Source organism: Mirounga angustirostris, unplaced genomic scaffold (genome assembly GCF_029215605.1).
Source record: "Mirounga angustirostris isolate CCGP_5_RB_7025 unplaced genomic scaffold, mMirAng1.0.hap1 SCAF_13, whole genome shotgun sequence".
Classification (NCBI taxonomy): Eukaryota; Metazoa; Chordata; class Mammalia; order Carnivora; family Phocidae; genus Mirounga; species Mirounga angustirostris.
This window is the reverse complement of record NW_026991721.1, coordinates 80,648,508-81,096,416: the sequence shown is the minus strand read 5'-3', so window position 1 is coordinate 81,096,416 and position 447,909 is coordinate 80,648,508. Positions and strand designations below refer to the sequence as shown.

General features: G+C 40.1%; 7 protein-coding genes, 2 long non-coding RNA genes and 1 pseudogene across 19 annotated transcripts; 7 read left to right on the top strand and 3 right to left on the bottom strand.

Annotated features, from left to right (window-relative positions):
* Positions 1-1,000: 1,000 nt before the first annotated feature.
* On the top strand, positions 1,001-106,500 carry JAM3 (junctional adhesion molecule 3). The gene is made up of 9 exons (XM_045894681.3): positions 1,001-1,142; positions 90,885-90,950; positions 91,470-91,583; positions 95,201-95,353; positions 96,256-96,458; positions 97,430-97,529; positions 103,187-103,316; positions 103,452-103,506; positions 103,817-106,500. Exons 1-9 carry the CDS (start codon positions 1,067-1,069, stop codon positions 103,850-103,852), a joined length of 933 nt encoding a protein of 310 aa, XP_045750637.1. The 5' UTR covers positions 1,001-1,066; the 3' UTR covers positions 103,853-106,500.
* LOC123857649 (uncharacterized) lies at positions 49,504-52,552 on the bottom strand. The gene is made up of 3 exons (XR_006793934.3): positions 52,485-52,552; positions 50,358-50,485; positions 49,504-49,651 (listed from the first exon to the last, which is right to left on the bottom strand). It is a non-coding gene; the product is annotated as an uncharacterized LOC123857649 (long non-coding RNA).
* Positions 106,501-107,592: 1,092 nt separating the features above from the next.
* On the bottom strand, positions 107,593-171,337 carry NCAPD3 (non-SMC condensin II complex subunit D3). Its single transcript, XM_045894677.3, has 36 exons — positions 171,197-171,337; positions 170,022-170,160; positions 167,745-167,899; positions 165,905-166,067; positions 159,708-159,892; positions 158,879-159,043; positions 158,709-158,770; positions 158,446-158,533; positions 156,011-156,144; positions 154,524-154,596; positions 153,591-153,716; positions 153,211-153,463; positions 151,546-151,602; positions 151,204-151,293; positions 145,533-145,606; positions 144,871-145,005; positions 143,855-144,075; positions 138,015-138,206; positions 137,588-137,685; positions 137,376-137,491; positions 133,668-133,775; positions 131,389-131,503; positions 131,187-131,294; positions 129,591-129,829; positions 128,577-128,656; positions 120,356-120,493; positions 119,925-120,058; positions 119,473-119,672; positions 117,116-117,226; positions 115,056-115,193; positions 114,180-114,346; positions 113,817-113,956; positions 112,649-112,726; positions 108,183-108,257; positions 108,044-108,104; positions 107,593-107,953 (listed from the first exon to the last, which is right to left on the bottom strand). The coding sequence occupies exons 2-36, from the start codon at positions 170,083-170,085 to the stop codon at positions 107,845-107,847; spliced, it is 4,452 nt and encodes a 1,483-aa protein (XP_045750633.1). The 5' UTR covers positions 170,086-170,160; positions 171,197-171,337; the 3' UTR covers positions 107,593-107,844.
* Positions 115,188-119,477, top strand: LOC135362401 (uncharacterized). The gene is made up of 3 exons (XR_010407029.1): positions 115,188-116,887; positions 118,103-118,847; positions 119,186-119,477. It is a non-coding gene; the product is annotated as an uncharacterized LOC135362401 (long non-coding RNA).
* On the top strand, positions 171,233-193,028 carry VPS26B (VPS26 retromer complex component B). The gene is made up of 6 exons (XM_045894674.3): positions 171,233-171,455; positions 180,580-180,736; positions 185,445-185,609; positions 188,365-188,540; positions 190,153-190,295; positions 190,697-193,028. Exons 1-6 carry the CDS (start codon positions 171,233-171,235, stop codon positions 190,841-190,843), a joined length of 1,011 nt encoding a protein of 336 aa, XP_045750630.1. The 3' UTR covers positions 190,844-193,028.
* Positions 193,029-193,464: 436 nt separating this feature from the next.
* THYN1 (thymocyte nuclear protein 1) lies at positions 193,465-198,639 on the bottom strand. 3 transcript variants are annotated; one of them, XM_045894675.3, is made up of 8 exons: positions 198,481-198,639; positions 198,205-198,341; positions 196,341-196,522; positions 195,488-195,556; positions 195,049-195,141; positions 194,390-194,485; positions 194,000-194,150; positions 193,465-193,665 (listed from the first exon to the last, which is right to left on the bottom strand). In XM_045894675.3, exons 2-8 carry the CDS (start codon positions 198,254-198,256, stop codon positions 193,619-193,621), a joined length of 690 nt encoding a protein of 229 aa, XP_045750631.1. In that variant the 5' UTR covers positions 198,257-198,341; positions 198,481-198,639; the 3' UTR covers positions 193,465-193,618. The 3 variants fall into 3 exon arrangements, with proteins under 3 accessions (XP_045750631.1, XP_045750632.1, XP_064433280.1); XM_045894676.2 differs by having other exon boundaries at positions 198,205-198,263; XM_064577210.1 differs by having other exon boundaries at positions 198,205-198,263; positions 198,522-198,618.
* A 109-nt stretch (positions 198,640-198,748) lies between these two features.
* Positions 198,749-226,162, top strand: ACAD8 (acyl-CoA dehydrogenase family member 8). Of its 9 annotated transcripts, none has more exons than XM_045894671.3 (13): positions 198,780-198,916; positions 199,549-199,645; positions 202,306-202,401; positions 204,163-204,263; positions 205,349-205,518; positions 206,322-206,431; positions 206,831-206,907; positions 207,309-207,446; positions 209,128-209,263; positions 209,359-209,456; positions 209,806-209,958; positions 210,614-210,716; positions 216,209-226,162. In XM_045894671.3, the coding sequence occupies exons 4-13, from the start codon at positions 204,168-204,170 to the stop codon at positions 216,259-216,261; spliced, it is 1,134 nt and encodes a 377-aa protein (XP_045750627.1). In that variant the 5' UTR covers positions 198,780-198,916; positions 199,549-199,645; positions 202,306-202,401; positions 204,163-204,167; the 3' UTR covers positions 216,262-226,162. The 9 variants fall into 9 exon arrangements, with proteins under 9 accessions (XP_045750624.1, XP_045750628.1, XP_045750627.1 ...); XM_064577208.1 differs by lacking the exon at positions 199,549-199,645 and adding an exon at positions 200,911-200,991 and having other exon boundaries at positions 198,783-198,916; XM_045894672.3 differs by lacking the exon at positions 199,549-199,645 and having other exon boundaries at positions 198,776-198,916.
* A 2,090-nt stretch (positions 226,163-228,252) lies between these two features.
* LOC123856554 (swi5-dependent recombination DNA repair protein 1 homolog) lies at positions 228,253-228,845 on the top strand (annotated as a pseudogene).
* A 32,020-nt stretch (positions 228,846-260,865) lies between these two features.
* On the top strand, positions 260,866-339,251 carry LOC123857638 (beta-galactosidase-1-like protein 2). The gene is made up of 20 exons (XM_064575861.1): positions 260,866-262,282; positions 262,428-262,625; positions 284,105-284,173; positions 287,179-287,274; positions 288,518-288,626; positions 292,234-292,326; positions 303,490-303,571; positions 304,772-304,836; positions 323,285-323,369; positions 323,920-324,061; positions 324,909-325,012; positions 325,650-325,756; positions 333,089-333,235; positions 335,281-335,352; positions 335,854-335,941; positions 336,636-336,723; positions 337,093-337,204; positions 337,917-338,033; positions 338,141-338,204; positions 338,865-339,251. The coding sequence occupies exons 1-20, from the start codon at positions 262,191-262,193 to the stop codon at positions 338,870-338,872; spliced, it is 1,938 nt and encodes a 645-aa protein (XP_064431931.1). The 5' UTR covers positions 260,866-262,190; the 3' UTR covers positions 338,873-339,251.
* A 45,669-nt stretch (positions 339,252-384,920) lies between these two features.
* On the top strand, positions 384,921-444,485 carry LOC123856553 (beta-galactosidase-1-like protein 3). Its single transcript, XM_064575860.1, is given in 22 exon segments — positions 384,921-384,943; positions 385,719-385,844; positions 385,998-386,213; positions 391,798-391,866; positions 392,425-392,520; positions 393,716-393,824; positions 397,299-397,391; positions 398,870-398,951; positions 399,900-399,916; positions 411,149-411,160; positions 430,293-430,346; positions 431,421-431,496; positions 433,019-433,156; positions 433,767-433,847; positions 434,500-434,606; positions 435,447-435,587; positions 435,914-435,985; positions 436,565-436,643; positions 437,080-437,167; positions 437,473-437,584; positions 444,022-444,138; positions 444,279-444,485. Coding segments are annotated over 22 exon segments (1,974 nt in total). The 3' UTR covers positions 444,345-444,485.
* Positions 444,486-447,909: the final 3,424 nt, after the last annotated feature.

Sequence of the window (447,909 nt, the reverse complement as noted above, 5' to 3'; positions counted from 1 at the left end):
ATATTCAGAAATCAGAGAAAAGAATTATCCTGCTTTTCTCCAAGAAACTATGGGTATAACATCATGTGGTTTTTTTAAAGATTTTATTTATTTGTTTGACAGAGAGAGACACAGCAAGAGAGGGAACACAAGCAGGGGGAGTGGGAGAGGGAGAAGCAGGCTTCCTGCGGAGCAGGGAGCCGGATGCGGGGCTCGATCCCAGGACCCCGGGATCACGACCTGCGCTGGAGGCAGACGCTTAAGGACTGAGCCACCCAGGCGCCCCTGTCATCATGTTTTTGATCTACCACAGAAACTATGGATTATGTTTATTTTAGAATCACTCTTATATGCTACATAATAAATGTCTTGCTTATGTGTTTGTTTGTTTGTTTGTTTGTTTTTGTCTTGCTTGTGTTTTAAGTAGATTTCAGTGCTTTTTCCTTCCATCACATTTGGAATCAGGGCCTCAAAAGTGGTGCAGGCAATAATACTTCAAAGACAATTAGATTGCATCTTTATTTGTGAGAAAACACTTCATTTCCAAGTTTTAATTGAGTGTTCCTTCTCCGATTTGTAGTGCCTGATTCATTTTATAGGTATGGAAATTTACCCCGCCCCATTCTTTTTTTGTTGTTGTTTTAAAGATTTTATTTATTTACTTGAGAGAGAGAATGAGAGAGAGCACATGAGAGGGGGGAGGGTCAGAGGCAGAAGCAGACTCCCCGCCGAGCAGGGAGCCCGACGCGGGACTCGATCCCGGGACTCCGGGATCATGACCTGAGCCGAAGGCAGCCGCTCAACCAACTGAGCCACCCAGGCGCCCAACCCCGCCCCACTCTTGAACACACTTCTTTACCTCCTCCATCAAATTCTTCGAATGAGACCGCCTGGGCGCGGGTCTAGAGCATCCCTGCATCGTAGCAACCAGATTTCAGCTTCCTTTGTCACCATGGTGACGGCTGTGCCGGGCCAGGTGTCGCTATGGTAACTAGGGGCGGGTAGTAGGGGCCCCGGCGGGCAGGGCGCATGCGCGCGGGGAAGCCTAGCTGCGCCGCGAGCGCGCGGCCCCTCAGCTCCCCTCGTCATGGCGCTGAGGCGGCGGCCGGCGGTCCGGCTCTGCGCCCGGCTGCCCGACTTCTTCCTACTACTGCTTTTCAGGGGTGAGTGTGCGTGTTTCTGCCTTTGGGAGAGGAGGACCTGGGGCGGATGGGAGTTGAGCGCAGCGGCTGGAATCGGTCCGGGCGGGAATAGCGGTCCCGGCTCCAGGCGAGCGGGGGACTCGGCCGGAGGAGCGGCGCGCGCCCGCGTCCCGGCGGAAAGGGGTCGATGCGGGGCCTCCAGGCGGCGTCCCAGCCGGGTGGGCGCGGGGGTGCGAGGGGCCCGTGAGAGGCCCGGGCAGCTCGCTCCGGGCGGTGGGCTGGTCCCCGGGCAGAGGGTACATCTCTCTGGAAAGACGCTGGCAGCTTAGGCGTGGGCTCGGAACTTGCTAGAAGACACTGCGGAGCGAGCGCCTTGCCCAGAAGTGGATGGTGGGGGGCCTCCCGAAGTACCAGCGAGGCACAGCTCTGAGGCCCGTCTGTCTTCTTGGTCCTAGCCTTCTGGGGGTCTGCTGTTCATTTCTCTCTTGCCGTGAACAAAGGAACTGAATTGGGCAAACCCAGCTTTACTTCGGGGGAAGTAAAATGGCACAGATCTCAATCAAGTATCCTTTTTGTCTCCAGCCTGGCCTAGGAGACCCCACAGACCTTTACCCGGAAGGAGCATCTGGGCCGTTTTGATCAGGTCACACTGACAAACCTGGGAGTTTATTCTTTGCCACTGTCTGGAATTCTCTTAGATTTGTGTGTCCCAGGACAGTTGGACGGGACTGAAGTAGATTGTATTTAGTGAGCATGTGCTGTATAGTGGGCACTTTGAAATCTTTATCTCATTTAGTGCTTACAAGAACTTTGTGAGGTGGATTTTATTAACCCATTTCCAGGTAAGAGAACTAAGACTTACGTCTCCTTTCCAAGACAGTGTTCCAAGTGAGTTCTGACTCGCGTTTCCATAAAGCACTACCACACTTCTGTGGTGGACATCCGCAGGTAACCAGATCCGTAGAACCATCCGAAGGGCTTTTCAGTTCTTAGGTCATTTTATTGTTTGGCTGAGTTGCCGTTGTCATCCCATGATGTTTTCCAAAATATACAAATTAAAGCACAAAGTGACTGGGAGTGGGGGTGGACAGACTGGGAAAACAAAGCACTCCTGTGTTTGATGTTCATTCTTGTGGGATGTTCGTAATGGTGGTAGATAAAAGTGAGGGTCTGAGGAGCTGTGGAAACAGGACTCTATGATGAGGGATCAGTTTCAGGGTATAGATGTTGTCCATATACTTTGCCTGAAAGTGATTTCCAAAAACATGTGGTTGGGAGATATAAATGATCAAAGGCTAGCCAGGGGACAAGGGTGTCAGGAATGTCCAGCTCCCGGCTTTGTTGGTCACACTGACACTGTCCTATTCACAGATTGGAACAACTCTCTATTGTTGAAAAGTTCTGTTCACATGAAAGTTTGCAGTTTTTATTGCAGACACATTTGGCAATTTAGTTTAGGAATGAATTTCAACTTGGTGGCTTGTTAATAAAACTAAAGAAGATGCTAAGGACCTCGCATACCCTTAACTTTATTTTGCTTTCCTGGAGGTGCAGGTTTTGTGGCTTTCTTGATATTAAGGGCTGGGATTTACCTGCAGAGCATAGGAGGAAGCATAAAATTTTGCAAAATAGGGCTGATGACTATCACTTTGAGAGGATGCAGCTTTTTTTTTTTTTTAAGTAGGGAGCTCTTTTTCTGTTATTTTGTATGTACTCTAAACATACTGTAATACCTTGAAAACTTTATTCTTTCACAGGTCATGATAGCTGTGTCTTTTTTATTTATATGATTATTCTTTTCAATTACTATTATTTTTCAGCATTGTCATCTAAAAAATTTGTTCCTGATATAACACTTTTTTTTATTAGCCTTTGCCAGGCTCTGTTATAACAATTTAATATGTATTCATTTCATGTTGATAACAACTCTCAGGTTGTTACTATTATTTTGCCCATTTTGTGGATGAAGAAACAAGTACAGAGAGATTCAGTAACTTGCTCAGGGTGATAAACCCATGCATTTTAAATTTAGAAATCTTGAACTATTTTTGTTAATCTAATTTCTGGTTACTTGTATTGCATTTGACAGTGGATTTCTTGTTATGCACCAGTTTAACAAATCATCAAATGTTCAAAGCTGTGTGGTTTGTACATAAAATATTCTTTTGTTGTATTGGTAACAGGTGCAGTTCAGCCTTACAAATGTTACACCACATGTCTTTTTTGAATGATTATGTAGTAATTACTTTTTGGTTTCCAAATCTTTTGATGTCCTAGAGAGAAGTGCTTCATTTAGAATTAAAACAGTAACAGTTTGTATTCTTGGGATAAGACAACTTGTGTGCTAAAGTTTAGCAAAATCTGAAAATTAAAACTTCCAGGAAAATTTTTGAAAAATATTCTAAAACATTTTTTAGAATGATTTATTTTATATTGTTTTAATTCTTTTTAAATTATCTGGCAGATATAATCACTATCAGATGTGTGTGTGTGTGTGTGTGTGTGTGTGTGTTCAGAAAAACAAAGAACACCTGCCCTGTGGCATGCAGTTCCTCAAATCAGCTGTTCATTCCCAAAAGACTTGTTGATAGGCATTTCTTCTTGAGTGCTTCAGGCTGCCGAGACTGAATGGATAGCTATTAGAAATACTTATGAATCCTAAGTAATTGCAGTATTACATCCAGACAAAATTATCCTCCCCCCAGCCCCTAAGGTCTATGTAACTTGCTCTTAAGGAGGCCCAGTAGGCTAGGCTTAGAAGAGTTTCTTTGAAAGAAACCATATTTGTAATTAAGCACACTTTCTGACATGGACATATAATGTAACTGAAGGAGCTATGGATTTAGTATATCCAGCTAGCAGCTGTTAGAGATGTGATATTGGCAGATTCCTTCTCCATAAATTCTTTGAATTTTTTCAGAGCACAAGTGGGGTAAAAGAAAAGAAAATATGCGTGTGAATGAAGTTAGATGTATGGAGTCTGTTGAATGAGACACTTCATGAAGCTGGATTCCCTTTTTAAGTTATGTTTAGAATCAGGTGGTGTGAGTGTGATGTTGTTAGGGTTGAATACAGATTTCAGATCTTCTTTCTCTACCCTCTGAATGCTAACCATATATGCAAATAGCTTCACTGGAGTATAAAGAGATCCTGAAAGAACGTTTTGGTAAGCACATTCTTTTACACCTAGTTTAGCAAGGACAGTATCCACTATGGTACTGTATGTGGAGATCTAAAGCCTTAATTTACTGCCTCTTTGCCACTTGTCATGATATACAGAAAGCTTCCTGAGAATTAGCCTTTGTTTCTGATTTAAAGGAATGCTGTAGTATTTTGTGTTCATGTGTTTTCTTTGTTTTTAGGTAGTATCTATTATGTTATATATTGTATTTCCCATGAGTAGTTAGTGTATATTCAACAGGGGTTTCAATGCTGATTGTGTAGAAACATCAAACTGTTTAATAAATTAAGACTATACAAACACTTTTTTCTTATGTTATCTTTCATTTTCACAGAATCCCAAAGCTTCTATGGTTCAGCCTTCTTTCTGTAAATTATTGCCAGAGTCACATTCTGCTGTATTCATGCCGCTACTCTGCCTAACCTAACCTCAGCTCGCAGTGACCTTTCCTATTTCCATAGAAGCATAGCTCTTCGTTTGTAGTTCAGTTTAGTCCAACAGTCATTTCTTGAGTATCTGTTTTATGCCAGGCACTGTTTTTCATGCTAGAGCTGCAGAAATGAATAAAATATCCCCAGCTCTAGAAAAGCCAGGACCGTTGTATGCTAGGTTTCAATTATTGGGTGTAAATATATTTTATCTTCTCAGTGGTATTAAAAATTCATTGGGAACAGAGGCTGAATTTAATTTCTTTTGTATCTTTCCAGATACGACTATAGTAAATATTCTCTTTGTTACTTGCAAGTCAGTTAACTGTCTTAAAAACTTCCTATGTGTCTAGGCATTTTTCATGTATTTTAGCTCTAGTGGCCCCAGGAACTTTGGAAATTCTCAGTTTTTACTAAAGTAGTTTCTGTGAAAGAAAGCAAATGGTATTTCTTGGTTTAATTAAAAATCTTTACCATCTATGCAGTTACACAAAGTTAAGAAGAAAAAAAGTGGGGAAATGCTTATGGTATAATTTAAGTCACACAAGCTGCAGATGGGACTAGCATATACTATATGATTACAGGTAGGCAAAACTTGCAAAACTAATCTTATGCTTAGGGGGAAAAATGGAAATACAATGAACCAAAATGTTGATATGTGCTGTTTTTGAGTGGTAAGTCTTATGGCTGATTGTTTTCTACTCTTCTCTTTTTTCTGGCTGATTCTTTTGTCTTTTTTCCAAGTTTTCTTTAATTTCTTTAAATGTTTTTTATATAATGAAAAAAAATTGCATTTTGTCTTGGCCTCTAATAGATACAAAAGTGGAATTTTAAATTTGACACCAGTAAAGATTTTCTTTTAAAATGAAAAACTGTTTAGTTCAATGTGATAGCATGTTGCTTGTGCTCTTTAATTAACATCAGCCACAGAAAATGAAGGAGGGGCTGACTTGATTCAGTTGTTTGATCATGCATTGTTTGTGACTCATTTGAGAGATTTGCTGTCACTGGCTTTTGGGTTGGGGAGCCAGCTGTGGCATCCTCAGCAAATGGTTAACTGGAAAACTGAAAGAGAGCTGATGAGAAAATCTGCCTCTCTCCTTTTTTTTTTTGAACAAACAAAATAATCTGAGTAGTTGCTGTGGTTTGCCTGTTCAGAGTCAGCCAGCATTTATTGAACACCTCCTTTGTGCCAACTGGGCAACTCCTGGAGGACTGTTTTCTTTGTCTTGGGTGAGAGGAACACCAGGTCAAATTGACTTCCTTGGAAAATAGACTCTGAAAGATGTTTCCTGAAGTGGGCTGTCAGCTCATGTACCCTTATCACTTCTTCCTGCCCACCATGGACTTCCTTGTTTGATGTCTTTCTCTAAGGAAAATACATAATGTCTTTAGAATGAGGTGCAGCTGTCTGGAGGGTTATAAAGAATGCAGCAAATCCTAAGACAGCTGCCTTTTTTCCCCCCCCATGTTTTTCCTCTAAAGTATCTCTGTCAGGGTGCTGGAACTTAACCAGCCAATCCATATTTATTTGGCAGTCTCTGTTTTCATGGCTGTAAAGCTTTTCATGAGCAAAACAGGGAAATCTAAGATGAATACTTCTCCAGACCAGAAGAAACATACAGTTTAGATAGTGAACAGAGTAGCATCTTGGGAAATATTTTAATGTATTTAGAAGCAAGAGCACTTACTTGCGCTTGCCTGGTAGGGGAGAATTTCAAGAAGGAGATGGACTTTTAGGGATAATTCTCATTTATCTAGTGCAGATTTGGGGAATGGAGGTGTTGAGGGCCAGTAAAGTGAAGGAAATATTATGAGCAAAGGCATGGAGTTGGGAATGCATATGTTGTATTTTAGGACCTATAAGTTATAATGAGAAAAAATACCACCTACCATTTATTGAGAACTGTGTGCCAGGTGCTGTGCTGATAGCTTTACCTGGGCTCTTTTAATTGATCTCAGAAATCAGTTTTTATAGGTTTCATTTTGCAGATGATGAATCTGAGGCTCAGTCAGGTTAATTATCAGCTTAGGGTTACAGTTAGTAAATTGAGGAGCCAGATCGTCCATTGTGAAGAACATTGGAGAGTAACTAGATTGTAAAGTGCTTTCAATGCCAGGCTAAGAAATTTGGACCTTATTATGTAGGTTCTAGAAATTCATGTGGCAGTTTGAAGCAGGGAAGTGATAAGATCAAAATTATTTTGGAAGTATTAGTCTGATATTCAAGAAGATTGGAAAGGAAGGGTTGGTTAGGAAGTTCAAGATCACTTCCTTCAGGGTAGGTCTCATGATCTTCAATTCACTTTTATGTGTATCTAAAAATATATTTATTTTGTTCTTGAAATATAGATTTGCTAGATGTGTAATTTTTGGTTGACAGTTATTTTGTCTTAGAGCCTAGAATATCTAACACACATGCTTTCTGGTTTCCATTATTACTTTTGGGAAGTCTGCAGTTAGCCATATCCTTAGCCTTTTCTGGGTTGCCTGTCTTCTCTCCAGCTACTTTAAAGATCTTTTCTTTGTCTTTGGTATTCTGAAATGTTACTACAGTGTGTCTAGGGTGTGTTTCTTTTTAGTTATTTTCCTTGTTAATTTGTTACACTTTGTGTATCTATGACTTTATATCTTTCCTGAGAATTCTCAGGTATTATCTGTTCAAATACTGTCTACCTTCTGGTTCCTTAATTCTTTCCTTCTGGGACTCTGATTTGATATGTATTCAGTCATTCTCTCTTCTAAGACTGTTAACCTTTCTGTCATAATTTCATATTCTTCCCTTTGTGCTATTCTGGGTTATTTATTTAGCTTTGCTTTATAGCTCTTTCTTTTTTCAGCTGTGTCTAATCTGTTATTTAACCAGTACGTAAGGGTTTTGTTTGTTTTTTGTTTTTTGGGTTTTTTTTTTACCACTTAACATTGCTCATTTCTGTAATTTTACTTGGTTCTTTTTATAATCTGGTCTCTTTTGCTTGTTAATTTTTTTTAAGTCCTTTTTAAAAAACATTTCATGCATAGCTGTTTTAAGTTCTTTATCTGATATTTCAAATATCTGACATTCTTGGAGATCTAAATCTAATGTTGTTTCTCATGAATCTTGTGGTGGTTTGTTTGTTTTTCTTTACTCATAAGCTGATATTTGATTGATTGTAATTAGTGCAGGGTCTGATCTGAAGATGCTTTTTGTGAGAGAGTATGCTTCCACCAGGCAGTGGCCACCTGGGATGGCTTTACCCCTTTGAGAGTCCCTGGGATTATTGGAAAATCTCAGGCTTAACTTCTCTGCCTTCCTGCTGGCCCAAGGGCACAGTCTCCCCACTGAAGTGTTAAAAATGAGCATTTGCTGTAGGGTCACATCCCTACCCATCTTTCTGGTTTCAGCCCATAGATATTTTATTTGCTCTTTTAAAGATCCCCCCACTTTCTGGGAGCCCAGAAATGTATTAAAAACTATGGTAGGACCTTGTTGGAGTGAAAAGGCCTTTTGGAGTATCTAATCCACTGTACTGCTGGAAACAGGAATCTCAGCTTTTACTTACTCTGGAGTGTTTCCCCTTTTAATTAATGTAAGAGTCACATATCTTTCTTTCTTTATTTTCTTAAAAGATTTATTTATTTTTTAGAGAAAGAGAGAGCGAGCATACACACGTGCACAAGCAGGAGGGGTGGAGAGAGAGGGAGGGAGAATCTCAAGCAGACTCCACACTGAGTGTGGAGCCTGATGCAGGGGGGCTACATCTCACAATCCTGAGGTCATGACCTGAGCCAAAACCAAGAGTCAGACACTTAACCCTCTGCACCATCCAGGCGCCCCTCACATACCTTTCTTTAAATGTTCATATTGTGAGGGTAATGTCTTTTGTTTTCAGTTTCGAATATAAAATAAAAGTATTGACTATGTTTTTTCAGAGCACATATACCCCCAGACAGGTTGTGATATACTTTTTTTTTTAAGGTTTTATTTATTTATTTGACAGAGAGAGAGTACAAGCAGGAGGAGCAGCAGGGAGAGGGAGAAGCAGGCTCCCGCTGAGCAGAGAGCCCGATGTGGGGCTCGATCCCAGGACCGTGGGATCATGACCTGAGCTGAAGGCAGATGTTAACCGACTGAGCCACTCAGGCGCCCCGGGTTGTGATATACTTGAAGGGAGGGATTATATGATTCTTGCTAAGCATCACTGCTTTAAGAATGGGGCTATATTATTTTTTTTAACATTTATTTATTTATTTTAAAGAGTGAGAGAGTGCATGTACATGTGGGGGGAGGGAAAGAGAGAGAGAATCTTTAAGCAGACTCCTCGCTGAGAGTGGAGCCTGGTGCCAGGCTACGTCCCACCACCCATGAGATCATGACCTGAGCTGAACCAAGAGTGGGACGCTTAACCAACTGAGCCACCAGGCACCCTTAGGGGTATATTATTTTAAAGATATACTGAATTGTACAACTATAATCTCTGTCCTTGGGTTGGATTCTCTGAGAAGCAACCATCTATCATTCAAGATACAGCAACTTAAAATTTGGAGAATTACAGCTGTTCTGCCCTAGACAGGCAACTGGTGAAGGTGAAGACATTCAGTGGCAAAATGTAAAAGTAACCTTGAGCTTTATAGCTGAAATCTGAATCTGAGATTCATATTCCTACAGAATAAAATGCTCGTTCTCTGAAAGTCTCAGCCCATGTACTGTGAGGAAGAAAACCACCCACTGCATCTTGGGAAGGCTCCATTGTTTGTAGCCTTTCAGATACTTTTCTGGGTGAAGGAAGGAGCACAGCATCGTGGGTGTTAGGCATTCTGGATTCATTTCCCAGCATTGCATGTGATTCATTTTTGGACCTTGGGGAGATAATACTGGTTTTAATCCAAATCATTTGAAAGTAATTTAAACACCATCCCTTTCGCACTACCAGCAAAACATCCACATTTTATTCCCCTTATTAGATGACTCACTTAAGCTATATGAGTTTCACATCCAAAGAAGTGATTTTATGGGAATTTAAGAGAATTTTTAACTGATTAGTTGAATTAGTTTATTTTTTAATTAAAAATGCATTAGAAGGTTTTGAAAACCTAGTTTATAGAAATATCTTTCTCTTCTCAAAGTTTAGAAGTGCATTAGAGCCAGGTAAACTTGGTTTGAACTCTTAAGAGGTTGGGAGCATGCATCTTACAGAGCCTCAGGGTTTTTGTATTTTTTAAGTCTGCTACAGCCTTACTACATTTAATGTTTTAAGAGTTTCTGTGTTTGTTTACCCCGAATTTAAAATTGAGAGCTATTTGGTTGGGTTGGTGTTCTTAATTCAGTTTGATTTCTTTGTATCAGATATGAAGTTTCATTCTGCCCATAAGTCCACTGGTAATAAAGAACCCGTTTAGAACCGTAGTTGTGAAGGACAAAAACAAAACAAAACAAAAAAAACACCAAATATTTAAGTGTCTTTAATTTACCGGGCAATTGTTTCATACCATTAGGGTACATAGGTAAAGTAGCTTATGTTATGAACACTTTATAGGAACTAATGAAAGCTGTGGACCCTTTCCTCCAAAGAGTATATTTATGTACATATATAAAATCTTTTATATACTATTTTTGGGAGTTTGTAGCCCCCAGAAGATTATTTATGCACCTTAGGTTGAGAAGCCTGCTCTAGGGCTCAGGATCCCAGTGGGGACACATCCTTAGAATGAATGTTTTTTTTGAAATAGATGCTGACTGCAAGTAGAGTTCAGGAGGATTACAAAAATATTATTTTATTCTTATGTCATTTCTTCTCTCTGTTAATTCTGTTATAGGCTAACTTTTCTGTTAGACTACTTATGGATAATGACTGTTAGTTTCAAACATCTGGTCATGGGTACATAGGTGGCTCAGTCAGTTAAGCATCTGCCTTTGACTCAGGTCATGGTCCCAGAGTCCTGAGATTGAGTCCCAGATTGTTTAGCAGGGAGTCTGCTTCTCCCTCTCCCTCTGCTCCTCCCCTGCTCGTGCTCACTCTCTTCCTCGTTCACTTTCTCTATCAAATGAATAAATAAAATCTTTAAAAAAACCCCATCTGATCTTATTCTCTGTACATTTCCAATTTAAATTACTCTGGTAGATAAGTCAGAGAATGTAGACTTTGATATAAATGGGAAACCGAGTATACATGTAACTTTAAAAATACTTAATTCTGTAATTTTCACAGTGTTTTCATCATGTTAGTACAGCTTCAGGAGGTATGCAGGGTTAAGCTGTATGAAAAACAGAATGAAATGTTGAGATGAAATTATTGCTGGACTTCCTCTTCCATCTACTTCTTACGTCTGCTTATAGCAGCTCTCTCTCTGTCTCTCTCTTTCCTCCCTGGCTCACTCTCTCTTCCTCTTACTTAGGCATTAGTGAGGAGAGAAGAATCCTAAAGATGTTTAATAACACCGGATGAGGGATTTGGACTTCATTGAAGCCAGAACAAATATTTTCTCCTCCTATTACCCTGTGGCTAATATCCCACATGCTGTTTGCAAATTGCAACAAACTATTCCTCAGAGTGAGTTCAGGGTCAGGTAACTTTTTTGAGAAGGAGTATGTTTTTGTGTTTTGTTCTCTCTTCAACTCACAGATTTTACTTTCTGTGCTCTTCTTGTCAGGTACGTTTTCTACGTGTAGGGGAAATAAAATCTGTTAAAACTTTGGTTGCTTCTATTCTTATATGTGAGCACTACCTTTTAGCTCATTTTTTTTTAAGATTTTATTTATTTATTAGAGAGAGACTGAGCGAGAGAGCACATGAGAGGGGGGAGGGTCGGGAGGGTCAGAGGGAGAAGCAGACTCCCTGCTGAGCAGGGAGCCCGATGCAGAACTCGATCCAGGGACTCCGGGATCATCACCTGAGCCGAAGGCAGTCGCTTAACCAACTGAGCCACCCAGGCGCCCTAGCTCATATTTTTTTAAAGCTACTTTTAATGAAACCTCGAGGAAGAAAGTTTAATTGGAATTTAGATGCTCCAGTTTTAAGACTCATGACTATAGCCCGATGATAATGTGATGTGCTTGGTTGTGAAGCCTTAGTTTCCAGTGGAAATCAAGCTTTTCCTTCAAGGAAGAAATCATTAGATTTGGGTTCCCTGATGACAGAGATGAAGCAGTTCTCTGAATGTCCACATCCACCTTTGCCATGGAGGAGTTGGATTCTAGAGAAATGTTGCTTTCTTTTTTTCTTTTGCAAGATTATGGCTGTATAATAGAAGAAAAATTGATGATAAGACTTATTTTATTCCCTTTTTATTGGGAATCATGATTTGGAGTATGGTCTTTGGCTCTGTAGAATTGTTTACTGAAGAAGGGTTACTGAGTAACCCTTGTTTTTTCCATTTCTATTTTATTATCATGGCCCATCTACCCCCAAACATAGAGCATACTCTTCTCTTAATTGCTATTCATTCCCTAGTATCCAGCTTAGTGTACTTCTCTGTAAAGTCTTTTTTGGATTTCTAACCTGGAGTGACCTTGTCCTCTTCTGAATTTCTATTTATTAGGAAGAGCATAAACTAGACCGAGATTTGGATCTCAACTCTGCTATATGACTTGCCAAAGTTAATTTCCTGTTCTATAAAAGAGTAGTGATAATGTGTAACTTTGTAGGATTGTTTTGCAAACCAGTGACTATATATAAAGCTCCCATCAGAATATCTAAATGGTAACAAATATAACACTAATTAATATAGTAAAATTAAAATTAATTACATAATTCACATAAGTGCTCTGCAGAGGGCCTGGCAGAATAATAAGGTCATAGTGTTAGGTTTGTTTTTTGTTTTTTTGGGGGGGGTTTGTCAGTAGAGATTTGCTTTATTATTAACTGTTGTTGCTACTACTTCTGTTACTACTTTCCACTTTACTGCAATTCATTTGATCCTTAATTTTTGAGAGGTAAATTTAAAATGAAGTTTATCAAGCTTAGGTTTTTGGACTCCTCACTTACAGAGGGATCCCTTACAAGGCCCTAGATTTCATACTAGCAATATGTCCTCAAATTTGCGTAAGTTAGATGCCTTAGCCATAATCAATTAAGACTGTTCTCTTCTTCCACTCTGCCTTCCCTTCTGTCATACTTCTCATGTTGAGTACCATCGTAATGGTCATAGGCATTTTTCCCAGATAATGGGAGTTTAGTTTGGAACATATTCTGTTCTGGTTTTAGTGGGATTGTTTATGTGGTCCACAGTCACTGTTATGTATAGTTGTTATTGCTAACCATCTCAGTGTAGGCATGGTTTCCAGGAATATTCTACCACGTTGTTGACTTACTAGGATTGTGATATGAGGTTGTAAAGACCACTGTGAATACCAGTTTTAAGCCCTCATAATGCCACTGTAGTGAGTATGTGGTTGAAAAAGCAGGTAATGGGTTCTCTCAAGTCAAAGAGTAAGATTTGTCACTGTAAAAGAAAACTTGAAATATCCTGAAGTCTTACAGCTTAAATGTGAAGGAAACGTTATTGTATATATTTGTTTATTTTTAAACAGAGGGACACCTGGGTGGCTCAGTCAGTTAAGTGTCTGCCTTTGGCTCAGGTCATGATCCCAGAGTCCTGGAATCGAGCCCCAATTGGGCTCCCTGCTCAGCAGGGAGCCTGCTTCTCCCTCTCCCTCTGCCCCTGCTCATGTGCTCTCTCTTGCTCACTCTGTCTCTCAAATAAATAAATAAAAACTTAAAAAAAAAATAAACAGAGAGAGCGCATGCATGAGTGGGGGTGGGAGGAGGTGCAGAGGGAGAGAAAAATCCCAGGCAGGCTCCATGCTCAGTGTGGAGGCTGATGTGGGACTCGATCTCACAACCCTGGAGTCATGACCTGAGCTGAAATCAAGAATTAGGGAGAGGGAGAGGAAGAGAGTCTCAAGCAGACTCCCCACTGAGCGCGGAGCCTGACATGGGACTCAGTCCCATGACTCTGAGATCAAGAGTTGGATGCTTAACTGACTGAGCCACCCAGGCGCCCCTGAATTAACCAACGGAGCCACCCAGGCAACCCAAGGTGCTCCTGAATTAAAGTCTTAATTATCATTGTTATTTTCATAGACAGTATTACAAAATCATTGACATATAATGAGATGATCTAAAAATCCTAAGATGTATGAAAGATTGTAGTGTACCAAGGAATTAATGAAAATATTACATGTCTAGATTTTGTGATATTTGTGTGGCCATCTTTTAAAATTTATATTTTTTTGTGATTTTTGTTCTCATTCTTAATAAATATTCACTTATTACCTAATTTTGTATTCATAATTTTGTATTTATTTTCCTAATGAGGGACTCAAAATTGTATCCACTTTAGGCTCCACAAAATTTGGTTTACCCTAATTATAGTCTAATTTGAATCATATCTTTGGATGTTAGATTGACCTATTAATTTAAATTATAAATGGCAGTATATTTTTCCTATTTGTGTGTCTTGACTCTTCAGGTAGTTTGTAGTTTGAGGGTAGAAAACTTGTTTTATGCCTAGCATAATTCTCGCAATAGGTATATAGATATAGGTATACAGATATTCATTGATGAGAGAACAGTGTGGCATAAGGAGGTGTCTGCCCTTTAATTGCAGGTTTGGGACCTTCACTAGCTATTTTATATGGGGGCTGACACGTATTTCTGTTCAAACATATAGCCTTGACAGATGAGAAGCCACGGTCTAATTTGTATGTTTCTTAATCTTTATTTTAAAGTAATTTGGAGCTAGAAGACCTGGTTTCCACTTTGATCTCTGATACTTTCAAGTTTCGAAGTTATAATTGTCTCCTAATATATTTGATACTTACTCTCTCAATCTGTAGAGAGGTGATTATAATACCCATTTTATAGGATTGTTACATGGATCAAATGAGACTGTGAGTGAAAGTGGTACTATAAGTTATAAAATGCTATCCAGATGTAACCTATTCCCATTCTTTTTTTAAAAACTATTGCCATTCTTTGCTTTATTCCCTTTGGGTTCTAGAGTTTCATTAGACCTCCAGTTCTCCAAAACTTTAGGTTACAATACTAACTAGAAGAACCTCATTATATTAAAAGCTTCCCTGGTGGTTTATTTTGATGAGATAGCCAGTTTTTAAATTTATTTTTTTCTATGTAGGGAACACATTTCAACTAAGGTACAGATGGTGTCCTGAAATTTTCTTAAAAAAACCCAAAAAACAAAAAACTAATTTTAAGTTTGAAGAGTAAAGAAGAAAAATTTCTCTTTGACATTCCAGGATTTGAAAAGTGGTTCAATGATATTTGTAGAAAAAGTTAGACCTCTTATTGGGGAAATTTTCATGTCTGAGCTAGCAAGCTTTGAATAATAAAAAGCATTGGTGGGAATTTCAGCATATCTTTAAGTAAAGGGGCTGCCAATATAAATCAGTGAGTTTACATTAAAAATAAACATTAGATAAATAGCTAGTAAGAATGGATGAGTTCAGGATAATAAAATGCTATATGAATAAAAAGATCTCCATTTCATAGGCTGTTCCACCTGAGAGTTTTAGTGTTGCCTTTACCCAAACAGTGAAATGAAGTGACAGAATTTCATGTCGTGAGATCAGTGTGCCATGTAATGTTAGCTATCCTTCACATGAAGGGCATTTCTTTTTGTATATGAAGAAAAAGTAGGGGGATATGAAGGAAAACATTCTGAAACTCAAATAAAATACCTCTGTTTTAAGACACAAAGAGTATATAGTTTTCAGAAAATGCTAAAACAAACCATATGTTGGGTATTAAACCAGAGCCTTATGGGCATTAAATTCTGGGCTCCCAACTCTCTCATAGATTATATTCATACCATTTCAAAGCATTAGTTGAAGTCTGGAGAGTCTGAAAGTGTTAACTACTCCTTAAAGTTAGAGGCACTCATTCATTGGAGAACCAAAATTTGGAATCTGTCTTGTTACAGACCTAGATAGGTAAGATACTTAAGAAAATTTCCTCTTCTTTTAAAGGTTGTTCATGTTGGACTTCTCTGGAAGAGGGAACTGTCTTACAGGCTAAATCTAATTGCTCAGTAACTGAACTGGTTATTAGGAGATGCAGATTTTTGTCATTGATGTACACGATGATCACAGCAACTCATTTAATCATTTTCTATTAAGTTTTCTACCCACCAAGGTAATATTTACCCCTCTCAACTCACACAGACATAAAACTTATAGAATTTTAGAGCTTAAAGGTACTGTAAGATATGTTTCTCAACCTTGGCACTGTTGACATTTTGATCTGGATAATCCTATGTTATGGTGTCCTGTGTCCTGTGCACTGTAGGATGTTTAGCAGCAGCCCTGGCCTCTAAATGCCAGTAGTAGTACTGCTAGTTATGACAGCCAAAAATGATTCCAGAAATTTCCAAATATTCTATGGGTGGCAGTATCTCTCCCAGCTGAGAACCACTGCTGTAAGAGATTATTCAAGATGAGAAAGCTGAGGCCTAGAGAAGTTCAGTCACCAGCTTTAGATCACATAAATATTACGTGATTGAGCTGGAACTAGAACCCAGCTTTATTAATATACTCCCAACCCAATTCCCTGGTTTCCCCCTTAAATTAATTTAGAATTTCATTCCATATCAAAAGCAGTGGCATACATTAAAGTTTTGATGCCAAAAGAAATATTGATAAATCTTCTACATTTACCAATTACATAATACCCACTCACTTCCACCCCACCACTTCCAAAACTCTTACCATACATCCTAAAGAATCCCTGCTTTCCTTAGCTCTTAAAAACTTGATAAATTCTTGAGCACCGCTTCAGCTCCAGCTATCCCAACAGGGCATCCCCTGTGCAGAGAGCCCTGGCCTGTGCCTGCTTGAGTTCCAGCTGTCCCACCAGGGCCCCTTGTATGGAGTGCCCTAGCCAGTGCCCACTCCCAACTCTAGCCATCCTGCTGGGGTGGCCCTGGTACAGAGTGCCCTAGGACTACTTACTGGCCCATCCTGCTTCAGCTCCAGCTAGCCAGCCAAAGCTTCCAGGCACTGAGGATGTTCCTTTGTGAGGCTGATCATTCAAGACTGGGAGATGTGACTGTTTTCCTTAATTCGTAGAAACAAAGAAAGAAAATCAAACAAAATGAGGAGACAAAAATATGCTTCAAACAAAAGAACAAGGCAAAACTTACAAACTAAATGAAATGGAGATAAGCAATCTAATAAAGATTTCAAAGTAATGGTCATAAAGATGCTCACTGGATTTGAGAGAATAGTAGATGAGCTCAGTGAGAACTTCAACAAAGAGAAAATATAAAAAAAAAACAGTAAGAGTTTTAGAATACAATAACTGAAGTGAAAAATACACTAGGGGGAATCAACAGCAGATTAGAGGGTACAGAAGAATGGATCAATCATCTAGAAGACAGTAATGGAAAGCACTCAAGCTGAACAGGGAAAAAAGAAAAAAGAAAAAAATAGAATAGGTTGAAGGACCTCTGGGACAGCATCAAGCACACTGACTTCCACTTTGTAGGGTTTCAAGGAAGAGAAGGGAGCGAGAAAGAGGCAGAGAACTTATTTGAAGAAATAATAGCTAAAAACTTTCCTAACCTGGGGAAGGAAACAGACATCCACATCCACAAAGCACAGAGAGCCCCAAACAAGATGAATCAAGAGGCCCATGCTAAGACACATAATAATTAAAATGTCAAAAATTAAAGATAAAGAATCTTAAAATCAACAAGAGAAAAGCTGCTATTTATATACGAGGGAAACCCAATGAGGCTCTCAGCTGTTTTTTCAGCAGAAACTTTGTAGGCTAGATAGAGCAAGTGGCATGATATATTCAAAATGCTGAAAGGGGAAAAAAATGAAATAAAAAAATCTTACAACTAAGAATATTCTGCTTGGCAAGAATATCATTCAAAATTGAAGGAGAGATAAAGTTTTCCCAGACAAACAAAAGTTAAAGGAGTTCATTACCACTAAACCAGCATTACAGATAATATTAAAGAGACATCTTTTAGTGGAAAAGAAAAGGCCATAACTAGAAATGAGAAAATCATGGAAGGAAAAACTTCACTGGTCAAAGTAAACATATAAAAGGTAGTAGTTCCATCCTTTATAAAGCTAGTATGAAGGTTAAAAGACAAGAGTAATGAAATCAATTATATCTAAAATATTAGTTAAGGGATCCTCAAGATGATGTAAAATATGAACTCATAACCTAAAACATGGAGAGGGAATAAAAATATAGTGTTTTCAAACTTAAGTGACCATCAACTTAATATAGACCACTGTACACTTAGGGTGTTATATATGAACCTCATGGTAACCACAAACCAAAATGTAATAGATATAACATATATCAAAATGTATAACAAAAAAAATGAAAATGAATGCAAATATAACACTGAAGTAAGTCATCAATCACAAGACAGAAAAAGAAGAACAGAGCAAAACTATAAGACAACCAGAAAACAGTTAACTAAATGACAATAACTATGTCTTTATCAATAATTGCTTTAAATGTAAATGTTCTAAATGCACCAATCAAAACTGGTTTAAAAAAAAAAAAGGGACCCTTCTATATGCTGCCTACAAGAGACTCATTTCAGACCTAAAGACACATACAGACTGAAAGTGAAGGGATGGAAAAAGATATTTCATGCAAATGGAGCTGTGAAAAAGCTGGGGTGGCAATACTTCCTCAGACAAAATAGACTTCAAAACAATGACTGTAACAAGAGATTAAAAAGGTCATTGCATAATGATAAAGGGATCAATTCAACAAGAGGATATAACAGTTTTAAGTACTTGTGCATCCAGCGTGGGAGCACCTAAATATATGAAGCAAATATTAACAGACACAAAGGGAAAAACTGATGGTAATACAATCGTAATAGTACAGGACTTTAACACCCCACTTACATCAGTGGATAGCTAATCCAGACAGAAAACAAGGAAACAGTGGCCTTGAATGACATACTAGACCAGATACACTTAACAGATATATACAGAACATTCTATCCAAAACCAGCAGAAAACACATTTTTTAAATTTTTTTTATTGTTATGTTAATCCCCATACATTACATCATTAGTTTTAGATGTAGTGTTCCATGATTCATTGTTTGTGCATAACACCCAGTGCTCCATGCAGAACGTGCCCTCTTTAATACCCATCACCAAGCTAACCCATCTCCTCACCCCTCTCCCCTCTAGAACCCTCAGTTTGTTTTTCAGAGTCCATCGTCTCTCATGGTTCATCTCCCCCTCCGATTTCCCCCCCTTCATTCTTCCCCTCCTGCTATCTTCTTCTTTTTTCTTAACATATATTGCATTATTTGTTTCAGAGGTACAGATCTGAGATTCAACAGTCTTGCACAATTCACAGCGCTTACCAGAGCACATACCCTCCCCAGTGTCTATCACCCAGTCACCCTATCCCTCCCAACCCACCCCCCACTCCAGCAACCCTCAGTTTGTTTCCTGAGATTAAGAATTCCTCATATCAATTAGGTCATATGATACATGTCTTTCTCTGTTTGACTTATTTCGCTCAGCATAACACCCTCCAGTTCCATCCATGTCATTGCAAAGGGCAAGATTTCATTCCTTTTGATGGCTGCATAATATTCCATTGTATATATATACCACATCTTCTTTATCCATTCATCTGTTGATGGACATCTTGGCTCTTTCCACAGTTTGGCTATTGTGGACATTGCTGCTATAAACATTGGGGTGCACATACCCCTTCAGATCCCTACATTTGTATCTTTGGGTTAAATACCCAGTAGTGCAATTCCTGGATCGTATGGTAGCTCTGTTTTCAACTGTTTGAGGAACCTCCATACTGTTTTCCAGAGTGGCTGCACCAGCTTGCATTCCCACCAACAGTGTAGGAGGGTTCCCCTTTCTCCGCATCCCCGCCAACATCTGTCGTTTCCTGACTTGTTAATTTTAGCCATTCTGACTGGTGTGAGGTGGTATCTCATTCAGGTTTTGATTTGGATTTCCCTGATGCCGAGCAATGTTGAGCACTTTTTCATGTGTCTGTTGGCCATTTGGATGTCTTCTTTGGAAAAATGTCTGTTCATGTCTTCTGCCCATTTCTTGATTGGATTCTTTGTTCTTTGGGTGTTGAGTTTGATAAGTTCTTTATAGATTTTGGATACTAGCCTTTTATCTGATATGTCATTTGCAAATATCTTCTCCCATTCTGTCGGTTGTCTTTTGGTTTTGTTGACTGTTTCCTTCGCTTTGCAAAAGCTTTTTATCTTGATGAAGTCCCAATAGTTCATTTTTGCCCTTGCTTCCCTTGCCTTTGGCGATGTTTCTAGGAAGAAGTTGCTGCGGCTGAGGTCGAAGAGGTTGCTGCCTGTGTTCTCCTTTAGGATTTTGATGGACTCCTGTCTCACATTTAGGTCTTTCAACCATTTGGAGTCTATTTTTGTGTGTGGTGTAAGGAAATGGTCCAGTTTCATTCTTCTGCATGTGGCTGTCCAATTTTCCCAACACCATTTATTGAAGAGACTGTCTTTTTTCCATTGGACATTCTTTCCTGCTTTGTCGAAGATTAGTTGACCATAGAGTTGAGGGTCCATTTCTGGGCTCTCTCTTCTGTGCCATTGATCTATGTGTCTGTTTTTATGCCAGTACCATACTGTCTTGATGATGACAGCTTTGTAATAGAGCTGGAAGTCCGGAATTGTGATGCCGCCAGCTTTGCTTTTCTTTTTCAACATTCCTCTGGCTATGTGGAGTCTTTTCTGGTTCCATACAAATTTTAGGATGATTTGTTCCATTTCTTTGAAAAAAGTGGATGGTATTTTGATGGGGATTGCATTGAATGTGTAGATTGCTCTAGGTAGCATTGACATCTTCACAATATTTGTTCTTCTAATCCATGAGCATGTAACGTTTTTCCATTTCTTTGTGTCTTCCTCAATTTGTTTCATGAGTATTTTATAGTTTTCTGAGTACAGATCCTTTGCCTCTTTGGTTAGATTTATTCCTAGGTATCTTATGGTTTTGGGTGCAATTGTAAATGGGATTGACTCCTTAATTTCTCTTTCTTCTGCCTTGTTGTTGGTATATAGGAATGCCACTGACTTCTGTGCATTGATTTTACATCCTGCCACTTGACTGAATTCCTGTATGAGTTCTTGCAGTTTTGGGGTGGAGTCTTTTGGGTTTTCCACATAAAGTATCATATCATCTGCAAAGAGTGAGAGTTTGACTTCTTTGCCGATTTGGATGCCTTTTATTTCTTTTTGTTGTCTGATTGCTGTGGCTAAGACTTCTAATACTATGTTGAATAGCAGTGGTGATAGTGGACATCCCTGCCACGTTCCTGACTTTAGGGGGAAAGCTCTCAGTTTTTCCCCATTGAGAATGATATTCGCTGTGTGTTTTTCATAGATGGCTTTTATGATATTGAGGTATGTACCCTCTATGCCTATACTCTGAAGAGTTGTGATCAAGAAAGGATGCTGTACTTTGTCAAATGCTTTTTCTGCATCTATTGAGAGGATCATATGATTCTTGTTCTTTCTTTTGTTAATGTATTGTATCACGCTGATTGATTTGCAGATGTTGAACCAACCTTGCAGCCCAGGGATAAATCCCACTTGGTCATGGTGAATAATCCTTTTAATGTACTGTTGGATCCTATTGGCTAGTATTTGGTGAGAATTTTTGCATCCATGTTCATCAGGGATATTGGTCTGTAATTCTCCTTTTTGATGGGGTCTCTGTCAGGTTTTGGGATCAAGGTAATGCTGGCCTTGTAAAATGAGTTTGGAAGTTTTCCTTCCATTTCTCTTTTTTGGAACAGTTTCAGAAGAATAGGTATTAATTCTTCTTTAAATGTTTGGTAGAATTCCCCTGAGAAGCCATCTGGCCCTGGGCTTTTGTTTGTTGGGAGATTTTTGATGACTGCTTCAATTTCCTTAGTGGTTATGGGTCTGTTCAGGTTTTCTATTTCTTCCTGGTTCAGTTTTGGTAGTTGATCCATCTCTAGGAATGCATCCATTTCTTCCAGGTTATCTAATTTGCTGGCATAGAGTTGCTCCTAATATGTTCTTCTAATTGTTTGTATTTCTTTGGTGTTGGTTGTGATCTTTCCTCTTTCATTCATGATTTTGTTGATTTGGGTCATTTCTCTTCTCTTTTTGATAGGTCTGGCCAGGGGTTTATCAATCTTGTTAATTCTTTCTAAGAACCAGCTCCTAGTTTCGTTGATCTGTTCTACTGTTCTTTTAGTTTCTATTTCATTGATTTCTGCTCTGATCTTTATGATTTCTCTTCTCCTGCTGGGTTTAGGCTTTATTTGCTGTTCTTTCTCCAGCTCCTTTAGGTGTAGGGTTAGGTTGTATACTTGAGACCTTTCTTGTTTCTTGAGAAAGGCTTGTATTGCTGTATACTTACCTCTTAGGACTGCCTTTGCTGCATCCCAAAGACTTTGAATAGTTATGTTTTCATTTTCATTGGTTTCCATGAATTTTTTTAATTCTTCTTTAATTTCCTGGTTGACCCATTCATTCTTTAGTAAGATGCTCTTTAGCCTCCATGTATTTGAGTTCTTTCCGACTTTCCTCTTGTGACTGAGTTCTAGTTTCAAAGCATTGTGGTCTGAAAATAGGCAGGGAATGATCCCAATATTTTGGTACCAGTTGAGACCTGATTTATGACCTAGGATGTGATCGATTCTGGAGAATGTTCCGTGGGCACTAGAGAAGAATGTATATTCCGTTGCTTTGGGATGGAATGTTCTGAATATGTCTGTGAAGTCCATTTGGTCCAGTGTGTCATTTGAAGTCTTTATTTCCTTGTTGATCTTTTGCTTAGATGATCTGTCCATTTCAGTGAGGGGGGTGTTAAAGTCCCCCACTATTATTGTATTGTTGTCGATGTGTTTCTTTGCTTTTGTTATTAATTGCCTTATATAATTGGCTGCTCCCATGTTAGGGGCATAGATATTTACAATTGTTTGATTTTCTTGTTGGATAGATCCTTTAAGTAGGATATAGTGTCCTTCCTCATCTCTTATTACAGTCTTTGGTTTAAAATCTAATTTGTCTGATATAAGGATTGCCACCCCAGCTTTCTTTTGGTGTCCATTAGCATGCTAAATGGTTTTCCACCCCTTCACTTTCAACCTGGGGGTGTCTTTGGGTCTAAAATGAGTCTCTTGCAGACAGCGTATCGATGGATCTTGTTTTTTAATCCAATCTGATAGCCTGTGTCTTTTGATTGGGGCATTTGGCCCATTTACATTCAGGGTAACTATTGAAAGATAAGAATTTAGTGCCATTGTATTGCCTGCAAGGTGAGTGTTACCGTATATTGTCTGTGTTCCTTTCTGGTCTGTGTTGCTTTTACGCTCTCTCTTTGCTTAGGGGACCCCTTTCAATATTCCTTGTCGGGCTGGTTTTGTGTTTGTGGATTTTTTTAGTTTTTGTTTGTTCTGGAAGCTTTTTATCTCTCCTTCTATTTTCAATGACAGCCTGGCTGGATAGAGTATTCTTGGCTGCATATTTTTCTCATTTAGTGCTCTGAATATATCATGCCAGTCCTTTCTGGCCTGCCAGGTCTCTGTGGATAGGTCTGTTGCCAATCTAATGTTTCTACCATTGTAGGTTACAGATCTCTTGTCCCCAGCTGGTTTCAGGATTTTCTCTTTGTCTATGAGACTCGTAAGTTGTACTATTAGATGTTGGGGTGTTGACCTATTTTTATTGATTTTGAGAGGGGTTCTCTGTGCTTCCTGGATTTTGATGCCTGTTTCCTTCCCCAAATTAGGGAAGTTCTCTGCTATAATTTGCTCCATATACCTTCTGCCCTCTCTCTCTTTCTTGTTCTTCTGGGATCCCAATTATTCTAATGTTTCATCTTATGCTGTCGTTTATCTCTCGAATTCTGCCCTCGTGATCCAGTTGTTATTTATCTCTCTTTTCCTCAGCTTCTTTATTTTCCATCATTTTGTCTTCTATATCACTGATTCTCTCTTCTGCCTCATTTATCCTAGCAGTTAGTGCCCCCATATTTAATTGCACCTCATTAATAGCCTTTTTGATTTTGACTTGGTTAGATTTTAGTTCTTTTATTTCTCCAAAAAGCGTTTCTCTAATAACTTCCATGATTTTTTCAAGCCCAGCTAGTATCTTTAAAGTGATGATTCTGAACTCTAAATCCGACGTCATACTAATGTCCGTATTGAGTAGGTCCCTGGCAGTCGGTACTACGTCTTGTTCTTTTTGTTGAGGTGATTTTTTCCGTCTTGTCATTTTGTCCAGAGGAGAATAGATGAATGAGAGAACAAAATGCTAACAGGGTAATAACGTCCCACAAAAATATACTCTAAGCAAATCAGAAAAGACCTGAGGCACGGGGAAAAGAAAGGGAAAGAGAGAAAAAAGAAAAAGAAAAAGATGAAGATAAAAACAAACAAAAACAGAACAAAACAAAAAAAAACAGAATATGATCAAATATGATCAAGCTGGTGCATAGATCAGTGCCACACACTAGATTTTGGGTGTATTTTGGTCTGTTAGAAGAAAGTGCCTCCCAAAATTTTAAAGAAAGAAAAACTTATTTATGTACAAAAATAAGGGTTGATATGATGAAGGGATGGAATATGACTGTAAAGATGGAAATTTAAAAAAAATTTTATAAAAGGAATTGATAAGAAGTTGTTTGAAAAAAGAAAGAAGAGGATTAAAAAAAAAAAAAGAAAAAGGGAGAGAATGTGATCAGGCAGGGGAGTAGAAAAAAACCATACACTAGAGATTTAGGGTATATTTTGATCTGTTAGAAGAAACTATCCCAAAATTTTAAAGAGAGAACAACTCTCTTGGCAAATATGCCAAAATTTTTGGCAAATATGCCAAAAATACGGGTAACTACTATGAAGGGATAGAATATGACTCTAAAAATGAAACATAAAAATGTTTTTTAAAAAAGGGATTGATAAGATGTTGGTTGAAAAAGGGAAAAAGAAAAATTAAAAAAAAAAGACAGTTAAAAAAAAATTAACTTTGAAAAACTAAAGAATCATGGTAAAAAAAAGCCATGGATTCTATGTGCAGTATTCCCCTAGCGCCGGAGTTCTGGCATTCTCATTGATGGGTAAACTTGGTCTTGGCTGGCTGTTGTCTCTGATCTTCTGGGGGAGGGGCCTGTTGCCGTGGTTTCCAAATGTCTTTGCGGGAGGTGGAATTGCCCCGTCCTTGCCGGTCTGGGCTAAGTAATCTGTTTGTGTTTGCTCTCGGGAGCTTTTGTTCCCTGCAAGCTTTCCGTCCAGCTTTGGAGGACGAGAGTGAAAATGGTGGCCTCCCAATCTCTGACCCCGAGGAGCTGAGAGCTCGGGGCCCCACTCCTCAGTGAGCCCCCAGAGAAAAGCAGTCAGTCGCTCCCGTCTCCCCGGTCTGGGGCCGCACTCCGTGCTCACCCGGCCTCTGACCGAGAGTTTCTATCTCTGGTACTTGACTGGATGTGGAGTCTCCAAACCCAGCAGATCCCTGCGGTGCGCTCCCGCGCCGCTCCTCTTGGGGGAGGAAGGAGAGTGTACCCAGATCTGCCGCTTGTTGGGTCCCTGCTGGAGGAGCAGTGGCCCGATTGTGCCCCGGATTATGGTTTGTGACAACCCCGAGCTGAAAGCCCGTGCCTCGGCTCCATCTCTGCAGCCGGCTTCCCTGCTCCGATACCTGGGAGCTCTGCCGCACTCACGCACCCCCGATCTTTCTGTGACCCCGAGGGTCCTGAGACCACACTGTCCCGCGAGGGTTCCACCCCCCAGCTTAGCCACCTGAGCGACGTCCCTCAGCGGAGCCAACTTCTAAAAGTTCCGATTTTGTGCTTCGCGGCTCTATCACTTGCCAGAAGCGGCCGATGGAGGCCCCTCCCCCGCCGTCTGTCCTCCCGAATATCCCCTTGGATTCTCTTCTCCGCATGTCCTACCTTCCAGAAAGTGGTTGCTTTTCTGTTCAGAGAGTTGTTGCTATTCTTTTCGTCGATCTCCTGTTGAGTTTGTAGGTGTTCAGAATTGTTTGATCCCTATCCAGCTGAATTCCTGAGACCAGACGAAATCCAGGTCTCCTACTCCTCCCAACACATTCTTTTCAAGTACACATTGAACATTCTTCAGGATAGATCACATGTTAGGCCACAAAACAAGTCTCAGCAAATTTAGTAAGATATTAAGCATCTTTTCCTTCCACAACACTATGAAACCTGCAATCAGTTATAAGAAAAGAACTGGAAAAGGCCCACAAACACATGGAGACTAAACAACATGCTCCTAAACACCCAGTGGGTCAATGGAAACATCAAAGAGGAACTCAAAAAATACTTGAAGACAAGTGAAAATGGAAAGACAGTGTTTTAAAATCTTTGGGTTGCAGCAAAAGAAGTTTTAAAAGTGAAATTTATAGTGATACAGGCCTACCCCAAGAAACAATAAAGATCTCAATCTAATCTTATACCTAAAGGAACTAGAAAAAAGAAAAAGCCAAAAGTTAGTAGAAGGAAGCAAATAGTAAAGATCAGAGTGGAAATAAATGAAAATGGAGACTACAAAATCAATAGAAAAGATCAGTGTAACTAAGAGCTTGTTCTTTGGAAAGATAAACAAAATTGATAAACCTTTAGCCAGATTTATCAAGAGAAAAAGACTCAAAAATTAGAAATGAAAGAGGAGAATTAAAACAAATACCACAGAAATAACAGGTTAATAGGAGACCACTATGAAAAATTATATGCCAACAAATTGGATAACCTAGAAGAAATGGATAAATTCCTAGAAACATAGAATCTTTCAAGATTGAATCAGGAGGAAACAGAAAATCTGAATAGAACAATTAATAGTAATGAAATTGAATTGGCAATTTAAAAACTCCCAGCAAACAAAATTCCAGGACCAGATGGCTTTACAGGTGAATTCTACTAAACATTTAAATAAGAGTTAAAAAAAAATACGATAAAAATAGAAGAGGGAAGAAAGTTTTCCAAATTCATTCTATGAGGCCAGCATTACCCTGAAACCAAAACCAGACAAAGACACTATAAAAAAAGAAAATTACAGACCAATATCCCTGATGAACATAAATGCAAAAGTTTTCAACAAAATATTTGCAAACCAAATTCAACAATACATTAAAAGGATAATTTACCATGATCAAGTGGGATTTATTCCACGGATGCAAGCATGGTTCATATCTGCATATCCATCACTGATATAACACATTAACAAGATGAAGGATAAAAACCATATATCAATGAATATAGAAAAAGCATTTGACAAAATTCAACATCGATTCATGATAAACTCTCAACAGAGTGGGTTTAGAGGGAACACACCTCAATGTGATGAAGACCATATATGACAGACCCACAGCTAACATCATAGTGGTAAAAGCTAAAAGCTTTTCCTCTAAGATCAAGAACAAACAAGGATGTCCACTCTTGCCATTTTTATTCAACATAGTGCTGAAAGTCCTAGTAGCAGCAATCAGACAGGAAAAAGAAAAGGCATTCAAATTGGTAAGGAATAAGTAAAACTGTCCCTCTTTGCAGATGGCATGACACTATATATAAAAAAGCCCTAAAGAGACTGGAACAAGACAAGGATGTCCACTCTTTCCACTTTTATTCAACATAGTACTGGAAGTCCTAACCACAGCAATCAGACAACAAAAAGAAATAAAAGGCACCCAGATTGGTAAGGAAGAAGTAAAACTTTCACTATTTGCAGATGACATGGTACTGTATGTAGAAAACCTGAAAGACTCCACCAAAGGAGTACTAGAACTGATAAATGAATTCAGTAAAGTCATAGGATTCAAAATCATTGTGCAGAAATCTGTTGCATTTCTATACATTAATAATGAAGCATCAGAAAGAGAAATTAAGAAAATAATCCCATTTACAATTGCACCATAAATCATAAGATACCTAGGAATAAACCTAACTAAAGAGGTGAAAGGCCTATACTCTGAGAACTGTAAAACATTGATGAGAGAAATTGAAGATGACACAAAGAAATGGAATGACATTTCATGCTCATGGGTTGGAAGAACAAATATTGTTAAAATGTCTGTACTACCCAAAACAATCTATACAGTTAATGCAATCCTTACCAAAATACCAACAGCATTTTTCACAGAACTAAAACAAACAACCCTAAGATTTGTATGGAACCACAAAACACCCTGGATAGCCAAAGCAATCTTAAAAAAGAAAAGCTGGAGGTGTCACAATTCCAGACATCACGTTCCAGACTAACAAAGCTGTAGTAATCAAAACAGTATGGTGCTGGCACAAAAATAGACACATAGATCAATAGAACAGAATAGAAAACCCAGAAATAAACCCGCAAGTGTATGGTCAGTTAATCTTCGACAAAGGAGGAAAGAATATGCAATGGGAAAAAGAGTCTAACAAATAGTGTTGGGAAAACTGGTTAGCTCTATGCAGAAGAATGAAACCGGACAACTTTCTTATACCATACACAAAAATAATTTCAAAATGGGTTAAAGACCTAATATGAGACCTGAAGCTATAAAACTCCTAGAAGAGAGCACAGGTAGTGATTTCTCTGACATCGGCTATAGCAGCATTTATCTAGATGTCTCCCGAGGCAAGGAAAATAAAAGCAAAAATGACTGTTGGGACCTCATCAAAATAAAAAGCTTCTGCATAGTGAAAGAAACAACAAAACTAAAAGGCAACCTACTGAATGGGAGAAGATACTTGTAAATGACATATCTATAAAGGGTTAGTACCTAAAATATGTGAAGAACTTATACAACTCAACACCCAAAGAACAAATAATTCAATTTAAAAATGGGCAGAAGAAATGAATAGACATTTCTCCAAAGAAGACATATAGATGACCAACAGACACATGAAAAGATGCTCAGCATCACTCATCATCAGGGAAATGCAAATCAAAACTGCAGGGAGGGGTGCCTGAGTGGCTCAGTCAGTTAAGCGTCTGACTCTTGATTTCAGCTCAGGTCATGATCTCAGGGTCGTGGGATCGAGCCCCATGTCAAGCTCCAGGCTCAGTGCAAGTTTGCTGAGATTTTCTCTCTCTCCATCTCCCGCTGCCCCTTCCCCTACTTGCTCTCTCTCTCTAAAAATAAATAAAATCTTAAAAAAAAACTACAGTGAGATATTATCTCACATCTAGTCAGAATGACTAAAATAACATGGGAAACAACAAGTATTGACGAAGATGTGGAGAAAGGGGAACCCTTTTGTACTATTGGTAGGAATGCAAACTGGTGCAACCATTGTGGAAACAGTATGGAGGTTCTTCAAAAAGTTAAAAATAGAAATACCCTATGATCTGGTACTACTGAGTATTTACAGAAAAAAAAAATACAAAAATACTAATTCAAACAGATACATGCACTCCTGTGTTTATTGCAACATTATTTACAATATCCAAATTATGGAAGTAATCCAAGTGCCCATTGATAGATGAATGGATAAAGATGATGTGGTATATATATTTACAATGGAATATTAATTCAGCCATAAAATAGAATGAAACCTTGCCATTTGCAACAACATGGATGGAGCTAGAGAGTATATTGCTAAGCAAAATAAGTCAGAGAAAGATACCATATGATTTCAATCATGTAGAATTTAAGAAATAAAACAAATTAGCAAAGGGAAAAAAAAGAGAGACAAACCAAGAAATAGACTCTTAACTATAGAGAACAAACTGATGGTAGCCAAAGGGGAGGTGGGTAGAGGGATGGTTGAAATAGGAGATGGGAATTAAGGAGTGCACCTGTCATGATGAACGCTGGGTAATGTATGGAATTGTTGAATCACTATAATGCACACCTGAAATTAATATAACACTATATGTTAATCATACTGGAACTAAAATTTAAAAAAGAAGCCCTAGAGACTCCATGAAAAAAAATTAGAACTAATAAATTCAGTAAAGTTTCAGGATACAAAATTAATATACAGAAATCTGTTGCAGCTCTTTCTTTTTTGTTTTAAAGATTTTATTTATTTGATAGAGAGGGTGTGAGAGAGTGCGCAAGCACAAGCAGGCAGAGCAGCAGGCAGAAGGAGAGGGACACTCAGGCTCTCCACTGAGCAGAGAGCCTGATACAGGGCTCCATCCCAGGACCCTGGGATCATGACCTGAGCCAAAGGCAGATGCTTAACCATCTGAGCCACCCAGGCGCCCCAATCTGTTGCATTTCTTTACACTAATAGTGAAGTAGCAGAAAGAGAAATAAGAAAGCAACCTCATTTACAATTGCACCAAAAGGAATAAAATACATAGGAATACATTTAATCGAGGAGATGAAAGACCTGTACTCTGAAAACTATAAGCCATTGATGAAAGAAATTGATGACACAAATAAATGGAAAGATATTCCATGCTCATGGATTAGAAAAATTCATACTGTTAAAATGTCTACTTCAGTCTGTGGAGTCAATGCAATCCATATCGGAATACCAATAGTGGTTTTCACAGAACTAGAACAAATAACCCTAAAATTTGTGCAGAGCTACAAAAGACCTAGTCAAAGCCATCTTTTTTTTTTAATTTAAATTCAATTTAGTTAACATACAGTATATTATTAGTTTCAGAGATAGAATTCAGTGATTCATCAGTTGCATATAACACCCAGTGCTCATTACATCAAGTGCCCTCCTTAATGCCCATTACCCAATTACCCCATCCTTCACGCACCTCCCCTCCAGCAACCCTCGGTTTGTTCCCTATATGAAAAGTCTCTTATGGTTGGCCTCCCTCTGTTTTTATCTTATTTTTCCTTCCCTTCCCTTATGTTTATCTGTTTTGTTTCTTAAATTCCACATATGAATAAAATCATATGTTTGTCTTTCTCTGACTGACTTATTTCATGTAGCATAATACCCTTTAGTTCCATCCACATCATTGCAAATGGCAAGATTTCATTCTTTTTGATGGGTGAGTAATATTCCATTGTATTTATATACCACATCTTCTTTATCCAGTCATCTCGGTTCTTTCCATATTTTGGTTATTGTGGACATTGCTGCTATAAACATTGGGGTACATGTGCCCCTTTGGATCACTATTTTTGTATTCTTTGGAAAAATACCTAGTAGTGAAGTTGATGGGTCATAGGCTAGTTCTATTTTTAACTTTTTGAGGGACCTCCATACTGTTTTCCAGAGTGGTTGCACCAGCTTGCATTCCCACCAACAGTGTAAGAGCGTTCCCCTTTCTCTGCATCTTCGCCAACATCTGTTGATAGACAAAGAAATCTTGAGAAAGAAGAACAAAGATGGAGGTATCACAATCCAAGATTTCAAACTATACTACAAAGCTATAGTAATCAAAACAGTATAGTAGCACTGATACAGAAATAGACACATAGGTCAGTAGAGCAGAATAGAGAACCCAGAAATAAACCCACACTTATTTGGCCAATTAACCTCAAAGAAGGCAAACATATACTGTCAGGAAAAGACAGTCTCTTTAATAAATGGTGCTGGGAAAACTAGATAGCAAAAGAAAGAAACTGGGCCACTTTTTTACACCATACATAAAAATAAACTCAAAATGGTTTACAGGCCCAAATGTAAGACCTGAAACCTAAAACTTAAAAAAAAAATGGGCAGTAAACTCATTAGACATTGGCCTTGGCAATATTTTTCTGGTTCTATCTCTTCAGGTAAGGGAGACAAAAGCAAAATTAAAGTATTGGGATTACACCAAAATAAAACAGTTTTGCATAGTGAAGGAAACAATCAACAAAACAAAAAAGCAACCTAGTGAATGAGAGAAGGTATTTGCAAATGATATATCTGATAAGGGATCAGTATCCAAAATATAGAGAGAGCTCTTACAACTCAACATCAAAAAACAAATATCTGATTAAAAAATGGGCAGAGGACCTGCATAGGCATTTTTTCCAAAGAAGATATAGAGATGACTAGAAAACATTAGAAGAGATGCTCAACATCACTAATCATCAGGGAAATGCAAATCACAACCACGATGATATATCACCTCGCAGCGGTCAGAATAGCTGGTATCAATAAGGCAGGAAATAACAAGTGTTGGTGAGGATGTGGAGGAAAGGGAACCCATGTGTGCTGTTTGTGGAAAAGTAAATTGGCACATCCACTATGGAAAACAGTATGGAGGTTCCTCAAAAAATTAAAAATAGAAATGCCACATGGCCAGGGCACCTAGGTGGCTCAGTTGGTTAAGTGTCCAGCTCTTTATCTCAGCTCAGGTCTTGATCTCAGGGTCTTGAGTTCAAGCCCCATGTTGGGCTCCACACTGGGCAAGGAACATACTTTAAAAAAAAAAAAAAAAAAAAAAGAACTACCACATGACCTGTTAATTCCCCTTCTGGATATTTCGTTGAAGAATGCAAAAAAATGAATTCAAAAAGATATATGCCCTGTGTTTATGGCTATTTACAATAGCCAAGATTTGGAAGTAATCTAAATGTCCATCCATAGGTGAATAAAGAAGATGTTGTATATATATATTATTCAGCCATAAAAAAGAATGAGATCTTCCATTTGTGACAACCTGGATAGATGTAGGGGATATTCTGCTAAGTAAAAGAAGTCAGAAAAAGACAAATACCATATGATTCACTTATATGTAGAATCTAAAAAAGAAATAAGCAAAAACAAACGTCCAGTTATAAAATAAGTCGCAGGTATGAAAGGTACAGCATGGGGAATATAGTCAACAACATTGTAACAACTTTGTATGGTGACAGATGGTTATTTCACTTACAGTGGTGAGCATTGTAAAATCTTCAGATTACCACGTTGTACACCTGAAACTAATATTGTATGTCAGCTATACTTCTGTAAAAAATGCTTGAGCAACACTATTTTAATAAGAGCATTTGGAATGGCTGATTTGGAAGGTTTCAATTTGCATTATAAATCATACAGGTAAGTTTAAGTTGGATATGATGTGTTGGATATTGAAAAGTAGTGAATTCGGTTTTAGTGGAGAGTCTCTAGAAGATGTATCTCTGGAATCTAGTGGCTGTGGATCACAATGAAATCACTGTGATATGTTTAAGAACTATTTAAGAACTGAACTGTTTTGTATCTTCCATTCTTTATATATTTCCAAGTTATATGGTTTTTAATAAACAGTAAGTTTGGAAACATAGTAGCACTTAGTAAATTTTGTTTAGTTTAATTCTATATCTGATGTTTCAGTTTATCATCATATCTTGGGTTTTCAGTATATAGAAATTCAGGTTTGGCTTGGGGACATATGGGGAAGACAAAAAAAGGAAAACCAGATAAGAAAGAGCAAATTGGGTAAAATTTGTTGTCAGAAAAACTGTTGGGTAGGAGAGCTTGTAAATAAACACTTTCCTTTAAAGTTAGGGTGAATCCTCTGAACATCTGGATTCTGGAATGCTCTCAACCTCTGTGCTGAGGACATCTTTGGATTTCTTATGGTCTCATTAACAGAATCTTTTCTCTGATAGCTGTGCAGCACAGCTATATATCTTTTGAAAATTCCAGACCCCTGCAATGTTGAAAACCTTAGACACTGAGCTTTGAAGATGCTTTTTTAATCTATTGAAATCTTTGAACTTAGTTACAATTGGGTTGTTATGTAATATTCTGAACATGTAAAAGTTCACAATATGAAAGTGCTTGAAGTCCAAACTTACAGTTTTGCAGACTAAGACAAACTATAGAATAAGAGCCATTAGACATTAAGTGTAAGTATGTGCCATGGTTATATTTACTTGCTGTTTTTCCATTCCTCCAAGTACATTATAAACTATCCTAAGCTTAAGTATTGGTTAGCTAATAAGATTCTTACAGATATCATTCTTCTCACTGGGTATCAGTATTCTTAGTGGTATTTTCCACTAGAAAATGAACTAACACTAGCCACTATGGATTGGCCTAGTACTGAAGGGCAGTTAAAAGTAGGATTGACGGTCAAAGACTAGGTCTGGAGTGGAGGATGTATCCTGTAGGTAAATGTGTGTATGGTGGAAAGGTCACATTAGGCAAGGGGAGAAGGGAGCCACTACCATGTTGTATTTGGGGATCTGGACTTTTTTTTTTTTTTAACTGTAAGAAGTAAAATTTGGTAAGTTTAAAAAGTTTAAAAAGTATACATAAGAAAAATAACTATTCACAATCTTATCGGGGCAGTGTTGGCAACAATTTACCATTTTTATGTATTTGTCATTTTTCTCTACATTTTAGAAATAATTGAGTCCATACTTTAAATATCCTTTTGTATTCTGCCCCTTTGCAAATGATATATCTGATAAGGGATCAGTATCCAAAATATATAGAGAGCTCTTACAACTCATCAAAAAACAAATAATCTGATTAAAAAATGGGCAGAGGACCTGCATAGGCATTTTTTCCAAAGAAGATATAGAGATGACTAGAAAACATTTGAAGAGATGCTCAGCATCACTAATTATCAGGGAAATGCAAATCACAACCATGATGATATATCACCTCACAGTGGTCAGAATAGCTGGTATCTATATATATCTATAACTATAACTATAGTTAGCTTCCTTGGCTTTTACTTTCTCACAGCCGCTCAGAAAGACTGCACATGTTTCCCAGTGCATGTAATATATACTTTGGCCATTTTTTGCAGGGTTGAATTTACTTACCCATCAGATTCAATCCTAAGTGTCATTTCTTTAGGGAAGCTTTCCCCAATTCTTGGGATTAGTACCTCCTGCTATATGCTTTCATAGTCCCCTGTACTTTTCTTTATAGCCTTTATTGCAATTACAGTTAATAATGTATGTAGAATTAGAATGTTGTATACTGGTTAAGTAATGTATTGTTAGAATGCAAGGTTCATGAGAGTAGGAATTGTTCATTCTATCTCTACTACCCAATACAGAATGTGGTAGGTGCTCAGTAACATTCAGTCCATATTGAATAAATGAATGAATGAGCACAATCCCCTTCTGTCAAACATAATACCTTTGTTAAAATATATGCTTGGTAGTGGGTGTCTGAAAGTCTAATACTGGATTCTTTTTTCTAGGAGCTAATAAATATATTAAGATCCCTAAATATGCTTCCTGGAAGCACTGCTCTTTTTGACCAAGGCAAATGGGTTCAGAGTCAACCTTGTTAGGCATCAGGGGTGGGAAGTGACTGCTGAGAATGGCAGTCACCAGCTGCTCCCTACTAATTGGGAATTATATAAGTAGAGTCAGGAACCTCTTCTTCCACAGGTTCACAAACTTCTCCCCTGATCCTTTTTAGTCCATGTTCCAAGATCAAGCAACCCACAACAGTGAAACTTCTGCTTCAGGATGCTCTTGGTAGCATCCTGGGGGGGGGGGGGCGGGGAGGGGAAGGAGTTTGTTTTTCTTGTCAGAGTAGCAAGATCTGAGTGGAGCTTCAGCCATTTGCAGCCCTCACCCCGACTCACAAAAATCATGATCATCATCCAGGTGGGTCTTTTCACCTACAACTAAATTCCTAAGATAATATAAGAGGGAGAAGATTAGTGGGGTGAGATTACAAGTGTCCCCAGGGTCCCCAGAACACAAAGGACTGACTTCATCACTGAATTGGAGGAGGAAGAAATAGGGGCACCATTGCTGTCAAAATGTTTTCCAGTAGATAAACTCCTAGCAACAGCAGCACCTGATAGGAGCACTGTGATATTTTAACCTTGATTAACCATTTGGATATGTGGGTTAGGGCCTTGCTGCTCAGGGTATGGTTTGTAGACCAATAGCTTATAAAAAGGGACAGGTTCCCCTCCCCCCCAAAAATAATTAAAATAAAATAAAATAAAATAAAGGGACAGGCTTATAAAAAAATGTCAGGCTTAATTCCAGAGTAGTGAATCAGAATCTTCATTTAACCAAAGCCGGGTGGCTTGTATGCATGTTAGCTTTTGAGGCAAGCTGGGTTAGGTTGCTGTAGAATGTATAGTATAGACTGAGTGGTTGCAAGTCAAGGACATAAGCATTTGGAAACTCAAGTATTTATGTATTTTAAGATTTTATTTTTAAGTAATCTCTACACCCAACCAGGGGGAGGGGGGCTCGAACTCACAGCCCTGAGATCAAGAGTTGCATGCTCTACCAACTGAGCCAGCCAGGCACACCAGAAACCTGAGTTTTAATCTCAGACCCTGATATTCAAAATATTTGATATACTGAGTTTCTTCCTGAGAAAGAATTGCTGCTATTTAAGTATATGGCCATGTAGTAAGTTAATAGCAGTCACGACTCAGTATGTCAATAGACTTACTGTCTATTTAATTATTTAATTCAGTTTGCCTGATTTTATATTAGGACAGAATTTTTAAAAATAGTCTTCTTGGGGCGCCTGGGTAGCTCAAATTGTTAAGCATCAGACTCTTGATCTCAGCTCAGGTCTGAATCTCAGGATTGTGAGTTCAAGCCCAGCATTGGTCTCCATGCCTACTTAATAAATAAATAAAATAAATAAAAGTAATAAAATAGTCTTCTTGTACCAACAGAGAAATAGGGGTTTTCTGTGTTTGTATATACAAAGAGATATTTAGAAGATATTCCAAATAGTATATTTTCCCACTTATATTTGGACTATTTTGTTATAAAACCTAATTTTAACAAGTGGGAAAGCAGGTTGGCTTCTTTTCTCTTTTTCTGTTGAAGTTTTCATCTGTCACATTTGTTCAACATAAGTCTAAAATTTAACACACAGCAAATGAATCATCTTTTCTTTGCTGGACTCAAATGCAACCATTAACATCATCTGGCTTTTAGAAGCCATTTATTTATACAATGAGCTGCTTTTGCTGGAGTGAGCTCTGAGTTGAGTATAAATAGAAAAGGATCCTTATTCCCTGATCTTCTGGGTCCATTCAGTTCCATCCAGAAGTTCTGGGTCTCTGGATTGGTACAATGGTTTTGTATGTGGAGACAAACCTTAAATGCTTTTACAGTTCTTGTTTTACTTCACACCTGCTTGTGTGTGCTCTCTCTCTCTCTCTCTCTCTCTCTCTGTCAAATAGATAAATAAAATTTTTAAAATATATATATAAAACTGTATTTTACTTTAAATAACATATGCTATATATCTGACCTAACAGTGTTTATTTTCAGGATAATGTTTTCTTGACTTCTTTTTATAAGATGCCACCTTATCCCCAAAATTATGGAAAGTACTTTTAAGGAGTGATCTTTAGGTTTTTTACATTTTAAAATCTATTCTTAATTTTCTTTTTTCCATGTATATGCTTTCTTGGCACCGTAAGATTGTATAAGTACCGCGCGCTAACCGATTGCGCCACTGGAGCTCCTTGGCACCGTAAGATTGATATTGCCCTCTCAGCAAATCCCTCTTAGAGGGAACATACCTCAACATAATAAAAACCATATAAGAAAAACTCACAGTTAACATCACACTCAATGGTGAAAACTGAGAGCTTTTCGTTTAACATCAGGAACAAAATCAGATGTCCACTTTCACCACTTCTATACAGTGTAGTGGTGGAATTCTTAGCCAAAGCAATCAGACAAGAAAAAGAAATAAAAGGCATTCGGGGAGGAGCTTAGATGGTGGCAGAGCAGGAGGACCCTAAGCTTTCCTCTTCCCTCGAACACAACTAGATAACTATCAAATCATTCTAAATACCCCAGAAATCAACCTGAAAACTGACAGAACAAACTCCACAACTAAAGGGAGAGAAGGATCCACATCAAAGAAGGTAAGAAGTACAGAGTTTTGGTTTAGGGGAGAAACAGATTGCAGGTGCTGTGGAGGGGAAGGAGCCATGGTTGTACAGAAAGGTGAGGGGTGGGGGGAAGAGGAAGAGAGGAGCACACAAGAGAAGGCACAGGGAGAACATTTTCCCAAAGCCATTGGCTGGGAAAATGAGACGAGCTGATTTTCATGAGTTCTTGCAACCATCAGGGCACAAATACTGGAATTTTAAAAGTCAGTGGGCTTTGCTGGGTTAGAGCCCTGAGGGCACTGCACTGCTCCTGAAGAGAAGGCAGGCAAACAACCTGGAGGTGGTCAGTATGGAAGTAATATCTGGAAAACGCCTAGGTCACACATGGGGGAGATTATTCGCTCTTCTCGGAGTACTCCCCTGAGAGACAGCAATCAGGGAGATGCCTCTCCAGGAACAAAGGAGCCAGCTGCACCATTTCCCTCTCCTACCCCTCAGCATGAATACAGAGCGACCTGCAATAAGCAGTGCAGCAACAACACTGACTACCTAACCTACTTACACCAAGTCCTACACTCTTATGCTCTGGCAGGACTGCCCGTCTTGGTCAAGATTGCCTTAGTCCCTGAGCAGCAGGCCCCTTCTCCAGAAGACCAGCAGAAATCCTTGTCCACACCATGTCCCCCAACCAGAGTTCTGCAGGGCTTCAGTTCTAGTCGAAGCAGTATCAGGTCTCATTTAACAAGCAGACCAGAGCACACCTAGTTAAAACTGGTGCATTCTGGCCAAGGACCAAACACTGCCCACTGCAGGCAAGGTGAGCCTCTGTCGATGACTGTCCTAAAGGATAGAGCAGCCAAGACACAGCAGGCAGTGCTCATGAAGCACATACCAGAGACCATCCCTGAAGAGTTAGACCCTGGACATTATATGACCGCTTCTTCATAATATTACTCATTGAGCACACACAAGCAGTAAAAATAATAGGCTTTTCTAATACTCAGAAGAAGACAAGGACTTAGACAAAATACCAAGTTGGAGGAATTCGTCCCAAATGAAGGAACAACATAAGGTCATAGCCAGAGACCTAAATGAGACAGATATGAGTAACATGGCCAATGGAGAATTTAAAGCAACAAACATAAGGACACTCTCTGGGCTTGAGAAAAGAACTGAAGACTTCAGAGAGACCCTTAAGACAGAGATGAAAGAGATAAAGAATCAGAAATGAAAAATGCCATAACTGAGATTGGAAATAGGCTTGCTGCAATGAACACAAAGCCAAAAGAAGCAGAGGATTAAATAAGTGATATGGAAGACAAAGTAATTAAAAAGAAAAACAGAAGAAGACAAAGTAATGGAAAATAATAAAGGTGAACAAAAGAGAGAAAGAATTACAGAACAGGAGACTAGACTGAGGGAACTCAGTGACTCCATCAAATGTAATAACATTTGTACTATAGGAATCCCAGAAGAAAAAGAGAAAAAAGGGGGCAGAAAGTTTATTTGTGGGAATAATAGCTGAAAACTTCCCTAATCTGGGGAAGGAAACAGACACCTAGGTCTAGGAGGCACAGAGAACTCCTGTCAAAATCAACAGAAGCAGGCCCACACCAAGACATACTGTGATTGAATTTGCAAAATATGGTGGTAAAGAAAAAGTCTTAAAAAGCAGCAAGACAAAAGAAGTCCTTAACTTAAAAGGAAGACCCATAAGGCTACCTGGAAATTTCTCAACAAAACTTGGCAAGCCAGAGGGGAGTGGCATGATATATTCAAAATGCTGAATATGAAAAATCTGTATCCAAGAATACTGTATCCAGCCAGACTATCATTCAGAATAGAAGGAGAGGTAAAGAGTTTCCCAGACAAACAAAAACTGAAGTTCATGACCACTAAATCAGCCCTGCAAGAAATATTAAAGGGGACTCTTTGAGTGGACAAGAAGACCAAAAGTGACAAAAATAAGAAAGGAACAGAGAAAATCAACAGGAACAGCAACAAAACAAGTAGTAAAATGGCACTAAGCACATATCTATCAATAATTACTCTGAATGTAAATAGACTCAGTGCTCCAATCAAAATATATAGGGTGTTAGAATGTACAAAAAAGTAAGACCCATCTATATGCTGCCTACAAAAACACTCATTTTAGATCTGAAGACACCAGATTGAACATGAAGAGATGAAGAAACATTTATCATGCAAATGGATGCCAAAAGAAAGCCAGAGTAGCAATACTTAAATTGGACAAATTAGACCTTAAACCAAAGACTAAAAAGAGATGAAGAAAGGCACTATATCATAATAAAGGGGACAAATCCACCAAGAAGATCTAACAATTGTGAATATTTATATACACAACCTATGAGCATCCAGATATATAAAACAATTAATAACAAACATAAAGGGGGGTACCTTGGGGACTTAGTTGGTTAAGCATTCTGCCTTTGGCTCAGGTCATGATCCTGGGGTCCTGGAATCGAGCCTCGTATTGGGTTCACTGCTCAGCCAGGAGCCTACTTCTCCCTCTCCCTCTGCCCCTCCACTGCTTGTGTTCTCTCTCTCTTTCTCTCAAATAAATAAAATCTTAAAAAAATAAAATAAATAACAAACATAAAGGAACTCATTGATAATAATACAATAATAGTAGGGGACTTTAACACTGCACTTACATCAATGTATAGATCATCTAAGCAGAAAATCAACAAGGAAACAATGGCTTTGAATGACACACTGAACCAGATGGACTTGACAGATATATTCAGAACATTCCATCCTAAAGCAACAGAATACACATTCTTTTCAAGTGCACATGGGACATTCTCCAGGACACATACTAGGTCACAAATCAGGCCTCAATAAGTACAAAAAGATTGAGATCATACCATGCATATTTTCTGACCACAACGCTATGAAACTTAAGTCAACTACAAAAAAAAAAAAAAAAATTAGAAAAGACCACAAATACATGGAGGTTAAAGAACATTTTACTAAAGAATGCATGGGTCAGCCATGAAATTAAAGAAGAAGAAAAAAAAATACGTGGCAACAAATGAAAATGAAAAAACACGGAAGTCCAAAACCTTTGCCATGCATCAAAAGCGGTCCTAAGGGAGAAGTATATAGCAATACAGGGCCTACCTTAGGAGGCAAGAAAAATCTCAAAAACCTAACTTTACACTTAAAAGGATCTAGTAAAAGAAGGACAAATGAAGCCTAAAGCCAGCAGAAGAAGGAAAATAATAAAGATTAGAGCAAAAAGGGGCGCCTGGGTGGCTCAGTTGGTTAAGCGACTGCCTTCGGCTCAGGTCATGATCCTGGAGTCCCGGGATCGAGTCCCGCATCGGGCTCCCTGCTCAGCAGGGAGTCTGCTTCTCCCTCTGACCCTCCTCCCTCTCATGCTCTCTCTATCTCATTCTCTCTCTCAAATAAATAAATAAAATCTTAAAAAAAAAAAAAGATTTATAAAAAAAAGATTAGAGCAAAAATAAATGATATTGAAACTAAAAAAAACCAGAACAGATCAAAGAAACCAGGAGCTGGTTCTTTGAAAAAATTAATAAAATTGATAAACCCCTTGCCGCACTTGTCAAAAAGAAAAGAGAAAGGACCCAAATAAATGAAATCACAAGTGAGAGAGGAGAAATAACAACCCAACACTACAGAAATACAGTTATAAGAGAATATTGTGAAAAACTATATGCTAACAAATTGGACAACCTGGAAGAAATGGATAAATTCCTAGAAACACATAAACTGCCAAAACTGAGACTGTAAGAAATAGAAAGCTTGAATAAATGGAAACCATCAAAGAAATTGAATTAGTAATCAAAAAAAATCTCCCAACAAACAAAAGTCCAGTGCCAGATGGTTTCATAGGCAAATTCCACCAAACATTGAAAGAAGAGTTAATTCCTATTCTCAAACTATTCCAAAAAATGGAAAAGGAAGGAAGACTTCCAAATTTGTTCTATGAGGCCTGATACCAAAACCAGATAAAGACTCCACTAAAAAACAAAACTACAGGCCAGTATCCCTAATGAACATGGATGCAGAAATCCTCAGTAAAATACTAGCAAACTGAATCCAACAGTACATTAAAAGAAACATTCACCACGATCAAATGGGTTTTATTCCTGGGCTGCAGAGGTGGTTCAGTATTCACAAATCCATCAATGTGATACACCACATTAATAAACGAAAGGATAAGAACCATATGATCCTTTCAATAGATGCAGAAAAAGCATTTGACAAAGTACAACATCCATTCATGATAAAAACCCTCAATAAAGTAGGTTTTGAGGGAACATACCTCAACATATGTACAAAAAACCCAGAGCTAACATCATCCTCAATGGGGTAAAACAGAGCTTTTCCCTTACGGTCAGGAAGAAGACAGCAATGTCCACTCTCACCACTGTTATTTAACATAATACTGGAAGTCCTAGCCTCAGGAATCAGACAACAAAAAGAAATAAAGGCATCCACATTGGCAAGGAAGAAGTCAGACTATTTGCAGATGATATGATACTCAATATAGAAAACCAGAAAGACTCCACCAAAAAATTGCTAGAACTCATACATGAATTCAATAAACTTGTGGGATACAAAATCTGTACAGAAATTTATTGCACTTCTCTACACCAATAATGAAGCAACAGAAAAAGAAATCAAGGAACCTATCCCATTTACAATTGTACCAAAAACCATAAGATACCTAGGAATAAACCTAACCAAAGAGGTAAAAGATCTGTACTCTGAAAACTATAAAATACTGATGAAAGAAATTGAAGATGACACAAAGAAATGGAAAAACATTCCATGCTCATGGATTAGAAGAACAAATATTGTTTAAATGTCTCTATTACCCAATATAATCTACACATTTAATGCAATCCCTATCAAAGTACTACCAGTATTTTCACAGAGCTAGAATAAACAATCCTAAAATTTGTATGGAACTGCGAAAGACCCCAAATAGCCAAAGCAATTTTGAAAAAGATAAAGCTGGAGGCATCAGAATTCCTGACTTAAAGTTATATTACAAAGTGGTAGTGATCAAGACAATATGGTACTGGCACAAAAATAGACACCTTGATCAGTGAAACAGAATAGAAAACCCAGAAATGAACCCATAAGTATATGGGCAATTGATCTTTGACAAAGCAGGAAAGAATATCCAATGGAAAAAAGACAGCCTCTTCAACAATGGGTGTTGGGAAAACTGGACGGCAACATGCAAAAGAATGAAACTGGACCACTTTCTTCTACCATACACAAAAATAATTTCAAAATGGATGAAAGACCTAAATGTGAGACCTGAAACCATAAAAATCCTAGAGGAGAACACAGGTAGTAACCTCTTTGACATTGGCTTTAGCAACTTCTTTCTAGATAGGTCTCCTGAGGCAAGGGAAATAAATGCAAAAATAAAGTATTGGGACTACATCAAAATAAAAAGCTTCTGCACAATGAAGGAAGCAACAAGACTAAAAGGCAGCCTATGGAATGGGAGAAGATATTTGCAAATGACATATCTGATAAAGGTATCTAAAATTTATAAAGAACTTCTAAAACTCAAAAAACAAAAAACAATCCAATTAAAAAATGGGCAGAAGACATGAATAGACATTTTTCCAAAGAAGACATGCAGATGGCCAACAGACACATGAAAAGATGCTCAACATAACTCATCATCAGGGAAATGCAAATCAGAATTACAGTGCAACACCATCTCACACTGTAGAATAGCTAAAATTAACAGCACAAGAAACAATAGGTGTTGTCAAGGATGTGGAGAACTCTCTTACCAGTATGAAGGTTCCTCAGAAAGTTAAAAATAGAACTACCTTATGATCCAGCAGTTGCACTACTAGGTATTTACCCAAAGAATACAAAATACTGACTTGAAGGGTTACGTGCTCCTTGATGTTTATAGCAGCATTATCTACAATAGTTAAATTATGGAAAAAGCCCAAATGTGCATGACTGATGAATGGATAATGAAGAAGTGGTATCTATACAATGGAATATTACTCAGCCATAAAAAGAATGGAATCTTGCTATTTGCAATGACATGGATGGAGCTAGAGAGTATAATGTTAGGCAAAATAAGTCAGCCAGAGAGAGATAAATACCATATGATTTGACTCATATGTGGAATTTAAGAAACAAAACAATAAATCTTTGGAAAAAAAAGAGGAAAATCAAGAAACAGACTCTTTACTATAGCGAACAAACTGATGGTTACCAGAGGGTAGATGGGGGTGGGTGGGATAAATTTGTGATGGGGATTAAGGAGTGCACTTGTGATGAGCTATATGTTGTATGTAAGTGTTAAATCACTAAATTGTACACCTAAAACTAACAGGACACTATATGTTAACTAGGATTTAAATAAAAACTTTAAAAAAAGAGAGAGGGCGCCTGGGTGGCTCAGTTGGTTAAGCGACTGCCTTCGGCTCAGGTCATGATCCTGGAGTCCCTGGATCGAGTCCCGCATCAGGCTGCCTGCTCAGCAGGGAGTCTGCTTCTCCCTCTGACCCTCCCCTGTCTCATGTGCTTTCTCTCTCAAATAAATAAATAAAATCTTTAAAAAAAAGAGAGAGAGAGAGAAAACATCCAAATTAGTAAGGAAGAAGTAAAACTTTCACTGTTTGCAGGTGACATGATACCATGTATAGAAAACCCTAAAGTCTCCACCAAAAACTATTGGAACTGATAAATGTGAAGTCACAGGATATAAAATTAATATACAGAAATATGTTGCATTTCTTTACAATAATAGTGAAGTAGCAGAGAGAGAAATGAAGAAAACAATCCCATTTACAATTGCACTAAAAATAATGAAATTAATAGGAATAAACTTAACTAAGAAGATGAACGATCTGTACTCTGAAAACTATAAAATATCAATGAAAGAAACTGAAGATGACACAAACAAGAGGAAAGATATTCCATGCTCATGGATTTGAAGAACCAGTTGTTAAAATAAGTCCATACTAACCGATCTACAGATTGAATACAGTCCCTAACAAAATAGCAACAGCATTTTTTACAGAAGTAGAACAGTAATCCTCAAATTTGTATAGAACCACAAAAGACCTTGAATAGCCAATGTGATCTTGAGAAAGAAGAACAAAGCTAAAAGTATCACAATCCCAGATTTCAAGACCTACTACAGAGCTGTAGTAATCCAAATAGTAAGGTATTACACAAAAATAGACACATAAATCAATGGATCAGAATAGAGAGTCCAAAAATAAACCCATGCATATATAGTCAATTAATCTATGACAGTGGAGGCAATAATATACATTTGGCAATAATACACAAAGACAGTCTCTTCAACAAATAGCACTGGGAAAACTGGACTGCAACATGCAAAAGAATGAAGCTGGACCACTTGCTTGAAGCATAGACAAAAATAAACTCAGAATGGGTTAAAGATCTAAATGGAGAGACCTGAAACCATAAAACTCCTAGAAAATAATATAGGCAGTAATTTCTTTGACATCAGCTGTAGAAACATCTTTCTAGATATGTCTTCTTATTTCCTTCTTAGGCAAGGGAAACAAAAGCAAAGTTAAAGTACTGGGACTACATCAAAATAAACTTTGGAACAGGGAAGGAAGCCATCAACAAAACAAGGCAACCTACTGAATGGGAGAAGATATTTGCAAATGATATATCCAATAAGGGGTTAATATCCAAAATTTATATAACTCAACACCAAAAAACCAATTAATCCAATTAAAAAATGGACATAGGATCTGAATAGACACTTTTCAAACGAAGACAGAGAGAAGGACAACAGACACATGAGAAGGTAGATGTTCATCACTCATCATCATGGAAATGCAGTTCACAACCACGATGATACATCACCTCACACCAGTCAGAATGGTTAAAGTCAAAGAGAAAAAATAAGTGTTGACTAAGATGTGGAGGAATAGGAACCCTTGTACACTGTTGGTGGGCATGTATATTGGTGCAGCCACTATGGAAAATAGTATGTAGTTTCCTTGAAAAATTAAAAATAGAATTACCATATGATCCAGTAACTCTACTACTGGGTATTTGACCAGAGAAAATGAAAACATTAATTCAAAAAGGAATATGCACCCTATGTTTATTGCAGGAATATTTACAATAGCCAAGATATGGAAGCAGCCCAAGTGTCCATGGATAGAAGAATGAATAAAGAAGATGTAGTATATCTACAATGGAATATTAGTCACAGAAAGGAATGAGATCTTGCTATTTGCAGCAACATGGATGAACCCAGAGGGTATATGCTAAATGAAATAATTCAGACAGAGAAGGACCAAATACAGTATGGTTTCACTCATATGTGGAATTTTAGAAACAAAACAAATGAAGAAAACAGAAAAAACCCAGACTCTTAAATATGGAGAACAAACTGGTAGTTGCCAGAGGGATAGTCCATGCAGGGATAAGTGAAATAGAATAGATAAAGGGGATTAAGAGTACACTTATCATGATGAGCATTGAAAAATGTATAGAATTCTTTGATCATTATATTGTATACCAGAAACTAAAATAATATTGTAAAGCATACTTCAATTAAACTGTAAAAATTAAAAAAAATATGAATCCTGTATTTTATGTGAGAAGACAAAGTAAAGAGAATTTGGATCCACTTAAAAACAAAGCAGTGGGGCGCCTGGGTGGCTCAGATGGTTAAGCGTCTGCCTTCGGCTCAGGTCATGATCCCAGGGTCCTGGGATCGAGTCCCGCATCGGGCTCTCTGCTCCTTGGGAGCCTGCTTCTCCCTCTGCCTCTCTCTCTGTCTCTCATGAATAAATAAATAAAAATCTTTAAAAAAAAAAAAAACAAAAACAAAACAAAGCAGTAATACCTGGTAATGATCTTCACATGGTGGACACCCAGTAAAGGCTTATTAATGAGTAAGGCCCAGGCTCCTGCACCAAGGCTCAGCTCCTTACTACTGACCTCAAACGCACTAAGAATCAAAGGCAAAGTAAGAGGTTTTCAAAAGGACCTGAGGCACAAGACTTGTAAACCAGACTGAGAAAGTGATCAGCTTAATCCCATCCTGCACGCTCTTTAACAGCCAGTTATGCAGGACATGTAAGGGTCTGGAAACCTGCTATCCTCCCTGCCCTTTCCTTCTGTCACTGTCTCTTCCCCAGTTCTACAGGGGCCTTGCTGCATTCTCTAGTTGGCTGCTCCCCTGGAGTGTCCCATAGGGCTCAGCCCAGGAGTTGTTGGACATCCACACCCCACACCTGTCCCACTTTAACTTCCCACATACTGTTCCCTCTGCACTTTACAAGCTGGCTGGATGAACTAACCAGATAAACTCAGTTCTGACTTGAGGTCTATCTGTGTTGTGTTTCCCACACTTGGTAACCTCCACCTGGGAGTTACATTTGGATATTTGACATATATATATATATATAAAACATACATTTGAATGTTACTCCAGGATATGGGGGAAGATTTATTATTTGGAAACACATGGATATATTATTATGGTGAATAATATAAAATTCACTTGATTTTATGGTAAAACATAAAATATAGAAATGTAATACTCACTGTTAGTTAACTAAGTCATATCTCTGACACTTCCCCTTCATCCCCTTGTCCTACCTCTATGTATAAACCCATTCACTCTCTTCTAGAATTCAGGGCATCTTGTGGGAGAGAAAAGATGCTGAGTTCATGCCATTATTAAGGGCTGTAGCCCTTGAGTTATGAAAATTTAGTGCTTGCTCAGTTGTGATGACTGTGTTAGTTTTTTCTAATCACTTCCAGTCTCTGACAAAGCTATATACCTTATGGGACACACAGGAAACATCTCCCTCAACATTTCCCTTCATTCCCAAAAAATCTTGATCAGATCCATCCCCTGGGTCTAGTGAGTATTTATTGAGTACCTCCTGTACACGCAGGGCATTGTGCTAAAGCATGACGAAGGCCCTGTCCTCTAGGAGAAATACTATAGTTGTGGAGAAGACCAAGCTGGCCATTCCTTTTACTACACTCACACCATGCATGCATAGAACATCATGCATATGCAGAAGCTTCAGCTGCATACGGGCTGCTTTTTAAGGAGAGTGTGGACACAAAAGTCCAACTGCAAAGAGGAAAATAATAGCAATCCCAAGTTGACGAAAATCTGTTTTAAAAGAAGTCTGTTTATGAACTGAAGCTAGTTCTTACAAAAATCACAATGACCAAAGCCAGATAAAACCCATTAGAAGGTTTGTGTGAGATATTTGAGATTTGCAAAATTAGCTTTAATGGGTTAGGAGAAACAGTAAACTATTTCTATCTGGGCAAGATTTTGCTTTTCTGTGTACCTAAAGTTAGAACCAGTCGTCCCTGAGGCTGAAATGCTTCCTCACAGGTAGGCCAGATAGACAGATGTGCATTCTCTTTTTAGTTGGGTCAGCCATCTTTCCTACGTGTTAGGGTTAGCTCTAACAAGATAGCTAAAGTGGCAGAGAGAAATCCTTTGTTGCCTAATACCAAGGGCATTGTCAAAATACACTAAACTGTGAATTAGGCAAATAGCAATACTTTATCTTTCATTTTTCTCAGCCTGATACTTTTTATTTTTATTTTTTTAAAGATTTTATTTATTTACTTGAGAGCTGGGGGCAGAACACTGAGGGAGAGTGAGAGAGAGAAGCAGACTCCCCGCTGAGCAGAGAGCCTGACATGGGGCTAGGTCCCAGGACCCTGAGATCATGACCTGAGCTGAAGGCAGATGCTTAACCAACTGAGCCACCCAGGTGCCCCTCTCATCCTGATTTTTATGACATACTGCTCTTCCTAACTGAATTCCGAGCCAGCTTTCTGAGCTGGACATGGTGGAGCTCCCTACTTGCTGATGTATGTGAAGGATAGCTCAGTAAATACTCTCCTTCTCCCAGAGTATCTATCCCACTGATATTTCACCATTAGAGACATACCTTTGGGTTCAGTCAGTCTCCACAAGGTCTCCATTTAAGTGCACTTATGCTGCACAGGGGAGGAATGAGATGAGGTAAGGTGTAAGATGAAAGAGGCACCTGGCTGGGAAAGGCAAGCCCAGGAACAGGTTTCAGAATTTTACCAACAGTTTTATTAGAATATATTTCCATTTTCTAGATTTTTCTTTTTTCTTACCCACTCCCTGCTACTTAAAAGGGGATTTGAGGGTACATACATAATGAGGAGTCTGTTTGAATCCTTTTCTCTCTCACCATCTGATTCTCTGTCTGGAGGTAGTGGTGGAGGATGAGACATATCTGTCATTTGTAATATAATGTAACTGATTAGATAAACTGTTCTCGAAGTTATATTTCTGTTTAGAAGAATACTTCGAGGTGCATTCCCTTTCCCCCCTTTTTACTAGTACCTTTCTCTGAATCTTGAATGAGTTGATCACTTCTTTCTGATCTGGACAATTTTCTGTGACTCTTAATTCTATAGGGCCCTTATGTCCTCTGAAGAGTGATTGCTTTCTGCATAACATCCAGTGTTCTTTGCTGTTTTCCACCCACAGAACCTTTCTTGTTGAGGAGGAGGTGTGATGTAGGAAAATTATGAGTGCTTTTCAAACCCATTTGAATTGATGGCCCAGATGGTAAGGAAGATCCCTTGGGGAGCTAAAAATTGAATGGGTGATAGCAGAATTTAAAAAATCATAATTAGACTCCCATTCTTTTAGGACCATTTTAGAGGTCCCAGTCTTTATTTATTCATCTGAGTTTCATTTCTCAATTGATAGTGACCTCCTTGAGGGAAGTCTTGGTTTGTACACCACTGAAACCCCAACACCTTAGAAAGTGGTTCTTTAATATAATCGTAATAATGGCTAAAATGGATTCAGTGCCTTTTATGTGTTAAGTACTGTACTAAGTACATATGCTACCTTATTTAATTCGTACAACCTTAAGAGGGCGGTATTGTAATTTATTCCCATTTTATGGATAAGAAAACAGAAGTTGAGTAAGACTGAAGTTGCAAATACCTAGTAAGCAGCTGGAGACAGAATTCAAACCCAGGCATTCTAGAGTATGAACTCTTAACCATTATATTATACTACTTCTTATTAAATACTTAGTTTTAAAATAAATATTTGTTGAGCAAAAGAATGAGCGAACCAAACCTAAAATTAATTTTCTGAAGTCACACAGATATTTTACCTCTTAGAATGTACTGCTCAGTGTAAACGGTCAACCAGGATGCGTGGTGCTGTGCTTGGTGCTACTCAAAATTCAAGGAGATATCACCCCTGTTATAAACACGCAACATGGGATAAGAGTATTAACACTGAAATTTCTTCTTTTTCTCGCCTTTAAACAAAACAACCAAGAGCAATTTAACAGTGGTATTTGGCTTATGAACTTAACATCTATTGTGCAGTGGTAATGGCAAGTTAATGTGGCATCGATGAGGTGGCGCTGTCATTTAAATGCGGATTTTCATCCCAGTTCTATATATATTAAGTAGTGTGCTCTGGGAACCACAGAGTATTTTCAAGGGGGACAGCCATTTAACTCTAAGCAGAACCATTTGATTTATGATAGTGGTACTAGAATATTTGTTAAAAGAGGGGTAGCAAGGAAGTGACTTGGGTAAGGATACTACTTCCTAGTGGAGAGAACACTGGATTATGAGTCAGGATATCTAGATTTTAATCCTGTTCCATTTTAAATTTCTGTTGGGTTTAGCTAAAACATTTCTGCTGTTAATATTTTGCTTTAATATCAGAAAGTGTCCTAACTACACTGGAAAATATGGTCACCTTCTTTGTGTCTTTGTGACGATACAGTGTTCGTTTGGTAGAATTTTCTGTCCGCCACCAGTATTGCCTTTTATCTTCTTAAAAACAAATCTGATCACATGACTCTCTTCTTCACTTCAGTTTTTATGAAGCACTTGCTGTGTGCCAGAAGTTGCTCTTTATATGCAGTAACTCGTTTAATTATCTCAGTTACCTTATGAGGTGGGCACGGATACCCACATCTCACAGATGGAACAGTTGAAGCACAGCCGTACGGAAAGTAGCATAGTGATTGATGGGGCTGGTGTCGGACCCACACCGTCAGTTACTACTCCTCAGCGCCTGTCAGTAAAACATTTCTTTCTTGAAAATCATCAACAAAAACATGTATGAGCTCCTAATTTATGCCAGTTACTGTTCCAGGCATTGGAGAGTCAGAGGTGACCAAGATGTAGGCACTGGGGTTCAGATAATTTGTACTTGATCAGAGTGCTTTCCTTATGACCTTTCTGGGGATTTAATCAGGAGCATGGGGCCACTCCAGCCCCCACCCTGTTACATAGAAAGAGAAAGCAGCATATTAAACTTTCTCCAAGACTAGTCTGTGGCTTTAGGCCTCAAGCATGACAGATTTTTCATCCTTCAGCCTTCCCCTTTTCTTATCAGAAGATGTCCATGTTAGTTAGCATCCCCTTATTCTATGTAGACAGGCAAGGCAGTGCAATAGCGTGGGTAAGAGCCACAAGCTAGTTCATCTCCCCTGTACCTTATTTTTTTTAAATAAAATTTTATTGGAGAAAAATAGAACCATCACGTACACAGGGAAAAGAGCACAAATTTTAACTGATACAGAACAACTGAAAGTCATCATTACCCAATGTTGTTTGCAATTACTTTTCAGTTTCTTAAACATCTCCCCTCAACGTGCTTTTTTTCTTAAAGATTTATTTATTTTGGAGAGAGAGAGTGAGGGGAGGGGCAGCAGGAGAGGGAGAGAGTCTTTTTTTTTTTTTTTGAAGATTTTATTTATTTATTTGACAGACACAGTGAGAGAGAGAGAAAGAGAACACAAGGGGGAGTGGGAGCGGGAGAAGCCAGCTTCCCGTGGAGCAGGGAGCCTGATGTGGGGCTCCATCCCAGGACCCTGGGATCATGACCTGAGCCAAAGGCAAATGCTTAACCAACTGAGCCACCCAGGTGCCCTGAGAGAGAGTCTTAAGCAAACTCCCTGCTAAGCGTGGAGCCTGATGCGGGGCTCAATCTACTACCCTGAGATCATGACTTGAGCTGAAAGCAAGAACTGCATGCTCTACTGACTGAGCCACCCAGGTGTCCCTCAATTTGTTTTTTAATAGTCTTGCTAATTTTTTCAGTTGAAATAGCATCAAATTTTCAAAAAATTAAGAGCCTCAGGGAAGGGACCAGCTTTGAAGGTAACAAAAGTGACAGCAAGTCTCCTCCTAATAGGAATCAATTCTACCTAAAAATTCCTTAAGAGTAACTATTGAATCTTCTGGAATAGTTGTATATCTCAGAGACCATCAGGGATGAGTTAGGACACTGACCTAGATGGTCCAGTGTGGAGAGGACAAACAGAATAGCTGCATTTCCTTGTCAGGTGAGCTCATGCAAGGAAGCCGGGGAGAAGCTGAGAAAATAGAGGCAATGCCTGCTCAGAAAGAATTAGGAAGGCATTCTGAATACACATATTGTTAACAGTGTGCAAGTTGATACAATTAGAGAGAAATAGGCAACTTTTTATAATAGCTGGTCACAGGTCTTGAGAACTCAAGAAAAACAATAGTATACACAAGAGCCAAAAGTCTCTTCAGTCCACTGTTAGGGCCTAAATATTCTTCCTAATGGCTCCAAATAGTCAAGGAAATAGAATGTTGCCAAAGGCATGAAAGCAGTTCTGATTTTAAAAAATCGAAACAAAATTTTCTGTTTCTCTCCAAGATCAGCTCCCTTCAATGAAAAACAAACAAGCAACAAAAAACAAAAACAAAAAACAAAACAAAAAACCCACAAAAACAAATGAACAAAAACCCCACTGATGCTAAAGAGCAGCCTTTTACTCACATTACCAATTTGAATAACAGTACTTTTGCTATTTTCTGTGTATGAACAATCCTAAGACACTCCCCTGAAAAGTAGATGTCCAATGGCTGTAAGAAATCTTCAAGAAATTTTGAAAGTAATAAGATCAGCATAATACAGATTTTGAAATTCCCAACTAGGGAGTATATGGGGAAAACAAAGGAGGACATTTATGCCTAGGGTTTTAGAAAGTTAGAAGGACGATAGGAAAGGTTTATTTACCAAGAAAATCCCAGTGTACCTTAGTTGCCGTGTGACCTCTCTGCAAGTCTTTTCATCTGTGACGGGGATAATCACTGGCTCTACCTCACAGGGTTGTTGGGAAAATGAAAGTCCAGTGTTTTAAGGAACTTGGCACATGGCATGTAGGAAATACTCCTGAAAATGTTTGCAGAGGGGTGTGTGTGTGTGCGTGTGTGCGTGCACGCGTGCGTGCACATGCATGAACATGTGTGTAATGGCACATAGGCATGTCTATATGAGCATGTGTAATTTATGTAATGTACATACACACCATGGTATTCTTTTTTTTTTTTTTTTAAGATTTTATTTATTTGAGAGAGAGAGAATGAGAGACAGAGAGCATGAGAAGGAGGAAGGTCAGAGCGAGAAGCAGGCTCCCCGCTGAGCAGGGAGCCCGATGCGGGACTCGATCCCGGGACTCCAGGATCATGACCTGAGCCGAAGGCAGTCGCTTAACCAACTGAGCCACCCAGGCGCCCACACACCATGGTATTCTTGTTTAGGTTATGATTATAGTTTGACTTGAAACCTACACTTTCATTTCTGACCTTGAATTTACAGCTCATTTTAATTTGCTTTCTTGTAATAAAAATGTTAACCATAAGAGATGGTAGTTTTCACATACAAGCTATTTTTTCTATTTTTAGAGACCCACTGTCATCTTTGGTTCTAAAAATGTAATTCACGGAATTATGGGGGGAGAGGCTAGACTCCAGATCGCTGGGTTGTTTGGGTGCTGTGAACATTCTGGGGTTCTGTAATAACTGAAATTTTGTTTGTGGGTATCAAATTATGGATCTACAGAAACTAAAAATGAAACCCTCCATTTATAGGAATTACCTAAAAAGAATGTGGATATTCCTGTTTTATTATTTATCTGGAATGAGAACACTTTTTTCCTAAGCTTCAGTTTCTTTTTTTTTTTCTTTTTTTTCTTTTTTAAAGATTTTATTTATTTGACAGAGAGAGAGACAGCGAGAGCAGGAACACAAGCAGGCGGAGTGGGAGAGGGAGAAGCAGGCCTCCTGCTGAGCAGGGAGCCCGATGTGGGACTCGATCCCAGGACCCTGGGATCATGACCTGAGCTGAAGGCAGACGCTTAATGACTGAGCCACCCAGGCGCCCCAGTTTCTTTTTTAATGAGTGATTTTCACCATTTCCCCTTTCCCATTTTCTTTCTTATACATTGTAAATCTCATTTTAGAGTTCAAAACCAGGGCCAAAAACTTAATTCTGGGTTGTTTGGGGAAGATAATTACATGCTATAAGAAAAATTAAGAGCTCCTTCCTTTTTTTTAATTTATTTTATTATGTTATGTTAATCATCATACATTACATCATTAGTTTTTGATGTAGTGTTCCACGATTCATTGTTTGCGTATAACACCCAGTGCTCCATTCAGTACGTGCCCTCTTAAATACCCATCACCAGGCTAACCTATCCCCCACCCCCCTCCCTTCTAGAACCCTCAGTTTGTTTCTCAGAGTCCATAGTATCTCATGGTTCGTCTCCCCCTCTGATTTCCCCCCCTTCATTTTTCCCTTCCTACTATCTTCTTTTTTTTTTTTTTTAACATATAATGTATTAATTTGTTTCAGAGGTGCAGGTCTGTGATTCAACAGTCTTACGCAATTCACAGCGCTCACCATAGCACATGTACTTGACAGAGAGAGACACAGCGAGAAAAGGAACACAAGCCAGGGGAGTGGGAGTGGTAGAAGCAGGCTTCCTGCTGAGCAGAGAGCCCGACGCGCGGGGCTCGATCCCAGGACCCTGGGATCATGATCTGAGCCGAAGGCAGATGCTTAACGACTGAGCCACCCAGGCGACCCGAGCTCCTTCCTATGATTTTACTGATCCTGCACATTTTCCCCTTAGGATCATACAAAGTGAGAAATGAAATTGCTTCATTTTCATTGGTATCTTTCTGTAGTTAAGTTAAATGATGGATATGTGTTGGGCTGGAGTGCAGGTATGTAGCACAGATATAGGAAACGTATAGTAGGGATGAAGAATCATCTTCAAGGAACCATATTGGTCTATATTCTTATACACTATCGTTCTCGCAGAAGGAAAAGATTAGGATGCTTCCATATCTATGCCCAGTTTTGGGATTGAGGAATTCCTGGTTTAGAGATATTACATCCTTATTCAGCAGATCTCTGTGTCACAGGGTCACACATCAGAAACCTGTTTTACAACTGTGGATGTTTTAGAAAACAGTTGAGGTGTAATTAACATACAATAGACTGCACATATTTAGTGTACAGTTTGATAAGTTTGGCATATTTGTAGATTCTTGAAACTACAACCACACTCAAGATTTGAACATAATCAGCACTACCAGAAGTTTTCTAGAGCCCCCTTGAAATCCTCTTCTGCACCTCCATCTCCATCTCACCCCATCTGCCCTCTCCCCAGGCAACCATTTATCTGTCTTCTATCATTTCATGCTACTTTGGATTTCCTAGGATTTTATATAAATGGAGTCATACCATATGTATTCTTTTTTTGTCTGGCTTCTTTCACTCAGCATAATTATTTTGAGATTCATCCATGTGCAAGTGTGCATCAATAATCCATTCCTTTTTACTGGTGAATATTAGTATTCCATTGTATGGAAATACCACAGTTGATATATCTATTCACTGTTCATGGGCATTTGGGTTGCTTCCAGTTTTTAGTTATTACAAATAAAATTGCTGTAAACATTTGTGTGCAAGTATTTGTATGATCATATGATTTCACTTTCTTTGGTAGGTATCTGGGAATAGAATGGTTGAACCAAATGTATGTTTAAATTTTTAAGAAACTGCTCAGTTATTTTCCAAAGTAGTGATACCATTTTACATTCCCACCTGCACTAGATGAGAAATCCAGTTTTTGAAATTCTTGTCAACACTTGTTATGGTCAGTCTTTTTAATTTTAGATATTCTAATAGGTGTGCAGTGGTATCTTACTGGTTTCTTAAAAATTAGTTTATTTAAATGTAATCTCTACACCCAGTGTGGGGCTCAAACTCAGGACCCCGAGATCAAGAGTCACATGCTCCACCAACTGAGCCAGTTAGGTGCCTCAAGTGTCTTACGGTTTTAATTTGCATTTCACTAGTGGCTGATGATGTTGGGCATGTTGTGTTTATTTTCCTTCCATAAGATCTCTGTCACAATTGCTCAACTCTGCCATTTTAGAGTGAAAGCCCCCATAGACAATATGTTAATAAATGGGTGTGGCTGTGTTCCAGTGAAATTTTATTTACCAAAACAAACAACAGCAACAAAAAAACAGAGCAGGGAAAAAAAAAAGGAGCAGGTTGTACATAGACTTGGATTGTAGTTTGCTGACTCCTGAAGTATGATCATGTCATCTGCAAATTAAAGACAGATTTATTTCTTCTTTTCCAGTCTGGCTGTATTCGAATATTTCTTTTTCATGCCTGATTGTACTCTCTAAAACTTCCAACACAGTATTGACTAGAAATGGTGAGAGCAGGTATCTTTTCTTATTCCAGTTCTTAGGGGAAAAGCATTCAATCTTTCATCATTAATTATAATCTCAACTGTAAGTTTGTTGTGGATACTATTGATCAAGATTAGGAAATTCTATTGTTAATTTTGGTTTAGTTCAACTGGCTTTTGTTTTATTAATTTTCTTCTATTTTTTTTTCTGTTGTCTATCTCTGGAGGTTCCTTTCTATTCTAAATATTTTTATCAGGAATGGATGTTGGATTTTGTCAAATGATTTTTCTGCATTTATTGAGAATATCGTAATTTTTAGCTTTTTATTATGATGAGTTACATTGATTGGTTTTCAGATGTGAAGCCGATCTTGCATTCCTGGGATAAACCTTAGTTGGTCTTTTTTATGTTTTTGGGTTTGATTTGCTAAGATTTTATTTGGAACTTATTTAAAAAGATTCTGTTTATTTATTTGAGAAAGAGACAGAGAACACAAGCACGGGGAGGGGGAGAGGCAGAGGAAGAGGGAGAAGCAGGCAGCCAGCCCCCCCGGCCCCCCGCCACCGTACAGGGAGCCAGGGAGCCTGACATGGGGCTCAATCCCAGGACCCTGGGATCATGAACTGAGCTGAAGGCACTTAACTGACTGAGCCATCCAGGCGCCCCTTTATTTGGAACTTTTGCATCTGCGCTTATGAGATACACTGATCTGTAGTTCTCCTGTAATGGTTTTGGTAATGGAAGTCATGGAGGTAATGCTGGCCTCTTAAATAAGTTGGGAAATACTTCCTTCCTCATTCTAAAAATACCTATACAGTTGTAGTGATGTCCCCCTCTTAATGCTTGATATTGTGTCTTCTCTCAGTTTTTCCTGCAGTCTAAGTAGAGGTTTATTAATTTTATTGATCTTTGCACAAAACCACCTTTTGGTTTTATTGTTTTTTCTCTGTTTTTCTGTTTTCTGTCTCATGATTTCTACTTTGATCTTTATCATTTTCTTTATTCTGCTTACTTTGGATACAGTTTGCTCCTTTCTTCCTACTTTCATAATGCAGAAGACAAGGTTATTGATTTGAGACCTTCTTTCCCACGCTAGGCCATTAGTGGTGTCAATTTCGCTCTAATTACTGCATTACTGGTCTACCATAAATTCTGACATGTCATGTTTTCACTTTTGTTCAGGTCAAAATACTTTCTTTACCTTTTGATTTCTTTGTTGCTCTGTGGGTTACTGAAAAGTGTTTAGTGTTGGTTTCCAAATATTAGGGATTTTCCAGATACCTTTCTGTTACTGATTTCTAATTTAATTTCATTGTGGTTAGAGAACAGACTTTATATTACTTGAATCTTTTAATTTTTTTGTGATTTATTTTATTGCTCAGAATATAGTCTACTTTGGTAAATGTTCCATGTGCATTTGAGAAGAATCTATTTTGTTGTCTTTGAGTGAAGTGTTCTATAAATATCAACTAAGTTAAGTGGATAGTGCTTTTTGAAGTCTGTGTTCTTACTGATTTCCTATCTGCTTGTTCTATTAATTATTGAGAGAAGAGTGTTGAAATTTAACAACTGGATTTGTGCATTATCTATTTTGCACCTTTGTTATGTAATGTCTCATCATTTCTTTGTCTTTTCCTCTTTTTTTTTTTTGCCTTCTTTCAAATTGAGTAGTTCTTATTCTGTTTTATCTCCTTTGTTTGCTATTAGTTATAATTCATGACCTTGACATATTTAAACAGTAGTAGTTGGTTATTTTGTAGAATGTCACTCAATTTGAGTTTGTCCAGTATTTTCTCATGATTAGATTTGGGTTGTAGATTTTGTGGGTGAGGGGAGGAGAATACCACAGAGGTGTAATACCCTTCTCATCATATATATCAAAGGGTACATGATATTGTCATGACATGTTACTGATGTTACCTAAATCTCTATGGTTAGGTGGTATCTTGAAGATGTCTTCACCCTGAAGTTACTATTTTTCCCTTTTTGAACTCTGTTATTTATAAGAGCAGCCTACACTCAAAGGGAGAGGAATTAGTTTTCACCTCTTAGACAGAGGAATATCAAATACTCTTCCACATGTAGATATGTAATAAAACCAGAACAATAACTAATAAATATTTGGGGGGATCAGATATTATGAAACCATTCAAATACTCTGTTTCTCTTTAAAGTTTTTCCCCTAATTTTGGCAATCATCAGTGGATCTTTTGCCTGCAACAATTATTACTCTGGTCTAAAGGTAACTTTTTTATTTACCTAGTTCTTTCTACATTAATTAATTGGAATTCTTTTATAAAGAAAATTTATTCTCTCTCTTTTTTAAAAGATTTTATTTATTTATTAATGAGAGAGAGAGTGAGAGCACATGAGAGCGGGGAGGGTCAGAGGGAGAAGCAGACTCCCTGCTGTGCAGGGAGCCCAATGCAGGACTCAATCCTGGGACTCCAGGATCATGACCTGAGCAGAAGGCAGTCACTTAACCAACTGAGCCACCCAGGCGCCCCAAAAATATATCATCTCTTATTTGCTTATTTGTTTATGTCATCTTGGACTCATGGGTATTTATTTTATTCTTTGTATTATAATCTAGTGCTATCATAATTTAATTTTTACTCAAATCTTCCACCTTTAGCCACTGGACGTTCTTTAAGTTTAGCTCTTGATTCTTTCATATTATATTGTTTGAGCACTTCCTCACTTTTTGACACTACAAGGTGCTCCAGCCTCATCTTGGATTTTCCCTGCTCTAGCCCTATCATCAGCCATGTCTCCAAGGAACCCTAGTTCCATTTTCTGGAGCATGGTATTTAGAAACCAGGATCTGGGCACCGAGTGGGCTTTTTGCTGCTGAAGTGTCAGCACTTCTGGGTTCTCTTGCTAGACAGGGTAGGAGATACGTGTATTTATACTAACCTGTGAATACACATATCTCTGTGTTTCTCTGTTTGCATATATATTAAAATAAACATTATATTTATATTTATATATATTTAATTCAGCACTACAGGGTTAATTCCAGCCTTTCCCTCTTGCATATTCATAACTTCTTTCTTTGATAGAAACTTAGCTCTCATTGTGGCATATTTATAGTTCTTATTTGTTCAACCCTGTTATACAAGTATTTTCAGAGTTGCTAACCCATACAACTGTGAGAAACATTTTTTCAGCTACAGTACAGTGTTTGTGTAAAATTTTTCTGTTGGTAACCGTATGATATGCAATCAAAATACTAATTTGCGAAGTTATTTATGTTAGTTCCTTTCTTCCCTCTTCTCCTAAGTATGGTCATGTTCTTGGTAATACTGTTAGTTTCATTTGCCAGTCTGCATTCCATCCTGGTTGCCCAGACATCCTGGATGATACATTTTTAAAGATTTTCATACAGTAAAGATCACTCTTTGTGCTATAAAGTTCTAAAGGTTTTTTTTTATTATGTTAATCACCATACATTACATCATTAGTTTTTGATGTAGTGTTCCATGATTCATTTTTTGCACATAACACCCAGTGCTCCATGCAGAACGTGCCCTCTTTAATACCCATCACCAGGCTAACCCATCTCCTCACCCCCCTCCCCTCTAGAACCCTCAGTTTGTTTCTCAGAGTCCATAATCTCTCATGGTTCGTCTCCCCCTCCCAATTTCCCCCCCTTCATTCTTCCCTTCCTACTATCTTCTTCTTCTTCATTTTTTTTTTTAACATAAAATGTATTATTTGTTTCAGAGGTACAGGTCTGTGATTCAACAGTCTTGCACAATTCACAGTGCTCACCATAGCACATTACCTCCCCAATGTCTATCACCAGCCACCCCATCCCTCCCACCCCCCACCACTCCAGCAACCCTCAATTTGTTTCCTGAGATTAAGAATTCCTCATATCAGTGAGGTCATATGATACATGTCTTTCTCTGATTGACTTATTTCGCTCAGTATAATTCTCTCCAGTTCCATCCACGTCATTGCAAATGGCAAGATTTCGGTTTTTTGATGGCTGCATAATATTCCATTGTATATATATATACCACATCTTCTCTATCCATTCATCCTTCGGTGGACATCTTGGCTCTTTCCAGTTTGGCTATTGTGGACATTGCTGCTATAAACATCGGGGTGCACATACCCCTTTGGGTCCCTATATTTGTGTCTTTGGGGTAGATACCCAGTAGTGCAATTGCTGGATCATATGGTAGCTCTATTTTCAACTTTCTGAGGAACCTCCATACTGTTTTCCAGAGTGGCTGCACCAGCTTGCATTCCCACCAACAGTGTAGGAGGGTTCCCCTTTCTCCACATCCCCGCCAACATCTGTCGTTTCCTGACTTGTTAATTTTAGCCATTCTGACTGGTGTGAGGTGGTATCTCATTGAGGTTTTGATTTGGATTTCCCTGGTGCCGAGCGATATTGAGCACTTTTTCATGTGTCTGTTGGCTATTTGGATGTCTTCTTTGGAAAAATGTCTGTTCATGTCTTCTGCCTATTTCTTGATTGGATTCTTTATTCTTTGGGTGTTGAATTTGATAAGTTCTTTATAGATTTTGGATACTAGCCCTTTATCTGATATGTCATTTGCAAATATCTTCTCCCATTCTGTCGGTTGTCTTTTGGTTTTGTTGACTGTTTCTTTTGCTGTGCAAATGCTTTTTATTTTTTTTGTTTGTTTTGCTCTCATGTTAGACATGAAGATGTTTACTTTTTTTTAAATTTTTTAAAATTTTATCAAAACCTTTTTATCTTGATGAAGTCCCCATATTTCATTTTGCCCTTGTTTCTCTTGCCTTTGGCGATGTTTCTAGGAAGAAGTTGCTGCGGCTGAGGTCAAAGAGGTTGCTGCCTGTGTTCTCCTTTAGGATTTTGATGAACACCTGTCTCACACTGAGGTCTTTCAACCATTTGGAGTCTATTTTTGTGTGTGGTGTAAGGAAATGGTCCAGTTTCATTCTTCTGCATGTGGTTGTCTGATTTTCCCAATACCATTTGTTGAAGAGACTTTTTTCCATTGGACAGTCTTTCCTGCTTTGTCGAAGATTATTTGACCATAGAGTTGAGGGTCCATTTCTGGGCTCTCTATTCTGTGCCATTGATCTATGTGTCTGTTTTTGTGCCAGTACCATACTGTCTTGATGATGACAGCTTTGTAATAGAGCTGGAAGTCCGGAATTGTGATGCCGCCAGCTTTGCTTTTCTTTTTCAACATTCCTCTGGCTGTTCGGGGTCTTTTCTGGTTCCATACAAATTTTAGGATGATTTGTTCCATTTCTTTGAAAAAAGTGGATGGTATTTTGATGGGGATTGCATTGAATGTGTAGATTGCTCTAGGTAGCATTGACATCTTCACAATATTTGTTCTTCCAATCCATGAGCATGGAACATTTTTCCATTTCTTTATGTCTTCCTCAATTTCTTTCGTGAGTATTTTATAGTTTTCTGAGTACAGATCCTTTGCCTCTTTAGTTTGATTTATTCCTAGGTATCTTATGGTTTTGGGTGTGATTGTAAATGGGATCGACTCCTTAATTTCTCTTTCTTCTGTCTTGTTGTTGGTGTATAGGAATGCCACTGACTTCTGTGCATTGATTTTATATCCTGCCACTTAACTGAATTCCTGTATGAGTTCTAGCAGTTTTGGGGTGGAGTCTTTTGGGTTTTCCACATAAAGTATCATATCATCTGCAAAGAGTGAGAGTTTGACTTCTTCTTTGCCGACTTGGATGCCTTTTATTTCTTTTTGTTGTCTGATTGCTGTAGCTAGGGCTTCTAGTACTATGTTGAATAGCAGTGGTGATAGTGGACATCCCTGCCGTGTTCCTGACCTAGAGGGAAAGCTCTCAGTTTTTCCCTATTGAGAATGATATTCGCTGTGGGTTTTTCATAGATGGCTTTTATGATACTGAGGTATGTACCCTCTATGCCTATACTCTGAAGAGTTTTGATCAAGAAAGGATGCTGTACTTTGTCAAATGCTTTTTCTGCATCTATTGAGAGGATCGTATGGTTCTTGTTCTTTCTTTCATTGATGTATTGTATCATATTGATTGATTTGCGGATGTTGAACCAACCTTGCAGCCCAGGGATAAATCCCACTTGGTCGTGGTGAATAATCCTTTTAATGTACTGTTGGATCCCATTAGCTAGTATTTTGGTGATAATTTTTGCGTTCATGTTCATCAAGTATATTGGTCTGTAATTCTCCTTTTGATGGGGTCTTTGTCTGGTTTTGGGATCAAGGTAATGGTGGCCTCATAAAACGAGTATGGAAGTATTCCTTCCATTTCTCTTTTTTGGAACAGTTTCAGAAGAATAGGTATAAATTCTTCTTTAAATGTTTGGTAGAATTCCCCTGGGAAGCCATCTGGCTCTGGGCTTTTGTTTGTTGGGAGATTTTTGATGACTGCTTCAATTTCCTTAGTGGTTATAGGTCTGTTCAGGTTTTCTATTTCTTCCTGGTTCAGTTTTGGTAGTTGATCCATCTCTAGGAATGCATCCATTTCTTCCAGGTTATCTAATTTGCTGGCATAGAGTTGCTCCTAATAAGTTCTTCTAATTGTTTGTATTTCTTTGGTGTTGGTTGTGATCAATTGGTGTATTTCTTTGGTGTTGGTTGTGATCTTTCATTCATGATTTTGTTGATTTGGGTCATTTCTCTTTTTTTGATAAGTCTGGCCAGGGGCTTATCAATCTTGTTAATTCTTTCAAAGAACCAGCTCCTAATTTCGTTGCTCTGTTCTACTGCTCGTTTGGTTTCTATTTCATTGATTTCTGCTCTGATCTTTATTATTTCTCTTCTGCTGCTGGGTTTAGGCTTTATTTGCTGTTCTCTGTCTAGGTCCTTTAGGTGTAGGGTTAGGTTGTGTATTTGAGACCTTTCTTGTTTCTTGAGAAAGGCTGGTATTGCTATATACTTTCTCTTAGGACTGCCTTTGCTGCATCCCAAAAAATTTTGAACAGTTGTGTTTTCATTTTTTTGTTTCCATGATTTTTTTTAATTCTTCTTTAATTTCCTGGTTGACCCATTCATTTTTTAGTAGAATGCTCTTTAGCCTCCATGTATTTGAGTTCTTTCCGACTTTCCTCTTGTGATTGAGTTCTAGTTTCAAAGCACTGTGGTCTGAAAATATGCGGGGAACGATCCCAATCTTTTGGTACCTGTTGAGACCTGATTTGTGACCTAGGATGTGATCTATTCTGGAGAATGTTCCATGGGCACAAGAGAAGAATGTGTATTCTGTTGCTTTGGGATGGAATGTTCTGAGTATATCTGTGAAGTCCATTTGGTCCAGTGTGTCATTTAAAGTCTTTATTTCCTTGTTGTTCTTTTGCTTAGATGATCTGTCCATTTCAGTGAGGGGGGTGTTAAAGTCCCCCACTATTATTGTATTGTTGTCGATGAGTTTCTTTGCTTTTGTTATTAATTGCCTTATATAATTGGCTGCTCCCATGTTAGGGGCATAGATATTTGCAATTGTTAGATCTTCTCATTGGATAGACCCTTTAAGTAGGATATAGTGTCCTTCCTCATCTCTTATTACAGTCTTTGGTTTAAAATCTAATTTGTCTGATATAAGGATTGCCACCCCAGCTTTCTTTTGGTGTCCATTAGCATGGTAAATGGTTTTCTACCCCCTCACTTTCAATCTGGGCGTGTCTTTGGGTCTAAAATGAGTCTCTTGCAGACAGCATATTTGATGGGTCTTGTTTTTTTATCCAGTCTGATAGCCTGTGTCTTTTGATTGGGGCATTTGGCCCATTTACATTCAGGTATTGAAAGATAGGAATTTAGTGCCATTGTATTGCCTGTAAGGTGAGTGTTACCGTATATTGTCTGTGTTCCTTTCTGGTCTATGTTGCTTTTAGGCTCTCTCTTTGCTTAGAGGACCCCTTTCAATATTTCTTGTAGGGCTGCTTTCGTATTTTCAAATTCCTTTAGTTTTTGTTTGTCCTGGAAGCTTTTTATCTTTCCTTCTATTTTCAATGACAGCCTAGCTGGATATAGTATTCTTGGCTGCATATTTTTCTTATTTAGTGCTCTGAATCTATCCTGCCAGTCCTTTCTGGCCTGCCAGGTCTCTGTGGATAGGTCTGTTGCCAATCTAATGTTTCTACCATTGTAGGTTACATATCTCTTCTCCCTAGCTGCTTTCAGGATTTTCTCTTTGTCTCTGAGACTCGTAAGTTTTACTATTAGATGTCAGGGTGTTGACCTATTTGTATTGATTTTGAGGGGGCTTCTCTGGGCCTCCTGGATTTTGATGCCTGTTTCCCTTCCCAAATTAGGGAAGTTCTCTGCTCTAATTTGCTCCAGTATACTTTCTGCCCCTCTCTCTCTTTCTTCTTCTTCTGGAATCCCAATTATTCTAATATTTTTTCATCTTATGGTATCACTTATCTCTCGAATTCTGCCCTCGTGATCCAGTAGTTGTTTATCTCTCTTTTTCTCAGCTTCTTTATTTTCCATCATTTGGTCTTCTATCTTACTAATTCTCTCTTCTGCCTCATTTATCCTAGCAGTTAGAGCCTCCATTTTTTATTGCATCTCATTAATAGCCTTTTTGGTTTCAACTTGGTTAGATTTTAGTTCTTTTATGTCTCCAGAGAGGGTTTCTCTAATATCTTCCATGCTTTTTTCAAGCCCAGCTAGTATCTTTAAAATCATCATTCTGAACTCTAGTTCTGACATCCATTTTGATTAGGTCCCTGGTAGTTGGTACTGCCTCTTGTTCTTTTTTTTGAGGTGATTTTTTCCGTCTTGTCATTTTGTCCACAGGAAAATAGACGAATGAGAGAATAGAATGCTAACAGGGTAACAACGACCCCAGAAAAATATACACTAAACAAATCAGAAGAGACCTGAAATCAGGGGAAAAGAAAGGGTAAGAAAGAAAAAAGAAAAAGATAAAAAGAAAGAAAAAACAAACAAAAAAAACAACAGAAAATCAGAATATGATCAGATATGGTCAGGCTGGTGCATAGATCAGTGCCACACACTAGATTTTGGGTGTATTTTGGTCTGTTAGAAGAAAGTGCCTCCCTCTCTCTCTCTGTATCTCTGTGTCTCAAATGAATAAATAAAATCTTTAAAAAAAAAAAGTTTAAAAAAAAGAAAGTGCCTCCCCCAATTTTTTTTTTTTAAAGATTTTATTTATTTATTTAAGACAGAGAGAATGAGAGACAGAGAGCATGAGAGGGAGGAGGGTCAGAGGGAGAAGCAGACTCCCTGCCGAGCAGGGAGCCCGATGCGGGACTCGATCCCGGGACTCCAGGATCATGACCTGAGCTGAAGGCAGTCGCTTAACCAACTGAGCCACCCAGGCGCCCGTGCCTCCCAAAATTTTAAAGAGAAGCTTATATATGTACATAAATAAGGGTAAATACGATGAAGGGATGGAATATGACTGTAAAGATGAAAATTATAAAAGATTTTATAAATGGAATTGATAAGAAGTTGGTTGATAAAGGAGGATTAAAAAAAAAGGGAGAGAATGTGATCAGGCAGCAGACTCAAACAAAGACATACACTAGAGATTTAGGGTATATTTTGATCTGTTAGAAGAAACTGTATCCCAAAATTTTAAAGAGAGAACAACTTATATATATATGCCAAAAATACAGGTAACTACTATGAAGGGATAGAATATGACTCTAAAAATGAAAAACAAAAAAGATTTTTTAAAAAAGAGAGTGATAAGATGTTGGTTGAAAAAGGGAAAAAGAAAAATTAAAAAAAAAAAGACAAAGTTAAAAAAAAATTAACTTTGAAAGACTAAAGAATCATGGTAAAAAAGCCATGAATTCTATGTGCAGTATTCCCCTAGCTCTGGAGTTCTGCCATTCTCATTGATCGGTAAACTTGGTCTTGGCTGGCTGTTCTTGCTGATCTTCTGGGGAGGGGCCTGTTGCCGTGCTTCTCAAACGTCTTTGCCGGAAGCGGAATTGTCCCGCCCTTGCTGGTCCATGCTAAGTAATCTGCCCCTCAGGTTTGCTCTTGGGAGCTTTTGTTCCCTGCAAGCTTTCGGTGCAGCTTTGGAGGCTGAGAGTGAAAATGGCGGCCTCCCAATTTCCGCCCCAGAGGAGCCAAGAACTCAGGGCCCCACTCCTCAGTGAGCCCCCAGAGAAAAGCAGTCAGTCGCTCCCGTCTCCCCGGTCTGGGGCCGCACTCCGTGTTCACCCGGCCTTTGACCGCGCATTTCTATCTCTGGCACCCAACCCTGGGTGGAGTCTCCAAACCCGGCAGATCCCTGCGGTGCGCTCCCGCGCCGCTCCTCCTGGGGGAGGAAGGTGAGTCTCCCCGGATCTGCTGCTTGTTGGGTCCCTGCTGGAGGAGCAGTGGCCCGATTGTGCCCCGGATTATAGTTTGTGACAACCCCGAGCTGAGAGCCCCTGCCTCAGCTCCGTCTCTGCAGCCGGCTTCCCTGCTCTGATACCTGGGAGCTCTGCCACACTCAGGCACCCCCGGTCTTTCTGTGACCCCGAGGGTCCTGAGACCACACTGTCCCGGAGGGTTCCACCCCCCGCTTAGCCACCAGAGTGACGTCCCTTGGCGGAGCAGACTTTTAAAAGTTCCGATTTTGTGCTCCGCGGCTCTATCACTTGCCGGTAGCGGCTGACGGAGGCCCCCTCCCCCGCCATCTATCCTCCCGAATATCGCCTCGGATTCACTTCTGCGCACGTTCTACCTTCCAGAAAGTGGTCGCTTTTCTGTTCAGAGAGTTGTTGCTATTCTTTTCTTTGATCTCTTGTTGAATTCGTAGGTGTTCAGAATGGTTTGATCCCTATCTAGCTGAATTCTTGGGACCAGACGAAATTTAGGTCTCCTACTCCTCTGCCATCTTGCTCCTCTTCTAAAGGGTTTGATGAATGCTTAGTCATGTGATCTCCATTACAGTACCATAGCCTAAAAACTCTATCTGTGCAACTCCTTTGTAGTCAATCCCAACCCCTTACCTCTTTTTAAAAATAAAGTTATTTATTAATTATTTCATGGATCTTTAGAGTGTATTTTGATATTAAAATAAACCATAGAATACTAAAATCAATTTTTCAGAGTTACTTTTGACATGAAAAAATAGGTAGGTTAGCCAGGGCTGGAGTCATTAAGTTTTGTTAGGTTGAAATCAGCAGTAGGGAAATTAAGCTAAGACTATTGCTTTGTTTTCTTTTTGTTTTAGAATGATAAAAGGTATTTGATATGTCTTTCTGGAGAATATTTTCCTCTCAAAATAGGCATCTCTAATTTTCCTCTCCATAGTAGAGCAGTTGAAGATGAGTGAATGGTAGTTAACCAGTTTAAAAAGAAAATCAAAGGTCACTGGTTAGTGATGACTGTCCAAAGCCTACCACTATTAATATTTCCAGAATTCTCTTTCACTGTAATGACATAGCTTAGCTGTTATTCCATTTTTTCTTTTTACACCTTTGCACTTTTTCTCTTTTCCTATTATGTTCATTGCATGTTTGTTTATTCAGTGAGCCTTATATATTTAGTCCTGCCTATGCATGTGCCACTAAACTCTAAATTTTACTCTATATTAGCCTTTTTACAACTAGCTGTAATATAAAATTAAAATATTTTTTAGTGTTAGTTGTATTGAATATATTCTGGTCTTAATTTAAAATGTAAATGGATTGAATATTCTTTATTGAGGTAAAAAAAAGTAAATTAAGTTGCTTTTTATATGATTTGTTTAGTCTGTATATGAATCAGTGGTCATCAAGAGAAAAAGGTTTTCCTACCCTTGTATTAAAGAAGAAATACTTGGTCGTTTATAATCTGTTCTTCTACCTTAGGTGGGATTGCACTAAAACTAATGTGAACATAGGAGGATTTAACTTTTTTGTGAAGACCGCCCCTTTCACTTCCCCCACTCCCCCAACAGCTCAGTCTTCATTGGAATATTTCATAGCATTTTTAAAAACATGTTAAATCTAAAGCCCATGTGTTGTAGCTTGAATATGTTTCCTCTTGTTGATACCTTAGTAGAATAAAACAAAAACAAAAATAAGTAGTCCTTGTCTTTTATCCAGTGGTTATTGGTAAGTGAAATTACGTTACATGTTTAAGCCTAGAGCCCCTGAGGTGGCTCACTCACTCAGGTTCTCAAGTAGGGAGATACACCTGTACTGCCTTTCACCTTAACAGCAAAGGCTATTTCCATGCACCTCTGAAGGATACAAAGGTGGAGTGAGCTGTAGAGAGTACGAGTAGGATGGGAAGACTGCAGTGTCTGCATTTGGAATGCAGATGTAAGTTTGAATTATTTCTATGTAGCATGTGAGAGAACACACTTTCCAGAATGCTCTGATACCAGAATCCGTAATCCATAGGAAACTGTGTTATAGGACTGGGCTCACACAGAGAGTAGCATCATGCCAAGGTCCTATGCTCAGGGCAAGTGTTTAGGGTAATTTATTTCCAGATGAGGTATTTTGCAGAACAAGAATATGCCTTGACACATGTTCTGTATTTAGTTACACATATTTGTCATGCCTCAGTACCTCTGAGATGGGTCTCACTGCAACAGACAGAGAATTTTATGTGTTTATCTGTGCTTTAATGCCAAGTGTATTTTACAGTTGGTCTGATTGGTCTGCAGGTAGAAAAAGAGAAAGTGTGCCAGGTTCATGTAAAGATGGTGACTGCCTCTCCACCAAGCCTTTGTGTAACTTCATTTCCTTATTTCAGTGCAGAGCAAAGCTCCTGGTGACTAAAGGTGTTGTACAGTTTTGTTTCCATTGCATAGACTCTTTTAAACCATTGAAAACATTGAGAAATCATCGCACCATTACAATAGAAATAGTGCCATTATTTGAGGTGATTCTTTCCATTCTTCCTCTCTTTTTCCTCAGCCTTCCTGCTGCTTCTTCCCTGCCTTCACTCTTCTCTGTTGCTCTCCTTCCTACCTTCACCCTCCTCTCCCCTACCTTTCTAAATTTTTCCCAACTGCTAGTTTAGGAGATTTTATCCATGTTTTTACTTGGTGGTTTGTTGAAAGGACATATAAGACCTAGCCCTCTCCCTTTCCCTTTTGGTCTTCTCCCAAAGCTTCCATTCACATGACAATAATTTCTTACCCATGGTGATCCTAGACCTTCTACTAAAGGACATAAACCTGTCTATTAGACATAGAAGGGGAATGGGGAAAAGTCCTTCCAGGGTACTTATTTCTTTAAACACTTCTATCTAAGGTGACTACTAGATGGATTTTCACTCTAGTGTTATCTGACTTGGTTAGTCAGACTCGTGGTCAAGAAATTTTTGATGCTTTGGTTTGGAGATGGAATTAAATAGAAACAACTAATAGTATACTCAAATCAGTAGCATCTCATCTCATGTCGTCCTGCTACCTTACCATTGGAATACAACGTTATATTGCTCTGACTCTGCATTTAGGGTTGCCACTGTAGGAGTTCTTCATGGAGCATAGGTGCAGTGAAATTACATAGATTTTTCTTTTAAATTTGATATTCAAAACAAGAAGCAATATAGCCCAGTGTATTAGTCAAGGTTCTCCAGAGAAGTAGAACCATTGGGGGGGTGTGTGTGTGTGTGTGTGTGTGTGTATAGAACAGAATAGAATTTATTTATTTTATATATATGTTTTCTATATATAAAGAGCTTCATTATAAGGAATTGGCTCATGTGGTTAAGGAGTCTGACAGGTTCAAAATTAACAGGGTGTGCCAGCAGGCTAGAGACGCAGGAGAGCTGAAGGTGCAGATGAAGTCCTAAGGCAGTCTGCTGGAGAAATTCCCTCTTGCCTGGGAAGCTGATCTTTTTGATTTATTCAGGCCTTTCAACTGACTGGTTGTGGCCCACCCACATTATGGAGGGCAGTGTGCTTACTCAAATTTCACAAACTTAAAAGTTAATCTCATCCAAAAACACCCTCCAAGTTGATATATAAAATGAACCATGACAACCAGATGTCTTTGGAATTCCATGATATTTGGCTTGGTCTTCTATTTTTTAAGGGTTTCTTTGTATAAACATTTAGTTACCAAAGTAACAATGGGCAAGCTTTAACCAAGGGCTTCAGCTGGCTATGTTCATGTCACAATCCTTTTTTGCTTGATTTACTGTATATTCTTAGCTGTGTGTATGGGTGAGTGGGTCTGGAAAATATCATTGATTGATGTGTACATTCTTCTGCTCTTGCTCTTAAATTTCTTAAGAAATTGGTTAAGGAACTGAGACATTGTTGAGAAGATGCTATTTTATGGGATATTTTTTTCCCTAAGATGGATTCTGCTAAGCACGCACACAGAAGTAGTCTTGAAGCATAAATATGTAAATATTCTCCACTGGAAAGCCTGCATTGCCATTTTATATTTAGACTTGACCCCAGTAGGCCAGTGAGGTCCCACAGTGATGCATGCTGACGTGCACCCACGCTGCTCTAGTCTCAGTCAGGGAAAAGTTTCTTTTGAGCCAGGGAAAAACTGGACAGAATGCCAGAAATCTAATTATAACTCTTTAGAGAGCCAGACATACATAAACTAGTTCTTAGTGAGCAACACATCTGACTTAAAGTGAAAGCATTTTCTAAAAGAACTTCTTTTCCTTCTTGGTTTATAGTAATGAGTATAAACCCAAATTAATTTTTTTTGTGGAGAGCTAAGAGACAGCCATTGATTTTTCTCTTTTAGCTCTCTCTGCAGTTAAATGATAATGGCTATTATGAAAGATAGAAAGAAACTCCTTCATTTCCCAGTATCCCAGGTGGTAAGCCTGTTTTGCTGCTCAAATTGGTTTTGTTTCCATTAGTGGAAAAGACAGGTAGTTTGGAGTTTGAGACGTTGATCTTCCTGGTTGTGAGTTGGATGGTCACTTTTGGAATTTAGTTTTTCCTGGACTCTTCCTCTTCCTCAGGATGCTTGCACCAGTGTGCTAAGGCAGTTCAAAGAATAAATCAAAATAAGCCAGCCTCTACTGAATCAGGGAGTTTGTGGGCTGAGATTAACATTACCTCAACAACTGTCATGGTTTAAATGTATTTTTTATTATAACATTCTATGTTGTTGTTAGTTTCTTTTGCCTGCGGATCTAGGAGCATTTTATAGCCAGTAATTCTTCAGAATAATAAAGGAAAGCAGTCACCATCCTCATGCCCAACAAAGGGCTGTGCTTCTTGAACACAACTCTAGATTTCTGGTTGGGACCATTCATAATGAATGACTTAGTCACAAGGTTCCTAAATGGACTGCACATAAGAGTCACCTGGGAGGCATGGAAAAAAAAAATACAGATCCAGGCTTTTCCCAGCCCACTGAATAAGAATTCGGGGTGTATGTGCTCTAGGAACTGAGGAGTTGTGTTGGGAAATAGCATTTCAAACAAGATCCTGAGGGGATTGTCATGCAACTTGTATGGCATCAGATCCTCAGACTCTGGCAGAATTTCCAAAAGGTCTCTCAAAACTGAAATAAGAAACTGCAGTTGTTGTCCACAGCTGCTAAAACTGTTTCAGATTAGGAAAGGGAAGGGCAAACAAAGAACACAGCACTTCCAGAGAATAATCTGAGGAGCCTACATGAATTGGGAAGGCCATTGTGAACCTCAGCATCAGTGTTTCCTCCTCTGCCTTATCTTCCCCATCTGCCTGCTCTCTTCACTGCCCCTTAATTCAGTTCCACATCTTCCCTAAAAGGAAAAGATGGCTGTGTTGAAGATGCCAGTGCCATCTGCATATCATTCCAGAGGCCTTTTTTAAAAGGCCACTTCCCTTGCACACTCATCTGAGAAAGGGTTTCAATAGAACAATGGGATATAAGTTTAGACTTCAGGGTCTGAGTCATGTTTCCCTTTTAGTTCCAGATCCTCTTTACATGTATTTGTTGCAGTCTCTTTTAGTTCTGGATAGATTTTAATAATATGTTTCTTCTTATATAAGAAAGATTATGAAATAGAGCAGGAAGTGGGGACTCAGAGTCAGAACTCCTGGCTTCCGGTTTTTACTTTGTGCTTGTAGACATTAACCTCTAGGACTTGGTCCCCTAACTGGGAAATGAGTGTAGTCGTCCTTACCTACATTGATGGAATGCTGGAGGCTTAATTAGTGTTCTCAATGTGCTGTCAGACAACCTAAACAATTTTCAGAAGAATGTACAGTTCTTTGAATTCCCAGCAGTGCTATTATGTACTTACCCTTTAGTTCCCTCCTGCTTTGTTAATTATCAAAATGTTGGTGGGAGGAAGTGCAGTGTCTGCTTTGTTCTATTCTCTACCTTAGGCATCCATCCTGCAGGCTAGGTTGACAGTCCTGTTCAGAGAGGAGTGCCTTAACAGGTCCAGTTCTCCTTTTTAGCAGAATAGTGAACTGAACTACAAGAAGCAGCTTACCATCACATTTGCTATCGGTCAAAACTGTTATTTGTGAGTTTAAAGGTCTCATTTCTCTGTCGGCTCTTCTTTCTCTGAGCACTACTGATTGGCTCTTTATAGGTGGAATTTTATACTCTATATGACATCCCTTTCCCAGCCCACCTTTGACTTCTCAGGAGAAGCATGTATTTTCCTTGTAGACCCGTGGCTAGAGGGGTGGGATACTTATAGTTCTTGAGCCCAGCTGCTTACTGGAATTTAGAACTTGACACCAAGGTCCTCTGGCTCTCTATTCTGTGTGTGCTCCAGCTCCCTAACCAAATGAGGCGAAGGCTTATGTCAAATGTGGTGACTCACATGTAGATGAATGGCCCCAGTGCACTCCATCCCTGCCGTCATCTCTCTTTGTTTTTCTGCTGAGCCCGTGCTGCAGTGCCCTGAGGTTCATTTGTATGCATGTCTCTGGCATCAGTTTCTGAGAGCAGAGAGGGAATCTCCTGATTGGGAAGGGCCTGTGCTCTTTATTTTAGGGCAGTCCCGTGTATCTCTCTTCTCAAGGCAGGATTCCCAACTTGGTTACTTCTTTCTCTCCATGTAGTGCCTCATTCCTGTGGCTCTTTCTTCATGTAGTTTAGGCAGGGCCACACAGATATGGGGAAGGAGCCCTTAGTCTGGGAACTGTGTAGATGGAGATGGGTCAGAAAATCTGTGACAGAGCTAGGACAGCAGTTGGAATTTGTTGGTCAGGTCTTCCTGTGTAGAAAACTATTGCCAGACACCACTATTTATGATGTGGGGCATGTGTTTGGAAGTAGATCTGTCCCATGTGTAACCTTTCTTAATCTTGGTTTTGTCTCTTCCTCCCCAAGTCCTGCTGATTCTACCTAAATGTTGGGCCTTAAGGATATCCCCATGCCTCTAATAATGTATGGGTAGTATCAATCTATTGGTGATAACCTGGCCCTCATGCATTGTAGAATAGCATTGCCTTTGGGGCCATCTTAGAGCCATTTAGCATTTGGGAAATAAGTGGTTAGAAGAATTCCCCAACTTTTTTTTTTCATTATTATCTCTTGCCACGTTTCTTGTCAAGCACACACACAGATGAAACCAACCAAATGTTAATTTCTTTCATGGATTCCCTGGGGAAAAGAAGGGACTGTAGACAATACAGTGTAATGGAAGGAGTGTTCAACTTGGAGTCTAAGGACACAACTTGAGTACTAGCTTGTCATCAGTTAGCTGTAGACTAGAGGCAAGTCTGTTAGTCATTTCATTCATATGTTGGAAATGATACCACTTACATCAGTATTTTAGAGGGTGATCTAAGGAATAAATTGGAATCATTTTCACTTCCCTCCTCACCTCTGGAACTGTGACATCTCTGATGGCCTTGGTTTCAAGAATAAGAAATAATGCCATTATCTTAAGCACTTCAAAGCTTGATGCCTCTGGAAATACAGGATTAGTTTCATATTTTTCAAAAAAGTAAGCCGAGTGGAGAAGGGAGTGACAACTGCTGCTCCTAGAATAACATGAAAAGCATATAAAGCAAGGAGATAAAAAGCAAGAGACAATGCAAGGCTGGGCCATATTCAGCTGGCCTTCCCATCATCACTTGTGTCTTTTCAGAGCTCCTTACTCTCCTCTCTGCCCTCATGTCTGGGTTAACATGGCCATTATATGCTGGTATGAGGTACCTCCAGGCAGAAAGCATATATTAACTCTCACAGTGAACCAGGCAGTGGTACCCTTTGCTTATAAAATAAAATCGGAGCCTATGGGTGTTGTTTACAGAAAAAGGAAAGACAGGAAAAAAGAGGTTTCCCTCTTGGATTTTAGCTTTGGCTTGACACTGAGCTGGTATATTTTCATAACTATTATCAGCTTGAGAACACACAGGCCTGAAGTCAAGTCTTTTCCTTAATACAGTTGGAAATGTCATATTGTGGGTTTTATAATTCCTTTGTCATCTCTGCTCACCTGCAAAGCAGCCTTCCAGGACTGGACCCCAGTCTCATTCTCAGAGCTCCTCCATTACCCAGCTGGGATTAAATACCTTTGGACTAGAAGACCAAGAGCCTTTGCCAGCTATGAATTCAAGCATATTTTGATGATTGGAAATTTAGAATTTCTGGATTTGGTGTAAAAGGAATTATCATTTTTATGTTTTCTCACTTATTTTACTTATTTTTCTTGCCACCATTTAATGTTCTCCCTTTCAGTACCTCTCACCCTCCCTTCTTTCTTTCCTTCCTTTTTCTTTTTTAGCCTACCTCTCCTTCACCTGCCTTGGACCTCATACTGAATTTTCTTGGGATTCTCATTTATATTATTCCACTCATGGTATTTAGGGTTAATATATTTCTGGCCTCAAGTCTAAGGTCATTCGATGTAAAACTTACTGTTCCTTGGGCCGCTGGAAAGGCATTGATCCCTGTATAGCAAATATAGTAATGATAATAAGATAATAATTAAATGTTTCTCTATCTTTGGTTATTGGTGAAAGAAGGATTAAAAAGTTGCTAATAATATTTTACAGTTGGGATAAATGTAAGGTACACAATCACACTGAAAGACAGTAGGAGTATTAAAAATATGCCCCAGATTTTTTGATAGTATTTTATAGCTTTGGCATACAGAAGAGCTTGCCAAAGCTATAGCATGGAGCACTGGGTGTTATACGAAAACAGTGAATCATGGAACACTACATCAAAAACTAATTATGTACTGTACGGTGACTAATATAACAAAATTAAATGAAAAAAAGAAAATGGAATTTTAAGCACAACACTGAGTGGTTACCTCTATACTGGATTGGGCCACCTAGTTCTTCTGGCTGAAAAAACATTTGTCAGTTCTACTTGAAGCAGTTAAGTCCTAGGAAATCATGGAGTCCAAAAATGCCAGTTTTCTAATTTATAGTGAGAGCTACATTGTCAGAAGAAACACTGAAAGAGCAAAGACAGTGAGTCGGACAGCTCTGGGTTTAAATCCTAGCTCTTCGGCTGTCTGTGTCATACACTCTGTAGGTTACTGACATGTAGATTATCATATTGTATTGAAATTGTGTCTCTCCTCCACTTTATAGTCAATAACATTTCCAAAAACATCTTGCAATTCAGGTATGATCATTGGGAATTGGAGGTACAAAGATGAATAAGAATGGCTAAAATAACAAAAAATAAAAAGAGCAATAATTCTAGTTTGGAGTGACATCAGCAAAAGGTAGAATAAGAAACTCCAGGCTCTTGTTCTCCCACAGAAACACTGAAAAAACAACCAAAATTGAACCAACTTTGTAGGAGCTTTGAAAAACAGTTGAAGGTTTATAGCAACCAAGTAAATGCCCTGTCAAGAAAAAGCAATCTTTAAAATGGTAGGGAAGTTTTATGACATTTTTACTCACTCTTTCCCCACCACAGTCGCTCCCTATCCCTGTTCTCCTCTGCCGCCTAAATGGGAGGGAGCAGAGCAAACCTTATTTGCAGATTATTTGGTACATTTATTCTAACTTCTCTGGGCATAACTGAAGGACAGACATGAGGTGCTTATCCTTGTCTCATATAACTTGGAATGCAGATGGGAAAAGAAGTAGGCACTGCTTGTAAAAGCTATAAGGGGACTACAAACCCACAATTGCTGGAAGAGATTCTTGGTAGAGATATACAATAGGCCATCAAAGGCTCAGAAGAGAAGCTGTGATAAGACTAGGAAATTTGGACATTCAGAACAACAGCATAACATCCTGGGGTGATCCCTATACTCAGAGCAAGCCTAAAAAGAAAGGGGAGAAGGAGTGCCCCTGCATAGAGCCAGTCTGCAAAGATTTGGGAGAGGTGGCTGTTCTCTTTTGTGTGTGTGTGTATTTCAGCTCTTGGCATTCATGGAAGTCTTTATTGGAACAGGAAATGTCTGTCAGAACATTAGCTGAAGAGAAGGTAAAGGAACCTCAGTGACCATGCTCAAAAAGGAATAGTGTTTGAAAAAAAAACAAAACAAAACATTTGGAACTCTCAAAACAGAGTACTACAGTTTTCAACAGTAATTAAACACACACACACATACACATAGCAAACTCTGGGGAAGGAGAATCTGATTTCCTGAGTAATAGTTTTGAAAGTCGAATGCCCAATTTTCAACAAACCTGCAAAACATACAAATAAGCAGGAAAATGTGGCTCAAAGAAACAAAGTGAATGAAAATAAACTGTCCTAGAGGAAGCCCAGACATTGGATTTAGTAGAAAAAGACATTAAATAATTTATCTTAAATATGCTCAGAGAGCTAAGGGAAAACACTGAAAAGAAATCAGGAAAACATTATTTGAGCATCAGAATATCAACAAAGAGATATAAATTATAAAAAGGAATCAGAAAGAAATTCTGGACCAGAAAAGTACAATAACTGAAATGAAAAATTCACTGGAGAGGATAAACAGCATATTTGAGCAGGCAAAAGAATCAGTGAACCAGAAGATAGGGCAATATAAATTATCAATCAAGTCTGGGGAGCAGAAAGAAAAAAGAATGAAGAGTGAACATAGCCTGTATTATTTTCCTAGGCTGTCATAACCAAATGCCACAGATTGAGTGGCTTAAACAACCAGAATCTATTTGCTTACAGTTCTGAAGGATAGAAGTCCACGATCAAGGTTTGGTTCCTTTTGAGGCTTCTCCTTGGTCTGCACATGGCCACCTTTTTGCTGTGTCCTCACACAGTCTTTCCTCTTCAGTGCAAATCATTCTATGTGTCCTAATTTCCTGCTTATATAAGACACAAGTCAGATTGGATTAGGACTCCTAATAGCCTCAGTTTAACTTTATCACCTTTTTAAGGGCTCTGTCTCCACATCTAGTCATATTCTGAGGTACTGGGGGCCAGGACTTCAAAACATGAATCTTGTTTGGGGGGAGGAGGGGCACACAGTTCAGCCCATAACAGAGCCTGAGGGACTTGTGGGACACTGTCAAGCTGACCAACATGTGCTTTATGGGAGTCCCAGAAGAAGAGAGAGAAAAGGGGGCAGGATGATTATTTGAAGAAATAATGGCTGAAAACGTCCCCATTTGATGGAAGTCATGAATCTACAAATCCAAGAAGTTGAATGAACTCCAAGTAAGATGAACCCAAGGGGACTTTTCCTGAGACACATTGTACTCAAACTGTAACAACCCAGAGACAAAAAGAGAATCTTGAAAGCAGCAAGAGAGAAGTGAATTATCACTGGGAATCATCAATAAAGTTATCAGCGATGTCTCATCAGAAATGTTGTAAGCTAGAGAACTGTGGGGTGGCATATTTAATGTGTTGAAAGAAAAACACTCTAAACTGAAATTTTTAGATCTGGCAAAACTGACCTTCAAAAATGAGGGAGAAATTAAGACATTTTCAGAAAAGCTGAGGGAGTTCATTATCTGCTCTACATAAAAATGTCAAAGGGAATCCTTCAAATTGAAATGAAAGAACACTAGACAGTAACTCAAATCTATATGAAGATCTCTAGTAGAGATAAACACACAAATATAAAAGCTAGTCTTATTATAATTGTGATTTATAAATTCTATAGAATTTAAAAGACAAATGCATAAAAATAATTATAAATCTATGTTATTGATAAGGCATACAACCTGTAAAGATGTAATTTGTGTCAAGAATAACATAGGGAAGGACAAAGTAGATTTTTTGCATATAATTGAAGTTAAGTTAGTATCAGTTCAAATTTGTTATAATTTTAGGATGTTATAATAAACCTTATGATAACCACAAGGAAAGTATCTATAGAGTTTACACTAAAGAAAATGAGAAGGGAATCAAAATGTGTCACTCCCAAAAAACAAAACATTAAAAAAAAAAAAAAACAGCAGTGAAGGAAATGAGGGACAAAAATAATACATACAGAAAGCAAGTAGCAAATAGCAGAAATAAGTCCATTATTAGTTAATTATTTTTTTTAAGATTTTATTTATGTAAGAGAGAGAGAGAGTGGAGGGAGGGACACAGGGAGAGGGATAAGCAGACTCCATGCTGAGCATGAGCCCGATGTGGGGCTCAATCCCGTGACCCTTAGATCATGACCTGAGCTGAAATCAAGAGTCAGATGCTTAACCAACTGAGCCACCCAGGTGCCCCTAGTTAATTTTAACTTTAAATGTAAGTGGATTAAACTCTTCATCAAAAGGCAGAGATTGGCAGAAAGGATAAATAAATGATCCAGCTACATGCTGTCCATAAGACGCTCACTTTATATCTAAACACAAATGGGTTGAAAGGATGGGAAAAGATATTCTATGCAAGTAGTAATCAAAAGACAAAATAGACTTTAAGTCAAAAACTATTAAAAGAGACAAAGAATGTCAGTAATAATAATATAATATATAATAATTACAAATGTGTGCATCAAACATCTGAGCCCCTTAATATATGAAGCAAACATTGACAGGATTGAAGGGAGAAATAGTTCTGCAATAATAATTTGAGATTTTAGTGCCCACTTTCAATAATGGATAAACAAGACAGAAAATCAATAAGGAAATATAGGACTTGAACAAAATTATGAACCAATTGGACCTAACAGGCAAATACAGAACACTACACTCAGCAACAGCAGAATACACATTTTTCACAAGTACACATGGAACATTCTCTAGGATTGATCATATTTTAAGCCAAAAAAGTCTTAATTTAAAAAATTAAACCATATAAAGTATCTTTTCTAGTCACAATGGAATGAAACTAGAAATAAATAACTGAAAGAAACTAGAAATTTCACAGATACGTGGAAATTAACACACTCTTAACCAACGGATCAAAGAAGTTACAAAGGAAATTAGAAAATACCTTGAGACAAATGAAAACACAATATACCAAAATTTATGGGATTTGGAGAAAGTAGTACTAAGAGTCAAACACTTAAGATTTCAATAAAGAAAGGTCTAAAATCAATAACAATGTTAGACCCTAAGGAACTGGAGAAAGAAGAATAAACTAAACCCCAAACCAGCAGAAGGTAGGAAATGGTAAAGGTTAGAGCAAAAATTAATTAAAAAAAAAAGAGAATAGAAAAAAATAGAGAAAAATCAATGAAAATAAAATATCTTCTTTGAAAAGATAAATAAAATTGACAAAGTTTAACTAGATTGACTAAGGAAGAAAGAAGGTTTGAATTACTAAAATCAGAAAAGAAAGTGGAGGGGTATGTAACTACTGATTTTATAGAAATAAATATGATCATGAAAGAATACTGTGAACAAGTGTACTTCAGCAAATTGACAAACTGCTAGAAACAAGCAATACTAAAACTTAATTGTTAAGAAATAGAAAATCTGAGTAGATTTATAACTAGTAAGGAGATCGAATCTGTAATCAAAAAAAAGAGAAAAGCTCTGACCGGATGAATTCACTGGTGAATTCTAACAAACATTTAAAGAATAACATCAATCTTGTCAAACTCTTCCAGAAAATTAAAGAATACCTCCTAACTCATTACCCTGATACGAACACCAGACAAAGAAACTACAAGAAAACTATAGATCAGTATTCCTTAATACTGATTCAAAAATCTTACAAAAAAATACTAGCAAACTGAATTCCATAACATATTAAAAGGAATGCACACCATGAATGAATGGGATTTGTTTCCAGAATGCAAGAATGATTTAACATTTGAAAATTGGTTAAGGTAATAACCAGATTAATAGGATAAAGTTAAAGAACCACATGATCATGTCAATTAATGCAGTAAAAGCATTTGACAAAATTTAATACCCTTTCATAATAAAAGCACCCAATAAGGAGTAGAAGGGACTTCCTCAATATGATAAAAAACATATATGAAAAACCCACAGTTAATGTCAGAAGTAGTGGTGAAAAACTGGTTTCCCCCTAAGATCAGGAACAAAACAAGGATACCTACATTCACCATTTCTATTATACATAATTTTGGATTTTCTAACCAGAGCAGTTAAGCAACAGAAAGAAGTAGAAGGTATCCATATTGGAAAGGAAAAAGTAAAACAATATTGGAAAGAAAGAAGTAAAATGATCTCTATTCATGGATAATGTGATTTTATATGTAGAAAACCCTAAAAAAAAAAAAGTAGAAGAAGAAGAACAAAGCAAAAAAAGAAAGTAAGTGTGGGGGGTAGCCTAGAGCTAATAACAATGAAAAAAAAATCCCAACATACAAAAAATAAGTTGTATTTCTACACATTAACAATGAACATACAGAAAAGGAAATTAAGAAAACAATCCCATTTATACAAGAATAAAATATTTAGGAATAAATTTAATCCAGGAAGTAAAAGACTTGTACCCGAAAACTGCAAAACATTGCTGAAATTAAAGAAGACACAAAGAAATGGAATAAATTCTGGGTTTATGGACTAGAAAACTTAATATTGTTTATGCTACCCAAAGGAATCTACATTTCAGTGTATTCTCTTTCAAAATCCCAAAGAAGTGTTCTTTTCTGAAATACAAAAACCCATCCTGAAATTTATATGGGATCTCAAGGGACCCTGAATAGCTGAAGTCATCTTGAAAAAGAACAAAGTTGGAGGACTCACATTTACTGATTGCAAAACACAGTATGAAGCTACAGTATTCAAAACATTGTGGTACTGGCATAATGGCAGACACATGGACCAATGGAGCAGAATAGAGAACCCTGAAATAAACCCTTGCATGCCTGGTCAAATAATTCTCAACAAGGGTGCTAAGACTGTTGAATGGGGAAGAATAGTCTTTTCAAAAAATAGTGCTGGCTACTGGGTATTTACCCCAAGATACAAATGTAGTGATCTAAAGGGGTACATGCACCCCCAAAGTTTATAGCAACAGTGTCCACAATAGCCAAACTGGAAAGAGCCAAGATGTCCATCATCAGATGAATGGATAAGGAAGATGTGGTGTATACACACACACACACACACACACACACACACACACACAGGAATATTATGCAGCCATCAAAAAACCGAAATCTTGCCATTTGCAATGACGTGGATGGAACTAGAGGGTATTATGCTAAGTGAAATAAGTCAATCAAAGAGACAAGTATCATATGATCTCACTGATATGAGGAATTCTTAATCTCGGGAAACAAACTGAGGGTTGCTGGAGTGGTGGGGGGTAGGAGGGATGGTGTGGCTGGGTGATGGACACTGGGGAGGGTATGTGCTATGGTGAGCGCTGTGAATTATGTAAGACTGTTGAATTACAGACCTGTACCTCTGAAACAAATAATACATTATATGTTAAAAAAAAAAAAAGAAGATAGTAGGAAGGGAAAAATGAAGGGGGGGAATCAGAGGGGGAGATGAACCATGAGAGACTGTGGACTCTGAGAAACAAACAGGGTTTTAGAGGGGAGGCGGTGGGGAGATGGGTTAGCCTGGTGATGGGTATTAAGGAGGGCATGTATTGCATGGAGCACTGGGTGTTATACGCAAACAATGAATCATGGAACACTACATCAAAAACAAAACAAAACAAAACAAAAGCTCCTTCCCTCAAGTACTCTCTTTATGAAGATTGTGTATCCTGGGAAGCTGTCCTAACTTGGACTCAAATAAACTCTTTTCCCTTTAAAAAAAAAATAGTGCTGGGAAAACTAGATATGCACATTCTAAATAATGAATTTGGGCCCCTACCTTACACAAAAATAACTTAAAATGGATGAAAGACCTAAATATAAGATCTAAAGCTAAAATTCTTTGAAGAAAACATAGGGAAAATCTTCATGACATTGGATTTGGCAATGATGTCTTGGATATGACACCAAAAGCACAGGCAACAAAAGAAAAAGATGTATTGGACTCCATCAAAATTAAAAACTTCTGTGAATCAAAGGACACCATCAATAGAATAAAACAGTGGTTTCTGTTTCACATCAGTGGCATTAAGGACATTCATGAAGTTGTGCAGCAATTGCCACAATCCATTTCCACAACTTGTTCATCATCCTAAACAGAAGCTCTATACCGATTAAACAGCAACTCCCCATTTCCACCAAACCCCAGCCTCTGGTAACCTCCATTCTACTTTCCATGAGTTTGCCTATTCTAGGTACCACATATAAGTGGAATCATACAGTGTTTGTCCTTTTATGTCTGGCTTATTTCACATAGCATGTTTTCAAGGTAAACATGATATCCAGAATATATAAAGAACCCCTACAACTCAACAACAAAAACACCTACTTAAAAAAAGGCAAAGGACTTGAATAAACATTTCTCCAAAGGAGATAAACAAATGATCAATAAACACATGAAAAGATGTGCAGCATCTTCCAGCTTAGGGAAATGCAAATCAAAATCACAATGAGATATTTTTTCACACCCATTAGGATGGCTATTATTAAAAGTAAAAAAACAAAACACAGAAAATTACAAATGTTGGTGAGGATATGGAGAAATTGGAACCCTCATGGGCATTGCTGATGGGGTCATAAACTGGTGTAGCCACAGCAGTAAAGTTTAGCAGTTCCTCAAACAGTTGCACATAGAATTACCATATAATCCAGAAATTAAACTCCCTGGTTCATACCCCAAAGAATTAAAAGCCAGGACTCAAACAGATACTTGTACACCATGGTTCATAGCAGCAGCATTCACAATGGCCAAAAGGTAGAAACAACCCATCTGTTGAATGATGAATGGATAAACAAGATGTGGTAAATACATATGTGAGATATTATTCAGCCTTAAAAAAGAGTGAAATTCTGATACATATTATACAGATGTACCTTGAAAATATGCTATGTGAAATAAGCCAGACATAAAAGGACAAACACTGAATGATTACACTTATATGTGGTACCTAGAATAGGCAAACTCATAGAAAGTAGAATGGAGGTTACCAGAGGCTGGGGTTTGGTGGAAATGGGGAGTTGCTGTTTAATCAGTATAGAGCTTCTGTTTAGGATGATGAACAAGTTGTGGAAATGGATCGTGGCAATTGTTGCACAACTTCGTGAATGTCCTTAATGCCACTGAATTGATTATACATGTAAAAGTGGTTAAAATGGTGAATTTTGTTATGTATATTTTACTAGAATAAAAAATTTTTCTAAATAGTAATGGTGAGAATGTGGAAAAACTGGATCACTCATATAGATTGTACGTAGAAAACACAGTAAGGTTAGGGGTGGAGCACCATGTCTCACATTCAGTTGACATGTGTTATTGAGATGACATTGGGGAGGGTATGTGCTATGGTGAGTGCTGCGAGTTGTGTAAGACTGTTGAATCACAGACCTGTACCTCTGAAACAAATAGTACATTATATGTTAAAAAAAAACCCAAAAAACAGAAGGGAAAAATGAAGGGAGGGGAGATTGGAGAGGGAGATGAACCATGAGAGATGATGGACTCTGAGAAACAAACTGAGGGTTCTAGAGGGGAGGGAGTGGGGGGATGGGTTAACCTAGTGATGGGTATTAAAGAGGGCACGTTCTGCATGGAGCACTGGGTGTTATACGCAAATAATGAATCATGGAACACTACATCAAAAACTAATGATGTAATGTATGGTGATTAACATAACGTAATAAAGAAAATAAGACTGACCTCTACCTCTGAAACCAATAATACATTATATGTTAATTAATGGAATCTAAATTAAAAAATAAATAAATGGAAAAAATTTTTTAAAAATTGTGTTATTTATTTGAGATAAAAATACCACATTCAGTAAAGAGAAAAATCTCTATGTCACCCTGACCTGATTTTCTCTATTCACTAACCTTCAGTTCGGTAGGAAGAGCCAGACACTCTGCCTGCTGCTGAGGTTTTTTTAGAGAGCCCAAAAGCAAAACCTCAAAATACTCATGTTCAATGAAATGTCAGAAACATGTAGGCAGTGCCAAATTATTCATGATCACATAAGTGTTTTCATTGCATATTTTTTTCAAAGATTTTATTTATTCATTTATTTGAGAGAGTGAGAGAGAGAGAGAGAGAGCGCACATGAGAGGGGGGAGGGTCAGAGGGAGAAGCAGACTCCCTGCCGAGCAGGGAGCCCGATGCGGGACTCCATCCCGGGACTCCAGGATCATGACCTGAGCCGAAGGCAGTCGCTTAACCAACTGAGCCACCCAGGCGCCCTCATTGCATATTTTGATCACAAATGCAGTTAAGCCAGTTGATTTTTTAACATACGTATTCACTAAAATAATTCAGGAAAACTTATATAAAATTTTTATGTAAGTTTAAATAGTTCTTAAGTATATATTTTCTGATATATTGTAAATATTAATTAAAACTGTTACTTCACTTTTTTTACTGTATCCAGTGGATTCCAAATGTCATAATGATTTGATATTCACCATCATCATTTTAGGAATAACAAGTTTTCTACATTTTAACGTTGAAATAATTATAGATTCACAGGATGTTGCAAAGATGGTACAGAGTGGTCCCTTGTTAGTAAAACAAAACAAAAAAACCTAGATCATGAAAATTTTGAAATTCAGATTTGAATTTTGAAAGCAATGAATTTTTGGTACAGTCCAACTCTGGAAACAGTTTGTGAGTTTCCTAAAAAAACTGACCATGCAACAACATACAGTAGAGCACATGTACTCTTGGGCATTTATTCCAGTGCAAAGGAAACATGTTCATACAAAAACATGTTCCTGGTAGCTTTATTTAGAGTAGTTGCAAACTGAAAACAACCCAGCTATCTTTTAATAGGTGAGTGGTTAAACTGGTACATCCATACCATGGAATGCTACTCAGCAATGCAAAGAAATGAACTATTGTTACACCCAAGTTGGATGGATCTAAAGGGCATTATGCTGAATGAAAAAAAAGCCAATCTCAGAAGGTCACCTATGGTGTATTTCCATTTTTATATATTATTTATATGTCTCTAAGTGACAAAATTGTGGCGATGAAGAGCAGATTAGTGGTTGCTAGGGGTAACGGATGGTGAGGGGATAGATGTGACTATAAGGGGTGGCATGAGGGGAATCTTTGGTGGTGGGATAATTCTGCATCTTTTTGTTAAATAGTTCTTTATATTAATTGCAGTGGTGATTACAGGAATCTTCACGTGTGATAAAATGACATAAAACCATACAATTTTTTTCTACACATGTCAGTTTCCCATATTGTGCTATAATTATGGAAGATATGACCAATGGGGGAAACTGGGTGAAAGATTTACTGAATTTTTTTAAAAAGATTTTATTTTAGGGGTGCCTGCATGGCTCAGTCGGTTAAGCATCTGCCTTCAGCTCAGGTCATGATCCCAGGGGTTCTGGGATCAAGTCCCGTGTCAGGCTTCCTGCTCAGTGGGGAGTCAGCTTCTCTGTCTCCTGCTCCCCCTGTTTGTGCTCTCTGTCAAAATCTTTTTAAAAGAAGATTTTATTTTGGAGAGAGAGAGCATGAGCAGGGGGAAGAGCAGAGTCTAGAGAGGGATAAGCAGACTCCACACTGAGCATGAGCCCAACATGGGGCTCGATCCTACCACCCCAAGATCATGACCTGAGCCTAATCAAGAGTCGGACACTTAACTGACTGAGCCACCCAGTGCCCCAGATTTACTGAATTTTAGTGACCACATACTGAAACCATCATATGCTTGGGACTTAACCACACCTGCCTCTAGAGGGGAGTCTTAAATTTGGTTAAGAGGTTTTGAATACAAACAGACAACTACATGTATCTTAGACATGTTCTAAGTCCAAGATTCAATAATCTATTCCTAGGCAGGATGAAGAAGAGAGTGACCACATTATAGCCCTGTGAGAAAACTGAATTCAACTAAATGATTTTTTGGAAAGCTCAAGTCAAGGAAACCCAATACAAAATACAAAAAATGCACCTTGATTTATTCAGCACTTTCCAAGTACCTACTAAATATCATTCAGTGTTAGAATTGAAGATATAAAGATGAGTAAACCTAATAAAACTTGTTCTTTTATACTAGAATGTAAGCTCCATGAGAACATACATTTTGATCTGTTTTATTCATGTATCATCTGTAATGTTTAGGCCAGTATCTAGCATTTAATAGGTGCTAAATAAAAATAGCTGAATGAATGGGTTCTCCTAAAAAGCTTAGAGTCTGAAGCCAAGATAGATATGAAATAGGGACAAAAGCATGTGATAGATGCTATCACAGATTACCCCCTTTTTCTCCTTCCTAAAACCCTTTTATCAGTCTTTTTTTTTTTTTTTTAAGATTTATTTATTTGACAGAGACACAGCGAGAGAGGGAACACAAGCAGGGGGAGTGGGAGAGGGAGAAGCAGGCTTCCCGCCGAGCAGGGAGCCCAATGCGGGACTCGATCCCAGGATCCTGGGACCATGACCTGAGCCGAAGGCAGATGCTTGACTGAGCCACCCAGGCGCCCCTACCTTTTTTTCAGTCTTAAGTAGTATAATCTCTTTGTGAGTATTCTGATGGTCCTGGGGTTCAGTGTGTGCACAATTAAACTTTAGCAGCCACCACTTCAGGGCTGGCTTCCGGACCCCATTTCCCAGCTGGTTATGTCAGAATCTTACCTCAGGCATGGGTAGTATTCCAGATGAGTTACTTGTGATGCCTGTAAGAGTTAGGTTTGTTCTAGTCCTCATAGTACCATTCTTTTACACAAATTATTGCTATTCAGTTGACCCTTGGACAAGATGGGGCTAATAGGTAATAGGTGCCTGCCCTCCCCCCTGCAGTTGAAAATCCTGTAATTTCTGAATTTTTAGTATATGTGCTGCCGAAGCGAGCACTAATTTCTGAATTTTTGACTCCCCCAAAACTTAACTATTAGTAATAGCCTACTGTTGACCAGAAGCCTTACCTATAACATAAACAGTCGATAAACTCATATTTTATATGTATTATATGCTGCATTCTTATAATAAAATAGCCTGGAGGAAAGAAAAAGTTAAAATCATAAGAGAAAGTACATTTACAGTCCTGTATGGATATTTATTTAAAAAATTCCTCCAGGGCGCCTGGGTGGCTCAGTCGTTAAGCGTCTGCCTTCGGCTCAGGTCATGATCCCAGGGTCCTGGGATCGAGTCCCACATCGGGCTCCCTGCTCGGCAGGAAGCCTGCTTCTCTCTCTCCCACTCCCCCTGCTTGTGTTCCTGCTCTCGCTATCTCTCTATCAAATAAATAAATAAATAAAATCTTAAAAAAAATAAAAAAATAAATAATAAAAAATTCCTCCAGGAGGGGCTGGGACGGGCTGGTGGCGGTGGGGCTGGCTCTGGGGTGATGATGTTCCACAGCCTGGTGGTCTCTGCTCAGCGGTGGCAGCGGCTGGGTGGCCCGTGGGTGCTGACGGTGGTGGCCTGGAGGTTCAGTACCACTGACCCACCTGCCTGGAGGTATGCCGCCGGCTGTAACCATCAGCAGCTTCGGGGGGGCGGGTCAGCACTGGGCCAGGAGGGACTCAGGGCAGCACGGAGGACCTTCTGGGCATATTCTTGTGCTTCAGCCCAGCCTCCTGCCTGCCAGCCCTGGGCACTCAAACCGACCACCCTGTTGGCACAATGGGCCACCTGTAGCCCTGTCTGGTACCAGGGCTTCCCCAGGGCTGCTGACGGCTGGCTCCCTGCAGGCCTCCCCTCCCTGCGTTCTCAGAGGGCAGCAAGTGTGACTTCTGCACCAGTCACGTTTGATTCTCCTGTGGAGACTGGGCTGGGCAGTTGTAAATAAATACCATGTGGCTTTTGCGATCAGCCCTTAAAAACCCACCTGTAAGTGGACCTGTGTAGTTCAAACCCGTATTGTTCAAGGGTCGTCTGTATTTTAAAGTGGGATCTGGGCTTGTGGGGATGGGTAAATGAGGCAGTGTAGAATATTTGTAAGTTTAAGACTTGTTTAAGAATAATAGTAATAAAAAAGACTTGTTTAAGAATAGAAGGAGATTTCTGAGGTATAGGACTCTCAGTGTGGGCCGCCTCAGCTCGGGCCCAGCTGTGGTGAGTCCTCAGAGCTTCACTTGCTTGTAGTGGTCCTCTGTTGTTTAATCTTCCTGGGACATACTGTCTTCCAGGATTGGCACAGGCAGCTGCCTGTGAAACTTATCCAGGGTAATTGGGCAGGAGAGGGTCTGGCTGAGCCTTCATTAAGGAGTATAGAGCATTCACCTCTTTGCTGCAGAGTAGAGGGATTAAAAGAGGTGATTATTTCCATTATCTGGGGCTGTATTACCTTAGCTTCTTTTAGGTTGTAAGAAGCACATTGGCTTAGTTCACTCTAGAGGTTTATTACGTAAAGAATGTGTCATAGTTAGCCTTCATGAAATTTCAACATTGTTGCAGACACTAGAGTAACTTCCCTGTTATCCTCTTTGTCCTCCAGTTCACTTGTTACCAACTCTAGTGATTCCACCATTTTGATAAGTCAGCTAATCCCTCCTTCTACTCTTCTTCCACTCTGTTTTTCTGGTGACTATGAACTCTCTAATGCATTCTTAATTTCTCTTAACATCTTACTTCTTAAAGGAAAGGGGCAGATTGCGTTGTCTAGTTGTTTATTATTCAGTTGGGTGAAATTCTCATGAGTTACCTCAAAGGCCCCTTAGATGGCCTCTAGGTTGGAAGCTGATTCCTGGTCATAGTCATTTGTAACCAGAGTTTCAGTGTTTCATCATCCAAATTATAGTGATTGCACTGAAAGAACTGTCTGTGATCATTTCCTTAGAAGGAACCTGTGTGGCCTTGGTAGATATTCAAAGCATCGTTTATTACTCTTTATCAGTGGGTCACTGGGAGCTTTCAGATTGAAGGAGAAGTAGAAAATGCTGCACATACATGGGATGTGTTTCTTGTTCCTAAAAGGAGTAGCCCATGGTTAATCAAAACAAAATAAGATTATCTTTACTTGTCCTGGTTCTATAACCTTTTGTAGAAGTCAGTGTTCTAGAAATTAATAACAACTCAAGTATATGTATTATACTTCTGATTTTCATCCCTCTTAGTAAATTTTTTATGGCTTTTGCTATAATTAATGAAGTCTTACTAAATAAGAAAGGATCAAAATGTATACTTGGAATGTACACATGTAACTGAACCATTAAATAAGATTTATAAAGGGGAAAGACTGGATTGTTGTGACCTGCATCCCACCTAATGTACAAGGAGTTAGAAAGCCATTTAGAGTACATGTCTTTCTGCACATTGTCTTTAGCTGGGATAGTAAGCTAAGATCCAGAGACCTTAATGAGGGTTTTGTATGAAGGCCCTCTTTGGGGAATGCATATTTTCCTAGAAGCCAGGTAGCTGAAGAATGAGATTTTATGGGTGGTCAGTGTATCTACTTGATCTCCAAGGAAATAGGTAAGACGTTTGAGACCATGATAAACTGGTTTTAATGTTTGTTCAAGCACATGGATAGTCAGATGCTAGTTTTGAAAGGGATTACTATGCAATTGGCATATCTTGATTTCTTCAGTAGCTTCATGAAAATTATGTTATTATTTTCTCATTTTACCAAAAACTAGTGAAAACTTTTTTTTAAAGATTTTATTTATTTATTTTAGAGAGCATGCGCATGAGCCAGCACAGGGAGGAGCAGAGGGAGGGAGACAAGCAGATTCCTGCTGAATGGGTAGCCCCACATGGGCCTTGATCCCAGGACCCTGAGATCATGACCTGAGCCAAAATCAAGAGTTGGATGCTTAACAGACTGAGCCACCCAGGAGCCCCAAGTGAAAACTTTTTTTTTTTAATTTTATTTTATTATGTTAATCACCATACATTACATCATTAGTTTTTGATGTAATGTTCCATGATTCATTGTTTGCATATAACACCCAGTGCTCCATTCAGTACATGCCCTCCTTAATACCCATCACTGGGCTAACCCATCCCCCCACCCTCCTCCCCTCTAGAACCCTCAGTTTGTTTCTCAGAGTTCATAGTCTCTCATGGTTTGTCTCCCCCTCCGATTTTCCCCCCTTCATTTTTCCCTTCCTACTATCTTCTTTGTTTTTTTCTTTTAACATATAATGTATTATTTGTTTCAGAGGTACAGGTCTGTGATTCAGCAGTCTTACACAATTCACAGCGCTCACCATAGCACATACATTGGGGAGGGTATGTCCTAATGAAAACTTTTTAATGAATGAGAATCACTGGGTTACATGGTTAATATAGCGAGGTGGTCTCTTAGCTGGTTGATATCTATACCAGAGAATGTTGTGCCATCCTGAAGGGGAAGGTACCAGGCCATGAGTCTGGGCCATATCAAATCCACCAAGAGTGCCATTGCTGGGGTGGAAGCCTAGAGGAGAGGAGAGATGCAGGAGGCAGAAATGACAAGGCCCAGGTGGGTCTGGATGAAAGATGTTGACAGGATTAAGAATGGCTCTGAGCAAGAAGGAAATTCTTAGAGCTTTAGCTCCAGGGCAGTTATGTTCTGGAACTAAATTCTCAGAACTCTTCCACTCAGTTCATTCCAGTGAGGTCAGGCTAAGAAAGAAAACGATCAACCTGCTGTATCTAAGAGACTTTGTTTTGGAATATATTTTTCTATCAACCACTAACCTAGTGGTTAGTGATTGTAGCCTACATAGAAGGGAAAAATCTGAACTTGGTTGGAGGGTTCTCTGCCATTTTAGAGTTACATTGTCTCTGATTTTACTTTATTTTTTTTCCTTCAGGTTGCTTGATTGGGGCCGTGAATCTCAAATCCAGCAACCGAACCCCAGTAGTACAGGAATTTGAAAGTAAGTACAAGGGAGACTACTAAGAGAATGGGCTCCATCTAATGGACGTTTGGTAGTCTTGCAGACAACTCAGGACAGACAAACACAGGCTCACAGTGCCCTAGAGACGTCCGGGTGGGTGGCTCCTTAGCAGTGCATTTGATGTGCACGTGTGTCAGGAAGTACTCCTTCAGCAGGCCAACAGGGAACTCTGCAGGTTTTATATTGGCGAGAATCAGATTCCGCCCTGGCTTTGTATGTATATAACAAAGAATTTTCTTACATACAAGCACAGTATTAAGGGGGAGTGTGTACTCTATTTAGTAAAAGTTCTTGGTAATCGTCTTTATTATTTTTCTGGCTAAAATTCAGCTTTTCTTGAAGTCATTGGAGCCTGGAGATAGATTTTTTTAACCTGCATGCAAGACTTCTTTAAAATTAGAGATAGCTTGCAGTGTCCAGGTATATAAGTGATCATAAAATTGTTCCCCATTCTCTGAGAGGTTTTTTTTGTTTTTGTTTTTGTTTTTTGCTCATTAGGTGTGGAACTATCTTGTATCATTACGGATTCACAGACAAGTGACCCCAGGATTGAATGGAAGAAAATTCAAGATGACCAAACCACATATGTGTTTTTTGACAACAGAATTCAGGGTATGATCCTCTAATCCCCTCCTTTGTCCACAAGGCCCAGGCATATACTTGTGCCCAGAGACTTTCCTCTGACTGGTCCTGCATCTGCATCCAGGATTGGTTTTTTTTGTTTTGTTTGTTTTACTTACGGGAAATTCAAATATGGAAAGGTAATGAGAATAATATATTGAACCTCCCTGTCCCTGTCATTCAGCTTCAACAAGTATCACCTCATTAGTTATGATTTAAATCTATCTGTAGCCCATCCTGTTGAGTTATCAGAGTGAACATTTTCCTAGGCCATCCTCTTATCATGGTCCCATTCGTGATACCAGCTGCATGAGTTAATCAGAAGGATCACATGGAACAGCAAGGAGACAAGACAGGTATTTACTGAGCAACTACTGTGTGCCAAGCTTCCCACACTGAGAAAGCATTTGCTAGAACAGACGTCAGCATAGGGTATCTCTGATCACATGAAGTAGGAGCAGGGCAGGTGGTGGGGGAGGCTTCCCAGAAGCAACATCTAGGCTGAGCTATGAAGCCGGTCGACCAGGCCAGATGGTGAGGGGTGGGGTGGAGGAAGGTGTTGGGCAAGAAAGAATGCTCTGCATATATAGATGTGGAAGCAAAAGGCAGGTTTGCTTAAGGAAACTTCAAGATCTCTATTACAGCTGGGACTTAAGGAGGGAAGAGAGGAGTGACTCCACATGGCTGTTGAGGCTTGCCAGGGCCAGCAAGAAGCACTGAATGCCATGTAAGAATGGACAGTATCTTGAGGTCTGCAAAGATTTTTTAGAGGGAAGGAAGATGATTTCATTTACACTTTAGAAAGACTTGACTTGGTTTGTAAAGGAGATTGGGGATGGGGAAACTCAGAGCAGTGGTGCTAATTTAGAATTTTTTTGCAGATGCTAGAAGGGAGCTGCTGATGGCCCGAGCTAAGGTTGAGGCAGTGTAGAAAGACATGGGGAGGGATTGCTAGGAGCTGGCTATGGCAAGGGAGGGAGAGAGAGAAATTATAGATGACATGCAGTGGGACCTTACCTTCACTCTGACGGGAGGGACGGGGTAAACATGAGGGACAAATGCAACAACTTCTGAGGGCTGGCTTTGGAGTTCTCAGAGAAGTTGATAGTTGAGGCTTCAGAGAAGAGGAGAGATGTTGTGGAAACGGCCAAATCTCAGTCTTCCTGCTTTGGGTCCCCAATATCACCAGGAGTCATAGGCTCTTAAAAATCACATTTTTGGGGGACACCTGGGGGCTCAGGCAGTTAAGCATCTGCCTTCAGCTCAGGTCATGATCCCAGGGTCCTGGCATGGAGCCCCACGTCAGTCTCCCTGCTCACAGGGAGCCTGCTTCTCCCTCTTCTACCTGTTCATGCTCTCACTATCTCTCTCTCTCTCAAATAAACAAATAACATCTTAAAAAAAAAATGTTTTTGCAAATGTTCATCTTTCGTCATCAGCATTTTTCTGTTTTTATTATATTATGGTAAATCCTTTCTGTTCTTGCCACCAGTCAGCAGGTTTAGTAATAATTATTTTCTATTTTTGTGTCATTTTTTTTCTAACTCCTTCCTTTATTTGTCATTCTTTTTTTTTTTTTTAAGATTTTATTTATTTATTTGACAGAGAGAGAGAGCACAAGCAGGGGGAGTGGCAGGCAGAGGAAGAGGGAGAAGCAGGCTCCCTGCTGAGCAGAGAACCCAATGTGGGGCTCCATCCCAGGACCCTGGGATCATGACCTGAGCTGAAGGCAAATGCTTAACCAACTGAGCCACCCAGGCGTCCCCCTTTATTTGTCATTCTCTAGGTTCTTCATGCTTCTTTGAAAGCATACCATCTTTTTATGCTTTAAAAATTTTAAATATTGAGATATAATTCATATAGCACAAAACTCACATTTTTTAAAAGTGTATACTTCAGTGGTTGTTAGTATATTCAACAAAGATGTGCAACCATCACTGCTATCAAATTCCAGAACACTTTCATCAACCCCAAAAGAAACTATATCCTTTAGCAGTGACTTCCCTTCCCCTCTGTCCCCACCTCCTGGCAACCACTAATCTACCTTGTCTCTATGGATTTGCCTATTCTGGACACCTCATATAAATGGAATAGTACAATATGTGGTTCTTTGTGATTGACTTCTTCCACTCAGCATATTATTTTCAACGTTCATCCATGGTGTAGCATGTATCAGTACTTCATTCCTTTTTATGTGGATGAATAATATTTCACTGTAGGTAGGCCACTTTTTTTTTTTTATCCATTTGTCAATTGATGTACACTTGGGTTGTTTCCAGTTTTTGGCTATTATCAATAAGGCAGCTATGGATATTCATGTAAACATAATGGTTTATGTGTGAACATAAGTTTTCATTTGGGGACGATAAATGACCCAAAGTACAATTGCTAGGTAATATGGTGTTTGCATGTATAGTTTTGTTTTTTTTTAAGAACCTGCCCAACTATATTCCCAAGTGGCCGTACCATTTTACATTCCTTCAGTGTATTTCCCTACATCCTCACTAACATTTATAATTGCCCATCTTTTCAATTCTGGCCATCCTAGTGGGTGTGAAGTATCTCATTGTGGTTTTGATTTGCATTTCCCTGGTGACTAATGATGCTGACCATATTTTCATGTTCTTGGTGGCCATTTGTATATATTTCTTTGGAGAAATGTCCACTCAAATCTTTTGCCCATTTTTAGTTATTTGTCTATTTATTGTTGAGTTGCAGATTCCTTTTATATTCTGGATACTAGTCCTTTGTCCCAGATACTTTCTCCCATTTAGTGGATTGTCTTTTCAAAACTTGCATGTGTCTTTTGAAGGACAAAAGTTTTAAAATTTTTCATGAAATTCCAGTGAGGGCCAACGTAACTTTATTTCTTAGGGTTGCGGTCTTTGTGCCATTTCTAAGAAATTGTTGCCTAATCCAAGGTCATGATGATTTATATCTGTTTTTTCCTAAGAGTCATACTGTTAACTCTTGGGTTTTTTTTTTTAAAGATTCTATTTATTTACTTGAGAGAGCAAACGCTCAGAGAGAGAGAGAGAGAGAGTGAGAGAGTGAGCACAAGTGGTGGGGAGGGACAAGGAGACTCCCCACTGAGCGGCGGGGCTCGATCCCAGGACCCCGGGATCATGACCTGAGGCATGACGAAGGCAGACGCTCAACCAACTGAACCACCCAGGAGCCCCCATGCTGTTAACTCTTATAGGAAGGTCTTTGTTGTATATAGTATGAGGTAGGAGTCCAACCTCATTCTTTTGCATGTGGATATCCAGTTGTCCCAGCACCATTTATGAATACTGGTTGTTTTCTAATGTAGTTTGTTTGATTTCTTTCTCTTTTAATGGGAATCCTGGCTAGGAATGATGGAAAGGAAATGAGGTCTCTGCTCTAACAACAGAGACACATGTAATGACACATGTACCTCTTACACACCAGGTACTGTTTTGGTGCTCAGTGTCCCCAGTTCACCTCTCTTTTCCAGGAGCAGAAACAGAAGCCTGTGTGCAATCTCCTTATGGAGGCATTAAATGCTAGCCCCAGAAGCCGCCACCTTCAGGTGGCAGAGATGTCTGTAAACAGTCTTTTTATGTTCTGCATCCTCTTTTCTACAGGAGATTTGGCAGGTCGTGCAGAACTATTGGGGAAAACCTCTCTAAGGATCTGGAATGTGACCCGGACAGACTCAGCCCTTTATCGCTGTGAGGTGGTTGCTCGAAACGACCGCAAAGAAATTGATGAGATTGTCATTGAGTTAACTGTGCAAGGTAGGAGCTCACATGAAGTTAAAACATGTTCCCCCTTTTAGGCCTCATGAGTCTGTCTAGAAAATAAAAAAGATCCGGAAAGGGGAAAAATAAATAAATAAAAAATTCAAAAAAAAAAAAAAAGATCAGCTCTTTCTTTCCTTCTAGACTATATCCCTAGGGGTATCACAGGACTCAGGGAGTAGGCGGTTGTAGGAGCTTGGGCTGCCTGAGTTGGGGTGGAAGGTTGGAAGGGAAGTGGAGCTCTCCCTCCACCAGCCTCAGGAGGGGCTCCTCGGAAGCTGGAGGCATTAGGAATGCACTGAGGGGTCCTACGCGGGGAGTGGGGGGTGAACCGCGGGGCCGATGCAGCGGCAGATTCGAGCCCGCGGGCGCGACGTGGGGGCAGCAGTGCTGCAGCCCCTGGCCGGTTGTCCTGTTTGGGGAGCAGATTTACCGTGGGCTTTTTATTTTTTTTTAAAGATTTTTTTTTTATTTATTATTTGACAGAGAGAATGAGAGGGGGGAGGGTCAGAGGGAGAAGCAGACTCCCCGCCGAGCAGGGAGCCCGATGCGGGACTCGATCCCGGGACTCCGGGATCATGACCTGAGCCTCGGCAGTCGCTCAACCGACTGAGCCACCCAGGCGCCCACTTACAGTTTTTTTATTTTTTTAAAGATTTTATTTATTTATTTGAGAGAGAGAGAGAGTGAGCACGAGATGGGGGAGTGGGAGAGGGAGAAGCAGACTCCCCGCCGAGCAGGGAGCCCGATGCGGGACTCGATCCCGGGACTCCGGGATCATGACCTGAGCCTCGGCAGTCGCTCAACTGACTGAGCCACCCAGGCGCCCTTACCGTGGGCTTTGAGAGGAATCAGTCCATGCTGCTGACTTGCAACGCCAACCCGTATTTCTCCCGCAGTGAAGCCAGTGCCTCCTGTGTGCAGAGTCCCGAAGGCTGTACCGGTCGGCAAGTCGGCCACGCTACACTGCCAGGAGAGCGAGGGCTACCCCCGGCCCTACTACAGCTGGTACCGCAACGACGTGCCGCTGCCCACCGACTCCCGAGCCAATCCCAGATTCCGAAATTCCTCTTTTCTCTTGAACTCTGAAACAGGCACTCTGGTAAGACCTCTTCTCAGACGTGAGGATAGAACTGTCTTTGTTGAGGAAGGGAGACCTGTTGTGGAAAGAGCACTTATTAGGAAAGACAATGAACTCTGTAGGACAGGGACTAAAAACCTATAATGTTGGAGATTCTGTGGGGAAAAATGAACCTCCCGTCCTGCTTGTAAGCAAATAAATTCTAAGGGGATAAAATAAAGGAAGGGAAACCTGTAAAATAAAGGTGATTGTAGAGGTCTGTTAAATGTAGTGGGTGGGTAATGTTAGGTTCCTGATATGAATAACCAACTGTAAAAATCATGAGACAGGGAAATTGGATTACTGGCGGGATATTCGATATTAAGGAATTGTTCATTGCTTTAGGTGCAATAATGGTATTGTAGTTATAATCTGAGTAAGTCCTTGTCTTTTAGAGTTGCATGCTTAAGTATTTATGGATAACACGTGTCTAGAATTTTCTTCAAAACAACCCAGCAGTGGTGGTAGGAGGTGGGGTTGGGGGGAGAGATGAAATAAAGTTGGTCTTGTGTACAGGACAGACTGCCCTCCACGGCAGCATCTCAGCCGAGCTTTACTGCAGCCAGGCCTCCTGATCCGTGGCGTATCTAACTACACATAGTAACAAGCCAGGTTCTGTAGGATCCTCTGTATTTGTGTTGCCCAAGTGTTGCTGAGAAACAATGCTTATCAGAGAGTCCCTTTCCCTGAATAAAAGTGAAGCCCACACAAACCTGAGGGGATCTCACTGTTCAGGAGCTCTTGGGCAAGACTGCAGGGGAAGAGTATCAGGGAAGAACCTGGACAGTGAGCAGAAACTGAAGGGAAACCAGGAGCAAATGAGAAGACATTGTACTAAGCTCTGGACTTAGGGCCTTCGTGGGGGAGAGGAGCTTGGCGAAGTCTTCTCTTCAGTCCGCAGAGGTCTGCTCTGTTGATTGGTCTCATGATTTACTTGTAATTTCCTGCAACAGGTTTTCACTTCTGTTCACAAGGGAGACTCTGGGCAGTATTATTGCATCGCTTCCAATGATGCAGGCTCAGCCAGATGTGAGGAGCAGGAGATGGAAGTCTGTGAGTTACTTTTTGAAAATATTTCATCTGAAGACTGGCAAGTGGATAGAACATTTTTAATATTAGACCATCAGTTTAGACAACTGCTCAGCCTTCTTCTGGAGATGACTGGATTCACCAAAACTCACTCGGGTACATTGAAAGGAAAGATGAGAAAGTTCTGAGTAACAGCTAAATGACTAATAAGTGCTTACTTGCAATATGTTTATCTCCTCAAAATAGACTTTCTGGAGTCTTGTGATGTTGGGAACATAGTTAATCATGTTGCTTTTAACTGAGTATATATTTATTTTAAAAAATTTTTTTGAAGATTTTATTTATTTATTTGACAGAGAGAGCCAGAGAGCATAAGTGGGGGGAACAGCAGAGGGAGAGGGAAAAGCAGGCTCCCCGCCGAGCAGGGAGCCCAACTCGGGGCTCCATCCCAGGACCCTGGGATCATGACCTGAGCTGGAAGGCAGAGGCTTAACCAACTGAGTCACCCAGGTGCCCCTTAACTGAGTTTAATAAACTCCATTTCTGGGATGTAAGCATCCGACTCTTGATCTTAGCTCAGGTCTTGATCTCAGGGTCATGAGGTCGAGCCTTATATTGGGCTCCATGCTGGGTGTGGAGCCTACTTTAGATGATAGATGATAGATAGATAGATAGATAGATAGATAGATAGATAGATAGATAGATAGATAAACTAACTCCACTTCTTTGATAATTGATAAAATTACCAAAACATAATGTCGTGTAAGGTCTCCAGAAATTTATCCAGTTCTAACCATTTTGTGGTAAGCTGACAGCCAGAGTTTTAGCCTCAGTAACTTTACCCTGTTCTGTGATGATACCGTCTCTTGGATGCTGGTTCTAAAGGAGGGTGTTGAAGGCAGGATGGGGCAGATGGGGCATGTCGCCATCACAGTCACCTGGGGAGTGATCTCAGCCCCTCCCTCCTTCCTGTGTATAACTGACCCCAGAGCAGTGTTTTCCAAGCTTGCCTGATTGTGAGAATCATTTGAGTGCACTGTTCCATGCACAGATTCCAAGGCCCACCCTGGGCGTATGGACTCAGTCCCCCTGGGAGGTCTGGAAATGTCTGTGTGTCCAGCAGCACTCCCGGGGATTCTTGTCATCTGTCAAATTCAGGGAACAGCTCCAGAGCAGGAGGAAGACTCTGGGCTTTGCCCAGACCTACTGCATCTCTCTCTGGTGATAGAGCTTGGGAAGTGACATTTTGAGGTCACAGTTCCGGTTTTTAAATGCACACGCACATTTGAAACCACTGCACCAGGATAAGGGAGGATTTAACAACTTCCAAGTTAGTTGGCTTATGCTGATATATGGCCTGCATGTTCTCCATTGCGTTTTTACCTGCATGAAGGAAGCAGCCCCAGTGTCCCGTACTGATGGGGACTGAGTACCTTTGCCCAGTATACAGAAATGGGAAGAGGGGTCAAGGGCTTTCCTCCAAGAGGCTTGTAGATGCAAGGCCAGGCAGCTGATAGGGAAAGGTCATGTTCCCACATCATGTTTTTATTTTTCAGTCCTGTGCGAAACTAGTTCTCTTTCCCCAAATAATGCACAGAAAAGGGAATCCCTGGAAATTAGGAATTTTTTCTTTGGAATTCCTGGTTCCTTAATTCTGTCTTTATAAAGTGAAACCATTTACTCCATTAATAATATTTTCAGGGATTTAGCCAGAAGATCTTAAAAGCCTTTATACAATGCTAAGCCCCTTTTAATACAGGATTAAGTATAACGGCATTTGAACTTTGGCGGTCTCAGTACTTTTTTTTTTTAATTTTTTTATTGTTAGGTTAATCCCCATACATTACATCATTAGTTTTAGATGTAGTGTTCCATGATTCATTGTTTGTGCATAACACCCAGTGCTCCATGCAGAATGTGCCCTCCTCAATACCCACCACCAGGCTAACCCATCCTCCCACCCCCCTCCCCTCTAGAACCCTCAGTTTGTTTTTCAGAGTCCATCGTCTCTCAGGGTTCGTCTCCCCCTCCAATTTCCCCCCCTTCATTCTTCCCCTCCCGCTACCTTCTTCTTCTTCTTCTTCTTTTTTTCTTAACATATATTGCATTATTTGTTTCAGAGGTATAGATCTGAGATTCAAAAGTCTTGCACAATTCACAGTGCTTACCAGAGCACACACCCTCCCCAGTGTCCATCACCCAGCCACCCCATCCCTCCCACGCCACCCCCCACTCCAGCAACCCTCAGTTTGTTTCCTGAGATTAAGAATTCCTCATATCAGTGAGGTCATAGGATACATGTCTTTCTCTGTTTGACTTATTTCAATAAGCTCAGCATAATACCCTCCAGTTCCATCCACATCATTGCAAATGGCAAGATCTCATTCCTTTTGATGGCTGCATAATTTTCCATTGTATATATATACACCACATCTTCTTTATCCATTCATCTGTTGATGGACATCTTGGCTCTTTCCACAGTTTGGCTATTGTGGACATTGCTGCTATAAACATCGGGGTGCACATACCCTTTCGGATCCCTACTTTTGTATCTTTGGGGTAAATACCCAGTAGTGCAATTGCTGGGTCATATGGTAACTGTATTTTCAACTTTTTGAGGAACCTCCATACTGTTTTCCAGAGTGGCTGCACCAGCTTGCATTCCCACCAACAGTGTAGGAGGGTTCCCCTTTCTTCGCATCCCCGCCAACATCTGTTATTTCCTGACTTGTTAATTTTAACCATTCTGACTGGTGTGAGGTGGTATCTCATTCAGGTTTTGATTTGGATTTCCCTGATGCTGAGCAATGTTGAGCACTTTTTCATGTGTCTGTTGGCCATTTGGATGTCTTCTTTGAAAAAATGTCTGTTCATGTCTTCTGCCCATTTCTTGATTGGATTCTTTGTTCTTTGGGTGTTGAGTTTGATAAGTTCTTTATAGATTTTGGATACCAGTCCTTTATCTGATATGTCATTTGCAAATATCTTCTCCCATTCTGTCGGTTGTCTTTTGGTTTTGTTGACTGTTTCCTTCGCTTTGCAAAAAGCTTTTTATCTTGATGAAGTCCTAATAGTTTATTTTTGCCCTTGCTTCCCTTGCCTTTGGCGATGTTTCTAGGAAGAAGTTGCTGCGGCTGAGGTCGAAGAGGTTGCTCCCTGTGTTCTCCTTTAGGATTTTGATGGACTCCTGTCTCACATTGAGGTCTTTCAACCATTTGGAGTCTGTTTTTGTGTGTGGTGTAAGGAAATGGTCCAGTTTCATTCTTCTGCATGTGGTTGTCCGATTTTCCCAATACCATTTGTTGAAGAGACTTTTTTCCATTGGACATTCTTTCCTGCTTTGTCGAAGATTATTTGACCATAGAGTTGAGGGTCCATTTCTGGGCTCTCTATTCTGTGCCATTGATCTGTGTGTCTGTTTTTGTGCCAGTACCATACTGTCTTGATGATGACAGCTTTGTAATAGAGCTGGAAGTCCGGAATTGTGATGCCGCCAGCTTTGCTTTTCTTTTTCAACATTCCTCTGGCTGTGCGGGGTCTTTTCTAGTTCCATACAAATTTTAGGATTATTTGTTCCATTTCTTTGAAAAAAGTGGATGGTATTTTGATGGGGATTGCATTGAATGTGTAGATTGCTCTAGGTAGCATTGACATCTTCACAATATTTGTTCTTCCAATCCATGAGCATGGAACGTTTTTCCATTTCTTTGTGTCTTCCTCAATTTCTTTCATGAGTATTTTATAGTTTTCTGAGTACAGATCCTTTGCCTCTTTGGTTAGATTTATTCCTAGGTATCTTATGGTTTTGGGTGCAATTGTAAATGGGATCGATGCCTTAATTTCTCTTTCTTCTGTCTTGTTGTTGGTGTATAGGAATGCCACTGACTTCTGTGCATTGATTTTATATCCTGCCACTTGACTGAATTCCTGTATGAGTTCTAGCAGTTTTGGGGTGGAGTCTTTTGGGTTTTCCACATAAAGTATCATATCATCTGCAAAGAGTGAGAGTTTGACTTCTTCTTTGCCAATTCAGATGCCTTTTATTTCTTTTTGTTGTCTGATTGCTGTAGCTAGGGCTTCTAGTACTATGTTGAATAGCAGTGGTGATAGTGGACATCCCTGCCGTGTTCCTGACCTAGAGGGAAAGCTCTCAGTTTTTCCCCATTGAGAATGATATTCACTGTACGTTTTTCATAGATGGCTTTTATGATACTGAGGTATGTACCCTCTATGCCTATACTCTGAAGAGTTTTGATCAAGAAAGGATGCTGTACTTTGTCAAATGCTTTTTCTGCATCTGTTGAGAGGATATGATTCTTGTTCTTTCTTTTGTTAATGTATTGTATCACGTTGATTGATTTGCGGATGTTGAACCAACCTTGCAGCCCAGGGATAAATCCCACTTGGTCGTGGTGAATAATCCTTTTAATGTACTGTTGGATCCTATTGGCTAGTATTTTGGTGAGAATTTTTGCATCCATGTTCATCAGGGATATTGGTCTGTAATTCTCCTTTTGATGGGGTCTTTGTCTGGTTTTGGGATCAAGGTAATGCTGGCCTCATAAAACGAGTTTGGAAGTTTTCCTTCCATTTCTATTTTTTGGAACAGTTTCAGAAGAATAGGTATGAATTCTTCTTTAAATGTTTGGTAGAATTCCCCTGGGAAGCCATCTGGCCCTGGGCTTTTGTTTGTTGGGAGATTTTTGATGACTGCTTCAATTTCCTTAGTGGTTATAGGTCTGTTCAGGTTTTCTATTTCTTCCTGGTTCAGTTTTGGTAGTTGATCCATCTCTAGGAATGCATCATTTCTTCCAGGTTATCTAATTTGCTGGCATAGAGTTGCTCCTAATATGTTCTTCTAATTGTTTGTATTTCTTTGGTGTTGGTTGTGATCTCTCCTCTTTCATTCATGATTTTGTTGATTTGGGTCATTTCTCTTCTCTTTTTGATAAGTCTGGCCAGGGGTTTATCAATCTTGTTAATTCTTTCAAAGAACCAGCTCCTAGTTTCGTTGATCTGTTCTACTGTTCTTTTAGTTTCTATTTCATTGATTTCTGCTCTGATCTTTATTATTTCTCTTCTGCTGGGTTTAGGCTTTATTTGCTGTTCTTTCTCCAGCTCCTTTAGGTGTAGGGTTAGGTTGTGTATTTGAGACCTTTCTTGTTTCTTGAGAAAGGCTTGTATTGCTATATACTTTCCTCTTAGGACTGCCTTTGCTGCATCCCAAAGATTTTGAATAGTTGTGTTTTCATTTTCATTGGTTTCCATGAATTTTTTTAATTCTTCTTTAATTTCCTGGTTGACCCATTCATTCTTTAGTAGGATGCTCTTTAGCCTCCATGTATTTGAGTTCTTTCCGACTTTCCTCTTGTGATTGAGTTCTAGTTTCAAAGCATTGTGGTCTGAAAATAGGCAGGGAATGATCCCAATCTTTTGGTACTGGTTGTGGAGGTCTCAGTACTTTTTACAAGTGAGAGCAGGGGTCTGGGGTCCTGAATGTTCTGGACTAGAAAGAGTTGAAGTGGTCTTACTCTGCTCTCCTTCTGGCTGGGGTAGGCATGAGAGGGCAGAGCGGGGAAGTGGAAGGATGCAGGATTAGGAAGGAGGCACAATGTGCTCAGGGGCTTTTATAAGACCAGATAGTGTGTATTCTCTCTTCCCTCAATCCCTCTTTTCTCCAGATGACCTGAACATCGGTGGCATTATTGGGGGGATCCTGGTGGTCCTTGCTGTTCTGGCCCTGATCACCGTGGGCATCTGCTGTGCGTACAGACGGGGTTACTTCATCAATAATAAACAGAATGGCGAAAGGTGAGCCTGTCTTCTGTCTTAAGTCTTAACTTCTGTCTTAAGTCTTCTGTCTTCTGTCTTAAACAAAATCAAAGTTTAAGTTGACATTACATGAAAAATCAGTAGTCACTGAAGCCATCTCTCCTCCTTTTTCAGTTATAAGAGTCCGGGGAAGACAGATGGAGTGAACTATATCAGGACAGACGAGGAGGTAAGGAAAGGAGTGAGGCAACAGAGCAGACATCCTTTAGGAAACCTAGAAATTGAGGTGTTTCCAGCAGAAAAAATGACATTCCTCCTTGGAAACCCTCCCAGTGCAATGTTTGTACACACTCCTGGCGTGCACAGTTTGCAGGCTCTAATAGATGATACTTTTGAAGAATGGTTTCATTTGATTTGTTTTGCCTTAAGTTTCTTCTTCAGGGAAACGGGGCCTAGCCCTGGCTTGCACTCTTCCTCTCCTGCTCGGGCCCCGGGGTCAGTAGAGGATGGCCGTGTCTAACCCTGTGTTGGCCTTGCAGGGCGACTTCAGACACAAGTCATCATTTGTGATCTGAAATCTGATGGTGTGGCTGAGGGAGCACATGCAAATACCTCTACCAGAAACTCCTATCAAGAGCAGCCCGGGAGCCAAGTGCACTTGGACAGAGCTAGACACTTGCGCAAAAGCTTTTTTGTTTTGGCCAAAGTTGACCGCTACTCCTTTCTTACTTTTTAACAAGCCACATGAATAAAAGAATTTCCCTCGAGATGGGCGTAGTCATCACAAGGAGAAAAAAAACAAAGCTGCATTTCACGGAGGCTGATTCCCAGTCTGTTTCTGGCCTGGCTCCCGCCTGAATGTTAGGGTGATCAGGAAGCTCTTGGCCACAGAGGCTGGGCTGGGCACTGTGGGCCAGTGAAGCCAGTTTATTCGCCACTCACCTCCGTCAGCCAGGGTGAGTCCTGTGTGGGGGGCCACCAGGCAGCCATGTAGCACCGGTAATGCAGGGCTTGGGAGCACGACCCACTGCAACACCCTGCAGCTGCAGAGTTTGAACCAGGGAATCCAGAAAAGAGGTGTTTTATGCGATGATCTTGTTTCACAGCTGCCCCCAGCCAGCACTGCAGATTCTTCTTGAAGGTTCTATTCATCAGTATTTTAGTGTCCATCTTGGAAAATCTGTTTGGATCAGAATTTTATGAAAACAGCCCAAATCAGGAAGGTAAATTGCTTGTTGGAAGAAGGGATCTTCTTAACTGTAGGAGCCCTGCTTGTCCATGGGGGGTGGGGGGTGGCCAGTATTTACATAAAACCTTCATCTTAGGTGAAATCTGAAATGGTACTGAAATAATGTTCTGCTTTTCTATGGGTGTTTATTTTATAAAATTTTACATTCTAAATTTTTGCTAAAGATGTATTTTGGTTATTGAAAAGAAAATTTCTATTTAAATTGTAAATATGTTGTCATACAGTGTTAAATACCTATTTTTTTAAAAAATTTCAACTTAAGGTAGGAGTTCCAAGCTACTCGTGTTAAATTGGAAAATGCCAATAATTAAAGAGTATTTTAACCCCAAAAATCCTCTCAAGGAAGCTTACTGGAACATTCCTTTTTTTCCACCTAAGTTTCCGCATTTTTCACAAGAGAAACCTTGTCTATACATCCGATCATTGTTACTTAGGAAACCTTTAAAAAAAATCCAGTTGAATAATGTCAAAATCTATTTGCAACTCTCCAAAAGAAACATAAGGAGTTCTAAGGTTAGCTTTGAACGGCCTCTTCCTAGATCACTCAGACTACCTATGCCCAGAGACCACCCAGAAGTGCTTGGATGTCCCTGTGAAACCACGTTCGCCAACCCCCGGGCTCGAGTCCTGTGCCCCACTCGAAGGCCATAGTGGCTACTAACTTCAAAGGCTAGCCAGCGCATGCACTGCCATCTTTATTGGCCTGACAGAGGCTTTGTGTGCTGATGAGCTTTATAGTGTTGGACAGTTGTAAGGTGGACACTTCAAGAAGGGTGGGTGTCTTCCCTGTGGTATCCCAGCCTTCGGCTCCCCTGTGGCAGAGCTCTTTTTCGTTGTGGATGGCTCATGAAACAAAGTAGCTATTGTTTGGCTTTAAAATTCATTTTACTTATTTGTGTAGTTCATCAGACTGTCCAGGGCCAAAGGCAGTTCTGAAAACTACAACAATGTTTTTTAAGAAAATGAATTCCACTTTTCCTCTTTGCCGTGAAGAAAGCACGGAGACACCGCAGGTCGTGTCTCACTTCACAGTAAACCCATTATGTGGTGGCGGCGAGGCCAGCCCTTTGAAGAACATCAGGTAGTGCAGCCGGGGTGGAGAGCCTGATGGCAAGGAAAGCGAAATGCCTGAATCAAGGGCAGTTTTCTGATTTTGATTTTAAAGTCTTTATCTACCCAAGACACTGCTGCTCACTGGGTGTGGGGCATTAGAAACATCATTCAAAAGCCTTTGTTCTTCGAGAGCAGATGTTCTTCGCCTCAGATACATTGCCGTGTTAAACTCATGATGCGGAGCGGTTTGAAGAGGGGGCTTCTCGGAGGAGCGCCTCCAGTTCCATTGTGTGCTTCGAGGGTGGTTTTTACGTAGAAGGATGTAGTCATCTTGGGATTAAACTTCCAGTGTCTTAATTTTTTATACTTGAGGGTTTTTTTAATTGAATACTTGAGACTTGTGTTGACTTTTTTATGTTCTGTGAATACTCTGCCACAGGGTGTTTGGCAGAAGCAGTGGGCAACTCTTCATAATTGCTTAATGGTACCCATCTTCTTTTGCGTTTGTGTCTTGAATGCTTAGACCTAAGATATCCCTTCATCTTCACCCCCTCTTGGTAGGAAGGGATAGTGTCCCCGTTCTCTAATTGTTGGGGAGCAACACCCTAGCTGCCATCTTGGTTGTCCTAGTGATAGGACAGCCCCGACTCCCTTCTTATGACCGTAACACCACCTAGCCTTGTGCCATGTGAACTGGGGCTGACAGAAGTGAGTATGGAGGCTGGGAAGTTGTTGCCGTAGACAGAAAAGGAATATTCGTACGTTTTTAAGATGTGAATGTGACTGAAGACTCGAAGCCTCTGCAAGGCTATCGTGGCCTCTGGTGTAGCTGTGCTGTACATAGACATTGCAGACTTGTACTAACACACCTGTAAGTTGGTATTTGTTAAACCTCATTTATAAAAGCTTTTAAAAAATCCACTTTGCCTCGTTTTTTCTCTTCCTTATGTACTCTTACGTTGAGTTTACCTTGTTTTCCTAGTATTTTGGTAGGCAAGTACACTTAAAATGGCATGATCCCAGGTTTAAAGAGAGACTGCCATCAATTACCATCTGCTTGATTTGGAGATAAGTGTCTTTACTCAAGAGCCGCTTTGTGACTCTCTCTGCCAATGAATGACCTGTCCACGTGTGTCACCGTTCATGTATGGGAGAACTGCAGAACAGAGCACAGTGACATCCTACCCCTCTAATCCAACTACCACATTTATACTAAAATCATATCAACACAGTAACCTTGTACTTCTGCTTCTGTAGTGCTGGGTTAAAAAGTGAACTGACGACTGAATTTCTTCCTGGTCACTCTTGGACAAAACATGAATGCACACGTGTTTAAGGTTACCTAACGGCATCAGCAAAAGACACCAAAGCACCCCCCCCCCATCCCCATGGGAGCAGTCTTTGTGGACTGTTAACACAAACCAGCATTAGTGCATGCCGCACATAGGCGAACTTTCAGGCGCAGGCCCGCGTTTACGTATGAAGAGGAGAGAAGGACATGTGCTGTTAGGAGGCAGACAGCTTCTGTCCGGGACAGAGGCACAGGAACAGATGAGCTGAGCCTTAAAGACAAAGGGAGTCATTTTTTTTTCCTAAAAGGAAAGTTGGGTTTTATTATTCTTTAACAACAGACATTTATTTCTCACAGTTCTTGAGTCTGGGAGGGTTTTATTATTCTTAAACAAACACTTAATGTAAATTAAAAAGCCCTGTTCTAAAAGTAGAAATATTCTGTTGAATACCAGAAGGCTGTATTTATGCTTAACCTTTATTATTCCATTTTAGAAAGCTGTACACTTTAAAACCTGCAATTTATAAATAAGAATAAAAAAAATAATTACAATCAAAATTTCATCATTAGATACAGGAAACTATTGTCCTGTAGGGAATTCCGACCAGATAACAGAGGATTCATTTATATAAAAGAAAGCTCATCTGTTGTGTTCCTTAAAGACCAGAGTATGCTTTATCAGAATAAATGGAGTAAAGTTAGAATATTAAATAGCTATGGCATTTCTCTATTATTTTACAATTTTTTTTTTTTTTTTTTTTTACCACATATTGCATAAAGAGAAATGTAAAATGTTGTTCACCACACAGGTGAACAGTCAGAGTGCCAGAGTCGTAAGAAAAAACTCTGGTATCACACAGTTAAAAGCCTCCTCCTCCCTGGGGGTAAGGGAGGTGGACTCTGTCTTTCCACAGGCAGGAGACAACATGTCCTTAGAGCTCTTGCTTCCCAGACACTCCCGAACGACGACGGTTTCAGTTGGCTGTTTTCAGGGGGGTCTTTCGGAGTGACCTCCTGCTGGGGGCTGGGTTATCTTTATTTCTGGCTGGGGACTTCACATTCCACTGCTGAGGCTGGGGAGGCCTAGGGAAAGGAAACAGACAGTCATTCTGGAACTAAAGATAAAACCCTGACAAAAACATTTACCTCAAAAGGAACTCTTGGTAAACTTACGGTTTATCAGGAAGCGATAAACATAAAATGTCATTTCCTTGACACTGGGCTTCAGTTTTCTCTGAAAGGGAGTTAGACACAAATTCAGATTTCCCAGAACTCAGAAGTGCCTAATGTATCTGACAGGAAAGGAACTTGCCTTTGGTTGAAGAAGGTGTCCGTGGGGTGCCTATGTAGCTGACTCCTGCTCCAAATGTGACATCATTGATGGTCCCTGGGTAAATTTGGGGACAACAACAGCATTAACGAAAAGCCAGTAGGAAGCAGACCTACATAAAGTCACCCGAGCAAGGTCAGGTGGAGCTTCCACTACACTTTTACTCAGTCACTTGTATCACTTCCTAAGCACCATCAAATCCAATCCAGGGGCCCTCTCAGGCCTCAGTCTGACCTTCGTGAGGGACTCCATGGAGACTGTCCTCCTGGACACTCATCCCATCCGTAGTCTCCTGGCTCCCTCCTCTGACCACTCCCTCACATGGCTTTGTGCTCCCCTGCACTCCCACTGGCCACTGCCCCTGGCTTCTCACCCACCGCACATCTCCGGTTACTGCCAACACACTAGTGACCCCCCAACTCCGGCCTCTCTCCCAAGTCCTGTGTCTCCTACTATGCTGCACTCCCTGAAGACACCTGGCCACCTCGTTACCCCCGCTCCTCAGCACGTTCCTTCCGAACCTCAGTCTTATCAATGGACGGTCCCAGTTGGGACTGTGAGGCATGAGAGGCTCCTTCTCCATGAACCTAATCACTAAGCGGTTACATTCGCCTTCCTCCTGGCTCCTCCTCCTGCCGCTTCCTCTCCTCCTCTCACCCGATGTGCGCTCCTCTCCCCCTGACTTAGCACAGTGCTCTCCACCCAGGGCCACCTCTTCTTTCAGTTCGCCCCTAGGAGGCAGGGAGCAGAGGGTAGGAACAGACTCGAATCACACTTGATTTGAATTCTGGCTTGCAGTCTTACCAGCTGTGTGAACTACTCTAAAAACCTCAAGTTTCTTTATCTCCAAAATGGGACACAGATGTACCCGCCTCAAGGGAGTTGTAGGGATTCAATGAGATTATTTATGTTAAGTCCTTAACACAGGACTTGGTACAAGGTAAGTGCTGAATAAAGGTTAACAACTATTGTAATTTCTTAGCTCTTATTCCCTGCGTCACTAGAATTAAGTCTAAAATGTGGTGAGGTGCCCGCTCTGCTTCGGGTCCCGCCGGCTCAGTGTCTGAGCTGGACAGAACCACCTTTGTGCGAGCCGGCCCCCAGCTGCCTTTCGGAACCCGGGTGCTGCATTCACACGCTGCCGGCCGCCGTATCCGGTCACCGACCTCTTGCGGGCCCTGGTCTGGGCACGCAGTTCTGCTGCCTGGAGTGCCTCCCTCATCCGACCACCATGCCGGTCCTTTGAGACTGGGTGACGATGCCTCTCCCAGGGCCTTGCTCCCTACTTTGTGTCCTGTACCTCTCTGCGTGAGCTGTCACCACACTTGTCAGGAACAGAACAAGCCTCCATAGCTGGCTGCTGACTGTCCTTCAGAGCCCACAGGCCTCCCAAGAACATGTGTGATGTAAACTTTCTCCCCTGCACTGTAGCCTTCTTAGGAGTACCGATTAGATCGTTCCAGTCTGTTTTAAAGTCCACAGTGCATCTGCAGTACTATGTGCCTGTGAACGACTTAAGGAGAAGGAGCCTCTCATGCCTCACAGTCCCAACTGAGACTAGCATTTTCATCGTGCTCCCACTCAATAGCTCAGTTGTGCCTATTCCTGTTTCTGGGAGGTGTCTCCTCGTGCTGCAATTCAAACTCCCCTTCCCTATGTACACACTCCTTTTCCAGTTTGGAAGCCTGAGCACATCCAGGTTATAGGTCTCCAACCTCGGCAAAGGCCACTATGCGATGGCTCTCGGATCCCCTGTGCGCTTTGTAAGCGCTTACAACCAAAGGCAGGAGCATCTCTGCTGCCTTGACTGACAGCAGTAAGAGGGACTTGCTGAACCCTGCACGGATTTCCAGTTAAGATCTAGCTCTGAAAAGGACTCATTTCCATTTAGCAAAGCCACTTTGCTCCTGCTGAATACCACCAGTGTGCCCGAACAGTGGAGCTGCCTAGCATTTGTCCTCCTGCCTTCGTACAGCTGAGACCACTTCCTGACAGTCACCCCACCTAAGAGTTGTCAACAGAATGTGTATCTACAAACCACAGAGAAAACAGAACTGAGTGTTTTTACATGATCTGATAATTCTCCCAGGAAGCAGAGCTAATAGGAGACCCTTCTTCAAGCATTCCTTCCTGGTTCAGAATAAGGAAAGATGGCCACGAATTTTATATTCAAGAGCCTAAAGAGAGAAAAAGCACTCTGTAGACCTGGGGACACCCAAGGGTCTTATTTTCAGTGCAAAGATGACTCCGTGCATGCAAATCCAAGCAGTATTAATGCAGCACGCCAGGCTCCACTGCTGAGGAACTTAGGCTGCTAGGAAACCAACCAAAGACTGAAATCAGGGACTCCTGGGGATGAGCAAAACTAAAATGAGATGCATTCCCCCCCGTTTTTGCAGCATATGGTTCCTAATGCCAAAATAGAAGCACTCGGTTCCTCTGAACCAGAAACAAAGAACATACAGAAAATTTGTTTCAGAGGTTGAATTTTTCACATATATAACATTACACCTGTTCAATATACAGAACCCCAAATTACTGCTTTAATGACAAAGCAGTCACGATTCAGTTGTCATCTAAGGAAATGTGGGTTAGGAGTTCTGTTCATCTGTTAATATTACTCCCTTAAAAGGAGGACTTGATGGGGGTGCCTGAGTGGCTCAGTCGGTTAAGCGTCTGCCTTCGGCTCAGGTCATGATCCCGGGGTCCTGGGATCGAGTCCCGCATCGGGCTCCTTGCTCCGCGGGAAGCCTGCTTCTCCCTCTCCCACTCCCCCTGCTTGTGTTCCCTCTCTGACTGTGTCTCTCTCTGTCAAAAAAATAAATAAAATCTTAAAAAAAAAAAAAAAAAAGGAGGACTTGATGGAAATTCTCTATAACCCGGTAAACACTCTAACAGATCATAGCATCACAGGTCATAGAACTGCCCAGCAACTAGCCAGAACACACTAGGTGCTCACTAAGTTTGTACTGACTGAACATACAACTAAATGAATGCCTTGCTCCTGGGTTGCACCATTACCAAAGAGAAGAACACCTTAACACGTTCTCATCTTGCAGTCACACCCAAGAGCAGCACTGCGAGAACAAAGGCTGTAGAAGGACACAGGAACTGCAATCGGGAGACCTGGCTTCAGGTCCCAGCTCTGCCATTCGTCCCATCACTTAACTCACTAACCTGTTTCGCTCCTCCCATGTTCCAGGCACTGTGGCAGGCCCAGTGGGTACAGTAAAGAGTAAAACAGCTTACAGACTAACTGCAAGGACAGATGAGGCCGTACAGCTGACCCTGAACAATGTGGGAGTTCAGTCGAAAATCTGTATATAACTTTTCACTCCCCCCAAAGTTAACTACCAGTAGCCTACTGTTGACCAGAAGGAAGCCTTACCAGTAATATCAACAGTCGACTAACACATATTTTGTATGTTATATGCATCGCATACTGTATTCTTACAATAAAGTAAGCTGGAGAACAGGAAATGCTATTAAGACAATCACAAATGCTATTAAGACCATTTATGGTGCTGCACTGTAAACAATCTGCACACAAGTGGACCCGTGCAGTTCAAACCCCTGCTGTTCGAGGGTCCGCTGTGTGTGGAGGTGTGGCGAGTACTGCTGAAGAGGTCAGAGTGCTAGGAGGGGGGCACCTCATCTCATCTGAAGGGTCAGGGAGGGCTGCTGCTGGAGGGTGAAGCGGCGGCCACCGGGAAACGGGAAGTTCTAGGTGAGGACGTGGCGCATGAACGCCCCATGCCAGGCAAGAGGGGGTGTATGCAGGACCCCGAGACCCCAGCCCAGGGCTGGCGGGCAGAGGAAGGGGGAGGTGGACAGCAAAGAGGTGGGAGGCACACTGAGACACACCATGGACCTAAGAAGCTATAAAACAAGGTAATGGGAAAAAATCCTCTACACTTCTAACTCACCTCGACTTTGAAATAACAGGAAATAACAGAAGATTAGAAAAACCACCCCATGGGAGTGAGAAGACATAGGCTCTCGGCACAGCTGGTGGTGGGTCCTCAAGAGGCCAGTGGGCCCGCAGGCTCAGCTGGCTCCGCGGCCAGCCTCGATGCCGTAGCCGGTGCCTGCCGGCGTGGACACGGGACCGCTACAAAGCAGGGCTGCGCAAGCGCTGGCTCTAGAATGGCAAGCTGTGCCTCAGCCTCCCTGCCTGCCTAACAGGGAGCCTCACGGGTGGCTGGGAGTTTAACTGAGCGCATACCCGTAAAAGCACTTAGAAGACCGCTCACCGACAGTCAGCTAGTGCTCAGGCTGCTGAGTTATAATTGTCACGAGATGCCGTGTGACAAGGCACCACAATGCTGCTGACCACCAGGAGCGCCCGCATCTAGGGAAAGACCTATCTTCCAACAGGAGGAGTCCCGCAGACACACGGTGACTGAGGAGAGTCTCAGCAGAAGCCGGCTTGTCACAGGAGTACTTACTCTCAGGAGTACTGATCGCTCGTTTAGTTACGTGGTCCACAGCTCCACTGGACTCCTGCTCCAAGCTGTAGGAGGTTGCTAGGATAAAACAGAAAGTTTTAGCTGTCCAAAAAACCCCAACACATTAGCAAGATCTATGATAAAGTTAATATCCCAAATAAATTGTTCTTATAATGAAGTAACTCAGAAAGATACCAAAAAATGGTAAACATGAGAAACATTGTCCAATTTCACTAGGATTCAAAGAAAAGGAAATTAAGGGGCGCCTGGGTGGCTCAGTCATTAAACGTCTGCCTTCGGCTCAGGTCATGATCCCAGGGTCCTGGGATCGAGCCCCGCATCGGGCTCCCTGCTCGGCGGGAAGCCTGCTTCTCCCTCTCCCACTCCCTCTGCTTGTGTTCCCTCTCTCGCTATGTCTCTCTCTGTCAAATAAATAAATAAAATCTTTAAAAAAAAAGAAAGAAAGAGAAGGAAATTAAAACCATAACCGGTTTTGATCTATAAAGCCCGGCAAAGAAGATGGGAAATTTTAAGACCAATGTTTCTAAGCAGGAAAATGGCCACTGGCTCCCGCCAACGTACAACTGCAGTGACTTACAGAAGTCAATCTGACGCTATCAAAGGCTTTAAAAATATTCATGGCCTCTGAGTGCTGGGAATCAATTCTAAAGATTATATACTTTATTGTGACATTATTTCAAAAAACTGAAAAACACCTGTATTTCCGAGAAGAAGGTAACAGTAAATAGGTTTCAATACTTCCACAAGATAGAATGCTAAGAAGCCATGGGGAGAAAAGTTCAGAAAGAAAAGTTCATGGGCAAATGTTCACTATTACTGTCAGTATGTGGAGGGAGGTCGATTACAAACCAGAAATGCACACTAAGATTACAACTTTATAAATAAGGCCAAATGCATGTGTGTGGGGAGTGGAAAGACGGGAAGAATGAACACGTTTCCACTCCACTCTCTTTTCAAATCTCTAATAAGAGACAACCCAGAGTCCCAAATCCCCAAAGTTGTTTTAAAGATAAGAAAACAGAATCATTTAAAAAAGGATGAGAGGGAGGCTTGTTCTGTGTTTTCATCTGTATCCTCACTGTGTCTGAGGTATAAAACCCACGGCTTCTATCGGCCCCCCTGGAGCCGCCCTGGACCTGGAACTTACCACGATGGCACATTTTGTCCAGGCTCTGAGAGCTTAACGGGAATGGCAACACTCCTGTGCTCCGACTCTGGTGCCTGCTACTGGACTCCACAGCTTTCTTGACAGAATTCAGGATGGCAATGGTGCTCAGGGACATGGGCCTGAGGAGGAAAACATGCCAGACATGGAGAGAGGACGAGGGCGAAAACGCTGCAGTAACCGCCCTCTGCCTCTCGGGAGCGCCCTCAACCACACTCCTTGCAAATCAGAAAGAGAGGATCCTGGAGGAGGTGTCTGCCAAAACGCCCACTGGGGAAGGCCCAGAGGCGGCGGAGAATGTGGTGAGAGGCAGTCAGCCCCGTACCTGATGCAGCGGCTCCATACCTGCCTTTGGGCATGAACCTCTTCAACAGCCCAGTCTCCAGGGCAGGGGACAGAGGCGGTGCTTGGCCAGCAAGCGCCCTGGGTGTTGAGGGCTGGCTCGCAGCAGCGGGCACAGTGCCACCTTCCCGGCCACCAACAGCTGGCATCACTTCTAAACTCGGAGCAACCTGTCAGGGAAGAGAAATAAAGACTCTTTATCTACTGACACTTTTGTTGTTGTTGTTAATGGAACCTTTACATGCCCTGAGCAAGTCCAGAAGTAATTTATTTCAAAAACCGTGTCAGCCCTGGGCAAGTAGAACGTTCTCTTCAGAAAGTTATGGCAGATGTCATGGCACTAAAGAGAAAAAGGATTAAGTTAGTTGGCCTTCATCAGTTTTTAATGCAGTGGATCTGTCTGGATTTCTCAGAGAGGTGAACACACTGTGTCTGGAAGTGAACAGCAGCTCGCTGGAAATACCCCAAGTGACATTCTGTTCGAAACAGGGGACGACAAACAAACTGAGACACCTAGGGGGATCTAATTAGCTGTGATCACTAGAATCACAGATCAGATAACCCGTCGACCAGCTTGCTTTCGGGGCATTCGCACGCAGCCCCCAGGCATTACTATGATGACTTTCCAGACAAGTTCATGCGGCCTGGCCAGGAGGGAAGGGAAGCCTCCCTGATCCAGGATCCATGTGGCACGCGTGGCAAAGGAACACGCAGCGGTCCACAACCTGCAACCCGAAAGGTCTCGTTCCAGCCAACCTCGGCTCCTACGTGGGTTTCGAGCAGCACTGGGGAAGCTGGGAGCGGAGGGCGGACTGGAGAGAGGAGGGTCACACACAACTTGTGCTGTGTCCCCCTGGCCCTGCAAGCCGCCGCACTCACATCTGCCTGCCTCGCTCGGCCCTGCTCCTGGGCTTGCTGCTCGCTGTACTTCTTGATGTCGTACTCGAGTTCTGATGCCAGCTGCCGGTCTAGCGCAAAGCAATCCTTGATTTCGTCACGGTAATCCTGCATCACCTCCTAAAACAGACCCCGAGGCATCTTTTAGTGTTTTCTTGAATAAATACATAAGCTCTGCAACACAACCAGAGAAATATTAACAGGAGTAGTAAGACATGTTTTGCTGAGAGCTGACTATTTCTAGTACATCAACCAACAAGTTAAGTAACAGGGTAGTATTTTCCTGGGAAAGGCCAACTGCACTGGTATTGACCACAGAAGCCAGGGAGCATGGAGTGAGACATTAAGTATCAGTTCTGATCTCTTAGGGAGTGTCCTGTCTACCCGCCGTTGAACAGGCAGTTTCCCAGGTTCCTGATGAGGAAGAAGGGACACGGAATCACACAATCAGAGCCTCAAGCAGGCCTTATTCCAGGGCACAGAACTGCCACTGACAAGCCACCCGCTTTCCATTCCTGAAGGCGGGGATGGGGTCAGTGATGTAGCTAGGTGGCCGGGCTTGGCTCTGGGTCACCACCAGTTTAAAGACTCTTGTAGTGTCACTGAGGCAGGCCCCTTAGGAATTCAAGTCAGAGGTTAGGTGGGCAGGCGATACCTGGCACTGTCCTGGCTCCAACAGGGCCTCTGGAGCAAGTTACAGGAAGCTGTGCAGTCTAAAAGTTGCTCATCTGTCTACACTAGCTTTCTCAGAGGACGGCAACTATGGCTCTACTCCCATCGTTGTGTCTTCCTCTGAAGATAGGACAGAAAAGCTTTTATCATATGACGCTAAGAACATTCTCAGGGCTTACAGGGGGCTGCCAGGGACCAGGCCTCTTGGCTAAGAGGAAGAAACCATTTCACCTAACTTAGTAGTAGAGGGAGAAGATTTATCGTAGCCCCACCTGTGAGGGAAGTCCCAACAAAGGGAAGGCAATCTATGAACCCTTCCGGCTACCGTGAAGAGAGGCTGCACAGGTCGGGGCAGAGGGCGGCTGAAGCTGCTTCCACAGAAGGCCGCCAACGAACGAGAGCCGTGCCGCTCAAATAGGGCAGCTGTGTGGCCATCCTTCGGCCGTGTGCTCCGCAACAGGGGATAGACTTACTGTTCGTAAGCCTTTAAGTAGTTTGAGGATCTAAACTCTTTTTTTCCCTCTCAGAGCTTTAAAACAGTCAGGGCAATAAAAGCCTAAGAATAACTGGACGTTCCCATTTTTTTCCCACACAATGAGCCTATCTTTCCTACCTTAACTTCCTTTAGTTTAAAGAGCTGTTTGAAGAATTTACATTAAATGTAATTTGGTTGTAGCCCTTACTGAAAAAATTTTTTTAGCATTTCTTGAGGAAGGAAATAGCATAGTGTAAACAGAGAAAGGAAAAAAACTGTTCCATTTATTTCTGATTGAAAAATTTTGCCAGAAAGGTCGGGGGCCTTATTTATGTCTGCACGGCAAGTCTACATAATGTCTTTGGGTGCTTAGACCACAACTTTTCATGGCCTCAGATCCCAGCAGTGACGGCGGCCCGGCCCCCAACAGTGCGCCCCAAGACCCACTGTTATTTCCTGATGCGGAGGCAGTGTTAAAGGTAAACATCCCCAAATCTAACATGATGCCCAATTACACTTTATCCCTCACCAGAATGAACTAAGATGATGCCTTTGTACTTGACCCCAGTTGAGAAAGTCTTCAAAACGGTATCTCCAAACTGGTATCAAGGACACACATGCTCAGCACAATGAGTCAGCCCTTCATAAACTCAACGGCATGAAAAAGGTGAGAACCGGCTTCTGTGGAACCTACGGTCAAACTCTCTCTCTCTCTTCCCCCCGACAGTCAAAGGCCTGTCTGGCTAGTCTAATTCTAAAAAAGTGTAAAGCTGGTTTTGTAGCATTTTGAGTCCCTATGTTCACCGACCAACTGCACCATCATAACTGTGACTGATCCTGAGAAATGAGCTAGAGATGGGAGACACCAACCACAAAGCACAAGGTCATCTTTTACCCTGAGATAGGTCATGAGTTCCCGCAAAGCTGGGATCTTATTTTTCTCTAACACGGTCTTCAGGGAGATGATAATTGGAATAATATTTTCTATGAAATTCTTCTTCTGAACCTGTAGTAACACAAACAAAGGCATGTTTTAGATGGATGAAGTTCCGAGACAAAGGCTTCTCCCTGACCTAGCTCCTCTGCACGGCCCATCTACGGTACTACAAAGACTTCTTGTTTATCTTTTATGATGATGCTGGGAACTGTCTAGGACCCAGCACCTTTGTCTTGGAGACTTTACAAGCATTACCTCAAAACACTCAGAAGGCTTTGTGAAGTAGGATGGGGATGAACGCTATTCTTACTTTCTAAACAAGAAACAGGAATTAGAAAGAGGCTGAATAACGACAACAGGCTCTAAACCACCACACAAACCCATCTTGGATCCAGTCAATTCCTCCACTCAGCATCCTCCCTTTGGAATGAAAATGAGTTCACTTCTGGCTACCCAAAAGGGACATTTTGTATCCCTGCCGTGAAATGACAAATGGTTGAGAATGGCTAAGCATGAAAGAGTCAGTGTTGTATTTCTCTCTTTTCGTGTGCATAACTTCGCACACATTTCGAAAAGGTTTATGCATTTATATAGTATCTGATTTGACCAAGCCTTCATATTCTTAACCGTGAATGATCACTAACCACAGATATTTTCTAATAAATCTCTCAGAATTAAAAATAGTCATTAGAGCAGCCCACATATGTAGTAAGATTTATCCTTCTGAATTCGGAAAGTATTCTTTTTCTTCTTATTTAAAGTCACTAGTATATGTTCCTTGCTTGTAAATCACCATTTCTAAAAAGTCTTATAGAAGGTCAATCAGTAGAGAAATAAACACTTTAATAAACATGAGTTTGAGCAGATGGTAAGTACAGGGATAGTCTTAAAAAGTGGCTTAAATGCATTCAACTCAATAAATATGATCAAATGCCTTCTCTGTAGCAGGCACAAAGCTAACCTGTGGGGATGTAAAAATGAAGCCAAGAATTCTTGCCTTCGGGCTCCTTCTAGACCAGACTGCGTGCTGGGATGAGTGGCACGGTGTGACCAGTGGCAGGATGGTGAGGAACTTACACAAGAGGGATGCCTAAGGAGGCAGGTGCATCTTTTGAAAAGATGTGGGAATTTGGCGGCAGGAAAGGAGGACAGGGTGGGAGAGGCCCCGCGGGCGGATAGACAGGGTGCAAAGGCACAGCAGCAGGAACGCACACCTCCCGCTCGAGGGACCAACAGGGACCTGGAGTGGGGAGGTCAGGGAGGGGAGCATGGAGACGGGAGCCTCAGGGGCAGGAGTCCCGTGTGCCTGGGAGAAGAATAAGGATTTTATTCAGAAGGTGACAGGAAGCCACCAAACTACAGACTAAAGGTAGCATTAGTGAGGTATAATTTATATGCAGTGAAATTTATCCATGTTCAGTGAACAGTCTGACGCATCGGACAACAGTACAGAGTGAGTCACCAACACCACAGTCTGCATACAATCACCCGTAATCCATCACCCTGAAATTCCCTGCTGCCCTCTGCAGCCAATCTGCCTCTAGTCTCTTTTAAGCAGGAGAATAAGATGATCAAATTTGTCCTTAAGAAAGATGCTGTGAAAGCAAGGCGGTACACAGCCTGGACCAGAAAAAACTAGAGACACAAAGCATGCTGAGTGAGGAAACCACTGGGAATGGCACCAGCTGAAGTAAGTACAGAACTGGTCGGAATGGGTGAGAGAGATGGGTTTGTGAGATAAAATGGACCGCATCTGGGGACACCCTGGATGGCATCAAAGTCTATTTCTTCAGGGTCCAAAGCTTTCAGGACTCAGGTGGGAAATACAACCTAGTGATCGAGGCTAGTGTAAGAACTGGACCCTGGTGAGGACTATGGCAATCAAGCGCCACTCTAAATCAGTCTGATCCCAATTTTCACACTCTGGCCAAAGGAAGCATGTGCCTGGCATGCTGGACTCCAGAATGGGGTAGTACTGAGTTTCCTTGTGTACAACTTGGTAGATAATGGCTTCCTTCTCCACAACAGAGACTGCGGGAGAAGAGACGAAGAGGAGGGAGAAGAGAGGAGTAACTCAGTTTTGACAGAGGAAGCTTGAGATGCCTGTGGCACATCCAAGCAGACCAACGGGATGGGTTCAGGCCATGAGAGGAGGTGGAGCTAGAAACACAGAGGCAGAATCGTCATCACTGGGGTGAGTGTTAAGGCCATGGGTGAGAATAAGACCCTGATCTGAGGTCGACCACCAGTACTCAGCGGGTGGACGGAGGAACACAGGGGTGTAACCAGGCCCATTTGTGGAACGACACACTCACTTGCGAGATGAGCTGCTTCTGAGCTTCCTGCATGACCGCACTGGCCAAGGCCGTGTCATCTTCTTCCATAAGGAGGTCCTTATCTGCTTTAGATCTCATGGCCAAAAGCTTGATCTCCTTTGAGCTGAGGACCTCAAATGTATCTGAGAGCAATTCACTGGCTTCCATGTCTAGGGGCAGGATGCCGTCGGCAAAGGACGCTGAGAGAGAGCACAGAAGATCAGCTTCTGAGAAACAGCCCAGCCCCAGGGGGGAAGGGTATCCCACAGAGCTAGGAGGGCCCATCTTGGCTTCGAGTGGGGGTCTGCATGGGCACAGCTGATGTCAAAGAAGGAAAAAAACGGGGTCTTCCCGTAGTATCAGGGTCTCATTTACTACAGGTCTGCTGAGCCATTAGCCATAGGGCATTTCATTTTTAAATATACATTTTATCCCAATTACACCAGGCCTACCCAAAATACTAAGACAGATTTTGGAAGTGATATTGAATCGCTGTTCATCTGTGAAGTGCTCCAGAAGAAATTTGTAGATTTTCATTCGTTTCTGCTTGTTTGTCTTTCCCTTCAGTGAAAACAGCCGTTTCTCTCTACGGTGAAACAGGAAAATTTTACCACAACACATGGGCAAGGGTACAAGGATGTTAATTTCAGTAGCAGTTCGCAGCACCCTCAAAAGCTGTCTGCCCAAGGCGTTAAGTGCACAGACGAGAGGACGGCGCGTCCCTCAGGACGCTATCACAGGCTGAACGGGCTCACATCACCCTGCCCAGAGAAGGCAGGCCGGCTGCAAGCCGCGCTGGGGCCGGAGTCTGTGCCTCTTCACTTGTACACGCAGCTGCCCACCTCCCCCTGCTCGCCCGGCCCTTCCCGAGAGCTCCGCTGACCTCTCGGACTGGGGGAACTTGTTATACTTCTCATGCTTCTCGTAGTTATTGAAGTGGAAGATACACTCAATGAAGTGCTGGAAGAACATGACAGGGTTCCTCTTCAGTAACAGGTGAGCCAGGCAAAACTCCCCGAAACTGCAAAGAAGGGGAGAGAGAAGAAAGAGACCCGTTTGCTGTTTGCAGACAGCCTCTAAAATTACACCGAGAATGCTGAGGGGCAGGGGGGAAACTGTGAATAAGGCAAAGGGATATGAAATCTATCCCAATACACAGCTTCGTTCAGACCAAAAAGCAAGATACAAATTTAGCTTCTTCTGTCTGTCCTTGCTCAAGAGCCTCCTTTTTGAATCCAAGGTCAGCATAAAGGCTTTTTCTACCAGGATTCCTTTCAAAATTCTAACAAAGTGTTATTACTCAGCTACACTTCAAATGTGGGAAAATAACCAACTGACCCCAAACTGCTCTTCAGGTAGAATTCTGTGGTCCTCATGGATGATGCCAACGACAAACCACCACCTGAAAATGAACAGTTGGCTTCCCCCCCTCAACTTGAGGTTTGTTGCTCTCAATAATGAACAAAAATCAATTTTCATAATTGGGACTTTTTCAAGAATTGGGATTCATTACAAGAGCCTCCCAGTTTGGGTCAGCACAGACAGTGAAGCACTCTCACCAAGCTCTGGACTCATCAGCAAGCCCCAGGCACTCTCCTTTCTCCTGTGCCCCCAAATCTGGAAGAGGCGTCCGACATGCACATACCAGGCTACCCAGGGAGACACAGATGTCACGAGCACTGCACCGATCTGAAGGGCAAAACACTAGTGGTTTCCAAAGCCAAATGTACATGGACAAAAGCCAGGTTATCCAACCGTAGGCCCCAGATAGTTTGTCTAGTAGGGGAGAGAAGGCCAAGGCACAGGCGTTTGCTCAGGGGTCAGCATGGGGTGGTGCAGGGCTGGCTCTGATTCATTTATACTGTCCAGACCAATGTTTTAATTTCATTTCAGAGTTAAATGCAATTTCCACCTACACAGGGGCACCAGTCTGCTCTCAAGGAGGGAGGCGCAGTGACGAGGACGACCCAAAGTGATTCTTGGCTTTGGAATGTACAGGACTCAAGGGAGATTCACCTTCCCCTAATGGTCCTCCTGAGGAGTATTAAAATCACTTTGTATTCAAAACATACACATTGATTAAAACTCAGAGAAGGTAGTTCCGGAAACATAATTGAAGTAAACCTAGGTAAAACCTCCAGGGCAAACAGAGGCACTCTGACCACTCACCTAGGAGATAAGGGAACAGCCTGAAATAATGCTGAACACAAAATCAACAAAACTCTATTTCGTAAAGGGACTCCCCTGAGGAGAAGTTCACATGAGGCCAGCTAGGAGCCCCTGTTGATCTAGGAGCCATCAGTCAGTATGTTCTACACAAACTGCTATTTAGTAGACCCGGCTAAAGGGCAAACAAGTTTGGTCACAGCATCAGGTGAAGTTCTTTCTAAACAAGGGTTACTCTGGTAAGCTCTCTATGACCAAGAGTGGAGAAAACTGGGGCGCCTGGGTGGCTCAGTTGGTTAAGCGACTGCCTTCGGCTTAGGTCATGATCCTGGAGTCCCTGGATCGAGTCCCGCATCGGGCTCCCTGCTCAGCAGGGAGTCTGCTTTGCCCTCTGACCCTATCCCCTCTCATGTGTTCTCTCTCATTCTCTCTCTCTCAAATAAATAAATAAAATCTTTAAAAAAAAAAGAGTGGAGAAAACCATTAAGTAAACAAAAACCATTCCCCCAGAAACAAGACTTTACCTTCCTTTACTACAGTTAAAACTCCCACAGCACAGCAATTCTTAGAACTACCTGCATTTTCTCCTCAGATCTGAAGTCATTCATGTGAAAATGAGATCAGACAGAATCCACTCTTCCGCAAGAAGACAGGCTGCTCTGAGCTTCAATTTGTGCACTTTGACTTGATGTCCAATGCTCATCTACTCAGAATTTAGGTCAAGAATATATAACAATAGAGGTAACTGATGCGCAAGATAGTGCAGTCTACCCCCTAGTGAATAACTGGCTTAACCAACTGTACAGATAAATCCAACGGTAACATAAATCATGCAAAGGATTCACATGCTCGGGGCTGGAAGCCGAGTCAAAGGGCTTTGCATCATGAGAAGCCAGAAACCACAGTCAATGGGTAACATTCAGCACTCGTCTTGCTGTTAACATTTACTGGGACTAAAAGGGCACATTTCAGCCTTGACTGGATTAAACTCACCAATCTTTCTAGCTTGATAAACTGGGGAAGAGAGATAATTTTGGGTTTTTTTGGTCAGCTGGCAAGTTAAAAGAAATTAACATTCCAAGGAATGCTTCCTGGAGCATTCCTTTTAGAGTGGCAGAGGACAGCACTTTTCAGGTACCTGAAACAGAAAACTTCAACACCTCCAAAGACACCTTCCTAAGAACTCAGCTTCCTTTCCCACCTCTTCTCATCCATCAGGACAATTAAAGGAACCGTACGTAATCACACCACCAATTCAGGGATACTGTCTAGACATTTTACACAGCATTAATTACATTATATGGAAAACAAAAAGATGACCAGCTAAATCTGAGTCATAATAATCTTATACAAAACAGTTACTACTCTCTTTTTAAGAATCCAAATCCAGGTTTCAAACAGCCTCACTTTCACATTCAGTATTAGTAGGAACATAAAAATCTGACTTTTTAAAGATGTTATCCCATGCCAAATGCTATTCTGAAGCATCTATCTGCTCAATAAAGGCCACTGTTCATGGACTCCTATTCCCGATCTGTCCTACAACTTGGTCTATCTCAGACCCATTTATGCCAAAATTCTATCTGAAACTTGAGCCAAGTTATTTCCTATATCCATGTGATCCTTGGCCTCCATGCCAAATCCAGGCCCCCTTGTTCCCCTATCATCATCATCTCTGTCACATCCCTATACTGTTGTTTCTTCTCCCCTGATCTCACTTCCCCTGTCTACTTTCCCCTGACTTGAGCATACTCCGTACTCTAGTTCCAGGAGAAGTCAAGTGTCTACCCTCTCCACACTTTTTCATAAATCAGGGTCGGCTTTCCTCTAGGGACACCATTTCCCACAGCCCTCTAAAGGGAAGGCTGCTTGCTGCTTCTCCCAAATGCCAGAGTCAAGGCATGAGGACCATACTTTCCCTCCATACTATTTTCATTCATTCATTTGCCAAATGTTCACTGGGGTGTCTCCTTAGTCTCAAGCTCTCTTTCAGGTGCTAGGGATAATGCAGTCGACAAAACACAATCTCTGCCCCTCCTGGACACTTATATTCTAGTAGGTAGTCAGATGTTACATATACAACACAAACTATGTTGCCACAAGTTGTCTGAAGAAAAAGCTGTTTGGGGAAGGTATAGCAAAGGGGGAAGGGAGGCTTGGATCCCTCTACCTGGCCCACGTAGCAGTATGTAGGCTCCTCTACTGAGGCTCTGGCTATTTTGCCCCGCACTGCGTGGTACCTGCGTCCTAGTTTTCTCCATTCCAAATTCCAACATCACTGCTATGGTCTGAATGTTTGTGTCCTCACCAACCCCATTCCTATGTTGGAAACCTAGCCCCGAAGGAGACGGTATTAGGAGACTGGGCCTTTGGGATTAGTGAATGAGATTAGTGTCCTTATAAAAGATGCCCTGGAAAGATTCCTTGTCCCTTCTGCCATGTGAAAACACAATGAGAAGCCTGATATTTTCACCAGAACCCAATCATGGCGGCGACAGGGTTTCAGACTTCTAGCTTCTAAACTGTGAAAAATAAATTTCTGTTGTTTATAAGCTACTCGGTCTGTTTTTTTTTTTTTTTTAAGATTTTATTTATTTGACAGAGCACAAGCAGGGGGAGTGGCAGGCAGAAGCAGCCTTCCTGGTGAACAGGGAGCCTGAGGTGGGCTTGATCCCAGAACCCTGGAATCGCAACCAAGCCGAAGGCAGAGGCTTCACTGACTGAGCCGCCCAGGCGCCCCCAGTCTGTGGTATTTTGTTATAGCGGCCTGAACGGACTATGACAATTTCTCAGAGCATCTTCAGTGTCCATACAGATGAGCTCATTTAATGCCTAACTTTCTATTTTTCTGATTTCATCAACTCTAGTGACCCTCCCATGTATGTTCTATGTAGCTACTCTGCAGCCCCATCCTGGACCATGTCACTACACCCGGAACACCCACTTCTGACTAAGAAAATCCACTTCATGACCACACACACCAATCCTTCCAGGTTTCTGACCCCCCGCCCCTTCCCATTCTACTTGTTCTACAACTTCCCTAATCCCTCTAGATGCTCAATTACTTCCTCTTCTCCCAACCAATCTCTGTCTTCATTTTCTTTTCTAACTCAACAGCCATTATCTTAGTCATTCTCTGGCCCTGCCTTGGGACACTTGCAGCATTTCCCCAGTTAAGCCCAAACAACGCACTTGGTACCTATCACCTCGTGACTGCTGTACTACAAGGACACCACCTAGTGGGCAGAGGGGAAAATACACCATACGATTTTGCAGTCCTAAACTTTAGTGGGTGTGTATGACCAATTAAAAATGTCATTCAGATCTTGAATACCAGCCCTTTATCTGTAATTTCATTTGCAAATATCTTCTCCCATTCTGTGGGTTGCCTCTTTGTTTTGTTGACTGTTTCCTTTGCTGTGCAGAAGCTTTTTATCTTGATGAAGTCCCAAAAGTTCATTTTTGCTTTTGTTTCACTAGCTTTTGGAGATGTATCCTGAAAGAAGTTGCTGTGACCAATGTCAAAGAGGTTACTGCCTATGTTCTCCTCTAGGATTTGGATGGATTCCTGTCTCACATTGAGGTCTTTCATCCATTTTGAGTTTATCTTTGTGAATGGTGTTACAGAATGGTCGAGTTTCATTCTTTGGCATGTGGCTGCCCAATTTTCCCAGCACCATTTATTGAAGAGACTGTCTTTTTTCCATTGCATGTTTTTTCCTGCTTTGTCAAAGATTATTTGACCATAGAGCTGAGGGTCCATATCTGGATTCTCTATTCTGTTCCGTTGGTCTATATGTCTGTTTTTGTGCCAGTACCATGCTGTCTTGGTGATCACAGCTTTGTAATATAGCTTGAAATCGGGCAACGTGATGCCCCCAGCTTTGTTTTTCTTTTTCAACATTTCCTTGGCGATTCGGGGTCTTTTCTGATTCCATACAAATTTTAGGATTGTTTGTTCCAGCACTTTGAAAAATGTCATTGGAATTTTGATCGGGATGGCACTGAAGATATAGATTGCTCTGGGTAGACATAGACATTTTAACAATGTTTACTCTTCCGATCCATGAGCATGGGATATTTTTCCATCTTTTTGTGTCTTCTTCAATTTCTTTCATGAGTGTTTTGTAGTTCCTAGAGTATAGATCCTTTACCTCTTTGGTTAGGTTTATTCCGAGGTATCTTATGGTTCTGGTGCTATTGTAAATGGAATCGTTTCTCTAATTTCTCTTTCTACAGTTGCGTTGTTAGTGTATAAGAAAGCAACTGATTTCTGTGCATGGATTTTGTATCCTGCCACATTACTGAATTGCTGTATGAGTTCTAGTAATTTGGGGGTGGTTCATCATCATTAGCCATCTGGGAAATCCAAATCAAAACCACATTGAGATACCACCTTACACCAGTTAGAATGGCAAAAATGGACAGGGAAAGAAACAACAAATGTTGGAGAGGTTGTGGAGAAAGGGGAACCCTCTTACACTGTTGGTGGGAATGCAAGTTGGTACAGCACTTTGGAAAACAGTGTGGAGGTTCCTCAAAAATTTAAAAATAGAGCTACCCTATGACCCAGCAATTGCACTCCTGGGTATTTACCCCAAAGACACAGATGTAGTGAAAAGAAGGGCCATATGCACCCCAATGTTCCTAGCAGCAATGTCCGCAATAGCCAAACTGTGGAAAGAGCCGAGATGCCCTTCAACAGATGAATGGATAAAGAAGATGTGGTCCATATATACAATGGAATATTACTCAGCCATCAGAAAGGATGAATACCCAACTTTTACATGAACATGGATGGGACTGGAGGAGATTATGCTAAGTGAAATAAGTCAAGCAGAGAAAGTCAATTATCATATGGTTTCACTTATTTGTGGAACATAAGGAATAGCATGGAGGACATTAGGAGAAGGAAGAGAAAAATGGGGGGGCGGAATTGGAGGGAGAGATGAACCATGAGAGACTATGGACTCTGAGAAACAAACTGAGGGTTTTAGAGGGGAGGGGGAAGGGGGGATTGGTTAGCCCAGTGATGGATATTAAGGAGGGCATGTACTGCATGGAGCACTGGGTGTTATATGAAAACAATGGATTGTGGATCACCACATCAAAAACTAACGATGTATTGTGTGGTGACTAACATAATAAAATTAAAAAAAAAAAAATGTCATTCAGGATATCCACTTGGGCCAGAAATAAATTCAACAAGCTCTGCCACTATAGTCTCTTTAGAAGACCTGTATTAGCAGATACGTATGGAAAAATTAATGTGTTTGATGCAAGCATATAGGGCTGACCTAAAAATAGGGGGACAGACTAATTTAAATTACAGTTAGCAAAGGTAATCATTAGCTTATCAAAGCTGAAAATCGGGGCCCACATTTGAACCACGTGATTTAAACAAACACAGAATATGGAGATAAAATGGAAAGATTTAAAAGAGAAGTATCAAAATACTACAAGAGGCACTGATAACCTTACTATAGTGTAAATCTCTCTCTCTCCTAATTTCTTTCTGATTCATGCTTTTTTTTAAGATTTTATTTACTTATTTCAGAGAGAAAGAGAGAGCACAAGCAGGGGGAGCAGCAGAGGGAGAGGGAGAAGCAGGCTCCCCGCTGAGCAGAGAGCCCGATGTGGGGCTCGATCCCAGGATCCTGGGATCATGACCTGAGCCAGAGGCAGACGCTTAACCGACTGAGCCACCCAGGCGCCCCTCTGATCACCTTTATAACAGGTGCTGTGTATGTTACATACTGACCAATGCTCTTGTTCACATACATGTATAGGAGCTGAGAAAAGGGAGTAAACCCAAAAGTGTAGGTTAAATAACCAATCTCACCTTCCCAGCTCATCAGATGAGAGCCTCCCAACACTTCTAATTATGCCTGCTTCTTGGCTATACATTGTAGAGAGGAGAGAGCCATGACAGCCAGTCTTATGGTAGCAGAGTAAAGGTAAAAGGGCACTGCATCACTATTTTGGTCCTTTCTCCATTACATAAACAAAGAAAAAGTAATAGTCTTAGCTTTTTATTTCTGACTCTAGATAGCAAAAATTAGAATGTTAACCTTCCACTAGTTTATTATGTAAAATATTCTTCCTTAGAAAATTATACCCAAAGAAAACCGAACAAAAATTCTTCCATGGAACTCAGAGTAAATCATTGGTGACCATATTTAGAACCAGAGGGACCCATTATTATAAGCTATTTATAGCTAATGAACTCTATAAAGACCTTTTCCCAACTGTGGTAGCTTTTGCCATGCATTTAACATTCTATTTTCCAATTGCAGCACTGCTTTAAAAAGAATTATTCATGCAACATAATCTAGGTTAACAAATTCTATAAGATCATTCCTCAACCTCCTGAAAATAAATCCTCAAAAAAATTATAGAATGATAGGAATTAACAAGTGGCAAAACAACTCCCTTCCCTTCCAATTCTCAAGAAACACCCATTTCCAAGAAGCCTTGTAATTTGTATACTCTCATTTCACAGTGTCTTAAAATTCCTAGAATTTCTTCCTTACAATTTCTGCACTTACAAGAAAGCCTGAACTCTATCAAAATTGACATTTTACTGGCTTAGAAATCAACATAGTTAAGTCAATAGTTAATTGCTACAATTCCATATAATTTACTATGACAAACTCATATACTGCTCTTCATTACTCCTTTAGGGACAGTCAACAATGTTACCAAATGTAGTCAATACTGAGACTATTTAATGGTCAAACTGGATGAGGGATTTTTTTTTAATTTATATGCCAAGTAAAGCTTTGTTATATAGCTTAAAAATCTGCTAATTCTCTGGCAACTGTCAAAAGCTCACTAAATTCTAAAAAACTCAACTCGAAACAAATTTTAAAGAGAGCTAATGTACACCAGAAATTAGGTAAATCATTCAGTTATCTGACACGTGAGGAAAGAGTTACCTGGCGATGTCTGGGTGTGAATCTATCAGAGTGCTGACAAATCGAAAGAACAGAGAGCCCTTCCATTTCACAAATTCTTCCTGTATAAAGAGAAACCAGCTTGTTTAAGGATGAATTTTAATATACAAACCCTAAATGCATTCAGTCATAAAGCCAACTGTTAACTTTCTTTTGTTTAACATCACACCTGTCAGCTACTCAGTCTGTCTGTGCCACATTAGCACAGTCTGTTAGCACTCACTTCCGACCATCTTGAAGGCACATATATTTGCTGATCATAAAGAGAAGTGGAGGGATATTTGGGTAGAACAGCAACCTATCTACTCTATTAGGAAAATTACTCAAAGCACCTGGCTTTAAAAGGGCGAGTGCCAATGGTGCCTTCATCAGGTACCTAACCATATAAAAAAGTAAGTATATAGAACACACTAGAATAGATATACAACTTAGTTAAATGCCTTCTTTTTAAAGGTCAAATACTATTTCTCCCTCACTTTAGGCTAAACATGTTCTCGATGGCAAGAAAAACATCGAGTGCTCTGTTCACTAAGAGTTTAGAGTTCACTAAATTCTTTCACACACTAAAAATGTCTCATTGGACTCTCAGACCAACTCTGAGACAGCCAGGGCAAATATGATCCTCATTTCACAAAAGACGAAGTTATGTCTGAGAAACACTGACTTGTTCAAAGTCAAGGAGAATGACAGAATTGGAACTAGAAGTACTCGTCCACTGAGTGTGCTCTTCTCTACATGGAATTTACTCACAAAAATGAAACCTCACACTGGTTGACAGGATATGTGAACAAACACCCAAAATAAACATTAGGAAGTAACACTCTGTTTAAAAGGCTGTACAGAACATCAGAAGAGTGATATTTTAAACCAGAGACAAGGCTGATTATTTTTGGATTCTACTACAGAGCAGTGCATTTCCTATGCTACTCAAATATTCCCTGAAACCAGAAGCAATAGTGGAAGGAAAAAAATGACAGGTCCTGTTCTCAGACATACCTGCAAGAGATTGGTAAGCAAGATGAGTGTTTGCTTTCGGATGAAGGGATCTGAATCCTTCAGACACATGGAGATATTGGGAATGTACTTGTCCACCATGACTGTGTACCGGATACAAAGATCACACATGACGATGACAACATTGTTGCGAACAGCCACATCATCACACATTTCCAGCTCTCGCACAAGGGCTGGGATGCTCTTCTTTGCAAGATCCTCATGCTGTAAGCACAGCTTGCCTGTCACAGAAGAGATTAAGATGTCTTGACTCTAATCCTATGCCTACATTTTCTCCAGATATAGCCTGCTGTGGATTTTACTTGATCAAAGTTAAAACATCATATCAACCATCACAAACAAAAAAAAATCAAAGGCAGACAAACTCATACTACTAAATATCAGGAAGTTCAAAATACCTAAAAAAATAATGCCCCCCACCACCACTTCAGGGTTTTATGAGACATATACCAAGAGATATCCCTTCATTGGAGTAAAACTATCCTCCTTTTAAAGTCAACAGTTGAATTTCAGAACTTATCTACTCACCTGGAAAATGACCAATAAAATCTAACAGATGATACATTTTATTTTGATTATATACATTTTCCATTGAAGCCAAAAAGTTTAATAATGAATTTGAAATCTGAGCTAAGTAAATAGGAAAGAATAACCACCTCATTTTATTTCTTATTCACAGTTAGGAGAAGGGAGGCTGTTACTGAGTTTTGTTTATATATATATTTTTTAAAGATTTTGTTTATTTATTTGAGAGAGAGAGAGCACAAGCAGGCAGAGGGATAGAGGGACAAGCAGACTCCCTGCTGAGCGGGGAGCCCAACACGGGGCTCAATCCCAGGACCCTGAGATCACGACCTGGCCAAAGTCAGAAGCTTAAGCCACCCAGGTGCCCCTGTTTGTAATTTTTTGCAGCCCAGAGAATGTTTTGCTCTTATTCACAACTCTTAGATTTTTAAAAAATTAGTATTACAAAAAACATTCATAAATCTTATCCAGGATAAAATAAACAATCATACTAAAACAAAATTCAAATTAGAGCACAGAGGTCAGTCTTCTCGAGATTCACAACAATTTGAGTCCATGGGGAAATATGTCTATTAATTAGCTCATCTACCAGTTCTGGTAGGTATCAAATAAACTATCTTCTTTTATGAACTGAACTGCAAATTTAGTTTTTCATTCCCAGAAATCAGTGTGGTACCTGGCATATAGTTCTTGATGAAGAGACCTCACGGTGCTACATTATGAGTATTAAAAAAAACCCCCCTCAAACCCCCCCCAAAAAGGAACAAGTGTAATTGTAATAAATTAACATAAAAACCAAAAGCTCCCTACAGGAAATGTCTTGAGTCTGATCGTCTTGGGCAGCTGCCAACCAAGGGCTCTCATTATCAGCACTCTGGTATGCCTCTGAGCTGGGTGCTCCTATCAGAATTCCCTCCAAAATTCACAGGAGCTAGAGTAAATATGAGCTCAGCATACATAACACATTACTAAGGCTGGCTTATTTGAGACAAAAAAGCTACCCATGGAACTGGACCGCACAAGCAATACTTTCCCCGTGTTATTCTTGCTTACCCAAAGTAATGATGGCGTGTGCTCTAATCACAGAAGGCATGACACAGCCCCTGACTTGGGAGAGTGGCTCAAAGGCTGGAGCTTCACTGCGACCTTGAGATGATGTTGCTACAAGGAAGAAGAAGAGGGCTTATCTACAGTATCTCAGGGGCCAACCCCACCTTAAGACAGCACGTGCAGAGGATAATTTCAAGTGCCTTACGATGATGCGCATCAACAGAAGAAGCTAGAATGGACTGAATCAGAAGGAATGCTCGCTTCTCCACTCTGGCTGGACAAAGCTGGGCTATATCTCCTAAGGTAAAAATGTACTTCACCTGCAAAAAGAATTGGTTTTGCAGTAAAAATAAGGCAAAAGAAAAATTAACTCTAGCTAAAGACATGTCAATATCTTTTTTTGTGCCTCAAATTAAAAGAACTATTTTTTTTTCCATAAAAACACATGGCCACTGTAAAAATTCAGTCACTACACGGTAAAATTCACCCAGCCTTTTTTGTCACTAGATATAATAAATATGACTAATGACTATATAAGTATGTTAAAAACTACTGATGTCATCATAATTTACTTCACTATTAGTGAACATTTACACTGCTTCTAATCCTTTCCTATTGTTTGCATTCCTTCTGAAGAACACCTTTGTACCTTTAAACACTGTTTTACTTCCTTAGAAGTAATCCAGGGCTAAAGGGCATAAAACTGTTTTACATTTTAAAACATATTTCCAAACTGTCTTCCTGACTGGTTTACTATTTAGACTCCTATCAAAAACTTATAACTACCATCTTCCTCACAGCTGCCACTACTACTGTGTGTTTATGAAGAACATTCAACTGGAGAGTTAATAACAGTTTTTTCTTTATCCTAAAAATGCAGGGGTGAGGCTAAATAGTAAAATGTAAAAGGCTTATTTTATTTTTGTAAAGATTTACTTAATTTATTTTTTTAAAAAGATCTTATTTATTTGAGAGAGAGAGAGTGAGAGAGAGAGTACAAGCAGGGAGAGTGGCAGGCAGAGGGAGAAGCAGGCTCCCTGCCGAGCAGGGAGCCCAACATGGGACTCGATCCCAGGACCCTGGGATCAGGACCTGAGCCGAAGGCAGACGCCTAACTGACTGAGCCACCCAGGCACCCTACTTACTTATTTTAGAGAGAGAAAGAGAGTGTCCGTGCAAGTGGGGGGAGGGGCAGAGGGAGAGAGAGTCTTAAGCAGGCTCCATGCCCAGCACAGAGCCCAACGTAGGGCTCGATCTCATGACCCTGAGATCATGACCTGAGCCAAAATCAAGAGTATGTATATTTAAAAACTCCTGAACATATATATCTTAGTGATTAAAGGAATATTTAAATTCTACTTAAAGAAGAGTGAAGTAAACAATAGCTCTATTGTATATATTATAATGTATATATTATAATATATATGTATCCTTATATATTTTGACTAACGGGAAGCTTTTGGTGACATATTTAATAGTTGAAAAAAAATTTTAGAGGGAAGAACTCACTGGTCATAATAAGCATTTTTCTTAGTTTGGGCAGTGACTGCTCAGACAAATTAGAGGCATGAGACCCTCTAGGAACCCTGGGGCAGGGCCCTCTGAACTGCAATGTCTGGATTCCTACTGGTAATACTTTCATTACTAAAGTGTGCATATTAATGCCTCAGCACAAATGGTCTCTTCTCACTTATCTAAACACGGTCCTCGGTCTCCAGGTACAAGTGTGAGGTGGCAAAGCAGGAAGAGCACAGAGGAGAGGTACTCTACTAATTTTCATATAGATGCGGAAAATGGCCAATTCTGGTGAAATGATGGCCTCTACAGAAGGGCATCACAAAGTTTTCTTTACTGACTGTCAGATGTTGCAGTCAGAATTACTACAGCGTGTTTCGTTGACGGTCAACCTCGAATCAGGAAACTGGCTCCACATTTACTGGCCCACAGGAATCAACTGCACCAACACAATTTCTAAAGCAGGGTGCCACGTCATATAGTCTTGCTGCTCCAAGCTTATCTGTATTTTCAATTTTCAAATATTTCACGTATTTCAGCCATGGCTTCAGAACTGCTCAGCACTATTCCCTAGTTCTACAGTCTGGTATTCAAACAGCTTTAGCAGACACATTATACTTTAAAAACACATCAAACAAACAAGCCAAAAGAACAAAGAGCATCCTGCCTTTATTACTTCCTCACCTTATTATTTCACAACACAGACTGTGTTTTCCCTACTGGATCAGGTACCTCACAGGCTCTAACTGGATGAAGCCTATCCCACCAAGTTTTTCCCCCAGATAATAAGTACATGAGAGAAAAACGAATAGGCCACCAACACAAAAATTCTTCTAAAAAAAAAGTAAGCTCTAGGCTAGGAAAATCCTTTTCTTGCTAATAGCATTAGAAATGCACATTAGAAAGTCATCTTTAGAAAACCTCAACCAATGTAAAGGACAGGAATGTTTCAGAAAAGTAATTACTTACAAACAGGTCTTCATCCATATTCCCGGGTCCTCTTTGCTTCAGAACTATGTCGGAGAGGGACTGCACACAGGTGGAGAGGACATCCCCACACACCTGCTTCAGTAATTCCTGTTGGCAAGTCAAAGGTAATCTCTGAAGGATTCCATACATCTATGAGACTATCCATGAAACAATTTTCTCAGAAGAAAATCTATGGTCTTCAAAGGCATAACCATAAGCGATGAGAAGTCCTAGCCATCATGCTTTCGAATCTTTGCTCTTTCAGCAATCTGGCTAGAAGAACTAAGCAGAATTCACAAAGAACAGTATATATATATACAGCATATACACACATATATGACACACACACACACACACATACATATCTTTCTCCATATGCCCTTTAAGAGCAAAAAGCAAATATCTGGGAAGATCCAGTGCCCTGATAAAAGACCTATAATGGTGCTCCTCCATTAATAGAGAAAAACACCACAGTTCTTCTAGCATATATAGATGGTGAATTAACTACTATAGCAAATAGTATACTTTAAAAAGACAATAAAAAAGAACAGTTGTTATCCATTTTGAAATGTATTCATTAAAGACAAGTTTTCAGTCCTTGTTAGTTAAAATAACCTCAAGTGGTCGCCATCTCTAGTATGTATCACCTCCATGGCAGCTGAGAGAGCTCAGTCACATTCTACAGCTCTCTGACTACATTTTTCTCTAGGAGGCCAGTCCAAAACACCCAGGTTGAGCTAAGTGGCTCCACTCCAAGACTTCCATGTTATCCTATGCACATTTCTATTTGAGGAATGATTATATTTTTTTTAAAAGATTTTATTTATTTGAGAGAGAGCAAGTGGGGTGGGGGCAGGGGGACAGAGGGAGGAAGAGAGGGAGCAGGAGAGGGAGGAGCAGACTCTGCGCTGAGCGCAGAGCCCGACTTGGGGCTCGATCTCACAACCCTGAGATTGTGACCTGAACCGAAATCAAAAGTTGGGATGCTCAACTGAATGAGCCACCCAGGCGCCCCAGGAATGATTATATTATGTTGAAATCACCTGTTTCCATGTGCATCTGCCCTATTATGCTGTGGGTGCCTTAGGAAGGGACTCTGTTTTAACCACCACCCCAGGGCCCAGCAGCACTACCACAAAATGGTGCTCAATGTTTACCACATTGGGGCAAACTATCACTGTGACCCAAATGTTTTTAGTTTGACTTGGCCTAAAATGTTTCAAAATGATTGTCTTTATTACTTTTTATAGAATTGTTATATTTATTTTAATAGATTGCACAGCCTGGGCTGTGATGCTGTTCAGGAGAACTTCTGAAATCTGTATGCTCTATCCTGGCAAGAAGACAAAGGTTAACTTGTGTGAGACCTCAAGCCTAGAACTGGGCTGGGTAGTTGGACTAGAACTTTTGGAATCACAGAATCTGGCAGAGAACTGTCACGGCCATCTAATCCTGGGAATCTCTTCACACAGGGACTCATGTCAAGTTGTCCAGCTTCTCTGTGAACACCTCCAATGATTTAGGATGTGTTTTGAGGCAAGTCCCTCCATTTCAGGCAGACCTCAGTATGTTTTTTCTTTAGTTGGCTAATGTTTGTCTCCTCACGATTTCCACTCATTGGTCTGTGATGCCAAATAAAACTAATTCTTCTTTCATTTTAAGGTCCTTCATATATTTGAACTTAGCTAGGCAGCTTATCCCACATAATTCTTCCCTTCACCAGCTAAACACCCAGGTCCTTCAGCTGTTCCTTATACAACCTGCTTTGCAACTTCCTCACCAAATTGCTCTCCCATTGATATATTCAATTTTATCAACATTTCTCTAAGGAGTTGCTGCTGAAATTAAATTAGAACATGCCAACTTAGATTTCACCAGTACAAAGGGGAGAACCATCACCCCTCTTATTGTAGTCACTATTTCTATTAATACAGTCCAAGATCTCACAGACTATTTCCAGTGATAGCCACAAAACACTATTAACTGGTACCAGGCTTATAGATAGCAACAGTGCCCCCAAACCCATGTCTTTTCATACACAATGCTGTTGAGCTAGATCCTGATCATCTATTCTTTGGGCAATTTGTTTTTCTCAGTAAAATACAGAATGTTCATTTACAGAGAAAAGGAAAAGAGAAGCATGTTTAGGGGAAACCACCAGGTCGTACGAATTTAAAATACCCTAAGATGCTAGAAAATCTTAGGGCCTCAGTCCATTGTCTACCACCAAGGGAAGTGGTATTGGCAAAGCTACAACCCTGGCCTTTTTTCAAATGTGGTCATAATCTCTTTTAGTTCTCAGTTTTTAAATGTGAAGATGACTGTGTCTTCCTCACAGGCTCTAAGAATGATGTAACTTACTGTGCTAACAACTGTGGGCCATTAGTGAGCAGCCAGTGGCTTCTTAAGGCCCCAACGCCACCAGTATTATAGATCACTCTTCCTCCAGCCAGTGCTGGTGAAAAAAAAAAAAAGATTGGGAAGGCAGTCAGAGGCCTTAGTTCCAGGCATGGCTCTGCCATTAATCAGCTGTGTGCCACCAAGAAGACATGCCGGATCACAGTTTCATAATCTGCCATATACACTTCTCCCTGCTTTTCCCTACATCATTCTTTCCTCGTGAACAGCTTTTGTTTTGTTTTGACCTGTTTTCTGCTATTCAAATATGCTCCCTACTTAGGTAATGTTCCTTATTTGAAGTTTTTCTTGGATCAAGAGATAAACGGCTAGAAAAATAAAACAAAGCAAGTATCCCTTTCATCAGACGGGCCAAAAGGTACATGCCAGGAAAACACCAGACACCATTTACATGGGAAGAGCTGGGTATTTTTAGTTAAGTACATTTCAACCTGTTTTCAGTCCTAAGCAAAAAAACTTATACTTTCCTATTATATGTTACTACAAATAGAAGATGTAACATAGCACATACCCTCCCCAATGTCTATCACCCAGCCACCCCATGCCTCCCACCCCCCACCAGTCCAGCAACCCTCAGTTTGTTTCAAGGAAGGACTTCCTTTAAGGAACTTATATATAAGAAAAGGAAGCACAGGAATGTAGCTGAATGAAGCAAAAATATTTTTATTCTGGGAAACTTAAAAATATTCCAGCAGTTATTTAAATTAACTTTTGACTTCTAGAATCATAATGACCCATCTTAAAATTTTTCGTAATGATTAGCATTGTCTAGGAGTGTATTTCATGATAAAAACAGAATACATGGCAATAAAGTAACTTATTAGAGAAACTGATATGGATATCTTTTAGGGAGTCAAAGTAATGGCTTTGTCTGAGGCAAAACCCTGGCTTGGATTTGTGTGTATGTTCTACAGAAAATATGAGCTGTAGGTTCTGCCCAACTCTGGGGACATGATATAGGAAGAGGTATTAGAATAATATAGCCTTACAGTAACAGGACAGGTATTTTCCAGGAGTATGACCTCTCAAATGATCAGAAATCATTTCCTAGAAGACACTTGTACCTAGAACCAAGGTGGTGACTTCCTGAGGGAACCCTGTGTCATTAGTAGCCAAGATCTCAGGGAATGTCAACTTCTTGTCACATAAGTATTTACTTGTAGTATCAGCTGCTGGAGACTACCCATTCTTGTAGGTTCTCCACAGAGAACACTCTTCAAACTTCAAAACAGAGTAGTATGTATAAGTACAGACAAACGACATACATATCCAGGAGAGTTTGTAGCGTACCTGTTCTTCCACAGGTGTCTCTGCAGATGCTCTACAGAGTCTTTGCAAAGTATCAACAGCTGAGCTGATCAACTCTAGAGACCACTGGAATCCATTCAGCTTACACTTGACCACATCTAAAAAGAGAGTCAAAAACCCTCCAAATTTAACTGCTTAAAATATATATAAAGTGAGAAGCAAAGCCTTTGCAAGATTCTCCAAAAGACACTCACCAGTCACCTTGTCCCGGGTGCTCTTAGGAAGATGCTTTGCAATATGCCCAATAACACACAGAATATGTCCTAAGGTGTTTGAATTGGGATTCTGTTGACTAGGAAAAGGACATAAGGAATATCAATATAGAGCCAAAATAAACTCTGCTGCCAACCAATAGTCTCTGGATTGTTAATACTGGAGGAATGTAGGGTAGCATGGTTTAGGAGTCAAGTTGTAGGAGCATTAAGGCACTTAAATTACTAGGACAAAGGGTAAACTGAAAGCTTAACTTATTCTTATCTTTCATGTTTGTTTTTATACCAGAATTTAAAGACAAGATCTATGTATATGAATAGCTATGAAATAGCCCACTTCCTTAAGACATGAGCTTTGTTTCCAAGAATCTTCAGTGTCTATCAGCAACTACATTATAAGCATGCAAACCTGCTGATTTTCTCCCAGGACTCTATTATTTTGGTGTAGTCCAGCTTGGGGGATGAGCAAGCAATCTTGGAGAGCAGCATCCAGGCTGGTGCAGAATGTTCTGTGCCAGTGTAGGATATCACATTGTTTATAAAACTGGACGAGAATTTCTCTTTCTTGGACCAGATATGAAAAGCCTTATTTAAATAGCGGCTAGAAAAAAAGATGGGAAAGAACAATTCTAACTGTAAATATACAAAACTATTCAGAGCAGCCCTCAGTGAAAGGTTACCACCTTCTGTTGCTCCAGGACTCCTCTGGCACATCAAACGTCTATGCAGAAGTTCCTGGCTAGTGACATATTTGATACCAAACTAGCAACTTTAAAATTTTTATTATAGAATAAAATATATTTCCCCCCTTATAAAGAATTTATTTTTAAAGCAAAGAATAAAATTTCATAATTCATTTGAGACCCTTCTTACCCTCATTCCCTCCAAAATTGCTATATAAACATAAGGGATGAGTTACCAATAACAAATACATCCATAGTTTAGAGGGTTTTAGTGACAAAAAGCATAGACATTGCTGTTTTTTCAATAGAAGGACTGGAGACAAATGACATCCTAGCATTTAAATATGGTGATATTAAATAAGCTAAACTTTGCTATGACCTGCCAATACCACTCAGAAATCCGTATTTCAAACCCTTTAAAAATAAAACAAAAAAATGCTTCTGGCGTATTAAGTGCTGGTGTTATGTCATTGTTTTATATCATTTCTTATTTGACTTCTTCTCATAGCACTGAACGAGATCACATGACTGATGAAACAAATGCAGTGTTACATATCTAAGCAAAGAGAAAAATACACTTCTTCCCACAATTAATTTTTCCTAAACTGCTAGGAACATACACACACACTCATATACACTCATATACCAAGATTTTCTCATTAAGTGAAAATAAAAGAAAGGAATTCTCAAAGCAGGCAGAAAACAACTGTAACAAAATAAACACATCTACACATAATAACCATATCCACATAAATTAACGGTTTTATAAATTAGCTACTGATTAAAAATCTATCTATAAACATCTAGAATTTTACTGCAGGTAACTCATAACATAATTTATATCTAATTACGGCCCAAAAACAACATGCATGCAATCAGCAAATATTTTAAAATTTATTAAGAAGAATCACACAAAATATTAAGTAATGTTTACTATAAGAAATGAACAGAATGGGAAAAAAAATCCTCTGAACTTCCAGTTTTGAAATCTCAAATTTGGCTCTTCTGACAACTCATACCCCTCCACATCAGCTGTACAGTTCCCAAAAAGCCTCCCTCAATTAGCTTACCCCCCAGTTAGCCCCACTGTTGATCATAAGCCACTCCCTATCAAGTCAGAATGTTTTCAACAGATACTAACCTGGTTCTTTTGTACCGCACCACTGACCTCTATCCTAGTATCCTAGTATCCAAACCAACGGACTATGTTCAGTCCCCATTTTCCATAACCTCTGCCAGACATTACTGACCACTTTCTCTGCCCTCGTACTCTGCTCTGTGGTCTACTTGTTGGATCTCTTTTATTTTCCCTTCACTAATTCCTTTTCTTCAAAACACTCTAATGGCTGATTTTGAAAAGTTCTATTCTTAGTCCTCTTCTCTTATCTACAACAGAACCCTGGATGATCTCATTCATTACCAAAATGAATTACCACTTAGACATGAGAAAGCATCGCAAGCACACATTTTTTTTTTTAAATTTAAATTCAAGTTAGTTAACATATAGTGTAGTATTGGTTTCAGGAGTACAATTTAGTAATTCATCAGTCATATACAATAGCCAGTGCTCATCCCAACAAGTGACCTTCTTAATGCCCATCACCCCACCGACCTCCCCTCCAACAACCCTCAGTTTGTTCTCTATATTTAAGAGTCTCTTATAGATCGCCTCCCTCTCTGTTTTCATCTTATTTTATTTTTCCTTCCCTTCCCCTCCCCATGTTGTTTTGTTTCTTAAATTCCACATATGAGTGAAATCATGTATTTGTCTTTCTTTGATTTACTTCGCTTAGCATAATACACTCTAAGTTCCATCCACATTGTTGCAAATGGCAAGATTTCATTCTTTTTGATCACCGAGTAATATTCCATTACATGCACACACACGCACACACACACATCTTTATCCATTCATCAGCTGATGAACATTTGGGCTCTTTCCATAATTTGGCTATGGCTGATAGTGCTATAAACACTGTGGTGCATGTGCCCCTTCAAATCAGTATTTTTGTATCCTCTGGATAAATACCTCATAGTGCAATTGCTGGATCATAGGGTAGTTCTATTTTTAACTTCTTGAGGAACCTCCATACAGTTTTCCAGAGTGGCTGCACCAGCTTGCATTCTCACCAACAATGTAGAAGGGTTCCCCTTTCTCCGCATCCTCGCCAACATCTGTTGTTTCCTGACTTGTTAATTTTACCCATTCTGACAGGTGTGAGGTGGTATCTCACTGTGGTTTTGATTTGTATTTCCCTGATGATGAGTGATGTTGAGCATCTTTCAATGTGTCTGTCAGCCATCTGGATGTCTCCTTTGGAAAAGTGTCTATTCATGTCTTTTGCCCATTTCTTAACTGGATTAGTTTTTTGGGTGTTGGGTTTTTTAAGTTGTTTATAGATTTTGGATACTAACCCTTTACATGATGTGTCATTTGCAAATATCTTCTCCCATTCCGTAGGCTTTTAGTTTTGTCAACTGTTTCCTTTGCTGTGCAGACATTTAAATTGGACTTCCATCTCCTACCTTCCCTCTGTTCAGATATCTGCCCTGCCTCTGCTTTCCATACCTCCAGTGAATGGAAATCCCATTTACCAGTTATTTTGGATAGAATCATGGAGACTTCAGTCCTCTAAGCCTTTGCATTGCTATTTTCTGTCTGGAAACTCTATTATGGCTGCCTGGTTAATTTCTACTTATTCCACCTTTGGGAATAATTCAGCTCTTGCCACCATCAAAAGGAAGCCAACCTAAGCTAAAAAAAGAAAAACGTTAAAAAAAAAAAATCACCAAACTGCTCTATGCCCTCCCTCTTTGCTCCTAAAACTCACTTTTTACTAAAATTGTGAATTTATTTTGTCTCTTTCCACTAGACTGTGAGCAGTTTGAGCAGAGGAAGTGCACTGATTCCTTTTAACCCTCAAATCAAAACTTTACCAATTCTATAATTCCACTTGTTAAATATCTTTAAATATACTTCATTCTCTTCATTTCTACTGCCTTCTCCTTGATGCAAGTCCTCATCATCTTTAACTTAAATCATTTCAGTGCTGGCCTGTTTTCTTAGATTCTAGTTGTCTCCTGGTCACCGAGCACAAGTCCTTTTGCTACACTTCCTGTGAAACTGAAAGTGGAGCTGAGAAGCCAGCAGGGGGGAGCTCTCACACCTACCACTGATCATCAGTTGCAGACCCAACAGAAAGAAGCTGACTTTACTACTACAGCCAAGAGGAAGGATTCCTCCTAGCCTGGTGACAGCCCGCCAATGGAGAGTCTGTCACAACTCAGCCATGGAGAAACCATCACCACCTTGAACTCTCACTTTCTTTCAATGGGCTTTCCTTCAAAGCAGCTCTTCCCAATGTCTCCCTTTTCTCTAAAAACTAACAGTTCCTCTCCTTTGATCTCCAGACTTGCCTGTGGTTTGTCATAGCTCTGCTATTCCCGTATAAACCCATTTTGCTGGTAAAATAACTGGGTGTTTTATTTGCAAGGTTAACACTTCCTAAAATATAAAATCCTCTATTACCCATCCACTTTAAATTCATCAGCAGCCTCCCCCTCCCATTCTGTTTTCAATCTAAAGTCAAACTCCTTGGTATGCTATGTAACAACTCTGCAGTGTGTGGACCCTGCTTAACATCTCATTTCATTTTATGTGCAGTCCAACAAGCACCATTTCCCCACCCACAGTGAAATCCTATGGCTCCTAACAGGACACAATGCTTATGCTTCCATGGCTTTGCATTGGCTGTTTGTTTCCCATGGCCATGCCCTTTTGCCTCCTTATTAACCTTCAAGATTCAAATTCAAGAGTCATCTGTTCTGTGAAGTCTCTCTCTTCCTGAACACTTCCTGATGTTCTAGCTACTTTCTGTTTATTAAAGAACATACCACAAGATTTTGTTTACAAATGTTTATAGAACTCTATTCCACCAGCTCTTACTTAATAATCCTTTTTGAAAACCTGATTCCCAAGCTCAGTAGTTCTCATACTTTTTCATCTTTGGGCACTTTTGAACTCAAAAAATCATGCACCACTTTGAAGAGCTTTGGTTTATGTGGGCTATATCCTGCTGTGCAGAAATTAAAACTGAGAAAATTAAAAATATTTATCTACTAATCTAAAAATAACAATAAGCCAATTACATGTTAACATAAATGTATTGTTTTACAAAAAAATCACAATCTTTCTCAAAACAAAATAAACTTGGTGAGAACAGTGTCATTGCTTTTACTTTCTGTAAATCTCTTTATGGTCTGGCTTAAACAAAAGACAGGTGGATTATTATAGCTGCCTCTGCATTCAATTTGCTTCAATATTATCATATGGTTCCAGAAAACTCTATTGTACTGTGAAAGAATAAAAGTGAAAAATGGCATATAACATCTTAATATCATGATCAAAACAGTCTGAGCTCATGAATCCTTCACACTTTGAGGACTGCTGCCCTAGCTCGTTTTCCATAACAGCTATTCCAAAACATTTTTATACTTAAGACCCTAATTCTATACTCTCCTTCCTAACTTTGAGCAAATAAATTTTTTTTCTTGTGGTAAAATATACATAATAAAATTTATCATTTTAATGATTTTTAGGTGTACAGTTCAGTGGGGTCACACTCTTGTGCAATCATCCATCCCCAGGACTTTGTTATCACCCCACATGAAATGTTGTACCCATTTAACAGTAACTCCCCATTGCCTTCTCCACAGCCCCCACTAAGCACCATTTTACTGGTGACTTGCCAGGGCCACAGAACGGCATTTTACAATACAAAATCTAGTATATTTCTATTGTATGATAATTCCTCCATAAATACATATAAACGAGTAGGGAAGTGTTTCTTACATGATTAAAAAAAAAGAAGTCAGTCAAGGTAGTGTAAACACAAGTTAATTGTAAGATTACTGCAGTACAGATTAAAATTTACTAATACAACACGTGCTAACCCCTCACTACAGTGTATGCTCAGTAAATGTTATCAAATGGGGAAAATATACTGCAGTGGTATCAAGTCAACCAATCCAATAAGATCTCAGGAAAAGTTTAATTTGAAAGAACTAGGAAGTCATCTTTCATAAAAATGAGTATGTGGAAAGTTACTATTAATATGTCTATCAGTGCTTTCTACTACATATTAAGACATTAAACACTCAGAGAAAAGCAAAGGAGGTAATCAAAGACTTCACAAAAAACTGTCACCACAAAAATGCTAAGCGATTTGAATTGGGTCAAGAAAAAAAAGACCAAAAATTGAATCTTCATATATGTTAAGTAATTTGGCAAGCTAATTTTCCAAGACCAATACAGAAATTTTTTTTTATTCTTATGTTAATCCCCTACATTACATCATTAGTTTTAGATGAAGTGTTCCATGATTCGTTGTTTGTGCATAACACCCAGTGCTCCATGCAGAATGTGCCCTCCTCAATACCCACCACCAGGCTAACCCATCCTCCCACCCCCCTCCCCTCTAGAACCCTCAGTTTGACCAATACAGAAATTTTAATAAAAAACTTTTATGGCTTTCTATACAGAAAAGAAGTCACACAATTAACATACCTTAGTTCCTGGTTTTCTGTACTAAGGAGAGTAAGAAGTGCCCAAGCCAGTACCTGGCTATTGTCTCCAGTGTGGAATTTATTGTAATGCTTAATGTTCTGTAACAGGAGCTGGTCAAGGCATTCCAGAGCCTTTTCCTGCACTGTGCTCTCACAGTCCATCACAGCTGGGATGATCCCTGTCAGCCAGGCTTTCTGTATCTGGACATATCCAGGTTGAGCCTTAGGAATTAAACATCATTAAGTCAAAAAGAAGTCTGACACTACCAGAAGTCTAAATACAAATCAGTGAGGCTGTGGTCAATATTTTGAGACTTAAAAATAGTCACACACACAAAAGTACAAATAAACCATCAAAGTGAAAAAAAAGATGAACATTTGAAATATATGTTAAAACAAAGTTCAATCTCCAATTACTGTGTATCTGTGCATATTGAAATTTGAAACTTAGAAAGTCATTACTGTATTAGTAGTAGTAAATCAGCACTTTTTAGTAATTCAAGATGAAGAGCAAAGGATAAATATTCATCCCAAGGAGCAATTAGAATAGATGCTGGCAGAGGAAGTCAAAGTATGCATTGCTTATTGCTTTCTATCATGAAGTAAAGAAATAAACATGCTTTTAAAATTCTTCAAAAGTTAATTATTTGGCAGAAGTAAATTTCATATCAGATTAGTGGATCTGTTCTTTTGGCAGTTATCACCTACTAGGTGTTATTGTACAAAAATTAATCTAGGCCTCTGACCTAACCAAACTCATTTTAAAATTCATATTTCTATGTGAGATTTAAGCTGAAGTCAAGAAAAGGCTAATCACTAGTATTCTCTAGCATTAGTTCATAATTATATTATAATATGAAACATAATCTATCATATGTAATTGAAAGATACCTCTTCTCTTACACTGTAGAGTCCTACAGTAGGCTTGGTAGAATTTCCAATAGGCAACTTAATTTTTAGCAAGAGATAATTATTTACGCTGAATTATTTTTAATGTAAAAATGCACTGTTTCTCACCATAAGAAGTTCAGTAAGAGACTGTAAGGCCTGCTTTCGGACAGATACTGCAGGGTCCCGACACTGGTCCTGCAGAAGTGATAGCTCTTCTTTCATACCTGAGATGTCACAGTGTTTCAAAATACTCACTAATACCTAGAAGGAACACATGTAACATGAATTGATGACTTACTCATAGCAAAAAGACACACTGTAGACAAACAGAAGACTTAAGTCTGTGGTTCTTAACACTTTTGAGGTCACTGATCCATCCCTCCACCTGGTAACATCCCAGCTTTTCAGAATCTGATGAAAGCTAAGGCCTCTCTCTGGAGAAAATTTGACATACATTTTACATAAACAAGTATTTACAAAGAAATTCAGGGGTTACATGCACCCTATCAAAATCCATCCATGGTCCCCAGATTAAGAATCCCTAATCTAAAAAATGTTAAGGATATAACTATGTGATTCTTAAAAAGTCAACAACCCAGAGGAAATTTGAAAACAGACAAACCTTTAGCTCATCTCTGTAATTTATATATACAGCAGGATCAAAGTGAACAAATGTTAAGTGAAAAAGAAGTTAAATAATGATTATAGCTGGGGTTTTTACAAAATATTTCTAAGTTTTTAGTGCTAAAACGAGAGCACATTCAAGGATATCTAGAAAAAACTCACACCTGCAGTGCAGACTTCCTAACATTGGTCTTCTCATCCCTGATTCTCTTTTTCAGCATTGCCATGACACATCTCACTGTTGAGGAAATGTCAAAGAATCATTATGGTCTGAGAAAAACTGTATTTACAGTATCTAACATCTCACCACACAGTACTGAGAAAACACTCTAAAATAATTGACTAATTACCTTGTTTTAAATCCCAAGAAACCCGAGTATGAAATAATGTAGAAAAAGAAAAAAAGTCAAATAATTAGCTAGTCACAATAATGCAAAGGGCAAAATAGTATAATTTTAAAAGGGCATAAATTCTGGATTATTAAAAATTCAGTTTTTAATCCTGGCTCCTATGTCTAAAATTCTGAATGAATTATTTAGCTTTTCCATTTTGTTTAGCTACAAAAAAGGAATATCTAAATCACAATTTTTTTAAAAGACTAAATAACATATACAGCAGATTTAAAACTTTTTGATCACAGGCCCCTTTACACTATTAAAACTCTCTGAAGACTCCTAAGGGCTTTTTTGGTAAAAATCTCTAGTAAAAAGATTTAATAATTCATTTTAAAATAGGAAAATGTGTCACTATAAATGGTACATTTTTAAATGAAAACTAATTATATTTTCCCCAAAAAGTATTTAGTGACAAGAATGGCATTGTTTTACATGTTTGCAAACTCTTTAATGTCTGGCTAAATAAAAAACAGTGGAGTCTCATCTCTGCTTCAAAATCAGAATGCTTTAGAGTGCAGAGTCTTGATATATTATGAAAACAATATTAACTTCAAGGACCTGCTGAAGGAGGCTAAGGGATCCCCAACTACACTCTGAGAGCTGCTGACGTATAAGGAAATACATTACAAAATGAAATAGAGAATGGAAAACAATAGAAAAAAAGTCAATGAAATCAAAAGTAGGTTCCTTGAAAAAAATAAACAAAATTAAACTTTTAGCTAGAAAAAAAGAAAGAAGATTTAAGTTCTTAAAATCAGGAGAGAAGGAGGGAGCATTACTACTGCCACTACAGAAATAAAAAGAATTTGCAAAGAAATACTATGAACGATTTTATGTTACATTCAGTAATCTGGATGAAATGGAATAATTTCTACAAAGATAAAAACTATGGAAACTGACTCAGAAAAAGGAGTCTGAATATACCTATAACAAGTAATCAAAAACCTTCCCACAAAAAAACCCCCAAAAAACAAAACAAAAAAAACCCTCAAAACAAAACAAACACCTTCCCACATGTGCACAAAACCCCAGGACCAGAGGGCTTTACTGGAGAATTCCACGAAATGTTAAAACAAAAATGAACACCAATTCTTCATAAACTCTTTTAAAAAAACAGAAGAAAACACTTCCTACTACACTGTTAAGCAGTATTAGCCTTAGAGCAAAACCAGATAATAAAAACATCTCAAAAACTAAAAACAACAGACCAAAATCCCTTGTGAATACATACATAAAATCTTCAACAAAATATCAGCAAATCAGATCTAGCAAGCTACAAAATGGATTATATACCATGCTTGGGATTTACCCCAGGAATGAAATGTAATCAATGTAACTAATATACCTTAGCAATATAATAAAGGACAAAGACCACATGACTGTCTCCACAGATGAGGAAAATGCATTTGCAAAATCCAAAATCCTTTCATAATAAAAACACTCAACAAACTCAGAAGACAAGGAAACTTCGTCACACTGATAAAAGTCATCCTGAAAAAACACAGCTAACATCACACTCAATGGTGAAAGACTGAAAACTAAGTACAGAAGAAAGGCAAGGATGTCTGCTCTCCCCACTTCTTTTCAACACTGTACTAGAGTGGTCCTCGCCAGGGAAAGTTAGGCAAGGAAAAGACAGAAAAGGCATCCAGATGGAAAAGAAAGAAATAAAACTCTCTCTGTTCACAGATGGCATGAGCTTACATATAGAAAAACCTAATGAATCCATACACACACACACATACACAAACTATTAGAACTAGTAACAAATTTAACAAGGTTGCAGGACACAAGGTCAAACCATCAAATATCAGTTGTAAAAACTAGCAATGGACAATTAGAAAATGAAACTAAGAAACTACTGGAATTTATTATAGCATCAAAAAGAATAAAATATTTAGGAATCAAAGAGCAAGAACTGTACATTGAAAACTAAAAAAAAAATCACTGAAACAAATTAAAGAAGATCTAAATAAACAGAAAGGCAACCCATGTTCATGGACTGAAGGGCTTAATATTTTGTTAAGATGGCATTACTCCCCAAAGTGATCTACAGATCAATCCTTACCAAAATCAAAGCTGGCTTTTTTTTTTTTTTTTTCAGATATTGACAGAGGGTCCTAAAATTCATATGGAAATATAAGAGACACAGAATAGCCAATTTATCTAGAAAAACAAGAACAAGGATGCAGAAGCTATACTTCCTGATTTCAAAATTACTACAAAGCACCAGTAATTAGCACAGTGTAATACTGCCATAAAGAGAGACAATGGAATGTCAGTGGAATAGAACTGAAAGTATAGAATAAGCTCATATGTCTATGGTCAGTTGATTTTTGACAAGGGTGCCAAGAACATTCAAAGGAGAAGAAAGTCTTTTAAACAAATGGTGTTGTGTCAAACTGGATATTCACATGCAAAAGTTGGACACCTACATCACACCATATGCAAGAATTCAGTAAAAACTGATCAAAGACCAAAACATAAGAGCTAAAATTACAAAACTCTGAGAGGAAAATATAAAAGCAAATCTTTGTGAAAAATTAGGCAGTGGTTTCTTAGCTGTGACACCAAAAGCACATGTGAAAAAAAGAAAAAGTGGACAGCTAGACTTTATCAAGGCTAAAATGTTTCATGCTTCAAAGAACACCATCAAGGGGAGCCTGGGTGGCTCAGTCGTTAAGCGCCTGCCTTCAGCTCAGGTCATGATCCCAAGGTCCTGGGATTGAGCCCTGCATCGGGCTCCCTGCTCAGCGGGAAGCCTGCTTCTCCCTCTCCCACTCCCCCTGCTTGTGCTCCCTCTCTGTTTAATAAATAAAATCTTTAAAAAAAAAAAAAAAAGATCATCAAGAAAGTGAAAAAATAAACCCCCAGAATGAGAAAATAAATACTTGCAAATCATGTATCTATAAGGAATTTGGATCCAGAATACATAAAAAGCTCTTTCAACTTAAAAATAAAGACAAATAACCCATTTTAAAAAATGGGCAAAGAACTTGAATAGATGTTTCTCTAAAGAAGACACAAGAAAATGTGCTTAACATTGTTAGTCATTAGGGAAATATAAATCAAAACCACAGTGAGATAGATACCACTTCACATCCACTAGGATGGCGACAATAAAAAGAATAGACATGACAAGTGTTGGTAAGGATATGGAGAAATAAAAATTATTACACATGCTAGTGTGTAAATGTGAAAAATGGTATGACCACTCTGGAAAAAGTTTGGCAGTTCCTCAAAATGTTAAACATAGAGTTGCCACATGACCCAGCAGTTCCACTCCTAGGTATACACCCAAAAGGAATGAATATATTTACATACAAAACTTGCACAAGAATGTTCATAGCAGCATCATTCATAATAGCCAAAAGATGGAAATGACCCAAAAGTCCATCAACTGATGAGTGAACACACAAAATGTAGTATTATCCACACAATGGACTATTATGTAGCTATAAAAAGTAATGAAATATTGACACGTTACAATATGGATGAACCTTGAAAATGTTATGCTAAGTGAAAGAAGCCATCCACAAAAGAACACTGTATGCTTCCATTTATGTGGAATGTCCAGAATAGGCAAATCTGTAGAGACAGAAAGCAAATTAGTGGTTGGCAGAGGCTGGGGGAAGGGGAGAATGGGGGAAGAACTGCTAAAGAGAATGGGGTTTCTTTTTTGGCAAAGGAAATATTGTGAAAATTGATCAATTTTGTAAATACAGTAAAAACCACTAAGTCATGGGAGCAAGAATACCATACAGTATGTATGGTTTATCTTATCTTACCACTTTAAATGGTGAATTTTATGGTATGTGACTTACATCTCAAGGAAAAAAAAAAGGATCCCCTCCACCTCCCCCAAGAAAGCATTTGGCACTTAACTGTTAAGACTGGAGTCAACACAAACATTTAACATTTTTGCAGAATAAACTCTTTATAATATTTTAGGAAATCAGTTTATATACATATTGAGTTATTGCTCTGAATCTGAGTAAAACATGCTAATATCTAGCCATATAAATCTAATTCCATGCTGATTTTTCAGGCTGAAATAATAAATAATTATCCTCACGGCACTTTACATAGAGTCCAGCACTTACCTGACAACATCACTATTTTTTATATATATAAATATGTAGGTAAAATTTGTATACGCACACATTTATTATTCCCACTGCTCTTCAACAGATGGAAATATTGTTTTATTAAAGTCTGTATCTACAATGCTTAGCACAGATTAGAAGGGGCCAGATAAATCTTAATAGAATAAATTAATAAATCTAATTATATAATTAATTCTCTACACATACATTCTCTCACTTATCTACCTGGAAAAATCACTTCTCTAAAGATTATTTTCACAGACTCTAACAACAGCCCTCTGCGAAAGACAGGGAAGGTATCAGAATCATTACAAATTAGGGTGCTTGGTTGGCTTCCATGTCTTAGTCAAGCAACTATTTAGTACCAGAACTGGTACAAGAATTCAGACTGCCTCTCATTTCTAAATAGAGTGTTCCCCACTATTTCATACTATGTCATCTTATAGATGAAAAAGGAGCCCAGAGAAGTAAAGTGACTTTTTCAAGATCACACAGGTAGACAGACACAGAATCTGGGGGTAGGCTCCAGGTCTACCCACTTACCATTCCAGGTTTGGTTTTTTTCCCTCCTGAATCACATTAGCACTTAAGACATCCCAGATTACTCTGGGTTCAGTAAGTCAATGAAAAATACCAAGCATCACTTGTATCCAGAATCCTGTGCTGGAGGCTATGGGAGCAAGGACCCCACAACCATTCCATACAGTATGTATGGCTTATCTTATTGATGAAGAGAAATTATAATCTAAATTCTGAATTGACTTTTTCAATGTGAGCTTCAATTCACAGTTACTTATCATTTATTAAAAGTGAATTCTGGGATACCTTAATCAGAGTCAAGTAGACATGGTAAAAAAAGTAATGAGGAATTAAAAATAGGAACAAGATTGGGTACAACAGTATTCTTCATCTTTTCCTTTTCCTTTTTTTTTGTTTTTTTGTGATGACTTTTCTCCAAACACAAATTTATTACGTGCGGCACTTTCTCTAGTAGCTGGTCCCTTTTCGGTCAGCAATCCCAAGAGTTCACAATGACTGCCTTTAGTAAGGAAATAAAATATTTGCTAATATTCTCTTATATGTTACAGAAATACTGCGGTTCAGTACATGATAAGTGGAATGTAGCTTGTTCTTTACCTTAAGATGAAAGAGTATAAGTGCAAGGACATCAAAGATGTAATAAAATAGAAATTATTCCAAGAAGAAAGAAAGATGTTCCAATTGTTAAGGGTGAATTAATAAGAAAAAAAAAATCCAAGGTTTTTAGACACTACTTACAATTGTCTGAAATCCAATAGTTACTACTCATCCGATAGTAATAAAATTTGACATACCCCCAGATCCATCTGTTTCACCACTGCTGTCAATATTGATCACCCCTGAGCCTCCAGAAGGGTTAAGTGTTTGCCTCTGATAGGAAAAAGCTTAAAAATAATAAAAGAAGTTCAGTCATTAAGATAAAAATTTGTTACACCTCTTAATAATATAAACATGGCATATTACACATTTAAATTACTACATCATTATTGAAATGAATTTCAATTTCCTTAATGAATAAATAAAGTTCAATATTAAAAAGGTAAATATGGAAATAGAAAAAACATATCAAATACCCAGCAAGTCCTTTAAATAAAAAAGACAATTATTCAATATTGGAAAATATATTCACCCATTACCTGATGAATTTCTCGGTAAGGTACCAGGATGGCTGTCTACTCTTGAAACTGCAGGACCTAAAAATAAGCAGATTGATAAGAGGGGAAAATGTCATAGTATCATAAGCCCCAAGTAAATATGCACAGAATAACCAAAATCAAGATAATTAGGTCTAAAGATAAGACAGATTCTAAACTGCTGACAATAAAGTTCTTCTTGGTATGCATTTGAGCTGGATGGATATTAGGCCCAAGATAGCCAACACCCAACAACGCAAAGTAGGAGTAAAAGCAGCCAACGATCTCACCTCTAAAACATGGGTATCTAAAATACTCTAAAAGGCCTTTCAAATTCATCAGGCTTGTCTAACAGGCATGCCTTGTTCTTTTTGTTTTTTTAAGATTTTATTTTTATTTTTCGACAGAGAGAGACAGCGAAGGAGGGAACACAAGCAGGGGGAGTGGGAGAAGCAGGCTTCCCACTGAGCAGGGAACCCGATGTGGGACTCGATCCCAGGACCCTGGGATCATGACCGGAACCGAAGGCAGACGCCTAACAACTGAGCCACCCAGGTACCCGGGCATACCTTGTTTTATCACACTTCGCTTTACTGTGCTTCACAGATGACTACAGTTTTAACAAACAGAATTTGTGGTAACTGCAACAAGCAAGTCTATGGGTGCCATTTTTCCAACAGTATTTGCTCACTTTGTGTCTGCCACATTTTGGTAATTCTCAAAATATTTCAAACTTTTTCAAATTTATGGTGATCTGTGAACAGTGGTCTTTGATGTTACTATTATAATTGTTTTGGGGTACCATGAACCATACCCATATAACACAGCAAACTTAATAAATGATATATGTATCCTGACTGCAGATGTGGAAACATCAAGAGAAGCAGAATTAGAAGTGGAGCCTGGAAATGTGACTGAATTGCTGCAATCTCATAAAACTTGAACAGATGAGCAGTAGCTTCTTACAAGTGAGCAAAGACAGTGGTTTCTTATGATGGAATCTACTCATGGTGAAGAAGTTGTGAGGGTTGGGATGACTCCAATTTTGGAAGAAAGTTCTACTGTGGGTAAAATGCTATCAAACAGTATCACCTACTACAGAAAAATCATTTGTGAAAAGAAGAGTCAACTGATGTGGCAAACTTCATCGCTGTCTAATTTTAAGAAACAGCCACAGCCACCCCATCCTTCAGCAACCACCACCCTGATTGGTCAGCAGCTATCAACACTGAGGCAAGACCCCCCACTGGCAAAAAGACTGCAACTTGCTGAAAGCTCACATGATACTTAGTATTTTTAGCAATAAAGTATTTTTTAATTATGGTAAGTACTTTTTTTTAGATATAATACTATTGCCACCTAACAAACAACAGTGTATTATAAACATAACTTTTATATGCACTAGAAAACCAAAAAATTAATTTGACTTGCTTTATTGCAATATTTGCTTTACTGTGGTGGTCTGGAACCAAACCCACAATATCTCCAAGGTATGACTGTATTTAAAAAGTTATTCAACAACAAAATATACTGAAATTGATCTATGAGAGTAAAAGTATATCATACTGTATCTATTACTTTTGCAACAACAAAGAATGATTTCCCCTGCAGTCCAATTTCTTGAAAAGCACAAGACGGGTTCCATATCACAACGATCACCACACTTACTGTTAATCAGAAGTTCTAGTATGCTCTCCGATGCAGTGGTAACAGATACCTCCAGGCAATGTGCAAAACTGGACAGTGCCTTGCTGCGGACAGTCGGTGCCTTGTCTACACAACGGTCAAATATAATTTCCTGCACCAAGAACTTATGCTTTAAGATCTTCTGATGCTCCAACGAGAGAGTGTTATCTACTGCTCTTTCAGGCAGTTCCAACAGAGCTAAGACAACATCTAGAGTAAAAACCCTGTGTGGGATCTGATAAAGCAAAATCATAAGAATATCCATCAGACAGGAATAAAAACCAAAGGATCCTTTGTGTATTCAGATCTGTCTGTCAGGAGGTTGCAGGTCCAGGAACCAAGATTTTATGCGTATCTCCTACCTTGGAACTTCGTGAATATCTGTAAAGCCAGGCAATGAATGTAGCATACTCCCTGCTGGGAAGTTTGCTGAGCAGCTGGACCAGGGACTGGGCTGCATAGGTCCGATAATCTGATTTATCAGTTACCTGAAACATAAGCATTGAGAGGCTGTCCAGCCACTGTCTACCTACAAGACAACTGAAACACATGTTGTGATATAAGTGGAAAATTAGTGAATGTAACTAGTTCAGTGAATCTTTAAATGTTGTAAAAATGACTGGCAAATTTTAGGTTTCAAACCCCTTTGAAAACTAATCTATAAGAAATCTCTAAGTCCTCCCCTCAGAAATACAAACTTAGCACACATAATTTCAGAGAGTTTATGGACCCCCCAGAATCTACTGCAGTCAAGTTAAGAATCATTTGTCCAAACTGCTATAGAAATTGAAGAGATAATCATAAGAATTTGAACTTTAACTGGATATTTGATGATATTAAGGAATTACTGTATATTTTCTTTGGCATGTTGGTATTTTGTGGTTAGGTTTTTAGAGTTCTTATCCTCTAGAGATACATATGAAATATTTAAGCATCAATGGATGATAGTGAAATTTGCTTAAACAAAAAAACCCCAATGTTCACATGTGTTGAGGAAATTATACCTTATAGGGGTATAAATGACATAAAATTGTTGAAGGTGGTTGCTCATCACCCTATTCTATTTATTCATATGTTTGAAATTTTCAAAATAAAAAGGATTCCCCCCCAAAAAGAATAGTCTGTCAATGGGAACATGTAGTGAAAATATTAAATAAAACTACTTTCCATAATGATAACAGACTTATTCCCAAGAACAAATACACATATAAGCACACACATTCACCTTCACATATATTATATATTCTTATCATCATCATTATCATTATTACTATTACTATTAAAGCAAATGGTACCTTGGCACAGATGTGCTGGAGTAAGATACGAAGGACTGGGAATATATTTTCCTTTAGTTCATCCACAAGTGAGCTATTTAAAAAAGAAACCACACCCATTGTTTAAAATACACCAACTACATAAAATAGTAATTTCTCGGCTCTGTTCTCTAACACCATTACCTCTATGTTTTAGAAATCCTGAATATTAAAAACTATTTACCCCATATTGCAAGCATGTTTCAGTGAATAGAGTAAAACAGAGTTTCACAGGAGAAAACCATTCTCTATGTCCTATGAGTGGTTTTAGAGAGCTGCTGCCATGCAGATAGCTATAGTCAGGGAGGAGCAAATGTGCAATCTTCGTATGACTCTTTTGGCTATTTACTAAATTTCACATTAAGACTCTAAAATAGAGCCTTTTGGGGTAAATAATAATAAATGAGACACAGCACCACCTTGTGGTAGCTCAGTGAAATGCTACCATTTCAAGGGCTTTGTTATCAGTATCTCTCCAAACTTTAACCAAGATTATTATTGTTTTTTTTTTTTAAGTTTACTTACTTATTTTAGTAATCTCTACCCCCAATGTGGCCTCAACCCCATGACCCCAAGATCAAGAGTCACACATTCTTCGATTGAGCCAGCCAGGCACCCCAGATTATTACTGTAATGTCGATACTACAGCAATTGGAGATACCATGAACTGTTACGGAAGAGTCAAAATGGGTGTTTCCACTTAAAGGATCTTAGTTATTTAATGTTTTAAAAAATCCCCCACAAGAGATATTTGCTCAATGATCAGATGACAGCCTATATATACCTGGATTCTACCATCCACACCCCACATCTCCAACTACACTATATCCCATGAACACCTACAGGCATGTACACACTCTCATATACTTACCACTTCATTATACCACCTCCACAATGCATGCCAAATATTCAATAAAGGAGGGAAAGAAAAGCCAATGACACAGCAAATATGTCTATCAATTATTGCTAAAGAAGTAAAAATTGACTTAATTCTTCCCTTTAGGAAGTATGGTCTGTAAGGGGAGGGGAATAGAAAAGTGAGAAGAAACAAGGAAAAAGTGGCAAGGAACAAAGAGAAAGAGACTCAAAGAAGACAGAAATACAAAAAGGAAAGGAAGAGGCAGCCTTGTAAGAGAGGCAAACACTGAGGCAGATGATGATAAAACAGAGAAGCAACTCATTCCTCAGAGCCTGACCTTACAGGCTGGAGGGAATCAAGCTGGAGGCCGGTGCTGGCCCATGAATTACAGACTCTGTATCCTTCAACAACGCCCCAGTGCAGAGGCTACCAACAGTGACACAGGCCACGTGAACCAGAGGAACTCGGAAGTACTTTACTTTGACCCCCAAAACCACAACAGGCCAGAAATCTGTTAGTTTCCATAGGTGTCAGAAATCTTGGTTAGTACAGGGCCCAGCAGGCTTAAGGGAGAGTGATAAAGAGAGTGAAAATCCAAGCTGTGCCTCACCTGATGAACTGGACCGCCTGGTTTCTACTGTTGATGACTGATGTTGTAATACTAAGGGGAGCACGATGGGCTCCTTCACCTGCTTCTAACATTAATATCACATTTAGCATTTGATGGAAAACACAACCTATAACCTGGAAGAGAGAAGAAAATTCTACTTAAGGCATGATAAAGAATCCAAAGGCCTCGAAGACAGCGATGCAGACCACGGTAAACCATTCCCTTTTTTTTTTTTTTTTTAAGATTTTATCTGAGAGAGAGCACACAAGTGTGGGGGGAGGGGCAGAGGAAGAGGGAGAAGCAGGCTCCTCATTGAGCTGGGAGCCTGACATGGAGCTCGATCCCAGAACCCTGGGATCATGACCTGAGCCGAAGGCAGATGCTTAACTGACTGAGCCACCCAGGTGCCCCAGGGTAAACCATTCCAAGCTGTGTGAAGGTAAGTCAGGTTGACATAGTTTTTGGGTGAACACTGGAAATATGTTTCTTGGACAATTACCAAGTATTCAATAAACACATGATGGAAACAGTGTGAAAACACTGCTTACAAATAGTGATAGGAATATCATCTAGTTTTTCACCCTACCCTCTCAAACTGTAGCCCTGAAATTAGGGCAAATAGAGGATTGTCACTTCTAAATGGCAAAAAAATGCCACTGCTAATCCCTTATAGAACAAGGGACAAATGGTACTTTACACTTGTGTTTTACCTGAAGTTTACAACGCACCTTCCAATATATCACCTCATATAATTTATTCGACTAACCAATTCATTCATCCTGTAAATAAAACATGTACTGAAAACCACATATGTGGCAGGTATTGTGTTAAGCACATTCATATATATTACTAGATTTAATCTTAAACCTCAGAACAACTGCATAAGGTAAGTGAGGCATTTCCATTTTATATATGTTATTATTTCCACTTTATATCTAATAAAAGAGCCTCCATGGCTAAAACAAACATGTCTAATGTCAAGTCAACACTCACAACTAAAAAATACTACATCTTGAGAGACACCGTGGACCTAAAGGCATAAATTTCCCCATCCAGGTAAGCTTACAAATGTTACAAAGAGCACAGAAATTGAAAGCATTCATGTGAATTCTATCCCATCCATATTTTTTTTTTTTAAAGATTTTATTTATTTATTTGACACAGAGAGACACAGTGAGAAAGGGAACACAAGCAGGGGGAGTGGGAGAAGGAGAAACAGGCTTCCTGCTGAGCAGGGAGCCCGATGTGGGGCTCGATCCCAGGACCCTGGGATCATGACCTGAGCCAAAGGCAGACGCTTAACGACTGAGCCACCCAGGCGCCCCCCATCCATATTTTAAACACAGAAATGGTAATGGTATAATAAATTATAAAATACAGCATGTTTCCTAAACAACAGGCATGGCACTCAGCATCCGACAGGCATTCTTCCATTTCCTCCTCCTGACAACCCTATGAGAAGACTGAGGTTTGGAAAGGCTGAGTACCTCATACAAGAAGGCACAGCTGAAGGGGGTGGAGCCACAATTCAACCACCAATGTACACAACCTGGCCCAAAGCCTGAACCTACTTCTTTTTTTCTTTTTTTTTAGACTTTATTTATGAGAGAGAATGAGAGAGGAAGAGCAGAGGGAGAGAGACAAGCAGACTCTGCGCTGAACGCCAAGCCCAATGCGCGGCTTGATCCCATGACCCTGAGATCATGACCTGAGCCGAAACCAAGAGTCAGTGCTTAACTGACTGAGCCATCCAGGTGCCCCCCGAACCTACTTCTTAACCACCACGTGACTCGCCCTGGAAATTAAGTGTAGCACAGCCACCAAAAGTCACAGGACCTCATTCTATCACATTTTTTGTAAAATCTTGTTTTATTAATGACATCCAGGTTTAGTAACACCATAATGCTTGAACAAACCTGACTCCAAAGTTTAGATAGTGATACTATTAAGTTAACTTGGGGAGCAAAATCCATATATGAATACTAACTAGGAATGACAACCAATATTTCTGTAGCATTCTCAACTAAAATGATATAAATACTAATAGAAATACTGAAGCACACATGAAACTTGCCAAAGAAAACTTGAAAATTCCAAGACTGTCTGTTCTTTTTAGAATAATCTGGTGACTATTTCTCTAAAAGTAACACTCTGTTCAGTGTTCTTCCTACCTAATTCATACTGGAACCAATTTTTGTATGAAACCTAACAATAATTTGCCATGGCCTCCAAATATTTGAATATCAATTTGGTTATGAAGAACAGGAAGCAAATAGAAATGGTGATGCTTTTCATGCTACAAATGATAAAAGGTCATGAAAATGACTTGGTAAATTAAAATGTCATTATACCAAATGCTGCCAATGTTTTTCCATTATATGATTCAGATGATTTCAATTCAACTAGTAACTAAATTAAATCTTTTTCTCCTTTACCTTATCTCCTTCTCCATGAATGGAGGAGCAGAGCAAATACAATCCATGATAGGCCAGTTCTGGTACGTATTTTGCTTGATTAAGGTTTCTAAAGAAAAAAGGCAAAAGATTAGTTAATGGATATGATTTTACCCGGAATCTTCCGTAACCCTTTAATAAACCACATCCAAGTGAATAAATTCTACTTGTGTGCCAATTAGGATAAAATGGCATTTATACTTTGCTAGAGCATAATTTTAGCACTGGAAGAATTAGTGGCTCACCTGGTCTGTGTCACATGAAATTCATGAAGAACTGGTTCAAAATTAGTTAATGCAACAAAGACCTAGAAAACAGACACCAAGAAGAGACCTGATTTTTCCTACTCATTAAATATTAGCCATCATCTTTGCCCTCTGAGGTTGCCCCAAGGTTTTTTGGAATTCTCACTTACTTCTATACAATTTTGTATACACTGTGGCTTTTCTTTCAGGGAAAATTTGGACAGCAGCCTTAAAAAATTCTTCAAAAGGTGAAAGATGGCATTTCGAATTTGACAAAGGTCTCGGGCAGAAAAACGAATACTTTCTTCATCTTCCTGTTGTTCTATTTCATCCACCTAGATCATAAAGAAATGTATAGATGACTGCACAGTAATGCCTAACACTTTGTCCCATGGTTTTCAACGTACTCAAATCAAATCCAGTTAAACTCCAGGTGGTTGCTGACTTGCTGAGGTGATATGACCCTGATCAGGTCCCTTAACTGCTGTCTCCACAGCCAGAACAATAAATCACTGGACTCTGTGACTGCACAGTAGTTTCTAGCTCTGTATTTTTATGTCAATGGGAATTCTTATGTTTCTTGGAAGTTTTCATGTCAAAGAACATAACCATCCTACCTAGTCATCACACAAAAATTTGGAATTAATATTATTCCATTACACTCTTATGGACATGAGTCCTCAGGATACTTCAACCTTCCTGTCTAATGACAATAAGATAATGTGGCAAATATACCTGTTCGGATGTTGCCAAACATACCTGGGAATAAGGCTGGCGAGAGATTATGGGGAGGTTGGAAAGATGACAAGGTAGAAATGTATTCTCAGTAGTACATAAAACCTGAGAACAACTTAAAGTCATACTGGATAGTTGATGATACTTTAGGATCATTTGGTTATAATCATGATACCCCAAAACCATATTTTAATATAAAGTTAATTCTTAAATCACAATCTTGTGTTGGTTCAGATATGCTTTACTATTCCATTTACATCTTACCTCAGTATCTTCTTTCCTGGGTGGCTTTCCTCTTTTCCTATTCCCTCTTGGATTTGCCTCAGAGTTCTTAGGCTGCTCTTTCTTTCTTTTCCGATTCAAGTTAGATTCCTGAGGCCAGCTCTTCTTTAGAATCAGAATACATTTGTCAAACATCACTTGGTGGAACACTTGATTGGCTACACTGCCTATTTATAAAGAATAAAGAGTAGGTAGGTTAGATTTAATTGTCTTGAAATTGGTCTGTAACAAATGAAAAATTAATAAGTAAAAATGAGTTATCATCAACTCCAAATAAACAATGACCCTTCAGCAAAAAAAGTACCATTCAACTTCAGCCTCAGGACATGAGAAATAGTGCTGATCCGAAATAAATAAGATATCCGTATCTGACCAGGGAGTAACTGGCTTTATACTTGTCGTGCTGCCATAAACTATTAAACTGGACAAAAATGTATAAAATAACCATTTTAAGACATGGAGCAATAGGCAGCATAGAAACACAATCTCTCAGAAAACAAAAACAAATGAGGTAAACCCTAAAATTGCCCCAGTTTTGTGTTTTGAGGAAATTTCTGGACAACAGCAGAAAATGGTGAACCCAAGTACGTTATGACGGTGTTACTAAGTTGAGACTACAGAATCAGAGTCAGGAAGGCAAGGGTAGCTGGAGTTTACGGAAGAGAGTACTGGAAAAGAGGAAGCTACACAGAAAAAGAGCTTCAGAGATCTCCACAGGGCTGAATACAAGCTAGGTACACAGAGGGTAAAACTTCATGAAGGTAAGCAAAGAACAATTTCCAAGGAGCTAGAAGATAATAATTTTCATAACTCACACAGGGTTGAGAAATATTTGAGTTCTGGCCAGCCAGTGCTGAAACCTTAAACATCTGGAGCATTCAGTAGCCACCTTGGAAAGAAACACACCTTAAGAGTAGGGCTAAACTAGCTCTAGAGTAAAGGCTACTTCATATCTGGTCCAACAAAGCTTTAAAACAAGCCTCAAAAGGATCAAGTTAATCCACGGATAACTGCCTATCAAAATATACTTAAACACTATTTGAAGGGAAACAATAATGTAACCATGTTTCCAACACTGTATTATGAATATGACCGTAATACTGTATGCCATAAAAACTTTATAAGGATTCATTCATTAGTGTACGGGCTAGGCTACCAGGAAGTAATCCTTTTTTTTTTTTTAAGATTTTATTTTATTTATTTATGAGCGAGAGAGAGCATGCGCACATGAGCATGCATGAGTAGGGAGAGAGGCAGAGAGGGAGCAGAGGCAGAGAGAGACTCTCTAGCAGACTCCATGCTGAGCTCAGAGCCAGATGTTGGGCTCGATCCCATGACCCTGAGATCATGACCTGAGCAGAAACCAAGAGTCAGATGCTTAACTGACTGAGCCACCCAGGTGCCCCAAGAATACAGTATAATCAGTAACATCAAAAGTAGATTCTTTGAAATAAGCAATACAATTAACAAATCTGTATCTAGATTGATGAAAACAACAACAAAAAACAAATACAAATAACCAATCAGACATGAAAGGGAACATATCACTACAGATTTTACAAACAAAAAAACTTTCAAAGAAAACTCCAGGCCAAGACGGCTTCATTACTGAATGCTACCAAAAATTTAAGGCAGAAAAACAATCCCTTCTTCACAAACTTCCAAAATATAAAAAAGGCAAGAGCACTACCCAACTCATTCTATGAGACTGGTATTATCCTGAAACTCAAACCAGACAAAGGCTTATCAAAAAAAGAGTATCCCTTAGAATACAGATGCAAAAATCTTCAATTAAAATATTAGCTAACAGAATCTGGCAACACATAAAAAGGATTACACACTATGATCAAGGAAATGCAAAATCAGTTTAACATGAAAATCAATCATCATAATACACTCTATTATTGGAATAAGGATCAAAAACCACATGACCATCTCATAGATACAGAAAAGCAAAGAACAAAATTCAATACCCTTTCATAATAAAACACTCAATAAACTAGGAATAACAATGTCTTAAAGGTGATCCTCAAAACACCCACAGCAAATATACTTAAGAACAAAAGACTGAAAGTTTTCCTCCTGAGATCAGGAACAAGACAAGATGCCCACCTCCTGACTTCTGCTCAGCACTATACTAGAGGTCCTCATCAGGGCAATTAGGCAAAAAAAAAAAAAAAAAAAGAAAAGAAATTAAAGGCACCTAAACTGGAAAGGAAGAAGTAAAATTATGTCTACTCACAGATGATATGATCTTATACATAGAAAATCCTAATAGAAACAATAAATGAGTTTAGCAAGGTTTCAGAATATAAGATCAGTAATAAAAAAATCAATTGTACTTCTCTGATTAAAAAAAGGGCAGAGGACCTGAACAGATAGTTTTCCAAAAAAGACATACAAATGGTCAACAGGTACCTGAAAAGATGCTCAACATTACTAATCATCAGGGAAATGCAAATCAAAACCAAAAATGAGATATTACCTCATACTTGTCACATGGCTAAAATCAAAAAGACAAAGGGGGAGCCTGGGCGGCTCAGTTGGTTAAGTGGCTGCCTTTGGCTCAGGTCATGATCCCAGGGACCTGGGATGGAGCCCCGCTTTGGGCTCCCTGCTCAGCAGGGATTCTGGTTCTCCCTCTGCCTCTCCCCCAACTCGTGCTTGATCATTTGCGCTCTCTCTCTTTCAAATAAATAAAATCTTTAAAAAAAAAGAGAGACAAGAAATGAGAAATGCAAGGATGTGGAGAAAAAGGAACCCTCATGCACTGTTGGTGGGAATGTTGGTACAGCCACTGTGCAAAGAAAATAGCACAGAAGTTACTCAAAAAATTAAAAACTGAAATACTATAAGATCCAGTATTTCCACTACTGGGTATCTAACCAAAGAAAAACCAAAAAAAAAAAAAAAAAAAAAAAAACCAAACCAAAGAAAAACTAATTCAAAAATATACATGCACCCCTATGTTTACTGCAGCATTATTTACAACTGTCAATATATGGAAGCAGCCCAAGTGTCCATTGATAGATGAGTGGATAAAGGTGTGGGGTGTGTGTGTGTGTGTGTGTGTATATACTCAGCTACAAAAAAGAATGAGATCTTGCCATTTGCAACAACACAGACAGACCTAGAGGGTAGTGTGCTAAGTGAAATAAATCAGACAGACAAAGACAAATGCCATGATTTCACATATATGTGAAAACTAAAAAAATAAAACAAACAAAAAAAGCTGTAACAAGGGGCACCTGGGTGGCTCAGTCGGTTAAGCGGTTGCCTTCAGCTCGGGTCATGATCCCAGAGTCCTGGGATCGAGCCCCACGTCCGGCTCCCTGCTCAGTGGAGAGCCTGCTTCTCCCTCTCCCTCTACCTGCCTCTCTGTCTACTTGTGCTCTCTCTCTCTCTCTGTCAAATAAATAAATAAAATCTTTAAAAAAAAAAAAAAGCTGTAACAAACCAATAAATACAGAGAACAAACTGGTAGTTGCTTGAGGGGTTGGAGATGGGCAAAATGGGTGAGGGGAAATAGAAGGCTTCCAGTTATAGAACAAATAAATCATGGGAATGAAAGGCACAGCATGGGGAATATACTCCATGGTACTGTAATAGCACAGAATGGTGACATGATAGCCTCACCTGGAGTGAGCACAGCATAAGGTACAGACTTATCATATAGACTTGTCCCAACACTATATTGTATGCCTGAAATTAATGTAACATTGTACATCAACTACACTTAAATAAGTAAATTGTACTTTTACACACTACCAGTAAATAATCTGAAAATGAAACTAAGAAAACAATTTCATCTACAATAGCATGGAAAAGAATAAAATACTTAGGAATAAATTTAACCGAGTAAGTATAAGAGTTGTATACTGAAAAGTATAAAATAATGAAACAAATTAGGGAAAACTAAAATAAATGGAAAGACAGCCTATGTTCATGGACTGGAAGACTTAATGTTGTTAAGATGGCAACACTCCCCAAACTGATCTAAGGATTCAGTGTACTGTCAAAATACCAGAAGCGTTTTTGGGTAGAAACTGATGTGCAACTCCTATAATTCACGTGGAAATGCAAGGGACCCAGAATAACCAAAACAATCTTGAAAAAGAGCACACTGTGATTAAAAATTGAGTATCAACAGAATCCCAACCACATAATTCAGAAACATTTAAAACAGAAGGTAATTGGCAAGACCACCACTTGCTGGAAAGCTCCAAGTGGCCTACAATGAACAACACTCTTCACTTTGGCATACATCTCAGCCCTAATCAGAAGGAACTGCATCTCAGGGAAATCCAAATCAAAACCTCAATGAGATATCACCTCACACCAGTCAGAATGGCTAAAATTAACAAGTCAGGAAACGACAGATGTTGGCAGGGATGCAGAGAAAGGGGAACCCTCCTACACTGTTGGTGGGAATGCAAGCTGGTGCAGCCACTCTGGAAAACAGTACAGAGGTTCCTCAAAAAGTTGAAAATACAGCTATCATATGATCCAGCAATTGCACTACTGGGTATTTACCACAAAGATACAAATGTAGGGATCCGAAGGGGTACGTGCACCCCAATGTTTATAGCAGCAGTGTCCACAATAGCCAAACTCTGGAAAGAGCCAAGATGTCCATCGACAGATGAATGGATAAAGAAGATGTGGTATATATATACAATGGAATATTATGCAGCCATCAAAAGGAAAGAAATCTTGCCATTTGCAATGACATGGATGGAACTGGAGGGTATTATGCTGAGTGAAATAAGTCAATCAGAGAAAGACATGTATCATATGATTTCACTCATATGAGGAATTCTTAATCTCAGGAAAGAAACTGAGGGTTGCTGGAGTAGGGGGGGTAGGGGGGAGGGATGGGGTGGCTGGGTGATAGACATTGGGGAGGGTATGTGCTACGGTGAGCACTGTGAATTGTGTAAGACTATTGAATCACAGATCTGTACCTCTGAAACAAATAATACATTATATGTTAAAAAAAAAAAAAGAAGATAGCAGGAGGGGAAGAATAAAGGGGGGGGGACATTGGAGAGGGAGATGAACCATGAGAGACGATGGACTCTGAAAAACTGAGGGTTAGCCTGGTGATGGGTATTAAAGAGGGCACGTTCTGAATGGAGCACTGGGTGTTATATGCAAACAATGAATCATGGAACACTACATCAAAAACTAATGATATAGTGTATGGTGGTTAACATAACATAATAATAAAAAAAAAAAAGAAGGAACTGCATCTAACAGGGGAAGAGAAGAAAAAAACTGGGTTCCTAAAACCACTTTTCTGTGACACAGCTCAATTACAACTGAGATACTGTTTAGCAAGACCAAAGTCTTTAGGAATTTATTTCAAAAGTCATTTTGAGGAGCTTTAACAATAATACAAACTAATGCTCAAGGCTTGTATGTCTTTTTACCAGTTCCCAAATCATATGGGATAATTATCATCGTTAACATTTATTACAAATGAATTTATGTAAACAATGACAAGCAGCAACTTTAGGTTCTCCAGCTGCATCCCCCTCCATGTTCCATCCTCTCTTGCCTTGGGTCTGGGGTGGGTAGAAGGGACTCTTTTACTGCTCACAGGAGGAACAGCCACCTAAGTGCTCTAACAATAAAGGAAGCAGAACAATGCTCATAAATAGACTACTTTCCTATGCTTTCCTTCATCAAGCATTACTAGTTATTCTCATGCTTTCTTTATTAGAATGGTTTTAACCTATTTTTCCATATCTGCATAGGAGAGAGATTATATTTAACACAATGACTCCCTAGCAGTCTTTCTCAATCTGGACGGGGAGTCAGGAGATGAGTGGGCAGTATCAGATTTTTATACTAGGTGGGGGTGGGTGGGAATGGAGCTCTTGTAGCTTGGAAACAATTCCCCTCAAGTCTTACCTCTCTCAGATTAATTGCATTAGGTTATATACACACCATATTAGAAAACAAACACATATAAAGAAACAAGGGAAAGATATTTCTTGAACACCGATAACATGCTATGTATTTTACAGACTTATTCTCATTTAATCCTGAGAACAACTGTGAGATGGGTTACCACTGCCCCATTTTAGAAGTGAGAAAATGAAATATAAGGACCCAAAACAATGTAGAAATTTAAAACAAAAATATATTTATTCTATCATATCAAATATACATACCCGGTACTTCCAGCAGCAGAAAATAAAGCCCAGCAGCATGAAGGCCATATTGTCGATACTGCACACTGACACTTTTGTTATGGACTGTTTGAACAAAGTGATAAAACAATGCCACCAGTGCCCTGTGAGAAATTCTGTTCTCAATGAAGAAGGTCCAAATGCTCTGGGGGGAGGGAGAGACATAAAAGCCAAGAATTAGAGAAATGGGAAAATCTCTTGTTATTTGATTTTTGCAAGTATTTAGTACCTTATTAAAAAAGAAAAAAGAACTGACCATCCCGGCTCCTAATTATAAATCTTCAAAGGGACTGAAACAAAAAACTAAAATGTAGTATTCAAAATTACAAAGATAAATAAACATACAAGAAATTTAAATAACTGGGGTGCCTGGGTGGCTCAGTCGTTAGGCATCTGCCTTCGGCTCAGGTCATGATCCCAGGGTCCTGGGATTGAGCCCCTCATCGGGCTCCCCGCTCTGCAGGAAGCCTGCTTCTCCCTCTCCCACTCCCCCTGCTTGTGTTCCCTCTCTCGCTGTGTCTCTCTCTGTCAAATAAATGGATAAACTCTTAAAAAAAAAAGAAATTTAAATAATTAAATTTTCAAAAATAATTTGGGGATAGGTTTGAAGCATATATATTTCTGAAATTATCATAGCTAAAAATTATACTAATTATATTAGTGTTTATTCAAACAAGTTACCCCTCTATGTTAAATGTACTCAAAACCATTTATCACTCTAATTACTAAGTGAAGAAATCAGAGCCATTTACTTAAATTTAAATGCTCTATGGGCAATGGGAGCAGGAAAAGAAATACCTGAAACTTTCTCCCTCAGCAGATTTCAGAGGTGGCCTATGTGAGAAAGGAAATATAACACCCTCGACTACAAACTTCAATTTTATTAATTGTATCATTGTTCCATGTTTTGCCAATTAAACACATGAAGAGGAAATGGGTTATTTCTATAAACCAAACATAGCAGGAACTAGATATGGTTTATCCCAGAATATCTTTAAAAAAACATAGGCCCATTAAAGTTCAAGAAATCAGACCTTGTACTTTCCTGCTTTCCTGAAGACAGGGAAAGTGGCAGGTAATGCCCTGGCTTAGCCACACTGCTTAGCATATGCCACTTTACAGAAGAGCCCATTTAGAATCCTGTCAGCACTCTGCGTTCTTTCACTGTGAAACTTCCAGTAGAAATCACCTCCTTCATTTATAGCAGTTACCTCCTCATTCCTAATGCCACTTCAGCTCTACTCCACTCACCTGTAACTGTAACCCTGCAGGTCACCAAGGATGATCCAATCACCTCTGCCCCATCTTCCTCATGTCAGGACTCTGCCTGCCCACGGTCTCTGCAGCACTTGATACCTGGCTGCTTTCTATTCACACTCGCCGCACTCTGACTGCTTGCCTGCAGATCACCTTCAACCAGCTTTTTCAGTCCTGTCCTGTCTCTTCTCTTCCTCACTGACCTCATGCATCGCTGCACTTCACCCATCCCCTTGATTCAGATGTCTCTGCTATCTACATTGTTTAATTTTTACTTCTTTCCTCATCTTCCAATTCACATTGCCAGTACTCTCCCTAAGAATTTCCTAACAGAATCTCACGTTCAAAAGCCTAAACTGAACCTGTAATTTTCCCACTGACTTAGCTATTAGTTATTAGGATTTTGTAACAAATGAACCACATTCTTTATGCTATTCTTATCATACTCCTTATAAATGGTATATTAAAAAGGCTAAGCTTCAGATTATAATAATGACTTTCATCTTCCACTTCTAACACCTAAAGACAGCTGGCTTGATTTTTTAATCCTTTTCTTTTTTTTTACCTCTGTAGATCCATGTTCTTCAGTAGCAAAGGGGAAAACACTTTCATATAGCTTTGTGAATGCATTCAATCCAGTCTCTAGGATTTCTGCTTCTATGCTGGGATCCAAAGGCTCAGTCTCTGTGAAATCCAGTTCCCATACGGCGTCCACCCATTCTAGTGGGAAAATGCAATTAAATCAAAAATTTTCTATAACAAGTAAAACATCAATAACCTTTATAGGCTCTAGGTACATTTAAAAACTTACTAATCACAACTCACATTCAACTATACAATACAGTTGTAGCATAATTAAAAGAAAGCAGAAAAGGTTAAAAAATCTTTTTTTAAGGGCACCTGGGTGGCTGAGTCAGTTAAGCATCTGCCTTCGGCTCAGGTCATGATCCCAAGGTTCTGGGATCGAGTCCTACACTGGGTTCCCTGCTCAGCACAGAGTCTGCCTCTTCCTCTACCCTTCCCCCCTGCTCATGATCTCTCTCTCTCTCTCAAATAAATAAATAAAATATTTTTAAAAATCTCTTTTGAAAATCAGAACTGACAGCTGGCTATTAGATTGATCATCTTCTAAAAATATCAAGAAGGAAAACATTTTAGATATGAATGACACTTCAAAACACTGAACGATATGGCTTTCCCATAAATTCAATCTGGAGAAAAAAACAGGTTAATAAAAGATTGCCTTGGATGTCCATTTGTGAAAATCTTACAATCAAGTTAATAAACCCAAATAAAGTATGCAGCACAAAGGACATCTGAGGCGACTGACTGTTTAACATGCTTTAATTATTCACTCACTCTTTCCTAATCATTCTCCTAACAAATACAATCCTCTTCCTAAAAGTGGTCTTGCATCTTTTCCTGCCTCTTTTTCTCTCATATTCTCCCATTTATCTTATATGCATATTTTTAAATGCATACCAGTATTTCTGATCTTATTTCTGGATCACAGATACCCAAGTTCCAATGAAAAAAGAAAAGATCTGGTGTCAGGAAATCAATAAATTCAATAAATGATAGGTACTATTATTATTTTTACAATAAATAAGTGTTAAAACAGTAATAGGTATGTAAAACACTAGAGAGCATAATAGAAAATATTTTGGGGGAGGTGGGAAGGATGACAGAAGTGGGAAGGATGATTCTGCTTCAACTGGACCTAAATGTAGGAGTTTACCAGGGAAAGAAACGCAAAAAAAGTGTATCCCAGACAGAGAGAACAAAGGGAAAGAAAGTATAGCCTGTTTAAAAATGAACAAAATAGTTACAACACTGAGTCTTAGTGTGAAAGGTGAGAGTCATTATTAGTATTTATTCTGCAGTTACTATGTTCCAGGTACTGAATTAATCTTCACAAAACTCCTGTGAGGTAGATATTATTATAATCCCCATTTGACATGTAAGGAAACTAAGGTTAAGCAACTTGCTCAGTGATACAGAGATGCTAAGCTGAAGAACCAATCCCACTGTTCCGACTCCAAAGGTTATGCTATTGGAAAAGAAGACTGCAGTGAGTGGTGAACGCTCTTAATAGGGCATGCCAAAGATGTGGTCATTTATTTAAGAAATAGAGGGGAAACATTAAAGGCTTAAAGACTTGATAGGTCACGTCTGTGTTTTCAAATGTGATCCTGGTAGAGGTGTGGGGAATGGGCTGGAAGAGTTAGCATGAGAAAGCAGCTAGGATATAGGCTGGTTATAATGAGGGCTTGCTGCTGGACAGCAGCATCAGGAAAAGGAGCAAGGAGGACCTGAGGGACATCTCTGAGGGGAGGACAACTGGTGGTTGTGAGCATGGAAGATGAAGAAAGAATGCCATGACTCCCAGGTTTGTGGACTGGCTGGTACCAATAACTGGCTTTGGTAATCCCAGTTTCATGCATGTGACGTCTGAGGTGGCTGTGAGACATCCACTAAAACCAATAAACACCAAGTTCAGGAAATAAGTCTGATCGAAGAAACAGATTTGCTATTTAAAACCAAAGAAATGGATGAGACTGTCGGTGAGGATTCAGAATAAGCAAGGGAAGGCCGAGAAAACATGCAAAAGAACTAAAAGAGATCGGACCATGTAAGCTCCTTTTTTTTCCTGTTCCTTTAGTAGATTGAGCCCCTGTTCCAGACCCGGCTCGCCAATGTCCTGGAGTGCACAGACCTGGAGACCCCAGACTCCGCTGCGAGCCGAGCGCCCCACCCCCACCCCAGGCCCGGGCAGAGGAGCACCGCAGTCGCAAAGCACCACAGCCCGGCCTCCCCGAGACTAACGGCCTACTTTTCTCACCGGGGCTGAGATCCAAAGGGCACCACGGCTGCAGGCCGCTCCCAAGGCCCGGCAGCGCCACCATGATCTCTCAGGAACCGGCTAGTCTCAGCGGTGGTCAACTTTCAAAGCTCGCTCCCGCGCGCGCTCCGAGACGTTCCTGCGGACCAATCACAACATGGGGAATTTCCCACCGACTAATCATCGCGCCCAGCCGTTTTCACTCTATTAACCAATCAGCAGGGTCTTCTGCCGCATGCGCAAAGAATGGGGCGGGCCAAGGACTGGGATTGAGGCAACGTTCCACCGGGTGATTTTTTAGGTTTCCATTTAAAGTAGGGGTCAACAATTAAATTAAAGCTTAATAGCGTCTTTCTCGCCTTATTTTTTTTTAAATGGAAGGACACTGTAAAGAGAATTTGAGACAAGATCCTTCCTGTATTAAATGTCACCTTTGCCCCCAGTCAAGCGACACTTCCCGTGCGTGTCAAAGGGCTACCTTTACCCCGTCAGACAGCACTCGAACGCTGTACTTATTAACGCTTACCGAACTAAAAAATAAAGGAAAACAAAACAAAACAAAAGCACCCGAAAGGGTATCTGCAGTTCTTTTAATTTTACGGGATGTCTGGCCCCGAATCCTGGAAAAAGGCTGTAAGTGCCATGTCAACTAAGGGAAAGACAGGCCGCTCGGTCTACCATTGCACATGCGCAATGAGCACACCTCCCGGCGGCCGGGTGGCGAAAGCTACAGCGGCAGAGGCGAACGCATGCGCGCGGCGTCTCCGGCGTGTCCGGGCTGGAGACTGGCCCCCCCTCGCCCCTCCGCACCCCCGCCCAGAGCCGCCGAAGCACCTCCGTGCGTTGCACTGCCAGAGGCCGGGGCTGGCTCGCCGTGCTGCTCAGCGCCGCACCCCACCAGGTGGGCGGCAGCGGCGACGCACGCCCGGGCTCTTTACTGCCGGCCTCCAATTGCATTGCCCGCCCTAGCCCCTCACTGCCGCTGGCGGCTCGGGCTCGCCCGGGATTGGCGAGTCGCGGAGCACTGGTACCCAGGGCGCTGCAGCCGGCCCTGCGCCCTCCCCGTCGAGCCGGGAGTCGTGCCGTCGCCCCCCGTCTGGCAGAGAGCTGGGTCCAGCGTCCAGCCCTCCGGCCTTTGCTTAGGGCCCCCACCCCGCAGAGAGAAGCGGTCCTACCGAGACCGGCCCGGCCCGGCCCGGCCCGGCGGTGAGATGAGCTTCTTCGGCTTTGGGCAGAGCGTGGAGGTGGAAATCTTGCTGAACGATGCGGAGAGTAGGAAGCGGGCCGAGCACAAGACGGAGGACGGGAAGAAGGAGAAATATTTCCTCTTCTACGACGGAGAGACGGTCTCCGGGAAGGTGAGCCTCGCACTCAAGAACCCCAACAAGCGGCTGGAGCACCAGGGCATCAAGATCGAGTTCATCGGGCAGATCGGTGAGTGGGCACCCCGGGCCTCCCTCCCCGGCCGCCTCCGCCGGGCCAGAGCGCCGACTTGGGGGTGGGGAAGCGGGGTGGTTCCGGGCCCAGCTCCGGTGAGGCCTGTCGGAGCCCCTTGTCCACTGCAGTCTGAGGCCCGCCGGCCGGCGACTGCCCCTGCGTTGCCGGCTTCCCTGCCAAAAGTGACAGCGCATCGCCAGGACGGTGGGGGTGGCCGAGGGCGACGGGGAGCATCCCTGCCGACAGCCTCATTGTTGTGGGCACCTTGCCCTGGGATACCCTAGTTGTCCCTTTGGCATGCGCTCAGCTATGCTTCCTGCCTCCAGGATTTCCGAGTGAGATGCTCCTGCCATAGCCTGCAGGTGGGTTTGTTAGGGGGAGACCTTTCTCCAGTACTGCTTTTGCCATTGTCTGGACATCCACAGCTGTCAGACCCAAGTTAAGCTGGTCCTCTGTGCCTCACTTAGTTCACTCCCGTCCACCCCCTTTTTCTTTTACATGTGATGTGGGACAGAGCTCACCACCCTTCTGTCTCACCTTAGCTCTGATCTCCTATCCTTGGACCTGTTTTGAGAAAGAAGCCCTGCAGTCTTCTTTCTGTCTACTGAGCCTGTGTTTCTAAGACTTCTTCATTAGAATGCTAGCTAGTTTCAGTTGACTAATTTTCTCCTTACAGACAAAAAAATGGTCCAAGTCCAAAATTAAATGATCAAAATTTCTCAATGCTCTAACAATCTTCGAACATAATTATTAATAATTAAAACTAAGTAAAAGGCAGTAACAATATAGAAGATTTGGGAGCTGCCGGTCAAAGTGGGGTTGTCTCTAATTCTATTTGAAGTCTTGTGTTTTTAGAAACTCTCAGGTACTTCTGAAATAAATGGTCTTTGTCATTAGGTCAGGAGTAGATTCACAGTAAATACTCATGTGGGCTGAAAAAAACTTCTGGCAAAAGATTCATACCTGTAGCAAAGGCTGCATATATGACCCTGTTCTTACAGACTTCCTGGGAAAGCTCATTAAATACTCTCTCTCATATCCTGAGAGTTCAGCAAAGAATCTGGTCTCCTGTTTTACAGGGGCAGGAAACATTGGCACAGGTAGGAGGAATCCTGGAAAAAGGAGTCTGTATGGCCAGTGCTCTGGCTGAAGTGTTTGCCTCTGGTATTTGAGAAAATGAAATTAGGTCGAAGACTGGCTGATCATAGAGGAAACCTTTTTGCTATTTTAAATCCAGAATTTGGGTGGCCTTTTATGTACCGGAAAGGGGCTAAAGAGTGAGTTTCATACCCTCTGCTCTCTCCCACCTCTAGCTTGAATAGGGTTTCTTAACAGCAGTACTGTTTACATTTTGGGCTTTAGATAATTCTTTGTTGTCTCAGGATATTTAGCAGGATATTAACCTGGCCTTGACCCACCAGATACCAGAAGCACCCCCAAAAAGCACCCCCAGAGATGTCTTGAGATATTGCGTTATGTCCCCTGGAGGGTAAAATCACGCCTAGTAAAGGACCACTAGGTAGATAGGATGAATCCAAAGCATTTTATGCTAAGCATAATGTATGAGATAGTTGAGAAGTACTTCCCTACTTAGTAGTTTTAAAGTTTTTGCATGGTTTCTTTGGCTCTGTAATATGAGCGTATAAACAGGCACATTTAGTCTGTGTCTTATACCATCACTCCAGGTGGTCGTGATACCTCATCAATACATGAAAGATAACCAGAGTGTCCCCAACCCCCGCAATGTGAAATAAGCTGCTCAGGGGAATGGAGTCAAGGCCTCCCTCTAGTCTAAGTGAAAGGGAAGTTGAGGGAGCAACTTGCATATCTGTCCTGCCTGGTTTCTTGTCTGACTCCTTGAATCATCATCCCTGCTGGGTTTTCTCCCAACCATTTAGCTTCCATTGATAACTCTTCCTGAGCCTCTGAGCACTGTGGGCTGTTGTTGACCCTGTGACTTTGAGGAAGCTCTGTGCCTCTCTGGGCCTCAGCTTTCTCACCTGTAAGGCAGGGATAACAAAATCACCTTGTGAGAATAATGTTGAGCTGTCAAGGGATAATGCTTCATGCAGAGTATGGTCTATCTGTGTCAACAGTCGACTGATCTCAGGGCACCAGAGCGAGGATAGTGAGTAACTTCGCCAAGGTTGTGGTAGTGTGGTTTTCTCCTTCATTGCATTCTTTGACTATGAATGAAGTGGGTGGAGCTTTGATCTGGCTCCTAGGTCTGGCTCTGTGAATGATGCACAGTATAGGTCTTGCTGTATGGGAGTAAGAAAGTTGATATCATTGTGCCTTGTCCGCCTTCCTCGTTGAATTCCATTTTAACTCAAAAATGTTCTTATAAGCCATAGTCTCTTGGATTTGGTTCTTTCTTTTTTCCGTCCCTCCTTCCTTCGTTTCTTCTGAGGAACAGTTCCACAGCTTGAAAATCAAGTGCTTTATGTAATTAACCGTCTTATCCTTATGATTAATTTCTTTTTCCTCCTGATGAAAGTATATTTGTCCCACTTGTGTATTCATTAGAAGGACAGCCTGGTACATGATTGAGGGTCATGCAGACAGGGTGACTTAAATTAGATAGGGCTCAGTTTATAATAGCACAGTCTTTGCTAGGGTCTTGTGAGGACTAGAGATAATATATGTGATGTGCAGGTCTTGGCACACATAATAGGTACTCTGTAAAAGGAAGTTAAGATGATTATTGTCATTTTCTCTTTCCCTGTTAAGCTTGACCCATCAAGAAGTTTCCAGGCACTAGATGTTTAAAACATGTCACCTTGCAGTCACCCCGATTCCTGTGCAGATGGTCCATGGGGAATGTTTGGACCAGGTTAACCTTCCCTTTGGTCTACTTGTCTGCCTTCCCCCATTGCCTTCCATTGTCTTCTCCCTAACGACATGTTAGCCCAAGTGGAAACCTGTGAGAGGGACTCTACCAAGAGTCCTTGCCGAGACAGCTGTTTGGCTTTCTGTTGCATTGGACCTCTCTGGACCCCATTCCTCATAGTGGCCCAGCCCCTGCTCAGAAAAGCTCCTGTTTCAGTCTTGGTTTTAGAGGTAGGCAGGAACAGGGGTAACTTTTGTTTCCTGTCCCTTCTCTATAACTTACTCTGGCAATCTCATCTGCACCCATAACTTCTGTGTCTTTTTATATTCTGATGACTACCAACCTCTTTCTTTGTCCTGACGTGAACTCTCTACTGAGTTCCCTGCCTGTGTCTCCAACTGCCTGCTAGGCATCTCCACGTGGATACCCCACAGGTCCCTCAGAAACACATCCAAAACAGAAACCTTGCTCTTTCTCTGCTCCAGCCCCAGCCCTGCTTCCCGTCCTGTCTGCTCCATTGTGGCCTATGTCACCTGCGTCCATTCAGCCTCCAAGATCTGGAAGTCATCTTAGACTAAGTCTTCCTCCCACACGCCCAGTCGGCTCTCCAACAGCTCTCCAATACGTCCCCAGTCTGTGCTTCCTCTTCTTGCCAGCACTGCTGCTTCATTATCTCTTTTTGTGGCCACCTCCTAACTGGCCTTCCTGCCTTTGCTTTCCTCGTCTTTCAGTTCATCTGTAAGAGTGAACTTTCTAAAAGGCAGTTCTGACATTGTCAGTCCCCTCCTTAAAATTCTGCTCATCAACTTCCTATTGGTTAAAGGGCAAAAGTATACCCGGCTCCTTCCTGAATAGCCCTGCCTTTCTCCCCAGCCTCATCTCTCCCTTACCCTTAACCCTCACCTCTTATAGTTTCCTCAAAATACGTTCCTTCTAGAATCTTGGTATCTTCCCTTTGTATGGGAACATCTTGCTGCAAGGTATGACCTTGCACTCAGGCTCTTACCCATTCTTAAAGTGCCCAGCAGACATGGTATCCCCTCAGCCTTCCCCAAGCTCCCCAGGCTGACTCAAGCCCTTCCTCCACTGTTCTTCCACAGGCCTCATTAGTACCAGGATGTGACAAACTTGTGATTTTTTTTTCCTCTGGTCTGCTTTCCTCACTAAATTCTGAGTCCCTGAAAACCAGGGACTGCCTTCGGTCCATCATCAATGTGGTGGCTAATCTCTAGTCTCAGTGGCTAACACAAAGTAGGTGCTCAATAAATATTTGCTGACTGGATATGTGGTGAGATCTAGGAATTTACAGGAGCTGTTCTCTGGATTTTTTTCTCAACCCCTCCTAGATAAACCAGAGTTACCTGAATGAAGGAAAGGGGGAGTGCAGGTTTGCTTTGCTGCTTACTGTGAAGAGGGAGGGCTTCCTGCTGGCACTTGGGGCCAAGGCATTGGTAAGCTAGGTGTGGCCCTTACTCTAGGCCACTGAGAACTAAGACGACTCACCAACCAGCAGGCATCAGGGCACAGCCTCTTCCCTGAGGGAACTAGGGCACAGAAATGTTAAAGCTGATGTTGGTTCACTTGCTGTTGCACATTTCTTTGATCACACTTTCTTATGCCAGGTTGAGGATGATTTCTCCCTGTATGTAAGAAAATAAGAGTCATCGGACCTGTGATTCATTCAGTTCTACACCAACTACTTGGATGTTGCGGTTTGAGTGTTGCCCCCTGAGAGTATAAGAAGGTCTTATTTATTCACCTGTGTTGTCTATGTTTTCTCTTACCCTCAGTAAGTTTTTGAGCACGTTGGGTTTCTTCCTGCACCTAGTGTGCTTTTTCCAATGGCTTGGTCTGTTGTAACAAAACCAACAATGTGTGGGGAGGGCATCTCCCATGTCACTCTAGCATGGGAGGGCCTACATTTTAGAAAAATGCAATGTGGTATATAAGAAGCACGGAGGGAAAATTTTTAATTGTTAGGAGAGACCATTTTTCAGCTGGATTCATTTGGGGAACTGTAATGCAAGGTATAAGGTAGAGCTGGGCCGTCTTGGAGACTAATGGGGTTAAATAAACCAAAGGTAATTAGAAGGTCAAACTTACAAAGGAGGGTAGATATGAATACCCCTGTCCTCCAAAACCAAATAGATAATAATCTGGATTTTTAAAAAAGTTTTAAAAGTAATGCCACTGGGGGCGCCTGGGTGGCTCAGTCAAGTAAGCATCTGCCTTCCGCTCAGGTCATGATCTTGGTATCCTGGGATCCGGCCCCACTTCCAGGTCTTCCTGCCCAGCTTGGAGTCTGCTTCGTCCTCTCCCTCTGCTTTTCCCCCCAACCCCCGCCCCACTCTTGCTCTATCTCAAATGAATAAATAAAATCTTAAAAAAAAAGTAATGACACTGGATGGATCTGAACCCATCAGTACCAGTCAAGCCTGTACTTCTAAAGATTTTATTTACTTATTTGAGAGAGAGAGTGAGCGAGAGAGAGCACAAGCTGGGGGAGAGGGAGAGGGAGAAGTAGAGTCCCCACTGAGCAGGGAGCCTGAAGTGGGGCTCAACCCCAGGACCCTGGGATCATGACTTGAGCTGAAGGCAGATGCTTAACCAACTGAGCCACCCAGGCGCCCCAAGCCTGTACTTCTAAAAACTCCAGAGGCTTTCTGTATTTTATTTCATTAACCCATGAAAATCTAAGTAAAAAAGCACATTGAGATTAAATGGATCGATTCTGGCCTATTAGTGAGTTGTTTCAGGGCTCGAGCAGAGCTGCATCTTGCTGGGGATGGGTAGCCCAGAGGTGTTACTGCTCTAGCAAGTGTACCAGGGTCCGGGAGATCTGAGTGGATGTGGCCAGCATGAATCTTGATGGGGTTGCCAGTCAGCAGATAGTGGCTGGGAAAGTCGGGACGGGGCTCTTTGGAGGTCTTTTTGCCCTTGCTGACTTAATGTTTCTTCTAAGACCTGCATGAAGCTTGGACCAAACATAGTCCCAGCCCAGTAGCAGGTCTCAGGCTGTCTCTAACGATGAACCTGTGATGCAAAGCTGGCTCAATTTCCTTCCAAAGTGGCAAATTCACTCCTCAGCCGTTGGTGGCAAGTTTCATCATGAAAACATCCTGACTACAAAAGTCACTTCCTCCTGTTGGAATCAAGAAAGAGGCTCAAGACAGGGAAGTTACCTTAACAAAAAACATGGTCAGTTCCTACTTCTAGCTTGAGATGCTTGGTTGCTGAGGGCTTTGGATGTCGGGGAGAACCAGGGATGACTTGTCATTGCATCTTTGGGATAGAATATAGGCAATTTATAGCCTCTTGATGGCCCAACCTCTTGCTAAAACAGCCTTCTAGTTTCTGTTCTAATTTATGTGACAGGAAACCGAACTTTCTGGCAAATAGCAAAGTATGGCTGCTATTTCTATCCCTTTGCACCACAGTGTTTGCAAGAGCATTGCAAATGGCGTATAAATTATAAATTATAAAGCCCAGTCCAGCTCCACTCAGGCTACACACTGCCACTCTTCTGCGACATTTAATGCCGAGTTAGTATTAACATGTGTCCAGGAGGAAAAGCACTAGGGAGAATGTGACGCTATGCAGGAAAGGACCTCTCCTGCCAAAGGTGGCCACAGCCAGGTGCCCCTGCTGGGTCAGGCATAACCTTGCTAGGATTCTCAGATGCTGGCCGTCTGCATGCTCTCTGCGCGCTCTTGGGCCTCTGTTTTGTTTCTCATGTTGCCTTTGGTATGTGTGATCACAACTGTGTATTTTTCCATCTTTCTCTTTCCATCTTTTTCTCAACTCTGGGATTTCTCATTTAAAGTTCATGGACACTGGGGCTGTGCTCTGCCTGCTTCTGTCGCCTGAAACTCTGGCCAGAATCCAGTGCTTGGGAGCTAAGACACCGGGTCCACCAGTTCAGGGGTCACTTCCCACGTAGGTGTCAGGACCATCAACAAGGACTTATGTAGCAATGGACCAGTGAGAGTTAAGTGAAGGAGCCCTTGTCACAGTGGTTCTATTCCTACCTGATCACTGCACTTCCTTACATTTATTGGGGGACATAGTTATTGGATTTTAAAATAGAAGCAATGGATTGTTCACCTTTCCCTGTCCTTTCCCCCTATAGGTTGTGTGGTCTCCCATTTAGCGATTTTGTAGATTATTACTCACTACCCAGAATGCTGCCTGCTACTGATTCCATTTAGTATTTGGAAGAGAGGTGGTTGTAATATAAAGTGGATTAAAGTGTAACTGTATAGGAAATCAGCAACAAACTGTAATCACAGAATACAATGTAAATTCTTACAGAAGTGGCAGCACTAGTTTGGGATTAAACCACACTAATGCCACCTTCCTGAGTTGGACGAATCTTAGGACAGAGCCCACTCTGCTGTAGAATGCTTCCCTGTCTGGAGGGAAAAAAAAAAAAGGCTCCCTATGGAATAGGCTCGTCAGGACCAGCTCCTAGGTCAGCAAGGGGTTGATTTTGCACTCAGACTGAAAGCACTACTTGAAACCATTTTCTCTTTCTGGGCATGGTTCTCCTCGGGGGCAGGGCTGGACACTGCATTTCTTGGGCACTTAGCTGCGGTCCCAGTTGGGGCTCAGACCTTGTGCTGTCTGAGGCGGACCCATGCAAAAACAGCTCTGCCCCATTGCTCTGAGCCCAGGGTGTCCCTGAGAGAGTCGCCTGCTGTGCTCTGGAGATACGGGAACTGGCCTAGTAGGCTATTGTCCTGGACACTCCTCTCTGTGGACCCGTTTCTTTGTCCCCAAGCAGCCAACAGCAGTAATACTGAGTGCACTCTACCGGATCTGTTTCCCCTGTTGATCTACCTTGTCACAGGTTGTAGTCTTGCATAGGACTGGAGCCCAGAAATACCCGAGGGGTGGTACCTTGACTGTAATGTGGCCGTGTAGACTCACAGTCAGTATTAAGTGTTCCCTCTGCATGGCCAGGTACTGAGGGGGTGCCAGGAGCTAGGCCTTAGCTCTAAACACCATGCATCTAGAAAAGTTAACACTTAAATAGCAGAGTACAAATAGGCATAAAATAATAGAGGATAAATTGATGGCATAAACTCATAATTAAGTTTTGAATGCCAGAACTGTTTCCAGAGGAGGATGAATTTAGAGCAATGCTTCTCAAAATGTGGTCACTGGACCAGCAGGACCAGCATCCCCTGAGAGCTTATTAGAAATGCAGATTCTTGGGCGCCTGGGTGGCTCAGTCGGTTAAGCAACTGCCTTCGGCTCAGGTCATGATCCTGGAGTCCCTGGATCGAGTCCCGCATCGGGCTCCCTGCTCAGCGGGGAGTCTGCTTCTCCCTCTAACCCTCCTCCCTCTCGTGCTCTCTGTCTCTCATTCTCTCTCTCGCAAATAAATAAATAAAATCTTTAAAAAAAAAAAAAGAAATGCAGATTCTTGGGCCCAGACACTAGGGACAGGACTCAACAATCTGGTTTTAACAAACCCTCCAATTGATTTTGGTGCTCACCAAAGTTGAGGAACCCCCCTTATTTAGATGGAGGGAATAACACTAAAACGTCTGCGTCAGATTGGCCATGTGGATTCCTCTTTGAGGGATCATACAGCTAGCAGCTAATATGTTTTGAATATTTGCTATCAACTGGGTACTATTCTGAGTCCTTTACCTGCATTACTTCCTCTAATTCTTGCAGAACCTTACACAATATAATGTTCTTACTCCCATTGTACCAGGTCATAGAAATAGATTCATTCTAGCAGGAAATCTGCTCTGATCTCAGTTCTGCAGCCAGCAATGAGACTCTAAGCCAATCATTTGACCATGCTATGCCTCAGTTTCTTTCTGTTAAATGGGTAACAAGGCCTGTCCTAGCTTCTTCAGAAGGTTATTATTAGGATATGATTAAAGAACTATGAGCATGTGTTCAAAAGTTAGAAATATTTTTAGAAATGTTTTTAAAGCAATGTAGTATTTTTGATAGCAGTTCCCCTGATGTAGCTCTCACTAAGGTACTGCCCTGATATGCTGGAGCAGGGTTATATTGGGTTTTTACTGTGCCACTGGATTCCTCTGTATAAAACGGAAATGTGTAGAAAGTGGGGGAAGGAAGGAGATCAGTATATGGAGAATGCAGTGAAGGAGTGAGATTAGGAAAAGACAGGAAGTCAAAAACAAGGGCTAGGGAAAGTTTGTTTTGGGGGGAGTTCTCTCAGAAGAGGGGATCCTGCATCCTGGAGCCTCCCTGCTAAGCCCCATGTAGCTTGGGGTCTGGTAGTAGAGGCTGATGCTTTCTCTCCAGAGCTCTACTATGACCGCGGGAACCACCATGAGTTTGTGTCCCTGGTGAAGGATTTGGCCCGGCCCGGAGAAATTAGCCAATCACAGGCCTTCGACTTTGAATTCACCCACGTGGAGAAGCCGTATGAGTCATACACAGGCCAGAATGTGAAACTAAGGTAAGTTGTACCTGCTGTTTCCTCACCTTCCCCTGAAGCTGTCCACATTTCTGAGGTTTTTTATGTGGGTATCAAGAAGGAAGAGAGCTTGAGAGCAGTGGTGTGCTGGTAAATGGTTAACAATGGGCTTTCTGGGAGGAAAAGCCCTGGTTTTTCAGTTTCTGAAGACTGTCAGTTTCTCTAGTGGCCAATATCAAGCTCCCAACCTAATGTCCCTGATTACAGAGCTGGGGAGAGATGTACAGTGGCCACTGACATAGCTAGATGTAAATTCCCCCAAGAGCAGAGAGAACTGTAAAATGTAGCAAAATTATTAGGAAGCAATGAGTTTTTAGTATGTACTACCTTTGTTTTTCATATAACGTTAGTTATAAGTTTTTATAATTTAATTTTAAGTAATTGCTATGTTTAACAACCTGTTTTTTAAAATTCCTGAAGATTCAACAGTCAGCTTTTACACCTGCTGCGTGCTGTCCCCAGCGAACCGTGGGCTGCACATCAGCAGTACAGACCCTCAGTCCAGCTCTGCCATACACAGCAATGTGAGCCCAAGCTCGGCCACGGAGCTTTCTCGCTTGAAAAGGAGAGTAGATTTGGATTCTAGTTCTAGATCGGTCCTCCATCTTTTGGGGTGATGGGAGCATAAAACATGACACAGTATGATGAGTTTTTAAAAAATTAATAAACACAGTTTAAGTACATAGGACTGTTTTTAATGTTCCAGTTTCTGAGGATGGAGACTGATTCCAGGGCCTCTGGGGTAAAAAAAAAAAAAAAAATCCAGAGAAGCTCTAGACTCTTGGATATAACCTGAGATATGTGATGTCACTGAGATAAAGCAGACTTTCTCTATCACTCTGGTCACCTGGTTCAGGTCTTGATGCTATCTTATAAGATCAGCTCATCTTCATCACCTTCAGGCCTGGTGGTCTGGACTCCAGCAAGACCTTCCCTCTCCTTCTCTTCTCTCCCTGGTCTCCCCTCTTCCATCAGAAGAGTGATTGTAGGCTCTTCTTTTTCAATCTTTGCAGAGAGGTGTAATCACTGACGTTACTCAAACTAGAGACAGCGTTTCATAATTACACTCAGAAAAAGCTTCACAACCGTGAGGATTATCTAGTTGTCACCAAAGCTTGACTGTGGGATTTATTACTATTTAATTTTACTTTTTACAGTGGATTGCTCTTAAATGTTTGTAAGTCAGAAAGAAAGGTGGTGATTCCTCAGAATATTAAAAATAGAATTACCATATGATCCAGGAATTCTGCTTTTGGATACACACCCAAAAGAAGTGAAAGCAAGGACTCAAACACAGACATGTACACCCACATTCATAGCTGCTTGTTCACAACAGCCAAAAGGTGGACCAACCTGAGTTCCATCAGCAGATGAATGAGTAAATAAAATATGGTATATACATACAGTGGGATATTATTCAGCCTTAAAAAAGGAAGAAAATCCTGTCATATGCTACAACATGGATGAATGCTGAAAGCGTTATGCTAAGTGAAATTAGCCAGTCATAAAAAGTCATATATGATTTCACAACAATGTGAATGTACTTGATGTCACTGAAGTGTATACTTAAAAATAATTAAAATGTTAAATTTTGTTATATATGTTGTAGATGGGGAGAAAACCCTTTTTCCTCTATCCATCTTAGGTTCGTTGGCTTAGGCCCTGCAAATCAGACTGACAGAAGACAGGCTAGCAAGAGAAAGGCAGACCGGTTGATTCACATGTGTGTTGTGCATATACATGGAACTCAGGGATTGGTAACGCAAAGGGGTGGTTAGGACTTGGAGCTTATGTAAGCATCTTCACAGAAGAATGGTAATTTTACGGAGAAGTGACAAGACAAAGGAAAGGGACTTTGAGCTTCTAGGGACAACAAGTTGTGGGAAGGTAAATATATGGGAGAAACAAATGGAAGGTAAGAATCCTTTTAGCAAGATTTGTTATGTGGATTTCTCTAGTGCAATCTCGGCTGGTTAACAGTTGTCTCTGGTGAGTAAGAATGTCCTGCTCTTCCTGGTGGAGGGTGGGGAGGGCAGAGAATTTTTCTTGTGTCTCCTTCTTGTCAGTTGCTTTCAGCTCAGTATAATCGTTATGCCAGAGTGGCATATTTTGGAGTGGTATACTCTGAACTCCTTCTGTATTTTACCACAAAATAAATAAATGAATGAAAGAGAAAAAGGTGTTGCTGTCCAATTAGATGAAGACATTAGGATTCATGTTGAGAAAGTGAGGAGGTCAAGAAGGGGAGATTAGTTAAGGGCAGCTTATAGATGTCAATTCTAGATGAGGGGCTTGTATCTTACTGCTTAGGCAGAGGGGAAATGTGAAAAGATTGCTCTAGACTCCACTTTCTTTGTTTTTAGGCGGGGGAGTGGTTCTTTTGGATGGTTAATATAAAATCAACATGTTCTATTTGATGAATGGGTAGAGCGCAGAGACAAAATTGTTGGAAGGCTAGTCGAGGTCCTGAGCGTCTTACCTCAGTGGACACTTATGTAGTGGACACAGCGGGAGTGGACAGCAAACAAGGAATTTAACAGACAGCAACAGAACTGACCAGTGAATGTAGGTGCAGACAGATGGCTATTAGGAAGAAGGGATGGTTTGTAGTGAAGATGATTCATCCAATTATAAGTCTAAAGCACTGGCAAAATAGAGAGGTATGAAAGTTCACTAGACAATTGGAAATGCAAGCCTGGCACTCAGGACAGAGAAATGCACTGTTGGGAGTCCTCTGCTCAGAGGTAAAAACTGGTACATTTTTCAAGGAGAACTGAGGGAGAGAAGAGCCCAGGCAGGACCTATTAGAGGGATAGGAAGGGGGGTGGGTGAAGCAGGTAAAGCCCTCCTGTGGAACCATGCGAAGAGCATTTCAAGAAGGAGGAGGAAATGTTTTACTCTCCAGCGTCAAAACTGAAGCTGAAAAAGCAAGGCCACTGGGTTTGGCAGCAGGGAAGAAGCTGCAGTGGTTAGAACAGGACCCCTCAACGACCACTGTCCCTCACAGTCAGGGATGCAAGGCCTGGAGAGTGTTTTGGGGATTGAGGAGTTTGGGCCTTGGTATAAACTCAAAGGAGGAAGGCTTTACTGGAGAGAGATTCGATATATTGAGGAAATTGGAAAACTTGAAGGATCAAGATGCCAGGCAGTAGTTCTCTACCAAAGCTCCCGTGTTAGAATCACTTGGGAGGCTTTGGACAATGTTGATGCCTCTGTGCCTCTGCAGAGTGGTTAAATGTCAGCTCTGCCTGGGCATCTGGATTTTGGAAGCACCTCCCCCCAGGGTGGTTGTAATATGCACCCAGATTGAAAGTCATTCTGCCAGATGGAGGAGGAGAAGGGTCTTGAGAGACGGAGGTGCTGCTGGAAGGAAGAAAGGTTGGACAAAGATACAGACGCACATTTAGGACCAAAGTAAGAAACAGCACAAAGCAGAGAAGAGAGAGAATTAAAAATCTTGACTTGGAAGGCCTTCCTCTTCTCAGCAGAGTAAAAGCTATGTCTTCTACGGAGAGGGGAGAGAGGAGGCTTGAGAGCCTGAGCAATTAGAAAAGGGTTAGGAACAAATAAGTGTCTTGGAGAATGTGGCAGAAGTTACTGAGATGAATAAAAGGATTGCTAAGCATCAGTCAGGGCCACACAGGGTCATTGATCTGGTTGGCAGCTTTCTCCAGGAACAGTGCAGATTATCTACGTTTTGTTTAGAAGAAAATATCATTAAGAGGGTGTTCCTCCATTCACTGGGTATTAGCATAGAGTAAGTCAAGGGGACAAGGATGCTGGGATTTGGCCGTGCTTGAGCAGCTGACCAGAGGATCAGTCTTGGCACGCTAAGCCCTTCAGGGGCTGTGTCTCTGTCTTCTTCCCCACTTGTCCTCTACCAGAGCAACACCTCCCCAGGGATCCAGGGTTCAGCCAGAGACTTTCTTTGTTCAAATCAGGACCTCTCCCACCTCTGCTGCTTTACTTATAAGGTCTGCTCTGCCTGTGTGTCCTTTTTTCCTCTCCCCATAACACTTGATTCCTCTACCTGAATTAGCACTTGCTGTGTGTTCTATTATTTCTGTTTCTTGGCCCACCTTCCCCAGCAGACTGTGAGCTTCCCGTAAGACTGTATCTTATTCATCTTATGCCTAGCAATAAACATTTGTTGAATGAAGAGCTGACTTACCTTCTCCAGATTCCCTATCCCTCCCGTTTAACTTGAGGGACTTGGAAAATGTTTAATTGATTGAATATTGTTAAATAAACAGGCATACAAATATAAGAATGTAAGACATTCCTGTGCCTGAAGACCCAGGAGTTAGTTGAAGAAAAACCCGTACACAAATACATGGTAGGCAGTGGTGAGGGGCATGAAAGGCATTAGGATAAATTGCTATGGGAGTATAGAGCAGAGAAATCACTTTTATTTAGGGCAGTGCTCTGAGCCCAGAGGATGGGCTCGAAAACATATTTGGGGGGGAAGGTCTTTGAACTCCCTGGAACTATAATTGCAAAATTTTATGCATAGTGCTTATGTTCATTTTTTTCTGGGAGGAGGGTCCACAGGGGTAAATTTTCGAAGGAATACAAAGCCCCAAAGGTTAACCACTGTAAGGGCTTCTCCCAGTGGGTCTATTTGGTGCATGGATCGAGGCAGCATATGGAGACTGGAAGTGTTCCTTCATGACACATCCATCTCCTACAGGTATTTCCTTCGAGCCACCATCAGCCGCCGCCTCAATGATGTTGTCAAAGAGATGGACATCGTAGTCCACACACTCAGCACGTACCCAGAGCTGAACTCCTCCATCAAGATGGAGGTTGGGATCGAGGACTGCCTGCACATTGAGTTTGAGTATAATAAGTCCAAGTAAGTATCTGGGGCCCCACGGTTGTGGAGAACTATTGAGGGAGGTTAAGATAGGACCTGATGAGAATACAAGCGGGTGGAGCCTTGGCTGGCTCATAGTGCCAGGCTATAGGGGAGGCCACTGACCTGGTACTGTGAATATATGTGCCAGGCTGCTGAAAGGTAGACCAGGAAATTAAACTTCATTTTACTTAAACTAAACTGAAATTAAGAAGGTACATTTAAGTTAAATATCCTACATTGTCTTTCAAGGTCAAGCCAAACTGAGGTTATTTGTTGTGGATGTAGATACAGCTCTTTCCTTCTGCTGATGAAAATAATCTCAGAATACCATTCCTGTTAGCATTTGTATCCTATATACAGTATGTCTCTAGAAATCAACATGAAGAAACCACGCAACGGCCATAGTTTGCTGCTTCCTCCTGAACTTAAATGAATTATAGCAAAGAACATCTGATGCCTTTTTGTAAAGGTCTTTAAATTATTCTAACTGGCAAGTTGGGAAACCATGTATGTTTTAAACTGTTTGTTGTCCGAACAGGAAAATATTTAAGTGCGGGGCGCCTGGGTGGCTCAGTCGGTTAAGCATCTGCCTTCAGCTCAGGTCATGATCTTGGGGTCCTGGGATCGAGCCCCACGTTGGGCTTCTTGCTCTGGAGGGAGTCTGCTTCTCCCTCTCTCTCTGCCGCTCCCCCTGCTTGTGCTCGCTCACTCTCTCTCTCAAATAAATGAATTTTAAAAATTGTTAAAAAAACAAAAAGAAAATATTTAAGTGCTTACAAATCATGAAACTTACTGACACTTCAAAAATGTACCACAAGCATCTTTCTTTTCAGTATATAATACAGTCCTAAAAATGTTTGAAAATCAGATACGCAAAAGTAAAAGTGTATTCTATTCACAGAGAGCTAAAAAAAGAAATTAAGAGTCTCTAGGGTTCTTACTGGGGAGACCCTCATATCAGACCCACTATTATCCAGGGGGTCAGATAGTGGGGGTTAGGAACAGGGCTTTTTTAAAAACTAGCTACATACGTGCTTCCTAGAACAGGGGTGAGGGGAAAGGCCTGTTTTTTCCCCCCTGCTTCTGGCCTGGAACCACTCGTGACCCAGAATGGGCCCTGCTTGGTAAGGCCCCACCTATGGAATGGGGTGGGGCAAGCTGGAAGGGAGGTTGATCTGGGCCAGGCAGGGACACGTAAGGAAGCAGCCCTCTGCCCCTTTCTCCTCACAGCCTCAGGGCTCTGTGGGCCTTCTGGAAAGGAGCCACCAAAAGTGCGTGCCCACCCCCGCTCCAGCTACCTAGTAAAAGGGGTGGCTGGCAGGCAGTGCCACCTTGTAGGAGGAGCACAAAATAGCTGTCAGTCAGCACGATGTTGAAGACCAAGTGTGGTATGTGAAGGGCGCTCCGGTGAGTCCATCCCCTGACCTCAGGAACTGGATGTTCGGACCTGTCCTGCCTTCTCAGAGCAGGCTGCCGTGTGAGGGCACACTGTCCGTATCATACGTCCCATTCTGCCATTAGGGATTCCCCTAGGGGTAAGATTAGCAGGTACTGTCATGTTTGTGGAGACAGGCTAGTGGGTTTCAAACACATACAGAAAGGATGGAGTGAAAGAAGAGTGGGGCCCAGGGTTCTAGGCCCTCCACAGGAGTTTCTCATGTATTAATGCTTCCACATAGGATTTCATTTAGAATAAAGGAATGTTCCATTTATCAAAGTTTGAAAACCCCTAGAATCTATGATCTCTTAGCATTCCTTCTAAAATACTGCGAGCAGCCTCCATTTTGATTTTGTAAGTGTTCTTAGGTTATATACTGAGAGTGTCTGCAGTCTTCCCAGTTAGACTGTGAGCAGAAAGGCAGCATGAAATAGTGGGGAGAACACAAGCCTAGAAATTAGGCACCGGGGTTCATATCCTATGTCTGTCCCCTACTCAAATCCTGTTCAAGTGTCTTTCTTCTTTGAACTTCCTTTTCTTCACCTGTAATATAAGGAGGTTAAATTCTAAAGTCCCTGCCAACACTCCTGTCCCATGATTCTGAGCTTCAGGTTTGAAGATTTTCCTCTCTTCCTATATGCCTGATACAGGGCTGTGCACACGCAGACCCCTGGTACTCCAGACTAACTCAAAGTGAAATGCTGTAAAGGTCAGAAAGCGTTATGCAGCATGGCCAAATTCATAACAGCTCACAGAGCACAAACCATGTGAGCAGGGCCCAGGGAGAAGGTGCTGATGGAGCATAACACATGCATCTTGCTCAACCGCTCCTGCCTGGGCTGTCACATCCAGCAGACAAAACTGTTTGCTGCAGGCGATTGAGGCCCAGTTCCCAAAAGACATTTTGTGAGCTCGGAGAGAAAGAGCAAGACCTGGTTCCTACATTTGTGGGGCTGGCCTCCCATACATCAGGACATCTAAAGCAATACAAACACAAAAGGTATAAAAGAAATAAACGTGCTGAGGAGATAGATCAGATGGGCAAGCTATGATAGAATGGGTGATGTAACATGTAAGAGTAACATCCTGTGAGTTGCATATGGAAAAATGGGACAGAAGTTACTGTGATTCCAATAGAGAACATACTGGGAAATCATTTTGCAAGGGCAGTTGTGGTAAGAACATGGGTGAGTGTGCACTGTGATTCCATCTTCAGCCAACCCGCTTGGCAGTGTCCCCTCCCCCAAAACCTAGGAGACCTGGAAATGTGCAAAGTTTGGCTGCCATATTCACATCTTATTTTCTCTTCCCCAGATACCACTTGAAAGATGTCATTGTAGGAAAGATCTACTTCCTCTTGGTGAGAATCAAAATCAAGCACATGGAGATAGATATCATCAAGCGGGAAACGACGGGCACAGGCCCCAATGTGTACCACGAGAACGACACGATAGCCAAGTATGAGATCATGGACGGGGCACCCGTGAGAGGTGAGCACCCTAGCACGCAGCCCGCAGCTGCCTCACCCATTCCCCAAGGCCCCGCACAGAGTTTAGGAGGGGCTCGAGGGGTTATACTGCTAAAGTAAGATTTCCTATTCACCTACTTTCTCATCTCAAATTGTTCACTGTGGATCCCAATAAACAGGAAAAGGAAGGCTGGGTATGTGGAACTCCAAGTTCCTTCCCCATCTTCACCCAGAAAAGCTCCACTTTGGCCTCGTCTACATACTGAGCTTGTATTGGAGATTGCATCTCAAGAGTTATGCCTCTTAAATAACAACAAAAGCTTGAAGAGTACTGGCTTAGCAGATACAATTTGAACATTTTACTACTTTTTCCTGTTGGCATTCTCTGCTGCTAGGGAGCAAGAGATGAATGCAGAATAATCATTTGTGTTCCTCAGTTCTAGCTCTGTCAAAATGATTTGTTCTCCGAATTCATTCACCAGTGTAGATACTCTGGGCAGCACTACCAGGTGCCACAGCCAACACTGGGAATGGGACAGAGAACAGCACCGCCCTGCCCACCCCCAGGGCTGACATCACATCTGGAATGAATGGAGTTGAAAGCTTTGTTGTTTGGGGAATCTGATTATTTGGGAGTAGCAATCTTTATGTTCTTTTGGCTCCACAGCCACTGATCATGAAGAATGTATTTTTTCATTTCGAAGTGCTTGGTGATGCCACGGTTTTATTCAGCTTACCCCAGGTGTGAGTTCTATGAGGGGACAGTGACCGCAGGTTCTTGAGTGTCACCATGCAGGCCCTTGCGGGGGTAGGACTGGGCTCTCCTGACTCTCTGTACGTGCCATTTTTTCACCAGTTGTGCAAGTAGAGCGACTTGTCATTTTCTCTGAGAAATAAGACAAAACAGCAGATAATTAATGGCACATTTTATATTTAGCTTTAGACTACATTATAGGTTTGGCCTTTCTCAGTAGAATTACTGCCCTAATTTCATTTCACTTAAATTAGGAAAGGAAGGGTGTTAGAGCTGAAAGAGATCAAAAATACCATGTAGTCTGATTCCACAGGTTTCCACAAGAGAAAATTAAGGTCCAGGGAAAGCAACAGACTAACTCAGAAGTCATACAACTGGTTAATGGAGAACTAAGGCCAGAATGAGGATTTTCTCTTTTCCAGACCATTATACCACCATGCCAATCCATCTCAGAGTGCAGATGTATTTTGGGGGCCATACACTATTTAGGATGGAGGAAGGTGGCGTCGAAATTGCTGGGTGACATGATGAGTTAGCTGGGGTTTGACAGTTGGCTTGTGAAAACCCAACAACTAGACACATTACATATAATCAAAAGATGCTTAGTAGTAGTATCCTGTGCTGTTCATACTTATGGGTCTCTGCATCAGGGCGGTGAGAGAAGACACAACGGGACCTGGAGTGGCACTGCAGAGTCACGTTTTTGCTTCAGCAGATCACTGAGCTGCAGAATGCGAATTCCCACCAGGCAGAAGCATTCCCTTGAGTGTGCCATGACACGCTCAGGTGGCATCTCCCCTGCTGTGGGCAGAGAGTGACTTGGTGTCAGGTTGGGTGGGCCACTTTGCCCTTCGTTCTGATACCTGCCTGGCCCTTACAGGAGAGTCCATTCCGATCCGGCTCTTCCTGGCGGGCTACGAGCTCACCCCCACCATGCGGGACATCAACAAGAAGTTCTCCGTGCGCTATTACCTCAATCTGGTGCTGATAGACGAGGAGGAACGGCGCTACTTCAAACAGCAGGTGAGTCCAGGGCACCTCCCCAATACCCCTGGCGGCCCTAGAGCCAGAACGGGAAGGGCTTCATTCCTGCGAAGATCAGATACCATTTCAGACAGATTCAGCAGAATGGTACAGGGGAGAGAGTTTACTAGTCTCTATGCCACTTGTTGGTTCACCGAGAGGGAGTCCCACAGCAAGAATGGGGGTTCCCACTTGACACGTTGAGTCTGCTAACTCAGGCCCAGGCCCTGCGACCACTCTACCCTCCCTGCCCACACCATCAGACGGAGCCCTGGGGTGGTATGGACAACTGCTCTCATCAGGGAGAGAGAAGCAGAGGAGAAAGTTGGAGCCTCTGGGAACCCCCACCCCCATGCCTCCCTCTCAAGGTAGCATGTTGCCCACCCCCCCCCATTCTGCAGGAAGTGGTGTTGTGGCGGAAAGGTGACATCGTACGGAAGAGCATGTCCCACCAGGCAGCCATCGCCTCACAACGCTTCGAGGGTACAGCCTCCCTGGGTGAGGTGCGGACCCCCAGCCAGCTGTCTGACAACAACAGCAGGCAGTAGGCCCCCAGGGCCAAGAAGCTGCTGGGCTTCCACCCCAGCACCCCCGTCTACCAATCACCAGCGGCTGGGGGAGGGGGAGGACAGTGTGATGCTCAACTGACCCGTTACTTGCAACCTGAAAACAAATCGTGTTTTGACTTAAATTCTTTTTTCTGAAGAACCTAAGGGGCTCGGGTTGGGAGGCAGTCCCCTTGAGATTCTGCGGCTGATGTGGGAATAGGGAGAGGTAGCATCCCGGTAGCTGGTCTCTCTGGGGAAAAGAGCCTTCTGTTGAGGCCTTCCGTGTGCAGCTGCCTTGCATTTTACAGGAGAGCAGAGAGCGGGCATCCTTGGCTCCTGGGTCTCTGAGCTTCCTGATACAGGATCTGAGCATGTCCCTGGGATTCTGAGCTGCCAGCAGGGCCCGGGGTAGTCACATCTTATTCTCTCCTCTACTGTCCCTACCCTATCCTAAATGGCAGGGGTGGGGGGAGACTCAAGATCAGGAAGCTACCTCTTTGGGAGTCTTGGATGTGGTGCTTTGAAGTTTCCACAAGCAACCTCCTTACTGGCCTCTCACTGCTGGGACCCAGGCACCTCCCTTCTCCGTCTTCTACAGACTCTTACCAGTAACGTCCTGGAACAGAAGCCTCTGGAAGGGCCTTTGGCTCTTGTCCCCTCACCTGTGAGAAATTCTGGGCACAGAGACACCCTGGGGTCAGGGTCATGCATGAATGGCAGCAGAGTTGAACCCAGGAGGCCGAGCCGGGCCCACTGAGGAGGAAGTATGGTGACTGTGCGGGGTGGCTGTCTGCCTTCGCCCCGTGACTGTGCTCCCCAGCCCCTGGGGCTGGATGGTTCTAGGGTATTGCTGTGTGCTACGGCAAGCCTAAACAAGGGCATCTGTTTCCTTTAAGAGATCCCGGGAAGGGGCCTTGATCTCTTGGCTTCCCTAAGAATGGATCCTCATCACTCCTTGCTCTCCCCCCATTTAGTTTCTGGGAATTGGGGCTTGGAAGTTTCTTACTGTTGCCCATGTCCCCTCACTGAGTTCCAGGAGGGAGATGAGAGCCTCAGCAGAAGACTCTGCTACACAACTTCAGAATAATTCAGCTTGCCAAATTATGTCTTCATCTTCACCAGTTGACTGACCAGAGTTTAGGACCATTGATGTTTTTGTTTAAAAACGTATATAAAAACTCTTGTGGGTATTCTTGTTACGCTAAAGGAGAAGGGGACATCCCTCTGTTGCACTGTGAGTGGGCCTATTGGAGTAAAGGTGTTGACATCCTTTTCTGCCTCATCTGGAAATGACCTGTGGGCCTCCCTTCCCTTCAAGCAGACCCCACGGGCCAGTAAGTACAATATTTGGTGGTCCAAGTTGTCTGTAATTGGGAAAGCAGAGGGTTGGTTCCTGTGTCATTCTTTAGTGTGGAAAATTTGGACTCCTCTTTTCCTCAGAAATCAGTGCAGTCATGGGCCTCTGACTGGGCAGGGCTCCTGGGTCAGGACTGTGACTGGTGGAAAGGATACTGGGATGACACTTGAGGTTGACTGGGGACAGCAGAACCAAGGAAAGTAAGGTGGTTCCCCCCATGCTGGACCGAGTACAGGTGCGACGGACAATCCCATGGGATCAGGATTACTCATCCAGCTGCCCCTGGATTAGCAAGGTTGGGCCTTAAGTGTATGGGGGAGGCAGGTTCTGTGTTCTTTGCCTTTTCCTCAACATGAGATGAAGCTCTGGTATGCCTCCCATAAGAGCTGGTATTCTAACTAAAAGGACCTGTTAATTCCTCTGCCTCCCAACTGACAACCCAAATTCATTTTCCAACTTTCCTAACATCTTAAACCTTTCTTCTGGGAGAACTAGAAGGTAGAATTTGATTTTATTCTCTCAGGAGCTGTGCATAAGCCAGGTCTTCTGTTTTCCCTCACTCTGCCCCCATTCACTCCTTGTCTGTGCAACTGTGGAGGTGAGGGGAGGCCCTGCCCCCACCTTTACAGGTCCCCATACCTGGGAGTGCATAGGTACTAAACCAAGCAGTGCAACTTGTAATTAAGCAGCTGCAGTGTTTACATGTTTCTTAATGTGTCGTCTTTTCAATGGCTGTATTTAAAAAAAAAAAAAAACAAAAACACTTGTTTCAGTTGTCTCTGATTAAAGGAAGCCCCTGTGGCTTGGAGGCATTGTGCCCATGGTCCACCAGGGTCTGTGGTTTCTTGTCTTACACTATCCCACTCACACCCAAGGGGCGATAGACTCCCACCATGATCCAACACAACACCTGCCTTCACCATAGCTGTGGTCCCTGGTGAAGTGATGTTTTATTAACACCCGTTTTAGACAAGCACATGCTGAGAAAGGAATTCCAGTTGTACCCTCATCTGGCAACCTGTGCTGAAACTGCTGATGGTTTACACCCCTATGGGGCCTGGACGACTTCAGGGGCAGGTGTGGAAGGCCGGTGTAGAAAGACGAAAAGTTCGTTTCAGTAGGTGGTAACAGACTGAACCCCGCACCCTGGTATTTGCTACAATAAAGGAAGATGGTAGAGGTAAGCTTGCACCTTACCGAGCGGCAGAAGTTCTGCAGTGGAGCATTCTATTCCAATGCCATTTTAAAAGGAAAGCTTCCCAACTTTGATATTAATGTTTTATTGGAAAAGGTACATGAAAACCACCGATGTACACAACCCCAGGTGAACATAACATGCAAGCTGCCGCACACCTTCTTGTGTCTTATAAAAGCTTGACTTGAGTAATGGCTTGCCCGTTCCAGCAACAGTGTCCCAGTTAACTTGGCTCCTTTTCTTCCAGGCTCAAAATAAAATCAAACTCCTCTACCAAAGAAGGGGAGAAGAAAGCAAAGTATTAGGTGTGTGTCTCCTCTTGAATAGGGAAGTTGTGCCAGGCATTTCACACTGTTACTGAGGCAGGTAGTCATTCATTCAAAAACTATTTATGGAGTATTTTACTATGTGCCAAGCACTGCTGGGTGGTGGGGGTACATAGTAATGGGTAACTCCAGACACGTTTCCTCCCTCATGGATGTTACAGGTGAGGAGACAGGCTCAGAAAAGTTAAATACTATGCCCAAGTTTAATCACTAGTACATGTGAGTTCATGGAGTCCTCCTGGTATGTGGATAATATAAAGCAAAGGTCCTGCTCTTACCTGGAGTCAGGGGCTGAATTGAGAGTCTCTGGCGAGTGAAGAGAACCATATTTTTTAAGGGGCCTCCAGTGGTTTTGTGAGCTTGGTAATGGGTTTTGAGCTCAGCCAGGGTAATGTAACGCTTCATCATCCGAACAAACTGTACATCCACCTGTATGACAGAAAGATATGTTCAGGTAGATTCTGTCCACTGTGTGTTTTAGCTTCTTGTGGGAGGTTCTTATGGGCAGGGCTGCCAGTGTTCTGTTCTTATCCCCAGAGCTAGGGTAACCTCATCTGAGTGTAAGACCCGGACTCTGTACCTTAACCTAAAGACACCACACACCTTCTTCCTCCCTCTCTTTGTCCATCCTTTTCCTCTCATGAAATAGGAAAAATAGTTGTCTTTACCATGGACCATTTGGGGTTGTCTTCTTTGCTGGATGGGTCATAATGGGGACTGTTTTTCTCAAACTGTGTGTGGTCTGGATAAGCCTCCTTCACAATCTGAAACCAAAACCAAGTCTCTAATCATATGCCTGTATAGTCAGCTCCATGGCCAATTTTTAATTCAAGTCCAGCTTTCACTTCTGACCCTGCACACACTCAGCTCTTTTGTTTTGCTATAGAGCCACTATATTTGGAAATAATACGCAGTCTAGAGCAAGCATAGGAAATCAAACCTGTTTTGACAAAAACCTTAAGAGTAGGTTTTAAAACCAAGTATTAAAGGTTATTATTGGTACCACTGTTTTTCCACCTGCAGGTAATAATCTTTTCCTAATAACTTCTGGTTTGGAAGAGCTATCATCAGGTCTGCTTTTGAGTAAAAGACCAAGGCACAGAAGTGAAGAGAAGTCTGTACCAGTGGGACCTGAAATGAGGCCTGCCTTGTTACAGTCCTTGCTGTATTGACGGGGCCAGGGTGGTTTTTCCATATTCTTGTGACATCAGGGATGGGGAGGAGAGTACTTCCTTTCTGTTACTGATCTAAGCTGTGTTCCTTTAGATCTATATGAATAAGTCTCCCTGAAGGGAGAGGGATTAAGACCAACGCTTGTACAACTAACCTTCACAAGTCCTGCGATGCCTGGCTCTTTGCAGTTGCTATGGTAGAAGAACGCTTCTTGCTCCAACTGCATGGCTCGAAGGAAGTTCCGGGCCTACCCCAGGGGAAAATAAACAACTATCCTCTTCACCCGCTGGAAAACACTAGTTAGCGGAAATCAAGTCTGCTTTTATTAGATGAGTTTTTCTTTTTTGCAGCTTCTCCCCAATTCAATACTTGCCTTTGCCAAGACACCCAGACTTGTATGCAGACACTGGCCAGAACACAGGCCATTCGTAAACTGCATACAGAGGAATCAAGGTGGTTTTGAATACATGTTTAGGGTTAGGATCTGGGGAAAAAACAATGTTGGCCAAGAGATTTTGCTACTGAATAAGTCCTAGGAAGGAGGCAGGCATTTCTCCGACCCCGGGTCTCGGGCCCTGCTCTTACCCTCTTACCTGGTAGTTGCGAACACCATCCCAGCATGCTGTCTGCTTGGGCTGTGCTTGAAGATCCTCAATGCTGAACTAGGCAACAGGAAATGAATTCATTCCTTAAACAGTCTTGGGGCCAGTTGGTAATATATGGAAGTAGACAGTTTCTTCCCCTGTGTTGAGGATACTTCTTGCTGTAGTGGAAGCCTGTAGTTTACTGGGAAGTGGTCCCACAGAGCCACTTCTATTGGGCAAATGGACAGTAAGCTTTGCACTCCCTTGTTATCCTTGCTAATTAAAAGGACTAGATGAATAGATAATCTAGATGATAAAATAATCTTGGTTATTTGTATTTCACTCATTAAAGTATTATATATTTCTATTTTCTCTAGGCTGTTATTAAAATTGATTTATATTAATTCACTGAAGATACAGTTGGCAGAGAGATACGTAGGAGTACGGTAGGTGGCAAGAACAAGGCAACAAGATTGAAATGTTGCCCAGGTCAGGGGTTGACAAACTACAGCTTTGTGCCCATGCCTGATTTTGTAGTTTTATCGGAGCACAGCCACACCGTCTGATTACATGTTGCCCAGATACACTTTCTTGCCAACACCAGAGCTGAAACAGCAACCATAGGACCGGAAAACCTAAAATATTATCTGGCCTTTTATGGAAAGTTTGCCACCCCCTGCCCTAGATAGAGGATTCACAAAACAGATAGTTGCTGGTAATAAGTCCTGCTGATTTTATTCCTTATAATCTTTTCCCTAACCCTACCCTTCAGAGAAGCTGGTGATGGAACCCCGTGGTGTCCCATATTCACTTCTTATCTGAAAAAACAGCTTGAAGGGATTAGAGAGGTACCTGGTCTCACCTTCACATCTACACCTTTTTCTAGTCGGCTTTCTGGCTCGGACTTCATCAGCCAGTAACTGCTTAGATTCTTCCCACAGTTTTTAGAGGCTGAAGCCTTCTCAGGGCTGGAGTTACCCATTGTAGCTGATGCCCCTACTGGGTTCTTAGTCTTGGTACGTTTTCCTGCTGGCCCCTTACTGTCTGCAATAGAAGCAAAAAGAAGAAACTGGTCATGCCTGCTGAGAAGTAATGCTCCGTCGTGGGGAAAGCACATGCTTTGGAGTCAGACCTGGACCCAAATCCTGGATCTGTCAATAACTGGCAGTAGCAGCTGAATTGCTGAACTTCAGTTTATCTAGAAAAATGACACAGGAATGCCCACCTTACAGGGTATCTCCTGGATTATACATTCAGTGAGATAAGAATAGAGTACATGGTTGTGGGTTAGGACTGACAGAGTCCCTGGTTTCTACTAAGTAAATTCTTTTCTTTCCCTCACTTCTGGGCCTTTGCTGAGGCTCTCTCTACAATAAGGAAACCGAGCACCTACTCCACAGACTTATTTTGAAGATTAAATAAGGTAGTGTAAACAATGGACTTAAATAATGGCCGACATTATAATAAATGCTTAGTAAATACTATCATCACCATCTCATGGTTCTTTTTTGCTTGCTCACTGTGCTTTGTGGCCTGCTCCTTGAAGGTGCCAAGAAATGTTGGATAAGACAGCTCATTCTGGTCTTTGTAGACGTGGCAAAGATGATTTTTTTCCAAAGAGAATTAGAGAAAATGTGCCTGGAACATAGTAGGCACTCAACAGCTAACAGTTGTTCAATTCTTACTATATAAGCTCTATTTGTTACCCTAACGGTAACTCAGTTAATCTACATAATGTATGAGATGTCTGTTCATCTGCTAAATGTGTCCCAGGTTACACATTTTAGTAAACAGTATAATCAGGAACCGTACCCTGGTCTATCTGAATCCACACTTAATGACTATACCACACCACCTCTGAATTAAGTCCCAGCTCCTACATCAGCTCTCATTAAGTATCATTTATAGATGTCTAGTAGTTAGATCCTCCCTAGCTTAGTTTTTAGGTGGTCCCTTTGGAGTTAAGTACACTGCTAACACCATTATGTGTTGCTAAATAACACAATGTGTTGTAGTCAGTCCAAAAGCACTTTCTCTACCTTCATTTGCTTTGTTCCTGTTCTTCATCTTCCATATAACATGAATATAAAAACAGCATCGCATTTTCTTTGGCTGTGGAAAGCTTTCCCATTCTTTAAGGATGGACTCAAGTTCCACTTCCTTCTCAAGGTGTTCCTCCCTGCTCTCATACCCTTAGCCATGGTTTCCTAAGACCCTTTCACTTATGTCTGTTTGCATTTTCCATGAGAACACAATTGTATGTTCCTTACCTTTGTACAAGCCACCATGTATCTACACCAAACAGCTACTGCTTCAATAAACAAACAGAAGAGGCTCTGGGTATAAGCTCGGTGGGAAGAGGAAAGGAGAAGATGGAGGGCAATTAGGGAAAACATTAACAAAAACAATCCACAAAGGATACTCCCCACAGGCAGGGAGTTGAAAGTGAACAGTATTTCTTTTTTAAGATTTATTAATTTGAGAGAGAAAGAGTGCGTGAGAGCCTGGGTATGAGCAGAGGGAGAGGGAGGAGAAGCAGACTCCCCGCCGAGCACGGGGCGCAAGTGGGGCTCGATCCCACCCGAAGAGTATAACCTGAGCGGAAAACAGGAGTCCCACGCTCAACCGACTGAGCCACCCAGGTGCCCCGAAAGTGAACAGTATTAAACAGATCCTACAGAAACTTTGATACAGGGCTGCCTTTTTGCAGCCTGGGTGCAGCTCACCTGGCCCACCAGGCCCAGCAGCCCCGGCGAGCCTCTTCCGGGGTTTCGGCATGTTTTCCCTGCGGGGACCGAAGAGCAGAAGATTCCAAATCAACCGAGAGAAACAAGACGCAGCTCCGTTACTTGCCCCCAGAAACCTGCGCAGAGCAAGATGGAGACAATGAGAGGAATCGGAGTCTCAACCCCGAGGGGTTTTTGCGGGGAACAGATGCAACTGGACTTGGGACCCTCAAATCTTTCCCAGTTATCTACGCCCCCATTTCCATCTTGCATAACCTGCGCTCAAGTCTCCTCGGTTCTCTCCCTGATCCTCATACATTCACCATTCTCCCGAGCCACCGATTCCACGGCTCCGCAGACAGAACCCCACCCAGGCGCCGGAAGGCCGGCGCGGAGTGCCCCCGTCTAAGTAACACACGGCCCTTTTTCGCCACGGCCCGGTATCTGGGAGTGGTAGTCCTGCGCCTCGGGCAGGCCCGCCTGAGTCCGGGCCGTGAGGGCCGCCGGACGCACTACAGCTCCCAGGGTGCACTGGGGGGCCTGGTTGATGCGCTGGCGCCGGTCCACCGCCGGCGGGTTCTGGCTGGAGGAGAGCTTGTTGCCATGCTGCGGAGCGGCTGCTGGCGGCTGAGAGGGTGGCTCCACCGCCCGCGCGGCGCTCTGCGGGGTTCTGCCGAGAGCGGCCGCCGGGGCTTGGTGTCCTGCATAGATCGTAAGACTCACCCCGCCGGTGCAGGTGTCCGGTCCCCGGGCGGGGAGGGCTGAGGGCCCACAGAGCGGTAGTCACCGCCGGCTCGCCCTGGGCGGTCACCTGGGCCACCCTCCCCGCCAGGCCTACCTGCCCCCTCCCGAGTGGGCTTCCTCTGCCGGCTGGTGTCCCCATTCTGTCCACCTGGCTGGCCTCTCTGGCCGCCCTCACTCCCTGCGGTCTCCATCTGCTGCGCCCCTGGGCCTTTCTGGTACTCTTCACCGGCCCCCAAACTCCTGCGCGGGAAGCCTGGCGTCCGAAACTCGTGCTGCAGGCGGTCCCCCGGCTTCTGAGCTGTCTTCCCTCCTGCCCACGTCACAGGGCCCTCTGAAGATAAATGAAGATGGGAAAATGTAACTTAACCTTTGTGGCTGATGATATTTGTTAATTGTTCAGGTCTTCCAAAAACGTAGTATCAGCCTCTTGATAATCAGGTTTAATAAGTAAATTGATTTACTTATGAATACACTAACCAAGGGTTTGGTAATGATCCTCACAACTCTGAGGCAGATTCTCTTATTATCCTTACTTTCAGATAAGTAGTGGGTGCATAGAAACTCCTGACTTTGTTTTGTCTTGTCTTGTCTTAATCCTAGATCATTTACAGTCGGGTAGTAAAGATGTGAATAGCTTGGGGCTGGTTGTGGTAGATGAAGCACTGTTACTTCTTTAAGTGATAGAAGATCTGATCAGGTAAATTTTGTGATTTACCACCTGTAGTTATAAAACACTTTTACTGTTGAAATTCCCGTTGAAAAATAATTATTATTGAAAGTGGGAAACTACCCACAGTACACAGACCTGAATGTCTTCAGGCACCAGGCAAATAATTTGGATGTGAGTAACGGAGAGTGATGGGGGCCTAGGCCCACTGGGAATACCCAGCCACTTTGTGACTCTGTCCAGTGCCTCATTTTTTTTCTTCTGGAAAAAAAATTCTTTTTAATAAATGTCGCTCTTCTTTATAACAGATTTGGTATGCATCCCTTAGATTGACACCCAGATCTATGACATACACTAGTATAGAATACCGTTTTCTTCTCGGTGTCCTAAAACTCCTTCACAAGGTGCTGTCCATTCTAGCAATTAGAATTAGGTAAACAAGGTCACCCTTGCGGATACCAAGGCAAATAAGGAGTTGTCCTGGCAACAAATAGATTAAATATTTAATAGGCTAGTATTAAATAATAACGAATAGTTTACATATGCTGGAGTATTTCCAGCAGCTGGTTGTGTAGCTTCAGCCAGTGAGGTACTTTTACACCTTTTTAAAAGAAAGTACCTCTTAACTAGTAAAATGAAAGGAAACTGCCTTTTCAATGTATCATTCTCCATATTAGAATATCAAATTAATGGGAGTGCTTAACTAACATTTGTTTCATTACATATTTTAATAAGTGAAAAATGATTTTTAAGAGAATTATGATTTGTATTTTATTTAATATATGTTACATAAATTCATTATGCATACTTGCCTCATTCTGCAGATGAGGAAATTTATTCAGTGTCTAGTGCAGCCCCATTTGACAGTGGGATAACCGAAGTTGATTGGGATAACCTGACTTACTAGAAGTTGTGCATTTAATAACTTCCTTGTCTAGTGCTCTTCCACTACACTTTGCCGCAACGTCCCAAGCATTCTTTGAAACATCAAGACTCTCAAATAAAACTGTTGATTCTCTAGTTATGTTTCTACTTGGGATGCATTTAAAGATTCTTATATTATTTAGAGTTTTTGTTTTGTTTTTTGGTTTTTTTTGCCCATTGCTTACACTTAGGTTGCTATACAGTGAAGGGTTTCCTCAAGTCCTTTGGGCCCTTTTTCTTTTCTTTTTTTCTGAGACAGAGAGAGCGTGTGCATGTATAGGCATGTGGGAGGGGCAGAGGGAGAGGGAGAGAGGGAATCTTTTTTAATTTAAATTCAATTAATTAACAATAACTTATTATTATTTTCATAGGTAGAGGTCAGTGATTCATCAGTCTTATATAACACCCAGTGCTCATTACATCACATGCCTTCCTTAATGTCCATCACCCAGGTACCCCATTCCTCCATCTCCCTCCCCTCCAGCAACCCTCAGTTTGTTTCCTATGATTAAGAGTCTCTTATGGTTTGTCTCCTTCTTTGATTTCATCTTGTTTATTTTTTCCTGTCTTCCCCTATGATCCTTTGTTTTGTTTCTTAAATTCCACATATCAGTGAGATCATCTGATACTTGTCTTTCTCTGATTGACTTATTTCACTTTGCATAATACCCTCTAGTTCGATCCACATTGTTGCAAATGGCAAGATTTCTTTTTTTTTTCTTTTTTGTGGCTGAGTAGTATTCCATTGTTTATATATGCACCACATCTTCTTTATCCATTCATCTGTCGATGGACATCTGGGCTCTTTCCATAGTTTAGCTATTGTGGATATTGCTGCTATAAACATTGGGGTGCAGGTGCCCCTTCGGATCCCTACATTTGTATCTTTGGAGTAAATAGTAGTGCAATTGCTGGGTCATAGGGTAGCTCTATTTTCAACTTTTTGAGGAACCTCCGTACTGTTTTCCAGAGTGGCTGCCCCAGCTTGCATTCCCACCAACAGTGTAGGAGGGTTCCCCTTTCTCTGCATCCGGGAAAGAGAGAATCTTAAGCAAGCTCCACGCCCAGGACAGAACCCAACCCGGGCTGGATCTCATGACCCTGAGATCGTGACCTGAGCCAAAATCAAGAGTCAGATGCTTAATGGACTGAGCCACTCAGGAGCCCCAGGCCCTTTTTCTGTTTAGCTTTGCCATTTTACATTTTACTGTGTGTGTTCGCTTCTTGAACTCTTGCTAGTAACTCGGCCAATTTCGTGAAGTCTGGTTTTTGTTTTGTTTGTTCTTAATGTATTCTGGGCCCGCGGGTATTTTTACTTGGTTACCATGCTTTCTTGTGTATAATTTGCTTTTTAACTTGCCTTTTCTACTTTTTTTCCACCAAGCAGCGCTCTCATTTTATTAGCATTCCCTTATCAAAAATTGGGTTGGATATTATATTTCAAAATGTGTAATTATGTTGTATATACTTGCACATAAGATTTGCATACACCTATTCCCTGTTGTTTACTTAGAATGCAATTCAAACCTATTTCTTAAACATTTTGTTTCTTGAACTACTTGTTTTACTCTAATAATAATAATAGTAAATGTTTGTTGAGGTCTTGCTGGGACTGAAATTCTGTAGCACCTCTCTTTATACTGTAAGATTTACATTATTACCATTTATGATAGCCTTTGTGTGAATGGACTGTATTCATCTTTGTAACCCCAGCACTGTTCCATAGTAGACATTCAATAATTATTCTTTTGTGAATGGTCTTTGAGCTATGATCTACAAGAGCATTTCTGCAAGACTTCTGCAAACAAATAACCGGACTCTCAGTCAGGAACTGTGAAGTGTTCATCCCTAACTGTATTCCTGTGAGTAACAACCAACATAAGTTTCTGCTCTAGGCTTCTCAAAGTAGCCTAATGTCTAATCCTCACAAGTATTCCTTTCTGAGTTTCCCTAATACAGACAGACTGCTTTCTCCTGGCTCACATAGCCAGCCATTACTGCTCCCCATGCTGCCTGCCCTAGAGAAACAGACTCTGCCGTCTGCTCTTCTTCTCTATTGGAAGGATTGTGCATCACTATTAGGCGCTGAAATAAATTATTGTCGAGTGTGGCTCCATAGTCTTACTTTAACACTCTTTAGCATCACTCCATAATGACCACATCTTTAGCACTAAAGGATGAAACCTGAGAAGGTAATACAGACCCCCGCCCTTCTTTCCGCCTTACCTTTTACAGCCACCGCTGCACCTCAGGGCTTCACTTGGAAAAGTATAGGCATACACTCTATTTTTTCTTACACACCTTCGGCAGGTGATCCTTTCAAAATGACAGTAGTAAGAGACAACAAAAGAGACATAAATATGAACAATGTAAGTCTGATTCACCCTGTGTATGTTGCTGATCCTGACGTAGGCTCCCAGGATTTGTGGTCCCGTCTTTTCTAAATTTGCTATGCTATCCCCAAAAGGTAGTTGTTTTCATGGGAGCTTTGCCTAGACTGTTTACTTTCAGCTCTGGCCTGCTGCTACCTGGAAGTCTGCATCACTTTGCAAAACAGGCAAAATATTTTACACCTTACTTAACTAGCTAGTTGACTTGGATGTCTGCTTTCTAATTCAGCCTGATCTTACTGTATGCAGTTTTTTAAAAAATCTGTAAAAAATGGTATTCATGTCATTTGGGCAACTAGCTACTTAAAGAAAATGTATGAAGTAATGATATTGTGAATTGATAGTAATTCTGTTTATGTTGGTAGATATAGTTCTCTTTCTCCTGAAGAGTGTCACCTCTGATGAAGTACTACTATGGTGTAGTCTTTTATTAGATGTTTAAGTTTCGAGAGAAACTTCTAATGAGGCCACACTACCTACCTGTTGATGTCAGTCAATTCATTGTCCTTAGCTTTTAAGTATCTTAAACACAAAAGTGAAGGAATTACCCATAGTCACATCACTGATGGTTTATGATAAAAAATGTTTTGAGAATTCTGAGTCCATTGGGTAAAAACTGATACAGTAAGGCCTTAACCATGTTTTCAACACTGGAAGACTTTTTTCTCATCATCAATGTTTATCAGTGAATGTCTGAGATTTGCCAAATGCACAGCCTTATTAGAGGATCTTTTCCTTAATTTGAAAGGTAAACCAAAGTATACACATCTTCCTTTTCCAATTGATCTTTTAAGATGGATATGTTGAAACAGACAGACAGCTATAGAGATTCATAGATAGGACAGATTTTCCCAGGATACCAATACAGAAAAGGTAGGGCATCCTAAAGGGGAAAAAAAAATATATTTACCATAATTTGAGGGTCAGTGTGTTTACTATTTTTTAATGTGGATTTATGAGGAGGAAGAGATAAATAAGAGTACTGAAAGAATAAGCACTTAGGAGGTAAATGAAGCCAGCTGATCCACTGGGGCGGAAAGAAGAAGGGAAAAGGAGATGATAAATCAGAGAACTCACTAATGGTAGGCAAGGCCATTCTATGGGTGTTAAAGGTTATACTGTGTAAGAGAAATGCTACAGCACGTCCCTGTCTCAACTTCATGTTTCTTGACCTTGGCACTACTCTTCCCTGACCCCTGTTCTAGAACTGAATATATGCAATCTTGCCCCCAGCTACCATGGGACTGAATGAAGAGCAGAAAGAATTTCAGAAAGTGGCCTTTGACTTTGCTGCCCGGGAGATGGCTCCAAACATGGCGGAGTGGGACCAGAAGGTGGGCATTTTCCTTGTGGCTACACGTTCCAACCAAGGCCTCCTGTGGTGACCCTGTCTTCATCCCCTTTTCGTCCTCACTGTTCCACGTTTATTCTCCTTGCACAACTCTTACTGCAAATGAAAGTACTGGTAATGTTGTGATTCCTGTCTTCATCTTGTAGAGACTAGTTTTGTTTTTGTTTTTGTTTTTGAATTGTGCAAAGATTTAGACAGTCGTAAAACCAAGGCAATTCTATGGATAATTAAAAGGAACTTTAATGCGGGAAAACCAGTGCTTATTGAATGCATTTTTTTTTTTGCATTTTTTTATTTTTTTATTTTTTTTATTCTTATGTTAATCCCCATACATTACATCATTAGTTTTAGATGAAGTGTTCCATGATTCATTGTTTGTGCACAACACCCAGTGCTCCATGCAGAACGTGCCCTCCTCAATACCCACCACCAGGCTAACCCATCCTCCCACCCCCCTCCCCTCTAGAACCCTCAGTTTGTTTTTCAGAGTCCATAGTCTCTCATGGCTTGTCTCCCCCTCTAATTCCCCCCCTTCATTTTTCCCTTCCTGTTATCTTCTTCCTTTTTTTTTTAACATATAATGTATTATTTGTTTCAGAGGTACAGATTTGCGATTCAACATTAGTTTTAGATGTAGTGTTCCATGATTCATTGTTTGTGCATAACACCCAGTGCTCCATGCAGAATGGGCCCTCCTCAATACCCACCACCAGGCTAACCCATCTCCCACCCCCCTCCCCTCTAGAACCCTGTTTGTTTTTCAGAGTCCATCGTCTCTCATGGTTCATCTACCCCTCTGATTTCCCCCACTTCATTCTTCCCCTCCCGCTACCTTCTTCTTCTTCTTCTTTTTTTCTTAACATATATTGCATTATTTGTTTCAGAGGTACAGATCTGAGATCTGAGATTATTGAATGCATTTTAACTGCTACTATAGATAACAAATAGCCTATTAAGTTAATATATACACTCTCCCAAATGCAAACATCTTAATCCCTCATTGTGCCCTTTAATGAAAAGTCCATCTGTGAATCCCTTACTGATGACCCTGTTCTCTTTTGTATGTAGGAGTTGTTCCCAGTGGACGCAATGCGGAAAGCTGCTCAGCTCGGCTTTGGGGGAATCTACGTACGAACAGATGTAGGTGGGTCTGGACTGTCACGGCTCGATACATCTGTCATCTTTGAGGCCTTGGCTACAGGCTGCACCAGCACCACAGCCTATATAAGCATCCACAAGTGAGTGCCAAAGCTTGGTGAGCACAGTGAAGTTCTCATCGGGTTGATTGGGAAATTTCAGGAAATTTTGGGAAAGTTCATCTTTTCAAGTTGATTGTCATTGAGGAACCAGACAGGGCACCTGGGTTGCTCGGCTCAGTCAGTCAAGTGTCCGACTCTTGATTTCAGCTCAGGCGGTGATTTCAGGGTCATGGGATTGAGCCCTGTGTCACGCTCCACACTGGGTGTAGAGCCTGTTTGGGATTCTCTCTCTCCCTCTGCTGCCCCCATTCCTTGCGAGCACATGCACTCTCTCCCTCAAAAAAAGAAAAAAAGTTCACTCTAGGTCTGCTGCTGCCTTTTGAACTTGAATCTGCCATCTTGTATGTTGCTTAGAGAATAAGGTCTGTCCGCCTTCTCCCAAATCCTAGATTGAGCTGAAGCAAACAGACATCTCCAGGAGAGTGGTCAGGGCCCTGTTCCCGTCTTCCTCAATCCCTAGGATGAAGCCCCCAGGAATTTGTCAAAGTACATATAACTTTGATTTTTAGGGAACTCATTTAACCTAGAAGCGGCATGAACATCCAAGTGAGAAACACTTTGGCCCTGGTTATCTCTGGGTAGTACGTGTTCCACGAATATGTTTTAACCCAGGCCTTTCCTTTAAAGTCGAATCTTCTCAGTGGTGACTTTTCTCTTCCCACTCTCTCTTCCTCTTCACTGTGCTTTGCTGCCTGTGCTTTCCTTCCCATCCCTCCCCCCTCAGATTTCCTCTTCTCCATATTAACTCTGTCATTATCTTTTCTTCTTGGGGTACCTGTCAGCATGTGTGTCTGGATGATTGATACCTTTGGAAGTGAGGAACAGAGGCACAGATTCTGCCCACCGCTCTGTACCATGGAGAAGTTTGCATCCTACTGCCTCACTGAGCCAGGTGGGTTTGCCGTACCGCCAGCAAGACGTAGCAGGGGATGCTGCTCAGGCGAAGTTACTGAGCACTCTCTTGTCCCCTCGATATGTACAACCCTTGTTTACCACGAAGTTGGGTCATGGAGGAACACAAGCCTAAGAGGGCTGTAGGGCAGAGTCTCTCCAGGCTGCAGATTGGAGCCTCCTTGTACTCAGTGTGCTGGGAGATGGAAAATGGTCTCATTGCTGTCCACAGTTTTCACCAAATACAGAGTTCCTCCAGCTGTCTGCATTTTAAAGTGTGAAACGCTGAACTGTTGGTTATAAGGGAAGATTTCCTTGGAAGTGGAACCATGCTGCGGCCCCCTTACTTTCACTGACTTTCTCTCCCACCCTCTCTGCTTCCTTTTGATCCCTGCCTTAGGAAGTGGTAGTGATGCTGCCTCCCTTTTGACCGAAGCAAAACGACAAGGAGATCATTACATCCTCAATGGTTCCAAGGTACCAGCATGCCCATCTTACAGAACACCTTAGAGATTGTGCCCATCTTTATGCTGACATTGCCTGGATCCTTGCTATCTGCGAGTTAATGTTTCCTAGGAGTTTTACACATTGAATAGAGAACCTCTGACCTATTTCCCTTTATTTACCTACACTTTCTCACTCTTCTGATCTGAGTTCAGATAATCTCGCTCCTTTCTGTCTGTCCTTTTTATAGTCTCATCAGCTAGATCCCTGATTCCCCAGTCAGCACAGGTTCTTTTTACCTCTCCTTCTTTTCTCTGTGCCATCATGCCTCTTAGTGTCCTACTGTCAGAAGGACTCTGATTGCTTTCCCAGGTGTTAGGCTCCAGGGACGGATGTGTTTCCTGATCCCTATATACCCCCTCTCCAACCCTCAGGCCTTCATCAGTGGTGGAGGTGAATCAGACATCTACGTGGTCATGTGCCGAACAGGAGGGTCAGGCCCCAAAGGCATCTCTTGTATAGTTGTGGAGAAGGGGACCCCTGGCCTTAGCTTTGGCAAGAAGGAAAAAAAGGTGAGTGGCTATTGGACAGGAAACAATTCAAGTTCAAACAATCCAAGAGTCTGCCACCTGCCAGACCAACCTCTGTTCTAGGTAAACTATTCCTTGAAATACCACCTCCGCTTTTGGTCTGTGTTTCTTATTCAGCTTCTTATTTTGGCACATTCCTTTATCCCAGGAAGAAATACTTACAGATCTGGTGGTGACTACTCGGATGAAAAGCATATGGGCCACTTTTCTTCTTTAAATAAAAATAAAATAAAACTCATTGGAGATGATCGTGAGTGTTTCAGTCATGTAAGAGGGAGAGTGTTTCTATAGGTGCTTTGAAAAGACGTTCCTAGGATATAGCAATCCCATAGCCAGACCATGAATAGTAGAAGTGTGATTCCATAGCTGTAGCTGGTGGTAAGATGAGACCCATTCAGATTTGTTAGGCCGGGGGACCAGAATAATCATACCCCTCCAATATATACTGTTATAGTTAGGATTTGGGGGGAGAAATCAGGTAATGAAATGACCCCTAACTATACTCTCCTTTCATAGCTCCTAGGGTTTCCATATTTCCCCTCATGAGCTTTCCCGATACTTTATAAACTGCGAAGAGGTAGAGGTTTTAGTGCCCCTTTTCATTTATTAGTATAGTAGGTTTTTACTAGATTCCTACTATGCAAAGCATGCTGGCTCCTGGGGTGAAGGAGGATACAGAAGTTACTCCTAGCCTTATTTGAAATTACAAGACACATTACGTTGTCTTATCTGTATAAAGTATATAAGCTGTAATTGTGGCATATAACTTGTATATGTGATATGTAAGATATATAGCTGTAGAATATCTTAATTCTAGGAATGTCTCCTAGAATTGTTGGGTCATACAACATGGACTGACTTACATAGTCTGACACATAATTTTACAGGATCGAGTTATACCAATTTAGGTTGTTTGTGCTTATAAAGGCAGTGATGATTGTTTCAACACACATAGGTAGTATCCATCTCAGTATTTGTGATGTCTGTTGACAGGATTACCAAAGCTGTCAAATTTCGTGCCTAGAGAAAAATCACAAATAAATTCCAGAAACAAAAAGTATATCTTTTCTTCCTTTCGTTTTCTGCTTTCTCTCCCTTTTAAGTATATACGTTTATCTTTCTTTTTTAATTATTAGTTTTGCTTTATATATTTTTTAATATAAGGGAAATTTGGAAGGACACCTCTGTATTCATTTGACAGCTGGTGAGTGCCCACTATATACCAAGCATTTGTAAACAGTAGGGGTAGAGCAGTGAACAAAGACAAAGCTCTGCCCTCATAGAGTTTACCTGTCAGCAAGCAGGGATGGACAACAGACATGTAAATAAGCAAGGTACCTTCTGGTAATGCTCTGTGCTACAAAAGAGATAAAGGAGATTGATAGGACACTGAGGAGAGCTTGAAAGCGTCTGTAATAGGGCTGACTCCCAGAGGTCATGACTTTTGAGATGAGATCCAGAGTATAGAAGAAGCAACATAAGAAGAATTCTGGGCAGAGACAATAGTAGATGGCCTATTGAGGGAACAAAAAAAAAGTAGTGAGCAAAGAAGAGAACAGCATGGGATGAAATTGGACAGGCAGGCAGGGGCTCGTAGAAGAGAAGAGTCGCTGCCCTGAATGCCACCCTGTTGGGCAGCCATACAGTCCCTGATTTTTGCCAGATGGGGTGGAACTCACAGCCAACGCGCGCCGTGATCTTTGAAGATTGTGCGGTGCCCGTGGCCAACAGAATTGGAAATGAGGGACAGGGCTTCGTCATTGCCATGAAAGGACTGAATGGAGGGAGAATCAATGTTGGTGAGAACACAGCAGGATGGGGCAGGGAGGTAGCCGGGCTGGGGCAAAGCAGCACTGTCCTGGCTCATTGAAATGTTGGCACTCTTCCTTTCTAGCTTCCTGCTCCCTAGGAGCTGCTCATGCTTCAGTCATCCTCACCCGAGACCATCTCAGTGTTCGGAAGCAGTTTGGAGAGCCTCTGGCCAGTAACCAGGTAATTTCCCAGAGGCCCCTGCATTTGCTTTCCACTCTGCCTGCGACCTGCTCTGTGGCCCACATTCTCTCGGAGGGTGAGGCTATGAGTCCTCACTGGAGTTTTGCCCCCATCTTAGAACTTGTGTTCTAATTTTATCAGTAATCTTTTTCACTGAAGCGCAGGGCAAACAAAGTAGGCTTAGAACTCACAAGGCAGTGCATTTGCTCTGTAGAAGAGGCAGGGACTTTGAAGCTTGGGGTCAGTTAGAAAAGGTACCTCATGAGAGGTGTCTTATAGAGGGCCCCAGATCAGGTGCTGGTCTAGGCCTGTCTGTCTTGTCTGGTTCTCTTATCCCCTGTTGCTGTAGTACCTGCAATTCAAACTGGCTGATATGGCAACAAGGCTGGTGGCCTCACGGCTGATCATCCGCAGTGCAGCGGTGGCTCTGCAGGAGGAGCGGGAAGATGCAGTGGCCCTCTGCTCCATGGCCAAGCTCTTCGCTACAGATGAATGCTTTGCTGTGCGTGATGATGTCCTCTAGCTGTCTTGGGTGGACAAGGAGCAGCTGCTAGGTCCAGGGATGTTGAGAGCCATTAGTCTACCCCTGGAGCTTAAGCATATAAATGAACTCATGAGAGGCCTGCTTGGGAGCTCTCAGAGCTGACTTTTTACCTGCTCCGTGCCATTACACACTGCATTCTGTCACTGTCATTTGATTGTGTTCTAGATGAGACACTGCCGTTGAAGGAAGGTTCAGAGCAGCCCAGTGCCTCTTGCTCAAATTTAGCACTGTGCTCTGTTTAAAATGTCAAGGGCAGAGCTATTTCCACATGAGGCTACATTGCCACTAGATGGCATTATAGGTAGCCTCACATAATCCCAGCCAAAGTGCTTGTGGGCAGCTTGTCCCCTGCAAATAATAAAGCAATAAAGGCAGAGCTCTCTGAGTTGCCTGCCTGGTGGGAACTGACAAGTTTAGTAGGTAAACCTCCCTTGTTGTCTAACCACACAGAATACAGAGCCCCTCTTCGGGCTGGGGGCTGGTTATCTGTAGGTTGTTCTTCCTCGTATTAGTTTACAGCGGGCTGCCAGATTGGGGGCTGGGGTAGAAAGAGAAGCCATATGTTCCACAGTCTTCCCCCAGTCAAAGATGTCTAATCCCTGTCTCCCTGAAGATCTGCAACCAGGCTTTACAGATGCATGGAGGCTATGGCTACCTGAAGGACTATGCTGTTCAGCAGTATGTGCGGGACTCCAGGGTCCATCAAATCCTAGAAGGTAAAAATTGCCAGAGCTGTTCTCCAGAATGCTTATAGGATCACCACTTTCCTCAGCCTGTCTGTCCCCATGCTGACTGGTTCTGAGGGTTCCATCAGGCCCTGTCTGTCTTTTGCCTTCCTCCTAACCCGGCACTGGAAGTGTTTGTGGGTGTCATACAGAGCACTAGCTTGGGAGTCTGGAGGCTCTGCTTTGTCACCATGGGTAAGCTATCAAATCACTCCATTTCTGCTCTTTTTCTTTGCAAATTTTAGAGAACGCTCAAACCAGATAATATATGGGAAAGCATTTTGAAAACTTCAATAGTAACTCTTAACTTTTATGAAGTACTTGGTCCTCAGGGATTCCAAAACTTCTGTACAGGGCAAATGTAAGCTAATTTGATCACAAGCAACCTCTATAAATTGAAGATATCTCTATCAATATTGCTAATGGATTTTTCAGTAAACTAAATCATATGGTTATTTTCTCGGCAATCACAGACTGGATTAGGCTGGAAAATGTGTAAACTGCCAGAGGCTGGCTCAGAGCATGGCCTTTTCCACACTCCACACCAGTGCAGAAGTCTTGAAATTACATGACTCTTGTCTCAGCGGGTATAGGCAGACAGGAGTGGTTATCCTGTAGGAGAGCCAGATGGGGCAAAAGCTTATCTAAGTGACTCTTTCAGTGATGCAATGTTGGGCTGCTTCCACGGAGGCACAGGAGAGAGCTGTGGGTGTTGGTCTCTGTCATTTTCAAAGCATTCTTGAACCTGAGGAGGTGTTAGAATCACCCAGAGGGCTTGTGAAAACAGATTGCTAGGCTCCACACCCAGAGGTTCTGACTCAGTGGGTCTTAGGTAGGCCTGAGAATTTTGCATCTCCAAGTTTTCAAGTGAGGCTGCAGCTGCGCATCTGGGAAGCACACTCTGAGACCCACTGCTCTGGTGGTATGTCCAAATCACAGGCTTCTAAAAGTTAGTCTGCTTTCTTCTGCAGACCTCATCCCTGAAATATGTCAATGAGCTCAGTCACTGGTGCTCAAGTTCCCCATAGGCTTTGTCCTCTGATTATTCCTGCAGTTACTTCCTTACCCAGCATTTATGAATGACAAGTTTAGTGGGTAAACTTTGTTGTCTAACAACATGAGACTTCACTTTTATTCTGACTCTGCCTTTTAACCTTGTAAGAAGAAATGGGAAAAGGGGCGCCTGGGTGGCTCAGTTGGTTAAGCGACTGCCTTCGGCTCAGGTCATGATCCCGGAGTCCCGGGATCGAGTCCCGCATCGGGCTCCCTGCTCAGCAGGGAGTCTGCTTCTCCCTCTGACCCTCCTCCCTCTCATGCTCTCTGTCTCTCATTCTCTCTCTCGCAAATAAATAAAATCTTAAAAAAAAAAAAAAATTTAAAAAAAAGAAGAAATGGGAAAAGCCAGGTACATTTATTTGAGGCCATGCCATCATCCACTTACAGAAAATTTGGGGCACTGGTCTCACTTTGGTATCACTTTGTTTCATTGTGAACTTTGTTATAGGATAAATCTGCAAATTTAGATTTGATTTTATTTGAGGTGTGTGATTACTCATTCCTCATGGGGGTTCATATTTCTCTTTGCATTAAAAGCCACTGTAAAAATGGAGCAAGAAGTTGACCCCTCCTTTCAGGGAAAATATTTTTGTTCTTTTAAAATTCACTTTTCTGATTACCAAAGAAATTGGTATATTTATTGTTGAAAGCTTATAAAGTATAGGAAAAGTAAAAAAAAAAAAAAATCATTCATGTTTCCACATTCAGAATTAATATTTTGGATTCCTTTTATATGTAAGTCCAAAAAATCTCCTTTGGGGCTTTTTCTGTACTTTGTAGGTACTTTTTTTTTTTTTATGTGAAGTATAGTTGCCATACAATATTATATTAGTTTCAGGTGAGCAACACAGTAATTCAACAGTTGAAATAGTTTGAGAAGGAAAGATAGTAACTCTTCTTTAAATGTGTGATAGAATTCCCCTCTGTAGCTGTCCAGTCCTGGACTTTTCATGGTTGGGAGTTTTTTGATTGCCACTTCAATTTTGTTACTCATAATCAGTCTATTCAGATTATCTATTTCGGATTCAGTCTTGGAAAATTGTATGTTTCTAGAGATTTATATGTTTCTTCTAGGTTATCCAGTTTGTTGGCATATCATTTTTCATGGTGGCCTCTTATAATCCTTTATGTTTCTGTGGTGTTGGTTGTAACTTCTCTTTCATTTCTGATTTTATTCATTTGACTTCTCTTTTTTTTTCTTAGTAAGTCTGGCTAAAGATTTATCAATTTTGTGTATCTTTCCAAAGAACCAGCTCTTGGTTTCACTGATCTTTTCCCTATTATTTTTTTAGTCTCTGTTTCATTTATTTCACCCTGAACTTTATTATTTCCTTTCTTCTACTAATTTTGGGTCTGTTCATTCTTTTTTCTAATTCCTTTAGATGTATAGTTAGATTGTACATTTGAGATTTTTCTTGCCTTTTTCTTTTTTAAGTAGGCTCCACCCCCAATATGGGGCTTGAACTCATGACCCTAACTCTACCAACTGTGCCACTCAGGTGCCCCAATTTTTCTTGTTTCTTGAAGAAGGCCTGTATCACGATAAACTTGCCTGTTAGACTGCTTTTGCTGTGTCCCAAAGATTTTGGAACTTGTCTTTCCATTTTCATTTGTCTCATGGTATTTTTTTATTTCCTGTTTGATTTCTTTATTGACCCATTTGTTGTTTAATAGCACGTTGTTTAGCCTCCATGTGTTTTTTACCATTTTTTTCTTGTAATTGATTTCCAGTTTTATACCATTGTATAATTTTCTAGATATAAGTGATTTTACTACTTTTTCTTTTCTTTTAACCTTCATACTAGCTTTATAAGTGATTGATCTACTATTTATATCACATGTTGCTTTTACCAGTGAAAATGTTTTTTTCATAATTTGCTTACTTCTAGTTGTTGCCTTTTCTTTTCAACTTAAAGAAGTCCTTTAACACTTCTTGTAAGGTCGGTGTAGTAATGATAAGCTCCATTAACTTTTGTTTGGGAAACCTTTTTAAGATTTTATTTATCTATTTAGTTGAGAGAGAGAGAGCATGCAAGCAGGGGGAAGGAGCAGAAGGAGAGGAACAAGCAGACTTTGTGCTGAGCACAGAGCCCAGCACAGGGCTCTATCCCACGACCCTGATATCATGACCTGAGTCGCAATCAAGAGTTGGACACTTAACCAACTAAGCCACCCAGGCGCCCCTGTCTGGAAAACTCTTTTTTTTTTTTTTTAAGATTATTTATTTATTTATTTGACAGAGACACAGCGAGAGAGGGAACACAAGCAGGGGGAGTGGGAGAGGGAGAAGCAGGCTTCCCGCGGAAAACTCTTTATCTCTCCTTGCCAGGTAGACTATTCTTGGTTGCAGGCTTTTTTCTTTTTAGCACTTTGAATATATCATGCCACTTTCTTCTGCCCACGAAGTTTCTGCTGAAAAAATCAGCTCATAGCCTTATGGGTGTTTTCCCTTGTACATAACTATTTGCTTTTGTCTGGCTGCTTTTAAGATTTCTCTTTATATGTAATTTTTACTATATATATATATTTAACCATATATATACAGTAAAACCATACCAAGACATGTAATATCTCATGTAATATGTCTTGGTATGGTTCTCCTTGATTTATCTTGTCTGGGGCTCTCTGTGCTTCTAGAAACTAGATGTCTGTTTTCTTCCCCAGAGTAGGGAAATTTTCAGCCATTATTTCTTTAAATAAGTTTCCTGCCTTTTTCTCTTTTCTCCTTCTGGGACCCCAATAGTGCAAATATTAGTGTGCTTGATGTTGTCCCAGAAGTCCCTTAACCTGTCCTTTTTTAAAATTCTTTTTTCTTTTTGCTGCTCAGCTCAAATGCTTGATACTGCCCTGTCTTCCAGATTGCTGATCCATTCTGCATCCTGTAATCTGCTGTTGATTCCCTTTAGTGTATTTTTTCATTTTAGTTACTGTACTCTTCAGCTGTTTTTTGTTTTATGTTTTCTGTCTCTGCTGAAATTTTCACTAAGTTCATCCACTCTTCTCTCAAGGCCCCTGAACATCTTTATGACCATTATTTTGAAACTTTATCCAGTAGATTCTTTATCTCTGTTTTGTTCAGTTCTTTTTCTGAGATGTTGTCTTGTTCTTTGATTTGGAGCATATTCTTGTCTCCTCATTTTTGTTTTTGTGTATCAAGTAAGCCAGACTCTCCTGGTCCTGAAAGTAATGTCCTGTATGGAACGCATCCTGGGGGCAATCCCTAGTGCAATCCCTTCTGGTCACTAGAATCAGGCACTCCCAGGGTGTCCCCTGTGTGGTCTGCATGTGTCGTGCTGTTGTGTCTGGGCTGTGACTACCATGGGCGTGTTGGTAGCTGGCTGCTAGGCCCACCTGTGAGTCTTGTGGGTGTGTTAGTGGGCAGCAGTGACTTTGGGTGGGGGCAGGCACCAGTCCCCACTGAGGTTGCCTGCCAGGTGTGGTGGTTAGTACCTGCTTGGAGGGACATCTTCTGGGTTGAGTGTGTTGAGCCAGGCAGGTCTGCAGGTGAACGCCAGGGTGGGGCAAGCAGTACTAGCAAGGTAGGGTGGGTGTCAGATCTTGCTCCCGAAACATCTAGGTAGCAAGGAGGGTGTCAGATCTTGCTCCCAAAGCATCTGGCTAACTAAGCTGTAGAAGTACAAGAAAAATGGCACTTGCTAACATTTCCATTCCCAGAGAAAGTTCCTACAGATCCCTGCGCCTCTGGCACACACCCAAAAATTAGTCATTAAACCTCCCCCATGTATGACCCAGGAGCTTTTCCAACTGCTGCCTCCGTGCTGGGCTCCAAGTGACTGATACTGTGTGTGGGCCCCTTGAGAGTAGTGTCTCAGTTTATTGTAGCTCCCGGGCTCTCCTAGAGTTAAGCTCCACTGATTTTCAAAGCCAGACAATATGTGGCCTCATCTTCCCAGTGAAGATCTCCAGGGCAGGGGCTGTCTGCTGTGGGACTTGAACCTCTGGCTCCTCAGGAAGGACCTCCACACCTGTGATAGCCTCCTGCTTGTGGGTCACTGTGCGTGGGTTTGGTTCTGGACAGTCTCTGCCCCTCCTGCCCTCCTCAATGTGGCTTTTTCTTTATATCATTAGCTATGGAATAGCTGTTCTGCTAGAGTTTAGGTTCTCAGAGTGAGTTGTGCTGTACATAGTTGCAGCCTTAGTGTGTCCACAGGAGGAAGGAAGCTCAGCATCTTCCCTTCTCCCAGGTGAGATGTTTTTAAAAGAGCAAATTTATTCCTTACTTCCTGACATTTTTCTGTACTTTGGAGAGAAGTCTGTAATAATCCCATCCCACTCAGGGTTAAAGCAACAATTGTGGTTTATATCCACTACGACCCTGAATGAGGCTTGGAGCCCCTTGGTTAAAGCTTTACCAAGCTCTGAGACTTCGCTGCAACTAAGTCCTTCATTCTTCCTCCCCCTTGCAGGTAGCAATGAAGTGATGAGGATGCTGATCTCTCGAAGCCTGTTTCAGGAGTAGCACCCAGACTTGATGTTCGGGCGTGATGGTTAATGTACACCTCGAATCAGAGGTTTCATGTGGACTGCAGATGAGGCATGGATTAGATTGAAGGGCTGAGCTCTTCCAGGTGGACCCAGAGTGTTGGGAGCAGCATCAGCTATAGGACTGGGACAGAGTCCTCAGCAGAACTAAAGGAGCTGCCCTGATTGAGATTGTCACAAGAAGACACACTACCTTGTTTTCCTAATGCAAAAAGGTGACCAGGGAAGACTCACCACCAAGTCAGAGTCCTTTCTTGGATACATGTTGTCTTGATTTGTCTGCATTTTGGTGGTTCACTGAATCTCTCTTCCGAGATCTGAACCCTTCCATTGAGGGTTTTTCCTGATGATAAAGCAAAGGTGTGGGAAAGGAGAAATGGAGGAAAAATGCTCTCCTATCTTTTCCTGTGCTCTGCTAAAGATGCAGAAGGTTTCTGTGGGTTGCATTTCCTTTGTAGTACTCCTGTGAATGTAAATCATGATAAAATGAGTATTTGGGAAACCTTACTCCTAGGTGTGATTTAGGGTATATCTGCACTTGTACACTTTCTGAATATCAAGGGCTGAAGTTATTTGGAACTCTGAATGTTTGTTGTTTTCTTTTTTAGAAGCATGTGGTCTAAGAATGGTATTCAAGCTTCTATAGCCCTTCCTGATAAGTACTTTGAGCATATTTTCTTTCTATCTGAGTGCAAGGAAATGATAGGCATATAGAAGAGAGAGAGTTATCTGGCAAAAGTGATAAAGTAGGAAGAGATTCATAAAGAAGGTAGAAATTAAAATTAAACTTTTATGAAAATGTGTAATATGTAAAGAGAACCAAGAAAGTCAGTTTCAGACGGGGGAACGAGGGGCAGGAAAAGTGCAGAATTGGTGTAGGAGCTGTTTGCAGCTTTATTTTGTTGTGCTTTGGGCTTGGCATGGGATGGAAAGAAAATATAAGTTGAATCTGGATGGAGAGTTGATGGAGAGTTATGAAAGCCAAAGTGTGGGTTTTATTTCATAAGTAGTGGAGAAGATGAGAAGAGTTTTAATGAAGCTATAATGAGATAATTTGTTGATAAGAACATTCTGGAAGGCATATGCAGGATGAATATGAGGAGGGGAAAGACAAAGATAAGGCATGTCCAGTCTGTAGGTTCTGGAAGTAATTAAGGTCAGAGGCAATTCGAGCCTGAACTTGGAAGGTAAAGGAAAGAGGATGTAAACAGATACAGACCCATGCTTAGAATGTTTGCTGTGGAACATGGAACATGAAGGTCTCCCTCGTAATTGGGCTGCTTTCTAGCATTCACTTCTGAGGCTTCTGTTCAGATTTGAAGCAAAAATAGGTATTATATTAATGTCTTACTATTTGTGTCCCTCATAAGAGACTAATGAAATGCCAGTTATTACAAATGCAATTCACTCTGTCACCCTCCATTACTATTCAGAGTTCAGTTCCCCAGCAGCCTAGCAAGGGATTTGACCCCTGTGGCAAGAACGTAGGGACATTCAAGCTAATCTCTATCACTGTTTATTTGGCCATTCCATAAATGAAGCCAAAAGGAGCAGAACAAATATGTCTTAAGGAAAACCTCTATGCCAAGTACTAACACATTTACAAAGTGCGCTGGGGCACAAGTAGTCTTGTGATCCTAACATGATGACCTCAGTGAAAAGTGGATTTCTAAGTTGTCTTCATAATCTCTTTAAACTATATTCCCTTATAATACTTTTACAGTTGAGGGGGAAATCTAATTGTTTTGATTATATGTCCCTTTAAACAGAGGAATGTTTAAGTCACCCATTAAAATTTTCATCCTTTGAAGATTCAGTAAATTAGAAATATCTTATTTACTTATTTGCTTTAGTGCTTATCTAGTTATGCTTTTATTTTAAAAACACTAGGACTTCTCCAAAGTAGTTTCCTGCGGATTATCTCCTATATCTCATGATTTTCACAAGGAGCTCCTTGCATGAATAGGTACTTGAGATACTTGTTGTGTTAAACTGATCTGAATTGAATTAACAACCCTGATGAAAACAGCAACTGCCAATGTTACTGTTCAGTTATGAGACTGGACTATGGATTCAGGCTCCCATATCTGGATTTGATTGCTAGCTTTATTCACTAACCATGTGACTTTAAGGAAAAAAACACTTAAACTCTCTGTGCCTGTTTCCTTAAATTATAAATTGTGTGTGTGTAAATTGGAGATAAGGATCCCTGCCTCATAGGATAATTGGTGAGTCAAGTGAAAGAATCCATATAAAGGCCTTTGAACAGAGTACATTAAGCAGTCTCAAATATTAGTATTATCAATCTCATTTTATAGGTGAGCATAGTGAACTGTAAAGAGATTAAGTGACCTGCTCAAACTTACACAGGTGGCATGCTGAAGGGTTAAGACACATCTCTGCCAAGAACCTTTAAAAAGTTAGAATCATGACTACTAGTCATTTAGTGCTAAATACCAAATAGTTCTGGTCTACCTCTCTCCAGGTAGGTAAGTGGCAGGATTGCATTTTCCCTTTGCCAACTTTACAGAAACGTATACGTACATAAACAGATTTCTAAGGTTTCTCCCAGGATCTTAGAAGGGACCCAGAGCTTAAGCTTTAGTTTCACAGTAAATTTCCTATTGTCTGTCCTCTCTGCTTTATCTAAACATCTCCATATATATTCTTCTACCCAAAATTTGTTTCCTATTTGGCACTCAGGCTGTTATGCCTAGGAGTTATGATCAGCCAAACACCATATGAATGAATGCTCTCCTTTTAAGCGTGAGCAGGTGAGGAGTGCCTGTCACAGTGTCATGACAAACACTGGAATAGCATGGGTCCCTGCGTCCCCACTCCAACAATTCCCAATTAGTGATTCCCATGGGAAGGAAGAGAGGAGGATCCAAAGAAGCCACTTAAGTGGGAGCCCAATGGACAAGTTTTTCCAATTAAAATCCAGTCTCCTGCTTGGTGGCCTGTGGCAAGGACTGCCTGAGAAGGGAAAAATGAGCCAGGATAGACAATATTCTTTCATTGCTTGGAATGGAGCAAAATCCAACACCGCTAGCAGGACCCCAAAAGCTTTTCCCTCCTGCTCCAGGAGGACTCAGATTTCTCTCTGTTACTTGTAACTGAGGGTAGTGGTAAGTGTGCACTCAGGTCTTTTTACTTTTTCCTCCTGTCTACTTGTCTTTTCAGCCGGTTTCTTGATCCAAAGCCCAGGACATTCTGGGTCAGGCAGGGCAACTAGAATATTCACTTATATCACCACAAACAGAAAGGAATCTTAGCTCTCTCTGATCAGGCATTCTTAATCCCCACAGAACAGAATGAGGGGTTGCCAGTTCTCTTCACACCAACAGAGGAGGAAGGATATTCTGAGCCATCATGCTCTAGAAAAGAGGGGGGCCTGTGATTTATTTCCAGTGCAGTTCTACTCAGTGTTGGTTTGGTTCTTTCCCCCACACCCAACTTTAACATGGGCATTATGGTTTCCTCAAGAGCTATATAAACAATACTCCAAGATAGTCCACTGGTTCCCTTCCCCAGCTGTCACCCAGACTGGGGCCCTGAGCTACCCACACTATTCCGGCCTTTCTAAAGAAAATTTCAAAGTATCACTGGTTTCCATTTTTCCTTTAAACCAGTCTGTGGACTTGGGACGCCTGGGTGGCTCAGTCGGTTAAGTGTCTGCCTTCGGCTCAGGTCATGATCCCAGGGTCCTGGGATCAAGTCCCGCATCAGGCTCCCTGCTCCGCGGGGAGCCTGCTTCTCCCTCTGCCTCTGTCTCTCTCTTTCTCTGTCTCTCATGAATAAAAAAATATATATATATATATCTTTAAACCAGTCTGTGGACTTAATGGGCCATAAGATTCTTCCACCAGACTCAGGTTGTAAGTCAGAAATATATTGGATTCATCTCTTTATTCTTGGTTCATTCTTCACATATAGTAGGAGCTCAATGTTTTTTGAGCAGATGAAGACTAAAAAAGCCATCACCACCAATATGATACTAATTGTAGCTGCTGGCAAATACTTTTTAGGAATAGGCAAGACACACCATCAAAAGTCAGCTAACTAGATGCAAGAACTTGGATGGACCTCCAGGAAAGTTTGGTGAGTGAAAAGCAAACTCAGAAGGTTGTGTACTGTGTGATCCCATTCATATGGCATTCTTGAAATAATGCCATTATAGAGGTGAAAAACAGGATTGTGGTTGCCAGGGATTTGACTTGGGGGAGGGAAAGAGGGTCTATAAAAGGGGAGCCTGGGGGTAGGGGGTGAACCTGTGGTGGTGGCCACAAGTAAGTTTGCAACTCTCTCCGGAGTTTCCCAGGTATAATCTGAAACCAGCTTTGTGTAGGGCTGGGACAGACCAAAGAAAGGCTGACCATTCCAGGTTGGTAGGTTGCAGGGTTTTTTTGTTTGTTTGTTTTTAAAGGTTTTATTTATTTATTTGACAGAACACAAGTAGGCAGAATGGGGAGCCTGATACAGGGTTCAATCCTAGGACCCTGGGATCATGACCTGAACCAAAGGCAGATGCTTAACCAATTGAGCCACCCAGGTGCCCCGGTAGGTTGCAGTTTTAATAAGCAAAGGGAACTTACATATGAGTCTTGTCTTGGTCAGCAGCAAGACAGGTAGATGCCTGCACCAGCCTGTTAAATCTTAAAAATTTTTAAAAAGGGAACCTCTTAAGTGCCCAGGTCGAGCTCTCTGGTCAATCAGTGGTCACATCTTTTTGATCAGGTTCTCCAACATCACACAAAACCACAGATGTGAAACAATTGCATAGAACTGTATACACATACATGCAAGTAAGCATGCACATAACTGGTGAAATCTGAATAAACCTCGTGGATTGCACCAATATCAATTTCCTAGATGCTACTGTTGGGGGTGGAGGAGTAAGGGGTACCTGGGACCTCCATACACTATTTTTTTTTTTAACAACTTTTTGTGAATCTATAATTACTTCAAAATTTAAAAAATTTAAGTTGACCACCTGATGAAAGACTATACTTGCAGGACCTAGCCTTCCCCATCCCCTGCTATTGGTGGCAGCCCTGTGTGGCCTCTACTCCTTGCACTGCAGTTCACTGAGCCTGGCTTAGGAGAGGGGATGGTGACAGAGGGTTTGAGCCAAGGGAAAGTGGGAAGACTGAGTGAACAGGGCAGTGGTGGGCCAGGTATTTAGATTGGTCTTTACTTTTCAAGCCAGTGGGTCTATGCCTACAATTCAGGCCCTTGAGAGCAAGGTTCAAAAACCCCATGCTGTCCCCATCAAAATACCATCCATTTTTTTCAAAGAAATGGAACAAATAATCCTAAAATTTGTATGGAACCAGAAAAGACCCCGCATAGCCAGAGGAATGTTGAAAAAGAAAAGCAAAGCCGGCGGCATCACAATTCCGGACTTCCAGCTCTATTACAAAGCTGTCATCATCAAGACAGTATGGTACTGGCACAAAAACAGACACATAGATCAATGGAACAGAATAGAGAGCCCAGAAATGGACCCTCAACTCTATGGTCAATTCATCTTTGACAAAGCAGGAAAGAATGTCCAATGGAAAAAAGACAGTCTCTTCAACAAATAGTGTTGGGAAAATTGGACAGCCACATGCAGAAGAATGAAACTGGACCATTTCCTTACACCACACACAAAAACAGACTCCAAATGGTTGAAAGACCTAAATGTGAGACAGGAGTCCATCAAAATCCTAAAAGAGAACACAGGCAGCAACCTCTTCGACCTCAGCCGCAGCAACTTCTTCCTAGAAACATCGCCAAAGGCAAGGGAAGCAAGGACAAAAATGAACTATTGGGACTTCATCAAGATAAAAAGCTTTTGCAAAGCAAAGGAAACAGTCAACAAAACCAAAAGACAACCAACAGAATGGGAGAAGATATTTGCAAATGACATATCAGATAAAGGGCTAGTATCCAAAATCTATAAAGAACTTATCAAACTCAACACCCAAAGAACAAAGAATCCAATCAACAAATGGGCAGAAGACATGAACAGACATTTTTCCAAAGAAGACATCCAAATGGCCAACAGACACATGAAAAAGTGCTCAGTATCGCTCGGCATCAGGGAAATCCAAATCAAAACCTCAATGAGATACCACCTCACACCAGTCAGAATGGCTAAAATTAACAAGTCAGGAAATAACAGATGTTGGCGGGGATGCGAAGAAAGGGGAACCCTCCTACACTGTTGGTGGGAATGCAAGCTGGTGCAGCCACTCTGGAAAACAGTATGGAGGTTCCTCAAAAAGTTGAAAATAGAGCTACCATATGATCCAGCAATTGCACTACTGGGTATTTACCCCAAAGATACAAAAGTAGGGATCTGAAAGGGTACGTGCACCCCAATGTTTATAGCAGCAATGTCTACAATAGCCAAACTGTGGAAAGAGCCAAGATGTCCATCGACAGATGAATGGATAAAGAAGAGGTGGTGTATATATATATACAATGGAATATTATGCAGCCATCAAAAGGAATGAGATCTTGCCATTTGCAATGACGTGGATGGAACTGGAGGGTATTATGCTGAGCGAAATAAGTCAAACAGAGAAAGACATGTATCATATGACCTCACTGATATGAGGAATTCTTAATCTCAGGAAACAAACTGAAGGTTGCTGGAGTGGGGGGTGGGGTGGGAGGGATGGGGTGACTGGGTGATAGACACCGGGGAGGGTATGTGCTCTGGTAAGCACTGTGAATTGTGCAAGACTGTTGAATCTCAGATCTGTACCTCTGAAACAAATAATGCAATATATGTTAAGAAAAAAAAAAAAGAAGATAGCAGGAGGGGAAGAATGAAGGGGGGGAAATCAGAGGGGAAGACGAACCATGAGAGATGATGGACTCTGAAAAACAAACTGAGGGTTCTAGAGGGGAGGGGGGTGGGAGGATGGGTTAGCCTGGTGATGGGTATTGAGGAGGGCACGTTCTGCATGGAGCACTGGGTGTTATGCACAATGAATCATGGAACACTACATCTAAAACTAATGATGTAATGTATGGGGATTAACATAACAATTAAAAAATTAAAAAAAAAAAAAAAGCCATGCTGCTCCATAGCATTCCTCAGGGGGAGATCAAGACCCTTGGAGGCCTGAAAAGATTTGTGTCTCCTTCCCCACTCCCATAAGCAATATTAAATGATAAAGGATCTTGTATGCCAAGGAGTTGGATTGAAAATTGAGAGGGAGGCAAACCATAAGAGATGCTGAACTCTAGGAAACAAACTGAGGGCTGCTGGAGGGGAGGTGGGGGGAGGGATAATTGGGTGATGGGCATTAAGGAGGGCACTTGATGTAGTGAGTACTGGGTGTTACATGCAACTGATGAATCACTAAATTCTACCTCTGAAACTAATAAAAAAAAAAAGTTAAAAGTGGAACTACCCTAAGATCCAGCAACTGCACTAGGTACTTACCCAAATACAAAAATTCTGATTTGAAGGGATACATGTTCCCCAATATTTATTGCAGTGTTATCAACAATAGCCAAATTATAGAAGAGGTCCAAATGTCCACCAACTGATGAATGGATGAAGAAGATGTGGTCTACACACATGCACAAGCACACGTACTGGAATATTACTCAGCCATAAAAAAGAATGAAATCTTGCCATTTGCCATGATGTGAATGGATCTAGAGAGTATTATGCTAAGTGAAGTAAGTCAGTCAGAGAAAGACAAATACCATATGATTTCACTCATATGTGGAATTTAAGAAACAAAACAAATGAACATAGGGGGTGAAAAAGAGAGGCAAACCAAGAAATAGACTCTTAACTATAGAGAACAACTGATGGTTACCAGAGGGAAGGTGGGTGGGAGGAATGGGTTAAATAGGTGATGGGTATTAAGGAGGGTACTTGTGAGTACTGGGTGTTGTATATAAGTGTTGAATCACTAAATTCTGCACCTGAAACGAATATTTCACTGTATGTTAACTAACTGGAATTTAAATAAAAACTTGAGGAGAAAAAGAAATTAGGACTTCTCAGCAGGCTTTGCTTTTTCTTTATCTGTATTTTCATGGTCACTCTTTATTATTTTGATAGCTCAGATGACCATTTAATATGACATTGCTTATGTCTTAACACATTTAGCAGGTACTTGTATTCTTAGGACTTTTTTGTTTTGAAGACAATTTTTTTTCTCTATAAAAAAACAATTATTTTCAAAGAGAACTGCTTTCAAAGTTTCATTTATGTTGGTACATTAGAGAGCCTTAAACAAAACCTGTAATTATATAGTAATTGAGTTAACTATTTGTAGAAATTTATCAATTTAGTCTTATTTAATTTAGTCATTTACATTTTGCCAGTTCTCGTGTCAGACTCCTTCTCCAATATCAGCATTGTTCTGAACTATGGATGGATTGCTTGATCACTTTTATTGTTTAAATAAAAAGAGGCATTTTCTCTTATGGAAATTTTCTTTCTTTATACTTTGTGCAATTAAGTCAGAATTGTGGAGTTGAGGATAGCCAAAGAGAATGTTAGGGAAATCTAAGCCCTGCCCACCAACCAGACTCCTGATGACTTTCACATCTGGTTCTATTTGTGGAAATGGCCTTAGCATTTCCACAAATACTTATTTGCTCCTTTTATTGCTCTCACTAAATTCTGTTCAATGTCTTGCCAGTTTATGACCATTCAGCTCTATCTCTCTTATCTGACCCCACCAACATTCTTTGGAATTGAAGCTGAAGTCCAGCTGCACTTGATGCTCTAATTTTTTTCCCCACCCTCTGCTGCTTCTATCTCTGTCCAATACCCACCTGTCACTCAGAACTCTCTGGACCCCATACAAGGTGATTGCTCACTCAAAGAACACACTGGTTGGACTTCCAGTTTTCTCCTTGATGGGAAAATCCAGCATATTTTTCCTGTAAGAAAGAGCTATGTTCCAGAATTATTTTTCCCAAGAATTATCTGCAATTTATCTTACCCATTCTTACACATTTGTGGCACACCTTTTGTTGACTGGCAAGCATCATTTCAGCCACCTTGTGTTGACTGTCAGAGAACCTGCCACCTTTTCAGTAAGAATAGTGGCAGCAGTATTTGGGGACATTTCATGCACAGCTGTTGGGTTAGTGGGTCATTGACCTTCTAAATATTTAGCATTTTCATAGTGAAAATTATTTTCACTCCTCTTCTCCAACCCAACTTGTGTTTCTCTAAGCTCAAACAACCTGTCCCAAACTAGAATGAAGTCTCAGTTCCACCATAGATTCTCTGCTGTTGACTAGGAAATGTCCTTTTTGAGGAGATTCAGTGGGATATGACCAAAACCTCAGCCTTCCTTTTTATAATATTTAAGGGATACCTGGGCAAAAAGAAAAGAGTACTACCTATATCTTGCCATCAGCTTTTTCTTAGCTATGAACAGTTTAATGGGTTTTCCTGGAAAATTCTCTTATAAGCCAAAGTTCAACCTCATCTGATTATAGAGAGCTGTAGATATTATGATGATCATGGTTTATATACACAGAGGATCCAGCAATGTCAATTTCAGTCTCTAGATCCTTCATTTCCTAAAACCACAGGTCAGAAATATGTATATGGGCCCATCTTTTGAAGCATCTAAGCATGCAGTCCTTTATTATCTAATAATTATTTTTATTACTATCATCTTTCATGAGTAAAATTTTCATGCACAAAATCCTCAAGGGCAAAGTATCAATATGAGAAGTTTGTGGCAAAGCTTAATTCAATTTCCATCACAATCCTTGGTAAAGCATGTCTGCTTCTTTAGCCTAAGGGAAGATGAATCATTTTACAAAGACTAAAGTTAATTTTTCTAAATGACTGCTTTTTTTGAGTCATTAAAGACAGTCCCTGGCTGCTTACTGATCCTTCTTGTTCAAAAAGAAGTCTGTGCCTTCTTTTTGCAACATTCCTCAGTGCTTTCTTCATCACTGACATTGTTTCTCCTGATTCAGGAGGACTCCACCTTCATTAAGTGGCTTCCTAAATTATGCATTCACTCAACAAATACTTACTGAGAGTCTATAATTGCCAGGTGATGTACTAGGTGACCAGATACTGTCCCTGTTGTCAAGAGACAGATGTAAAAAAAAAGGAAATAGAAAAAAAAATCACTTAAAGTTTTTTTAAGTATTAAGGAAACAAAGGGTTGGGAAAGAAAAAGTAGGGGGTTCAGGGAGGGAGCTAGTTTAGGAATAGCCTCTAAAGGTAGAGGGAGGTAGCCATTTGAAGGATGGGAGGGAAAATATTTCAGATTGAGGAGGTAGCACATGTAACACCCCCAAGTCAGAAGAGACTAATGTGTGTGAGAAAGGGAAAACAGATTTGAATGGCTGCAGGGAAGTCAGGAAGGGAGAGTCACTGGAGAGATGGGCAGGAGGCAGGGGCTCAGAATGAGAGGGACAAATTCTACATGGATTATTGAGGTCTGCTTATCCAGAAAGTAGCCCACCAACTATGGAGACTATCAAACAAATCATCCAGAATTGTTTGTTTTTAACCTAGGCCCAGAACAGCTCTTAGTGGTCCTGTAGAGATAAGCCTTTTGGGGAAAGCAGGGCATTTGGGTTTTCATCCTCACTGCTCTGAGAAGCCAACACATCGGTTTACATAGGGGAAGGAGTGAGATAGTTTGATCAATGTTTTAAGATCATTCTTGCTGTTTGGTGGAGAATTAGACCGAAGGAGGGTGGGAATAGTGGTAAAAAAGAATAAAAGTAGGCTTAATTTCCCTGTATTTTGATATTTCACTTCTTTAAAGGATCTTGATTCTCCCATTTTGTGTTTTAGATAACAAGAGAAAGTAGAAAGCAGGACAGTGTCCTCCTAGCTTTCCTTGGTGCCATCTCTCTCTTCTTTCCTTCCTTCCTTCTTTCTTCTCTTAGTGAGCAGGAGCTGTGGATACACAACATTTGTCATACTTGTCAACACTGCTGAGTATTAAGCTAAAATAAATATTTAGAAAACTTTGTTCCTAAATTGCAATTAGACTGTGTATAACCAAGATATTAAGAGGATGAGATTTTATTTGCAAATTGAGTAGATAAAAACATATTTCTTTGGGGCACCTGGCTGGCTCAGTCAGTAGAGTATGTGACTCTTGATCTCTAGGTCATGAGTTCAGGCCCCACACTGGGGGTAGAGATTACATAAAAAAAATAAAATCTTAAAAAAATACACACACATACACATATTTATTTCTTTGGCTTCAGGGGTGGGTTGTGGAGTAGAGTACAGCTCCATTTCCCCAGTCAGAGGATCTCTCAACCCTACCTCCCCTGGGGTCTCTCAAGGGTTAGTGTGGGTTTTCTGCAGTGGTGAGAGGGAAGAGAGGACTCTTCCCTCTGTTTTTTTTCTTTTTCCCAGGAAATTTGATGCCTTTGTTTGAGGAAACAAACTTAAGCCTTACAGGGTCTGTTTGCTACTTAAAGTGAAATGATGCAAACAGGCATACATTTATCTGTGCCTGTGTTTTTTCCTCAGGTCTGAATGGTCATTGATTCTAGTTACACAGTTTTTAGGGTTTAGGGAACTGTGACAGATCTAATTATGTTTTTTGAGTCAAGATTTCAGTTATATTTCTATTCATTATAAAGCTGGAGTAGTGAAATTAAAGAATTCCTGAAGAATTCCACAACTGTTATTCTCCTGCCCCCCTTATGGCAGATCTGAGGCTATTTTGATAGATAAAAACAAATGGAGAGTCTTGTTTATATAAGATGCTAACTAATTAATTTGTCCAGAAATTACTAGTAGTCACCTTTGGACCAACACAATTTTATTTAGGAAGAACCCAAGATTTCATTTCCAAGGTAGAAAGTCGATCTGATTCAGCTGTGATTTTACCTAATGTCCCACAGGCTTGTGCCAATCCACCATCTCCCCATACAAGAAGTTCAAGAAAACAAGGATGAATATCTTAATTCTTCTAGTGGAGCTATTCTATATTTCTAGCCTATGAGTGTGACACTTAGAGGATGATTAAGAAAAACTAGATCTTCATTAAATTCCTGTTACAGTGTAGTAAGACATCTTAAAGTAGAGAATGAAGATGATCAGACTTTTTCAGAGAAACCAGCATCTTCAACAGAAGAAAACTGGAATTTCAAGAAAATTTTAAACACATTGACAGCCAATTTGAAGAAAATACATATTTGGAAAATACCTTCAATAATATCAGTATATGTGACCCTAAATCATTTGATACTGGGTCATGCAGTGATCTCCAAAGTGACTTTGAGAATGAAGATCTTCCCAAACAAGGATTAAATGAAGAAAAAGCAAAATTGGTGAAGCAGATTCAGAAGAAAGAAGACCTTCTTCAGAGGTGAAAACTGGTCAAAATGTACAGGTCAGAGAATGACCTGTCTCAATTACAGTTGTTAATAAAGAAATGGAGAATCTGTAGCCAGCTGTTGCATTATGAGTTGCAACCAGCTATGTCTAAGGAGAACAAGAAACTCAGCCTGACTCAGTTGATAGACCACTGTGGGTTAGATGATAAATTGCTACACTATAATAGAAATGAAGAATAATTTATGGGTGCTTAATTCATAATTTTTTCTCCAGAATATTTTTGAGAATGGCAACTTAAAAGATACTTAATACATTTTAAAAGGAAGATAGAAACCATTAGGACTTGCAGAAAGGTATCTTAATGAACATCAGTTTAGGGCACTCTGTTATATAAATATAAACTAAGTTCTAAAGTGAAAATTTAACATTTTGGATAAATTTGTCAAAGAAAACTTGATATTTAAAGAAATGTGAAAAAAATTAAATCATGTTTAAAAAATAATTTGGGCATCTCTGGAAGTCAGTTTTAATACATTGTTTTGTAAAAAAAAAAAAGTTTTATTTTTTACCACCTCACACTGGTCAGGTGGATAAAATTAACAACTCAGTTAACAACAGATGGCGAGGATGTGGAGAAAGGGGAACCCTCTTACACTGTTGGTGGGAATGCAAGTTGGTACAGCCACTTTGGAAAACAGTGTGGAGGTTCCTCAAAAATTTAAAAATAGAACCCAGGTGGGGCGCCTGGGTGGCTCAGTTGGTTAAGCGACTGCCTTCAGCTCAGGTCATGATCCTGGAGTCCCGGGATCGAGTCCCGCATCGGGCTCCCTGCTCGGCAGGGAGTCTGCTTCTCCCTCTGACCCTCCTCCCTCTCATGCTCTCTGTCTCTCATTCTCTCTCTCTCAAATAAATAAATAAAATCTTTAAAAAAAAATTAAAAAAAAAATTAAAAATAGAGCTACTCTATGACCCAGCAATTGCACTACTAGGTATTTATCCAAAGTATACAAACAATGATTCAAAGGGGCACATGTACCCCAATGTTTATAGCAGCAATGTCCACAATAGCCAAACTACGGAAAGAGTCCAGATGTCCATCGACAAATGAATGGATAAAGAAGATGTGGTATATATATGTATATACATATATATATATATACACACAATGGAATACTATTCAGCCATCAAAAAAAAGAAATCTTGCCATTTGCAACAATATGGATGGAAGTAGAGGGTATTATGGTAAGCAAAATAAGTCAATGAGAGAAAGACAATTATCATGTGATCTCACTGTTATGTGGAATTTAAGAAATAAAACAGGATCATAGGGGAAGAGAGGAATAAATAAAACAAGATGAAATCGGAGAGGGAGAAAAACCATTAGAGACTCTTAATCATAGGAAACAAATTGAGGGTTGCTGGAGGGGAGGGAGGTAGGGAGATGGGGTAACTGGGTGATGGACATTAAGGAGGCCACGTGATGTAAGGAGCACTGCATATTATATAAGACTGATGAATCACTGACCTCTACCTCTGAAACCAATAATACATTATATGTTAATTAAACTTAAATAAAAAAATGAAGAAAAATATCTTCAATATTTGTGTTAATTTATACATTAGATTTGATTAATTCTTGGAAACAACAACTTAAAAAATCTTCCCATAACAAATGTGAACTATTATCATAGGCCTCTTCTTTATTGTTAGGAATTTGACAAATTAGTAACTTGGGAAATTAATAGAACTCAATTTGAAATTTGATTAAAAGACAAGGATTTTTGTATAAGACCCTCCTAAACATAACAATTAGTTCATTACAAGCACTTATTTTCCCAGGATGGGAAAAATTCGTTGGCAATAGAGTATTTTCTGTGACATACAAACTGGTGTTCTGCTAACACTTGCATTTTCAACTGAAAGTAACACTTGTATATTTGTTGAATAAGTGCTGTATGAAGGAAATGCATGCACTTGTCATGGTCTGGGGAGAGAACTTAGGGATACAAAAATGCTTAAAATGTGGTTCTTGGCGTGAAAGAACTTATCACATCACTTGCCATCACTAAGGATTAGCTCCTTGGGCTGGGATCAGAGTCCCCAGATCCTGGGTGCCACAAGCTGCCCCCAGTGAGCATGGCTGGCTGAGGTCCACACAGAGCCACTTTTGAAGGAGAGACCTCTTCTGGGAGCTTGCAAGAGAGGCCATGGGTCCCAGTGGAAAACCTTCCTAGACTTGAGACATCCTGTTCCCTCATCAGCCCTCTGCGACATGTCTCTGGTACCTGACCTTTCTGAATGGGAGCTAATGACCCAACCAGAGCTACCTGCAACCCCTGCAGCCTCTCAGAACCTTTCTCTGCCTTGAAACAAGCATTCTGTCTCCTCGAATGTTAGTATGTCAACCTCAGATAATTGAGTCCTTTCCCCCATAAAAATGGATGCAGGTTGTTTTAAGGTCTTGTAGTTTATCTATGGATAAATCAGATCTACACATGGCCAGTTCTTTTCCAATGCCACTGATTCTTTGGTGGATCACTTGATACTAATATAAACCTGACATCAACTCCATTCATGTGGAGAGCTCCAGGTATCAGTTTCCACACATTCCTGGGCATGTAGGATCTAACTAGTAAGTGATGTCCAAACTCACCAGAAGATAGTTGTTATTTCTTCCACACATGCATGCTTACAGGTGGGCCCACTGAAGCATGGGAGCGTGCAGTGTTCTTTGGTCTGGTGACCACTTTTATTTTTCAGTCCATTGCCCTTAGAAAAAACTCAAGTAGCCACTGTTCTTAACATCAATGGTCCAATATCAGAAGATAGCACGACATGATGCAGAACTGCCTTTGGCAACTTGCTTCCTTTTTTAAAAAAATTATGTTATCAAAGTTACATGTGTAAATAATTATAAAAGTCAAATAATTTCACAAGGCTTTTAATGAAAACCATAGCCCTCCTTCCCATCTCTCTCCACTGTCCTAGAGTCATTTTCAAAACTTTCACCTATTTCTTCCAGTTATGATCTCCAGATTTCTAAATAACATGCTTAAATTCCTACATATTGATTTTTAATTTTGAATCAGTTTATTATTTCTTGATATGAAAAATTAAAATTTATGGCTCCTGCACTCCTTCTACTCATTTACATAGTCTTTCTCTCTACCTATTCTCCCAGTACAGTTATACCATGATTTTGGGTTAAATCAATATTCATATTTGGTTAAATATTTAATATTCATATTTGATCAGATTAGTATGCATATTTTCCTTTTGAGAATCTTGAATCTTGTCCCAGTTGACAACTGAGATACCAAATAAGACAGAATTGATAAATATTTGTCTATATTCCAGACTTTGAAATAATAAATTTTCATCCCACAATGTAGTCATAATGCTGATATCAAATAATATTATATAAAATATAATTAGTAATACTAATGCAACTACTAATATAATAATTAGTATTGATAATTATTAGCATTGATAATACTAATTATTATTAATACTAGTATAAAAACTAATATAAAACAAGTATTAAGAGAGAGGTTGCAAAATGCAAACCCTAAAATACCTAGTTTGAATTGACTTTCTGTTCTGGGACAATAGGGACAGTGTAAAAGTTTGGGATAGACTTTGGGCAAGATGCCAGAATCCAAATGAATTACTGACTTAAATGTTAAACATAAACCTATAAAACTTTTGGTAACAAAGATAGAAGAAAAATTTAAGGATGTGGGACTAGGCAAAAAATTCTTAGACTTACCACCAAAAGCTTAATCCATAAAAGAAAAAATAGATAAACTAGATTTCATCAAAATGACAAGTGTTTGCTCTGTGAAAGCCCTGTTTAAATATATGTATATTTTAATTCCAATATAGTTAACATATAGTCTTATATTAGCTTCAGGTGTACAATATAGTGATTCAACAATTCCATTTAACACCTGGTGCTCATCACAAGAGTGCTCCTACATCCCCATCACAAATTTCACCAATCCCCCCACTCACCTCCCCTCTGGTAACCATCAGTTTGTTCTCTATATTTAAGACTCTGTTTTGAAAGACTCTATTAAACTAAGGGAATGATAAACTACAGACTAGGAGAGAGAATTTATAAACCACATTTCCAGAGAACTGCTAGTATCTGGAATATATAGTGAACTCTGAAACTCAAAATAAGAAGCAATGCAATTAGAGAAGTGACATTTCACAGAAGATATATATGGCAAACATCCACATGAAAAAATGTTCAACATCATAGTTCAACATCATAAGGAAATGCAAGTTTAAACTACAATGAGATATCACTACACAATTATCAAAATGACTAATACTAAAAAAATAAAGACAACAGCAAATGCTGGTGAGGATATGCAGAAATTGGATTGCTCATACATTGCTGGTGGGATTATCAGTGGAAAAAATTTGTAGTTTCTTTTAAAACTAAAAATGGACTTACCACATAACCCAGCAATTTATCCAGAGAAATAAAGACTTACATTCACACAAACACCTGTACATGAATTTTTTTTCATAGTAGTCCACAATTGGAAGCAACCCAGATGCCTTTACATACAGTAGTAAACACATGGTATACTACTTACTACATACAGTACTTACTGTGGTATGCTTACTTACATGGTATACTTACTTACTACATACAGTAGTAAACACATGGTATACTACTCAGTAGAAAAAGGAACACACTATGGATATACCTAATAACCTGGATGAATCTCCAGAGAACTATGCTGAGTGAAAAAAAGCCAACCCCAAAAGATTACATACCGTATGATTCCATTTATATAACAGTCTTGAAAGGACAAAATTATAGAAACGGGGAGCAGATTGGTGGTTGCCAGAGGTTAGGAACATACAGGAAGGATGTGGGGGGTGAGTGTGGCTATTAAAGTTCAGTAAGAGGGATCCTTGTGATGGAAATTCTTTGTATCCTAACTGTCTCAATGTCAATATACTGGTTGTGATGTTGTGCTATAGTTTTGCAAGATGTTACCATTAGGGAAAAGGCAAAGGGTACAAGGATCTCTCTTTATTATTTCTTAAAATTGCATGTGAATCTATAATTATCTCATAACATAAAGTTTAATTTAAAAAATTAACAGGAATAGGAGTTAGCATGAAATGATAAAAGAAATAACCCACTGGGGCGCCTGGTGGCTTAGTCGTTAAGTGTCTGCCTTTGGCTCAGGTCATGATCCGGAGGTCCTGGGACCAAGCCCCACATCAGGCTCCCTGCTCCGCAGGAAGCCTGCTTCTCCCTCTCCTACTCCCCCTGCTTGTGTTCCCTCTCTCGCTGTGTCTCTCTCTGTCAAATAAATAAATAAAATCTTTAAATATATATATATAAAAGAAATAACCCACTAAGAAAGTAACATAAATTCAAATATAGTAAAGCAAAAATTAAATTTTAAGTAAAAATTGACATATCCACAATAATAGTGGGGCCTTTTAATATATTTCCACCTTAAGCTTATAGATATATAAGTATAATAAAATTAAGTAATAGTATAGATTTAAACAACACAATTACACAAGCTAGACCTGGTGGACATACATAGAACCCATCACCCATCAAATAGAGACTGAAAATACTTTTGAAATATTTATAAAAATTGATCATGTTTGGTGTAAGTTTATTTTTAAAAAATCTTGTAGAGAATCTTTATCAATCAATAAAAGACTAAAACTCAATGGAAAATTAGTTTTAGTCACAATAAGGGAATTAATAAAATATGACACACAAATATTCGATACATTTATAAAATTTTGTTCAGCCTCACTAAGATTTAAAATAAATTCTGTTCATTTGAAGATTTTCTACATTCCAATATGCCAAACAGGCAGTTTCTTCTAATTCAGTGTTATTATTCTCTGTTGCTGAGTATAAAACTTCCTAGAAATCATCATGGCAATATATTAACAGTTATCTAAACATGCTTAGACAAATCAAAATCACAAGGAGATACCACCTCACACCTCTCAGAATGGCTAAAATTAACAACACAAGAAATAACAGGTGTTGGTGAGGATGCAGAGAAAGGGGACACGCTTGCACTGTGAGTAGGAATGCAAACTGGTGCAGCCACTCTGGAGAACAGTATGGAGGTTCCTCAAAAAGTTAAAAATAGAACTACTCTATGATCCAGCAATTGCACTACTAGGTATTTACCCAAAGGATACAAAAATAATGATTCAAAGGGGCACATGCACTCTGATGTTTATAGCAGGATTATCAACAATAGCCAAACTATGGAAAGAGCCCAAATGTCCTTCAACTGATGAATGGATAAAGATGTGATATATATATAATGGAATATTACTCAACCATCAAAAAGAATGAATCTTGCCATTTGCAACAACATGAATGGAGCTAGAGTGTATTATGCCAAGCAAAATAAGTCAATCAGAGAAAGACAAATACCATATGATTTCACTCATATGTGGAATTTAAGAAACAAAAGAGATGAACACCTAAGAAGGGGGGAAAAAGAAATAAAAAAGAGAAGGAAGCAAATCGTAAGAGACTATTAATGATAGAGAACAAACTGAGCGTTGATGGAGGGAGGTGGGTGGGGGATGAGATAGGTTAGTGATGGGAATTTAGGAGGGTACTTGTGATGAACACTTGGTGTTGGATGTAAGTGATGAATCACTGAATGCTACTCCTGAAACCAATATTGCGCTGTACATTAACTCATTAGAATTTAAATAAAAATTTAAAAAAACATGCTTATAAACTTTGCAATCAATAATTCCACTTTTACAAAAAATTTTTAACACATAATAGTAAGCTTTGAAAGAAGATTTGACAAATTTCAAAAGTCAATATCATAGAAGTTGCATTCCTTGACTCTCTGATGATAGTGCAATAGCATCAGAGTTTTGGAAAAAACACACAGAGAAACACATGCACATACTCATAAAAAATCATGCATCAAGGAAAATCAAAATAGGTTTTGAAAAATATTTATAACTAAATGGCAAAAATCACATGACATTTGTATGATGAGCTTAAAAAGCAATTAGAAATGTAAAGCATTTACAGTCATCAAAATAATAAAATATCTAAGAATAAATTTAACCAAAAACATTAAAGACTTGTAGACTGAAAACTATGATAAGGATGAAAGAAATTGAAGAAGACAGAAATAAATGAAAAGATATTACATGCTTATGGATTGGAAGAATTAGTACTGTTAAAATTCCATACTACCCAAAGCAACCTACAGATTCAATAATGTTGTATGGTGACTACATTTATCATGGTGAGCATTGAGTAATGTATAGAATTATTGAATCAATATGTTGTACACTTGAAACTAATATAACATTACATGTTAATTATACTTCAATAAAAAATAAAAATAAATTACCATAAAAATTTCAATGGTATCTTCCACAGACTGGAACAAACAATTCTAAAATTTGTATGAAACCATGAAAGACCCCGAATAGCCAAAGCAATCTTGAGAAAGAACAAAGCTGCAGCATCATGCTCCATGATTTCAAAGCTATATAGTAATCAAAACCATATGGCAGTGACATTAAAACAGACACAAGGATCAGTGAAACACAAAATAAAGAGGCCAGAAAAAAATGCATACATATACGGTCAATTAATTTAAGACAAAGGAACCAAGACTATACAATGTGAAAGGATTGTCTCTTTAGTAAATGGTGTTGGAAATACTGGACAGGTATATGCAAAAGAATGAAACTGGACCACTTTCATACACCATTTATAGTAATTAATTTAAAATAGAATAAAGACTTGAATGTAAGATCTGAAACCATAAAACTCCTAGAAGAAAACATAAATGATAAGCTCCTTGACATCTGTCTTGGTGATGATTTTTTGGATTTGACACCAAAAGCAAAAGCAACAAAAGCAAAAATAAACAAATAGGACTACATTAATCCAAAAAGTTTCTGCATAGCAAAGAAAACCATTAGCAAAATGAAAAGGCAACTTAGAAAATATCTTCAAATCATATATCTGATAAAGGGTTAATATCCAAAAATTATAAAGAACTCCTAGAACTCAATAGCAAAAAAAAAAAAAAAAAAAAAAATCCAATTTAAAAATGAGCAGAAGATTTCAACAGACATTTTCCCAAAGAAAAAAGTACAGATAGTCAACAAATACATGAAATCATGGTCAACAGGACTAATCATCCGGGAAATAAAAATCAAAACCACAATAAGATATCACCTCACATCTATTAGAATGGCTATTACCAGAAAGACAAGAAATAAGTGTTATCAAGGGTGTGGAGAAAAGGGAACCCTGTGCACTGTTGGTGGGAATGTAAATTGATGTAGCCACTATGGAAAACAGTATGGAGATTCCTCAAAAAAGTTAAAAATTGAATTACTGTGTGGTCCAGCAATGCCACTTGTGGGTATTTATTCAAAGGAAACAAAAACACTACGTTAAAAAGATATCTGCTCCCCCATGTTTACTGCAGCATTATTTACAGTAGCCAAGATATGGAAGCAACCCAAGTGTCCATCCATGGATAAATGGATAAAGAAGATGTGATGTATATATACAGGAATATTATTCAGCTATTAAAAAGAAAGAAATTTTGTCATTTGTGACAACATGGATGTCCCCTGAGGGCATTACACTAAGTGAAAGAAGAATAAATACTGTCTGATCTCACTTATATGTGGAATCAAGAAAAAAAAATCATGAAAAGAGAACAGACTGGTGGTTGCCAGAAGCAAGAGGCAATGGGGGTGGAAGAAATGGGTAAATGGGGTCAGAAGGTACACACTCCCAGTTGAATAAGTCAATGGACAGCATGGTGACCATAGTTAATAATACTGTATTGCATGTTTGAAAGTTAAGAGAGTAGATCTTAAAAGTTCTCATCACAGGAAAAATTTTTGTTATGTATGGTTATAGATGTTAATTAGACTTGTGGTAATCACTTTTCAATATGTACAAATATTGAATCATTATGTTGTATACCTGAAACTAATATAATGTACGTCAATCATACCTCAATTAAAAAAAAGAGAGAGAGAGGTGAGGCTAGGACTGAAAACACATTTATTTTATTTATTTTTTATTGAAGCATAACTAACATACAATCTTACATTAAGTTTAAGGTGTACCACATGGTGATTTGACATATATATTATATATAACATATATATTACAAATGATCAACTAATAAGTCCAGTTACCATCTATCAACATACAAATTTAATATATTGTTGTCTATATCCTCATGCTGTACATTATATATCTATGACTTAATCATTTTATAACTGGGAGTTTATATCTCTTAATCCTCTTCACCCATTCTACCTACACTAATCTTTCCTCAGGCAACAATTAGTCCAGCCTCTGTATCTATTAGTCTGGTTTTTTTCTTTGTTGTTTTTAAGATTCCACATATAAGTGAAATCATATGGTATTTATCTTTCTCGTTCTGACTTATTTCACTTAGCATAATACCCTTAAGATCCATCCACGTTGTTACATGTGGCAAGATTTCATTCTTTCTTTTATGGCTGAGTGATATTCCATTGTATGTATATGTCACAACTTTATCCATTCATCTATCAATGGAAACTTAGGTTGCCTCCATTTCTTAGCTATTGTAAATATTGTTGCAATGTTTATTTTTGTTTTTTGAGTTAGTGTTTTTTGTTTTTGATTTTCAGATAAATATCCAGGATTGGAACTGCTGGTCTACATGGTAGTTCTATTTTTAATTTTTTGAGGAATCTCCATACTCTTTTCCATAGTGGCTTACCAATTTACCTTCCTGGCAACAGTGCACAAGTGTTCCCTTTTCTCCACATCCTTGCCAACACTTGTTGTTTCTTTTCTTTTCTTTTTTTTGTTACTAGCCATTCTAACAGGAGTGAGGTGATACCTTATTGTGGTTTTGATAGCATTTCCCAGACAATAAGTGATGTTGAGCATCTTTTCATGTACCTCTTGGCCATCTGTATGTCTTCTTTTGAAAAATGCTCAGATCTTCTACCCATTTTTAAATTGAATTGTGGTTTTTGTTTTTGTTTTCTGCTATTAAGTTGTATGAGTTCTTTACATATTTTGGATATTAGCCCTTTATCAGAAATATGATTTGTAAATATTTTCTCCCATTCCATAGGCTGACTTTTCGTTTTTTTTTTTTTTTTTTTTTTTTAAAGATTTTATTTATTTATTTGACAGAGACAGAGACAGCGAGAGCAGAAACACAAGCAGGGGGAGTGGGAGAGGGAGAAGCAGGCTTCCCGCTGAGCCGGGAGCCCGATGTGGGACTCGATCCCAGGACCCTGGGATCATGACCTGAGCCGAAGGCAGTCGCTCAACCAACTGAGCCACCCAGGCGCCCTGACTTTTCGTTTTGTTGATAGTTTCCTTCACTGTGCAAAAGCCTTTTAGCTTGAAATATTACCATTTATTTTTGCTTTTGTTTCCCTTGCCTGTGGAGTCAGTTAAAAAAAAAATCACTAAGACTGATATCAAGGACCTTACCACCTATGTTTTCTTCTAGGAATTTTATGATTTCAGATCATACAATCAAGTCTTTAATCCATTTTGAATTAATTTTGTATGGTATAAGAGAGTGGTTCAGTTTCATTCTTTTGCATGTACCTGCTCAATTTAACCAACACCATGTATTGAAAAGACTATGTTTTCCCCATTGTATATTCCTGCTTCCTTTGGTTAGATTAATTGATCATACATGCATGGATTTATTCTTTTTTTTAAGTTTATTTACTTAAGTAATCTCTACACCCAATGTGGGCTCAAACTTATGACCCTGAGACCAAGAATCACATGCTCTTCTGACTGAGCCAGCCAGGCTCCCCTGCATGGGTTTATTTCTGAGTTCTCCTTCTGTCCCACTGATACATGTGTTTCTTGTTGTGCCAATTCCATGTTGTTTTGATTATCATAGTTTTATAGCATAGATTAAAATCATGGCACATGATATTTCCAGCTTTGCTTTTTCTCAAGAGTGCATTGGCTATTCAGGGTCTTTTGTGGTTCCACACAAATTTTAGGATTGTTTATTCTATTTCTGTGAAAAATACCATTGATATTTTCATAGAGATTGCATTGAAACTGTAGATTGATTGCTTTGTGTAGTATGGACATTTTGCCAATATTAATTCTTTTTTTAATTTAAATTCAATTAGCCAATGTATAGAACATAATATGAATTCTTTAATCCATAAGCATGGTACATTTTCTATTTATTTGTGTCTTCCTCAACTTCTTTTATCAATGTCTTACAGTTTTCAGTATACAGGTCTTTCACCTCTTCAGTTAAATATATTCGTAGGTATTTTATTCTTTTAGATAGAGTTGTGAATGGGATTGTTTTCTTAGTTTCTCTTTCTGAGAGTTTGTTATTAGTGTATAGAAATGCAACAGATTTCTGTATGTTAATTTTGTGTCCTGCAACTTTATTTTATGTATTAGTTGGAACAGTTTTTTGGTGGAGTCTTTAGGGTTTCCCATATATAGTATCATGTCTGCACATGATGAAGGTTTACTTCGTTCCCAGTTTAGATGACTTTTATTTATTTTTCTTGCCTAACTGCTATGGCTAGAATGTCCAATGCTATGTTTAATAAAAATGGCAAGAATGGTATTCTTTCTCTTGTTCCTGATCTTTGAGGAAAAGCCCTCAGTTTTTCAATTTTGTGTATGATGTTAACAGTGTGTTTGCCATATATGACCTTTATTGTGTTGAGGTATGTTCCCTCTACACCTACTTTGTTCAGAGTTTTTATCATAAATGGATGTTGAATTTGTTAGATGTTTTATCTGCATCTATTGAGATGATCATGTGATTTTTATCCTTCATTTTGTTGATGTGGTGTATCATGTTGATTGATTTGCAGATATTGATTGAATCATCCTTGCATCTCTAGATGGATCCCCACTTGATCATAGTGTATGATACTTTTAATGTATTGTTGAATTAGGTTGCTAATATCTTGTAGAGGATTTTTGTGTTTATTTTATCAGGGACTTTGGCCTGTAATTTTCTTTTTTTTGTGGTGTCTTTGTCTGGTTTTAGTCAGGGTAATGCTGGCTTCATAAAGTGAGTTTGGAATTATTCCCTCCTCTTCAATTTTTTGAAATAGTTTGAGAAGAATAGGTATTAAATCTTTGAATATTTGGTAGAATTCACCAGTGAAGCCATCTTTCCTGGACTTTTATTTGTTGGAAGTTTTTTGATTACTGACTTAATCTTATTACTAGTAGTTGATCTATTCACATTTTCTATTTCTTCATGATTCAGACTTGGAAAATTGTGTGTTTCTAGGAATTTATCTATTTTTTCTAGGTTGTCCAATTTTTTGGCATATAACTGTTTATGGTAGTCTCTTATGATCTTTTGTATTTCTGTGCTGTCAATTATAACTCTCTTTTATTTCTGATTTTATTTATCTGGTGTCTCTCTGTTCCTTTTCTTGATCAATCTGGTTAAATGTTTCTCAATTTTGTTGATCTTTGCAAAGAACAAGTTTTTGCTTCATTGATCTTTTCTATTTTTTATCCTCTATATTATTATGATTATGAATATTTGCTCTTATATTTGTTTTTTTTTTTCCCAACTAACTTCGGGCTTTATTTGTTCTTTCTTCTAGTTCCTTGAGGTATAAGTTAGGTTGTTTTTAGAGATCTTTCTTGTGTCTTGATGTAGGCATTTAATGCTACAAACTTCCCTCTTAGAACTGCTTTTGCTGTATCCCATAAGTTATGGATGTTTTATTTCTATTTTCATCTCTCTCAAGGCATTTTTAAAAATTTCTCTTTTGATTTCCTGTTTGACCCATTGGTTGTTCAGTAGCATGTTGTTTAATCTCCACATATTTGTGATTTTTCCAGTTCTCTTTTATAACTGATTTCTAGTTTCAAAGCTTTGTCATCAGAAAGATGCTTGATATGATTTCAATCTTCTTAAATTTATTAAGACTTGTTTTGTGACCTAGCATGTGATCTGTCCTGGAGGATGTTTCATGTGCACTTGAGAAGAATGTGTATTATGTTGCTTTTCAGTCAAATGTTCTGTGTCATTTAGGGCCAACGTTTCTTTATTGATTTTCTATCTGGATGATCTATGCATTGATGGAAGTGGGCATTAAAGTCTCCTACTGTTATTGTATTGCTGTCTATTTCTCCCTTTTGGTCTATTAATATTTGCTTTACATATTTAAGTGCTACTCTGGGAGCATGAATATTTACAGATGTTATATCCCTTGTTGGATGACCCTTTTATCATTATATAATGACCTACTTTTTTTCTTATTACAGTCTTTGTCTTAAGGTCTATTTTGTCTGATATAAATATAACTACCTTGGCTTTCTTTTAGTTTCCATTTGTATGGAATATCTTTTTCCATCCCTTTATTTTCAGTCTGTAGTTGTCCTCATATTTGAAGTGAGTCCCTTATAGGCAGTATATAAATGGGCCTTGTTTTTCTGAAACCATAAAAATCCTAGAAGTAAGCAGTAATGTCTCTGACATCGGACAGAGCAACATTTTTCAAGATGTGTCTCCTGAGGCAAGGGAAATAAAAGCAAAAATAAATTATTGGGACTACATCAAAATAAAAACATTTTGCACAGTGAAGGAAACAATCAACATAACTAAAAGGCAACCTACTTGTTGGGAGAAGATATTTGCAAATGATGTATCTGATAAAGGGTTAGTATCCAAAATATATAAAGAACTGATACAACTCAACACCCAAAAACTAATAATCCAATTAAAAAATGGGTAGAAGACATGAACAGACATTTCTACAAAGAAGACATGTAGATGGCCAACAGACACAGAAAAGATGCTCAATATCATTTATCATTAGGGAAATGCAAATCAAAACTACAATGAGATATTACCTCACACCTGTCAGAATGGCTAAAATTAAAAAAAAAAAAAACAACACAACGACACAAGAAAGAAGTGTTGGCAAGCATGTGGAGAAATGGGAACACTCTAGCACTGTTGGTGGGAAGGCAAATTGGTGTAGCCATTCTGGAAAACAGTGTGGAGGTTCTTCAAAAAGTTAAAAATAGAACTACCCTATGGTCTAGTAATCGCAGTCCTGGCTATTTACCGCCCCCCCCCAAAAATACAAAAACACTAATTCAAAAGGATACATGCATCCCTAATTATGGAAGCAGCCCAAGTGTCCATCAATAGATGAATGGATAAAGAAGTGGCATGTATATGCAATGGAATATTATTCTGCCATAAAAAAGAATGAAATCTTGCCATTTGCAATGATGTGGATGGAGCTAGAGAGTATAATGTTAAGTAAAATAAGTCAGTCAGAGAAAGATGAATACCATATGATTTCACTCACATGTGGAATTTAAGAAACGAAACAAATGAGCAAAGGTGAAAGAGAAAGAAACCAAGAAACAGTGTTAAATATAGAGAATAAACTGATGGTTATCAGAGGGGAGGTGAGTGGGGGGCATGGGTGAAATAGGTGACGGGGATTTAGGAATACATGTGTCATAGGGAGCATCAGAAGATTATAGAATTGTTGAATCACTGTATTGTACATCTGAAACTAATATAACACTGTATGTTAACTATACTGGAATTAATAAAATAAAATAATGAAATAAATGGGCCTTAGGTTTTTGTTGTTGTTGTTTTTGTTCTTGTCTTTTAGAGAGTCGGGGGAGGGTGGAAGGGCAGAGGGAGAGGGAGAGAGAGAATCTTAAGCAGGCTCCATGCACAGCATGGAAACTCATGACCCTGGGATCATGACCTGAGCTGAAATCAAGACTCGGATGCTTGATGTACTGAGCCACCCTGGCACCCTTGGATCTTGTTTTTGTTTTGGCTTTTTTTGTTTGTTTGCTTGCTTTGTTTTGTTTTTATCTTGTTATTTATTTATTTTTTATTTATTTATTTATTTATTTATTTTAATGTTTTATTTATTTATTCATGGAAGTCAGAGAGAGAGAGAGAGGCAGAGGCAGAGGGAGAAGCAGGCTCCCCGCCTACCAGGGAGCCCGATGCGGGACTCGATCCCAGAACCCTGGGATCATGACCTGAGCCGAAGGCAGACGCTTAACCATCTGAGCCACCCAGGCTCCCCTTATCTTGTTTTTTTAAATCCATTCAGTCATTCTGTCTTTAGTTTGGAGAATTTAGTTCATTTACATGTAAAGGAATTATAAATAAGTATGGACTTATTGTCATTTTGTTAATTGTTTTCTGGCTGTTTTGTGATTCTTTTGTTCCTTTCTGATTTGATGATTTTCTGTAATGTTTTGCTTAGCTTCCTTTATCTTTGTCTTTGTGTTTCTACTATAGGATTTTGCTTTGTAGTTACCATGAAGCGTACATAGATAATAATTTAAGTTTGAATGCATTCTAAAGCTCTACACTTTTACTCCCCCCCTCCACATTTTATGTTTTTGATGTCATAATTTACATCTTTTTATCTGTGTATCCCTTAACAAGTTATTATAATTATACTTATTTTTACTACTTTTTATTTAACCTTCATACTGGTTTATAAGTAATTAACCTACCACCTTTACAGCATTATATTATTCTGAATTTTGCTACATATTTACCTTTACCAATGAAATATATACTTTTATATGTTTTCCTTTATTCATTAGTGTCCTTTTGTTTCAGCTTCAAGAAGTGCTTTAGCCCTTATCTTGTAAAGCCCATCTAGTGGTGATGTACTCTTTTAGCTTTTGCTTATCTGGAAAAGTTTTTTTTTTTAAGATTTTATTTACTTATTTGACAGAGAGAGGCACAGTGAGAGAGGGAACACAAGCAGGGGGAGTGGGAGAGGGAGAAGCAGGGTTCCCACCTATCAGGGAGCCCAATGTGGGGCTCAATCCCAGGACCCTGGGACCATGACCTGAGCCAAAGGCAGATGCTTAACAACTGAGCCACCCAGGTGCCCCTTATCTGGAAAACTCTTTATCTCTCTTTCAATTGTAAAGAACAACTTTGCTGAAATATTCTTGTTTTTTGTTTATGTGTGTGTGGTTTTTTTTTTCTTTTAGCATTGTGAGTATATCATGACACTCCCTTCTGGCCTGCAGAGTTTTTGCAAAAAATCTGATCATCTTATGGTAGTTCCCTTGTATGTAATTAGTTGTCTTTTTCTTGCTGCTTTTCATTTTTATTTTTTTTAAGTTTTTAAAGATTTTATTTATTTATTTGACAGAGAGAGAGCACAAGCAAGGGCAGTGGCAGGCAGAGGGAGAAGCAGGCTCCCTGCTCAGCAGGGAGCCCAATATGGGGCTTGATCTCAGGACCCTGGGATCATGACCTGAACTGAAGGCAGATGCTTAACCAACTGAGCCACCCAGGTGCCCTTCTCTTGCTGCTCTTTAATTCTCTTTTTCTTTTTAACTTTCTGATACTTTAATGATAAGTGTCTTGGTGGAGATCTACTAGGGTTTATCTTCTTCAGAATTTTCTGGGATTCCTGGATCTGGATGTCTGTTTCCTCTCCCAAGGTAGGGAAGGCTTCTGCCATAAATTTTGGGTTTTTTTCTGTTTTCTCTTTCTCAGACACTTATAATGCAAATGTTGGCCAGCTTAATATTGTCATATAAGTCCCTTTAGATATCTTTGCTTTTTTTCACAAAGTAGGGAGATATTCAGCCATTATCTTTTCAAATAAGTTTTCTGCCCCTTTCTCTCTCTCTTCTCTTTCTGGGACCACTATAATGCCAATGTTGGTCCCCTTAATATTGTCACAGAAGTCCCTTGAGGTATCTTCACTCTTTTGCATTCTTTTTTCTTTTTGCTGCTCCTATTAGATCTGTCCTAATGCTCTGTCTTCAAATCTACTGATCCTTTCTTTTGCTTCATTGATTCTTTAGTTGAACCCCTCAACTGCATTTTTTTTCAGTTCAGTTATTTATTTTTTAGCTTTATGACTTCTATTTAGTACTTCCTTTTATTTTCTATTTTTGTTGAAATTTTTACTTTTTTTCATTCATTCTTCTCCTGACCTTGGTGAGTATCTTTACAACTTTAATTGAACTCTCTATCAGGTAAATAATCTATCTCTTTATTTCATTAAGACCTGTTTCTGGTTTTATCTTATTTTGTTTGAAACATATTTCTGTTTCTTCACTTTCCTTGACCCTCTGTGTTAGTTTCTGTTCATTAGATAAAACAGCCCCTCTCCCAGTATTGAGGGAGTGTTCTCTTGTAGGAGACAAAACTGATCATTCAACCCTGCCCTAACTCTAGGTTATCTCTCAAACTTTTGTCATTGTCTAGGCTGCCAACTTTATTTTTAGTGGCTCCCAGTAGTTAGTGAAGGTGTGTCAAGACTTGTTAATGTCCCAAATGGGACCTAGATGCAGGCTGACTGGGAGCCAGACAGTCAGGCATCAGCTTTTATTTATTTTTTATTTTTTAAGAATATTTATTCATCTATCATGTGAGAGAGAGACAGAGAGAGCGGGGGTGGAGGAGAAGAAGAGGGAGAGAAGAGAATCTCAAGCAGACTCCTCACTGAGCATGGAGCCTGATATGAAGCTCAATCTCATGACTCTGAGATCATGACCTGAGCCAAAAGCAAGATTCAGACACTCAAGTGACTGAGCTACCTAGGTGCCTGGACATCAGCTTTTAAAGTACACAAATATACCTCTTTTATGGGAAGACTAGTGAGTAGAGTTTCTGTCTGCTCACTCTGTCCTGAGCCCTGGGGTGATAGCCAGTTAGAAACTGTTTCTTTCTTTGCTACCATCCCATTGAAGCTGTGAACACAAGCCTTGCTGGACACCAGAGCTAGGCTATCAAGGGGTGTATCCTCTGGGTAGCCACCACAAAAACCAGGGTGACAGATGTGTACATAAGCTGGTTTTTTGGAGATGCTAATAATCTCACATGAGACAGATGGAGAATGTGAAGATGGCACCTCCAGCCTCCCCAGTCTCTGGAGAGGATTGTAGTCAGCCCTTAGATGTTAGTTACTTAGAAGCTTACCTGTGAGGCCACAACTATGAAAACAAGCTAATAGGCCTCTTTCACAGATTCTAGAGAGCTGGGGTAAGGCAGAGGGAAAGCTCAAAGATAGCACCCACCAGCCTCTGTCTCCAGAGAACACCTTAGTAGGCTCCTAGTTGTGTACCAAACCAGAAGCCTGGCCCTTACGCTGAAGCTTCAGGGCAAGCAAATAGACCACTTTCACAGAAATAATGGGCGTATGTTTCAGTCTGCTTTTGTACTGTGCCCTGAGAGTGGTAACATGCCCTGGACTGTCTCTCCATTTGTTATAGTCTTAGGAGTCCCACAAATGCAAACCCTACTGGTCACCAGAGGTAGGTGATCAAGGGGCATTCCCTGGGCAGCAGCCATGAAAGCTGGAGTAGCAGATGTAAAAACTTGGGCACCAAGTCCTTGTATAGCTTCCTCCTGGGAGACACCAGATCTCTGGAGCATGGCAGAAAGAGAGTAAAAATAGCAACCACCCTTTGAGATCTCTAGAAAAGATTAAAGTCAACCCTTAGATGTGTGTTTAATTAAAGGCTTACCCCTCAGGCCACAGCTATGAAGTTAAGCTAATAGGGTTCTTTCAAAGAATGGCTGGATGTCTTAGTCTGTTGCCTCTCTGCTCTGCCCTGGGGGAGATTGGTTAAGAACTCTTTCACCATTTATTATAGTCCTGTGGGACCCAGAGCATAGCTCTGCTAGTCATCAGAGCCAGATAATCTAGAGATATCACCTGGCTAGCAGCCACAAAAATTGTGGTGCCAGGTAAGGGTACAGCTGCTTCCCAGGAGTTACCAGTGAGCTGGAATGAGGCAGAGGGAGAAAACTAAGATGGCACCTGCCAGCCTCCATCTTTGGAGAATATTTCCACAGGCCCCTAGTTATGTGTTAAATTAGATGCCTCTGCCCTTCAGACCAATGCTTCTTTTTTTTTTTTAAGAGGAGGAGGGGGAGGGGCAGAGGGAGGGAGAGAGAGAATATTAAGCAGGCTCCATGTGTAGCATGGAGCCTATAACAGGGCTCACCTCACAATCTGAGATCATGACCTGAGCCAAAATCAAGAGTTGGATGCTTAACTGACTGAGTCAGCCAGGTGCCCCAGGCCACTGCTTTAAGATAAGCAAATAGGCCTTTTCCACAGAAAGTCTGGGAGCTTTTCAGTCATCTAGCTGCCTCTGTGCTGTCCCCTGGGGTGAATGAGTTCATACACACAAGCCCTTTAAGAACTATTTCACAGTTTGCTATAGACTTGTGAGTCTCATGGACACAAGCCCCATTCACTTTCAAAGCTAGATGCTTTGGGGGCTCATCTCTCCAGTACAGGTCTTAAAAGTTGAAGTGCCAACATGCAAAAGAATGAAACTGGATGATTTCCTTCACCATACACAGAAATAAATTCAAAATGGATTAAAAATCTAAATGTGAAACATGAAACCACTAAAATCCTAGAGGGTAACACAGGCAGTAACCTCTTTGACATTGGTCATAGCAATATCTTACTAGATATGTTGCCTGAGGTAAGGGAAATAAAAACAAAGATAAACTATCAGGACTACATCAAAATAGAAAGCTTTTGCACAGTGAAGGAAATAATCAACAAAACTAAAAGGCAACCTACAGAATGGGAGAAGATTTTTGCAAATGACATATCCACTAAAGAGTTAGTATCCAAAATATATAAAGAACTTACCAAACTCAACATCCCCCCCCAAATAATCCAATTAAAAATGGTCAGAAGATATGAATAGACATTTTTCCAAAGAAGACCTACAGATGGCCAACAGGCACATTAAAAGATGCTCAACATCACTCATCATCAGGGAAATACAAATCAAAACTACAATGAGGTATCACTTCACACCTGTCAGAATGGCTAAAACCAACAACACAAGAAACAACAGGTGTTGGAGAGGATGTGGAGAAAGGGGAACCCTTGCACTGTGGTGGGAATGAAAACTGGTGGAGGCACTGTGGAAAACAGTATGGAGGTTCCTCAAAAAGTTAAAAATAGAACTACCCTATGATCCAGCAATTGCACTACTAGGTATTTACCAAAAGAATACAAATATACTAATTCAAAGGGATACATGCACCCCAATGTTTATAGCAGCTGTTTTCTACAATAGCCAAATTATAGAAAGAGCCCAAATATCCATTGACTGATGAATAGGTAAAGAAGTGGTATATTATATACAATGAAATATGACTCAGCCATAAAAAAGAATGAAATCTTGCTGTTTGCAATGATGTGGATGGAGCTTGAGAGTATTATGCCAAGTGAAATAAATCAGTCAGAGAAAGATATACTATATGATTTTGCTCATATGTGCAATTTAAGAAACAAAACAAGTGATCATAGGGGAAAAAAGAAAGAGAGAGGCAAGCCAAGATACAGATTCTTAACTATAGAGAACAAACTGAACAAATATTTGCTCAATGTGTAGGAGTTTTTCAACTAGTTTGGGGGTTTCTTTTCAGAGGAAATTGTTTCATATGTACCTGTAGATTTTGTACGTCCATAGGAGGAAGTGAGTTCAGGGTCTTTCTATGTTGTCATCTTGGACCAAAACTTCCATTCTTCATTTTGTAAAGGCATTCACTTACATGTCACCTTCTTATGAAGCTTTCTTTGGCTACCCTATCTGAGATAGTGTCTTCCATATACAAACTCCCTATCTTTCCTTTATCTTTCCCTATAGCGCTCACCATCAAACATAGTATAAGTTTTACATATTTATCTTTTCTTTTATTTATCTACCATGTCAAAATATAAACTCCATGAGGGCAAGATTTTATTGGTTTATTATTTTCCTTTGTTTTGTCACCTGCACAAATTAAAGCATGGTGTTATGCAGACAGAAAAATTCTGTATTTTTTTTTTTAGGCCCAGAAAATGGATCTCAAACATTTAAATACCATATGCTTAAGTGGGGTGATCTAATTACAACTTGATGAACTTGGTAAAATGATTCTAAAATTCATCTGGAATAATAAATGAATAATCAGGAAGTCTCATTAAATAGAAGAACAAAGACATGGACTTGAGCTATGTAATATGTGTTTGCTGAATTGTTTAAGAATATTCAGATCTGCTATAGAAAACTAAACAAATAGAAAGAATAAAACTCAAAGATGTGTGAAGCATAGATAAATTAGTCAGCTGTGAAACTTGTTAGATGAAGTAGGTAGATCATATGTGTATGAACATAGACAGGGCTGGAAGAACCAAACAGAAAATTAAATATTTATGACACTCTGAGGAATGCCTCCTTAAATTTTGCACTCTATATACTCCACTCTAATCAAACCCTGTACATAAGTCTGAATGTTCATAAGTTAAATGTATATGAAGCATATGAGGCCCTCAAAATTCATGAGGTCCTAATTCCCTCTCCCATTGGTAATATTTATTCTGGCTTTAGGAATCTTCTACTCAAGAAACATTAATAAGGGGAGGAGTTAAGATGGGGGAGGAGTAGGGGGACCTTAAATTTGCCTCCTCCTTCAAATACAACTAGATAGTTATCAAATCATTCTGAACACTCAAGAAATCAATTGGAGGTCTGAGAAAACATATGCTGCAAGTCTACAAGCAGAAAAGCGACTGTATTTGGAAGGTAGGAGTTGCAGAGATTTGAATTTGGTGTGATATAGCTGAGGATATGGCAACAGGGAGGGAACCTGCTTAAGGAGGCTACCACAAGGCATTATAAGCAGTGGAGTGCAAAATTGGAACTTTTAGAAGTCTGCTATAGTGTGGGGACCTGCCTGGCTTAAAGATGCTCAGGTGGTGAAGCAGGGTGGAATCCCAGGTGTAACGGTAGTCTACAGATCCCCGGATTTCAAGAAGAAAGACTGGCGCATAAGTGGGGCACTGTTCCCAGGCATAGGAGCAGGGAAGCCAGCTGAGAACAGTGAGTATAGGCGTGGGCTTTCTGCTCTATGTTGTCATAAACTGTGAACCACGGCATGGTCATGTGATCACGTTCCTGGGGTAGGTCCAGCAAAAAAAACCCAGAAGTGTGGGAAGACCCCCCCCTAACTCCAGGGGAACAGCACAGGCCTGCTCCATGGGAGTCCCTAAATTTTGGAGTTATGAAACTCAGTCATGTGCTTGAGATAAAAACAGACACAGACCAGGGGAACACAAGAGTTCTGACAGAAACTGGGGAGACAAGGATGATTGATTGCTCTTCTGTGAAGGCTCACTGGAGAGTGGTGGGGGCACAAACTTTCAGCTTCTGGGCTAGAGAGTGGGGAACTGCCATATTAATTGCGCGCATCATCACTGAACGCCTTCAGGGAACAAAACAGTGCCACCTAGTGGAGTCCGGAGCCATTACACTGAGCACCGTGCCTCCCTGCGCACTGAAGGCGCGTTCCCACGTCAGTGAGTCTGTTTGAAAATCAGCACAACAGTCCCCTCCCCCAGAAGACCAGCACAAACCACTTGCCGCCACCAAGTTTAGTGATCATAAAGGGTTGCAAAGCTTCAGCTCTTGGGGAAGAGTTTACAGCATTCCTTGTATTTTTATTCTTTAGTCTTTTAGTATTTTTTCAGTTATTTTCTTATTTCAATTTTTAAAATCTTTTTTAATTTTAATTTTAATATATACTTTATTTTTTCTTTCCTTTCACTGTATTTTAATATATATATTTTCTTTCTTATTTTGGGATCTAGTTTTTTTTTTTTAACAAGCAGACCAAAACACACCCAGAATCTAGGGTTTTTTTGTTTTTTTCTGTTGTGGTTATTGTTGTTGTTTTTTTTGTAATTTCTTCTTTTCTTTTCTGGACAAAATGATGAGGAATTTCAGCCCAAAAGAAAGAACAGGAGGTAGTACTCACAACCAGGAATTTAATCAATATGGATATGAGTAAGATGTCTAAACTAGAATTAAAAAAAAAAAAAGATTATAAAGATACTAGCTAGGCTTGAAAAAAGCATAGAAGACACTAGAGAATCTCTTACTGTAGAGATAAAAGAACTAACATCTAGTCAGGCCAAATTAAAAATGCTGTAACTGGGATGCAGTCCCAAGTGGAGACCATATAAATGAGGATGAATGAAACAGAAGAGTGAATCAGTGATACAGAAGATAAAATTATGGAAAATAATGAAGCTGAAAAGAAGAGGGAAAGAAAATTATTAGATCATGAAAGTAGACTTAGGGAACTCAGTGATTGCATAAAGCAAAGTAATATCCATATTATAGGACTCCCAGAAGAAGAGGAGTGGGCAAAAGGGGAAGCAGGTTTATTTGAACAAATTCCTTCCCCTGATCTGGGGAAGGAAACAGGCATTCAAGTCCAGGAGGCACAGAAAACTCCCCTCAAAATCAACAAAAATAGGTCCACACCTTGACATATTATAGTGCAACTTGTAAATTACAAAGATAAAGAGAAAATCCTAAAAGCAGCTAGGCACAAGAAGTCATTAAACTACAAGGGTAGATGTATAAGGCTGGCAGCAGACCTGTCCACAGAGACCTGGTAGTCAAGAAAGGACTAGCATGATATATTCAATGTGCTAAATGGGAAAAATATGCAGCCAAGAATATTTTTTCCAGCAAGGCTGTCATTCAGAATAGGAGAGACAAAGAGTTTCCAAAACAAACAAAAACTAAAGGAATTCACGACCACTAAACCATCCCTGCAAGAAATATTAAAGGGGAAGCTTTGAGTGCAAAGAGAGACCAAAAGTAACAAAAGACCAGAAAGGAATAAGAACAGAGCCTTTACAGGTAATACAATGGGACTAAATTCATATCTTTAAATAATTACTGTGAATGTAACTGGAGTAAATACTCCAATCAACAGACATAGGGTATCAGAATGGATAAAAAAAACAAGACCCATAGATATGCTGCTTCCAAGAGACTCATTTTATTTTATTTTTTCTAAGATTTTATTTATTTATTTGACACAGAGAGAGAGAGACAGCGAGAGAGGGAACACAAGCAGGGGGAGTGGGAAAGGGAGAAGCAGGCCTCCCGCGGAGCAGGGAGACTGATGTGGGGCTCAATCCCAGGACTCTGGGATCATGACCTGAGCCGAAGGCAGACGCTTAATGACTGAGCCACCCAGGCACCCCCCAACAGACTCATTTTAGACCCAAAGACACCTCCAGATTGAAAGTGGGGGAGTGTAGAAACATTTATCATGCTAATGGAAATCAAAAGAAAGCTGGGGTAGCCATCCTTATCAGACAAACTAGATTTTATTTTATTTTTAAAAGATTATTTATTTATTTATTTGAGAGAGAGTGAGAGAGAGTGTGCATGCACAGAGGGAGAGGGAGAATCAGACTCCCCATTGAGCAGAGAGCCCAATGTGGGGTTCGATCCCAGGACCCTGAGATCATGACCTGAGCTGAAGGCAGATGCTTAACCAACTGAGCCACCCAGGTGCCCCCAGAGAAACTAGATTTTAAGGCAAAAACTGTAATAAGAGTTGAGGAAGGACACTATATCATAATAAAGGGGTCTATTGAAAAAGAAGATCTAACAGTTATAAATATTTATGCCCCCAACTTGGGAGCACCCAAATTTATAAATCAACTAATAATAAAAATAAAGAAATGCATTAATAATAATACAGTAATAGTAGGGGACTTTTTTTTTTTAAAGATTTTATTTATATATTTGAGACAGAGAGAATGAGAGACAGAGCATGAGAGGGGGGAGGGTCAGAGGGAGAAGCAGACTCCCCGCTGAGCAGGGAGCCCAATGTGGGACTCGATCCTGGCACTCCAGGATCATGACCTGAGCCGAAGGCAGTTGCTTAACCAACTGAGCTACCCATGCGCCCAATAGTAGGGGACTTTCACACCCCACTCACAGCAATGGACAGGTCATCTAAGCAGAAGATCAACAAGGAAACAGTCGCTTTAAATGACACACTGGACCAGACAGACTTCACAGATATATTCGGAGCATTTCATCCTAAAATAGCATAATACACATTCTCCTTGAGTGCACATGGAACATTCTCCAGAATACATCACATATCAGGTCACCAATTAAGCCTCAATAAGTACAAAAATTGAGATCATACCATGCATATTTTCAGACCACAATTGTATGAAACTTGAAGTCAAGTACAAGAAAAAAATTGGAATGACCACAAATGCATGGAGGGTAAAGAACATCCTACTAAAGAATGAATGAGTCAACCAGGAAATTAAGGAAGAATTAAAAAATTACATGGAAGCAAATGAAAATGAAAACAAGACTGTTCAGAACCTTTGGGATGCTGCAAAGGCTGTCCTAAGAGGGAAGTATATAGGAATACAGGCCTTCCCCAAGAAGCAAGAAAAGTCTCAAATACACAACCTAACCTTACACCTAGAGGAGCTAGAAAAAGACCAACAAATAAAACCTAAATCCAGCAGGAGACGAGGAATAAAGATTAGAGCAGAAATCAATGAAATAGAAATTAAAAAACAAACAGTAGAACAGATCAACAATGTAAGAGCTGGTTCTTTGAAAGAATTAACAAGATTGATAAACCCCTAACCAGACTTACCAAAAGAGAAGAGAAAGGAACCAAATAAATAAAATAATGAATGAAAGAGGAGAGATCACAACCAACACCACAAAAATACAAACAATTGTAGGAGAATATTATGAGCAATTATATGCCAACAAATTAGGCAATCTGGAAGAAATGGATAAATTACTAGAAATATATAAGCTACCAAAATTGAAATAGGAAGAAATAGAAAACCTGAACAGACCCATAACCAGCAAAGAAATTAAATCAGTAATCAAAAATCTCCTAACAGAAATGGGAACTCTCCTACACTGTTGGTGGGAATGCAAGCTGGTGCAGCCACTCTGGAAAACAGTATGGAGGTTCCTCAAAAAGTTGAAAATAGAGTTACCCTATGACTCAGCAATTGCACTACTGGGTATTTACTCCAAAGATACAAATGTAGTAATCCGAAGGGGCACCTGCACCCCAATGTTCATAGCAACAATGTCCACAATAGCCAAACTGTGGAAAGAGCCTAGATGTCCATTAACAGATGAATGGATAAAGAAGATGTGGTATATATATATATATATATATATATATATATATATATATATACACAATGGAATATTACACAGCCATCAAAAAAATGAAATCTTGCCATTTGCAATGACATGGATGGAACTAGAAGGTATTATGCAAAGTGAAATAAGCCAATCAGAGAAAGACAAGTATCATATGATCTCACTGATATGAGGAATCTGAGAAACAAATTCCTCCATTTTTGTTGTCTGATTGCTGAGGCTAGGACTTCTAATACTATGTTGAACAATAGTGGTAAGAGTGGACATCTCTGTTGTGTTCTTGATCTTAGGGGAAAACCTCTCAATTTTTCCCCATTGAAGATGATATTAGCTGTGTCTTTCATACATGGCTTTTATGATGATGAGTTAAGCTATCATTGCAAATTGGATCTGGTTAGACAAAGCAATGGAATAAAATACAGAATCCAAAAACAGACACAAGGATATATGATAATTTAGTATATGATGAAGATCTTCTCAAATTGGTGAGGGAAAAATTATATTTGAGAGTAATCTGCTAGTCATTTGAAAAATGAAAGATTAATTCATATTGCAAACTTATATTAAAATAAATATTTGATGAACTAAAGAATTAAATGAAAAAATAAACTACAGAAACATTAAAAGAAAGTGTAGGCTCATGGAGTAATCTACAGAATTATGGAAATACCAACATATTTAGATCCAGGCAAGACTGTAATAAAGCTACACTCGATATCAAGTGCATAGATAATTGATATATCAATCCACACAAGGAATAATACATGTTTTGCGGGAACACATACAAATCAAAGAAAATACAAAAAAAAAACAACAACACACAAATACAAAAAACAAAAAACCAGAATGACTGACCATAGACAGTGCAGGAAAATTAAAGCAAGGAATGGGGCGCTGAAAATGTCTATTAAAATTAAAAGGAAAATACATATCTAAATAATAAATCTAAAAATTATTTAAATAGTTATTTTAGTTTAATTTTTAAATATCTTTTTAACTTTCAGTAAACCTTTTTAAACTAAAAATTATTTGTAATTATAGTGTTTAATATTTGTTTGCCAATGTAAATAATCAGTATTACCCTTCACATATGTTATGTCTAGGTCAATAAATATACAAATATAAGGGTAATGTGAATTGTTTAATAATATATAATGCTCCTCAATTGCCATGTGCAACAGTTGTAAATATCACATGGAACCATGAATGAAACATAAAGAAAAGCCAGTAAATGGGTGCTCAGCATTACCAGAATAACTTCATTATGTAAGCATCTTGTGCAGTTATTATACTTGGTGGAAGGATTGAACAAGGTAACTTGTTTTCTTCTTTTATCTAAGCACTTCCACCATTCATATTCTCCTACACATTGCAACAGCCCATTCACAGCCCTTCAGGATAGCAGATACAGTCATCTTTTGTTTTGAAAACAAATAACAATATGTGAAGTGTTTCTATGGAACCTGAAAGGTGTTAGCTGAGAGAGTGATGTTTAGAGTTTAGGGCTTATGGGTTATGTTTACCAGCAATGAGCCCTGGATCTTGAGATACAAAGCATCGACATACTCTTTAAAATGCGTATATATAGGGGCACCTGGGTGGCTCAGTTGGTTAAGAGGCTGCCTTCAGCTCAGGTCATGATCCCAGAGTCCTGGGATCGAGCCCCACGTCGGGCTCCCTGCTCAGTGGAGAGCCTGCTTCTCCCTCTCCCTCTGCCTGCCTCTCTGCCTACTTGTGCTCTCTCTCTCTCCCTGTCAAATAAATAAATAAAATCTTAAAAAAAAAAAAATGCGTATATATAGGTAATATATAATGTATTATATATATGTATGTATATATGTATATATATTATGTAGGGTTAGTCTATATATAAATATAGAATTGCCCATGACAGAAAACCCTACTGCATGCTAAGTAAGTTTGGTTTTATGAACTTTCACCTCATCAGCTCAGGGCAGAGGAAAGAGAAAGATTGGTTTGTTACCAAAGAATGAGGCTTGGCAAAGTAGGAATGTATGAGGTTAAGGAAACAATAATTTCTGACAAGAAAGAAGGCATATATTTGAGATAGCAGAACACAGTGTGAAGGCAGAAGGAGTGTGATAAACTGCAGAAAAAGAGACTAGCATGTCAGCAGGGAACCCCACTTCCTGTCCTCGGTTCTTGAATTCGGCCCAGAAAGAATTCAGAGCCAAACTCTCAGTAAGCGAGCATTTACTAGCAGCCAAAACAAAAGGACACTTGAAAACAAAGGAAGGTGAAGCAGGCTATGAGACCGATAGAGATTGACACAGAGACAGAGTGAGAGAGAGAGAGCACAGGAGCCCCAAAATGTTGGCACTTCCACCTTTTTAGCTACAGTTTCTTTCTTGTTCCTTTGGTCCCACCCTTCCCTCCACCCTGTTTCTGTATTTAGTCTCCTTGGGGAGACTTCCCATCATACCTTGTGAAACTGGGGGTAGGAGGGTGAGGGGTACAGTGAGAGTGTGTGTGTGTGTGTGTGTGTATGTGTGTGTGTGAAACTGCAATGTAAATGTATTATAAAGAAGCCATGGGTCCTTTGAGGACAGTGGGTACAGGGAGTATGCATCTGCATTTCTCTCAGGGATTTCTCCAGCTATTTGTGCTCTGGAGGTAGTTGGTGGGTTCCGGCTTTTTCAACATTTGGAAAAACCCCTTCCCTGTTCATGTCTGGCTAACTGCCTACTCTATCAAGAAGACTGAAAATTCAAAGATTGATGAAGAGCAAGTTTGGGAGATACACTCAAAAAATGACTGTAGCCAGAAAGCAGAATTTTAGAATCTTACTTCTTGGTGATGAAATACATTTTATTGCAAATGAAGTTATATAATTTGGTAGGTAAAACAGTGTGGGGAATGATATGAAAATGTTGGGGTTTGGGAGCAAATGGTCCAGAAAGAATTCTTGAGGTGTCTTTAGTGCAAAAAAGGTGGTTTTATTGAAGCATGGGGACAGATCCTTGGGCACAAAGAGCTTAACTGGAGTTATGAGGAGTGGCTGATTATATACTTTCAAGATGGGAGGGGCTTAGGGATAGCATAAATCTCTAAGGAATTTGGAAGCAAGTTTCCAGGACCTTGAGGGGCTAGCTAGCTATTGTTAGGAAAGGTCATTTACTACTGTCTAATAAAATCTTAGTCATGAGACCCTTCAGGTGTATATTGGTGGATCATACTCTTGGGAATGATTGTCAACATATATCTTCAGGGGTAGGGATAAAAGAAGTTTCCAAAGGAATTTTTATGTGTTAAAGTAGACTTATAGGATCCTTGGGGTGGGGAGGGGTCGGGCTAAGATTCCCTTTTGCCCTTAGCAAAGTATTAACATCAAGGGGCACCTGGGTGGCTCAATCAGTTAAGCATCTGCCTTTGGCTCAGTCCTGGGATCATCCCACATTGGGCTCCCTGCTAGCGGGGAGCCTGCTTCTCCCTCTCCCTCTGCTGCTCCCGCTGCTTGTGCTCTCTCTGTCAAATAAATAAAATCTTTTTTAAAAAAGTATTAACATCAAGGCAGTTGAGTCCCTAGAGGAAGGTCGTTCTGCCTGTTTCAAGGAATTGCAAGCCACTTGTGGTGTCTCTTTTCAGTTTCAGATAAATTTGCTATAAAAAGAAGAGTTTAACTACTCTAGTAGCTTGGATCTGGATTATGTATAGATCCAGCTGAGGATTTTTTTAAAATTTAAATTCAATTAGCCAAAATATAGTACATCATTAGTTTCAGATGTAGAGCTCAGTTGCATATAACACCCAGTGCTCATCACATCTCGAGCCCTCCTTAATGCCCATCACCCAATTACCCCATGCCCCCACCCACCTTCCCTCCAGCAACCCTCAGTTTGCTTCCCAGAGTTGAGTCTCTCATAGTTTGTCTCCCTCTCTGATTTCTTCCCAGTTTTCCGTCCCTTCCCCATGATCCTCTGTGCTGTTTCTTATATTCCACATATGAGTGAAACTATATAATTGTATTTCTCTGATTGACTTATTTCACTTAGCATAATACCCTCCAATTCCATCCATGTCGATGTAAATGGTAAATATTCATCCTTTCTGATGGCTGAGTAATATTCCACTCGGTGTGTGCATATATACCACATCTTCAAAGCAGGAAAGAATATCCAATGGAAAAAAAGTCTCTTCAACAAATGGTGTTGGGAAAATTGGACAGCCACATGTAGAAGAATGAAACTGGACCATTTTCTTACACCATACACAAAGATAAATTCAAAATGGATCAAAGACCTAAATATGAGACAGGAATCCATCAAAATCCTAGAGGAGAACATAGGTAGCAAACTCTTCGACCTCGGTCGCAGGAACTTCTTGCTAGGCACGTCTCCAAAGGCAAAGGAAACAAAAGCAAAAATGAACTCTTGGGACTTCATCAAGGTAAAAACCTTGTGCACAGCAAAGAAAACAGCCAACAAAACTAAAAGACAACCTATGGAATGGGAGAAGATATTTGCCAATGACATATCAGATAAAAGGCTAGTATCCAAGATCTATAAAAAACTTATCAAACTCAACACCCAGAAAAACAAATAATCCAGTTAAGAAATGGGCAGAAGACATGAACAGACATTTCTCCAAAGAAGACATACAAATGACCAACAGACACATGAAAAAATGTTCAAATCACTTGGCATCGAGGAATACAAATCAAAACCACACTGAGATGCCACCATACACCAGTCAGAATGGCTAAAATTAACAAGTCAGGAAACGACAAATGTTGGTGAGGATGTGGAGAAAGGGGAACCTTCTTACACTCTTGGTGGGAATGTAAGCGGGTGCAGCCACTCTGGAAAACAGTATGGAGGTTCCTCAAGAAGTTAAAAATAAAGCTACCCTTAGACCCAGCTATTGCTCTACTAGGTATTTACCCTAAAGTTACAAATGTAGTGATTGGAAGGGACACCTGCACCCCAATGTTTATAGTAGCAATATCCACAACAGCTGAGACTTTTAAATGGAGCTTGATCTCCCATCCAGAGGGAGCCTGGTTGCTCACCCCAAAAGCTGAAAAAAGGGCCAGCTGCATTGGTGAAATTAAGTTAGACGCCTCTCCACCTCTACTTCCTTCCCCCCACCCACATTGGCTCAGGTGTCCTCTCAGGGCTCTCCTGTGGAGACAAGGGCGAGCAGGGGAGAAGTTGTAGACTGGTAGTCCCCGACTTCAGGGTGCATTAGAATTGCCTGCTCAAACACAGAATGCGCCCCGGTTTCAGATTCTGTAAGTCCAAAACGGGACAGCGCATCTGCGTGTTGATAAGGTTCACCTACGCCCCACTTTGTGGGCCACTGCTCCCAGGCTGAGTTAAGTTACTAGCTGTAGGGCACGTAGGGTAAAGGAAACTGGTCCTCCTCCTCCAGGATGTAGATTGGCCTTACTAGGCATTCCCTACAGGGGGAAAGGGATAGCCCCTATCTGTGTCCTCAGCACCTCGCACCGCGGGGGCTGCGGTTTGTGAACACGTGCTGAAGCGACCCAGAGAGAGGAGCTGTGGTCGCTGCGGAGAGGACACCCCTGCCTCCAACCCGGACCCTCGGGGGATGAGTCCCCTGCTGTGGCCCAGCGAGTGTGCCAGTGGCTCTGCTGCGCGGGGAAGGACGCCTGAAGGGGTCCCAGCGAAAGTAGAGGGCCGGAGGGGCAGGCGGCCCCGAGTCCGTTCTCGCGGTTAGCCGCGCAGGACCGCGGGGAACGGATGGCAAGCTGTCCGCACTCCACTGACGGCGCTCCACGACTATTAGCTGTCACGACCGATGCCAGAGCCAGCCTCCGGCTGACCAGAGGGGCAGAGAGGGCCAGCTGAGCTCACTGCAACGCCCGCACTCCGCTCTGCAGTGCCCGGGCTGCGGCCCCACAGAGGCCTGGCGGGGTTGCGAGTCTCCCAAGGGGTGGGCGTGGGGGCGGATCAGCGGAGGGGAGGGAGGGTACTGCGGGAAGGACGCGCTTGGCTGGGGGTGGAGGCCATTTTGCTGCGGGGGGGGGGGGGGGGTGCGGGTGTGAGGGAGGATCTGCCCCAGGCGGGTGGGGAGCAGGTCAGCGGAGACTGGGGCCCGTCGGGGGCGGGGTGGTGCACGGGGGTGGGGGCGGGCCAGTCTGCGGTGGGGGGAGGGCTCGGGGAGGTGGGAGGTTTTCTCCGGCCGAGGCTCTCCGGGGCGGAGCACAGAGCCGGTTTGTACCCCGCTCTGTCCGCCGCCTGGCGGCTGCTACCGACCCACCGCTGCCAAGTTGGCGGAGGAGCAGTCGGGCGCAGGGTGAGGTCGGGTAACCGCCTGCCCTTCCGGCCCTCTACTTTGGCTGGGACCCACTCAGGGCGCCCACTGGAGCGCCCACGCCCGCAACAGCCTCGGGACCTCCCCGCCCCGCCCGCACTGTGGCCTCTCCCAGCTCTGGGCCCACCCGGCAGCCCCGAACCGCGTCAACCCAGACGGCCCCTCGGGTTTCCTCACTTTCTGGAATTTATCTCTAGGCCCTCCGTTCAGGTTCCCTCGAGGTTCCGCTTTGTCCCTTCTGTCTTCTCCCCGGAAATCTTTGAGCGTCCTCTGATCTCAGTCGGTCTCCCGGACTCTTCACGCCCACAGTGAGGAGCTGAGTGGTGCCCAGGGGTCTGCCTCCTCTAATCCCAGGGCCCCATTCTGTTTTCCATCCTGTTTCCCTACAGAAAACTGTTGCTTTCTACCCTCCCAACTCTGCCTAAGGGAATACTCTTGAAGCCCGTGGTAAAGCTGAAGCTTATGAGGCGACGCAGATGTTTTACTGATTCTGGCAACTCCTGTGTTTGTTCGGAAAACATGAGCTGAGCTCTTGCTGCGATTCAGGGCCTGCTCTGGGTAGTGAGGACACAGCCACGCCCCATGCAGAGTGCTTCCCCCTCCTAGAAGCTGTGCAGCGCCCAGATGGTGCTAGGCCCAACTGGTTCTGCCTACCTCGGACTCAGAACTTTTGATACATGAAGGAAAGAGCATTTGCCCCCCGGTGAGCAGCATAAAGAAGATCACTGGCCACACAAACGCTGGGTGTGTTCTGGGAGCTAATTAGATGACATCCTACAGTAGCAGAGAAATAGAAAATTGGGTTGGGGATAGAAATTGGGACCCTGCTACAGAGAAAGTCCCTCTACATTCCAGCGAGTGTTCTCTGCTAAGCAGCAAATTATTAGGGTTCACTCCTTAGTAGTAGAAGGTCTCCCACAAATTTCCCAGAGGTTATCTTCTCTTCCGTGAAACTTACGGGACTGAGGCCAGATCTTCTCTAAAATGTAACTGGTGTCAGAAAATCCAGTTGCTATCAGGAGGCTCTTCGTTGCAGCTGCCCTCCCTCCAATCTGTCGTGAGTCCAGGTGGTGCAGAAGCCAAGGGACAGCCATGCAGAATCCTGCCTTCCAGTGAGGCCACGTCTGTGCTCCTCACCCACCTCCACAGGCAAGACCTCACTCAGCTCCCACCTCCTTCTCTGCCTCCAGGGTGTCTGACTTCAGTTCTATCCTCTCTGTTTAGCATGCTGACCTTCTTATTGAGACCTGTGGGCATCCTGTACCTGTCTTCAGGGTTACTGGTAATAGCTCAATTTGGAGGAGACTTCTCACCCAGGTATGTTTGGGAAGGGTTGGGAACTTTCTGTTTGCACTGGAGGAGAGCCTAGGGCCCCTGAAGGAAAGGCCTTTCTGATTTGCCCAAACCGTGTGCCACATGGGTTACATCTTTAGGACTTCACACATCTCCCTTGTCCTTGCAGGATGAATCAGGTTTTCTTGACTCCCTCCCGCATGGTGAATCGCAATGTGGGTCTGAAAGTTGAAGGCTCAAGCTTCACACTAGATGGCTCTCCTTTCCTGATCATAGCAGGTACTATTCACTATTTCCGGGTGCCCAGGGAGTACTGGAGGGACCGCTTGCTGAAGCTGAAGGCCTGTGGTTTCAACACCCTCACCACGTGAGTGCTGGCACCTACGTAATGAGTTCAAGAATTTATAGTCTGAATTTCTAGCTCAGACTTTATTAGACCAGTCTAGAGGTTGACCCTTTTAGTATTTTCTTCATTGTTCTTAGGATGTCCGAGTCTCCATTTGATATCTCCAGAATATCCATCCTGTGGATAGAGCCTGCACTGAGGGCTTTGAAAGGCCTCCCTCTAAACAGGGTCACGGTGGCCTGCATGCAAAAGTCTAACTTCCAGAGGCAGTGGCCAGTACAGATGGATGTAGGTCAGTGGTCCCTAACTACTCTCCTCCTTGGATATCCTCACTTGCTAGCCGAGTCATAGCCCCAGTGATGAGTCCTAGGAGAGAATACTGTCCTAGAAGATTTTGTCTTTGAAGAAAGGTTTCATTGAGAGCCAGGCCTGGCAAGTAATAAAATTATCCTCATTCTACAAGCTGAAATTAACAAAAATTAGTAATTTCTTTCTAGGCTTCAAAACTTGGAAACTGCTTATCCATTATTGTTTTGATACCAGTTTTAGCTGTGTTCTCTTTTTGAGTGGTTGGGTTTTTTTTGTTTTTTTGTTTTTTTTTTTAAAGATTTTATTTATTTATTTGGGAGAGAAAGAATGAGACAGAGAGAGCATGAGAGGGAGGAGGGTCAGAGGGAGAAACAGACTCCCCGCCGAGCAGGGAGCCCGATGTGGGACTCGATCCCAGGACTCCAGGATCATGACCTGAGCTGAAGGCAGTCGCTTAACCAACTGAGCCACCCAGGTGCCCTGTTTTTTGTTTTTTTTTTAAGATTTTATTTATTTATTTGACAGAGAGATAGAGAGAGAGCACAAGTAGGCAGAGTGACAGGCAGAGGGAGAGGGAGAAGCAGGCTCTCCACTGAGCAGGGAGCCGGACGTGGGGCTCGATCCCAGGACCCCAGAATCATGACCCGAGCAGAAGGCAGTCGCTTAACTGATTGAGCCACCCAGGCACCCCTGAGTGGTTGGTTTTTAAAATGTAGGTTTAGAAGAAAAAATATTTAATTGGAATTTGATTTGGTGAATGATGGGAGTGGTATTTAAAAGCATTTGCCCTCTAAACTGTCATAATGCCTTTTATACATCACATTATTCCCCCTTTTTTTTCTTATTATTTTGTTCCTTAATATAGCCGTGATTCACACACATTGAAATTTTATAAACTATTAAAAACTTAAACACAGTTGTAGTCTAAATAAGACAGGTACATTTTTGTTTGTTTTTAGCACTGTTGTTTAGAAAAGTAAAAAGTGTCACCCTTATTTCATAAGCTGTAAGATAGTCTAAGTCTCTCAAAAAGGAAGAGAACATTGTCACAGAATGCATGCAGCCTTATACATTGAACACATTTAGCATATAAAGACTGCATTGTCTTTTTAAAAAAATTTTATTTAAATTCAATTAGCCAACACATAGTACATCATTAGTTTCAGATGTAGTGTTCAATAATTCATCAGTTGCATATAACACCCAGTGCTTGTCACATGACAGGCCCTCTTTAATGCCCATCACGCAGTTCCCTTATCCCCCCACCCACCTTCCCTTCCACAACCCTCAGTTTGTTTCCCACAGTTAAGAGTCTCTCATGGTTTTTCTTCCTGATTTCTTCCCATTCAGTTTTCCTTTCCTTCCCTTACGGTCCTCTGCACTGTTTCTTGTATTCCACATATGAGTGAAAGCATATGATAATTGTTTTTCTCTGATTTAATTCTTTCACTTAGCATAATACCTCCAGTTCCATCCACATCGATGTAAATGGTAAATATCCATCCTTTCTGATGGCTAAGTAATATTCCATTGTATATATGAACCACATCTTCTTTATCCATTCATCTGTTGAAGGACATCATGGCTCTTTCCACAGTTTGGCCATTATGGACATTGCTGCTAGGAACATTGGGGTGCAGTTACCCCTTTGTTTCACTACATCTGTATCTTTGGGCTAAATACCCAGTAGTGCCATTGCTGGGTCATAGGGTAGCTCTATTTTTAACTTCTTGAGAACCTCCATGCTGTTTTCCAGAGTGGCTGTACCAGCTTGCATTCCCACCAACAGTGTAAGAGGGTCCTCACCAACATTTGTTGTTTCCTGACTTGTTAATTTTAGCCATTCTGATTGGTGTAAGTTGGTATCTCATTGTGGTTTTGATTTGTATTTCCCTGATGCCAAGTGAACATTTCTTCATGTGTCTGTTGGTCATTTGTATGTCTTCTTTGGAGAAATGTCTGTTCATGTCTTCTGCCCATTTCTTAACTGGATTATTTGTTTTTCTGGGTGTTGAGTTTGATAAGTTTTTTATAGATCTTGGATACTAGCCTTTTATCTGATATGTCATTGGCAAATATCTTCTCCCATTCCATAGGTTGTCTTTTAGTTTTGTTGGTTGTTTTCTTTGCTGTGCACAAGGTTTTTACCTTGATGAAGTCCCAAGAGTTCATTTTTGCTTTTGTTTCCTTTGCCTTTGGAGACGTGCCTAGCAAGAAGTTCCTGCGACCGAGGTTGAAGAGTTTGCTGCCTATGTTCTCCTCTAGGATTTTGATGGATTCCTGTCTCATATTTAGGTCTTTGATCCATTTTGAATTTATTTTTGTGTATGGTGTAAGAGAATGGCTCAATTTCATTGACTGCATTGTCTTTTAAAAAAAGAGTTATTAGATAAAAAAAAAAAAAAAAAAAGAGTTATTAGAAATGAATCAGCCAGAGTCTTGCAGGGACAGACCTAGAGTGTGACAAAATCAGATTTGCTGACTTTCAGCAAGGGAGTGAGTTCTAGAGGAATGGTGGAGGAGGAGGAGAGACTTTGCAAGTTTAGGCCCCATGTGAAGGATTCTAAAGGGAGTTGAAGGAAAGCAGGGACAACTTCTGGATTGCTTGTTGTTTCCAGTGCAAGATTAGAAGAAGTAGGTTTAGCCAGGGTTGGGTACTGGCATGAGGTAAGGGTAGTTTAGCAGTTAGGCCACCCTAGAAGTAAAAGGGTACAGCAGAGAGGATCTGGGGGTGTCATCGATGATAAAGCAATAGTCACTCAAAGAGGTGACATTTTATAACTGCTACACTGCCTTGGGAGCAGTAGTGTCTCCTTTTAACTTTTCAGGTGGTTTTAATCTGTGTCTATCTAATGGCAGGACTGGTTTTTCTTTTTCAATCAAGCTAATTTCCATTCTTGAAGTCTTGAACAGGTTTTCAGTCATTACAAATTTTTACTATGGATTCACAAAAACTTCACCTCAGTATCAGTAGATCTTGACCAGTGTTGGAGAATGCAATGATGAGTTTGATTTTCAGGCTATTATTGGTTACATTGTGTTATCTATTCATTCTTGTACTATAGTAACAGTTAACTTAATTATTTTATCTTTCTGTTTTAATTGTGCTTGTTTCCCCTTTTTCTAGATATGATAGCAGGTTTCTAGTTTTTTATTCTATTTTATTTTATTTTATTTATTTATTTTTTAAAGATTTTATTTATTTATTTGACAGAGAGAGACACTGTGAGAGAGGGAACACAAGCAGGGGGAGTGGGAGAGGGAGAAGCAGGCTTCCTGCAGAGCAGGGAGCCCAATGTGGGGCTCGATCCCAGGACCCTGGGACCATGACCTGAGCCGAAGGCAGATGCTTAATGACTGAGCCACCCATGCGCCCCTTTTTTATTCCATTTTAGTATCTGTTAAGCTAGGTTGCTTTCTCAGCCTTTTATTGCCTGTGTTAAAGAATTATTTGCTTTGGTATTCCTAAGCAATATTGTCTTTTTTTGGAATGATGGAGTGTCTATTTCCTTTCTTCTATTAGCTTGAGAGATATATACTCTTTTACTGGAAGCTCAAGGGTTTATAATATTCATATTTGATTTTTCAACAACTAATTCTTTCTTGTACTTTTACCCACTTTATAATGTAAAGACATTAGAATGCTTTGTCTCTAGTTATTTCTCTCTTAATTTGTATGCTATTGTTATGTATTTTAATTCTAAATAACAAGACTATTATTGTTCTGGAAACTTTCTTTCTGCATGAAGAACACATTTTTTAATTTTCTGTAGTGTAGATTTGCTGGTGACAAAGTTCTCAGCTTTTGTTTATCTGAAATGTCTTAATTTTCCTTTTATTTGTGAGGAATGTTTTCACTGGTATAGAATTCTAGGTTGGCAGGTGTTTTAGCATTTTGAAGATAATGCCACTGCCTTCTGGTTTTCAGTCTCCATTGTAAAGTCAGCTCTCCGTTTAACTGATACTCTCTAGAGGGCCGTGTATCCTTTTCTGTAGTTGCTTTGAGGACTTGAAGGCTTTCCTTTGTTTTTTCTTTTCAAATAGATATTCTTTTTATTATTATTATTATTATGTTATGTTAATCACCATACATCATTAGTTTTTGATGTAGTATTCCATGTTTCATTGTTTGCGTATAACACCCAGTGCTCCATGCAGAATGTGCCCTCTTTAATACCCATCACCAGGCTAACCCATCCCCCCACCCCCCACCCCTCTAGAAACCTCAGTTTGTTTCTCAGAGTCCATCGTCTCTCACGGTTCGTCTCCCCCTCCAATTTCCCCCCCTTCATTCTTCCCCTCCTGTTATCTTCTTCTTCTTTTTTTTTAACATATAATGTATTATTTGCTTCAGAGGTACAGGTCTGTGATTCAAGTCTTACACAATTCACAGTGCTCACCATAGCACATACCCTCCCAATGTCTATCACCCAGCCACCCCATCCCTCCCACCCCCCACCACTCCAGCAACCCTCAGTTTGTTTCCTGAGATTAAAAATTCCTCATATCGGGGTGCCTGGGTGGCTCAGTCGTTAAGCGTCTGCCTTCGGCTCAGGTCATGATCCCGGGGTCCTGGGATCGAGCCCTGCGTCGGGCTCCCTGCTCTGCGGGGAGTCTGCTTCTCCCTCTCTCACTCCCCCTGCTTGTGTTCTCTTTCTGGCTGTCTCTCTCTGTCAAATAAATAAAATCTTTAAAAAAAATTTAAAAATAAATAAAAAATAAAAATTCCTCATATCAGTGACGTCATATGATACATGTCTTTCTCTGATTGACTTATTTTACTCAGCATAATACCCTCCAGTTCCATCCAGGTCGTCGCAAATGGCAAGATTTCATTCCTTTTGATGGCTGCATAATATTCCATTGTATATATATACCACCTCTTCTTTATCCATTCATCTGTCGATGGACATCTAGGCTCTTTCCACAGTTTGGCTATTGTAGACATTGCTGCTATAAACATCGGGGTGCACATACCCCTTTGGATCCCTACATTTGTATCCTTGGGGTAAATACCCAGTAGTGCAATTGCTGGATCATATGGTAGCTCTATTTTCCAACTTTTTGAGGAACCTCCATACTGCTTTCCAGAGTGGCTGCACCAGCTTGCATTGCCGCCAACAGTATAAGAGGGTTTCCCTTTCTCCACATCCCCGCCAACATCTGTCGTTTCCTGACGTTAATTTTAGCCATTCTGACTGGTCTGAGGTGGTATCTCTTTGAGGTTTTGATTTGGATTTCCCTGATGCCGAGCAATGTTGAGCACTTTTTCATGTGTCTGTTGGCCATTTGGATGTCTTCTTTGGAAAAATGTCTGTTCATGTCTTCTGCCCATTTCTTGATTGGATCATTTGTTCTTTGAGTGTTGAGTTTAAGAAGTTCTTTGTAGATTTTGGATACTAGCCCTTTATCTGATATGTCATTTGCAAATACCTTCTCCCATTCTGTCGGTTGTCTTTTGGTTTTGTTGACTGTTTCTTTTGCTGTGCAAAAGCTTTTTATCTTGATGAAGTCCCAATAGTTCATTTTTGCCCTTGCTTCCTTTGCCTCTGGCGATGTGTCTAGGAAGAAGTTGCTGCGGCTGAGGTCAAAGAGGTTACTGCCTGTGTTCTCCTTTAGGATTTTGATGGACTCCTGTCTCACATTTAGGTCTTTCAACAACTTTGAGTCTGTTTTTGTGTGTGGTGTAAGGAAATGGTCCAGTTTCATTCTTCTGCATGTGGCTGTCCAATTTTCCCAACACCATTTATTGAAGAGACTGTGTTTTCCATTGGACAGTTCTTCCTGCTTTATCAAAGATTAGTTGACCATAGAGTTGAGGGTCCATTTCTGGGCTCTCTATTCTGTTCCATTGATCTATGTGTCTGTTTTTGTGCCAGTACCATACTGTCTTGATGATGACAGCTTTGTAATAGAGCTTGAAGTCCGGAATTTTGATGCCGCCAGCTTTGCTTTTCTTTTTCAACATTCCTCTGGCTACTCGGGGTCTTTTCTGGTTCCATACAAATTTTAGGATTATTTGTTCCATTACTTTGAAAGAAGTTGATGGTATTTTGATAGGGATTGCATTAAATGTGTAGATTGCTCTAGGTAGCATTGACATCTTCACAGTATTTGTTCTTCCAATCCATGAGCATGGAACGTTTTTCCATTTCTTTGTGTCTTCCTCAATGTCTTTCATGAGTATTTTATAGTTTTCTGAGTACAGATTTCTTTGCCTCTTTGGTTAGATTTATTCCTAGGTATCTTATGGTTTTGGGTGCAATTGTAAATGGGATCAACTCCCTAATTTCTCTTTCTTCTGTCTTGTTGTTGGTGTATAGGAATGCCACTGATTCCTGTGCACTGATTTTATATCCTGCCACTTTACTGAATTCCTGTATGAGTTCTGGCAGTTTTGGGGTGGAGTCTTTTGGGTTTTCCACATAAAGTATCATATCATCTGCAAACAGTGAGAGTTTGATTTTTTCTTGGACAATTTGGATGCATTTTATTTCTTTTTGTTGTCTGATTGCTGTGGCTAAGACTTTTAATACTGTGTTGAATAGCAGTGGTGATAGTGGACATCCCTGCCGTGTTCCTGACCTTAGAGGAAAAGCTCTCAGTTTTTCCCCATTGAAGATGATATTTGCTGTGGGTTTTTCATAGATGGCTTTTATGATATTGAGGTATGTACCCTCTATGCCTATACTCTGAAGAGTTTTGATCACGAAAGGATGCTGTACTTTGTCAAATGCTTTTTCTGCATCTATTGAGAGGATCATATGGTTCTTGTTCTTTCTTTTATTAATGTATTGTATCATGTTGATTGATTTGCAGATGTTGAACCAAACTTGCAGCCCAGGGATAAATCCCACTTGGTTGTGGTGAATAATCCTTTTAATGGACTGTTGGATCCTATTGGCTAGGATTTTGGTGAGAATTTTGCATCCATATTCATCAGGGATATTGGTCTGTAATTCTCCTTTTTGATGGGGTCTTTGTCTGGTTTTGGGATCAAGGTAATGGTGGCCTCATAAGACGAGTTTGGAAGTTTCCTTCCATTTCTATTTTCTGGAAAAGTTTCAGAAAAATAGGTATTAATTCTTCTTGAAATGTTTGGTAGAATTCCCCTGGGAAGCCATCTGGCCCTGGGCTTTTGTTTGTTGGGAGATTTTTGATGACTGCTTCAATTTCCTTAGTGGTTTAGGTCTGTTCAGGTTTTCTATATCTTCCTGGTTCAGTTTTGGTAGTTCATATAACTCTAGGAATGCATCTATTATTTCTTCCAGATTATCTAATTTGCTGGCATAGAGTTGCTCATAATATGTTCTTATAATTGTTTGTATTTCTTTGGTGTTGGTTGTGATCTCCCCTCTTTCATTCATGATTTTGTTGATGTGGGTCATTTCTCTATTCTTTTTGATAAGTCTGGCTAGGGGTTTATCAATCTTATTAATTCTTTCAAAGAACCAGCTCCTAGTTTTGTTGATCTGTTCTACTGTTCTTTTAGTTTCTATTTCATTGATTTCTGCTCTGATCTTTATTATTTCTCTTCTCTTGCTGGGTTTAGGCTTTATTTGTTGTTCTTTCTTCAGCTCCTTTAGGTGTAGGGTTAGGTTGTGTATTTGAGACCTTTCTTGTTTCTTGAGAAAGGCTTGTATTGCTATATACTTTCCTCTTAGGACTGCCTTTGCTGCATCCCAAAGATTTTGAACAGTTGTGTTTTCATTTTCATTGGTTTCCATGAATTTTTTAAATTCTTCTTTAATTTCCTGGTTGACCCATTCATTCTTCAGTAGGATGCTCTTTAGCCTCCATGTATTTGAGTTCTTTCTGACTTTCCTCTTGTGATTGAGTTCTAGTTTCAAAGCACTGTGGTCTGAAAATATGCAGGGAATGATCCCAATCTTTTGGTACTGGTTGAGGCCTGATTTGTGCCCTAGGATGTGATCTATTCTGGAGAATGTTCCATGGGCACTAGAGAAGAATATGTATTCTGTTGCTTTGGGGTGGAATGTTCTGAATATGTCTGTGAAGTCCATTTGATCCAGTGTGTCACTTAAAGTCTTTATTTCCTTGTTGATCTTTTGCTTAGATGATCTGTCCATTTCAGTGAGGGGGGGTGTTAAAGTCCCCCACTATTATTGTATTGTTGTCAATGTGTTTCTTTGCTTTTGTTATTAACTGCCTTATATAATTGGCTGCTCCCATGTTAGGGGCATAGATATTTACAATTGTTAGATCTTCTCGTTGGATAGACCCTTTAAGTAGGATATAGTGTCCTTCCTCATCTCTTATTACAGTCTTTGGTTTAAAATCTAATTTGTCTGATATAAGGGCTGCCACCCCAGCTTTCTTTTGGTGTCCATTAGCATGGTAAATGGTTTTCCACCCCCTCACTTTCAATCTGGGGGTTTCTTTGGGTCTAAAATGAGTCTCTTGCAAACAGCATATCAATGGGTCTTGTTTTTTAATCCAATCTGATAGCCTGTGTCTTTTGATTGGGGCATTTAGCCCATTTACATTCAGGGTAACTATTGAAAGATATGAATTTAGTGCCATTGTATTGCCTGTAAGGTGACTGTTACTGTATATTGTCTGTGTTCCTTTCTGGTTTATGTTGCTTTTAGGCTCTCTCTTTGCTTAGAGGACCCCTTTCAATATTTCTTGTAGGGCTGGTTTCGTGTTTGCAAATTCTTTAAGTTTTTGTTTGTCCTGGAAGCTTTTTATCTCTCCTTCTGTTTTCAGTGACAGCCTAGCTGGATATAGTATTCTTGGCTGCATATTTTTCTCATTTAGTGTTCTGAATATATCATTGCCAGTCCTTTCTGGCCTGCCAGGTCTCTGTGGATAGGTCTGTTGCCAATCTAATATTTCTACCATTGTAGGTTAACAGATCTCTTCTCCTGAGCTGCTTTCAGGATTTTCTCTTTGTCTCTGAGACTTGTAAGTTTTACTTACTTTACTTACTAACTTTACTTAGGGGTGTTGACCTATTTTTATTGATTTTGAGAGAGGTTCTCTGTGCCTCCTGGATTTTGATGCCTGTTTCCTTCCCCAAATTAGGGAAGTTCTCTGTTATAATTTGCTCCAATATACCTTCTGCCCCCTCTCTCTTTCTTCTTCTTCTGGGATCCCAATTATTCTAATATTGTTTCATCTTATGGTATCACTTAGCTCTCAAATTCTGCCCTCGTGATCTAGTAGTTGTTTATCTTTTTCTCAGCTTTTTGATTTTCCATCATTTGGTCTTCTATATCACTGATTCTCTCTTCTGCCTCATTTATCCTAGCAGTTAGTGCCCCCATTTTTGATTGCACCTCATTAATAGCCTTTTTGATTTCAACTTGGTTAGATTTTAGTTCTTTTATTTCTCCAGAGAGGGTTTCTCTAATAACTTCCATGCCTTTTTCAAGCCCAACCAGTATCTTTAAAATCATTCTGAACTCTAGTTCCGACATCTTACTAACGTCCGTATCGATTACATCCCTGGCAGTCGGTACTGCCTCTTTTTCTTTTTTTTTGAGGTGATTTTTTCCATCTTGTCATTTTGTTCAGAGGAGAATAGACAAATGAGAGAACAAAATGCTAACAGGGTAACAATGACCCCAGAAAAATACACACTAAACAAATCAGAAAAGACCTGAAATGGGGAAAAGAAAGGGTAAGAAAGAAAAAAGAAAAAGAAAAAGATAAAAACAAACAAACAAAAACTAAACCGAACAAAAAAGACAGAATATGATCAAATATGAATAGGCTGGTGCATAGATCAGTGCCACACACTAGATTTTGGGCATATTTTGGTCTGTTAGAAGAAAGTGCCTCCCAAAATTTTAAAGAAAGAAAAACTTATATATGTACAAAAATAAGGGTTAATATGATGAAGGGTTGGAATATGACTGTAAAGATGAAAATTATAAAATACTTTATAAAAGGAATTGATAAGAAGTTGGTTGAAAAAAAGAAAGAAGAGGATTTAAAAAAAAAGGGAGAGAATGTGATCAGGCAGCAGACTAGAACAAAGCCATACACTAGAGATTTACGGTGTATTTTGATCTGTTAGAAGAAACTGTATCCCAAAATTTTAAAGAGAGAACAACTTATATATATATACCAAAAATAAGGTTAACTGCTATGAAGGGATAGAATATGACTGTAAAAATGAAAAATAAAAAAGAGTTTTTAAAAAAGGGATTGATAAGCTGTTGGTCAAAAAAGAGAAAAAGAAAAATTCAAAAAAAAAAAAGAAAAAGAAAGTTAAAAAAAAATTAACTTTGAAAGACTAAAGAATCATGGTAAAAAAGCCATGGATTCTATGTGCAGTATTCCCCTACCGCTGGAGTTCTGCTGTTCTCATTGATGGTAAACTTGGTCTTGGCTGGCTGTTCTCACTGGTCTTCTGGGGGAGGGGCTTGTTGCCATGGTTCCCAAATGTCTCTGCTGGAGGTGGAATTGCCCTGCCCTTGCCAGGTCCGGGCTATGTAATCTGCTCGGGTTTGCTCTCGGGAGCTTTTGTTCTCTGCAAGCTTCCCGTATGCTTTGGAGGACGAGAGTGAAAATGGCAGCCTCCCAATCTGTGCTCCAGAGGAGCCGAGAACTTGGAGCCCCGCTCCTCAGTGAGCCCCCAGAGAAAAGCAGTCAGTCACTCCCATCTCCCCGGTCTCCGGCCGCACTCCGTGCTCACCTGGCCTGTGACTGAGCATTTCTGTCTCTGGCACCCGACCCCGTGTGGAGTCTCCAAACCCAGCAGATCCCTGTGGTGCGCTCCCGCGCCGCTCCTCCTGGGGGAGGAAGGGGAGTCTCCCTGGATCTGCCACTTGTTGGGTCCCTGCTGGAGGAGCAGTGGCTCGACTGTGCGGCGGATCACAGTTTATGGCCACCCTGAGCTGAGAGCCCGCGCCTCGGCTCCGTCTCTGTAGCCGGCTTCCCCGCTCCGATCCCTGGGAGCTCTGCTGCATTCAGGCACCCCCGGTCTTTCTGTGACCCCGAGGGTCCTGCGACCACACTGTCCCGTGAGGGTTCCACCCCCTGCTTAGCCACTGGAGTGATGTCCCTCAGCAGAGCCGACTTCTAAATGTTCCAATTTTGTGCTCCGCTGCTCTATCACTTGCCAGAAGTGGCCGATGGAGGCCCCCTCCTCCGCTGTCTATCCTTCCGAATATCACCTCGGATTCACTTCTCTGCATGTCCTACCTTCCAGAAGGTGGTCGTTTTTTTTTTTTTCAGAGAGTTGTTTCTATTCTTTTCTTCGATTTCCTGTTGAGTTTGTAGGTGTTCAGAATGGTTTGATCCCTATCCAGCTGAATTCCTGGGACCAGACGAAATCCAGGTCTCCTACTCCTCCACCATCTTGCTCCTTCCCCCGTGGTTTGTCTTCTTATTGTCTTGACAATGTCTTTTGCATAGTGTATGTTTTTAATTTTAATGAAGTTCAATTTAATTATGTCATGCAATGTGCTAGTATTGTACCTAAAAAGTCATTGCCAAACCCAGAGTTATCTAGATTTTCTTCTATGTTATCTTCTAGAAGGTTTATAGTTTTACACTTTACATTGAAGTCTATGATCCATTTTGAGTTCATTTTTTGAAGGGAGTTAAAACTATGTCTACATCATTTTTGTGTGTGTCCGTGTGGATGTCCTGTTGTTGCAGCACCATTTTTTAAAAAGACTATTTTTTTTCTTTACTGTATTGCATTTGCTCCTTTGTCAGATATAAGTGGATTGTATTTGTGTGGATATATTTCTATGCTCACTGTTCAGTTTCCTTGATCTATTTGTCTATTCTTTCATCAGTGCCACACTGTCTTGATTGCTGTAGCTTCATGATGAGTTTTGAAGTTGGATAGTGTTATTTGTCCAATTGTTCATTGCTCTTATATAGGAAAATGATTGACTTTTGTATATTAACTTTGTTTTCTGAAATCTTGCTATTGATCGCTTAGTAGTTCCAAGAGGTTTTTTTTTTTTTTTTTGTCTTTTGAATTTTTTTTTCAAAGATTTTATTTATTTATTTGTCAGAGAGAGAGAGAGAGAGAGAACATGCAGAAGCAGGGAGAGTGGCAGGCAGAGGGAGAAGCAGACTCCTGGCTGATAAAGGAGCCTGATGCAGGACTTGATCCCAGGACCCTGAGATCAGGACCTGAGCTGAAGGCAGCTTGCCTTGTCCCTAATCTTAGCAGAGAAGCTTCTGGTTTCTTATAATGAAGTTTGTTGTTAGCTGTAGGTTTTCTATAGCTATTCTTTATGAAGTTGAGGCAGTTCTCTTTTCCTAGTTTACTGAGAATTTTTTGTCATGAATGGGTGTTGGATTTTCTCAAATGCTTTTTATGCATCTATTGATAAAATTATGTGATTATTTCTCTTCTATAGCCTGTTGATGTGATGTATTATATTAATAATTATTCTATTCAGGTCTTTAGTTGACTGGATGAGGCCTATCCCATTAGGGAGGGCAATCCATGTTACTCAGTCTACTAGTTCAAATGTTAATCTTCTCCAGAAACACTCATACACCGTTTGACCATGTGTCAGACCACCTGATTGCCCAGTCAAGTCAACATGTAGAATTAACCATTACATCAGCTGTCTCTCACTCTAGTTTTTGGGGCAGTAGTTTTCCCTGTGACCTCTCTTCTCTGATAGATAAGAAGAGTTGTTGATTTTCAACAGCTTCTAGGTCTCAGCTTTGTTCTTGTGAGGATGGGAGTGACAACTTCTAAGCTCTTTACCTCTTGGATTAGAAAGTGGAAGTCTTTTTGATGCCTTCTGTCAGTTAATGAAAAATTTGCTTTCTCTTGTTTTCCTCATTAAGAGGTTTGGCCCAAATTACCTACTACCTTTCTGGTAGTAAATATTCTCGATTCCTTTTTCCCCTATTCTTCTTCATTTTAGTTTTTATTTTAAAGTAATATTTGATTAAAGTTTAACATGTACTTAGTATATAAGGGTTTGGCTCAATAAATTTTGATAAAGTGAACATACTCCTGTAACCAACCTCCAAAGCCTTGTAGTACTCCAGCATCTCAGAAGCTCTCCCATCCCCCTTACAGTCATGTCCTCCCTCCAAAAGATAACTACTACTCATTATTCTAACACATAGATTACCTTGGCCTGTTTTTGAACTTTATTTAAATGGAATCATACAATATGTACTCTGTTGTATCTGCTATCTTTTGTTCAAGATTATGTTTATGATATTCATCCTTATTATCACGTTTTAGCTTGTTCATTCTCATAACTATGGAATTCCACTGATAATCATACCAAAATATATTTGTTTTGTCAATAGACATTTAGATATTTTCAGTTTTTAGCTATTAGAAATAGTGGGGCCAGGAACAATCTCGTATTTGTCTTTTGGTGAGAATACGTAAACATTTCTGTTGGCTATACATCTAGGAATGAATATGATGGACAATGGGGTAGGTGTATGTTTAGTTTTAGTAAATATTGTCAACTCGTTTTCCACAAATTCCAAAGACATTCCAAAATCAGTGCCATTATGTAAATACATATTGTTTTGCAACCATCTCCTCTGTCAATATCCAGAACTTTTTCATTATCCCATACTACTCTATTAAAAAATAACTTCTCATTCTTTTCTCCCTTCATTCCCTGGTAACCACTGTTCTATTTTCTGTCTCTGTGAATTTGATTTTTTTAGGTACCTCATATACATGGAATCATATAATATTTGTCCTTTTATGTCTGGCTTATTTCACTTCACGTAATGTGCAAGGTGCATTTACGCTATAGCATGTATCAAATTTCATTCCTTTCTAAGGTTGAATAATATTCCATGGTATGTACTATATTTTGTTTATCCATTCATATGTGGATAGGCACTTGGATTATTTCTGCCTTTTGGCTATTGTGAACAATGCTGCTATGAACATTGGTGTATAAATATCTATTTGAGTTCCTGATTTCCGTTCTTTTATGTATGTACCCAGAAGTGGAATTGCTTGCTCGAATTATAATTCTATTTTAAATTATTTGAGGAATGCTCATTTTTTTTACAGGAACTGCACTGTTTTACATTCCTACCAAAAATGCACAAGCATTCCATCCTAATGATGTAGAGTGGTATCTTTGTTTGTTTGTTTGTTTGTTATGTTAATCACCATACATGGAATGGTATCTCTTTTTTGTGATTTGGATTTACATTTCCCTACTGATTAGTGGTGCTGAGAATCTTTTTATGTATTTATTGGCCATTTACATTATCATTTTTGAAGAAATATCTATTCAAATACTTACCTTTTGCCCATTTTTGAATTGGGTAGTTATTGTTGAGTTGTAGAAATTCTTCATATATTCTGGATATTGATACCTTATCAGATATGTGATTGCAAATATTTTCTTCTATTCTGTGAATTATACTGTTGAAAGTGTCCTTTGATGCACAAAAGTTTTAAATTTTCATGAAGTTCAATTTGTTTGTTTTTCCTTTTCTTGCCTGTACCTTCATTGTCATATCCAAGAAATTATTGCCATATCCAATGTCATGAAGCTTTTCCCCAATGTTTTTTTTCTCAGAGTTTTATAGTTTTAGTTCCCAGACTGTGAACTTTGTGAGGGCAGGAATTTTTTTGTCTGTTTTGATGATCTTTGGTGCTCATAATAGTACCTGGAACATAGTAAGTGCTCAGAAATTTCTGAATGACTTCTGCGTGTTTCTCTTTTTTTCAGTTATTATATTAATTTTATAAAATGAGCTTACTTTAATTTGACATATATTACACAGCATGGCATCTTGGAATTTGATTCTTATAACTGAGAAAATAATTCACTAAAAACATCATTTTTGATGATGGTGTTGGTACAAGGGTTTGAATATTTAGAGTTATTGTAGTTTTCTTCTATACTTTCTAATTTAATAAAATTTTATACTTTTATTCAAATAGGAAATTTCTATTTTTTAACAAAATTTCCCATCAACTAGAGAGTTCCATATTTCTTTGTATACAATTTTGGCATTATATTCTATAAGCTATTTTAATATTCTTTACCATAATAGTTCTATTTCTCTTTAATTTCCAGTTTTTCATGCATTATTTTTCTGTTTTTTAAATCATTCTTAGCTTTACTGAGGTATGATTGACAAATTAAATTGTACTTGATAATTTATTTATTTATTTATTTGCACAGCATAGTGAATTTTAATGTTCTGCCTTTGGTGGGGAGAGGTTACACTCTCCACTTTTGGAGACAATCTATAGGTTATCTGGCACTTTGGTACAGAAAGGATTTGGTCCCATATCTTACTGGCTTAGGACACTGAAAGGCACATAAAGTTGGTGGCTCAGACTCCTGTGTGTTGGAGTGGAGCAGGAGGTGGACAGGGAGATAATTTATGATGGATGAGCAGAATTTGGATGTGGGCTCAAGTTCTTGTTCACAGAGGTGGTTTGTCCTGGGTGGATGCTGGGGCAGCTGAAGGCACCTTTAGTGCTCAGGCTGGGTAAATGCTGCTGTGGTGGTTCTCATCTGCCCAACCCACCAGCTCATTGCCCTGGAACCACAGCTGGATCTCTCTTCCACAGAGTTTCTGGTGCGAATGACACTCTTGCTGATGTGGACAATAAAGTCTCCACAGTGGTGCCAGGGGTGGCCTTAACTGAGTTGGTGCGGACCATGTTGGGGCCTTCCTAGAGCATGGCATTGCAGGCCATGATCATTATGGGGCCAAGCTCCTGTAGCTGTTGAGGGCTAGGTAGAAGGGCTTCTTCTGCAGGTTGTAGGTCATGGTGGTGCTCAGCAAGGATGCTCTCTGGCACCTGCAGCATCTTTATCCCCAGCTTGAAACCCCTCCTCTTAAAGTCCTGGGTCCTTTCCCTGATGAGTTACTTCTGCACCCCATGTGGCTTCACTCTGACCAAAGTCCACTCTTAGATCCAGGATGACCCTCCTGAACTGGGGTGCACGAGTAAGCTCAAGCTGGGCAAGTGGGCCACACAGCTGCCCCATAGTGGGATGCAGCAGAAGAGGCCACCTGGGCCTCCTTGACACTGGCTGAGCACTGTGAGCAATACTCTCCTTGTTGTCGGAGTCCCCCTCCCCCAGAGGGAGCAACTGTAATATATTTAAAGTATACTATGTGATGATTTAATATATGTATACATTGTGAAACTATTCCAACCTATAATCCAGTTAATTAACACATCCATCAGCTCACATATTTATTTTTGTTTGTTTGTTTTGGTGAGAACACTTAATTCCTACTCCCTTAACAAATTTCAGGTACACAATATAGTATTATCAACCATAGTTACCATGTTATACATTAGATCCACAGACTTTATTCATCTTAAAATTGAAAGTTAGTATCCTTTTACCAATCTCTCCCCATTTCCCCCACCCCTCAGGCCCTGGAAGCCACCACTGTATACTGTTTCTATGAGTTCATTTTTTTTTTAAGATTTTATTTATTTATTAGAGAGAGATTGAGAGAGTGAGTGGGAGGAGGGGCAGAGGGAGAAGCAGACTCCCTGTGGAGCAGGGAGACCGACTTGGGACTCGATCCCAGGACTCCGGGATCATGACCTGAGCCGAAGGCAGATGCTTAACTGACTGAGCCATCCAGGTGCCCGTTTTATTTGTTTGTTTCTTTGTTTTGTTTTTTGTTTGTTTTTTAAGATTCCACATATAACTGATCCCATATGGTATTTGTCTTTTGCTGTCTGGCTTACTTCACTTAGCATAATGCCCTCCAGATTCATAAGGCTAAAAATTATTCCTGTGTATATGCATGTGTGTGTGTATAACATTTTCTCAATCCATTCATCTGTCATCAGACACTTAGGTTATTTCCATACCTTGGTTATTGTGAATAATGCTGCTATGAACATGGGAGTACAGATATTTCTTTGAGGTAATGATTTAATTTCCTTTGGATGTATACCCAGAAATAGGATTGCTGAATCATATGATAGCTCTATTTTAATTTTCAGAGGAACCTCCATACTGTTTAGAGTGGCTGAACCAACTTCTATTTCCACCAGCAGTGCCACAAGTATTCCTTTTTTTCCACATCCTTACCAACCTTTGTTATATCTTGTCTTTTTGATGATAGACATCCTAACAGCTGTGAGGTAGTATCTCATTGTGGTTTTGATTTGCATTTTTCTGGTGATTGGGGATGTTGAATACCCTTTCATGGACCTGTTGTACATTTGTACATCTTCTTTGGAAAAAATGTTTATACAGGTTCTTTGCCCATTTTTTAATTGGATTATTTGTTTTTTTGCTATTGAGTTGTATGAGTTCCTTGTATATTTTCGATGTTAACCCCTAATCAGCTTTGCAAATTTCATTAGATTTGCAGGTTTGCAAATATATTCTTCCATTCCATAGGTTGCCTTTTCATCTTGTTGCTGGTTTCCATAACTGTGTAGACCTTTTAGTTTGAAGTAGTCTTTCTTGTTTATTTTTGCTTTTGTTGCCTTGGCTTTTGGTGCCAAATTCAAAAAATCATTACCAAGGTTGATGTCAAGGAGCTTACCCTTGTTTTTTCCTAGGACTTCTAAACATTTATATCTGTAATCTATTTTGAGTTGATTTTTGTGTGGTGTAAGATAGAGGGTTAGTTCATTCATTTGCATATGGCTGTCTAGCTTTCCCAACACCATTTATTGCAGAGAGTCCTCATTGTATATTCTTGACTGTTTTGTCATAAATTAATTGACTATATGGGCATGCGTTTATTTCTGGGCTCTCTAAACTGTTCCATTGACCTATATGTCTGTTCTTTTTTTTTTTTTTTTAAGATTTTATTTATTTATTTGACAGAGAGAGAGACAGCGAGAGAGGGAACACAAGCAGGGGGAGTGGGAGAGGGAGAAGCAGGCTTCCCGCCAAGCAGGGAGCCCGATACGGGGCTCGATCCCAGCACCCTGGGATCATGACCTAAGCCGAAGGCAGACGCTTAACGACTGAGCCACCCAGGCGCCCCTATATGTCTGTTCTTATGCCAATTCTATACAGTTGTGATTACTACAGCTTTGTAATATAGTTTGGCATCAGGAATTGTGATGCCTCCAGCTTTGTTCTTTCTCAAGATTACTTTGGCTATTCAATGTCTTTTGTAGTTTCATACAAATTTTAGGATTTTTTTTTTTAATTTCTGTAAAAAATACCATTGTAGCTTTGATAGAGATTGCATTGAATCCGTAGATTGCTTTGGTTGGTATGGGCATTTTAACAATATTAATTCTTCCAATCCTAGAGTATAGAATATCTTTCCATTTATTTATATTGTTTCATTTCTACATATTTGTGAATTTTCCCTTTTTTTTTTTCTTAAAATTGATTTCTAATTTCATACCATTGTGGTCAGAAAAGATGCTTGATGTGATCTCATTCTTCTTAAATTTTTTAAGGTTTGTTTTATGACCTAACATGTGATCTATCCTGGAGAATGTTCCATGTGCACTTGAGAAGAATGTGTGTTCTCTGCTGCTGTTGGATGGAATGTCCTATATATGTTTAATAGGCTCATCTGGTCTAATGTGTAGTTTAAGTCCAGTGTTTCCTTATTGGTTTTATGTCTGGATGATCTAGCCATTGTTGAAAGTGTGGTTTTGAATTAAATCATTTTTTAAAGATCCTGGATTTTTTTCCAAAGTTTTTATGTAAAGTTCTATATCTTAATTCTTAAATTAAATTCCTAATTTGCTCCCTTTTTTCTAAACATATAAAGCTACCACTATAGAGTCTTACAATGGCATGCCTCCATTTCACTCTTCTTATCCTTTGTGCTGTGCTGTGTCATGTGTTTTGTTTTTTATAAGCTACAGAATTCATAATACATTGTTATTTTTCTGCTTTGAACATCTAGTTATATTTGAAAGGAATTTAAAGTGAAAAAATATCTTTTTTATTTACCACATATTTACCATTTTTTAGTGCTCTTCAATTCCTTTGTATTTATTTACCACATACTTACCATTTTTACTGCTCTTCAATTCTTTTGTATAGATTATAATTTCCACGTGGTATTTCCTTCTGTGGAAGAACTTCCTTTGACATTTCTTGTAGTGGAAGTCTGTTAGTAATGAATTCTCTTAGCTTTTGTTTTTTTGAAAAGTTGATTTTTTCATCTTCTATTTTGAGGGATAATTTCACTGAGTATAAGTAGAATTCTAAGTTGACATGGTTTAATTTTGTTTTTGTTTTAATTTCAGTATCTTAAAATGTTTCTTCCTTGTCTTCTGACCTGCACATTATCTGATGACAAATCTGCTGTACTTCTTATCACCTCCCCCCACCCCACTTTGTTTCCTTTTAAGATTTTCTCTCTTTCATTGGTTTTTAGCAATTTGATTCTAATGTGCTAGGGTGTAGATCTTTTTTTTTAATTCTACTTGTGGTTCTTTGAAATTCTTGAATCTGTAGGTTTATAGTTTTCATCAAATTTGGTAAAATTGTAGCTCTATTTCTACTACTATTTTTGCCTCCCCCTTTTTTTTCCCAGGAGTCCAATTCCACGTATGGTAGACTTCTTGGTAAGAAACCACGTATCACCGATCCTGTGTTCATTTTTATTTTTAGTCTTCATTTTTTCTATTTTCCATTTTGGATAGTTTCTTTTGCTCTGACCATTTATTATGTTGTATGTACTCTGCTATTAGTCTCAGCCAATATATTTTTCATTTGCTGCTATTAATGGTATCCAGAGTATTTTTTATTGCAGATGCTATATTTTTAAAATTTAGAAGTTCCATTTGAGTCTTTTCTATATCTTCCATTTTTCTCCTCATTATGGTTATGCATTCCTTTACTTATTAAAGATATGGTATCTTGGCTCTTTCCATAGTTTGGCTGTTGTGGACATTGCTGCTATAAACTTTGGGGTGCATGTACCCCTTCAGATCCCTACATTTGTATCTTTGGGGTAAATACCCAGTAGAGCCAAGATGTCCATCGACAGATGAATGGATAAAGAAGAGGTGGTATATATGTACAATGGAATATTATGCAGCCATCAAAAGGAATGAAATCTTGTCATTTGCAATGACGTGGATGGAACTGGAGGGTATTATGCTGAGCAAAATAAGTCAGTCAGAGAAAGACATGTATCATATGACCTCACTGATATGAGGAATTCTTAATCTCAGGAAACAAACTGAGGGTTGCTGGAGTGGTGGGGGGTGGGAGGGATGGGGTGGCTGGGTGATAGACATTGGGGAGGGTATGTGCTATGGTGAGCATTGTGAATTGTGTAAGACTGATGAATCACGGATCTGTAGCTCTAAAACAAGTAATACATTATATATTAAAAAAAGAAGAAGAAGATAGCAGGAAGGGAAAAATGAAGGGGGGGAATCGGAGGGGGAGACGAACCATGAGAGACTATGGACTCTGAGAAACAAACTGAGGGTTCTAGAGGGGTGGGGGGTGGGGGGATGGGTTAACCTGGTGATGGGTATTAAAGAGGGCACGTACAGCATGGAACACTGGGTGTTATATGCAAACAATGAATCATGGAACACTACATCAAAAACTAATGATATAATGTATGGCGATTAACATAACATAGTAAAATTTTTTAAAAAATTATGAAATTAAAGATATGGTAAATATTTTTATAGCTGAATACTAAAAAGTATTTTTTTTCTGCTAGTTTCATCCTATATGTCATTTCTGGGTTTGTTTCTATTGCTTGATTTTTTTTTTTTTCTGCTTTGTGTCACATTTGCCTGTTTTTTGCATGCCTAGTGATTTTCTTAATGGATCCTGGGTATTGTGAATCTTGTATTGTTGATTGCTGGATTTCATTTTATTCATTTAAAGGAAACAGTATAATCTAGTTCTATACACTTTTCAGCTCTTGCTGATTTCTGTTTTATGGCTAATGGTTTTTCTTTTTTGCCATTATAGATATGGATTTAAATTTTTCATATGTTTTCATTAGTATTTAAAAAAAGATTTGTGGTTGAACCCCAGAGGATGTTACATATATATCTATCTTACCTGAAGTTCAGCATCAAGGAATAATATTGGCTGCTTGGATCTGCACTGGGCATTTGAAGGAGGAAATTTTTAAGCTAATACAAAGTTCACTCACACACAGAGGCTTGGCTATTGAAATCTTCAGTGTCCTTCACAGTAAAGATAGCCCAGGTCCTATATTAAAACTGGAGGAATCATATGGAATAAGGGCAAATAAGGTAAAAGATTTTTATATTTCTCTTTTTTCCATTGCAGGCATATTCCCTGGAACCTTCATGAGCCAAGAAAAGGATGGTTTTATTTTACTGCAAATCTGGATTTCATGTATGTCTTAATGTTGAGGTTGCCTGTTTCTATGGCTTGAAGACAGGGGTTAGGGTCTGTGGGATCAGATGAACAAAGGCACCTTACTTTCTGTTTGGGAAATCATCAGGAAGCTCATAAATTAATATGCCCTGTAATATGAAAATGATCCACCCATTGGGCTGATTTATAATTAAGATCGTGTACTTTAGTAAGATGATTGGAAGACATAGTTTACTGCTTTCAGTAAATCTTTAAGGAAGACTTACATTTGATAGTTTTTTTCCCACATGTTAATTGGGAAATGCCTGATGTCACTTAGACATAGGATATTTGTGAATTATGCAATTATTAAAATCATCATAGTGAATAATTGGAAAAAAATTCTCTTCCTGGATTGAAGCCTTCTTGAGAAGTGAATCTGTTATTTGCAATAGAGCCTAGACCTTAGTGTCTGTGGTGCATTTTACTTACAGTTTGGTTTAGAAAGTTTGCATCTTGATTGATGCAGTTTTAATCTATTATGAAGAACCTGCTGTCTCAGTTATAAGAGGGTATTTCTGGGCTATAGTTTACAAGGTTTCTAAGATATGGCACAGAATATAGATGGTCCCCAACTTACTACGTTCTGACTTACAATGTTTTGACTTTATGATGGTGTGAAAGTTATATGCATTTAGTAGAAACTATACTTCAGGGCGCCTGGGTGGCTCAGTTGGTTAAGCGACTGCCTTCGGCTCAGGTCATGATCCTAGAGTCCCAGGATCGAGTCCCGCATCGGGCTCCCTGCTCAGCAGGGAGTCTGCTTCTCCTTCTGACCCTCTCCTCTCTCATGCTCTCTCTATCTCATTCTCTCTCTCAAATAAATAAATAAAATCTTTAAAAACAAAAAAGAAACTATACTTCAAATTTTGAAGTTTGGTCTTTTTCAGGCTAACAATATGTTGTATTATACACTCTTATGATACTGGACAGCAGCAGCTAGCTATAGGTCCCAGTCAGCCGTGCAATCATGAGGGTAAACAGTGATATACTTACAACCATTCTGTACCTATACAACCATTCTGTTTTTCATTTTGAGTATAGTAGTCAATAAATTACATGAGATATTCAACACTTTACTATAAAATAGGCTTTGTGTTAGATGATTTTGCCCAGCTGTAGGCTAATGTAAGTGTTCTGAGCACATTGTAGAGTAAGTTAAGCTAAGCTATGAGGTTCAGCAGGTTAGGTGTATTAAATGCATTTTTTTACTTACAATATTTTCAACTTATGATGGGTTTATTGGGATAAAACCCCATCTTAAGTTCAGGAAGATCTATAATTGTTTATTCAAAAATATGTATTAGCTATCTGCTAGACTTCAGACATTGTCTTTTGTGGAGGAGATGGACAGACATTACACCTTGTACTGTCAAGACTAAGGATTCTCTATAGAGAGGGAGACAAATAATATACAAAAAACACACAACCCAAATTATGGGAACAGATCAGGGAAGACAACAGTGAAGTTATAGCTGAAGTAATTTAAAATGTTGAGCAGGAGTTTGCTAGAGGGACCTGAGTGGTATTTAAGGCAGAGGGTCCAGCAAGGGCAAAGTCAAAATGTGAGGGAACATTTTTAAGTTAATTAAGGTGATGTTAGCTACTGTAACAAGTAAGCCTCAATGTTTTTAACAATAAAGGTTTATTTTCATTTAAGTAAAATCTAAAATAGGTATTCCTGGTAAGTATTATGTCTCTTTTCCAAGAAATAATTAAGAGATTGAGGGTCTTTTTATCTGTGGCTTCACCATCTTCGTCACATAGCTTCCAGGCTGCTACTCTTACATCTGCATCAAGTCAGCAAGTGGAAGAGAGAGCAGGGAGAATCTTTTTAGGAAATTGGAACACATTGCCCCTGTTCACATTCTGTGGGCTTGAAATCCATCACATAGTAACACCTCAGTGCCTGGGAGGCTGGGAAATGTAGTTGAGCTGTGTGCCCAGGAAGAAAAGGGACTGGCTTTGGTGGTTAACTTTCTACCATACAGTATATTTTCTGGGAACTGCAAATAATGCTCTCTGGTTCTCTTATTAGTTTAAGTAGAAAAACTTCCAAAAAATAAAGCTGAATAGGTAGTAGACCACATGTTGCTTTTATATTTACTATGCTTCACAATTTGGAATCTTTTCTGAAGTCATTGGGAGTCACTTGAAGAATTTTAATTTGGCAAGTTTGTATGTGCATTTAGAAAGATTGTACCAGCAGTATTTTAAAGAAGCAGAATAATACAGTAGTTGATATTTCATTTCTGGAAGCTCTGTGCCTGATTGTACTTTTAGTTCTTCTATTTACTGAAAATATGACCTTTAAGAGCTCTGACTTGTTTAAGCTTTTATTTTATTATCTGTAAAATGGAGACGATATTGATACTTATCTCACTGAATTGTCAAATAAAATAATAGTCCTAAAGAAGACTGTAGTGCCGGATGCCGATACAAGGTAAAAAATTAACTCCTATTTTTGTTGTTGATGATAATGTTTGGTGTGACTGGAGAAACAGTGAAAGAAGGTTAGAAGAAGGAAGGAAAGCAGCTAGAAAACCACTGTAATAACTCAGGTGTGAAATGATGAGTTCTTTACTAAATGTGGTGGTAGTACTAGAAATTAAGAGGAGTTTCCTGTTTGAAAACATTAAGTAGGAGGAATAAACCTGATTTGGTGACTGACTGAAAGTAGGAGACACAGAAGGAGGAGCAAGATTTGTAAGTGTCTACCTTAGCACAGCTTTCTTGCATAGTGGTGGCAGATACACGGGAGGAGTAGGCTTCTGGACTTTCTGTTTTCTAGCACCTTGAATGAGCCCCTTTGTAATGAATGTAGGGATCCATACCCCCTGGTTCATGTCACCTACAAGGACTTTTGTAGACCAGGCTGGGAGTTCTGCCCATTCTAACCTCAGAAGAGACCTCAGTGAGCTAAATAACAGTGATTCCAGTTCTCAGCCTGAATAATAAATGATCCTTATTGCTTCACTTCCCAGGACTTTTATAGCCATGGCTTCGGAGGTGGGGCTGTGGGTCATTCTGTGTCCAGGCCCCTATATTGGGAGCGACTTAGACCTTGGAGGCTTACCCAGGTAAGTTATTATCTGAGGCCCCTGGCCATGACTCCACATGGGCCCCTAGCACATTCAAATGGAAGTTAGAGCAAAGGGTTTTGCTGGTTTTCTGTGTACATTTTTAAACTATACTCTTTTCCTACTTAATGACATAGAAAATGAACTTTGATTTACTGGGATTTATATAGTATGTGTTTGTTTTATATAAACCTCCATCTCATTTCTGCAGTGTAAATAAGATAGAGTACTTTTTTTATTTTAGTAACAACTAGTGGCTACCACTTAAGCAATACCTTTGTAAGTTCTAGTTTATTGTGATGGAGGTACAAATAGTAAGAAATTGGGTTGATTATCTCTTTTTAAAGAGGGGTTTACCCTTTTGTTAGCTTCTAATCATTTTTTATTGTAGTAAAATACACATAACATAAAAATTTACCATTTGAAAGTGTACAGTTTTGTGGCAATTAAGTACCTCAAAAATGTCGAACAACCATCACCACTCACTAGCACCAGACTTTGGTCACCCAAAAAGGAAGCCCTACGTCCAGTCAACTCCCATTATTCCTTCTCCCAGCCCCTGGCAACCACCAATTGGCTTTCAGACCGGTTGGTTTGCCTATTCTGTATATTTCATATAAATGGAATTATAGAATATGTGACCTTTTGTAACTGGCTTCTTTGTAATGTTTTCAAGATTCACCCACATAGTAGCATGTACAGTTCTTCATTCCCCTGCTAAATAATATTCCATCAAAGAGCATTTTTTAAAAACTTTGAAACAGCTTTATAAAAGTCTCACTCCAGACTAGGGGTTGGTAAACCTTTTCTGTAAAAGACCAGGTAATAAATATTTTCCACTTTGAGGACCACATACACAGTCTGTTGTGACTACTCAATCCTGCTCTTGTAGCATGAACACAGCTGTGACAATATGTAAACAAAGGGTGTGGCTGTGTTCCAATAAAACTTTATTTACAGAAACAGACAATGCCTTTGATTTGGCCTGTGGGCTGCAGTCTGATGACTCTGCTCTGGATCATTTCATCATTACACAACTCTGATGTGTATTTTGAGGAAAGAGGCGGTGGCTAAGGTGCTGAGCTATTTGCAACTAGAAGGCAGATTGCTTTTTCTTAAAGATGCATTAAGATCTCACAATATACTGTTCCAGTGTGGCTGTCCTTGTTTTCCAGCCTCATGCTTAAGTATTTCTTATTGCTGTTTCCCACCCCAAGAATGATTCCTACTTTTTCAATCCTAGCTGGTTACTCCAGGATCCAAAAATGAAGCTGCGAACAACTTACAGGGGCTTCACTAAAGCAGTGAATCACTATTTTGATAAGATAATTCCCAAGATAGTACAACTCCAGGTAAATATAAATTCCCCATTCCTATGACCAAGAGAAGTAATTGCCTCAGTTGATTTCCTGGATAAGGCTAGCCTATTTTCTTTTTTTTTTTTTTTAAGATTTTATTTATTTATTTGACAGAGAGAGAGAGAGAGAGCAAGAGAGGGAACACAAGCAGGGGGAGTGGGAGAGGGAGAAGCAGGCTCCCCGCTGAGCAGGGCGCCCGACGCAGTGCTCAGTCCCAGGACCTCGGGATCATGACCTGAGCCAAAGGCAGACGCTTAACGACTGAGCCAACCAGGCGCCCCAAGGCTAGCCTATTTTCTATCACACAGAAGCAGAACGTGTATATAGCAGCTCGTTCCGATTCCTTATTTAAGAAATATTAAGTTTTTATTACCTTGCTTTTGTACCTGTTTCCTATCTACTGCCCAACTGGAAGCCTTTTCTCTGGCAGTGGACTTGAAATTGCACTCTGTATATTTTTGTTTTCCCTTCTCCATTATATCTTTGCCCTCAGTCACCATAAATGGGAAATTAATGATAGTCCTCAAAATGTCTTAATTTGGCTGCTAAAGGTAGCTACTTGTCAGTCCTTCACACATAATAGATTAGATGGGTGACTTTAGGTCAGCAATTTTGTAGAAGTTGCAATTTATTTGTTTTTTTAACATCCCTCCACCACAATAAAACCATGGTGCCGAGCATAATCATTGTTTAGTGCTACTATATTTCTAAAATGTTTGGAAAATATAAAAAGGACTATATACTAGAGAGAAAATGAACAGAGGGAGGGAACAAAAATGTAACATGTATTACGTATCAAGCTTTCTGTGAGGCAGTCAACATTTACCTAGCTTATCTCATTGCCACAGTAATCATTTGAAGGAGATGTTATCATAGATTGAATGGAGGCAATGGCAAACTTATATGTGGATAGGAGAGGGCTTAACAGAGTGTGAATTTGAAATTACTGTGGAGAGTTGGTTCCTAACATTGTGAGTATCTCAGTTAATCAGACTCAGGAAAGCCATTAAAACCACTAAGTGGCTGAAGAGTGTGAATCTGTGTGCCATTTGGGGGAGGGGGGGTGTAGAGATCATCCTTTACAAAGATTAGAGCTATGCTGTCCAGTATAGTAGCCATAGCCACATGCAGTTATTTAAACTTAAAGTCAAATAAAATTAAAAATTCATTTCTTCATTTACACTAGACACATTTTTAGTGCTCAGTAGGCATGTGTGGATGGTTGCTACCATACTGGACAACGCAAACACAGAATATGTTCATCATCGGAAAGTTCTGCTGGACAGCATTGAACTAGAGTACTCAGCCCACCCCAAATCAGACTTCTTTGTCTTGAAACTCCTGGAAAACTAAATTAATAAACAGAACCTTGCTTAAGGAGCACAAAATCAGGGTCTGAGGAGGTTGGGAGGCCTCAAAAGCATTTTATCATGGTGTTATAAATCAGCACTTGCAACTGAGTAGCCGCCCTTTAGAACTTTTAGTATCTGGTTCTGGGTCTCTTGCTAATCCCAGGTACTGTCAATTTCTGGATCTTCCCTCTTTCCTTATCTGTTCTCTAATCTGCTACATTCATAATTGGTTGGATGGTAAAGGGGAAGTGAGAAGGAGGTTTTGAAAAACTTTTTCAGTGTTTGTCAGCAGAGGATGACATTTAATGGTTTTGAGGGAGAACTCTTTTTTTTTCTATTTTTTTTATTATCTTAATCACCATACATTACATCATTAATTTTTGATGTAGTCTTCCATGATTCATTGTTTGCATATAACACCCAGTGCTCCATGCAGTATGTGCCCTCTTTAATACCCATCACCAGGCTAACTCATCCCCCCACCCCCCACCCCTCTAGAACCCTCAGTTTGTTTCTCAGAGTCCATAGTCTCTCGTGGTTCGTCTCCCCCTCCAATTTCCCCCCTTTCATTCTTCCCCTCCTGCTATCTTCTTCTTCTTCTTTTTTTTTTTTAACATATAATGTATTATTTACTTCAGAGGTACAGATCTGTGATTCAACAGTCTTACACACTTCACAGTGCTCACCATAGCACATACCCTCCCCAATGTCTATCACCCAGCCACCCCACCCCTTCCACCCCCACCACTCCAGCAACCCTCGGTTCGTTTCCTGAGATTAAGAATTCCTCATATCAGCAAGGTCATATGATACATGTCTTTCTCTGATTGACTTATTTCACTCAGCATAATACTGAGGGAGCACTCTTTTGGGCCTTTTGTCCTCTTTTTTCCCCTATCAGGATACAGTGCAGTCAGTTATTCCTTTCTTGCTAAAAAATTCTCCCATTTCAACTTTTTCCACCCAGTTGCTCCTGAGTCATGATGAACACAGGTTTTGATGTGCAAACACTTCAGTGGCACTTATACATAGTCCTGGGTGTTGTCCACATTCTTACTTGCATGGTTGGTATGGAGTTTAATTCTTAGAAGTCAACACTCCTTCTATTTCTATATGCTGGGGGGAGTACCTCACTCTTGCCCATGTATCTCCAAGAGTAGATTGAGGAGGTGCCGAAGTGGGCATGATGAAGCTTGACTAGGGTGTGGCAGGTGCAAGATATGAAGAGGAAATATATTGGCTGGACTGGAGAAAACTATAAAGATAGGGGATGACTGAGCATGTTACCATCAACAGACAGGAGTCAGTAGGGATGGGAAATACGAAGATTTGCAAGAGGGCATAATTAGGAGAGCAAAAGGGGATGTGGTCCAGCACAAAGTTGGGATTAATAGAGAACCATGAGAAACATCAACATTTAAGAGGTGGGTAGGGCAAGAGGAGCTCACAAAAGAAACTGAAGAGTAGTGACCAGGGAGGCAGGCCAGAAACTAGGAGAGACCAATAAGAGACCACAGAAGAGAGGGTTTCTTTCAAGAAGGAGAAGGTAGTCAAGGATGTCACATGTTGCTCAGAGAGATAGTAAATTTGGATTAAAATTTATTGTTTGAACTTAGCAAAGAGAAGGTAATGTTAATAATGTAGGTGGAATGGAAAGAATGGAAATGAGTAAAAGAGTAAAAGAGAATAAGAAGTCAGGTATTAGTACAGGAATATTTCAGAGTTTGTCCATGAAGGTGAAGGGGACAAGATAGTGGGAACTGGAGGGGGATGTGGTCCAGGCAAGTTATTTTTAACAGAGGACTTTGAGTCAATTTAAATGATTATGGGGAAGGTTTAGTAAAGGAGATGATGATACAGAAGACAGAAGGCTAGTCTGAAGCGAGTGAAGTTCCTGAAAAATAAGAAGGAAGTGAGACAACTCTTAGGATGGGAGACACTTGACTCCTTTAGCTGGTGCTAAGGGAGAAAGGATGGAAGTGGAAGTCATGTTTAATGCATGGAATTATGAAGGAAAAGGGTGGGAGTCCATTAATAAGGAATACTAGAAAAGGTAGGATTCTAGGAGCAGTTGACTGCAGACTGTGGAGTGAGAGATACTGCCTGAACTATGGTTTAACTTGGAGTTGAGCTGAGGAATATGTTATTTTTATGGCACTCTAAATATGTGTGTACAACAGCATATTGAGAAAATCTAGCTTTTCCCACCAGTAACTTCACTCTCAAACTCTCGTCTCCTTAACCCTCAGTATGGAAAGGGAGGCCCCATCATTGCTCTGCAGGTTGAGAATGAATATGGTTCATATCATCAGGATAGAAGATACATGTCATATATTAAGAAGGTAAGTGCTCCTTTAATTTTCCTCCATATTGGGCGCCTGGGTGGCTCAGTTGGTTAAGCGACTGCCTTCAGCTCAGGTCATGATCCCAGGGTCCTGGGATCGAGTCCCACATCGGGCTCCCTGCTCGGCGGGAAGCCTGCTTCTCCCTCTCCCACTCCCTCTGCTTGTGTTCCCTCTCTCGCTGTGTCTCTCTCTGTCAAATAAATAAATAAAATCTTTAAAAAAAAAAATTTCCTCCATATTTACATATTTCTTTTCTCACTTTGTTTGTGGAGCAAACATATCCCGATTAGCTATAGCTTGCATGATACCATGGGATATAAAGATGAATAAGGTCCAGTTTAATTTTTTCATGCATTTGCATCCTAGAGTGGAGACAAGAAACTACCTACACAACTCTCATGTAAGGCAAAGAGTGATGTTAAAATATTTTTCCTTTCCGTGAACCTCACAGCTCTCTTTTGGTTGGTGTTTGTATAATACATACTTCTCTATCCTCTTAGTTTCAATTATTCTGGATTCATATGCTTAAGGAACATACCTTGTAAGCAGTATATAATTAAAATTTGTTTTTGTTAATTCATTATGAAAATTCTTGTTTTTTAAATGAAGTATTTGGCTTATTTACATTTAATATGATTACTGACAGTTGCATTTAAATCTACCATCCTGTTAACTTTCTTTCTATTTGTCCTACCTGTCCTATGGTCCTTTCTCTCTCTCTCTTTTTTTTTATTCTTTTGGATTGACTATTTTCTTATTATTCCATTTTTTCCTGTATTAGCTTATTAAACATTTTTCACTTTTCTTTTAGTAAGAAAGAGAGACTACTGTGCATCCTAGAATTATTAATGTCTAATATAAATTAGTGTGCTTGCCAGTTCCAAGGCAAAGAAAGCACCTGAGAACAGTTTAATTGCATTTTCCTCCTTTCTTTCCTCAGTACTGTTGTTATTTCTTTTAATGTTAAATATATTTTAGACACACAAGAACTTATTTTTATTATTATATGGAGTCATTTAGAGTTATGTACATAATTTACTTTTTGTTGCTCTTCTCTCCTCTCTGCATCTCTGAGCTTTATCTCTCTTATCATTTCCTCTGCCTAAAGAACACCTATTTGTATTTTCTTTGTTGCAGGTATGCTATTAACAAATTCTCTCACCTTTTGTTTGCCTGAAAATGTGCCTAGCTCATCATCATTTTGAAGGATATTTGTACTGTATGTAGAATTCTAGATTGGCAATTATTTTCTTTGATGATTCTCTGGCGTACATTGTTTTTATTAAGAAGTTAGGTATTGATACAATTATTGTTCCTTTAAAGGTAAAATGTATTTTTCTTCTGGCTTCTTTTAAGATTTATTTTTTTGTTTTCCCTCAGCTTTCCTAAGATTTGGCTAGGTGTGGTTTTTATTTTTATTCTGCTTACATGTGTTTGTACCCTTCATTATGTGGCTTGAAGTCTTTAATTGGTTTTGGGAAATCTTCAGCAACTCTCAGCTCCATTTTTTTTCTCTCTTCTCCTTTAGGACTTCTGTTATATAAAACTAGATATTTTCATCATATCTATTTTGCTTTTTTCTGGATGATTTTTCCTTTTTTTTTTTTTTAAAGATTTTATTTATGACAGAGAGAGAGGGAGACAGCAAGAGAGGGAACACAAGCAGGGGGAGTGGGAGAGGGAGAAGCAGACCTCCCTCAGAGCAGGGAGCCCAATGCGGGGCTTGATCCCGGATCCCTGGGATCATGACCTGAGCCGAAGGCAGATACTCAATGACTGAGCCACCCAGGCGCCCTCTGGATGATTTTTTCTTTTCTTTTTTTTTTTTAATTTATTTTTTTTATTATTATTTTTTTATTCTTATGTTAATCCCCATACATTACATCATTAGTTCTAGATGAAGTGTTCCATGATTCATTGTTTGTGCATAACACCCAGTGCTCCATGCAGAACGTGCCCTCCTCAATACCTACCACCAGGCTAACCCATCCTCCCACCCCCCTCCCCTCTAGAACCCTGTTTGTTTTTCAGAGTCCATCGTCTCTCATGGTTTGTCTACCCCTCCGATTTCCCCCGCTTCATTCTTCCCCTCCCGCTACCTTCTTCTTTTTTTTTTTTCATAACATATATTGCATTATTTGTTTCAGAGGTACAGATCTGAGATTCAACAGTCTTGCACAACTCACAGCGCTTACCAGAGCACATACCCTCCCCAATGTCTATCACCCAGTCACCCCATCCCTCCCACCCCACCCCCCACTCCAGCAACCCTCAGTTTGTTTCCTGAGACTAAGAATTCCTCATATCAGTGAGATCATATGATACATGTCTTTCTCTGTTTGACTTATTTCACTCAACATAATACCCTCCAGTTCCATCCACGTCGTTGCAAATGGCAAGATCTCATTCCTTTTGATGGCTGCATAATATTCCATTGTATATATATACCACCTCTTCTTTATCCATTCATCTGTCGATGGACATCTTGGCTCTTTCCCCAGTTTGGCTATTGTGGACATTGCTGCTATAAACATCAGGGTGCACGTACCCCTTCGGATCCCTACTTTTGTATCTTTGGGGTAAATACCCAGTAGTGCAATTGCTGGATCATATGGTAGCTCTATTTTCAACTTTTTGAGGAACCTTCATACTGTTTTCCAGAGAGGCTGCACCAGCTTGCATTCCCACCAACAGTGTAGGAGGATTCCCCTTTCTCCACATCCCCGCCAACATCTGTCGTTTCCTGACTTGTTCATTTTAGCCATTCTGACTGGTGTGAGGTGGTATCTCATTGAGGTTTTGATTTGGATTTCCCTGATGCCGAGCGATATTGAGCACTTTTTCATGTGTCTGTTGGCCATTTGGATATCTTCTTTGGAAAAATGTCTGTTCATGTCTTCTGCGCATTTCTTGATTGGATTCTTTGTTCTTTGGGTGTTGAGTTTGATGAGTTCTTTATAGATTTTGGATACTAGCCCTTTATCTGATATGTCATTTGCAAATATCTTTTCCCATTCTGTCGGTTGTCTTTTGGTTTTGTTGACTGTTTCCTTTGCTTTGCAAAAGCTTTTTATCTTGATGAAGTCCCAATAGTTCATTTTTGCCCTTGCTTCCCTTGCCTTTGGCGATGTTTCTAGGAAGAAGTTGCTTCAGCTGAGGTCAAAGAGGTTGCTGCCTGTGTTCTCCTTTAGGATTTGGATGGACTCCTGTCTCACACTGAGGTCTTTCAACCATTTGGAGTCTATTTTTGTGTGTGGTGTAAGGAAATGGTCCAGTTTCATTCTTCTGCATGTGCCTATCCAATTTTCCCAACACCATTTGTTGAAGAGACTGTCTTTGTTCCATTGGACATTCTTTCCTGCTTTGTCGAAGATGAGTTGACCATAGAGTTGAGGGTCCATTTCTGGGCTCTCTATTCTGTTCCATTGATCTATGTGTCTGTTTTTGTGCCAGTACCATGCTGTCTTGATGATGACAGCTTTGTAATAGAGCTTGAAGTCTGGAATTGTGATGCCGCTGGCTATGCTTTTCTTTTTCAACATTCCTCTGGCTATGCGGGGTCTTTTCTGGTTCCATACAAATTTTAGGATGATTTGTTCCATTTCTTTGAAAAAAGTGGATGGTATTTTGATGGGGATTGCATTGAATGTGTAGATTGCTCTAGGTAGCATTGACATCTTCACAATATTTGTTCTTCCAATCCATGAGCATGGAACGTTTTTCCATTTCTTTGTGTCTTCCTCAATGTCTTTCATGAGTATTTTATAGTTTTCTGAGTACAGATCCTTTGTCTCTTTGGTTAGATTTATTCCTAGGTATCTTATGGTTTTGGGTGCAATTGTAAATGGGATCGACTCCCTAATTTCTCTTTCTTCTGTCTTATTGTTGGTGTATAGGAATGCCACTGACTTCTGTGCATTGATTTTATATCCTGCCACTTTACTGAATTCCTGTATGAGTTCTAGCAGTTTTGGGATAGAGTCTTTTGGGTTTTCCACATAAAGTATCATATCATCTGCAAAGAGTGAGAGTTTGACTTCTTTGCCAATTTGGATGCCTTTGATTTCTTTTTGTTGTCTGATTGCTGTGGCTAGGACTTCCAATACTATGTTGAATAGCAATGGTGATAGTGGACATCCCTGCAGTGTTCCTGACCTTAGGGGGAAAGCTCTCAGTTTTTCCCCATTGAGAATAATATTCGCTGTAGGTTTTTCATAGATGGCTTTTATGATATTGAGGTATGTACCCTCTATCCCTATACTCTGAAGAGTTTTGATCAAGAAAGGATGCTGTACATTGTCAAAAGCTTTTTCTGCATCTATTGAGAGGATCATATGATTCTTGTTCTTTCTTTTGTTAATGTATTGTATCACATTGATTGATTTGCGGATGTTGAACCAACCTTGTAGCCCAGGGATAAATCCCACTTGGTCATGGTGAATAATCCTTTTAATGTACTGTTGGATCCTATTGGCTAGTATTTTGGTGAGAATTTTTGCATCCATGTTCATCAGGGATATTGGTCTGTAATTCTCCTTTTTGATGGGGTCTTTGTCTGGTTTTGGGATCAAGGTAATGCTGGCCTCATAAAATGAGTTTGGAAGTTTTCCTTCCGTTTCTATTTTTTGGAACAGTTTCAGAAGAATAGGTATTAATTCTTCTTGAAATGTTTGGTAGAATTCCCCTGGGAAGCCATCTGGCCCTGGGCTTTTGTTTTTTGGGAGATTTTTGATGACTGCTTCAATTTCCTTGGTGGTTATAGGTCTGTTCAGGTTTTCTATTTCATCCTGGTTCAGTTTTGGTAGTTGATACATCTCTAGGAATGCATCCATCTCTTCCAGGTTATCTAATTTGCTGGCATAGAGTTGCTCCTAATATGTTCTTATAATTGTTTGTATTTCTTTGGTGTTGGTTGTGATCTCTCCTCTTTCATTCATGATTTTGTTGATTTGGGTAATTTCTCTTTTCTTTTTGTTAAGTCTGGCCAGGGGTTTATCAATCTTGTTAATTCTTTCAAAGAACCAGCTCCTAGTTTCGTTGATCTGTTCTACTGTTCTTTTAGTTTCTATTTCATTGATTTCTGCTCTGATCTTTATGATTTCTCTTCTCCTGCTGGGTTTAGGCTTTATTTGCTGTTCTTTCTCCAGCTCCTTTAGGTGTAGGGTTAGGTTGTGTACTTGAGACCTTTCTTGTTTCTTGAGAAAGGCTTGTATTGCTATATACTTTCCTCTTAGGACCGCCTTTGCTGCATCCCAAAGATTTTGAACAGTTGTGTTTTCATTTTCATTGGTTTCCATGAATTTTTTAAATTCTTCTTTAATTTCCTGGTTGACCCATTCATTCTTCAGTAGGATGCTCTTTAGCCTCCATGTATTTTGAGTTCTTTCCGACACTCCTCTTGTGATTGAGTTCTAGTTTCAAAGCATTGTGGTCTCAAAATAGGCAGGGAATGATCCCAATCTTTTGGTACCGGATGAGACCTGATTTATGACCTAGGATGTGATCTATTCTGGAGAATGTTCCATGGGCACTAGAGAAGAATGTGTATTCCGTTGCTTTGGGGTGGAATATTCTGAATATGTCTGTGAAGTCCATTTGGTCTAGTGTGTCATTTAAAGTCTTTATTTCCTTGTTGATCTTTTGCTTAGACGATCTGTCCATTTCAGTGAGGGGGATGTTAAAGTCCCCCACTATTATTGTATTGTTTCGATGTGTTTCTTTGCTTTTGTTATTAATTGCCTTATATAATTGGCTGCTCCCATGTTAGGGGCATAGATATTTACAATTGTTAGATCTTCTTGTTGGATAGATCCTTTAAGTAGGATATAGTGTCCTTCCTCATCTCTTATTACAGTCTTTGGTTTAAAATCTAATTTGTCTGATATAAGGATTGCCACCCCAGCTTTCTTTTGGTGTCCATTAGCATGGTAAATGGTTTTCCACCCCCTCACTTTCAATCTGGGGGTGTCTTTGGTTCTAAAATGAGTCTCTTGCAGACAGCATATCGATGGGTCTTGTTTTTTAATCCAATCTGTTAGCCTTTGTCTTTTGATTGGGGCATTTAGCCCATTTACATTCAGGGTAACTATTGAAAGATAGGAATTTAGTGCCATTGTATTGCCTGTAAGGTGACTGTTACCGTATATTGTCTGTGTTCCTTTCTGGTCTATGTTGCTTTTAGGCTCTCTCTTTGCTTAGAGGACCCCTTTCAAGATTTCCTGTAGGGCTGGTTTTGTGTTTGCAAATTCCTTTAGTTTTTGTTTGTCCTGGAAGCTTTTTATCTCTCCTTCAATTTTCAATGACAGCCTAGCTGGATATAGGATTCTTGGCTGCATATTTTTCTCATTTAGTGCTCTGAATATATCCTGCCAGTCCTTTCTGGCCTGCCAGGTCTCTGTGGATAGGTCTGTTGCCAATCTAATGTTTCTACCCTTGTAGGTTACATATGTGTTCTCCCGAGCTGCTTTCAGGATTTTCTCTTTGTCTATGAGACTTGTAAGTTTTACTATTAGATGTCAGGGTGTTGACCTATTTTTATTGATTTTGAGAGGGGTTCTCTGTGCTTCCTGGATTTTCATGGCTGTTTCTTTCCCCAAATTAGGGAAGTTCTCTGCTATAATTTGCTCCAATATACCTTCTGCCCCTCTCTCTCTTTCTTCTTCTTCTGGGATCCTAATTATTCTAATGTTGTTTCTTCTTATGGTATCACTTATCTCTCGAATTCTGCCCTCGTGATCCAGTAGTTGTTTATCTCTCTTTTCCTCAGCTTCTTTATTTTCCATCATTTCATCTTCTATATTACTGATTCTCTCTTCTGCCTCATTTATTCTAGCACTTAGTGCCCCCATTTTTGATTGCACCTCATTAATAGCCTTTTTGATTTCTACTTGGTCGGATTTTAGCTCTTTTACTTCTCCAGAAAGGGTTTCTCTAATAACTTCCATATTTTTTTCAAGCCCAGCTAGTAACTTTAAAGTGATGATTCTGACCTCTAGATCTGACATTGTACTAATGTCCGTATTGAGTAGGTCCCTGGCAGTTGGTACTACCTCTTGTTCTTTTTGTTGAGGTGATTTTTTCCATCTCATCATTTTGTGCAGAGGAGAATAGATTAATGAGAGAACAAAATGGTAGCAGAGTAACCACGTCCCCAGAAAATATACTCTAAACAAATCAGAAAAGACCGGAAGCAGTGGGATAAGAAAGGGAAAGAGAGAAGAAAGAAAAAGAAAATAAAGAAAAAGATAAAGATAAAAAGAAAAACAAACAAAACAAAACAACAACAGCAACAACAACAAAAAACCAGAATGTGATCAAATATCATCAGGCTGGTATATAGATCAGTGCCACACACTAGATTTGGGGTGTATTTTGGTCTTTTAGAAGAAAGTGCCTCCCAAAATTTTAAAGAAAGAAAAACTTAATATGTACAAAAATAAGGGTTGATATGATGAAGGGATGGAATATGACTGTAAAAATGGAAATTATAAAAAATTTTATAAAAGGAATTGATAAGAAGTTGTTTGAAAAAAGAAAGAAGAGGATTTAAAAAAAGAAAAAAGAAAAAGAAAAAAAAAAGGGAGAAGATGTGATCAGGCAGGGGAATAGAAAACACCATATACTAGAGATTTAGGGTATATTTTAATCTGTTAGAAGAAACTATCTCAAAATTTTAAAGAGAGAACAACTTATATATATAAGCCAAAAATATGGGTAACTACTATGAAGGGATAGAATATGACTCTAAAAATGAAAAATAAAAATGTTTTTTTTTTTTAAAAAAGGGATTGATAAGATGTTGGTTGAAAAAGGGAAAAAGAAAAATTCAAAAAGAAATAAAAAGACAAAAAGTTAAAAAAAAATTAACTTTAAAAGCCTAAAGAATCATGGTAAAAAACCATGAATTCTATGTGCAGTAGTCCCCTAGCGCTGGAGTTCTGCCGTTCTCATTGATCGGTAAACTTGGTCTTGGCTGGCTGTTCTCGCTGATCTTCTGGGGAGGGGCCTGTTGCCGTGGTTTCCAAATGTCTCTGCCAGAGGCGGAATTGCCCCGCCCTTGCCCCCTCCCGGCTAAGTAATCTGCTCGGGTTTGCTCTCCAGGGCTTTTGTTCCCTGCGAGCTTTCCGTACAGCTTTGGAGGCGGAGAGTGAAAATGGCGGCCTCCCAATCTCCTCCCTGGAGGAGCTGAGAACTCGGGGCCCCACTCCTCAGGGAGCCCCCAGAGAAAAGCCGTCAGTCACTCCCGTCTCCCCGGTCTCCGGCCGCACTCCGTGCTCACCCGGCCTGTGACCGCGCGTTTCTATCTCTGGCACCCGACCCCGGGTGGAGTCTCCAAACCCAGCAGATCCCTGCGGTGCCCTCCGCGTGGCTCCTCCCGGGGGAGGAAGGTGAGTCTCCCCGGATCTGCCGCTTGTTGGGTCCCTGCTGGAGGAGCAGGGGCCCGACTGTGCAGCGGATCACGGTTTAGGGCAACCCCACGCCTGGGCTCCGTCTCTGCAGCCGGCTTCCCTGCTCCGTTACCTGGGAGCTCTGCCACACTCAGGCACCCCCGGTCTTTCTGTGACCCCGAGGGTCCTGAGACCACACTGTCCCGGAGGGTTCCACCCCCCGCTTAGCCACCAGAGTGACATCCCTCAGCGGAGCAGACTTTCAAAAGTTCCGATTTTGTGCTCCGCGGCTCTATCAGTTGCCAGAAGCGGCCAACGGAGGCCCCTCCCCCGCCGTCTATCCTCCTGAATATCGCCTCGGATTCACTTCTCCGCACGTCCTACCTTCCAGAAAGTGGTCGCTTTTCTGATGAGAGAGTTATTGCTCTTCTTTTCTTCAATCTCCTGTTGAATTTGTAGGTGTTCAGAATGGTTTGATCCCTATCCAGCTGAATTCCTGAGAGGAGACGAAATCCAGGTGTCCTACTCCTCCGCCATCTTGCTCCGCCCCCTGGATGATTTTTTCTAAGATATCTTGTAATTTATGAATTTTCTCTGCAACTTTGCCTAATTTGATGTCAAACCTAGTTCTCAATTTCAGATATATGATTTTTAGCTCTAGAATTTTCATTTGATTCTTTTCTGGTTTCCTTTTTTTTGGCCAAAATTTTCCACTTTTAAAAAACTCCTTGAACATATTAATTATAATTATTTCAAAGCAATGTTTAAGAAACCTAATGTCTAATTTCATATGTATCTGTTCTGTTGTCTGTTTTTCTCATGGTTTCAGTAAAGTAATATCTTTTGGTATGCCTAGTAATTTTTCAATCCAATTTATTTATGAAAACATGACTGAAATCATTTGAAGCTATTCAGATGGATTTATTTTTGCTTCCAGAAGGTAATTGAAATGATTTGGAGCTGGGCTTTAATTCTTATGAGAGTAAGTCTAATTCTTGTTCACCTTCTCTCCTAAGGGATAGCCCTTTGGGTTCCAGCTAAAAGCCTAGAATTGTTATGGCCCCTCCTCTCTTTTGGCTGTCTATGAACTACAGTTTCTTTCCCCACATCTCATAAATTGCTGGGAAATCTACTCAGCTTTTCAGCATCTCAACTGATGCTTGGGGAATCAATGTCTCAAGGAAAAAGTATAACACATGCTGGATTCACCTCTCTAGGTCGCCTGCCTCTCTGAAAACTTGACTCCTCAAGTCCTGCCTTGATATAGATCTAGTATCTTCAAATAAGTTAATTTTTTTGTCCAGTTTATCTAGTTGTTATTAGCAGGATGTTTAGTCTGAAACAAAATAGCCCACAGTCCCTAGAAGGGGAGCCTATTGCTATCCCTATGAGTAGTGGTCCATGAATCCTGGTTAACACCCTTTTCATTATCAAGTGTTCTAGTTTAGATGAAAAGTTATATGGCAACTTACCAACCGGCCATATTGCTTGCTCGGGCTAAAGATGTGAAACATTGCATCTGTATAGGACCTATGGTAGTGGAAGGGTTGACTGTAATTAATATATGACACGCTGTCTCCTCTCACTCATTCTGTTCACCTTTCAGCCTTCCCTGTTTTTCAGAAGAGTTCAGAAAAAGCAAACCACCTTCTCATAATCAACAAGGATAATTGCAGGAATAGTTTCGCCTTCAGGATATTGTGATCCATAGGCCCAGGAAAGGCATACCTTTGGCTTTTCTCAGTATTCATGGCCATAGTCTTAATATTTTTTTTTAAAAGATTATTTATTTATTTATTTGAGAGAGAGAGAATGAGAGACAGAGAGCATGAGAAGGAGGAGGGTCAGAGGGAGAAGCAGACTCCCTGCCGAGCAGGGAGCCCGATGCGGGACTCGATCCCGGGACTCCAGGATCATGACCTGAGCCAAAGGCAGTCGCTTAACCAACTGAGCCACCCAGGCGCCCCATAGTCTTAATATTTGACCTTTCAAGTAAATAAGTTTCTTAGCCTCTTCTCTCTCTCTTTGATTTAGACTCTCTTGGATTTATTTCTAAAGTAGAGACATTAAAGTCTCATGCAGCAAGTGTGACTATAGATTGACTAAACAAAAATTTACTTGCGCTTGCCATTGACCAAAGGAAAACCAGCAGTTGTGTGTGTGTTTCTTTCTTTTTTTTTTTTTTTAAAGATTTTATTTATTTTTTTGAGAGAGAGAGAATGAGAGACAGAGAGCACGAGAGGGAAGAGGGCAGAGGGAGAAGCAGACCCCCTGCTGAGCAGGGAGCCCGATGTGGGACTTGATCCCGGGACTCCAGGATCATGACCTGAGCCGAAGGCAGTTGCTTAACCAACTGAGCCACCCAGGCGCCCTGTGTGTGTGTTTCTTAATCCATCCTGTGAGTTGGGTCCACAGCATGTGGTTAATTTGAGCATGAGTGTGGAAGAGGAGGTTTGTCTTAAGCTCTCTGATGCACTAGACAAAATCTGGGATTCAGGTCCTTAGGGGAAAGCACTGTGTTAAGGTGAATGAAAATAGTCCCACTGCCTCTTCCTTTAGGTCTGATATTTTAATTATCAGTTTGGTCTTTCTGAATGTGGCTGATTTTTTTGTTCTAATTTACTAACTTACAAGTAGTTGGTTGAAGGAATTAGAACTTTTTCTCCATTCCTCAGCTTCATTCCAGTATTTTTATCATCATCATTTTTTTCTAGAGAGAAGCCATTCCATGGGATCAGGGACAGTTCATTTACCTTACCAAATTTCTCCACAGGCCCTGATCACAAGAGGGATCAAGGTGTTACTTATGACTGCTGATAATGGAGATGAACTGAAAAGAGGCCACTTAAAACAGGGTACAATTTCTCTTTATTCTTTTTCCTGTACTAGTGAAGTCTGAAACAGAATAGCAGTCCTTCTGATGCTTTATTTCTCCCACTTCCCATGGATGCTTTATTTCTTTTTAAAGATTTTATTTATTTGAGAGAAAGAGCATGAGAGCATGCAGCCCATGAGTGGGGGGAGGGGCAAAAGAAGAGGGGGAGGGAGAAGCAGACTCCCCACTGAGCATGGAGCCTGACTGAGGGGCCTGATCCCCAGGACCCCGAGATCACAACCTGAGCTGAAGTCAGATGCTTAACCGACTGAGCCACCCAGGTGCCCCGAGGCCCCATAGTTTTTAGGAAAAAGTGGTGGGCTGAGTTAAGGAACCAGTCCTTACCTTGCTACCCCACCAGCTGTTACCCTCAGAGCACCAACAATGCAGAACACTTGCTCCATCCTGTTCGGTCCATAGTGGCAAGAGTGGGGCCTGGCTGGGACCAGAGTTAAGACTATCTTTGTCATTGCCAAATGGCTATGACCTAACAACAGGAAGTAGAGGCAGTGTCAGAGAAATAGTACTGTCATGGACCAAGCCCCAGGAGCTCAGGGGTTAGAGAAGTTTGGGGAATCAATGTAGTAGGGAAACATGGAATAGAATTATAAGGAGGAAATATGGATTGATACTTAGGAAAATGGAAAAAGGCGATGTGCAGACAACTAGAACCAGAGAACAGTGCTATTTGCAGTTCTTTCACCCAAATAGCCTGTCAGGCATGTTCTCTGCTGGCCTTCCTCCCATCTTTTGGCATCCTTTGTCTTGTAGGAGAGGCAGGATAGTGTTCTGAATTAGAAGTCAGGAGATCTATAGTCAAGTTTTAGGTCTTAGGCTATTCATCTCTCTGGGCTGAGTTTCTTCATTTGGCTTTTATTTATTCATCAGCATAATATGATTTATTTTAACTGCCCTTATTGTCTGGGTCATTCATTATAAATGCTACATGAAGGGATGTATGTGAAAGCACTTTATATGGAGCAGGTATGGACTCACATGCAGGATCATATCTTTATTATTCACCACAATCAATAAAGTGTTAATGAGAACTACCTGTGAGGTGTATGTGCAGAAGGTGTGGAGGCCCAGGTCTTCATCCTGTGTCCAGGAGCATGTTCTCTCTCTGCTCAACAGTGCTTGTAGGAGAACCTTATAAACAGTGTCTCCTTTTCCTCCACAGTACTTTCCACTGTCCACATGAAACATATAAAGAAAGAAACTTACGATACGCTCTTATCAATTCAGGTAAGGACATTTCAGAGATGGGAGATGTTTTGATTCTTGCTCACACTAGAACTCATTTTGGGGGGAGAGTCTCAGCAGCGATTAATTCAGTTAAAACCTGGATCTGTTATGCCCTTGAAATGCCTGCTCTAGGTGGTTTGGGGTATAATTAAATCAAGTTCAAATGCTTACAGTGCCTGGCCCATAGCCCCTTAGAAGGATACAGAATGAGAAACTTAGCATACTAGCTAGCAGGGCAGCATCAGTAGGAACCCTCCTATCAGTCCAGGGGCTATACCCTACCTCAAGTGACAGCTCAGGTTTTAGGGAATGGGAACCATCCCTGCAGAGAAGCCTCAGTCTCAGTGGAGGAACCAACCAGTGTCCTTTATCACAGCTCTATAGGTATAGATTCCAGGTCTGCTAAAGGGAACTCTTGGTTTCAAGATACACTGCATGCAGGAATCTAGGTCTACACTAGGAATTTATATATCATTCATAGTCCTCCAAACCAGATATAATTTGCTAATCAGAGGTAATTTTAATCATAACATGGTTATGATAACATGGATAACATTCTGCCTTTATCTGGTTTTCAGATAGACCTGGTTTTGCATGGGCACAGAGAGAGGTTTTTGTTAGCCCTTTACTCATGACCCCATTCACCTGTAACTATTTATGATCCAATGAGAAAGACAGGGAATGTAAATAAACACAAGATAGGAAGTGCTAATTGCAATAAAACTATTAATGGGTAACCGGAGATCAGAGGGTGGCATAGATTTCTACCACCAGCTGAGATCCATGGTTACATGTTTCATTTTGCACAGGACTGAGCTATGTGATATTAGCAGCAAAAGAAGAATATGTTAATTACCATAAATGTAAAATAATGCCTGGAATTCTGAAAACTGTTAAATCCCTGATTCTCCTCCCCTATGGTCTGAGACAGCACTAAGATTTAGAGAAGAGTACAAAGGGAGATGTATCCAGCCTTATAACATCTGGGCCAACATACAGGTAGCTCAGGGATGTGCAGGGATTAGGGTGAGTGCATTCCAAGAGAATATGAAGAGGGACTATAATTCCCAGAGCAAAGTAAACACTCAGATAGATGCTAACATTATGATAATAGAGGAAGAATGGGAGGGGGGGTACAATAAAACCAGTGGAATCCAGAGTTAAAAGTGATATGCTGTCTATAATTAGCAAAGTTCTGAAAATGAGGTCATTTGTTTATTTATTGAGTCGGTCAGTAAATGTTTTTAGCATCTACTGTGTACCGGTTAGGTACTTTTCAAGGCATTGTGTATAAAGCAGTGAATGAAATCTATAAAAGCGGAACTTCTGGAGCTTATAATTTAGTGGTAAGAGACAGACAATAAACAAATAAAGGCAAATATAGAGTATGAGGTAGTAAAAAGAGCTAGAAAGACATATGATAATATTTATATACACAGCTTTTAGTTTATGTAATCCTCCCATCTTTTCATGTTTATTTCTTATATTACCGTGTTAAAAGCTATTAATCTTATTCTCATTTAGCAGATGAGGAAATCATGACTTAGGTTAAATTACTGATTTTAGATCACAGGTGGATCTATCCACAGGTGAATAATCCGATCATATAATAGAATAACCCAGGCTTAAATTTAAACCTTCTGCTTCCAAATCCCATGCTCTTCTCACTTTCTTATATCATTAACCATTTAAACTCCTTCTGTAGTGAGAGAATGATTTGATACAATATGGGAGCAATCACAGGACTTAAATAGTGAAAATGAGTACCCATAGCTTTAGAAAGTTCATTGTAATTTGTTTCTAGTGCATTTCTTATGTGATAAAGTGAACATGAGAGAAACACAATTCTTAGGACAGATGTTGTAACTGAATATGGGGAGAAAGCAGAGCTTTTGAGTCCCTATTTTGTTTCTGTGTTCTCTATCAGAGATTCCTCTCCAAACTGGACAAGGTAGAACTACATAGTTAAGGGGGAGCTAAAGCTGGAAGTGGATGAGAAGTTAGATGTTTCAAATTTAGATCAGAACGAGCACATTATTTTGAGTGGGTACTTTTGTGTCAGATCCTGTGCTAGGCTCTGGATATATACTGGTGATGAAAAAGATACCTTCTTTGTCCTTGTGGAGGCTATTTCCAGGATTGTTCAATGAGTATGGGGGCTCTGTTGTTGGCTTTGTTCTGACTGATCCTCTTCTGAGGGAAGATACAGAAGCTGTGCTTGTCAAAGGTCTAGATGAGACAGTGCTGGAAGGGAGTGCTCATCCACCAAATGATGGGATCTTTTGTATCATAGTAGGCTGAAGTTAACACAGAGTAATTATAAAGTCCCTGCATTAAAATTAACAACAAAACAACAACAACAAAGCTGAAATACCAAAATGCAGACAAGAAGAGATCCATTTTGAAGGCAGTTTATACGAAAGATTTAGGATGCTGTTGATGGCAGCCTTCACCTAAATCAAATCTGTGACATCTACTGCCAATAGCTTTGAAAACTTGGGTTTTATTACTGTGAGTGACATTACTACATTTCTTCATACTGGTAGGAGCACAATTGAAGTATTTGTTTTTGTGTTTCTGCTCAGGCCATTTTGTCTTAGGAGATATTTTAGCAAAGTGCAATGCTTCCAGGAAATATAATTTAGGATTTCTCCAAAAATAAATAAAAGGAACTGGGAGTTTAGTTCGGAGTTGACCAAGATGGTGACACAGGAGACTCCTGAGCTCCCTTCCTCCCACACATACCCCAAATGTACAGCCACCCACAAGCAATGCCCTCTGAAATAGGTCCAGAAACTAGCTGAGTGACTCTACATATTGTGAGAATGAAAAAATATCCACATCAAAATAGGTGGGAAAGGCTGAGACACGTTCTCACCATAAACCTCACTCCCTGATATAGTGTCAGAAACTAGAGGGAACCCTCAGCTCCTAACTACTCCCTGAGGAGTGGAGGATTCAGACCCCACATCTAGTGCCCCAACCTTTAAGACTCCCACTGAAGGTATGGACTTCTAAACACCTAGGTCCGAAAGCTGTGCCCATGAGACCCACAAGACTATTAAAAAAAAGAAGAAGAAGCAGCAATTATAATGGCCTCATGAGCACTAATCATGACTGTCCCTCCAGGGCTCAGTACAGAGGGAAAGGCAAAATCATCCATGTCCCAGTCTGTCCCCAGAGAGGTATATCTGCAACTTTTAAAAGTTGCTGCCTGAGGGCCAGGCTTCTAATTTAGCAGTCAACTACAGGCTGGCTGCAATTTTCCAGTCCTGGGAAGCTGGCAAACACATTTCACACCAGTTCATGCCAATAATAAAACCAACTTCCCAGCATCTCCCTGGATGGAGCTTAACAACATACTTTCCTTGCTGGTGCCTGAGAGTCCAGCCTCTAATCAGCCTGCAATTGGTTGCTGATTATGATCCTCTCCTTTGGGACACTGTCAGCTCTTGGCACATGCTCAACTACTGTGAGCCACTAAAAACAAAGACAGCTTAGACAATCACAAAAGTTTGAGAGACAGCTAGGAACTTAGGCTGGGCTGATCAACAAGGCTCATCTCCTACATGAGATCATTCTGTCAAGATGGGGAGAGATGGCTGTTTTATCTAATACACAGAAATTAGCAGTCAAAGAAAATGAAAACAAACAAACAAACAAAAAAAAACCAGAGGAATAAGTTCCAAACAAAAGAAGAAAAAACTCCAGAAACAGATCTTAATGAAATGTAAATAAGTGCTTTGCCTTATAGAGAGTTCAAAATAATCATCATAAAGATACTTACTGAGGTCAGGAGTGGAATGTATATGCAAAGTGAGAATTTCAACAAAGAGAAAATATAAAAAAGTACCAAACAGAAATCATAGAGCTGAAGAATACAATAATTGAACTGAAAAATCCAATAGAGGGGCTCAACAGTAGAGTTGATGAAGTGGAAAAAACAGATCTGCAAACTCAAAGACAGGGCGGTAGAATTCATCCAATCATAAGAGAATGGAAAAAAAAAGTGTGCTGATAGCTTAAGGGATTTATGGGGCACCATATGGGACAAATCAAACAGATGAATATACACATAGAGATCCTGGAAGGAGAAGAGAAAGGACTGTTTGTTTCAGCAAAAAAGCTGATGGTATTTTATTAAGGATTGCCTTAAATGTATAATTGCTTTGGGTAGCCTAGACATTTTAATAATATTTGTTCTTTCAATACATGAGCATAGAATGTTTTTCCATTTCTTAGTCTTCCTCAATTTCTTTCATAAGTGTTCTATAGTTTTCAGAGCATAGATCCTTTACCTCTTTGGTTTGGTTTATTCCTAGATATCTTATGGGTTTTATTGCAATTGTAAATGGGATCAATTCCTTGATTTCTCTTTATTCTGCCTCATTGTAGTGTAAATGACTTCTGTGCATTTATTTTATATCCTGCCACTTTGCTGAATTCCTGTATCAGTTCCAGCAATTTTTTGGTGGAGGCTTTTGAGTTTTCTACACAGAGTATCATGTTGTCTGTGAAGAGTGAGAGTTTGACTTACTCTTTGCTGATTTGGTGCAGTTTATTTATTTTTGTTGTCTGATTGCTGAGGCTAGGCCTTCCAATACTGTGTTGAACTGTGGGTTTTTCATATATGGCTTTTATGATATTGAGGTATGTTCCTTCTATCCCTACATTGTACAGAGTTTTTATCAGGAAAGGATGCTGTATTTTGTCAAATGCTTTTTCTGCATCTGTTGAGAAGATCATTTGATTCTCTTCCTTTCTTTTATTAATGTGCTGTATCAAACTGATTGATTTGCAGATCTTCAACCACCCTTGCAGCCCAGGAATAAATCTCACTTGTTTGTGGTGAATAATCCTTTTAATGTACTGTTGGATCCTATTAGCTAGTAGCTTGGTGAGAATTTTTTTTATCCATGTTCATCGGGGATAGGTCTGTAATTCTCCTTTTTAGTGGGGTCTTTGTCTGGTTTTGGTATCAAGGTAATGCTGGCTTCATAGAATGAGTTTAGAAGATTTCCATTTCTATTTTATGAAACATATTTAGAAGAATAGGTATTAATTCTTTAAAGATTTTATTTATTTGAGAGAGAGAGTGAGAGAGAGAAAGAGCACAAGAGGGGGGAGCGGGAGAGGGAGAAGCAGACTCCCTGCTGAGCAGGGAGCCCGATGCGGGACTCGATCCCGGGACTCCAGGATCACGACCTGAGCCGAAGGCAGTCGCTCAACCAACTGAGCCACCCAGGCGCCCTATTAATTCTTCTTTAAATGTTTGGTAGAATTCTGCTGGGAGGCCATCTGGCCCTGGACTCTTTTTTTTGGGAGATTTTTGATTACTGATTCAATTTCTTTGCTGGTTATGGGTCTGTTCAGGTTTTCTGTTTCTTCTTGTTTGAGTTTCGGTAGCTTATATGTTTCTAGGAATTTATCCATTTCTTCCAGATTGCCTAATTTGTCGGCATATAATTGCTCATAATATTCTCTTATAATTGTTTGTATTTATTTGGTATTGGTTGAGATCTCCCCTCTTTCATTCATGATTTTATTTATTTGGTTCCTCTCTCTCTCTCTCTCTTTTTTATAAATCTGGCTGGGGGTTATCAATCTTATTAATTCTTTCAAAGAACCAGTTCTTAGTTTCATTGTTCTGTTCTACTATGTTTTTTTTTTTTTTAATTTCTATATTTTTATTTCTGCTCTAATCTTTATTATTTCTCTTCTCCTGCTGGATTTAGGCTTTATTTGTTGTTCTTTTTCCAGCTCCTTTAAATGTAAGTTAGGTTGTATCCTTGAGACTTTTCTTATTTCTTGAGAAAGGCTTGTATTGTTATATACCTCCCTCCTAGGACTGCCTTTGCTGCATCTCAAAGGTTCTGAACTGTAGTGCTTTCATTTTCATTTGTTCCCGTGTATTTTTTTAATTACTCTTTAATTTCCTAGTTGACCCATTCATTCTTTCAAAGGATGCTCTTTAACCTCTATGTATTTGTGGTCCTTCCAAATTTTTTCTTGTAGGTGACTTTAAGTTTTAAAGCATTGTACTCTGAAAATCTGCATGGAATAATCCCAATCTTTTTGTACCAGTTGAGACCTGATTTGTGACCCAGTATGTGATCTGTTCTGGAGAATGTTCCATGTGCACTCAAGAGGAATGTATATTCTGCTGTTTTAGGATGAAATACTCTGAATATATCTATGAAGACCATCTGGTCCCGTGTGTCATTCAAAGCCCTTGTTTCTTAGATGATCTTTCCATTGCTATGAGTGGGGTGTGAAAGTCCCCTACTATTACTGTATTATTATCAATGTGTTTCTTTAATTTTGTTATTAATTGGTTTATATATTTGGGTGCTCCCAAGCTGGGGGCATAAATACTTACAATTGTTAGATCTTCTTGTTGGATAGACCCTTTTATTATTATATAGTGTCCTTCTTCATCTCTTATTAAGGCTTTGGTTCAAAATCTAGTCTGATATAAGGATGGCTACTCCAGTTTTCTTTTGATGTCCTTAGGCATGTTAAATGGTTCTCCACACCCTTACTTTCCATCTGAAGGTGTCTTTGGGTCTAAAATGAGTCTCTTGTAAACAGCATATCAATGGGTCCTGTTTTTTTTTTTTTTTATGCATTCTGATACCCTATGTCTTTTGATTAGAGCATTTAGTCCATTTACATTCAGATTAATTATTGAAAGATACAAATTTAGTGTCATTATATTACCTGTAAAGTCACTGTTCCTGTAGATTGTTTCTGTTCCTTTCTGGTCTTGATTTCTTTTGGGCTCTCTCTTTGCTCAAAGGATCCCCTTTAATATTTCTTACAGGATTGGTGTAGTGTTCACGAGTTGCTTTAGTTTTTGTTTGTCCTGGAAACTCTTTATCTCTCCTATTGTGAATGACAGTTTTGCTGGATAAAGTATTCTTGGCTGCATATTTTTCCCATTTATCATGTTGAATATATCATGCCAGTCCTTTCTGGCCTGCCAGGTCTCTGTGGACAGGTCTGCTGCCAGCCTTGTTTCTACCCTTGTAGTTTAAGGACCTCTTGCCCTGAACTGCTTTCAGGATTCTCATTTTATCTTTGAAACTTGCAAGTTTCACTATAATACGTCAAGGTGTGGACCTATTTTTATTGATTTTAAGGTGGGGAGAGTTCTCTGTGCCTCCTGGACTTGAATGCCTGTTCCCTTCACCAGATTAGGGAAGTTCTCAACTATAATTTGTTCAAATAAACTTCTGTCCTGCTCTTCATCTTCTGGGACCCCCATCATCAGGATATTAATTTGCTTTATGGAATCACTGAGTTCTCGAAATCTCCCTTCATGATCTGGTGGTTGTCTTTATTTTTTTAATTTAATTTTATTATGTTATGTTAATCACCATATATTACATCATTAGTTTTTGATGTAGTGTTCCATGATTCATTGTTTGCGTATAACACCCAGTGCTCCATGCAGTATGTGCCCTCTTTAATACCCATCAGCAGACTAACCCATCCCCCCACTCCCCACCCCTCTAGAACCCTCAGTTTGTTTCTCAGAGTCCATAGTCTCTCATGGTTTGTCTCCCCCTCTGATTCCCCCCTCTTCATTTTTCCCTTCCTACTATCTTTTTTTTTTAATATAATGTATTATTTATTTCAGAGGTACAGATCCAAGATTCATCAGTCTTACACAATTCACAGTGCTCACCATAGCACATAACCTCCCCCATGTCTATCACCCAGCCACCCCATCCCTCCCACCCCCCACCACTCCAACAACCCTCCGTTTGTTTCCTGAGATTAAGAATTCCTCATATGAGTGAGATCATATGATCATTGAGTTCTCGAAATCTCCCTTCATGATCTGGTGGTTGTCTTTTTTTTTTAATTTAATTTTATTATGTTATGTTATGTATTTTGATAGGGATTGCATTGAATGTGTAGATTGCTCTAGGTAGCATTGACATCTTCACAATATTTGTTCTTCCAATCCATGAGCATGGAAAGTTTTTCCATTTCTTTGTGTCTTCCTCAATTTGTTTAATGACTATTTTATAGTTTTCTGCATACAGATTCTTTGCCTCTTTGGTTAGATTTATTCCTAGGTATCTTATGGTTTTGGGTGCAATTGTAAATGGGATCGACTCCTTAATTTCTCTTTCTTCTGTCTTGTTGTTGGTGTATAGAAATGCAACTGATTCTGTGCACTGATTTTATATCCTGCCACTTTACTGAATTCCTGTGTGAGTTCTAGCAGTTTTGGGTGGAGTCTTTTGGGTTTTCCACATAAAGTATCATATCATCTGCAAAGAGTGAGAGTTTGACTTCTTCTTTGCTGATTCGGATGCCTTTTATTTCTTTTTGTTGTCTGATTGCTGTGGCTAGGGCTTCTAGTACTATGTTGAATAGCAGTGGTGATAGTGGACATCCCTGCCGTGTACCTGACCTAGAGGGAAAGCTCTCAGTTTTTCCCCATTGAGAATGATATTTGCTGTGGTTTTTTCATAGATCGCTTTTATGTTATTGAGGTATGAACCATCTATCCCTACACTCTGAAAAGTTTTGATCAAGAAAGGATGCTGTACTTTGTCAAATGCTTTTTCTGTATCGATTGAGAGGATCATATGATTCTTGTTCTTTCTTTTATTAATGTATTGTATCACATTGATTGATTTGCGGATGTTGAACCAACCTTGCAGCCCAGGGATAAATCCCACTAGGTCATGGTGAATAATCCTTTTAATGTACTGTTGGATCCTACTGACTAGTATTTTGGTGAGAATTTTTGCATCCATGTTCATCAGGGATATTAGTCTGTAATTCTCCTTTTTGATGGGGTCGTTGTCTGATTTGGGGATCAAGGTAATGCTCGCCTCATAAAATGAGTTTGGAAGTTTTCCTTCCATTTCTATTTTTTGGAACAGTTTCAGAAGAATAAGTATTAATTCTTCTTTAAATGTTTGGTAGAATTCCCCTGGGAAGCCATCTGGCCCTGGGCTCTTGTTTCTTGGGAGATTTTTTGATTACTGCTTCAATCTCCTCAGTGGTTATGGGTCTGTTCAGGTTTTCCATTTCTTCCTGGTTCAGTTTTGGTAGTTGATACATCTCTAGGAATGCATCCATTTCTTCCAGATTATCTAATTTGCTGGCATATAGTTGCTCCTAATATGTCCTTATAATTGTTTGTATTTCTTTGGTGTTGGGTTGTGATCTCTCCTCTTTCATTCATGATTTTATTTATTTGGGTAATTTCTCTTTTCTTTTTGATAAGTCTGGCCAGGGGTTTATCAATCTTGTTAATTCTTTCAAGGAACCAGCTTCTAGTTTTGTTGATCTGTTCTACTGTTCTTTTAGTTTCTATTTCATTGATTTCTGCTCTGATCTTTATTATTTCTCTTCTCTTGCTGGGTTTAGGCTTTATTTGCTGTTCTTTCTCCACCTCCTTTAGGTATAGGTTAGGTTGTATATTTGAGACCTTTCTTGTTTCTTGAGAAAGGCTTGTATTGGTGTATACTTTCCTCTTAGGACTGCCTTTGCTGCATCCCAAAGATTTTGAACAGATGTGTTTTCATTTTCATTTGTTTCCATGAATTTTTTCAATTCTTCTTTAATTTCCTGGTTGACCCATTCATTCTTCAGTAGGATGCTCTTTAGCCTCCATGTATTTGAGTTCTTTCTGACTTTCCTCTTGTGATTGAGTTCTAGTTTCAAAGCATTGTGGTCTGAAAATATGCAGGGAATGATTCCAATCTTTTCGTACTGGTTGAGGCCTGATTTGTGACCTAGGATGTGATCTATTCTGAAGAATGTTCCATGGGCACAAGAGAAGAATGTGTATTCTGTTGCTTTGGGATGGAATGTTCTGAATATATCTGTGAAGTCCGTTTGGTCCAGTGTGTCACTTAAAGTCTTTATTTCCTTGTTGATCTTTTGCTTAGATGATCTGTCCAATTCAGTGAGGGGGATGTTAAAGTCCCCTACTATTATTGTATTGTTGTCAATGTTTTTCTTTGATTTTTTTATTAATTAGCTTATAGAATTACCTGTTCCCATGTTAGGGGCATAGATATTTACAATTGTTAGATCTTCTCGTTGGATAGACCCTTTAAGTAGGATATAGTGTCCTTCCTCATCTCTTATTACAGTCTTTGGTTTAAAATCTAATTTGTCTGATATAAGGATTGCCACCCCAGCTTTCTTTTGATGTCCATTAGCATGATAAATGGTTTTCCACCCCCTCACTTTCCATCTGGAGGTGTCTTTGGGTCTAAAATGAGTGTCTTGCAGACAGCATATCAATGGGTCTTATTTTTTTTTATCCAATCTGATAGCCTGCGTCTTTTGATTGGGGCATTTGTCTCATTTACATTCAGGGTAACCATTGAAAGATAGGAATTTAGTGCCACAGTATTGCCTGTAAGGTGACTGTTACTGTATATTTTCTGTGTTCCTTTCTGGTCTATGTTACTTTTAGGCTCTCTCTTTGCTTAGAGGACCCCTTTCAATATTTCTTGTAGGGCTGGTTTCGTGTTTGCAAATTCTTTTAGTTTTTGTTTGTCCTGGAAGCTTTTTATCTCTCCTTCTGTTTTCAATGACAGCCTAGCTGGATATAGTATTCTTGGCTGCATATTTTTCTCATTCAGTGCTCTGAATCTATCCTGCCAGTCCTTTCTGGCCTGCCAGGTCTCTGTGGATAGGTCTGTTGCCAATCTAATGTTTCTACCATTGTAGGTTACAGACCTCCTGTCCTGAGCTGTTTTCAGGATTTTCTCTTTGTCTCTGAGACTCGTAAGTTTTACTATTAGATGTTGGGGTGTGGACCTATTTTTATTGGTTTTGAGAGAGGTTCTCTGTGCCTCCTGGATTTTAATGCTGTTTCCTTCCCCAAATTAGGGAGGTTCTCTGCTATAATTTGCTCCAATATACCTTCTGCCCCTCTCTCTCTTTCTTCTTCTTCTGGGATCCCAATTATTCTAATATTGTTTCATCTTATGGTATCGCTTAGCTCTCAGATTCTGCCCTCATGATCCAGTAGTTGTTTATCTCTCTTTTTCTCAGCTTCTTTATTCTCCATCATTTTGTCTTCTATATCACTAATTCTCTCTTTTGCCTTATTTATCCTGGCAGTTAGAGCTTCCATTTTTTATTGCACCTCATTAGTAGCCTTTTTGATTTCAACTTGGTCAGATTTTAGTTCTTTTATTTCTCCAGAAAGGGTTTCTCTAGTATCTTCCATGCTTTTTTTTAAGCCCAGCTAGTATCTTTATAGTCGTCATTCTGAACTCTAGTTCTGACATCTTACTAATGTCCATTTTGATTAGGTTCCTGGCAGTTGGTACTGCCTCTTGGGTTTTTTTTTTTTTTTTTTTTTTTTTTTGAGGTGAGTTTTTCTGTCTTGTCAATATGTCCAGAGGAGAATAGACGAATTAGAGAACAAAATGCTAACAGGGTAACAATGACCTCAGAAAAGTATACTAAACCAATCAGAAGAGACCTGAAACTGGGGAGAAAGAAAGAAAAAGGAAAAAGAAAAAAAAAGAATATGATCAGGCTGGTGAACAGATCAGTACCACACACTAGATTTTGGGCATATTTTGGTCTGTTAGAAGAAAGTGGCTCCCAAAATTTTAAAGAAAGAAAAACTTATGTATGTACAAAAATAAGGGTAAATATGATGAAGGGATAGAATATGACTATAAAAATGAAAATTATAAAAGATTTTATAAAAAGAATTGATAAGAAGTTGTTTGAACAAAGAAAGAAGAGGATTAAAAAAGGGGGGGGAGAGAATGTGATCAGGCAGGAGACTGGCACAAAGCCATACACTAGAGATTTAGGGTATATCTTGGTCTGTTAGAAGAAACTGTATCCCAAAATTTTAAAGAGAGAACAACTTATATATATACCAAAAATAAAGTTAACTACAATGAAGGGATAGAATGTGACTCTAAAAATGAAAAATAAAAAAGATTTTTTAGAAAGGGATTGATAAGATGTTGGTTGAAAAAAGGAAAAAGAAAAATTCAAAAACACATAGAAAAAGAAAAAAAAAAGAAAATTTAAAAGATTAACTTTGAAAGACTAAAGAATCATGGGGAAAAAAGCCATGAATTCTGTGTGCTGTATTCCCCTAGTGCTGGGGTTCTGCCATTCTCATTGATCAGTAAACTTGGTCGTGGCTGGATGTTCTTGCTGATCTTCTGGGGAAGGGGCCTGTTGCAGTGATTCTCACTGTCTTTGCTGGAGGCGGAATTGCACCACCCTTGCCGGGTGCCAGGCTAAGTAACCTGCTCAGGTTTGCTCTTGGGAGCTTTTGTTCCCTGCAAGCTTTCCGTACAGCTTTGGAGGACGAGAGTGAAAATGGTGGCTTCCCAGTCTCCGCCCCAGAGGAGCCAAGAACCTGGGGTCCCACTCCTCAGTGAGCCCCCAGAGAAAAGCATTCAATCACTCACATCTCCCCAGTCTCCAGCCGCACTCCGTGCTCACCCGGCCTGTGACTGAGCATTTCTATCTCTGGCACCCGACCCCGTGTGGAGTCTCCAAACCCAGCAGATCCCTGCAGTGCGCTCCTGCGCCACTCCTCCCGGGGGAAAGAAGGGGGGTCTCCGCGGATCTGCTGCTTTTTGGGTCCCTGCTGGAGGAGCAGTGGCCCAACTCTGCTGCGGATCATGGTTTATGGCCACCCTGAGCTGAGAGCCCGCGCCTCGGCTCCGTCTCTGCAGCCGGCTTCCCCGCTCCGATACCTGGGAGCTCTGCCACACTCAGGCACCCCCGGTCTTTCTGTGACCCCGAGGGTCTTGAGACCACACTGTCCGAGCGAGGGTTCTATCCCTGGCTTAGCCACTGGAGCGACGTCCCTCAGCGGAGCTGACTTCTAAAAGTTCCAATTTTGTGCTCTGCTGCTCTATCATTGCCAGTAGCGGCTGACAGTGGCCTCCTCCCCTCCATCTATCTTCCCAAATATCACCTCAGATTCCCTTCTCCACACATCCTACCTTCCAGAAAGTGGTCACTTTTCTGTTCAGAGAGCTGCTACTATTCTTTTCTTCGATCTCCTGTTGAGTTCGTAGGTGTTCAGAATGGTTTGATAACTATCTAGCTGAATTCCTGGGACCAGATGAAATTTAGGTCTCCTACTCCTCCACCGTCTTGCTCCTCCCCCTGGTAGTTGTCTTTTTCTCTTCTTTTCAGCTTCCTTATTTTCCACCATTTTGTCTTCTATATCACTTTCTCTCTCTTCTCCCTTATTTATCCTGAGGCTGTTAAGACCTCCATCTGTGACTGCACCTCAGTAATAGCATCTTTAATTTCAGCCTTATTAGTTTTTAGTTCTTTTATTTCTACAGTAAGCATTCTCTAGTGTCTTCTATGCTTTTTTCAAGCCCAGCTAGTATCTTTATAATTGTTTTAAGTTGTAGTTCAGACATTTTACTTATCTCCATATTGATTAAATCCCTTGCAGTGAGTATTGCCTCCTGTTCTTTCTTTTGGAGTGAATTTTTGCCCTTGTAAAGATGCTCCTGCCAGGTGCAGGGAGGGGGGGGTGTCTTAGTGTAGGGGATTCCAGCCTCCACTGGAGATGCTGTTTCTTTCTGAAGTCCCGATTGTGCTGATGGGTGGGAGAGAGGGGTGTGGAGGAGTAAGACTATGGCATCACCCTGCTGTCTTGTCCCTGGGAGCAGAACTCATGGCTACTGCTGTTCAGGAGGCCCTGTTAGAAAACAAAGAATCTTCTGTGTCCCGGGCTTTCATCAGTTCCTTGTCTTTAACTTGTCTGTGCCCAGGCCATCAGCATGTCTGGAGCCACAGATTTCCTGGATTTTATCTCTGGTTGGTGGCTGGGATTCAAAACTCCAAGTTTTAAATGGCCTGGTAAGGTTTGGGCTCACTCCTCTCCCTCTGAGGAGAGCCTCAGGGTGTGCCCAGCACCATCCTATCCCTAAAAAGCCATTGCACAGTATGCACTCAGGGGCTAGAGTTTATTGTAATGCTCAGCAAAAAGCTGAAGCCAGTTTATTGGCTATCTGCACTTGATTCAGTCCCCTACTCCTTTCTGTCCCAGAGAAGCCATTGCAGAGGTTTGAATCTATTGTGGCAGACAGCAAAAAGTGGTGGCCAGGTTATCTGCAATCTGCTCCTGTCTCTACTTTCTGCTTAGTTCTGTTGAAGAAAAGCAGCCACTTGATGTGCACACAGAGGTTTAAACCTATTGTGACTCACAGCAAAATCTTAAGAGGCTTTCTGCCCTTTGCACACACCTCTGACCCTGCTGTTGAGCCCCGCTTAATGGCTCCTGGCTGGCCTTTTGTCCTTGGAGAGGCAAAATATGCTCTTCCAAATGCCCTCTGGGAAGGGGAGTGATCTCTCACTGTGCTACCCAGAGGATCTCCTCACCGAGGCTTATTGTGTGGTCCCTACTCGCTGGGTTCTTTCCCATTTTCTTTCTCTTCCTGAGTTTGCTCCATGAAAAGGGTTCCCTCCCCTTTGTGGCTGTGATGCTTTCCTCTCCCCCAATTCATGGTTCCAAACCTTGCATCTGCCATGTTCTCTCTCTCCAACTGTGCAGATTGTTTCCTTAATCCTCAGATCATCTTCCTAGTTGTTCAAAATAGTTGAATGTTGATCTAGCTGTATTTGAAGGGCAAGGCAAGTTCAGGGTCCCCCTATTACTCCGCCATCTTAACTCTGCCCCCTCCTTATGGCTATCACAGATTTTTCAGCAGAAATCTTGTAGGCCAAAAGGGAATGGGGTGATATATTCAAAGCACCAAGAGAAAAAAAGCACCAACCCAGAATACCCTACCCAGTGAAGGAGTCCTTCAGAATTGAAGGAGCAGTGGAGTTTATCAGACAGATAAAGCTAAAGGAGTTCATCACAACAGACTAGCCTCACAAAAAATGTTAAAAGGAGTTCTTTAAGCTGAAAGAAATGGTAAGTTAATTAGTAACAGAAAAAGCTAATTTGTAACAAGAAGACATATGAAAGTATAAAACTCATTGTAAAGGTAAATGTATAGTTAAATTTAGAGAATAATGTCATGGGTAAGTTACTTTTAACTCTAATATGAAGGTTAAAAGACAAAAGTATTAAAAATAATTATAACTACAATAATTTTTTAATGATACACTAGGTGAAAAGAGGTACATTGTGACATCAAAATATAAAAGGTAAGGAGAGGGTTAAAAATGTAGAGTATATGTTTGAAGTTAACCTGTTATTGGTAGAATAGATTGCTATCAATATGAGATGTTTTATGTAAGCCTCGTGGTAACCTCAAAACAAAGTCCTGTAGTATACAAAAGAGAAAGAGAAAGGAATCGAAGCATACCCGTACAGAAAAATCATCAAACTACAAAGGAGGAGATCAAGAGAGGAACAAAGGAATTATAAAATAGACAGAAAATCATTAACATAATACCTATCAATAATTACTTTAAATTTAAAATGGACTAAATCCTCTAATCAAAAGATACAGAGTGGTTGAATAGATTAAAAAAAAAAAGATCCAACCATCTGTTGGCTACAAAAGACTCACCTCAGCTTTGAAGACACACACAGACTGACATTGAAGGGATGGAAAAAGATACTCCATGCAAACAAAAGCCAAAACAAATAAAACAAATCAGGGGGGGTAGCTATACTTATAGCAGACAAAACAGACTAAGACAAACTCTGTATCAACAGTCAGAGAAAGCCTTCATATGATGACAAAGGGGTCAATTCATCAAAAGAATATAACAATTGTAAATATTATGCACCCAACATAGGAGCCCCTAAATATATAAAGCAAATATTAATAGATCTGAACAGGGAAATAGATAGCAATACAATGATAGCAGGGGTTTTAGATACCTCAGTTCCAACAATGGACAGATCATCTACATGGATACTAAATAAGGAAGCATGGGACTTAAATTATATGTTAGACCAGATGGATGTACAGAATATATACAGAAATTCCCACCAACAGCAGGAGAATGCACATTCTTCTCAAGCATACATGGAACATTCTCCAGAAGAGACCATATGTTAGGCCACACAACATGTCTTAATAAATTTAAGAAGATTGAAATCATATTTTCTGACCACAATGGTGTGGAACTAGAAATCAATTACAAGGAAAAAATGGGAAAATTCACAAATATATAAAAATTAAACAACATTCTCCTGAACAACTAATTGGTCAAATAAACGAAAAAAGAAATTTAAAAAAATCTTAAGGCAAATGAAAATGGAAACACAACATCTCAAACTTATGAGATGCAGCAAAAGCGATTCTACGAGGACGTTTATAGTGATAAACGCATACATTAAGAAGGAAAGGATCTCAAATCAACAACATAACTGTTTATCTTGAAGAACTAGAAAAAGAACAAACTAAGCTCAAAGTTAGTAGAAGAAGGAAATAACAAAGATCAGAGCAGAAATAAATGAAATCGAGACGAGAAAGACAATAGAAAAGATCAATGAAACCAAGTTTTTAAAAAAGATGAAATTGACAAATATTGAACTATACTAAGAAAAAAGAGATCAGACTCAGTAAATAAAATTTTAAGTGAAAGAGTAGAGTTACAACTGATACCACAGAAATATAAAGGATCATAGTTTCTACTAATGTGAACAATTATATGCCAACAAATTAGACTACCTAGAAGAAATAAATTCCTGAAAACATACAGCCATACATATCCACATGCAAAAGAATGAAACTAACTTCTATCTTATGTCATACACAAAAATCAACCCAAAATGGATTAGAGATTTGAACATAAGATCTGAAACCACAAAACTCCCAGAAGAAAGCATGGGCATAAGCTTCTTGATATTGATCTTGGTAATAGTGTTTTGCATTTGACACCAAAAGCAGAAATAAACAACTGGGACTATATCAGACTAAAAAGTTTCTGCACAGCAAAGGAAATCATCAATAAAATGAAAAGACAACCTATGGAAATGGGGGAAAATATTTGCAAACCACATACCTGATAACAGGTTAATATCCAAAATATATAAAATCTTGTACAGCTCAATAGCAAAATAAGAAACCCCAAGTAACCCAACTGAAAAATGAGCAAAGGGCCTGCATATGCATTTTTCTAAAGAAGACCTATAGATGTCCAACAGGTACATGAAAAGCTGCTCAGTAGCCCTAATCACCAGAGAAAGGAATATCAAAACCACAATAAGATATCCCCTCACTCCTGTTAGGATGTCAGGAGATAACAAATGCTGGCAAGGATGTGGAGAAAAGAAAACCCTCGGATACTGTTGGTAGAGATGCAAACTGATACATCCACTATGGAAAACAGTATAGAGGTTCATAAAGAAATTAAAAATAGAACTGCCATATGATCTAGAAGTCTTATTTCTGGGTATATATGCAAAGGAAATGAAATAATTATCCTGAAGAGATATCTGTATTCCTATGTTCATAGCAGCAGTATTCACAATAGCCAAGTTATGGAAACAGCCTAAATGTGTGATAATGGATGAATAGATAAAGAAAATGTGATTGTTTTGTATGTATATAAATAATATATATGTATTTCAATAATGTATATGTATAAATGTGATTGTTTTATATGTATATGTAATATTCCATGGTGTGTGTGTGTAGGTATATATATATATGTATATATGTATATGAAATCTTGCCATTTGCAACAACATGGATAGATCCAGAGGGTATAATGCTAGGTAAAATTAGTCAGAGAAAGACAAATACCATATGATATCGCTCATGTGGAATTTAAGAAACAAAACAAATGAACAAAGAGGAAAAGAAACAACAGAATACTGACAACTTAATACCGATTAACTTAATACCGACAAATACCAATTTGTTCAACCCACAGTTGCCAGAGGGGAGGTGGCTGGGGGGGATGGGTGAAATAGGTGAAGGGAATTAAGCATACAGGATGAGCAGTGAGAAATGTATAGAATTATTATATACATTATATAATGTTGATTTTATACATTATATAATGTTGATCATTATATTGTACACCTGACATTAATAGAACACTGTATGTTAATTATACTTGAATAAAAACAAAATACAATTCTGAGATTCAGGGATTCTTATTTAATGGGATTCAACATTTTTAGCATTCATTTGTTGAATATTTTTAATGCTTCCCCTGGGCCAGGCGCTTCTTTACTAGACTTCTAATCTGGTCACTGAAGGGAATGAAGAGATTCTGTTGTTCCAGGAAGGAAAATGTGGCAATGACAGTTGATTTTACCAAACCCTGAGGGAGAAGTCCATTGAAACCCCAAGAGGAATAACAAGACCAGGGAAATTATCTGAGGATGGAGAGTAGAACTCAGGGTTTGTGAGCAGTGAGGGGATGCTCTGAATCGTAAGGGGGTTTGTGAGAACTAGACTTCACAATTTCCTCCTAAGCAATTCAGAGCTTCTAAACTGTACCAAACTTTACTAAATTGACACTTCATTTTTCTCAGGGTCATAGCCCCATACTGATGATGGTGTATACAGCAAGCTCTTTGGACGGATGGGGCATTTCCCCCCATTCTGTGGATTCACACTGTGAGTACTTCTTAGATCCTTTCTCAGGAGAATAGATGACAGAAATGGCACTGGCCTGTTTTTTTTTTTTCTTTTCCCGTGCCAGTTAGAGTACTTAGAGTACTAGATTTAAGGGACAAAACTGAATAAGCACCCCAGAAGTGATTGCAATTGAAATTGAAATTTTAGCAGTGTTTCCACTCTGAGTATATTTTGTTGAGGCTATTAAAGCAATTAGAGTGAGTTGTTCTAACAGATGGGGCAATTCAATGAAAGTGTGTTGGTCCCAGATTATCTGCCACATCCTTCCAGGAGAGTTGATGAAGATCATTAAAATGTGGTTTGAAGGTAAATGTTCTTGGTACCACGATTTTAGGTTACTAAAGAAGTTACTAAGAATTTATTGAAAAGTTACTAAGTGCTCCAGAAACACTGAGCTGGACATCTATTTACCTAAGACTAAGATGCATAAACAAATGTTCAATACATGCAGTTTGAACATTCCACAAATGGCTATTATTAATTCTCTCAAACTTTATTTTCTCCCTCTCTTTTCTTCCTACCTATGTAGTGTTAATGAGAGACGTGCGTGAAATGTTCAACGCTAGTTTCTCCCTCAACTTCTACATGTTCCATGGTGGCACCAACTTCGGCTTCATGGGTGGATCTGCATCTTTGGACCATTACCTCCCTATGATCACAAGCTATGGCAAGTAATTGTCCCTTAGAGTTGTCTCCAACCTAGGCCACCCCACCATTTGAGCCTGGAGCTTTCTAGAGTGGGTCTCATGGAACAATCTCTGGGACGGTTCATCTGTTTTGCCTTTAACAAATGCTGAGGATTGAAGGTTTGATGTTTATTCCTCTTGACAGTACTAGAATTTATCCAGCACTAGAATCTAGACTGTCTGGGACTTTGCAGGCAGAGGCCTTGGTAGTTTAATCTTATCTATCCACTGTGCAGACCCTTATTCTTAGAAGTTCCTGTAAAACAGTTACTTTGGATCTCTTGATAACACTAGGGCATTGGTTAATGACACTGAGAGACAAGGTGAAAAGTCAAGGGTGAAAGAAAGGAATTTAACTATGGACTCTGGGAAACAAACCGAGGGTTTCAGAGGGGAGGGGGTTGGGGGAGGGGGTAGTCGGGTGATGGGTATTAAGGATGGCATGTGTTGTGAGGAACCACTGGGTGTTATACGTGAACAATGAATCATGGAACACTACATCAAAAACTAATGATGTACTGTATGGTGGCTAACTTAACATAATAAAAAAAAAAAAGAAATTGAATAGAAAGTAGAAACCACTGGATTGGAATAGCCTTGGGCTCTCAGTCAGGACTTATTAGATATCCAGGGATTGGTGTTATTTGTCTTCATTTGAAAGCCCTGCAAAGTATGGCAGATGTCTCCTGGTTTGGACTAATTGGGATGTGGTATTTTCTTATCTAATGCCAAAAATTTTTCCTTTCAAAGCTTCTGTATTAAGGATCCTTTTGCTCAGTATTAAGCTCTCATGCCTTTCTTTGCTGAAGCTGGAGCTTTCTTGGGGAAAGTGACAAATTTCTTTATATTTTTCAGATTATGGGGCACTCCTGACAGAGAACGGAGAACATACAACTGAGTACCTTGCATATCAAGAGTTTTTTAGCTCTTCTTTGGGTACCTAGCAACAATCTCAATCTGAATAATAACTCAGCCTCTCAAATGGTCTCTGTCCTGTGAAGAGGGGATTGAGGGAGTAGATAAAGATGTACTTTTGGGGAGATACCCAGTTTGTTCCAGTTTATTTTATCATTAGGCACTGGGGATTCAAATATGTACAAAATACAGAGCCCACCCTCTAGGTTCTCAGCATCTAGGGCCATGTTGCTTAGTCTTGGCTGTGCATTGGAATCCTCTGCAGAACTTGTAAAAGCCAGAGGTGCCAGGCCTATCCCAGAGCTGTTAGAAAAGTATGTCTTAGTTGAAATGGGGAGGAAAGGGCAGAATCTGAGCATATGTATTTTCCCATTCGACTTTAAGAGATTCTAATGAGCCACCAGGGTTGAGAACTACTGGTCCAGCAGTGGGATTGATGTACCACCTCCTTTCCCCAGACAGCAGGGCATCCTGCCTCAGAGCCTATAGATATGAAAGGAATCCCACTCCTTTACTGCCTATCTTATGATTCTTCCTGGAACTGGGAAAGCATGTCCTGTGACTGACTGAAACCTTCATTCTTGGTGGTTTTGGGTGGTCCCTTGAATGGGGTTGGAGGAGGATCTCGGAATGGCCAATCTACTGTTTTTCATTGCAGGGATTCCCAAGCCTCCCCACCGAGATACTATACCTATGGCTATATATAAGTCGGTGGTAACAGCATACTACATGTCACTATGGGATGTCATGCCCTACTTGGAGGAGGTAAGCATTTCCTGGATGTAAAAGCAAGGGATAGCCTTTGGACAGAAGAGAGAGGAGTGCAAGGCTTAGCTCAAAGAATAGGGAGTAAATTATTGGAGAGCCAAAAGCAATTCTTACTTCTTTTAGTTCCTTCTCCTAATTTTTTATTTGTTTGTTTTAGTGTCATTTATTTTAGGTGTAACTTTTAAAAGTAGCACATAGTTGGAATTTGGTTCTGGGTACAATCTGAGTTTTATCTTTCAACAGAGAAATTACCCTATTAATGATCCAGAATTATATCTGACTTAAACATTGTTTCATCATTTTAATCAAGGTTTGCACAATGCTTCCTTCTTTTGGTAAATGAACTGTATTTTCTTTCTTTCCTTTAATTTCTGTGTTTTAGAAGCAGCATTTACTTTATTCAATGCTAACTAGTGATTACTTTCAAGGTTTTGTTTTGTTTTTTGTTTTGGGGTTTTCTGTTGTTATTGTTGTTGTTAGTTTCAGAGGTAGAATTTAGTGATTCATCAGTTGCATATAACACCCAGTGCTCATTACATCAAGTGCCCTCCTTAATGCCCGTCACCCAATTATCCCTTCTCCCCCATCCCTCTCCCCTCCAGCAACCCTTTGTTTGTTTCCTAGAGTTCGACATCTCTGATGATTTGCCTCTCTCTCAATTTTCATCTTATTTTTCCTTCCCTTCCTCTATGTTCATCTGTTTTGTTTCTTAAATTCCACATACGAGTAAAATCATATGATATTTGTCTTTCTCTGACTGACTTATTTTGCTTAGTATGATACCCTCTAGTTCCATCCATGTCGTTGCAAATGGCAAGATTTCATTCTTTTTGATGGGTGAGTAATATTTCTGTGTGTGTGTGTGTGTGTGTGTGTGTGTGTGTGTGAATCACCTCTTCTTTATCCATTCATCTGTCGATGGACATCTGGGCTCTTTCCGTAGTTTGGCTATTGTGGACATTGCTGCTATAAATAATGGGGTGCATGTGCCCCAGAGTGGTTGCACTGGTTTGCATTCACACCAACAGTGTAAGAGCATTCCCCTTTCTCCACACCCTTGCCAATATCTGTTTCCTGACTTGTTAATTTTAGCCATTCTAACTGGTGTGAGGTAGTATCTTATTGTGGTTTTGATTTGTATTTCCATGATGCCAAGTGATGTTGAGCATTTTTTCATATGTCTTTTAGCCATTTGTATGTCTTCTTTGGAGAAATGTCTGTTCATGTTTTCTGTCCATTTCTTGATTGGATTATTTGTTCTTTGGGTGTTGAGTTTGATAAGTTCTTTATAGATTTTGGATATTAGCCCTTTATCTGATAAGACATTTGGAAATATCTTCTCCCATTCCATAGGTTTTACAATTTAGAATAAGAAACCTAGAATAAGAATTCAGGAATATTCAGAAAATTTAAATATAAAGAAACAGTGTAAATATTCCAGGATACTGGGAAAATTTCCTTTCAGTAGCATAGCAAGAAGAGATCCCTTGCCTTCTGAAGATGGTTAGAATGAAGGCACACTGGCTAGATCTAGGGCAATGATTTTAAACTTTTAGTTTAGTAGAGGGACTCTTTCTTCAAACTCACTTCACATGTTCAGTACATAAAGCATGCACTGCTTAATCGGGGTGGTGGTTCTGAGGCTCTGTACTTGCATCCTAAGGGTCAGTCATCCTTTCTCTAGGGTGGGACGTATTTGGATGGCCCATGTGCCTCTTCTGACTTACATGTAGGGTTTGAAGGAACATAGTTTGAAAACCACTGGTATAGAGGAAATCCTGCGTATTTACACAATACTTAGTAAACATTAATGTTTGGGGAGCTGTATTATCAAGGTGTTGTTTGGGGGGATCTTCTAGTCTAACAGGGAGGAGAGGTGAGTAGAGATTAGGGGGCCGTAGGTTCCATGGTAAAGAAATGAAGGCAGCACGGCATTGTCAAGGGAACATACTGTTGTGCTAAAGAGATTAAGTTCTGGAGTCAAGACTGGGTTTGAATCTTTGCTCCAATATTTACCCTGGGGCAGTCATTTAACTTCATTGTAAGTTTCCTTATCTGGAAAATGAAGCTAATAATTGCACTTACCTCATAGGATTGTGGTGTGGATTAAGCCCCTAATATTTGAAACTGACACATGTAAGTGCTAGCTACTGTGTTATTATTTAGAGATATGGTCAGCATGCTGGACAGTCACAGGATCCAATATTATATCCCAGTTGAGGTGATTTTGAGATCCAGTGGATGAATAGAGCTTAATGAGATGAACAGTGGAGTTGGATGGGGGAGGGAAAGGAATTTGAGGCATAGTGAAAACCATTTGTAAAAACAAGGAAGGAAATGCATGTTTAGGGAACTGCAAATAAGACTGCAATGAAAAGTGTTTGTGAGGGAGTGCCAAGTAAGGCCCCAGATACCACATGTCAGAGGGCCTTTGTGGTTTTGTTTTAAATGTTTTCTTACGGAATTTTGAAGACATGAACAAATGGCACAGAGAAAAGTAGTGAACCCCTGTGTGTTCAACATGCAGCCTCAACTTTATTAATATATGACTAATACTGTTTCATTTATACCCCTACCTTCTCTTCCTCTACTCTTTTTAAGATTATTTTAAAGCAGATCCCAGACATCATACAATTTTAGCTATAAATAGTTTAATATGTATCTGAAATGATAAGAACTCTTTTAAAAATGCAACTACAAAATCATTATCTACCTTGATGATGATGATGATAGTACTACTAATAATAATCCTTTAAAGTCAGTGATTTCCTGGGAAATATTTAGTAACAGACTCTCTAGAAGAAAAAACTCTGATTAGTAGTGTTTGCCAATTCCTGCGGTATAAGTACTCCCACTATGGCTAATTCCAAGGCTCTGGCATGACAACACCGAGTACAGAGACAAAATACAGGGTTGGGTAGAGATGTGCACAGTTGGCACTCATGAGCTAGTACAGACTGGCTGTAGCACCCCACTGCTGAAAATCATAAAATATCCAGTGTTCAGATTTTCTCACCTGTCTCATAACATTTTTAGCACTGATTTGTTAATACCAAGATCCAAATCAGGTTAGTCACACATTGCATTTAGTTGATATGCCTCTTAAATCTCTTTTAATCTAAAGATTTCTTTCCTTTTTATTACATTTATTTGTCGAAGAAGCAGGATTATCTGTACTATAGAATCCCCTACATTCTGGGCTTTGCTAATTAGATCCCCATGTATCTGGGAATATGTCTTTATACTCCCCACATTTTCAGTAAACTGATCTAGATGCTTGATGAGCTTTAAGTTGGGTGCTTTTTAAAAAAATTGTTTGCAAGTATATTTCATAGGTGGTGCTGTTACATTTTTTTATGCATTATATCTCAGGCACATAATGGCTGGTCATTTCTGTTTTCATAATTTATCAGTGGGTTCAGGAGTAGTTAGCCCAGTCTATCCATTATCAATTTTCCCATCAATCTTTTACCTAATGGTTTTAGCAGTCATTGACAATTATTACCTATATCCAGTATTTCATTAAGGCTGTTAAAATAGTATCATTCTTATTCAGTCATTCCTTCTTCATTTATACACTTGAAGTTCTTCTATGCAGAACTTTCCTTTTCTGTTGTCTTGTCACCTTAATGTACAGTTTGTAAAGAAAAGTTAGGACAAAATTTCAAGTATTTTCTTTTATCAGATAATGAATTTATTCCTGGATATCTTGCAAAGGTGGCCAATGAGTTGTTTTGTTGTTGTTGTCTTTATTTGATTATAAACTCATGATTTTTAAAATTTTTATTTTCAGTTGAAGTATAGTTGACATATAATATTATATAAGTTTCAGGTGTACAAGATACTGATTTGAAAATTATATACATTACAAAATGCTTGGCACACTAAGCATAGTTACTGTCACCATACAAAGTTATTATAGTATTGCTGACTACATTCCCTATGTTGTACTTTTCATCCCTGTGACTTATTTATTTTATACTTGAAATTTTGTACCTCTTAATGCCCTTCATCTATTTTCCTCAGCCCCTCCACCCCCTGCCATCTGGTAACCACCAATTTGTTCTTTGTATTTATGAGTCTGTTTCTGTTTGTTTGCTTTGTTTTTCAGATTTCATATATAAGTGAAATAACATGGTATTTGTCTTTCTCTGTCTGACTTATTTCACTTAGCATAATACTCTCTAGGTCCATCCATGTTGTTGTGAATGACAAGATTTTATTCTTTTTATGGCTGAGTAATAGTCCATTATATATATATATATATATATATATATATATATATATATACACACCATATCTTCTTTAGTCATTCATCTATCAGTGAACACTTATGTTGCTTCCATATCTTAACTATTATAATGTTACAGTACCTTAGGGGCACATATATCTTTCCAAAGTAGTGTTTTTATTTCCTGCAGGTAAATACCCAGTGGTGGAATTATTGGGTCATATGGTATTTCTATTTTTTATTTTTTGAGGAACCTCCATACTGTTTTCCACACTGGCTACACCAAATTACATTCCCACCAACAGTGCATGAGGGATCCTTTTTCACCACATCCTCACCAACACTTGCTATTTCTTATCTTTTGGATACTAGCCATTCTGACTGCTGTGAGGTGACATCTCATTGTGGTTTTCATTTGCAATTCCCTGGTGATTAATGAAGTTTAGCATCTTTTCATTTGTCTATTGGCCATCTGTATTTCTTCAGAAAAATGTCTATTTAGATCCTCTGCCTATTTTTCAATTGAATTGTTTTGTTTTGATGATGATTGTGCAGGTTCTTTATATATTTGGGGTATTAACCCCTTATCAGATATATCATTTGCAAGTATCTTCTCCCAATCAGTAGGTTGTCTTCTCATTTTTTTTGAGGGTTTCCTTTTCTATATTTTAGTTTGATATAGTCCCAATCGTTTATTTTTCCTTTTGCTTCCCTTGCCTGGGGAGACAGATCCAGAGAAATATTGCTAAGGCTGATGTCCAAGAATTTACAGCCTGTTTTCTTTTAGGAGTGTTATAATTTCGGGTCCAACATTTAGGTACTGAACCAATATAGTTTGAGTTTATTTTTGTGTATGGTATAAGAAAGTGGTCCAGTTTCATTCTTTTCCATGTAGCTGTCCAGTTTCCTCAACACTATTTATTGAAGAGACTCTTCCCCATTGTATATTCTTGCCTCTTTTGTCATAGATTAATTGCAAGGCTGGCTCTCTCCTCCCCAGTGCAGGAGTTGCTTTGGAGGGGCACTGGTGTAGGCCAGGGCTGCCCAGCAGGTGTTGGGGGGGGCAGTTGTTACTCTGGGGGGGGACTCTGGTCTCTAGACTCTAGCTGTGGGTGCCTGCCAGAGCTGGTCCATAGGAGAATGCCAGCGTGGATCAAGCCGTGCTAGCAAGGTAGATGGATAATGTTAGAAATGGCTCCACAAGAGTTGGGCTAGTTAGGCTATAGCAGGGTAAGAAAAATGGCTCCTACCAGCACTTCCATTCCAGGGGAAAGCTCCTCCAGATCCCTGCTTCTCAGGCACATGTCCTAAAACCAGACAGTAAATCTCCTTTATGTATAACCTACATGCTTTTCAAACTGCTGCCTCTGTCCTGGGTCTTGGACCAAGTGATACAGCATTCTGGCTCTATAAGGGTAGACACTTGGTTTCCTATAGATCTTTGATTCTTCTGCAATTAGGCCCTGCTGATTTTCAAAGCCACACTTCTTCCTGGTACAAGTCTCTAGGACCAGGGGTGTCTGATATAGGGCTTGATCCCCTCCCTCGTCTGGGATGACCTCCAGGCCTGGAATCTTCTTCCTGCTTGTGAGTTGCTGTGCTGGGGGTTTGAATTCATTGCTTCTTGCCGCCACCCCCACCCCTATCAATGTGGCCTTCTTTTTATGTTTCTAGCTGTGGAACGTCAGTTTGGGCAGTCTTCATGTCATTTTCCGAGTGAGGTGCACAGTGTGCAGTTGTAGCCTTGAAGGGTCTGTGGGAGGAGGTGAGGTCAGAATCCTTTTCTGACACTGTCTTCCCAAGATCCTCCTGAAAACTCACACTTTTTTTTAAACACATGTAACATGTTTCAACCCCGTTGCAGTCATTCCTTTTGATATTCAAATTGTCCTGTCTCCTTTAAGTTGGCCCCTCTGTCCTCTCGTTCTCTTGACATGAGTTCAGTAGCTTTTGATATCTTCTTTGTCCTCCAGAATGCTTCAGGCTGTGTGGCTCCACACAGGCAGTCTGAAAGGCCGTGTGTGTGTGTGTGTGTGTGTGTTTTAAAAATTTTACTTATTTATTTGAGAGAGAGAGAGAGAGAGCAAGCATGAGTGGGGGGAGGGGTACAGGGAGAAGCAGGCTTCCTACTGAGCAGGGAGCCTGCTGCAGGGCTTGATCCCAGGACCTTGGGACCATGACCTGAACCAAAGGCAGATGCTTAACCGACTGAACCATCCAGTGCCTCAGGCCATGTTTTTATGCTAAGAGATTTGAACATTTCCCTGAAAGTTGTGGGAAGCTATTTTAAAGCATGGCTTGGGAATCAGATGACCAGCTTTGCATTTCAGAAGGATTTCTTTGGTAGCTGTATGGGGGATGGAGTAGAGTGGGACCATGCTAGAACACTGAAAATGAATAAAAATCTACTGAAGTTGAGCTTAGATAATGGGGGTGAAGAAGGATTAGTGAAACAGATATTCAGAGTCAGACTCTAAAGGAGGTGATGACTGGTTTATTGGGGATATTGAGAAAGAGACATTGTCCATGCTTTTTACCTTTTTGACTGGATGGTTGGTGTTGCTCTTTGGAAAGGAAAAAGAGTAGGATGGGGAAGTGTGGTAAATATAGTTTGGAAGATACTACATTGGAATCATTTAGGGATCTTCAGAAGGAGAAGTCTAACAGACATGGGAGTTAACAGACATCGAGTGCTTTAGCTCAGTGTTAGATAGGCAGATTCATGAATAGCCATGGTCAGACCATGGGGTAGGATGATTTCTCTTACTGTATGAAGGAACAAGAAGAAAAGACCAAGGATAGACAGAATCTGGCACACCTGGCATGGAGTTCCTAAAATCAGGAGTCTAGTCCAGGCTCTATCATGAATTGATGAGCAAGTTAACAGATCATTCCCTTTCCTTGATTTCAGCTTTTCCATCTGAAAAATAAGAATACATTACTGTCTAGCACATGCAGAGAAATATGAAGTTGGTTTGGAAAACTAAAAAGGACTCTTGGGGCAATTCCTTTGGAGAAGTGGGCTTTGGTTGTGGGTTTCTGAAATTTGTCTCTCCAGCATGAACATTCAGCCTGGTTTATTCCTCTTTCTGCCACAGCCCATCAGGTCTGTCAAGCCAATCTGCATGGAGAAGCTGTCCGTGAACCAGGGGAATGGTCAGTCCTCTGGATACATACTTTATGAGACTGTGGTCACCACCAGTGGCCTCCTCACCACGAAGGGTCATGTTCAAGATCGAGGTCAGGTAAGGGACAGTGGATGGGTCCCAGTGACACTTCTCTCCTAGTAAAACCCAGTGGTGGTGCTGAGGTGAATATCTAAATGATGCTCAAATCTTTTTCACCTTCAAAAAATCATTGCTGTTTCTTAACCTTTGTCCCTTCAGGGAAATATTTGATATGTAAGCCACTGTTGTCATAGGTCCAAGGTTTATAGTAGTTCCCAGGGAGGGTGGTATTCATTGAACCCTCATGGGAGTTGATGGAGTTTAAAGGAGACTTGGGAGGAGCTTCAGAAGTCCCTCTACTTACTGCACAGCAATTCCTACATTACAATGCACTGCTCTCATTCAATTCTCAGAACATTCATCTAAGATATTTATTACAAATGAGAAAACCTCAGAGAAGTTAAATGACTTTCAGAGGACATTTGACTTGAAAGCAGCAGAGCTGAGGGTAAAGGCTTCATCATCTCACTCCAAGTTAAGAGCTGGCAGAGTTTCCTTAGGTCTTGGTGACATTCTCTTGCTAAGAGCCCTCTCTGTGCTGTCTGTGTCATCTTCTCCCCAAGTTTCAGGCACTCCTGATGGTGACTCCAACCCTCCCCTTCTTTTCCTGAGCTGCAGACCCAGATTCCTTGTTTGCTGAACATTTTTCTTCACTTAGACATATGTTCCACTGGCTTCTTACACTCATCATGTCCAAAACCAAATTCATTACCTTCCAAAATAAACCTCATCCTGTACTCCTCACATCCATTCATGGACTTGCAGCCTTCCCACCTGAAAATGCTGCTCCCCTCATTTTCTCTTCACACCTTATTCTCAGTGGGCACATGCTGGCTACAGTATTACTCAGTGGGTCTTCTCTCAAAATCCATGCCTCTGGCCTTAGAAGTGCCTTTGTATCTTCCCTCTATTACTGTTAGAGCCTCTTAACCGATCTTCCTTTTTCAGATAGCTCACCTTTCCTCTCCTACTTGCCAAATCCCTTCCTCACAGTGCCACCAGTTTCCTTCCCAAAGTAAAATTCTCAGAGTGCCATTTCCCCTGTCTACAGTCTTCCATTGATTTTCCCAGTCACCTGTCGTCATGTTCACCAAATAACCTGGACTTGACTGTGGATCAGGACTTGTCACTCCCTTCGCTGTGCTTCCATGGCATTCTGGTCACAGTTCCATATTAGCTATTGTGGAGTATCCTAATAATTTCTTTGTGCCACTGTCTGAGTTCCTCAGTGGCTGGGGTTGTGTTTTAAGCTTGGTGACCCCTTGCCCAAGCCATTCAGTAGGTGTTCAACAAATGGTTATAGAGTATATAAGCCTTGTGATTAGACTCTAAATAGCTTAAAATATGAATTCTGTGTTTTGTATGGTATTAATATTTGTGTTTTTAGTATTTGTGGATTTTAATTTTTATAGTTTCCTGGTCAAATTTCATTTGAAAATTATGACCCGACTCAAATAATCTAAGGCACAAATTATGTATCCTTCTGTGGTCCTGCGTGGTTAGAGCAGGTTCTTCTGGGTGACTTCATCTGAGCCTAAAGCAATAGAATAGGTAACAGAAAAGGAAAGGATTTATGTCCAGGTCATTCTTAAAATGAGAAATAATGGTGGCAGCAGCCTCTGATAAGGGTCAGGGGAAACCTGGGAGACTGGATCCATTATGGGAGTGAAGCCATGCCAGCCAGGCAGGGAGATGTCTCCTGCACCTGGAGTCCCATCTTCCCTGTGGCCATTACTTCTTTCACAATATCTATTCATTCTCTACCTTCCTTTTTCCCTCATTCCCTGCAGGTCCTTTAAATTTTATTCTTTCCCTCCTTGCCCTATAGTACAGCCAGGCCCAGATTTGGTATCAGGACATCCTTCTCTGGACTTTGCCTCATACATTTCATGACTGTACTGCTTTGAATATGTTGTATTTTTGTGGATTCATAGTCGGCTTGTAATATTCTAGGAGACAGAGTTAATCATTCCCCTAGAACTTGCCTTTTCTTTGCTTTCCCAAGGACCGTTTTATCCCTTTCCTTATGATGATCTAATGGTGCTCTCCTCTTTCTTTGGCAGGTGTTTTTGGATGAGGAGTTTTTAGGGGTCCTGGACCATTCCACTCATCAGCTGACTATTCCCAGGAAAATGGTATGTAATCTAGTGTTGATGGACTAATACTTAAGCGCCCAGGCTTAATTGTAAGCGTGGCCTTGCCCTGTGATAGCTTATTTTCTCCTCCACTGTCCTTTGGAATGTTCCTTGCATAAGAGCCCAGCATGGATGCAGGAGAGCTGTATGTATTTCTAAAGTATAGGTGTATATGCTTTGGGTGAGCAGAACTTCAACATGTTGGATATTTGCTGCTCAAAAAACTCTAGGTTTGTCACCTGCCTCAATAATCTCTTGTGAAATGTTTGAGTGACTGTTTTCTGAAAGGCCCAGTATGGGGGTGGGGGTGAGGGTGGGTGAGTAGGAAGAGCAGGAGCCCAAGGGTTTACTTGGCCCATAGCTGGACATCTGCAGGCTTCTGAAGCCTGCTGTATGTCAGTCACCCTGCTTACAACATTATCTGAGTTTCAGAGGAGACTTAAGAGGTATACAGAAAAGTTCCCTGAGTGGTATTGACTCTGGCTCATCTGTCTTGGACAGGTCTACAAGGATAACCCAACACTGAGGATCCTGGTGGAGAATCAAGGCCGCCTTGCCTATGGGCAGGATATCAATAAGGAGAGAAAAGGTAGGCCTCCTTCCTTCCAAGGGTGAAGAAGTTTGAGACCTTGAGGCACCAAATTCCTGTCGCTCTTATCCTAGGCTGAGGACAGTCATGGCCAGGTGTATGGTTTGGTGGACAGCAGGATCTTTTGGCCAACGAAATAGCCATGTGTAGAAACTATGAGGAAGTCTTGCTTTGATGGGAAAGGATGATGGTGCCTTCCCTCAAGTGTATTCTCTAATGACCAAGCCAGAGCACTGCCTTTCCTCTTCCAGGATGTTTTTGAAGAAAGCTATAGAAAAAGATGGTTAGTATCCCTCCCTGGGAACTTTTATTTTCCCTTCTCTGGAGCTTAGTGCCTGTGTCCTCACCTCCCCCTGGGCTCCTGGGCACAGAGTCACACACACCTTCCTTCCCCTGCTCCAAGTGCTTTGACCTACCTTGAGAGTTAAAGGTAGCCTGAACTGCTATTCTGGCCAGACCTGGCAGGATGTGCTGTGACTTTTCCACTGTTAATGTGGGACATACAGGCACAGTCTAAGAAGTGTACATGTATAACAGAAGGAAGAATTTTTGTAAGATTTTGCAGAAACCTTCCATCTGATATGGACAGGAAAACATCCTCCTTTAGGGGGAGTCCTGGCCACAGCCTGTTTACATCTCTGTGTTCACATCCCTGCTTGCCTTCTTCATGTTCCTTTTATTCCCTCTTTTACAGGTCTAATTGGGGATATCTATCTGAACAATTTTCCTTTAAGAAAATTTAAAATCTATAGCCTGGATATGAAAACTCAGTTTCTACAAAGGTGGGTGCCAGACCATTGACTCAAGGTGACTGATCAAAGATGGTTCTGATTTAGAGATGGAAAGAAGCTCAGAGACCATCCAGACTAACCTCCTTAGTTTTCAGATGAGAGGTGAGATCCACAGTATTGGAGGAAATGACCCCAAGTTTCATAGGTGTCTGGGGCAGAGTGGTGACCCTCACCTCATTCACCCAACTCCTGGTCTGCTGATTTTTTGTTTGTTTTTTTCTGCATTATGCCCCTTAGAGGCATGTGCTTGTGCTATAAGACGAATGTCAGGCTTGGGCAAAAAGGAGACCTACCTCAAAATTCACAACTGACACACAAAGAAGGGCATGACCTTTCCATTGGTGTTTGATTCCCTCTTAGGGACCTTCCTAACATCTGGAAACCAGCCTCATTCAAACATCGGGGCCCTGCCTTCTTCCTTGGTATCCTGAGAATGGGTAATTACCCCAGAGATACCTTCATAAAAATGGAGGTTAGTGATATTTCTCCCCTGCTTATCCTGCCAGCCCCCATCCCAAAAGGATATTTAGGAAAAATCTCCTTGGTACATGGGCCCTGTCCTGTGAAAGGAAGTGTAAGCTCCCTGGGACATCAGCCACTCCACAGCTATCTGGAGGCTGTCCCTTCCCTGGTGTTAACAAGGGTGAGGGGTGGAAGCTTAACAAATGCAACAAAGACATAAGTAGTATGTCCTAGTGGGGACAGATGTAGAATCTAGTGCATGAAGAATTTAGTGAGTGTGATCCACTTGTCCCCAGACGTAATCCAAGACATTGAGACCCTCAACCCCTTTAAGACACACATCCAGTCTGTAGTGGGGATGTTGAGATTTTAATGTACATGTACGGCCATCCCAAAATTCTACAACTCAAACTATGCTTTGGGCCCAGCGTGTTTTGGTGAATGCCTGATGGTCAATGGAAAGACCCTTCCCTGACTTGGCACAGATGAGTTAGAAATCAGTACCTTCCTTCTTGAGGCCTGGGTGTTGAATCAACCCTGGGCCAGGGGCAATAACATAGACCTGTCCAGGTAACCTTCCATTTAAGGCCATGTGTGGTAATCCATTCCATCTAGGTGTGACTATGACTATGATCAGGTGCGTTTATGGGGTGTGTGTCTTCACCCTAGTGTCATTACATCTAGAACTCAGGTCTTGAATCCTTCATTCCAATCTTTTTCAGGGCTGGACAAAAGGTGTAATATTCATCAATGGACGAAATCTGGGACGCTACTGGAATATAGGTCCCCAGGAGACCCTCTACCTTCCAGGACCCTGGCTTCATTCTGGATCAAATGAGGTAAGCTCCCCTCTACACCTCCCTCATCCCAGTCCACTTCCTTTGGCCTTTGCCTTGCAAAGAGTCAGAACTTGAATCTCATGGCCACCCAACCTCCTTCTTTACAGATCATTGTGTTTGAGGAATTTAAACCTGGCCTGGAGATCCACTTCACAAACATATCTCATCTAGGTATGGTATTCTGGAGGGTAAATTTGCAGCCTCTCAGTCTTTCTAGCTGAGCTACTATCTCCCAGGAACCTGAGCACTTCCTCACTGCCTTTACACGACAGCCAGGTTTTCTCTTATACCTGGCACAGCTCTACTCATCACCTCCCATTTCCAAGTGCAAGCTGACTAGCTCACTCCTCTAACAGCCTTAACCCAACTCCCTGGGCCTCCCTTCCTTCCAGATGTTTCCACTGTGCTCTCTGGATCCCTCCTGTGTTGTAAACCAAGGTCCCAACATTTTGCACCTCTTGCCTTTTCTGAAATATGCTTTGTACTGCTCTCTCTTGTGCTGCCATGTTTCATCATTCCAAGGCACTTTTCCTAGTACCGTTTCTCAGGTTGCCAAAGGGAGGGACTGCATGGCCCAGTTACCACAGGTGAGAAGGTTGCAGAGTCTGTGCCTGCCCATAGTGGATGACTGGTGTCTGTGTGCCCAGCCTCCCTGATCCTTATGTTGGTAGCAGGATCCAGATGTTCTTTTGGAGAATCACCCTTGTCCCCTTCATTAGAGTCTTTGTGGGACTGATAATCACGCTGCCCTTTCTTCCCACCTGCAACTGTCCTTCTCTGCCAGGGGTGGGCATATGGTGTACAGTAGACCAATCAGACTTTCTTTTCCAGGATATTGAATCTTGAGTATTATGACATAACAGAGGAAATTGATTGAGATGAGTCACTTCAACAGTGGGGCTGTGAGTAACCTACTCATCCTGACATGTTGCTGGAACTACCCTGGCTTCTCCACTTACCCAATCCCTGCTTTGAGTCTACCATCCTCTTCCTAATTTGCTAGTACATTCCTCTTTTGGCATAGGTTAGCTAACCTTTTTCTGATGCTCATAACAAAATAGACCTACTTAGTGCATACCCCTTGTCATATTGCTACAATAAAGGCTGTTTGACCACCAAATAAAATGCTGAAAAAATGAGATGCTCAGAATACTTGACCCCACAAATGTAAATTTGAAGCAAAAGTGATCTTTCGAAGAAATCAAATAAAATGTAAACATTAATGCAGTTCATATACACTTTGTGTTTTCAATGTATTAAAAAAAAATGTATTTTCCTTTTACCCTTTAGTGCTTGTTCCATACTATACCACTAGCTTTTCCATAGTCAGGGGAAAGCCCTGCTTCTTTGAAACTCATGACACCAAGTGCCTGGTCTGGTGCCTCCTTATCACCTTATTATGCTTTATCCACATTCTGGCTACCACCTTTGGTACCTGATATGCAGCTCTTCTTGAGTCCATGTTGTACTCCCTGTCCTCTGGGCACTGCAAACCTTCTGAGCCATAATGAAAACACAGGGAGCCATTTAAATGTCAGAGATGCATCAACTGCCTGGACAGGCAGAGGGGAGATCTGTGGAATTTCACTTTCTAAAGCTGCTGCAAATTTCAGCATGGTATAAACTGGCCCTGGGGTTAGCTGACAGGCTTCTTGGAAACTTGGGAGAGTGGGTCACCATGAAGGTGAGTTGACACTGCATCAGGAGCTGTTGAGACTTGTAAGCCAAGACCAGAAGGAATCACAGCCAGACTTCAGGCCAGTTGTACAAGAGGCTGCATTCCCCCCGGAATCAAGATCCTGAGTCCACTCTTTGCATCTGCAAATGCCGGGGGACCAGCAGCACCCATGTGGACCAGGACTTCCACAGCCCAAGGAGGTCAGAGAGCATGATCTCCCTTCTTGGTGCTTCCGTCACTTTCCACTCCACCGCCATGTCTCTCAGTCCAAACCTGCCAAGGAGGAAAGAGCAAGCTGGCAGCAGGGTTTCTTTCTCTATCTCTTGTTTCCCCACCCACCATTACCCAGAGCTGGAAAGGATCAGTGGTCCTGTGTCATAGCCTCTGACTTCCATAGAGCATAAGCCTTAGTGTGGGCATCACCTGGAGGGCTTGTTAAAACACTGATTGCTGGGCTCCATTCCCAGAATTTCTAGTTCAGTAGATCTGGGGTGGGGCCCAAGGATTTGCATTTCTACCAAGTTCCCAGGTGATGCTAATATTGCTGGTCTGAGGACCATACTTTGAGCACCTTTATCCTAGAGCAGGATCTCAACCTGTCTCAACACTATTACTCTTTTGAGCCAGAAAAGTCTGTGTGGCAGGGGCTGCCTGAGTATTGTAGGATGTTGAACAGCATCCCTGGTCTCTATGCACTAGATGCTGGTAGCACAACCCCCTTAGTTATGACAACCAAAATGTGTGCAGATACTACCCAATCTCCTCTGGGGGCAAAACCCCTCCAGGTGAGAAACACCACCACAGAGCATACCAGGTTCTCCTAGTCAGAAGTGATGCTTTCCCTGCCTTACAGCAAAGCACTAGGAGTTGGGAGCCTTGGGGATCAATCTTTTATAAATAAAAGGCAAAGATGACAGAATTTGGGAAATCTTCTTTCAAGACAACAGTCTATGACTCTTTTTCTTCTGCATGATCCTCCTTCTGAATAACAGAAACAGCTTATTCTTTCTTTTTTGTACTACTCTTGAAAGGAATTCTAATATCCTCACAGATAAATGGATTCCTAGGGTAAACTGGGGTTAAAGTCCTATATGGGGTAGACTGAAAAGAAAAATCACATTACATTTTTACAAATATTACTCCCTTTACATCTATAAACAAACAAGCACAATATGGTGTGATGTTATAAAAGGTACAGCTCATTACTGGTGTCTGGTCTTCATGATTCCTTAGGATCCCGGGTAATGTAGACAACACTCAGGCCAGTCAAATATTCTTACCTAATCCATCTTATCCTACTGGAAGAAGCTTTAAAGGCGATTTAATGTTATTTTTTCCCCAGATAACCAGACGTTAGTTCCTTGGGTGAAATACCAGGTTAATTAATAGCCTAAATGCAATTTCTCTGTCCAAATGAGTTGCAGTGTGAATATTTGTCCTTCTTTAATTGTTGTGTCTTTAGGGTCAAGCAGTGTTAGGCAAAGAGATACTCAAGCAAAATTCAGTGACACTGAATATTTTCACGTAGATTCTGCCAAAAAAGCTCAAACAGGAGGACTACATGCCTGTTCTGTTCTTCCAGGGGCAGGTTGAAGAGGTTGAGGACTGACAGAGAAGTCTGTCCTCTCCTGTATTATACAGATGTCTTTGTATAGTAGGCAATATTTCAGTCCATAAGCTTCCTACACTTCTAACCTTAGGAACACAAATCTATCTGGGAAGGGAGTGGAGAACCTGAAACTGTTCTGTAATCTGCTAAACACTTGGCTGGTTTCTAGAAGTCCTTTCTCCCTCACACCCTAAGCAACCTAAATTTATACAGAAAATACAAGTTCTGCTCAGTTTTTGACAAATCCACGGAAGGAGAGGAAGTTAATCAACATGGGGGCCTGGGAGGTCATGTTTGTTACCCTCTGTAAACTTGCTGTCTCTCAGGTGATAACTTGCTCTCCATTACTGTGCCAGTGTAACACCACCGAGGGCACAGACATCTGCATCCAGGTCCAGCCCCTCCCTGCCACCTGAAGTCCAGCTGATAACTGACTTCCCATCCCCGACTTACTAACATTTGGATGAGCAAAGGTCTCACTAGTTTTGACTGACCAGGAGAAATCCTGAGTGGCAGCCTCCAAATTCTGAAGATACTATAAAACCAACCCAATAGAGAAACTTGTATTCTGGAGACAGGAGTGGTAGATCCATTTGTCACCTAACCATCAGAGAACCATCCTCTGAGGTCACTTTAGTAGCTGTTGCCCCTAGACTAGGTGACAGACCCTCCATGACTGTGCAGCACAGACCAGAAGGGAGGCTCCTCAGGGAGACAGGACAGGCAGTGGTCCCTGCAGGAGCTGGGGTGCCTCTCTGCTTGATTACACCACTTGCAGTAAGAGTCCTTTCAGTAAAAACAAGACATTTCCTCTTGATATTTTGTTTACTGAAACCCATGAAAGGGAAGAGTGAACGCACATCTTCTGGAAAGAAGAGATTTTGTCAAATAACAGATCCAGGATCCAAATAGAGTTAAGAAAGGGGCCTAATACTCTTGACCTGGATAAGATAGTGGTTCTTCACTCTTGGTGTGTCTCAGCTCATCTGGAGAACTAATAAAAAATATAGCGGTCCAGGCTTACTGAAGTAGCATGAAGCCTACACCTCATATTCTTACCAAGTTCCCCAGGTGATGCTGATAAACACCAAAACTTGAGAACATTGCTCTAAGGCACTAGGGCACTAGTTCTAAACTTGGCTACACATTGAAATCATCTGGGAAAGTTTATAAAAATAATATTTAGGTCCCACCTCCAAAGAATTTGATTTGATAGGTATGGAGTATAGTGTAGATACTGAGTTTTTAAAAAAATATTTAATTATTAATTCACTAAAAATAAATTCAATAAACTCATTTTTTATTAAAAATTTTTTTAAAGTATACTTTAAAAATTCAGTGAGAAATACATCATTGTTTTACATTTTAGCAAATGTCTTTAGGCTAAATAGATGATATCTGGATTCTCATATCTGCTTCTAGATTCAATCCATTGTGTTATGTTGTTTTGGTTGAAGCATATGAAGAAAATACAGCTTAACACAGATCTGTAACTGGAAAAAGAGAAGTATTTTAATAGTCTTCACAGGAGATTATTTTGGATATTCTTCTTTGGTATTACACCAAAATTTTACAAGAAGTTTCTTAAAGATTAGTAGAAATGTGGAATCTAAAATCATATAGATAAACTTTTTGAACTCAGTTACTTTAAAATCCATTGGTCTGACTTGGCATGGATCTTTCACTCAAGCATGATCTGGTAATGTCATGCATTGGTTCACAGAGTTATTCCAATCTTCAAAATATTGACATATTTCATTATCCAATAGAAAAAAATCCAGTAATTATTTTTAAATTTAAATTCAATTAGCCAACACATAGTACATCATTAGTTTCAGATGTAGTGTTCAGTAATTCATCAGTTGCATATAACATCCAGTGCTCATCACATCATGTGCCTTCCTTAATGCCCATCACCCAATTACCCCATCCCCCCACCCACCTCCCCTCCAGCAACCCTCAGTTTGTTTCCTATAGTTAAGAGTCTCTCTTGGTTTGTCTACCTCTCTGATTTCTTCCCATTCAGTTTTCCCTCCCTTCCCCTATGATCCTCTGCACTGTTTCTTATATTCCACATTCATATGTGGTCCCTGCAGGAGCTGGGGTGCCTCTCTGCTTGATTACACCACTCGCAGTAAGAGTCCTTTCAGTAAAAGCAAGACATTTCCTCTTGATATTTTGCTTACTGAAACCCATGAAAAGGAAGAGTGAACCCACATCTTCTGGAAAGAAGAGATTTTGTCAAATAACAGATCCAAGTGATAATTGAAAAAAATCCACAGTCATTAATATCACCACCAATATCATAGGAAAAGTCTTTCAAGATTTGAGGAGCTGTCAAGCTACCGGTGGTGGATACAAGTTTTCCAAAATACTAATTTTTAATTGAAAGCTTGAGTTTTTTTTTTCATTAGCAACAAGTAATGCCAGTTGTTATCCTTCAGGCAACAGGCTCACTTCATTCTTTTTTTCTCTTTCTCTTTTTAAATAACAGTTTTATGGAACAAACATAAAACATAACATATAAAATCAATCTTTTTAAAGTGTAAAATTTAGTGGCTTTTAGTATATTCAGAGTTGTTCAGCCATCACTACCATCTAACTCTAGAATGTTTTCATAGCCCCCCTACCCATTAGCACCAACTCCCCATTTCCTCCCTCTCCCAGCCCCTGTCAACCACTATTCTACTGTCTTATCTCCAAGGATTTGCCTATTCTGGACATTTCATGTAAATAGACTCCTATAATATTCAGTCTTTATGACTGGCTTCTTTCACTTACCATAGTGTTTTCAAGGTTCATCCATGTCATACCATGTGCCAGAATTTCATTCATGAGATACCTGGGTGGTGCAGTGGGTTAAGCATCTGACTCTTGATTTGAGCTCAGGTCATGATCTCAGAGTCCTGGGATTGAGCCCTGCATCAGGCTCTGTGCTCAGCATGGAGTCTGCTTGAGATTCTCTCTCCCTCTGTTCCTCCCCCTGCACTCACTCTTGAGCATGCTCTCTCTCTCAAATAAATGAATAAATCTTTTTTTAAAAAAAGAATTTCATTCATTATTTTGGTTGAAGAATATTCCATTGTATGGATAGACCACATTTTGTTTATCCTTTCATCAGTTGGTGGATATTTGAATTGTTTCCACTCTTGAGCTATTATGAATAATGCTCCTCTGAACATTCATGTGCAAGTTTTTGTGTGGACATGTATTTTCAGTTCTCCTGGGTATTGTTTCAGGAGTGGCATTGTTGGGTCATATGGTAACTCTGTGTTTAACATCTTGAGGAACTGCCAAACTCTTTTCCAAGGTGGCTGTGCCATTTTACAATCCCACCAGGAATATATGAGGGTCCCAATATCTTAATGTCCTCACTAACATCATCAGCTGTCATTTTGGTTTTAGTCATCCTTGTGATTGTGAAGTAGTAATTCAATGTGGTTTTGATTTGCACTTCTCTAATGATGATATGATGATAATGAATGATAGTGTGGAGCATTTTTCGTGGTTATTGGCCATTTGTTTATGTGCTTTGGAGGAATGTCTAATCAAATCTTTTGACATACCCTTAATCATTTTTAAAATTTGGTTTATTTTTAATTGCTGAGTTATGAGTTTGTATATTTTAGATATAAGTCCCTTATCAGATATATGATTTACAAATAGTTCCTCTCACTCGGGGGGTTTCTTTTCATTTTCTTTTTCTTTCTTCTTCTTTTTAAAAAGATTTATTTATTTATTTTGGAGAGAGAGAGTGTGCGTACATGTGCACCTGGGGAGGGAGATGGGAGGAAGAAGGAAAGAATCCCAAGCAGACTCAGTGCATAGTGTGAGCTCAACACAGGGCTTGATCTCATGACCCATAAGATCATAACCTGAGCCAAAACCAAGAGTCAGATGTTCAACCGACCAAGCCACCCAGGTGCCCCTTCATTATCTTGATAGTATCATCTGAAGCACCATACGTTTTAATTTTAATGAAGCCCAACATATCTATATTTTTTTCTTTTGTTGTTCATGCTTGATGTCATTTATATCTAAGAAACTATTGCCTAACTCAAGGTTATAAAGAATTTAATTCTATGTTTTCTAAGAGCTTTGTAGTTTGAACTCTTAAATTTAGGTCTATGATACATTTTGAGTTAATTTTGGGGGTCCAACTTTATTCTTTTGCACAAGGATATCCATGTGTCTCCTCAACATTTGTTGAAATGACTGTTTTTCCCCCAACAAACTGTCTTGGAACCTTTGCCAAAAATTAATTGACCATAAATGTATGAGTTTATTTCTGGACTATCAGTTCTGTTCCATTCACTTTTATATCTATCTTTAGGCCATTACTACACTGTCCTGATCACTGTAAATTTGTATTAAGTTTTAAAATGAGGAAACATGAGTCTCCAAATCTTGTTATTTTTCCAAAATTGTTTTGGATATTCTGGTGGACACAGAGATTTTTAAATGCTTTCCAGATGATTCCATTTTGCAGCTAGGTTTGAGAATCATTGTTTCTAGTGGACACAAATTGTCTAGATATCCTTGCCACCTTCCTAACACTCATCACTTGTAAGTTTGTCAGTTGTCTTTTAAATGTTTTATCTGCAAATTCTGATGGTTTCTGTCTACTTTTTAACATCTTAATCTTATTTTCCTTTTTTTTTTTTTTTTGTATTACTGGATTGGCTATAATGACAGCAAAATTGTTTTCTATTCAATAGTCTTTCCCTTTTCTTCCTTGCTAACAGACCATGAATTTGTTGGAAGGCAATATACCCCAGGACAACAGATTTAACTCTCATCAGATTAACAATCAATATTATCTACAAATCTTCTACCAAGTATCTTGTGGAAAAATAGCCACATTAAATTCTGGAGAAACACAGGAGCTCCACTATTACCATCATTCAACATTATGTTGGCAGTCCTAGCCAACAAGACAACAACAACAAAAATAATATGTAAAAAAAAGTGTTGAAATATAAAAGGCAGAATTGTAATTGATCATCTTTATACAAAGCTCAGGAGAGCCCATTGACAACCTATTAGAAATTAATAAGTTACTAGATTCAAGGCTGAAATATAAGACCTACTCAAGAGCCTACACACCAGCAAGCAGCAATTATAACATGTCATAGGAAAAAGATATTGTTCATGATAGCAACAGAAATCATAAACTTTCTGGAAATAAGCCAACATAATGTGCAATACCATTATGGAGAAAAATATAAACTTCATTTGAAATACAAAGAAGAAGACCTTAATAAATAGAAAGACATACCATGTTTATGGATTGGAAGACTTAATATTGTTAAAGTTTAATTAATATGTACACTTTAATGTAATTCCAACCAAAATCCCAAGAATTCATAGCATTTATCAGAGTAATTCTAAAATTCATGTGGTCCAATAAGAAAGCAAGTTTCATTCTGACACTTATTAAAATATATAGCAGTAATTGCAAACATTTATACAGTGTTCATTAAATGCTAGGTACTGTTCTAAGAGCTTTATATTTACTATATTCACTAATAGGATCAGTCCTCATAAATGGACCTATGTTGTAAGCATGTTAATTACTAACAGAACTCATGTCAAGAAGCCCTGAATGAGGCCCAGAGCAAGAGAAGGCTGGCAGACAAATGCAGGGCACCTGGCAGGTTAACAATCTGCATCTGAAAAACAGCTCTTGACTCAGTGCAACCCTGGGACACCAAGGGATCACCACATTAAACTCTTATTGTAAAATGCTACATTTGAAACTTTTCTCCTAAAATAAATATGTGGGAAACAGGGTCCCATTATTTTCTCCCCAGTAGGGGAGGGAAAAACAAATCCCAGGCAAATGCTCTCCTCTGCCCCACTCCCCACTCTGTCCTTTCTGTCTGCTGCCTGCCTTTCTGTCACTGGTCCACTGTCTCCTTCCACACCAGGTCAGCTAACTTGGCCATTACATCTTTGCATATTTTTGGGATTGGGCTGGGAGACTTGCTAGTATAGATCCTATCAGGAAACAGGAGTCAGGAACTGCAGTATTTTTCTCTATTTTAATAATTTTTAAAAATAAGATGCACAAAAAGAAGAATTTTTTATTTCAAAGCTTAATGCATATGCAAAAGACATTGGAATTAATGATTCTGCTTAAAAGTGTGAAAAACAAAATATTAGGAGAGAGAAGAACTCGGGGTTGTTGCAATTCTAAAATAAGTAATTAAATGTATTTAGCTCTTTGTAAACATGTAATCAAGGTTTCCTATTGCTGCCCAACACATAACATGAGAGACTTCAAGGAGAGGGAAGGAACAGAACACCTCACAGACATGCTGATGGTGGCAAAATTTATGCTAGATTTTTAATTTTTACTATGCTAAGGAGAAATTTTGTTTACAAAGAATCCTAGAGAGATAGCAAATACTGAAAAACCCAAAACCCCACAAACACAGAGGGCTGTCACTTGGCATATGCTTCCATTTGGATTGAAATTTCTGGTGTTCCATTACTTTAAAAAGCTTTGTAAGGCATCAAGGAACCCCTGACATAATTTAAAAGGCAGAAAGTGAAGGAAAAGACAACCTTCTTTTAGTGGCTCAGATTTTGGGTGAGCATTGTTTATTTTATTTTATTTTATTTTATTATTTTATTTTATTTTTTATTATGTTAGTCACCATACAATACATCATTAGTTTTTGATGTGATGATCCACGATTCATTGTTTTCATATAACACCCCGTGCTCCATGCAGTACATGCCCTCCTTAATACCAATCACCGGGCTAACCAATCCCCCGACCCCCCTCCCCTCTAAAACCCTCAGTTTGTTTCTCAGAGTCCATAGTCTCTCATTGTTCATCTCTCCCTCCGATTCCCCCCTTCATTTTTCCCTTCCTTCTCCTGATGTCCTCCATGCTAATCCTTATGTTCCACAAATAAGTGAAACCATATGATAATTGACTTTCTCTGCTTGACTTATTTCACTTAGCACAATCTCCTCCAGTCCCATCCATGTTCATGTAAAAGTTGGGTATTCATGCTTTCTGATGGCTGAGTAATATTCCATTGTATATATGGACCACATCTTCTTTATCCACTCATCTGTTGAAGGGCATCTCGGCTCTTTCCACAGTTTGGCTATTGCGGACATTGCTGCTATGAACACTGAGGTGCATATGGCCCTTCTTTTCACTACATCTGTGTCTTTGGGGTAAATCCCCAGTAGTGCAATTGCTGGGTCATAGGGTAGCTCTATTTTTAATTTTCTGAGGCACCTCCACAGTGTTTTCCAAAGTGGCTGTACCAACTTGCATTCCCACCAACAGTGTAAGAGGGTTCCGCTTTCTCCGCAACCTCTCCAACATTTATTGTTTCTTTCCCGTCCACTTTTGCCATTCTAACTGGTGTAAGGTGGTATTTCAGTGTGGTTTTGATTTGAATTTCCCTGATGGCTAATGGTGATGAACATTTTTTCATGTGTCTGTTAGCCATTTGTATGTCTTCTTCAGAGAAGTGTCTGTTCATTTCTTCTGCCCATTTTGGACTTGATTATTTGTTTTTTGGGTGTTGAGTTTGAGAAGTTCTTTATAGATCTTGGATACCAGCCCTTTATCTGTAGTTTCATTTGCAAATATCTTCTCTCATTCTTTGGGTTGCCTCTTTGTTTTATTGACTGTTTCCTTTGCTGTGCAGAAGCTTTTTATCTTGATGAAGTCCCAAAAGTTCATTTTTGCTTTTGTTTCACTAGCTTTTGGAGATGTATCTCGAAAGAAGTTGCTGTGGCCGATGTCAAAGAGGTTATTGCCTATGTTCTCCTCCAGGATTTTAATGGATTCCTGTCACACATTGAGATCTTTTGTCCATTTTGAGTTTATCTTTGTGTATGGTGTTAGAGAATGTCCGAGTTTCATTCTTCTGCAAGAATTGGCTGTCCAATTTTCCCAGCACCATTTATTGAAGAGACTGTCTTTTTCCATTGCATATTTTTTCCTGCTTTGTCAAAGATTATTTGACCATAGAGTTGAGGGTCCAAATCTGGGCTCTCTATTCTGTTCCACTGGTCTATATGTCTGTTTTTGTGCCAGTATCATGCTGTCTTGGTGATCACTGCTTCGTAATATAGCTTGAAATTGGGCAATGTGATGTCCCCAGCTTTGTTTTCTTTTTCAACATTTCCTTGGGGATTCAGGGTCTTTTCTGATTCCATAGAAATTTTAGGATTGTTTGTTCCAGCACTTTGAAAAATGTCATTGGAATTTTGATCGGGATGGCATTGAAGGTATAGATTGCTCTGCATAGCATAGACATTTTAACAATGTTTATTCTTCCGATCCATGAGCATGGAATGTTTTTCCCTCTTTTTGTGTCTTCTTCAATTTCTTTCATGAGTGTTCTGTAGTTCCTAGACTATAGATCCTCTACCGCTTTGGTTAGGTTTATTCCAAGGTATCATGGTTTTTGGTGCTATTGTAAATGGAATCATTTCTCTAATTTCTCTTTCTACAGTTGCATTGTTAGTGTATAAAAAAGCAATTAATTTCTGTGCATTAATTTTGTATCCTGCCACATTACTGAATTGCTGTATGAGTTCTAGTAATTTGGGAGTGGAGTCTTTTGGGTTTTCCACATAAAGTATCATGTCATCTGCGAAAAGAGAGAGTTTGACTTCTTTGCCAATTTGAATACATTTCTTTCTTTTTTTTTTTTAAAGATTTTATTTATTTAATTGACAGAGAGAGAGAGAGACAATGAGAGAGGGAACACAAGCAGGGGGAGTGGGAGAGGGAGAAGCAGGCTCCCCACTAAGCAGGGAGCCTGATGCGGGGCTCGATCCCAGGATCCTGGGATCATGACCTGAGCCAAAGGCAGACGCTTAACGACTGAGCCACCCAGGTGCCCCTGAATACATTTATTTCTTTTTGTTGTATGATTGCTGTTGCTAGGACTTCTAGTACTATGTTGAACAATAGTGGCGAGAGTGGGCATCCTTGACGTGTTCCTGATCTTAAGGGAAAGGCTCTCAGCTTTTCCCCATTGAGGATGATATTCACTGGGGGTTTTTCATAGATGGATTTTATGAACTTGAGGAATGTTCCCTCTATCCCTCTACTCTGAAGAGTTTTAATAAGGAAAGGGTGCTGTATTTTGTCAAATGCTTTTCTGCATCAATTGAGAGGACCATATGGTTCTTCTCTCTCCTCTTATTAATGTGTTCTATCACATTGATTGATTTGTGAATGTTGAACCACCCTTGCATCCTGGGGATAAATCTCCCACTTGGTCGTGGTGGATGATCCTTTTAATGTATTGTTGGATCCTATTAGCTAGGATTTTGTTGAGGATTTTGGAATCCATATTCATCAGGGATATCAGTCTGAAATTCTCCTTATTGATGGGATCTTTGCCTGGTTTGGGGATTAAGGTAATGCTATCCTCATAGAATGAGTCTGGAAGTTTTCCTTCTGTTTCTATTTTTTGAAACAGCTTCAGGAAAAGAGGTATTATTTCTTCTTTGAATGTTTGCTAGAATTCCCCAGAGAATCCATTAGGCCCTGGACTCTTGCTTTTTGGGAGGTTTTTGATCAATGCTTCAATCTCATTACTGGTTACTGGCTTATTCAGGTTGTCAATTTCTTCCTATTTCAGTCTCGGCAGCTTATAGGTTTCCAGGAAGGCATCCATTTCATCCAGATTGCTCAGTTTATTGGCATATAGTTGTTGATAATAATTTCTAACAATGGTTTCTATTTCCTTGGTGTTAGTCGTGATCTCTCCCCTTTCATTCATAATTTTATTAATTTGGGTCCTTTCTCTTTTTCTTTGGATAAGTCTGGCCAGTGGTTTATCGATCTTATTAATTCTTTCAAAGAACCAAATTCTAGTTTTGTTGATCTGATCTACTGTGTTTCTGGTTTCTAATTCATTGATCTCTGCTCTAATCTTAATTATTTCTCTTCTAATGTGTGGCTTAGGCATTGTTTGTTCTTTTTCTCTAGTTCTTTAAGGTGTAAAGTTAGTTGGTGAATTTGGGATTTTTCTATTTTTTTTTGAGTGAGGCTTGGATGGCTATGTATTTCCCCCTTAGGACTGCCTTTGCAGTATCCCATAGGTTTTGGACCGATGTGTTTTTGTTCTCATTGATTTCCATGAATTGTTTAAGTTCTTCTTTGATTTCCTGGTTGACCCAAACATTCTTGAGCAGAGTGGTCTTTAGCTTCCAAGTGTTTGAATTTCTGTCAAATTTTTTCTTGTGACTGAGTTCCAGTTTTAAAGCATTATGGTCTGAGAATATGCAGGTAATAAGCTCAATCTTTTGATATGTGTTGAGACCTGATTTGTGACCCAGTATGTGGTCTATTCTGGAGAAAGTTCCATGTGCGCTCGAGAAGAATGAGTATTCTGTTGTTTTAGGGTGGAATGTTCTGTATATATCTATGAGGTCCATCTGGTCCAGTCATTCAAAGCTCTTGTTTCTTTGTTGATTTTCTGCTTATATGATCAGTCTATTGCTGAGAGTGGAGTGTTGAGGTCTCCTACAATTAATGTATTGTTATCAATATGACTCTTTATTTTGGTTAACAGTTGGCTTATGTAGATGGCTGCTCCCATGTTGGGGGCATAGATATTTATAATTGTTAGGTCTTCTTGTTGGACAGACCCTTTAAGAATGATATAGTGTCCTTCTGTGTCTCTAACTACAGACTTTAGTTTAAAATCTAATTTGTCTGATATAAGAATTGCTACCCCAGCTTTCTTTTGAGGTCCGTTGCCATGGAAGATGGATCTCCATCCCTTCACTTTCAGTCTGGATGTATCTTTAGGTTCAAAATGAGTCCCTTGTAGACAGCATATGGATGGGTCCTGTCTTTTTATCCAATCTGCAACCCTGTGCCGTTTAATGGGAGCATTTAAGCCATTCATGTTGAGAGTGATTATTGAAAGATATGAATTTATTGTCATCAAGTTGCCTGTGAAGACCTTGTTTTGGGGGGAGGGGGGATTGGTTAGCCCGGTGATGGGTATTAAGGAGGGCATGTACTGCATGGAGCACTGGGTGTTATACGAAAACAATGGATTGTGGATCACCACATCAAAAACCAATGATGTATTGTATGGTGACTAACATAACATAATAAAATAAAAAAAAAAAAGACCTTGTTTTTATAGATTGTCCCTGTAAATTTCTGCTGTATATCACTCTTGGGGTCTTTCTCCTTTTATAGAACCCCCCTTAATATCTCTTGCAGGGCCAGCTTAGTGGTCACATATTCTTTCAGTTTCTGCTGGTCTTGGAAGCTCTGCATCTCTCCATCCATTCTAAATGACAGCCTTGCCGGATAAAGTATTCTTGGCTGCATGTTCTTCTTGTTTAGTACCCTGAGTATGTCTTGCCAGTCCTTTCTTGCTTGCCAGGTCTCTGTGGATAGGTCTGACATTATTCTGATGTTCCTCCCTCTGTACATAAGGAATCTCTTCCCTCTAACTGCCCTTAACATGGTTTCCTTGGTTCTAAGATTTGCGAGTTTTACTATTACATGCCAGGGTGGCCTGTTTTCCTTGATCTTGGGAGGGGTCCTCTCTGCCTCTAGGACACAAATGTTTGTTTCATTCCCCAGATTAGGGAAGTTCTCAGCTACAATTTGCTCAAATACATCTTCTAGTCCTCTCTCTCTCTCCACCCTCTCCAGGATTCCAATAATTCTGACATTGGAATGCTTCATGATGTCACTTATTTCTCTGATTCTATTTTCATGGATTCTGAGATGTTTTTCCCTGGCCTCCTCTTTTCCCTTTTTATCTGTTAAATGGTCTTCCAGGTCACTATTTCTTTCTTCTGCCTCACTTACCCTAGCTGTTAGATTATCTAGATTAGATTGGATCTCATTGATAGCATTTTTAAGTTCTGCCAGTTCAGCTTTCATGTCTGCCCTCAGAGACTCTATGTTGCCATTAATTGATTTCTCCATTCTAGCTATTGTCTTCACAATTGCTAGCCTGAATTTCATCTCTGACATCTTGGTTATATCTGAATCCATTTGTATATCTGTGGCATAAGTCATAATCTCTGAGTATTTCTTATTTTGGGGGTTCCTCCTCCTAGTTATTCTGTTGATGGGTGTTTGAGGGAATGTATAGAGCCCAAATTATTGACCAGAACTCAAGCAAGATGCACCTGTTTTCGAGGGGCCTTAGGGTTGCTGGCCTCTTGTTTTCCCAGCCTGTCTTCTAGGGGAGGGGCCTGCTCCGCTGTTACTCAGGCAACCCTGTTTGGGAAGAGTTGCCCTCCCCCCTGTGGCAGGGGATGGGCTCAGTGGAGACTGTTTTTGGGGGGTTTTTATTCTCTGGCTGCTTTCTGCGTGTCTTCTGAGAGTCGGAGCAGAAGAGACTGTTTCCAACCCTCTGCTTCAGAGCAGAGAGATCACAGTCTGTTCTTCAGTGAGCTCTCTAGGCCACACTATCTCCATTTCTGTCTGTGCTGCTATAAACTGCAGCATCCTGAGTTGTGCGCCCCTCCTCAGGGCTCCCAGTCCTCGCCTCCAGGTTGGGCATATCTCTGCCCTTTGTGCTTCTAAAACCACCAGCCACCCCCAGTTCGCACTCATGGCCCCGCTGCTGTGGTTTCTGTTGGGGGGGGTGCCCTAAAGTCTTTTCCCTGCCGCTACTGGTCTGCGAGTCTGTGCCATGTCCCCAGTGTGGAGACTACCGCTCACCAGCGGTGTAGGTTCCCCATGGCCAGGCTCCCTCCCACTGCTGTTTATCCTCCGATATCAGGGCTCCCTGCTTCATACCTCAAAACCAACCGCCTGCGATATTCTGTTTGTAGAGGTTCAGATTTATCTTCTTATCTCAGGCTGATTTTGTGGGTGTTCAGAGTGGTCTGGTAGATATCCAGCTCAATCCTGGGGACCAGTTGGAATAGGGTCCCCTACTCCTCTGCCATCTTTTCCCCCTAGAGCATTGTTATTTTAGTCTTAAAATGGAAATGCATCCATTTTGCTTTAAGAACTCTGATCACAGAGGCATTCAAGCCTGTCATAGGAGCTTATAAATCTAGAACAAATGCTACCTAATTATTAAAGAACTAGAATCAGGATCATGTGAAACTGGTCTGAGCAGACTCAAGCAGACTTGTTTCCCCACATGCCCTGCAACCCCCTCCAGTGCACTCTGAGCCTTAAAGCTGCATCATCCTGACGTAATGACTGGCATCCATTGGGTGACATTTCTCAGAACAGATAATCAGAGAGAAAAGAAAAGGAAGGTGCACTGTAGATGAGTACACCTATAGGCCAGTAAGATAAATGAATGAAGTGTCTTTCAGACCTGCCCATTTAGGGCAGTAGTCATTGAGGGAGTGGGGGAAGAAAAGTAGGCTTTCTATTTCTGGTCCTTAAGAAAGCATTCTTCATTATAGCATTCCACAAATATTACACGGCACCCAAGCACAGCTGATTGAGAAAGGATGGATATTGAATGAGGACAAAATCCAAGACCCAACTTCCTGAGTGACCATTTTAAGAAAAATCTTTGGGCTGTAGCCTGAAGAGACATTCTACAACCAATTAAAGGTAAACAGCTGGTCCTTTAGCCACTAACTACAGAGGAAAAAGCCTAACATTTAATTGGCCTTTTTGAAAACATCTAGACAATACATCTCACATTAGGGAATTTCACTCATGCAACTACTGAAATGCAACCAAATTTCACTTGGACTCCCTACAGCCAAGAACCTTGTAAGTAATCTAGGAGAGAATAATTCATCCCTGTCCCGGATCTCCTATCTTCTCTGACTCCACAGAATTACAAGTATTTGTGGCCATTTCAGAGCCAATTGGAACCTCTGAAATAAGGCTCCACTGGCATTATCAGTCTCTGTGCTTTTAGGCTTGAGAACTTCTTCCTTTTTCTGAGAAGCTATGGAAGATAGGTTGCCTCATAGAATAGTCATGACTCTCTGACCTAGCATTTTCATCTTGAAATTGGTCCTCTCATGGGGCGCCTGGGTGGCTCAGTCGTTAAGCATCTGCCTTTGGCTCAGGTCATGGTCCCAGTTTCTGGGTATTGAGCCCCGAGTCAGGCTCCCTACTCAGTGGGGAGTCTGCTTCTCTCTCTGTCTCTGCCCTGCCCCCCGCTCGTGCTCTTTCTTTCTCTCAAATAAATAAATAATATCTTTTTTTAAAAAGATATTATTTATTTATTTGACAGAGAGAGAGATAGCGAGAGCAGGAGCACAAGCAGGGGGTGTGGGAGGGGGAGAAGCAGGCTTCCTAAAGAGGAGGGAGCCCGATGTGGGGCTCAATCCCAGGACCCTGGGATCATGACCTGAGCCGAAGGCAGATGCTTAATGACTGAGCCACCCAGGTGCCCCAAATAAATAAAAATCTTAAAAAAAAAAAAAAGAAAATGATCCACTCATCACTAAATTTCTGTTTTTGAAAATTTGAATTCAATTAGCCATCATATAGCCATTGTTAGTTTCAATAATTTATCAGTTTTGTATAACACGCAGTGCTCATCACATCACGTGCCCTCTTTAATGCCCATCACCCAGTTGTCCCATCCCCCCACCCACCTCCCCTTCAGCAACCCTCGGTTTGTTTCCCAGAGTCAAGAGTCTTTCATGGTTTGTCTCCCTCTCTGATATCTACCCATTCCGTTTTCCCTTCCTTCCCCTATGATCCTCTACACTATTGCTTATATTCCACACATGAATGAAACCATATGATAATTATCTTTCTCTGATTGACTTATTTCACTTCGTATAATACCCTCCAGTTCCATCCATGTCAATGTGAATGGTTAAGTATTCATCCTTTCTGATGGCTGAGTAATTTTCCATTGTATATATAAACCACATCTTCTTTATCCACTCATTTGTTGAAGGACATCTCAGCTCCTTCCACAGTTTGGCTAATGTGGACATTGCTGCTATGAACATTGGGGTGCAGGTGCCCCTTCATTTGACTACATCTGTATCTTTGGGGTAAATACCCAATAGTGCAATTGCTGGGTCATAGGGTAGCTCTATTTTTAACTTCTTGAGGAACCTCCAAACTGTTTTCCAGAGTGGCTGTATCAGCTTGCATTCCCACCAATAGTGTAAGACGGTTCTCCTTTCCCTACATCCTTGCCAACATCTGTTGTTTCCTGTCTTGTTAATTTTAGCCATTCTGACCAGTGTGAGCTGGTATCTCATTGTGGTTTTGATTTGTATTTCCCTGTTGCCAAGTGATATTGAGCATTTTTTCATGTGTCTGTTGGTCATTTGTATGTCTTCTTTGGAGAAGTGTCTGTTCATGTCTTCTGCCCATTTTTCTTGACTGGATTATTTGTTTTCTGGGTGTTGAGTTTGATAAGTTCTTTATAGATCTTGGATACTAGCCCTTTATCTGATATGTCATTTGCAAATATCTTCTTCCATTCCATAGGTTACCTTTTAGTTTTGTTGACTATTTCCTTTGCTGTGTGGACGTTTTTTATTATGATGAAGTCCCAAGAGTTCATTTTTGCTTTTGTTTCCTTTGCCTTTGGAGACGTGTCTAGCAAGAAGAGCTGCAGCAGAGGTCAAAGAAGTTGCTGCCTATGTTCTCTTCTAGTATTTTGATGGATTCCTGTCTCACATTTCGGACTTTCGTCCATTTTGAGTTTATCTTTGTGTATGGCATAAGAAAATGGTACAGTTTTATTCTTCGGCATGTAGCTGTCCAATTTTCACAGCACCATTTATTGAAGAGACTGTCTTTTTTTCCACCGGATATTTTTTCATGCTTTGTCAAAGATTAGCTGACCATAGAGTTGAAGGGTCATTTCTGAGTTTTCTATTCTGCTTCATTGAGCTACGTCTATGTTTTTGTGCCAGTACCATGTTGTCTTGATGATCACACCTTTATAATATAGCTTGAAGTCAGGCATTGTGATGCCCCTCACTTTGGTTTTCTTTTTCAACATTCCTCTGACTATTCAGTCTTTTCTGGTTCCAGCTCTGTGAAAAATGTCCATGGTATTTGATAGGGATTGCATTGAATGTGTAGATTGCTCTGGGTTGCATAAACATTTTAACAATATTTATTCTTCCAATCCATGAGCATGGGATATTTTTCCATCTCTTTGTGTCTTCTTCAATCTCTTTCATGAGTGTTCTATAGTTTTCTGAGTACAAATCTTTCACCTCTTTGGTTAGGCTTATTCCTAGGTATCTTATGGTTTTGGGTGCAATTGTAAATGGGATCGATTCCTTAATTTCTCTTTCTTCAGTCACGTTGTAGTGTATAGATATGTAACTGATTTCTGTGCATTGATTTTGTATCCTGCCACTTTACTGAATTCCTGTATGAGTTCTAGCAGTTTTGGGGTGGAGTCTTTTGGGTTTTCCACATAAAGTATCATGTCATCTGCGAAGAGTGAGAGTTTGACTTCTTTGCCAATTTGAATGTATTTTATTTCTTTTTGTTGTCTGATTGCTGAGGATAGGACTTCTAGTACTATGTTGAACAACAGTAGTGAGAGTGGGCATCCCTGTTGTTTTCCTGACTTTAGGGGAAAAGCTTTCAGTTTTCCTCATTGAGAATGATATTCGCTATGGGCTTTTCATAGATGGCTTTTATGATATTGAGGTATGTTCCCTTTATCCCTACACTTTGAAGAGTTTTAATCAAGGAAGGATCCTGTATTTTGTCAAATGCTTTTTCTGCATCAATTGAGAGATCATATGGTTCTTGTCTTTTCTTTTACTAATGTGATCTATCACGTTGATTGATTTGTGAATGTTAAACCACGCTTGCAGCCCAGGAATAAATCTCACTTGGTTGTGGTGAATAATCCTTTTAATGTATTGTTGGATCCTATTGGCTAGTATCTTGGTGAGTATTTTGGTATCCATGTTCATCAGAGATATTGGTCTGTAATTCTCCTCTTTGATGGAGTCTTTGGTTTTGGGATCGAGGTAATGCTGGCCTCACAGAATGAGTTTGGAAAATTTTCTTCCCTTTCTATTTTTTGAAACAGTGTCAGTAAAATAGGTATTAATTCTTCTTTAAATGTTTCATAGAATGCCCCTGGGAAGCCATCTGACCCTGGACTCTTGCTTTTTGAAAGGTTTTTGATTACTGCTTCAATTTCCTTGCTGGTTATTGATCTGTTCAGATTTTCTATTCTTCCTGTTTCAGTTTTGGTAGTTTATACTTCTCCAGGAATGCATCCATTTCTTTCAGATTGCCTAATTTCTTGGTATATAGTTGCTCATAATATGTTCTTAAAATTGTATTTCCTTGGTGTTGGTCATGATCTCTCCTCTTTCATTCATGATTTTATTAATTTGGGACCTTTCTCTTTTTGATAAGTCTGGCTAGAGGTTTATTGATCTTATTAATTCTTTCAAAGAGCCAGCTTCTAGTTTCATTGATTCGTTCTACTGTTCTGGTTTCTATTTCATTGATTTCTGCTCTAATCTTTATTATTTCTCTTTTCATGCTTGGTTTAAGCTTTATTTGCTGTTCTTTCCCCAGCTTTTTTAGGTGTAAGGTTAGATTGTGCATTTGGGATTTTTCTAATTTTTTGAGAGGCTTGTATTGCAATGTACTTAATTCTTAGAACCGCCTTTGCTGTATCCCAAAGGTTATGAACCAATGTGTTTTCATTTTCATTAGTTCCATGAATTTTTAAAATTCTTCTTTAATTTCCTGGTTGACCCATTTAGTAGGATGATTTTTAACCTCCAAGTGTTTGAGTTCCTTCCAAATTTCCTCTTGTGATTGAGTTCAAGTTTCAAAGCACCATGATCTGAAAATATGCAGGGAATAATCCCAATTTTTTGATATCTGTTGATACCTGATTTGTGACCCAGTATATGATCTATTCTGGAGAAAGTTCCATGTGCACTCAAGAAAAATGAGTATTCTACTGTTTTAGGATGGAATGTTCTGTATATATCTGTGAATTCCATCTGGTCCAGTGTGTCATTCAAAGCCTTTGTTGATCTTCTGCTTAGATGATTTGTCCATTGCTGTGAGTGGGGTGTTAACGTTTCCTACTATTAATGTATTCCTATCAATGTGTTTCTTTAGTTTGGTTATTCATTGGTTTATATAATTGGCTGCTCCCATGTTGGGGGCATATATATTTATAATTGTTAGATCTTCTTGTTCGATAGACCCTTTAAGTATGATACAGTGTCCCTCTTCATCTCTTATTACAGTCTTTGTTTTAAAACCTAATTTGTCTGATATTAGGATTGCTACACCAGCTTTCTTTTTAGGTCCATTAGCATGGTAAATTGTTCTCCACCCCTAACTTTCTGTCTGAAGGTGTCTTTGGGTCTAAAATTAGTCTCTTGTAGACAGCATTTGGATGGGTCTTGGTTTTTTATCCAATCTGATACCTTGTGTCTTTTTATTGGAGCATTTAGCCCATTTACATTCAGAGTAACTATTGAAAGATATGAATTTGGTGCCATTGTATTGCTTGTTAAGTCCATGTTTCTGTAGATTGTTTCTGTTTCTTTCTTGTCTATGTTACTCTTGGGCTCTCTCTTCACTTTCAGGATCTGCCTTAATATTTCTTGCAGAGCTGGCTTGATGGTCATATATTTCAGTTTCTCTCTGTCCTGGAAGCTCTTATCTCTTGTTCCATTCTGAATGACAGCCTTGCTGGATAAAGTATTCTTGGATGCATATTCTTCTCATTTAGTACCCTGAATATATAATGCCAGTTCTTTCTGGCCTGACAAGTTTCTGTGGATAGGTCTGATGTTAGCTTCTTGTCTTGAGCTGCTGTTAGGATTATCTTTTTCTCTGAAATTGGCAAGCTTCAGTATTATATGTCAGGGTTGTTGATCTATTTTTATTGATTTTAGGAGGGGTCCTCTCTAACTCTTGGACATGAATGATTGTTTCCTTCCCCAGACTAGGGAAGTTCTCAGGTGTGATTTGCTCAAATATTCTTTCTGGCCCTCTCTCTATCTCTTCATCCTCAGACACCCCAATAATTCTGACATTGGTATGTTTCATGGCATCATTGATTCCTTGAAGCCTCTCTTCATGGGTTATTAGCTGTTTTTCTCTCTTTTCCTCAACTTCCTTTCCATCAACCTGTCTTCTAGATCACTTACTTTCTCTTCTATCTCATTCACCCTAGCTGTTAGAGCATCCAATTTAGACTGCATCTCAGTTATAGCGTTTTTAATTTTGGCCTGAGTAGATCTCATTTTTGCACTAAGAGATTCTCTAGTGTCTTTTATGCTTTTTTGAAGCCCAGCTATTAACTTTATAATTGTTATCCTGAATTCCATCTCTGACATGTTACTTATAACCATATTGATTAGATCTGTGGCAGAGAACATTACCTCTGGTTCTTTCTTTTGTTGTGAATTCTTCCTTGTATTCATTTTGCCCAGAGAAAAATGGGTGAGTGAGAATCAAAATCAGAATCAAAAATATCATCATGACCCAAGCAAAATACACACTAGACAAATCCGAAGAGATAAGGAACCAAAATGGAAAACAAAACAAAACAAAAAGCGGGGGGCGGGGGTGGTGGTGAAGATAGAATATAATGTCACAAGGTGGACATAACAGGATGATCCACTTGTTCCTGAGTGAATTTTGTTCTGTTTGTTAGAAGACACTAAATCCCAAAATTGCAAAGAAAGCAAAACTTATATATATACAAAAATAAAATTGAATAGAGTGAAAAAACGCCATAAATGAAGCATATATCATCAAATGTAGATGTAAAAAATAAAAGTTAAAAAGCATCAAAAACAAAGAGTTGAAAAAATAAGAAACTAATTTAAAAGGGAAAAAAGAAAAAAAGAAGTAGAAAATTTTAGACTGAAAGATAAATAAATCATGAGGAAAATCTTCAAGTTCTATATACTACTTTACCCTAGCACAGGAGTTTTACAGTCCTGTGGGATCCATAAACTTGTGCACCTGTTCTTCCAGTTGGTCTTCTGGGGGAGGGGCCTGTTGTGCTGCTTCTCAGGTGTCTTTGCCGTTGCACCATCCCTTGCCAGGGGCTGGGCTCAGTGTAAGATGGTTCTCTCTGTGGCTTTTGTCCCTTGAAGGCTTTCCGTGCCTCTTTAGAGGATCAAAATAAAAATGGCCATGCCCCGATCTCCAGCCCCAGAGCCAAAAGATTGCAATCCCCCACTCCTCAGTAAACCCTCTGGGACAAACAATCTTCACTTTTGTGTGTTCTAAACTCCACAGACTCCTGCAGTGTGTGCCCACAGCGATCCTCCCATGGGAGTGTGAGAGTTCTGAGTTATTGCCCGCTGTAGGGCCCTGGGGCTGAAAGCAGTTATGGGATCGTGTGCATACCCATTCTGCCACTCCCAGGTGATGGTACGGTCCCTGAGTTCCAGTCCGCTGCTGTATGCTCAGGCAGAGAATGGTCACCTGATCTGGCTGGCTCAAGGTTTCTGGCAAACCGAGCTGAGAGCCCCCTCCTGGACTTGCTGATGGTAATCAGTTTCCCCACTCCACTGCTTTGGCATTCTACCAGCTCAGGCACCCCTGTTAGTTCTGACTCCTGGGGTCCCGAGACCACACTGACCCACCTAGAATTCTGCCCATTTCATCTCCTGAGCCCCTTTCAGACAGGGATGTCTCTTACTAGAGCAGATTTCTAAGAGTTCTGATTTTGCCCTCCAGGGCTATATCACTCTCTGGTAGCCAGCTTATGGAGGCTCCTTCACTCCTCCATTTATCTTCTGGTATCTCCCCTCAGATTCACTTCTCTGTACCTCTTACCTCGCAAAAACCAGTTGTTTTTCTGCTTGTAGAGTTCCAGATATTTTATTTTTACATCTCAGGCTGAATTCATGTGTGTTCAGAATGGTTTGATAGTTATCTAGCTAAATTCAAGGAACCAGAGGAAACCATCCACCATCTTGTCTCCTCCTCCTCTTCCACCATCTTGTCTCCTCCTCCTCATAGCTAAATTTCCATCTGGTGAAAAAAAATTCCAAAAAGTTTCACTGTGATATGAAACTGAGGCATCCTATTATGAGCTACACTTGGCCCCAAAGACCAGTATCACCTTCTTATACAGGGGTCCTTCTCCTCACCCCAAGTTACCCTTCCCTATTATATTACTGGATCAGGGTCTTGTCTATAAGATTTAACACCTGAAAAGACAGCCTGGTTCACAGGTGAAATAGTTTGCCCCGAGGTGGAAATATCCAATAGAATTTGCAGCCATCGGGCGCCTGGGTGGTTCAGTTGGTTAAGCGACTGCCTTCGGCTCAGGTCATGATCCTGGAGTCCTGGGATCGAGTCCCGCATCGGGCTCCCTGTTTGGCGGGGAGTCTGCTTCTCCCTCTGACCCTCCTCCCTCTCATGCTCTCTGTTTCTCATTCTCTCTCTCTCAAATAAATACATAAAATCTTAAAAAAAAAAAAAAAGAATTTGCAGCCATCTAACCTAGAGGTGATGATGAATTGCCAATAGCCCCACAGCACTGAATGCTTTTACAGTAGGCTGAATTTCAGATGGTGTTCTTGGCTACAGAACAAAGGCTGAATACCTTTACACAGACCAATGGACCAAGAATAATGTCTTAACTGTAATCTAGGACTAGATTATGAAATACCTCTCTATGGAAACAGATACAATTTGCTAGGGTACTGTCTTTATGTTACACGTGCATACAACAATGCACATGTGCATGAAGCAACTCTATCTAAAGAAAGGCATTTGGTGATTCAAAGGGGCACATGCACCCCAATGTTTATACAGCAATGTCTACAATAGCCAAAATATGTAAAGAGCCCAGAAGTCCATCGACAGATGAATGGATAAAGATGTGCTATATATACAAAATGGAATATTACTCAGCCATCAAAAAAATGAAGAAATCTTGCCATTTGCAACCATGTGGATGGAGCTAGAGGGTATTATGCTAAGGAAAATAAGTCAGAGAAAGACAAATACCATATGATTTCACTCATATTTGGAATTTAAGAAACAAAACAGATGAACATAGGGGAAGGGAAGGAAAAATAAAATAAGATAAAAATTGAGAGGGAGGCAAACCATAAGAGACACTGAACTCTAGGAAACAAACAGGGTTGCTGGAGGGGAGGTGGGAGGGGGAAGGGATAATTGGGTAATGGGCACTAAGGAGTTCATTTGATGTAGTGAGCACTGGGTGTTATATGCAATTGATGAATCACTAAATTCTACCTCTGAAACCAATAAAAAAGAAAGAAAGAAAGAAAGCTATCTGGACTGACAGCCAATCAAACATGTAAAACCATCATCTCTAGGAATGAAACCACTATAGAAGACTGGGTTCCCCCCAAACAGTTCTTTTAACATGTATGGGAACTACCATTCTCTCTAAAGACAGCCTCCATGGAATCAGCTCACATGGCTCTTGTCAGTCATTTATGTGTCTCTCACAGCCATAGCACTCTGTTCTTGGCTCAGCAACTAGGTACCCAGAACTGAGGAGCTGGGTAACTAGGAGAATTTGAGGAGGAACAGAACATTTCTCTCCCTTTTTTTTTTGGCACAATACCCAGCTCTTTTTTTTTTTCTTCCCTTTGTGCCTGTTCAATCTCCACAGACAGATGGATATAGATCACACTATACTTTCTTTGAATTCAATGGATGGTCTGACAGTTCATATTGGTCAGAACCAAGACCCACCTGGAAAAACTTGAACTTGGACATTGCCTCAGGTTGTCCTCTGGCCACCTCATTAGCTTCTTTGGTCACTTGTAATAACAGCATGGCAACGGTGGATATCATTGCTCTGGAAAAAAAAAAAAAAAAAGACTGGCTTATTTTTAAGAGAGGATGATAAACTTTATTTTTTTTTTAAGATTTTATTTATTTATTTGACAGAGAGAGAGAGACAGCAAGAGAGGGAACACAAGCAGGGGGAGTGGGAGAGGGAGAAGCAGGGAGCCCAATGCGGGGCTCGATCCCAGGACCCTGGGATCATGACCCAAACCGAAGGCAGACACTTAACTGACTGAGCCACCCAGGTGCCCTGGGGATGATAAACTTTAATTAGTTGGGCATATGTAAATCAGAACTTGAAGAGTGGGATGGGACAAAAGTAGAGTGAAAAACTCTCTTTTCCTATTACAGAAATGGAACTAAGAGCCCCAAGTAGCCTTCACAACTGTTCTAGGCAGTAATTCATCCTGAGAACACCTCATGATGCTGGGTATGTCACCTTCATCTGTCCTTGGGATATTATTGATGTCTCATTCCTAGACAGAGTTGTGGAAACCACTATCAATGAGAAATGGTAGAGATAGAGATAATAACTATATTTAATGAGCCCTCAGGGATGTGGCACAGTGGATTTATAGGTGATAAACCTGAATGGCCCTTGAGTTTCCTGTTCTACTAACATGTCATTAGCTTAGCAGAAAGCTGGCTTAACAGGTCTGAGTTAGTTCAACAGAAGGCTAATATGAGCTGATACCAGCCTGAAATTTTCTTTCTAAGAAGATCACTTCTGGGGCGCCTGGGTGGCTCAGTCGTTAAGCGTCTGCCTTCAGCTCAGGTCATGATCCCAGGGTCCTGGGATCGAGCCCTGCATCAGGCTTCCTGCTCCATGGGAAGCCTGCTTCTCCCTCTCCCACTCCCCCTGCTTGTATTCCCTCTCTCGCTGTCAAATAAATAAATAAAATCTTTTTTTTTTAAAAAAATAACTTCTTCAACCAGAGAAACCCCATTATTGTATAGACATGTAGATGTTTCCTGCTCTCCTGACCTATATATATGTAGGACATTATAGGTTGGGGCCATGATGCACAGTGGCCACTTACCTTAAGCACTGGGATGATAAGAGCTGAGGGGAGGGAGAAATTGTATGTATTCTACTACTTCACTGCTTGTACGTTTGTCCCCAATAATGCTTCTTGTGTATATGTATCCCGTGGCAGTAATGGTGTATGTTTGGGATTCCTTTGTACACCATTTCTGAATATCCATTCTTTCATTCTTCCTGGTGTACAAAACTTAAGCTTTGCTGTGGGAGCTACACCTTAGTAAAGGATAACCCTAATTGCTGGTAGAACTCAATTTTAATGATCTAAGCCAATTATGGTAATCTTGTTGTGTTTGTCAGTGATTGGTTTGGAGGTGGGCCTATGCTCCTATAATGAATCATGAGACATAAAGGAAGTCTGCTGGAAAACTTTCTCACTTTTAAAAAAGAGATATACAAATAGGGGCGCCTGGGTGGCTCAGTCGGTTGAGTGTCTGCCTTCAGCTCAGGTCATGATCCCACGGTCCTGGGATCGAGTCCCGCATCGGGCTCCCTGCTCAGAGGGTAGCCTGCTTCTCCCTCTCCCTCTCCCTCTGCCTGCCACTCCCCTTGCTTGTGCTCTCTCTCTGTCAAATAAATGAATAAAATCTTTTTAAAAAAGATATACAAATATATATCAATGCTGATGTGGCTGAGTCTGCATTTGATGCCTGAAGCCCTCACAGCACCAGGCCACTAGCTGGCTGCCATCTGAGCAGTTTGGATCTCAAAGGGCAGCAGAAAAGATGAGAAAAAGTGAGATGAGTGTATCCCTGAAATAACTGACCCTAGAATCATTCTCATACAGATTTCTTGTTTTGAGAAAAAACAAAATATTATTGTAAGACAGTTGAATAAAAACTTTCTGTACTGATGCAGTACCTTTTATGTAGAAGAATTTCCACTCTACTTCTAGTTTTCTGAAAGTATTATTTTTTATTTTATGTGTATGTTGAATGCTTTTCTGCATCTATTGAGATGATTAAATGGCATTTTTCTTTTGATCTGTTAATGTGGTAAGTTACACAGATTTTTCCCCATGTTGGAAATGAGCAGCTACATTGCTCAGATAAACCTGACTTAATTATTATTGTTTTGGCTTGGATTTGCTATATGTACTTAGAATTTTTGCATCTATATTTATTAGTCATTTAGTATTATTTCATTTCATTATTATTTTATTATTATTCATTATTATTTTATTATATCATTTACTATGATTTTCTTTCTTTTCCTATATTCCCCTTGTTTAGCTAGTTTGCTGCATAAAATGGGCTTGGTAGAGTTCTACCTTTTTCTATTATATGGAATGACTTGTATGGGATACAGGTCATCTATTTTTGTAAACATCTCCTGTAACCTTGTTTGGGCTTATAGTCTTGCTGCCTCTGAAACAGCACTGGTGTGCAGGGCATTTATCAGGAGTGCTTGGGATCAATACCTGTCCCCACTCATGCACAGGCAGCAGTAGAAAACTGCAGGACTTCTGTCCTCCCAGAATACAGAGAAAAGCAGAGACTGTTCACTTCCCATGTGTGGTCTGGCTCCATAAAGCTCCAAATGTTGATGTGTAGCATACCAATTTCATTCAGTTCTAAGGATTTAAAAATATATATTCTGATTTCTTTTTTAATCCATGGATTATTTTAAGGTATGACTTTCATTTCCAAATACATGGTTTTTAAATATTTTTTTAGAATACAAATAAAAGTTTATTGTACAAAATTGAGGCTTTCATATTCCATAGTTCACTAAGACTAAGCAAAGACTAGGTATTTTTTTAATCATTCACAAAAATTTCACTTTCTTTCCCCTCCAACTATTAAAATGGCCTGACCAAATGTTATCAAAACAAACACTATAAATAACACCAAGTCCTTTAAAGACAACTATCCCATAGCTTATATCTTGGCATAGGTGATCTTCATGGTGTGGGATGGTGTGATTTTAAATTCCTATAAAGCATCCCTAGCAGATCTAGCCTTTCCGTCATTTTCAAATTCAACAAAAGCAATGTCATGCTTTGCAGGTACCAAACAATATCTACCATGTGGCCAAGCTGAGAAAACAGGGCATTAGGGATCTCTTAATTCTTTTTTCATTTTGTCATTCATATTGTTGATATAAACTGTATGATTTGGTCTGACATCCATGTTTTGGGTTGGACTGCTCAAATAGCCTGAGGCCTACACTGATCTGCTATTTTATTTGTTTGTTTGTTTGTTTATTCCAAGTTTTTATTTAAATTCAAGTTAGTTAACATATAGTGTAGTTTTGGTTTCAGGAGTAGAATTTAGTGATTCATCATTTACTTATAATACCCAGTGTTCCATGATGTGATGAGCACTGGGTGTTATATGCAACTGATGAATCATTGAACACTACATCTGAAACTAATGATGTACTATATGTGGCTAATTGAATTTAAATTAAAAAAAAATACCCAGTGCTCAATGCAATGAGTGGCCTCCTTAATGCCATCACCCATTTAGCCCATGCCCCCACCCACCTCCCCTCTAACAACCCTCAGTTTGTTCTCTATAGCTAAGAGTCTCTTACGGTTTGCCTCCCTCTCTGTTTTTATCTTATTTTTCCTTCTTCTCCCTTATGTTCATCTGTTTTGTTTCTTAAATTCCACATATGGAGTGAAATCATATGGTATTTGTCTTTGACTGATTTATTTCACTTAGCATAATACACTCTAGCTCCATCCATGTTGTTTGCAGATGGCAAGATTTCATTCTTTTTGATGGCTAATATTCCATTGTGTATATACATCTTCTTTATCCATTCATCTGTTGATGGACATGTGGGATCGTTCCATAATTTGGCAATTATTGACAGTGCATGTACCCCTTCAAATCAGGACTTTTGTATCCTGTGGATAAATACCTAGTACTGCATTTGCTGGGTTGTAGGGTAGTTCCATTTTTAACTTTTTGAGGAACCTCCATACTGTTTTCCAGAGTGGCTGTACCAGTTTGTAGTCCCACCAACAGTGTAAGAGGGTTCCCCTTTCTGCACATCCTTGCCAATATCTCTTATCTCCTGAGTTGGTAGTCTGGTTTTTTTAAATCTTTTTGATGTTGATTTCCACTTTGGTGTTTGTGTATGGAAAATACTCTTCATAAAATGTCAATTACTTGAAATTTTCTAACACATCGTTGGAACCTAATATGTAGTCAAATGTGGGAAAAAATTGTATGTGTTTGTTGTGTCTGTAAGAGACTCTGTATACCTATTGACTTAAGCTTATTAAAAACATTATTCAATTTATTTATTTTTGTCTGATTGAGCTAAGTGTTTTCAGTGAAGTATGTATGTTAAAGTCCCCTATTTAACATTGACTTTGTAAATTTCTCTTTGTAATTATGTTACTTTCTACTTTATGTATTTTGAGGTTACATTGTTAAATTTATATATGATCAGGATTGTTAGGTTTTCTTTGTAGATTTCCTTTTCCTCACTTAAGTACTAGCATTCCTTAATGCTATTAAATCTGTTTGCCTTAAACCCTATTTTGTCATTTATTAAGTGTTACTCTACCCATTATTATCTGTATCTATCTCTTTATATATTTTTTCCTGAGATCAACTCCTTTCAGTGAATTCTGTCTGCTCTAATTTCATAGTTTTGTCCCCCTTGGCCTAGCTTAACACCCTTAGAACCAAATCCCATACATGATCCCCAGACTCCTGTTGATACCAAATGGTAAAATCCTGACACTCTTTAATCTATAGACCATTTTCTCCTGGACCAGGCGTTGCACTCTGCTAGTGGTCCATGGTGGGATGGGGGACAGCTGATTTAGGGGAAGGTGGAGGGATTTGTTCTCAGCTCCATCTGTGTCTGCTTGTGCCATGACTGAGTCCACTCTTACTATACCAGCCTCCATCAAAGGCTTTCTCATCTTCTTCCCTTTCCCTGAATTGGACATTCAAAGCTTTTAAGTTGTCTTTTCTCCACTTTTCTTGAGCTGTGTACACATCCTGACTACTTTAGTCTTTGTTGCCATGGGAACCAGTGCCCAGCCCCTTGATCTTGTGCCTGCCTTCTACCTGCACTCCACCCCATGCCTGTCTGGTGACGGTTTGAGTACTCATGCCACCCATCAACACTGATGATATCCATTTCCCTCCAACAAGAAGGTTATCTACGTGGTTATTAAACATCTTTGTAACCTAGTCCCAAAACCTCATCTTAAGGGTTTATTATCTGAGGCTATTTCTGGTATCAATTACTCTACCAGTTAGGTTTCCAGCAGGGAAGAGGGGTACACTCAGAAGAGGTGTGACTGAGGTGAGTTTTGTTAGGGGTGAAATTAAAGAAAACCAGTGAGGGATGATGAAGCACTTTGGGGCTTGCACCAGCAGGAATTAGGGATGCCACTTCCACCCGCAGGCCTAAGGGCCAAAGGGAGAGAGCTGCTACCAGAGCTGGCAAGATCTGCAGTTGGATCAAAACACTCTGTCTACAGCCTGTCCATTGGCCTCCTATAACTTCCAGATCTCACCACTCTAAGCCTGGGGCTCCCATAGGTTTCTCCTTTCTTTTGTGGGGACAGGTCCTCATCATGGCCATTCTAAGTGGTTATGCTCTCTTACAGAATCCCATTTGCTTTCTCTTTCTATGGGATTCCTGTTTTCTGAACCTCTGAGCTTTTTTCCACCTTGCTTTTGAGTTTAGTTATATTCACTTATTGAAAATAAAGTCTGTCTTTCTTGATCATTTCCACCATTTGGTACAAGGGAGGAAGATTACAGATACGTCCACTTAGCTAACTTGAAACTAGAACTCTATGTACATTGCAATAATAATGTCAAAACTTTCAAGTTTACAATCCCTTATGCATAATTCTGGCATTTACAAAATTTTGTGAAACCTTGCATTTTTCCCCCGAGTCATTTGGCAGCACATCTTGAGCCAATGTGAGTTAATTTAACAAAATTAACAAAATTAATTAACAAAACCAGTTTTGAATTGACCTGACACTTTTTGTCTTTATTTATCCTCCTTAATATGAATGTTCAGATGTATCACTGCAGAAATATATATATATACATATATAACTTCTATAGATTTATTCTGTTAAAATATCCCTTTTCTATGATTTCAGGTTGGTACAGGTGGAGGAGTTGAGCAGGTGCACCCGGTACTTTGTGGATCCAGTTCTGGGCTTTCCCACTTTGGGCAAGTTGTTCAGACAAAACCTTCATTCTGCAGATAGAAAATGCAGGTCATATTTGTACTGGTATCAGTTGGCAAAAGTGAGATAACAGCATATTTTGTCTATTATTTAGCAAAATGCTTAAAGGACAGTGAGCTCTCAAAACTTAGAAGCTGTTACTGTTACAATGATCTTTTTAGCAAGCAACTCACATATGAATGGGACTGTACTGTGCATACTGTTCTGTCACTAGCTTTTTAAATTAAACACTAGTGTGACCTGGTTTTCATGTCATTAATTTGATCTTTGTGTTTTAATGGTTTTATAGTATAACCTTTACTGACCCCTACAATTGCATTCCTTCTGATACCACCCAGAAGTGCTTGCTGAAATATGAATTTGAGCACGTGTGTCTCTGTTCCAAACCTTACTGACTCCTCTTTCCTTAAAGTGTCAAGTCTAAAATCCTAGCATAGACTGAACACTCTGCTTCTGTAACCTCAGCTGCCGAGCCCATCACCTTTGGGTTCTGCTTTGGGAATTCCAAGGACCTGTATTTCTCTATTTCTGGAAAATTCCTTGTAATTTCTTGGCGTTCTATTTTTACACATTTTGTTATGGCCTAAAAGTCCTTCCACATTTATACACCTGAAGAATTTCTCACCTTTCAAGAGCCTGTTCAAGTGAATAAATCCTTTCCTGACTGAATGAATCCCTTTCTCCTCATATTGCTTGTGTAGGGCTCTCTCCACTGTGGTGCTTAATATTGTCCAGAGACTTGAACTTTTCTTTATATGATTATCACCTCATCAAGGCTCAAACAACCTGAGGGTAGGTAACATATCATTGGTCTTTGAGTCTAGCACAGTATCATCCAGGAGATACACACACGTATTTTTGAACAAATAAAAAAAAAAATTTTTTTTTAAAGATTTATTTATTTATTTATTTGACAGAGAGAGAGATAGCGAGAGCAGGAACACAAGCAGGGGGAGTGGGAGAGCGAGAAGCAGGCTTCCTGCCGAGCAGGGAGCCTGATGTGGGGCTCGATCCCAGGACCCTGGGATCATGACCTGAGCCGAAGGCAGATGCCCAACGACTGAGCCACCCAGGCGCCCCGAACAAATAAAAAATTTGATTATTTCTATATGTTGCACATACTTCTCTAATTCTAAATTTCAGGAAGGAAGGTGATTTCTTTGAAACATTATCTGTGTCCTCTGGTTAAAGGTAATCTTGTGGAGGACCTGTGCCAGATCTCATTTGTTACAGCTTCCTCGTTGTCTAGCACAGTACCTAACACAACAACTGACAGTGGAAAAGTAGCAGATAGGACGAAATTTAACCATGAGGAGAAGCATCTCAGAAAACTAAGTAAATTATCAGAAGTTGTGCATTTAGCCAGTTGAGGACCTGAGGTTAGAATTCTGGTTTTCACATTCTGGGGATGTACTTTTTCTTGTCTTTGCAAATATCCTTTCTTCAGTTCCCAGCTCTGTGCTGACCAGTTGATGTGCTTCTGCTCTGTCACCTAGAGGTATTCAGTTCTTTACGTATCCTCACGGTAGCTTTTAGCATCAAGAGACTTTGTTTCTCTTTCTAGTCAACATAAATTTCTCTCAGATCAGGTTGCTTGCTGGGGTTTTATTTTTTGTAGTAGTCACATCAGAGAGCTTTGGTAACATCTCTGTACTTGCTCAGTAATTGGAAAAAGCAGCCACAACAAACTTGCAACACAATCTGGAGTCTTATATTGGATTTATTCTCACCATGGAGTCTGACTTCCACATGGTCGGGGCTGTTCTGCAGGTTCCCAGATTGCCTATGAAGAAAACAGTAGGGGATATGAATCTCCTTTGGTTTATCTTTCCTTATTTTCTCTGGATTTATTTAAACTAGGAAGTGGGGGAGTTAAGGTGTGGGCAAGGGAGAGTCCCCTCCATCTTCACTTTCTGTCTTTCTTCAAGCCAGGAACCTTGTGCTTGGGCTCTCTTTGTCACAATCCCCAGGGCATTTTTTATTCTCTCCCACTTGAGTTTACCACCCACACACTTCCAGCATCCCTTTGACTTGTTTTATTTTATTTTATTTTATTATGTTATGTTAATCACCATACATTACATCATTAGTTTTTGTTGTAGTGTTCCATGATTCATTGTTTGCGTATAACACCCAGTGCTCCATGCTTTGACTTGTCTCCCTCATCTGGCCCCATTTTACCTCACTGAAACCTGAGATCAGTTTTACTTGTATATATCCTCACCCTTTGATTTATTTTGCCTCTTGGCTATAACATATGTCACTTTTAAAAAATATTTTATTTATTTATTTGAGAGAGAGAGCGAGCACGACCAGAGGGAGGTGCAGAGGGAGAATCTCACGCAGATCCCTGCTGAGTGCAGACCCAAATGCAGGGCTCAATCTCATGACCCTGAAATCATGATCTGGCCAAAACCAAGAGTTGGATGCTTAACTGACTGAGTCACCCAGGCGGCCCTCACTCCTTTTTTTTAACCAAAGAGAACTTTCTAGACCCCAATCCTACAGCTGTTCTACTTGAAAGTCCCCACTTGAAGGTGGAAAATCAAACTACTCTTTTTCATTTATCAGTCTTTTTAGGGTCTATTATTCAAGTCTTTCCTTAGATTGGAGTGATTTGTCTTTAACTAGAATAATTTCCCAATCTACCATAGGTTAAGACTCTTTCTTAGAGTGACTGAACAGGAAACTGCTCCATTGAGGACAGCCATCGGATATTTTCTAAATTTGGGGTGTCTCTTTCTTATATTATTGGGAAGCCAGTTTATAGGTCATTCTTAAAAAATACACACTTAATGGGCGCCTGGGTGGCTCAGTCGGTTGAGCGACTGCCTTTGGCTCAGGTCATGATCCTGGAGTTCCGGGATCGAGTCCTGCATCGGGCTCCCTGCTCGGCGGGGAGCCTGCTCCTCCCTCCGACCCTCCCCCCTCTCATGTGCTCTCTCTCTCTCATTCTCTCTGTCTCAAATAAATAAATAAAATCTTTAAAAAAAAAATACACACTTAACTCTTCAGTGACAATATCTGGTCCTGAAATCAGTTCTCATCTGGCCACAAACTCTTTTATGGGTTTCCCTGGGTTACACTCCCCACTCCTGATAATACGGATGCCAGTCCCATTTGTGGGGAGAGCTGCAGTGTGTACTGGCTCCCACTGAGTTAAGTTTGGATTTTAAAGTCCACTAACTTCAGGTCACAGAATTAGTTATGGAGACATGTGAACTCATGGTTCTTAGTTTTATAGATTTTTTTAAAATTTTTTTATGATTTTATTTATTTATTTGAGAGAGAGAATGAGAGACAGAGAGCATGAGAGGGAGGAGGGTCAGAGGGAGAAGCAGACCCCTTGCCGAGCAGGAAGCCCGATGCGGGACTCGATCCCGGGACTCCAGGATCATGACCTGAGCTGAAGGCAGTCGCTTAACCAACGGAGCCACCCAGGCGCCCCAGTTTTATAGATATTTTTATTAATTTCACCCTCCCTAGTAAAATTAAATTGCACATTCATTTCGGTGTAGAGAGACTATTGGAAAACCCAAGACAACTTTGACAACTCGGTTCTAATAGTATTCTTATTAAGTCATGCATGTTTTTTCCTAGTGGAAGCATAGTTAACTAGTTTCACAAAGACCAATGACTTGCCCTTTTATCTCAAAGGATGGCCAGTCCTGTGCTCTTGCTTCTTCCTTCCAAAACTCATTCCCAAGACTCCAGAGGCTTCCCTCCTTCTGAGCCTGTACTACATACCTCAGGCTGGCATTTCTTTTTTTTTAAGATTTTATTTATTTATTAGAGAGGGAGGGAGAGAGAGACAGCATGAGAAGGGAGAGGGTCAGAGGGAGAAGCAGGCTCCCCGCTGAGCCAAGAGCCCGATGCAGGACTCAAGCCCAGGACTCCGGGATCATGACCCCAGCCGAAGGCAGTTGCTCAACCAACTGAGCCACCCAGGTGCCTGCTGGCATTTCTTTCATATTAGGAGGACCCAACCCTCCTCCTGCAGTTGTCCAAATCATTTATGTAGTTAACAAGCACTTATTGAAAGTTTGTTATATGCCAGGAGGTTTTTTGTTTTTTTTTTAAAGATTTTATTTATTTATTTGACAGAGAGAGACAGCGAGAGAGGGAACACAAGCAGGGGGAGTGGGAGAGGGAGAAGCAGGCTCCCCGCAGAGCAAGGAGCCCGATGTGGGGCTCGATCCCAGGACCCCGGGATCATGATCTGAGCTGGAGGCAGCCACTTAACTGACTGAGCCACCAAGGCGCCCCTGCCAGGAGGTTTTTTTCAGTGTTAGGATCTGGTAGTGAATGGGACCCTCACAGTCTCTGCCCTCATAGAGCGGAAATTTGCAGTGTTAAAAAAGAGACAACAGATCCAAAATGGAGTCACCTGTGCTAAGCCCATGTAACCGAACCAAAACTTAATACCTAACCTAATTGCAGTTTCAACCTCTCCCAGAAAGGTAATCCTAAACCAATAAATCTGGAAGTTTCTGGTCAGCACCAGTATGTTAATTCACCTGACAAACCCCTTCCATTCCCAAAAGAAAGATGAATTAATCTGCTCTTTCCTTGTCTCTGCTCCCTTATTTCTATAAAAGTCATCCGTTGTGTTCAGCTCTTCAGAGCTCTTTTCCATCTGCTAGATGGGATGCTGCCTGAGTCATGAATCATTGAATAAAGCCAATTAGATCTTGAAATTTATTCAGTTGAATTTTGTTTTTTAACAGTGGGAATTAAGTATCTTTTTTTTTAAGAGATAGAGAGCATGATTTTATTAAAATGTTTTAGCACAATGTTGGAGGATCTTAAAATCCTGTATTCTAAACCAATGTGAGCACTGTAAATAACATATTCCTGAATTTAGTTGGCATCATATCTAACTAAGGAAAGTTATAATATGATTATCTAGTAGTACTAATAAACTAATATAATTTAAATTGGAAGCTAAATAATTTTGGTATATTCACATTTCTCTGGCTGCCCTAATTTATGACTAGACATACCCCAAGTCTGCCTCCATTCAGCTGAGTTGGACAGGACCAACATATTTAGTTGTGGTCTTAGTGGACCACTTAAAAGTCTTCACACCACTAGTAGCAAGGAATATGAAAGTTTGGGCATTAAGATACAGTCAATGTGTATCACACAATGACTTTACTAGGTTACGATGCCATTCTTTCTCAAAAGCCATTTTAAGATACAACAAAATGCTAGTCTCTGCAACAACTAAAATGATATTTTCTAACTTCAATCCAAACTCTAATGTGATAAAATTTGAAGTTTTAAAAATTGTTGTTCAAGTTTGTTAGTGGCTTAAAGAGACTTGATTTTCCACCCACAGAATTTATTTATTTTTTATTATTTTTTTAAAGCTCTGTGTTTGTTTGTTTGTTTTAGATTTTATTTATTTATTTGAGACAGAGAGAATGAGAGAGACAGAGAGCACATGAGAGGGGGGAGGGTCAGAGGGAGAAGCAGACTCCCCGCCGAGCAGGGAGCCTGATGCGGGACTCGATCCCAGGACTCTAGGATCATGACCTGAGGTGAAGGCAGTTGCTTAACCAACTGAGCCACCCAGACACCCATCCACCCACAGAATTTAGATCAGGGAATTTATTCTCTACAAATTTTAAGATTCAACAGAAGGGAGAGATTGTTGTTGGTTACCAGCCCTCCTCTTTTGGGGCTGAAGAAATCAGTTGGTTGTCTACCAAAGCACACACAATAAAATTCAGAGTCAGTGCTTGACTTATGCCAGAGACAGTGAGGTAGGAGAATGTTGTCCAGAGCCATCTTACAAATAATGAATATTCAGTGAACTTCTCCTCCATGGTACTTTTGGGCCACTTTTTGAAAATTATCTTATTAGAGCAACTAATGTTTACTTATTTGTATTTTTTTCACAGGCCTCTCTTACCTACATTTTTCATGTAACAGCTTTAGTTGCCTTGAGACTTGTTACTTCTGATTACAAAAAGCAAAAGAACACAATCAAAATGAATAAATATTTAAATATGCATTCAGTGGCACTCATAGAAATTTGCCTTTTTATTTATGTTAAAAGCAAAATAATGATCAGATTGCTAAATTTGAGGGGATTTATAGGAATCTTTATCTTGATGAAAATCCAAAATATGTAATTATTGGAAAATATGCAAAGTAAAAGCTATGGCTAAAAATACAATGTAAAAGAACAAGATAATAGGACATGAGCTACACTAAAGAACTGTCCGCCTGGGATGGACAGAGGGGAGTGTCAGTGTGACAGTGACTATGGAGACTATATCTCAAGACACTTGCTAAATCAGATCTTTTGCCAAACATAACTTTGGAATTTTAGGACATAGCATTTCAGGTGATAGCTTTGTAACCGAACCCAAGTTCATCTGTCTGATGTGCAGTAAAGCCAATCACTGAGTCATGGAGTATGAAGCAAGGAAAGGGTTCATGCTAGAGGCAGCCAAATTAAGGAGACAGGAGACTAGCTTAAATCCAACTCCCCAGCTGAAGTTAGAACCAGGTCTTAATAACCACAAGGGTTGGGATTACATACCTATTGATGAAAGGGCAGGGAAACTTATGATTCTTCATGAGGAAAGATGGAGCATATGCACTGAACAACACATATGTAACATACTGTGTGTTCACTGTGGGGGTGGAGATTTATTTATTTATTTTTATTTTGTGTGTGTGTGGTTTTTTGTTCATTTTTTAATTTTTTTAAATTAACATATAATGTATTATTTGTTTCAGAGGTACAGGTCTGTGATGCATCAGTCTTACACGATTCACAGCGCTCACCATTGCACATACCCTCCCCAATGTCCCTCACCCAACCACCTTGGAGTGGAGATTTAACACTAAAATGAGGAAGGTTTGGCCACTGACATGAGAAGGTCATTTGCAGGACAAGGAGAGGAGCTGTGTGTGAGCTCCGAGAGCTGGTATAAACGGGATGGGGTCTTGGGGTCCTATCTCTGGTAAGGTATGCAGAGCCTTGCTTGTTCACAGGCTGGAATCATGTCAGTGACCTTCATTAGTGTCAGCCCAGGTCTCTGTGGAGACAGCTAGTGCATTTGTTGGCGGGGCCATTTTTATATGTCCTACTTCATGAACCATGACATGGGGTGTTAAAAGATAAACTGAGTCATATTAAAAATTTTTTAAGTTTATTTGAGCAAAACTTTGAATTGGGCAGCATCTAGTCTTGCAGAGAGAAAGAAGCTCTGGGGGTTTAAGGAAATTATATTGGCAAAAGAGTGGGTTGCTTTATGCAAAGTTACTTTCCTTTAGGGGATGGCAGGGGTGTATTAGCAGATTACCTCACTAGTGCTGATCAAGTGACTGACTACTTTAAAATTCCATTCCTGGGAGAGCTGAAAGTATAATTCTGTTTGGTGACATGAGGCTTCACTTAAGTGACTCCATTGGGCCTGTTGTCTTGATATCTTTTAGTTTCAAAGAACATGCAAATTTGCATTTTTCTTCCGATTCCTTGTCGATTTGGGGTTATTTCCAAGAGGATAAGGGGAAACCACAGCCTTTGCTCTACCATTTAAACAATGGAAATTCTCCTTATTTTATTTGTTAATCCAATCTTTGCAATTGTTCTTTTCTTTTAGTATTTAGATCGACTTAAGTATTTGGCAAATTCTTGAGAAAGACAATGAGAAACCTCTTTCTGAACAATTTCATTCATAAAAACAAGCATCTTTTTAGTGTTACCAGCTAGGAGCATATGGATATCAAAATTCGCTGTTTACTGCATTAAGTTTTATTTTGAGTGAATACTTTGTTTAAAGAACTCAGATTCTAGAAGGGGACAGGATAAAGGCAGATTTAGAACATGTTTTCTGCCTTCAAAAGGCTTATGATTTAATAGGGAAATTATAAGACATTCAGCTACAATGTTAGTTCATGATTCATCCATGTTAGCAGGAGAAAGCATTTCAGACTGGAGGGATTTGAAAAGAAAGGATTCATGAGGGGGACATAGATTCAAGATAAGTCTACAAATAGGCAGAATGTTTGAAGTGAATGGGGAGAGTGGATCCCAGCTGGAACAGGCGTGGGAAGAGAGTTGCAGCATGTGTTTGAGGAGGCTGCTTACTTTTCAGCTTATGGTGGTCTGGGGAGAGTATGGGTAGGAAAGTCCAATAAAGTTGGAAAGGTACATTGAGCTTGAATTTAGAGGGTCATACATGCCAAGTTAAGAAGTTTGAATTTTACTTGATCAGCAAAATACACAAGATGTTTCTAATCAAGAGAAATGTTGAGGGTAATGCATTTGAAGGAGTGTTTGAAGAATGGCTATGAATGGGGGGGAAGGACAGTAGACTAACCCAATCAGGAGGTGATGGTCATAATCAAATGCGTAGTAATTTGAATCTCAACATGACTGCAGGTGAGAATGGGCAGATGTGAGGGACAAGGGGGCTGGTGCTGAAAATGTCCGGCAATGTGACTGCCTTTGGGGGGTTCATAAGCTGAGAGGTCTTACACAGAACTAAGGGACTCACTGGATATTATATTTTCTCTTTCATGGTTTCTCTCTTCTTTAAGGACATTTGGTGAAATTGTAGCATGATTAAATGGACATTTCTCACAAACACTCTCAATTTTGTTTTCTGAAAAAGTTCCCAAATGGGGTCTATAGTTGGCAAGGATGTGATGCTTACTGCAGAACATCAGAAAGCTTTGAGCTATTGTCTGGCATTTTCCAGTTACACACAGAAACAAAAAATAAAATGCTGGTCAATAACCTTTTATTGAAGAACATCTTCTGTGTGACTGGAGCCATACTAAGTGCTGAGGGCACACAGAAGACTAGAAGACAAACTTTACCCTCTGAGGGACTCATTGTTCTAGGAGGGTGGACAGACACACCTGGAGTATAACTATAATAGCTATTTAACATCCTTTTCTGCTAGTTCCTTCACATGTGATAATGTTTCCACTGATTAAATTTTCTCCTGGTTATGCATCATACTTTCCCTGGTAATTTTTTAAAAAGATTTATTTATTTATTTATTTGAGAGAGAGAGAGAGAGAGAGAGAGAGAGAGAGAGAGAGAGAGCATGAGCAGGGAGAGGGATGGAGAGAATCCTCAAGCAGACTCCCCTTGAGCACAAAACCTGATGCAGGGATTGATCCTAGGACCCTGAGATCATGCCCTGAGCCAAAATCAAGAGTTGGCCATTCAACTGACTGAGCCAGCCACGTGCCCCTCCCTGGTAATTTTTGATTGTATGCTGGATATTGTAAATTTTATGTTGTTTGCTGGATTTGCTATAATTCTTTATGTATTTCATCCCAGAACGGGATGTCACTATGTCACTTGGAATTAATTTGATCATTTGAAGGATTGTTTATAAGCTTTGTTAGAAGGAGTATATATTGCAATAACCTTATTAGGACTCTACTGGGTTCTCCACACATGAGGAGATTGTCTTCCCACTCTGGCTGGTGAGATGTGAACCTTTCCTAAACCTGGGCAAGCCCTGAAGACTTTTTTTCTGCTTAATCTTTTTTAGTAATTCTTTCCCTGGTCTTGGTATTTTTCTCACATGCATGCCCAGTTCAGAACTCAGACAAAGACTCATGGGAACCTCTCTGCAGGTCTCTGGAGCTCCCTGTGCAGATTTCTCTTGGGTACTTTGTTCTACAAAGTAGCTGTCTTGGTACAATTTAGCTGACTTGGTCCTGCATTTGGATCTCTATTTGGATTCCTCTCACTGTGCTGTACCTCTGGAAGCTGCTTGCAACACTAAGCTCATGCAGTCATAGGGCTTATCTTGTTGGCATCCTTTATCTCAAGAATCACAGTCCTGTGCTGCCTTCTGTCCAATGTCTGAAAAACATTGTTTTAAATATTTTTGTCTGGTCTGGTTTTCTAGCTGTTTAAGGCAAGACAGTAAATCTGTTGCATGTTTTAAATGTTATATGTTACACCTTGGTTGGATCAAGTTCTCTAACTAGATTTTAAGATTATGGAAACTGCTCTAATTTTCATCTTATTTAAATGCCTAAATTTAATGAATGATAAATATGAGAAACTAAATAACATATAGTTTCCTATATAGTAAGGATAATTAATTAAGAATGTTGGTTTAATTTATAAGAAATTTTCAGAAATTGGAAAAAATATATAAATATGAGAACCAAGCAAGAAGCCTGAAGTTTTTTAGAATATTAAGTAATAACTGTTAAGTAAGGGTTGTATGATCAACATAATCAATATAACATATATAATGTACTATAATATAATTTCTTAGCTATGATTTTGATGCTTCACATAGCAAATGTATTTTTACCCACAAAAACAAATACCATGATCCTTTATTATATTTAATTTTTTTCCTTGAAAGTATTAGAAGCAAGTGAGAGAACTATGTTCTAGATTCATTATAGTTATTCTGTCCTAATATTTTCCCACTAATACAAAGGCATTTGGCACATTTCCTATTACAGATTATTTTCATTTCTTATTTCTTAAGATCATTATAGCATTTTCTTCCTTCCATCTGACAACTTTCCTCCCGAATACAATCCAAATAAGCTAAAAATCTACTTTCTTTTCTACAACCAAATACATGAATTAAAATTTTGAGACATTACCAGATGATATGACCTGTTCTAACAGTTATGGCTTTAAATATTTTTATTATCCTTGCTTATATCTTAGTGTAGTATTTAATTTCTATGTATAAGACAGTTCTTCCAAAATTGAAAGTGTGACAGATTGTGTACACATTTCTTTTAGGCTTAGGTTTTAGTATTAATACTCCAAATAAAATACCAAGTTGTCATTTAGAATATGGACTCCCTTTCCCCATCCAGTGACACCAAGACAGGCACAATAGGAAGAGCTTCCAGCAACAGCAGCGGCCACTTTGGGGAGTCTCTCTTTTTGCAGTCCTGAGACACTCCTCCTGTGTCCAAAGACATCAGGGTAGGCAGGGACATAATCACAGCAGGGGATAGAGGGAAAGATCCAAGAATTCCCAATTTGAACAGAGAGCAAATAGGCCAAATAATAATAATAATAATCAGAAACTCAGGGACCTGTGGGAAAGTAACAAATAATAAAACACATCTAACATTTATATCATTGGGATCTGATAAGAAGAGGAGAAAGAAAGTTGGGTTGAAAGAATTTTTGAAGCAATAATAGCTATCCACTCCAAAGAACATACCTCACAGGTTAAGGGCTCAATCTCACATGACCGTCCCCTACCTACCCCTTTTGATGCTGGTCCCACGATGTCACTTGTATTTCTGATTGGTTACAAATCGGTTTTTTCCAAAACTCCCTCCTCATGTTTGATATTTGCTAGAACTGCTCACAGAACTCTGGGAACACTTCGGTTTACCAGTTTATTATAGTATTATTGTACCAGTTATTATAATTTTGATGCAACTCAAAAGCAGCCAGGTGGAAGAGATGCATAGGGCCAGATATGAGAAAGGAGCATGGAGCTTCCACACCTTCTCTGGGCTTACCACCCTCCCAGCACCTCATCACGTGTCCATCAACGTGGAAGCTCTCTGAACTGTTTCAGTTAAGAGTTTTCATGAAGAATTCATTATATGGGCACGATTGATTAAATCACCGGCCATTGGTAATTAACTCAACCTTTGGCCCCTCTCCCCTCCCCAGAGGTCAGTGCTGGGGTTGTGGGGGGGAGCAGATGCTGAAAGTTCCAAATCTCTACTCACATGGTTCGGTCCCCTGGTAACCAGTTCCTCATCTTGAGGGGCTTTCCAAAAGTTACCTCATTAACATAAATTCAGACATGCTTGAAAAAGGCTTGTTAGGAATAACAAAAAATGTTCTTCTGATCTCTTTCACTCTGGAAATTCCAAGTATTTTAGGAGCTGTGTAGCAGGAACTGGAAATGAAGACCAAATATATATTTCTCATTATATCACATAATATCACACACCTGCAAATTCTATATCTGGCAAAAGTATGTTTCAGGAAGAAAATTAGGATGGTAATGTTATAAAAAATGAAGACAGGATCCAGGTATTTGACAAAATTCAACACCATTCATAATAAAAACTCTCAGCAAATTAGGACTAGAGAAAACTACTTCAACTTGATAAACAACACATACACAAGCCCCACAATAAAATTGTCTGTATTTGTAGATGACATGATTGCCTCTGTAGAAGATCCCAAGGAATTGGATTTTTAATTCCTAAAACAACCACCTAGAATTAATAAGTGAGTTTACCACGGTCACCGAATCCAACATCAATACAAGAAACCTAATGGCATTTCTAGACGCTAAGACTGAACATGCTGAAACCGAATTTAAAAATATAATATCATTTAAAATCACTCAAAAGAAATTGCAACACTGAGGTATAAACCTGACAAAACACGCATAGGATCTGTGTAAAAAAAAAAAATCACAAAATTCTGATTTAAAAAAGTGGAAGAAGACCAAAAGAAATGGAGACACATAGCATGTTCATGGATTTGAAGACTCAACATAGTAAAGATGTCAAATCTCCACAATTGGATCTGTAGGTCAATTGAAATTCCTATCCAAATTTTAGCATGGCTTTTTGTAGAAAGAGACAAGCTTATTCTACATTTTATATGGAAAGGCACAAGCCCTAGAATAGTTTTTAAAATCTTGGCAAAGAATAAATGTTTGTAGCTATTAAAACCAAATTTATAAAACAGGGTATATTCAAAGAAGATAAATATCATTCTTCTGTGTAAGATGTAGAAAGACCCAAAAGTCCATTGCTTCCAAGCTAAGAATGAGAAAAAAGATGGATAATCTACAGAGTTGCTGAAAAAAGCATACCTACATATGACCTCGCTGATATGAGGAATTCTTAATCTCAGGAAACAAACTGAGGGTTGCTGGAGTGGGGGGTGGGGTGGGAGGGATGGGGTGACTGGGTGATAGACACTGAGGAGGGTATGTACTCTGGTAAGCACTGTGAATTGTGCAAGACTGTTAAATCTCAGATCTGTACCTCTGAAACAAATAATGCAATATATGTTAAGGAAAAAGAAGAAGAAGAAGAAGAAGAAGGTAGCAGGAGGGGAAGAATGAAGCGGGGGAAATCGGAGGGGTAGACGAACCATGAGAGATGGTGGACTCTGAAAAACAAACTGAGGTTTCTAGAGGGGAGGGGGGTGGGAGGATGGGTTAGCCTGGTAATGTGTATTGAGGAGGGCACATTCTGCATGGAGCACTGGGTGTTATGCACAAACAATGGATCATGGAACACTACATCTAAAACTAATGATGTAATGTATGGGGATTAACATAAGAATAAAAAAATAAATAAAGAAAAGAAAAGAAAAGAAAAAAGCATACCTATAATAAGTGAGACAACAGAAGAAAACCCATCATATTTTCTGAAAACTGTAGTCCTGATTGCAACCTGATACCACAGGCTTTGTTCTTTCAAATGGGAGAGAAAAAGCAAAGACTTCGAAGAGAAAAATCAGAAGGCTTCTCTTCATTACAGGGACTTCAAATCCAGGAGGTTCCAAGCTGGGTACATCACTGTTCTCTGTCTAGTCAAACCTCTGCCACTTCCTGTGTTTCTCATCTCAGTAAATGTCAGCACCATTTACCCCAGTCACTTAGGCTGAGACACGGTGTCATCCCAGACTCCTCTCTCTGTATCATCTGCCTCATCCAATCACTTATCAACAGCTACCAGTTCTACCTCCCCAAATTTTCTTAAATCAACTCCATCCTCTTGCTTAATATTACCACCATGAGAACAATTCCAGCCCTTATCCTGGGATCACCACGTATATTGGGATGACTTGTCTGTTTCCCATCCAGCCTACACCTTGCAGTCTCCTGATCTCCAGAAAGTTACTATCTGACTTAGTTTCTGCTTGAAATCTCTGGAAAGAGGCTGAACTGAAGCAGTTCATTGTCTCCACTGCCCTCCCTGGCCTGCCTCCTCCTGATCTGATCTCTCCAGCCCCATCTCCTGCTAGTTTGAAACCAAAGAATTCCAAACTGTACTTCTTTTATAACCTATGTAGATACTTCCAAACTGTTCCACTGATAGGAACAGCACTCCCTTCTTTGCTCTGATAATTCTCTTATTTTACAGACTCGGTTTGGTTAAACTGTAGTCCTCCAGGGTACCCTGTGTCCCTCGCCTGCACCTCTATCGCACCCTGTAGAACCTTTATTTTGGCATTTACCCATCCTTTTGGAACTATTCGTCTGTGTGTACACTCCATCCATTGGTTTGGACGCGCTGTCTGCAGCCGGAGGGGCACTCACCACAGTCGCTGAGCCCGCGGAACACGCATAGGCAAAGTTTTCCTTTTTTCCTCCCACTTATCGCCTTTCCCTCCCAGTTGGCTGGTGACACACAGTATAGGAAAACCAAGGTCATGGCCATAGCTCAAGACCCTCCCACATTACTCGCACCAGCTGAAAGGCATCTGCGCACACAGGCAGTTCGGACACGCTGGGTCGGGTGCGGTGCTCGGCCTTCCCCGCCCCCCAAGAGCCCGAGACCTCCTTGGCACTGCTTGGCAGACTCCCCGGCTCCGGTGCGCGGCGTCCGGGTCCGCGGAGAGGCGGCGGGAGCAGCGCCGGACCTCGGCCCCCCACCCCCCCCCCGGCGGTGCGTGATGGGCACCCCGCGGCGCTTCAGGTGACCTTGCCCCGGCAGCGCAGCCCAGCAGCGCAGCCCGCAGTTCCAGGCGCCGCGGTCCTCGCGCCCAGCCGGTCTGCTGGGTAACCCCGAGCGCGCTAACACCCGGCCCTGCTAGACCTCCCTCCCGGTTCTGTTAGTCAGCCGGCCATCTACAGGAATTTATTTCTCTGGGCCCCGGGTCATTACGTGGAGCAAGGGCCCCTTTGGACTGGGACGTCCCCCTGGGTCTTCCTATCTGCCCGAGCTTCTTTCTCATCGACTCGCCTTTCAAGCTTTCGGTCCTCCAGCTCTTCTGTCCACACCTTAGATCTGCTCGAGCCCTGCTGGGAGTCTGTTCCATTATCCCAGAGAGAAGAAAATCAGCGTGTGGATGGTGACCAAATGCCCCAGGGATCGGGCACTGCAGCCTTTCTGAGTGCTCCCACCTCTCATTGAGCCCCTTAGCCCTCCTCCACCTTTTCCTAGGACCCCCTTTCTCCAGTTCCCACGCCCGCCCTGTCCTGTTCCTGGCTGTGGGCTTCTAGGACTGTCTATCCTCAGCTTTCTGTCGGGACTGAGGTGGGCTGTGGGGCAGCCGGGGTGGTGCAGGGGACCTCAGTGGATCCAGGTAACGCCGCAGTTTCCCTGCGCATTAGGCTAGCCTAGAAGAGCTACCTTGATGTGAGCCTCCTCTGTGGCTCTTGCGACTAACCTGCTTCTAGAGCAGCATTTTAATCCTTACAGTTTGACGAGTCCAGTGCCTTCCCTTGGTCATTGCTCTTTCTCTTTTCAGCTGGTGTCTCTCCTGGAGAAGAATCCTGTGCATCTTTTTCGTGCCACTTATCTTACCAGGTTTTGCTCCCCGAGTGAAAGATAGAGTGCGTCTTATATACACAAATGCACAGCTACAGCCAGCCCGGTACGGTTTGCCTGAGTGGGGGAAGGGGGTGGGGGCGTCTTCTTTCTTGGAGAAGATAATAGCAGCAGGATGCTCGCAGCGTGTCCTACCACAAGAACTTCCCTTTCCGCTAAGGCTATGGCGGCCTGTCCTCTTTCTCTCTCGCTCTCTCAGCATGTTTAATTGGTCTCACCTGACCCCCCTCACGCTGAAGGACCGATCTGTGGGACTTGAGACTGAAAGCAGAGTCGGAAGTAAGCCATACTTCACCCTGGGGGGTCACGAGTTCCTGATTTTCGGGGGCTCCATCCATTATTTCCGGGTGCCCGGGGAGTACTGGAGGGACCGCTTGCTGAAGCTGAAGGCCTGTGGATTCAACACCCTCACCACGTGAGTGCTGGCCCTCTAGCCCTGCATGACCTTGCTACCCTACTCCTAACCCCTGCATCCAGGCGCAGAGCCTCTGGATTTGGGGCCCCCGCCTGAGGGTTTACCTTCGGAATAGTCCTTTCTAGCATGTGCCTTATATGCTTAAGTGTCACACCTCACACTTGGTTTGCTGTGGTCAAAGCCTTGGGTAGGGGTTAATGAGAGCAAGACAGAAGGAGTAAGTGATTGCCACAAGAATCTCTCTAATGGGAGAGTCGTTGGGTCCCTTAGGAGCTCTCAGTTCAATGACAAAGGCTCAAAGTATACTTAGAGATAAATAATACATGGTGGGTTTTTTTTAAGATTTTATTTATTTGAGAGAGACTGTGTGTGTGCGCCTGCGCGCACACAAGCTGGGGGGAGGGGCAGAGGGAGAAGCAGACTCCCTGCTGAGCAGGGAGCCTGATGTGGGGCTCCATCTAATCCCAGGGCCCTGGAATCATGACCTGAGCCAAAGGCAGATGCTTAACTAAGACACCCAGGAGCCTCAATACATGGTGTTTTAAAAACGATTTTTATTTATGTATATGGAGGTGAGCTTGTAAAGGAATAATAGTATCAAAAGAAATGGACACGGCAAAGGAAATACCAGTATCACTAAAGTGAAGTTTAATGGCATTAAGGGAATGAATACTGTAGCTTAATGATTAAGAGCATAGGGACGCAGGGTCAGACAGACCTGTCTTCAGTCCCAGCTCTGCCTCCAAGGGCATCACATCCTAGGGCCCTGGTGTCCTCGTCCATAAATGGGCAAAATAAAAATTGCTTCATAAGTTTGTATTGATGATTAAATGAGATAAAACCTTTACCTTATTTATGTGAAAAGTGCCTATCACAATGCCTGGCACGTATATGAACTCAATTCTAATGGCAAAAAAAGAAATGCAAACTTACTTTAGTCAATCATAAGAATTTAAATATAAATGTAACATGATTAAATATACATTTAACATGATAAATTTAGCGTGATCTTTAACATGATTAGGTGTATAGTGACAAAAGGTAACGTGTATTTAGGGTCTACTGATGGCTGGGCATTTTGTAATTATCTTCACAAAATCACTTAATCTTCACAACTAGCTGTCCTATGAGATGGATACTGTAATTCTCACTGTGCGGGGGGGTAAATGACAGAAGTATAGAGGGCTTAACTAGCTTCCTCAGGGTGAGTCTCCTCCCACCTTCTTCTCAAGGTGTGACCCTTGCTGTGACCCAGCTGTGAGTGAGGATGCTGCCCAGGTCACACACGGGCATAGCCTCCTGCCTGTGCACAGATGGCCAGTCAAATGAAAACCAGCCCGAAGCAAAAATCACATTTGAGTTAGGAACAGTGGAGATTCCTTCATAACAAACCTATTTCCACAAAAGCCTTGAAGCTCAAAAAGTTGGGAGTCGATAAAAGTGGGATAGAGGGTAAGCCTCAAGAAACCATTCCAAGGAAGGCAGCCCTGTAACAGGTGCACGGGAAAGAACGTGAGGTTAACTTCATGGGAATGGTGTTTTTGGAGTCGGAGAAAAAAGGCTGAGGCACCTGGATGGCTCAGTTGTTAAGCGTCTGCCTTCGGCTCGGGGCATGATCCCAGGGTCCTGGGATCGAGCCCCGCGTGGGGCTCCCTGCTCCGCGGGAAGCCTACTTTTCCCTCTGCCTCTCCTGCTCCCCCTGCTTGTGTTCCCTCTCTAGCTGTTTCTCTCTCTGTGTCAAATCAATCAATCAATCAATCTTACAAAAAAAAAGGAGTAAAGGCAGGGGAGCCCACCCTTCATATAACAATGCTGCCATTGACAGAACACTGAGATCCCCATCTACATATATCCACACTATAAAGTACGACAACCAGTTTTAGTTATTCAGCGAACATGTATATAGTATTTACACTTAGCCAGGCATGTTCTAAACCCTGGAAAATATTAATTCACATTGTCACTATATCAATACTATATGGTGAGTAGTGTAATCATTATCTTATGTAGGTGAGAAAACTCAGGCACTTGCTCCAAGACTACACAGTATTAGCAGAACTATGCTTTGAATTCAGACACCTGGTTCCAGCAGCTAAGCAACTCAACCACCTTTCATAACTGGGGACTTCGAGACTGAGGATGACGTTCAGAGCACTTTGCAACCCTGCTTGTAAAGTCATGTAAAGTTAAGTCCCCTCTGCAGGGCATTTTATCATTTTATGAGACAGAACTCATTTTTCTGTTTCTTGCTGAGATGTTTATCACCAGCAATCAGAAGGATATGTTGTCTTCATGGTCAAGCTGTGGGATTTTATTAGAAACATCAGGAAAAAGTAAAGGCAGTCCTGAGAGGCTTAAGCTTACAATATAGAAGGAGAAAGAGCAGAAAAAAATGTTAGCAAAACTCTACGGGGCATTTAATGTAATGTAATGTAAAGTTTTACATCTGAACTATAATTATGTCAATTAAAAAATAGTTGAGTTCCCTTGCTTTTCTGGGCAATTCTACACTGGTTGTTATGGATTATACTTACAATGCATTGATTATTTAAAAAACAAAGAACCACCGGATGTCCTGACCCACCTACACCACTGACAAGACCTAGCAGGACCATAGAAATGCAAAACCTGCACTGCAATCAGAAGAGATGCCCCTTTCCTCCTGAATGTCTCTCCACCGTCCTCTTGTGGCAAAGATAAGCACGGTACTCGCTACAAAGGACAAAATGCTTCAAGGGCAGGCTGCATCCATTACTGCAGAGCTGATACTAAAGGTTGCATCTGAAGCTGGGAGGCAGTAAATTGATAACTGGCTCATCTAATAATCAAAGAATTTAATCATAAGTAATCATTGAGTTTTATTGAGAGTCTTTTCTACATCTAATGAAAAAATTATATGGTTTTTCTTCACTTCTTTATTAAAGTAATAAATTATATTGACAATTTTTCTGATATTCAACCAATCCACAGCTCTGGGATAAATTCTGTTTGGTTACGAGACATGAATATGTGAATATGCACACACACATGAACACATATAGATTGCTAGACTTGATTTATTTGTGTTTTATTTCAGATATATATATATTTATGATTATAACTGAAATTGATTTAAAATTGTATTTCTCTTAGTATCTCGTCCAGTTTTGATCAGTCTTATAATAAACTCATCAAGTCACTATATATTTTTTTCTCTTCTCTGAAACTACCTTGCAAAAGAATTCTCTTTACTCTGAATGTTTCTTAAAATTCACCTGTAAAATCTCTGTGACTACTATCTTTTGTGGTTGTGAGGTGAAGATTCAACTTTCTTGAATGGTTACTGCTTTTTCTTCTAGAGTATATACTATTTTTATTCTGTAGATCTTTTCTCCTTTTCTTTCTTCTTTTGGAAACTCATAGAGTGACTATATATTTTTTTCTCTTCTCTGAAACTATCTTGCAAAGGAATTCTCTTTACTCTGAATGTTTCTTAAGATTCACCTGTAAAATCTCTGTGACTACTATCTTTTGTGGTTGTGAGGTGAAGATTCAGCTTTCTTGAATGGTTATTGTTTTTTCTTCTAGAGTATATACTATTTTTATTCTGTAGATCTTTTTTCCTTTTCTTTCTTCTTTTGGATTAACTGGGACTTTTAAAGATTCTCCTTTCTTTCTTGGAAGTTGTACATCATATTGTGTATTTAGGCCTTTTTTTTAATCTTGTCTAAATATTTAGTTTTTTCAAAGAACTAGCTTGTAGCTTTATTAATGCTCTCTATATCTTTTTGTTTTCTAGTTGATTATTTCTGAGTTATGCATAATTTCCTCTCTTCTACCTTCTTTGATTTAGTACCTTCTCCCCTCTCCTCTTCTCTTCCCCTACTCTCTCCTCCCCCTCCTCCTCTACCTCCTCCTCCCCCTCCTCCTCTACCTCCTCCTCCCCCACCCTCTCCTCCCTTTCTTTCTCCTCCTCTTCCACTTCCTTCTTTTCTCCTTGTCTCCTGAGTTGAATATTTAGCTCATTTTCTTTCCAGGATTTTGCATTTTCTAATATATTTATTCAGGGATATGAGTGTACCTCTAATTATTGCTTTGGTTACATATCCCATAAATTTTGCTGTGTAATACTTTGTCACCTGGTCTCAAACATTTCAGCTATTTGGGAATATGCCTTCTGTTTTATTTATTTATTTTACTTTTTATATTTTTAAAGCCTAATTTTCTAATGTAGTTGTCTTTGTCTTGGGATCATGGACTATGTGATGTAAGTTTTTGAGATTTGTTGAGATTTATTTTGTATTTTACGACTGTTGCATGTGTTTTTAAGAATATATGTGCTCTACCTTTGGCTACTGAGTTCTCTATGTATTTCTTAGATTCAGCCTTTCATTTGTGTTATTCAAATTTACATCCTTACAAGTTTTTGCTGTTATTTTCTTTGTTTCTTAGGGAAGTATTTTAAATCTTCCCACTATGACTATGGATTTATCCCTTTCTCTGGTTCAGTTAATTCCTCCTTTACATGAAGCTATGATCATAGACCACATGAGGTCATGATTACTGTATCTTCTTGATGGATCATTTCCTTTTTTATTATTCGATGCCTATCAACATCTATTTGGTTTTTTTTTTGTTTTTTTTTTCTCAACATCTATTTGTGAGGGATTTTTTTTTTTGCTTTAAAGTCCATTTTGCCTGCTATTTAAGATTGCTAGAATAATTTTGCCTCATCTATATCATTTTCTATCTTTGTTTTCAACTTTTCCCAGCAATATCCTTTAAGTAAGTCACTTGTGAGCATCATTTAGCATTTTTTTTTCATTCTGTTCTCTTAGTGCATAGCTATAAAATTTATCATGCATATTTAAGTCTTGAGCAAACCAACTTTTCATTCCTCCTCACAACGAAAGATCTTAAATACAGTCAGTTCTACCACAATGCAACATATGGATTAAAATCTACATTGTGCAAAATTGTGTAATAAGAACTACAGAGCTAATGAGAAAATGAGGTTAGAGGCACAACACTCAAGAACTTTGTTGGTGACACACACAAAAAAGATAGTCATCTAATAAAAATAGCACCTAATAAAAATTTTACACGTATCTCTTTGTCCCTACAGGCTCAGCCCTGGGGGTGGGGGAAGGTGCCTCACACGGTCCTTCTTGCTAAATCTAAAACTGGCACTTTTCTTCATTGCATCTCCATTATCCTTGTAGGAAGTCCTCCTCTATTCTTATTTTGATTAATTCTTAGCAAAAATTTCTTGGGTATATGTAGGCATTCGAGGGTTTTATCCTTTTCATTATAGGTTTAATGGGTATTACGTAGAATGGAGTGGTGAGTGGGATAATTTATGTATAAATTCAAGGAATCTAGAATCATAGGATTATTGGCAGCTTGGACCACAACTGGGTAATAAAGAAAGGAACTATTGACAATAATCAATGTTTACATAATATGTATTTAATTGCCATTAGAAACTCCAACTTATTCCAAAATAGAGCTATCCCAGGTGTTGGCATGGATTTGGGGCTGACCTAGGAATTTAGAGGAAAGAAATCAGAAGATGTTTATTGTACTTCCCCCTTCCCTATTACAGCTATGTTCCGTGGAACCTCCATGAGCCACAAAGAGGCAAATTTGACTTCTCTGGGAACCTGGACCTGGAGTAAGTGCTCTTGCTTCTTCTATGGCCTGGCCTGGGGTGGGGAGGCAGAGAGGTGGCCCCTTGGGGTTGATCAGGAACTGTGGGACCATCTTGGTTCTGCTTTGAGAACCAGAGAGAGGCAGGTCGGGAGCCTTGTTCTCAGGACCCACATGTTCTCCATGAACCTGTTACTCCTGGGGTTCTGGGTCTGCTTCCTCTGAGCCCAGACCTCTTCACTGCAGCCCAGAGGTGCCTAATCCCCAGTGTCTGCCCTGCTTTGCAGTGTGGGCCAGCCATCTGTGCTGGGACAGGGGTTGCCCCTCTATGGTTACCCCTCTAAGGCTGTTGGGGTCAGGTTCACTGTTGGGACCCCCCCATACCCTGTTTGATGCCCTTCCTCCTTATGCCCCCAGTGGGGCTGTGCAGAAGGTCCTGGGCTGGGAGCAAGTGTGAACCCAGCTCCCAGGGCCTGTGAAGGGAGGGAGGAGAGGAGCTGGGCAGCTCCACCACCTTGTGATGCTGGGCTTGTCCCCACCATCCCCTCTGTGTCTTGAGAGCTGCTGACACTGACCTCCCTAGGGCCTTTGTGCTGATGGCTGCGGAGATCGGGTTGTGGGTGATTCTGCGTCCAGGCCCCTACATCTGCAGTGAGATTGACCTCGGGGGCTTGCCCAGGTGAGTGGGGCTGTGAGTCCAGAGTTGTGGTTGTAGTAAAGTTTATTTGTTGGCTTTACTAAACATAAAACTTCAGTCTAATAACAATTGAGCACATCCTCTGTGTCTTGCACTGTTATTTGCTTTATATACATTGTCTCAGGCAGGGGTTGCAATAGTATGGTGAGGTGTAGGTGCTCTTGTAATCCCCATTTTATAGACGACACATCGTGCTGGTGCTCTGGGTGTGTGGCCAAGAGTGTGCAGGGGGAGAGGAAGCATCAGGATGATCATAGTCTTTTTTCCACACTGGAGGGAGCTATGCCCAACTCTGGCCTGTGGTGGGAAGAATAGGGGGAAGCCTTAGACACTGAAGAATGGGTTTGTTCTAACCATGTCTGATTTTTCTCTTAGTTTGTCAGTGGAAGACCAAATTCTCTGTACTAAGAACCTTCAGTCCCCCTCCTTTCCCTCTTATTTTCCTTTGCCTGTTCTCTCATCTGTGATGCTTGCCCTCAATGCAAACAACTAACGTTCAGGGTGAGAATTCAAGAATGCTCTTCTGTTACTGTCACAAGCTGACAGGACTGCCCATTTAGACCATGGCTCTGCTCCAGGTGAGCACTTTTACTTTCCTTTGTCAGGTAAAAGAATTACTTTTCTCCAAGATGAGCTTGTTTTCCCATCCCAGCTCAGGAGCAGAAAATACCTGACCTTGAAGAAGAGGGTGCCTTAGAGGAGAAGCATTTCATGGGGCAGGTTAGCTGGATCCCTGCCCAGTACTTTACAGGTGATCTGGAGGTGTGCTTACTGGCTTATAAGCTCTTACTCTGTGCTGGAAGTCTCAGCTCTTAGAGGAAATGCAACCTCTGCCTAAGGTGTTTACACTGTGCTCAAGAAAAATGTTTTTAATGAACTGAACAAGAAGAGAGGAGAGTATTCAACGAAAGGTTAAACTACCTCTCATTAAGATGTGGGAGTACAAGTCTTGATAGTAAGTTGTAAAGTGCCATGTCGATGGAGTTGGTATCTTTTCTTCTAAATTTCTGAGAATGGTCCAAAAACCTGACATGGACCCATCCCTTCAGGACCCCTGAGTGCTCCAGGACCATGGACATGAGCTCAAAGGATGTAAAACTGCCAAAGCCCCACCCCCACTTACCCTCACCTCTACCCTCCCACCTCAGACACTGAGCTTGTCCCCTTTGGCCCCCAGCTGGTTGCTGCAAGACCCCAAGATGATATTGAGAACAACCTACAAGGGCTTTGTTGAAGCAGTTGATAAGTATTTTGACCACCTGATTTCCAGAGTTGTTCCTCTCCAGGTAAAGCAAATTTCCTGTTCCTTCTTTTATTTTTTTTTAAGATTTTATTTATTTATTTGAGAGAGAGAAAGAGAGAGCACAAGCAGGGGAAGGGGCAGAGGGAGAGGGAGAAGCAGGCTCCCCACTGAGCAGGGAGCCCGATGTGGGACTCGATCCCAGGACACTGGGATCACGACCTGCGCCAAAGGCAGATGCTTAACCGACTGAGCCACCCAGGCACCCCTCCTGTACCTTCCTTCTTATCTTTGCTCTAGGAAATTGTTTTTCTGGCTTGTTCACAGAATAGGCCATGCCCAGTCTTTATGAGAATTAAAGCTGACATTCTTGCAATTTTCAATTCTAGACCCCCATCTTAAGTAGAGCCTTTACCCCAAGGTTTCTAGAAAGACACACATGGTACAAGGGACTGACAAAGGGTGTTCATTTGTGGTTGTCATTGTTCTGAATGTACTCGATATTCATTAAGCTCACTGACCTTCATACTGCTTATTTTTACTCTTAAATTATCTTTGTTGTTTTAAATAGTTAATACAGGTCCTTGGTGATAAAACTCAAAAGAGTATAAAAGAGTTGATGGTGAAATAATTCTCCCCTCTTACCCTGAGCCAAAGCCATTCAATTTCCTTTTCAGAAGATAATCAATTTTGCCAGATTTTTGTGTGTCTTTCCAGAGATTTCCTACACATATAGAAGCAAGTTATTTATACATACACTTACACATGTGTATGTGTATTTATGCATACTTTTTAATAAAAAATACACAATTCCCACTGAACTTTTTTTTCACTTAAAAATATATTTTTGAAACCCATTCTTTTTAATATCTGCATAGTATCCCACAATTTGGATATATCGTGATTCATTTAACTAGTACCTCATCATGGACATTTGATTTTTCAAGTTTATGCTATAATGCATAACTTGGCTTATATGTCATTTTGTACCTGTGTGAGTATATTTGTTATTGCTATTTACATTCCAGTTTGTTTTAGTTTCATGAATGCACAGAGCACAGACACCATGCATTTTCCTTTCTTCATGGAGTCTCCAGATCTTATGCAAGGTACCCACAGCACACAGACCAGTCTGTGATAAAAAAGAACATATACCCTGCAGTCTACAAGGCAGCAATTGTTTGGTCATTATGTTTGATTTTTAAAATACAACTCTCTTCCAAAGAAGAGGGGGTGCATGGCTATTACTTAAATAAAAATAAATCTTATTTTGAGAGCATATATCTTGATAAAACTTGAGAGGGGATAAAAACCAATTATTAGGTAGTAGACCAATAGCTTATTATCTTAGACTCTTTTTTTGGGGGGGGGATATGATGCAGATCTAGCCCTTTGTAACTCATTCTCAATTGTGAATTATGAGTTACTCTTAGAATAATTTTAAAGAAAAGAAACTGTGGATTAGGAATGGAAATAAAGGGAAAGACAGATTAGGAATAATGTCTCTGCAGTACAGCTTTAGGAGAGATGAGCAATGCTGCGGGGAAGAAGACATCGTTAGGATTAAACTCTGGGTCTCTTAGGCGGAATTGAGGTACATCTTTCATCAGAAGGGCTAAAAACCATACGTTTCTGGCTGCGTTTCTGCCAAATAGGTGGGACCAGATGCAGGAGCAAAAATCTCTGAGCCTTAAAGCTAGAAAGACTTTGGATGTTTGGCTGGAAGTTCAGGCACAAGTAGAAATGCCACATATCATTAATACAGATGCAGCAAGCAACGCGAATTTACAAACACCTCACTGAAATCGTGAGGTAGGAAATCCCAGGAAACTTTTCAAAAGCAAGGAATTTTAAGTGCAAATGAAATTTATAGGGCTTATCATTACTAAATTGTTAGTATTTTAGAGTTTTCTATTTGGTTGTCTTGTTTTAATTATTACATTTAAGTAATTTTTAGAGTGTCTTTACTATTTCACTTGGGACTTTCACCCTTCTAACCCTGTTTGTTTTGTAAGGTCAACCGTGAATTTATGACGCAGTTTTTAGAAATCTCACCCTCCAGGTTGGGGAGAAGATATGGTTCAATAATACAAGCAATTTTTCTTAATTCATCAGTGTGGAATACTTATGTTCACTTAACGGGTAATTACTGAGCACCTGCTATGTGCCAGATGCTGTGTAGGAGCTAAGCTTCCAATGGTGAGAAGGACAGACATGGTTCCTGCCCCATGGAGACAAATGACCACTTACAACATGAGGGATAGTTGCTGCAGTGGAAGAAGTGCAGGACAGCCCTCATAGGGTAGCAACAAGGGAGGAAGGGAGGCTCAGGGCATGGTTTTCCAGAAAAAGTAACTTAAACAGTGACCTGAGGTATGGGCAGGCATTAGCAATGGTCAGGAGGATCCAATGGGTAAGGATCAGAGAGCAAGAGACAGAAGGAGGAGTTTGAAGAGCTGGAAGTAGAAAGTAAGGTGGGAAAGAGGGAAAAGATGAGGCTGTAGAGGAAAACCCACCACACATGCTCACTCTCTTCTGTTCCAACACAGGGGCATGCTCATTCTCTTCTGTCCCATTGTCCAAAACGGAATACCTCTCTCTAAAATTGGCATTTACTCTGTAGGCAATAGGAACCATGTAGGGGGTGGAGTGGTCAGGCTGTCAAGAGCTCACTCTGCCTTCAGTATGGAGAGGCTTCTGCACTTGAGTGTGGAAGGACATTGAAAGATTAAGTTAAACAGTGAAACTTATAATGTCAGTATAATTTCAACTAGGTTACTGTTGGTGACAGGTGGCACGACGGCATTGGAAGAATTACTGTGGTGGTTTGAGGGGTGGAGTCGAAGTGAGAAAGCAAAGCAAAAAAACCAAACCAAACAAAAAAAAGTGAGAAAGCAGAGAAAATTGAGTGTAGACAACCGGTAACTCTTTTAAGAAAAAGGGCTCTTAAAAAGGGGAGAGCAAGAGAACTGTGGGTGGGGTAACAGTCCTGGGTGCTCTCCCTCTCCAATGTGAGGGTTCCGAATACGTTTCCATGATGCTGGAGGTCAGTTGATTTGGAAGGAGAGGTTGAAAGTACAGAAGGTAGAGGGAACAGGGCAGAGAGTAGGAAGCAGGGAGACTCCACGCATGAGTGGTGGCATTATCCTAAGGCAGGAGGGTGAAGGAACACCTCTTTCATTTGCTGGGGAAAGTGGATAGGGTGGGTAATGAAGCATGGGAGTTTTTAGGTTTGAGATTCATATTTAAGCAGATAATTAGTATGAGAAATAGAGGGAAAACTGTGGGAGCTGCTTATCTCCAAAGTCTAGGGAAGGCAGGACTCTGTGCAACAGCTGAAGTGCCTGGAGGTGATTGACTCCAGGACCTGGGGGAAGAGAGGGAGCACCAAAGGAACATGAGGTAACTACTTGGATCAAAGCTTACCGCACCAGGTGTGTGATCTTAGCAGCAAACTCAGAAACTCCAGGCTTTTCCCACCCGTAGCTTCACATTTCCCCTTGATTTGCTTGTTTCTCAGTACCACAGGGGAGGCCCCATCATTGCAGTGCAGGTGGAGAATGAATATGGTTCATTTGCCAAAGATAAAGATTACATGCCTTATGTTCAAAAGGTAAGAGACACTTGGTGTGTCCTCATATTTACATGCTTCCTTCCTCACTCTGTCATTTTTATAGGCATGCATTTTCAAGGCCCTTGCTGCATGGGTGACCCTGTGGTAGGTGCTATGGGTCTCATCACTATGTTGAGAAAACTGGATCTCACTCTGTGAGATCAAGTTCAGTGTCTCTGTGAATGTGCAGTGTTGTCAAGATGTACTCAGATAACTTTATTAGGAGATAAAACATGATGTGGAAAGATTATATCTTTCTCTTGCTATTTCTATGACCCATAATTCTCCTTAAATCTGGGGGCTGGTAAATTTACATCCATAGTAAATAATGCTTCATGAACTTAATGACGACGGCTCTCATCCTGCAGCTTTCTGACCTGTAGTGTTAACATTCTTTCTTCTGTTGCCTTTGCTCCTCCATGAGGCGGGGGGGGGGGGTGTCTCAGGCCAGGGAACAACTGCAGTCTTGCCTGGTTGCCTTTCTGATGGGTCAGGACCCTTCCCGTCCCTGATTTCCCACAGTGAAGAAGCTGATGAGTTTCGAGTGTAAACTGGACCTCCTCCCCAGGTTGCTAAGCAAAATGCGGGGTCGCATGTTAGCTGTGTCCACACAGAGACCCCTGGGAGGGACGACCCAGAAGGCAGTGGGGAAGAGCTGCCTCCTGGGCAAGGAAGAGTGAGCAGGTGACAAGAGGGGGAGGAGGGCAGTGCTGGGCTCCCCGGACATCCTGGCTCCTCCCACAGAGCTCTGGCCTCCGGGGCTGGACAGGCTCTGTGAGGGACTCCCCCCCTCTAACTATTCTCAGGGGCATCACGTTAGACCCCCTCAAATCAGTCTCATTCAGCTAGCATTGTTTTTTCTTGACTTTCAAAATTTACTACTTGACTACCCTGCCAGGCCTGGACATGGCTTAGTGAATATGTAAGACACATAGCTGGGGTCCTCTTGCCCTCTGGTCATCTGTCTGCTCCTCAGCCCTTAGTAAATGCAGTTTGCAAATTAGATTCCACCCCCCTTCCCTGAAGCCATGACAGGCTTTCTTGCTTCCTTTGAGTGTCCAGGTAGGACCCAAGTTTTATGAAGTTTATCTGTGATCCCCACAGCCTTGGCCTCTTTCCTTCAAGCACCAAGTGCTTCAAAACCTTCTCTCTTTCTCTTGGATTTAGAGTCTCCCTCAAGTGCTTCCTCATAAAAGTCAGCCTTGGGGTTTTCCCCTTCAGACTGTGACCATGGATGTCAGAGCTCCTGACTCAGCTGCTCTTGTGGTCATCCCTGGGAACAAAACAGGCTGGGACAGAGACCAAGGTTCCCCTAATTTACTGAATTGCAGACGGTCAGACTCTAAATTCAAACCTTTCTCTCTAGCTCACACATTGCCCAAGTGAGCCCAAGCTATATTTTTCCCTAATTTCCTTATGCTTCCTTCTTCTCATGGGAGCAAGGGAAGTAGGTTCATTTTGTCCAGTTTTCTCAACAGGCCCTGCTGGAAAGAGGGATTGTGGAACTGCTCGTGACCTCGGATGATACAGAAAATGTGCTAAAAGGCCACATAAAAGGAGGTACAAATTTAGACTTATTTTAAGGAAGAACTGAGGCCCTTCACCAGCCAGTTTGAATCTTGAACCAAGTATATCTCAGATGTCTACATTGGAATGGACTCCAGAAACTTGATACTGATAAGGACTCAAGGTCCAAGTGAAGAGCTCACACACCAACCCCAACTCTTTCCCTCAGTCATGTTGTCTTTAAACAGAGTTATAATTGAGATCTTCTGGTCTCAGTACACTTTTCCATCTTTCATAATTTTTCCGTGGGCTAAGAATCTGGATTGGTGCTGGGCATGGCTTAGAATCCCAGTCTTCTCCACCAATGTGGAGAGCCACATGGAGAAACAGAAGATAGACGTGTGTCAGGAAGATGGCCTAGGCCAAGTTCTAGTCCTGGGATCTTATAGCTGGAAACTCACTGTGGACTCTGAGTTCATCCTAGAGGGTGAAGTAACAGAACAGTTCAGACCAGAATCATAAGGTGATGATAGTGAGGGAAATGACCATGGTATTATCAGCAGCCATTTGAGTCCGAGGGAGTATCTGTCAGGTAGTCCTCAGTTCAAGACCAGTTACTTCCATATATTGCTGTTTTCCCCTCCTTTTTGGTGGCTCTTCCCCTCACTATTATGGTACAATGGGAAGTGTGCTGAACTTGGGTCAGGAGACTTGTTTTCAGTTCCTAGGTCTAATCAAATTGTATGGTCTTGGCCTGTTCTACTTCTCTACACAAAATGTGGTTAATTTTAACTGCCCTTCTTATCTTGCATTGTCCTTGCAAGTGTCTAGTGATGTGAGGACTTATATGGCAGCCCTTTGTACTTTGCAAAGTGGAATATAAGTAGTGTCTCATTATCATTACTAATTAGCACACCTTCCTTCTGTGTGCCAGGGCCTCCAGCTATCCCCTGGTGGCACTGGCACAGTACCTCATGCAGCACCTGTCTCTTCTCTCTATAGTTCTGGCCACCATCAATGTGAACACATTTGAGAAGAGTGCTTTCGAGCAGCTTTCCCTCCTGCAGGTAAGGATGTCTTAGAGATGAAGAGTCTTTGCTCCTTTGCCTGCCCAATCCTCCCTAGCCTGTGCAGCTGGTGTTCAATGAGAACAGGCCTGGCAAGGTAACTCCTGCTTCCTTCCACCCCCAAGGCCTCAGCTAGGTTCCAAAGCAATTTGGGGAATTTATGCCTTTTGTCATGGGGAATGAAGAGGAAGTCCTGCTTCCATCACCACTGTTAGTGAAGCACCTCATGGAGATGACTAGAGGGAAAGTGAGGGGATTATGTGGGGTAAATCAAAGGGAGGTGATGTTCCTTTTTCTCTGCAAGGACAGAGCTCAGAAATTGGCTATATACATTGCTGAGAGAGGACTCATAACTAGCTTTGCTGGAGTCAGCCTATTTTAGCCAGACTGCAAATTATGGAAGTGAATAACTGTTGTACATGAATTCATTAACAACCATGGATGGAGTAGTTCCTATTTCCTCTCAGTGGGTTGTCCCTTGTGATAGTTTCAAAGATGGAAAAATCATGGTCCGTGCCTTTGGGAATTATATCCCTTCTTCACAGAACAGCTAGATTGAGCTCTTAAAGACCAAACTGATTATGGTTTCCTCTGCTTAACACACTTTCCTGGGTCTCCTTTGTGCCCAGGATAATATCCAAAGCTGGTGCCATGGCTGGCGAGGCCTGGTATGACCTGATGCAGTCTTCCTTTCCAGGCTCAGCCCACACTGCTCTTCTCCCTTAGGCAGGAAAGCCTTCTTCAGTACTGCAAAGTAAGGGGTGCACTGCTCACGTGGCCAGAGCCTCCCGAGGTGCTTCCTCTGCCTTACACCCTCCTACACAAGTTTTAATTGAAGAACAAATTAATCTTATTTCCTCTTCTCACTAATTTCTACACATCTTCTGACCTAGTACATGGAAGGACTCTGCCAGGGCTGGCTCCATGGCTATCTATTTTTTAATGGCTGTAGTAAGTCTCTTTTTTTTGTTGTTGGTTCTTTTTCTCTTGTCACTTTAAAAATTTTTTTTAAATTTTAAATTACTATTATTTTAAAAAATTTATTTATTTATTTTTATTTTTATTTTTATTTTTTTAAATTTTATTATGTTATGTTAGTCACCATACAATACATCATTGGTTTTTGATGTGGTGATCCACGATCCATTGTTTTCATATAACACCCAGTGTTCCATGCAGTGCGTGCCCTCCTTAATACCCATCACCGGGCTAACCAATCCGCCCTCCCCTCCCCTCTAAAACCCTGTTTGTTTCTCAGAGTCCATAGTCTCTCATGGCTAATTTCTCCCTCCAATTCCACCCCCCATTTTTCCCTTCCTTCTCCTAATGTCCTCCATGCTATTCCTTATGTTTCACAAATAAGTGAAACCATATGATAATTGACTTTCTCTGCTTGACTTATTTCACTTAGCATAATCTCCTCCAGTCCCATCCATGTTGATGTAAAAGTTGGGTATTCATCCTTTCTGATGGCTGAGTAATATTCCATTGTATATATGGACCACATCTTCTTTATCCATTCATCTGTTGAAGGACATCTCGGCTCTTTCCACAGTTTGGCTATTGCGGACATTGTTGCTATGAACATTGGGGTGCCTATGACCCTTCTTTTCACTACATCTGTGTCTTTGGGGTAAATACCCAGGAGTGCAATTGCTGGGTCATAGGGTAGCTCTATTTTTAAATTTTTGAGGCACCTCCACACTGTTTTCCAAAGTGCTGTACCAACTTGCATTCCCACCAACAGTGTAAGAGGGTTCCTCTTTCTCCACAACCTCTCCAACATTTGTTGTTTCTTGCCTTGTCAATTTTTGCCATTCTAACTGATGTAAGGTGGTATTTCAGTGTGGTTTTGATTTGAATTTCCCTGATGGCTAATGATGATGAACATTTTTTCATGTGTCTGTTAGCCATTTGTATGTCTTCTTCAGAGAAGTGTCTTTTCATATCTTCTGCCCACTTTTTGACTTGTTTTTTGGGTGTTGGGTTTGAGAAGTTCTTTATAGATCTTGGATACCAGCCCTTTATCTGTAGTTTCATTTGCAAATATCTTCTCCCATTTTGTGGGTTGCCTCTTTGTTTTGTTGACTATTTCCTTTGCTGCGCAGAAGCTTTTTATCTTTTTATTTTTTATTTTTTTTATTCTTATGTTAATCCCCATACATTACATCATTAGTTTTAGATGAAGTGTTCCATGATTCATTGTTTGTGCATAACACCCAGTGCTCCATGCAGAATGTGCCCTCCTCAATACCCACCGCCAGGCTAACCCATCCTCCCACCCCCCTCCCCTCTAGAACCCTGTTTGTTTTTCAGAGTCCATCGTCTCTCATGGTTCGTCTACCCCTCTGATTTCCCCCGCAGAAGCTTTTTATCTTGATGAAGTCCCAAAAGTTCATTTTTGCTTTTGTTTCACTAGCTTTTGGAGATGTATCTTGAAAGAAGTTGCTGTGGGTGATGTCAAAGAGGTTACTGCCTATGTTCTCCTCTAGGATTTGGATGGATTCCTGTCTCACATTGAGGTCTTTCATCCACTTTGAGTTTATCTTTGTGAATGGTGTTAGACAATGATCGAGTTTCATTCTTCTGCATGTGGCTGTCCAATTTTCCCAGCACCATTTACTGAAGAGACTGTCTTTTTTCCATTGCATGTTTTTTCCTGCTTTGTCAAAGATTATTTGACCATAGAGCTGAGGGTCCATATCTGGGTTCTCTATTCTGTTCCGTTGGTCTATATGTCTGTTTTTCTGCCAGTACCATGCTGTCTTGGTGATCACAGCTTTGTAATATAGCTTGAAGTCAGGCAACATGATGACCCCAGCTTTGTTTTTCTTTTTCAACATTTCCTTGGCGATTCAGGGTCTTTTCTGATTCCATACAAATTTTAGGATTGTTTGTTCCAGCACTTTGAAAAATGTCATTGGAATTGTGATCGGGATGGCATTGAAGGTATATATAGCTCTGGGTGGCATAAGCATTTTAACAATGTTTATTCTTCCGATCCATGAGCATGGAATATTTTTCCATCTTTTTGTGTCCTCTTCAATTTCTTTCATGAGTGTTTTGTAGTTCCTAGAGGATAGATCCTTTACCTCTTTGGTTAGGTTTATTCCGAGGTATCTTATGGTTTTGGGTGCTGTTGTAAATGGAATCATTTCTCTAATTTCTCTTTCTACAGTTGCGTTGTTAGTGTATAAGAAAGCAACTGATTTCTGTGCATTAATTTTGTATCCTGCCACATTACTGAATTGCTGGATGAGTTCTAGTAATTTGGGAGTGGAGTCTTTTGGGTTTTCCACATAAAGTATCATGTTGTCTGAGAAAAGAGAGAGCTTGACTTCTTCTTTGCCAATTTGAATACCTTTTATTTCTTTTTGTTGTCTGATTGCTGTTGCTAGGATCTCTAGTACTATGTTGAAAAATAGTGGCAAGAGTGGGCATCCTTGACGTGTTCCTGATCTTAAGGGAAAGGCTCTCAGCTTTTCCCCATTGAGGATGATATTCGCTGTGGGTTTTTCATAGATGGATTTTATGAACTTGAGGAATGTTCCCTCTATCCCTATACTCTGAAGAGTTTTCATCAGGAAAGGATGTTGTATTTTGTCAAATGCCTTTTCTGCATCAATGGAGAGGACCATATGGTTCTTCTCCCTCCTCTTACTAATGTGTTCTATCACATTGATTGATTTGTGAATGTTGAACCACCCTTGCATCCCAGGGATAAATCCCACTTGGTCATGGTGGATAATCCTTTTAATGTATTGTTGGATCCTATTAGCTAGGATTTTGTTGAGGATTTTGGAATCCATATTCATCAGGGATATCAGTCTGAAATTCTCCTTTTTGATGGGGTCTTTGCCTGGTTTGGGGATTAAGGTAATGCTGGCCTCATAGAATGAGTTTGGAAGTTTTCCTTCTGTTTCTATTTTTTGAAACAGCTTCAGTAGAATAGGTATTATTTCTTCTTTGAATGTTTGGTAGAATTCCCCAGGGAATCCATCAGGCCCCGGACTCTTGTATTTTGGGAGGTTTTTGATCACTGCTTCAATCTCATTACTGGTTATTGGCCTATTCAGGTTGTCAATTTCTTCCTGTTTCAGTCTTGGCAGCTTAAAGGTTTCCAGGAAGGCCTCCATTTCATCCAGATTGCTCAGTTTATTGGCATATAGTTGTTGATAATAATTTCTAATAATTGTTTCTATTTCCCTGGTGTTAGTCGTGCTCTCTCCCCTTTCATTCATAATTTTATTAACTTGGGTCTTTTCTCTTTTCTTTTGGCTAAGTCTGGCCAGTGGCTTATTGATCTTATTAATTCTTTCAAAGAACCAACTTCTAGTTTCGTTGATCTGATCTACTGTGTTTCTGGTTTCTAATTCATTGATTTCTGCTCTAATTTTAATGATTTCTCTTCTAATGCGTGGCTTAGGCATTGTTTGTTGCTTTTTCTCTAGTTCTTTAAGGTGTAGAGTTAGTTGGTGAATTTGGGATTTTTCTATTTTTTTGAGTGAGGCTTGGATGGCTATGTATTTCCCCCTTAGGACCGCCTTTGCAGTATCCCCTAGGTTTTGGACTGATGTGTTTTTGTTCTCATTGATTTCCATGAATTATTTAAGTTCTTCTTTGATTTCCTCATTGACCCAAACATTCTTGAGCAGAGTGGTCTTTAGCTTCCAAGTGTTTGAATTTCTGCCAAATTTTTTCTTGTGACTGAGTTCCAGTTTTAAAGCATTATGGTCTGAGAATATGCAGGGAATAATCTCAGTCTTTTGGTATCGGTTGAGACGTGATTTGTCACCCAGTACGTGGTCTGTTCTGGAGAAAGTTCCCCATGTGCGCTCGAGAAGAATGAGTATTCTGTTGTTTTAGGGTGGAATGTTCTGTAAATATCTATGAGGTCTATCTGGTCCAGTGTATCATTCAAAGCTCTTGTTTCCTTGTTGATTTTCTGCTTAGATGATCTGTCCATTGCTGAGAGTGGAGTATTGAGGTCTCCTACAATTAACATATTGTTATCAATATGACTCTTTATTTTGGTTAACAGTTGGCTTATGTAGATGGCTGCTCCCATGTTGGGGGCATAGATATTTACAATTGTTAGATCTTCTTGTTGGACAGACCCTTTAAGAATGATATAGTGTCCTTCTGTGTCTCTAACTACAGACTTTAGTTTAAAATCTAATTTCTCTGATATAAGAATTGCTATCCCAGCTTTCTTTTGAGGTCCGCTGGCATGGAAGATGGATCTCCATCCCTTCACTTTCAGTCTAGATGTATCTTTAGGTTCAAAATGAGTCTTTTGTAGGCAGCATATGGATGGGTCCTGTCTTTTTATCCAATCTGCAACCCTGTGCCATTTTATGGGAGCATTTAGGCCATTCACGTTGAGAGTGATTATTGAAAGATGTGAATTAATTGTCATGTTGCCTGTGAAGATGTTGTATTTATAGATTGTCCCTGTAAATTTCTGTTGTATATCACTCTTGGGGTCTTCCTCCTTTTATAGAACCCCCCTTAATATTTCTTGCAGGGCCGGCTTAGTGGTCACATATTCTTTCAGTTTCTGCCGGTCGTGGAAGCTCTGCATCTCTCCATCCATTCTAATGACAGCCTTGCTGGATAAGGTATTCTTGGCTGCATGTTCTTCTCATTTAGACCTTGAATATGTCTTGCCAGCCTTTCTGGCTTGCCAGGTCTTTGTGGATAGGTCTGACATTATTCTGATGTTCCTCCCTTTGTACGTAAGGAATCTCTTCCCCCTAACTGCCCTTAAGATTGTTTCCTTGGTTCTAAGATTTGCAAGTTTTACTATTACATGCCAGGGTGTTGGCCTGTTTTCCTTGATTTTTCTTGATCTTGGGAGGGGTCCTCTCTGCCTCTAGGACTCGAATGTTTCTTTCATTCCCCAAATTAGGGAAGTTCTCAGCTACGATTTGCTCAAATACATCTTTTAGTCATCTCTCTCTCTCCACTCCCTCCAGGATTCCAATTATTCTGACATTGGAACGCTTCATGGTGTCACTTATTTCTCTGATTCTATTTTCATGGATTCTGAGATGTTTTTCCTTGGCCTCCTCTTTTCCTTTTTTATCTATTAAATGGTCTTCCAGGTCACTAATTCTTTCTTCTGCCTCACTTACCCTAGCTGTTAGATTATCTAGATTAGATTGGATCTCATTGATAGCGTTTTTAAGTTCTGCCAGTTCAGCTTTCATGTCTGCCCTTAGAGACTCTATGTTGCCATTAATTGATTTCTCCATTCTAGCCATTGTCTTCACAAATGCTAGCCTGAATTCCATCTCCGACATCTTGGTTATATCTGCATCCATTTGTAAATCTGCAGCATAAGTCATGGTCTCTGAGTCTTTTCTATTTTGGGGGTTCCTCCTCCTAGTCATTCTGTTGATGGGTGTTTGAGGGAATGTATAGAGTCCAAATTATTGACCAGAACCCAAGCAAGATGCACCTGTTTTCTTGGGACCTTAGGGTTGCTGGCCTCTTTTTTCCCAGCCTGTCTTCTGGGGGAGGGGCCTGCCATGCTGTTACTCAGGTAACCCTGTTTGGGGGAGTTGCCCTGCCCCCCTGTGGTGGGGGATGGGCTCAGCAGGAATCAGTTTTTGGGGCTCTTGTTCTCTGGCAGCTTTCCCTGGCTGCTTTCCACATCTCTTCTGTGAGTCAGAGCAGAAGAGACCATTTCCAACCCTCTGCCTCAGCGCAGAGAGACCGCAGTCTGTTCTTCAGTGAGCCCTCCAGGTCATATTGTCTCCGTTTCTGTCCATGCTGCTATAAACTGCAGCGTCCTGGGTTGTGCACCCCTCTGCAGTGCCCCCAGTCCTGCCTCCAGGTCGGGGCACGTCTCTGCCCTTTGTACTTCTAAAACCGCCAGCCGCTCCCAGTTCGCATGACCCTGCCACTCCGGGTTTCTGCCCCGGGGGCTGCAGTTCGTAGGCGCGACCCCGCCACTCCGGGTTTTTGCCCCAGGGGCTGCCCTAGAGTCCTTTCCCCACCGCTACCGATCTGCAAGTCTGTGCCCCGTCCCCAGCGCACGAGGCTGTTGCTCACCTGCGGTGTAGGATCCCCATGGCCAGGCACCTGCCTGCTGCTGTTTATCCTCCAATATCTGCCCATGGAATCACAGCTCCCCACTTCATACCTCAAAACCAACCAACTGGAATATTCTGTTTGTAGAGATCCAGATCTTCTTACATCTCAGGTTGGTTTCGTGGGTACTCAGAGTGATCTGGTAGAGATCCAGCTCAATTCCAGGGACCAGTTGAAATAGGTTCTCTTATTCCTCCACCATCTTTCCTCCTAATCTGGTTTTCTTTCCTTATAATGTCTTTATTTTAGAATCGGTAATGCTGGCCTCATAAAATGAGCTTGGAAGTATTCCCTCCTTTTCTATTTTCTGGAAGAGGTTTATAGAATCCATACCATTTCTTACTTAATGTTTGGTAAAATTCACCAGTGAAACCATCTGGACCTGAAGTTTTCTTTTTAAAAAGACTTTTATGTAGAATTTAATGTCTCTAATAGATGTAGCATAATTTAGATTATTTCTTCTTGAGCAAGTTTTGGTAGTTTGTGTCTTTTAAGGATTTATTCTATTCTTTTTTTTTTTATTCTTATGTTAATCCCCATACATTACATCATTAGTTTTAGATGAAGTGTTCCATGATTCATTGTTTGTGCATAACACCCAGTGCTCCATGCAGAATGTGCCCTCCTCAATACCCACCACCAGGCTAACCCATCCTCCCACCTCCCTCCCCTCTAGAACCCTGTTTGTTTTTCAGAGTCCATCGTCTCTCATGGTTCGTCTACCCCTCCAATTTCCCCCACTTCATTCTTCCCCTCCCGCTACCTTCTTCTTCTTCTTCTTTTTTTTTTCTTAACATATATTGCATTATTTGTTTCAGAGGTACAGATCTGAGATTCAACAGTCTTGCACAATTCACAGCGCTTACCAGAGCACATACCCTCCCCAATGTCTATCACCCAGTCACCCCATCCCTCCCACCCCACCCCCCACTCCAACAACCCTCAGTTTGTTTCCTGTGATTAAGAATTCCTCATATCAGTGAGATCATATGATACATGTCTTTCTCTGTTTGACTTATTTCACTCAACATAATACCCTCCAGTTCCATCCACGTCATTGCAAATGGCAAGATCTCATTCCTTTTGATGGCTGCATAATATTCCATTGTATATATATACCACCTCTTCTTTATCCATTCATCTGTCAATGGACATCTTGGCTCTTTCCAGAGTTTGGCTAATGTGGACATTGCTGCTATAAACATTGGGGTGCACGTACCCCTTCGGATCCCTACATTTGTATCTTTGGGGTAAATGCCCAGTAGTGCAATTGCTGGATTATATGGTAGCTCTATTTGCAACTTTTTGAGGAACCTCCATACAGTTTTCCAGAGTGGCTGCACCAGCTTGCATGCCCACCAAGAGTGTAGGAGGGTTCCCCTTTCTCGGGATTCCCGCCAACATCTGTTGTTTCCTGACTTGTTAATTTTAGCCATTCTAACGGGTGTGAGGTGGTATCTCATTGAGGTTTTGATTTGGATTTCCCTGATGCTGAGCGATATTGAGCACTTTTTCATGTGTCTGTTGGCCATTTGGATGTCTTCTTTGGAAAAATGTCTGTTCATGACTTCTGCCCATTTCTTGATTGGATTCTTTGTTCTTTGGGTGTTGAGTTTGATGAGTTCTTTATAGATTTTGGATACTAGCCCTTTATCGGATATGTCATTGGCAAATATCTTCTCCCATTCTGTCGGTTGTCTTTTGGTTTTGTTGACTGTTTCCTTTGCTTTGCAAAAGCTTTTTATCTTGATGAAGTCCCAATAGTTCATTTTTGCCCTTGCTTCCCTTGCCTTTGGCGATGTTTCTAGGAAGAAGTTGCTTCGGCTGAGGTCAAAGAGGTTGCTGCCTGTGTTCTCCTTTAGGATGTTGATGGACTCCTGTCTCACATTGAGGTCTTTCAACCATTTGGAGTCTATTTTTGTGTGTGGTGTAAGGAAATGGTCCAGTTTCATTCTTCTGCATGTGGCTATCCAATTTTCCCAACACCATTTGTTGAAGAGACTGTCTTTGTTCCATTGGACATTCTTTCCTGCTTTGTCGAAGATGAGTTGACCATAGAGTTGAGGGTCCATTTCTGGGCTCTCTATTCTGTTCCATTGATCTATGTGTCTGTTTTTGTGCCAGTACCATGCTGTCTTGATGATGACAGCTTTGTAATAGAGCTGGAAGTCCGGAATTGTGATGCCGCCGGCTTTGCTTTTCTTTTTCAACATTCCTCTGGCTATGCGGGGTCTTTTCTGGTTCCATACAAATTTTAGGATTATTTGTTCCATTTCTCTGAAAAAAGTGGATGGTATTTTGATGGGAATTGCATTGAATGTGTAGATTGCTCTAGGTGGCATAGACATCTTCACAATATTTGTTCTTCCAATCCATGAGCATGGAACGTTTTTCCATTTCTTTGTGTCTTCCTCAATGTCTTTCATGAGTATTTTATAGTTTTCTGAGTACAGATCCTTTGTCTCTTTGGTTAGATTTATTCCTAGGTATCTTATGGTTTTGGGTGCAATTGTAAATGGGATCGACTCCTTAATTTCTCTTTCTTCTGTCTTGTTGTTGGTGTATAGGAATGCCACTGACTTCTGTGCATTGATTTTATATCCTGCCACTTTACTGAATTCCTGTATGAGTTCTAGCAGTTTTGGGGTGGAGTCTTTTGGGCTTTCCACATAAAGTATCATATCATCTGCAAAGAGTGAGAGTTTGACTTCTTCTTTGCCAATTTGGATGCCTTTGATTTCTTTTTGTTGTCTGATTGCTGTAGCTAGGACTTCCAATACTATGTTGAATAGCAGTGGTGATAGTGGACATCCCTGCCGCGTTCCTGACCTTAGGGGAAAGCTCTCAGTTTTTCCCCATTGAGGATAATATTCGCTGTAGGTTTTTCATAGATGGCTTTTATGATATTGAGGTATGTACCCTCTATCCCTATACTCTGAAGAGTTTTGATCAAGAAAGGATGCTGTACTTTGTCAAAAGCTTTTTCTGCATCTATTGAGAGGATCATATGATTCTTGTTCTTTCTTTTGTTAATGTATTGTATCACGTTGATTGATTTGCGGATGTTGAACCAACCTTGCAGCCCAGGGATAAATCCCACTTGGTCATGGTGAATAATCCTTTTAATGTACTGTTGGATCCTATTGGCTAGTATTTTGGTGAGAATTTTTGCATCCATGTTCATCAGGGATATTGTTCTGTAATTCTCTTTTTTGATGGGGTCTTTGTCTGGTTTTGGGATCAAGGTAATGCTGGCCTCATAAAATGAGTTTGGAAGTTTTCCTTCCGTTTCTATTTTTTGGAACAGTTTCAGAAGAATAGGTATAAATTCTTCTTGAAATGTTTGGTAGAATTCCCCTGGGAAGCCATCTGGCCCTGGGCTTTTGTTTGTTGGGAGATTTTTGATGACTGCTTCAATTTCCTTAGTGGTTATAGGTCTGTTCAGGTTTTCTATTTCATCCTGGTTCAGTTTTGGTAGTTGATCCATCTCTAGGAATGCATCCATCTCTTCCAGGTTATCTAATTTGCTGTCATAGAGTTGCTCATAATATGTTCTTATAATTGTTTGTATTTCTTTGGTGTTGGTTGTGATCTCTCCTCTTTCATTCATGATTTTGTTGATTTGGGTCATATCTCTTCTCTTTTTGATAAGTCTGGCCAGGGGTTTATCAATCTTTTTAATTCTTTCAAAGAACCAGCTCCTAGTTTCGTTGATCTGTTCTACTGTTCTTTTAGTTTCTATTTCATTGATTTCTGCTCTGATCTTTATTATTTCTCTTCTCCTGCTGGGTTTAGGCTTTATTTGCTGTTCTTTCTCCAGCTCCTTTAGGTGTAGGGTTAGGTTGTGTATTTGAGAACTTTCTTGTTTCTTGAGAAAGGCTTGTATTGCTATATACTTTCCTCTTAGGACTGCCTTTGCTGCATCCCAAAGATTTCGAACAGTTGTGTTTTCATTTTCATTGGGTTCCATGTATTTTTTTAATTCTTCTTTAATTTCCTGTTGACCCATTCATTCTTCAGTAGGATGCTCTTTAGCCTCCATGTATTTGAGTTCTTTCCGACTTTCCTCTTGTGATTGAATTCTAGTTTCAAAGCACTGTGGTCTGAAAATAGGCAGGGAATGATCCCAATCCTTTGGTACTGGTTGAGACCTGATTTATGACCTAGGATGTGATCTATTCTGGAGAATGTTCCATGGGCACTAGAGTAGAATGTGTATTCCATTGCTTTGGGGTGGAATGTTCTGAATATGTCTGTGAAGTCCATTTGGTCCAGTGTGTCATTTAAAGTCTTTATTTCCTTGTTGATCTTTTGCTTAGATGATCTGTCCATTTCAGTGAGGGGGATGTTAAAGTCCCCCACTATTATTGTATTGCTGTCGATGTGTTTCTTTGCTTTTGTTATTAATTGCCTTATATAATTGGCTGCTCCCATGTTAGGGGCATAGGTATTTACAATTGTTAGATCTTCTTGTTGGATAGATCCTTTACGTAGGATATAGTGTCCTTCCTCATCTCTTATTACAGTCTTTGGTTTAAAATCTAATTTGTCTGATACAAGGATTGCCACCCCAGCTTTCTTTTGGTGTCCGTTAGCATGGTAAATGGTTTTCCACCCCCTCACTTTCAATCTGGGGGTGTCTTTGGTTCTAAAATGAGTTTCTTGCAGACAGCATATCGATGGGTCTTGTTTTTTTAATCCAGTCTGTTAGCCTGTGTCTTTTGACTGGGGCATTGAGCCCATTTACATTCAGGGTAACTATTGAAAGATAGGAATTTAGTGCCATTGTATTGCCTGTAAGGTGACTGTAACCGTATATTGTCTGTGTTCCTTTCTGGTCTATGTTGCTTTTAGGCTCTCTCTTTGCTTAGAGGACCCCAGGATTTATTCTCTTCTATTTCATCTAAGTTTATGAATTCATGGGCACAGAGTTGTTTGTAATATATTCTGTTGATATCCTTGTAATGTCTTTGTTGTCAGTGGTGGTGGCCCTTCTTTCATTCCTGATATTCGTAAGTTTGTGTCTTCTCTCTTTTTATCTCAGTCATTGTGACTAGAAGTTTAACAGTTTTATTGATCTTTTCAGAGAATTAGCTTTTGGCTTTTTTTTTTTTTTTTGCTTTATTTTCTTCCTGTTCTCTATTTCATTGATTTCTTCTCTGATCTTTAGCATTTTCTATTTTGCTTCCTTTGGACTGAATTGGCTCTACTTTTTCTAGGTTGTTTGTTTGTTTGGTGGAAGCTTAGATTACTGACTTGAGAATTTTTTCTTTTCTAATATGAGCATTTATGGCTACAAATTTCTCTGAATGCACTGTTTGATATGCTGTATTTTCATTTTCTTTTCCTTTTTTTAAAGATTTTATTTATTTGAGAGAGAGAGAATGAGAGAGAGCACACGAGAGGGGGGAGGGTCAGAGGGAGAAGCAGACTCCCTGCCGAGCAGGGAGCCCGATGCAGGACTTGATCCAGGGACTCCAGGATCATGACCTGAGCCAAAGGCAGTCGCTTAACCAACTGAGCCACCCAGGCGCCCGCTGTATTTTCATTTTCAAAAATGTTTCAAAAAATGTTCAAAACATTTTAAAATTTCCCTTGAGACTTCATCTTATTCTATGTATCAGAAATATGTTGCTTAATTTTTGAATCCTTGGGTATTTTCCAGGTATTATTCTGTTGTTGATTTCTAGTTTAATACTGTTAAAATCCAAGAATATACTTGGCATGATTTCTGTTCTTTTACATTTGTTAAGTTTTGTTTTATGACTCATAATATGGTCAGTTTGGTGAATGTTCCATGTACACTTGAGAAGATGTGTATTTTGCATTTGTTTTAAAATTTCCATTAGCTTAAGTTGATTGATGGTACTGTTCAGGTAATCTTTATTCTTACTGATTTTCTACTTACTTATTCTATCAATTATTAAGAGAAGAGTATTGATATCTCTAAATATAATTGTGGATTTATTTATTTGTCCTTTCAGATCTATCCACTTTTGTCTTTGTGTATTTTGAACCACTGTTTTTAGGTATGTACATATTTAGAATTGTTGTATTTTCTTGGAGAATTCACCCCTTTATCATTATGTAATGACCATCTTCCTTGTTTTGAAGTCTACTTTGACTGATATAAATATAGCTATTCAGGCTTTCTTTTGGTTAGTGGTTTGCATGATGTATTTTTCTTTATCCTTTTACTTTTTACCTTTCTTTTCTTTTAAGATTTTATTTATTTATTTGAGAGAGAGAGCACAAGCAGGGCAGAGGGGCACAGGAAGAGGGAGAAGCAAGTTTCCCACTGAGCAGGGAGCCAGACTCGGGGCTTGATCCCAGGACTCTGGGATCCTGACCTGAGCTGTTAACTGACTGAGCCACCGAGGTGCCCCAATTTTTACCTTTCTTTAAGTGTTCATATTTAAAGTGGATTTCTTGTAGACCGCATATAATTATGTATTACTTTTTAAAATATTTAATCTGACAGTTTCTCTCTCTTAACTGATGTAGTTAGATAATTCACATTTAAAGTGATTATTGATATAGTTGGATTAAAATCTAGCATCTTGCTAATTCTTTTCTATTTTTCCACTTGTTATGTTTCTTTTTTCTTCTTTTTTTCCCTTCTCTTGAATTAATTGAGCATTTTTTATGATTATATTTTATCTCCTCTATGGACTAAAAACTTTCCTCAGGGTTTAAAGTTTTAGCTGTCGCCCAAGGATTTAAAATATACATGTTAAATTAATCTGAAAGTACTTTCAAATACTGAACTGCTTCACATGTAGTATCTTATGCATATCTTATAATAGTATATTCCTAAATCCTCATTTTAAAGATACTGTTCTATTGTGTTGTGTTATTTTGTTGTTGTTGTTTTGTTTTGTTTTTTTGGCCTTCATGGTTTCTGTTGATAAGTCTATATTAATTCTTATCTGTGGCTTTTGTAGGTGATTTGTCTTTTTTTCTCTGACTGCCTTTAGAATTTTCTCATTGTCTGCTTGATGTTCTCACAGATTGGATCTATGGTTTGGTGTCTGTAATTAATTTAGAAAATTCTCAGCCATTACTTATTCAAATATTTCCTCTCTTCTCTCTCTCTTCTTCTGTAGGTCCAATTACATGTACATAAGATCATTTGAAATTGTCTCACACTGCTTGGATGGTGTTTTTTTTTTTTTTCCCTACTCTTTTTCTCTTTATTTTTTAGTTTGGTTAACTTCTTTTTTTTTTTTTTTTAAAGATTTTATTTATTTATTTGAGACAGAGAGAATGAGAAAGAGAGAGAGCACATGAGAGGGGGGAGGGTCAGAGGGAGAAGCAGGCTCCTCGCCGAGCAGGGAGCCTGATGCGGGACTCGATCCAGGGACTCCAGGATCATGACCTGAGCCGAAGGCAGTCGCTTAACCAACTGAGCCAGCCAGGCGCCCATAGTTTGGTTAACTTCTATTGACTTCTCTTTAAGTACATTGATTTATTCCTCTCCTCCGTTGAGGCTACTGGTGAGCTCAGTGAAGGACTTCTTTATTTCCGTTACTGTGTTCTTGATTTGTAGTTTTTCATTCACTTCCTATAGCTTCCATCTGTCAACTAAAGTTATCCATCTGATTTTGCATGGTGTCCACCTTTTCTATTGCAGCCTTTATCATATTAATCATAGTTATTTTAAATTCCGTATTTAATTACAAGATCTGTCTTATCTGAGACTGTGCTTGATTATTGCTTTATCTCTTCAAAATGTGGTTTTTTTCCTTGCCATTTTGTAAGGCTCATAGTTTTGTTTTTAAATGAAAACTGAACATCTTGTGTGGGACATAGATACTATGTTGGAGGTAAGCATGCCTTTCTTTCTGCTAGCCTTTTAATGTGGGGGGTTTGTGTTAATCTAGTCAGGAGTTGGGCTGAATTTGAGGTTTCTTGTTGCTAAGGTTATCCTCCTTGAACCACAGGCTTCAAATTCCTCTAGAATATCTCATGTCTAGTGTGAGGGCTAGTTTTTCAGAGGTATTTTCTCTATGTCTGGACTCCTCTTGTCTTTGGTTCTTCCCCCCTTTGCATTGCACCCCAAGAGAGTCTGTCTCTCCCAGCTCTCCCAGCTATACTGTATGTCATTTATACTCTATACTGGTTAGCGTGATGGTGAGGGAGGAAATGCATTCCCTGATGTTATAATTAAGCCTCAGTCTTAGGCAAGCACTGTGTGCCTGGGTCTGAGGGGTAGGCCTTTCAAGTGCTCCTGTTTCTTCCCTCGCTGTATTTCCAGGCCCAGCACAGGTTCTTGTTCCTCTCCCAATGGTAGTATTTTGTTTTGTTGTTTTTTCCCTGCTCTGTTTCTCAGAAGCAGTAGGTTTCTACCAGTGTCCTAAGGTGACAGCTTTTGTTGTTCCTGTCTCTGCAGATTAAGTCTTTTGTTCCCTAGAAGAGAGGAGTATGGGAGATTTGGCAGAGGCTGCCGCTTCCCTTCCCCAGCCAATATGGGGAAGGAAGCCAAAGTACCTCATGCTTGTTGGCTTAAACAGTATTTATCTTCTCACAGTTCTGGAGGCTAGAATCTGAGATCAAGGTGTCAAAAGGGTTTGTTTCTTCTGAGGCTTCTCTCCTCAACTGACTTCTCTGGACATCTTCACAAGGTTCTCCCTCTGTGTGTGTCTGTATCCTAATCTCTTCTTATAAGGGTACTAGTGATATTGGATTAGGGTCCACCCTAATAATCTCATTTAACCTTAATTAACTGTTTAAATACCCTTTTCCCAAATACAGTCATATTCTGAGATACTGGGGATTAGGACTTCCAGTATAAATGTGGGGGGGGGGCACAATTCAGCCCATAACTTTCCACCCTCACCCAAATTTAAGTCCTTCTTGCATGCAAAATATATTAACCCCATGCCTGCAACCTCAAAGTCCAACTTTTTTTTTTTATTCCAGCATCAACTATGAGTCCAAAGTCTCATCTAATACAGGTGGAGATGAGACTCCAGGTATGATTCATCCTAGGCAAAATGCTTCTTTAGGTATGAACCTGTGAAACCAGGCAACAAGTTATCTGCTTCCAAAATATAATGTAGGATAGACAATCTCATTCAAAAAGGGAGAAATTGGAAAGCAGAAAGGGGTCATGGGTGGCAAGCAAGTCCAAAACCTTGTAGGGCAAATTCCATTAGATTTGAGGCCTCAGAATAATAATTAGACTTTAAGGCTTAATAATAATTCCCCATTCTCTATGTTTACCAGGGTGGGCTTCCCTTTCAGGCCCACCAGGTGACAGCTCTATAACCTCAGCCCTGGGCATTGGCTGTGACTCCTCTGGAACCTAGAAAAAGACAACACAGCCCCATCTGCTGGGCTTTTGTGCCCGCAGTAGTAGTGGTAGCCTGCTGACTTCTCAATCACCTTCAGCGTTATTCCTCTTTTTTCTTGAAGGATAATATATATTTGTAGGCTGATGGCTCTATTGGCCCATCCTGTAGAATCCCAGAAGTCCGACAGCTTTCCTTCATTGTGCCTCAGCTCTGTCCCCTTCTGTCCAAGTCAGTAGCATTTCTGCTAGCATAAAATTTTAAAAAACCTATTGGCCTCCCGTACAATTCATGGGAGCCCAAGCCATTAGACAAGAGGTTCCTCCTTGGAACTTTCCTAGATAGCCACACCTCTATTCCTGGCCTCTATTGAGTTGGCTGAATGGATCTATAAGTCACTGACCAACAACCTCTGTAGCAAATGATTGTCCACCCACATCTTTGATGTTCTCTAATTGTGCCTTTTCAATTTTTACAATATAGGTAGGCTGAGAATTTTACAAATTCTTCCAGTTCGGGTTCCTTTTTGCTTAACAATTCCTTCTTCAATTTATCTCTTTCCTCTTATATTTCACTATAAGGAACAAGGAGAAACCAGACCATGCCATCAACATTTTCTTAGGAATCTCTTCATCTAAATATTGAGGTTCATCAATTGCAAGTTCTGCTTTCCAAAAACACTAGAACTCAATTCATCCAAGTTCTTTGCCATTTTATAACAAGGATCAACTTCCCCTTCCAGTTTCCAATAACATTTACTGATTTCCACCTGAGATCTCAGCAGAAGCATCTTTAACATTCATATTTCTAACAGCAATCTGTTTATGATGACATCTGTATTCTCTAAGATGATACAAGTTCTCTTTCCAGCTTCCTATTCTTTTTCTGAGCTCTCACTAGAATTGCCTCTAATCCCATATTTCTTTTTTTTTTTTAAAGATTTTATTTATTTATTCATAGAGACAGAGAGAAAGACAGAGGCAGAGCGAGAAGCAGGCTCCCCGCGGAGCAGGGAGCCCGATGCGGGACTCGATCCCAGGACCCTGGGGTCATGACCTGAGCCAAAGGCAGACACTTAACCGACTGAGCCACCCAGGCGTCCCTCCCATATTTCTATTAACAGTCCCTTCAAGGAGCTCTAGGCTTATTTTTAGCAAGCACTTCAAGGTTCATCCAGCCTTTCCCCATTACTTAGTTCCAAAGCCACTTCCTCATCTTTAGGTATTTGTTAATAAAAAATCACCCCAGTACCCCACCAAAATCTGTATTAGTTTCCTTGGGCTGCCGTAACAGAACACCATGGACTGCGTACTTAAACAACAGGCATTTATCTTCTCACAATTTTAGAGGCTTAGACATCCAAGACTCAGGTGCCATCAGGGTTGTTTTTATCTGAGATTCTTTTCTTGGCCTGTAGATGGCCTTCTTCTCCTCCTTATGTCTTCACATGGTCTATGCTTGTCTATGTTCAAATTTCCTCTTTTTATAAGGACACCACTCATTTTGGAGGCACTGTCGCCAAATACAGTCATATTCTGAGGTTCTGGGAATTAGGACCTCAACATATGAATTTTTTTTGGTTTGGGGGCGGGGGACCCAATTCACCTGTAATAGAAAGTTACTGAGGATTCTCCCCAGTCTTCCCACAGAACATGTGGTAGGATTTGTGGAGATAAAATCTGCATAAAGGTGTAAGACCCACCACATCCAGGCCCCTGGGGGATTCACATTTTCATGCTAGCCCAATATGTTTTCCTATGTTCTTTTTTTTTTTTTTTTTAAGATTTTATGTATTTATTTCACAGAGACAGAGATAGCTAGAGCAGGAACACAAGCAGTGGGAATGGGAGAGGGAAAAACAGGCTCCCCCCCCCCCCGAGGAGGGAGTCCGATGTGGGACTCAATCCCAGGACCCTGGGGTCATGACCTGAGCAGAAGGCAGACGCCCAACGACTGAGCCACCCAGGCGCCCTTCCTATGTGTTCTTTCCCACATAATTAAAAAGGCAATGAGAAATAAATGAAGATACGAGAATAACCCACTCTCAGTATAAAACTATCATTTGCATCTGTTTAGGATTCACTCATTTGGGGTGTTCAGTAGGTTCTTCTCCCCTTCTTCTTTTTCTAAGGTTTTTTTTTTTTTTTTCCTTTGTATGGTTTTTTTTAATTGAGGTACAATTGACATATAGCATTATATTAGTTTTAGGTATATAACAGAATGATTTGATATTTGTATATATTGTGAAGTAATCACCACAATAAGTCTAGTAAACATCCATCACCATACTTAAAAACAATATTTTTTCTTGTGATGAGAACTTTTAAGATCTACTCTCAGCAATGCTCAAATATGAATACAGTACTATTAACTATAGTCACCGTGCTGTGCATTACATCCCCATAACTTATTTGTTTTATAACTAGAAGTTTGTACCTTTTGACTCCCTTCACCCATTTCACCCAACCCCCCATCTTCCCTTCTTCCCTCCATGCAGCAACCAGCAGTCTGTTCTGTTTCTCCAAGTTTTGGTTTTTGTTGTTGGTTTTTAATTTTTTTTTTTTTTATGATTCCACATATAAGTGATAACACATGATATTTGTCTTTCTCTGTCTGATTTATTTCACTTCTCATAATGTCCTCAGGTCCACCCATGTTGTCACAAATGGCAAGATTTCATTCTTCTTTATGGCTGAAATATTTAATTTCTCATATATATCACATCTTCTTTATCCATTTATCTATCAATGGACACTTGGTTTGTTTTTATACATTGGCTCTTGTATAATGCTCTAATGAACACGGGGGTGTGTATATCTTTTTGAGTTAGTGCTTTAATTTTTTTCAGATAAATACCCAGATGTGGAATTGCTGGATCATATTGTATTTCTATTATTAATGTTTTGAGGAACCTCTACTGTTTTCCATAATGGTTCCACAAATTTACATTCCCACCAACAGTGGGTTCCTTTTTCTCTACATTCTCACCAACACTTGTTATTTCTTGTCTTTTTGATAAGAGTCATTCTTACGGGTGTGAGATGATATATCACTGTGGTTTTGATTCACATTTCCTTGAATTATTGGTGATGTTGAGCATCTTTTCATGTACTTGTTGGCCATCTATATTTCTTCTTTGAAAAATGTCTATTCAGATCTTCTGCCCATTTTTACATCAGGCTATTTGTTTTTTGTTTTTTGTTTTTTGTTGTTGTTGTTATTGAGCTGTATGAGTTCTTTATGTATTTTGGATATTAACTGGTTATCAGATCTGTGATTTGCAAATATTTTCTCACATTCAGTAGGTTGCCATTTCATTTTGTTGATGGTTTCCTTTGCTGAACAGGAGCTTTTTAGTTTGATGTAGTCTCAGTTGTTTATTTTTGTGTTTGTTGCCTTTGCTTTTGATGTCAGATCTAAAAATCATTGCCAAGACCAACATCAAGGAGCTTACTGCCTATGTTTTCTTTTAGGGATTCTATGGTTTCAGGTCTTACATTCAAGTATTTAATTTATTTTGAATTAATCTTTATGTAAGGTATAAGATAAGGGTTCAGTTTCATTGTTTCACATGTGGCTGTCCCTGTTCCTAACACCATTTATTGAAGAGACTAAAGTTTCCCCATTTTATATTCTTGGCTCCTTTGTTGTAAATTAATTGACCATGTATGTGTGGGTGTATTTCTGGGCTCTCAGTTCTGTTCTACATTGTTTGATTTGTGGTTATTAAACCATTCTTGCATTGCAGGGATAAATCCCACTTGTTGATGGTGAATGATTCCTTTAATGTATTGTTGAACTCAGTTTGCTAATATTTTATTGAAGATTTTTGCATATATGTCCATCAAGTATACTGGCTTGATATTTTCTATTCTTGCAGTATGCTTGGTCTGGTTTTGGTATCAGGGTAATTTTGGCTTTGGAAAATGAGGTTAGAAATACTCCCTCCTTCTATTTTTTTGGAAGAGTTTGGAAAGGATTAGCATTAGTTCTTCTTTAAATGTTTGGTAGAATCCACCAGTTAATCCATCTGGTCCTGGACCTTCACTTATTGGGATGTTTTTGATTCTCTAAAGTTTCATGATTCAGTCTTGGCAGGTTGTATGTTTCTAGAAATTTAAGTATTTCATCTTGGTTGTCCAATTTTTTAGCATATTCATTGCATGTTCATGGCAGTCTCTTATTTTCCTTATATTAATGTGGTATCAATTATAACATGTCTTCTTTCATTTCTGATTTTATTTATGTGAATCCTCTATCTTTTTCTTGGTTAGTTTAGCCAACCGTTTGTTTATTTTGTTTATCTTTTCAAAAAACCAGCTCTTGGTTTCATTGATGTTTTCTACTGTGTTTTTAGTCCCTCATTTTTTTCTACTCTGATCTTTATTATTTCCTTTCTTCTATAAACTTTGGGCTTAATTTGTTCTTTTTTTATTTCCTTGAGATATAAAGGTAGGTTGTTTATTTGAGATCTTTCTTGCTTTTTAATGTAGGCATTTATCACACAAACTTACCTTTTAGAACAGCTTTTGCTGCATCCTTTAGGTTTTGGTATGTAGTTCTATTTTCATTTGCCTCAAGATTTCTTGATTTCTCTTTTGATTTCTTTTTTGACCTATTGATTGTTCAGTAGCATGTTTAATCTTTTATATACTTCTGAATTTTCCAGTTTTCTTCTTGTAATTTATTTCTAGTTTTATACTATTAAGGTTGGAAAATAGCTTGATATGATTTCAATCTTCTTATATTTATTAAGAACTTATTAAATAAATATTTAAAATGTTATATCCTCTTGTTGGATTGACCTCTTTATATTGCTCCCCTATATAATGACCTTCTTTGTCTCTTATTACAGTGTTTGTCTTAAAGTCTATTTTGTGTGATATGAGTATAGCTATCCCAGTTTTCTTTTGGTTTCAATTTATATGGAATATCTTTTCCATCTCTTGTTTTCAATCTATGTATGTCCTTACATGTGCAGTAAGTCTTTTGTAGGCAGCATATAGATGGGTCTTATTTTTTTTTTACCCATTCCACAATTCTGTGTCTTTTGATTGGACAATTTAGTTCACTTACTTTTATTTATTTTATTTATTTAATTTTGTTTTAATTTATTTATTTGAGAGAGAGAGAGAAAGAAAGGGAGGGAAAGAGAGAGCACAAGCATGGGGAGCGGCAGGCAGAGAGAGAAGCAGGCTCCCCATTGAGCAAGGAGCCTGATGCGGGACTTGATCCCAGGACCCTGGTATCATGACCTAAGCCAAAGGCAGATGCTTAACTGACTGAGCCACCCAGGCATCCCTATTTTATTTTATTTTTAAAAGATTTTATGTATTTATTTGAGAGATTGAGAGAGAGCAAGAGCAGGGGGGAGGGGAGAGGGAAAGGGAGAAGCAGACTTCCCGCTGAGCAGGGAGCCTGATGGGGCACTCCGTCCCAGGACCCTGGGATCATGACCTGAGCTGAAGGCACATGCTTAACCAACTGAGCCACCCAGGTGCTCTTCCATTTACTTTTAAAGTAATTATTGATAGTTATGCACTTATTGCTATTTTGTTCATTGTTTTCTGACTGTTTTATAATTCCTTTGTTTCTTTCTTCTTTTCTTGCTCCCTTCTTTTGTGATTTGATGATTTTCTCTAAAGGTATGCTCAGATTCCCTTCTTTTTATCCTTCATATATCTGCCATACGTTTTGCTTTTTGATTACCATGAGGCATGCATAGAACAACTTAAATTTATAAGTCTATTTTATGTTGATAACAACTTAGTTCAAACACATTCTAAAATTACATTTTTACTACCCTCCCCCATGTTTTGTGTTTTTGATGTCAGAATTTATTCCTTTTTATCTTGTGTAGCATTACTTTTTATATTAAGGCAAGTTTCAACTGTTGTTGATATTGCCATATCCGATTTCTTTGTTTAATATATAAATAGTATATCATTTTTGTGTCATCATTTTACTTTTAATTTTACTGTAACTTTTAAAAATTTATTTTATTTAAATTTAATTAGCTGGCATGTAGTACATCATTTGTTTCAGATGTAGTGTTCAATAATTCATCAGTTGCATATAAATATAACACTCAGTGTTTATCATATCACATGCCCTCCTGGATGACCATCACCCAATTCCCCCATACCCCCACCCACCATCCCTCTAGCAACCCTCAATTTTTTTCTTATAGTTAAGAGTCTCCCATGTTTTTTCTCCCTCTCTGATGACTTCCCATTCAGTTTTCCCTCCCTTTCCCTATGATCCTCTCTGCTGTTTCTTATATTCTACATATGAGTGAAACCATATGATAATTGTCTTTCTCTGACTTATTTCACTTAGCATAATACCCTCCAGTTCCATCCATGTTGATGTAAATTTTAAGTATTCATCCCTTCTGATGACTGATGACTCAGTAATATTCCATTATATATATATATATATATATATATATATATACCACATCTTCTTTATCCATTCATCTGTCGATGGACAATATTTATCATATTTTGCTATTTATTTCTAATATCCCAGATATTCTATTTAGGATTATTTTCTTCAGATTGAAGTATATCCTTTAGAAATTTCTTTAGGAGCACCTAGGTGGCTCAGTTGGTTAAGCATCTCACTTTGGCTCAGGTCATGATCTCAGGGTCCTGGGATCAAGTCCTGCGTTGGGCTCCCCACTCAGTGGGAAGTCTGCTTCTCCCTCTCCCTCTGCCTCTCCCTGGCTCGTGCTCTTTCTCTCTCTCAAATAAATAAATAAAATCTTTTAAAAAAAGGAAATTTCCTTTGTGATATCTGCCTATGGCATAGTCTATTTTTTTCAATTTCTTTTTTTTTTTATTAGCATATAATGTATTATTTGTTTCAGGGGTACAGGTCTGTGATTCATCAGTCTTACACAATTTACAGAGCTTCACCATAGCACATACCCTCCCCAATGTCCATCACCCAGACACCCCATCCCTCCCACCCCCCTCCACTCCAGCAACCCTCAGTTTGTTTCCTGAGATTAAGAGTTTCTTATGGTTTTTCTCCTTCTCTGGTTTCGTCTTGTTTCATTTTTCCCTCCCTTCCCCTATGATCCTCTGCCTTGTTTCTCAAATTCCACATATCAGTGAGATCATATGATAATTGTCTTTCTATGATTGACTTATTTCACTTAGCATAATACCCTCTAGTTCCATCCACGTCGTTGCAAATGGCAAGATTTCATTTTTCTGATGGCTGCATAATATTCCATTGTATACATATACCACATCTTTATCCATTCATCTGTTGATGGACATCTAGGTTCTTTCCATAGTTTGCCTATTGTGAACATTGCTGCTATAAACATCGGGGTGCACGTGCCCCTTCAGATCACTACATTTATATCTTTGTGGTAAATGCCCAGCAGTGCAATTGCTGGGTCATAGGGTAGCTCTATTTTCAACTTTCTGAGGGACCTCCATACTGTTTTCCAGAGTGGCTGCACCAGTTTGCATTCCCACCAACAGTGTAGGAGGCTCATCCTTGCCAACATCTGTCATTTCCTGACTTGTTAATTTTAGCCATTCTGACTGGTGTGAGGTGGTATCTCATTGAGGTTTTGATTTGGATTTCCCTGATGCCAAGTGATGTTGAACACTTTTTCATGTGTCTGTTGGCCATTTGGATGTCTTCTTTGGAAAAATGTCTGTTCTTGTCTTCTGCCCATTTCTTGATTGGATCATTTGTTCTTTGTGGGTTGAGTTATATAAGTTCTTTATAGATTTTGGATACTAGCCCTTTATCTGATATGTCATTTGCAAATATCTTCTCCCATTCTGTCGGTTGTCTTTTGGTTTTGTTGACTGTTTCCTTTGCTGTGCAAAAGCTTTTTATCTTGATGAAGTCCCAATAGTTCATTTTTGCCCTTGCTTCCCTTGCCTTTGGCGATGTTTCTAGGAAGAAGTTGCTTCGGCTGAGGTCAAAGAGGTTGCTGCCTGTGTTCTCCTCTAGGATTTTGATGAATTCCTGTGTCACATTTAGGTCTTTTATCCATTTTGAGTCTATTTTTGTGTGTGGTATAAGGAAATGGTCTATTTTTTTTTTGTAATACCTCAGTCTCTCTCTTTTTTAAAAAAATATTTTTATTTATTTATTTGACAGAGAGAGAGACCACAAGAGAGGGAACACAAGCAGGGGGAGTGGGAGAAGGAGAAGCAGGCTTCCTGCTGAACAGGGAGCCTGACATGGGGCTTGATCCCAGGACCCTGGGACCATGACCTGAGCTGAAGGCAGATGCATAACGACTGAGCCACCCAGGTGCCCCAATACCTCAGTCTTTCATTGGCTCTGGAATTCTCACTTGGTAGTTGCTTTCTTTCAGCACATAATCTGCTGAATTTATTGTTGCATTTAAAAAGTCCCTGTCAGGCTAACTCCTCTGAAGGTAATTTTTACTCTGTTGTCTGCTATAAAGAATTTTGTCTTTTGGGCACCTGGGTGGCTCAGTTGGTTGAGCCTCCAACTCTTGATTTTGGGTCAGGTCATAATCTCAGGGTTCTGGGATCAAGCCCCATGAGGTTGGGCTCTGTGTTCAGCAGGGAATCTGCTTGCCGATTTCTCTCCCTCACCCTTGGCCCCTCCCCCCATTTGCACATGCATGCTCTTTCTCTCTAAAATAAATAAATAAATCTTAAAAAGAATTCTGTCCTTGTCTTTGGTGTTTTTTCACTTAGACCGTAACTTATGTGTGAATGTATTTATTTATTATTTTTCCCAATTTGTTGAAATTCTTGGACGTGTGTATTCTCAGATAGTATCTCTTCAAATATTGCTCCTGCCCTATTGTCTCACTCCTTTCATTCTGAAATTCCAACTACAGTTATGGTAGACCTCATGTGTGCTTTATATCTGTTTTAGTTTGTGTATTTTTTCTTCTTATGTTTCCTTTTGGATACTTTCTTCTGATCTATCACATTCTAATGTGTACTAATTCTCTTTTGAGCTATATTTAAGATCATCTGTTTTATCCAACATCTTTTTTTGTCCTGAATGAAAAGGTGGGTTCAAGTAATATAGATCATCATTACTGAGATTGAAAGTTTTCTATTATATCTTTTAGTATGTTTCTTGATTTGCTATTTGGTTTATTCTGTTCAGGGACACAAGTTTTGTATAGTGCAAAATTTTTCATCTGTCTTACATGTGTCCTTTGTCCATTTTTCTCTAATCCTTTCTACTTAAGTTCATTTCTATTTAATTTTGTTTACTTTTCACTACTTTTTTGTCCCTCACAGTGTTTATTTACCTTTTAGCTTCTTCCAGTTTTGACTTAATATTTTCTATTTTATCTCCTTTTTTGTTTTGTTTTGTTTTGTTTTACTCTACCAGGTTATATTTTAGCTCCTTATGTTTTCTTATCGTGTCCTTTTTGAGTACTTTTAGTTTTGTCTAATGCCTCAATTTATAGAGGTAATTGTTTCATTGAGATTTTTAACTTCACACCAATATTTTTGGGCCACAATTTTGACTTGTTCCATTGCAAGTTTTTGGTGTTTCTCCTCTCTAATTTTGTTTTTTCATTTCTCTTTTTTTTAATGGTAAATTTAAAAAGTAGATTCTGTTCTTATTCCTTTTTTTATTAATACTCTTCTTTGATTAGATGAGTTCTTATTGGCTCAAGTACTTAAGAGAAGTTCCTGTAAGAGTTTGAGTACAGGACTGCATTTCAGGGTAACAATATATCTTAATGGCACATTGTTGTATTCAGGGATGAATTCTTTTCTTTACCTAACTCCTTTTTCCCATTCCTGGCTCTCCCAGGGAGGCAGTTGAAATGGTAAGACTGATGTCAGATACCTCACAAGCAGACTTCTTTCTACTAAATTTTTTATCTGTGATTCTACAATAGTTATTTTCTTTCAAGCTTCTGATACATTGTATTATGCAAAATGTATCCTTTTACCAGCTTGTGAACCTCATTCTGTAATTACAAATAAGACATTGTTGATATACTATAGGTACGCTTTCTACTTGGAAGAAATTTGTGCTGGTACTCTTTCCTAAAATCTTCAACAAAAAGCATTTTCTTTCTACATTTGTCCAACACTTGATAGAACTTCAGGGCTTTGGCACTCTTTCATTTTAACTTACGTTTTGAAGTTTCAGATGTCAGTTAGATTCATGGAAGATGTCTGTGTTTCCATTTCTCATTCTTCATTATGATCTTGAGGATTTCCAAGAGAATGTCAAGTGCACCAATGGCACAGTGCTACTTAATACCAGAAATCAGTCTTCCCTCTTTAATACAAATGGTATTTATTTAATAAAAGTTTCCAATGAAAAATAATAACTACCAAAAAAGAAGAAAATGGAAGCCACGGAATGTACACTTAATTCAGGAAACAATATATCAAAAATGCTTATTAATATGCATAAAGATATGAATAAAATTTTTTATGCATGAGATAAAAGTAAGATATTAAGAAAAATGGGTACTCAGAGAACCAAAAGAAATCTTTGACATTAAAATCTAATATTTACGTTAAAAGTTAAATATGAGCTAGAGGTAAAGTTGAGGAAATTTCCTAGAAACATGGCAAGTCAACAGGATATAAAATATGAGACAACATAAATGTCTCATAAGATCAATTCAGAAGGCCCAACACCTTACTAATAGTTATGAAAAGAGGACAAAGAACACAGAGAAAAGGAAATTACAAAAAACTAATGTAAGAAAACTTCCTTTAACTGAAGGATATGTATCTCTAAATTGAAAATGCCCCTCAAATGGTCAACACAATAAATGATTTAAAAAGGGCGGGGGCACCTGGGTAGCTCAGTTGTTAAGTGTCTGACTTTGGCTCAGGTCATGATCCCAGGGTCCTGGGATTGAGTCCCACATCGGGCCCTCTGCTAAGTAGTGAGCCTGCTTCTCCCTCTCCCACTTCCCCTGCTCATGTTCCCTCTCTCGTTATATCTCTCTGTCAAATAAATAAATAAAATCTTAAAAAAGAAAAAGACTCACATTGTAAACTAATGTGGAATGAGGAAAACCATAGGCTTACTATATACCAACCAATGAGAATCAGGATTTTAAAGAATTGACATTGGCTGATACAAAGCAATGAAATATATGTTTAAAATTCTGAGGATAAATGAATTTTAACTTAGAATTTTATACTCAGTCTAAATATGAAGAAACTATATTGCAGAATAAAAATATTTAAGGGCTTAGGTTACTTATTTTCTATTCACCCTTTATATGGAAATGTTTGGAGGATGCAGAAATAAGGGATTAATTAAGATAGAAGAACACATAGGATCTAGAAAACATAGTATTCAACTCCAGGGATCAGCTAAGAAAAGGCTTTGGAGGACAGGTCTTCAGGCTTACAGTATGACCATTTTTGATCATGGCAGGATGCTGGAGGACTCCAGGAGTAAAACTGAGAATGCACAATATGAATGCCTGACATATTCCCCAAGAGAAGCCCACCATAATTTTCTATTGTAATATACATGGGACAGTAATTGCCCCTCCTGCTGTGGAGATGTCAACTTTTTAAAAAAGAACCTGCATTTTTCAGTAGCATTGAAAATGTCAGGCTAGAAGTGGAATGCAGGTATCAGACTGAAAGCCTATGGCCTCTGACACCAATAATATGAATTTTAAAAGAGATGCCTATGTTTTTAGGCAAGAGTTAGTTCAGAAGTTTTGAGCAATGGAATTGCTTTGATATGTTCTCCTCTGGTTTTAGGTAATATTCCAGACGCAATATGGTGTAATGGTTAAGAGTGTGGAGTCTGGAGGGACTCCTGGGTGGCTCCGTTGGTTAAGCGGCTGTCTTCGGCTCAGGTCATGATCCCAGGGTCCTGGGATCGAGTCCCGCATCTAGGTCCTTGCTCAGCAGGGAGCCTGCTTCTCCCTCTGCCTGCAGCTCCCCCTGCTTGTACTCTTGCTCACTCTCTCTCACCTATGCTCTCTCTCTCTCTAGCAACTAAATAAATAAAATCTTAAAAAAAAAAAAAAGAGTGTGAAGTCTGGAGCTAGCCTGGCTGAGTTCAAATCCCAGTTCTAGCACTTCCTAGCTGAATGAACTTGGATGGGTTATCTGACCTCATTTTCTTCATTTGTAGAATAAAGACTCGTAATATCTATCTTACAGTTTGTTACACAGAACAAAGTAAGTGAAATACTTCAAACAGTACTCAGCACATAGTAGAAGTTTGATAATCATTAGTCATTTTAATATGATAATTGCTTTATATAAATAAAAGGTACAATCCATAAAGACATAATAACATTTATGAATTGTTATATATAAAATTGTTTATTAACAAATACAAAGTAAGAATTGTTAGAAATAAAAATAAATAAATAAAAATAATTACAATGGATCAACACAGATGAGGTAGAATAAAATTTAAATAAAGATATGGAGAAAATGAATGAAATACTTAATAGGTAGTATAACTTAGTAGCTGATAGTTTGGCTTAGACCTGGATTTGAGTTGTAGCTCTGCCCTTACCAGCAATGGGACCTCTGAGCCTCAGGTTTTTCTTTTTTCAAATTTTTATTTAAATTCTAGTTAGTTAACATATAATGTAATATTGGTTTCAGGAGTAGAATTTAATGATTCATCACTTACATATAATACCCAATGCTCATCATAACAGGTGCCCTCCTTAATACCCATCACCTGTTTAGCCCATCCCCTACCCACCTTCCTTCTATCAACCCTCAGTTTGTTCTCTAACATTAATAGTCTCTTATGATTTGCTTCCCCCTCTCTCTCTTTTTCCCCCTCCCATATGTTCATCTGTTTTGTTTCTTAAATTTCATATATGACTGAAATCATATGGTTTTTGTCTTTCTCTGACTTACTTATTTCGCTTAGCATAATACACTCTAGCTCCATCCACATTGTTGCAAATGGCAAGATTTCATTCTTTTCGATGGCTGAGTAGTATTCCATTGTATATATATACCACACTTTCTTTATCCATTCATCAGTTGATGGACATTTGGGCTCTTTCCATAATTTGGCTATTGTTGATCATTCTGCTAGGAATATCAGGGTGCATGTACCTCTTTGAATCTGTATTTTTTATCCTTTGGGTAAATACCTAGTAAAGCAATTGCTGGATCATAGGGTAATTCTATTTTTAACTTTTTGTGGAACCTCCTCCATACTGTTTTCCAGAGTGGCTGCACCAGTTTGCATTCCCACCAATAGTATAAGAGGGTTCCCCTTTCTCCACATCCTCACCAACATTTGTTGTTTCCTGACTTGTTAATTTTAGCCATTCTGACAGGTGTGAGGTGATATCTCATTGTGCTTTTGATTTGTATTTCCCTGATGACAAGTGATGTGGGGCATTTTTTCATGTGTCTATTGGCCATCTGATGTCTTCTTTGGCAAAATGCCTGTTCATGTCTGCTGCCCATTTCTTAACTGGATTATTTGTTTTTTGGGTGTTGAGTTTGATAAGTTCTTTATAGATTCTGGATACTAACCCTTTATCAGATATTTGAAAATATCTTCTCCCATCCCATAGGCTGCCTTTTAGTTTTGTTGGTTGTTTCCTTTTCTATGCAGAAGCTTTTTATCTTGATGAAGTCCCAATAGTTCTTTTTTGCTTTTGTTTCCCTTGCCTCTGGCAACATGTCAGAAGTTGCTACAGCCAAGGTCAAAGAGGTTGCTGCCTGTGTTCTCTAGGATTTTGATGGATTCCTGTCTCACATTTAGGTCTTTCATCTGTTTTGAATTTATTTTTGTATATGGTGTAAGACAGTGGTCCACTTTCATTCTTCTGCATGTTGCTGTCCAGTTTTCCCAACACCATCTGTTGAAGGGACTGTCTTTTTTCCATTGGATATCCTTTCCTACTTTGTTGAAGTTGTGGGTCCATTTCTGGGTTTTCACTTCTGTTCCCTTGATCTATATGTCTGTTTTTATGCCAGCACCATACTGTCTTGATGACTACAGCTTTGTAATATAACTTGAAGTCTGGAATGGTGATGCCTCCTGCTTTACTTTTCTTTTTCAGGATTGCTTTGGCTATTCAGGGTCATTTGTTGTTCTATAAAATCTTAGGATTGTTTGTTCTAGCTCTGTGAAAATTGCTGATGGTATTTTGATAGGGATTGCATTGAATATATAGATTGTTTTGGGTAGTGTAGATATTTTAACAATGTTTGTTCTTCCACTCCATGAGCATGGAATGTTTTTCCATTTCTTTATGTCTTTTTCATTTTCTTTCATATGTGTTCTGTAGTTTTTAGAGTACAGATCTTTTACCTCTTTGGTTAGGTTTATTCCTAGTTATCTTGTTGTTTTTGGTGCAATTATAAATGGGATTGGTTCTTTATATTTCTTTCTGCTGCTTCATTATTAGCAAATAGAAATGCAACAGATTTCTGTATGTTGATTACACCTTGTGATTTTGCTGAATTCATGTATTAGTTCTAACAACTTTTTGGTGGAATCTTTTGGGTTTTCTACGTAGATATCATGCCATCTGCAAATAGTGAAAGTTTGACTTCTTCCTTGCTGATTTGGATGCCTTTTATTTCTTTTTGTTGTCTGATTGCTGAGGCTAGGACTTCCAGTACTATGTTAAATAGTAATAGTGAGAGTGGACATCCCTGTCTTATTCCTGATCATAGAGGAAAAGCTCTCAGTTTTTGAGGATGATATTAGCTGTGGGTCTTTGGTATATGTGAACCTCAGTATCTGTGTCAAGAATTATAGTCAGGTCCTTGTTTATCCAAAGCCAATTGTTTTAAAACCAGCCTCACATATGACAAGGTTGGAATCATAGATGGTGATATCCAGGTACAGCAGTGAGGCACATAAAGTATAAGGAGTATGGACAGCATGAATGTTTAGGAGAGGTGGAGGAACCAAAGCTATGGGTGATGGTAAATGTATGATGGGTGATGGGAGAGGAGGGAGAACGAAGCACTGAATTTTGAAAAAGTGAACAGCATGATTCTTAAATTCTCATCTGTTGTGTTTAGCTTTTCTGGTTTTCTTTTTACATTTTCTCAGACTTGGTATTTGATTTGGTTTGTTTTTAGAGCAATAAGCCCATTATGATCATGGAATTCTGGGTCGGCTGGTTTGACACATGGGGAGGTGAACATATGGTTGGTAATCCTGAGGGTAAGTGTTTTGCAGTGTTGAACCCCAAGTAGAGGTGGTCCTGAGTCATGGATCATTCATACATTTCTTTTCTAATTAATTAGCTCATTCAGCCATAACTATTCATTCAATACCTATATGTACTTGGCTAGGTTTGAGTGTATACTGATGAATAAAAATGACCTGGTTCCTACCCCCAGGGAGCTTGTTATTTAGTAGAGTTGACAGATAATTAAGAAGTAAATCAAGGGTTCCACATCTAACAAGTGCTTTGAAGCAAACAAACAGATGCAGTGACAGAAAAGACAGGGACAGGCCTGCAGAGGTGAGGCAAGGTGGTCATGGAAAGGGTCTTGGAAAGGCAACATCTCTGAAGAAGGGAATGCATTTGCTAAAAGTCTTAATAATCTCTGGTAAATGCACAGGCCACTGCTCTGGTGTTGTCAACTAAGTGGTAGTCATTGTCAGGAAACAACATGCAATGATGGTTGAAAGCATGGATCCTGCAGCCAAAGAGATCAGGATTTCAATCTCAGCTCTACTAGTCTGCATGACTAGCTGCATGATCCAAGACAGCTTTCCTTGTCTGCTAAGTCTCAGTGTCCTCATCGAAAACAGGAATTATCATGTAACCTACCTCATAGGGTTGTTGTGAGGATTAAATGCGGTAAACGATTCAGAACAGTGCCTGACAGATGTTGACTTAATAAAAGTATTTTGCTACTAAATATATTCTGCTGTCAATACTATGAAAATAAGCTCCCTTGTACCAGAAGTAAAGCAAACCAATGAAAAATACCGGGTAACTTAGGAAAGCCTGCTTGGGCTGAAACAAAACAAAACCCAACACCAACAAACAAGTTTTATCGCTTTTGTGTCAGGCACTATGGTATGTTTCTTATTTATATTCTTTCATCAGTCCTGTGAGGTAGTAGGAATTAGGACTTTCATTTAACAGATAAAGAAGCAGAGGCTCTGAGAGAAAAATAGGCCGTTCAAGTTAATGCAAGTAGTAAAGAGCACAGCCAGAATTGAATCCCATATATGACTACCTTTTAACAAACTCCCTATGATGGCAAGTGGAAAGTTGATCATACCTGTTAAAATCATGGTGAAAAAATAAGAGTTCCTCTGGCTAAAGATTGGGAACAGCTACTTGTGGACTATTGCAGTGGTTTTATATTACCCTAGAAGGGAGTAATGAGATTATACTAATTATTTGTATAATTTCAAAAAATTTAATGAACATTAGATATTTAAGTGACATAAGGGTTTTAGGCTATTATTTAATAGATATAACATGGAGCCAAAATTATGTCCATACTCTGGGGAAAATAATTTTAAAAAGGCTCTTGATATTGATAAGACTTGGTTTCCTGGAATAGTTTGGCCAATTCCACCTATTTTCTGGTTAGAATCTCAGTGGAGGTTGAAACACAAAACAGTTAAGTTGATCATGGGGTGGGGTTGAGAATAAGATTTCATCAGAGACTTCTGTCTTAATTTTTAATTTTCCCTGTGTTCTTGTCTTCCTCCTTTACAGATGTTGAGGAAACTGTGTCCAAATTTATCACATCAGAGATCTCCTTCAATGTATATATGTTCCACGGTGGAACCAACTTTGGTTTCATGAATGGGGCCACATATTTTGGGAGGCACAGAGCTGTTGTCACTAGCTATGGCAAGTGCTTGCTGGTATGGTCACCTTCCAGCATAAGTCGTACTGGAGCTTTACAGAGGAGGCTCCAAAAGCACGTTCTGAACATCATGGAATTCTTGACTTATAACCTATGCTGAGCATTCAGGATATTCCTATCTATTTTCCTTTCTTCTGTGATGTTCATAATGCCCCCAACAGGCTGTCATTGCAGTAGATGGGGTGCCTCAGACCTAGAGCCCTGCTTCACTCATCGTATATACTGACCCCTTGACTTGAACCTTCTAAGACACACAGAATACAAATGGTGGTTGCCAGCACTGATAGACATACCTAGGCAATCCAGATTGAGGGAAGAAAAGGGTGTACATTGGAAAGTAAAACAGAAGGATGAGTCCAGTGCTTGGCAGCCTCAGATCCCCAGGAAGGGCTGTGGGGAGTGTTCCCAGAGTGGCATAACACACCCTCCCCCCAACACACACACACACAGCTGGGATGCACTGGTCCAGGGGGTGGGGAAGATGTATCTTCTATCTCCCTCTGGTAGCCTTGGCCCATCTCATGCCAGCAGTGCTGAAACAGGGTCTGTTGTGGATGATTGCCTGGTCAGTGACAACACTCTGGTGTCTTGCAGACTATGATGCTGTGCTGACAGAGGCTGGGGATTACACAGAAAAATATTTCAAGCTTCGAAGACTCTTTAGATCTGTCTTAGGTACTCAGCAATCATTTTAATTTGAGGGATGGCTCTCCTCATGAAGTGGAAGGGTGAGGGAAGGGAAAGTTCCCCCATGGGCAAAAGCTTGGAGCCTTAAGGCCAAGGGCAACCTTAAGTTCAAATCCCAGTTTTCCCACTTAAAAGATGAGTGGCTTTGCTTGAGTGTTTCAAGCCCCTGAAGCCTATTTCTTCACTGAAATATGAAGACAATGATATTCATCTCCTATAATGACTGTGAAGATTAAGTATGTTACTATTTGTAGAGCTCTTAGTATGATGGCATGGAACCCTCACATACAATAGCAAAAGCCATCCTATTTAGTTTTATTTATTTAAATAAAGTTAATAATCTACTATGTGCTAGAAAGTGAGCATTGTCAGAGGCACAAGGCAGAGTTCTTGCTCCCTGAGAGCCCTCAGTCCATATGACCAACATTACTTTATAGCTATCCATGCATACAAAACTCGTTCCAATTTAGTTATTTCCAGTTTCTTATCACTCTTGGAGAAGTATACACATATGCTAGGATAGAACCCATTTCTCTTGTTGGCTCTGGGATATGAGAGTTCATGGGTAGGGATGGGGAAATTTGGAGAAGGCAGTAGTTATTTCAGGCACTTTTTGCCCCATGGCTTGTTTTCATTTCAGCGATGCCTCTGCCTGCTTTACCCAAGCTCATTCCCAAGGCTAAGTATCCTTCTGTGAAACCATCCCTTTACTTGCCACTGTGGGATGTCCTACAGTACTTAAATGAGGTGAGTATTATCTGGCACTGGAATGGGGGGTTGGCTATTGGGAGCATGGGGGAGAAGGCTTTAGGCCACAGAGTAGAGATTCCTTCAAGGACTTTTTATTGGGAAGGGTGAAAATAAATCTTTTAGATTTTGTCCAAATTTAGAACTATGGGGTAAGAACCACAAACTTTTTCCCTGGGTAGACTATAAAGGGGTTTGAACTTGAAGAATGAGTGGGGGTGGGGGAAAGCAGGATATTAGAGGATCCTCTTTCTCTGCTCAGATGAACCATCTGGTAGATGCTCTTAGGTGGGGCTGCATGATCCATATGGGAAAGACTGAGAGCCAGGAACCCATAAAACTGAGCTTCTGACTCTTCTTCACCATCAAATAGGCCAAATCACTGAACTTTTATATGTCCATATTCTCCCTTTAAAATTAGACTACCTGTTCTATTTTGAAGAAAAGGTGAAAATTGTTTGAAAAATGTTGACTCTTGAATTCATATTAGCTTCATCTCTGCTATCACTGTTTTATATAAATATAGTTATTGGCACATTGTAGATGCTAACTAAAGTTTGCTTTAGTGCATAATTCTTATTTGACTTCAGTTATGTTAAAATACAATTTATTCACTTCATTAATTCTCATGATTACAACAATTGTTCCCTCTACAATGCTCCTGTTATCCCCTGAGTTTCCTGGTCAGTGCAGATGATGCAATTATCATATAGCACTTGTTTTAGTATTTCTTATCCAAAGAACCGTTGGGGACCATTAGGAGGTACAACAAAAAATGACAAGGGCCTAAGGAAGAAGGATCCCAATTTCTCATCACCCTGGCTCATGTCTCTCTCATAGCCAGTTATATCTAATACACCAGTCAACATGGAGAACCTCCCTATAAACAGTGGAAATGGCCAGTCCTATGGATTCGTGCTTTATGAGACTTCCATCTGCTCTGGAGGTTCTCTCCACGCTAATGTTCAAGATACAGCACAGGTAGGTGTCAACAGGCTATCTATGAAGGTAAGCAGAACCTGAACCTGACTCTGTTATTGGGGAGAGTAGTCATTGGTCAACTTTACTATAGGTGGTATTTTCAAGCACCTACTATTTGTGAGGCTTTGGGAATATAAAGTCAAACCAAAGAGACTTGTTTTTGGCTTTATCACAACTTAAGCCTATGAGGTCCTCCCGTTCAGCTTCTAGCCATCTGTGATCACCAAGGCTAGTGTCTTCCTTCAAAATGACCTGCTTCCTAAACCAGAGCCTCTCTTCTTTCTTCAGGTGGGCCTGTAAGTCTGATGCTGGCTCTTCTTTTGCAGGTGTTTTTGAATGAGATAAGTTTAGGACTTCTGGATGATCATACTAAGGAGTTGAATATTCCTAAAATCAAGGTATGTGATTCAAGAGTCTGGGTGCTTCCCTAGACCTCTGACTCAAATGCAAGCATAGCCTGGTCCTGAGATAGACTACCTCCTTCCTCTGTTACTGCCCTTTGGTATTACTTCTCACTTGGGGTTCCATCAACAAGTACTTAGGGCTATAAACGTAACTGCATCTCCCAGGGCCAGGCGTAGCAGAGTTGCAACATACATGCTTCAGTGTAAATGGAACTTTAGGACCCATTAGGCCCTGAGTCAAACATCAGCCCCTGGTTGGGCCTCTGATCAAAGGTGCACAGCTGAGTCTCTCTGCCTTTCCTAAGGCAGACCAGCAAATGAAAGGGAAGATTGCATTTGGAACAGGAACACAAAGGGTCCTTATGAGAGAGGAGGACTGCTGCACTCTGGAGCCCCCTTTTCTCCCATTTGCTTGTCTTTCCATCTGGGACTCAGAGAAAAGAATGGGTTCTAGCGTAAAAACTCTGTGAGGCCATGTAGTCTCTGTGAACTGGTCTATCCCAAGCAGGAATGCCAACTTCCTTCTTTTTTCTTTCTTTTTTTTTTTCCTTTTTTTTTTTTTTTTTTTTTTAGGAATGTCGACTTCTAAGGATCCTGGTAGAGAATCAAGGACGAGTCAATTTTTCATGGAAAATTCAAGATCAGCGGAAAGGTAGAAAATAGGCTGTAATCTCTTTTTGTGGTTACTTGGATCCTAAGACTGGGGCAATGTGCAGTTGGGAGGAGAAAATGAGCCCCTTGAGCAGTGGGATACCTAGGTCCCAGGACCAAAGACTCCCTCTCCTTTGTCCTGCCTTCTTCAGGTCTCCTGGGTAGAAAAGCAGAACAGTTAGATTGGGCCCTGGCCTATTGTAGAGCAGGGTCCAGTCTCCCACTGGGAATTTCAGAGAAAGTTCTGATACTAAGTGGGAAGCTTTCTTAGTAATATGGAACCATACAACAGGAAACTTTTGGTCATAGCAGGTCAGACAACTGTTTGCCCTCCTGGCTGATTCCTTGTCACAGGCATATACAGTCAGCATTTCTTTATCCCAGACACTGGAGAATGTCCAGTCCCTGTCCATATTTTTTCCTACCCTCACCTGCAGGATTAACTGGATCAGTTACCATCAATAACGTTCCCCTAAATGGTTTTGTTATCTATTCTCTGGAAATGACAATGAGCTTCTTTGAAAGGTATGTTCCTCCTTACACCCAATAAGCACTTGGAAGGATCAGGGGGCTTACAGATGTCAAACTCTTTACTTTGCAGATTAAAAGCTAAGATTTGGAGAACTGAAATGATTTACCCAAGATTATAGAGTGCTTTGGGGTCAGGACTAGAACCCCAGAACAAGTCTTCTGACTCCTGATTTTAATGCTTCTAGTCTAATATATCTCCCTGGATCAGAATCCTAGTCCCTGGGTGGGGAAATCTAGGTGTTGGCACTAGAGTGGAGAAGGGGTCTTTTCTCTTCTTCAAGGCTCTGTTCTTCCTCCAGGCTCCGCTTTGCCACTTGGAGGCCTGTCCCAAAGAGCTATTTGGGCCCTGCCTTCTACCTTGGTACCTTGAAGGTTGACTCTTCACCCAAGGACACCTTCCTGAGTCTACTGGTAGGTGAGCTGCCCTCATCTGTTCTGGTGTCCCAACCACTTCTTCTTTTCAAAAGAGTTTTAAAGCAAAGCCATAGCGTTCCTGGCAGGAATGTCTCCCCATTTTCCTTCTTTTTCTCTTCCTCATTTCTAATAAGACTTCCAACATTTCTCAGTCTTCCTAATGTATCATTATTTAAAAAATAATAAATCAAAACACAATGGAAAACCTGAAATAATAAGATAGAGAGAGCAAATGATGGAGTTTCTCCTTCCAACACACCCTCCATTCCAATTCCTTTCTACTTTTCAGAACTAAACACTACCACACTACCCATGTCACTGGACCAAAGTGGCTGCTCCTTGCTGAGTTATAGACAGACTACACCAAATGGAGTTGCCTCACAAGTCATTTATTTATACAAACAAGGAGATTGTGGGGAATAATTTTCAAAGTTCTGTCTCCCTGAAGATGGGAAAGCAGACCCTTTTATTAGGGCTTGGGATGAATATTTAGAAGGGGATTTTAACATCATCATGAGGCTGAGGTCACTTCTGGCACTTTCTGGTTCATCTGCACAGATGTGGCCCTCAAATGTTTCTTTTTCTATTCTGGCAGTCCATTGGTTCCTTTTTTTTTTTATTCTTATGTTAATCCCCATACATTACATCATTAATTTTTGATGTAGCATTCCATGATTCGTTGTTTGTGCATAACACCCAGTGCTCCATGCAGAACATGCCCTCCTCAATACCCACCACCAGGCTAACCCATCCTCCCACCCCTCTCCCCTCTAGAACCCTCAGTTTGTTTTTCAGAGTCCATCGTCTCTCATGGTTTGTCTACCCCTCCGATTTCCCCCGCTTCACTCTTCCCCTCCCGCTACTCTCTTCTTCTTCTTCTTTTTTTTTTTTCTTAACATATATTGCATTATTTGTTTCAGAGGTACAGATCTGAGATTCAAAAGTCTTGCACAATTCACAGCGCTTACCATTGGTTCCTTTCTAAAAGGTAAAATCAACAGCTAGGCAGAAGCCTCTAGGAGTTTAGTTCCTAAAAGATAACATTGACAGGCAGAAGCTTCTACTAGAAATTTCCTGAATTCAGGGGGTTAGGCTGGTGACACCAACAGTTTGTGGGATTTCATATATAACTTTGCCTAAACATATACACAATTACTTTTTACACTAATGGGTTCACTCCCTAAATTATATTCTGCAACTTGCTTTTTAAAAATACTATACCTCGTATAGCTTTTTATATATAAACACACATAGTGACAAACATGCACATAATAAATGCACAATTCAATAAACTATCACAAAGTGAACACCATGTACTTCTTTTGAGATGAAAAAAATAAAATATTGTCAGCACCCCTCCCAATCACTGTCTCTCCTTGTCCCTAAAAGTGAAACATTATCTTGACTTCTAACACTCCAATTCAGTGCTTCCTCTTTTACTTCATGTAAATTGAATTGTATAGCATCTTTTTTCATGTGGCTTCTTTTTTGCTAAGATTCAACCATTAAGTGATGTTGTGGTGATTTATTCATTTTCACTATTGTATGGGGTTCCATTTCATAAAATACCATACTTTATTTAACCATCCTACTGCTGATAGACATTTGTATTATTTCCAGTGTTTGGCTATTATAAATATTAAGACTTCTTTTGTGTTTATGTTTGTGACTGAGACAGCTTTGTCATGTTTTGGTACCACGTTTTAAGACCCCCATAAATGATTTGGGAAGTAGAGTCTGTGTAAGCCTGGTATTACTTACGTGTTTGGTAGATTTTACTAGTGAAGCTATTTAGGGTTGGCTTTTTCTTTGTGGGAAAGTTTGTAAGTGTGGATTAAATTCCTTCAAAATTAAAGTACTAGTCAGATTTTGTTTCTTTAAAAGTTAATTTTAGGGGGGCGCCTGGGTAGCTCAGTCGGTAAAGCATCTGCCTTTAGCTCGGGTCATGATCCCAGGGTCCTGGGATTGAGCCCCATGTCTGGCCCCTGCTCAGCGGGGAGCCTGCTTCTCTCTCTCCCTCTGTCCCTCCCCCCCCCCGCTCGTTCTCTCTCAAATAAATAAATAAAATCTTAAAAAAAAAAAGTTAATTTTAGGGGCGCCTGGGTGGCTCAGTCGGTTAAGTGTCTGCCTTCGGCTCAGGTCATGTTCCTAAGGTCCTGGGATCGAGCGCTGCATCGGGCTCCCTGCTCAGCGGGGAGTCTGCTTCTCTCTCTCCCTCTGCCCCTCTCTCTCCCTCTGCCCCTCCCCCTGATTCGTGCTCTCTCTCTCAAATAAATAAATAAAATCTTTTAAAAAAAAGGTTAGTTTTAATAAAATTTATTTTTCTGGGAATTTTTCCATTTCCTTTGAATTTTCAATGTGTTATGTTTAAATTGTTCATTTTTAATGTTTAGGTCATCTGTAGTAATGTCTCTTTTTGTTTTGATAAGTTTCATCAGAACATTACCAAATTATTAATCTTTCAAAGAATCAATGGTTGGCTGTGACTTTTACCATATTATATAGTTTTTTTCTGTTTCATTTCTGCCATTTCTTTATTATTATTATTCATATTATTTTGTTTTTTTGTGAAATCCTGCACTATCTTTGCAAATTTTTTATAGATCTGAAACTATTTTAAAATAAAAATATATTAAACATTTTAGTATGTTTCTAATACATATTATTTTAATTGTTCAACTTTTTAAAAAAGATTTTGTTTATTTATTTGAGAGAGAGAGATAGAGCACAAGTCGGGAGGAGGGTCAGAGGAGAGCGAGAGGGAGAAGCAGAGTCTGCTGATCAGGGAGCCTGACATAGGGCTCAATCCCAGGACCCCAAGATCATGACCTGAGCCAAAGGCAGATGCTTAACTGAATGAGCCACCCAGGTGCCCCACAACTTTTAAATACTAATAATTTCCCCTATCATGTAGTCCTATTATTTTGCATTTTAAAGTTTTTTATTCAAGTATAATTAACATCATGTTATATTAGTTTCAGGTGTACAATATAGTGATTCAGCAATTGTATACATTGGTGCTCATCAATATAAGTGTACTCACAGTCTCTTTTATCTATTTCACCCATCCCTCTACCCACTTCCCTTCTGTCAACCACTAGTTTGTTCTCTGTATGTAAGAGTCTGTTTTTTCATTTGTCTCTTTTTTCATTTGTTCGTTTGTTTTGTTTCTTAAATTCCACATATGAGTGAAATCACATGGTATTTGTCTTTCTCTGTCTGACTTATTTCACATAGCACTTAGGTCCTCTAGGTCCATCCATATTGTTGCAAATGGCAAGGTTTCATTCTTTTTTGTGGTTGAGTAATATTCTATTGTGTGTGTATATATATATATACACACAAACACACACACACACACACCACATCTTCTTTATCCATTCATCTCTCCATGGACACTTGGGTTGCTTCCATATTTGCTAATATAAATAATGCTGTAATAAACAGAGGTACATATATCTTTTTATTTATTTATTTATTTTTTACATTTTTAAAATTTTATTATGTTAATCACCATACATTACATCATTAGTTTTTGATGTAGTGTTCCATGATTCATTGTTTGCATATAACACCCAGTGCTCCATTCAGTACATGCCCTCTTTAATACCCATCACCAGGCTAACCCATCCCCCCACCCCCCTCCCCTCTAGAACCCTCAGTTTGTTTCTCAGAGTCCATAGTCTCTCATGGTTCGTCTCCCCCTCTGATTCCCCCCCTTCATTTTTCCCTTCCTGCTATCTTTTTCTTTCTTTTTTTTTTTTTTTAACATATAATGTATTATTTGTTTCAGAGGTACATATATCTTTTTGAATTAATGTTTTTGTTTTCTTTGGGTATATACACAGTAGTGGAATTATTGGATCATATGGTAATCCTATTTTAAATTTTTGAGGAACCTCCATAATGTTTTCCACAGTAGCTGTGCCAGTTTGCATTCCCACCAACAGCGCATGAGGGTTCCATTTTCACATCCTTGCCAACACTTACTATATCTTGTTTGTTTATTTGATACTAGCCACTCTGAAGGTGTATTTTGTTTATTCTACTTTTTATCTTAGGAGTTATCTTCTTTCTTTTTGTAATTTCTTGAGATGGGTGCTTAGATAACTGACTTTTAGTCTTTACTCTTTTTAACATATGAATTTAGGTGATTTTTCATTTAACTATGAATTTGGTTGTATCCCATAAGTTTAAAACATTTATTGAGGTGAAATTTACATTAACATAAAATTAATCATTTTAAAGTGAACAATCCAGAGGTATTTGGTACATTTACAATGAATGCAACTCTTCCTTATATCTAGTTCCAAAACAGTTTTATAACTCTAACAGGAAACCCTGTACCCATTAAGCACTTACTTCCCATCTTCCCTTCCCCTCAGCCCCTGACAAACAATAATTTTCTTCCTGTGTCTATGGAATTGCCTATTCTGGATATATACTCCATGTTTTTATATGTTTTATTTTCATCACCAATCAATTCAAATATGTTACGAATTTCCTCATGATTTTTGCTTTGGCCTCTGTGTTATTTAGAAGTGTACATGTTTCTTATTTTCCAAATATTTGGATACTTTATAGTAATTTTTTTTGTTATCAATTTCTTGTTTGCACTGTGGTCTGAGAGCTTTAAAATATAACGTTTGTTTAGTCCAATATAGGATCAAAGTTATAAAGATTATTATGTATACTTGAAAGAATAGGTATATTCTGCATGTATTAGATCAATGTTCTATATATGTCAATGAGTTCAACTTTGTTAATTACCTTATTTTAAATGTTTTATGTCTTTAGTGAATCCTGTTTGCTTTATCTATTAGCTATTGAAACATTGTTTGAAAATTTTCCATTATGGTTTTAAATTTTATTTCTCCTGTTATTTCATCAATTTTGCTTATATATTCTGAATCTATACTTTAGCTTTTCTATATATCATTATCACTCAGAGTAGATTAAGAATTTTATTATCAGGAGATGGTTCCTCTTTATCTCTAATAGTGCTTCTTGCCTTAATGTCAAATTTTTCTGATATTAATAGAGCTATAGTAACTTCCTTTCGCTTAAGGTTTATCTATTTTATCTTTTTCTGTTATTCTTTTATTTTTACAATTCCTTTATATTTCAGAAAGTTTTCTTATAAATATCATATAACTGCTTTATTTAATGTCCAGCAATCTTTGTTTTTTAACTGGAGCATTTCAGAGGCTCCAATTTTATGTTAGAACCATTTTGTTATATCTCCTTTTGTCTCTTCCTGTCTTGTCTGTTTCTCATTCTTCTTTTCTCTGAGCTTAATTTTGAAAACTTTCTTTCCTATTATTCACTTTATTAATTCTATATTTAGCTATATTCTCTATTTAGTTGTATCTAGTCTGCTATTCAAAACATCTGTTAAATTATTAATTTTAATTATTACATTTTTTAATTTTAGAATTTTCATTCTCTAACTTTAGACTTTTTTATAGTTTCCATTTCTCTGTCAAAATTTTAGCTCTTGTCTTTGATCCCTAAGAGCATACTAATAGGCAATTCTTTTAAAGCCTGAGACTTATAAATCCATTATCTGCATCACCTGTGCATCTATTTTTATTGTCTGTTGTTCCTTGTATTTTTTTTTTATTATATTGTATTCCCCACCCCCATCTGCTTGATTTTTTTGAGTTCCAAAAATTATATATGAAAAATGCTAGAAATAACTTAAAGCCTAAGATGATGTCAGAGAATTTACATCCATCTCTGGAGTTGATTAAGTGCACTAGTAATCACCTTACTACAATTATGAGGATGGAAATGATTTGAATCAAGGCTTCTATACAATGGCCAGACTATTTCTAATTGACTCTTCTCCTTGGGTATAGGCCCTCAGGATCACAACCCACAATGTAAATTATTTAATAAGGTTCCTTGGTATTCAGTTTTTGTTCCCTAAGCTTGTGAAGCTATAAAATGTTCTGCTCAGCTTCTCAGCCATCTCTTCCCAAATAAGCAGATGCCTCTATTGGAAAAACTTTCTCAATGTCTTCTTGTCTCTCAGTTTTCTTTGCCTAGATCTTGGTCCTGTCACTCATCATTGTATTGCAAGCAGATTTTTAAAAATGTATAGCTTTTATAATGGTTCTTAGAATTAGCATTCATCTTTATTACCTAATACTTATCTCTGGAAACAGAACAACTGTTTTTAAAAAACCATAGCATTATATATCATGGGTCAGGAACAACAGTAGCATTAGCATTAAAGGTTTGGTTCATGTTTTTCTGTCATCCCTACACCAGCTACAGCTTAGTAGAGTTTCTAGAATATCCCATTCTAAACTCACTGCCACTTTCAGTGCCACAAAGCATTGAGTCTTGCTCTCACTCCCAAAAGTGCCTTAGGTTTTACCTTGCCAGTGTGAATCTGTTCCTATGTCTTAAGACTCCATTCCTTCCAGACCTGGAATTCTGGATTTGCATTCATCAATGGACGTAACCTTGGGCGATATTCAATTATTGGACCTCAGGAAACACTTTACCTTCCTGGTGCTTGGCTCCATCCAGAAGACAATGAGGTGAGTCATCCCTACCCCTGCTTTTATGTTTCATAAACGTTGAGATCTGCCTTCATCCCCAAAATTCAATTCAGTGTCGTTCTCATCCTATACTGAATAGGCTTACACTTTCTTACTGTCAGACTTTCTTTTCTCCCTAGATCATCCTGTTTGAGAAAAGGAAGAGTGGTTCATACATACAAACTACAAATGAACCCATGCTGTAAGACTGTGTTATAATACATTTCTAGGATTGTTAGAGTTCATCTACAAGCATTTTTTTTAGTAGGAAGATTTATGTTGAGAATATCAGTGTTGCCTACAATAGCAAAAATGTAAAAATAACCTAAAAAATAAAAAAGGAAATTGTTATGAATATTATAGTATATCCATATGATGCCTATTTTTAGGCTTTAAAAAGTCTTCAAAATATTTAATGACTGATTTACCTAAATGCCTAATCCTTAGCATATTCTCATTCTCTAATCAAATGTGCCTTTAGGCAGATATGAATAAAATAATAACAAATTTTATTTCTGACTCTTCATATTCAGTTGGAAGGGAGAAAAGAGACTCTGGCTTAAGAGAGAGTAAGGATTACTGCTCTCTCTATGCCAGAGAAAGTACCGTATATGCTGATTGGCAAATTCCTAGTGTGTGTGTGTGTGTGTGTGTGTGTGTGTGTGTGTGTAAAAGGGAGGGAATACAAGGTGCCATGAACAATGTCTTCAGACATTTACCTACAGTCTGCGTGTCTCCAAGGTGCCTTTATGGGTCATATGAATCAGAGAAGGTATAGCAATTTGGTTGCTTGTTTCTGACAGGTATGACAGCAAAGCCTGGCATGGAGCACTCTGTGTCTTACTATTCCTCAACTATCTGGATATAGTCAAGGCTCTTACTGATAGTGGACAAATATTAGTCAAATGAACTTCCTCAAATGACACCATTGGAAATGAATCACATTTTTATAATCAAATTATATCACATGACCTAAATTTGAACCATTGCACTATAACAAGATCTTATCACCTAGTTAGATATGGTGCCTAGGAGCTTCAACAAATTTAGCAAATAATCTGATGTCAAAAGGGAAGAAGGAAACTTCCTGCTTGGGATGAGGACTAAGGAGTCAGATGATCTTCTCTCCCACTAGTCTGAATGTTTGGCTCACTGAAGGAGAATTTTATCATGCACCCACACAATTTCTACATAAAACTTTATTCTCTGGGGCTATAACTCAAACCCATAAAATCTAGGGATAAACTATAGATCAAGGGAGAAAAACAGAAATAATAATCCTGAAGATCATATGTATGTATTATATTTCAGGTAATATATATGTTATTTTTAATCTTAGCAACAATGCAGCTTTTCCACTTTGTAGATGGAGAAACCAAGGTTCAAAGAGATGTTTGAATACATGTCTCTCTGATTTATATCTCTTCTTGTTATTATACCTCAGCTCCATACATGTGTCATTTTTTTATGAATGCAACAATACTATCCAGAAGATGTAATGTTGTTTTCAGTGTGCTTAGAGAAAAGGGCTCACAGCTTAGAACTCTTTACCCAGCAACACTGTCCTTCATGAAAAACAAAGCAAAAGAACACAAAATATAGACCTTACAGACAAACAAGGGCCAAAAGATTTTATATCATCAAAAGATCCATGTGCTAAAGGGAATTCTGAGGCAGCCTTTCTTAACTGAGATTCTGTAAGATAACACCTTACAGAAAATATTTACAGTGATTAGTTTCTTATTGTAATATTATAGATGCATACTAGGAAAGTTATTTCATTACAGACCATGGATGCCTTAGGGCATTACAGCTTAAGTCTCTCAGTAAACTTCAGTGGAGAAAAGATATCCTAAAGAACATATGTCAGCAGAAAGAAAATGACCCCATTAGTAAGGTCTGAGATTCAAGAAAAAATGCGAAACAAAGGAAGGATGTCGACGAATATGCAAATACATGTGAACAAACATTAATTCAATAAAAAAATATATTAATGTCTAATTTGAGGGCAAAATCTGTATAAAATTCTAAGACTGGGAGAAAATATCTATAGAAAGGGCTGTGATAGCAAAAAAAAAAGGGGGGGGATCTAAGCTTTCTATAATTCTCAGATATTAACTTTAGACTTTGTTGAATATGTATGTTAATAAATTTAGCTTAACTGTTTAATGTATATAATGCTTCTAACTTTTTGAAAGTTAGAAGAACCCCAAAAAACCTGAAGGGGACAAATAGAATGAGGAAAAAAAAAAAGCAACTAAAAAACTTAACCAATAAAAGGTAAAAAGGAGTAGACAATAAAGTAAAAAATAAGTACAAGTAGAAAACACATATTAAGATAATAGAAATAAATAAAAATAGGGGCACCTGGGTGGCTCAGTTGGTTAAGCGACTGCCTTCGGCTCGGGTCATGATCCTGGAGTCCCAGGATCGAGCCCCGCATCGGGCTCCCTGCTCGGCGGGGAGTCTGCTTCTCCCTCTGACCCTCCCCCCTCTCATGTGCTCTCTCTCATTAAAAAAAAAAAAAAAATATATATATATATATATATATATATAAATTTACCACAGTAAATTTTGTAAATGTACTAAACCCTCAGATTAAAAGTTAGAAGTTGTCAGACACAATAAAAAATGAAATACATAAGTTTTACAAGAGATACACCTTCAACATAGTACCCAACATGATAGAAAATTAAGATAAAAAACATACCATGCAGGACACCTGGGTGGCTCAGTCGGTTAAGCGTCTGCCTTCAGCTCAGGTCATGATCCCAGGATTTTGGAATCGAGTCCCCCATCAGGCTCCCTCCTCAGCAGGGAGTCTGCTTCTCCCTCTGCCTGTCCAACCCCCTGCTTGTGCACTCTCTGTTTCTCTTACTTGCTCTTACTCTCGCTCTCTCGCTCTCTCTGGCAAATAAATAATAAAATCTTTTTTAAAAAAAATACCATGCATGAATTAGCAGAAAGAAAAATTAAAATGATCCCATTTTCAACTACATCAAAAAGAATAAAATACCAAGAATAAATTTAACTAAGGAAGTGAAAACCCTATACTTTGAAAACTATAAGACATTGATGAAAGAAATTAAAGACAACACAAATAAATGGAAAAATATACCATACTCATGAATTGGAAGAATTAATATTGTCAGATATCCATATTACCCAAAGCAACCTACAAATTCAATGTAATCTTTATCAAAATACCAATAGTGTTTTTCACAGAACTAGAACAAAGAATCCTAAAATTTGTGTTGAACCACAAAAGACCCCAACTAGCTGAAGCAATCTTGAGAAAGAAGAACAAAGAGATATCACAATCCAAGATTTCAAACTATATTACAAAGCTATAGTAATCCAGTATGGAACTGGTACAAAAATAGACATATCGATCAATAGTACAAAATAGAGGGCCCAGAGGTAAACTCATGCCTATATGGTCAATTAGTTTACAACAAAGGTAACAAGAATATACAATGGGGAAAAAACAGTCTCTCTAATAAATGGTGTTGGAAACATTGGACAACTACAAGCAAAAGAATGAAACTGGACCACTTTCTTATATATATATAAGTAAACTTGAAATGGATTAACAACCTAAATGTCAGACCTGAAATCATAAAACTCCTAAAAGAAAACATAGGTTGTAAACTCTTGGAAATCAGCCTTAGCAATATTTTTCTAGATATGTCTCCCTAGGTGGGGGAAATAAAAGCAAACATAAACAACTGGGACTATACCAAACTAAAAACTTTTGCACAACGGAGGAAA

What these genes read in the sequence shown, in the direction of transcription:
- JAM3 (XM_045894681.3), top strand. Translation starts at nt 1,067, where the DNA reads ATGGCGCTGAGGCGGCGGCCGGCGGTCCGGCTCTGCGCCCGGCTGCCC. An exon ending in AGTAGTACAGGAATTTGAAA is followed by an intron (nt 90,951 to 91,469) that starts GTAAGTACAAGG and finishes TTTGCTCATTAG; the next exon opens with GTGTGGAACTATCTTGTATC. An exon ending in AATAAACAGAATGGCGAAAG is followed by an intron (nt 103,317 to 103,451) that starts GTGAGCCTGTCT and finishes CTCCTTTTTCAG; the next exon opens with TTATAAGAGTCCGGGGAAGA.
- NCAPD3 (XM_045894677.3), bottom strand. Translation starts at nt 170,085, where the DNA reads ATGGTGGCGCTGCCGGGCCTTGGGAGCGGCCTGCAGCCGTGGTGCCCT. An exon ending in ATATGGATGAAGACCTGTTT is followed by an intron (nt 131,504 to 133,667) that starts GTAAGTAATTAC and finishes TTCTTTTTGCAG; the next exon opens with GTGAAGTACATTTTTACCTT. An exon ending in AAGTTCCCCCAGTCCGAGAG is followed by an intron (nt 120,059 to 120,355) that starts GTCAGCGGAGCT and finishes GTTTCACCGTAG; the next exon opens with AGAGAAACGGCTGTTTTCAC.
- VPS26B (XM_045894674.3), top strand. Translation starts at nt 171,233, where the DNA reads ATGAGCTTCTTCGGCTTTGGGCAGAGCGTGGAGGTGGAAATCTTGCTG. An exon ending in GGCCAGAATGTGAAACTAAG is followed by an intron (nt 180,737 to 185,444) that starts GTAAGTTGTACC and finishes CATCTCCTACAG; the next exon opens with GTATTTCCTTCGAGCCACCA. An exon ending in GGCGCTACTTCAAACAGCAG is followed by an intron (nt 190,296 to 190,696) that starts GTGAGTCCAGGG and finishes CCCATTCTGCAG; the next exon opens with GAAGTGGTGTTGTGGCGGAA.
- THYN1 (XM_064577210.1), bottom strand. An exon ending in TGCTGGGCCTGGTGGGCCAG is followed by an intron (nt 196,523 to 198,204) that starts GTGAGCTGCACC and finishes CTTCTATTGCAG; the next exon opens with ACAGTAAGGGGCCAGCAGGA. An exon ending in AATTCAGCCCCTGACTCCAG is followed by an intron (nt 193,666 to 193,999) that starts GTAAGAGCAGGA and finishes CTTCTTTGGTAG; the next exon opens with AGGAGTTTGATTTTATTTTG.
- ACAD8 (XM_045894668.3), top strand. Translation starts at nt 198,808, where the DNA reads ATGCTGCGGAGCGGCTGCTGGCGGCTGAGAGGGTGGCTCCACCGCCCG. An exon ending in CTTGGTGTCCTGCATAGATC is followed by an intron (nt 198,917 to 204,162) that starts GTAAGACTCACC and finishes TCTTGCCCCCAG; the next exon opens with CTACCATGGGACTGAATGAA. An exon ending in TTGGCAAGAAGGAAAAAAAG is followed by an intron (nt 207,447 to 209,127) that starts GTGAGTGGCTAT and finishes GATTTTTGCCAG; the next exon opens with ATGGGGTGGAACTCACAGCC.
- LOC123857638 (XM_064575861.1), top strand. Translation starts at nt 262,191, where the DNA reads ATGCTGACCTTCTTATTGAGACCTGTGGGCATCCTGTACCTGTCTTCA. An exon ending in ATACGCTCTTATCAATTCAG is followed by an intron (nt 304,837 to 323,284) that starts GTAAGGACATTT and finishes CATTTTTCTCAG; the next exon opens with GGTCATAGCCCCATACTGAT. An exon ending in TGACTATTCCCAGGAAAATG is followed by an intron (nt 335,353 to 335,853) that starts GTATGTAATCTA and finishes TGTCTTGGACAG; the next exon opens with GTCTACAAGGATAACCCAAC.